The sequence below is a fragment of the Gavia stellata genome, chromosome 6 (genome assembly GCF_030936135.1).
Source record: "Gavia stellata isolate bGavSte3 chromosome 6, bGavSte3.hap2, whole genome shotgun sequence".
Classification (NCBI taxonomy): Eukaryota; Metazoa; Chordata; class Aves; order Gaviiformes; family Gaviidae; genus Gavia; species Gavia stellata.
In genome coordinates this window covers 25,403,605-25,980,320 of record NC_082599.1, presented here as the reverse complement: position 1 = coordinate 25,980,320, position 576,716 = coordinate 25,403,605, and the positions used below count along the sequence as shown (strand labels likewise).

Here is a 576,716-nt window from a genome sequence, read left to right as displayed (position 1 = left end):
CAGTATATGAGACAGAATATGGTCAGTGGTTTCTAATCACTGCAAGCAAACTTCGCAGTTTTCTTTCAAAAGTTAACCTTCCAGAAAGTGAAAGTCAGATCTTAAAATTCTCAACCCACAGAAAATTCTCAGATCCAAAGGAAAGTCCTTCAGTTGGGTAAAATGAGTCAAAACACTTGGGTTTTTGCAGGTCCTATTAAAAGGATTACCAGTCCTGTGTTCCACATGGCCATGGCATGTGTTTTGAAGATTAGTAGAGAAACAATTATCTTATAAATATCTACTTGTCTATTTGTCTTTAGAAAGAGCTCATCAGGTTTCAGCAAGCATTGCTGGATGAACTTGTAAAGTCTTGTCCTGAATTCACTGCATTTTTTCTGAGCAGAATTGGGGCTTTGATGAACTGGGGATGCAGAGAGCCCCTGCTTAGCAGGGCTATTGGCTTTAAATCTGCATGAGCTGTAACCTGTAGACCATTCATTTGTGGTGGTGGTCATTCATAATAACTGAGGAGGGGGCAAACTTCTCAAGTTAGTTTCACCTATGGATCAAGGGGAGAGTAAGAAAGCCGACTCTGAAAGAAGAAGAAGAAATGGAAATAAAAAAGAATAGTTTCAAGCTCCTGATTAACAGGTGAGCCCTTCTTTTGCTTTTGGTCTTTGGAAGGAAGATCAGTCTTGGAATAACAGGCTTGTGCAAATTTTTACTTGGAAAGTTGCAGCAGTCCTTCTGAAAATCAAACCCCATATCAAGATTATGATTTTAAATTTAGTAAAACCTAGCATTTGTTTGCAGCAAACACAATTTTCACAGTTTAAATGGAAAAATGCTTATCTATCTGATGGGCATTTTTTAGAACCATTGCCTCCCACATACACGTATAGGGGTTCTGGTCAGCAAACTTTACCAGATTCTATCTTTGGCAGGTATACTTTCAAGACATATTTCAGTCCTTGTGTGTCCCCTTACAGACCTGGAATCTGGATTTTTATTTTTTTTTCGAACTTGTGCCCTTATACAAATACTTGGGCTTGATAAGGGTTCTAATTTCTGAATTTCCACGTATAATTGCTGTCTTGTGCTTGCAAAATTGAACAGGCAAACACTTGAGAACTAGAGCTGGATGATGAATTGAAAGTGTTTCAACCTTTAACCCCACATGTCTTTAAGTCCTGTCTACTTGCATAAAAGTGACAAACCCACATTTTTATGGTTTGTTTTCTGTGCAGCAGATCTAAACCAGCTTTTTAGAGGTAAATGAAAGTAGATCTTATTCTGCTTCAATCAGTATCAAAGTAATGAGAGAATTTTAAATTACAGAAGCATTATGTGTTATTGAAGAAAGTTTAAGAAAGAGAAAATGCCTAGCTTCTTTTTGCAAACCCAAGCTGAGAAGAGAAGGCTGACAACTTTGGAAAAATAATATTCTCCTTTCCTATAGTTACGTGGCCCTGCATGAATTGGTTAGGAGGTCGTTCAGTGTAGGAATTACCACTCACTACATTCTGCTCTCAGCTGCCCAGCTTCAGCTGAGAGATTAATCACATACACAAATGAATCCAGCCATCTCTGGCAAAAATGTAGGGTTTTTAAATCTGAGTTTCACATCAAGTCTTTGATATAAGACCATTTCTGGATGCCTTTTTTAACCTGCCACCTTGGCCCTTTATTGTGCTAGCTAGATTGACATTGGAACTGTCTAAGTAAAGATAGAGAAGCAAGGATGTCCTGATGCATATTAGAGAGATAACTTCTAGAAGGAGTGTATACATCTTACAATAACCCACAACTCAGACTGCCATCTGTGATCTGTTCCTTTTTACATTTGTGAGACCCTGTCTTTTCTGCTTCTTGTACTGTTAGCAATTCCGCTCATCTTTGATAAAAATAGCTAACTAAATTTGGAAAAAATCTTAATGCACGAGAAATACTGCATATACTGAACTAAAGCCACCTTCAAAGAAGGTTGAGATACCTCTTTGAAATTAATGTGGCAAGCAATGTTTTGTAACTATATATTACAAAGAGGTTAAACTGCACCAGGGAGAAAGCGGCAAAAGAAGGAAAACTGTAACAGGAAGAAATAATTATTCCTATGAAAATAAAGAAGACTACATGTGTATAAATTACTTTTAGTGCCAGAGCTAAACAGGCCCCTTAGGAAGATAATAAAGGCCTCTTGAACCTCAAAGGCTTCTTGCTGCTTTCATATGCAGCTTCTTCTATAATACCTGTTTTGTTCAAATTAAAACTCACGGTCCTGTTGCCAATATAGAAATCTTTTCAAGCACATTGAAGGCATAGCTCTTGGGAGGAGAAGTGGGGTAAAACATTCTGAAGAAATATATTTTCCAAAGTGAATTTGTTATTTCTTTAACCTCATCCCACAAACACAAACCATAACAAGAATTTTGATAAACATGTTTCTCTTCAGAAGAATGTAAGATCTGAATAAAATGTTTCTTGCTTTATTGCTCAGAATGAATGAACTTGTAGTGTAACTGCAAATGATAGAGAATATTCGTGCTAAAATACATTAGCTTATTTAACAGTTATGACAAAACTACAATATAAAGCATGTCTACACTGGAAGATGTGTTTGAATAATAATGGAATTTGTAAATTAATCATAGCCAGACTGAACAAATGAGTCCAACAATAAATTGTGCATCAGTATAGTAGAGTAGTGTAAATGGAGACCAACTATTTAAATAATTGAGTGCCAGCTGATGCCTTTGTTACAGGAGTTAGGAATAGATCTCAGATTTCATTAAATTTTTACCATAGTACTAGTAAGTTTAAAATCTGTATCAGACTATATAATAATAATGGGAAGGTGTCTTCTACTGTTTGAAGAGCCCTTATGAAAATGAAGGATGGGATAGTTTCCCTAGGAGACAGTCATGATCCCATGAAGAGAGAAATGAAAATCTGAACAAGGTGTCTGAAAACTTTTCAGCACTGCAGGATTATGTCTGGAGGAAGAAAACAAGGTACCAAACCAATGACAAACCTAGTGGTTACATGAGTACTGGAAGTCCTGTGGGATCATACCTTTTGTCCAGATTGAGGTGCTTTCTGGTACCAAATTTTTGGTAGAGGTGTATTATAAGTATTTTTGGATTCAGATGTTTTACTATAAATGAGAAGTAAGGAAAAAACAACAGTAGAACTGAAAATTGTTCTAAATTATGGAGATTGTGATTTAGGGAGAATGAGTAAGTATGGCGTTTGTAAGATGATTGTCAGAAGTGGAATGTCAGCAAAAGTGAGGATTTATCTGGAAGTGGTAGGGAGGGCAAAGAACTGAAGAGATGATCCTACATTCCAGAAGTGTGCATAATTCCACCATGGTGCAATTTGACAGTACAAATATGCAGTGGTGAAATACTTTGGGTAAAGATAAAAGGAACAGAAACCAAAAGGAGAAATAGTAATGACCATCTGTTACACATCAGAAGATCTGGAAAAGAGTGGGGAAAAAGAATTCCTGGAGCTGTTCTTTATGCTGTGGGATGCTGCACTTCTGAGGAATGTTTACAACTCATACGTTTGCTGGTTAGCAAACCCAACAAGCCCGCATCACTGAAGAGGTCTGTAAAGTATGCAGAAAGCAAATTTTGGAAGCAGTGCTTAATTGTGCCTATAAAGTAAAGGTCTACTGTGAGGGGTTGATGAAGAATCATTCTCTTTAGCAAAACCTCACATGTTTTAGATATAGTCACTATTCTGAATTCCACCCATTTGGATTCCTACTCATTTTTGATGACATGGCAGTCAATTTAGGAAGGAAGTGTGGTATGAAGAGATAAACATGTATCAAGTCTTTGTTCTTGCCAAGGCAGGGCTTAACTGAACTGTTCCTTGAAAGGCCCAAATCACCTGAGCTTCTGAGACTTTACAAATTGATAAAGTTCAATACAAGTTTGGGCTTTGTTGTATCACTGTGGACGTTTGACTGCCCTGAAATGGTACACACAACTCAGGGCACTGCACAGCTGGAAAATGGAACTGTAAATAGAATGAAAGCATCATGATTTTCCAAATATACCCTTGAAAGCGCTATTTTGCTTGAGTTCCAGAAACTGCTGAAATAGAGGTTTGAATCCTGGTTTTGCAAAATAGAGATTACTGTTGGTTGCTTTATATTAATTTCAGAGTTATCAGAAATCTGAATGCAAGAGGTAAAGTTTTCTCTGTCTACTGCATGACTTCTCAAGTTGATTTGTATGATGACAAGCTGGCATCAGGTGAGAAGTGTTCGTTGACAGAAAGAGAAACACACTGTTATTTCTAAGGCAAGTTAAGGTCAGAGCACAAATGTATTCTTTTTTTGTTTTGTTTGTTTTTACAAAACCCCAAGCCAGTGTGGTCAAGTTCTTCAGCCACACCAGGGTCTCCATTTCCTGCCCAGAGAAAATTTAGCCCCACAAGGTATACGCTTCATTCCTGACCTGGATTAGAACCTTCTCTCTATGGAGTTTGGTCAAAAATACAGAAAACTGTGTGCTTTGGTAAGGGCAGTAATAGCACATTCAAGATATACTTAGAATTTGGTTCTCGTTAATTTTTAAGTCCTGACTTAACAGAAATGAGTAATGAAGTTAGTTACAAAAGAATCCCAGAGAAGGCATCCTGTTCAATCCTTCTTCAGTGCTAACCATACTGAAATTCTGGTTCAAGAGTCTGCTGTAATGCAAACAATGATTTACAATAAGAAACAGCTTTGTAAGGGCCTAGCATTGTGCTTCTTATGATTGGCTGCTGTGACTAGGTGTTGTGGTCAAAAAATTCATAATCTTTATGGAACTAACCTGGAACAGTAATGAAAAAATGATGGTATATAAGAGAAATATGAAAGGACATTTTTTCCTCTCATAGTTTGAGAAAACTGTGAGCACTGCAAATGTTTCCAGGGTTTTCTGAAATACAAAATTACGTAAGTAAAACAAAGGTATTTTTCTAAGCTAAATTAATACAGTGTTGAAACTAACATATTCCGAGTTAATTCATATTTCTCTCAAAATCAAAGTACACTCTTTTAAAAGACATTGTGTTCAAGAAGGAATGAATTCTTAAACATACTTGAGGTATCTTCAAGGTTATTTATGTGGGAAGAAAGCTCTCAGTGGCAGAGTTAGGTTGTAACAACAGCTAAAAATACTTTTCAGGAAAACAAGAAAACTTTGCATGTCCAATATTGCACACAACACTCATAAACTTTACGATAAGAAGCACAGCACAAAGGGGGTTTGTTCCTATTACGGATTTGTTTAAAATTCTCCCGTAAATTACACTAAGCAGCAATATTGGCTTGGATCACAAATCCCTCTCAGCCACTGCCTTATCACAGGTTCCTCAAAAGCACTAACCTACACGACCTTTGTGTGAGTCTCAGATGACTCCAATTATTCTGCTGTGAGCTCTGATTCTTTTATACAGCCTGCCCTTAACTTTAAAAAAATTGGAGAGGGAGGAGGTCTGAGGGGAATGAAAGCCATATCACATGGCCTGACCACACTTTGTGCCTTATGAGACAGACCATCGAAATCTTGGAGAGGTAGAGGGAGGGAATTTATCTCCCAAATCAGTAGATATCAAGAGGAACTGAGTTTTACCACACTGGGGTCAGCTGTGCAAAAGCACCGTATTTTGACACAGTACACTTAAAAAGTGATGGGCGAGCCGAGATAAATGAGAAACAGAAAGTAGGTTACGAAAGGGAACGAAAATGTGGGCCAGGTTATGCAAGCACAGAGGGGTCAAGGCTTGAAGAACCTTGAAAGTTATCGGTAAAATCCTGGACTCAAATCTCAATTTCAGAGGAAACTGATACTGTGGCGTGAACAAGGGGGCAGCATGGTAACAGCAGGGGCAGCAGCAGTGGGATGAAGGTGAGCTAGGATGCTTTGATAAAAAATGTGTAGCTGATGCAAGCCCTCAAATCAATGCTACTTCTATGTAGAAATTGGAGGCCAAGTCTAGGTCTCACTGAACCTTCTAGTAAAATTTCCATCCAGTTAGGAGCCACTTTGGCTTCTAAATTTAAAGTTAGATACCAGGTTGCTGTAAATCCTGTACTTCTGTGTGTAACACTTAAAGATTTAGCTTCAGGATTCTTTTATAAGGGTGTCTGTGTTTTCTGCCCCTCAAAATGCTGTAAATATACATCTGCATCTACATCTATACATCTACATCTACATCTATACATCTTCTCTACATCATGTGTTAATCTGTGGCCAAAGATACCACAGGGCAATGGACAATTGTGAACTAAGGTTTTAGTTGGAGTTGGGAGGAGAATCAGTTTGCTTCTTCTGTAAAAATTTCCACTATTTCGAAGAGTCTTCCCGTCTAAAAGCAGAGTGGAAAATCAAAATGCATTTTTGCAAACAGAAACAATAACTCAATGGGTAATCAGAGTGCACTAGCTGAAATGTTGCAATATGCTCACCATGCTTTCTTTCAATTCTGACCTTATAGATTTTATGGTTGTTTTTTAAAAATAATTTAACTATAAATAAATGTTGTGGTTTAACCCCAGCTGGCAACTAAGCACCACACAGCTGCTCACTCAGTCCCCCCAGGTGGGATGGGGGAGAGAATCAGAAGAGTAAAAGTGAGAAAACTCATGCGTTGAGATAGAGACAGTTTAATAGGTAAAGCAAAAGCTGTGCAGGCAAGCGAAGCAAAACAAGGAATTCATTCACTGCTTCCCATCAGCAGGCAGGTGTTCAGCCATCCCCATGAAAGCAGGGCTCCATCGTGCATAACAGTTACTTGGGAAGACAAATGCCATCACTCTGAACATCCCTCACTTCCTCCTTCTTCCCCCAGCTTTATATGCTGAGCATGACATCATATGGTATAGAATATCCCTTTGGTCAGTTGGGGTCAGCTGTCCCAGCTGTGTCCCCTCTCAACTTCTTGTGCACCCCCAGCCTACTCGCTGGTGGGGTGGGGTGAGAAGCAGAAAAGGCCTTGACCCTGTGTAAGCACTGCTCAGCAGTAACTGAAACATCTCTGTATTATGAACAGTGTTTTCAGCACAAATCCAAAACATAATCTCACACTAGCTACTATGAAGAAATTAACTCTACCCCAGCCAAAACCAGCACAGTGAACTCCAATTTTGAAATGAAAAAATATATTGAAAAAATGCCAAAAGATGTTTTGACAGTTTCAAAATGTTCTTCTAAGATTTTCTTTAAAAAGGAAAATCACTGAAACTTATTATTTTATAGATAGATCAGCATTTCCTCTTGAAAGATTTTATGCTAAAAATATTTTCAGTTGCTCTTGACTTTTAGCCAAAACTCAGACATTAAAACAAATGACAGAATTTGATATTGCCTTTGACCTACCGTGGAAAACACCTTTCTCCACTGATAAGCTGTTATCCTCTTACAGGAGATCTACATATTTGTGTGTGAGTGGAAGGTAAATTGCACAGCCACAGGTGCCGCATGTTGACAATTACCTTTTTCTTACACCAGTATATGTTAGTCTTGCTTTTGATGGAAGGTATGATTAGTCATTTCTATGGCTAAGCTACATAGAAGCTGTAGCTCTCAGACATAATGCCAGTACCTGTCACTGTCCGGCCTCTATATGGCAAGTGGGCTCTGACCACCTTAAACTTGCTTCCCAAAATGTTTAGATTAGGAAGTGCTTCATTCTAGCTTGCACAGCCAGGTTTCTTTCCTGTGAAAACCTCAATGAGGAGGGAAATGCCTTTGGCTCTGAGTGGTGGGAAGCACTCTTATCTAAGCAAATATGTGTAGACATCGCATATTTGAATCTGCTTTCTGTTATTCCTTTTTGCTTTATTTATCAACCCCTGCTTCAAACAAAGGATTCTGATTTCACTAATGTTTAATTTAAATATGGCAACTTCAAAGTTAGGTTCAGCGGTATCTAATCTGTACTTTTACCCCATTTTAAATCATGAACTGAGCTTGCTTGAGACTGGGAATGTTTATACTGACTTGTCATATTTTGTAAATAAAACAAATGAGACCAGATTGTGGTTCAGAGTTCACAGATGCTTTGGGGAAGGTGAAGAAGATAAAAAGAAGAGTTTTGCCTGAGTAGCAATGACAGTCATTGTCAGTAATCTCCCCAAAGGAGGAAGAGAGGAAGGGTAACGAGGAGAGTGCACTGGGTGTGCGCTCCACAAATCCTCCCTGGATATTCCACTGCAGGTTGGCCTGTCCTCACGCTGTCTGTGGTGGCTGTATGTAAATAGCTGCAATGTGATGGAAATAAATGCTGTGAAGTCAAGATTGCCATTATCACAATCATCATTAGACATTAAGAAAGAAATAATTATTTTTGAGTAATTTATTATTACATCCCTTTTTTTCCTCTGTTAATTTAAGACAGTAATACAGATGGGAAAGTACCATAGCTGATTTGGTTAATGGGGTGACCATCCTTGCACTTTTTGCTAAAGATTTTAAAAATGCTTTTTCAAACACATGAGGCAGTGTGCAGGGAACAATAGATGATTCAGCTATAAAAGCAGAAAAAATAAATTAATTGTTTAAAGCCATAGTCACAGTGGGAGGCTAGGTGGATTCTTGCTCCAGAGTATTTTTAAATGGGACATCACAGAAGATCTGTTATAAACTGAAGTGTTAGTTAAAGAGTAAAACAGGTCCTTGAAGAAAATGGATAACGATAGTTAGAAATAGTTTGTTTGGTTATTTTTAACTAGAAATAGTAACAGATCAGCCAGAGCATGTGGTGCTCACTTAAGAGTTATATAGGAAATTAGCTATGAAATCAGTGAATTATTAATTGTGGCATACAGTCTTCTAAAATTTCCCTCTTGCTTATGAAAAGAAAATGACACAATTTGAAAAAAAAAGGCTTAAAGGGGGACTTGAGGACATATAAATCTTAGTAAATCTGACATCTGCATTTAGCAAATTGGTAGTAGTTATAGTAAAGAATAGAACCAATGAACATACTTCCATATGATTTACTGAGTAGGACACAAGCATTGTGTTTACATAGGGAATTGTTCTTAAACACGTGGATTCCTTTGAAGGAATCAGTCAGCATTGGATGGGAAAATCCTGTTTATATGTTCTACTGGGTTTTCCATAAGGATTTTGAAGAGGTTTTCATCAAATGCTTTTAACGAACTTCAGTGCTGTGGCACAAAATGAAGAGCCCTAACATGTTTAAATAGCAAGTTTGGAGGTAGGAAAGAACCAAAAGGGGAAGTGGTTGGCTCTCCTGATTGATGCACTGGTGGCAACCCACAGAGATCGTTGCTGAGCTTTGTGCTTTCAAAGACATATAGGTCTGGTTAAGGGAGTCAACAAAATGAGGTGACACAGCTTTTTGAAACAGAACTAGCAATTCAGGGTAGTTTTGGAGGGATCTTAAGATGCTGACTGAATGATAAAATGGCAGATATAATTCAGTGTTGGAAGATGTAAACTAGTGCACCTGGGGTGGACTCTGGAACTGAGAGCTGGAATTATTAAGAGAGAGATAGAGAACAAAATAGAAATGATCAATATAGCACTGCATAAGTCTGTGAGGTGGACATATCTTAAAGACTGCATGTTGTCCTGTCCTCTACCTCTCAAAAAGGGTAAAGCAGAACTAGAAAAGGGTGACAGCGCGCTCGAAGTTATGAAATAGCTTCCAGATGAGGACTGACTGCATAAACTTGGTATCCTGAGTAGGAAAAGAGATGCCTGAGGGAGGAGGGAATAGAAATCTACAAATTGTGAGTAGCACAAGGCAAGTAGCACACACAAATAGGGGCATGGAGTAGCAGGTTTGACAAACAAAAGCAGGGCTTTTTTTGCAGAAAGGGGAGTTAAATTGTTGATGCCATCAGCACAGGATTCTGAGGAAACCAGAAGTTTACATGGCTTCAAAAGGGATTAGATAAATCCACAGAAGAAGAATTCATTACAGGCTGTAAAACACAAAGATGCCATTTCTGGCTCAGAAAATCTTGGAGCTCATAGAGTGCTAGAAGCCAGGGGAGCATTACTGCATGTTTGACTTCATTTGCATGCTTCCCCAGCCTCTCTTGGCCACTGCTAGAGGCAGGATGCTGAACCAAATGCTCCTTTGGTCTGACTTATGACCATCCTTATGTCTCTTTGCCTGCTTTCCCTCTGCCATAGCTTGGAAACTCATGTGTGCTTCTGCTGAGGTGTCTGGAGCAGTTGCTAGTGTTGGGGACAGAAGGAGGATGTCCATTCCCAGCAGCAGTCTTTCCCTTGTTTTCCCCACTCTACTAGCAGCCATAAGGGCTGACTTCTCATCAGGCTGCCTGTGGTGGGTGTAGCCCAGCTCTGAATCCTGAAATTTGGGGTGGTAAATTTCCATTTTGCCTGTATTATGAGAAGCTCTGGATGAACTTGTCCTGTGTTTGGGGCCTTTCAGAGCCAGTAGACCTGACCAGTAGAGTCGTTCTCACCTGCTGAGAGATTTTAGCACTCAGCATGAAACCCGTTGGAAAGGCATTTAGGAGTTTCCAGCCAAACTTATAAGTCACTCCAGGATCTACTGGAACTTGGCCTGGTTTTACTCAACCAAGCAAAGTCAAGCCAAGCCAAACAAATAAATAGTCATTTTCAAAATATGTCCTGCGTGTTCAGGTGCAGAACTGAACTCCAAACAAAGGGGAAGTAGCTCCTGGTTTTTACTGAAATTGTGTTAAATGTTTTGGGTGAATAGTACAAACCAGAATTTTTTTAGGGGACTGAAACTGTGAATATGAATCATCTGCAGATAAATTCAGCTGAATAAAGAGTAAAGCAGATATTATATTTTAAAAAAGCATTTAATTCCTGAATTTTCTGAAGAAAAACAAGGGTTTCATATTAGAAATGCTAGAAGGTTTACTTATGACATTTGCAAAATAAACTTCTTTTTAGTGTTTAATAATGGCCCACTGTAAAAAAGAAAAGGTTTTAAAATGAAAGCAAAAACCAGTATAGATTAGCTTGATCCTAAAAAATAAAAATCCCCTATTTTTCCAAAACCATAAAATGTCTCTTTTGATTAAAACTCAACTGATTACATTTTCTTTTCTTTTTTCTTTAGTGTCTAAACCAAAAAAATGTCTTTTTTGTCTAGCTCTGTTTTGGGTTATATTATGGAAGTTTTACAGTGGCTCACACAAAATTGAATGCATTCAGAACAAATTATAGCTGCATTTTCCAGCAAGAGTAAATACCATTTTTTACCTTTGTTTGCAAATAATAGTATCTGCCCCATGAGTATCAATGAGGAGAGATAGAAAGGAGAAGTTCAAAAATTTAAATTTGCACAGTTATTGAAGCTTCTTGTTTTGAGTGCTTAATGCTGATTAACGCAGATGCCACGTTTTCCTTTTCTTCTTTATGATCATTTTGACTTCCTCAGCTTAAGGAAAACATTCAGAAGAAATCAGTTTCTGTTTTTTCCCCCCTCCCTCTTTTTTCTTCTTTTTTGACTGGCTATGGCTTTCCTAATTCTTCTCTTTCTTTGAGTCCTTCAGTGCTGATAAATGTTTTTAAACTAAAATTTGTTTGATGACTTTTTAAATGGAAAATTTGCTTTGTTGATTCCTTTTAAAAAAAAGCAGTTTATTTTAACAGAAGAATAACTGACTTTTTGTATAACCATTCACTTCAGTGGGTGCTTGCCAAAAGGACTGCACAAATGAAGCGCTGTCTCTAATCTTACTTGGCCATGCAGAGGAGGGAGCTTCCCACATGCTTATTTGCAAGTTGACTTGAGGGAGAGCTGTGAGGGAAGGCAGCTCCCTCATGAGAGAGTGAATCCCCATGAGCCAGCGCTGTCATCCCTTTCCTTCTAGCTAGACACCTGGGAGGTATGTGTGGTGGCGTAAGCCCAAGGAATGCGTCAGTCCCCGCAGCCATTATTAGCAAGGACTTTCTCTCCCCCGTGCAGTGCATGGCCCTTCTGGCTGAGCCAAACCCCCTTTTCCACCTTCCTCTGGAGCAGCAGATGTCAGTCACTGCTGTAAGATAGATTCTGCACTGGTTTACTGCAGGTATGTTGCTATTGCTAATTAGAGATGGTTTTCACTCACAGAAAAACCCTTGGCTAGTACATAATATAGGCCAAACCCCATCCTTTCACCCCAAGACCAAATGGGATTGCACACATTGCACACACTCTCTTCCCACTCAAAACAGAGTGGCTTCACTCCTGCCATGCAGTCTTCAGCCCACTATCCCTTGAGTCATGCCCAGGCCAGGAGCATGTGTTGCACCGTTTCCACAGGCAGGGCAGTGCTTCAGCCCGTAGCCTGTTCATTTACATGCATAGATGTGGTGGTTGTGATTAGAGCTACAGAAAGGGCTGGTCCCTTGGCCTCTGCTGTGCTATGCATTGGAATGCATCAACATGTATTTTCCTTGTAGTAAAAGCTGGAGGTATTTGCCCAGATCACCAATACCTAAAACCATTGCTATTACTAATTGCTGTTTTATTGTGCCAACAGAGTGAAAGCTACCTTCCAAAGGAAAGCAGACACAGTCTATGTCTGTCCTAAGCAATTTATCGTTAAAAGGCCCCAATCCTGTGCTGCTTTATGTGATGTGTGTAGTCTATATTTGCATTAGTTCTTCACCCAGATTAAGCTCTAGAGTTTACCAACCTTTGTCAGGGTGCTGAGGGTCCCTGTAAAGGCAGCACAGCTTCTAGAGAGAGATTTGGAGAGCTTGGTTTCATGTAGGGCTCCTGACTCACCATTATAGTTTACATCAGAAAGTTTACTTTTAATTTTAGACTCATTCATAACTGTTCCAAAATACATATTGCCATATTCATAATCTACTTTGACACTTCTTGCTCTTTATAGTCTTTTCATTTTTAATTACTTCACTGTTGCTCATTGTGATTTCCCTTTCAGGCCTTACTAAAGTTCAGAATTTTCACCTTTCTTTTTCTCCCCTTTTCAGTGCTGAGGATTCTTGTCAACCAAGCACCCACACCTATTTTACTTTGTGATGCTTCCCTGATATCCTTTTTTAAAAGGTATGGCCAATTGCAGGAGGGGAAAAATCTTGCAGGTTTTGCTCTCTTGAGTTGTTTTACCCAGTTATCTAGCTGGTATCAGGGGAACTGACTGAATGAGGAAGAGCCATCCACATGAAATGTCTGCGTGATCAAGACTTTAGTTACTATGACTAAGAGACATTAAAATTTGCAATATGAAAGACATTTTCCTTTCAGAACGCATTTCCAAACCCAAAGTGGCAGATAGTAATTTTCTGTTGCTGGGCTATATTAATTTCTGGTGTAATCTCATAAAATGTTGTAGAATTATACCAAGAAGGAATGTAAAGCCCCAACTTGAAATTTCAGCTCTGCTTCACAGAGCTCTAAATTGCAGTGGTCTGGCATAAGCATCTATGGAAACACTAATTGCTTAAAACTAAATGTATATTGTTGTGTTCAAGGAGGTCACACAGCTCTACTTTCTTTTTTGTGATTATTTACCTTAAACATCCAAGCAGAAAAAGCAGACCATGCCATATACATGGAAATATTTAAATGACCACAGCAATGAATGATTTAGCGCAGATTACCTGAAAGATACTTTCACATCTTGCATTTTAAACACTGCCATGTTGTCTGAAAGTTCTGGGATATGTCTGTGAATAACTGCAGAGCAGCCCATATCAGAAGCATAGGAAAGCAATGGCAATCTGGAATAACAAATTCTAATTTTCAGTTTGTGAAGGATGATTTCTGTGCATTATGGGTTATTATGTTATTATGCATAGTACAGTTAAGCTTAGAGGCTTCAGTGAATTTGGCATCTCATTAAACAAGGCATAGTAGAAGCACATAGTGAAAGACAATTTTTTCTGAAAACATTACTTACAATCTGCAAGACAAGAGTGGAAGAGAAGCACAGAAAAATGAAGCCCTTGGAGATCATGGTGTAGATCAGTGGCTGAGTCCAGAATGTAAACTGAGTTTCCAAACTGTTAATTGATTTCTTCTTATTTGGATCTCACTGCCATAGTAATGAGGTTAAATCTAAGCATTGGGAACCAAAAGCTTAATTTTTCTGTAATAGTAACAATCAATAACATGTGGTGGCCATAATTGCAAATAAATTAGTTTAACTTTGGAACTTTCTGTATAAAATTGATGGATTTTGCCACTTTTAATCCCACCATAAGCATTCCTTGTTCGTTACGCACAATGTTGCTGCCAGCTACATGGAGAGCACAGGGAAACTTATAGAGGGAAAGCTGAAGGAATTTCCACAACTGTTCCACTATGGGACTGGCATTGTCATTTTCTTCTGGGTTCAGTGGCATACTGAGGGATTCAGCCACAACATAAAATAACTGAAAACATTCCAAGGACATCTGAAAAAAAGTGGTCATGGTCTCATCTCACTAAAATATCATTCCCTTGCAAGGAGTAGTGCAGTAAAAACAGTGTCACATTACTTTAACAGAAGCTTTTAACATTTTTACTGACAGAATCTAAAGCCTGTGGTTATGGAGTGTGAAATACTCATTAAAATTCCTTGAGGAAAATCAGTTGAATAAATATCCAGTAATTGTCACAGCGCCCTCATTGCTGTAGTTTTACAATACAATAATTCTCCCCATTGATCAGCTTTATTCTCATACCATATAAAGAGCTCAGATTCTTGTTCAGGAATTTACTACTCATCAGGGTATCTGATATTTGTAAGCCTAAAGCTGTAGAAATATATTGCAATAGCTGTGGGCTGGGTCATACCAGTGCATTCATGAAGCTTCTCTGTGCTCCCCCTCTGGAGCTGTGGCAGTTGCCTCTCCCTGCACACCTCTCCCACTTTCCCCGTTGCCTGGTGTGTACGGAGAACGTGGAAAAGGCAAGTGGGATTCCCAAATGAGCTGGTGAATCAGAAGTGGGAAACACCACCAATCCAACCCATCGTGCTCAAGTCTCCTTTGGGTTTCTCCCTTTGCTCAACTCCTTAGAGAAGATTTCTGTAAACCGCAGTGTGCTATAAGGCCATGCAGCCTGGGAGAGAAGGGATGGGACACTAAACTGATACGCAAGGTGTATGCCCTCCTTATAAATTATCCTGGAATAGCTGAAGGTTTTAGGGAGAACTTCAGTATTTTGAGTAAGTCCTAGAGTTTCTTCAAAAGTGGGAGCAAATGGCCAAACTCTCTTCCAACTATTACCCTTAATAAGCAGTAGTACTATCTTTACCTTGGTCCTGTCACTATTTTAAAGCGCCTGGCAGTTCAAAAGGACTGGAGATGCGGAGGATTGAAAGTATCTTAAAAGAGCTGCTGGCTTTCCTAGTGGCAAATGATTCTTATTTTAGTTAAACTGGAAAATACTTAAATCTTTCATATCTCCAAGCTGTTATTAAAATGTCACACAGAATCACGGAATCATTAAGGTTGGAAAAGACCTGTAAGATCATCAAGTCCAACCATCAACCAACACCACCATGCCCACTAAACCATGTCCCACAGTGCCACATCTACATGTTCCTTGAACACCTCCAGTGATGGTGACTCCACCACCTCCCTGGGCAGCCTGTTCCAATGCTTCACCACTCTCTCAGTAAAGACATTTTTCCTAATATCCAGTCTGAATCTCCCCTAGTGCAACTTGAGGCCATTTCCTCTTGTCCTGTCACTCATCACTTGGGAGCAGAGGCCAACACCCACCTCTCTGCAACCTCCTTTCAGGTAGTTGTAGAGAGCGATCAGGTCTCCCCTCAGCCTCCTCCTCTCCATACTGAACAATCCCAGTTCCCTCAGCCGCTCCTCATAAGACTTGTGTTCCAGACCCCTCACCAGCTTCGTCGCCCTTCTCTGGACACGCTCCAGCACCTCAATGTCCTTCTTGTAGTGAGGGGCCCAAAACCGAACACAGGATTCCAGGTGTGGTCTCACCAGTGCCGAGTACAGTGGGACAATCACCTCCCTACTCCTGCTGGCCACACTGTTTCTGATACAGGCCAGGATGCCGTTGGCCTTCTTGGCCACCTGGGCACACTGCTGGCTCATCTTCAGCCGGCTGTCAACCAACACCCCCAGGTCCTTTTCTGCCAGGCAGCTTTCCAGCCACTTGTCCCCAAGCCTGTAGCGTTGCTTTGGGTTGTTGTGACCCAAGTGCAGGACCTGGCACTTGGCCTTGTTGAACCTCATGCAATTGGCCTCAGCCCATTGATCCAGCCTGTCCAGATCCCTCTGCAGAGCCTTCCGACCCTCGAGCAGATCAACACTCCACCCAACTTGGTGTCATCTGCAAACTTGCTGAGGGTGCACTCAATCCCCTCATCCAGATCGTTGATAAATATGTTAAACAATATTGCATGTTGCAGAATTAAGAGTTTGTAGCTATATGACTCCAATAACACATGAGGCTCTCAAGGCAAAATTCACAAAGGCCTAATTTTAAAACATTTTTGCTGCCAAAGTTATTAAATCTTTGAACAAGGAAACATTATAAAAAAATCAGATAGTCTATGAAAAGTGAGAGTGTTAAAATTTGAGGTCAAAACCCATTGCTAGAGTGTGAAATAGAGAGATTCTTAAGGTGCAAACTTGCTTTGAACTTTAAGTGTTGAGTAGCAAGACTATGCCTTTAGTCTGGGCTGGACTGCTGCAGAAAGTTCCGTAGAGGAGATACTGTGATGTGCTGAAGAAACCGGTCCAAGTCATCTACTGTATGGTTATTGTGAAATCATACACAAAATGATCTAGTTAAACCCATGTTAGAATAAAAATGTTCAATACCAAGCTGGAATATTTTTCTTAACATTTTAACCAGAAGGTGGCATTATATCATGTCGTTTGCAGGCCAACCATATTTTTTATTTTTTTCTTTATAAGACGACTGGGGCTTTACAAACAACACTAACACAGGTTTTTCTTTTTTGCTGTTTTTGGGGGGATTTATTTGTTTTTATAGATGTGATGAATCATCATTCATACATGTTTCATCCACACTGAAAAAGTGTTCTCTGTGTACTCTAACTTTGCTGGCAGACTGATACTCATATTATTGTTTTAGTATGCAGATATATTTCTGGTCAAAACAATTTGAAGAACTTTATCTAGAATACTACCTGTATATACTCTGTGAAATGTTATTTCAGTTCACAGCTATGTTTGAAATAATTGATAATGATGCCAAAAGAAATTAAACTGCATTGATTCACAACCAGGGCAATTGCATATCACTAAATGTAAAAATCTCTTATTTATGGTGATTGAATAAAGCTGTTCTCTTAGAACAAAAACAGGGCCTGCGTAGAAGCCAGAAACCGAAGCAGGCTGTTGAAATGGCCTGTGAATGAGTGGAAGAGATTTACATTTTACAAACTACTGAAATGTATATACTATTTTTCTTCTTAAGCAAGGTTAGAGAAAGTTGCAAGATACCTAACCAGCCCATCAGAGTCCTCAGAGGTTTGAGCAGGTATCTGAAGTCAGGAAGGAATCTTAGCTGTTTGAAAAAAATGTGTTTGTGTGTGTATGATTTTTGAAAGGCACAGAATTACCAGTCAGATGTCATGCTCCTATAGTACATGGCCTCACGCAGATTATGGGAAAAGATTTCTAAAGGGGATGACAGTCTCAAAAATTGGATCAGTCTTTTCAGCCACCCGTTATGTGGACTCTGCAATGGCTTCTCATCTGGGTCTGTGCTAATTTTAGTCATGTCCTATGCAGTATGGGCAGCTGTCCGCTGGAAACCACACGGACACCAGCAACTAACCATAAGAGGGTGACAGCTGCTTATCATCTGAACTAATCCAGCATCCTAAATACTGAAGATCTATTTTACCTGTCCTTAATCAGTTTCTTAAGCAATTTTGTGCAGGAGCTACAAATAGTGAGCTAACGAACACATTCTGCTGAGCTACAAGCCTACCCCATACTGGAAGGAAGTATGCATCCCAAAGCACTGATTATCAATAACAGCTTTTCTGGTGCTTTGCTAGAATATTTTCACATCAAAGTGGAAACAGAGCTGTATGTGAAAGTAAAATATCTTTAGTCTTTCTATGGTGATCCCACAACCAACATCTCTACTTTTCACATTGGGAAAGGCATATGTTTCTGTGGTATAATTCCTTATGTATATATGGGGTCAGGGTCAGTTCACAATGGCGTTCATGCAAACCTTCTAAATCCAGGCAAAAGTAAGGAAGTGTAGGCGTCAAAATCAGAAATTCTATTGCGCTAGGCATGCACAGAGGCTACGGTCAGTATGGCTGCCCAGTTTTAGACTTTCAGAAACAGCAGCTTGACTCACTGCAAGGGACTCATATAAATGCTTTTAGAAACAGGCATAATAATCATCTCTTTAAACACTGGTTAGCAAATCATGTTGACTGGTTGACATAGAAACATCCCCGCATCAGCAAGTAACAAAGATCGTATCATACAGTCGACAGGTTTGATGTGTTCCTGTGCTGTACATGGTTGCAAACCATATGCATCCTCTACAATGTGCAATCCGATCCAAGATATTACACCAAAACAGTTAAGAAGCCTGCTGATACTATATTGCATCAGCTTGAAAGTGCTGGTATGGGCTGAATTTCCTATTTTGAGGACCAAATACTGGCACTGCCATACCTTAGAATCTGTGGACCATGTGCATTCATTTTATCACAGCACGGAACCAAACCTTGCATCTGTATTCTGGAGGGTACTGCAAGCATGCAGCTGAGACCTTTCAATTTCTAATTATATATGATGGAAAAGGTCATGAGACAGATGAGAAACCATATTCAATCAATACCAGACTGATTTTTTTCCCCCACTGATTTTGGAAAGTGTTTCCATGGTTAGTAACACTCTGGGATACACAGAGAAAGAACAGTTAACTGATGTGCCTGTAAACATATTTATTTGGCATTTTGCTTCACTGAGCATAGAAGTCATCTGGCCAATCTTAATTTTTTTCTAAGGGACCATCACAAAAAGACCCTATAACACAAAGGAAAAACAATCTGCAAATGCTCCCTTGAAATGTGGCCTTTCCTGCCTAGTTGCAGAATGAAATCGATACACAGCTGCAGATTTGTTGACCTGCACATGAGATTGAAACTATAATATGAAAAAAAATGAAATTCTTCCCTGATGATAGATTTTCTCTATTTAGATACCACTAGTGGGAACAATATAATGACTGGAAGGATCTGCAGACCCCTGTATAATGTTAGAGAATGTCATGTTGAGAAAGGGCATATGTTCTCTACATCACTGCTCCTTAATCTTCTCAGATTTTCACAAAGAAATCATATTAATCAAATCTGCTTTCAGCTATATGAAAAGTGCAGTTTGAATGGTTCACAGCTTAGGAAGAAATTGAATGTAGAAGAAAACCTTGGATAGAAATAAGCCCAGAACTTAAAATAACTTGCTGTTGTCAGTATCTCACTGTATGATTCTGAATAGCTGTGGTAATTATGCATTCAGAAAGCTCTGAAACTGCCCCATACTGTGGCTATGGAGTGGTCCGTGCAGGCAATACAGAAGCAGAGGAATTGCCAGATGAAATCAGACTGGTGAGCCATCTGCTACTGGCTTAAAAAGAAAAAAGCAAACCCAATAAAAAATCCTACCCACAAGTACATCAGCAAAGGGCAAAATTCTGCCTGGCACTGAACAGATACACTGCTCTCCCACCTCACCTGAAAATCTGCTTGGGAGTTTGAGGAAGACTGGGCTGTATATGTATGAGGTGCAGGTTATGTTCCAGTCTTCCTCCCTTTCCATTGCCCCGTTGGGGACAAAGTGAGAGGGCAGAGAGCGAGGACATCCCTTCAGTTCCATGCCACAGAGGGATGGGTATGGGGGTATGGAGGAGAAAGTGAATGGCACTCTGTAATGACTGGAAGAAGCCAGTGTACTCCTCCGCATACAGGGGCTGTGTTGGAGGCACCATGTTTTCTCAAAGCAGGGTAATCTTTCAGTGCTCTCTCTGATATGGAGCTGCCTCCTTGTTTTTGGTTGTTTTGGAGGCAGCCTTAAATCTATAGAAATATATTGTTTTATTAAATATACCAAATAAAAGCCACAACACTTGTATGTGGTTTCCTCATTGCTATTAGTGTTTGGTGTTTACTTGGCATGACTATTGTGTTTGGCACCATTCAGAATACAGAGAAAGACCTGTTCCCTGTGCCTGAATGCTGATGTTCTGATGACCCAGCCTTGCTCCCATTGAAATCACAGGGATCCTTGCTGCTGACTTTGGATATGAAGAATAGGGTGGACCTGAAGGTGCTCCAGGAACAGCACTCCTTTCCTTTCTGTTAAATTTGAGTATCAGACTTGTAGGTGGATGATCACCGTATCGCAAAGTAAACTTTGAGATATGAATGATGGAATGTTGGTTCTGGCAATAGGATCTAAAGGGCATTTGTGTGTCATTTAAAACAAAGGTAACAGCATTTCTTTTGAAGGTATATTTAATTCTAGAAAAAAAACATGAATAAAAAAGAGGCACCAATCTAATGAGAATTATATTTTAAATTGGTGCCAGAAAAACAGGATATTCCTGAGGTCTTTCTGAACATGTCTACTTCTGTCTGGACTCTGAAGAAAATCTACTAATAGCAAAGGCATGACATTAGATTATAACCACAAAATTGCAGTCCTAAGACTGTAATGAAAATGGGTTAAGTCTATACCATTTCCTATTCCTATTATAATCCCTGCCATAAGAATGGCCTTTCCTGGAATTATTGAAGAGGAAATTCTCCCTTGCTTGTAAATGGCATTTCATTTTTCCTCTTAATATACTTGTAAAGATAGCTGAAACTGTTTAGCTTACCATTTTTCAGAATGCTATCCAAATCTGAGGGTGGTTGCTATAAAAGGAATCTACCACGGGCTAACGGTTATTATACTTTGGTATTTGAAATCAGGAGTGTTTAATTTTGTACAGACACATGACAAAGTCAAACTTCTAAGTAGAAATGACAAATGAGATTTGTAGTCTGTGGAGCTTGCAGATGCTCAGGATCCAGGTGTAAGACCTCTGCCTGCTCTGGTTGCTGTTGGTATTGACTATTATGCATATCCCGAGGCATTCCTAGCTCTTGATGGGATGATGGCGTTCAGATTTGCAGGTCTTTTGCTACGTGGGATATGATGCATCTCAGTAAAGTGGGGGAATACATTTGTGCTCAAAAAGCTAATTCTACAGGAACGTGATCTTTTTTTTTCTTTCACTAAGTCCCAATTCTCATGCTGGCGAGAGTGGAGATACTTATTGTAGTTAAGGCAAAAGGTGTCCAAAACATAGTCTGTGGATGGGTGTTAAGTGGCATGAGCGGTGAGCAGGAGAGGCTGCGGGCCTCAGAAGTGTAGTGATGGGGACCAGCGTGCCAGTGCTATTAATTGGGTCCATAGTGATTCCCTGCTCATATGGAGGTGCCTTCACAATGACATCAGTCAGGAGTGAGTCACGACAAGGTGAAATGCTCCACGCATGGCAGGGAGAAGACTCATATTTTGTGTGTCCAGCATAGCTGATAGGGGTATTTGCCATTAATATGGCTCTTTTGAGACAGGCGGTCTTTGCTGTGTATGCTGCATTTGTGTGCCTGCAGAAGCAGCAAGTTAGGTCCTGTCGCCTGCCTTTGCAGGGAGCCTGGGCACCACTCGCTTGCAGCTTTGAAACAATCACTCAGACATAAATGACTCGCTATGAGGTGTTGGAAGTCATGCTGGTTGATGTAGCATTCAGTGGTCTAACAGCCTCAAGCTCAGTGCAAAAAAATAGACAAATTTTTCACTGGAGTGGTAAAAAAAAAAAGAGAGGAGTATGCTGCTTAGATTGCCTTTTTGATGCTGTTGGAAATCAGCCTATCTAGAAACTGCAGTAGACAATCTGAGGTGAGCTATGATGTTTTAAAAGCACTGGTTGAAGGAGACGATGGAGTTTGCTCACATAGAGTCAGTCTTGCTGGCATGTTAAAATCAATGGCTGACGGTATGGAAAAAAACACCTGATTTGGGAGAAAAAATATTATTTTAGAATTATTTCTATTATTTTTATATTATTCTTTCTATTTTTGCTCGATCTTTGATCATTGACTTTGAATGGTCAGCTAATACGCAAAGGTCTCCGGTGTCCTGCAGCAGACTAGCAGTAGAGGTAACTTAGCAGGAAACTATGATTAACTTGGAGCTTGTGATTCAGTTTTACTTGACTCTTCACTTTGCTCTTTGCCCACACAAGTGATTGGGAGTTGAAGCTGACTCTTTTTAGAGTTGTACTGAGCACAACACATACTCTGCTGGCGGCAGTGGAGAGGGGCTGAACTCATCCAGGTGCCATATCTTTCCAAGCACTCTGTGAGCGTGGTGGTGAAGAGTGAAGGGTTTGGGATGTTCTTATTCCAGGTATACCATAGTGTAGTGTAGTGTGTATATATAGATTCACCAGTGAAATTGACAGTTCCCCCAGGAAAAGTATAATCATAAGAGATTGTTATCCCTTCTTATGGTGGGAGTGCTCTGGAAGTCTCCATCTGAGTTGTGATTTTTGGAAGGTCTGCTCCTTATGGTAAGATGGACTAAAAAGTTGATATTCATGAAGTGTAGATGCTGCTCCCCCTGATGTTTTCAGACAGAAGGTTGTAAAATTTAAGCTGGTGTATAGTCTTTTACAATTCAGAATGCAAATAGGAAATTGTTGTTATGGATAGCCAAATACAGTCTATTTAACAAGGGAATCAGATACAGATCCATTCATGACTGCTAACTTTCCTCTGTCTCAGGAAGACCTTCCTCCCAAGCAACTATTTGCAGGAAGTACATGGTAGGTAGAGGTCACTTTCTACCTGTTGTCTTTCTTCTGCTTTTTCTCTAAGGAACTGATATTAATCACTGTCAGATGACGGATACTGTGCTGACAGAGTCTTTGCTCTGACTCAGTGGTGTTCTGAAGTTATACTCTTATGTATCTCAGTTTTCATACCAACTGCTTGACTTTGCAGGCTCTTGGGAAATGTTTGCTGCAGACGTGGTTTTCTAGCAACTGAAACCTGGGAATCACTTACATAAACTTTATAATCTCCCATTTTATAAATCTCTGCCTATACCCTCATCCTAGTCTTCTTTTCTGCCTACTTTTTTATTTCCTCCATTGCATCCTCTAAAATGCCAGGTGTCTTGCTCCTTCTCCAGGTACATTCCTGAATGTTGATCATGTTTTCTTGCCTCTCCTTTTCCTTCTCAATAAATAATTCACTTGTATTGCTTGATCCAGCGGGCCACCTACCTTGGCGAATGCTACATTAGGTTGTTGTCCCTGGTATTCTTGGACTTCACCAGAGCTAGGATTAGTTCTGGTTCTTTTGTGTACCCACTAAACCACAGTACAGTTAGAACATGTTTTTTCTGTATTCAGTAGCTTATAAAAAGGGCAGCACATTACCCTAATCTAAATGCTAAAACATACTATATTTTGAATAGCTGGTTACACTTCCTCTTTGTCACAGGTGGCCAGGTTTGCAAAAGGGGAGGAAAAAGAATTGTAAGCCTACTAAAATTACTGAACTTTGAAAAGAACAGGTAGTATAATCTCTGTCTGTCTGTCACAGAATTGTTGAGTGTCTAGAAACATTACAGCATTTCTTATATAATTAATGAAATTTGAAAATAGAAAGAAACCATGCAGTCTAGACAAGGTGTTTGTGACAACAGTCAGAGTATCAAGATGGAACTAGGGCTGACTGGAAAATACCAACATTTGGATAAAAGGGGAAAACCAAAAGTTTTGACCTTAAACACAAATATTGTCTGAAAATCAAAACTCAAATATGCAATTAGGGACTTCATACAGTTTCTGGTTGGGTTTCTTGTTGGTCTGTCATTCTCTGTTGCTCAGTTTATTTATTCCATGATATGCCATCTCTTGCTGATCCATCGAGTAGGACATGTAGTCCATAATGAAAACCAGGTTCATGATGGCTATTGGGGGACAATGATGAAAAGCTTAACGTTTTTGTTGTGAACTAGATATTGAGAAGTAATTTCTTTGAAAAAACATAGGAGAAGAAATTTTTATGGCTATAAATAAGCCCTAATTGAGACCAGTCTTCTACAATCCTAACAGACATTGTGATTTTTGTTTTCTTCAGACATGCCATAGCATGATAAAGTAAACTACTGGAGGAATTATACATAAGGGGCAAGAAAAATGTTTCAGTTATGATGCCATCTGTCCAATGCTAGCTGACTGCTGAGGCAGTGGAAATGGAAATGAATATAATACAGTTTCTGTAATCTTCTTAAATCTCAAATTAAATTAGCATCAGGATTGGCACTTTAAGACTGAGTTGATGGCTGTGATTACTGTTCCTTCTTGCCTTCTCTAGTTTCATTTATTGTTAGTTGCTGTTATATGTTCATTAAAAAGTAATTTAATAAATCATGGGATTTCCTGCCTGTAAAACAATTATCAGAATGAAGAGTGACAGCAATGGTTGGGGAATATGCTGATATGTGGTAACCCTTTGTGAAGGCAAAGCAGGACACAAAAACCTTACTATTTAATTAAAAACTATTTAGTATAATAGTGCTTTCCTCTACTCTCCATAAGTAAGTGAAGCAGGATTGGAGGCATCTTCTGGGTTCTAACTCTGTCTCTGCCATGGGTGAGTGCGCAAAGGTCACTTGTGTCAATATTTTTGGGAACCACCACTGATTAGTCTGTTGGTTATTCAGATAGAAGGACGACGGGGCAATATCATGACACTGGGGGCAGGAATTCACAATTCTGTTACACAGGTGAGTACTGAGGACTGTAGTGAAATGATATTAAGGAATCACTGACTGATTAATTTAAAAATTTCAGAGGCCTCTGGGTATCCAAATGCAGACTCTGAACTTCATTATGGCATGGACATATGTGAAGCCATTCAGGACCAGGTGCTTTTTAGTGGCCTTTCTGTACTGTTTGAATACCTCTATTCAACTTGCTTAAAAGGTCTCCAATCACACAGTGAGAGTGAGGAATGGTGGAGGAAGCAATGAAAGTTTGGTGAGGGGGAATGGGGGAGCCTGCGAGAAAAAGAGAGAGATTGTTCAGAGAGGCAGAGATCATATGAGCAATAGCTGGCACTGTGTTTACAGTGTCATGTTAGTTTAGGATTCAAGGTCACACTCAATGGTTTCCTCATTGCTTGCGCATTAACGTTCACCCTGGCCTTACTGGCTGTCAGGCAGAGCTTGGATCTGACTATGAACACAGCTGCATACACACTCTGCAAAAGTCTAACGCTTTTGAGGTCTAGGGAAGAGTCAAAGTTTATGTGGAGAGAGCTGAAAGAGGCAGGCTGGTGAGGGATGAAGTGAGATAAATGATGCAGTGCTGGACAAGGAAGGGTTAAGCTCGGGGGGACACAAGAGAAAGCAGGATGGTAGCCAGGCCAGCCTGGCAGACAGGAGGCAGTTTTGTTCTGCAAATGGAGACTGTGTCAAAAGGTTTTCCCTTAACTGCACTGAGACGCAGATTACCAGAAGCCACCCTCCTCATATGGTAAGCTGGTGTGAGGGGTGGAGACAGTTACTGACAGCTGTCATCTTCTCTGACAGCTCCTCTGGTCAGCACACAGCCCGGGGCACTACCTGCCCAAGGATACTTGTGTGACCCATCAGCAGTGGAGAGAAATTCTCAGCACAAAGATGCAACAACAGCAACAATTATCTTTCCTGGAGACAAAAATAAATAATTGCAGTTCATACAATATCTCTTTAAAACAGACAAATATTTCTTAGTAATAGCTGTGGTACAAGGAATTAACATAACTCTGAGCACTCTCTGAGGACAATGCAGCCTTCAGAGCCAGAGAACACACCTACACTGAATATGATGTGTGCTTGTATGACTCAAAGATAATATTTACAGCTGTGGTGGTTCGGTTCCTCAGAGCATGCCATGAGCCTTCCTTTCACACTATATTATCCTAGGCTGCATTGTTCTGCAAGGGAGACACGGAGTCTGGCTCCCTTTGGAGGATGCCGGGAAGCCAGAAAATGCGCATGCAGTACTGACTCCTACAGGATCACTCACATTCATCTCAGAGGTGGCAGGCTCATTGCAGCTAATAATTCCTCTTTCAAAACCTGGCTCCCTACCATCTTCATAAACCCTGAAGCAAATATAATAGTATCCCTCAGGCCCTCAAGAATGCTCATACAGCAGGAATTTGGCATCTTCCAAATGTGATTCATAGGCTTATTCATTGCATTTTACCCCTTAAAAAATCAAGAAGAGAGTCCAGGTACACTGCGTATATGAGTTCATTCCCATTTGATGAGGAAAAATATTTGCCTGACCTGGAGGACCTGACATTTCTGATAAACTCAGAATTGAAGGAGGTGCTGAAGAAGCAGTTGAGAGTGCACATGGGGAAGAAGAATTAGGAATAGTCAAAGTTTTTATGGAGAGAGGTGGACCAACTGGAGGATAGACTGAGATAAATGATGGAATAATAATTAGAAATAAGATACAGAAGGATTAAGCAAGTGAACAAGGAACAGCAATCAGGTAGCCTCTGCAGTCAGGGGCAGGCACCATGGCTGCCTATTGAAGTTACATGGCAGAAGGAGAGAAAAGATCCCTGTGGCAGTTAGCACTGAGTGGCCACACTTATGATATCTAAGCTTCATGTTTTAGCTGACTTCTTAAATTTACACTGGCTGAACAAACATCCAAGTCAGAGTATCCAGGCAATTGCCTATCAGGTGCAGAGGGCAAACTCTCAAAAACAGTATAGACTGTTCTCATGTTGCAATATTTTCCAAATCTAGTACTTATTTTGTTTATTGTTATTTTATGAAATGCATTACAGAGGTTTCTACAAGCCTGAATCGTGACTCAGGATATCTAGATACAGTAAAAATAGATGTTTTTTATCTTCAGGATAGTCAAAATATATGTCAGGAGACTGCAGAAGGAAACAAACACAAGAGACAGTGAAATACATGATTAATAAGGTGAACACGTACAACCTTTAGGTTGTAGGTTTAGTCACTTACAGATATAGGACATGTCATCTAAGAGACCATTTTAGTCTTTCACTGTTCTGCGCCTGTTTCAATGGAAGGTATTAACTGGTTAGAAGATTCATCTTCCTCAAAGAAGAATTTCCTTCCTGGAAATTGAAATTACTTCAACACTAAGACAAGCCATTACTTAGCATTCAGTAGTTTTAACCTTATTCAAATACTGCCTTTCTGCCTTACCCACCTGAAGGGAACTGCACAATACACAGGAGGAGTGGTTTAAAAAGGCTTCAGATAAGATATGAGGAACATGAAATAAGTGTAATGGTAAAAATCCTTAGCAGAGTGGAGTGCTGGACAACGGTGCTCAGTGGAAAAAAAAGAAATAGTCATAAAAGGAAAGGTAATCTTGGAAGGGAGACCTTAAAGATGATACTAAAGAAGACAGGATGCTTTGGAGGTCATTTGGGGTAAACAGAAATTACATGATCCTTATAGCAGAGAGAATTTTATATCCAGCAAATACAATTCTGTCTTTTTAAGGACCTGCATAATAATTTGCTGGTGAGAGAGAAACATTTCTTCTCACTATGTGGTCATTCAAACCATGCTAACATACTGGCACCCTGTGCATGTTATGGGATTGCTTCTTGGTGAATACTGAATAATTACTCTTACCACTGGAGAGATTAATAGCATGAAAATTAAGCTTCTCTAAATGCAATCTTGATTATTAGGGCTCTGAGTGTGTTGCTGGGAATGCATCGCTCAAGTGTTCAAAAAAGTGCACAGTATGTACTGTGTTATCAGTATTTTAAAAGTTAAGAGTTTGACGGGAATTTCAGCATTAAATGTAATCCCATATGAAACACTCTCCAGGAGCTAATCTATTGCCATTTCCTGTTTATGTAACTAGATGAACCATAATGAATTAATAAAATACATGGCAACTCTTGATGCACTTAGCAAAGCGTATACCACTGACACATCCTTGAAATGCCTACTGACTTATACAACACATTTCTTTTGCCCACTGCTTAGGCTTTTTGAAAGTAGTGTCTTATTTTGGTACTTAGCTCAGGCACAGAGCCACATGGGGGAGGATGTACCTCTCCCATGCCCAGATTAGGTCCTGGGACAGTGCTATTGCTTCTGCACCCAGCATAGACTGGATTTTTCATTGCAGTAGATCTGGGATGCCTTTGTGCAGAATCAAGGATCTGGAAACACTGAGCAGAGACATAGCCTTTTGGTACTTCCCCTCTCAGTGTGAGACCTTCTGAACATCGTACTGGCCATTACTGACCTGCTTCCACACCTCCTCACACCGTGAGCAGGATTTGTGGCTTCCTATGCTGCACTGCTGAGTGAGCACACAGTGCCAGCACAGATCAAGCAGTGTGCCCCAGCCCCTCTTGGAGCAGGGACCACATTGCCTATTCAGCAGTATTCTCAGACTTCCAGTCCTTGGGAGATTTCCATGCTTTACCTTCTCAGTGCATTCTTTTCCTATTGTTGGCGTGATGCTTTCTGACAACTATTTCTCCTTCCAAACCTACAGATACCTTAAGCACCTGTTCCCAGCAAGACACGATGCAGGGACATTTTTGATGTGGGTTGTATGAGCTCTCAACTTGCTCAGGACAAGCTTATGAGCTCTGTGTCAGCACTGGCCAAGTTACACTTATGCTGGATCTCTGGTTAACTAGCACTTATGTTTCCTAGATTTTTCCATTACCTATGGTATCCTGGACCTCTTTCAGTTCAGATAATGGAGTGTTAATAAAGGTCCTTTTGCTGTAATTTGCATTAAAAATGAGACAAACTTTTTAAAAGGAAAATATGTCTTTTTTGCTCTTGCATTCATAAAACAGAGAAAGGGGTTAAGACCCACATTTAAATAATAATAATGAAAAATAGAAAAAGAATAACCATGAAAAAATCGACTCTGAAGTCACTTGGGAGAACAGGGCAGAAATATCCTGCTGTAACTGTTCCATGGCACCATACAACTGGAAAAAAGTTTTCTTTTAGTTAACATTTATTGTTAATACTCAGTTGCCCAATGTTTAACGAATTCTTTCAACAAAGTTTTGCAATGACAGTTCATTTTTTTGACTTTAAATGGCAAACCTCTAAAGAAGTACATGAAGAACAAGGAACTGAACTTATAGGACAAAGTGTGTCTCTGGGTGGAGTCCCGCTATCACTGTTCTGTGAACTTACTCTGATAGTGAATTTGTCTTAGATAAAGACCAGCAAACCCCCATGATTCTCTTACAAGTGGCCTCATCAGATTTTTTTTAATGTAAAAACCAGTTATTAAAAGATTTTAAATCCTAGTTAATGATTAAAAACCTGCACTAAAATGGCTTTACTTTCATGTGACAATTACAAAACAACTGCCTAGCTTTTTAATTGCAGAAAAAGGAAAGGGAAATTTTCGGCATTGAAAGTTTTGAACAACACCAAGCCAACATGGTTTTACTTTTGAGAGATGGGAGGCTGCTACACAAAACAAATTGCAGGAAATAAAGGGACTTTGCAAGAGCAGTTGACATATCTATGTGAGGGACCGGCTTGTCAGAAAAGTTGTTTGCATTTTTCCAAAGTGAAAGTCTTCTGTCAGTTAAATGACAAGGATTAGAGCTTTACTTTTGGTTTCATTCTGGGAAAAAAGTAAGGATTTTAAGCTCAGAAACATGCCAGGTTTTCTTTAAAGTAGCCGTCGGTATAAAATGAGAAGTTACAAAAGGAAATCCCTATTTGGTAACACAACCTTATTTTCAATTTAACTCTAAATTTTCAAAACAGCAAATGTTTATACACAAATTGGGCTGCGTACATGTTTAGAAGTCTTTGGAAAGACAGCAAGAAGATATTGCTGAGCAAGTATGAAAGCAAGGTACTCACAAAGCTCGTACTCTCATGAACGTACACATTTTCTTTTACTTTTCAAAAACATCTTGGTTTAGTAAGAAATTCACCAACTGATTGTCCTCTGAGAGTTCATGGGATTGTTGCAAAATGCAACTTGCTTTCTTTGATTTTTAAAAGGCAGAGATTGGAAGGCTGTAACTCATCACACAAAATGTGGAAAAAAATCAGATATAAACCAGGTAATTTTCCTTGAAAGCAGTGTCTGGCAGTGAGATCATAAAAGACTGGGGTTTTTTTACCCTAACAAGGATTAGTAGTACTTTGTTCTGTTTGTTCTGTTCCTTATCTGTCATGATTCTTGCTTCTTCCTGACTATTTTTTTGAAATCCTGTGATGTGTTGAATGTCACCCCAGTTCTTAATACTGTATTTATTAACCTTCAGCCTCAATATTTTTTAAATAACATATTATTACAACTGAGTTATTTCTGCATTCGGTGGCTTTTTCTGTTTCAAGAATTTTGTTTTGCTCCTTACAGCAGCTGTTTCCCAATTCTCTGAACATCCCTGCATTTGATGGCACTCCATTTAGATAACTGCATAATCATTCCACATCTCACTCTGATGGCAAGTCTTTGGAAATTCTGAGTTAGGACTGCCTGTGGGATTAACACGTGAAAGAGCTGCTAGGCTCTTTGTGAGTGCCTGGAAACAGGAAAACATCTACCATCCATCTCCTGAATGTTGTCCAGCACCTTGTATTTTTGGGGGTATAAGACAATATCTTAAATCCTGAGTAACATTCTACATTAATTTGCACCAATGCAGCTCTACCAGAGGTGATTAATTTCCATCACTATCACTGATAATAACCCCATTAGATATGATGGTCCAGGTTCTTATTTAAGTCAAGGGCTATAACATGGCAGAATGGGGTGAAGTGGCCAGGACATAATTAAGAGTAATTCCCCAGCTGCCAAAGAACTGTCTGGAGCCTGGTGCTGGGAGACAGTGTAACAGTCCCTTACAGTATTTTCCACGCTGTTTCTTGTGCTCCAAAAATCAGTGCTTTTTTCTCTTCAAAGAAATAGAAAAAAGAATTTGAAGTTTGCTCAACACTGTATTAATTTTGGGTGTGTATATTTAATGCGAATTATCTCTAGTAATTGCTGACAAATCTGAAATGCCTACATTAGTGTATTGACCATCAATAAATGAGAAGTGACAGTAAATATATGGTTGGCTGCTCCACATATTTCTGAACAAGATCGCTATAGTTAAGACTGCAAAAATGCAGGACAAAAGGGCAAGCACTTTTGGTGGGAAAACATCTCTAGAATTGTATTTATTCTTTAAATTGTCTTTTGATTAACTTTGTAGATCACTACATTCCTAGCATAGGTTAGTCATTATTTAATTAGAAGATAGAGACAAAGAAGAATCATGTTTATAACTCTTAATCTACTTAAGTTATTATCTAACCAGCAGTCCTGAGAGAATATTCAACATATTGAACTGCTTCATGCATGCTTCATTAGCTCTTTATATCTTAACTGTACATAATCATTCCCAGCTCTGTCACGGTTATCATGGTGGAATTTCCACTGAAGTTAATGAACTCTGAGTGTAAATTGACTGCAAAACAGTGACTGGGACAAATTCTCTCTTTATCTGAAACCTTTGAAATGCCACTGGCTTGAGTGGAATTGCTGGAGACATGACTGAATTTGGTTTAATTTTCTGGTATTTATTCAAGTTAGTGCCTTGAAGACCTGGAGTTCTCTCATTTAATTTTAATATTTTGAGCTGAACTTCACAAATACTGATAAAAATAATGCCTTTAGGGTTTGGTTGAAAAGCCTTTTTGTGACACCCTTAAAGATTTCTGTTAGCATCAGCAAGCCCTTGACTGAGCTTTTAGTGGTCATAGAGGAAAGGTAATTGAAAACATCAGTCACCTAATAGGGTGCTTGAAAAATGGTAATTTTTTCATGCATTTTTAAAAATACAGCTAAAAGTTTATTGCATTCAGATTTGTGCAAAATACAGTCATTTAAAATATGTATAAAAAGAAGTAATATCATTTTGTTTCATTCCAGGTTCAGGCCACATTTTCTGACCTTTTCTCTCTAGAATAAAAGGAAAATAAGAGAAGGGGAAGAAGGAAAGACCTAGAGCAGTCAAGACTTCTTCTATTCACCCTGAAAAAGGGGAAATATTTGAAATGAAATTGTTTCACCAGACTCTTCCTTCCTTACTTCCCTCCTTCCTTTCTTTTTCTTTCTTCTCTCCCTCTTTCCATCCTTTCTTTCCTTCCTAAAGAAACAGGTTTAAGGAAAATAAAGGTTTAAATGAAATTGTTTAGCTGTTCTACTGCTATTGGCACAGAATTTGCAATTAGAGCACTTTCCAGGGCAATGTGGCATCCTATACAGTCAACAGAGAAGAGCAATTACAATGTCTAGAACAACCACCTAGCATGGGATTTGTTTCATCTAATTTTAGCTATATGAAGTTTAGACTTCTAGTCAAGGTAATCATTTAGGCACCTTTTATAAGCAATGTCGGGGTTTAAGTGCTTTCAGAGGAAAATTCTTCCCATTTATGTTGAGAGAGTCTAGCTGACCAGCTTAGACCAAATACTTGTCTTTTGAAGATGGTTAATGATAGCCAAGTGAATGGCAGCCAAGCTGAATATGGCCATGTGCATTTCCATCTGAGGTATAAGAAGACCCTTTAATTTCCCTCTAAAGCAGGTTCAGCAGGTATGAAAGAGGGCCTGTGGATCACATCATGGTATGCAGAGTTTTTCAGATGATTCTGGTGAGGAACCAATCCTCTTTTTTTTAACTAGAACTGTAAAAATATTAAAGACCAATGTTATTAAAGAGAAAGTGTATTTTGCAGCTTTTTTGTGTACATCCTCTTCACACTGTTACTTGGTTTTCATGCATAGAAGAGTCTGTGCTTTTTGACTTCCACAGATCTTCACTGTGGAGTTAATTTGAACTCCACTTCAATTTTACATCTTATCTACACACAACGTTTGGCTCACCTAACTTTGGTGATGCTGTAATTTTGGGATTATTGACCCAGCCAGGGATAGTGATAAGAGGATGCCACATTCATTCAGTTCATTGTCTTCCAAGCAGGATGCTGGCTGAGTCTCTTGTATACTAATAATTCTGCCACCCTTTTCCACAAATCTCCCTCTTTATGCTCAGAAGACCTGACAAGTCCCATCACAATTCATCATTTGGGAAGAACTGTAGAGGCTTTCTGGAGCGTAAAGTCCCTTGCCGTGGCCCCAGAATTCCCAGCTGTACATGAGCGTGAACACGGTACCAGGGAGGACCAACTGCTTGAAGAAAACGTTGCATAATGTGGGTAGTCAGAGCAAAATGGAAGACTTTCTTTCAGCATCAACACAACTTTTGACAGGTTCCTATTGCCATAAAAGGTCCGCAGCTTGTTCTAATTATGCTACTTATTTTTAGTTGCGCAGAATCATTGTAGTTAGAGGCTGATAGTTCTGCATCCATTTTCAGGAGCAATGTTAAAATGTTATTCCTGCTTTCTGAAAGTAATGAGCTATACTGCAACCTTAGCAAAATTTGCAGAGTAAATAGACTCTAAATCATTAATATTACTTCCTAAAACTCCACTGAGGTTTCCCACCCACAGACTGACTTAGCTCAAACCCAGCTGGACCTGTGGTATGTGATGAGATCACAGCATTAATTTCTGGGACTGTAGGTGCAAGTTAAGAGCCTATCAGTATTACTGTTGTGAATATCTTTCTGTGGATTTGTAATCTAGTTTTTATATATGCATCAATCTGAAAATTGGCATAGGTGCAACATTTGGTTTTAAAGGGGAGAAAGGACTTTAGGTAATCAGTTATTTTTCAAGTTTGGGGAATTTTTGCTGACATTCATGCTATAGTAATAGAAAAGGCAGTCATTAAAACTGAAATATTGCAGTCTCTTTCTGTGGAAGATGTGGTGTGCTGGCAATTAAGAAAATCTAAAGAACAGACTCCTTAAATAAAATGCAAAGACACACACCTGGTTTTCATATTTTCATCGTGTTTGCATGTTATGTCACACAAGGTATTTATAACAACACTTGCTGTACTATATCCAAGCTATATATTCCCATGACACATTTTCGTTATGCTTAAGGTTAAAGTACTAGTGGCTCCACTATGCTCTGCTCTACCAAATGACGTGATGAAGCCTATAATACTGTAATTCTGAGGTTCCCTTCCCTATACTGCTCTGAATCAACACTCACAAGAGCAAATCATGCCTCTAGACGAGTCGTCTTTTAGCAGGTGCCAGTATTTGAAATTACAAGCAAGCCACATGGAGTTAAAGTATTTCATTTAATTGAATTCATATAACTAAGCTATCATTGTTGCAAGGTACCCACAGGCATAGGATTTCAAAAGTGAACTGTGCACCCAAGCACAGTGAAGAAGGGGAACACAGGATAACACCTGGAGTTCCTGATCCAAGACTGGCACTGCTGGCATAGCTCACAGCAGAAAGGATCCTTAAACTTACTGTTAAATCCATGGTGTCTGGTGAGTGTCAGAGAACCTCTTTTCCCTTTACATTTGGCTCAGCCCTCAGCCAGTTCTGACCACTGAGGGCAGCTTCTTTTCACCTACTGGGAGAGTCTTCTTTCTTGATTTAAGGTCACACAGAAATGTGATGTGCTGGACCTAAAATTTCCAGCTTAACTCTTTGTTTGCACTGCCCAGCAGGGTTCAAGTTATAAAAGCCAGTATGTATGCTCTAATTAGCTGACACTATTAGCTCAGGTCAGGCCTGGTTATACTCTTGGAGGAATAGACACAGCTTTTGTCAACATTAAAGGTAACTGCCTCCCTGACCCAGATCTCTCTCTGTGTCCCTTTCCCTCCCCTCCTCTTGGCACCTGAGGATAGCAAGCATCTCACCTGCTCAGGGCAGCCAGGGTACCAGTGCTGTTGCAGCTTCAGCCCGAGTGAAGTTAAATACTTGTCTACACGTGGAAATTAGATGGGATTAACTGAATGGTGTGAAGTGAGTGTGCAATAGATGCTTCAGAATAAATCCGTGTGTGCATGAGCCTTGTGGGCTGCCCTAATCTCTTCCAGCTGGCTGCCACATCCGAAGGGACATCCCTAGGCAGCTGAAGTAACAAGCTGTCTTGCCATGTCCCCTCTGTGCCACCTCTCTGGAGCAGAATCATAGGGCTCCCCACTGATCAGCTTTCTCCAAGCTGTAATTTTCCTGCTCATTCCCCCCGTTTGTTTTCTTTCTCCTAGCCAATTTCTTATCTATAAGCATACTTTGCCTTTTACTGCATGATCTCTTAGTTTCCTCTACAGCCTCTTGGGAGGGACTTTGTCAAAGGCTGTTCAAAAATTAAAATAGTTACATCATCCTGCTCTCTTATTTGCTCTTATTTTTACATACTCAAACTATTCTCCTGGACTGGGATAGGGGGCTGGGATAATGAAATGGAAATAGCAGTACCACTGAGCCCCTATAGAGCAATACCTTTAATAGTGCTTATTTAATGTCAGGTTTTGTATTTACTTAATTAGTGATAGAAGAATCTTTTATATCTTTCCCAGCTTTGTGTCCTGGTGGCAAACTTGGCTTGACATTTTCCTTGAATGGGTCAAAAAAGAGTTGAACAGGGTGACTGTTAGAATGAGAACAGGATAGCTTTTTAAAAGTAAACATCAATAGCATTCTATTTTTTCCCAGCAAAATTTAATGACACCTTTACAGCCAATTACACATTTTTCCCTTCCATTCCGTTTTCTGTTTTCTGTCTTTCTTTTTTTCCTCTTTCTGTCTTTTTTATGTTTAAGCCTGCAAATGGGGAAAAGATAATGGTTTACAATTGATGCTCATGGACCAGACAGCTAATCTGAACTTAACTAAAAAGTCAATATTTAGCTGTACCTTATCAGTGGAGAAATGTCAAGCACAGAGGTAGACATGAACAAATTTCTAACTGATTTCTCTTTCTTATGCCTCAGCATTCAAAGCTTCATGGAAGAGTTTCAACATCAGATAAGACAAAACTGCCTTTGAAAAAAACCCACATAACAAATGACAAACTTGCGGCTGCAGAAACTAGAGTTTATGAAATGAAAACACACGTCAAATATTCATTCTAATCTCTCCTTGCACATTCCATTGGTCACCTTCCAGTCTGTGTGATGCTAGCAGTTGATAGTTAAACACTGCAGGCAGTCTTTAAGAGATAGCAGCAGGAAATGTTTTCTCACTGAGTGAAGTTGTAATTTGTTGCCACCCAAAACAAAATTGACATAAATCTTTTTGAATTCTAAAATTGCTAAGGATTTTAATATACATGTGAGGTACTGACTGGGAATTGTGCAGTTGTGCAAGAACAACTCTCACAGCAAACAATTTTTGTAATTAAAAATTTGTTTGTTAACTTATTTATCAGCTCACAATGAACATCACTTTAATGAAGTATGCAGTTCATTTAGCTGTCTTGATTTTTGTAAAGGAACAGCTAATGGAGTTACACCAGTAAAGAATTTAACCCTTGGCTAGAAATTGGAACTGCTTAGTTTATTCCCATTGCCACTCACTTATGGGGGATCTCTTGATTTTAAGACATGATGACCTACATCTCTCCAGCACTGTCATGGGGCTTCCCGGACTAGAGGGTAAAACAGTGTTTGTAAGAACCTTCATAGCACATGGAATCCACTAGCTTTGTGTTTGGGTAATTTCAACATCTGTCTATACTGATCTTTGGGGATGGGAGGGAGGGAGGGGATGGATGAAAGGTGGGCTGTGGTGTGCAAAGCCTGTTCTGGTGCTTTACGCTCTTTTTCGGTAAAATCTCCTTAGGAAAACAAGGAATTGGGGGAGTGAAAAAGTCATATCGACCTACAAAATGTTACATAAAAATTTTGATAAGAATAAAGCCAACAGGGAGTAAGAATAACTGCATGACTAGCACTTACTAAAGCTTAAACATAACAGGAAAAAGATTGCCAGGGACTCCTCAAGATTGAAACAATAATGGGAAAAATCAGAAATTAATAGCTGTATTTGGATCCTCAGAAGTGGTCTTCATTCAAACACTAAACATACACATTCTGTTTAGGATTGTACCACTGTTCTGAAGATTTTTGAAAGAGTAATGAGATCACCAGACTTTCCATGGTCCCCAGGTATTTATAACTTGTTTTAAATTTTGGAGGAATCCCTGCCAAAATTAAGACCTTAGCTTTTACATTGCAAATACTTTAATTTTCTTTGTCCCTTCTCTCTTCTTTTATTCAATAAACAGGAAATACTCAGGATGAGATTAATACGGGGAAAAAAGACAACAAATAATCTGGGTAAAGTTTTCAGCAATGTTTTTGGAAATACTTCACTAATGAGTCCATTTCTTTTGTGAAGTTTTGAGATTAGCAGTGTGTGTGTGCGGACTTTATCAAAGAAACATCTTGGAAATGCAGACACTTTATATATTGCTACTTCTTTACTGTACCTTCAAAGGTATTTAACCTTTGGTGCCTACACACAGCAGAGACAGAAAATGAATTCACTTGTTGGACATATATGGATCACATTATAATTAAATAATATTAATGTAAATTAACATTGACATTTTCCTCAGAATGAAATATAAGATAAATATGTTATAATTTAATAAGAATATTGCATTATTTTCTCAGCCTGATAACTCATGTAACAAAGCTTTATGTGCACTGAATTAACACACTTTGCTGCTTGGCATCACTGCAATTTTAGGTTCGGTTCATAAGGAGCCTGCAGAAAAATCGATACACAGTTTAAAATTCAGCGTAACTGTACTGTTATTCTATTTTTGTCTGCATGTGCTTTCAAGATAAACAAAAAGACTTTGTTTCTGGAGGGTATCTTCTCTTCTACTTAGGAAAAAGTACCTGTAAATGATACCAATGTTTATCATCACACCTCTGTTCCACTGGACATTTCGGAAAGTTCGGAGTCCTGCGGCTGGGGTATGGATAGCAACGTGTCACTGTCATAGATGAGTGCAGGGTGTTTGGAAAGGGTAGGCAGGGAAGAGGAGGGAAATTTTTACTCCATATAAAGGAGCTTTTTTTCCTGCACAGAGCTCCAGTGTGAGAGCAGAAAAGTGTCTGCGCACATTCTTTGGGTCAAGATCAGAGGGGAGGATAAGACTGCTGATGCTGTGGAGGGGTCTGTTATGGGCTGCCTGACCCTGCCCAGTATCTTCACGCTATTCACTTTGCTAACAACCTACACCGTCCTGTACGCTTGGAAGTCAAATGACCGTGAGGAGGTAAACTAAATTCAGGAACTACCACTTTTTTCTAGCTGCCTGTAGAAATGGTGAAATTCTTACATCGAGTGAGGGAAATGTGTGGCTGAGCTTTTTCTGCTGACCCTGGATGTCTCCTAGTGACTTATTTCAGAGAAGGCTGCCATTGCATTCATCACGGTATGACAAGCTATATCAAAGGGAGAGAAAGGTTGCTCAATCAAAAGAGTGAAGAGCCTACAGCCCTCCATCTGGACTGGCTTTAGCTGCATTAGGGGAAACACAGCCAGAGTGGAAGAGATTATCAGATATGTCTGCCTGACATACCTGTAGAGATTTCTTTTCTACACAGATTTCAATTAAGGGGGTTCAGAATTACAAATTATATATGGGACAACTTGTTATCACTTTTCCTAAGCTAAAAAGTTGGTCATTTGATGTGAGACAAAGATATAGGAAATATGCTTTTGATAACTAGTTGCAATCCTGGTATAGAAACATGCTTAACAGGGAGATTTAACATATTGTTTTGTTCCTTTACCAGCTTCTTTTATCACGTCTTTAAATCTGATCAAGATTTTTTAGCAGATGAAGGAATTGAAAAATGTTATTTGTGGACTGCTTCCTCTTGAGAAATGCACAAATTAAGGCCAAATAAATTCATATTTTGAAAAACTGTATAATTCAAATGCAGAATTTCCCCCATTTAGACCTTCAGTAAGTATCTTTGTCCACCTGGATTTATTTTTTAGAAAGGCTTTCCTTTTTGATTTTCAGACACCAGGAAATGGAGGATCCTTCATTTTTCTTGGCAGCTTTTTCCCAGGAGTAATCACCCATAGCTCTTAAGATATGTTTCCTCTTCCTAGTTCTGTTCCAACCATTGGTCTTTGATCCATTTTTCTTTGGTAGGCTAAGGAGCACATTATTAACATCTGGTAAATACTTAAAGAATAATGTCAGGTAGCTCCTGCATCTTCCTTTTGACAAGCCGAAGAGATGGACTTTAAAATATTCTCAATAAGGTTCTCGTTTAAAGCCTCAAGTTATTTTTGTGGCTTCTCTTTGTAACATCTCCAAGTTTCAACACCCTTTTTCTAATGCAGATACCAGAAATGAACTTGATATTCCAGAACTGATCTTGCCAGAGCTGCCCATAATGACAGAATGATTTCCTCACTCCCAGTTCTTCTTTTTTCTTTATCCAGGGCTCAAAGAGCCCTTTGGATGCGGCATTGTACAGAGCCTTCATGTTCAGCCTGTAATCAATCATAGCTTACAAATATTTAGCTGCTGCCTCCCAAAGGTCTCATACCCTCTAAATACAACCTCTGTTCTTTGTTCCCAGCTCTATGACTCCATGACTGCTCAGAAAAAATCTTGGAGACACAAAATACTTGGAAGCTGAAGAAGTGGTCTGGGGAAGTGCCACCATTGCATGCTTGTGTCAGGGCACTGTGTGGACCAGTGGCTCCCACAAATGGGGAGCCCAGTGGGGCCCATGGCTGGGCAGGGCAGGGCTGTGGGGAGCTGGAGACCAGCTCTGCTGCGGGATCACTGGAGCAGGGACTGACGGCCCTGGGGGGTGGGTGAACTGGGGTCCTGGGCAGGGTGGCAGAGCCCCTGGGGGCTGGGAAGGGAAAGTCAGGCCTGTTCGTGCCCTGAGGACACAGGCAGTTCATCCGCCTCTTACATGTCTCTCCAGGTATCACAGTTGACTGCATCTGGAGGTGGGACACGGTGGAGGTTAGGCTTCAGATCTGGCCAGGCTCAGCCACTCTTGTCTTGTTGACTCGAACTGGGCTGACACTGATGCTCCTTCTGGACCCCTCCAATGAGTGCACTGGCAGCTTTAGTGCTTGTGCTTACAACTTTTCTCTCCTCCCTGGCCATACTGAAATACATAATGTTAGCTTTAACACCATTGTCTGAGATTACCTAGTCCAACCTGCTGTGCAGAGTCCAGATATTTATGGTTTATCCCTGAATAACCTGTGGTTTTTTGATTTTCCCTTAAGGAACCTCCAGAAAGCAGATACCATCACCTTCCTGGTTTTTTCCCTTGCAGTGATTGCCTGCTTTTGTCATTTAGAAAGTTTTTTATCTCATCTGACTTTTATCTTCTTTTCAGCAAAATAAATTGATTTGTTCTGGTCCTGCCCCTTCTGCACTCAGAGAGCAGTTGTCTTTTTGGAAGACTGTTCTTATGCCTCTCTTAGTCCTCTATTTCTTAGACTAAAAAGGCAAAATTCTTTTAATCATCAGACAAAAGTAATTCTTTCGAAATTCCTTATTTTTATTCTTCTCTTGGCTGTCTCTTATTTGTATAAATTTTTCTTATAGTGCCCCAACAGGATTCTATATTGCTGTTGTGATTTTACCAGCTCCAGCTGAAATAATTACCACCTAGATCTTGCATATGACACTTTTATTAATACTTAAACAGCATTTAAGTATCAACTACCTTAAATATGGGTTTTTTTGAGCTAATATATGAATATAATAACTATACAGACATACATTGGAGTAAAATGCATTTTATGCTATTTACTCACTTGGAAACCTCAGTGAAGGACAATTTCTGTTACATTAATTGGGGAAAACAGTGCAGCAAATTAAGGAATGGGAGCCTAGATCTTAAACACTTTTGGCTTTCATTATTTTTGTCTTAGTGTAGCTTTTTCTGTACAAATGCATGTGTAGGCTCCATTGTCTGCTTTGCATCATTCAGCTGTCTGTCTTGGTATGCTCTTGGTCAGGTCACATATATATCATTTCTGAGTGAGGAAATTCTTTATTTTGGATCAAGTAAAATAACCTTGACATCACTAAAAAGAATAATTGTCTGGAATGCCTTCTTTTAAGTCTACTATTATGTGTTGCAAATAAATTCTTGTGTGAGTGGTACAATAAGCAGGGATATTTCTGAGTGACAAAACAAGCAATGCAAGCTCTAAGTAGTGTCAAATTTTGTGTCAACTCATCATGCTTATCATTAGTCACATAGGCAATAACAAGCAATCAATCATTGACATGGAATAACTGAAAATGGTATTCTAAAACATTTCTTGAAAATAGATCATATTTCATGATGCTGGCTCCCAGCTTTTCTTTGTGCATGTTTTGGATTATTTGTTGTGTAAGTGCCAGCTATAAAATACAGTAAAAGGCATGATAGATTTGACTTTGACAGATGATGTCTTTTCCTCTGTTCAGACATCATCAGTCAGGGCTAACATGGGGTTTCAGCATTACCACACTGCACTCAGTGAATTAAAGCACACATTTTGTGGAAAATGCGTGTTTTTTCCTGCAAATGACTATTAATGCTCCAACTAAAAAAAAAAAAGAAAAAGATATTTTTATCTCTTATGGATATTTATACCCAGTAAATGACCTTTCCTATCCTCTTTGGGATTTTTCTGAGAAAACATTTTTCTCCAGTGAGAAGACATTTTGACTCTAATACTCATTCTTTTAAAAAGCACTGATGTGGTGCCAAATATGAGATGAAGTCTAAAGAAGAAATGAATGTATTTGTCTTGTTGCAAAACCCCTCTGGGTTCTTCTGTGAGGCAGTAAAGCTAAGCGAATGAAGTGAACATGTATTTAAACAGCACTTTGGTTTTTAAGTGATGAATATTTTCTTGGAAGCCAAGGGTTACCTATAAAGAGAATGGAAGAAAAACGTTTAAGGAATGCAATTTGAGGTTCCTAAAAAACGCTGCTAGTTTGGGATGAAACAAAGTTATTTGAAGCAGAGTTAGAAACAATTTCAATAATAAGTTAACATCATCTGTTAAGGTACTTGCAATTGTATTTGTTGAACAGTTGCAGTTAGCAAACATATTCCTGTCTGAGACAATCTAAGTAACCCACCTGTGGAGGAAAATGAAAAGGTAATTTTTCCAAACAAATCTATTATGAAGAATTATTTGCTGACAGACATTACTCTGAAGAGAAAAAAAAAATCATACGCAACTGCTGAATTTGATAAGCCCTCCATATGAGAAACCCTTTCGCCAAACACACCAGATCATAAATCCTGTATGAAACCCTCCAAATTTAGGACAAATTCCATTCTGGCTGTGAATTTTGTAATCTTGGTCTGTCTCCAGCTATTTATAAATGTTATGTTTTTCTGCTACATGAATATAGCTGTATCGTTACACTTATGTAGGTTTCATAGACAGATCCATTGTCTTTCACTAGACCAACTGATACAGCTATTCAGATTTGAAAAAGGAGAAATATTCAAATGAATCAGATTATAATTACACATAATAAGAGGAATGCAAAAGAAAAATGATGAAAGTAAACTCTTCACAAGAGGTTTAAGAAATGGATTTATTTATGTCTGTTCTGTAGGTTACCTGAGACCAAAATCAGCAGCTCTTTCTGCTGCACAGAGATTAATTTCCTTTCATTTGAAGGTTCAGTCCACAGTAAACATGTTATAATAACTCATAAATGTCACATACCTCCCAACACTGGGTACCCTGGCAAATACTACAGCCTTGATCTTCTGGGAACTCTGAGAAAATTATGATAATGATTCAGCTTCCAGAAGGAAGAAGAATGGAGGGAGAAGTAATTCGAGGACATACATCATCTAACACAAGGGAGATGGTGCAACTGTGTGTTCTTGCTTGTGTCTTTCCGGTGTGTTACCCTGGCAATTGGCAGCAGAGAGTCATCCCTTTCCTGGGACAAGGGTTTGTTTCCCTTTGCTGTCAGAGGTGCAGCAGGAAAATGCAATGTGAGGAACCATTTTGAGCTCGAATGGTGAGGGGAATGATTGCATAAGGTCAAGGTGACACAGTTACTTCTGAATCTGGACAGCAAATGGATATAAATAAAAGGAACAACTGTCGCGAATCACATTGAAGAATCAATGTGGTACGAGAGAGAGGTGAAGAGACTGTATGTAAGGTACAGCTGTTCAAGGAGGGTTGGTGTACTCTTAAAAGCTCAGTCTAGACATTGAAGGAGCAGTAATGTCAAAGGAAAAAAGAACCCCACCCCAAAATTGGAACAGAATTTTATGACATTTTGCAGCATTGTATTGGGAATAGGGGCTTGCTGTAAGATGTGCATATTCCTGCACAAAATTAAAACCAAATTAAAAGAACGCAAACGTGTGCTATGTCTGTGCTAGACTGATTTTGAAAAGTAGCATGGGGGAATAAGGGAAAAATAATAAATTATTACAAATTTTCTATGATGAAAATTGGATAAATGCAAGATTCCAGAATAGGCTTTAAATGTTCTAAGTGGAATATGTCAGAGTAGCAGAAGATATATTTATCCCTAAACAGGGAAGAAAGGAGGTAGTTTCAGAAGATGGAATGGCAGCCCATAGAAAGAGGCCTAAGTGGTAAGAGAGAATGGTATGTTCTAGAAAACAAGAAAGATGCAAACAAGTTTGACAGGAGAAAACAAGTAACAGGAAATAATTTTTTTATCAAAGGCAGGAAGCCTGTGAACTTTTATCAAAGCAGCCAAATCATTCTTGCTGCCTTCCTTATCAGCAAAAACAATGTGGGAACAACCATCTTCTTAGGCATTTAAGACATGTTGATTCTGTAAAGCAGGATGAGTGAAAAAGGAGCTGCTATCGCTGCCATAACACTGAAATTATAAATTAATTTAAATTAAATTAAAAATTTAATTGGGACTGGAAAATCATGCAATAATCTCATTTGGAAGGGACTTCTGGTCCAACCCTTCCATTCAGAGGACAATTCTGAAATTAGAGTGGGTTGCTCAGGGCCACGTCTGGTTGCACGTTGAGTGTCTCCAAGAAGGGAGATCCCACAGCATCTCCAGACAACTTGCTGATCACAGTGATTTTTTTTTTCCCCTCATTGTACCCCCTGCTCCCGACACCTGGTGCAGCATTGTTGCCAGCATATGGTGACACCCATTATGAACCAGAGAAGCATAACAGCACGTGAGATATTCTGGATGGCAAAACCCATGGTCCCCTCGTGGTCAGGGATGCCTCCTGTGACTGCTCACTCAACTCTCGCTCAGATTTTGACTAACACACAGCTCATGCTAAGGCCTGATGTATGCTAGGAGAAATGCCATTAGGTCAAAGTGAGAGCAACAGTAGTCAGGAGACAATGGAGAGGAAGAGATAAAGATCATTAAGCAACCACTACTGCCTGCAGCTTGCTGTCCCCTGCAGCCGAAATTCTTGCATATTGATCATTTTGCAGCCTCTTTAGAATCCACTAACTTACGGAAATGGTAAAAACCAAACTCCCAAACTAAGATGCATAAATACATCAGGTTATCCAAAAAGTTTTTGAAGTGTATCCAACAGGAGCCAGACTGCTAAGGCCTTCATGTTTCCCGGTGTGATACAGAGGATGCCCAAACCATGATGGAAGATGAAGAGGGAGCATCCTCAGCATTGACTAGACTATCATGACACCACCTCCATCATTCTTCTTCCTCCAAGAACTGAGTGAGGTACTCATGTACTCTTTAAAGGCAGTGTCTAGATTGTGATTATTGTGTTGCACACTAATTATTAAGAATTTGACCCGACCTGCAGAGGGTTCAGGTGACTGAAAAGTCTAAGCAACTGAAATTTTAGGTAATAGGAAAGCTATGAAATTCTGTGTAATGATAAGCTACACTGATTGCTAAAATCTTAATATAATAATAATAAAGCTCTAAGTATAATACAACCCTGTGACCAGTTCTCATTCTACCAAGGATCCTTAAAAGAACCTGCTTGTCCCTGTGGTGTTGGGTGACACCCCATAGTAAATGACTATTTTCATTGCTGAAAATTTTGTCCTTTGCACCTTATCGTTTCACTGGGAAAAGCATGACCCTGTCTTCTCTATGTACTCTATACCCTCCTGCTACGTAGCTGAAAACAGTAATAAAATCTCCTTTAGACAGCTCTTTTTAACAAAGAACAAAACCTTGTGCTCTCAGGGTTTCTTATGGCATCTTGAACTCTAGGCCTCTGGCCACCTGGGTGGCCATCCACTAGACTCGCTCCAGTTTGTCAATGTCTTTCTTGTACTGGCGAGCTCAAAACTGGACACAGTATTCCGGATGTGGTCTCATCAGTGCTGAACACTGGGCAATAATCACTTCCCTTGACCTGCTGGCTCAAATTCTTCCAATACAGCCCAGTATGTGGTTTAGTCTTCTTTGCTGCAAGGGTGCTTTGTGGCTCATGTTCAACCTGGTGTCTACCAGAACGTCCATGTCCTTTTCTGCAAAGCTGCTTTCCAGCCCCCAGTCTGTACTGGCACATGGGGTTGTCCTTCCCCAGGTGCATGCAGGAGTTTGCATTTCTGTTGGTTTCACCAGCCATAAAATGGTTGGTGAAATCATAAAATTTATTGCAGGAGGCTCATATAATTGCCAAATAAATTGGAGGACATAGTTATAAATCACTAAAAAGATGCAAAAATACAGATTTTCAGCGTAAGTGTGCAAGGTCAGTTGTGTTTTCTATGTGCAATTATGTGTTACAGCCCTTGAGTAGAATAAAAGAAAACTGGTGAATGTATTTTATGTGGACTTTCACAGTCTTTTGATAAGATCACTCATAAATTGCTAGGAAAGTAAAATTAATCATAAAATGAGAAGCATATTTCTGTTATATCTTAGAAACTGGCTAAAATGAGAAAGATGGGAAGCATGGTCTATTTTCAACAATATGAACAGTTAATAACCTGTGCATTTTGCCTGTAATGAGATTGTCTTGGTTAAAACTGTTTTTCAATAATTTGGAAAATAGAATGGAAACCTGAGACACTTTTCATATGGCACAAAATTGCTTGATTTGGCAGGATTATGGAAGACTTTGAGACACTCACAATGTAACTAAATTGGCAGTACTATGGCAGACAGTCCCATATGGCCAACAGCAAGATCACACAGACTGAAAAGAATATTTTTTATTTCTTGTACATATGGCTGGGCTTTAAATTCATGTAGCCTCATATCACAAAAGAATTATTGGAGTCTGCGCTAAGAGATCATTAAAAGTTTCTATATTTTGAAAAAGGCCTTCATGTGGCAAGTTGTATTAATTTCTGATTAGAAAAGAAATTAAAAGAGACACAGGTAGACAGAAGATGAAAGGATTTTATATGTAGAGAAAAAGAGTTATTAGAAATATAGGAGGTCCCACAGAAACAAATAACAGCAGTCCTGTAGAAATAACTAATGAAAAAAAAGAAAATTATTTAGTAAGAAACAATTAGTCTGACTGTAGCGGTAGTTATATATAATGATACTCTAAAACAAATGACAAACATAATTTATATTGAGTGCTAAAAGTGCAAGAAGAGAGATACTGAGTAAAATAGAAATGTAGGGAACTTAAAAACTTTAAAGGAAATATTTTGCAAATGACCTATGGAAGTAGGTGCTGCTGGCTATAGCTGATGCTAAAAAAAAGAATAGAAAAATACTAAAAAGGAAAACATTTAGAGGAATAAACAGAAAAATCACAACTGTAGAGGACTGAAGCTATGAATCTTACAAATGTCACATTTAAATGTGTTTATCAGCCATTGAACTCAGTTGAGCCTGGGAGGTTGTATGTCTTGTGTCCAAAGATTTTGACATGCTGTTTTCTATGGACTTTAAATGAGAGAGAAGCTGCTTTGAAAATCTCCCATTTTTGAATCTTTATTTCAAGCTTTTGGTATTGGCAGCATCAGAAGTGGAACTTTGGGTTAGGTAGGTCCTAGGTCTGAACCAGTAGCGTTTATGTTCCTCTTACGCAATTGCCAAGAGAAGGGGTTGAAAACTTCATGTAGGGACTGACATAGTGCTCTTGATACAGCGTCTGAATGGAAGTGTGTTAATTTAAGGCTAGGAATATTTCAGCAAGGAGGAATAAAGCCTGTTGATGGTGAGTTTATACAATATAAAAATGTCTTCAGCATCTGCAACACATGAATTTATGAAATCCTAAGCTGGGATTCTCTGATTCATCTTGTCTTAATGTAAAGGACAAAACAAGAACTGGGTGATAGTCCTGCAACGGGAGGACAGACAAGCTGACCAAATAGATCTTTTTCATTTTAGTTTTGCTGATAATGGAAGAGGGTTCATGGAGAAAGCTGAAATATCATCTGTAACTCACCTTCTGTGTCTTGGTATAGCTGCAGACTTTTTCAGCCAAGAGACCTCTGCAGTGCAGAGGCACTACAGGCTGAGCTAAGCACATGCTGTCAGCTTTCAGTGTAGACTCAGTTTGGACTTCCACATTTTTTAATGCATTTTTATGGCTCCAATCCCTACAGATTTTTTTCAAATAACCAATAAAAAAAGGAAACATCAAATAAAAAGAAGAAACCTTTCACACATAAAAGCATTTGGAAGTTAATTCACTTTCAGAGCAGGTTAAAAAACAGTTTATCAGAGGCAATCCATCATCTACACAATTTGCATGTTTTAAAAGGAACCTACTATCTTTCATAAGACTCATTATGATCTAATATGCAACCCTGAAGTTAACAACAACAGTAGTTTGGTCAATTAACAGGAACTGCTAGGCAGTGTTTGGAAAATGTGGTATCTCCTATCCAGTAAGAGTTGTTGTGAATGAGGATTACAATACAGTACAGAGGAGTGGAGAGTTCACTTGATGTATAGCAATTCTGGTGGGTCTGATTTGTGGGACACCTATAACCACACAATTTTTTTTCAAGAAACGTGCATTTTTTGAAGCACAGACACATATACAAATAGATATTAGAAAAAAAATTAACTTATAAAATGTTTCAAAACCTTGCAATTCGTTTAAAAATTATCACACTATTGTGACATGATTTAATAAAACAGGATTCCAGGTGAACAACTTGTAGTGAAAATTAATTTTCAACATTCCATTTCTTCCAGATTACCACTATCTCAATATTGTGAGTTATGTCTGAAAATAAGCCTTGGGCTAAAGCCACACCAATTTCCAAATTTTTATTTAATTTTCAAGACAAAATTTTCCATTTTAATCCACATTGGAGGATGGTTTTTTTTTCTTCATGCCAAAGAAAAAGTGTCTCTATTTCTTCGTCATCACAGGTTCACCCAGAGCTAGAGGTAAACCAGTTTTCAGCACCAGAGAAAGCATACAAATTTTACTGTTCTATACAGTACATTTGCTGGTATTGCAAAGATCAAGCGTATGCTTCCAAGAGTATAGCATTCATCACATGTACTTTGTACAACTTCTTAACCTATGCAAATAATTCAGTGATAATTAGACAGCTGGACTCTTTTGGTTTGCCTAGATTATATCTCACATACATTGTGACTCTCACCAAACTGTCAGTCAACTAGCAACGGATGTCATCTGTATATAGGATATAGCCATCTCTTTTGAAAAACAAGAGGCACCCCTGAAACAGTGACACATCTTATATAGAGAGTCACATTCCTGGCTTCTGTGCTAGGCATCCTCAGTCTCTGCACCTTCGCACTTTGATGTCATATAGTATCATTTCTGATTGTAAACAACATGGAGGAAATGTGATAACTTTGCCACACCGCAATGGCAGAAAAGGGTCAATATAGCTTTTTAAGTGAAAAACATTTATATGGTGGCATTCTGCAGTGGTCTTAAGTGCACCTTGTGTCTTACAACATCTGTGAAGTTGATAAAATAGTTGGTTTTGGTAATCCATACAAGACTCTTGTAATTTATTTCCAACTGAGTAACACAGAACAAAGAAATGCTGCTGTGAGAGTGCATGTTATGCTAGTAATAGATATTCAGATGTTATAATCTACTCAGATTGATGCAGAAATAATTAAAAAAAAAAAAAAAAAAGAAATTTCTGTTCATTCATGGTACTTCATTGTGGCCAGATGGGTTCAGAAATTATTCCCAGCAAAAAAAAATTAATTTTGTTTCATTCAGTCTGTATTGTAACATGATTTGTGGACACACCTTTGTGCCAAGAGGGCCAGGTTAATTGTTCATCAACATCCGTCCACCTTGCAGCAAGAAGACAGACTCTGATTCATCTGGATTTCATATCAATCCTAGATACATTCCAGAACACCAGAGAAAAAGGACTATATATGAAGCTTAGTATTGGATCCTTGTTGTTTATTAACTCTTCTATTATTCATAGGTAAAAGATGCCCTGATTAATATTTTCATGCTTATTTGTCTTTTAATCTGGTGGAGCTTCACTGAAAAGTTGCTCTGAAAAGTATTGCAGCATCGGTGCTGTAATGCAACACTACTGTGAAGTTGGGGCAAGAAAGGGTAATAATCTTCTTAAGATAGAGATATGGAGTGACTAGCCCAGAATGGAATGGAAGAGAAGTGATGGCATGTTTTGGATGTAAGGTCTCCTGCTGGATTCCCTGCAGACACACCTTTTCATGAAGGCAAGGGCCCTACAAAACAGGGAACCTTTCATCTTTATCTCTTCCTTCTGAGCCTATCAAGACCTCCCCATGTGAAATTTGTACATCTGGGCGTCTGGAGGTTTTTAGAGGGAAACATGTCTGGCAAACTCTCAGGAGGAAGTTATTTACTAGGAATTGGTGAATTGGCATCAGTCCCCTGGCATTGGGAAGTGTTGTGGGAAACTGGGTTCTAGCTGAATTGTGCTTCTGGAAGAGAAGAGGAATCTGAAAAGCAGCATGTATCGCAGAAGAAGGAAGAAATAAGTATACGTATTTTCCAGCTTTCTCACACAGGTTGTTGGGGTCCGCAGCACCGGGAGATCACCTTGCTGCAAAAACAAAAAGGTAGCAAATATCGTGCTCCCCAAGGGGAGAGTGCTGTAGGAATTAATCAGATCCGAGCTGCAGGGTCTAAGGGACGTTTTTGCCATGTTTGTGGAGCAGTAGGAGCAGGAAGGTAAGTTGCCTCCCAGCTAAGGTGGGAAGCAGGGAAGCAAGCCAAGGGGAGCTTTGTTCCTCTCCTGGTTTAATAAATAATGAAGCTCTGGGTTGAGGGCAGGGTGTCTCAGGTACAACGTGCTAAATGTGAAAAATTAAGGCTCCTGGACTAAGTGCTTCCCTGCTGAGCTATAGCTAAGGTGAATTTTCACAGGAACTGTTCAGGTATTTTGAGGGCCTTAGTGACAGCCCCAACCACTGGGTGCCACAACAGAGCAGCTGTGCTTGCTGCCAAAGAGACTGTCTTATGGTTCTTGTTGGAGGCCTTGCATGGAAATCACCTTTGGTTCTTCACTTGGTCACAAGCAATGTAACAAGTTTCATATGTGCAGTTGCAGGGCTACAGCTCTCTTCAGACGTGCAAGAAGAGCTCTCATTCCTGGCACAACATAACAGATCAGAAACCTCAGGTCTGCTTTCTGTTTTCTGATGATGGTTTTGATTCACAGCTAACTTGTAATTACACAGGAAATCCAAATGTAAAGGTATGTAGCAGGGAGAGGTGCTTTTTCTTGTTCAAAAGCATCTCACCATTCTGTGGGTGGTCGCATATTTCAGCAAACGCCCACAAATGGCAGAAGGTTGTATCAGCCGGCTCCGCGCAGCCCAGCACCGCTGTGCAGCGCCGTGGCACACTTCACCTAAACACTCCAGGGCACCCCGTCTTTGCTAGAAGGTAAAACTGGCACTGGAAACAACATTTCAAAAAGGATCATGTTTGGAAAAAAAATATTAAAGAGAACAAATAGCATGTAAATCACGATTATACTGCTCTTACCAGGCGGGGTTTTTAATCCTCACTTCGTCAATGAAGTACAAAAGTAGAGAGTCATGAAAGCCTCTGACAGAAGACGATGGTTTAGAGTTTTTGTAATTGTATCTAAGTGTCTGGGAAGGAATAGTCAGAAGTTCTCCATAAGCCACCTTGACAATGTAAGTCTGCCTGTCAAGATTCACTGAGTCCGTACTACCCATTTTCTGGGCTGCACAGTTTATTCCTATTTCTTTAGAGATATCTCTTTTTCTTTAGAAAATTCACATTGAAAATGAAATGTTCTTTATCTAAAACTTTGATTATCCAATGGCTCATATATTGTCTCCTGAGACATTTAGATAAGCAAATTGCAGCAATGCATGGAGAAAATGAACTGTGGCTGCAAATAACTACATAAAAATTGTACCTTCTTTCTCTATAACCTAATCCTGTCATGCATCTGAGTCCAATCTGCTTGCTTTACTGACAAAAATATGGGTTCGGTCTGGAAAGCAAAGCAAAAGCTCCGGAGTTGTAGCGCGCTGGCTGAATTCTGACTCCAGTGTTGCCAGTCAGACTGTCAATTAAGTTGTGATTACAGGATGTTTATCATCTAACAGAAAGCTGCCTGTGTTAGGGTTTTGTTTTCCTCTTGTCCCTGTCACCAGCATGTCTCTGCTTTCACTGCTTATGATCAGGAATCGATTAAGGCTTAAAACGGTGCCCAGATTTACCAAAATGACGGGGTGCTCCAAAAAGCTCCTTTGCTGCCTCTCCCCAACCAGCCTGCCCAATGGCTCCCTCCCCCCTCCCTCTCCCCACAGGATGCCATCTCATCTTCCCCTGCTCCCGAGCCCTTGATGTCTCAGCCAAGGGAGGCAGCTGAGCCCCCCGGGAGGCCAGCTGGCACCCCTCCCCGCACCTCTGCCACCCCCTGCGCTCAGCCCTGGCTCCCGCCTGCGCCCCGGCTGCTGCTGACCACAGATCTGGGGCCCCGGGAGTGTGGCTTAATCCCCTCCTGCTGATGCTGGGGATGCAGGAGGCAGAACCACAGCTTGCTTTGCTGGTGCAAGGGGGGTTTGCAGCAGGAGAATCTATAACAATAATATTTGGGCTCGTAAACCAAAGTCATTATATTTAGAAGGTGCAGAAGGGATATATCGTGTCCCCACAAAATGTTAGGACTACAAAATATTTTATATCTGCACTTCACAGAAAGGCAAAACTCAGCAATGATTAAAAATCGAGTCTGAGTTACTATTCTGCTGTAGCTTCATAATAGCAGCAGTATAAACTACAGGTGAGAACACATTGAAAGTCTTTATTTTCCAACACTTACAATCATTAAAAAATAAAGTGCTCAAGGGCATGAAAATTGTCAGACCAAAAAGATCTTTTTTTTCCATTTGAAAGTCCAACAACATTGTAGCTGCCCATTTATAACACGGATGTGCTGGGAGCCTCCTGCTCCCAGGTCAAAATTATTTCAGCCCTGCTAGCTTTTATGCATAGTCTTTTCTCCTTATTCTTTCTGTACGTAGGGCAAAGAGACACTCTCTGAAGATGCGGACGGGAGACTGCACAGACACTGCCTGAAGTCGTCTGTGGGTTCCCGCTGCCATCAAGTCCCCTGGTGTCCACAGCTTGGGGCACCATGGGGTTGGAACAACAGAGCCCCAAAACGATGACCCTACAGTCCAGTTCCGTGGCTGATTTTAAATAAACTGGTGACTATTTCTTGAGACTAAGGAGTATCACAGTCACACAGCAGCTATAGAAATTCATTGCATTCTTTCTCAGTGTCAGCCCACCAACAGTAATGCACATATGTGTGCCTGTATGCAGGATGTATTTGTCTGTTTGCATACACACACAGACAACACATATGTCCCCAAACACAGACACGCACACACATCCTCCGACAACCTCAGTGACCATTCCTCTTTTGATCTCATTGAAAGCTCGTTCAAGCTGGTTTATGATTTTATTGATATTAATGCCTAAAACTCCAATAAGCTTGAAAAATCAGAACTTCTGTGTTGTCTGTCATCATTAATAATGACTCAGAAAAATTGTTGTCTGTCATCTTTAAGTACAACTGGAGTATGAATTATGGAAACCTCCAGGGAGTAAATAGCAAGTAGTTTGTGAACAAAAGGAGGCAAAACTATGATAGAGAAATGTCAAGATTTTAAATCAAGTTGATTATTTAATGACCTGTTAGTCAGAAGCTGTGTGATTGATCTTCTTCAGCTTTACAAATGTATTCTTTCTTGCATTAGGTTTTTTAAATACTAGACAATCATTCTATCTGAAATAGCTTAGCGATTGTAGATCCAGTTTTGAAAAAGAGATATAAGCTAGGAAATCTCCTGCATCTTCTCTGTGGCTGTTTATAAGATCCTGTGTCTTTTGGGGCAGATCAGAATACTACACTGACATTAACCAGAGTGTAAATTACGGTTTTAGTGTCTCCTTCACTAAGGAGTGGCTGAACATTTTCTACAGTAGGGGAAGGAACAACTCTGTGTCTGTAGTTCTGCCATGTAACCCCATGTTTAGCAGCTCTGTTTTCTCTCGCACATTGATCTGCACATTTTTGATACTTTTACTGTATATACAATGTCAGTTCTGCCAGGTAGCTCTAGTGCCGACCTCCTACTGTATTTCACACAGTGAGCTGAATGGGGATGTTACTCTTGGCATAAGGGCGTGGCACACATTTTGGGATAAAGAAGCTCAAAGACTGGTCAGGCAGCCAAAATAGAGGCTGAAACAAACAAATATAGCAGACCACAGTTGGTTTGCTGGCATAGTATTTATTTTGTTAATCAATGCTGATAGTAAAATCCTTTCCAAGACGTTATTCAACTTTGATATTATTTCTTTTTGAAGCTGTGGTTCAATGAAGCCCATTTTGTTATTAGCATTAAGGTTCCCCACATATAAGGGCTCAGGCTCCAGGCTCCACGTCAGGCACAAGCAGTTTAATAAGATTCAGATGGTATACAAGCTATCAGAGAGGTATAAAATTCTTCAGACTTGCAATAACAGCTCCTGTTCCTGGCAGACCATAATATCAGCAAACTCCAGTTCCGCTTTCTGTTTACTGTAGATGGTTCTGATTCACAGCAAAATCGAAATTACACAGGAAATCAAAATATTCAAACTTAAAGGTATGTGACAGAGAGGCTTTTTTACCCTTCCAAGACTATTTTATAATTCTGGGGAATGAGGGCATTTTGCAGTGTTTAGCACGCTAAAAATCTCACAGGGAGAAAAAAATGTGGGAAGGAAAGGAAAAGGCAACATAAAAGGATACTAATCCTTACTCAAAAAATTGCAGTGTGCGTAGTCTAAAGACATATGATTGTAGAGACTTACATTTCCTATTGTTTTAAATATTGCTTCTGGTGTTTAACATGAAAAAGCATGATGCAGGAAGAGAAGAGCAGTATTGGATAGAAACATCTGCAAATGTATCTAGCTCATCAATAACTCCTTATTTAAGCTCTGATTGGAATTTTTGCATGGAAATGAGGTTAAATCCCTAAGCAGTTGCTAATCTCCCACTTAGAGTTGTAAATTTCCATGCTGAACAATATTCATGTGGATGAAGTGAGTCAGTCTTTCACGTGTCTGCATGTATGTATGTATGTATATATGTATGTGATACACCTGTGCCTGTTTTAATTGCAGAATGCAGAGTTTAAAAAAGAAAATGGATTAATAGAAATATTCATATCCTTCTCTATTTTGCTGTTCATAGAAGATCTGATACTTTTGGCTAGAAGATCTGCCATGCTGACAATGAATTTACAGCCTGGAAATGAGCCAACTTCACCATCCACTTATCTTCTATTCAGTTTGTTAGTGTTATTGGCAAATTGCACCAACATACCACCATCCCTTTCATTCTGAGGGAAATGGAAAAACTTAAAAGATGTTCAATATTATTTGTGTGAAATGCAGATACCAGTGAGGGTGATAAAAGCTTCAGCAACAAAGAAAAAAGAATGACAGCTGGGAGAAATTATGTGTTCTTTCATGATCTTTCCACTGTATTTTTGGACCAGTGTGATTACAAGGGAACTATATTCTGATGCATATATATATATATATATATATATATATGCATGTGCTGGGACATCCAGACAGGCCACCCTTTAACAAAGCACACTGTCCCTGGACGTGGTAAAAGACCTGTGTTCTCATTTCAGAGCTGTTCTCAAACTCACTAATTAATTCTACAACTCATATTTGTAATTACCATTATAATCTTTTTCTTAATAATGAGTTTAAATTCCACAGAAACCTGGCTTCTTTTCCTCTCTCTGTCTCCACACAGAAAAGCTGTTGAATAAGCACAATCTATTTCTTATCTTTCAGGAACTCAGGCTGGTTCACAGTGTAAGCAGCTAAGCTGAAAGATTTAATTCATCTTGTTCATTAAAATTCAAATAATTATAAAGTCAGAGATGTTAACTTTTCAGTTATTACAATACATCTGGCAAACAGAGACTATTGCACCAACTGGGAGACTTAAAACCTCATCTTTGGTGGCCAGGTAATTTTATTTAAGAGTTTAGCAGGAATTTAAATCAATACTTCTGAGAAATCTGCTTTATAAAATTATTATTATGAGTAATTGATTTAAATGTGCTTTTCACAATCTCATGATATTTCACATGACATACATGTAGGGATTATTTCAAGTGCCTGTGGGTGTGTTTGTTGCTGTCTTTAAGTACTAGATAGAGTTCAGTGTAGAGGGGAATAACCCATGATCCCTTTAAGTCCTGATTCTGCAATTTTAATGGGCAATTGCACTTAATTATACAAGGTGGGTGGGACTGCTTGAAACATTTGTGCTCAGAAGACAGGGTAAAGCTGGATTTATAACCTTTGCTGAAGCATTTTTAATTCCTTTTTCTAACTTTTCGCTCTCTGAAATCCCCCCTTGAAACATTTTTCTTTACTGGCTGCATTTGCCTTCTCAGCTCAAAACTTAGGATGCTTCCGAGAATAACCACCAAAAAAGTCAAATACATAGTTAGCTACAAAGCTTTGGCATTGCCACACTTAAAGATGAAATCCTTCCACCAAGGCATTTACTCTATGGCGTATTTTCACCTGCTGGTGCTACTGGTCTGAAATGTTCTGAATGGATACAGATTTACCAGTTGTAAAATGAATGTCTGTCCTTTGGGAAATTCCCTTGAACTTCAGCAGCACTGGTGTTCATGTACTGCTTAATTACACTTTTTCCTTAGTTGTATGCCAGAAAATGGACTCAGCTCCTACAAGACTTGAAGAATGGTGGGAATGTGTGAGATGGAGGGAAAGTATTCATAGCACAGCCAGCCTGGCCCCATTTATTAGCCAGATTGCAACTTTCAACCTACTTTGAAAGAAAGAAACTAAAAATTTGACTGACCACCACGTCACTGTTATGCCATACAGATGTGTCCCGTTGCAGCCCAGCATGTTTGTGTATGCAGTCGTGTGGATGATGGGGATAAAAGGAGGCTGTTTGGACAAAGGAGTGGAGGTTATCTGGAAATCTGATGCTTTTTTGTGTGATCAGAGATACTAGTGATGCTTCTAGGGCGAAGGGGTATTCTCTGAATCCGGCCTCAAGAGACGTGAAAAACTGCTGTCTTATTTGACAGCCAAAGGTACCTATTCTCAATGCAAGGGGTAACTCCTAGCAATGTGTGCAAGGACAGTAAGAGAAGAATTTGGGGGCAATAAAATAGGAAATTCCTAGTGCCATCTTCACACCCCTTCTAAATGAATAGCTCTCTCCAGCCTTTTATATTAAGCGATTAGAAAGAGTTAAATGAGCGTGATTGCCATGGAAATTTCTTAGGCATTAATGTTTTCTACTTCTTCTGTATTGAATGCCCTTGTGATAGAACAGAAAGAACAAACATCAAAAGTACCTTTTAACTTCACAATTCTTTCTAAATTTCTTTAAACTTATAGGCTATACTGCTGGCTTTCAAACTTCAAAGCATGCAGGAAGATCAGGGTCACACAGAAAATTATTTCTTACAGTTTAATAAAATATGCATGTGAATTGTATGACCTGCCAGAGAAATTATTTATGTGTTAACGTAATGTTGTAACATTAATTACACACTTTAATTTCTTCCTTAGTAGCTTCTTTACCAGTAAGAACAGTACCAGTTCTAAATTGCGTTTGAAACATATGTTGTGTCACCAAAGCTTAAATTATTTCCAGGCTGAATTGCTTTTTCACTTCCACAAGATAACAATCTTTCTTTTTTTTTTTAGTATTTGGGAAAAAGGAAGCAACTGAGATCTTTTACATTTATCATAGAGGATTCATGATGGATCATTTTCAGCCTTGCTCTTCCACAGTATTGTAGTCTGTATATACTGTGTTTATTGATAATTGCAGAAATGCCTTTTGCATGTTTTTTGTGAATGAATCACACAGCTTTTATTTATGGCCACTATCGTAAAGTACTTAATCCCATAGGATTGGTCCCTTTGGATTTCTCTTCTTAGGGTAATTCCTACCTCTTTTTCTATGGTATACATGTGATTGATTAAAATCATGTACATGCTAGCACAAGGACATATAATGAATCTTATCTTCTGACTTACTATTCATATAAAGTTCTTAATAGATACAGAAAAGTTCTATGTATGTATGTCACTTATTTCAACAATGTCCTGTAGCGGCTCTCTAGTTCAAATCTAAATTGTCTGGAGGCAGTGAGAATAAAAGAAAACAGGTTCTCCTCTCAACTACCGTGCAAACTTTCTGTATGGTCTTTGCAAATCACGTATTTGTGTTTTAGTCTTCTCAAATGTAAATCTGAGGCCTAACTTCATTAAACTGGTTTGAAGTCTTTCAAGGAAAAGTGCTATAGATGTGCAAAATATTTTTATAAAAAATATTTGCTTTTATCTATGTTCATTGTTTTACCTTGTAATATTTCCTTGGTTACTTTTTTGTTCTTGTACTATGGCCCAAGGTAAATTAAGAAGAATAATAAATAAGAGAGCCCATTTGGCATTGCTGATATCATTCATTATGTTATATATGTCTGTCTTTTCTTAACTAAGTACTTCTTGTGTCTTTAATCTTCTGAACTGTCTACCTGCCTGGTATTTCAAAGATTTTTTTTAGCGACAATGATGTTGGAGTTATAATTTTGTATAAAATTATTGGGTTTTTTTGCGTCAGTGTCAAGTGGTTCACTGCTGTACTTCTTATACTGTCACAGAATAACTTAAACCTGTAGATGACCAAAGGCTAATATGTTTTCTCCAGCTAGCATGCCACCTTTCTTGTATTTTATCCTGGCATCAATGGCTATCTCATGGAAGAGGTTTTCCAATTATTCCACATTCAGCCAGTCTTCAACCAGTCTTGATGGCACTCGATGACATCATGATGCCATATGAGGCTTTTTTGCCCTGCACGTGCAGAACTTGGAGCCCAAATTGATTTCACAGGCCTCCTAAGAACCATATGGCACTTACACATAACTAGTTTTTGGGCTGCACTGGATTTCACTCAGTATCCTCTACATTCAAAATTATTTAGTATCTATTGCTAGACTTTTGAGTCATATAGATCTTTGCAGTTGTTAGGCTTGAGACATGGATAGGGACCTGATGGCCATCACCAAGTGTAAGTCACCACCTACATAAGAAAGGTAGCTTTGTTCCATACAACATCCTTTTTAGAAAATGAATTGAGAAAACACAATGTGTTTATTCAAATAGTGCAAAATACCAATGCCAGAAGTTCAGCTGGTACAAAGTGCATCTGGATTGTTATAAAAGTAGTGGAGGAGTCATAAGCAGAGATGAACAAAACATTTCATGGAAAATACCATTTAACTTGAGCTTTTCCCTGAAGCACAAATAAGCCAAATACGAAACTTTTTTGAGGTTAGGAGTAGTGTTTAATTTTACATTTTCTCACATGTTGGCACTTCTTGGAATCTGTGGGAGCAAAAGTGGAATTACCAAAATACCACAGGTATTTTTTGGGTACTGCTGGTCTAAAGGATGTCAGGAAATACTGGATACCATAGAAAGACATTTTTTCTTCACATTTCCTACCATTAGCATTCTGGGATTCTTTCCAGAAGCTTTGGGTTGATGTCCAGGTTTTGCAGTTCTCCTTCAAAATGTACTGAATGGCTAAACTTTTTTGCAATTCACTTGCAGCAGCTAAAATGTTTCCATTCATTATCAATGATACTATGACATCTTTGTTCCTTCACTTATTCATGTCCTGCTCACAGATGTAGATTCAGATTCTTTATATGACAGCCTATTGAGTACATAGTAGAACATTTTCTTCCGTCTAAAAGATTTTTGATCATTTGGGTTCAGGATTATCCCAGTGGAGCCCTGAGCTCTAAACCTAAATAACCTAATGAAGAACCCAGAGAGACAGGAGGTGAATGTCAGGGATTGAGAGAAGACAAGGGGATCCTGGCTATCTGTTTATTTTAACTTATCTTTTTTTTTAATTTAAAAATTGCTCATCCTGGAAAGACCTAACTCTCTCTAGGAGTCTGCAACACACAGTCAGACAGCTCCCCTCCTCTCCCTCCTCTGTGTTTCCTGGCTCCGCCATGGTCCCTTCCCCATAGTCCCATTGCTACCCTGGAACTGCCTGTTGACCCTGTATCTTCACAGCTCTCCCGCCAAGTGGTTGCCTGCCTCTCCCTTGTGCCACTCTGCTCACAAAGGTTCATTTGTTAGCTCGGCTCACACTGACATCATGTCTGCGGTACAGGTTTCCCAAAAAGGAATGAATTCTGGTCTTCTCACAGGTCAGTGTGCTCCCTTTGCCCTCCTGTCCTGGTGTGGCTTTGCTAGAAGTAGTTAAACTGGAAGAGGACTGCTAAGCGTGGTCTGGTGCTGGGATGGACATGGTGGAAGACAAGCGGAACAGCAACTCATGAGAAGTATGCTGCATCCACAGAGCCCGTGCGCATCACCTAAACTCAGGCTTACATGTCATCCCTTTTTGAGTTCCTCCACAGATTGTGTTCCCTGGTTCATGTCCCAGACAATCCCCTTCAGCAAGCATTTGTCTGGGTATATTATGGATGACTGGCACACCAGGGCAGCCTCAAGCTCTCTCCTAGTTAACTCACAATTCCTCTCATCAGACCCTCTGCTCTTCAGGCTGTCTCAAGACTTCAAGGTTTTGTGTTGTTTGTTTGTTTTTTTGTTTGTTTGGGGTTTGTTGTTTGTTTGTTTGTTTAAGATAGCGCTGATGCCCCCACATGCTGTAAGCTTGCTCTAAATTTTCAAGTGTTGTATGGTTATCCATCCATGATCCAACCAATAGCATGTTAAACCCATCCACATGGCCAGATACATGTTAACAACAAATTTGTACCTAGATGGCCTGAGCAGTGGTACATTTCCTGTGTATCTACTCTGTTTTCCACTGGGAATCAAAACGAAATCAGTACTGCTATTCAGCTCCATCAGCTTTCCTCATTAAATCAGTCCATTCATTGAGAGGACTGTCCGGCTATATTTGCATACAATGCGTTTCTTTCCTTTTCCTCATTATACATATGTAATTATTTTTACATTGCATTCCCAGCGGTGAGTGACAGCATACAGATACCAGAGATGCTTCTGCCTCTGGCAAATGCTCTGAGAAGTGTATGATATTAGTAAGGACCCTGTTTCCTTGGTTACATTTAGCAAATTTGCATGCCAACATGGTGCTATTCATCATCAGAGACATCGTAGACCTGCCCATGGAGAGAGGGTTTTGGAAGTGAATAACCTTTGCATTCTTAGCTTCTGCTTTGAATATACAGATGAGGAAAAAATACTTGTCAACATATGCATAGTGGGAGATAGGCAGGCTGAGAAGCTGAGTCCTGGAAATTGAGTCCTTTATAAGACTTACAAGTGTCTGTGGTTGCAGGAGCAGTTCATATGTTTGGCTCTAATGCCACTTATGAATGACCATGAGATAATTAGATGCCCTTGCTCAGGACTTGTGTCCTGGCCGCTCTCTCTGGTTTATGCACAGTGATGGGGAGGAGCAGGACTCTACTGTTGTGTGCTCACCCAGCATTCCCTGGAACATGAGGTATAAGGGAGATTTTTTTCCTAGGTGTGTAAAAGCAATGGATCAAGAGCCAGTTAACCTGGCCTCAGAGGCCAAACTAGTGAAGACCAGTAGAGACTATCCTGGAAACTGAAGCTCCCTCTCTCAGATAGCCTATGGTAAAAGCATCACCTGCCTTCCTGAAGGCATGTGTGCCTTGGCTGGAAGGGATCAGCCTTGTCCTAGCAGGCACAGCTTCCCCCATATCCCCCAGACATGGTGGGTAGATGGCATCTCATTCCTACAGTAATCACTGGAAATGGGATTCTACCCTGCATGAGCTATCCGTCTTGCTGTATACAAATTCAGCTACAGGACCAGTCTTAACTCACAGTTTCAGTGAACAACCCAAAGCCAAGGTAAAGCATTCATTTAATTTGTCTTTTCAGAATTTCTTTGTTAAAAAAAAGTTTATCATATCCATTTGGTGGCCAACAGCCAATGAGCCTGCCACTCACTGAATAAAAGCTTTGTTACCTTTCGAACAGGACAAGGACAAAGAGGGTACTGCAGCACCTCAGAAATGGATGAGGATGCAGGGGTTCTGGGTTGCTCTGCCCATGATCAGCTGCACACATGTGAGTAACTCTACTTTGTGCTCAGTTTCTCCTTTCCATAAATGTCTCTGCTCTGTAAAGTGCTTTGAAATCTATAGAGAAAAAGTGCTGACTGGTAAGCAATATGTATGTAGCTGCATTTCCAAACCAGGAAGAATGTAAGTGCAGTTTCCAGTAACACATTAGAAATGGATTGAACAGTAAGCCATTGATCCAGACACGTAAGCAATTGAAGACAACATAAGCTGTGAATTTATTAAATTGATCTACCAGCTATTTTCCAAGTTGCTCCAGGACATGAGTTCACTGAGTTCCCACCAGTGTGGTAATGCAGACAGGACTGTGTGCAGGGCCCCTCTCCAACTCCAGATCTCATGGTGGTGCACTGAACTCCCCAGTGTTTGCTATTGTGTCTCCTCAGACAGCAGCTGCAAGTGTGTTGAGCTAAATGTCTCTGTGAAGTGCTTTAATGGGAGTGTTACACTTTGAAATCCATTGCCCTAACTGTGCCTTTGTGGTGCTAAGAGGAAGATGGGATGAGCTGAGGGTCTATATATTCCTTCCTGATCCCCCAAAGCAACATCCTTGAGTCAGAGCTATCTGTAAAGGAGAAAAGAGGTAACTCCCGGACACTCCAATGCAAATGCTTAAATTACCAAAGGAAGGGTAAAAGCCAGCCAACTCCCCTCAACTTCAAACTGGCTAATGGGAAGTATGAATTTTTACCTATCATCTCCTTTGCAAAGGGCTTTCCTGCCCCTTGGTCTCCACCTAACCCAGCCTGATTAAATCTTGGCACTTACTGAAATGGGGAGAGGGGTTTTGAGATAAGCTCTTTCAGAACAGTAGTTAATGGTTTAAGACTGGGACGAGTGAATACATTTTTCTGTTTTACAAAGGAGATTCTTATCAGCATAGAAATTAATTACCTTTCTTAAAGTTTTGATTTTTTTTTGCATATTGCAAATTAAGAAGTGGGGAGGTTTATTGTCAATGTGTGAAGTGTCAGTGTTGTCTGGCTAGGGTTTCCTTTTTTTGATGTGCCCTTCAAACTGTCACTAAGGACATAAAAAACTAAGCTCATGTGTCCAATTTAAATTGCAAAGAAACTAATTTTAAGGTATAGAAACATTTTCAGTCCTGGCATTTGGCTGATCTATGGAGTTGCAGTGGCAGGTGGCTTGAATGAGCGCTGCTTCAAGTAGCACTAGCTGTGGGCATCAGGGCATCCAGCTGTGAAAACAGATCTGCATGGCACAGTAATGATAACTGGTACTCAGGGAAGTCTCTTTATCTTGAAGAATCCCAAAGCGATTTATGGCTGGTGAGGAACACAGCCAGGTGTACTGGAACCAAGATACTGATACCATTTCTGTCTCTGCTGGGGGCTCATCCGTCAGACCCAGATTATTCCTCTTGGCTCTGCCTCTCATTGGGTGCTGGACATCTTGCTTCCCAAGCAGTACTTTCTTCCCTGTTACACGTCTTTTATTTCCTAGATTAGTCAGACCAGGAGCCAAGATCCTAAATCCCAGCTCTGTACAAATTTGCAGGGGTCAGAGCCAGCCTCAGAGCTAAGCCTTAACTGCTTGCAATAATCACCGGTCTGAAATCATGAGGAAGGCCTTCAGACTCTGGCGAGACAGACTTCAAAATCAGTTTTAAAAAACGTTGTCTTTTTATTTGCTGCTTATATTTTGTTCCTGGTTTCAAGACCTTTGTGAACTTGGGAGCTTTTTTCATTATAAATGAAAGTGGAAATTGTCATGTAATCTCCAGATGCCAGAAGAGAATGTCGTGTCAGCTGCAGGGAGATTCTTGTTAAAATCATGAGAGTGGGCAGCTGGATACATGGGCCTATGAAATTATTTTAATAATAACAGAGTTTAAAGGCTCCTGCCAGAGACCCCCTATGTTAGGCCCTGTAGTCCCTAAAGAATTTACAGGCATATATATTCTGCTTTAGAGTATCTCTGTTCTTTCCATGTTTGATGGTTGGACTTGATGATCTTACAGGTCTTTTCCCACCTTAGTGATTGATTCTGTAATTCTGTGTGATAAACAAAAATTAACGTTTGTGCATAGATGTAAATTCCACTCAAAGGAAACAAAATAAGCTTGGCCTTGTTTCTCGGGGGTGAGCAATACTAGTGGGTCTTGCTCTTTTAAAAGATCATACCAGAGTTGAATGGCACCCAGCTGTCATACCCGGAGGTGGGGGTCGGTGCTGCAGGCTGTGAATTCAAGCCCTGTGCTTCCTGGGCCAAAGCAAGAAAAGGGAAAGGAGAACTTCAGGGATTCTGGCAAATGTCCTGAAATGAAACATTTTTTTGTTTTGGGGGTTGTTGTTCAAAATTCTACATCAATGCATACATTAATGTTCTCAACATCTGGACTAAAGAGCTGTTTAAAGTCCTTGGCTTAACCCAAATATACAGAATTAAATACAGAAAGCATAGTTCCACATCTTTTAATTTTTTTGTTTCTGGTGAAACATGAATCTTTAGTTCCTGGCTGATAGCCCTGGTGTGAAGCCGTCTGCTCAGCTGAGTACAGGCTTCTTGAGGCTGCACATGCGCTCGTACATTATACATTATATTAGTGCTCTGCACTCTCTTGCCTCCATATGCGACCTCCTTGGTGTCACGTGTTAATGATGGAATTGTTCCCCTCAGAGTTGCATGGAAGAGAAAGAGGGAAGGAGAGAAAAGGAAGGTATGTGTAAAGATGGGAAAGGGGGGTAAAGACGTGTGTGGGGTGGTAACACAATAACCCATGTACTTCTGAGAAACTGGACTATATTTGGTAATGAATGTTCTTGACAGCCAATGGGAGGTATTGACACTAAAAGGAGAAAAATAATTTTATTAAAATTACATGTTTGAATGAGGAGCTCTGGAGTCAGAAATATCAGGGAGTCTGAGTACATGAACAAGGCCAGAACACACAATTCAGTTCAAGGAAATTCAGTTTAATTTATAAAGCAACCTGGGTCTAATACTTTTGCCAACATGAGCAATCTTAAGACCTAGATTGGGTTAAAGATAATGATAGTGGAAATCAGTTTTTCACCCTGATCTTTTCAACTTCAAGGCAGTAGAAACTTAACAGGGAAAATCTTATGGAACATCTTAGTGGTATTTCTTTCCCGCTTGCCTATGACTGCTTGGGTGCGTGGGAGCACAGCTTTGGGGTGCTACAGGGGGATAGAGTGCACACTGGATATGCCTTTAGAGTTTCAGTCCCCCTTTAATAAATACATTCTCATGTACCACTTAATATCCTTTTTAAAATCACAACAGACAGCGTAGGTACACTGGGATGAATTTAGTTTGCATAAATAAAGTGTGCCCAGGTAAGCTTTTTCCCTTTCTCCCATAGAGGCAGCAGAGAGCTATTTTTCTTTTCATCCTTGCAAGTCATTCAACTCTGGAATATACAGGGAGTAAAACAAAATTAATGACTGAAAGTCCTCTGTGCGCATATATCTCTATTTCCTCAGTTATGCTGACTTCCCTGAGTCACAGAACATCGAAAACAGAGAGTGTATAATGGGGAAGTAATAGTCTGTGCTCTCCTTTCATTTTATATCAAGCATCTGCTTTTGGCTACAATCACAGAGGGTAATGAGCTACTGGACCTTTGATATGACCTGGTATGGCCATTTCTGGGTTATATTAAGATACATATAAAATGCCTAAAGAAAAGACCCTGTACCAAAATAAGAAATCGTGATGTATACAGCTTGTCCAGTACACACATAAAACAGACTGAGTCGCCTGTGCCAGCAGTTGTTAAGTAGAAAGTGTGTGCACGTGTGCGTGCATGTGTGTGTATCTGTGAATGTGTATCTGTTTTCAAGGGAGTGGCAAGTAACTAATTAAAGCAAAATTTATTTCAGAGCCTGTTAGAACCCAGTACTTCATATAGGCCTAAACCTTAAATTCATCAAATTAATGAAAAATTACTACTTTGAGATATCAAGAAGCCAGGTGCTATTATAAATCTCCAATGGCTTCATTTTTGCTTCAGTTTACTGAGGATGGACTATGGCCCAGCACATTGAAATGTGGCTTATTGGTGGAATCCTGGCAAACATATAGGTGCTCTGGGATGAGGGCAGGGCTTTCTGCCGTTAACAACCATCTTGATTTAAACTTTGGATTAAGTAGAAAAAGATGGAGAAAAGTGCCTTTTTGTGTGCAGGGAAGAAAAAAAAAGTAGACTCTGTTAATTGCATGCAATCCAGCTGGAGTGATATATATCCACTACAAGTTTCTTTTTCTGGGTAGGAGTCTGAGCACTTAAACCAGGAACATACATACATTTTTCTTGTTAAATTCTCAAAATTCAACACCTCTGTTTTACTCCCAGAAACACAAGTATTTATGTTTCCCATTAAAAATTAAGCTGTTTGGGCTCCCATACATTTGAGACAATGCTTTTTCTTTGGTTTCCATTAACCAAGTTGATGCAACAGACTCCTGTTCTCTGCCCCTGTGTTTTACCAGCTTTCAGGCAGGCAGTGTCTCAGCTTCCAAAGGCAAAAGCAAACCCTGTTTCTAATCTCTGAGATAACCTATTTGTTTGCTTGGTTTGTGATTAGGCTGAGGTGCTGACCTAAGAGCCTGACGTACTTTGTTGGATGGGATTTTGTAAGGTGCTTGTGTTTCTACAAGCTTTCAATAAAATCTATGGGAAACAGGAGGCAGGTTTGGGCATGATGTTGACGAGAAGAAATGTCCTGAATTAACATGGCAGGTGTAAAATTCAAGACTATTTGGAGGGAATATGAAGTTAATGCAATTAAAACATAAAAAATATTTAGGATTTTTTTTCTTTTTCTGATAGAATCACTGCATTTTCTTTGGGATATTTTCATCATGTACGATCAACAGAATTTGAGGGAGAGCTGAGAAGTATTTATATTATCATGCCAAATAACCTGAAAATTTCCAAATTCAATAGCAGGGAAAGTATTGTAATGGAAACTAGTAACAATGAAAGATCTGTCTAACAATATTGTAGAACAACCAAATGGTTGGTTCTAAAAACAGAAAGGAAAATATTGTGGTTTTGCTTCAAGATAAATATCTCTGCTTTATGCATGCTATAAAAATGTATCCCCTTCTGGACAAATTAACCAATTCTAAAAAACTGGCTTTTTTTGCACTCCCTAAATCTTTCTTTTTTTAATGACCTCTGTGCCACAATTTTTGCCTCCAAGCAGTAATTAGCCACTCTGCAAGTCACCACAAGTAAGACAGAAATGAATTACATTTAAAAAATTCTGTAGCATTAATATAGTTTAAACGAAAGTAATCAAACTTGTACTGCTACCCTCTTGTGTTTTTCAAGTACAAATGTTATGAAATTTTCAACAGCTTTCAGTGTCCTGCATAACAATTGTGGTTGAAAAAACTGCAAAGCCTGAACTACCAAAGGAAGTCTGAATTGAGCAGAACTGTCCTTGAACACACCTTAAAATAGTTTACATTTATTATCCAGGCAAAGCGATACTTGCTTTATGTAACTTTTTTCCAGCATCTTGCATAAAATGATGGGAAAATATGCAAATAAGATTAAGCATCTTGCATTGCATTTGATCATATCTTGCAACATCTTAGGGGTGGAGAAAATAGGAGGAATGCCATCATCCAATTTTCCCTCAGGTTTTTAGTTAACCAGCAGAATGTCTACATGCAGAGCTTGATTCTTTCACTTAGGCTGGTACCAGTTGGGAGTAAATCTATTCAAGTCAACAAAACCTCCCTCAGGCATATAATGCTTAGAGAATTGAAGGCTACACATCCTATCAGTTTACGGCTACAAATCTTTCAGTAAGTTTGTCATAAATCTCCTTGCTTCTGAGATGTGACCTGCTTTGTTTAAGCAGTACATTGCAATATCTTTACTACGTTTGCCTTACATCAGCTTATATAGCAGCAGTTTTTATCAGGAGCTTTTCTCTGACATCACCTTTGCCAAATGACTTGGATTTGCATGGCCAATATTGTCAAATTAGAATAAAGTGCACAACTTTACCATTTTTCATCAGTTTTCTGATCAATTTACACCAAAGTGTGACATATCTCATTATTTAAATCTCTGCTAAGTTTGCTGGAGTAAGATTCATTCGGTATGAATGCTGATAGACAACTGTTCCCTTTTTACAACAAGGAGAAATAGATTTTTAAGTAGGAATTGTGGAGCAGTGTGATTAAAATGTTTCATATACTTCTAAGTACATATTTTGGAGGCTGAGAATAAAGACAATCTTTGAATTTGTTATGCCCAAATCCATTAAACCAGTCGAAAATAGATTACCAGGAATAAACCTTTTAATCTACTGGAAATTAAGTATGTAATCAATACTGGGAAGAGGACACAAAACCTGAGATACACCAATGACAAATTGACTTTGAAGATCAGAGAAATAAATTAAAAATTATTTTTATGGGCATCACAACTTAACATTACAGTCAACTGTATTATGTTCATCTAGGCTGAAAATATTTCTGATCAAAATCTTGAGGAAATTCCCACCTGCTGCCTACCTTCGTATTTGGATTAACTCTATGCACCACAACAAAATTAGCTAGATTTACATCAAAATAACTACAATTAGACTTTTGACTGCTTAATTAATTTAAGTTGAAATGGGGCACTGAGAAGCATTTGACTCTGACATTCAGACAAAGTGATCCAACATCAGCATTGCGTTCTGCATGCGTCTGTACTACCTTGTATGGTACCTAGGTGTCCCCAGTGTAGGCATACATTTATTTCTTCCATATTAGACCATTTTCTCTATATGCATATCAGAAACCTTGGAGAAGGAAAAAGAAAGATTATGAGTTATTACAAAAGGTTTTCTGGCCAGGAGAAGGGCCATATTGCATTCAGTTACTGCGAAATGACTGAAGAGCAAATGTGACACTCCAGATTTCTGTAAGACAGTCTGGAAGCTTTAGGCATTTTCCAAGACTACTGCACCAAAATACTGATGCTATCCTACTTCTTTTGCCATACTGTTCTTATTTTTGGTTGTTCTTTGATGACAAAAAAAGTACAGGTCTCATGCATTATATCTGAGGGTGTAAAGGAACAAGGGTATTATATTGGCTATTCCATGTCACAGAAACTGTACAATGTTTAAAAAGAAACAGGTGGGAGGCAAAGAGGACTAACATGTAAAGTGGAATGTTCTCTTCTTTCTTCTTCATCCCCCTTCACGCAGCTTTCTCTGCTCTCCCCTTTACTAATTTTTTTCCCACTTCTTTGTTTATTTCTTCCTGGATTTCCCTTCCCACCAGTTGTCCTCTCTTTTCTGTATTTCTATCCCACCATTGCAAGCCTGACATTGGACTTGCAGAGGAGTGCAGCCATGGGTCTGCCTCAGTGCACCAGCCTCCTTGCTCTAGCAGGGCTGGCAGTGGTGGCAAGTCCAGTACCAGGAGCAGCAGGAGAAGCAACCAAACAGAATACATCCATTTAATGAGCTGAGCTAGCAATTCCTCTAGGAAACAGTCAGAACCCACGGATGGGGATGCAGAGATCTCAAGCTGCCGTTGAACACCTCTGTACCCTTTTCACCTGATATGAAGGCTGGAGCAGGAGTAGGAGCAGAAGCAAGGTCAGGAGCTTACCTGATGAATCTGTCAGGGTGGTGAAGCAGTCTGCATTTCACCCAGAGTGACTCTACTTAGTTTGAACCTTCTCAGGGTGGATTTTGGGGGTCATTTCTGCTTTTTTGTTGTCTCAGTTAGCATGACAACCCCAGTGTTTGACATCTGCATAAAGCATCTCTGAAAAAACTTTATTTCTAACAAAGCACCACTTCCATGCACAGCAAAGGGTTAAGACAATAGCACGTTTCTCTTCCCCTGGCTTGCTCCCACTTCTGGTTATGGGAAGCAGCCTTACCTTTTTTGCTGGGTGCCTCTGTGCACGTGCTGAAAACCCGTGTTCCCAGTTCCTGCATATCTCTAAGCATTTCAGTTTTCCCTTTATTCTTGGGCTCTGCCTGGGAAAGGTAAATCTTACTTGTTGGATTTCCATCAGGCAGATGTAGTCCCCAGTTACTGACTGCTCATGTTGTTACCTCCAAAGTTTCCTTTATAACCTTATCTTCGGCATTGTCTCATTTCCTGCTTGTTTCCCACCAGGATTTGCCTTTGATTTAGCAGCTGAACTTAGGGGTAGATCATGTCTAGAAAATATATACGGGTGCCTTATTTCCCACCGAAGCCTCGGGAGGGCTGTTCATGCACCTCCCTGTACTGCTCAGAGGGGTTTTTGGAACTAACTGCCGCTCCTCCTTGGCTAGCTTGGCTGCCCTCCTGCCTGTGGCTGTCTTCCAGCCCTGAAAGTCAAGGACAACCCGGAGGAAAACAAACAAAGGGAATGTTTTGTTGGCTTGTAGTTTAAAATAATTGCTTTGCTTAGACCTTGTAACAACCTCCATCATTAACTTTTGGGAGGGCCTTGTTTCCTTAAATCCAAACACGTGCTCACACGCTCTCTGGGAAATTTGTGACTTAACCCAGTGAGATGGCATGACCTTCTGCTGGGATGAATAATTTTTGAACAGAAATTCCAGTGGCACTTAGTGAGCTGTGCTGAGAAGGTGGCATACATAACATTACTCATGATGATAACAGCATCCGAAACCTTATTATTACATTTTTGTGTTCATAAATATTTCAGTAATAATTTGTGGTATTTTGCACTCAATTCTTCATATACACAGAATCAAAGATTTCTAGCAACAAACCAGTGAAGCAAAGGACAGTGAAGCTGCCATTCCCCATCTGGTATATATCTTCCTTGATTTTGTATTCCCTGTGTATCCTAAGAAATGGGCTGTTTAGGTTTATATGTTAATGGCACTGTGGGGTGGGGCTGAAGTGGGCTCCCCTGGAGAGAAAGATGTTCCACATAGCCATCAGAAACCGCTTAAAAATGCTTTTCACAGCCACTTCTTTTGTCTATTCTACAGCATAATTATGACCTGCTTACCTTAGAGCAGGATTGATGAGGTAGCAGCCAAAAACATTTCAGAAAGGAGCTTTTCACTTTCTGCTGGGGAGAGGAGAAAGCAAGAGCAAGACATCAAGAGCAAGAGCATGCAAATATACAAGAACAGTAGGTGAGAAAATGTTATCCTGCCTGAGGTCATCTAGTCACCTTTGTGTGCTAGCTTTACTTTTCATTTGTCAACCAAGAAGTTTAAGCTTTTCTGCTTTCTCCTACCAAGAAAGTTGCTTGCCTAAAACCAACCAACCAACCAACCAAAGAAAGAAAAACCAAGTTTTCTTGTCAGCTGTAGTCATCGTCCTTTTTGTGTTCATCTTCACAGCAAATACTCATGAGTGTTGGTGGGCATTTAACCTGGCAGTAAATTTGCATGGCCCCAAGTTGAGCACTATTGCATGAAGCAGTATGTCAAACACAATGCAGCTTCAGAGATCTCACACTTTAATAGATAAGGAAAAAACAAATTGATGAGATACAAGTGAGCCAGGATACGAGTGCAGCAAGGAGTTGTGGTAGCGTGTGACCACTTTGTTGCTGCTGTTCTTCTCAGTACCTATCCATAACTAGGTTTTACTTTATTACTTACAGTATTGAAGTGATGACTTTTTGGAGAAGTTTGGTTAAGTATGACAACTTGGCATCACAGTTTTTTACTGGAAGCTCTCTCTTACAGGGCTGCTATGCAAATCAGGAATAACTTTGCTCTATACCTGAAAACTGATAGATGTGAATATCCACACCAGTGATTTAACTGTAGGAAAAAAACAGTCAACAGAGCTCAGCTACCCGTTTGTTGACACATCCAGTAGGTTGCTTGTGAACAATCTGCAGACCACTTGCACGAATTGTTTGTGGAACAGTTTTGGGCAGAGAGGACACCTAATAAGACTTCAGGGAATAGTCAAAAAAACCCCCCAAACCCTAAGAGCACTGAATGCACAATTTGCTAGGAAATGTTTATATTTTATCTTTAAATTTTGCACTTAAAAAAATTCCACAGTTGCAGTTTGGTAAGAGCTATGATAATGCATACTTCTTGGGTGACTGCTGAAGCACACATTTTGCTCTGTTAGGGGTTTTAATCTTGCTAGATTTCAATGGGGTAACCATTAAAGATCCTGCCTGCTTATTAGTAGTAAAGGGATGGATTAAGTAAAAGTGTAATGCTGACGATATTTCATTTTTACAGCAGAGAAATGAAACACAGGAAAGAAGGGGTGCAGGGGCTAGAATCATGCCTATGAGTCCCATAAACTCTGTGGTGGTTCTCAGAATAGGTCTTGAATGACACTATAAAACTCTGTAAGAGGCGCACTATTTCTTAGAGTTTTCCATATCTACAACCATGATAGCTGCTTTAATCTCTGATTAAGAAACGGGGTCTACAGAGTATCCTACTCTAACAGTTGCAAAGTAGGCATATCATACGATGACAGAAAAGCATCAGCAGCATTTGGGTCAACTTCACACTATGACTTATTAAGCCTTTTATAAAATAAAGCTCAAAGACCTTATTAATATCAACAAGGTGTGTTATAGTCACTCTTAATGGCAGGGATTAACCTTGTCATGGTTTGCTGCTTTCGTTACAGTGCTAACAGCGAGCTAGGCTTATCATTCTGTTCACTATGCTGTATCTTTCCTGAGTGCAACGAATAGCTGATTTGGTCTTATTCACAGCAGTGAAATGATATTTCAGGATTTCAACTTTCAGGATATTATGAATTTCTTCTGCAAAGCATGGATCTAAGCCTTGAGATACTGTGGCTAATCAATTCTATTAATTTCTTGTTGAAGCAGTGAAATAAAATTTCTGACCTCTTACGTATTTCTCCAGTTGTGAACCAGCCAGGAGAACTGTGGGGACAAAACAGACCTTCTGGTTAAAAAAAGAAAACAAAACTGTAATATTGAGCTGTAAATTTAGGGGTAAATTCTAATCTCAGTTGAGGAAGGTGCTGGAGATTTATTTCAGTATCCCTGAAATCCCTATTAGTGCTATTCAGTATCCCTATTAGTGGCCTGTGCTGTATTAAAAATGTGAGGGTTTGAACAAGACTGAAGAAGAGTGTTTTGGAAAAGGGCTACTACTCCAGAGAAAACACAGTAACCCCAATCGTTATCTACAGCTTTCAACCATTGAAGGAACACTCCTGTTTATCCCAGACATTAATCAGCCTGTCAGTAAGGATATGGCCACCTAAAGCACACTATAACATTTTAAAGTGCAGACAGTAAACTCAAACTGCAGTTTCCCAGGAAAGTGAGCATGTTCCCTTAAATCTAAGAGATTGAAATATTTATGTATACTTTATCATTTTAGGCTTTTCACCTGTGAATCTTTCTTCATGCCAGGGGAACCTTTTAAATCTGATGTCTGCTTCTATTAGACTAAATGGCAAATGGACAGGTGAAAATACTCAAGACCTCAGAGACTCAAATAATACATTTCTTTTTAAAGTAGACTGAATAACTAGAGAGAAAAACCTGCCACAGCAATGGATCTTAATGACTGTAATGCACATTATGTTGGAAACTAGGACAATTAACGGTTTAACATAATGACAGAACATGCCGAATGGTCTTAAGGATGGCTCAATAGATTCACTTCAAAGTCAGGCAGAATCCACATCTGGGAAGAGGTAATGCCTTTGTCTGCAGCTTCCCTGAAGTGAGTGTTTAAACAGTTTTTTTCTTCCCTAACAGCTGGGGAAAAAACTCAAGAGACTTGCTGTGTTTGAACCGAATCTCAAGGTGATCTGTTTCCATGCAGCTGGTAAAGGCTGCTGTAAATACAGGGAGAAGATCCATGTGTCTTTTTCTAAAGGGGCAGGAGAGGTAAAAAGGTATTCCCGCTGCAGGAGCGCCTCACTGGAGTCTGCCAGGATGCCCTGAGATGCATGAGACCTCCAAATGTACACACAAAGCGACCCTCCATCTCGTGGGCGCACCCGCTCAATCACTCTTCTACCAGACCTGGGGTTGGCATGGATGCTTCTGCGTTTTGATTAACTTGACATCATTTATTTTACCCTCATATTTTATATCAATCTACTTCTGCCAGTCATTTATGAATTATTTGGGAACAATATTTCAAAAGGGAGGCACAAGTATCAAAGGCAGAGAGTTATGATCCTATACGTCACATAAAGTCCTATCACCATGTACGTACGTGTGTGAGGTGTGTGTAGGTACAGACGATCAGCTGAGCATTCCCCCAGTTAATACTCTGAATAATGCACAGGTGCACACACATGTCGGAACTCCACACACGAATGAGGTGGGTGTGCAACTGGACCTTCACAGGGGTTCCAGCTAGGTGTCTTCTGCTAGTTATGATCTGAAAGCACTCCCATGCCTGGAAGAATGAATGGCTCCATCCTGGCAGCGGAGGTGAGGGAACCACAGCCCAGTCACTGGAGTCTGTAACGGTTATACTGGTTTGTCAGGAGACTCAGCGCCAGTGGGTGACCATTTCTGAGCATGTCCTAAGAAACATTTAGAGCTTCCAGTGAATTGATCTGATCCAAAGTTACCCACTACCTTTCAGTGTTTTGATTTGGTAATCCTGATAGCTGTTTATCTTTACAGGCTACAGTTTTGTGGGATTTTTCTTGTTTTGCTTTGCTTTTTTTGCCTGCTACATTCTAATTTAAACCACTTCAGTGGAGTAAAGGGGTGACACTTGGATCTGATTGCTCCAGCTGAGATGGAAAAACATCCAGGGAATATGGGGTGTCTCTTGCAGTTCTTTTGCTTTTGGCTCCAGCTATACCTTGCTAATACCCAAACTGTTTTCATCTATGCTGGGACTAGTGCCAACAGTTAGAGTTGGCCCAAATGCAAGGAAACTGCAGATGAACTGTCCCCTCAGCTCTCTCATGCACAAGCTAAAGGTGTCAGCAGACCTGGTCCTATTTTCTCATTTGTGGACATCCTTTTATGCAAATTCATCCTGTCTGGACACCAGGGAGAGGAAGAAAGCCTAACGTGCCTTTGAAATATAACACACTGTGCTTAAAGAGGGATCTGGAGGAATGACTTATATCTCTTGCAGAAACAAAGATATTTAAAATCAAGGTTAATATGGAGACAGTGCAAACTGGCATGATTTCCCTTTTGCTTATGTTTTGGGTCAGCTGTAATTTTGGGGCCATGGTGCTGAGGCAGAGTGGGACACTGGGGCGGGTAGCTGACAGTAAGACACAAGCATGGCAAGCCCCGTGTCTCCTCTGGAGAAAGGGCTGGGGTTACAGGATCATTTACTTAAGAAGGCAATTCAAGTCCCAGGTCTGAATACTCCCTGAAGATTCAGATTTTGAGTTCGAACCCCTTCCCTCTCTGAAGACAAAGTAGGAACTAAACTAAAAGTGAGTAATCAGAGATGTCCCCAGTGGAGCTGAGTTACTTTAGTGTAGTCCAGAAGACCGTGAAAAAATAAAAGAGTATATGAGCTGTGTGATGAGTATGTCAAGAGAAATTTTAGGAGAACTTTCCATTGTGTTGGGATGTAACCGATCCAAGTAAAGGAGAGTAATGGAGCAGAGGCACTAGGAAACCTTGAGTGGTTGCAAAATCTTTCTGCACTGGTTTTGCATTGGCTTTCCCAGGGGATTGATTCTGTGGGCTACTTTCCTGCAGCATTTCTCTTGAATAGATTTCCACATATTTTCCTCTGAAGAATCCAAGGAAAGACCTACTGAAGGTACCAGGAGAGCTGTAGCCTCAATGGCATTGTGGGAAGTGATGACCCTTGTGTCGCTAGTAGGGAAAGCAGAGGCACTGCTGCGCTGCCTTCTCCTCAGCGCTGCTACCAAGCAGCCCTGAGAGCAGAGCCCAGGGTCTTCCTGAAGAAAACCAGAGCACCAAACTGTATAATCAGCTGGGACTAATGAGGGTAAAAGAAAGCCTCTTTGCTTTCCTTCATAAATACATGTATGTTTAGAAAGTATCCCTCACTGCATGTCAGCACTAGGGCTCGCCTCCCTGGAGGGCTGGAGGGAGAGGCACAGACAAGACCCTGTCTCAGTGAGTAGATTAGTTGGGTTAGCCAGTTGGAGGGTGAGTGATGGTGCAAGCTTGTGTAGAGGGCCCAAAAGCTGGCTCCTCAGCATCTGCCTGCTGGGAGACCTAGGAGGCAGCTGGGCTGAGTCATCCCCATTTCCACTTGAAGCACCCACTATCAGGCAGATCTGCATCTTTTAGGTTTTTGAAGCCAAAAGCCTGGCATCACAGCAAAATTAAGAGACCTGAAGTCCCTGTTCATGTTTAGCTTAGTCTACAGATGAGTCTGTCTCCAATTTCAGTTACTTTATTGGCATGATGAACTTGCTCAGCCCTGCTGACGGTGATACCATGCAGCCAGGCATTGCTTCTGTGACCAGTCTCACACTGTGGTAATACTGTTTGACATCATGTGCATTCCCATTTTGTCTGTGTTCCTGCCTCTTTTTAATGAGGTTAGATGTTAATTCATAGAGTGAAACTATTTCAACATAGTAATTACTAAGTTTTTCCTGTTTAGGAGGAAACATTTACCTTTATTGAAGTTCTGAGGAAGTCCCTTCTATGTCATATTTTTACCAAGGAAGCAGTAGGTCCTGCTTGATTTCTTTTTCTTCTGAGTCATTAACATTATGAATTTCCATCTATGCATATATAGTAAGTCTTATGTCCAATCCCACTTCTTACTTCTAGTTGTGGAAAATTACTCTAAAGAAAATAAGTGTGCGTCCCTCCAACATTACAATGACTGCATCCTTAGCACTCCTCTGTGCAGCTGAGGGATGCCTCAATACTCCTTCACAGAAAGAGAAACTGAGGCATAGAGAGGGCACGTGGCTTGCAAAGTCAGACAGAGCCAGGCATGAATCTCAGATCTACGGAGTCCCAGTTAAGTGCCTTGGCTGCAAAATAGTCCTTCTTTTATGGACATTACAGCTGTGATTTGCAAAGAGGCTTACAGATCTACTTATGCCAGCCCATAAAATTTGAGCACCTAACTCCTTTAGCACCTTTGAAAACCCATTTGAAAATATTTTCTCATCCTTTTTTGTAGAAAATACTGTCTTCTCTATTCCCCATCTAGGATTATATCTGTTCATAAAGGTAGATCTAAAGTTTAAAAATATCTGTGTTTTTTCCTGATTTGGAAAAAAGCATGTAAGACCCAACATTTGACTATTTAGTAGACTGTGCTCAACTGCCTTTCGTTGGCATCACATTGTGTAATCACTTCTGTCCTGTACCCTGTCTCAGAATGAATATGATCTTGTATAAACAACAGTGTTGCCTCCCCAAATGTTGTGTTCAAAAATCTGTTGTGTGAGTATTTAAAGAAAGGAGTTGGAATTGCTGGATAAATATTTCTATTATTTACCCAGCCAGTGTTCCAGCAGAGAGATGCTGAAAATAACTGCCGTGCTATGTAGCTAAAGAAAAACGGAGGGAGCAAATCATCCGGCAAGTCTAGATTTTGCAAAAATCAGATAAGCATCGACTGTTTTGTATTTTCACTTTTCGATTGAGAGCAAATTATTTTCTGGGTTGCAGTAGATGGAAGAGAAGTTACTGGGGAAGCACAGAGGACAGCTGTAAGATGCATGCATTTTAGGGCAAACTGCCAGGCCCCAAAACCTTCTCTCCCTCTATACACAATCCGAGCTAGTTTAGTAGAACTTAGGCAAATGTCACAGCCTTTCCTGTTTACTTTGCACTGCTAATATATTTGTGCATTGCAAAACCTTGCAACTTCTTGAAAATATCCTTCGGGGAGGGGAGCAGGAAATCCATATTCCTCTGTTTGGCAGAATCTCTTTGATGACTCCTCTCCTCTCCTGTCATGCTTCTGTCTGCATGAGGATAAATGCACTGCAACTGGAAAAGTGAGATAAATAGCGTAAGGAGAAATCATTATAAACCTCAGTGCTTGAGAGGTGCCTTCTCGGAAACATGCCAGTCATAAAACCTGACCAGGCCTGAAAAATAAAAATCCCTCAAATAATAATACAGGATCCCCATGGACCATTTTCTTATGCCTCTCCCACAAGCATGGAACATTAAAAGATTGAAAACTCCTTTTCTTCATTCCATGCAGCCTGAAAAACCATACGACATACTCCACATGCATTTATAATAATAAACTGTGGAATAAAAGAATTTTCCTTTTTGAGACTGCGCACAAAATGAACCTTGTCCCTGCAAAATTAAACACAAATAAAAGGAATAGGGGACAACCATGCTATAAGCCTAAGTATTCTTCCCACCCTTCTTCTGAATGATAAGCAGGAAGAGTGCTGAAAATAGATGCTTTCTCCTGTCTTCTGGGGGTGGTGAGGGTGTATATATATATATTTATGTGTAATTGAAGTGCATGTCATATAATTTATATGGGGAGTAAGCCTCTTACAGGCAGGCCCAAAGACTTCCCTTCTTTTCTGAGAAAATTTCAAGTGCACGATGAATGTGAAAACAATGTAAGAAACCTTTGGCCACCCAAGACGTCACGGGCATTGTTCTGCTGTGCTTCTGGACTTGTTGGAGCTGACATGCAGCGTAATGAGTAACAGGACTCCTCCCCACGGTGCTCTTGTAGGCAAGTTACACGACTTGTTTGTGAATCATTCTTCCTCCCTCTTATTAACAGCGACTAGTATAATGATTTTCTGACCGTAGTTATCTCCTCAAGGAAACCTTGCTGATACAGTGTTATACTCATTACACTTTGCAGGCTGACTTCATCAAACTTCACCTTCTGCTTTGATGGGTGATTCTCATGCATGAGAGGGATGTGCTTTTTTTCCCGGAGATTATTCACTGGGTTATTATGGAAACCACATTTTATAAATGGGGATCGCCCTGGTAGAAAAAGCCGATTAGCACAACAAGAGTTCTGCAGCATTCCCTTGCCAGCTGTGTTTAAAATAATGCCAAAATGATAAACTAGACGGATCTATCATGAAAGGTCTGCACTGGCACTCAGCCTCTGACTTACATTCTGTTGCCTGACTGAGATTCCCGGTCTGCAGGACATGAGGTATGCAAGGCAGAAAGCAAGGCTGGCTCCAACCTGCACCCTCCTGAACGGCTCACAAGAAAGAAGAGGCTGGTGATACCTCTCCTCTGCACTGTCTCCCTCCTGCCTCCCCTGGCAATGTGCCCCGGGATGTGGAGAGCTCTCTGCCAGGTCCCCAGTCTTTCACATGGTAGTAATTTTTGCCTGGCTGCTTGAGCATTTTTTAACCACTGATGAAGTAAAAGCCTTAAAATTCATATAATAGATTGACATATTTCTTCTAAGAGAAGAAATGTAAAACATTGAGGGTTTTGTATTACAATGTTTGTATCTATCTATCTTATAGGTAGGGTTTAATTACTCTCTAATTGTGTTTTCTCAAGTTTGCCCCAATTCCTTCCTTCAGATGAACGCTATTCAGATCACACATTTATGGATTTGCTACTCATGACATGACCAGTCTGGTATTTTTATTATCCTTCAACTTTGTCTCTCCTCCTGAATCAAGGTTGCTGTCATTAATAGTATTTTTACCGCCACAGTTAACTTCGGTTCAGAATTAAGACTGCATTTTTCTCCACTTGATGCAAACACCGAAGAAAACAAGGCCTCTGTACTGGGGAGATTATCTGGTAAAACGAGCTTTCAGGGTCCTCATACCTTCTTGTGAAAATGGTTTCAGCTGAGCATTAGTTTATTATTCTCTGCCCACATTTGAATCTCTGAAGCTGTGTTGCTTTAATGTCTTCATCTTCCTGCTTCACTGCTGACTGTGAATTTATTGATACGACACATCTTGTGCCATCACTCAAAGAAGTACCTAGCTGTAATGTCACTAGCAATCATTATTCAGCCTTCAGACGCTTCACCTGCACTGAGCAATGCTCCTACCCTGGCCAATTCGATTTCATATTTTAGGTAAGGCTCTGTGAGATACAATACATCACAGTCAAATACTCAGTATCTCTGCTACTTTTTGCCTATATTCTTTTTGCTCTTTCCTTAAAACCATAAAGTCATATTGCAGTGGGCATCACTTTATATATGCAAGCACAGAAGCGTCTCACTTCATCGCATGCTTTTGATCTTCTCTCTTAGCTCACAGGCCACAGTAGGTGGCTAACAATTTATTTCCATTGTGCTGGAAACTCTGCTTTCTCTCCCCTCTGTTACCCATCTCTGATGATCATATGTTATTGGACTTCCTCAAGTTTCCTTTGAGACACCCAGAGACTTTTTCAAATCAATGATTCACAAGTAAAGTAAGTTTGCTTTTTAACTTTTTGCCAGGTAGAACGTACTGTTGTTTGTGTAAGGGCTGCCAGAAGTTCCTCTTAAACTGTTAGTGAAGATGGTCGTATATCGATTTGTTCATTGATTCCTGCTCTGTCATCAGATTTGTTTTGGGCAGAACAGAGAAATTATTATTCTGTCTCATTCAACAAGGAATATAGAATTACCTTTTGGCACAGATGCAATTAGTTGGCATTTGATATGTTTCCCCTTAAATGATGCAATAAAGAATATAAGAGTAGTTCATGTTTATCCCTGATTATGAATAAAATCTGAACATGAAATACTTCAAAAGGTCACTCCAACAGATTTTTTTTGTCTTGCTCTAGAAAAATCTAGTTATCCACTTACTTATCTACTGTGTTCATCCTGGCTATGCAAATACTGTAGACTGAAGTTAAAAGAATACCTGTTTCTAAATTAACTATGAAAAACCTTATACAGCTCTGGGATACAGAAACTGCCCCCAAACTTATATTTTTCCTTTGTCCTAGGGAACTTTAGTGGCCAAGTTCAGTTTTTTAACATTTATTTTTAAATTTAAAGATTTAGCAAACTAAAAAAACATTCCCTGCATGGATCTAATTTTGAAATAGTCATGGGCAATCACTGAGCTAAAAATCTATTTCAAACCAGCTTAAGTGAAAAAATTCTACCAAGGCAGAGTTAGGAGTCAACATTAATTACCTATTATCATGCAGCCCAATGTCCCGCAGTGCAGACAGAGTCCTTTTGGAAGTTTGCATGGCCATTTTGGAAACCTCAGACCTAAAAGGCCAGAGTAAAATTGTCATCAAAACAGGGAAGAGATGCATATAGTAGTAGAAGGGTTGAGAGGACAAATGTGAAGACTACAGAAGAAAGCAGAGGAAGCTGTGGAGTTAGAGGGTCCAGCCAGGGGAAGAAAACAGAGAAAACAGGCTTTTTGCTTGAGCTGGGAAGAGAATTCTGATTTTGAAGGAACTTCAGTGACTTGCATAATGACTAAATGGTGCATCATTGCATAATGACTAAATGATGATGGAGAGCTGACCCAGTGCAGCTAATAGCTGACCATGGTCGTACATGTAGGATCCTGTTTGTCTCCAATAACTAGCTTAAGTGAGATGAGATCCACCTTTGCTGTCTCTGAACCATGTTCCCCATCTTCTTTGGTTCTGTAGAGGCTTTATTTCCTTGGGTACAGCAGTGAACAAACATACAGCTCAGGTTCTAGGGCAGTACAGTCCCACCTCCTGTGGGGTTGAAATCGAAGTAATACACTCTAATGGACCATAACTTTCTCGAAAAGGAGGCTGTTTGGGTATGTCTTCACCTGTAAAGCAACTTATTGACAAACCAGACAATCTGTCCATGAATAATGAAAAGTTAAAATATACAGTTATGGCATGCCTGCAGCATACAGTGCCTTACGACAGGATTCAGCTTGCTGACTATGACATCAATGTTTAATGTTTGTAGATGGGATTCGATATGTGCACTGCATATCTAAACTTTCATGAGAGCTGATGGAGATCAAGTCAAGACAGTCAGTGCAGCCTAAAAAGTGATTCAGCTCATCCTAAAACAGGCAGCACCTAAAGTGTGTGGAATTCACTTATATAGACAAGTGTTTAGTGTCGTAAAAGGTGTTGCAAAATAAAGATGGCTGGGCCTCAGCCTCTGATGCAGCAGCATAATGTGGTGTGTAATGTCTGCTCCCCTCATACAGGTGTCCTGGACAACCCCAGGCATCCCAGCTGGTACCATGTACCTGTGCTTTGTACAGATTCCTGCTGCAGTGCCTCATCAGCTGAGCTGCTCTTGAGATGCCGTTGACTGTCCTGAACAAATCTCTACCGAGGGCAGTGAGGGCTTGGACTCTAGCTGACATGCAGACAGTTACCTGCAGGCAGCTGCTTTTTTTTGTCCTAAGCTGTGACCTAAGTCCCACCCTTGGTGTCCGCATGGCGCTCTGTAAAACATAGCAGCATCTTCTCCTTCAGCATCCATCCCATCTCACCCTGGGGTAGGGAGAATGATTGCGTGGGCAGCCCCATGACAGTGAATGTGAATTTCCCTGGTTTTTATTTTTGCTGCAAAGAACAAACCTTTATGGACTCTCTGGAGGTAATTTTGTCTCTTTCATGCAAGCAAAGCCCGTGTTCCTAATTCCATGATTACCCCTGTAAACTGATTTCTTTTGTCACGGAATGGGGCGCTCATTTTGACCAGGGGAGTGTAAGGTACCATCAATGAGTCATTAGCTGTAGGTTCACAATGCAAATCTCAATGACTTTTTACTTATAATTAGACACATTCTGTGGCTTGAAGATGAATGCTCAGATCTGATAGTGTGCTGAGGTGATTTATCAACATTTATGCACCCATAGGGTTGCACCAAGAACATGACTTCACCAAAACTAACCTTCCTTATGGGAGAAATGAGAAACAGTGGTTGGTGTAAATAAGAAAGACACTAGCAGTCTGTGGATTTAAGCTCATCTTAGAAAGGATGAACAACTTATATCTGACACATCCAGCTGTGCAAACAGCAGCATGGAGTGAGCTGTGTTAACTTTACTAATACATGGGGATCAGAACAGATCCTGTGCTACATATAAATGATTCCTCTGCTTATAAAGTACTTGAGTACTACAGAGGAAAGAAAGGAGATACAGGGGGAACACAAGTTATTTCTCCAGCTCTCATGAAATAGGATTGAAAACTGTACCTTTCAGAACTTAATTCTTATATTTGCCAATGGGTTTTGCCTTTCTGGGGCAGAATTTACACAATATGAAAATTTCCATGATACATCAGCTACTAGGAGAGAAAATTATGACCATGCCAGAACTATTTCATCACTCCTGTAGCACAGAGCTCCTAGTAGTCTGGTGCTGTTGAGTGATGGATGTCTGCATCTGGATCCTCAGTAAAAGCAAAAGGACCAGAAGCTGTTATCTCTTCTTTTGAAACTGAGAGTATGCCAAAAATCGCAATCAGACATTGAAGGAGAGGATGTCCCATGGTCACCAATGCTTTGGGGAGAACTGGAATCTTATTTTCCTGGAGTTTTGTCCACCCAGTGAACTGTAATTCAGGCCTGTGTATTTGTTTTGTTTGCCACCTGCTATAGGGAGTTTACTATGTCACAGACCAGGAAAAATAAAATTAAAAAAAAGAATAAAATCTGTATCAGTAGCTATATACAATGCCAGAAGTTATCAAAGTTACAAAAATACCAGTGTCTCTGAAGGAAACTTTCTAACCAAGGTTTCAAATGATGGACGTGGAACATGCTGCTTCCACTATAATTTCCCCTTTTCTACAGAGCTAAACCACTGTCGACATCTCATTAATTCACCCAACTGTGACTACACTGTATCAACATGTATAGCTAACCTTCGTGTTCAAACAGTTCACTTTGTGAAAACATTTTCTTGTGCTCAGTGTCAGGCTCTTTCTTGCTGCTTTTTTTCCATTACATCACTTTTTTGCCCCTTCAGCCAGAGATGTGGGAGACCATTTCCCTTTGGAGCATATGCCAGTGCTGAGCTGTTGAAACAGCAGGGGAGGTTGTAAATCTGGACAGGGAGCTTCTCTTCATCCTTAGTAGCTGAATGCTTTGTGGCTATCACAAGCAATGCTTCCTCTAACCTCTGTGACCTTGCCTGGTCTCAGACAGAAGTCTTTCAGTTCGGATGGAAACCAGCATCATGCTAACACACTTCCAAATCTGCCGTTACTGAGTCACTTTTTTATAAAAATGTCAAATAATAATATTAATTTGTGACTTTTCAAGTGCGTCCTCATGACTTTTTTGGACTACTTCACCTCTACAAAGATAGAAATAAAAGAAGAGTAAACCCAAAAGCTTATCTGAATACAATATCCAAGTTGCAAGGATTTATTCCAAAATTTCTAACACTAAAGCAGTTTGAGCCCTTATTAAAAAATACCCTTTTGCATTCCTTACCGTTGCCAAATATACAATTCCACTGTCCCCCAAAAACATGGCTGCTGAAAGCAAAAAAGGTGAAAGAGTCACCTTTTCAAGTTTTAGATGTAAATTCTGTTTTTTCACAGCAAGAGTGAGCAGCAAATGGATAATTTGTATTTTTAGTACAGGATGCAACTTTCAGAGTTAATTCTGGAAGAACCTGAAGTACTGGACCCCAAAGTTTTAACAGTTCAAAAGTTTTGATAAGTTTCTTCTGTACCCTTTATAGTAAATGTTTGATAATGGACAACAGACCTCATTAAACTGTTCAGATTTCTCTGCAATAGGTGAAAACTAAGTGATTTCCCTCTTTTCTGTTGTTTTTATAATAGTTACAGGATATAATGTGAAATATGTGGTTTAGGAGAGGCAAATTATTTTTGACAAAGTCTTTTTTTCCTTTGGAAAAAAAATCTAAATTAAAAAGTCTCTTCTTTCTCAGTGAAGTTTTCATTTTTCATCAAAACAAAAGAACATCATTGACTTCAACTTCCCATTTGCAACACCCCTGAATCTTGGTACAATGTAGCTGTCTTATCCTTAAACCTTCACAATCCCTTGTTTGAGATTTTTTGCATTTTGATGAGAAGGGCAACACCATCCACCATATCAAGGTCAGAGTAATCATGGTGGGATAATTTCAAAGATGCATTCTTGGACTTTCAGGGAAGAAAACGGAATTTATTGAGTTCGGGTTTATTTCTGCTGCAGTCTGAAAAGGAAGAACTATTATACTCCATATAGCATACATAGAGATACTCCATGTAAAGTATTTCTATTCTATATTTTGTAGTAGTCTTTGGTTACAAAAATAAAAGCCCTTCCATGAAAAGGGATTAACTTCTTCACTGTGCTGAAGTCCCAGCAGCATCAGTCAGGGTACATGGTAGCATCTGCTTCTGGTTTTGCAACTATTGCAATCCTGTCTGCCAGTGGCTCTGCTTTAGGAGGCGGTATGGAGCATTCAAACTCCCATGGCCTGGCAACTTGAGAAATCTTTTGGAGTAAAGAAATGTCGGCTAAGTGAGGCTGAGAGCCGTTTAGCAGTTTAGTAGAGTTTTTTTCCTCTTCAGGACTAATGAAGAAGTGTACTGAAACTCTGTTTCATTAGGTGTGAATGGAGTAGACAGAGGTATTAAATCTTTTGTATTTCCTCTAGGAAATAAAATTCTAAATTAACAGGACTGGATCAATGTCTCGAGGCTCCTTGATTCTCACACAGTCAATGGAAAGAGGGAACTGCCTAATCTAATCTAGCAAGGTCTTCACCTGCCTGTCCTCAGAGAAAGTTATCATTCCTGTCTCCTCTATGGGGAGTGCAAGTAATTAAACTATGCAGAATGACTCATCAGATACCTAAATTTCATTAAGTTAGAGATCTGAATGAGTAAACTGGAAACCTTCACCCAAGAGTTGTAGATCTATAAGTCCTGTAAGTGTTCTAGAAACATTTCTCTTCTCTGTAGGCCACTGGCACTTAACACATCAAATCCAAATTGAGTGAGTGGAGAGCTGTAGGTAAGGACATGATGATGAAGATGAGACGCTCAGGAATTACATGTCTGTGTCTTGCAGCACAGTTGCTTCATACTTGCTTTTTGGTTCATCAAATATCTTCTAGTTTATACACATCTCCTGTGCCACGGGACTGGCTATTGCAGCTACTGTTAGCAAACCCAGATCTGAGCATAGTTTTGATTCAAGGGAGCCGAAAGTATTCTTATTCTCTATCTTCTTTTCATCCTCTCAGAATTACTTTTTTCCAGCTGAGATTGTTTTACCATCAGTGTTACTGCAGTGATTTTAAAGTTTTTGTTATAATACTTAGATAACTTTGCAATGAAGTTTTCACTCTTTCTTCTGTTTTTTTTTTTTTTTTTTTCCTTTTTTTTTCCCCAGTTCTCAAAGTAGAGTGCTTTTATTTTGGTTTTGTTGTGTTTTTTTCTTTGGTTTTTTGTTTTTTTTTCCAAAAAGACTTTGTCGGAAGTTTGCAATAAGTATCATTGTGGGGTCACTTGTATTATAGTATTCGGTGTGTCTGATCAGATGGGTAAGGATGTCAGTTGTAATATTTTGGTACCAGGATGATCTCTGTGGTATCTCAAAGCTTGTGCAGATGATTGTCTTGGTTGATTTATGTCTTCCAACATATTGCCAAGTACATCAAACTTGTTTAATAATATTACAAGATTATTTCATGAAATGTACTGAATTCTCATGGACAAATATCACACCAGACATATCTCTATGCTGGAAGGATAATTGCTGTTTCTGCAAGAAAATGGCAAAGGTCAGTATAAATAAGTATCGGATTTTACTACATAATAACTTCCAATCAACATATGCCCTGTATCTTTCCATGTATGTATGTCATTGGATATGCAGTTATCTAATAGATATCTTGATGTTTGAGCTAAATGACTAATGATGATGTTATGTACGACAGAAAACATGCCAAGTTTTTGTTTGCTGTTCTTGGATGAAAGTGCCATGAAAAGCTTTTACAAGGCAGTGTTGTATGGTGTTCATTTCCCTCAGTACGATGAGCTCATCATGCAGTGGGACAGACTATACCCTTCCTTCCAGTTGCAGATTGAAATAATCTTTGTTGGCATTTGCTGCTTCTTCAGTAGCATGCTGTATGTGTATGCAGAAAACTGAATAAGCTTGCATATAAAACATTACCAGATACAGAATTTCATGTTAGAAGTGGTTGCACATGAAGCATGGTCAAAGGACAAGTATTCCATTTATTTCTCAGGATTGCAGCAGTCCTGTGTCTAACTTGAGTTATTGAGAACTATTAATGAATCTAGTCCTAATATTCTGACAGCTGCGATACTGTTCCTTTTCAGTTCTTTGTCTCAAAATGCTCAACAGCAAAGCTTGTTACCTGGCAGATTGCTTGAATTTCACAGCCATTCTCAGATCAGCTTTGTTCCTATAGAGTCCTATGTTTTGAAAGCAGCCAAACATACAGACTTGAGAGTCCAACCTCAGCTGCTTTCAGTTTAGCTGCCTAAACCATCACGCTTAAACTTTTGGATTATTCCTGTACATGTGGCTATAGGTCTCCCACCAATGGCAAGTGTCTGGAAGTCTCCTTGGCAGGGAATAAGAGAATTAAATATTTAAATGTTTCTCAAATGTAGGTGTTCAAAGGAAAAGTGCCTGTTAAACCATGCCCAGGAATGATGTTGCCTTCCACAGAACAGGGAGTGATGGCTTTTTTGCCTTTATGGTTCTCATGAATAATAATTTAGCTCTGGATGTGTTCAGTCTGAAGGAAGTTAATGTGCAAATAGAATACTTGTATGACATTCAAAATCTGCTGGAAACCTTGTTAGAAATAAAAAATTGGAGCCTCTTTCTAAGCACAGTAGGGCTGTAAGATTCCTGGTTGCTAAATCATGGAAAAGAAGAAGAAATGAGAAACTCTTTGGAGGATAAACCTGTTTAAGAAGGATTAAAATATATAAACTGATTCATTCAGTTTGGCATATCTACCAGCTCTGCATGTGCTCATTCAATGTCTGTTAACTATTTCTAGCTGTAAGAGATGCACGTGCTCTGCACAGGCAGTGATAATGGTAGCTCTGCATTTTGTATGCCATATTCTCTGCTCCCAGGGACTACATCTTTATTGAACCTGTGACTCTACAGGCAGTACCTATAGTACTGGCAGCACCTGGCTGATCCTGGGAATAATCTGAGTCTTAGGGTAATCCCCAAAACTTTACTCCAGTCTGCTCTCATTGCGCTTTTATTTAGCCTACAAGTCGATGCTCTTAAATCCTCTTTTATCAGTGAGAGGTGATGCCAGCTTCTAATTGGGGCCCTTGGCTGATGCTGTGAAATAGTGTTGTTTGATCGTGGTTAAGGAGCTGACCCCATGAGTCCAGTCCGTCCATACTGTAGGTTAATGTGCGCTTGGTGAATATTCAGCTGGTTTGTCCCAAATCAAAACCCAGAGACATTCCTGAAGATTAACAGCTGAGACTGTGAATTTGCCATTGCTGCTATGCAGCTACCCTTGAAATGCATTGAATGTGCCTCAAATCCTTTTCACATCATACACTAAAAATCAACTATGAAGGTTAAAGGTAGAAGGGCACCTGAAACTCTGGAGTACATATCCAAGATCATGGACGAAGCAAACATCACTGTCAACAGGTACACGATTATGGTCTAGGACTTCAGGCCTTGCCCTCCAAGGTTGGCTAGTAGGCTTGACCTACATGGATGTAGGCACCAGAGGAGTCTGCAGTTTATCAATGGCTGTAGATCATCGGCAGAATGGCTGATAGTGGAATTGTTTAGTGTCTGAAGAAACACAGATAACTCCCAACTGACCTTGTGTGCCAGAGTGTCATGGAGACCAGGCTGACATCATAATTCCATGAGCAAAAAGCAAAGGCACTTGAATTTTTATTTTTTTTTCCAGAAACTGGGAAAATCCAAACAAGTTAGGATACACAGGGAGATTTCTTGTCCCTCATGAAAACAGATTTAAGAAGCTGTTGAGATGAGTTCTACCTGGGTTTTATAGATCACATATTTGGGGAAAGGAGCTGGACCCAGGCAGGAGTTTAGGTATTGCCTCCTTTCATATGCACACTGGCCAACAGTGGGGTCTGACTATCGAGATATCCATGGAGGACACATTACATCCATGCCCTACTCATGGCACTCATCACTGCCTACACATCCCTCTGCCCCTGCTCCGCCCACTTGGTCTGGAAGCAATTTGTGCAGTCAGGCCAAGAGGAGTCACTTCAGCCTGATCCTGCTCTCTAATTTTATACTGGTGCTCCACCACCAGCTCCGAGTTGCGGTTTCCTTGTGCCATGTGTCTTCTATGACTGTGACAAAAGTGAATGCAAAGTTTATTTAAACTCTGCTAGTCTCCACTGGTAATGTTTGACACCCATTTTTCTAGATGGCTATGTAAGATATGAGGCAAAGATGAACAAAGCTCTTTAATCTAAATGGAGTCCTCCTGATTCGTATCAAGGAAGTTGAGAGCAGAATCAAATCCTAGATCATTATTTTTTGAACCAGTACAGAAACAGAAACCCTAGACTGTGAGGCCCTGATTCAGGAATGCATTAAGGACCTGCTTAACTTTGAGCACTGACTTCAATGTACTTAAAGTTAATCAAGTGCTTAAGCTTTTTCCTCTATAGGGATTCTTTTCTGCATAAGGGCCTAAGAGAAAATAGATAACTATAAAGAGCAACTGTAATGAGCCTGCATATGGGCCAAAGAGAAGGGGATTATTAATGCTTTCAGGTTCAGTGAGGACTAGGGTTTAAATATCAACCTCCTACAGCGAGACATAAAAGACTCTCATAAATGTGTTAAATCGCATCAGGTCCGTTTAATATCATTATGTTTAATAAAAGTATCTTTGCACTATAATAATCAGTGAGGACAGTAGGTGGACCAGTCAGGCTGTTCTGGAAGCAGAATATATTCCTTCTGCTAGGGTTATCCTCCTTTCTTCTGCACTCTGTAGTGTAGGTCTCCAATAAACAATGAGCTTCTAAGTGCTTTAATCTCTGGGAAAATCTTGACATTGCCTTGAGGGTGGTAAAAACACAGCTCCATGACACAACTGAGCTAGGAAATTAAGAATGAGGTTCTCTGAACCAGAATGGTAGAAATGAGTGTGGGAAAAGTTCTTGTGCAACCTCTGTTTTGTTGGCAATGCTTCCAATAATTGGTAAGAAAGACCACAAAACTGCAAATCAGAATAAAACTTGGTATAAAACTGAAACTAGGGCTTTTATCAGAAAGGACTTTCAACAGCCCTTATTGTTGCTCCTTCTCTCTTTCTAACCCTCTTGCTGTGGACATCTCTTTATGGTTGTTTCTGACCCCAGAGGGCAAGTTCAAGTTGTTGACTTAATTGGAGCATTTAATTTCAAACATAGTTTATGATATGTAACTAAGTGCTGCAAAGATCATTTGTCAAAACAAGAACATTGGGGAACCTTGACCCCAAACCTCAATAGCTTTTATTGTAATCATTTTATGATGCCTAAACATCTTAGCAGCGAGTCTTTAATACAGTGTGGCTGGATTTTGTGTGAAGTTTGGAGGTAGTCAATGGCAGCTTTTATGTTTGAAAGCTTATATGTGAAATTTTTATTTTAAATAGGTCAAAACCAAAAGCACTCTGTGCAGGAAATATAAAGGCAGAATTTGAAATAGCCAGTTTGGATTTTACAAAATCAAAATCTAATTGATGAACAATTGCAAAACCAATTTGTATTTCCCTGTCTTGCAGAAAGTTTAACATAAACAGAAGCTGGCTATTCACTATCAAGACCTCCCAAACTTTCATGCTTCAAATTAATTTGCTTTTTTTTGGAAAAAAGAAAATGAGCTTTATGCAACTTTGCTAAATAGAATGAGAAAGCACAAACCTTTTTGAGACATCTTCAATTTTGTATTGTCTTTATAACAGTATTTTTTATTATCTTTTATATTAGGTAATAAGGGTCTATGTGAATAAAATGTAATCAATTAGATTAATACCTAATATGATACATTGTCAAGCAAAAAATATATCTTTCTTTACCTCTGCTGTAGCCATGGTCTTTGATTCCAGAAATTTTCATGCCCTGATCATTGTACCCAATCTATAATTAAGCCATGGAACTCGTTATTGCAGGGTACCAGAGCATTGATGTGTTCAGGAAAGCAAGGAGTCAAATTAATAGAAGGAAAAAATCCATCACCAGAAACATGTGGATATGAAGTCTGGTTGAGAAATTCCCTGACCTGCACATTGCCAGAAGCCGGAAGGACACACTTAGAGAAGGATCCCTGTATGCTTGGCCCATTTTTCTACTTCTTCCGTAGTATCTGTACCTTTGACTACAGTCAAAGAGAGGTGCAGAGAGATGGTAGATATGCCCAGAGAGGTGGTAGATACCTCATCCCTGGAAACATTCAAGGTCAGGTTGGATGGGGCTCTGAGCAACCTCATCTAGTTGAAGATGTCCCTGCTCATTGCAGGGGGGGTTGGACTAGGTGACCTTTAAAGGTCCCTTCCAACTCAAACTATTATATGATTATACATAGGCCATGGATCTGCCAGTAAGGCACAGTATGCATTCAGAGTCCTTTGCCACTGCATTCACCTTTCTTCATATTTTACTTGCAAGTGATGTAATTTAAGTATATATAGGCGTCGTAGAGCTTGTTGCAGAGAAAAGATGTGTAGAATACTCTTCTATCCCATCAATGCTCTTCTAGGGTTTAGGTACCTGAGCACTTTCAAACCTCTGGTCTTCTATCCCAAAAAGATGCAGAAGTGAATCCTGGCCTGGAATGAAAGACAACAATGAGCTATTAGCCTTCAGGATGCAAGTCGCTCCTTCTTCATGCAGGGCTCTCGGAGCTGTGCCCTGAGCTGGCCATCATTTTGTCAGGGAAGCTGCTAATCCCTGGTACAACCCTGTCTGCCAGAGCAGCCACAAGCTCTGGAGCTAATGTTATAACCTGGACAGTGATCACATCTCCCCAGGCCAGAAACTCCAATGACTCCAAATAAACAAATTAACCAGGCTTAGTCCTTACCTAAAGGTTCACCTGTCACACGTAGGTTAGTTTGGACTCCATAGCTTGTTCCACTTGGGGACAGAGTACGAGAAGAGTCTGTATGATGAAGCAGGTCTGTTTTCTCCTTTTTAATGCAGAAAAAGTGTTGGTTGATTCCAAGCATAAATCCACCCTATGGAGGAACACCTTGTGCATTGTGCAAGGACTCTGCGAAAGGCAATGAATTTTGTTTTGGAGTGGGAAACGTGTCATCCATCAGGCCAAGTTCAGTCAAAGCTTTTGCCTTAGCATCCCTAGGTTCATGCTGACTTGAATAGTTAATAACTGTTTTTGCAAACAGTAGTAGGGAACAATAAGCAAGTCCACTGAGAAGCCTTTGTTCCTTCCTAGGGCAGTCTCTAGGCAGGTGATATAAAAGATGATTACATTTCATAGGATTTCCATAAAAGTTTTATCAAAGATCAAACAAAGATACAAAGCAGTTGTCTAATGCCACTTCACTGTTTGTTTAACAGTGATGGTTTGTAACAAAGGTAGAAGAGCCTAATTCTATCAGGTAAATAAAAAATTAGACTTAGTAGAAAACTGGAAGCTGCTGAACACTTGAATCCCTCATATAGACCTGAGAACACACCTTTATCAATGAATGATATTGGAGAAGAAATAAGGATTAAGTGCAAACCACAATGCAGACTGCTCTTTTATGCACAGCACAAACTGTTTGCATGTTTTGCATCCTCATCCCTTTAAAGACCTGATAGAATCCAGTCAACACAAATATGATGAGCACATCAATTAAGTAGATACATGGTGCCTTGTGACATACGTACTGTGTAGGGGTTTCCAGATTCCATGAAAGGGAAATGCACAAAGGGAATAGAAGAAGAGGTGAGTTCAGATAGGAACGACACCTTTGCAGAAAGATTGTCTAGGTCAGGAACTGCATTTTTGTAATTTATTTTATTATTCTTTTATTAAGGTACTCTTTTTTTTTTTTTTTTTTTTTTTTTTTGCAACTAACAAAGTACCTTTCTTAGACTGCATTATGAGCACAGTGTTAAACACGGTAGGGTGCCAATCTACAGTCAGGGCCAAGAGCCCTTACTAAAACTAGGTCAGCCTCAAGGGTTATATCAAGTAACACCCCCTGGCTAAGTTGCCTTTCAAGACTTTGCAGTAAAATATTTTCTATTTTTCACCATTTTTCTGTTTTGTGAATATGACAGCGGTGGGGAACAGATACCCCTCTCTTGCACCAGCACCACTCTTCCAGACTGTACTGCATGTGTTCTGGGGAGAGTGGCTTCAGAAACAGAGGAAAACTCAAAGGACAATAGCTGTCTGCCAGGAAAAAATGCAATGCATCTTATTTTCATTTTTTATTTTTTAGAGTCTGTGCCCCAAATATTCTCTCTTCCTTGAAGTATGAAAAAGCATACAATCTAAACAGCACTGGCTGTGTGCAATTTTTTATAAAACTTTTTACAAACAAAATAATCCCCATTCATATTTAATGACCCCTTTCCCAATGCTGTTAGCCAATGAAAATAAATTGGGGAGTTGCTCATCCTAAAGGAATCCAAACCATTTAAAAAGTAATAAATTAGGCATATTCCCCCAGGATCAGGGCATATTATCAGTCAATAAGAAGGATTAATTTAGATTTCAATATGTTATGCTCTCCATAATCTTTGCTTCTGGTGCACATTAGAGAGTATTTTGCCCCACAAGATTAGTCCAGAATAAGCAGACTTTATCGGTGTTCATCTAGCCTCTGAGAATGAATTAATTTTCTCAGTACTTTAATAATGAAATTATATTTTTATCTGTTTATGTATCTAAAAGGTGATCCTCCCATTTTGAGTAGATTATTATGTTTCCAGTTTTAAGAAAAATTGAATATAGAATAGGATGAATCACTTTGAGATATTCCTCCTTTCTGGTGCTTCTCAGCATGCATATCTGGGTAGAGAACAAGTATTTCCTTCACTTGGTCGTCAACAGGATTTCAGATCAGGTTTTCCTAAGTCCCTAGGATCTTTCCCAAAAAATGTCATTCCTCAGGTTTGACTTTTTCGGTTTTACTAAACCAGAGATTCTCATTTGAACAAATAACAATCGATTCATTTCTATCACTTTCCTCTCATTCTACTCTGTTAAGGTGACAGTATATTTTGTTTCCATTTTATGGTTCCAGAAGGAAAAATAAACCTGTCCAGGATCTCATGGGAAGTCAAAGTCGGAAAAAGTGCTAGAGCCCAAGCAGAGAGAAAGAATATCTGTAGCCTTTTTTCTCAGTAAATATGGTGTTGCCATTGCTTGTAACAGGTACGGCTTTGCACTAGGGTACCAGTACAGGCCTCTTAGGGTTGGTCTGGGCTTGTCTTGGCCCACCTGGAGATTTGCTTCATCTTGTAACAACAGTTACCTATTGCCCAGGGGACGGTTACCTGCTTGGCTTTAGCTTTTGCTTAGCTTGGAACAACTCTGAGGTGTAACACCTGTTATTAGATACAGCTTTCTCACTAATAGATAATGAAAACAAGTCATAGACCCTAGACCCTAGGCTAAAATGCAGCAAAGAGAGGGGAAGGCCAAAAGAGAGGGCAGAGGCCTTAGAAGCATAGGCAAAGGAAGATATGGGAGACCCGAGGGCTATAAATTGGTGTCAGTTACTGGTCAGCAAACAAATGCAACCCTGGGCACTGTGTAAAGCAGTCTTAGGGGTAGTGATGAGAACAAAGAAGTATCTAACGTATGTAAAATGCACTATATAGAGTACATGGAGATACAACATGGTGCTGCAGACTGATGACAAAGAGGAAGGTGCACAGCATGTCAGGAAACACAAAAATGCCCCCAAGCAATCCCAGAGGCAGAGGAAGAAACCTTTAACACCAACATTATTCTCCTCCCAGCAAAGGGCTTGGGATAGTGATGGCTCAGAGTAACCATCCTTGTGCCCTGCTCCAATGGACACCATCAGCCTTAGGACACTGAGGGGCAGTGGGAGGGTAAGCATAAAACCAGAGAAGGGGGTAAGCACAAGAAAGTTTGTGTATATATCATTTTAACTGTGATATGCAATTTCAGCTGTGTAGTATCACTGTAACTGGGCTAACAATAACTCTTCAATCAGACTGTTAAGACTATAATTAGATCAACAGTAAATTACTGGCTTTGCATATATGGTGTGTTCCTTTTGCCCATAATAGCCTGTTTTTCTAAGCCCAGAGTGTTGGGATAGCACTATATGGTTTGTATTTTGTATTTAGAAATTAAGATTAGTACTAACTAAAAATCCCAGCAAACACAGGTACACATTCTGGCTTACTGCTGGATATCCATGAGTTTCCCATTGTGAAGCGAAACCTCTCTTCCCTTTTTGAATCCACAAGCTACACTCATGCTTCAATAACAGGACCTTAATGCCACAAATAGCTTTGTGTGGACAGTGGTCCGCATACACGACAAAATACAATAACGGCCATTCCTAGGAACAGCAAGGTTATAATATTGGCCATACTAGAATATACAATCTAGGCTCAGACTCAGCAAAGTGGTTACATGTACAGTGGTGTGAGACTTCACATATAGGGCAATTTTAAACTCACACTTCTTTGTAAACAGATTCAGACAGTGTAGGAAATTCTGGACCTGCTGTGCTGATCTGCAACTGTCTTCTCTTGCTTTTTAGAAATCTATTTCCCTGTCTGCTTTCAGAATGTTATCTTAACTAGGATTAATAAAGATACACTGTGGAGCTTCTTATCTCTTACAGGAATTAGTTTATAATAACAATAAAAAGCTTTAATCTTGGAAGAGCAATGGAGGGGGAGGGAAGCTGGAAAGAAATGTACGTGTAGGAGAATAGGCAGGTAAGAGGTGAGACAAGGGCAGTGGAGGTCACAGATGGGCCCGCACCAAAACCTGAGATCCAAATACCCCTGAACTTTGTGAACATCTGAAGCCAGATCAAAAAGTTTTGATCTGGACCCCTACATTTCCCTCCAAATTAGGGATGGATAAGCTGGTTCTGATAAAAGAAGATCCATCCTGAGACTTTTTGAAATTCAGAAGAGCTCAGTTTACCTTTTAAATTAAGTTCTGAGCAGCTTTCCTACTTCTTGTGATCAGCCAGGAAAAGATGTGGAAATATCAAAACACAGCATGAAAGACATGCCTGCCCAGCCTGAACGAGGGCGTACTGAAAATCTCCTCAGGGATATTGATCCTCTGAGATTTCCAGAGCAAAGAAGCCTGGATGTGCTTCAGAAAAATAGTTGAAGTTTTAGACAATTGACTGAATGAAACCACAACATCAAACAAACTGAGGTTCACCATGGCTTGCTGCTTAACTGGAATATAATTACATTTATTTTAGATAGATGGGATCCTCCTGTTTGTAAGCAAAGACCATCAGAGTTCACTAGCTCCCATGCTAAAGACATTGGTGGCTAGATCTGTACTAGGAAATGAAGTGCATCTTGGCTCTCCTCTGGCCAGCTCATGCCCATAGGACTGAAGTCTCTTGTCCTCCAGACACAGGTGGCTGCATCCAAACTGCATATGAGGAACAGTTCTTGGACCATGTTCATTCATGAGCCATGTGCAGGACTTGCTGGGGAATGGGCTAGCAGGCATGACCAAAACTGTGCCAGATATTGTGCTCATCTTTAACGGTATGGACTGTCGTGGGATTGCAATGGACCCGTGCCCTGGTACTTTTTATTTCAGGAATAAATACTGAGCCTGGTTATCTGTTGCTGTGACCGTAGTCTCCCTTCCCGGTAAAGTGTAAGGAGACCATCATAGTGGCCAGCTTTGAGTATCATCAGTCTTTCCCACAACTCCTCTTTCTAGGTTTCAACATATCTGAAAGACGCTTTTTGTGAGTGAAGTTGTTTGTCTCTAGTCAGAGATTGGACTTGTTTAACCCACTTGATTTTGGGCCTGTACATCGTCAAATATTCAGTGACGGATTCACTTTTTGTTGAGGTGTATGTATCTACTGTCAAAGCTCTGTTGCAGTTCTGAGAAACTAAGATTGGAAATTACAGATGGTTCATCTGACAGTGGTATATCTCTGAAGTGATAAGGACCAGTGAAAGCATGTAAAGACAATTAGCATCATTGCCTTATGATGTCATTGCCTAGTTCAATGTTGTCCTTCAAAGCCTGGGAAGCCAGCCACCGCTGGTGAACTGTTATACCCAGCTCTTGAGTCGGGTGTATATCATGGACACAGCTTGACTCTGTGTTGGAAAGAGATCTGGATGGACAGACCTACAACTTGTCTCCCACTGCATGCCCATTTTCCCACTGGAAAGAAGCCTAAACCTATAGACCAAAGGTACCTTGCAGACATGTCCAATCTAGATGACCGAGGAACTAGGGCTGTAAAATATGCCATGAAGTCCAGCTACAGTGTTGCATTTATTTATTTCTGCAATAGAAGCATTTCAGGTTATAGGCTTGAGACAGCCTCATGACCCTGGTGGGCTATCACTACTTTTTGATAAAAGTTTGGGATTGCTTTTGATAAAGGTTTGGGATTGCCTTAACATCATTAATTTTGAAGCTCAGTGAAAGATCGGTTTTTCTATATATGTGTTCTTCAAGCAGGACAATACAAAGGCATATTATAATACTGAAAAGTGGATAAGCCCTCAGTATTAGCTCTTGTTTTGACATCTCTTCAAAAGAACCTTATTAGATAGACCATTTAGTTTGTCTGGATTTTAAATTGAGCTATTAGATATTGTTCAAGGAAACTTGTTAGGTGAAGTTACATACTTAAAATGAAATCTTTGCCTATATTATTAGTATTATATCAAGCAATTATCTAGCAGATTTTAAATAACTTGATCCATCTTCAAAAGACTACAAAAGAAGTTGGAAAATCAAGCGTACATTTGTGTCAGTTTTCTCTCCACCACTTTATGAAGCTCATACTATTCTAGTGTCTGATTAACTCCCAAATTGTTACCCAGTAACACCCACATACACATGGTACTCTCAGTTTGCTGAAGAAATAATGGGCTTTGTTTGTGTTCTGTCTTACTGGGGAGTTTGAATGGAAATGGAGGCAAAGGAAGAGTGGTTGTTGGGTGGTCAAGCAGAGAACAAATTGCAGAAGAGATAGATTAAAGAGATGAGTTTTGTTCATAATTCTGAATGCAATGAGACCTGCAGCAATTAATTTCTGCTTCAAGGGGGCTGTGCCTGACTCTGCTGTAAGATCTGTGTCTTGCACTCATGCTTCCCATGCCATCCCCCACACATCAATCACTTAATTGCTTCAGTAAGACCCCATCTGTGAGTCTCAGAGCCACCAAGGCCATGAACGGGATCTGGATACTATCTACTTTAATTGAACCCCATGGTAAGTGGGAACCAAAATGGACTGCCAAGGCACAATAAATATGGTGTTTCTCTGATAACTGTCTGCCATGTTCTGTGAGAGCTGAATTTTTGGAGCTAGGGATGAAGCTTTGTTATTGGGTATAATGAACTGAAATGGTTAAGCTTCAAGGTGATTAATGCAAGGACATCCTTTGCTGGAGCTGAGGATGTTTGGATAGAGCACGGCTTCCCAGCTAGGGAATGATTTCCTTTCGTACAATATGAACTGTGCTTATGTGCATGTATTTTTAATGTGGATAGATGTTTGTGTGAGCATCTGTGTCTGTGTGGAGGAGCTGGAGCACAAGAAAAAAAATCCAAGCATGCAAATGAAAAAAACCTGTTCTTCTATGAAGAAAATAGGTCTGTTCTCTTTTGGTTGCATTGCTTACATAGTTGTTAGTTTAATCTTTATAACAAAGTTTTTTTGGATTTTTTTTTTTAATGTGTGGCAAACTAAGTAACTGGAACATAGGTAGAAATAATGTATTTGGGTTACAGGAAAAAAAACTGGCATGACTTTAAAGGCACACATTTCATAACACCACATGTGCAAAACATTATAATAATTGCACTGCGCACATCTGTAACAGAGTGAACAATGAATATTAAAAACACATTCCTAAAGCTGGTCCAGAGCTTGGCAGCGGTAATTTATATGGGAGACCTGTACTAGAGTCCAAAAGCTGGGTCTTCTGCATCCAGAGCTGGCGGGCTTTGGTGGTGGCTTAAAGTGATGGGCTCAGGTACAGGTGAGAGCAGTGGGGAGGAACGTGGCAAGGCTGCTCCATTTGCTGCTGCTTCATTCCCCCGCTTGCTACCCCACAGAAGGTATTTCACTGAGGAAATCTGGCTGGAGCCCTCAGTGACTGCTGTTCAAAACTTCTGTAGTGCCAGAATGAGGAGGAATAGGGATGGATGTGGAAGCAAAACAGCGACCAGCAAATGGTCTGAAGGCCATGCTGGGAACACCTGGCCTCTCTTCCCAGCAAGGATACAGAGACACTCAGATTTCCCGAGACATGCACTCCTGGGCAAGATGGGCAAGATAAGTACCCACATCGAAGTTGTGTGGTTCCTGCTAATTGGTGATACATGCCATTTAACTAGTGGTCTCTGCAGCATATTAAAGGCATTTTATGGGGAAGAACAGTGGGATATCATTCAATCAAGACATTCCTTGCAGACAGTGGAGAATGCAGTAGCCACCTCTCAAGGAATGGTTCATCTTTCCAGTTAAGAGCCAACTCCAGAATGGTTTGTAGATTCTGATATTGCTTCATGAAGCAAAATACAGGATATCAAGTTTTTCATTTTATAGCAGCAGGAGACATGACGCTGAAAAACCCTAGAACTCAGATGCCTTCCACAAGCACAGGAGAGTAAACTTCCTGCCAGACCCTAAAAATGGGACAGATGTGAAAATGTCCCAGCTCTGAATCCAGTGGCTTTGCCATGAGATTGCAGCTGTGAAAGCAACGCCCAAGATTTTATGATGTCCTGTAGAAGGAGGTACATGGAACACTTTGTCTACAGGCCCAAACGATAATCACTGAAGAGGTAAATGCTCTTCTTTTCTCTATTTATGTTGAGTTCATTTGTACATCCAAATTATTTTAGTTATTAGGACCATTTTCTCCCTTTTCTTTTCCTTCTTTTTGCATGTTAGCACTTTTCTCTTTGGATGCCTACAAAAATTAACAATTGTGATGTTGTTGCTGTGTTATGTTTACAACACTCAGCACCACTGTTTCACTGTTGCCTTTTACTTCTGCATTAATCAGTCTGTATCATAGGTGGGGAGCATAAGGTTTTTAGAGGAAAGACCATCCTTACATTCTGTGCTTATATAATGTCAACCTGACCTATGATTAATGTTCAAAAGTGCTATGGTAATACTTGTATTATTACCACTACTAATCCACCCATGGTTAAATCTTTAACAAGTACTATTTAAGATAATGTCAAATATTGAAAGACTATTTTGAACTTCAACAAAAATAACATCTTCATTGTCATGAGACAGATTTAAAAATCATACTATTAAAAATAATAAATAATGAGACTTTTCCCAAGGCAATGCAAAATCGATGCTTTCTTTTTAGCCAGAAAGTGGGGATTTGCCAGCAATTCTGTAACATTAAGAGCAGGAGCTTAGCAGGAAAAACAAATATTAAGAGATTAGCAATAAAGTCATAAGAAATGAAAACATTGGATATTCATAAGCTCATAGTCACAAAAAATGATCAGAGTCAGAGATGCAATGAATTTCAATAGTAAACATGTCGGTCATCTAAAAAAAAAATCTTAATCCCATTTTCTTTTCTTTCCTTCTTTAACACACTTCTCTAGTTAAATGAACTTAGCTAAACTGTGGATTGCTTAACCAAAACATGTAATACCTTCAAAGATAATTAACAGCATTCAGAAAAACCCTTTGATGTGAAATTAGAGAAAATTAATGTATTAAAAAATATGTATTTGGATTTTGATTAAGCAACCCAGTAAAGAGCCATTCTGAGATGGAGAGGTAGAATTTGTATTCCTTAAACAGGAGAATCATAGTTTGTCTAAACCTGAGCAATGGGTCACTGTGTGTTACAGTTAAATTCAAGGAGTTTATATAGAAAAAGTATTTAAATGCCATGCTAGTCATCTTCCTTATTAATATGTCATATATGGCCTCTATCAAAAACTCACAGTGACCTAGATATTATGAAATCTAATGAGAAGTATTGAAAATTAATAGTTCTGATGTTACATGATTCGAAAAATACTGTAGCTGTCTTGAATCATTGCAAAGAGCAATAAAGCCAGTGGGGCTGGAGGAATGTGCTAATTAAGGAATGCTCTTGGAATGTAAACTCAGGTACGGTTCCGACAGGCATGTGGGGAGAAGAAATCTGATCCTAGCTAGCAAGGAAGAGGGAATCATACTTCATGTAAATCTTAAACCTGCATTCCCAAGAGCCAGAGATAAGGATAAAGCAAAAGGAAGGCAAGAGAAGTGGGAAAGCATCCATCTTGGACAGAGAATCCAACATGAAATATCTCACTGATGTTGGCAGCCCTGGAGTGGTGGTGGGGTTTTGGATGTCTGCCTTTCCTTCCTTCCCTCGGCTCTTCTATTAATGTTATAAATTGGCTCTGTAAGATGGCGTTAAAGAGACAAAGAGCTACTAAACTTCTGCTTTGGTTATTGAGGCTGACTACAGCCTCAGAGAGTACAATCTGAAATAAAGCACCCTCACGGAGAAGCTAGCCAGGATCTATTGCCACCTATCATAGCTAAGTAGTATCTCAGAGAAGTCATGAATGGGAATTTGAAGAAGAGACTAATTCCGGAGGTATTTTAAGCTGTTGGAAGAGTGTTGCTTTTCAACGACCCACCAAGCTCAAGAATGATCCAACCCAGTGAGCAGGAAGTAAAGCAAAGATGTCAGAAGGCCTGCATGGATGAGCAAGGAGCTCCCGACAAAACTCAAACATAAAAAGAAAGCGTACAAGTGATGGAATCAGAGTCAGATTTCCAAGGAGGAATATAGAGACAGTGTCCAAGTATGTTGGTATGGGGCTAGGAAAGCCAAAGCCCTCCTGGAGTTGAGTCTGGCAATGGACATGAAGCAAAAATGGACAAGCAGCAAAAGAAAGGCAAGGGAAAATGTTGGCCCATAGATGAATTGGGTATGGGACCTGCTGGACATGGAAGGTACCTCTTTTCTGGAAAGGCCACTCTCCAGGAATCCCAGATCCCTGAGCATAGTGGGAAAGTCTGGACCAAGGAAGAATTACCCTTGGTGGAGAAGGATCAGTTTAGGGAATATTTAAGCAAATGGGACATGAACAACTCTATGGGGCCTGATGGGATACACCCACAAGTGCTGATGGAGCTGGCCAATGTCATTGCGGGGCCATTCTTGATAATTGAGAGTTCATGGAGATTGGGGGAGACACCTGAGGACTGGAAGAAAGAAAATGTTACTACTGTCTCCAAGAAGGGCAAGAAGGAAGAAACAGAGAACTACAGGCCAGTCAGCCTCATCTCGATCCCTGGGAAGTTGAAGAAGCAAATAATTCTGGAAACCATTTCCAAACTAATTTAAGACAAGAAGGTGTCTGAGAATAGTCAGAATGATTTACTAACAGAAAGTCATGCTTGGCCAACCTGATAACCTTCTATGTTGAGATGACTAGCTTGGTGGATGGGGGGGTAACAGTGGAAGTTTATCTTGACTTAAGCAACTTAAGCTTTCAACACTATCTCCCATAGCATCCTAATAGACTAATTGATAAACGGGTAAATGGAAAGTGAGGTGGATTGAAAACTGTCTGAACTGCTGGTCTCAAACACTCGCATGAAGGCCATATGGAGGCCAGTCACTAGTGGCCGTATGGAGGCCAGTCACTATACCCAAGAGGTTGATACTGGGGCCAATACTGTTTAATCTCTTCATTAATGGCCTGGATTACGTGACAGAAGGCACCCTCAGGAGATTTACAGTTCACAGAAAACTGGGAGGAGTAGATGATACATCGAATGGTTATGCTGCCATCCAGAGGGGCCTCAACAAGCTGGAGAAATGGGCTGACCTTCTGAAGTTCAACAAGGGGAACTGTGAAGCGCTACACCTGGGAGGAATAATCCCATGTTCCAGCAAACACTGGGGGCCAACTGGCTGCAAAGCAGCTTTGCAGAAAAGGACCTGAGGGTCCTGGTAGACAACAAGTTGAACATTAAACAACAGTATGCTCTTACAGCAAGGAAGGCCAACAGTGGCCTGGGCTGCATGAGGAACAGCGTTCCAGCAGGTCGCGGGAGGTCATTCTTCCCCTCTACTCAGCACTGGTGAGATACATACAGAGTGCTGGGTCCAAGTCTGGGCTCCCCAGTACAAGAGACACATGGACGTACTGGAGCAAGTCCAGCGGAAAGCCACAAAGATGATTAAGGGATTGCAGCGTCTGTCATATGAGGAGAGGCTGAGAAGGCTGGGACTGTTCAGCTTGGAGAAGAGAAGGCATGAGGCAATCTTAACACTGTGTATAAATGCCTGATAGGTGGCATAAAGAAGATGGTGCCAGACACTTCTCAGTGGTGCCCAGTGAAAGGACAAGAGGCAACGGGCACAAACTGAAACACAGGCAATTCCATTTGAGCATATGTAAAAACTTTTTTACTGTGAGGGTAGTCAAACACTGACACAGGTTGCCCGGAGAGATTGTGGAGTCTCCAGCCTTGAACATTTCCAAAGCTCAACTGGACACAATCCTGGCAACTTGCTGTAGCTGACCCTGCTCTGAGCAGAGGGGTTCAACCAGATGATCTCCAGAGATCCCTTCCAGACACAGTGATTTAGTGATTCTGTGACTGCATTTACTTGACATATTTTCTTTTGAGATTTTGAGATCGGTTAACTGTTTCCCTAATGTAATATTAATTTATTTGACTTTAAACTTGCCTGGTGCCCAGTGAAAATTCAGGTTAATGTAACAGAAAACACATCCGCATAAATGCAGGTGTCCATGACTCTAGCCAAGTTTGGATATTGGGGTGTGTCCCATTAAGGTGTCAATTAAAGGTCAGTATATATTTTGGTACTATCAGATGCAAAGTGAAATGGAACAGGCTCTCCCAAGTTGACATTTCCAGGGCCTCTCCAGCAGACAACGGTGAAGCAAACTTCAGTTATAGACAATGCTTATGTCCTCATAACATGCAAAATGTTTGTCTTCTGTACATTTTATGGAGAAGTAGGCTGGGTGGACAACATACAAGGTAGAAAAAGCCCCCTTCTATTTGCCACAACTCGTTCTCATGGATCAGAAGCATCACAGTCCTATTGTTCTGAAAGTCTCGGTGTTGCAGGTGGGAGGAACATGGAGCTATAAAGCTTCTACCAGAAGCTTCTGCTGCTGCTGCAAGAAGACAGGCTCAGGTAGGTAGTACAGTTTGACATGGGGATACTGGAAATTTGCCACAGGCCAGGTTTGCCGGAGCCAGGAAAAAAACAGAGAAGATCTGGGCAGAGAGTTTAAAGAGCAATGGCTAATGGTCTTCTCAACCTAGTTATCCCTCCTATCCTGTGCACATTTTTGCAAGGACTTCCAGTACAGTCTTATTGTAAACCTGAAGCTGTAAAAGCTGTGGGAAACATACCATCTTGCACTAATAAACAGCTATGTCGATGCAGACATAATGCATTAAAATAATTAATGCATTTAAATGAAATGTCACAATTCAAAAAAAGCTGTATAAAGTCTCTTTAGTGGTATCAGATAGTTTTCTTTTCAGGAAAGAAAGCAAACACATTTATGTAGCCTTGGGGAACTGTTTGCCAAATGGTGATATCACAAGGTTCATATAGCAGGTATCTAGAATTCACCTACCAGTAAATGACATCTTGCTGAGAATTCTGTCTTCATTTGCATACGTAAAGTCAAGAAAAATTAAGTGGTACAATTTTTAAAACATGTTCAGTTTGAAAACAGCCTTAGATGTTGTAGCTATGTAGTTATGTGCAAAAAGAACTTGACAATAAAATTCAAAAAAATGTAGCTATCCTTTTTAACACAGCTCATTTCTCTGGAAGGTCAGATAATGAAATCTAGCTCTCTTCAATTGCTGGATAACCTTGAAATCACATTTACGGTATGAAGGATGCATGCTAACATTAGTTAATCTCTCTGCTTACAATTCTACACAAGTTATTTTAGTCTTAAGGTATGAGCCTTTTCCTTCTCCAAAAGATAGATCTAGAGATATTAAATTCTATAGGGAATAGGTGAATAACACAATATATGAATAATTTACTTATCTACATTAAAATGTTCCAGTACATGAAATCATGTGAAAATATGTATTATATATATCTTCACCTCTGCACTTTGAGATACAGGGCTAGATTAAGATCTTACTAGGGTTTTATTTTGGGTATGAAACTCCATTCATTTCAGGGGAGTTACTCCAGGCTTACCTCCAGAATGAAAGTAGATGCAAGTTCAAACCATAACGAAGATATGCATTTATTGATAATATTTGTGATTTTAATGGTTGAACTGCTTGGAACTGGTTTTACTGTGAACTTCTCTTAGAGGAATAACAAGAACTAGTTGTAAGATTTCTATCTGTAAACACATGTCCTACCATCAATAAACGTAATTTGTCTGAAAGGTGTACAGAAAACCCTTGTCATTATACTGGCACGTAGAAAGTGTTCCGACTTCAGTGAACAGAACAGAAAAAAACCCAGAATTGCTCAGAAAGAAGTCACTTATGGCTCAATTCATGGACTTCACTATAGTATCAAGATTCTTGCCCCAGAATGTCTGAAAGCAAAATAAGTGGATTTACCAAAATTATGATATTCTTGGGAAAGGTGTAGGGTTAAAATCAGCATGTTTAGACATGTGACAATAACCCTGCTTATATGCAAATCCAAACGTAAAGACTAGTTTGGGCTACCAAAAATTCTAGATGACAAATAGAATTCATCATTCTAATCCTGTGTGACAAGAACTGGTGAAATGAATAAACAGGCTGCTACAATACAGGGCACAGTTTGACATGGTTATTAAACATGCAGGCCTGGTGCATGTGCTATAAAATAGTGCTAGGAATTGAAAAGATGTGCAAAATAACTAGCAAGGAACTTTAATTTCACAAAGAATGTGGGGTTTTGAGATATAAAATTTCCACTTGTAAACTCATAGGTTTTATCATTTTGCAGGGATAATAATTTATTCTGTCTGTGTTGTTTTCTGAATAAGGCTACAGCTTTCCTCTCAACAAAATTACTTTTTATACAATGAAAATTTTGCATCTTTTATGGCTTCACATTGCATTATTCACCTGTTAGTGAACCTTATCATATCAGAGAAATGATGGAGGGCACAGACTGGTACTAAAAAAACCCCCCTTGAATTGAAAGAGCTGCATCCTAGGAATCATTTTTCTCCTTCTTTAATATTTATATTGCAGTATTGCTCAAAGACTTTGTTGTTGTATGTGAGATGCAAACACAGTGATACAAATGGACTCTCCTCAATGTGCTTGCAATCAAAGAAAAAAAAATTAAATAAGCAGGGAGACTTAAAAAAAGAATATTTAAAAAAGGATAATAGCTTGCAGAGCTTGTAAGAAGGCTGCTCTTCACTCTCAGTTCTGACTTCATATTTTAAGGGGTCTCTGCAGCAGATGGAGGAGACGTCTTCAGCATCCTAAGCAAGGGTAACACCATAAGAGAGCAGAGAATTAAGACTGATCTGGAAAGAATCGAGGCCCCATAGCATGTAATCTGGATTCTTCATCGTGATTATTATTCCAAGTTAATTGTCAATTTAATAGGCAATAAATCTAGTTGATCAACACATGGAATGCTTCCCACATGGAAAAAGATTTTTTCAGATTAGACAACAAGCTGATAGGATCATGCCACACCATAAGCCCAGAAACCTCCTCCCCTCCCCCCCCCTCCAAGTGATTACCAAATAATTTACAGCTAGTTTTGCACAGCTGTCTGAGAGAAAAATGGCTGGGGAGAGGGGGAGGAAGCAAACCAAATATCTGCTGACATATAAATGGGAGAACTAAAGAGCAAAAGAAATTAGGTTAACCTTCAAATGACTGTGTGAGGTAAAATCAAATCTGTACAGCTGCATCCATTTTTGTAAGTAGTGAAACTGGGAGAGGATGTTTTCAGGATAAACTATTAGATTTTGCAAAGGGAGGACTAGATGGAATGCGAAAGAGCCTTTTTTCAGTCATGGTCTCGGTCTGGGGTCTGCAGAGAACTTTGAAATTGTTTGCAAAAGGTGACTGTGGAAACCAAGCTCATAAATATTCTCTAGCAATCCACATGTGTTCGTTTTCACCAGGGTTTCCACTTCTGTGAGTGAATTAGTAAGGGGTCCACAAATCAAAAAGGTTGAAAACCACTGGGCTGTAGGCTAACCTATGTCCTCGGATATGCACCCAATTCTCATCCCAGGCCCTGGGAATGGCTCTCGTGGCTGAAGAATTGGCCCTATTCATCCAACAGTCATTAAGAAAGAAAAGTCGTCCCTGGCTGAATACTGAGCAGGCATAGGTATATGTCAGATAATGGACAGCCCCGACGTACAGAGGCTGTAATTCACCCGTGGGGTCCTGGCGAGTGCATGTGCTTTAACTGCATGGCAGTTTGAATTCAGCCTTGTGTTTGCACCACAGCCATCTGGTGCTATTTAAAACATATACTTTTCAACTTTGACCTTTTAATCTTTCTGGTTTGAAAACATACACCAGTTCAAAGGTTACCTCTCTTAACCTTGAGCAATTCCCTTTCAGAAACACCACTGAAGGGTTATTATTATCACCACTTTTACTGGTGTTAATGAAGGGGTAATTCTCTATTGTGGTTTGTACACACATTTTGAAATAAACCAAAACACAATTGTTATACGTTTAAAACCACATTTCCTATAAATGCTGTGATTTTTAGGTGCCTCCATTCTGGGAAGTTCGAAATGAATGGCTTACTCAGGGGCCTAATTATCAGATGGGCTGAGCACTTACAACCTCTCCACTGCTCCCAAAATACCAGAATCGGAGGTGCCCAGAAGTGGAACTAATGATTTAAAACTTTGGCCATGTAGATGCACACAAATCACTCTGTGAGACTATGTTCAGTTCTGTTTGTGGTAACAGAAGAACATAAAGTCACCCCAAACATGCTTTCCACCCCCGGGACTCAGATGCAAAACATTTCAGTCCTTTTTCCTCCCACAGCCAGCAGTGAGAGTTTACTTACCTTTCCCATAAGGAAAGGTCCTATAAGGAACCCAAGCACCTTTATCTGGCCAGTATCGAGAGAGCCCGTAGGTAAGCCTGGTGCAGTGATACCCATTTTTTTCAGTGCCCATGAACTGACATCCAGTTTCATCTCTTCTTTTTAGCTGATTATTTGTATTGAATGTCACCCAGATAGTTTAATGCCCCATGAAGCTTTGCATCAGGCAGACTGAGGCACTCACACTAGGGACCCCTCTCTCTGGACCTGTTCTGTAGGGAATTTGAACTTTTATTTTAAAAGAATGAAAATTTATAATATTACTCGAAAGGAAACTGTTTCCTGAACCAATCTAAGAGAAGAGCAAGTTCAGTGGAGAGGTAACTGACACTGTAGGTACCATTTGAAAGAACTCAGACCTAGCCCTCCTATGTTATCCTCAGATTTAGGTTTGGATTTCCACAACTGCAATACCTGTTACTGATTATTTTAACAGGGCTCCAGATCCCCTGGGACTGAGGGTGAAGTATGAGAAGCATACCTCTCATTTGTCCCCAGTTTTGAGCCTAGGGCTTGAGTTTTTCTACCAAGTTAGATTAATGCTTGTTTCTACCCAACTTGATTCACAAACACATAGTCATTTCAACATCAACTTAAAAATTATATTGAATAACCGGGGCGGGAGGGGGCGGGGGAAGGGGGCGGGGGGGGGGCTGTAGTTTTACCAGTGCACAGCAAATTTAAAATATCACACAGAGAATATGAGAGGAACCGATTCTCTCCCTTACATTTAAAAAAAATATTGGAACTCCTAAAAAGGATTTACACATATTGCTTCAGGCTGCTAGCCACTCGCCTACAGGTGGGTGGTGTTTGTTTAATAGCTGAAATACTTTTTTACTTGACTTTCTGTTTTTCTTGTTTCCCAGGTGATTGGTTCTGGTGTTTTTAGAACTGTCTACTGCATCCTGAACATTTTCCATGCATCAGTGACTGGGAACATTTTAAGCAGGCGTCAAAGATAAAGTCTGTGGGGAAGTCTGCACGTAAATAATACTTCTTCATTGTTCTTGCTCAGCAGTGATCATGCCTTTTGCGAGCTGCTTCACCCATTGCAGCAGACGAGTAAACTAAAAATAATCAATCAGATCATTTTTTTCCTAAGCAATCCATATTCTCATTTTCAGAGCCAATGTGCCACTGGATGACAGAAAGAGAAAGTGCTCAACTCCATTAGCACCAGCCATCCAGTAGAGCCCGACTTGGCAGGCGTGTGATAACAGCCATGTAAGGAAGTATAGGAGAGGCCACACAGGAAGATTATATAAATGAGAACCACAGTTGTAGACGAATAGTGAAATACAATGAAATGGGCTAGAGGATACTGGCTGTCCCTTGGCATAAGGAAACAATCTAATTTCTGTAAGCCTTTATTCAGGAAAAATGCCTTGACATCAGCATATATAGACCACAATCTGCAAGCGTGGCGTAAAGAATAACTCCAATTCTTGAAGCAGTCTCCTAAGCAGAGACACTTATGAAACAAGGGTCACCTTTGAAAGTGCAGTGACTGATAGCTCCCATTGGAGTCAAACCTTAAGCACCTTATCTTATCATATTTATCTGTAAAGTAGGAGGGGAAGGTGAACAGTAGGGTGTTGTACACAGTGTTTGAGCTTACAGATTTGGTCAGGCTCATAGAAATTGTGAAGGATGTCTTCACAGGCCAGAAGGGAAACAAGCAGAGTGTGATAATCTGTCTCTGAAGGGACACTGGAAGCTGCATTTGCCAGGACTTTGTGAGCGACCTAGACCTATATCCATCCTGTCAAACTGGAGCTGGAGGCATGACAACTGTGGGAACTACCCAGGCTACTCATGCATGCTCTGCTGTTCGGTATCTGCCAGCAGCTTCAGGCATGGCCCCAGGCTACAAAGAGCTGTGCAAGACAAGGAACAAAATGGTAATTTTTGTCAGCGACTTTCTCCCGCTGCATTTGGTCCGGGTAAGGTAGGAAAGGAAAGGGGAAAGTAAAGTGAAGTAATAGGGAAAGACAGCTAGAAGGAAGACAGTCATCTAGAAATGGTGATCTAAAAGTGATCATCTAGGAGAGGGAATTTACTGATGAAGAAAAGGTAAAGAAAGAGGCTAAAATTCCAGATGGAACATTATGTTTAGTGAAAAACCCTCTAAGAAGTAGTTCCCTTGGGAAACAGTTAATTGCCGCATTCAGAAGACTTTGGCTATCTCTAGGAGTTCTCATAGCTGCTACCTCTTGGACCATAAATGGGTAAATTCCACTTACTGGCCATGTAGGAAAGCTGAGGTGTCAAAAACAAGAAATTCACATAGCAACCAGGTTTTGAACAGGAAAAGAGTGTAAGGCCCCACAAAAAGCTCATTGTGGAATTTTTTATGGAGAAGGAAAGAGAGTGCAGCTTTCAGGCCTTCAAGCAAAGGCCAGGGAATTTCAGCAATGTTACACCTGGATCCTGGAGGGAGACCTAAGCTGAAGCCAACAGAAGTGGAGAAAATGTTCTTTACCCCGGTAAATGTGTATACAATTCTAACTTAGGGTTCGTATTTTTTGAAAATAGCTTCTTCTCAGATGAAAGGAAGGTTCTGTGTTCAGTGTCCTGTAAGTCCTCCATCCACTTTTTTCTGAAAGAGTCTCTGCTGCCTGTATTTGTACACTTTGGAAACAAGATACTTCTGCTTGTCCTCACATTTGAAGTCTGAGCTGGAAATCCTGTTTACCAAGTTACCACTTGCCTGGGTAAAGAGTTTCTTTGCTAGCTCTTTACTCCTGGGACACACTGAGCTCTGAGGAAAAAGAATAATTTGCAACACATAATTTATTTGGCAAAGTTAGCCTTTTGCTCTTTTTTCCATGAGCGCAGCAGCAGCATGGTTTCTTGAATGTACTCATTATTCAAATATATTCTCTGAATAAACAGCTGAACACTCTGTACTGTCAGATTTTGCCATGACATGTTGACTGGTGATGCATCTCTCAGAAGGCTTGGCTGATCACTCTGAGTTTGAGAACATTTATGCGAAGAAAATATCCCGCTGTGGTTTGTAATTTGCCTCCAAGTCCCTCTCCCCCCATTCTGAAAAGCTGATCTGTATGATCATAAAGGCTAAACTTAGACGCAGGTGGTGGGAGGGGGCATCAAAGAAGAGTCTACTATTCTGCAGTTCTGTAGGATCTGATAGGACAAGCAGTCTCATATCAAGGATATTTTTCTCTGTTTCATTATTGAGAAAGAATATCTGGTGAGAGCTGAAGTGGAGGGAGGAAAAGCCACTGAGTTTTGTCTACCCGAGAGCCTGACTGACTTGCTGGGGTGTGGGGGGTGTTGTCTACCTAGACAAGACTTCCTTGTCTGTCTGCATCTCCAGTCAAGCCGCTGTGGCACCAGTCCAGGGTGGGGAGAATCTGCTGAGGATCTCTTTGAGCAGTGCAGGCAGAGCTGGGAGGGCTGGGGCATGTGGGAGGAGTTGGCAGGGTGTGAGGGAATGAGGTATCCCCATCTGCATAAGGCACAGGAAGCAGCTGGTGTGAGAGAGGAACCAAGTTGCCGTAGAAAAGGGTGGAAAAATGCACGTATTTCCTTATCTAGCACCTACACCATGCAAGCACGGGAGACTGTGCATGAGACTGTTGTGGTGGAAGCACGTGGGCAGCCTCAGTGTCTATCATATCTGTGCTCAGTCGGTTTGACTTAAACCTCGGATAAAGCAAAAACGTCAAATACTTGTGAGACAGTCCACAGCTGGAAGATGTCACCTGTCTGAGCATACAAAGCAAAATCATCAGTAAGGTAGATGCTTGAACACAAGCTGATTTAAGCTGGCAGTTCTTTAACTTCACTGTTCTGAAGGCAAATACACATTCTGCATCACAAATTGAATTTGAAAAAAATTTCAGATAGCTTATTTGTGCACAGAAATGATAGTATTTTTTCCTTTTATGAGCTTTATAATAATGCATCACTTCCCTTGCTAGCTAATGTAGTTATAATCAAAAGCAGGTCTTAACTCTGGTGAAAGTGAAAGACACTACCAAAACTCAAACTGAACTTGGCACATCAATTGTTATCACCTCAAATCATCGAATGATGGTTATCAGTGTTCACACTGGGTCTGGATCTGAAAAGCACCAAGTAGTTGCAACTTAGAGGGGCTTCCCACAGGGTAGTTGCAATTTTTCTCATCTCTCACAACTGGGTCCCATCACAGCAGGAAGCACTGGAAGGAAGGGAAGGGTTGGTTATACCAGTGCCTGTTTCCATTCTTCAAGTGAAACTCCTGTGTAATATAAACAGCTCTCTATATCAACCGCAAGGATTGCAGAGGGTGCAGATTTAAAAAAAAAAAAAACCACCTCCTCCCGCGACATCTTGATTGCAGATGTTATTAAATGATTCTCTGGTGCTGGAAATACTCATCCTGGCTACATGTCGGTCATAGAATACATTCTGTTCTCATGGTTTTCCGACTCAAAGAATGGAAGAAATGCCTCAGAATGTAACAAGGGAGAAAAATGCTTCTGTATGTGGTGATAGTTCTCCCTATCTTTTAGTCTGGGAGTCAGGTTCCTGCCTGAGGGGGCCTGTATGAGGGACGGTGAAAGTAATTATCCTGTCAGCTTAAATATGATTTTCTTCTATGTGTCTGTTTCTCGTGATGTCAGTTGATTAACCTGTCAGTCATCTTCACATGGCATATGGCCACATGATGTCATGTGCTGAGGCACATGGTTTATTGTGCTAGTCTAACATAAAATCAAAAAAGGCTCCAATTTAAGCCTTATTTATTAATCTAAGTTTTGTGTTTTTCTTTGCTTCAATCTTACATGTTCCTTCTTTTCTTGACTCCTTCCCATCTTACCCAACTTCTTTTTTCTCTTCCACGACTTGTTTTTTCTTTTAATTTGCTATCTTGGTTCATCTCACTTTTTCTTTTGCTCTCCCACACTGCGGTTCTGCCCCACCCTTCTTGCATCCCTCCAACCCATCTCCTCATTGTTTCCACATCAGGGCAGACCACAGAGACCATTTTGCCTTTGCCCCTTTACCACATGCTGCTGAAAACCACACCTCTTCACCTTAACTGCCCTGGTTATCTCAGAAAAACTGCGGGCCATCTAGAGAGTGCTATGGGTTACATGCAAACCCTCCCTGTACTGGGGAGGTTTACTCTTTTCTCAGTGGTACCAGGATTTCAACTTAAAAGGGTTTCACTTGAATATCCCCAAATGGCAGTGAAGTCTGCTTTATTTGTTACCTCATTCTTCTCCCTGATTTGGTATTAGAGCATTGAGTCTCAAACAGGCATGATGAGCATTTTATTTGGGGAAGAACATCTTAGCTAGAGCCCAGCTGGATGGGAGGAGGATTAAAGATGAAGGCTTAGCATGAGAAAGGTTGAAAATCACTAGGACAGCCATCATATTCCTCTAACTGAAGCCAAAATATGTAGCATACATATTTTGTTAGCCTGGGATGCAGGGAGTGTAAAAAAACGAAAATAAATTATTTCACCCACGTCTGCTTTGAGGCCCATGCCAAGCACAGGGTGGCCATGTGAGACACTTGGACATAAGGTGTTCCTATGTCAGATAATTCAAAAATGAAGTGCAGTACACATTTACATTAGCAAGCTAGGGATGGGATTGTGGGAATGCACTTCTCACACAGACTAAATCTGTTCTTCAAATTTCACATGGACAATGTGCTTTCCCATCCAGGTGGAGCACAGTTCTGTATGAATTCTGCTCTCAGTGACCAGGAGCGGAGACATAAAAAAGAACTATTCAATGTCTCTGGTTACAGAGATAAGTGAAAGAGTCATTGGCAATAACTCTGTAGTAATAGCAGCAGTAAGTACTGGGCATGATTTGAATCTCTTGACAGTGATACTGGGATGCCAAAATATTTATCAAGCCATTAGGAGAGGCTGTGCCTAGCTGATAAGATGACTACAACTGATGAAGTCCACCTAAAGACTCTCATAATGCTGGGGCAGATTTGCAGCCAACAACAGTGGATAGGAGGGAGCGCTGCCCTTAAGAGGGGCATGTACGGTTTGTCAGCAAAATTATACAATCTTCTGCCTGGGGCAAGCTTGTGGAATCTTTAATAAACAGAGTAAAGAAACATCCTGATATATACATTCCTCATGGCTGGGGAGCCAGGAACAGCCTGCTCTACCAAGAAATGGTTTCACTGAGATGGTGGCAGAGGGGAGGGAGCTGGGAGACGTCAGGAGAAAATCAATTCCAAAAGTGATTAATCCAGGGCCTCATTTTAAACCGTCCCTATATAAAACTGCCAAACTTGTGATGGTTCTGTCTTTGGAAGATGAAATTGCCCAACTTATATCACTTAATATCTCTTAGTGTCATCAAATCAAAAGCATGTTCTGTCATTTTGACTGGAACTAGATTGGGAACAGATTTTTTGCTACAATCATCTGTAAGCAGCATGAGTGAGGAAGGATTTCTCTCTGCTTTTCTGACATTTAATCAGCACATGTGCTGTATCATGGATCAGATCAGGTGCTAGCACTTGAATTTAAGTTGAGAAGTGTTTTCCTTTGAGAGGCTTTTGTTAGTCAAGGCTTTAATAACTGTAGAAAGATTTTATTACCTACTTTGCCTCGATTGCTTATCATCTGCCCAGGTAAAGCACTGAAGTTAATGCTAGCATTTGTTTTTCCTTCTTGCTGTGCTGTGGAACCTACTCTCTGCTGATGATCTCTGGAACGTGGAAACTGGTGTGATTATCAGGTTGTGCAAGTTCAAAATACATTTTCTGTATTTCAGTGTCTCGCTGCGTGTAGAGGTATAGACAGAGAGCTCAACATAAACAGACAAGTTTTTCCTTAAAGACATTTTAAAGATTGTAACCATAAAGAATTTACAAATGAAAAGGATTTGTGCCTTTTACTTCCAGTAAACAGAAAACAGTAGAAAGAGAGGTGGAATGGAGAACCAACTTGTTTTGCTGTTCACAATGAATTAAGTGTATAAATCCTTAACAATGAATAAACACAAATGACAGAGAAAAGTAAAGACATCTTAATTTTTTTCTGGCTTTTAAAACAAAGAATATCAATAGCAAAATCATGTTTTCAAATGTGTTTTGAATTTGACAGTGTCTCTTTGACATTTATAAAGTACAGTGATGAGGCTGTAATTAAAGTTTGTTTCCTATTTTTCAATACTACATTCTCGGTCCTCCAAATTTCCTTTGAGCTAGAGAGTGACTGAACAAAGAAGGAAGGCTTGCCAGCGAGTGGCCCATTCCCATGCACATCATGCTGTGCACCAGCAATGTGCTCGCCTTTGAACCCAATGCTGAGCTAGCCCATGTGCATGCACTGAGGAGCATCCCTTCTCAATGTACTTGGGGATTTGTTTCAATTACCACAAAAGGGCTAAGTGAGGAATAGAATGTTTTTCTAAATTTATTTGCCTTTCCTTCTGCCTAAATATGACATATCAGACATTTCACGGCAAAGAGAGATGTTTTCTTGGGAGCTCACATATCTGGTGTGACTGCAGATAAAATACTGAACAGCATGTATAACCCTGGAACATTAGCACTGAATCCACAGGTAATGAATTTTGCTGTAGGCTGTTTTTCAATTGTTGTTTTCACTCTTTGCTCTCAGAGTGTGCTTTTCAGTAGTAAGCATCCTATTCAGGATTACAGCACCGACGCTCCAGCCTGGGAGGGTTGGAGTGGGCTTAGCTGTGTCAGTAACACAAGCCCTCAAGCCAACAAACTCTCTGTCACAAGCACACAAAAAGGCACAGCACCGAAGCTGCCTAGGCTCCTTCACTGTTTCCATAAGAAAAATCCTCATTTGGCTGGGACCATAGGTAGAAATACATGTTTACCTTAAAATGCAAATTACTATCATAAAGCTGAACACTGCGTTAAATAGCCATTGGTCAAAGTACATAGGCAGGCTGCAGGTCAGGGACAGGAATTTGGGTGTCCCCCTTACTGTCTGCTTGGCTCCAGATTGATGTTCACTCTTGCATCCTTTGAGTGTCCACCAGATTGTCCTTTCGCTGGAGATGCAACATGTTGGTTTGAATCCTTTCTGATGAAAGAGTGAAGTGGACCTGCGTCTTCTCCATCTCTGAGAGGCGGTGGTGGCAGTAGAGCTGTGGGCAGGAGCTGCTTGCTGCTCGGGCAGTTTCGAATGAGGCCTGCTTTCCCTGTGCTCTCTGGACTCCGATTATGCAGACATATGCTACCTGCGCCCCAAGCACACCTGCGGGCTTGATGTTTCCCAATTCCCGATGGCAGACTTACCTGTCACACAGCTGTGAAATTGTGTGGTGGTGGCAGGTGAAGGCGGTTCATGGCATCTCCACACACAGCTTGAACAACTGGAATTGTCCCAGTCTTTTCGTGAATTAATTCTTCCTAGGTGAATTGCTAAATTCACACAGAAAATCATCATCAGGTGTTGGGATTGAACACGAGCCTCCAGAGGCCCAGTCCAGGAGCCTCTGGATACCCTTTTCTGAAGGCATCAGAGGTTGGATGCCTAAAATGGATGCATTCAATATTATTTAGATCTTCAGACATTAAAAGATAAAGTAACTGTTTCAAACAGAAGGCTAATCTGTGACTGGATGCTGAATGACTGCTGCAGGAAAAGGCAGACAAGATTGCTAAGGGCAGTTGCTTGAGAAAAAATAGCAGAAGATTCCCCAAGGGACTAGTAGGAGTTCCTGGAGAGAGTGGGGTTATGGCAAGAGAACAGCCAAGCATGGCATAGCCTGAATAATGGCGGATAGAAGCCACTTGTGGACAGAAGTATGAGATCTGTGCATCACATGAATGTCACTTCGGTCCTGTCTCAGGAGGAAAGTGGAGCACGGGTCCTGTATCCGTTCTCTGTTGTACGCAGTTGGTTTACCCTCAGCAAATATTGTTCTAACAGAGCCAGCTGTCAGATTTGCATCGGTTGAACAGATACAAAACACTGATCTCAGTGGGAGGCAGTTACCTACTCTGCATAAGCACTTTTGCAAATCCCAAAAGGCATTTCTCCATCTTCAGGCACTTCAATACCTTTGAAAATCTTGCCCTTTGTGCCTAGCTTTACCTCTCTACAAAACAGAGAGAAATCTGCCTCCCTAGGAAGTGAAGCAGAGTTAAATTTATTCATATTTGCTTTAAGCTTTGGAACCATAGGGAAGATGTATGGCACAAAGGTGTACTTCTTGTTCGGCATATTGTACAATGAAATACCTGCGTGTTCAGTTTTTGTCTGTGCTGTCATTGGCCTCATTTTGAAAGATACATCCATGAATCAGAGGAAGGCAAGGTGCCACGTTAATGAATGATAGCTATAGAAGATCACAGTATATAAGCTACACTGTTTTGTGATGGCCCGGCAGTTCTTTTATGAAGGACACAAGCAATAGGATCTGCTTCAGGTGTCCTCCTGTGCTTCAATGTCTTGCAGAAGAGAGGTAGAAAACTACTACAGGTGCTCATTATGGTCATTGTGCAAGATGTTTGGTGAGATAAAGACAGCAAAGATGGCTATATGTCCAGATCTTCAATTTTGGTGTCTGAAAGAGTTCACAGTTTTCCAAAAAGACTCCCACGCTCCGTGTGCTGCAGTCCTTCTGCAGTGAACAATACGTCAGCTTCACTGGGGCTTCCTGGTTGCAGAGGTCTTCTGGCCCTCACATCAGTGTTTGCTCCTCTACATCTTGTCTTGACTGTGTATTTCATGGTGTTTCAGAATCTGTCCCTGCAATCTTTTGATAACCTGAACAAAAGCAGAGGTTGCATTTGTGCCCTGTAAAGTCCTTTTGCCCTAGTTTCTCCATGGACTCCCTGGGGTGGAAGTTGCCATCTGACTTGCTTGCCCCACCCTCAGATACATAAGTTCACCCAGGCTGCCCAGTTACTGCTCATCTCACCTTGGGGGTTTTAGCCCCTTTTCTTTTGCTGGGGCAGCAGCTATCCTGCTAGTGGAGCTACCCTGGCTTCCCTGGGATGCTCCACCCTCAGCCTGACTGTGGCTTCAGTCCCTGGCCCATCCCAGCTTCCCAGGCAATGGCCTGTCCTCTATATCTGGCAATAGCCTCCCTTTCCTAGTGGAAATTCTGAGGATAAAGTCTCCTGCTTTCTGCTTCCTCTTGTTTGCTTGTCTGCACAGACAATACCATGCTGTATGAGTGTGATGGGTTTTCTTAATCATCATCTACTTTGGCCATTTAGGGTTTGAGGTTATTTTGGTTTATTTAGCTGGGGAGGTTCTTGATCTTTCCCAGTGGCAAATGCTGTAGAACGCCATACCACTACTTTACCCTTTTCTTAAGCAGCAGGGCAACGTGTCTTAGCTTTCAATAGCTGAGAATTTCGATAGCTGAGAGGCAATTGGGAGACAATTAAATGACATGATTTGAAGCCAGGGTTCTTTGTTTTAGTGCCTGGCCAGCCCAGGCATTCTGGTGCTCTGCTTGTAACTTTTCCATTTAGTGCTACGAAGACAGAAATATGATCAAAGAAAATAAAAAAGGAGGGTCTGCAGAAAAGTTGTTTAAGCATTACTGAAACATTCTACGTTAGCAGCGCCAAAGGCTGCAAACTCTCTTAGTGTGTTAAAGCCTTTTAATAATTTGAGATCACATTATAATCCCCTTGTCCAGAATCCTTATAATTTATATATGGTTTAATGCTTGGAATAAAGTTAGAGTCTCAGTCTCTCTCTCTTTTTTTTTTTTTCCTCTTATGCCACAGTCAAGAATAATAATTTTAAATGCTTAAATGTGTTAAAAGCATTAATTGCACTAGTTTAAGTATTTTAGTTTGAGTTAAAGTGACTCAAAACTTTAATATGACAGATAAGATATGGAGCAATAATTCTAGCTGTGACTCAGAACAGGAAAAAAATCCTGACTTTGAGCTGAGTAATAATGCTTCTCTCCCTGACCGACAAGGTTGCTTTCGTGCCGTACTGAGCCTTAACACCAGGAGCATCCAAAGAGCTGCTGGCTCGAGCACAGGGGAGGCAGCTGGCAGCCGGCGGGTGCTGGAGCTCAGCCCGGGCTCAGGCCTGCATCCTGGCCACGCAGGTGGGAGAGAAGAGGACGTCCCACATCACCACCAGCACCCTGGAGCACATAGGAGCTGCCTGCCCCAGTGCTCTTAATCTGTTTCAAAGCAGTCACGGGAATTAGCTTAGACCACTTCTGGCATTAAAATAAAGCATTATATCTTAGTATACATAGAAGGGTAAAGCTGGAGCATTTTATGCATTTGGTAGAGTGATTAAACAAGCAAAGCAACAGACGTGAGACAGCAGAAACCTCTGGGGAGAAAAGGGGCAGCTGGAACAAATGTGTAAGGAACAAGCATGGGGTGACAGTGGGTCAGATCTCCCTCCCCAGGAAGAGGGTAGGTTTCCACAGCTCCTCTGGTTTAGCTCCCAGTCCTGGCAGAGAACAGTAGGGTTTGGCTTAGCATGTACTCCCACAGCGATTTGGGGTATAAAATGTGCATGCTAGCAGGAAAACATCGAATGACCCTGGGGTTGGGAATTTAATCACATAGCTATGCTGCTGAACCTCTGTGCTAGTTCACTTCAGGCCTGTTAATCACCTTTGGGGCTACAGTGAAGCTATTCAGGGATGGATTTCTAAAAGCATGAAGGGTAAGCTGCCACGTTAGTTCCTCTTGAAGTTACCTAGGGAGTGATTTGGGTGCCTGAACATATATGTCCAGCACAATTTAGATGCCCTACAGTTTCCTACCTCATTGCAGAAGGCCACGAGTTTCCCATATACCTGTCAGCCCATCAGAAATCATCTCAAATGGCACTAGTCAGCTATGTTTAGGCACCTGAATTTCTCCTCTAATGCCACATTGTGCTTGCAGCTATACCAGCTTGTAACAGAAAGAGTGAAAATCTGCTCAGTTCTCCAAGCTTGTTTCAGTAGGTCACTTCCACCTATTTTACAAAACCACAGTGAGCTGGTGGTCTTGCAGTTTGCACAGATTTTCCTAATTTTTTAATGTTTTCATTGGGAAGAAGTCAGACTTCAAATTTTGTGCCTAAAGTTAATCTAGCGTTATTGGGTTTCAGAGTTAACTTCCATTTGAAAGAACCTAACTTCTTCACCTCATAGGCCACCATCCCCACTGTGCCAAATATTTTGAAGGGGTGTTGGTCTTGGCAGTGTGTTTGGAAAGTTACAGGAATCCAGTTAAGCAGCATCATGGAGGAAATTTTTTAGAGTTGTCTGACTTTCACAAAAGATGTGCTACCAGAAGCTCTCTTTTCACCCTGAACTCCTCTGGTGATATGGAGGGATGGACTTAGAATCATAGAATAGTCTGGGTTGGAGGGGACCTTTAAAGGTCGTCTCGTCCAATCCCCCTGCAATAGACAGGAACATCTTTAACTAGATGCGGTTGCTCAGACCCCCATCCAACCTGACCTTGAATGTTTCCAGGGATTGGGCATCTACCCCTTCTCTGGGCAATCTGTTCGATTGTTTCACCACTCTCATGGTAAAAAATTTCTTCCTCGTATCTAGTCTGAATCTACCTTCTTTTAGTTTAAAATCATTACCCCTTGTCCTGTTGCAACAGGCCCTACTAAAAAGTCTGTCTCCATCTTTCTTATAAGCCCCCTTTAAGTATTGAAAGGCTGCATTAAGTTCTCCCTGGAGCCTTCTCTTCTCCAGACTGAACAACCCCAACTCTCTCAGCCTGTCCTCATAGCAGAGGTGTTCCTGATCAACCTGATTTCAAAATCTGAAGGTCTTACAGCTCTGATCAAAAACCTACCACTGTAAGTACTATGACTTTCTTGAAAAGCAACCTCACTGTGCAACACCCCCCATTACGCTAGTAGTATCCACTCCTGAAGCTTTTCCTTGTTGCTTGTGTCTGCTGCATACTCGACAATCTGAACGCCTTCCCATGGCTTCCCAGCATGAGCAACCCTAACTCTGTCTGGCTGCAGCTCCATCAATCCAGTCTCTCTGCTGTACCCCTGCTTCTCAGTCCTCTCTTGCTCTAAGTCCAAGAAAACTCCCCTTTTTGCTACTTTTCTGCCTGAGCCTGTTAAAGCCAGCTTGGGCAAACATTTCTGCCACTTGCCTAGTTTCAGCCCTCCCCAATGCAAACCATCGTCTTCAGGGTATTTTATAGCCCCCCAACCTCCACTTCAAGGAGAGCACCTGCCTTTCCAGGAAACTTCTACCAAACTAGAAGCAACTTCTATTGCTTCTTCAGTCTTCCCATCCCCTTTCTGTATTCATTACATCAGGTGCCACCTACAGCACCCATTCAGCCGTCTCAGATTAGAAAAAACAGCAACAGAGCACCCTTATTTGATTTAAACTTTAAATGATTTGCACAATATATGGGTTTTGGACAAGAGGATTTTAATGTGACAATGAGCTGTAAGGCCCAGCCACGGGTCACCTTCTGTATCCCTTGGGAAAAAGCTGCTTAGGGTGACTGGCAAGCCTGTGACACTCACATATACAAACAATGTAAGGAATTCATTGCCAGATGATATCACTGGAGGCAAAAGCTCATAAAATGTGCTAGGGCCTATGCTGTGAGGATCTCAGGTTCTGGGTGTCCAACTTGATTTTCCTCAGAAGGCTTTGATTTTCCAAAAAGTAGTGGACATCTAATTTCTGAAAGTCAGAATCATTAGCCACTTAGGGAAATCAAGACCTAAAAACTGGAGCTACACTAATGTATATTCATTATGTATATCCACCCAGAATATATATTCTTTCTGAATGAAGGCATATAAACCCTCAAGTTTCAGTCCATTAAGTCAGAAATTACCAGAAGTCATGAATAAAATCCGTCAATGAACAGGTTTAAATTTCAGTGACTGCTTAAGGAAAAATTGTATTTTTGCCTTGCTTTAGTTGCCACAGACTGCGGTTTCAGAGGAAAGAATGACTGGCTAAGCAGTCAGCCATTAGCACATGATATATTGTGCTATTTTCTGTGCCGTGGATTCTCTTCCATATTGCTCCATCTTACCTAGATCTCACAACAAACTCCAATCAGTCTGTCTGCAGCCTGGCTGTTATTCCTGCTAAGATCAATGCCTCCTGGTTGCTTGTAGATATTTAATTGTCCCCAGACACATAATGTACAGACTGGAGCCTTACTGTACATATAACACTGAGGATAAAGGGTCTGTGACCAAAACTTTCTCTGAGCAAAAGTCACTTAACACATTTTTGCATTACAAAATATCCCACAGTGAGATCTCACTGGAACCAGATGTTCATAGCAGAAAGCATATGGCAAGAGGATGTAGATCCATTTTTCTTAAATCTTCTTGAAAAGTCATTGTATCATAGTCCAAATTCTGCTCAAATTCATGCTTATAATCCCAAAAGCCTTTTCCCAGTAAAAAAAAAGCACACGTCTCTGTTTTCATTGCTTGTGAATCATTTCCACATCCATTGATTTCCAATGGTTTGCAAAGAAAGCAGCCGAGAAGAGAATTTGACCCACAGCGTACAAGGTGTGCATGAAGCTTGAATGAATGGAACATGTGTGAAGAATTACTGAATGAGTGTTTGTCCTGGAGAAACAGAGACAATGGCCAAATAAGTCAGTCTTTGTGTGTTCCATAAAAATTTAATCTCAACCTGAAGAGATAGAAGTTTCTGAACAATAGATATGCTGTTTATCATATCATGTCATCTCATATTATACACCATCTGTTGGTGCACGGCAGCTGCCTAATCTGTTTATGTAGTTGGGCTTAATCAGGTGAGTTTGTTCTATTGCATGGATTATGGTGTCTGACAATAGACCTCTTTTTAAATTGAAAGTCTCTGCCAATACAAACAAGAGCAGGGCCTTAAAAACCACTGTAATCCAGTGCCCTGGGCTAATGAAGATTGAACCAGTACTTCAGTCATTCATTTAACCTCCTCAAGCCCACAGATACTGCATTTGCCAAAGGGGTTAATCGCTATGACCTCCTGGTACAAACTGCGCCCAGCAAAAGCCTAGTTGCATGGTCAGATATGTGTCCTTCATGCCAGCAAAGCAGAGATCCAGTGCCGAGAGGAGCATTTTGAAGCGTGTGGCAGGCAGGCATCCAGTGCCCTGGACAGGGAGCGGTGCCTGCTTCCTCTCCCGCTTTCTCTCTTGATCAGCTGATGAGTACAAGAAGTGGGAGTCTGAGGGGTCGCTTTCTTGGTGGCCCAGTCTCTAGTGGCCATTGCAGTTCTGGCACTGGGTCTAGCGGTCCTCTGAAGCATGGCAGAGGGGGTACAAGAGTTTGCAAGTGTCTGAGGAAGTATATGAAGAATGACACTTCAGGTCTTTCTATATGAGATGGTCGTAATTTGGCATCCTTAGGCACAATCCAAGCTACTCAGGCGCTAGCCAAGCTACTCTGTGTAGAAAAGTGACTATTTCTTGACTGTATTGGGCCTTGCCAATAATAGGAACATTGCCAGTCCTAGTCAGTAATATCTTGCCCATTCACTTTGCTCTTCACTTGGGATCGTTCAGGCAATTGCATTTTCTAAAAGTAATTGGGGGTTCGAAACTCTTTCAACAGCATTTGCAATATGTAGGAAATAGTATACTGGACAGGACTGTCATGGTTTGGCATTTAATAAAGTCCAAATATATGAATCATGCTACAAAACAAATATATGGCAGCCTGTATTCAGGAAAATAAAATACTGATTTGGTTTGTAGGCTCTAAATAAATAAATTGTATTTTTAGTTCCTATTATTTATTTAAAAAGATATGTGTTGTCTTACTGAATTTCCATGTTCATAAAGAACTAGTATGTGCCATATGTAGCCACAATAACAGGAAACTTCTTTGAAATACATGAAGAGCTGGTCCAGTATGACAGAAGGAAATCTGTAAAATCATGAGGACAATTAGGAATGTTCTTTACGATTTTTGAACGGATAAATATTTGCCTGATAGTTATTACATGGAATTGATTTTTGACAAATTAGTAAAGCATCATTTTCAAATACTCAAAGCAGTCACATTTTGTTTGCAAGCCAGAACCATTTTTTATTCCATGTGTTTATAAAGCCATAAACACTTGAAAGAGATTATATAATATTGATATATAATTGGACTGTCTCTGTGATGATCTGAAAGCACTTCTCTTCCATTGATGACTGAATTCTTACCATACTCTTTTTTTGAGATTTTTTTTGATGTTTTGGAGATCAGTGACTGGAAAACACAGGTTGTACCTACACTGGGAATGCTTTACTGGTATAGGAGTTCCTGTAGATTTTGGGAATGAAGTACACTTAGTCTGTTGGGTTGCTTTGTACTGGTGTAATAAAATCATTTTTACCCTTCAAATGCAACAAGCTGTACTAGTAAAAGCACAATTTTCCTACTGTGACTGTAAACCTAAATTCTTCTGGAGAGGTCTTCTTTATCTAAATGAAAATCCTGTCTGAGCAGCTTTTTAGGATTTTCTACCTTTGTCTGGACTTTATGGGTGAATGCCTCGCAGCCCTCGGGCGCAGCCGAGTGTGGCAGCGGCTCTGGCCACGCTGCTGCAGAGTCAGACATTCAGAAGATGCCAGCGCGAGCAGCAGGTCCCAGGTCAGACTGTGCTGGATGTGCTGCGTGACCGGTGCTGCTGCCGTGGATCCGTGCACAAGCGCCGGCATTTCGGGGTTGTCTAAGCTATCAGTGCAAATCAGCAGCAAAGCAGCAGAAGTTTACCCCATTAAAAGCCAGGCCGTGCAATGAAAAGCAATTCCCATTGAGTTCCCTCAGCAATAATAATGTAGCCTTGTTTCACTAGGGCAGCTTTGTCACTGTGTAGCATTTCTGGGATGGCAGTGTGTTTCTATGTGCCATGTGCTACACACGTTGGGTTTGAAGCTTTCAGGGCAGGGAAGACTCATGGTCCCTCTCTCTATATATGTATGAAATGTAGGCCACTTCACATAGTTCCTGATACTTCCTATAGTGTCAGATAGATATCATTCAGGAACAAGTCAGCGATTTCCATACGGTTTGCTTACTAGTATCTGTCTTGAAAGGTACCTGGTAACTCTGGAAATTCCAAGCAAACACAGAAAAATCCTCAGAATTTCTAGACAGAAAGAGAGGATATTTCAGAAAATCCAGACATATGGTAGCATTAGTCTTCAGTAATATGAAAATATAATAAAATAATAATTCTGAAGCAACTTTTCTAGGCGACACCCTATTTTCCCTTTTTTCCCATTGTATTGGTACGGGTGGAAATGCATCTATTGTTTTTTTAACCTTAGTTTCTGCAGCAATTCCTTTAGTAATCAGACATATTAATTAGAGTCAGAAAACTCTTTAATCCTACAAATCTATAATTCCATGAGGTTGAAGGGGGTCAAACAGAAAGTGAATCCTTAAATGGAAAGCAATTACTTCTAATACGAAAAACTGAGCATCTTCTTTACCTAGTGCGAGTGAAAGACGAGAAATAAATCACATAAAAACCAGTATAAAACATCTACAGACTTCAAGATGGGGTGTCAAACGTTATGCAGCCTGTTTAACTGAGCTCATACAGGATTAAATCACTGTAACCATGTGGTTATGGCCCAGAAGCAATATTGCTGAGGTGTTTTCTGGGGCAGTTGTAGCCTCATTGCATGGATGGGCGAAGGGCTCAGGAAAATGCTTTAAAATGTGAAAACATAAAGTTACTTGCCCATATTTTGGGGAGCAAGTTTGAAAACAGGACCTTTAATCTCTTTGTACTTCATTTTGCTCAGCTACACAGAGGTCTGTTGGGAAGCTTAATTAATGCCTTTTTGGTCCTTCATGAATGATACTACAGAAATGCAGGATTTTATCACCTCTAATTCTCTCTGTCCCTGAAGAATTATTAGCACACAAGTTCAAGTGATAATGGCTGAACACATTTTTTGCCAGATACATGCTGCGCCTTTAGGGTCATCTCTGTATAAAATATGGTGTGCAGCATGTAAACCTCCATAGGGAATATTCTCGAAGGGGATATTCTCCATGTCCCCATCTAACAAGGGGGAAGAATAATAGATTTCTTCCTCCCTTCTCCCCTCCATCAGGAGCTGCCCAGAAAGCAGTTGTGCTGGAACCTCTGAGGGAGGAGAGTGTATTTTGTTCCCTCTGTACCCTTTGTCTCCCCTGTATCTGCACCCACAGACCATATCCTTACTCCTCTCATCTCTGAGGTCAGTAAAAAAAATCAGCTCCATGTGAGTCAAATGTACCATTTTTATTTTGGTAGCAACCCTAGACAGGAGTGGGGAAGTGGGCCTGAAAAGCTTGGAGAACTAATTATCTAAGGCTTGACTTTCTCTGAAACAAAAACGTGGGAGTTTCTGTGCTTATTTTGTTTTGGTAACAAGATAAACTCTTGCTGCATCTAACTTTTCTGCTTGGCATAGTCTTCTCCAAATTACCTATCAGTAAACAGTCCTTCCCTGAGGCCCAGGTGGAAAGCTCTGGAGTTAAGAAGCAGAGAAAAAAACTGGATGCTGAGTGACAGGACACACTTAACCACTTAACAAGACAGAGTTACGGAGACACAAGTCCTTCCAGCAAATCGCACTGGCTGCAGTGGCCGTAAGACCCTTTCCTAAACAATTTCTGATGGCAAAGGAGAGGATATTAGTGTCTTGTCTCCACCATGGTTTTATAGTAGACAACTAACATTAGCTTTATCTTCCAGAGGTGAAACACCCTCCATTTTTGTCAGTGAAGACATGGCATGAACAAGACCAGGGCCTTTTCCCGTATTTGCCTCTTCTTTCTGCCAGGTTTTGCTCCTCCAGGAGATCCTGAAAAGCACCAGTTTCCATAGGGGAAGCTGACAAAGCAAGGTACTGAAAGAGAGGGATGCAGCTGAGAGAAATGCTACACGTAGATAAATACCACCAGGATAATTTATTTCTTTTTGTTTTGGCTTAAAGGAGTTACTGCTTTGCAATCCAGCCCAGAGGGATTGAACTCCCCTTGGTATCCTGCAAAAAGCCTTCTAATGTCATTGGATATTTATTACCCTGCAATTTAGCTGGTGGTACCCCCTCTTTGTCTTCATATTTTTGAATTGGTTTACATTCTGGAGATGTTAAAATAAACACGGCTTTGTGATTTTTGGACCAGGAAAGCAGAGGCCAAGGGCCATTGTGGAAAATGGTATGCGATTAGAAACCGTATTTTTGCCATATGATCCCTAGCTACACAGGAGTCACAAAAGGTGAGAAAAAAAGTATTTTAGTCATAACCCAGCATTCCTTCTGTACTAACCTCACTCATTGACCTCAGAGACTTGGGCATTCAGAGCTCAACTCTCAGAATCACATGACGGTTGCTGATGTATACATATACATCCATGTTTAAAGGGACTAAAGAGGCAAATAGGTGCCCAGGTACCTCAGCTACCTTGGGCCCCAGGTACCTCTAAATATTCCATTAGGCACTTTAAATACACTCAAAATAGAGCTGACATGTGACCACATGCCTCTGTTTTATTTTTATGTATACACACCCGAGTTAGTTACCTGGTCTTCTCTCTTAATTAGTACAGGAAAATAGGCACTTTTAGAAACAATTAATTTCAGTTGCAAGTAGTTGTCTAATAAGGAGCAGACATTATAAAAGTGTGTATTTCTCACCACCGATTGCACTGGGAACTCAGGGCCCTGAGTTCAGGTACAGCTGTCTACACTGCAGACAAGTCAAGCTCGATGAGATGAATCTTACCCTTCAAGACTTATCATTCCCTTCTGTGGTTTCCTGTGTGTAAAGTTTACTTGTCACTTGAAGTTTAATTTTGGGGAGCGGGAGGTATGTGGCATGTAGATATTCTGGTAGAAGATGATGATTTGACAGAGGCGCTGGACTCCACTGTGGTATTACCACTAACGATGGTTGATTGCACAGTTCACCAAAGAAAGATGGCACCACTGTCTTTATTCTGCACCAAGGGAGGCCTCCTGCCCCACCCGTACAGGAACAAATGTGCCCAGCCATTGTAACCAAAGGGTAAATGGAAAGACTGGCTCTTTATTTTGCTCCATGTGTCCCCGATTTTGAAGACTGATGCTCTAGACTTCCATATGTTTTCTTGCACTCCTCTGACTGACCATTAGCTTCTCCTTTGTGAGCTGGAGACCATAACTAGCACCTGATTTCACTTGAAACCATGGCAGCAAGCACCCTACCTCCGTCTGTGTTTGGAGTTTAATAGAGAGTGGGTTTGGACTGGGGACTTTTCTCACCAGGGAGATCCAACCACTCTCTTTCTCAGAAACCTATACTTAAAAATTGTTTATTCTCCCCCAGTTGAATCCAAATATTTCTGCACTTCAAAGCACCTTTTTATTCACCTGAGCATTTCATATGTCAATGTGCTGTCATTACCCCATTTAATTGAACAATTCATTATGATGATATGCCAGTCCATATATACCATACAGGCAAATTTGTTAGCACTTCTTTGGCTCACAGTAGTTTTAACAGCCCTCTAATATATCGGGTTATTTGAAGAACAAATATTCCCCATGTGTGTGAAAGAGAAAAAGGAGAGAGAGTATGCAGAAACTCCTACAGGCATACGAGTCAAAACACAGTTACACATTTTGTCCCCACAGGATAACGGTGAGACATCCACAGTACATGGCATACTTTTCTCACAGATGCAAGATTAAAGTCTTGAGAACTGTAAAATGCACTAAATGTTTGCTCCGTATTCCCTTATCATGCTCACATGAAGATCCCAATGTGATAGGTACAGATCATCCTTCCTCCAGCAGCCTACAGGACCACAACCTAGTGTGGGAGTGCTCTAATCTGTTTTGTAAATGAAGTCTAAATGAGATGTTTTTTGGAAATAATCCAATGGCTATTAGAACAAATGAAGGGGGGGAAAAAAGCCATCCCCATCCCCAAAACTTTCTGCAGGACATTTGGGACTAGGTCTCAAAATAGTAATATTTTTTGCAGTAGAAGAAGTTCAGATGGATGTCCTGGTCAAATTCCAGTTCGAGTAATTGCATTTCGTTCATTTGCAGTGACCCCCTATTTCTGTGGTATAATGCATCCCATAGCAGGATGGGTCTGGAAGATGGCTGGATGCATTTTTCCCTGTTCATACGTATTTTAAATCAAATCTGATTTCATGTTGCCTGCACCACTGACTTCCAGTGTACTTTTTTGTCTGCACAAATGTTTGGGGAATATAATTTCTGCATATAATTTGAGTAATCTAAGGAAGCCTATTTTTATGACTCCTATTATCATGATAGCTGGATGCTGAATGTTGATTTGCTTAGATTTTGATCTCAGGTGAGGCTTTGCACACTCTTGCCTTGTATTTGAAAACATAATAAAGTAAAAAATCCCTCAGAGCAGTGGTTTCCCAGACACTGTTGCTAGGTGATCCTCCAAAGCTGAATGAATTCTTAAACTCGTCGGGCTCCAGGCACCCAGCTAACAACCAGTAACCAGACGTTCAAATGAAAAGGGAGCATCACTGCTTTTCTGGTCGCTTCCTAGTTTTGCATCCTTACGCAGACTGAGATGGGCAACAGCTGTCCCAGTCTAATCTTTTTCTCCCTTGGAAACTGGGCAAGGCATTTACAAATACTATCAAGGTTAGATGAATAAGCTGGATAGAAAATCAACATACTTAAATCATGTCAATCTACACCTCCTCACTAATTCTTCTGATAGCTATGTATGTAACAATGTTTATGTTAAAAAGCAAATGCGTGCATTTATATGCATGAATGTTCACTCAAATGTACTCATGAACTCTAGAAAAGCTGAAAGCCTATGTTGGTAGAAATGCAACAGAATAATTTGTTTTTTAAAACAGTGTATAAAAGTACAGACACTCCGAAAACTCAGTCAATTTAACCAGAATTTATCTCAGAATTGGTTAATTATGTCCTTTAATACATAATATTATCCTAGGACATCTTTCCGATAAAACTTAAAGTTTCCTTTTTTTTTGACTTCACTAAATATGTCTGTATTTCACAAGGCTCAAGTCAGCACAGACTGCCTCTGCAGCACATGGTCAGATAACGTGTATATTAGCCCTTGCAGACAGAATTCTGAATATGCACGCAAGAATACTTTGTATGAATGTAATATAGTGGAATAAAAAGCAGCTACAGCCAGTAAATCTAGATTTTTGTGGCTTTGTCTTGACTTCCTCGCTCCTAGGAGGCTACCAAGATATTGTACACCCATTGCTTCATTAAAACTGCCTAAATTCCTCTGGAAAAGGAGGAAAGTTCTAGCTTTGAGTAATGTTATCAAGCTTCCTTATCTCTTGATAAGCTGAAAATCCTCCTCCTGTCTCCCTTGAGACTCTCTACATTAATCAGAGTATTTTCTCGCATACAAAATAAAGCTCCCTGTCTTTCTCTAAGCCAAGGTCCACACCTCTGCTCTAATGAGTATGTCAAGTGAGGGCAGACAGAGAGGGCAGCCTTCTGAAGGTCCCTCCTTTTCTCCTGCCCCACGCGAGAGGCACACCAAGACCTCCCAGCTTTGTGAGGAAAACTCCAAACTTCATTTCTGACGTTAGACCAGCAAATTCCCAGCAATGTTGCAGAGAGACAGTTACCTCACCACGAAGTAATCTGTGATTGTGTAATTAAAGGCTATCATAATGTACACACACCAAAGAGACCAGATTAAGCTTGCACTGGCAGCTTTAGTATTCACACTGAATTGTTGACATTTCAGTCTTAATAACAGTCCTTAAACTTTGATTCCATGTATGATTTCATAAGCTCTGTAAAAACTAAATTTGGGAAAAATAAGACTGAACTATCCTGTTATCTGAGATCTTCACTACACCTATATGAATTATTAGGAGTGCTACTAATGGTGAGAAAAGATTAAAAAGAAACTTGTCAAAATATTTGATGGAGATGTTTCTTTTTTGTTGCTTTTACATAGGACCTATGCATGTCTCTGCCCGAAGCTCATTCTCCAGCTAGGTTGGGAAACTGTTGGGCAACTGCTTTCATTAGCCCATTGCCAATCCTTCTCCTGGGAGCCCATTAAGTGAGCTAATGGGACGTTGTGGCCCTGAATGGGGAGGCATTCTCCTGTAGGCCCAGTTTACAGTCCTCCTGGTAAAGTATGGCAGAATGAGACTATCCTAAATAAAAGCTTGACAGAATTGTTTCTCATATGGGCAAGAATAATTTTGCCCCACCCTCATTCTTGAAAATGGGTCAGGAAGAATAACAAAGATTTTTGGAAACTCTTGAGGCTGAGGCTAATACATGGCAAAGCAAATTTCAGCCCAACCAGCTCAAGTCTGGCATTTGAAAACAATGTCCCTATAACAGTACGTGTCCTGTGAATGTATTGAATGAAAATGTTCATCATTATCAGACACCAATCAAGGGCAATGTCGACAAAAATAAACATGGATAATTTCCCTGGTGACCAGGGAACAAACATCACTGGTGTGAAAGCTTTTTGCTGGTGAGGCAGATCTTCTCAGGCAGTCCCTCTGGAGACAGATGGACCATGCAGGCATCTTTGCCACCACCTCTTTGCACATTACAACCACTATGAGGATCTCAGGCCAACAAAACCAAACCAATAAACATGCCTGAGCTGTCAAATGAGACCCTCAGTACTCCTGCATGCTTTAACAAGAAAAACTACCGGGGTAGCTAGGGCTGCAAGAGTGGTCCCTTTCAACAGAAAAAAGATTACAGCCTTAGGGCTTCTCTAGAAATGCCTTCAGCGAGGAGAGAGAAAAAGGGTGCGGAGTGGGCTTTAGGTATGTTTCATGTAGCACACAGGTTTTGGTCCTCAGCATTAGGGCACTTAGGACTCTCAGTGACAGATTTGGAAAGCAGAAGCTGCAGTCAATTAGTCCTCAGTGGGTCATTTATCTGCACTGTGGATTACCCATGGCCTGAAAGCAGAAACACTGAGGTGGTTCTACTGGCTCAGCAGTGCTGGTCGGGGGCACAGCTAAGCTTATTTTGGGGCTAGGTTGAGTGACAATCCCACTCAGTAGACCTCACCCAAATCAAAATGGTGCTGTGCTGAGCCAGCCCTGTGTTTCCATTAACAGGAAATTTGGAAGCGGTGGTGCTGAGACACCTCTCTAGGGCTCTGTGAGGGCTTGTTTGCTCAGTGCCATGGACTGGCATGGAGCCATTGGAAGTCTGTTGCTGTTACCTGTTGCAAGTCCTCTTTCCCCAAAGGTGCAGAGACAGGAGCACACCTTAGCAATACTTGGGTCAGTTTGGGTCTGGCTGGGCTTGTGACCCAGCACTCAGGTGCTTTGCTCTTGTCCTAACAAACCTGGGATGCCCTGTTATTTCAGAGTTTCTGCAAAGTCTGATTGTAAGCTCTGCAGCAGTTCCTGGACTGCAGCTTATGAAGGCCAGGAAGGACCGTGAGTAATCAGAAGTCTTCCTAAGCAGTATGGCGTTCATTTTGTAAGTAATTTGAGAAACATTCTCTGTTCAGCCAGGCACCCAGGGCAAGATCCAACTCCCCTAATTTTAGTTATCTGCAATTTAGGTGTCTAGTCTAAGCAAATTACCTAGTCTCTCTGGATGGAGCCTATATGGAGATACACATCTTTAGAGTGCTATTCATCCCACCTTCTGTAAACACCTATATTGAAATTTGGTGAAATGTGCTGTGAAAGAGTCTATCTTTCTCCATTGCTTATCAAGGAATTCTGATGAAAATTTAGTCACCTACCCAGTAGACAGCTGAAGTTAATGAATCCCGTTCAAGTGTTTTAGGGCACGTTATTCTTATTTCTTGTACCGAGATCTCCTGGGTGGTTATATGCTTGCCATCAGATTTCTTCATATTGCTTATCCAGTACTAAATAATGTTTTTTTCTCCTTTTCTTTGGGTGTAAGCCTTCTCGGTGTTTCAGTGCCCAGCGAAGACATGTGGGGTGTTGTACATAATGGGTTTCAGTTTGGATGGACATGGTCAGATGATCTTGCTTTCATGCTGCAGTCAGAGTTCTGCATAGCCAGCATTAGTACATCTGCTGGGCACAGCCCAAAAGGAGAAAATGGAAACATATGCACTTATTTAAACAATTCCTTTAAAATAGGTTATTAACTTGAGGATGGCACTGAAAACTGACTGGTGTGAAATCCTTGTCTCTGGAAAGGAATGCTCTGCAATAGCAGAAAAGATTTCGGTTTTTTTATTAAAGAGCACTTAACAGAGATGCAATTTGGGAAAGGAAATTTGAAATATCTCAGCTATGGAAATTGTATCAACAACACTGAGAGACATTTTGTAAGCTTTGACACAGGATTTTTGCCCTCAATGCAAAAAGACCAAAGCATTCATGATGTTTTCTTGGATAATTTTCTTGCAATAAGGAAATTTTCAAGTGTACATGGATACATTTTCCTAATCAAGGAGCCAAAATGGGCCAATACCACCTTACCGCATATTATAGGCTATCCTACGAGTCACAAAAATTATATAAACATTATTAAAAAAAAACACTATGGAAAGACAACAGAATAAGAAATTAACATATTTTTAAAACAGTTTGTGAAAGAGGAAAATTAAATTAAGAATTTATTCACTACAAAAATATATATGCCTCTCTTTTTTGAGCTGTTTTCTACTGTTATTCCACTTTCTTTTATTTAATTTCCAACTTTCAGATCTCAGTTTTTTGAAGTTTATTATTCATTTCTGAACAAATAGTGACAGCTGGCCTGATTTATTGTCTGAGTTCTGCTGTTAGATCATGACTTTATAGAGATGGACGTTATTTTTTTTCTAAATAGAGAGGCTGAAAGCCAAACATTATTCAGAAGTAAATTGCATATACGCGTGAAGGCCAGGAGACACACATTGGGGATTTAAGTCCAATGTGTCAAAATAGGGACCTTTTGAGAAGGGGCCTGAATTTGGATTTTGGACAGTGGATGGAGGAAATTGGTTTAGGTTTATGTCTCTTCTTCAGGATGACTATAAATAAAATTGCAGTTAATTAACCTATTCAGAATACCGGTCGATGCTTACAAGTGACAATGAACAGAATTAATATTCAGAAAGAAAACAGTGATGAGTGCCAGATTCTTCTAATTATTATAATTGCAGTAAGGCTGAAAATGTAAACTCAAACTAAACACCATCCTCTCACAGTGTTTGCAGTACAGGTCACACTGAGCAGAACCAAGACCTCAAAGGGGAGGAAAATATTTTCCAGCCTCCCACAGGACTATCTTGGTATTTTGACAAAATGTTGAACACAAACACTGTTACCTCCAACTTAATATGTTATCTGGAATAGATCTTTTAATGGCTGGGTTTGTGTACTTTCTATCTGGTAGTCAAGTTAGCCAGCCATAAATAACACTGAAAAGAGACCAGAACAGTAGCTTAGATTACCGACAGGAAGGTTCACTGACAGCCCTGACTTTAACATAATTCTCTTGAAATCAGTTACTTATCACGGATACTATTCAAGTAATTAAGTGTTATGGGATAAGTTCTCAGATGACATAATATAACCCTATCTTAAATTAATGAAGACAGACCAGTGTAAGCCATCTGAAGTCTTAATCTCATACTCGTTTCCTTTCTTAACTCAATATGCTTTTGAATTAAAGAAAAAATGCTAATTTGCTTTATAGATTAGACAGCAGGGAAGTGACTTTTTGTCCCAGTGACTCCATGGTGAAGCACAGGTACCAGTAAGACTTCAGGGGCTCCTGGCTGTCCTGCCTGTCATCCCACTATCATTCTGGAAGGGCTAGTCTCCTATGTGGCCCTGTGTTACACGTACCAGCCCATGCAGCTGTTAGGTAACCTTAGGTGTCCTAATTTTAAGCACCAGATGATTTTTTAAATAAGTAATGCTTTTAAGATCATACTGGGAAAATAATGATAAGCAGCAAAGTCCCATTATCTGATCCACACAGATGTATCAAAATCTTTGACCTTGCTATGCATCTTTATATGATGCTTCATTTTTATGTTTATTTGTGTCTGATATTTAACCCCAGTAGGTTCAGAACAAGGAGCTGCCTTCTATTCTTGGTACTGGCTTTAGTCACAGGAGCTGGAAACTTAAAAATTTAATCAGTAGAAGTAAAGAAAAGACAAAGACACAATGGAGAGACAGATTTTTTATATGAGTCTACAACTATATATATATGAAATATACTTATAAAATCACCAAGAATTAAATTATTGCTTTGCTATCTAACAAAAAAAAAGCCCGCTTCCCGCCATGCAAAGAGTGAGAGCAACTGAAGTGAAACTTATTGGGAGCCTAAGGCCAGGACTGTTGTTATAAAAAATCCCATCCAAACCCCCACTCAACACAGGAAGCCTGCCATCGAGGCTGATTTTGTTTGAATCTGTTTTAGAAAGACATCCCACCTTTTTTGAAAGCCTTCAAATGAAGGAGAATCCACAGCAAGCTGTTTCAATAGTTATTGCACACACTGTTAAAAAACTGGTGCTTTATTTCCAGTCTTATTCCTTCCTTTTTTCTTTAGAGGAAGAGATTAGAAAAGAGAACAATTCATCTGTGGATCTCACCAGGCTTGTTCTACATTGTTTACCTATATTCCCTCCTGTAACTGCTCCTGTTTGCTCACCAGCTCAGAAATGAACTGCAGCCTTAGATGAGTCCCCCACACAGAGACAATACTCTTATCTTTCCACTTTAAGCTGTATTAAATGAATGATAATGTCTTTCCACAGGATGAACACGTAAGCAGAACCACCTCACTGGGTAGAAAGAGATTTCAAACAGAGCTGGCAGCATATCCTGTACTATTCAGGTTCCTCCAACATGCCCATCGCCATGCATATGGGCACTTTTCAGACCAAAACCAGCACGAACACATAAAAGTTCCCTTTCCGTGTCCTCAGCTGTGGGGTGTGCGTACAGTAAATGCTGAGGGGTTAGGAGCTGCCTCCTGGGACATGGGGACAAAGAAGAAAACATGGCGTGGAGATTTGAAAGAGACAGAATTTGCCAAGAAGCTAAGTCACTTCAAGAGTAAATTCCTGTGTCTTGGTGTGGCTGCTGAGGACAACCTGTTTCCTACATGCACAAGGTTGTTCCCGAGGAACAGCAGGGCTATAGGTAGGCAGTGCAGGTACTACTGCATCATGCTGGCCAAGCAGCGGAGGTTTAAGCGGAAGGTGCTTCCTTTGGATCCTTTACTGCCAGGCATGATTGCCAGACCAGTTGATGCCACAAAGTCCTCCAAGTGCAGAAGTTGCACAGAGCTCCAAGGAGACAATGAGGTCTGGTTTTGTTTCGGAACTGGTGGTCACCTCCCAGTCTCCCAGGCTCAAAAGATGGAAAACAGACTTGTGGCTGACCTTGTAAGGAAATTACTCTTCCTTAGCTTCCTAGGACCTCAAAAAGGCTCCTAGGCTGTGGGTAGACAAGCCTTGCCAAGGGAAGGAACAGGAAAGAACTCCCACTTTTAAACTAAAGGGAAAAATGAGATCTTAACTGACCTGATTTGCTTGGACTTTGGCATGAACATCATTCTCTAAACCAGAGATCTCTCATGCTCTTGTATCTAGCTACCTAAATGCCTATGTTCAATTTTCACCCTTCCAACAACTTCGTTAATTGAAAGTTACAATGAAACTGTCTCACTCAGTGCACAGTGAGAGCAATACAGTTGTAGTGGTCGTAAAGCTTTTCCATAGCAGAAAGGTAGCATTTTATACACACTTTGGATGTAAATAACTACAAAGCATGTGGAACAAGACTGAATCAAGTTTACACTGATGCCTCAGCCTATAAGGAGGCAGTTAACAACATGTTTCTTCTGTAATTAAGTCAAATTGAGAGGTTCCCATGGGTTTTTTTAATCGTTCCAGCAGTCTGGTTTACAGCATGGATCCACAGCAACTGCAGTAGCACAAATGAGGGAGCAGCAGCACAAAGGTGAGAGGGAGAGGCAAGAGGGTGGGAAGGCAAGGAATTGTTATGCTGGCTTTGTCACTTGTATCCTGAAACTTTTAGAAACTTTAGGACTTCTGGAAAAATATGTAGAATCTCCGTCCCCGGGATCTGTAAAATCCAGACTGCATGTCTGTTCAATAGGCTGTGTTCCAGTTCAGCCATAAATTATTGAATGGGAATTACTGGAAGAGATTGTGAATCTGTGTCAGGAGATCAGACTGCCTTTGTGCTTCCTGTCCCTCAAATCTATGAACTCTCATTAGGGCTTCTCAAGTCTGAATTCAGCCAGCCAGTATGTTTCAGTAAGAACAGGAGGAAGGACAATGCTTTTGATACTTATACAAATTGCATTGTTTATCTAACTGACAGTATGATACCTCTGTATTCAATGGGGGTCAGGAGCCTACTGCAGAATAACTATGCAACATCAGTTGTTTGACCAAAGGCCTGTTCAGTCAAGTGTTTCACCACTCATGTGTCATTGGGGCTGCCAGTAATAACAATTAGCTTGATTTAATTGTGTGTTTTAACAGCTGCTTAATATTACCCAGATCTTTCCTTCACTCATAATGTAAGATACCTTTCTGCTGAATGTGGTTTTAATTAAGGCTCTGTTCACAACTTTCCACAAGCTGTTGAAAAATTCATGTCCTGTATGAAAAGTGATGATGCAGTAAATGCTACTGGGGCAGAGACTAACTTTTTATTAGATAAGCATTGAGCCCTTATGAATTTGTGACTCTAGATCAGTTGATGTGGATGCCAAAGGAAAGATGGAATAGATTTAGCAACTGCAGTAACATAAAAGGTGTAAAATATGCAGGTGCTGATACCAGCAAGGTTGTACGTTGGGAGGGAGTATATCCTTAAAGTGGTGGCAAGCTGTAATCAATTGCAGAGCACTGTACCAGTTGACTAGATTTCCATGTGGTTGAGAAGTACCAAGTAGATGAAGAGTGCTGTGACTGAGCACTACTGCAACATTGCTTCCACTTAAATCCTGTAGCATTTGTTGCACAAGAAAAAATAAACAAAGTCACATTTTTCAGGAATGCCACAGGAAACAAATGAAGCCTGGAATATCCACTTCAGCATAAGAAAATCTCCCACGTATCTGTGTGTGCACCAAATGGATAATTCTTTACAAGATAGTAGTTACTAAGTTATTACCCCTCATCTTCACAAGGGGAATTTGAATTCCAAACTCTCTTAACAAGCCAATACTGTTACACTGCCAATCCTCCCCAGATGCCCCAAATAATTCCTTGGTAACTGCAAAAAAAGTTGAAGTTGTTATATATGTGGAATTACATTCTGAGCATGAATCACTTTCATCTGGAGCAGATGTCATGTGTCCTTAGCTTGGCTTCTACTCAGACATGGAAGGCATGACATTTCTATATCATTATAAATGGCCTGGGATTTGGGACTGTGCGAACTTCTGGGTTACAAACATTCAGAAGTACAATCATCACCCTCTCCTCCTTTTTATTGTCCAGAAGCAAACATTTTATAAAATTCTCTCCTCATATTCTGCCAATAAACATTTTAGTGATCCTAGCAACAATTTTTAGATGTGCTGTAAATATACTTGGCAAGCTAATGGATGCCTTAAGCCACTTTAAACAGCTACTTTCCACGTAGTTTATGTATTTCACACATGTGGAGAACAGCAAAGCAGGGTGGAGCAGCATATGCAGGTCCCAGACTATCCATGCCTTTGGTATCTAGGAAGGTGGGAACTCCATGCCTGAGGACTCTTGTCAGGGCTCTGGCACGGGCTTTTTTTTTTTTTTTTTTTTTTTTTTGTAGACAGTTTCCCAATTTAATGGCTCTTAAGGAAATAAATGCTCTTTGAGAATTTACCCCATTGTGAACTTGGTTGAAATATGTAACATCTTGAAAAGTTGTTTTGACAAGGCACGGGTCTGTGGAAACCCAAGCAGTCACACAAATAGCAGCAATCGCATGGCTGTGTTTCTACAGGAACATGGGCTATATATCAACAACTGCCATGGAGTAACTGATTCAGAAAAATGTCAGAGCACAGAAGCTACGGGTGACAGTACCTTCTGCTCATCCCCCTTGTGATAAAGTCCTGCCCGTGAGAGGACTTTGTCCTCATCTCCTGAACAGGGCTCTAGCATCTCCCAGTTCCTCAGGTTTAAAACCTGAATGACTTACAAATAGCTTTTATTAACATAGCATTAACTATTGCTTAAAGAAGCAGATTGGCCTGTGAGCGGTGGATCTTGCAGCAACCCTGCCTTCCCAAGGGCTGGTGTCCCACATCAGGATTCTCTGGTGTTTCATAAAGGGGAAGACACTCACTGATGCTTTTCACTCAATATGAGCAATAATACTACATTTCTCATCCAGTGTCTAACTATTTTGATACAGCTCATAGGAACTTCATAGATCTAAGTCAAATCCCAGAAGTTAAAAAGATAAAATGTATACATGTATATACACTTATACAAACAACAAAGCCATATGAGACTCATTTTCACAGGAAGCCAGGCTAAAAATTAACCTGCATTATGCCCTTTCATGCTGGCCATGCAAATATGTCAATTCAACCAAATGAACCCTAACGGTTTGCTCACACAGCGGAATGGTTTGCTTCCTGTAAGAAGTGAAGGCTCTACACATACCCCAGTTTCTGAAGCAGTTTCCCCAAATAGTCCCAGAGCAATCTTTCCTCATAATGGTCTTTCTTGATTTAAAGACAATAAAAGAGCACAGATTCACAGTAGAAGAGATTGTTCCTGCTCTGAATCTTCAGCAAATTCAATGGGATTTTTACAGGACATTTTTACACAGCTGAAGGTGAACCAGTTACTGTGTTAATGATCCTTGCTGAGTTTAATGATGAAAAGAACTGACTGGCAAGCTGATGCAAAAGACTGGGACATCTGAAAGTCTTCCTCAGCTACTTCCAAAGCAGCAGCTTGAGTCCCTTCTTTGGGAATTTAACTGCGCTGGGGAGTTGTCTTTACTGTGTTTTAAGATCTTTTTGACTATAGCTGTGAATGTTGGATCAATGGGGTACCACTGCTCCTACTTATTCAGAAATAAGCCCAAAATGCAAAATGTGGGTCCAGATCTGGATCTAGAATTCAAAAGTTGGAGAGCTTCAGGATATTTGGATCTGGGTTTTTGATCTCAATGCTACGAAAAGAGGCACAACTCGAAGCAGCCATGCTCTTCTTCGGCCCTGATTTTATGGAGGTGGAAGGATTTACAATTTTATGATGAAACATCTAAAGCTTTCATCAGACAAGGCTTCCTGTGGCTGGCCTGTGCTGCCATCATCACAGGCAGCCTGGCACATTTGCCTGTCCTTCTATGCTCCAGCTCCCGCATGCCCAGGACAGAGCAGATAGGACAACAGGATAAAGGAGCCAGCATGCAGATGTGCCTTTTTTGGAAAAAACCCTACAGGAGTTTGCACAACATAACAAGTCCAAGCAGGTAACAGGAGAACTAGTATTTTTCCCAAACACCATGATAGTCATAATTACAGTCAAATAAATCAATATGATGAAAGAAAAATCACATATTTCCAGATCCCCATGGTAAACCTATTTACTGTATATTAGAGCCAGGGTTAAGCATGTGGAAAACTCCTATAATTTGGGCCAGAGCTGCAAGAAAAGCTGTAAGAAAAGACTCTGAGCTGTGACTTTGTTTTCATCACAGCATTTTGTTATGTCTCTTATTATTGCTTTATCAAAAGAAAGTTGGGGTAGCAACAGAATCACAGAATCACAGGATGACAGGGGTTGGAAGGGACCTCTGGAGATCATCTAGTCCAACCTCCCCGCCAGAGCAGGTTCACCCAGAGCAGATTGCACAGGAATGCGTCCAAGCCAGTTTTGAATATCTCCAGAGAAGGAGACTGTTCTCTTTTACAACAGCCCTATTATTCATTTGGGAAAAAATAAAAGAAAAAATTACACTAAATGAGTTGAAAAATTACCTTTAATTACCATTCACTGACTAAGCTATGTCAAATAGAAAGATTCCTATATTAAAATGAATGCTTTGGAAAAATACATCAGGCACATTGCTGTGATTTGTCCTGCCAGCAGATTCCAACATTAATCCTTCCCCAGCGTTGCAACAGAGAACTGAGGTCTCACCGGAATTTCAATAGCAGTCCTTGCACAGAGCTAAATGATGAATCTTTTGTGAAAAAGCCTCAGTACCTCATCTGTTGTATTTTGTTTCATAACAATAATTTGTAGCTTATCGATCCTTTGAGACTTGCCTTTTCATACCAGAAGGCTTGATACTATATTTTTTCATTAATAAGCATTATTAGTGATAGTTGCTGATTCATAAATAAATAAAGTAGTCACAGATCTCATTTTTTATTGTTTACCCAGTTTTACAGCCAAGACTCTGCTTTTCCAATAGGTTTCAGTACTACAGCTTTAATAGTAATGGGATCTTTCACACTAATGGCTAGCATGCAAACATCACATACCTCCTTTACAGCTTCTAGCTGTAGGGAGATACCCTCTAGAAAGATAAAGGAGATGGGTTTTCTCCAATCATACGGATATATGCTTAGAGATGACTGTTGGTGATCTTACACACACAACTTGCAAGTGCCTTCCTATGCCTCGTAGAAGTTGCCAAATCGCTGTACGACAGGCTGCTGCTCTGGCCCTGCATGTTGCCTGTGCTTTGTGCCGAGCTCTTCCAACTGGGGCAGAAGTTTTGCTTTACACAACATGACCTACAATCTGCTTCCCATTGTTGTGGCAACATCTCCAGCTGGGAGAAATCCATCCCAACCCAAGCCACAAGCCTCCCAGCTCTGCAGTACCTGCAGGCCATTGTAACTAAACTAATTTGCCCACCAATGATTTTGGTTTGTTTTGCTTTAATAGAATATTCCAGAGATAAATTGGTTTAAGACTAATTTTCTGCTCAATCTAAATTGTCATCATGGGCTAGCAGACTGTGAACACCAGAAAGAAGATCTTGCCCAGGCAGACTTCCTGCTAGGATATCATCAGGGAGCTGAGCAAGATCTGCAAGAGCAAGCAAACGACCAGAGAGATCCCACCTAGCCCCCCTTTTCCCACTGTCTGTTCCCCGGGGCCAGCAGGGCTCCCCCATCCTGGCAGCCCTGCACCACTGCCTGCAGCCTGCCAGCCCTGGGGCACCCTCGGGGACTGCATGGGCTCTCGGTGGTTTTGGGGATGGTCTGCTGTCCTGTCAGAAAGAGATGGTGCTGGCAGCCCCTGAGGAGTGTTTCAGCTGGGTGCCAGGCCTGAACGCTTACAGGGGATCATTAAATCGGGACTTTTAGCATCTGCAGCCGAGGGCTGTGGGTCGGTGAGTTAGCAACCGAGGCTTTCCATGCTGCTGTTTCTGTCAAAGGCAGTCCTCAGTGCCTTCCATTTTTAAAGACAAATACGCTTTTCTTCTAAGCAAAAATCATCTGAAATTGTTTAAAATCTGAGTCTTATTTTGCCTGTCTTTCACTAAGAAAATATACGTAGCACATTATTTGTACAGAGCAAAAGTGAACACATTTTCACAGCCATAGGTTCAAGGGCACAGCACACACACAAATGTATTTAATTCTGCTCACTTACATTATTAAGCACTCATGCCAGATCAGCAGCATTAACATTTTTGGACTCAGACTACGGAACGCTTAGTGATATGGTCAATGTTTTCAGGCTTCAGTGTCTAACTATCATGTTCTAAAGCCATCCCTGTGGAAAAGTCTGTTCAGAAGGAATGGGAGACAATCAAAACTCTGCAACATAACTGAGCTCCATAAACGACACCTTAAACCTCCACAGATGTATCGGGTATTTTTCAGGCAGCCTTTGCTTCTATAGCTCATGCATATTCTGTTTTGCTTTATCAAGTGGTTTTATAAATTTGGGACTTTTTTTTAATTGCAAAGGGGCACTTCATTAGAGTGAATTTAGGGACTGGGAGTAAGAATGGTATTTACTGATGAGGGGGCCAGTCTAACTCCTGTTGCAGATATTTTATGAACTTCTGGAAAGAACTGAGCCATTCACTTTGCTGTCTAGATATGGATTGACAGCCTCCTTTCAGAGCCACTCCATTCAGAATACTACCCAAATATTTGGCGTATGCAGTATCTGGATTTTCAGCAGGGCCTGTTACAAGGGATGGATTTTTGGCAACAAAGTCTGGAAACTTTCTTTCAAAAACACTTTTTACCCTAGAGCCCTAGCTTGAGCATCATATTATATCCAGATATCTACAGTTTGCATTAACAGTTTACTAATCTAATTAATCTTAATTAATTAATCTTACTAATTATATTCCCTAGTCTGTACTAGGACCCTAATCCTGTTCCATGTACTGAAATAAGTAGATTTTTGTCATACTCGTATTGAATGTAAGAAATCTGCTTATAAGAACAGTAGTGAATGATCAGGCCTAGTATCTAATAACAGACAGTAATTGCATAATAGCTGACATGAGTAAAACAGGATAGTATAAACTCACTTTTCCTAGAGACAGCAATGACTCTGTTAGAGTGTTCTTTTCTGCCTTTTTGCTGGTATTCACACTGGCTACTGAATTTGGGCATTTTTCTTTGAATAAATAATTCATGAATACAATTTGTGATTGTTTAACTACCCTGGGAGAATAATAGTCAAGATAATTGAATAACATTCAGTTAATAATGTATTGGTTGATTTTTATTCCTGCTCCCAATTCCATCAACTGTGAATCCAGCTTTTTCTTTTATTTGCTTGATCTCTCTTAGAATTAATGCAGAAAAAAGTAGAAAGAAGCAAATTGCCTCAAAAAAGTAAGGAAAAAAATAACATCACCATTTTTTCTACATATGCCCTATAAATTTCTTACTGTAGTAGGAAGCATTTAAAATCAAACAAGCCATACTGTAATTAGAATACAGTTTGTGAGAAGGAGCATACTCAGCCTTATGTTTCCAGAACTATACTTAAGTCATGCAATAATAGCCAAACCAATGTATTATTTTATCAAATAAGAGTCACTAAAGTAAATTGAAAAGCTTGCTCTGAAATATATAATGTGGTTTTATATATACGTATTTTTACATATTTTACAGGTGGTAGGAGATTAGAGTGGATTTAAGTTGTTCCACTAAAACAATTCCACTATAAAGTTTGAGCGCAGGCATGTGCAAGAGGCATGAAACTATGCTGTGTTTTATTGCACTAGTTACAGCGAACATTATATTTACAGCTTTCTTTTGAGTGTACATTAAAATGATACTGAACAGAAGCAGGTAAAACAGAAACCTTAGCCTTTGTCTCTCCTGGTTTCCAGGACAGTTTGAAAAAAAAAAAAAGAAAGAAAGAATTATGAGTCAATTGTTACAAAAGCCTTGAAGCGGATATAGAATCCAAGTTAATGATATCCTGTAATCTGATCCTGAGCAGACACAGACAGCTGTTCTCGGGGCCCTAATGAACCATGCGCATTTACAGATCACTGATTAACAGAACTTGATACTGGTGGGCACAGACAAGTCCTAACACTATTTGAAATAGCTCTGGTGGTATTAAATAACAGGGATCCATTATCATGTGATTACCTGTCTCTAAAATTCCTATTTATCTTCATTATGCTGCTGCCTTTCTCAGAGATGAAAGTGGGAAAGGCTTGTCATCTTTGATACTACACCTGTTGCTTTAACTCTTCGTGCTTCTTTGATAGATGAACAGATTCCTCGGGGTGAGATTGCAGAGAGAAGCTCGGCAGTGGAGAGCTGCTCTGGGCACAGCCATGGCTCTGCTGCCTCCTGTGATGCTCCGTGGGACAACAGTTACTCCCACCAAAACACACAGAAGGATTTATTCTTGATTTATGACAATAGTCACTGTTTATTGGGGGTGTGGGTATGGAAATATGGTCCCATGCAAATAACAGCACAGGCAAAGATGTTCAGTTTCAAGCAACTGCATATACTAAGACGACCAGCAGAAGCAGCGATGCCAATTATGCTATGGGGCAATCCAATATGCTTCATTTATGTATGTAGCTTCTGAACAGCCTTCATATTTCAGGTGCTTGGCCCAGGCTGTGCAATTTGAACATCTAATTTCCATTAAAAAATGAGGTAGCTGCTAGATACATGCATCCATTTGTAGTCCAGTTTGCCTAGCTCTCTCCTTGAAGGCAGTAATAAGGTAAATGTAACAGCACTGATCCTTTGCATAACAGTAAGAGACTAAAGCATGCATCTGTCTGCATGATGTTGAGCTGATAGGCATTATTTATGGCTGGTCTTCAGTTGATGAGGACTCAACATGTAAAACACTGCTAAACCCAAAGTGATATTGCTATACAACTGGGACTCCAGTCACTCCAGATATTTAGGGATGAAGGAGATATTCAGGGATGAAGGATGGAAACCTCAGCACTGAAAACATTTTGAAAGAGTGACAAAGCTAATCTCTACAAAAAATTACTCATTACAACTTTTCTTTTAAAAACTCAAGTGTGACTTTAAATTAGTGAGTTTTCCAGGTACTTTCCTTCACCTGGGTTTGCTCAAAATTAATTCTTCTGCAACATTTTTTGCCTGTAAGTCATCAGCTTAATCCTGTGTACATGTACAACTTTCATGACCCGGAGAAGATAAAAGTCGTGTGTCTAAGCAACACTGAACACTGAAAATGAGCTCAACTGCAGCTGGTCCTGCTGGCCCCTGGAATCACCATTTCCCTCAAGTTTGCCATTTCCCAAACTGGCTGAGCAAAATGAGCAATACCTGTACTGAGCAGCAGCCCTGTTTTGGGTTGTCTTACTGCATCTTTCACAATGTACCAAGTTGCATACACCATCCAGCCACTTCTAGGAAATGAATGAAATCTTGTCCAATGAGTCCATCCTGCTGGGTAGAGGATGCAGACGGCTTTATATGCCTAATAATTTATGGTCTGAAATGAAAGTTTTTGTTTCCTTGATTTTTACATCAGTGTTGATTTCATAAACAATTTCAGAATATTATCTTTGTTATGTCTAACATAATCCTACCATGAAAAGTTAAAGGAATCTCATAGAAGTGAATACGTATAGCTTGGGGTTCCTCCTGCTTGCAACTACCAGCTTGTATTTAATGTTCTCTCTAGGATATTCCTGCTTTCTTTCCTCTTTAAAGGCACTAACAAAGCAGCATTTCAATAAAATTTTCCTTCAGTCCTTAAAGAAAATCAGGTTTCCTGTGATGACACAAAGTTTGGGGATGCTAACATTTGTCTGGAGTCCTTTTCCAGTTAGAGAACACAGCCTAGGTGAAATGTTCAGCTGCCTGTTTATGATGGGATTCATCACCCTTCATTTTAGACCTCTGAAGTTAGACTTTTATTCTCTACCAGTCATTAGGGTCCCTTAATAGTCAATGGGAAGAGATAGGCACTTCCAGAGGGTGATTTATTCCATCCTAAAACAGGTGTTTAAGATAGGGAAGATGAATTGCCCTGTGGAGGTCCTATCTCTCCTCGATGACTAGAGCAGTCTGAAGTCATTTGTTCCTAGGATCTGTACAACAGGACCACGAAGTATGCTCTGTCATTAATTCCAGAATAAAGGAGTCATTGAAAATGATGTGGCTGGGGTGAACAGAAAGTATAGCCAGCTTTTCAAATCATACACAAGGAAAATTTAAGCTGTAGTCAATGAGGTACTTCAGAAAACGGCAACTGGAATGTAATTCCGAGGGCAGACAATGGTGGGGAGAGCTCAGCGCTGAGCCGACAGAAGTTGAGCCTTTGGCTGTTAGAAGAGTGATATCTTCTTTCTGATCGCTTTAATTTTACACCTTATATCCTAAAGAGAGGCAGTTAATTTTTGTACTTCCCTTAGCCACAGCTCATTTAGGAAAACCTCCATGGAACTGCAGAACTAGGAAATGCAGAGAATACTCTGACAAATTGAAACCCTCGGCTGTCCTCTTGGCATGGCATAATCACCACTTTTTAACCACCATTTCGGGAGAACCATCCAGAGCAATGTGGAGTAAGGGGTGACCACAAAGGCAGATGCCCCCTTCTGTGCTCTCTTTACATAACCCCTCAGTTCCTCATATGCTCAGAGACTCTGAAAAAGAAAGAAACTGAAAATAGAGGCCAGGAAGAGGACTTTTGATCAATGCTGAGGCACAGTGGGACTGAGCATCACAGACAAAAGACCTTTTCCCAGGCACAGGGAGTGCAAACCCTACTAGCTAAGCCAGTGGAAAAAGGACCTCCTTCAGCAGAGACCTCCCATCTGTGGGTGGCCACCAAGGCTGTGGATACCCAAGGGATGCTGGGAGTCAGTTCCCAGGGATGGATGAAACACCCTGTAAGTAGGGTAGGGTGAAAGGGCAAACTTAATATTTGGAAGATGAACAAGTATTATTTGATTCCACTTAGCTAAGGCACTCTTCCTTGTTTTTATTAAATCAACCAGCTTTGATTGAATCATACTATTTTAAGATAGTAGAGATCATCCAGAGTGGATGGTGCCATTTCAGGTAGATATCTTTTGTGCTACACAGGAATTACATTATTCATTCACTTTGGGGTGTATCTTTCAACATGGTTGTAATCCGATTATCAGATCTAATCATTGCCAGTGAAGTTGCTTGAGATGAAAGAGATAATTTTCTAGAGGCCATAAAAACATTTAATTTCTGATTCCTGAGGCAGAAGACACTTTTAAAAATCTTTGGTGTTGGCTTTAGAAAGTAAAAGGTATTGATGTATACCAACCATATGATTTCAAACACAGGAATAACAAATGAGCTGTGAAGTATCTCTAAAGACAAAAGGTAAATGATACATTCAGTATATTCAATCAATAACACAATCTCTCTCACCAGGTCTAAGTCAGTCTGCAGACTCCAAGAGCAATATCCAACTCTCACTATAGCAGTCACACAGAAACAGAAAGGAGGTGTCATGCAATAGACCTCCGCTTTATTCTGTTACTGAAGGCACTGTAAAGTCCAGGTTGTGTAATACCCCACCTGGAGAAGAATATATTATTTCTCTAAAATCTTCTGCAGTTGCAGCATGTGCATAAGAGGGCTGGTCCTGTCCTGTTCCACCTTCAGTCTGGTTGTGTCTGCAAAACCAAGCCAGAGCTACAGAGAACACTGAGCTGAGTTTGACCTTTTTCAGGGTAACTTGCTGAACCATGCAGGTGACCTACTTGGGTTCCTGGATGTACTTGGCAACTGCACGTGATGGGGGGAATTCATCTGACCTAAAAGTTGACTTTTACAGTGTGGATGCATTTGCTCGACCTAGTCCCAATTTACAATCAATGCAGAGAAACAGCCATTTTATAGGAGCTATTTTTAAAGCCTTGGCGTGAAATGAAGCATGCACTGGTTCCATCGCATATTAATCGCATTGGTGACCACCTCAATGTAAACATCTATATTTAATCAGAGGCCTTTCCTTCCCCACTTGTAGTATCACAAAAACTGTGGGACAAGGATGCAACTTTTGCCCTGTAGATATGGCTTAGAGCCTTCTCTGGCATCAGTGCAAAGGAGCTAGAAAGCTACCTTAGTAGGATGACTGGTGATAACAGTTTTCTGGAAAACTCCCAGACCTCAAGTTAAAAACAGGGCAGCTTCTGGCTTGGTTACATTCTGTTCTAGTGAGTTTTATTGCAACACAGACCTTAAAGTATGAATGTAAGCTAACATAAACTGTCTTGAGATTGCTTTGTCTTTCGATGGGAGCCAAAGAGGCCACCTACTCCCTAGAGACTGCTGAATTGTTTTAAACTGTTTTAAAGCAGGTCTGCAAGCAGTACCTTTACCACCACTGACCTCTGATGCACTGTAGGAATATTCCAAATCAATAATCAGTTTCTTTCTTTGCAGTCCTCAAGTACCAGGCAGCCAGACTGTGGCATCCTCTATGTTTTCTTCTGTTGCGGGAAGCCTTGGAAGAGTGTCCCTAACTGAGGTCTAAGAAAGAAGCTGTGGTACTTTCCCTAGAACAGAATCTCCCATGCCAATGAAAAATCCTCTGTTCTATCAATCCTGTAGAGAAATTAAAGTAATGGATGGAACTTTGAATTACCAGGATCCTGCTTTTAATATTTAGATGCTATTATTGAAACTCATTGTATTGCTACCCAAGAAAGCTTTGTGATGACTGCTCCAATTCAATGGTTTTGACTGTGAAGATATGCAAAAACAAGGAGCAGAAATTAATCAAGATGCTGAAAACTCTCATAAAGAGTGTCTTTTTTAAACCACTACCCCTGGGTTTTAGCCTATGACCATTTGTCAATAAGAAAATACCACTTGATCTCAACAGGAACAGGAATAGCCCATAAAGCAATCTTTAGATCTGAATGAAAACACAAACCACTGCATATTTTCAACTTTAGACCTATTGCAAAGCTATTGCAGAGTATCCGATAATGGCATTTATGTTTATATAGTCCATTGTTTTTCCTGTGCTGCAAACTTTCCACTCTTGACAGCCCTGTTTCCTGTTTCCCATTATGGAAGTCTCCAAAGGGGGTTTCCTTCTGTTTTTCTTATGGTCAAAAGGAATTTCATAAGTACAAGTCAAGTTTCTTTTCAGTGCTACACGTGCAGAATGGAATCTGAAAGCTCCCAGTGTAATCATCTCCAGCATGTACATAGTGTTACACATAATCCACATCTGGGTCACAAAATCTCTGAAATGCTTCCAGGAATATTTAGACAGCCATATAATGCAACACGTTGCTGTATAATGGAGAAATAGAGCTAACCTCAATGTCAAGGTTATAGCTTTTGAGAAACACAGCAGCTCCCCTTCAGAACTTTGCAGCTCACCTTCTGGGTCCTGACTGCCATCAGTTTGAGTAGCATTAATATTTTCCTTTCCACTCAAGCCCATAGACACATCTGAAAACAGTTTACATCCCAACATGCCTTATGCTGCTGATATTTAAGTCTAAACTGTGTATAAAAGTTGGTGCATGTGTAACCCATATATTTTAATACAAGAGACTGTCTTGGCACCTTTTTCTGCTACAATCAGCTCAGAACCCCAGGAGATAAAATATGGTTGAAACCGAACTAGCAGGCAGTCTGCATTACAGTATTCATTTCAGAGTTAAAACACATTTCTAGATTAGATCTGGACTTGGCACTATGCTGCAGCACTGCCTTGTGTGTAATATAGTATCTATAAACTACTTCTTAACTGCTGCTTATGGCACAGAACCCACGGTGATATAAATGCTATATTAAGTCCTTCAAAACTTTCTTTTCAGCATAGTTCACTTAAATAGTGGATTAAGGATGGTACATCAAGGAACACAACAGCCGGCATTACCTGTAGTGATCAATCATACTAGCTATTATTGTAATTCCTTAACAAAATTTTGGGGAGAGTGAGAGTAAAAAGGTGGTTCATTTTTGGTGTATCTTCTCTTCATGCAGCTGTGACTGGTCCACAAATGATTGATGCGAAATAATTCCTTTATTTTGCTGTTTTCAATCCCAAAAAGAGATCTAACCAGAAAAGGTTATCTGGATCTATGTTAATCTGCTCTGTCTTGCCACTGCCTTTGAACCTTCTGCTGCAAATTTGCCTTCTGAATTGCTTTTACTACCAACAAAACTCTGATTTTGTGTCCACTGGTGAGTAAATGTTCCTGCATGTCCCTGTACAGACTCTCTTCTGGAGAGAAGATGAGAATTTTTCAGCAAGAGAGGTTTTGGGTTCAATCCCTGGTCAAGGTGGTAGGTGTTGTGTCTAAAGAGCAAATAGAATAGTGCTTATCCACTGTCCATCTGTGTGCACCTCGGTTGTTGTCAGGTTTGCACAATAGCCTGCAAAGAGCGAAGAAAGATACGGCCCTTGGAGGGGCCCCTCTCTCCGTAAGCGCTATAAAAGAGCCTAAATAAGTATCCTAGATGAGACACCTACCCTGTAGATCGCTGAAGTTGGGTGAGTTGACTCCCTCCACCATAGTTTCTTATTCTCATTTTTCTCTTCCTTTCCCTTGCCCTTTGTATGCCAAATGGTGCAAATATGTCTTGGGGGAACAGGAATAAAAACCTTTGGCGGTTGCTTGCTCTCTCTACTGTGAGAAGATACACCGTGATATCAGAGGTAGTGCTCTGCTTCATAGTGGCTTGGACTGGGTAGGGGCGATGTCACTGTTTACTTATTTATTTTGCTTCTTGCTAAGCTTTGTGTATTGTTAGTGCCCCTGACACTGACTACTCATCCAGCAGGCATAGTTTCAGAATATTTTCTTTTCTGAATCTATTCTTTTTTTTTCCCTTCCTTTGTGTAAAGGATATGTACTGGCTTTGTGGAATCCCTGTAGCAAGTTGTGAATGATGTATGAACTGAAAAATCTTTGCCTGGTACACAGTAGGAATACAGAAAGTGCTGTGCAGTCACTGCTGTGCTATGCTTTTTTCTATACATACAGACACACAGTAGTCATCTTATATTAATTTTGACAAGGCCTTTATGTCCCGACACCTTGGGATGGGATGGCTTGTGTACCATTGGCCTGCACTGGAATATGTATCAGAGAGATTTTTGTGCATAATTGTTCCTTGTGCTGTGCTCGGAAGAAACTGCTGTCTTCTGCTTTTGCTAATATGCCAGCCTGAGGTTCCTCCTCAGTTCATATTTCAGGCAGCAACTATATCTGGGAAACGTTGCTAAGATGTCTGTATTTTGCAAATGTGTGCTCAGACAGGGACTTGAATCTGAGACACTGAGCTACGAACGTGAGGCCATACTCACTTTTTTAATTGGCATGAACCCTGGCTATTACCTGTTTACAGCCTATTGTGGACTCATTACTTTTGTTTCCTTTGGGCACCCAGTCCAGCTTAGCTAGTGGAAAGAATACAGAATACCCAGTAGAAATGCAAGTGCAAATCAGAGAGGAGATTTTTTTCCCTTCTATTTTAATGGCTACAAGATTCATACTCCTCCTCAGACACCTATTGCTAACTTAGATTTCTGATTTCCCATGCTGCCATACCTGAAAGAGACTGCTTTGCACTAAGATATCTCTGCAAACGTGTGCCAGCAAAGGAAATCTTACTTGATTTCCCCCGATTATACAAGGGTGTCTTCCTAATGTGGGATGGCTGACTGTTTTTCCCTCTGGTCACACAGCACATTATTAATTGCTTGAACCTGTTGTTTGATTCCACCTGACTGAAGAGGTTTCATTTTTATGAGCATTGGCCAGTGAGACTGCAATTACTTTTAGCCTTCACCTAAGTGTATGTTTCTCATTAATAATAGATACTGAAGCAAAGGCTCATTTTATTAAAAGTGGAGAGCTTAGGGAGGAAGCAGAGGTGACTGACTAAAGCACCAGGATCCTGGGTTACATTGAATAAATCACATCCCTGCTCTGGGCCTCAGTTTCCTAACTTGAAAATAGGGACAAACCAGATAACTCTTCAGTTCTGGAGAGTCACAGATGAAGCGCACTGAACAAAAATTATGGACTTGTATAAGGTATGAGTAAAAAGAGAACCAAAAAGTTGAGACCACAGAGGGAGAGGAGCAGCAGCTGGGGCAGGAAAGACACCCTGGTCACCTCAAAACAGGGTGTCAGAAATCCTTATGCACAGCGAGGCAGGCAACGAAGGTTTGCAAAGGGAGGCGGTGTGCAGCCACTCTGGCCACAGAAGTCCCGGAGAAGATGGGTAAATCTCCACAGACAGATAATTTCTCTCTCGGGAAAAGACAACAGGAAGAAAAAAGCCAGAATTAGCTAGAGCTGAGCCTGCTGCTTTGCCCTAGGCATCCCCGAGCCATGGGGGAGAGAGCAGAAGGGTCTTGAGTGAGGGGCAAGGCTGCTGCAGCCAAGACTGTCGGCATTCCATGGGGACATGTCAGAAGGCTGTTCTTACTACAATAATTAGTATAAAAACGGTTATCAGCAGCTATTGTTTCACCATTTTTTTTTTCTCTAGTTCCCCCAAGTAAAACAGACATTTACAGTATGCCCAGAATAGTAGACTGTTTATGAGGGGTTTTTCGTGATTGCGAATAAAGAGTATCCTTGGCAACATTTCTTTCCTATTGTTAGCAATCAGTTGCTGAACCCTACCCCAGAGTGTGCCATGTCTGATATTCCCCCGCATTCATGTATGGACAAACGAAGCTGATTCCTGAACCTGTGAACATGCTGAAACTGTTGCCGCATTCATTTCAACCTTGGCAGAAGGAAATTGGACCAAGGCGATACTCCTGGCCATGCTTTCAGCATAGTTCCTTTCTTTTCGCTACAGAACCCTGACGTGGTCCTGCCCTAACCTTTCTTCAAGTCAGTTCTCCTGCTGGGGGAGTTAAACAGCAAAAAAAGGTTTCTGCACTCGCTTGAATTCAGCAGAGAGCAGCTAATGAGACTTCCTGATCCTCTGTGCCATGGGGGTGAGCAGACATGGCAGCAGCAGCTCTGCCTGAGCCGTGGGGCCCCGAAGCTGCCCTGCACCCAGCGCCCCATCCCAGGCTGCATGGTGGGACAGGCGGCCAGGTGCTCTCCCATATCCAACACAGCCAGCACTCTCCTACCTGCACCCTGCAGAGGGGTCGGCACCCCCCTCCCCAGGGATGGGCATCTGGCTGCCTCCCCAGGCAGGCACACATCTGCCTCGGCTTCCAGGTCTTGAACCCTTGGGCACCTCAAACCACCCAGAGAATATCTGCTGCACGGCTCAGCAAGCATGCCTTATGCGTATTTTTTGTAATGATATTATGGCACACTGTACATCTTTCAGACTTTTTATTTTTGCACTGTCTTATGCTCATAAACCAGTATATGATACTCCCTACCAACTAGATCATTAATGCTTGGCTGAAGAGTTGCCTGTAAATTGGTTTTGGATGCTTGCAGGAAACTGATGTAAAAATGTTTCTAGACAATTGGAATGTTCTGGAAACTTATGTTTTTTGTATCAAAATATGTTAAAATCTACTATGATAGTATAGTCTGCATTTCGTTAATGCCCCTGAGGTTTTCTCACCATTCTACTTTTTAAGAGTTTAAAACTAACACATCCAACTCTTTAACACCCAATTTTTATTCATAGATTGAAAGAAGAAAGCACACTTTCCTGTTTTTTCAGTACGCGATCAGTTTCTCAGCTTGAATGAATCACTTGAGTAAGTCCAAATGCAGAAAAACCCTTGTCTGCACCTGTGGAGATGCTACAGCTGGCAAAAGCAAACATTTTTCCAGGTGTTCAGTCACCGGCTTCCTGCTCCTGAATGGTGGGACTCTCTTAAAATTTCAAGAATAAATATCCTTAGCTCAAGTATTATTTTTAATTTAGCATGAAATGACCTTATGTTATTTCAGTAATCTTAGGCCTTCATATAGGTTAACCTAATTTCAAACTTAATTTTAAATTATTTAGATATTTTAATGAGACAGTTTTAGCAATGCTTAAACGCAGATCCTTTCATTAGTATTCCTGGGTACTAATTTTTGTACCCTTTGCCTGTAGAAAAGGTCAATTGGAAGTTTCCAATTGCTACATCATATTGAGAGAGTAACAGTTATGCTAGTTGTTGTTTTTAACGTAAGAAGAGCAAAAGCTGTTATTACCAAATAAATATGATGTGATCAGAAGCTGGAAAGGTTGTGCCCAGTAGGCAATTTTTTTAAAGATTTGGCTCATTTTATTCAAAAAGTTTGAGACCCCTGCTCCAAAGCAAGGGCCCAGCGAGACCACTGCTCCTTGCTGGGCTGGTGCTCTTCTTTCCTGGTGGTACGTTCTTTTCATCACCAAACAGCTGGAGAACACTGATTCAGGGAGGGAAATGAAAACTACCTACGCTGAAATGACTTTCTAAAGCTGACATAGGGATATACACCAGGCAATTTCATGCCTGCTTTGGAAACTGCTTGGCGTACTATTAATGAGGCTGTCATGAGCAATCCTAAACAACCCCCCTTATTGTCTGAGCCCATCTGCTAACACGTGTTTTAGGGCTGGGTCTCCCATCTCCCAAAGGAACGTGTGGACGTGGCATTGTGGGACATGCTTTAGTGGGCATGGTGGTGTTAGTTGATGGTTGGACTTGATGATCTTACAGGTCTTTTCCAACCTTAGTGATTCTGTGATTCTGTTATTTGCAGGAAAACCAAACGTTGCTCTTTCTGTGGAGAGGAAGCAATCAGATTGAATCTGTGGTATGCCACGTTAGCACAAACAGCTTTGGCAAGGGAGCGAGCAGAAAAGGGGGGCTCTGAGGCCACGTGTAGGGCTACTGTGCAGCGTTTCGGATCCGGCGGCAGCAGGGCCTTTCAGCATGCACCGAGCTGATTAGCAGGGTCCTGAGGGTGAGTGCCACCCAGTCGGACCCTCCGCTCCCCAAAGTGCAGCTGCCGCTGCAGAGCAGCATGCCTTGCATGCCCTGCGACGGCTCGCATCCCGCGCTCGCGTGTCCAGCACTTCCGTGCACTAGGCCGCAGTGATTACTTACAGAGATTTACTTTAGCACATGGCATATAGAACATTAAAAGGGTTTTGAAAATCTCTCAGTTTTTCAACTTCTGAAGGATTATTAACTTCAAAGTCTGAAGAAATGTCGGCCTTCTATGTTTGGAAATGCCAGCAGCCTTTGCATATCCCCACCGCAGTACCAAGCAACCCCCAGCAGAGAGGAACGATTACTGCCTCCATGGCGTAAAGATGGCTTTTGATCTCCTAACATATTGGAAATTACTTAAAGGTAAGCCATCTGCTAGCTGAGGAACAAAAATAGATTACATCACACCCTGCTAGAAAGATTGTGTTAAATCCTGTGTATCAAGGCTTTTAATAATTCTAAATTAAGTCAGCTAATAGGATTAGGTACACATTTTCCTCAGGCTTCGTTCACCAACTATTCACAAAAAACTTTTTTTTGGTGGGGATCTGTAAAATTCAGGCGTGTTCCACTGTGAATAAAAGGAGTTCTTTCAAGAAAGAAATGTTTCTTCAGATCACAATTGCTCTCCAGAAACACTTATAGAAGGAGAGCAGGTCAGTGTGTGGGGAGTGGGAGGAACTCAAGCCCTTCATGGGTTAAAAGCCCTTCATTTTGTTAAAATAGTAGTATTAGCTGCAAATATTGGATCACTCTGCTACGGTGTTGCAACTACTTATATATGACACAAACCGCCCGTAAAAGATCATTCAAGAAACTGTTAAAAGGCTTTAATTTTTCCTTTTTTTCTGAAGTAGTTGGCCACCTAAGAATGGTGGTTCAGACCAGTTCTGTTTACACTTAGAAGAAACTTTGGCTAGCGTTCATGTGATTAGGAGAGCATAAATCTCACTATTTTGGCTTTGACACTATCCAGGAAAAGATACTCATACGACAATCTTCCCATACCGCTTTCACTGGCATATCCTTCTGGTTCCTGGCAATCTGTGAATCATGGACTACAACAGCTGGACCTTATATCCAAGTCTTTGGGTTTAATAGTACTTAGTGGACATTTTCTTCCATTAATTTGTGTAATTATTTTACAAGCTTATTTATAGTTTTGGCTTCTGTAACATACTTCGGCAATGAGTTTCACAATTTAGGTCTATGTTGGGCGGTAACTACTTCCTGTTCTTAAAAACTTTTGAGTTCGTAATTTTATAAGGGGGGCCGTTTATTGTCTACTTTTATTGCCAGAATTAAAGAATTTGGAATCATGTTTGTATGCAAGATAATTTGATCATATCCTATTTGGAACTTGTTTTTTACACTTGTTGCCGTTAATTCTTGTGAATTTATCAGTGACTAAGTTTTACTATCACTTTATCAAAAACACATGAAAGAAAAAGTATTTGCAATTTTTTTTCTTTCAGGTGGTCTAGGATTTATTACTGAAGATTCTTAATACGACAGAAGAAGACGTGCTCATTACCATTAAGAAATCCTCTTTAGCCAACAAATATTCATGGCCTTACCATGGATTAGTAGTTAACATACTCAACTGTGGTAAATGGTATCATCCTCTATGAGTAATTTATTTATTTCAAAGCAAAGTATCCCCCCATAAAATAAGGTTATAAGAATCTGGAAACATATCAGTTAGAACCAGACCCAGAATGTATCGTTTCTGAGCAATGCAAGAAATGCAAATAAAAAGCAATTGTGGCCCCATGCCACAAAAAATTCTGGGCAGAAACTTGGTGAGTTCCATTTTCTCAGATACAGTTACAGTCACTGAGATTACTCCTGTGCTCAAGGTTAAGTATGTATTATTTTTCTATAAGTGAACTCCAGAAGTCATTACTTGTGTTAGATCAGAGTTTGGAAAAATGAAGCCCCAACTGGCTGGGTATGGTTTTATACCTATGTTTAGCACAAAAGAATTCTTTTCCATTTCTGGTGTCAAATACACCATCATGTAGATACTAGGGCAAAAGCAAAGGACAAGGTTGCCAAATATGGAATTGGAATAAAACAATTATAAGAATCCCTCTGTAACTTCTGTGTCCTGTTAGTTAAGTGTTTCTGGAAGGTCAGTGGAACTGGGGAGGTTGACTGGCCAGAGAAAATGAAGTGCTTTATACTTCATTAAAATTGAAAGTGAAGCATCACAGAGCAATACAGACATTTGAAGATGAGAGAGCCATTAGCATATCTCATATTGACTGGAAAAATATAGTTATCTTTGCAACAAGCAAAACACACCACTCTGGATTTTTTTGATATTGGAGTTGCATGCAGCAGACATGGCACAAGCATGCATCACATAGCTGAATATTCCATTTATATGCAAACTAAGTAATCTAGAGGGAGATGAGGAACAAGCCTTACTGCAACTCAATCTGTTAATCTCGGCCTTCAGACATCCCTTTGTGTCACTGAAGAGACGTTTCTTTTCCATGTCCTTTCAGTCCTTGCCTTTTCCAATGTGAAACTGCCAACAGTATCCCTGTAAAAGCTGAAAAGGAGAGGAGAACCGACTTTGGAGCTCAGATACAAATGGTGGTCCTCACAACTTCCACCCACCAGCTGCCTACCCCGTGGAGAGGTTTAGAGTCCTCAAGAACCCTAGTTTACAACCCTGCAGTTTAGAACACATATAACCACTAAATAATTTAAAAATATAAACATCACCTTACTACTTCAGATCAAATGTCAATGTAGCTCTGTTTTCTGCCTCCAGCAATGAATATAAGCATGTGCCCATGGAGAAATAAGAGCAAGGCAAGTCTGTATGATACTTTGCACTAAGCCTCACATCCAGGTTTCAACTCTTTTCAGCTCCATTTGGCTGCACTGCATGCCCAGTAGTTCTGGCACTGGAAGAATCTGTGAAGAAACAATCTCTATCTAGCTCTTCATGCCACTGATGATTTAATAGATCTAAACCTCTTTTCCAGACCTCATTGCCTAGAGTCTGGTTTAGATATACTGCATCCATTTTGAGACAAGGAGATCACAACCTTACAGAGTCTTAGGACATGAGTAGATCTTGGCTTTATACAGTAGCATAGTGAAGCTCTCTGTTCTACTCCTTTAAAAAAACTTCTTAATGTTTGACTTGCTTTTTTGACCACTAGTCAATATTTATATGACGTTTGCATAGAGTTATCCACCTTTGCACCTAAATTTCACTCCTGAGTGGTGAGATCACCTGAAATCCCACCATTTTCTGGATGAAGTTGGGATTTTCCCATGCATATCACTTTACATTTATTAACAGTGAATTTCCTTCACCATTTTATTGCCCAGTCACTTAGTGACATAACGTCCTCTGCATTTGGCCCTTGTCCTTTGATGTTCTGGGTAATTCAGTATGATTAGCAAACTTGACCCCAGTGCTCATCCCTTTTGCAGGACATTTTAAATATATTGAACAGTCCCTGCAGAATTCTTCTGGTGATTTCACCTCAGTGTGAAATTAAACATTTACTCCTAGCCTCTGTTTTCTGTCTTTCATTCAGATATTCATCTAAACAAAAATTCCCCTTTAGGCCACAGATGTTTAGCTTTCTTAAAATCCTTACTGAGGGATTTTGTAAAAAGCTTTTTGGAAATCCAAGTAGACTGTGCCTACCAGATCACCCTTATCTACATGGTTTTTTATTTTTCAGAGAACTCTACATTTATAAAGCAATACTTCCATGAACAAAGACATGGAGTAGTTCCAGATGTGCCTTATTTCTATTCTTATTAAACATGCTACTGATGTGCCCTGTATAGATGTCGGTCTTACAGGCCTACAGTACCTCAGATCTCCCCTGGAATAATTTCTATAAACTGACATCCCATTTGGCACTCTTCAGTCCTGCTGCTAAGGCAATTTCAGGCAAGAAATTACACACCCTCACTAATAACTCAGTTTTTGCATCCTTGCATTTTCCTAGAACAACTGGCTGAATAACATCTGCTCTTGACAATTTTTTTTACTATTCAATTGTCCATTTGTTCCTTATCCTTCTCTGCAGTCATTTCAATTTCAAAGAGATACTCATTACCCAGCAAAAAAAAAGAATACTCCTGAGTGGGAATGTCCTTAGTTTCTTCCACAGTGAACACTGATGCAAATAATTCATTTGACTTCTCTGAAGTGATCTTTTCCATCTGTATCATGATCATCAAGTAGTCCCGCAGACTCCCTAGAAGTCCTGCTGTTTAAAAAAGTATTTTTAATAGGTTTGCTGGCCTTTACTGCATTTTTATATTCAAACTTCCAGAATTTATTATTGTATTTTCCTTGTTTGGATATGACTTCAAGTTCTTGAAGGATGCCTTCACACCGTACAAAGCAGTGGTTTTCCAGCTATGTTAATTGATACACTCAACTGGAATTATGCATAACCAGAGAATCCTTACAAAAACTGGTTTTGCACAGAAAATAGCTGAAAGAAGCAGCGTTGGCTTTTTCCTCCCTTTCTGATTTTCGCAGTGGTCAAAATCAGCATGTGGGATGTGGGAGGCCTGGTCTCCATTCCTTCCTATTCCTAAGATAATTCAGGCCTATATCCATGCCCTAATCAACAGGCAGATAGATATTGTGGGCAATACCCTTTCTTCTTTTCATGTTGAAGATGTTCCTTTATTCACAGCACCTCTGAAGCATTGCCTAAGTAGCAATTTGTTTTGGAAAGGAAGTCTCATGTTAGGTCTCATCACTTGTGACTTTTACTGTTTCATATTATATGACCACTGGATATCACACATAAATAACTTTTAGTACAGAGGCAGGACTCAGCTGTCCCCCTTACACGGTGAATGCCTGTTAAGCTGCAGAGCCATACTGGCTGTCCTGATAGCTCAAAGAATCAACGTAAAATAGAACTTCAGAAAAAAAGAATGTGTTTTTACTTTTTCCTCAGTTCGAAAGACCTTGTAAATCAGTTTTTAGGGAATACTTTGGGAGGAATGGATTCAAACTCACCATGAACAACGTGAGAACTCAGCCATGGTCTCCCAGCTTGAAACTGAACTGTGTAGAGTCAGCAGACAGAAAAAGCCACTAAAGCCACCTTTTACCCAGACACCCATCTTCTGAGAGAAAGAGGCTAAGACTGAGTCCTCTGACAGAAAGAGTTTAAATGCTGGTCTTCAGAAGAGTGTTCAGAGTCCAAGACTCTGCATCAGAGTCTGGCCAGCTTTGGTGCACTGCCTGATGGCTTTTATCAATGTCCTCTGAGGTACCAAGGGGGGAACTGGACCTCTCGTTCAAAAGTGAAAATTCTGTTATGTGGGTGTCTTTGAATTTGGGCCAAAGGGCTGAATCAACAAAGAGATTTATATGACTAACTGCTATTTAGGCACCTAAATCCAATGTTTACATATTACTGAGACTCTCAAAACTCCCACTGAATTGCTGCCTACAATTTTAACTCACCCTTAATTTCAGGATTTATATCACCTAACTTTAAACATTTGCAATGTAGATGTTTACATATGAATTAGTCATCCTCAGTTCCTTTTGTGCTCGGCAGAGAGAAAGGGGAGTTTCTAAGGAATGATTCATCTGACCCACTTTAGAGGTCTACAGTACATCCCATGGACTATACAGAGAGCCCGTGGTGACAAGCTCAGATGTACCTGCCAGCGCAGTAGGTGATTGCATTTAGACAGATTAATTGAAACCCCAGTGTCAGAGGAGCTACGGATCATTTGTACACTCTGTACAGCCATAAACCACCTGTGCATAGCAAATGCGAGCTATTTTAAACCTCAAAGAAAAATCACATTGCACATTGATAGAAGCTAACAGTGAGCCCATGAACAGTTATGATGGCTGACGCGCATGGAATTAGCAGGTCATCCTGTGTGATGTGTACGCAAAATGGCCAAGGTCCTCCTGTGCTGGAGCTTCACAGAGCCCTCATCACCTCCATGCCTCACCGAGCTGTTGGCACTAGGCAATGACCACATCTCCCCCAAAGGCGCCAGCACACTAGACAGTCTCCATTTACACAGTGCTTTTCTTAGAGAGTCTGAACATAAATGGATGCCTGAAGTTTCTGGATGACTAAAACTTAAGCACCGAAATTTTCAGGTCCCGCTAGCACTAGATATAGTCAATTTCAGTATAGAAATTTTCTGTGGCTTTGATCTCTTAATGTAAGAATTTAGTGTTGAGTCAATCCTAATTTGACCTAATAGCTCATAGCTTATCTATTATTTCTTTCTCATGGGAAAAAAATATGGTAAATATCCTTTTAGCAATAAGTCCTAGAATACTCTGACTTCAGTCTGAACTGCAGCAAGGCAAAATAGACTGTGTGTCCTAAAAAAAAAGTTAGAAGGTGGGCTTGGGGCCTTTGCAGCACTAACATGTGCAGAGGAGAATTTGCTGAAGGAATAACTTGAGTGGTCAAAGTGATCTGCAGTGCAAAAAGGAGCTGCGCAATAAAGCCTGTACCTAAGCGGCTGGTTAGATAGGACACAGTATTTTATTTACATGTTATCATTAAAGACTGACAGAAATATTAACAACCCTTAATTATAAAGTTAAGAAGTAATATTTCTATGACCACTGGAAAACACTGGAAATTTATATTAACTTTAACTAAAACAAGCTCAAAGCCATTTGTTGAGCCATTTTTTACACTTGACTGAATGGCCTGGATTTACAATGAAGATATCAGCACACCCAGAAATGACAGAAGGAAATCTCTGAAAACTTGCCATCGTAACTGGAGGAAACCTGAACGCTGATATTCATCTTGGTCTTAAACTAAAATGAAAATGTCTCTATTCTCCCACATCTAGAAGCTAGCTGTGAGAAATACAGATTGCTAATGCCTTTTAATAATAAATTGACTTTCCTTTCTGAGGTACTTTTTGAAGAGGCCCTCTCAAATGATTCTTGTCTTTGTTATACTTGACAAGTTTGAACATGGCAATGGCAGGCAGCTAGTGCCATATTCACTGCAGAAGGGAAAGATTCCCAATAGTGGTTTATAAGAGAAAAGGTCATTATGCTTTATTTGTTATTTGTCCTAATTTTTCACTGAGGGAGGAATTAATGTATTTTTTAACATAAATGTTATTAATTGTATGTATCTACAGCTCTCTCTAGTGACAAAAAGCTCATAAAAACCGTAGCTCAGAACATTTAGTAGCTGTCTTATTCTTTAAGTAATGCAAATTACTTTATTTTCTCTTTTTAATTGACTTATTTCACAAATCTACATAGCTATGGCCAAAATATGCTGTATCGACTCATTACACACTCAGTACTCCCAGAGATGTCAACAGAGATTGTGACAAAATAATCACTGCAAGATTTGGTCTCTAATCTGTAAATATTGCTGGGTTTATGACTCATTGTCATGTTTCATTTTTAATTCTGTCACAAACACTTATCCACAAGGTCTTGTCCTGCATAGTGCTGAGCCTTGCCTACAGCCTGTGCTCAGCATCTCATGACAGGGTCTATATCCCATCTTACAAGGCTCTGGTGCCTGGAAGTGGCACCGACCTTTGCAAGAATAGAAGACTTCTATGAAGTGGATTCTCTCCTGGCCTGGAAACTACTGTTTACAGTGGTAATAGCTAATGCTTTTGTTATTGATAGTATTTATCTGCAGCAGAGTCATAGATTTAGCTTCATTTCTTCATGCCCTGACAGAGTTGCAGGACAACCAAGGGATCAGGCCCAGCCAGCACGGGTTCATGAAAGGCCGGTCCTGCTTGACGAACCTGATCTCCTTCTATGACCAGGTGACCCACCTAAATGGATGATGGAAAAGCTGTCGATGTCTACCTGGACTTTAGTAAAGCCTTCGACACTGTCTGCCATAGTATTCTCCTGGAGAAACTGGTGGCTCGTGGCTTGAACGGGTGTACTCTTCGCTGCGTAAAAAACTGGCTGGACAGCCGAGCCCAGAGAGTCGTGGTGAATGGAGTGAAATCCAGTTGGCCGCTGGTGACAAGCAGTGTTCCCCAGGGCTCAGTTTTGGGGCCAGTCTTGTTTAATATCTTTGTTGGTGCTCTGGATGAGGGGATTGAGTACACCCTCAGCAAGTTTGCAGATGACACCAAGTTGGGAGGGAGTGTTGATCTGCTCGAGGGTAGGAAGGCTCTGCAGAGGGATCTGGACAGGCTGGATCGATGGGCCCAGGCCAACTGTATGAGGTGTAATAAGGCCAAGTGCCGGGTCCTGCACTTGGGTCACAACAACCCAAAGCAACGCTACAGGCTGGGGGAAGAGTGGCTGGAAAGCTGCTCTGCAGAAAAAGTCCTGGGGGTGTTGATTGACAGCTGGCTGAATATGAGCCAGCAGTGTGCCCAGGTGGCCAAGAAGGCCAACGGCATCCTGGCCTGTATCAGAAATAGTGTGGCCAGCAGGAGTAGGGAGGTGATCGTGCCCCTGTACTCGGTGCTGGTGAGACCTCACCTCGAATCCCTTGTTCAGTTTTGGGCCCCTCACTACAAGAAGGACATTGAGGTGCTGGAGCGTGTCCAGAGAAGGGCGACGAAGCTGGTGAGGGGTCTGGAGCATAAGTCTTATGAGGAGCAGCTGAGGGAACTGGGGTTGTTCAGTCTGGAGAGGAGGAGGCTGAGGGGAGACCTTATCACTCTCTACAATTACCTGAAAGGGTGTTGCAGAGAGGTGGGTGTTGGTCTCTTCTCCCAAGTGACAAGTGACAGGATAAGAGGAAATGGCCTCAAGTTGCACCAGGGTAGGTTCAGGCTGGATATTAGGAAAAATTTCTTTACTGAGAGAGTGGTGAGACACTGGAATAAGCTGCCCAGGGAAGTGGTGGAGTCACCATCACTGGAGGTGTTCAAGGAACGTGTAGACGTGGCACTGCGGGACATGGTTTAGTGGGCATGGTGGTGTTGGGTTGATGGTTGGACTTGAATGATCTTACATGTCTTTTCCAACCTTAATGATTCTGTGATTCTGTGATTCTGTAAAGCTAATCAATGCAGCCTCTCAAGCACTTATCCAAAACTTAAAGTAGTTGGCAGTGCTGTTTTTAAAATCTCTCTATGCAGTTCAGTGTATGTATATGTTCCTTTCATATCAGTTCATGCCAGCACATCTGAGTATCCCTTCAGAAGAGTTGGCCAAACAGCCAGACTTAGTGCAGTGGGTGGATCACTGCATCCCTAAGTTGTGTACATTGCACAGATTTTACATGGATGTGTCAGTGCTACCCCTATTTAGATTCATGTGCTTTAGGGTGCTTTTCTTTTTTGCCCCAAGACAAAACAGTGTGCAAACTGCTGAAGCTCCCATGCCTTTTGACCTTGCTAAGCTTTGTTAGAGCATCTTATCTTTGCACAATATCCACAAGCATGCATAGGACACTAGAATCAGTGTACCAGAAACTCAGTGTAGTCTTGAGTCACAGCACCATAGGCTAAGAAGATGTGACATATGTTTCCATATCAAAACAAGAAAAACCTTTCTTTCCCCTCTTCACTGATGCATAGCATCCCAAAAGGCAAGAATGGCCTTCAGCTAATACAGATTAATTTTCTTTCAGCTTCAATCACCATTTAATTACTGTTGACTTCTTTAACCTTTTTCTCTTCCTTTATGGATTGGATTGCTTTATATTCTATTGCCATTTACTTTCTCTGTGACATAATCAAACTTAAAATGGTATGATAAAATTTCACATTTTTCTTCTTCCTTCCTACTCTTTATGTTCAATTTACTTCAAAAAACAAATAATTTCTTGAGGAGAAAAATACTTTTAATGAATTGACTTTTAACTTTATCTTTCTCTGGTATCTAGATGTCATTTGCTTTAAGCAAGTAACTGCTTAGATGGCTGGGTGACATGCTGGATAAAAGAACCCGCTTTTCACCTCTTAACTTTTCAGGAGAAAAACACACACATGGCAATATATTTTGGATGCAATTAGTTTTGTTGACTCAGCTTCTTATTCAGCAACTATGTCACATTTCACTAACTCTGAGACCAGATAAAAATAGTACAGTTAGCACTTTTTATCAGAAGGAAGCCATTACTCAGTAGATGCAGAAAAGGAATGATTTCTCTACTACTGGCTGTAAAACAAGCAGAACATTAGGCAGAGATCCTTCCAGCCAGATCAGAGCATTCATTCTCTGTCACCTCTTCCTTCTGCTGGATCAGATCTATGTAGGCATGTATCACTGAGCATGAACTGGTATAATTCAGGACAGAATATGGCCCCCTACATCTTTTAAATCAATCCCTTTGAACCCCCTTTGACTAGACATGCAATGAACACAGTCTGTTTTCTAGCACCCCGAATTTTTTAAGACTCAGAACTGCACATGTAACCACATATTGGTGGAGATACAAATACCTAATATCACCTCTACAGTGCAGTGGTAGCACCAAGGAGTTAGGCAGTAAGTTGTGCAGCAGAATGATTTTTTATTTGTTTAATTTTAGGGCCCAAAGGAAGGAGTACGTCTTTAATTACACAGTGTAACTGCTTGTGAATCTGTTACCATAGATTTTCTTTCGAGATCCTGTGTTTTCAAAACATTTGTCCTTGAACTTCTAATTAACCTGGAGCAATTGAGTTCCAAGAACTACAGAGCAGAAGATTTTAGAGAAGTGAGGATACTTTGAGGTATGTGGCATTATTGGCAGTAACTTTTATCCTTAGGCATCCTTTAGACATCACAATTAACAGAGAGCTTTATAAAAATAGCTTTATCTCACAGGATCTTAGCACTGATGTCCATTCAAGCTATTTCTTTGGTTTTGCTACATCCCTTGTGTGGGATGCCTTAAGTACTGGTGTCTCCTTCTTATACATCCAACAAGTAAGAATGAGGTCAACCCTTGAGGGAAAAACAGGGTATAGAAAAGTACCAATTCTTATTTATGTTATACTACATACTACTTATCTCCTTTTTTAGATAATAATTAAGCAATTAATTAACACTTTTTTATATTAATTGTATATTATTGCACAGCAGTAGGTAGTTATTAATTCACTGATGAAATGCAGTTTATTTTTCATTCAGTTACAGTAAAGTAAAGAAAATGAGGAAAAAAACTTTTAAAAGAATTGTACTGCAGGAAGAGCATGGAGAATACAAATAAACCATATCAAATACAGATGAGGAAACACATAGTATAATCCTTTTGGGTCACCTAGTCTCTTCTTTCAGCCAGCACAGGCTTGTTTTGTGTTGGTGTGTGTTCCTGCACTCTGTATACTGCTACACTGTATGCTTAGATATCCACATTTATATTTATAGCAGATGACGTAGCTTTCACATCCTTTAGAGTGAGGATGAGATTACTCTGAAGCACTGTGACCTACTTTGTTTAATAATTGGTAATTGTGATCTGGCTGGTTTCAATGATCTGGAGAACACCATGCATGATCTGTGACATCTTATATTAAGACCACCATTTTCAAATATACACATCTATGGACATTAAGACAAAATGTACATACCCAAGTTTAAGAACTTCAATAAAAAAAGCTGCCTGTAATACATCTACAAATCATAGAAATGCCTTTAAAAAAAAGCCATGAATTTTAGCTAAAACAGTTGGAATTGGCTTATAAAATTTAGACCTTTCTGCATTGAGTCATTTATTTATATAACTCGGTCATATTATCCACAACTGTAAAAAGCATAGTAAATCACATCTTCTGCCATTCCATTTCATTCCTTCCTCTCATACATATTTTAGCACAAACTGGAAGCGATAGCTATTGTTTACATATTTTAGAAATAATTTCCAAGAGCGGTTTCTTAGTTTAACGTCGGAAAATGTTGAATAAATTGCTATCAGTCTTGAAGGATTTTATCCTCAAAGTGTCTGGCTTTAATGTCAGTAAATATACAGTACTCTCATATACCACAACACCTGCTTGGAACCAGTAAGCAATTACTCTAAATTCTGGAATTTTCAGAAGTTTTTTAGTACTTTTATATAAATTAACAGGATATCTTGAGATTTCAGCCAAAATGCTTTTACTACGGTTTAAAACAATTTTATTAAAAAAAAATATGTGAAATCTTCTGAATTGGAGATTTTAAAAGCAACTACAATTAATCAAAACTCAAAATTTTGCGAAAAAATCAGGAATGAGCTAAAGGAAATGACTGGATCTTCCCGTGTTTATATAGCTCATAAAATGAGCAGAAGTTCAAAAAACATTACTAATTTCAAAGATTAGTACAAAGTTTAATGCTGCCAATTAAGTCTCTGCATGATGCATTCAGTCCTCTGGTATAGACCAGGCAGTTATTGAAGTGTAATTGGACAGTAAATGTAATTTATATCACAGCTATTAATATTTACAATGTAAAGGACCTGAAAGGATTTTATCTGAGGCATGCAATATTTATTTCTGATTTTTACCAGTCATTTTATCCAAGCGGGGTCTGAAAATCCTATGTGAATTTGAAATCTGACCTTTTCTAGTAAGAGAAGATATAAGTATACTCTGATAGCTGAAGGTTTTGGAGGGTAAAATTGTCAATGGGACAAATTCTGAGGCATCAGAGGGCATATTTTACCATTCTCTTTATAGAAGAAATCATATCCAGAAAAGACCCCAGTATGTAAAGGGCTGCCACTAGAAAATGACAGTGACTATCCCTTGGAAAGAGTGAATTTACTGTGTATTTGTGACATTCCCGAGGCCAGGGCTGTGCTTGTTCACCATTGCCGTGAGTACATAAGGCTCTATAATTCCCACTTCTTACGCTTTGCACCAGGGTAGGTCAGAAGAAAGAGACAGCTTCCTCCATGCAACCTTGAGCCATGTCTTTCTCTATAGTTGGTAAAAAGTGATAGCAGCCACCTGAAGAACACAGCCTGGTGCAACCTGGTGTGGTCCAAACACAGTCCCTGCTCCCAGGAAGTGACCAACACCGCTCTGTTTTACACAGGCTCAGGAAGAACTGTGGGATGGAGAAAATCTGGAGCTGCCCTACAATTCTAAAACAGGGTAAACTCATGACAACTTCACAGTGGACATCTTGTAATTGCAAACAGTGTGTACGCCATGTTCATCTGAACTTTCAGAAGAGCAGTTGACAGCCATAATGAACCCCGACTTTTGCCACTGTCTGCTTCATTGGCCATGTATATTTCTGTATATTACCACTACTGTTTTGTATATAGGTCCATTAAAAAAATGTTGGTGTGCTCAGTTCAGTTCAGATTGCTCAGGGAAACCTAAAACCTAGGATATGAAGCAATAGAAGACGAAAAAGGGAAGGTTAGCTTATAACTTCATCAAGTCAGCCTCTGAAGTTGTTGCCTATTGTTAATTTTTACTTTGAACTTGGAATTTACTTTACTGTTTTCTCCTCTCCACAATTTAAAATACAATTATTTAGTGATTAAACTGTTTCATTTTCCTCATCACCAATACAGTGATTTAAATTGAAAAAGAACTGGTATTAATCATATTAGTTAGACAGTAATTCTCAGCTGAAGGAATTGTGGAAAAAATTCCTTTTAACATTTTGTTATAAAGATGGCAGAGATCGTTAAGGATCGTTAAGGATTTGTATTCTTTGTGAATACCATGTATTTCTCAATTATTTTTGACTTTTATTAAAGGTAGAGGAAAATATTCTTGTCCTACAGAAGCCACTGCATACTAAGTATTAACAAATGAAAATCAATAAACATTTGGCCAAAATACAAACCCAGTAATTTGCAGCTAGTATTGATTCTTATGACGCAAGTCATTACCTGTCCAGAAGTACTGTTCTTCTGCCTCCATGCCTCCAAGCTATTTCTTTATCCTGTTAGACTGTTTATACTCTTAGATAATATTTTTGATTCTGAGTAAATTCTTTACAGCCCACTGTCTTAATGCAGAACATTCACTGAAAAAGTCAGATGTTCTTATTATGCTCTCTAGCTCTTTTGCACCATCTGTATCAGATGCCATCTTATTTTGCAGATTTCTTCAGCCCATTCTAATGCTGCCACTCTTTCAAACCACTCCTCAAGCTTATCACAAAGCAATCAAATATGCAATCAAAATATCTTTGTTTTCTGTGTTGTGCTTTATAATACAGACATCCGTGAAGTTCTCTGATATTCATCTGTTTTAGTGAAAAGAGAATGAAAACTACGATATCATACTTCCATGAACCCATCCTCTTGTCTCCCTTTCTGGGGCACTGATGGACAAATGTCTTTGCAAACCTATGTCCCATGGATTTAGCTGGAAATCTCCTTCATATTGCATTTATAAAATATGATACACTCCAGTTCGGGATACTGTATTTATTTTAGCGATTGACTAGGTTACCCAATATATAGAAGAAACAGTATATAAAGTGTTTTCAGTGAGAGGGGGAGCTTCAGGTAACTCCACCTGACAAACCTCTTTTGATGCTACATACTAATTGAGTTGAAAACCAGCCCATTATTCATGAATAAAGAAGTAGCAGATCTGTACTCAAAGAAAGGGATTGAGGGGGTGGGAGAACAGGGTGAACAAGAGGGAGAAAATACAAAAAGACACCTGTTCTCATTAATTCAATGACTAGTGTCAGCACAGTCCTATTACAAGGAAGAATAAAAACCATAATGAACACTCCTCAAACTACATTCACCAGGGGAAAAAGGGAGGAAATAATGCCATTCTGGTTGATGTAGCACAAGGTTTGGGAAGTTGGTGCACTCACAAATGAGAACTGATATACTGCACCGAGCATGAAAGCAAAGACATGTAATCAGAAATGCTCGCATCGCCAAGTTCATGCTTTGCGTGGAATCTATTTTCAGTAGCTGCTAAAGATCAAATGCTTTTAAATGCAGGGTGATACACTGAGCTTCTCTTGTAACAGAAAATTAAACAGTTATTTCCTTTGTCTGTTCACCATGCACAAAATGCAGAGATCTTCATTGGTTGTGCAGGAAACGTCCATATCTCCACATTGTAAATCAGTACTAGCTAATGGGCAGCGTACTGGGTGGAAATCCATAGACATTTTATTAATGAATTACTCCTATGAGAGCTTACAAACTGTCATGTTTTTTTCTTCCAGCTTTGAGGCATATGACTCACAAAAGGAGGATATAAACATTTTTGAGGCATGACATGAAGCTAGAGAAGAAAGCAAAATGCTAGAATAATAAGTGTCTTAAGCATATACAGAATAGGTATTACATGTACCCTTTTGTAAGTGCAGAAAAGATAGCTTATCCACAGGCTATAATTGTCAATAAAAACCCCATCAAGTCTGTGTAAATGAAGACAGAAACTATTGTCATAGAATCATAGAATGGTTTAGGTTGGAAGGGACCTTAAAGATTATCTAGTTCCAACCCCCCTGCCATGGGCAGGGACACCTTCCACAGATCAGGTTTCTCAAAGCCCCATCCAGCCTGGCCTTGAACACTTCCAAGGTTGGGGCATCCACAGCTTCTCTGGGCAACCTGTTCCAGTGCCTCACCACCCTCAAAGTGAAGAATTTCTTCCTCATGCCTAGTCTACCCTCTTTCAGCTTAAAGCCATTACCCCTTGTCCTGTCACTGCATGCCCTTGTAAAAAGTCCCTCTCCAGCTTTCTTGTAGGCTCCCTTCAGGTACTGGAAGGCTGCTATAAAGTCTCCCCAGAACCTTCTCTTCTTCAGGCTGAACAACCCCAACTCTCTCAGCCTGTCCTCACAGGAGAGGTGCTCCAGCCCTCTGATTATCTTCGTGGCCCTCCTCTGCACTCGCACCAACGGGTCCATGTCCTTCTTATGTTGGGGGCCCCAGAGCTGAACACAGTACTCCAGGCGGGGTCTCACGAGAGCAGAGTAGAGGGGGAGAATCACCTCCCTCGACCTGCTGGTCACATTTCTTTTGATGCAGCCCGAGATATGGATGGCTTTCTGGGCTCATCAACCAACACTCCCAAGTTCTTCTCCTCAGGGCTGCTCTCAATCCATTCTCCACCCAGCCTGTATTTGTGCTTGGGATTGCCCTGACCCATGTGCAGGACCTTGCACTTGGCCTTGTTGAACTTCATGAGGTTCGCACAGGCCTACCTCTCAAGCCTGTCAAGGTCCCTCTGGATGGCATCCCTTCCCTCCAGCATGTTGACCGCACCACACAGCTTGGTGTCGTTGGCAAACTCACTGAGGGTGCATTCGATCCCACTGTCCATGTTGCCGACAAGGATGTTAAACAGCGCCGATCCCAATACCAATGTCCCTGAGGAACACCACTCATCACTAGTCTCCACTTAGACACTGAGCCATTGACCACAACCCTTTGAGTGTGACCATCCAGCCTATTCCTTATCCACCGAATGGTCCATCCGTCAAATCCATGTCTCTCCAATTTAGAGACAAGGATGTTGTGCGAGACAGGGTCAAATGCTTTGCACCAATTGTCCTGTAAATCCAAATTTAACTTTGGAGACTGCTGGAGTTTCTGCTTGAGCTGAGTAGGAAGGAACAAATTATAAAATCCAAGGAGCTCAGTACTCAAGGATCCACATGAGATTTCAGAAGGATCAGCCAAAAATGTTACATTGAACCTTTCATGGTCTCCTGACACCTTCCCATCCTCTGCCAGAATGGAACCCCTGCATGTCACCCAAAAATACAGTCACTGTGTAAGGTTTTTAATATTACAAAGATATATTTCTTCACTCAAATAGAAAGATGGTAGTTTATTTTGTTTGCAAGTTATTGTAGGCTAGATGGGAAAAGGATAATATTTTTAGCTGGACTTCAAAAGCACACCTGCAAAATATGGCATGAACTGATTTTTGACAGATTAGTATGGATGAATGCTTATATGTAATCTGTCATTTATTTGTACAAATCCATATTTAGCATGTAAATAGATACTTGTCACTGGACTCCATTTCTATAGTTGGTCAAACCAAAACCCTGATGTGCATTGTGCCAACTGGTGGTGCCCAAAAATCTGCATTCAATTTCTGTAGTTCAAACCTATTTCTAAATAAAAGTGGCAGTTTTCCAAGAAGGTCACTCCCAGTAAAGATTGTGGTTTTGTTGGGATCAAATGGAATACTTAAATTCAGCATTTCTTTCTTTTTCTCTCTCTGTCAGCATACGTATTCTCCTCCCGGACTGATTTCTCATTAACTGATTTCTCATTATTAAAAAGGTTTAATCTTTTTCTAAGAAGATTTAATCACTATTTCTAACTGAACATTAGCAGGACTAAGCACTGTTTAACAGGATGTGCCAAGTTCAACCAACAGGGAGAAGCTCTGTACACGGATCTGGTATGGAATATGTGTTTCTTTAAACTTCAATTAGAGGAAAGGCAGGAGAAATCTATGTTTTCTCCTCTCAAACATATATCTGTGTTAACTGTTCTTCTGGTGTTGACATTGTACTTTCTTTGTAAGCATTGCCTATTGCTTTTAAACATCATTTAAATGTGTGGCATATACCAGATGTTATGTTGAGTTATCGGGATGCAGGCGAGTTTCAGGGACATTGAATAACACACAGGGTCTGTGAGATTTGATCCCTTGAATTTCCCAGCTGGCCACTGTGGGATGCAGTTTACCTCACCAGACCTTGGAGGTCTAACAGCCATATAAATCTAAGGTAGGCATCGTCCCTATCTATCTCTAAAGTCAGTGAAGAGGGCATGAAAAAGAGCAATCATTACTTCTTCTGATAAACATTCAAATAGTTGGGATGAATGATCTTCTGCGGGTACACATTACACTCGGTTGATTATAGTGATTTTTTTTAATGAGGATAACTCTTAGACATCTGAAGTCAGATTATATAAAGTTTATCATCAGACAAAAACATTTAAATTTACAAAATGGAGTCGGATAGTTCAGGGCTAGGTCTCTGTGTCTGAAGAGTCGTAGTCACATCACACAAGAAGTGGATGTGATTTTGAACTGCAATTTTCAAATTACTACGTTTGGCCCAGGGAAGCCCTATTCTTTGCCTGACTTCTTCCTCAATTGTGTTCTCTGACAAGTTAAATAATATTAATATGTAAATAAAGCTACTGAAGTGCAAAAATGACCCCACATGTGCTGATCCCACATCCTGACACAACCACTAGCCTTGGTACCTCTGCAGCTGAGGGGTAAGCAGTCAGAGGCAGAGTGGGAGCAAGGCAGGAAAGTGAAAGAGATCTTTAGGGTCCCCCCCTTGCCTCACTTGGGGGCAAAACATGTGAATGAGCTATAGGCACACCAGTGCTGATGAATTTCGTATCCTGCTTGTTTACCTCTGGGAAACAGCCAGGGCCAGCAACAAGAGCTTGGGGAATTCTCACTGCAGGGAAATAAGACGGCAAGGGAGTAAGAACAAATAAAAAAGGATGTTGGTTCTGCGTTAGAGAAAGACACTAAATGATTAGGGTATAACAAAATGATTAAAGCACCTTTTCTCCCTGGCTGTTGAGGGCTGCGATCTGTCATTACCAGCGGGGACTCAGCCCTCCCAACAGAGGTGGGACTGGTTGAGTGTGCAGGAAGGTGGAAGCTTCAGTTTTCTCAAGCTGCTTTTACTGCAGCTTTTCCAATTCCCAGGGAATGCCAGGCACCCCGTGTAACCCAGTGAAGCGAAGAGGCCTTTTTAATTTTTGACTATTATCTTAAAGGGCTTAATTCTGCAGTAGTATGTAAAACAGAACTCCAGCTATCTGGAAGTACAGCTGTCTTTATCTGCCTTCAGTAGCACTTATAAGCAACTTACTGCCTCATTACCAAACTTGAAGCCAGAAATTTATTTGCACAGGGACAGAATGATCATACCCAATGTCAGGTGAAGGACATTTGCTTTCACTATTTTTCCCTTGTCTCTTGTATTATTCACATATTTCCTCTTCTTTAATGTCTCTCCACTTGATTATTAATGTATGAAGAATGCTGGCTGCACAGTTCAGAACATGACAACACCTGAGAAACCCCAAAGAAGCCAAGCATTGCTATGTGATATTTATAGGATTTCAGGCTTCTCTGCATTTCCCTCAATTTCTGGGATTTTTTAATTAAGGAGAGAGAGACTACCAACTCTGATTCAGATGGTGAAGGAAGCTCCAGAGCTCTGCATTTGACCTATTTATGCCAGAATGCCTCTTTAATCACTAAAACATTCATGTTGTAGGGGGTCAGAGGCTTCATGTATTAATGCACAAAGTCATGGGATTGAGTTGAATAATTTATTAATTGCTTTTGTGCATCACACCTAGGGCTTTTTTTGGGATGGGGTAAAATATTTAATGAATTAAAACACTGTACTTGAGTCATTTAAACTTGGTACAAGCCTTATGAGCAGCGTCTGAGGGAACTGGGGTTGTTTAGCCAGGAGAAGAGAAGGCTGAGGGGAGACCTTATCACTCTCTACAACTACCTGAAAGCAGGTTGTAGCGAGGTGGGTGTTGGTCTCTTCTCACAAGTAGCAAGTGATAGGACGAGAGGAAACGGCCTCAAGTTTTGCCAAGGGAGGTTTGGATCAGATATTAGGAAAAACTTTGTCACTTGGAAGAAGCATTGAAACAGGCTGCCCAGGGAAGTGGTTGAGTCACCACCCCAGAGACGTGGCACTTAGGGCCATGGTTTAGTGGTGGACTTGGCAGTGTTAGGTTTATGGTTGGACTTGATGATCTTAAGGTCTTTTCCAACCTAAATGATTCTATGATTCTATGGTTTAAGACTGAAAGGGCAAAAAGACAAATGATACCTTCTGTGATTTCAATGCTTAAGAATTTGAACTGGTGCTTAGCACCTATAGCACAGAATCCCTGTTTTAGCTGTTGTCCAACATTAGGATCATACCTCATGACTGGAGTGGGATTAGCACCAGGAAATAGTCTACAGAGGACTAATACTCAGGAGAATGTGATTTCTTCACCACTCAGGCTTGAGTAAGTCAAACTCTGGACCTCCATTTTTTGTTTTTGTTTGAGGGATTTTTTGTGCAAAAGTGAAGGAGAGGGGAAGGGAATTATCCATCTCACCACTGGAAAGTGTTTTGAAATCTTTGAATGAATAATGCTACATGGGCAGCATTTAACCTCAGTTTGGACAGCCAGACAAAACACTACGCATCTCGGAAGACCTTTCAGAGTCTTCCAGCTGAACAAATGCTCACAGCTCTCCATCCACGGCTGGGAGCAATGACCTTTAGAGGGCTGAGCACTTTGCTTGGAAGAGCTTTTCCACAGGCATTGCCCCACTGTCTGGACCCAACGGGCCACCTAAGGCCATTATGGGAATGACTCATTCCTTACTAGCTGCTGGAGAAGACCAGAGCAACTGAGAGAGTGAAATTACTGCTCAGGTTCTGGCTATTTTCCTGCCTTTAGTGACTGCAAAAGATGTTTTCTTATAGAATACCTATAATCCTGAAATAATTTCCATTTTGTGTTTACTAAGAAAACAGGAGTTTGACTTTTTACTAGCTCATAGCCCTCTAAATGTACTTTTTTGGAAAATGTGCTTACTATCTTTTTATTTTAGATGCCACCATAAAAAATAGACAGAAGAATGTAAAATGTATATACAGAGCTGTGATTGCTGTCCAGTTTGTTTAAATTAGAGAAACTCTATATTTTATAGTTGTACAAATAACTTAGAATTGTTTGGATTATGAAACTAAAGATAACATGGAAGCTGTAAAAAGACACGACAAAAGAAAGTGACTAAAAAATACTTCTCAGTAGTCTTCCATTTGCCTTAAAAACAGAACTTGCTACCAGTCGTGTGAAATAGTGTCAGGTTTTATGCCTAGAGAGCCTCTGGAATCTTTCTGTTTGCTCATGTTCTTAATTTCTCTTGTCATGTTTTAAGATTACTTTTTGTAGAAGAGTTTATTTATTAAATACATTTTAACAGCTTTTACTCCTATGCAGAAATTAAGTGCCAGTAAGTCACAATGTTTACTTATTTTTCTATTTGCCTGAATTTTCTATAAAGTAATTACAAACTAATTGCACAATACTTACAGAAACTTGCCATTGAGCTGTGTGATTGTTTGCTTCAGCCCTGTGGTCTTGTTGCTTTCCTAATTTGGATGACTCTACTTCAAAAAAATGTAAAAGGTCCTCAAGGATGAGCTCCAGCACGAAGACTGGAGGTGGCTTCTGAGTGGTGTCAAAAGTGACAGCGAACTCCAAAATGAACTTGGAAAGTTGCCACTTCACCAGATAAAGAACCAGTCCAGCAACTGGTATGTGTCATGAAATATTTAATGGAATGGGGTGTAGGAGGCCCTTGATACAGGCTTTTGGAAGTTATGTTTCCCTCTTACCTCAGTGTAATTATTTTCCTCCTGTTACTACACATGCCACCAGGGCCACACTCCCCACCATCCCATATTGCAGTTGATCAACTGGACACCAATCAAACAGAAGGGGAAGAAGTGCCTAAACACTGCAATACAAAAGGGGCGCTGAAATGCAGTCAGTAACTCTAAAAGACAATTCCAGAGAGGCACCTAGCCTTCCCAGTACAGGCAGTGCTAAGCTCAGTAATTCCAGACTTTTCAGTTTATTTTTCTGTTACAAGGACCTGATTTCCTTGTTCGTTTTAGTAGTCCTCCTCTGACCATACATATTTGAATTTGTCTTAGGATGACTGCAATTGTTGGCAATTTTCTATATAAGGTCCCAACAGTGGCTTGTACATGGCATTAGTATTTACCCACTTCTATTGGAAATATGGGAACTGATATGTCCCTATGAGTGCATTTTCTTTTTTCTCAATGTCTTGTACCATTGCATGATCAACTAACCTCTCTCTTCCACTGCCAGCCTATAGCAGGAGTCTGTGTTATGTCAGATGCAACTTTGCCTTTGTACGATTAAATTTATTCAGGACTGTCTGCATGACAGCATTAATTTCCTGCTTCTCAGACCTGAGCTCTTCTCATTCTGTGTCATTCATCATCCCATTCTATTTTGTGTGCCAAAATGATTAATGAAAATATGAAGCAAGATCAGTCCTGAGACTAAGCTTTGAGAGGCACATATGGCAACTATTCATTGGTACTTTTCCTTGCAGCAGGATCCTTTGCCATCACCCTTCGAGCCAGCTCACTATCTATTTCAGACTTCATCTGCTATCTCCATGTTCTTCATCTTAACTAATTGTTTTCTATGTGAGATAATGTCAACGGCATTTTGAAAAGCAGATAAATGAGCTCCACTACAATTCTTTTGTTAAAAATCTTTTTTTGTTTAAAGCAAACCTATTACCTTGTGAAGGAAGGTTATTTCAGCATGACCTGTCTTTAGTAAACCTGTTTTGCACTTTATGCTGCCTTTAGTGGGAGCAGCAAATGCAAAGTGAAAAATAGAACCTTTGCTCCTTTAGAAAATATTAGATCTTTATTATTTCTATCATTATTATTACCATCTACTGCATTTATTATATTCTTTACTCTCAGATTTCATAACTGAAGAATTTCAATTCAGTGATCCAGCCAATTGCACTCCCTCACACTTTGTGCTGTTCTTGACCTGTTATCCCAGGAAAATGGGTTAAGAAAAAGTTCAATGAGACAGGATGCAATATTAGATGGTTTAGTACTCACGGAGCTTCCAAATCTTGATTTGTAGTGTCAGAAACAGTTAAAGATCAATGATAATTGTATTTCCACTCGGTTTGTATTTGCTTTGCCACTATGAATTACATGAGGAAGGAAAGGCTATAATAGGCAAGCAACATTATTTTACCCGTCAGAGTATTTTTACCATGCCTTATGGACCTCCACCCTCCTCAGGCTCACACACATCCAGACTCTTCTTCCTAGGTGAAGACAACACAAGAAACTTCCGCAGGACCTGCCGGCAGTGCTGGCCCATGCTCAGCAGAGCTCGCTTTGTCCATGCAGCGTCCTTCCAGCCCTGGGTCGCTGCCACATTGCTGGGGTGAACAGGAGGCACAGGCTGCCATCACCCAGCCTTGCAGCACCACCAGGTTCCTAACTTGTGTTTCCCATGGGGAAATAATGACATTCGCAAATAGGAAAAGAAGGGAGCAAAGAGCTAATCCGTGATGTGTGAGCTGAAATGAACTAACGTTTCAGACTGACCCTTACAGGAAGATTTCTCTCTCTCTCTGCCACTAACTGGAAGATTAATGCGGTGAGCATGTATGACAGCTAACTGCCTGTGTATGCCAGTGCAAGAATTAATAAATGTTTTGCAGTTGTTCAGTCACAATGAGAAAATTACAATCAATTGGCATTTTTGAAACAGAAATTAATTGTACACTTCAGTGAGATGACACTGATAAGATAAGTGACTGCTTCAGGCACTCAACGACTCATCTCTATTTATAGCTGAGGACAGACAAAAAGGAAGTGGGAGGGAGAGAAAATAAATCCCCAAAGAATCACTATTAATTGCTTCTCAGTGTACTGACTCACCATATTCTTTACCAGAAGACAGCTTTCAACAGTTTTATCGTTTAGGATTCATCTCATCTAACAGTGGAAATCTACACCGCACCTCTGAGCTAGCCACCCTGCCTTGCCTCGGTGGCCAGCGGAGAGAAGCTGCTGGGACCTGATGAGCTGGCCCGTTTCTGACGACTCCTTTAGGGTGAGGCAGATTGCACCCTAGACTAGCAAGGGAGCCCCACGTAATTAGCTCAGATTTAGCTCTGGCCTATTTTAGATGTTTACATCTAAGCAAGTGAGTCACACCCAGTACTGTTCGTTGCTTTAATTTCCCATTAAAAAGTGACTATCATCTCACATGATCAAAGCCAATTTTTCTGTCAGTCCTTCCAATGTGAGAGGTGTGCCATAATGACTGACAAGATACAAGAAGTTACGAGTGCAAGAGAGCTAAAAGTGGCTTTGTATAGACAGGTGTTGCAGTGAACATAAGACAGCTCAGGTTGACAAATTCAGTTCAGCTCACTCAAGAATCTGTAAACATTGATATTGGCCCCAACTTCATCTGACTCTTACTGGCAGTGAAGTCTTGGAAAGGCATCAATGTGTTACTGGAAATCTCTTGGGAAGCGTTTCAGTACTTCTGATTCAATCCCTAACCGGGAAGTATAGAAGGAACAGGAAAAAAAAAGATGTTTTTAAACCCATTAAAGCATGTGCAACACCAGCTCTGACGCTGCTGAACAGAAGTGAACCAAGTGTGTTTCTGGAGGGAGCAAGCAGGCATGGCTTACCTGGGCACACAGACACCTGTGAGAGAAGAAAGAGGGACAGCGTGGATGCTGTGAAAGAGGTTGTGCTGCTGTCCCACTCGTAAATGCAGTAGTTTTTTTACACTGTGACAGAGGATGTGTGAACTGATACACGAGCACCGGAATTTTCCCCCCTTGCTTTTCTTTCCCTTTGGCCTGTTGGGGCTCAAACTCAGAAATGCTCATAATATTACATGATCCACCTCACACTCGCTGACAGCTCAAGCCAGCGCAGACAGTACTGAAGTGCAGGAGGCCAGGACTGCCCTGCAACCAGTACCACAGCTGTGACCAGAGACGCTTCACGGAAAGCTGCAGCCACTGCAGCAGCAGGGGAGAGAGGGAGGAGGACACCAACAAGCTGCTTATGAAGGAAGTCTTGTGGGTCACTTTGCTCAGAGCAGCACCACTTTGGGGCTCACAGAATAACTGCCAGGTGTAAGGAGTGTGCTGCTGAACACAAGTCAATGCAGCTACAAGGAAAAAGCCTCTTTCTGACAATCAGCACAGAGGTCACCCCTAGTGATGGAAAACATTTTATAATAATAGCAATGAAACGCTAAATTTGCAGGGAATGAATCACAAAGTCTCCAGCAGCAGGGATGACACATGCACTTAGCATGCTTTGGGGGATGGAGAGGATGGAAAAGTGGCTAGAGTATTTCTTGAATTCACTTCTCACCCTGTGGGTCTACGATTTTAACAAAACCAGTCTTCATTTTTTTTCTACATTCACATAAATATTATCTGCAGAAGAATGTAAACAACTGTAAAAAAGTGGAATCTGGAAACAGGTCAGCTCTTGAGGAGTGCCTGCTTTCTGAAGACATGCATGTGCACCCAGTCCTGCAGCTCACAGCCTATAACTGTAAGATCACACCAGACATAAAGAGTGTCTATGTCAGAGCAAAGAGCAAGCCAGTTATGTCTTCTAATGCTAGAAATATAATACAATGCTTCCCATGCCTTAAACTGCAATTTCTATCTGCATCTATATAATGCCTTCCATAAAATTAATTGTGGTTTTCCATTACTGTTGGGAATTGTGAGTGTTGATGGTGTCCCATTCCTCTTGCCTTGTTGGGAGTTCTCTATCCATAGCTTTTTCACTCACGCTCAGGTTTATACTAGGAAATGTTCCCCAGAAAGAGCTCATTGCTGAACCTGTATGTGTTTTGCCTAATAAAATGCTGAGGTGTGAAATGTTCATCACAGGGCAAAACTATGAGGAAATAGGATGGAATATATTCTTCCAGACCTCTTGGACAACAGTAGGTAATGGACCTCCTAACATCTTCCGAAACCTGTAACCTTAGGTAAGGCAGTGATTGCACAGGGAGGTAAACGAACGGAGCTTGCACCCAGTTTTCACAGGGCTCTATAACTGTTTGTATTGTTAAGCGATTCTGTAGTGCTCTAAAGTTGTCATTCTGAAAAAATCAATCCTATGAGGAAGGGCACTGTAGAAGGGGACTGACTGGAAATCAGACCAGAATACAAAAGAAAAAAAGGAGAAGAATGGGGTTAGTCTTCCTTCAGGACCCTTGACAACAAATGTGAGTTGGTGGCCACAAACCTGTGTCCAGCTCCTCATACTGTGTAGGCAGCTGACAATGCGACATGATCTTTCTCAGCAGTTGCTTTAGCAATGGCTTTGTGTACATCTTTATTCCTTCATGAGGCACCTTGAACCCTCCTATTCTCTCCCAGGTGGAGGAAATCCAGACATCTGCATGGCTCCAGGCACAAGCTCCAGCACAGCATTGCTACTACTTTGGTGTTGCCCTGTGTCCCCTTGCAGGGTGGCCTCCACCTCCCTTATGTGCAAGGAGGGTGATGGAGAGTGGAAGAGGCACCGTGCAGTGCCGCTGCTCCTGGGGGTGGTGGGGAGTATCCAGAGGGACCCTGAGCTTAAAGGGCTGCTACCAGCGAGCAGCTTCCTCAGCTGCAGGAAAGCCCTTCCCCTGGTCATCAGCAAATAGCACTGCACACTCTGGGAAAGAAGGAACGCGAGAGATGTGGCTTGGCACACTTAAATGTGCCTGGAGGACAGGCACTGCCGGGCAATGGCTGAGGGCAGAATTGTGATTTGTCTGGACTAACAATAAAACTGCCATACAAAGACACTGTCCTGGACTGACCAGCTGCTTATGAGAATGATTTAATGCAAACAACGCTATTCCTTGGAAGTGAGCAAATGCTGTTTCTCCTCTCTGCTGCACCTGGAGCTCTGTTCCCTACACAGTGAAGAAGAAGCAAAGTTGGCTGTTTTTCAGAAGATTTACAATGACCTGATGCAAGATGCATTTATGCAAGATGCACTGCTAAGAGGAATCAGTCTTCCTCCAGAGAGCTCGTGAAGCTACATCTCTTTGCAATAGCTGAGGGTCCAGCTCACATTGCCAAACACTTCTATGGACAGTACAGAATAGTTACTTCTTACAGGAAACATCATGAAAACTTGCAAAAACATTTTCATCAACAGGTGGAAAAAGCATTATTGACAAAATATGCTACATAATTTACAAGGTCAGACAGAATTTTTGGTACCGTTTTAACCTGTACTAAGCTACTATAAGAGTGTGGGATGTGTTACCCGGTGCTGGCCTGTAGAAATCTGATGTTATTATAACCAACAGAAAAGATCTGGGAGAGAAGAAAGTGAAATCTTTTCATATTAACCACAGTTAAGACTCAGAAAATCCCCATTGACTATTATATGTGGTGATGGTACTAGTCAACATTAGGATCTATTTTTTGCTTTTTGAAGGCAGTTGTTTTTATTAAGATAGGCACATGTGGTAATAAACAACTGCTTAAAAGCATTTACTGTAAAATCAGCCCTCATAAACTAGCAGGAATATACCTTGAAGTTTGTAGAGTCTATAAATAGGTAGTAGCCCACTGCATTTTTTTTTATTTTTCTTCATAACGTATCAGTCTAGTGTGCAAGAATGCAATACAGTGTATGGTTTTGATTATAAAGTAGTCATTTCCCTCATTACCATATATAAACAGTTGAATACCCTATAGGTATTTAAATTTGTTTTATCGTGAATATACTTTTCTTAGTATTCCATACCTCACACACAGTTTAATTCTAGAAAAAATATTTACTGTAAAAGGTATTTGCTGAAAGGTTTTTGTTTCATAGCCTGCTAGGTAGCAGGTAACCAGCCATCAATATCAGCTGGAACAAAGGCAGAAGACCTGTAGCTCAGCATCCACCACATCTGATGACAGCCTGCCCGAGAGAAAGGGCACGTCCTCATGGCTCAGAGTTTCCACTCCATGTCAAGCTCCTCATAAGAAAATCCTTCGAATCCATCTGCTAAAGCCTTTGGTCTAAGAAGCATGCTTATAAAAGCCTCTGTCTTTGAGGTCTGCTTTCTGGGACTAAATCATATTATTTCACTTCTGAAGGAAAGCTGACATTAGCGGGACTCGGTGGGTGCATTAAAGGACAGAGTTTGACTCACTGGTTTAATAAAAAAATAAAAGACATAGGACTCGAAGGTTCAATTCCATATTACCGCTTGACAAACTCAAAGGAATGAAATCATTGCCTTATGAAGAAAAATAAAAATTAGAATATTTTTTCTGCAAGACCTATAAATGCCTTATATTGAGGAGTTACTTTGTAATAGTCTGGTAGTCAATCAACCCCTCATTACCTGGTAGCTTGGACAGGTCAGAAGAGATGCGCCCTCACTCTCTCAAACTTTTTGTTAGAGACGGCAGAAGATCTTACTTGCAGCAGCTTAGAACTTCTACTTTTTAACCATCTTTAAGCATTGAAGAAAATCATGCTGGGTGTCTGGCTCTGGCTGACTTTCTAGGAGAAAGTTTCAGCAAAAGTAATTCTCCTGGCTCCAAGGATGAGGTTAGGGGGGAGAAAAAAAATATTGTTTTGCCCATGTGGGCCCAGGAGGGACTAGTTCAGATGGGGACTGGGAGGCTCAGCAATGCAAACTGCTCCGACTGCCAACTCTGCAACTTTAAAGCCCCCAGCGTGTGAGAGCATACTGGATAAAGAAGTCCTTCCCATGACTCCAGCTGCTGGCTGTATCACTTCTGACTAATGAGAGGCAGAAGCAGAAGAGGAAGAAGACAAGTGGCAGGAGACAGCAGCAGAGGTGCCATAGATAAATGGGGGGTAAGGATAAAGGGGAGCGCTAGTCTGTAAGACACTTTCCCCAGAACAGGACCCGAGACCTGAGCCTCAACAGTCTGCTATCAGCAAATACCTGCGAAACCACTGATAAAAACACCACGGCAGTCCTTTCAGGAGATGGCTCAAACAGCGCGCTATTGCCATCGGTTGCTTCAAGTCACCCACTAGCAGAGACCTGGAGTTTTTATCCCTCCTGAGGTGGTCCGGACAATGACTTGGACATTTTCAGCTTTGCATTTTTTAAAAAGGGAAGAAATTAAATTAGACTGCTATTAAAAGAGCACCAGGATTGCAAAGTCAAGCACTGAAAAGAAAGGAAATGCTAGACTTGGGTTGTGTGATGCACATGCCTTTGGTCTCCTTGTACCCATGTAAGAGGATAGGGTTTCAAAAGAAGTGACTACATGTTCATTTTTCTGTGAGGACCCCAACTCATTCAGAGCAGAGGATGGGCATTGCTCATAGCATGAAAGCTGGTGAGTGGGTGAGGGGTTGTGAAGGATTGCTTCATCCAGACATGGAAAATGTGCCTTGGGTCACACAAGAGGCTGCAGCATCCTTTCAGTCTATGGTTCTCATTTTCCATGTCAGGCTTGCCTTGAATGACAAACGCTTTCCATTGCAAAGTCACAAAGAGCTGCTTTTTTAATATTTAAAATGCTATCATAATGTTAATGATCATATAAAATGGTCCCCAAGCTTTTGTAGGGAGAGGTGATGTTTTCCTGAGCTCAAAGGAGAGAGGCGGCAAAAAAACATCCTAAATTTTCAGGAATGCAAATACACAGGGCCTGGAACAGGAGCAGCAGAAAGTAAGTAGAGTCGTAGACCTAATGGGAAGCAAACAAACAGAACAGTCATACTGTTCAAGACTGTCATGAGGAATATTTTCAAAGAGGCCGGATTAAAGTCAAACCGAGCCGACTCTGGCATTGTTTTGTAGTGCCAAATGTTTGACCTTACAGGCACGTAATTTAGAGACTGGTACGTTAAAGTTAGGAATGTGGAAATACCAGAGTAGGATACAGAACCCTTTACCATCTATTCAACCACTTTTTTGAATTCAGGTCAGGTTATAATGACTGAAAGCCAGTGAAACATTTATGATCTCCATCCAGTTTTTTGGCAGATGTACAGAAATCAGCTTCAGCTGAAATCAAGTTTTCTACCTAAGAGGTGAAGAGCAGTTGGGAACTGCAGACTGCTTTCACCTCCCATTTGAAAGACATCTCTTTCTGATGAAAATGAAAAAGCTTTGGTAAGGGAAGAAAAAAAAGCAGAGCTATTTCCTCTACTGTTTGGTAAAATAAACCACGTTTTCCAATGGTTTTCTTCCAGATTGTTCTGAAGCTAATTTAATATTTTGTTATTGCAGAGGGAGTTCAAGAATCAGGACAAAATGCCAGTGAAGAGGCAAATTAGAGGAATGTAAATATCTTCCTTGTAAGTATCCCCAAAGTCTAGACCTGCACAAAAGCTGGAACTTACCAAGTCAGACAACCATATTGCTAAATTCAGAGAATCCAGACATTTTGCAGCTTCCTTATTGCACAGTTTACACAGGAGAGAGCTTAAACTGTTTCCCAAATGCATGAATGTAACACCCAAAGTAATGAGGAGTCGTCTTCTAGAACCTGTTCCCAGCTTTCATACCTGGATCTGGGAAAAAAGAGCATAGAAAAGAGAGCGAATGCAGGCAAACCAAACTTAAAAAAAAAAAACCTTACAAACCACATGCTATATTTTCTTACTTTCCATACCTTGCTCCTCTGATACAAATACTGTCAATATCCAGTCAGTATGTGTGGGCTTCCATTCAAATAAAAGAACATTTCAAGGAAAGCAGCTCTGGGTATTGCAGATACTGTCCTTGCTAGTATTATTTCTACAATTGTAATAGCTATCACTTTAGCATTAGAGTTTTCTAGGCTTAGAGTAGTTTTACCAGCTCTCTAGGGCTTGACAAAGAAAAAGAGACATAAAATCAGAAAGCTATCAATCTCTTTTTTTCTAACACTTTCACTAGAAAACACTAGTAAGGTGTGTTATTCCATTTCTAATTGGGATTTTTCTGAAGAAAAAAACCCAAACCAAAAACAGCAAAAAACCCCACCACTAAACCACTTAATATGCTTTTCCAGAAAACATATTAATTTGTATGGCTTGGATTCTATCTGCAGCTGATATTCTCTTTAATCAAAAGTACTGAACAGAATCAAAGAAAAAAATGCTGATTTATATTTTATTGCTCATGTTTTATCTTTCTCCCTTGCATAAAAGACATATTTTCTGCACTTTTAACAAATCTTAATTTGAATATGTTAACACAAACATTGGTATGCCTATTCTACATACAAATATTTTGTATAAGTACATAACAAAGCATGCATGTATATGCATATATAAATATGCAGATATACAAATTTCAATTATTTTTTAAAATACATCAAAGAAAATCACTATTGTTATCCACCAGCTGTGTCCAGAACTGTTTCTTTAACATGCTGCATTTAATGAGACATTATGTTAGCATTTCTCGCTGCCTGTGTTTTTCTGAAAAAAAAAAAAAATCTATGTTAAAATCAGTAAGGGAATTATGTAAATAAAGTACCAACCCTGATGAAACAGCAATTATATATCTCAGCAGCTGCGTACGTCCGTTTATGATAGATGATTAACTAGCAAATTGTTTGCATATTTGTTTTATGGAGCATTTGGCAATTTAACTATTAGCTGTGAAGGTTTAGCCAAAAGTCATTAAAATGCTTAGACTAGTATAGATCACAGCTGGTGCTGTTTTAGCGAACTTATAAAACACCAATATGTAAGAACTACCTTAAAGGAAAAGACTACGTCCACAGCAGGGTGTGCACGTAATGTGACCAGTGACCATGCTGGACACCTAATGCACCCACTCAGTGGTTAGCAGGGACTCAGAAGACCCAGGTTCTGGGTTCTTCTCTTGTTTGAGGGTGATTTGAACACCTATGCCACCAAAGTTGCCTTATCCTTTTGTCCTTTTTGATAATCTATGAGGAGGGATACCTTTGCATCAGGCCAGAATACAGGCACAAATTTGAGAAAGCCTCTAGAGCTTCACAGGTAGATCTTGGCTGTTGGAGACTCGGAGTCCAGCTCCACTTTGATGGATATCTAACATAAATAGCACAATTACAAGCGGCACACTGGGACTGGGATCATTAGGAGTTAGAGTTCTCTCTCTTCTACCTAGTGAACGGGTGATTTTTAGAAGGAAAGAAGGGCCCCACCAAAAAGGGTGGGGAATCTCTTGCAATATGGGTTTGAATCTGCTCAGAAAGGAACCTGAGCCTTGCAGTCTGGGTAAGCGCACTGATGCCTGCGCTATGGGAAAAAAGAGCAGACAGACAACCTCTTCCAGGTGTAGCTGGGGTGGTTAAAGACATCGTCATCTTACCACTGGCGTCACCCAAAGATTACTTCTACTATCACTGAGCCAGTAGAATATAATTGTGAGTTGTCCTTTTTTGTGTTCAGTGCCAGATGAAGAGATTCAAGCTGTAAAAGCAGACTTAGCACTAAAATAGATGAGGGCTTTTGTGTATTTCCATCCACGGCATGCGGTAGCAAGCAGCATCCATCAGCTCCAGCTACCTGGAAAGCACATGGGTTGCTCTGAAGGCAGGTACGTCCAGGTTCTGGAAAATGCCTATCAACTGAAGTGAGCATGGGTACTCATTTTGGGCTTTAAGACTCCTCTGAAAGCTTTTTATTTTTTATTCAGGGGGACAATAAATATTTCAGTTCTGCTATCACTGTACTTCATTATTTGCATGAGAACAGGTACTGTGTAAAAAAGGACAGTTTGCACCTTTATATTGTGACCGGGAGCACACAGCTGTATAACTCAAGGAAGAAGCTGCACTACATAAGACAATTTGCATCAGTGAGTCCCGGCTTGTGCTTTAAGTTAAGCATGTCTCCCCGTGCTTTGTTGTAAGAGAGGAGTTGATACTTCTCCATCGACCCTGCAGGCCTCTGTCTTCTCTCATCCCTGACTCCTTCTCATGGGCCCACTTTCACAGAGTCACTTTCACAAGCACTAGACTGCAAATACAGCCCTTTCTTCCAGACACGCTCAGCTCCGTAACATGCATGAGCAGATACAAGGACTGGAGGTTTCCTCCCATCCCTCCCCTGCGTGGTTTCCCTGTTTCTGGGCATAGTCAAACCCAGAGCAAACATTGATCTGCTGGTGCTGACACCCAGAGATCATACAGCTCTAGCTGTTAATTACAGACACAAGGCTTATGTGCAGTTTAGTGGAGAAAGAAAAGCATCAGCGTAAGCTCACATGTAGCTGCAGCTGCACTGTTGTGCATATATATGTGTATACGTTACAGCTGCACCCTGCCTGCTTCTCCCCACCGTCCGTGCGTGTCTCTCCTCTGCCCTCCGCCCTGCTCTCACAGTCCCTCTCTCACCTCTTCTCACTTGAAAGGAGCCATCTGAGCTCAAACTCTGCAAGTATTAAACTTATAAACATTATTTTGGAGGTTTGAGGCAAACCAGAAATGAGCTCATGCTCCCCAAACCATACTGATTCACCAAGCTAACAGTAGTATGAGCCCGTATCAGCTTAATTTTGCTGTGAGAGTAAGCAGAGACGTTTAAACAGTAAATTGCACCTGGCCAAAAGTCCACAGGTTTTGTTTCCTTGAAATCCCAAATACAAACCACATTTTTCCTGTGTTCTTGTTAACTTGCTTCATCAGCAGCCTCGCTAGCATCAGAGTTAACCTGGAAGATTCATGAGGAATTAGAGAAATATATTGTTTACTCTATTTGTGAAAAAAAAATTCCAGGAATAGTATTTCCTTCTGTTCCCTCCTCTCAAATTTCCTCTCAGCCTGTTGCTATGCTGGCGTTGTGTGTACTCACTTGGTTCACACCATAAGCTGCCTATGGCAAGGAGGTATTATTTGTACTCCTCTATAATGTAGTTTTGTCACTATGGACATAGCAACCCACGCAAATGATCTTTGTTATAGAAGGCTAACAGGGTAAATGAGTAATTCATCAAGACAGTCATTGGCTCCCCAGTGAGGTGGGGGCTATGCTTTGGAGACCGGCTATAATTTATCCCAGCGAACCTGATGATACTTGGCTATTGTTGAGGAAAAATGGAGAAAACTCGAGCACAACACGCAGCCTGTGATGGGGTTTTAAATTTTTTCTATAGGTGAAAAGAATTATTTCCCCCTTTAAGCTGCTATGTGGCTTTCTGTGAGAGTCATCAGGTGAGATGTCTGCCTTTCAACGGAGCTGGGGGATTGGAAAGCACTGTGGGATACCCTGCCATGACAGATTCATCTAAAATATCAGATGAACCAAGTTCAGCCTTTCCCTTTTTCTCATTTTTCCTGATTCAGTGCACAAGACGATGGTGATTCCAGCAGGAAAAATACAGGAGGAAAATCTGCTTGAAGAGTTGCCTTCCTAAATTAAGCATGATAAAGAGATGACCTGAATTTGCTTGCTTGTCTTTAAGTAAAGAACTCAGGAAATTTTCGAAAGCAGCTTTTGACTGTAAACAGTAACTTTGGCTATTTAATGCATCTTAAAAGACTTATCCTGCCCCCCTTCACCTCCGGATGATGGGGAGGCTTCCCAGAGAATATGTGCTGGTACGTTGCCTTCCTCAGGCTCTGAGCTTGTGGCAGCTTAAATAACAGTTTCTAGCCCCTCTGGGTGGAAAAAACTCCAAAATAGAAAAGCATAAAAGTGTTTCTGGTACATGGAGATGGTGGGAGGAGCTGCTGGTGTTGGCTATCTTGGGGGTCCTTCGCTGGCTCCCCAGCAGGCACTGCTGGCCCCACTGCTCTCTCCATCTCCAATCCATGCATACGATGCTGTTTTGTCAGATGCTACTATCACCGGAACCAAAGGTATCGTGAACTGATTGTCTAAATTCAGAAGAGACCCTTGAAATATTTTTGTTTCAAAATTGTGTATTTTGATGTTTTTATTTGCCTTCTGAGTTTGAATTTCGAGAGTCATGCTGGTGATTGCAATCATGAAGCCTACATTTGTTTTCTAAAATGGGACCTCAGGCTACCATTAATAACTTCTTTCCAGAGATGAGGCTTTAAGAAAAATATAAAACATTTTAAGACTCATAATAAAATCTCGAGAATTGCCCACATTTTATGTCATTGCCTCCCTTGCTGTCCTCATCTCCTCCTGCCTTGAAAAACCAATTCATCCATGTCAGATAAGAGAGCCAGAACACATATACCCATCCAAAATCAGAGTACAGAAACACATTTTGCAGCTCAGGCCAATCTCATCTCACCATCTTTAATAACATCTCCATTTCAGAACATGTGGAGAGTAGAAAATTAAGAGGAAACAGCAATATTTTCTTCTGATTAAAAAAGGCAACCAAGGCTCCAAATGTACTGTTATTTTGAAAGAGCTTCCTTTAATGCACTCTAAAGCTTTACAATTGCACTCTAAAGCTCCATGGTAGAGTGAACTGTACTCCTACTGAGTGAGGTGTAAGATACTGAATAAATAATTTTGATTTGACTTGGAAATATGGTTGAGATCTTTAGGTGCTACCATAACAGAAATAACAAATCATCTTGGTTATGACAAGTTTAGTTTGGTTTTTTTTTAATGAAAGGTTATTTTTTCAATGAGAAATTAGCTTTAACTTGAAATTACAAAAGAATTTATTTGAAAGCAAGCATCTGAATTTTCTTTGAAAGATCAAGATTCTGAAAACCAAACCTAATCATTTAATTGACTACATTTTTTATGTGAACAAGTCTTTTAAGTGTTTCTGTTTGTGTGTGTATATATGCATGAGTTGATCCTGTTTGCCAGTTTATTCTGAAAATAAAAAAAATAAAGTATCCCTTTATTTATTGCTATGGTGGGAATGCTGCAGAGCTGCTAGCGAAAATGAGAGTCCCACTGTAGTAGTCACTGTCAGAGAAAAGTCTGTTCCTGCTCCAGGACGCACACAGACCTAGATTTCTGTTAGAGAAGAGAGAAATGAGTCAGGGTGATAAGGTCACATTAAAAAAACAGAGTTTAGCAGAAAAACAGGAGTCTCAGCCTGCCACAAGAGATTTTTTCAGCATGATGTAATTTCTATTAAATGGCTTGAAATTACATTATTATCCAGTACTGCACATACCCCAAAATATTGACATGTATGGTGTTACGTAATTTTCCCAATGAGAAGAAATATTCAAAAATAATTATGATACCTCAAAATGCTGTGACTTTTAATAGTGGATACAAGTGCTATGGTTTCCAAGATTTCAAACATTTGAAAGAACATTGGCAGACCTTTTTTGAAATAGCTGTCCTTGAGTATAGAAGACAGTCCCCTCTTTTTTACAATTAACTGAATGTTGTACGTACCACATCATAAAACTCTGAAAGGGATTGACTTATTGTTTGACAAAGCTAAAGCAAGAATGGTAATCAATCCCTTGGCAATGGAAATTTTAAATTTAAAATAAGCTTTAACAAAGCCTTTGAACCTTCAAACACTTTATCCTTAAGAAATTAATGGGTCCCTGAAGAAGTCTTATTTCCTTTTCTGTTTCAGTTATATGTACTTCAATTACATTAATCAACAATGCAACAAAATAACTGATAAAGACCAACCTCCTGAAAAAAAATTCCTCCCAATGGCTCTTTGCCACTTCTCCCCTTTTTTCCCCTTTTTGGATTTAAAACTGCTCAGGGTTCTACAGAAAAATTGTACTTTTTGGTTTTTAAGCTCTGTTTATTCTGGTTTCAGTTTGCTGTCATAGTAACACCTCCCTCCACCCCTGACCTATTCCCCTCTCCAGCAATTTGTGTTGACTGCAGCAACACCTGCGGATCAAAGTAGCCCTACGTGAGACGTTTCCTTTTGCTGAACCTGGAACAGCACCGAAGAGTCCTTCAAAAGTTTCTCTCTTTTAAAGGCAATTGGAACTTCATGGAACATTTTCTTTTTCCTCTTAGGAACAATTACCATTGTGGTCCCCAAGCTGCCATGCCAACCTCTGCCTTTGGGCACAAATGAATATATTTTTCAAGTTTCACTACATCAAAACCTCCTAGAAGTGACCTTCCTTGTTACAGGTATAGATTGTGGCTGCCTTTATTGTGTCTACTCTTAAATCCCATCATAGTTATAGTTTCAGTCTAGCTCAGCTGCTCCCAAACATGAAAAGCGAGTCTGTGTGAACTGTTGACACTGTTTTCCCCTCTCGGTTCCTTTGCCCTCCTTAAAAACCAAGAGCCTAAAAATAAATGTCTCCTAGCTTCAGCCTTCTGGTATCTCCTTGCAGGGCTTTGTAAAGGGCTCATATCCACCACTGAGCATCATTTTGTCATTCCTGTGGTATTTAGCCGATCTTTCTGCTAGCATTACCTGGAAGAAACACTGCATGGAAGCTGCATGTCCGTTAGTATTTGTATTGTAAACAGCCTGCTTAGGGGCTTTATATAACTCAGAGATAAGAATTTGCTTGTGGCTGAAAGTCATTAACTCTCAGCCAAAAAGCAGAGTTTTGTTTAATTTGACATAAATAAAACTGATCTGCTGTGGCAGTTCTATTTATACTGAGGGATGGGTTCTTGTATTTAGATCAGTTTATCCAGATACCGCGTGAGGATTGCAGCACTGGCAGAAAGTCCGTGGTGTTGGGTCAAAATTCTTGCAGCCTCTAACGCACAAGGGTGAGGAGGTAACTCTAATGCACAGTGAGACAGACAGACAACATATACCTCCCCGTGGTCCTCCATAGGGTGCAAGAGGACCCAACAGTGATGTGATGTGCTCAAGGCAGTAAAAGGAAATTTGGCCTTTTCCTTGCCCACCGTATAGAAACACCTCTTAGTTATTTGTAATTGTAGATAACTAGCTGAGGAGGAGGACTGATCACTTGACAGTAAGGCACAGAACTTCAAAAAACAGCTTCAGTCCTGACTTTCATGGGTACCATTGCCTTGAAGTCAGGGGAGGGGAGAGGGAAGAGAAAGGGAGATATTCGTCCTGTACAGTTGTGTACAGTACAGTTTTGACCATTTTGAAATGGCCCAATTTATCTGAATTTGATGTTTTCATATTCAGATTTCTTATGTTGCTACATTTCTGCTTTCCTCTGAAATAATCTTGCATAATTTGCTTTGTAAATACATTCAAATGCTGAGGTGTCTTTCCTGAACTTGCCTTACATAATGCACCATGCACATGCATTTATCTTTTAAACCATGATGAAGAGAACTGTTAATAAAGACCATTAAGTTAGTTCATTAAAATAATCAAAAAGTAACATTAACAGACTGGTTGTGAAACAAAATATCTAGGGTTGTTTTCCAAGGAAATTGCAGAAACAGTTTTGTGGTTGAAAATAATTATGGATATGGGTGTGTTTTATACAACATGGATATTTAATTGCTGCATTAAAGGCACTGATTCTTTTTTTAAGTGCTATTATTTATAATAAACTTCTGCATGTCCAAAACTGGCTGCAGCCATCTTAAAAACTGTAGACAGTAGATGTAAGACAAAGCCCTGAAATTCATACCACTTCCAAAGTGTAGCCATCCTGAGACGACTGCTGATGGCTGTTCTCCCAAGTTCTTTTAAACTTCTGTAGCGTTATAAAAATTAAAGCAAAATTCTTGGCCTCATTTTTCTGCCCTAGTATAAAATTGCTGCGAATTAGTGAGGAGCTCTGCTTGATTTATAAGGGGAAATCAGTGGTTATCTGCTAAGAGTAACCCATTTCTGGTTTCTGTACCCATTTCTGGCTGTAGAAAATAAGCTGTGAAGTAAACATATAAGGGAGAACTGCACAAGAAACATAAACCCTAATGGCTGGAAGGTCAAGTGCTGGGAAGACCTAGACTTGCCTGGTGATATTAAGTTACCGCCTGATGTTTTCCAGAAATGTACAGAAAGAGGCAGACAAAGCAGAAAAAAGCAGGAGTCATAGCATTTGTGGCAAAGAAACATTCTGAAACATCAACATCGTCACAGACTGTACAAGAAACAAGATCAGTTTATCTCTCTGGGCATAACAGCGAGCAGAAACCTTCTGAAGGAGACGGCATCGAGGCTAGAAAGGTATTCACCGGTAACTAATTTCCCCAGTGTATGACATACAGAGATGCACAGCAACTGCATGAGACAGAGTTCTCAATCCATTGCAGTCAGGCTGCACAGGGGAAGCTTTGGAGTAGCAGATCTGCCAAAACATTCAATAGAAATTAGATGTCTTTGACAGCAAGGTCATGAGTGAGAAAATGGGGCCCAAAAACCCTTTGGGGAGAGCCACCAGAAGGGAGAGCAGCGCAGGCTGTTCCTGTGCCTTGCAACAGACAGAAGATAACACAGGGTACAGGACAGATCTTTGTGCCTGTGGCCCTGTCTGGGTTTAAAAGAGAAGTAGTATTAACCTGTCCAGGGGGTGAATTATAGGCAATTCAAAAGCCCGTAGAGCATTCACTCATCCTGGGCATTATAGGATGATTTGCTAGACCTTGCCACAGACTTGAGATTAGATTCTGACCACTGCAGCTTCCTGGGACTTTGATGCAATAATTTACATGACAGATTTACAGGGCAGCCACAAGAGCAATTTAACATCTTTTCTTTTCCCTCTGCTGCCTGACTGGCATTGCATGCAGCTCCCCCACTTTTCCAGTTCAACTGAGGCTCAATCCATTACTGATTTATGTGTATATAAATCAAGAATGAGATCAGAGGCAGACCCTTTGTATAAAAGAAAAATCTGTTTTTATAGCTTGAGCAATAACAGTAATTATTAATAGGTTTAACCCAAAACCTGATGTACAGAGTACAAGAACATCGTGAAACACAGATTTTGGATCTAAATCTTGTGGGCTACATTATCAAACCTAGTGGAGAAATAATAGTCTTAAAAGAAAGGACAATGGTGGTTTAAGCTACTTTGACAGTTCCTCTATCCCAGTACAAAGCACTGGAATTGGTCAAAGAATGTGATTTGACTTTCTGCTTTCTCCTCTGTAAAATATTTTCTTTCAAAAAGGAACAAACTCTTTTCTCCCTCCTGCCTGCAAATCACCTGATTTTTCTGAAACTTGACAGTTATGCTAGTATGCATTTCCACCTTCTCCCATTTTTTTCCCTAGACTGCTACCTAATTGAGGTTTTTTTAAAGTATTAAACCTATGCATCAACCAGCTCTGAATGACATGGTATTAGAAATAAGAAAATATGGAGGCAAAAAGCATGGGGGGGAAAAATCAGAATTGCCTGGAGAAGCCAGGCCATATGATGTTAGGCCACGTAACTTACAGTCCAGAGTTTGCTACCCCTGCGTAGCTTACCCTACCCTTCCTTTGGTGTGTCTCACTTCACCAGCTGGCCTTCGCGGCTCTCACTCGGCCCGTGCCCTGCCGAGGGTGCAAGGTGTTCAGCTTGCAACTGGGGGGCATCACATGTTACCTCCTATGGAGACAAACACTGCAGCAATACAGCTCCTTCCAGGATTTCACCCAAGAAGCGTGTTGAACATGTCTGCTGCCATAACCCAGCGCAATCTCAGTTGGTTCTCCTGCATTTGGGGTACAGTTCGATCATCCCGACAGGTATTGTTTGCCTGCAGGAGTTAGGGTCTGAAAGTGAACCTGCTTTCCTGGGAATTAGAGCAGTTGAAGCCTAGTCAGAAATTCATTGTTGCCTTGAAACCTTGTCCCACAGCAGAAAAGACGTTGCAAATGTGAAGGACTACATGGATGCTAGTTAACTAGGCATGACAAGGGCCACCCTAGAGCCCTGCCATGCCATTCTCTGTACTGGGTAACTATTAGCACCTCTGTTGCCAAATATCCCTCTCCAGACAATGCCTGGCCACAGTTTAGGGCTGTAGGAGGGGCCGAGGACTCTTCCTACCAGGTGTGATGAAAGAGGCCCTCCTGTTTGAGAGAAACAGAGTTTGGGCGTGAGGACACAAGCAGCACTAAGCCACCAGGTCTCGGACCCAGCTGCTTGGCCCTCTTCCATTTCATTCACTAGTACAGAAATAGTCAAAATATTAGTAACAGAGGACTAGTGTATGGAGGAAAAAGAACCATTTTTTTATCAGTGGGATTACTGTAGGAGAGTTCTAGGTCATATAATGCTGTCATTGATAGTGCATCATTTATCTCTTCTTTGCATTTTCTTTTTTATTTAAACATAGAGGCAAGTTCAAAATTAAGTAATGAGATACTGCTCATCAGATCATATGCTGCAGCTAGCCACATTCGCGGTCATGCTGCAGCCCAGTAACAAAGTGCTTCAGCTCAAACCGCTGAGGCGTTGAGGGCACCCACGTGGTCATCTGCCACCCTTCAGGTCACCAGCGCTTTCTCATGGGATCTCACGGGATCTTGACAGCTTTCGCCTCTCTCTTCTGTTCCAAATTTCACCCTAGGGAGAGTATGCAGGTCAGCGGTTTGCAATACATCTGGTACAGCAAAATGACCAAAAAAAAGGGGCTTGCGGCTCTCAGTGGCTCTTGACTGGTACCGGGACAGATGTGAACAGGGACACAGGGAGCACGGCACTTGCCCCGAACTGGAGTGACTTCACCCCAGGTTAGGACTCTGATGCTGCTGAATGCCACCAACTGTAATCCAAACGAAATATAGCCACTATTTAGACACCAAATAACCATGAAGGTGACTAAAGAAACTCCATGACTTTACTTATGATAGGCACGCAGATTTTGGGGAGAGAAGAGCACAGCTTACATCCTCTGCTTTCTGAGCAGAAAATCCACGCTATTGCAAAAAAAATTTCTACCACTAGTTTAAAAAAGTTACAGCACTGTTCTGGAAGGGCACATGTTATATAATTTTGCACAGCAGATGTACAGCTAAGTCAGATTTAAATAGTAACCATTTCAAATAGTTTCTTCACAGACCATTTGCAGAGTGCTATTTTCACAGCAATAATGTCTGCATTCATAATTACAGTAGCAAGTTCAAGGCGTCTGGAAAACGAGGGTGAAAAGATAGAACAAAAGATTGCACATGGGGAAATGAGATTGAGAGAGTTACTCAAGCACTGAAGTGGTAATATATTCTTATATTAATCTGAATAATTTCCTAGTTCCTATGTTAATATGTAGAATAGGGAATTCTGTGTCCCCAATGTAGTGATTTGGTCAGAAAAATCAGCCACGCTGTTTTATACAAAACACTGAGATGGACAGATCCAATTTCCATTAGTGTTCACATTTTTCCCCCAAAGCATCTACTTACCATTAATGTTACTGCTCTACATTGTCCTATTATTGTCCTGGATATGAATAAATCATTAGCCTTATTTTATTAATGAGTCCTAGCTAACAATATTCCCAAACTGGCTGTGCTCTCATATCTTGCAGTATTATAGATAGGTGCATGCTGTACTTTTATTCCTGTACCAGGAAAGTCTGGAAGCTGCAGTGAGGTGATTATGTGGCATTCGTTGACAAACGAGACCTGTTCCAGGCAAAGCTGGAAGGAAAAAGTCAAGTTCAGTTTCTAATTTATTTTTTCTTAAGCACTGGAAACTTTTTGCTGATTTCACAGGTTAGACATTGCATTTACAGTAGATAGCACCTTTTATCTTAACTACTATAATGAAAAGCCTTAAGCATCCTTGAGCACTAATAGGTATTCCCGGACCCTGTTACAGATGACTGGTGTTGGGAGCTGCTGTAACTTGGCACATGGGGATCAGCAGCAGTAGGAAGAGCTCTGCACCAGTGCTGAGAGCGCCTGTGGTTTCACATGGGGGAAGGCAGCATGGCAGGATCTTCCCATGCTCTTGCTACCTCTTCTCCCATGCCAGGCATTTAAACTCTTTTGGGATGCACAGGGGCAGGCAAATGTGCATAACCTCCTCCTGGCTGAAGAGCTGGGCAAAGGAACTTGCTCTGGCCCAGAAATTGCACAAATACACATTTATATAGGGCACAGTGCTGGACTTACCTGACTTACCTGGACCTGGAGCCAATGCTTTTTTTGGGCCACAGGCAGAGTAACTTGCATTTGCCCGTACTTGCCCATGGGGACAGATCAAGGGTGCCTAATAAAAGGGTCAACTTTATTCTTTTTCAGATCAGTCATAGTAATAAGATGTAAGCAAAGGAATGGCAGGCATCAGTGCTATAACGGCACCTGGATTTGTCCTTTCAAATTATATTATTTCCTTCTCACGTTAACCACCATCCATGGCTGACCACCCTATGGGCCAGTCTTACCAAACAGGACGTTGAGGCGCACAGCTCCTCGGCTAGCCCAGTCCCCACTCAGTCCCAGCATCTGTGCACACAACTAGGGTACAAAAAACTGAGTCTGCTGGCAACGCACAAAAGGAGTTAAACTGCCTCCCTCAGCTGCTCTAGGGCTAACATGAGCAAAGAGCAGGAAAACATTTCTGTCGCGAAGTCACCAATATGGCAACGAGTACACCCAAGGAGCAAATGTGCTGAGCAAAACTGCAGGTTTTGTACAGTCCTATTGCAGGGCAGATCTGTGCTTTATGGTATTTTTCTTCATCTTTGTCACTGGTTTGTTTAAGGGATCTCTTATGTTGCAGGCTGTGAGGGGAGACTGAAGGGAAGTGTATGAGAAAACAATTAGGAGAAGCAGCTAACGTAAAGGGAGTGAGGGAAGGAGCGACATGGAAGAGGAAAGAGTAAAAGATGAGAACTGTGGTGGGCAGAAGATTGAAACTGATGCAGAGAATACATTACTGGGAGGGCTGCTGCACAGACCACAAAACCCAACAAGTAGGCAATATAAAACCAGAATTTGAGTTCGACTTTAGATGAAATGGAAAGCCAGGAGTCATGTATTAACAGCTGTGCTGCTGCGCTTGCCTCTGGAGCTTCTCTGCTTGAACTCAGTAACAGGCGTATCCTAAGATATTTAATTCTGGCCTTTGGCCTCCAAATTGATTTACCACAATATCTGCCCCACCTGACTGGGGATAGAGAGATTATCTTATAAACAGGACACATCATCACAGTTGCATAGATGAATTTCTCTCCAGCTATTACTCCCAGCTTTTTGCATATTTTCATGTCACTTGTTGACCTGAGAACAAAGAGCTTTCAGTATATATTTTCTGCCTTTTCACTATGTTTTGGAAAATTGTCATTGCTGCTATTTACTCGAGCTGTGGTGATACACACTCACAGGGGATCTTTCCTGTCTATCTCACATTATGTACCTTATTCCTATAACAAACAAATGGTCCCTCTTGCATTACTCACTCTACGAATCCAGACACTCTCGAGAATGGTGCTATATAAATACCTAGCTAGATAAATCAGCAAGATATTTCTTTTCTCCCTGTTCTGATAGGAAGGAATCTGGGGAGTGTGCATTCCTCAGTAGTCTCTCTTTGTTTTTATAATAAAGTATCTTTTCTACCACTCCAGCAAGAGAAGACGAGAGGTATCTGGTGCCAATGAACTCTTGTACTTGCTCAGAATACTAGAGCGCTATTGTTTTTAATATTTAAAGCTGCAATGTTGTCATGTAACTGGGGAAGGAGCTTTTTGTGTTTAAATATTTCATGGCTTGTTGGAGTCCAAGTACACAAAGAATTTCTTTAGTATGTTAGAGGCCCACCCTGACTGAGAAGTTTTTTGTTAACCCTTGAATGTATTAAAATTGCTCTGTACTGCAGGAATTTATTAAGCATGATTTGATTCATTCAGAGACTTCATGAAGGACTGGAAAGTAATATTTTTTGCCTTTCACTTTTGTATAGACCTATGTTAATCTTTTTAATATGTCTTTCTATGTTGGAGAAAATCTTTTATTTGATATTGGAACTCTAGTTTAGTGGCTTTTAAAAACATATATTTCCTTATAAGCCATTCTCTTATTGCAGACTTCCAGAACTACTCAGTATCAGAAATAAAAGCTTCATTGTGGGTATTGGGTACTTATTGCTATTTCAGAGTTGCACATATTGCTCTGAAAGGTGCTAGCAGTCTTGGAGAAGAGCTACAGCCCACTTAGCTCCCGTGAGGTATATTCAGCGTGACTCTAGCTCCCAACACAGAAATGCAGTTGATTGTTTCAGTTCCATTCCATTTGTTTGGTGCTTGAGTACACATTTTTTTTACTTTCTAGAACAGGACCGTGCATGTGATTCCCTAGGTGAAATTAACTCAGTGTCTTGTCTTCAGGACAACCAATATTCAAAAGTTTCTTCTGATTTCAGCTGATTTCAGCTGATAACAGCTGAAGTTTGATACCTCCTGGAAGTTTGTTTGCACGCTGATGGTTGTGATGGTGAGATCAGAACAAGACAGAGGTTGGAAAAATTTATTTCTTGTATTGGTGATCAATGAATTATTTTCATTCCAAATACAATAAATACTGTCCTCATCTGGGAGATGGCTTTTGCCAGCTGCTTTGCACAGAGTAACACCTTGGGAACATTTGGGAATGGTGACAGTGCAGCAGGGCACGCATAAACATTTCAGTGTAACAAACACAAAACCTTTGAAAGCTGGGGAAAAAATCAAACTGTCCTCATGAGCTCCTCTAAGTTACAGAAATATTTGCTTAGAATCCTAACATTAATGAAGTATGTTAGGGGAAACCTTAATTAATATGTTCAGAGATGAAGAAAAAAATGTATGGAGGATAATCATCCTGCTGACAAGCACATTTGTTTACTCTTTACATTAAAAGTTAATGATGTGTGCTGGCAAGCAGAATGAAGTACAGATGATGGCTTGAAAGCACCCGTGCCAGATGTTCGCTCAACATTTGGAGCAGTTTTATTTCCACGCTCCGTTATGCACATATCACTCCCAAACATTGTCTGCAAGGTTGGCCTTGGGCTACTGTTGCTGGACGCATGCTTCCCTGGCGCTCAGCCCCTGCCTCGCTGCTGCTGCCGGCAGAGAGCAGCCTGCCACTGGCCACGCACCCGCCACTGGCTGCCCCCTTCAAACTGGAGCTTTGGGCATCTCAGCCCACGGTTTTAGGCAGACCTTGAAATTTGCAGGTGAAAAATAGATTCTGTACCCACTCACCCAACCCAACTCATGAAGAGCATCATGGAGGGGATGTGGATGCTACAAGACATTTGCATGTAGTGTTAGCACCTCCCTGGCACTAGGACTTGCAGCCCTGAACTGAGTGCATTCACTGTCTCTACAACATGGGGACACTGATGGGCATATCACAGTGCGATTTATCAAAGGCAATATACCAAGGAGAAACCCACAGTCCAAAGGGAAACCAGAGAGGCAAAATCTGTGTACTTTCAGCTTTACTCCCTCCAGTTTCTAGCCATATAATTTATTCTTTCCCTAAACATGGTGCGGATACCTGCTTTCAGTTCACAGCCATAGGTTTAGCACCCTGACCTAGAATGTGAGGAATCACATTCAATTTTCCCTTCTGCCTCAAGGGATGTGAATCAAGATCTGCACAAGTAAGTGACTTGGCCGTCATGTTAGTATGGGATAAACGTGTTGAAAATTGCTCTTGCTGCTCCACTGTGCATGGAGAAATTAGAAATTATTTTCACCTAGAGAGGAAGTTACTCGCACAATGACTTTATATTCCAGTGCTTACAGTGGAGAGGAAAATCTGGAGTCAGCCATGTTCCAACAAATATTTGCAATGGAGTTAAAATTCATTTAAATATGCATTGGAAGATGGAGGACTGAAATGCCAGTCTTTTTTATCCCAGATGAATGCCCCAGTTGATAGACTTCAATGTCAAGCTTTGCTCTCTTTAAGTATCACTGTGTTAATACAGCAACAATCCACATGGATTTACAAATGGCAGCTGCATCTGCGCAGCCCACGTGGTGAACACAGGGCCGCATGGACAAACTGGCTTCACCTTGCTGGAAAAGCAGCATCTAGCTCTGCAAACAGATAGCCCTGTAGCCCCCGCAGGGTGGCTGTGCCGGGTACAGAAAGGTCAGCAGTATATTGGGTATATGACTGTCTGCCGCGGCACAGGTCCCCTGCGGGGTATGGCAGGACCGGGCGAGCTCACTTGCTGCCCCCGGCAGAGCTTGGTGGGGGGTAAACCACCCCAGTGCCAGGTACCACCAGGATTGTACCGTGGGATTTTATTGATAAAAGTGAAGCTTTCAGATAAAAAGGTGAGAGGCAGTGGAAAGCGCATGAATGAGGGGGAGCTGCTTCTGCAGAATCTGGGAGGAGCAAACATGAGCGGTTGTGGACCTGGGGCAGCGCTAAGCAAATAAATACCCCAGAAAGACAGGTTTAAGACCCATTCTTCTCTCCTGCCTCTCTGGGAGCTGCATGTGAGCCCAACAGCACCGCTGGCACAGGGTTGTGCGCTGAGCGAGCACCCGCAGCGGCATCGCTGCTGAGCGGAGCAGCAGCTCCTCACTTTCACCGGGTTACAAAGTTCCCAATGCAAAAGGCTGTGCCTCGAATTTCAGATGATCCCAGAAAAGTATGAACCAAACACACACATCTGAGAGTAATATTTGGCCTGTTGTGCTTTGATCCTTCAGTGAATATTGAATTTTAACTATTAAAAATACATGAAAAGTATTCAGCTGCAATCAAACATCACCTTCACCATGAAAAATAAACCTTCCCCAGTTTTGTTGCTTTCTTGAAGTCATAAATATATCAGACTATGTGTTGAATTCCTCCCTGTGAAAGAGCTGAAATTTTGCTTTCTGATAATAATCCTCCTCAGTGTAGAGACTACAGAAATCAGTATACTTTGGCCAAAGTTATCTGGAAGTCCAAGTCCAAAGGCATTAGTCATAATATAGAAATGGCAAGCATTATTAGTCTTTAGTTTAATTTTTCAAGTAAAATGACAGTCTACAAAACAAGGGAGTAATGGCCTGTGGTTTAAAACTGGCATGGAATGGCAAGTTACATACAAGAAAAAACTTAATAAAACCACAAAGACTGAGTAAAAAGTGACAGTGCACACAGCAGATTTCCATTCCTGATCGGCATATTTTGATGATGGTACATGTCTACATCTGCCGACATTATTTTTGATGAGTCCAGTTGCCACATGGAGTTTTTCCTGTGGAAACTCTAAAGCTGGTCACTGATTCACTTTGCAGGATGCAGTGTGTCCTGGGAAATTTCAGGTTCATACATCTCCTCCTCTCATTTAACTTGTTTTGAAGGACCCAACTGTGTTCTTGCCCATCCAAAAAAAAAAGTAGTAGGACCACCATGACTGCTTCATGGGAGAAGTTAAGATGAAGTTTGCAAAGCTCTGGCAGAAAGGATGGGTAGAAGATGTAGGGCACAAATTCATAATTATTTAACTTCTATTATTCATAGATAATTCACTGGAGGAATAACCTTTCCTGATTTGAAAGTATGGATTCATTTTAGCAGTCTCTGAGGAGCAGAAACGGACTAAATTAGAAACAAGAAAAAATAGCCTGTGACATTTTTCCAGGGGAGATTTTGTCAAAATCCGAACAATTTCACAGGCAAATGAAAGTCCATTTCTGATATCTTGATGACATAAATGCAAACAAAATTAAACCAATTTGTTCATATTTTTAAATATCTCATTCCAAGATGGAACAAATGTTGAAACTGGAATTGCACTGTGGGCAGAAGTTTCATTTTCTGAACAGCTGTGTTAGAAACCATAAACTAAAGTGAAATTTAATAGTCTGCTTTTATTGAGACAGCCCCTGAGTAACACAATCCAAATAGACTCAGTGGTAGAGCTGGTCTGGAATTTTCTGATGAAACTTTTTTGATCTGAAGATAATAGCTCCAACTAAGCTGAAGAGTTCTGTGGAAAGTGGTCAGCTGAGAAGAATTTGCAGTAAAATAAAGTCCAGGGTGCATCAGAAATTTGCCTGGCTTCTTGTCAAATTGTCTCATGGTTTGCTTGAAGGACAAACTTCAATATGTGGCTTGGCTTCTTCACCATGCAAAAACCCTCATCCCAGGTACTCCTGGGCTTTCAGGGCTTTACTCCTACCACAGTCCCACCATAAGGCTGCTCATGAGGCACGAGAAGTCCCCCAAAACTGCAGCTCCTCATTAAGCCCATCATGGCTCTCCTTTGCATCAATGAGGAGATCCAGGGCAAGTAGGAAAAGTGTGGACACTTCTCTGAGCCCTCATCTCAGTGGGTTGACTGTCAGTTTGTCCTGAGCTGGGGGTCTTTGACTGCTGAAATACCTGCTTCATTGCTCGGTCTCTGGCTTACCACAGCTCCCGAAGGGCTCCGTTAGAGATCTGAGCAGTTGCTTCTCTGTTTTATTTTAGAAAAACAGAGAACTACTCACTTTTCCTCAAAACAACACATTTTTCAGCATGATCTTTACATCAAGATTTTCTGCTTTTCCTGCTATATTGGAGCAAAGCCTCATTTGAAATGCAGGATTTACAATGAAATTTAAATCCTGAGTTTAAAACAGCTTTACCTCATGGTCTCAGGGAAGAAATCAAACCCTATGGGAGGAAGCCTCACCCAGAGAAGTTGCTACCTATCCCACACTCTTCTAACCCACGAGTTTCCATCTTCCAAGAGCCAGAAACCGAGATATTCTTCTTTGAACTAAGAGCTATAAATATCAGCTATTGCTAGCAGCCTAACAGAGAAGAATGACATTAGATCGCTCTTTCCCTACATATCTATTCATGTCTATGCTAATTATCTTTTCGATTTATTAAAGCTTCATGTTGTTATAAGCACAGAGTCAAAGTTCATTATAAAGACCACCAAACACTGTACAAGTTACATCACCAAATTGGCTCATCTCTATTGCAGGAAGTCACCTTTTAGTTTTTTCTTGCCTATAATAGCAGAGATTGCTGGAGAGTGATAACAGCAAGCTCAGGAACTGTAGGACTGGATGCAGCTGTGTTTGTGATGGGGAACCTCCATGACCTGCAACTCTTCACCTTAACCAGATTAATCTTGCCATTAGTTTGAACCTGCATTAAATTTCCTCTCCCCTTTCTCAGAATTATTGAGTAAACTAAAGTGACGGTCTACTTAGGCAAAAACATTCATCAAAGCTGAAATAACCAAGCAGCATTTGTGAGATCAACCATAATAATACAGCACATGCTTTTGTTCTCCACTAACAACAAAATTTACATCTTGTCCTTCACCCCCCACAGACCTCTATGACTTCATTTTGTAATCGACCATTGTTGCTGTTTGTTACCCATGGAAATAAAGTATTTGCTATAGAGAACTTTACTTTGGCTTGACCTAGGCTTGGGCAAAATAAAATTTACTGTTAAATACATGCAGATTTGAAAACATATACCAGCAAAGAAATTCTGTGACAGACCTTCAAGCAAATGTTAGTGAATCATATTAGATGTACTTACAATTAAATCTGAAATTAGCATGTGAGTGGTAATTTATCTTGGGGGACAAAGACTGAAGCAGGCCTCTTACCACACCTGCCAGGAATATCTAGCCTAAAAATCACAGTTTTACATCTGGAGGGAATAAAAAGGGGTGGGAAGCAGGCGGCAGGCCTAGACAACCCACACAGACAGACCTTGGGTTCAGAGAGACCCAACCATACCGGTGGAAAATCCTGGAGCTAGGACTCCGTGGAGGTCCAAGCCTGCTGCTGGAGATGTTTGGAGCAGAGGAGTGTAGGGAGGAGCTGAGGTCTTTCAGCAGATGTACTGGCATGCTCACCATAGCACTCCAAAATCGTAACAAGGGAAAATTATCTATCTCTGGCTCTCTGTCAGGGTTTTCAGCAGCTGAGAGTTTCTGTTTGTGAAATATTTCCTTAGTGCACAAATTGCCCTCTTGTGCTGCTCTTCTAAGCTTTCACATGCTTCACCCAGTACAGTCTGACAGACTCCACAAAAGTCCAGTAAAATCAGATGCGTGATACTAGACAATGATTTGCCAAACCTCATTTATACAAAAACTATCTCAATATGGTTACTGCTGTGGTGATCCAAAGCAGAAAGTAATCTTCTATTCATGAATACACGTATTCATCCGCTATACTTGTCTTTGATGGCTAGGTACCAATAATTTAGCAAGTGACATGTTCTGACATTCACTCCAGAAGTTCAGCCTGTCTCAATAGTATAGTAGCACCAGTAATATAAAGTACACTGACTTTCTCTCTAGAGCAACATTATTTATGCATGACATAGAATAATGCCTAACAGGAGCAATGAAAGGAAGAAAAGTGCAACGAGCTAGTGTGTATATGATATGACCTTGTTAACATTTCACCACAGCATAATCTTTTTGTACTTTCAAGCATGATAAGTTAATGCATGCCGCTGTGAGACGCATTGGAACTGACGGATAGACATGCATTTTAAAAACCTAGTTCAGCAACTGTCACTTTACCATTAAGCAAAATGTATAATGGATTGGAGAATGAAGAGGAGAAACCTTATAGAAACAATAAAAATCTTTCTTTGTATTCCTCGGAACATGTGCAAATACCCTGCAGTTTCCATCTGCAGAATTTGGTGAGAATAATCTAAATGAGAAACGTGTATTGTGACAAACAACTGAGAGTTTAATCTAGGAATCATGAATATTGGCATGAAAGACTGCCAATTACTTGTGAATCTGAGGACTTTCTACCCAAGCAGAAAACATCCAGACAGGACTGCAAAAGCTGGTCTTGGAAAAGGTTATATAGCTCAAGCTTTGTCTATAATTAATGCAGGAACTCTCTTAGGAATAAACCTCAAAAGAATGAATGGCATATGAATATGACATGTATTTTTAAATGCTATCACTATATAAGCTTGCTTAGATTTAGGATTTTGAAACTGGCAAAACATTTTCTTCACCGCTTACATGACAGAGCAACTTGACTAAGTGGGAAATTGTGAGCTGTCAAGTGGATGTTTCATGACACAACACAAATGACTGCTATCGGTTGCTTGATCCATAATATACCACTGTCAGATCAGGACAAAAACATGAGAAAGACAGATAAATGTTTCACATCGAATACTACACTGACAGAGAGCAACCCCGTTGCCTACATTTGGGGTAATTCTGATGGCTGAGAATCCTTGGTGAAACTGCTTGACTTTTATGTAGCAGAAGCAAGATTCTTTTTGTGGGGAGAAAAATACTGTCCTACGGAGCGAGCAGTGCAGTCCTGACTGTGTTCTTCCCCTGCAACAACACCTTTCACTTTCTCTCTCAACCAAATTGTACTAATTCCACAATATACTGGAATTACAGTTGCCATAACTTTGTAAAGTTTAGCTACAGAATAAATGCACTTGAAATACCTAATAATTTCACTGGAAATACTATTCATTGTTAAAAGTGGTTTAAATCACTGAAATGAAACAGTAAATGCAGCATTAAAGCAAACAATTTCCTGTAATTTTTCTTTATTTTTTTCTCCAGGTTCTAGTTTTTCCATCACAAGCCTTCCAAAAGGACTGAAGGAAGAACTAAGGAGGATGTTTTTCTGAAAGTTTTCAAATCTTTTCCATGACCATAAATCATGGAAGAAAATGTGTTAAGAAGTCTGATGGGACAGACTGTTTTCACAGCAAGCATCATATCACTTTCAAGACAGTCTTGGATGGAAAGAAGGTAAGAGGGAAAGGAAAAAGGGAGGAAGAAGGCATAGCACTGGCTCCAGATCATCTGGTGAACTGCACTTGTAAGGGTTGTCCTTCTATCAGGAGATCAGAAATGAGGCACATGTAAATTTCAGATCTGGATCTGGATCTTCCCCGTCTCTTTGGTATTCAGGTCAAGGTTTTCTTGTAGTTGCTTTGCAGGGAAAGGGATCTGCTGTAAAATGTAGATCACAAATGGAAAATTCCCAAACTCCATGCTGATGTCCTTCTGGGTTTGGCTTCCAGCTGCAAACCTGAATCCACATCTGACCTTTTTTGGGGTTTTATCTCTTCATTGTCTAGTATCACGCATCTGATTTTACTGGACTTTTGTGGAGTCTGTCAGACTGTACTGGGTGAAGCATGTGAAAGCTTAGAAGAGCAGCACAAGAGGGCAATTTGTGCACTAAGGAAATATTTCACAAACAGAAACTCTCAGCTGCTGAAAACCCTGACAGAGAGCCAGAGATAAAATGATAAAAAGAATTTTTTTATTCTTTTAAGAATGTGGGATGGTCTTTTCTTTCTTTTTTTTTTTTTTTTCTGTGTTTGGAGGGTGTGCCACCCCCCATTACAACCACAGCTGCAATCAGAGTACTTCATCTGATGGTTTCTCTTACAGAGAGATGCATCTTTCATGCTACTATGGTGGACATACTTAGAAATAACAAGGGAAAGGCTTGCTTCTTTTTCAAATATTCCTCAAGTAATCCCCAACCTTAGTATAACCTAAAGATTTTTCTAGCTCATTAATTATATTAATCCCAAGATAATTACTGAAGTAATCAAACCCTTTAATAAAGAATTTTCACAGAATTGATGGCTTCCAAAAATGGCAGAGACACATTAAAGAGGTTAGAAAAAAGAAACAAGTATTTGGGTTCCATAAATCTTTTGAATTTTTTTTATTATTATTATTATTATTATCATCATCATCATCATCATCATCATCATCATCATCTCAGTGAAATCAGTATACTAAAGGAGAAATAAATGTCAATAATTGTTTCCCACTGAGTGGTTTGTTTTAAGACTGTATATCACCAGTGATGGATAAAGCTCTAAAGGTTTGGACATGAGGTTGTTCATATAAGCAACTTGCAGTTTGTATCCCTATCTGTTTTTTCCTGAGATTGAAACCAGACTAAACGAGGAAACTTTCCTCCCTGGGGAGACTGAGGGGTATCTGTGCTTTTAGAATAGAGGGGCTTGGTTAAAAAATGAGACTGATATCTGAATGATCTCTGGGACTTTTATTTCTGCAATATTAAAAGCAGGATTCATTTTCCATATTTTTATTTGGAGCGGTTCTGTGCCAAACCTGCCTTAATCATTTAAGCTGAGCTAAGTTTTGATGGCATATGAGAGCCATCATGAGACATAAGTTCCTTCCACTTTATTCATCCCCTCCCAATTCTCTCCAAGTTCTCCTTCGCATCTAGTTCACTTCAAAACAATCCCTGTCTTCAGCAGCATCTTCTTAACTCCAGCATTCCTCCTCTTGCCATCCTGGGAGTCTATTGCCATTTCATTTCTGCCTCTCCTCATTGGCTTCCCTGCAGTATTAAGCTGAGCTGTCCCCAAAACTCAAGAGAGCTGCCCTTAATTTTAGAAAGAGGATGAAGTAAATGGTGAATTTCAGATCCAGATCAAAATCTGAATTTTCCTGTGTCTTTGGCCTTTTGTGATACAGCTTTCCAGATTTGGCACTCCCATACTTATTTCATACGTACATTCCCCAGTGTGTGGGAGTGCTGTTGTTTGGGTCAGAGAACTGGAATTCTGGAGTCAGGAACTCACATTCTTCTAAATCACTCCCTTCACAGCCTTTATGACTAGCTCTTAACTTGTTTACTTAAATGACACTGACATAGGTGGTTTCTTTTTTTTATGCCAACTTGACACATAGTTGACATCACTTTTGGAAGCTGTTTATCTAATTTTGAAACCAATAGCACTTTGAAGCTATGAAAAATTGACACAGAATTTCTTAAGTTGGCCTCTGTGAAACTGAAGCATACTAACTCAACAGCAACTTTCGGAAATTAGATGTTAATATATCCAATTTATCCGTCATCTACCTAAACAAAAGGCATATTTACTAACCTCACAGGATGGGGTTTGGTTGCTTTTTCTTGCAGACCCAGCTGCCTTCCCAACCTTCTTATCTTCCTGACGTCCAGATGCTCTATTCTTCCGATCACCAGGATGGTTGTCAAAGGTCACAGCCTGCGGATCACTGAACTCCATTAGCTTTGCAAATTACTGTGGTCCTAAACCTTCTCATCTTCGAGAGCAGCAAAATGCTACAAACTTGGTTAACAAGTTTTTTTTACCAGTTTATTTATTATCTTCAAAAGTGCTGTTGTGCATCACATAGCAGTTATCACTCCTTTTAGTGCACTTACCATGTCCTCCAAGTTTTGCAAAGCACTGCATGCTATTTTACAGTAGCTCAGGAGCTAGCCTGCATTAGACACAGCATGTTCTCCACTTTCACTTGTTTTACTTAAGCAAAGAGCTTCGTCACAATGATTTTCCTTGCTTATAGGATGAACTATTGATTCAAACCGTCACTGTAGAGAAATATTAACATTCTCTCAGACAGTGCTGGAATTTGGCTTTCAAAATGTGCTGGAAAGGCAGAAATAAAATTTATATTCAAGGCAATTTCTGTGCTGCACGTTGAGCCAAGCATCTGAGTTTTCCTTTCAGAAGCGCCCAGAGATGTTATTGCCAAGTCTCACCATTAAACTAGGAGACATGAATTTTGGTCTTTAATTTTGTTTCTCTCATGGGTTTGCATTTTTTCCAAATCTAATTTACATTTTATTCTACATCTGCCTTCTTAAGAGATCAAAGTGTTCATATGCTGTACAAATGTAGGTTTCCACACCCATTCCTATTTTTTCGGTTTTAGAAGGCACATTATAACATGTGAAATCAGTTTTTCGCAGAGCCAGTAGTAACAGAGGCACATATTTCTGCAGATTAATAATTCTCTTTACTGTAGATCTCATGAATTCTTCTCCTCCCTTTTCCTTCTTCCCTCATGATTTCAAAGTCCACCCAGTGATTTCAGTGATCAAGTCACATTTATACAATTATCTGCTTCAAAGACATTTTAAGGAGAAAATTAAAAAACAAAATAAAAGATGAATTGGCAACATGAACAATTTCCTCTTCACTTTAATCATTACCATAACCATTAAAAAAAAAAGAAAAAGAAATCCCTCTGATTTGAAGTGGAAAACATCTTTCCTAACTTGGTGGTATGCACCACCACTATTATCACCACCACAAAAAACAAGAGTAGGAACCAGAAGTGGTGCATGAATCTAGATCAGTCAGCTCCACAAAAGAGGGTTCTTTTGAGAACACAGTTGGTTTAGGTTTCCTGTCCCTAACTATAGCGTTCTGGAAGCTATGTCTTTGCTCTGAATTAGTCATGTAGGCTTTCTCTGCAGGCAATGGAGAGAGGCAGATATCTCCCATTCTGAACAGATGAGTATAGATCACCCTCCGGAACTGGCTGTCTCTCTCTGTAGATTTCAGAGGGACCTACATGACTGGCTTAGAATAGATGTCAGCTTTTTGATGGGTAAATATAGGTGAGATGAATCCCAGTCTCCGTGTTTTCGTAATGACGGAGCTATATTATTACCGTGTATGTAATGTACATCTATTTGTGCATGTGTATCGCTATACACATACATATATAAATATAAAAAAATGCATATAAATAAATAATATGTGTATATTTTTATATATAATAAACAAATTCCACATGCTAGATATATCAAAGTTGGGTCAATGAAATATAAACAACCAGTTTGGAATGTTTTCCTGCAACCAAACTTTAAATTGATCTAAATTGCTGTGTCTCAAATCAAAAACAAACATGCATTTGTTTGCTCCTTGCAGTTCAACTCAATCTGGCCCAGTCAAAATGATTTACTACCAAAGGTCACCATGCCCATGTAACAATACAAACATGCTCAGATGGCAATTTAACTATAGCACAACAAGGCTAAAGCGGTGCTGTGGCCAGGGAGAAGCAGCAAGCCAATCCAGGAAGCAGGAATCACAAATGCTCGAGCCAGTGATGGTATCTGAGACTTACATACAATTACTGGAGCAGTTCACTGCCTTTATCAGCACTTTGCTTTATAAACCAAAAAAGCTTGAGTCAAAACAATGAAGAACTTCTCTCCCTAGTTCTTTAAAGGAACGTAAGCAGAAACAAAGAAACCCATAAACTATATCAAGAATGTACAAATATTTCTAAACCTCCTCTGAATTCCTTTAAAGCTACTGATTCAAAAAAACGATGGTGAAATTGTTCAATTAAATGTATTAGTAATTTATTGCACTATGAAACAATACCAGTGTTATGATGCATTATTAAGCACATAGAGCAGCTATGGAGTTGGCAGCCCTGATCTGATATATGCATATGATACCATATGATATGACGATGGGCCCATCCAGGTGAGATATGGAGTATACAAAAAATTCAAGGCTTGTACAGCTAAAGCTTGGAGCTTAAGCAGAGCTGATGGGACAGTGTGTCATGCATTTGTTTTCCTGGAACCTCAACACAGATGGTAGCTCTAATTACAGGCTACTGGCCTCAGCAATTCCTCCTTCACACTGTTTTTATTTTGGTTTGTTTTCAAATGACGTATTTCTTCTTTGGTACCATAAGGACAATAAAATAACAATCTGAGGCTGCTGTTATTACAATTTCTAAACAGCAAGCAAAATAATATATATGGGTGAAAAGGCTATTTCATTTTATTTTTTGAACACTTGGAAGCTTGTAAAATGTTGTATATCCTACAAGTCTTTGTGGAGATTGTTGTTAAGTAATGCAGATAATGACCTTTCTTGGCCTCCGTTAGTGGAACAGCCTTTTTATTGCAGTAAGCAGTGTAATTGCACGGAGGTTGAAGCTCCTCTTACAAATGAAACTTATTGATATGTAGAGATGTATCTGTATAACATAACCATATCCTTGTTTTCTTTTCATTTTTATGGAATTCTAGAAGTGCTTGGTACTAGTAAATGAGTGTGCAATTACCCCTACGTTTTTCTGGTCCTTTTCTGGTCAGTACAGTTGTGATGATTTGGAACTCCTTCATTTTAGCAGATTTGCCTTTGAGTTTATTACACTTTGCCTATTTTAAGTTAAAAATATGGTAGAAAAACTGGCTGCATTTTTTGCTCATTTGTACTTCAACACTGTATAGGACATGGATGACCAGGGAGGAATGTTGTAAAAAAAAAATCACCACGGTCATAATAACAATCTAGAAAAATAAACAGCAACCATCCTTTTACAGAGCTGGTCATCCACTTTAGCTAATAAAACACTGACAGAAAATACTGTGTTCCAGGGATGGCATCTTTTCTGCATCATTATTGCTATATACTACTTAGAATTTCTTTAAAAGGTAGGGTGCTGGAATGGGAGAGAAATCCTGGCAGAAGCACAAGGATTTCTTAGATGGAGTCCACCCACTGAGATGTTTGTGGAAGCAGCTGTAGGTAGAAGAATGATACAAGTGGGATCTGAAAATGATCCTCAAAACAAGTGAAGCAACGCAAGCACTCAACTCATTTCCACCTTTACACTGTACCAAAAAGAAAAGAAGTAATGCTGCACTGTTACCAGCTAGAAAATGTGTTGTGGAATCCTCAGTACTCCTCATTGATCTATTTTGGAAGACATTTTTGGTGTTAGGAACACTGATAAAATGATTAGAAAAGGTGCTTTTTTTTTTCTCATCAAGGTCATTTACCTGCTATTTTAGACAACAATATCATCACACTTTATGAATACAGGTATCAAAAATTAGCTTCGAACTGTGGTTATAGACCCCAGTAACTTCCTGGAAGTCCAGCTGAGACTCTCACTCCTTTCATTGCTACTTCTTTTTGTGTCCAACATGAATGTATTCACATCTGTTTTATATCCTTGTGCCGCATTGCCCTTCAGAAGAAAGATCCTTTTCCTCCTGGAGACATGCTTAGAGAAATAAATGGTATCTTCTCTAAGACTTTCCTTCGCTACATAAAACTAGCAAAGTCCTTTTAACTTCTGTCATGTGATGGGTTCTCCGTTCTCTGGTTATTGTCCTAGTCTTTGCTTTCACCTATTTGCATCTGAGTTCACCTTTCAGTGGTGGAGGTAATCAAGACTGCTCTAGCAGTGCCCTGGATAATCATGTCAATAGCTCTTTAACCACAAAACATACCATAAATCCATGGTAACACTTTAAAAAATTTGGCCCACAAGAAGCACGTGGACATGCAATATTCCTATTTGGTTGAAATCCAGACTCATGGGTCACTAAAGATTTAAACCTATTCAGTAGAAAAGTAACTTGCTCATTTTTCAGCCAAGGGACATGACTGACCTTCTCAGCATGCAGCTAAGCATATCAGTTTCTTAATGATATTAAAGAGAGGAAAATTTGATAGGGGTGGGGCTTGTGGGAGTGATCGTTCCAGGATACGAAATTGCGTATTAGCTTTAATATAATAGCTGATAAATCCATAATAAAAGCACAATTTATTATTTGTATTTTTTTGATCCTGACCTGAAGTCTAATCTCTCCTTCAGACAAAGAAAGAAGTCTGCATCCCTACCCATCCTGTCCTTCTCAGACACGGGAGGAGCCCGGGATCCCTGCCAGTCCTGTCCTCCTCTCCCTCTCTGTTTTTATAAAACACTTTACGTACATAAATTTTTGCTTAACCTTTTGTATTGTGTTATGTGGGTTTTTTACGTAAAAAATACCTACCCTGGAGTTGGAAGAGAAATCTGTGAGATGGCTTAATATTTATCCCCATTCCAATGTGACTGTCTGTTCTGGAGGGTGCCAGGTGCTTCAAACACTGCCAAACATATGGCAGGGCTGCGGTGCAGCCGCCTTCAACAGGGAGCTGAGCGAATAGCCCCACATGCATTTCATTTAAAAATATGGACAACTATTCAATCAAAATGAATTTTGTCATCTTGGTCAGGACTGCATTCAATCTGTGTCGAGAGACATGAAAGGACACTCTGCTGCCCATATTTTATAACAATGACTCATTCAGCTGCTGTAATCCCAGTCAGATACAGTACAATGCTATTCCTTGCCTGTTTCTTTTCTTTCAGCTGTAACTCTTCCTCTGCTATGCACAAAACTCAGTGGTTGTCAAGAAGGTCTTGTTAGCACCTGCTTTAGGGGCTAGCTACTTATAGCCAAGGCTTTGCACTTTCATACCATTTTTCCTCTCTAACTCGGACCCTTTTTCTCCAAGTATGAAAATGTATTTATCTTTCCCTTGCAGCTACAGGACAGGAGAGCAGCTACAGTTACAGATCTGTATGATACAACCTTTTTGCATGATTTATTTGAAGAACAATGTATAAGCAAGTAGAAAACATCATTATTCCAAAGCAATTTGTATACAAAAGCATAACAACCTTACTAACCCCATCAGAGGCAGCAGATAACTCAGCTATATTATTTTTTTGTTTAAAAGGGATTTACCTTCTATCACGGTTTCCTAGACTGGTTCCAACACTCATTAAAAGAATTGGATCAAAAAAAGCCTTAGTGAAATCCTAGACTGAGTCAACAGTGAACCTCCTCCAAAAAAAAAATCAGAAATAATAATAATTGGGAGAAATAAGCATATAAATTAATCTGTGGGGCTCGTTAGAAAGATATGCTCTGTCTCAGGAACTATGCTAACTTAGATATTAAAGGCACAAAGCAATTTTAGAGGTAATGATCAAATTGAATGAAAATATTTTTTTATCCAAAAAATCATAATTAAATAATGAAACATCCAGTGCCAGGTTGCATTCATATCGGGATATGCAATTTCCCCTAATTCAACAGAAGAAAAAAAAAAGAGGAAATAACAATTATGTGTATCCCACAAAGAAATTAATAAACTATATTTAAAACAAAAATCTCTTACCCCCCTCTATTACTTCCTCTCCTCACACCCGTGCTGGGCAGGTGAGCTCCAGATGTTAGACACTGGGCTCGAAGTGGGATCACCCAGCCAAGCACTGGGGAGCCACCTCTCCCCACCCAGCAAAGGTGGCTTTGCTGGTGACATCTCCCCTAAGCCCAGCCCTCAGTGGGTCTGACCATGCTGTGACAGCCACCCTCACCACAGGCAGCCTAAACATATGGGGCAAAGTGATGGGAAGACTCGGGCTGGGGGTCATGGAGGTGTCCAGAAGCCGGGTTTCTTTAAATGGCTCTGCATTTGGTTCTTGTTGGGGCAGAGGGAGCCGAAGGAGGAGCTATGGGTAGATTATTTCGGCTAAATAATCATCAGACTGAAGTGGCTAGACCAAGGGTATTTGGAGACAGTAACTGTAAACTTGGTGTATGCACTGACTAAAATAGCTTCTCAACAGCTGTAAGTTATTATGTAAACACTGGGATCTTACATCCTTTATTAACAGTCACTGAGGAAACTGCTCAAATTTAGTTTTGTCTTATGCACGGCGTTAGGAAAAAATATTGAAAGAATATTCCTCTGTAGATTGTTACAGCATTTCTAAAGACACAGCATGTTAACAAAAATCCAAGCGAATTAAATTGGGCTAGAGCTTATTAAAAGTCCAATTTTTTTCTAAATCTATAAACTGTATTTAGGCACATCCAAAAGGAAGAAATATTTGTATCTATCTATGTATGCATAGCTCTTACTTGCAATCAGAGCAAAACATTGAATTAAAATTATTATGCTTATGGACAATGAATGTGACTATTTCTCAAGTTGTATATATATGCAGGGAAGATATTCTCCTGATTAGGGACCGAAGGTCACTCGTGCCAAGCTTGTTCTGATTCAAAGATGGGGAGAGATGTGCTTCTGAGCATCGCATCGACTGTGTTCATTGTGTGTGCAAATGATAACAGCTGGACATTGTTTAACATGCATCCTTACGGGCACAGGCTATCTCTTAACAGCTAAGCTGCTTCTGAGGTCCTCCAATGTGAATATGTCTACATTTATAGAAGCAGATCACTAAATAAAACAGGTGACAGTCTATTTCCATGCAATTTAACCAGCCAGGTATATGCTCCCACTTGGAAACATAACAAGTTTTGAAAAAAAAATGAAGAAGTAAGGAAAATTCTGCTAAAGGCATGAAAGTTATACAGCATCTGTCCTGTATAATGAGTGAAAGAGAGAAAGAATTCCTTCTGCTTAAGATTATAACAAATAAAATGCAAAACAGACTCATAGGCTATGAAGCATATTTTCAAACTGATGAGCAGAGATGAGCTGAACTCCCGACCGGCCAGGAGAGGCAAAGATCCTCATCAGCTGTAAAACAGAGCCTTACAGCTTTTTGAATGGGACTCCATGGTAGGTTAAGGAGGAGATCCTGGTATCAGAACTTTGAACTTGTGATAAGTCCTTTTGTCCTTTGTCTCCAAAAGAAGGAGGCATTTGTTCATCATGTTCATTTGCATCACAGCTATATAATCGAATGCCTCAGATTTTTCTTGGCCTTTATAGAGAATTTTCATTTCCTTTCTTCCCACAAATCACTTCTGTGATTTTTTTGGCTCCCATCTGAAGCACCAGAGATAGGTCTCAACTAGAGACAGGACAGGCTACATTGGTGCTTCTATTGAAATATAAATCTCTTGGGTGCCTTTGAGGTATACCCGGAAGGTTATACATACCACCTGCCAGATCTGGGGTTTCAAAGAAATTTTCCCCAAAATCAGATTAGTGGGGCTGATCAAGTGTTATCTATCTTTCTATGTAGGACAGAGCGTGTTATAATTGTTATCATTAACTAATGGCATAACTGCTAATGAAAACTGAAATCAGCAGTGAAGCCCTTGATCCCCCCAGCTGTCTCTGTGATGTATACCAGTGTGCTTGGGCCTTTTGCTATAGATCTGCAAGTTGTCATAGGGAGCTGGCAAGATTTTTGTGGCTCCTTTGTGGCCGAGCATCTATCAAATGGTCAAATGTAGTAACAGGGGGCTGAGCTCAGTGATCTAAATGGTCCTTTTCAGTCCATGTTCATATAACAATTTTACTTTTCACATAGGCTGGGCAGCTGTGCAAAAGAGAGAGAAAGGTGAGCGATGCCCCACAGCAAGGGCATCATGAAGTGGCAGGTTTTCAGCACGCTCAGTTTCCAGATGAGTGGCCTGTTGGTCTTTCACTAAGAGCTGAGGTCATGAGCGTGTGTGCAACACTACCAGGACAGATCTGCTGAATTACCAATAACAGTCTTTTCTAAAAAAACACAGCTGCAAAATTCAGTGTCTGTTCTTGCTCCAATGCTTTAAAATTCCTATGCATTTTCTTCACAAAAGCTTCTATTTCAATATGTCTTAAATATCTTATTAAAAGAAGTATTCTGCTATTATCATTTAATCCAGTGTGGTATGAACATGACATTTGACAGCCTATGGCTGAAAATTCCAGCTGCCTTTCTCAATTACGAGCATGAAGTTTTACGGCTGTATGTGGCAAGCCAGTAGGGTCAGCAAAACAGGAGCCGGAATTTTCTATGCAGATCAGTAAAGCTGCTGCTGAATTGTTATTCTTCCCCTTGGTGGGAGTCTCAAGAGACCAAATGAGCTGAATTCTCTTCACTAGTGGACCTGTCTCTCAGGGGAAAGGTCAAAAATAAGACATGGCAGGGAGTACAGGAAAAGGGTTGAGCATGCTTTGAAGTCTTCAGCCTGGTGTGGCAGCCTAAAACACAGGCATGAGGGTCTGGTTGAAGGGCCATCCTGATTCCCACTCCAGAGAAACCCTCATGTGAATCTTCTTCCCCATGGGAAGACATTTTCTCAAGTGGTCAGGCTGAAGCAGGGTGAAGGTTGTGCTCGGCAGCAGGTGATGGTTTCTTTGGAAATCAGTGACGAGAAGAAAGGTAGACAAGTATCAGAGAAACCACTGGCCACTGCCCAGACATCGCTGCCCTCCGTACAAACACGGACATGCAGTGGTATGTCTTCTGCCATCAAGGTCATGACACAGCAGGGTGCTCACAGATTATCCGTGGTAAGTCAGGAAAAAAACCAAGAGTGAGAAAGCCACAGAAGAAGTAGCTCACCTGGGGGGTGGAGAAGCAGGTTCACAACACTTAACATTCACTTAACATTTGCTAGCGATAGCTCTGGGCTTCAAAGACCCTGGGAGATGGTGCAGGACCTCATTATGCTGTGTGAACCCCGAACAAAGAAACCATCGCTATCCCAAAGTTTTACTGAGCAGTAATTTAATCTGAGTAATTTCATCCAAGCAATTTAATCTCAATAAATCAGACTAGTAAGACGTGAATAATAGAGAAGGTACAGAGCTCATTTCATTTATTTATTCTGAAAAGGTGGAAGAGCATCTGTTTAGGAAACAGACTTTGGGCATCTGACAATCAGGTGTGGCTGAGAGGTATGTCACAAAACTAGGAGCCAAATCAATTTCTGCTGATTTTGTTCTTTATACCGATTTCATTTCATTGTATCCTTTGTCCATGGACTATATTAAACTGTCCAAATAGTTAAAATTCTTTAGAATTTTGAGTTAGAAAAATCACAGCTTGTGATGAAGACTGAAAAATATCAGATCAGGAAATACAACTCTCCCTCTCAACACTGAGTAACTTTTTTTCTGAAAAACAGCCAGCAAAGCCATCCGAAACGGCTTTACAATTATATTGAGAAGTACAATTGCAACATATTAAAAAGGTTGTCACACATGAAAACTCATTCTTCTCTGAAAAGACCAACTTGAATAGTTTGGCTAAAACACACCAAAAAGGCACAGAAATCCTGCTCTTTTTCCTCAGGTAGTGCTTTCACAGAAAACAAATGGGTCGTTTCCTTCAGAAGACCAGGTGAAACATGAAAGCTTGGCAAGAAGTAGATGGGGACAGTAAAGAAGCAACAGGAAAGGTAGGAAAGAGTGGATTTCAGCCATGAAGAGTACACTGTTAATGACCTGGCTTCCCAGAAACGGGGACGATGTGGTCCTTCAAACACCATCCCGTGCCATCAGGCGTGGAGCTCAGGCTGCAGTGCAGGCTGCAGGGAGACACGAGTTCACCGTTTTGAACAGCAAAACAAACCCAACCCAAGTTTGCTGTTTTCCTTCTCTTTCAACTTGCACTCCACATTTGTAAACAGTTCTGCATGGGTGAATTACTCGTACTTTCTGAGCAAATCTACCCAGCTGCTTTATTTCCGAGCCGGACGGTCCCTGTGCCACCATCGTCCTCCCTGCTAACAAAAGGGGAGAGGGAGAGGGGAGGAAAGATGATTTGCATTACCATAGCTCCTCGAGGCCTCCATGGGGCTGGCATCCCACTGTACTCAGCTCAGGGCGGGGGACAGGGCTTGCCGGGCAGCTCTCCCGCCACCCAGGGTGCACAAAAGGTGCCAGTGGAAATGGGCAGAGATCGGAAGTGCCAGTGGTGAGGAATGGAAAAGGGACTGAATAGACTGGTCTGATAACTGGAGATTAATATCGCCACATGACCATAGTTTAGAAACCATCTGCATCATTTTCATTTAAATGACAGAACAGCCAAAGCTGAGCCCTCCCATTGGAGCACCTTTTGTCACCTGGCAGGTCAATGGCACAGCTGGGGATAAAACGCAGGGGTGTGATTTGCACCCCTCCTTCAGTCTTCTTCTGCTGCATGAGAGGGCTGGAGAAATGTAAAAGGGCTTGAAAAACCTTGACTGTAGAAAGGCAGGGCTCTCTGGGCCAGCGGCGCAGGGACAGCCATGCACCGGCCCCAGAGGCTCTCCTGAGACTCTCCAGCACTGGAACTGTGCAGGGACCTCCTGGTGTTTGAGCACGAGAGTGCACAGAGATGCTGAGCGGCCCGCGGGGCAATCCAGCAAGGACAAGATAAATCACACTGACCTGAAGCTGCATGGGAGCCCCTACAAACCTGGAAGGGGGAAGAGTATTTAAGCCACTTCACCCTACCTGACTTCTGGGCGGAGCCTCTGCCTAAGTTAGCGTGATTCAAGTATTTCCTAGGTGTGAGTCTGTGGGTGTCGGTACTGAGCATTTGACTTCTGGTACCATTTTCTGCTCAAACGGCTGTTCCCAGCTCTGCTGGGGAAGAGGAATGTGCTAGCCAGAAACCAGAATGTGCTACCCCGGGCTGCTGAGGCTGCCCAGGGCTGGGCAGCGCCCAAGGGCTAACATTCACGTTGTCCTGGAGGCTCCCTGAAGCCTTTTCATCTCACATGGAAAAATCCTTACTCACAGCACCTGCAACTGGGGATTTGTTTACAGAACAGCTTTCATTAAACTTTTATAAACATTCAGTGTTGGCAGGAACCACTTTTCTTACTACCAAGACTGCCTTTTCTAACATAAAACATGTCAATGGCAGCCAGTTAATTACAGCAGGCATTCTAAGGCTGGGGATGAAGTGAGGAATGCAGAAATGGCCATGGGAATTTAGGGGAGCTATATTAATTGAATTATCCTAATTGCAAGCAGAGGTGTGATCTCTGGAGTCTTGCTACCACAGAACCACGGAGGGGACAGGGAGAGGTCCAGAGAGTGATCTGGTCCAGCTCCCAGCTCCAAAGCAAGGCTGTGATGCTAACCCCTTCCTGGCAGATGTTTGTCTCAGTGGTCCTTAGCAGGCTCGGTTACAGAGAGCCTGTAGCCTGCCTCTGCAACCTTGCTCCTCCTCTTACCTGTCTGATGGTGAGAAACAGTCACTTCAGTGCCTGGCAGCTCGAGAGTGTCCAAATCTGGCTTTGAGCTTAGGCCCACCTTTGAAAAACATACTCCAGAGTTTTACCTTTTCCTTTTGAAAAACTGAAAACAAATAAACAGTCTCCGCCCCAATAAGGTGCATTTAAGGGAAGATGAGCTTCACGTCCTTTTAATTGTTCCCCTGATTTTTTTCCTTCTGTCACTCTTTCCTGCCTCCTGTAATAAAGCAGGAGGTGTGATATAAACAGCAAACCAAAAGCAAACACCAAGCACAGCCCCTGACTGGATGCTCTCTCTAACCACTGGTCTTAAACCTCTACTTTCCCGGGAAGAGCAATTTTACTAAGTGCCTTGTAAAAGAAAGGAATACGAACCCCTCAGCAGTAAAGTTGTAGACTTATCAGGGAGACAACAGTGGAATGTAATTTCTATCAGTGAGGCTGATTCAACCTTTTCTATTCATGAAGAATTTGATGGATTATGTGAGATCAAGTCACGCAAACGTACACACCTTTACATTAATGCAGTAAAATGTTCTTCGGCAGCTTATCCTAAGTACCTCTGCAGGGCTATTAGGGTGCTAGCAGTGTTGTCCAAGTCTACAGAACTCATGACGACAATAAAATGGAGATATCTGAAACCATTGAAGAAGCGTTGCTTCAGCTGAGTGGAGCACATCACTGTCCAGGGACATGGCTGCTTTATACTTACCCGAATACTTCTACTGAGTGCAAACTAGATAGCGCTATGCTGAAAAATACTGGCTTTGCTGTTTAAGGAAAATGTATCTTCCTTCCAGGGAGGGATGCATTGCAACATTCACCAATTTAAGGCAGAGGCAGAGGTATAAGGAGAGTGTAGATCTGACCGAGAGGGAGCATGTTACACTCCAAACAAAACAAAAACAAACAAGAGGGGTTTCTGCCTTCTGCAGCCAAAAAGACGGAGCCTGCAGAAATTGTAACAAGGCACTACTGTGACTCATTGCATCAATAACCATTTCCCCTGGTCTCTGAGATGCCTGCTGGATTTATCTGCCCTCTCTTGTCTTATGTTTAGTCTGTGAGAAATCTGGGAGTGAAACCATCTTCTCTGTTTGGACAGGAGGCATCCAGCTCGAGAGTGCTAATTGCTACCCTAATATAAAATAATAGACAATAACAATCACCATATAATGACTGAATATTGGGAATGATGGCAGGGCATGACGTTCCCTCTGGTAGCAACTGATGTTGTAGGAAAATTGGGTAATCATCATCTACTGCTGAACAGAGCAGAAAAGGCTATGTCCCTTATTTATATCGGCTGGGGTGCTCTCCAGTTTATCTCTGAAGGCAGGCTCGCAGGCTCTTGAAATGTAATTTGGGAGATAACTGGATCTGTTCTTCCCAGCGGATGTAAAGCAATGAAGACTCTGATGAGAGACAAAGGGAGAAGGATTTGGTTACTGAAGAACATAAGTTCCAAATTAAACACAAGAAAAAATAAAGCTCAAAGAAGGGCTTTATGAAGGAAGGAGGTAGAAAAGCAGAGATAAAGGAAAATAAAGAGATACTGTAGATGAAGCATAGCTGTCTGTTGGAGTGCATGTCATTGGGCACGGAAATGAGAGGAAATGTCATCATTCCATTTTCAGTGCACTGAATCTTTAAATGTAGATGAATCTCTTTCCCTGCCATGAGGGCAGCTCCGAGGCAGCTGCTGTCTTGTGTTTCAGCACAGATGCAGAATAGTACCAGAGCAAGATGGTTTCCTCCTCTTTGCTGACCAGCAACTTCTTTTAAAATTATTTGATTTTATTTATCTTTTTTAACGTTCCCCTTCTATAAGAAATGAAAGCAATCCAGTCTGGAATGTATAAGCAATATATTCTGTCAAATAGGAAAATTCAGTCTTGTGGGAATTGCTGATAATATGACAGTGCTGGCACCTACTGCCAACCAGTTAGAACCATCCCCAGTGCCAGATGGTACTGGGGTTGTTTCATCCACCAGGCAGACAGGACCACAGGGTACCTGTACACCCATGCTGCATTATAATAAACACACCCAACTTTCTCATGCCCCTATTTGGATTATCGCCATCACTACCCAACCTCAAAATCATCAAAATCAAAACACGACATCAGTAGTCTGTTCAGCACATCATGGCCTGAAGTGCAGTCAGGATGACTCAGAGTGCAGCTTTTCTTGTCCAGCTCTGTTTTGAGAGAGCCATAAGTCAGTGGGGTCACAGTCTCAGCTTTTGCCTTGGGCTCCCCATAGTATTTCTGCCTACATACCACATGCTATAATGCACTGTACACATACATGCCCCATCTCCCTCTGAAAGTCTCTGCTCTTTGCATAATTACATGCAAATGGGGTCACTGTACCACAGACCTTTAAGTAGCATTAAACCTCTCAAATATCACTTGCAGTAGAAGATCCTAAGGGTTAGTCTCATTCCACTGTGAGTTTATCCAGAAGCTAAAACTCATGCACATATTTTTTTCTAAATATGCAATAACAGCCGAAGTGCACACTTTCATCCATTAGCCTTATATTGATGGAGATGGCACAAAACTCACAGGGCTGAACTCTAACCTGAATTCAACTTGTGCACCTCAGTGCAGTTGAATGCATAAAGCTGGGCACAATTTTGACTCATGCATGAGAAACAGAATGGCTGTGTAAAATGCACTTGTGAGTATGCAGGAATTACACATATGAAAAAATACAGTGCTTCGAGTCTACCCATCAAGAAAATGACAGCCTACAGAAACTGTAACTTGCGGCCCCCTTTTTCCCCATCAGCGACATGAATTGTTTTGAAAAAATGCATTAAGTCTGACCACTCACTACATTGGCTCCCTACAGAGCTTCTCTTCAGATTCATGCTCCCATTAAATGGCCTAAAAAATTTGTGGAGACAAGAATGTACTTGACTGCTGAATTACTTTGGCATGAAGGATCCCTCTGTAACAAGAAAGAATGTCTTTTGTGCAAGACAGAGCTTTCCGGGAAGCAAAGCCAATGCTGCGGACATCATCTGAACTGCCCTGCGCATTTGACAAGGTTGTTAATCCACTTCCATTAGTTAAAAAAAAAAAGGGGGGGGGCGGGGAAGGAAAAAAAGGGAAAATAAAGAAAAAGTAAAGCGTAGCATCTCCAACCTTCCAGAAATGTCTATGTACATGAAGAGAGAGCAGAACTGGGAATGACATGTGAGTCATGTTATTTTCTGTCCCCTCAGAAAGCATTCAAATGAAAGCATTCAGCTACAGGGGTGGGTAGCATATAAGAGCTTGAATAGAATAAAAAATAATATCTATTAGCAAATGACATACAAAGTAGAAGGAAATGTATGGCGTTTCAACCTCCAGGTCACTGGGTCAAATCCAGCTCACATGAGCAGTGATGGCGGTCATTGTTGTTTGAGGGCTTGGTGATCAATAAGAAGTTGGCTTCTGAGCCATGAGCTACAACATCAGAACTGTTGTTCCTTCCCAAGAAATGAAGCTATGACATTGGTTCTGTAATCCTTTGCTCATTTAAATTCCAATAGCATTAATAGTTGGTAATTCCTGGTAAATGCATGTACACCTTGAATTCTGTGCTACCTTGCATCTTATGCAACATTATTGCTAAACAAGGGTGCAGTAAAAATACATTTTGTTTTACACTATGTACAACTTCTTTTCATTGGTGCAAATAGCCATGCGGGATATAAACCAGTGGAAAATCACACCATGCCTGTAATAAAAATTCCCAGTCAATTGAAAGAATTATGGTACATTTACCTTTAATTAAAAGAACTCTGGAGTGTACTTAGAGTGGCACTAAAAATATCCAAAACATTTAGAGAAGGAGAATCAAATGTAAAAACTCATGTGACTAACAGCACACATGCACATGATTATAGCTTCAGAGGGGTAGACAGTCACTCCTTCAGACTTTCTCATTTTAAACATGACATAACATAAGGTGATTTTCTAAGTACGTCCAAAATGTGATTGGTTTCCCACCATGTTTTTAAAAATCAATAATATATTTTCCATTACCAAAGAGTTTGCAGAAACTTACTGAGAACATTGAATAAAGATGGGTATTTCCATTTTTTATGAGATTTTTACAGTGCTGAATTTAAGCCAGAAGTATGCAGGCTGTTGGTGGCAAGTAAAATATTCACAACGATAAAGAGGAAGAAAGGTAACCAAGCTTTTCAAAAAGCAAGTAAACTTGGGTTTGCCTCTGCAAAACCCATCTGTGTCACACATACAATGATGAAGAGTAGGGTGAGCTTTTATTATTTTTCAGAAAGTGAAAGAAATCCCATTCAATGACATCCCTTGTCAAAAAAAGTATACATTTAGCAACTGAGTTGGAGCCCAGAAAGCAAGAAAGCAATATACTTCAAGAAGAAAGGCTCTGTACCTCACACTCTAAAAAAAAGTGCTTGTACTGGCAACCTACTCATGTCAGCAGGACAGCTCTGGCCTGTGTGAATGAGTCAGAGGATCCGCATAATCAGGCCCTAAGTGGTCATGTCATTGAGTTTAAGGAGTTAAATAAAGTGAGTGTGAATTTCACATTGGAAAACACAGCCACCCGTCACTTCTTCACCCGCAGGAGATCTGAGCGCTGCCAGCAGGACGTGGTCTGCCATCTTCTTCCTTATTACCACAGTTGTTATTTTTCACCATGTACATTAAATACCTTCTGTGCGGTAATACTATGCCACTCAACACTTCTTCAGCATCTTTCCTCCAAGGTTCGCATTGCCCCATTTTACAGATCACAGACCCAAAGCAAGGTCATGGCAGGAATCGGCAGCTCTGGCTGGCGCAGCAGCAGGATTGCCTGCCTGCCCTCCTTATGCATTACCCAGAAAATTCTTCTCCAAAATAACTAGAAGGGTACAGCCACATAATGGTCCCTTCCGAGATGAACGATCTTAAAAAACTTACTCACTTTTGCTTGGTATTCTCTCCTCCCCAAGCAATGTTATAGCGTGGAATATTTTAACAAGAATTCTAAATATGATATGAGGAAGAAAACCATATTTTTTTCACCAGTGAGAAACCAAGAGGACAAAGGATATATTGCTGTTTCTGAAATCAAACTGTCCTCAGGTACCTGCAATCAGGAATATTATTGTAATACCAGGATGAATCAATCACTCCATCTTCTCTCTGACAATGATCTTTTCTATATGTGTCTTATGCTGCAAAACTTTAGCAGCACTTATTTGATACATACTTAGCCTTACAACAGTTTCCTTGGCACAGATTTTCATCCTTCTGCCCCCATATTTGGAAATGTGTTTAGCAATTTATTCTTGAATCCATCTGTATCACTGCTTAATTATGGATTTTAATCGGGACACAGTAAACTTTAAATTTTCCTAGCGCAACTACATGTTATTTATGGGAAGATAGGTATGAGGGGGAAAATGGAGGTTAGCTAGATACATTTTGCTTGAAGAAGGCTTAATTTTGCAAATGACGAAATTCATGCAGTCTAAGATAAAGGCTTGAAAGCTGGGATATACAGGCTTGAAGACCAAACCCAGCCCCTCTTACAGAACCCGCCAGGCAGTTTGGAGACTTACAGGCTCCTAACCTACGTTGCAGCGATGGTGATCAGAAACGGCAAAGAGAAGTCAGAAGTCCAGCCCCACAAGGAGGTTTGAAGATATCTTCTGCAGTAGACAAAGCATCAAAGTGCCTTGCAAGAAACTCTGCATCCTTTCAGCCACCCCGGAGGTGATATTATTAAGCTTCAGTGGGATAAATCCAATGAGAAACTGCTCAGCAATATAACAGCTCCACAATCCTGCCCTATATTTTTGTTTCTGGAAGCCATCTTTTTAATCTGTTTGTAGATGAGGGAATTAAACGCTAAATTTGACCTCATCCCCCCACTCACATTGCAAGGCTTATCTAATGCACATTTATGTGAAGTCTGATTCCCTTGCTAAGTGTTTCTACTCTGCCACCCAATTTGGCATACAGCGAACAGTGCACAAAATAAATTTAATTGATTTGTACAGGTATTAAAACAGATTATTATCTACTCAGATTTGGAAAGCAGACACTGTGTGTTAGCCAAACGGATGATGCAAACTATAATTATTTACAAAGGGTTTCAGAGAGATGGGTATTAGCAGGAACTAGATCATGTTAGACTGCAAAAGAATTTCACATTTATCCATCAAATGACAAAGATGGTCTAAACTTAGTCATGAGATGAATTGTATATCCAGGAATGATTGATTTAAAACATCAGCATGGATATTAAGAACCAAATTTTCATACAAAGACACTTGATTTAGCTATTCCTGCAAATCATATGCATGCTGAAATGCGCCCATTTCCAGCGCAGACCACAACTTTCCATCCAGGCGCCGACCACAAATGAATGCCGCACCCATAACACACAACTGAGCATACCCGTGCAGCGCCAGCTAGATATTTCTGCTTAAAATCCATGTCCGCCCACCATCTAGAGGAAAATATTAACATACTGACATATGGCTGATAAATATGCAATGCAAATATCACCAAATTGCCACCTCCAGCATGCAATTAATAAAGGAGATCTCTAGGAGGGCACATTAACAGTCATCCTTTCTCTTGGAAAGGCTGTTGTCTTGAATATTTGAGACTACTGTTACCTCTCCAGCCCGCCCCTCTCTCCTGCCTCTGCCCACGCTCTGGTCTGACATGGGGACATCAGGACGGCCATCAGCTCACGCCACCACTCTGAGCTGACCGCAGCAACAGGCAATGCTGGATGCCCCGGGAAGAGCACAAAACCAGGACAGGCATACAGCGATGTCCCAGTGCAGCATCGACAAGGACCGTACTTTTATATTAAATGAAATAGTGGAATGAAAACGAAAAACCTTGCCTGAAGAAAAAGGAAGCAAGCTGTGAAGATGTCGGGTAAAAGACTCCCTTTTGTGCACGAAGAGGGGAGGTTGTTTTTCAAGGGCATGGGATGCTTTTACAGCTATCAGGGCTATAGAAACCGCAAAAGAAATTGTATAGCAGGTTCTTTAATCAAATGTCTCTGACACCTGCATTAAAACATTATTTAATGAAGTTAGCTCTGAGGTTGGAAGTTTCTTTCTCTTTGTTCCTCAGCCCAGGAGACCACTCTTTTTTTATGCCTCCCTGATGTACGAAATCACTGTAGTGTCCCTTACACTGCTTCACAAATAACAAAGGCTGGAAAAATACTTTTCTCGGGTAATAAACTTGTAGCTGGCCTGAATTTTCTTCCCTTCTACACTGAACACACAGTCGAACAGACTGCTCTCCTTACTCAGCAATGACAAGTGCACAGCTCTGACCAAAGACCTGTTGCTTCAGCTGATTTTGAAAGGTGTCTTTTAAGAATGAGGTAAACTCCAAGGAAACTCTCTCCTGTGAGTTTGATGCTGTTGCATAATTACAGACATTGTAGCTTCCAGGCTTTGATTCAGAAAAATACTTCAGTGTCTGATTTCAAGGGGACTTTTCATACACTTAATGTTAGTTTCTTACGTACTTTGTTGCACAAACATCTGAGCACAATTTGTTAGCAGTAATTATTGTTCATGCAGAACACATTCAGGAAAGGTTGGGCTTGGTGTTCAAATGCTGAATATTCTAAAATGTTGATTATTCTGTGGTACAATAAAAACAGAAAACAAAACAGCAAACACTTCCTAGCAAGGCTCTGAAAAATATTAATCAGTTCTAGAAAGGTACCAGATTTTATTTCATTGTTACAGAATTGATTTTATATCTACATAGACTATTTCATCACTGAAAACCTCAGAGGGCTTTATAGACCAGGACTGAATTTTATCCCCTAGTTATAGGAAACATACAGATGCTGTTTTCAAAACCCCGGTCCAATTTCTAGTAAATGTCTCGTTGGAACTAAGGTCAGTCACTGCTTTTGCAATGTATCATCTGAAGTACCATGTGCAGGTCCAGTGCAGTCCTCTCCCATCCTCTGGCCTAATCCTCCTACCTGTGTACTACTTTCTACATGTTTCCTCCTTAGCTAGTGGAATAAAGGAAACCTGATCAAATTTCAAAGGGTGAAATACTGAATTTATGAATGACAGGAATAAAATGAAGATTGATTGTGGTGGACCCAGATTTCATCCAGAGATGTGAGTGGTATTAGTTTTAGAAATCAGTGAAATAATAATAATAAAAAAATCTTGTCAAATAAAATCTTACAGTGAAATTAAACATTTCCACTGAAATTGGAAAATAACATATTATTATGTAGTACGACAATTCTGAAAACAATGTCATATAACCTTTAGTTGCTTCATTTTTTAAAGTATTTATTTACAATACTCACCACTGACCTGTTCTTATCTTACCACCATTTGTAGGCAAGTTATTTCCACAACAGCCCTTCTTCTGTGGGTAGAGAGGCTTGTACTTTTATTATGCCTAAAGCGTGAGTATAGCTTTGTCAGGACAAAGTAATTACATCAAACGCAGTCCTGATCTAGCCTAATCATGACAAAGCTGCACAACTGAAACGCATGCTGCTTTCCTCCTGGGAAACCTAAAACCCACAGAGGTGTTGCTGCAGGTAAATCTGTCTCAGAGGCTTTTCAGTTTCATTGTTCCCTATCTATTTGCCGTTACCGAAAGAGGATGTCATGGGAGAGAATTTAAAGTATTTTTTGGAGACCAGGCAACACAGAACTGGCCTGATTTTGTTTTTCTGAAGTTACTTGGCACTGCGGATCTCTAAATAAATATAAAGTCATTCACAATCAAACAGGCAAGCAAGAAATGACAAGTGTTTTGACAGTGCTCGAAATACTTTGAGGTATTTTTAGCATATTTCTGAGTCGTATTAGCTTAACCTGTAATAGAATATAAATGAGCCCATATGGCAGAGATGTAATTATGTTCCATGTGAGAAATCCCTGTGGTAGATTTGGGGAAAAAAACTCACCACATGTGCCTTCTGGAGGGCACGATTTACACATGATTACCTACTCATTTGCATTGAGAAGAATATGAAGTAACACAATGCTAACAACATGGTAATGAAAAGGGCAAGCAAAGACTCCAGATCCCTGGGGGTGCTGATCCCTCTGACTGACATCCAGTTAGGAGCAGGGAATTCGTCCCTTTAGGGAGTACGTTTTATGAAGCGATCTTTGATTATGTGGGCACAGTAATCACGAGTCTTAATTATTATTACTGTGAGAGAATGGGCTACAAATCTCCAGGGAACATCTCTGTCACAGATACTTTGCTGGCGAATGCTGAAAATGAGTGTTTTCCCAAGGATCATTTTCATTCCAACCTGGTATTTAGCTGAAGTTTCTTTGACTACTAGTCATGAAACATTAAATATAGATTAGAGGCAGAGAGATGTTGAAAGTTAAAATTCACCGGAGGTGCACACCCGTGCACTTGAGAGACAGCCCCAAATGTTGTCCAGATGTTGTAGCAACAAGGCTGAGGGTTCCCAAGCTGCAGCACAGCCACAACAGAGGAGAAAGTGGATGTTTAGCATTCCACTGGCCTTCTGTTTAGTTTACTTGTAGTGTATTAATTTAGCAGAAAGTCCTAACAGCCTGTTAGCGGTAGATGTTACCAAGTGTACACTACCCTGAAAGAATGAAGAAATTCTTTTATAGCAATAAAGGGAGTAATTCAAAGCATGTAATTGATTTTCCACATTTTCAAACTGTGATAAGACTAAGCTTTAGCAGCAGAAACATGTGTTTGCAGTTTTGTCAATGTTCTTCAATGAATAAAAAAAATAGGAACCTATAACTTATTGGTTAGATCGTTAACATGCACTGGGCATTTCAGTGGCTATTGAAGCACTTGCCAAAAGCATGTCGTCTTCTAAACAGACTCAGAGGTGGTAGGGATTGGTTTTTGCCACAGGACATGTTTTTGTCATTATCTAAAATCATTCTTTTCCAGGAGGAAAAAACCAGAAGAACATCAAGGCTTTCTTAACGAGCTATTGTCACGTTTATGTGCTGTCCTCCTTTACGTCTTCCACCCTTTTCACGCCAGTGGGGCAGAGCGGGTGCAGGGCAGGGCTCGTGCCTTTGCTCACGCTTGCAGCATTTCCATCTACCTGCTGAGCAGCGCAGCTTCTGACATTCATGCTGCTGCCCCCAGTGTTCATACCAGTTGTTAGGGGGCTCTCTGGGACTCCCCATGAACCTCCCTCCTGATGTCCACCAGAGGAACTTGGAGCAGAACCATCCGAGCAATTTCCAAATGCCAGGCAATGCACTCACTGCAGGGTGCCTGGAGAAGGCTCAGGTGAACTCCTCCAGCTGTCATTGATAGATAGAGTTTAAGTCCAAAAGTAACATTTAGAATTATTTAACCCAGTCTTTAGCCTCAAACAAGCCACAGAATTGTATCAGTAATAGCTGCACCAAATGTAATAATTTGATGGTGTGTAAGAGCTTATCTTTTGGGAAGATAGCTCGTCTGGACTTAAAGGCCCCAAGTAACAGAGCTTCCACCGAAACCTTTGGAAGTGTCTCTCATTCAGCAGTTTTATTGTTAAAAATGTGTGCTTGTTTCCATACTAACCATGTCAAAATTCACCAGTGGATTTCTGAAAGTTTTTTGGGCTCTCCTGACACCAGAAAGAAGACAGAACAGAGGACAAGGGCCAAACTAAAGAGCTAAGCACCAGGTATTTGTCATGATGCTTTGAAAAGAGGTCATCTACTAACGTTTTGCAAACAGGTCACCTACCCGCCCTCTGAAACTTTGCAATTTCAGTCTTCTTCCCATCTTGCATTATGAGAAACCTAAGAAGCTTAGTAGTTCCTTTGTGAAAAAACAAAGGGCACATCCTCAGAATAACCTATTTATCAGGATATACAAGGGAGATATGGAAAATTTGAGTCCTGTTCCCACTCTCTGGCCTTAGAGCAAACATGTGGACCCAGAATTTAAGTCCCACTGGGCACACTAAGCCCTGAACTGCAGACTCAGACTCCCGCTGCATTTCAGTGAATACTTGTGGAAAGCGATACAGGCCGAGACGGTGACACTCATTGGGACCCACTGGAGAACGGCAAAGTTTCCAGTGGCTGAGGTAGCTATGGCGGAGAAAAAAGCAGCATTTCATGTCCCCACATGTCATTTGCCCTGATTCTTGTGTTAGAAGACTTGCCAAAATGAGAAGGAAACAGCTTGGAGGGATGCCTGCCCACAGCCGGGAGGGAAGAGGCTGTTTGCAGCACGGGGGTAAGGAAACCATCTTCTGGCATGGCAAGGAGTTGGCAAGGCTGACTGAGAATCAAACAGGGCAACAGTAGGGCAGGGGGGAAAAAAACCCTCAAAGACTAGAAGCGAGCTGGTTCATGTTTACTCCCTCGGGACAGCACAGAGCATCCCCCACAGTGGATGACTTCATAGGCTTGAAACCAGGTAAGCGAGCTTCAGAGAATAGGAAATGGGGCTACAAGACCCTTTAAACTGAAGTCTAAAGTTTTGAGTTTAGCAGACAATGGGAGTAACTATCTAAGTTTGTCACCATTTCATTACCATTGGGTGCCAGGTAGCAGCGGATGATGATCTTGTACGGGTTCCTCATGGACAAACATGCAGCAGAGATCAGCATCCAAACCCAGGCAGGTGCTTGTGGTTATGGCCTGGAGAGGGAGGAAAGGGGACAATAGAGGCAAGGAGTCCTTCTGGGCCTCCACGGGCAGGGACAGTTCTTCCGGAACCAGGGGCAGACTCTGCTGATGCATACCATGGTGGGTGATGCATTCGGGGTGCCGTGCTGTTCCAGCACAAAGAAGGTTTTTAAAACACATGAAGTATGTTCAATGGCTGAGCTACATGCTTGCTGCTTCCTCCCCCGTAGGAACCAGTGTATTTGTAGACTCACAAGGCTTTCTTCTACAAAACAATAAAACTAAAAAGGCAAAATATGGGTGAATTCATTCTGCTATTTAATCTGGCAACCTGGAAGAAACAGAAAAACAAACAAAATCCCCAATGGTTGCTCCACCATCCCATCCCTCCTCCATACATGCCTTCTCTTTTTCAAAAGCTATGCACAGGGAAAACAAAGAAAGAATGCGGTTACCTTTCCCCGGGTCTTAACGGAGCCGTTTGCAGTGACCACCGTAGGCGCTGCTGTTTATGTGGATAAATTACCAGTGGTTGAACGCAACAGCTCGCTCCAGTTCTTTGTAAATAGTTGTGCAAAGTGCAAAGAAATACCATGGATCATGCAAAGCTCCCGACACAGGGACGATGGGAATTCAGGGTACTCAGCTACAAATATAACCAAACCCTTGATAATCTCAGCTTCTGCTGGTTTCTACTCTCAATTTGCACTTAAGAACTCCAAACAAAGCTCTCATCCAACAACACTAATCAACAGACAGCAGATTTATTTCAACTGCTTCCTAGCCTTTTTTTGTTTTGCTATAGTTTGGAATATAACTTAAAAAAAGGAGAAAGAAAAAAGGGAAAAGATACAGGAACCGTGTGTGCTTCACTGCAAACACTGCTGATGTAATTCTCTTTGAAGTGAGCAGCAAAACTCCTTTGGAGGTTAATGAGAACAGGATCAGGCCCTCCACGCTGAACTTGTGCTGAGAGCAGATAAGATCTTGAATCATTCAGAGCCAAGCATGTTATTTGTGCAACACGGGCAGGCTGAGTCAATCTCCGAATATTTTTAATGGGTGTCAACGTGAAGTGTTAATTCCACAAGTTATGTTGTTTTGCAGTTTGCCTGTGCCTGCTTTCCAGGCTGCCTTCACGGATGGTACACATCCTCTCACTGGCTGGGAAGAAAAGCTATTTCCAGAACTGCTGCTTCTTTTACAAAGAATTGGAAAAACAAATGATAGTAGAAATACCTGCTAGACATTCAGATTATCAGCACGCATAGAAGTAAAAGTAGCCCCATTTCAAACAGAGATTACGACTTTTTTTTTTTAAAAAAAGGACCCTAAAATCAAAACAAGTATTCTGTAACTGATCATTTTTGAGAAACTGATCTTGATGTCTTTTCTTTTCACAAAACAGAGGAGTGAGGTATTGAAGTCACAGATGCTTAGATAATGTCTGCCCCTGGATAGTAGCTATATACTCTTAATAAACAGGATCAGAAAAACACTGAAAATATTTTGAAGCCTGATGAAATGAACTAAGCACTATGAACAGCTTTTGCATGAGAAATCTTTATTTTTGACTTTCCCTTCTTCTGTCCCCAGGATCACCATGCACTTCCTAATGCATCTTGAAGCCAAGATGAAATTACAGCTCTCCTGAGGCCAACGGGAGGCTCGTTATTGCCGTCAGCAGAACCAGGGTTTTACTTTTACTGTAAAGATATCTTAAGAAACACTGGGCCCAACTGCCCACTTCTATGGAAAAAGTCAGCTGGAAGCATAGCAAAGCCTACCACACAATTTCCTTTTCGTTCTCCCCTGAGGGGAGATTTTTAATCTTGGAGTGGAAAACAGGATCCAGGGAAACCTGGAGAAAACCCTGTGGTTGCCATCCAGACAGAGCTGGCTCTGGTTCAGCTCCTCAGCTTGCCCTGCTCCCCAGCCCACCACCACCCCCAGCCCCAGCTTTGCAGCCCACTCTGCTTGTCCCTCTTGTGTGAGGCAACGAATTGGGGTTTGTCTTCTTGCGATTCAGAAACACCCAGACAAAAGCTGTTTCCCTGCCTCCGTCTTCCATGACTCTGGGACACATGCTGGAGGGCGTCCCCACGGTTTCTGCACGCTCTGGGAAGCCATCCCCTTCCCACATCTGAGTTATGTGCCCTTCAGCTACCCTTGGCAGGAGAGGCACCAGTCCTGCATGGCCATAGTTCCCAGTTCACCGTCTCAAACCTGGCCCATGCAGAAAACCATCTCCTACTGCCTACCCCCTAGCAGTCCCTCCTCCTCCTCCTGCCTCTCTGACCTCTCCTCACCCACACACGACAGCCCACTGCCTTCCCAGGACCCCATTTCCATCTCTCTCCCACCATGTCCTCAGCACCAGGGGCCAGCAGCCCCAGCACAACGCCAAGGGTGCCAGGTCTAGCAGCGTTCATCACAGCGGTCTCCATTTGTTGTCACATGCAGGCTTAGGGCTGGTACGCTCCACCACTCAGGAACTGCACGTCTTTGCCTTTGTGTCAAGAAGCGGTGACTACACTCAGACACCACGTTACAGCCACCCCAACTGCAGCTCCTACCTGGAATTGGTCAGATCCCATTTTCTTACCTTTGCAGCTGAGCGCCATTTGCTTCCATTAATTTCAGTAACAGTGAAGTGCCCAGTCCTACAAAATACTAACATGTTGCAAAATTTTCTTTCGCTTCCCTCAGAATTAGAATTTTTTTTTAATTCAGAAGTAAATAAATAAACTAATTGCAGTCTTCTAACAGAGGGCTTCATGCTAACAAGTGACTAACTTCCCTCCCTGTTCACAGAAGATGAAAGTGAAGCTTTCACCATTGTAGACAAAGAAGTACTGAAAAGTTAACAAGAGTCATAGCAAAATCTGACTTTGTGATGAGCTGTTTTTCCTGAAATTCTTTTCATTTACATAAATATTTTGAGAAGCCCACCTTGAGGTTTTGTGTTGGCTTTTTTATTATTTCCTCTTCAGATGCATTTGCACACAAGTAGGCTATAAATGAAACACTCATTTTCCTGAAGGCAATCATGAAGGTGTGATTGCACCCTTTTCTTCTGCACCCTTTTCTTCTGAATTTTACATAGAGCCAATTTATCATAATGCACAGTAATATTTGAATTTGAACAAGTGGGAAATCCTTATTTGCTCACACTACACTCTCAGTATTAACTCAAGATCAGCTCCTTGGGGATAGTATTTGTGCTTGTATTTAACAGTAAAATGTCACGAATAAAGAAGCTGTCAAACAACTTGAGAGTAAGTCACTTCTCTATTTGGACAGCAATGATTTTGTGATGAACACAATGAACACTGCACAGTGAGTCCTCAAGAATAAACTGGGATCTGAATGAGTTATATTCTGGCAGTGGTTAGAGCAAGACAACTTCCAGTGAGGTTATCCGAGAGGGCATGGGCAAATGAGCAGCAGAATATGAGCCACAGGTCAGCCGGGGATGTTGTAATGGCACATACTGCCCGTAACTTCCTCTGTCAAATGCAGGGATTAAGAGCAGCCAGGATAGCCTCCGCCCTAGGTAGGTGGGGGAAAAACAAAAGAGCCAGCACATCGCTCAGGCAGCCAGGAAAAATGAGCCAATTCAGCACAGCCCCGGCAGCGCTGCTGCTGCCAGCTGGACATCTGTGGAGCTTGCAGACGTATGCAAACGTTACCTCTGAGGGCGGGTGATAGTCCAGCACCCAAGATGCATCAGCAGGTGTTGAACTGGTGGTGGGCAAGGTGCCAGGGGGGACTGACATGCTCTCGTCTTGGTAAACAGATTGCACACTCCTGTAGCTATCAGTTCTGTCCTTAACTTCTGTAGTATGGTAGTGGAGGTCAAACAAGTTACCAGTAACAAAGCAATGGTAATTAACATGAACAAGACAACGCAACAAGTCGTACAGCATCAGTGAGTCATACTGTTAGTCTCATTTAAACACAGCAATGAGACTAACCCTGAGTCACAGAATGTAAAACAGTTATAAAAGATCTGAATTATACAAACAAGTATGCAAGAAAACAGCATCAAGACATCCCACCTGAGGGATACGGGCCGCTTTCATTTTTCTTGTGATCTTTGTCATCAAACTACCCCATGATAAATGACTTTTAAATTTGTGCTGTAGCAAGTAATTAATATTAGCCAAGTTATACTAGAACTAGACAAAAATACTGTTCTCCCTCACCCAAAGGGATCCTGGTGATATAATGTGGACAAGTTCCACCTACTGTGCTGCACTACTGACATATGGTAGCCTTATATGTTAGCCTCGGATAACACCTTATTAAACACTGCAAACCATAATAATGCAACTATCCCAAAGACAGCTAATTGCAAATAAAAGTCTATCACTTCAGTATTTCTGAAGTTATTTCTAAGGCAGTCCATCAAAAACACTTTTCCTGGTGGCTGACACAAGCCTCCCAACACAGCGTGTTTCCATCAGAGTTCCACGGTTAGTATGAAGTTTCCACCCTAGTGCAGTTCGTCACGTCCAATACTTTCACGCACTGCAACAAAGCCTTGGGATACTCGGGTCTGCGGGTCTTGGGATACTCTGGTCTCAACCCAGCAGCATTTCACACGAGGTCAGTGGCTGAATGTGGGTCTTCATTAAGTGTTGTTTGAGTAGAAGACTAGAGTTTATTTATTCAACCTCAAAATAAGCAACTTAATGCTGTTGATTTGAATGCAAACAAGGGCAAGACCTCATGCCTGGAAGACTCTCTGATGTGGTTACACTGGAAGTTTAGACTGAACACAAGTTGAGATCCGAAACACAGTTGTCACGGCCTACAAAATCAGCATGTTTTCTTAAAGCAGTGAAATTTTTTAAAAGCATTGTCTACAACTAAACTATCAAGGTGGTATTGCTTTTATCTGGAAAACGTTGCACTTACAATTAGATATTGCTTATTAAGGACTATTTTGCTAATTCACTGTAATCTCTCCCATATGACAGAAACAGTATTTGCTTCTCCACTTAGTGACCTCAGATGACTAACTAAAGGTGCAGAGTGAATTTCAGTTGGCAAGTCAATGCAATTACGCATTTTTTTCTTAAAGGGCATAGTATTACCTAGTCTGCTTTAATACTGTCACCGGGCTACTCTCAAATTAATATGGGGCTCATAATGCTTGCAATGTGTCCAGGACCTAATCCTGGCGTGCTTAGTTCGTCCTTAAGCAGCTATTTCACATCTTAAAATGCTTGGAGACTTCTAAAAACCTAAACTGTGAAAAGCAAAGCCTCAGCATTAAGTCACCAAGCCTTGCCTCCTACACACGCTAACCCATTTTTAAAATTACGGTACTGCTATTTCAAAACTGATCAGGAGTTTCAGAACAAAGCATTTCTCTGGTGACATGTCTGTGCTGTAAACACACAGGCAGCAAGGGGTTCAGTCCAAGGCAAGCAAAACAAAGTTCCCTTTCTCCGTATGAGCGTGAATCATTGCCTAAGCCTTCCAGCTCAACTGATGAACAACAGAGGCAAGAGATTTACAAATATGAGAAAGTCCCACAGCTATGGATGGGAAAGCAACCCTCACTTCTAATGGGACCAAGCAGCTAAAGGACTTGCGTTTTTAAACCAACATTTGAATTCAGAATCCATATGATCCATTCACTCTAAGTTTGTATAACATGCAGAGCAATGATGCTCTGGGTTTGACAAATGTGAAGAAAACCTAATAGAAATCTAAGAGAATTAAAAAGGGGAGGCTGATACTCAGAACTGATTTTGCACAATATTGCTGTCATTGGAAACATCTATCAAATATAATGCAATTCCAGTGTTTGAGCACTAGAGGGTCAATTCTTGATGAAAACAGAGCCTTACCTCAGTTTCCTTATTTTTGTAGGTAAGCATTTAACCTCTTACTTACCGTCCCTTCAGCTATCATGAGTTTTTCTAGCTGAAGCTCTTTCTGAGGCCATCCAGCACTGGGATGGAGGAGTTATGTCACACAAACGCAAACTTTTTGCAAGAGTTCCCTCAATAATTTTGAACTACGCAGGTCACACCAAACCCGTGGTTGCTCTCGCTGGTCAGCTGCAGGGTGCACACCTTTTCAAAGGATCACCATGTTGGTCTGGAAGTTGTCTCTTATGACTGGGAGTGGCAAAAGACTGATGAGGTACTAGCCCATAGCCCATTTTGAAAAATACTCATCCGTATCATGTACAGCAGCCTCTTCTCATGCCTAATTATCATCCCTTTGAATAATACAAAAAATGTAAATGCTGTCCATTTAAATGAAAGGGATCCTCAGCACCACCTGTAATTGTACTCCTGCCCAACAACAAGCACTGGGATGGCAGCAGAAGGGTGGGCATCAACCAGAGGGCAGAATTCAGGCCCACGACATTGCAGCCTTGCCACTCAATTTAAAAAACCCAACACTTCTGAAAGTATATGCATATACCAGAAATTTGGGGCATTACTATATGAACAAATCAGAAATCCTTCTCCTTCCCAATAGGATTTGTTATGGAAACAGCATATAATTTCATTCCAATACCACAAATTTGCCACTACATTAAAGAGCATTACTGTTGCTGAAGGATGAACGGTAAATCAGCATCCCTAGCTCTCCAGGCTACAGCCCTCTTCAGGGGAATGGTAATTCTGAGTGCCCCTTCATTTCAGGCTATAAATATATGCCATGAGAGAAAGCAAAGCTGTTGACTAAGGAATGCCTTAACAAGTACTTCTAGCCCAATAAACTTTGTTATACCACCGTTTTGTTCTTCTATTATCCTTCTTGTCAGGGACAAGAGAACTGCACAACACTGCTTCTTTGTACACAGTGATACTTTCTCTGGTAAACATGGTACATCAATTATACAGACTATGTTGTAAAAAAACCTATCTAAATTCCCTGGAGCAACAGACAGACTTGTTTTTAACAGTGAGGTAAAACATTAGTGATGACTGCAATATACCCATGCAAGAGACACCTTTGTATCATATTAATAAAGAGTCTCAAATACCATTATGTGTTGAGAAATAAAAGTATAAAAAGGTAGGTGAGTCATACAGATAGCACCACAGCATTCAGTAATGACCGTGACCTTTGCAAATTACTGCGCTGTGAAAGTTCACAAAAATTAGCAAACAAAAAACCAAGGGGTTGCTCTTTTAAATTATTTTTAAATGGTCATATTGTGCTCTCTAGTATATTTATTAAAAGAACATTGAACATGGAGCTTCAGCTCTGCAATTGATGAAAAAAATCCCAAAGAACTGAAGGGGATCCATATCTGTCGCAAATCATGAACTGCAAATATTAACATTTTACTTCATGTAGAAATGACAAGTCCATTACTCATCCTTGAAAAGTACTTTTTAAAAAATTGGTCCTCCCATCCCTACCATAAATACAAAGTCTCTATTACAAATAAATGTGTTCTCCCATGCATAAATAAATCACATACATTCAGCTGCAAGAAAACAGTTCAGTCCAAACGGCTCAAATCTAATTATACACTGACCCAAAAGAATTCCACTGCAACTGAAATTGAATGGCTTGTACTTCAGGTCATTAGCTGAGTGCTGACCAGTACAATTTTAAATGCTAAAATATCAAAAAGAAGGGGGGGGTTGGGGGGGGGGGGGGGGGGGAGGTGAGGAGGGAAGACTTCAGAAAAATGCGCAACATTTCTGAGAAAACAGGAACTACATTTATGTAAAACAAATTTTTAAATAATGAAAAAAAAACCTGCCCTCTTGTCTCACCTCACTGAAGAAATTTTGTTGAGCTTCCCTTAGTTCTCTATGGCTGTTTACGCATCACAATTTGAAGAAAGGAAACAAGCCAAAAATCATTTACATCGTCCTCCAGATCTACAGAATTAAATGCTGTACTAGCTTATAACATTGGAAATCAGAAATCAAGTCTCATAATTAGCCAGTCTTTCCTAACAAACCCATGCTTACAGAATGGCACTTCGAACAATGAATTAGGAAAAAAAAAAGGAAAAAAAAAGTGTTGTGTTGAAAGGTTTAAGAATGCGTGTACTTTCACTAAAGCTGAAATGCTTCCATGAAGGTATCATTTAATTCGGGATTTACCAAACATTCCAAATTCAGGAAAACAGATCTATTTTACTCATTAAAATAATCTGACAATATTGCAACATAGTCTGAGTGTCATTTTGAGCAGTGAGAAAATTTTTTTTTATTTTAATAGGAAAGGAAGAAGAAAGGCTAAGTTGAGAGAACCCTTTTCTTCAAAAAAAAAAAAAAAAAAAAAAAAAAGCCAAACCAAAACTGGTGAGTTTCTTTCTTCTCCTGCCATATAGCAGATCTCTTCTTGGATTTCACACTACCGACCATACCCCGTCAGAGATCTTGAACAGTTTACATTACTTCTTTTGAAGGATTAATCTAGACTTGCCCAGAGATAAAAACCAAAATGCACAATGAATTCCTACACTGAATTCCAGCTTGTTACTGTGAACTCAAAATAAGAAAAAAGGAATCCCACACATCTTGTAGTATATACACTGCTTTCACACAGTATTTTAGTCAGTCAGATGAATACGTAAAGGGACAAGATAGTTTTGTACAAAACCTCAATTTATTTCAGAGAAATTAAAAATATGGTATTTAATATATATAAATTTCTATTCCTCTATAAATATAGATGATCTTGTGATAATGAACAGAAATAAATGCATACCAAATTCAAATATTTTTGCATTTCAGGGTATGGTAGCCATAGATAATGTTTATGAACCTAAATACAGGCATTTGTAATATAAAAAAAGTTTAAAACAATACAATCAGGAGAGAAGCATTCTGCTCTTTTTCATACAGAGTACTAAATATTTAAATGCATCTGCCGAAAGTTACAATTTCATTTTTAATCTTTTTTTTTTTTTGTATTAAGAAGCATAATCCCACACACCCAGGAGCATACAAGGTAGTAGATATACTGCACACATGGTATCTTATCTTTGCAGTATGCAATGTTATTACTGCACCGAAAAAAAGAGGGGAAAAAAGACAGCAGAGGCTCTTTAAAGTCTCACATCCCACCAGAGTGCTTAAACATTCTAGTTTTCTGTTTTCCCTTCCTTTGTTTTTACTACTGGCAAAAATCATGACACCCTCATAATGGGTAATGAATTAAGTGTCGATGAATTAGAATTCAGGGGAATGGCAATGGCTCCAACGTTTCCCCAATGAAGAGCCAGCTGATGGCTATAACTAAGGAAAAAAAAGAAGTCTGAATGCTGCGTTTTATTTGGGTGAAGCTCTTTTTACTGAGCCCGTATTTCCCGACCCTGCTAACCCCAGCCAAGAGCAGCCCGGCAGGGAGGGGACCGGGGCGGGAGGCGGTGGGAGCACCCGCAGGGTGCCCGCGGAGAGCCCCGGCCCCGGCCCCGGCCCCGGCCCCGACCTCAGCGCCGAGAAGCGGGCTTAAAAAAACCAAAACACACAGCAAGAGGGAAATTCGGTGTATCTATGTCCCCATCCACCTCCGAAGCCATCGGACGTGCTACAGGTGCAGACGGTGTTAAACCTCAACTCCTACAACAAAACAGGCCAACTCCCCTTGAACTACGCGGTGCACTCAAGTTGAGCTGTATCGAATTGGCAGAGGGCAGCCGGCAGCCAACCCCCTGCCCCGGGCACTGCGGAGGGGCTCTCCCTCCAGAGACAGGCCGGGCAGGGCTGGATGGCGCTTCCACACCCCAAAAGGGGCCTGGCGGGTCCCGCCTGGGTCACCGGGGCTCGGCTCCGCTGGGGCCGGCCGAGGCGAGGTGAAGCGAAGCGCCGTCCCTGCGCCGTGGCGGGGCGGCTGTCTGTCCTCCCCGGCAGCGGGCCCGGCGGGGGTCCGTCCCGCCCCCCCGGGGCCGGTGCCGAGGCGGGAAGCGGCGCTCCTCCCCAACCCCACCTCCACCGCCACATACCTCTGGCAGGCCGGGACCGGGGACCGGGGCCCAGCCCGCGTCAGGAGGCGCCCCCGGCAGCGGCAGCAGCCTCACTCCGGGCCCTGCTGCTCGTGCAACTGAAACTCCAAGCAAAGCCACTACAAAACCTGTGTGGGGGAGAAGAAAGGGGGTTGTTTTGGTTGCGCTTACCGGCAGTTCTTCCCATCCTGCCCTACGAAATAAAAATCCAACGCCTTCTTTTTTAAATTAAAAAAAAAGAGGGGGGTGAGGAAGCAAAATCCGCAAACGGGTTAAAAGTGTCCTAAATAATTAAAAAAGTGAGATTTTTGTAATTTAAATACAAATATACTTACAAAATCTTACAGAGGCTATTTACATCCCTCTCCCCCAACCTGACAGTGCGTTCAGTTCCTACAGGAGACAGCCCGAGAGGAGCGGGGAGGGCAGAGCCGGGCGGTCCCAGGCGCAGGGGTCCCCACCTGGCTCGTCCTCCGCTCCCTGCCGCCTGCGGAAGTGACTCGCGGTCCCCAAAGTTTGCCCAGGCTGGATAAGGAGCTGCTTCCCAAGGCAGAGCGCGGGCGGGCGGGTGTCTCAGACGGTGGTCTCGCCCTGCTTGCTGTTGGTGAGCCTGGTGTAAAACTTCCTCCAGGAGTTTAGGGTTTTCCCAGACCAGATCCAGAAGCCCGAGGTGATGCCCACAATTAAGGTCATGAGATACTTGATCATGAAGACGGTGAAGTCGGGGCTCATGGGTGGGTGGTGGCTGCTGTGGTTGTTGGGGCAGGGGATGGCGTAGCTCTTACAGCTCTGCGTGACCCAGCTCCTTTCCCACTGTTCCCTAAAAGCTTGCTCGTAAAAATAGCAGGCAATGACGATGGTGGCTGGCACCGTGTAGAGGACGCTGAAGATGCCTATCCTCACCATAAGCTTCTCCAGTTTTTCCGTCTTGGTGCCATCATGCTTCATGATGGTCCGGATCCTGAAGAGGGACACGAAGCCGGCCAGCAAGAAGGAGGTGCCGATAAACAGGTAGACGAACAAGGGGGCCAGCACGAAGCCCCGCAGGGCATCCACGTTGTTGATGCCCACAAAGCAGACGCCGCTGAGGACGTCCCCGTCCACCTGCCCCAGGGCCAGGATGGTGATGGTCTTGATGGCTGGCACGGCCCAGGCAGCCAGGTGGAAGTACTGGGAGTTGGCCTCGATGGCCTCATGGCCCCACTTCATGCCAGCAGCCAGGAACCAGGTGAGGGAGAGGATGACCCACCAGATGGAGCTGGCCATGCCGAAGAAGTAGAGCATCATGAAGAGGATGGTGCAGCCCTCCCGCTTCGTGCCCTGCGCCACGGTGCGGGAGCCGTCCTCTGCGAAGCGCTCGTTGCAGACCACCCTCTCCTCTAGGAGGAAGCCGGCAATGTAGGCCACGGCCACTGCCGTGTAGCAGCCCGAGAGGAAGATGATGGGCCGCTCGGGGTAGCTGAACCGCTTCATGTCCACCAGGTAGGTGAGGACAGTGAAGAGGGTGGAGGCGCAGCAGAGCACCGACCAGATGCCGATCCAGGTGCGGGAGAAGCGCAGCTCCTCAGGCCCGAAGTACATGAGCCCGTAGAGGCGGCCAGGTTCACAGGGCGCCCCGCAGTCCTTCTCCCCCAGGAAGCGGTAGTTCAGGTAGGAGGGCACCTTCAGCGCCCGTGGGCAGGAGAAGCGCCCCCGGGGCTCACCGGGCCCCGAGCCCCCGGGGCCGCCGCCGGTGCCCCCACGGTGGGGGTTGCTGGTCCAGCTCTCGGGGCGCAGGGCGGGTGTGGGGGTGCCACGCTCGGAGGCGTTTTGCCCCACGCAGAGCTCGCCGGCCCCGTGCACCGGGAACTTCTCGCAGCGCAGCGTGTCGGGCCACTGGAAGCCGAACTTGTTCATGAGGGCCTCGCAGCCCTGGCGGGCCCGCTCGCAGAGGGAGCGGCAGGGCGGCAGGGCCTGCTCCAGCACGGTGCACACCGGGGCGTACATGGAGCAGAGGAAGAACTTGAGCTCGGCCGAGCACTGCACCTTCACCAGCGGGTAGAACTGGTGCACCTCGAGCCCCGCGTCCTCCTGGTTGGTGTGGCCCAGCAGGTTGGGCATGATGGTCTGGTTGTAGGCGATGTCGGTGCAGAGCGGGATGGAGATGGGCTGGCAGTAGCCGTGGTCCGGGATGGAGATACCCCGCTCGCCGTTGTACTGCGGCGCCGGCGGCTGTCCCCCGGCCGGCAGCGCCGCCGCCCACAGCAGCAGCAGCAGCAGCGGCGGCGGCGGCGGCGGCAGCCGCGGGCACGGGCCGCCGCCGCCCGCCCGCCGCCCGCCGCCAACTTCCCCGCCGCCGCTCGCCGCCGGCCCGTGCCGCTCGGCCATGCTCAGTCGGTGCCGCCTGCCCAGCCGGGCTCCCGCCGCCGCCCCGCCGCCGCCGCTGCTCCTCCCGGCCCGAACTTGCGACTCATGAAGGGAGCGGCCGGCAGGGACGGGGCAGCCCCGGCCGCCACTCGCGCGGCCGCGGCGCGCAGCTGTGCCCGCACCGGCGGCAGCGCCCGCCGCACCTCCGACTACCGCCGCCGCCTCCGCCGCCGCCGCCGCCGCCTGACCATTTGTGCCGGCCCCTCGAGCCCGCGCCCCTCGCCTCGCCGCGCCGCGCCGCGCTCCCTCCGACCGGTTTCCAGGCGCCCCGCAGTCTGCCTTTCACCGGGAGGGAGGAGCCTTGAAACCGACGCGGAACTTTCCTGCGTAAGGGACCGTCTCCCAACGCCTCACCCGGGGGCGGGCGCAGGCGGGCGCGGGGCTGCCCCGCGCCGCGCACAAAGGCGGCGGCGGCGGCGGCGGGGACGGCGCGGAGGGAGGGGGGCCCCGCCGCGGGAGCGGGGGCGGCCCCGTGCGGTGGCAGGGGCGGGGGGGGGTGATGATCGGGGGGGGGGCGGGGGCCGTGCCTTTTCGGTCGGCAGCGCGGAGGGGCAGGGGGAGGCCGGGCCCGCCGGGCCGGCTCGGCTGGACGGCGGTGGCGGCTGCACGGCGGACCGCCGGGGGTCACGGCTGTCCCGGGGGGTGTTTTTGGATTCCCCGGTGATGACGAGGGTTAAGGCCGTTGAACTGCGCACCCCGACGCGGTCCAGGGCCCATCAAACTCGGCGTCGCCCCCGGCGGAAGGGCAGCGGTGCTAATTTCGGCTCCATTGACAGCCCGGCAGGGGCCGGGGGGCCGAGGGGGGTGTCGATATTAGCCAAATGGGAGAGGGCGGGGGGAGGACAGCATTGTCCGGGGTGTGCTGCGGGGAGCAGTGAACAACCGTGGAGCATCTTTGCAGGACTGCAATCCAGAAGATGGGTTTATTGTCATAACTTTGGGCGCGGGCAGGAGCGGCGGCGGTTTGAAGGCAGAGGCCGCGATGCTCACGTCTCGCACACGCAACTGGTGATGTGCGAGTGGCCAACACTCGCCTCCCTCCAGAGACGCTTTAAGTATCTTGCTACCGAGTTCTTGCCAGTATTTTATGTGCGTCTTCCTCCTATCATGTTTACAGCAGCAGCCTGAGATACGAAAACAATTGCAACAGGGCTTTCCCGTTCCCCTTCCTCCCTCTGCCCAGTGGGCAGCTATTCCAGCTTAATTCAAGATGAACGCTGCGTGACTTGCAAGTACCTCCCCGTCAGGTTTTTCAAATACTCGCTATATTCTGGGGAGGTGGTCAATGGGCATGCAGTGCCCACCAACAGTGGCCATTTCTTTCTGCGCGTCTAAAGCCCTGTCGCTCTCGCAGAATGGAGGTCCTGTTGGCCCTTCCGAAATGCGTAGTCCGGAAAAATGATGGAAGCTGAATGGGGGATTTACTGTACTCGCTGGAATTCAGTAAGAATAATAAACCGTGCTCCTGGAGAGGAGGAGGAGGAGAAGAATCCTACCACATTCTCCAAACATTCATAACCGAGCCTCTGCGTCGTGGACGTGCATGTCCTCATATTTGTCCGACGGTTAATGCTGCCATTCAGAGCTGAACCAGGCATGAAACTTCTCCGGCCAGCTGTCTTCCTTCTCTGCAGCATGCTCCCACCCTTTCCACTTTATACGCTAATGAGCTGCAAAAATCCATTAGGAATAAGACAAGCCCAGCATTTATTTCTAGCTGGCACGGGTGGCAAGGGTTAATAAAACACATCCGTATTTCTTGGATAGCTGCAGATAAAATTTGGACCGTGCTATTTAGGCCACTTTCTTTCTCCCAGCAGTGCTGTCCCACATTCAAACTAATTAATAGCAAGATCTATGCTGTGTAACGACTGCAGGAGTGGGATCGTGTTTAGAAATTGCACAACCTTAAGTATGTCACAGAATCATGTCCTCGTTTACTGAGGTTCATTGAGTTCTGTCAAGAACTCTCAGAGGACCGTAGTTCAAAAATTATATGCACAAATGATACCTTTTTCCATCTTCTGCTGAAAAAAGTTTGATTCCTCACATATTGTATTTACAGTTTTAAGCTACTGATTTTTCTCTGCAGATCTACATCAGTAATTAAAATTACTAACTCCTTTCTAGCACAAAACCTAATTTATATTCAGCCCTAAATGACAGTACTGTTTTCCTATTCATCCTAAAACAACTGAACACTGGATCTTTAGATAGGAACAAGTATTATACATGGTCCTTCTCATAGAAAATGAGTGTGAATTTCTAACTAGTCTCAGGAAGCCTCTGTGGCTTTCTGCCTGTGGTCTTCAGACCTGGGGATGCATCATATAATCCAGGAAAAGTAATTAAGATGCCTAAGTCCATCATCATTGGGCTGAAATTCTATCTACAGGGGTCTGCATTTGAAATATTTAGGCAATACTTCTCAAACTGGAAAATGGTGAAAAGTCGCTTTTGAAATAGCTTTTTTCAGACCAACTGGTATAGAAGGAAAAGTAGACAAATTTCTGGGTTAACAAGCTATTTTTTTGGTTCCGAAGCAGTAACTACCAAAGCTAAATGCAACTTGAGAACAGTTGCGTGGAGCTTAGGTAGGGATGTATCAGTGACACCAGCTCAGGAGGAAAATGTGGAAATGGGAATGGATGGAGTGTTGTGGGGTGAAGAGCGAGGGCTGAAAGCTGGTAAGTTCAGGAAAGTTCCTAGGACTTGCCGGTTTTAACTGTTTAATGATTTTTCACATAACAGAAAATCCTGTGTGGAAGGAATCTTCCCAGAAGTACTCGTCCTACATTTCAAGCACCCCAAACCACAAAACTCATCATTAGAAGCGTAATTCTCTGTGATCCAAAACACCGGATCAGTTTAAACCGCGCCTGAGCAAGATGTGTTGATGCCCATCCGCTACTACAGCAATGAACACCCCCTGCTATCAAACCATCGGCATCCTCCAATTTTACATTTGCAGTTTCAGGACTGTTAACATACTTCATCCTGCGCACGGCTGCCTTCCTGGTAGTTTTGCTGCTGAAAATGATCACTCAGCACCAGCATGAACTCCCAGAGATGGTCTGTATAGACCAAAATACTGTGCTGTCAGTGAGGGGGAGTTTCTCATGAAACAGGACATTCTCCCTCTGATCTTTGAGCCCTGATCCTTAAGGGAAACTACACAACTTGTCCCACAGAAGTGAGCATGGGAACTAGGTTTTCAAACTCTGCCCAACACCCAAAACCAGGGACTCAGTAGACATGCTGGTCTGATAGTAGATTATAATTTCCCTCGGCTTCCATCCCCCTGCTTACCTCTCCAAGGTAATTGTCTCTCCTTTTTGCTTAGCTAATAAATGCCACTCTTTCTCCCATCCTTAACACCCTCTGCATCATTAACATCATTAATGTCCTCTCTATTCTACAGCTACCATCTTCTTCCCTTCGGAGCTGGCTTAATTAATAAATGTATTAGTAAATGTTAAGCAATTGTTCTTAACTGAGAGCTGCAGCTGTTGTTTCTAACCTGAAGAAAAGTTCGTATGGCCAAAAGTTTGTCTAATTTTTCCACTGATATGTCTTGGTCTAATAAAAGATTCTACTTCTTCATACAACCCTAGTATTGCACATCACATCCACAGGAGACTACCCCTGTGTGTCTGCCTTGTTCTTTTAGTGATTCCTTAGATATCCACCATGGGTGACAGTGGGAGAGCAGAGACTGGACTGGATGTCACCTTTGCTTGGGTCAGTACAATGGTAATCATGTTCTTACACAGACTTTCTTACGAAATAGTGTCTTTCTTAAAGCACAGACACTCTTCTTTCCCCTTCCCATGGAAATACAATCTTCCATTGTAAGAGAAACCAGAATTTGGGCATTAAAATCCTACCTTAAAAGAAATGTCAACTTTTACTTCAAAACAATGCGCTGTTGTTAGAGTAGCCACTGGGGAAATTACGACTCTGGCAGGTGGGAAGAGTACCGAGTTTTGTCCTCATATTGTTTATATCCCGGTAACATCCTCACTGTGTTGCTGTCCTCGGGGTGCTGTTTTGTACTGTTTTTACAGGGGTGGGGGCAACATAAATCTTTGGCCAAAAAAAATGAAACTGTCTAAATTTTAAATTTTGGAAAGCAAAAAGTAGTTGCAGTATTTTCTTGTTTTCCTCTAAGTAGCTGGCAGAAATAGGATAGAGTGAATGCTTCCTTTCCACAGTATTTAAGGAAAACTTGTTTCTCTAGAGGAAATTACTCAGTTTTATCTCACATGCCTATGTTACATACAGAGAATGCAATATAAGCAAAAACTGTATTTGTAGTAAGGCTGGTGACCACCCAAATGAATAAAATCTAAACACAGATGATAACATAAATGTATGTTTGTCTACCAAATGAGAGTAAAAGTTATTCTCAGATAATTAGCTTTTTAGCTGATTCAAGGTTTCATTATTTAAATGTCAAATAAGGGGTTAAAAGTATGACCATCACAATACAGTGAGGCAAGTTAAAAGCTGAATGATTTTTGGCTTATGTTGAGCAAGAATCTTGGCTGGTAAGAACAGTTGATGTTTTTTTGGGGGGTGGGGGCATTACTTCCATATGGAAAGAAAGGATTTTTGATAGCTCGGTAGAGAGAAGGATTCAAGTATGTAAACTGTGATGGGCAGCAATGTGTATATTACATTCCTGAAACCTCTTAGAGTGACCTAGGTTATTCCAGATGAGACAGTACATGTCCACGGTTCAGGTGGGTCTCATTTCGGCATTTCTCTCTCCAGTGCTGCCAGTGTATATCACATCAAGGATGCTTGCTGGAGAATCCGTAGGAAGAGTGTAAATGCAGTGAAATGAAGGAGAGGTGATTACAGTGTCGCACATCTCAAATTGTAAGATGAAATAGTGTACCCCCTTACATTGCCATATTAAAGCTACCATATGTTTCTGGTAATAAATTCCTTAATTCAGGCAATACAAACTCCTTAAACTAAGTTGTTTGACCCTAGAAGTTGACACACAGATCAACAGACCAAAATTCTGGAAAGAAATTATCTGGACAAGACTCCCAAGCAGCTTTTATAGTTGTGTGGTAAGAAATTTTTCACTTTGCAACATGCCAATGACATAGCCATCTGCCCTAGGGCCATGGGCCATAGCATCTCATGGATTAAGTCTTGCCAGAAGAACAAAATCCTTAAAATTTAAAAGCCTACCTTGGACATTGACTATTTCTTGGAACATCTAGAAGACCCTTGGAAGTATGCCTGTGCTGACAAAAATAACAAGCACATGCAGCGATTGGCAAAGAAAATCAGTAGGAGCTGAACATGAACCCTAGTCGATGGTGCAGTCAGCAGCCAGAATACTTACTACAGCGTAGTTTCAAGGCTGTACAGCCAAGTGCTCAGAAAGTCATCTTGGCGTGGAGACAGTTGTTATTAACAGGCATTTGACAAGATACGAAGTAATTCTCTTGCCATCGGGTGGCCCAGGTCATCTTACCCTCAAATTCATCCCAGATGCCTTTATATGTGCCTTATATTAATTTGCTGTATTAGTCTGTGATTGTCAATTTAGGTAAAAATTGTACTTTTATTTCTACTTGGAGGCTCTGGGAGTAAGAGAAATAGAATAGAAATGCAGCTCCAGCCACTGAAGTCAGTGGTAATTTACTTCTGCTTGTGACACGTATTGTAACCCAAACTCCTACTGTATAGCATGGGCTAGGAATAAAGAGCAGTCTTTGACTAGCACTTGTGTAAGTCAGCCCCCCATTACAGCGGTGTTACATGTTTTAAAGAGGCACGAGGAGAAACGGTATGCGCAGTCAAAGCGGACTACAAAGAGTCTCTTCCTCCCAATACCCACTGCATTTTTCCCTTAATGCTGTTTATTCAAGATAGATTGAGTATGTGGAGATTTGATTTGGTTTTCTTTTCTCTTCAGAAGAAATGTAGATGATCCCTTGTAAATGAAAGCCGTATGTTGCCTGCCTTCCCTGACGTGTTCTGCGCTGGGGTGAGAGGCGCAGGGGCTGCAGCCTGGCTGCTGCTGCCAGAAGTTTTCTGGAGAACAAGAAAAAGTCACAACTCTTAAAAGGGCAATTGCAGATCACAGCTCATTTTGTTCAGAGAGAATGCGAACATTTTTAGTCTCTTTTTATTTCCCTTTCTTGAGTGAGTTCTTCTGCAGTTACATACAGTGCCTGAAAACACAGACTCTCTCTTGTTCTTCAAACACAGAGGCTGATTTAAGGGCCTAAGCCGGCAATCCTTACTCCCAGGAGTAGACCTGCTGATTTCACGGATGCAAGGGAAGCGAGTAGAGCTTCACAAGGCTGTGAAGCAGGGAGAAATTATGTGATGAGCTTTTACTTCTGGTCTCACACTGCTTTTGCCGTACTTTAAGTACATTCCTTTTAGTTAAATTACTCCCCATTTCCACTGATGTAAATGAGATTCAGGTGATATTTTCTGCATTAGTATTTAAAGATACACAAATTGAAAAGGTATGTCTGTGAGGTGGGGGGATAGAGGGGAGGAAGGTTGTTTTTCTGTGTCCTTTCAGTGTGCATGTATTTTCCATGAATGTTACTGAGAGAGTGAGCAGGATGAGATCAGAGCAGGGAGTGATTCGCAGCCTGCATCTGCCTTTCTCTATGGAATGTGGCTTGGTACGTATTAAAGGACAATCTCAACTTTCCCTTTAGAAAAAATCTTTTGGGCTTTTGCTTTACTTTGGAAAGATAACTTTAAATATTTAACCAGTGTAAACAGAGGCAAACTGCCCAGCAAGACTGAAAGGAATGTGCCGCTAGGGTCTGCTTGTAAGCGCTTCTCCACTAAATACATTCTTCTTCGTATAGGAGGGGTCAGCTGTATTTTGAAGTAAATTCTTTTCAGAAACTTTGGGCTGGTTGTCTGAAAGGAATTGTCTTAAGGATAGACAGGATTAGTGTTCTAGATCTTCCCCCAGTTCTGCAGCTGACTTTTCTAGTTAGCATTTCCCCTACTCGCCGAGACCGGCTGCACAGCAACTGCTTGACACTGCGGCACCTCTAGCAGTGTATCAGATAACTCATGTGGGCCCCAGATAAACCATCCTTAGCCTGATCCCACAGTCTTCGAGGAGGAGAAAAAGAAGCACTTCAGAAAAGTGTCAAAATTCATGGTAGTGAATGTTACCTTAAGGATGATGAAGTTTCATTCTCTGTTGTCACAGGTGGTTATTCTGTATAGCTCACATACACAATCACAACATATAGCCCAACTACAAAGTGTTCAATCCTCTCCTCCCCTAGTATCCCTGTCAGAACATTAAGCTATTGGATGTCAGTGTGCGTCTGGACTCTTTGCTTCTGGATTTCGTGGCGTCTCTGTTTTCCATAGTGACTAACAAGATTGTGTAATTTTTACTGGATTTGGACTTATCTGTGGAAAGCCACACATTTACCATCTGCAGGGATGGTTATTGTAATTCTGTGTACTTTCATATGGTATTGCTGTCATAAAGAAAACTATCGTGGAGTTCCCAGCACTGAAGACCAGCGGGACAAGCCACGTCATCTCAGTGTCCCAGGTCTTCTGTTCTCTTTAGCCGGCCACATGCTGAATACAGAGTCTATCAAGGTTTTCCTCCTTATCTCAACATCTCACACTGGGCTGATCCAAATCATGTCAGGGATTGCTGGTCTCAGCAGCCACAGCCCCATGACAGCAGCATACCACTGCAGTAACACCTTCAGCCTCAAGTCTTCTGGGCAGCAATCAGCCCATATGCAGGCGACACAGCTAGTGCAACAGCTGGCTGTCTAAATCTGTAACACACAGAAGATTCTGGCATGCTTATGTACTTCTGTAGTTTCACAGGAAAACACCTCTTTTTCCCACTTCGAATCTCAGTAGTAGTCACACCATTGGAAGCAAGGTCCAGTCACACCCTTGGAGAGAAAGGGAAATTCCATCCTTACGTACTCTACCAGGAAAGTGAGGGAGATGAGGAAGTCTTGTTTACTCTTCAGTTTTGGAAGCTATTTAATTAATGATAAAAGATATACATAAAAATATGAACACTGAATAGAAAGCAATAGAAAGGGATGGAAAGGGAAAAGAAGGGTTGTCTACCTTCTGGCTCTTATGTGTTGTGATCAATTAATGTTGAAATCATTGTTAAAATTTAGGAAACACTTTGCTAATGTGATTCTTTTGGACATTGTCTGTTGCTCTGCCATTTATTATAGCTAGACAGACAGAAAAAGTTAGTATTTCTGTAAAGCCATTAAGCTTTTATATTTCTATTTATATACTTTTTTACAATTGTATAGTTTCTTCTTTGAATACCTCATGACTTTTTAAAAATGCAGACTCTGATTTAAATATTTGCTTAAAAGTCGGCAATACAGTGCACTGTGCCTACACATACATCCTTCCAAGTACGTATGTGATGACAATTAAGAGTTGGAGGTCTGGGTCCTCCTTTTGGCAGAGAAGGGCTAGCAGCAGCTCATCCTAAACTTTGTCTACACCACTGCCACTGCAAGCAAAAGGGTTTACTCAACTGCTTTGGGAGGTGCTTTTCCCTCCTTCTTACAAGTGATGTATATGTGGCTTCCAGGTTGCATGATACAAAGATTTCATAGTTGGAGTTGATCTGCCGTAGAAGTTAGGCTGCCATGAAACCACAGCCTTGAACCCACATCTCTGGGATATGCCAGTCAGCGTTGTTTGAGCCATTAAAGAACTATTTAACACATTATGTTAAATAGCAGCAGACTTAAAGATGCTTCAAATCATAGCAAGCCTAATTCTGAGCCAATGTAGCACTCAAGTGCCAAGGACAGGATATATCTTAAACCTTATTGGTTTTGCCACGTCTACTATGCCACTTCTCTTTTTTTTTTTTTCCCCATTTGAAATGCACAGCACTAGGGATATGGGGCTTAAAGGCTTGTCTGATTTTGGGAAAAAAGTGCCAATATTAAACTAACCCCCTGTGTAGACACTCTTATTTCAGTTTAAAAGCGCCTTTCATGGAATTAGCAAGTTGATTCCTTGCTGACATAAGCTTAATCAATACGAGGCACTCAGCCTGATATAAATTTATCTCTGTGATGGGGTTGCACCAATTTCTCTACATGTCTTTGAAAAACCATTTCGTTAAATCAGTTGTTTCTTCAAATTGGCAAGTCCGCACTCATTGAAGATTTGCAGTACATCATTGTGGCCAGCTGAAAAACGAATCACTTCAGTAAAATGTAAAGAACTCTTTGCCTTTGTATGGTGCCACCCATTAGAGCTCTGAAAGCTGCAAATATCAATAAACTTAGAGCAGCTTTGCATCTATGTTCTTAATCCCCATTTTCTAAATGCAGGGACTTAAACATGGAGAAATGAAGTGTGTTTCCAAGGTCAAAAAAAGAGTATGTGGTAAAGCTGGAAAGAAAATTTAGAGATGTGGTTTCAGAAACAGACCAATGACTTCAAATACCCCTGGTCCCAGCATCTTTCAGGGACTTATACGTAAAAAGTGCTGGTGCCTGTGCTTTCTGGTAATCAGCCCTTTAAAATCAGATTGCCAGAGTTGGACAGATGTATCCCAGACTAACAAGTCTGTACTTTCTCATTTGAGTTTTGTAAATACAAGACTGACTTTTTCTTGAATGAAGATCTGCCCTTGTAATAATACCACTACCTTAGTAAATATTTATTTCTAGTGGTATCCTCCTTTAGCTATAAATATAGACATTCTAATCTCAAATTCTGAGGCAAAAAGGATATTCTACCACTTGTTATGGCTACATCAAGTATATTTTTTCTAGGGATAAACTTTTCAAATATTACTCTGTGAGCAGAGCTTTTTAGTCTAGGAAGAGGACCACAATGACAGTATTGATGCAGTACTATCATCCATTTCTGGAAAAATGGTTGTTTCCAAACAACCACTTTGTCAGCTCTGTGTTAAAGCAAGTTTATTAGCCTGTGAAGCCCTGTAAGTCATGGGTCTGGTCACAAACAAAATCATACATTAGCTCTGTTGGAAAAAAGATGACAATGTCAGGTCTGATGGGCTTGCATTGATCTCAGATCAGGCTGATGTTCAGATGGAGTGAGTGATGCTATGGTACGACTGATTGAAAGGTAACTGTATGTAAAATAGACCACAGCTGGTGTTTTCACGGTGGATTGCTTGCTTACTCTGTTGTTGAGTGACGCCACTAAAAGTTACTGAAACTTGAAACACACTGAAAACGTTTTTACAGCCTGGAAAACCCCTTCCATCCTTTGCCATACATCTCATCTTTATACCTTGAATTCTATTATCTGGAATTTGGTTACACCAATGATTTTCCAAAAGCGTGGATACTTACAAAATGTTAAGCTACAAAGAACTTTGCTGTGCAGAACAAATGCTGTCTACAATTAAGGCAATTAAAAAGGGAAGCTTGAGGCAGAAGCACTTTAATAATATTTGCAGACCTATCAAAAGTTTTTCTGTGCCCCTATTCCCAAAGTACCTGGGCACCTCAGCACCTCAAAATCTCTAATGTGTTTGTTCTGAAAGATAAAAGTACTGCTCTGTCTTCGTTTTGGAGAGGTAAAGACAGAAAGAGATTAAAATGACCTGTTCAAAGTCAGGTAGGAAGTCTGTGATAGAAAAAGGAATTTAACCTAAAGCTGGCACACACATTTCTTTTCCTGAGGCCTATTTTTCTTCCCTGGAAAGCTTTGGAGGGCTGTGAATCACGATTGTTTTAAGCCCCCTGAGGGAGATCGTCCCACACCTCCTCCCATTTCTCCCACTCCTGCTGCGTGCAGCAACACCCGTGGGGCAGCAGTGGGGAGAAGCTGAGTGGTGTGCTGCCCCAGCTGAAAGTTTACCAGCGAAATGCACTATGCTTCCAGTTGCATGAGTTCCATTCTCCAGCTCTTGGCATGGCTATAGGGGTGCTAGTGCATGAGTTCCATTCTCCAGCTCTTGGCATGGCTATAGGGGTGCTAGTGCCAGCAGAGGGAAAAGGGAAGGCATCAGCTGAAAGATGGGAGAGGAGCGGATGGCTACTGGTGGCAACAGCCCCAGCTTTCATGGGCATCAAGCAATCATGAAGCTGCAGCTTGAACTGCACCTTTACAAAGCAAATTTAATTGTTAGTTATCTGACCTGAAAAAAAAATATCTAGATACAGCTGTACCAACCGCTGAGGTGAAAAATGTGGGGAGAAATCCCTCTTCTTTTATTCCTTCCAGTACTGCAAAGGGATGCGCCAGGCTGAGGGACCTGGAAGTAGAAAAGGCCTTGAGTCACCTTGATGATGACTCAGTCCCCTGAAGAGAGGAGCAACAGGACTTGAGGCCACCATTTATCACCTCCCCTCTGCTGTGTATGGCAGGACTCTTTACAATGGATTTCTATGAAGCCACAGTATTAGTCTGTGGCCAGGCTATCACCTTAAACTGTATTCTCTCTTAGTAGCATATAAGCTTCTTAATATCTATTCTCTTAAAAGCAATCAATATGACAGATGAATGTTCTGACTAAGAATGTTTATATTTATTTACTTACTTGCTTCCCCACCAGTTTCTTCTCCCTACCTCCCTTTTATGCTGTAACTAATAAACTTCTTTCTCAACATGCCATTGTCAATAGCAATTTAAATAAACATCAGACTGTGTAAGCAGCACACACATTATCAGTTAATAGGAAGGGAGGCCCCAAGGACAGTGGCGCATAGCAGTCTTGCCATCTCTACCAATGTGGGTTGCAGACCTCCAGTTTTGAAGGGGCTGTACTCCTCTGTTGCTGTGAGGGAATAGCTGCCCATCACTGAGAAACTCTGGACTGGGCTTATGGACTTAATTTACAAGCCAGATCATCAGCTGTGATACATCTGCTGTGACTGGATCTCCCAGTGCCACTACTCACACTATAGAGCAGGTTTTTTCACGGGAGAAGCAGCAGCCCTTGGTAAAGATTAAATGCTGCAAGAGGAGACACAAACTCTATTCTTTTTATGTTGTGGATGGGAGGTAAAGAGTCCTAACTGCTTCTCAACAAGCCTAATCGATGAAGTTGAGAACATGCCACTGACAGATGGGTATTTGTCATACTGTGCAGCAAATCCTCCAGGAAAAAATAAAAAATAGGTTCAATAAAAGAAATTTGACCAGAGGCAGATGGTCAGTGATGATGATCACCACCAACATGACGACTCAACTGCAGGCTGAGATTGTCATCCTCAGGATTCAAATCTGAACTATATTTTTAAATATTTGGAGTAATTATTGGGCAAGAAACTTAGATATGGAATTGCTCAATTAAAAACAAGGTTGAAAAAACCCAACATTTTAACTTTGCTGATTAGTGTTGGGTGATTATTTGTCTCAAGCCAGTCAGAGAAGATTTGGCTGGGATTTGAAGTGGAAGTTTCATGGATACACAGCCTTTAGTGTTTAGTAAACACTAAACTTTAGTTTAGTATTTACCCAAATATTTCACCTCCTCTTCCTTTGGCCTATATGTAGGAAGCGGTACTTTGTCTGCCTCTGACAGCACATGAAAATGAGTTTTCCTTCAGCATGTACTTTGCCTTTAAAAGAATCATCTCCCACTTTTTTCTAATTTTCTTGAGCTCAGCAGTCCAAGAGAATTGGATGATCGTTTAGAAACAAGATGACAAACCACAGGGAGGGTTATTTACTACAGAGCTTTTGATAACAGCCTGAGGTAATGGACATGACACCTAAAATCAGCAAAAGTAATATTTTGTAGAAGTATCTACCAGCCTAATCAACAAATTCTCTCTGCATGCACATAGCCATTGTTTCACTACTCTTGTTTTTTCTTTAAAAATCCTCTCTCTCATTTTTCTTAAAGCAGTAAAGAACCAAGGAACTCATAATCTCATACTTATGCTAACAGCTTTTGACCCAAGGAACATAATCTGCCTTTATATTTTATCACGATAAATTCCAGACATAATTAGTTTTCCCAGACCCTTGACCTGTATTTCTCACAAGTGGATAATCACCCAATAAAAATAAATAAAAATGTCACCCTTCCAAATTCATATCTGACGTTGTTCATATCTGACATTGTTCAGAGACCCCTTTCGCGTTTGCAGGAGACAGCCATGTCTCTCTCACTGCTGCTCCCTGACCAGTTCTGTGCAGTCTGTGTAGCATCTGTCTCTGAGCTCATCATGCATAGCTTTCTCATGTTGCTGTAGACTAATGACAAAGAAATTGGGTGTGTATTTTAGGAGAGTCCCATTTTGTAATCAGACATCTACCCCATTTATAACAAGACAGTCTTTATGATATAGACTGGCATTAAACTTACAGTTTATTTCCATGGCATGCTAGAGGAAAAGATAGATCTGAAGTTGAACGTCAGAGCCTTTAAAGAGTGAAGAAACGTCTCCTGCAGGTGCTTGGCTTATAATTGCCCAGGATAGAGCTGCTTTATTGAGGTTTGTAGTCATTATAAAGTTCCCAAGAAAAACAGTTATAATTTATTTTTTTGTCCTGGCATCTATCTACTGTCAGTGGATGCCCACAGCCATAGCCAGGAGTATGCCCCCACTTCTGGCCTCTGATCTGAACTGCTTTTGCTCCTGTCCTGGGGAGCTGCTGGGCAGGCAAAGCAGTAGGGAGCAGGCAGCACCCCAGGTGATAAAATGTCCCGTTTCCATTCTGCTCTATGGAAAATTTTAAAAGCTTTGAAGTCTGAAGGCATATGCACTCCAGCAGAGAAAACTTCACATCTCATCCTCTCCCTAGCCAAGAGTAGATATTTTCGATTATCTCACAAGCTGCCTGACAACACAACACATATAAAAATTTGAGCTATCACCATATCAGATCACGAACCAGCTTTCCTGAATGTTGTTATTAAGGCAATTCTTAAGTGAGATAAAAATTGGTAGTTCAATAACTCTCTTTAGAAAGATGCTTTGTATACCTGAAATAAGGCTCAATGCAATTAATTTAACTAAACAATTCAGAAGAAATTATCATATCAATGTGAAAAGTATAATGGAGGAATTACCACATGAATGCTCTAATTGCCTAGATTCTAAAACACATAAGGGTATCAGGGAGCTGGCAGACACCTGAATCCATCATTTTCACTATGGTATGTTTTTGCAATAGAAAGTAGAATTAAGCAAACACATTCTTTTCTATTTAATTAAAGGAATGCAGTTTTACAGATAATAGTCTTGATAGTGAAACCGAAAGCACAGCTCTGTTCACATGCTCATATTCAAGAAACTGCAACCATTTCCTCCAGGGAATATACTGTGGTACTTGATCCCCTTGGTAGTGAGCAGGTAGAATATGCTCTCTTGCAGGGCCACTCTTCAAATTCATCCAGCAATGGAGGCAGAATATGTCCTTTCATTTACACTTCGCCTGACAGTTCTGCTGCGCTCCTGCACGGGGAGTGGGTGGTGTTTGAACTGACCTGGGCAGAAGATGCTCAGTTCTGACCAGGCACAGCAGTACCATGAGACTGAGCCTGTCAGAGCTTCTCCCCCATTTGGTTCAGAAAGCCTGGCTGTTTTGCCGGCTTTAGACAGTGTGGCGGTTACGAAGAGTGAGTAAAAGAAGTCAAGAAGAATTAGTAAAAATATGGTATCTGAAGAGCTCTTACAGTGAGCATCTGCCTGGAGTTGGATGCCCAGGACTGCAGATAGAGGTGCTTTGTTTTTTGTGTGTGTGACCACAGCATGACTATGGAGTTGCACCCTGTAGGACGCACAAGTTTTTACAGTTTCATACCCCTGTTTCCTTTGCACTTTCTACAAGCTAAGAATGAGCAGTTATCACAGATCAGCAGCTGCACAGTAACCTGTTATGCTGTGGTAGCTGATCTGGGCACGCAGGTTCTCCATCCAAATTCAATTAAGGTCAGAACCACTGGGGAGAAGAGAGAGCAGATAGTGCTGTGAGCATTTTGCTTGCTGTGTATGTCCAACGCTGTGCTGGCTCGCTTTTTGGAACACCGGCGGAAGGAGAGAAGCAGCGGCTATGGCAGCAGCGACAGCAGGAGAGGCAACGGATGCGGCAAGCTCCCAGCCAAACAGTTCCTGCTAAACCATGGAGATCCACAGAGCAGACTTGATGGCCTGTGTTGGCCTTCAGGCTTCATACAACTGTCTGCTGCAATCAAGAATTTTAAATCTGGCTGCATAACAATGCATGTTAATGCACATGGGATGGTTTTCAGAAGCTGTATCCTTATGTCCCATGAAGATGGAAACTTGGTTTGGGGACTATTCTGAAGAAATCAGGCCTCAAAAAATAGCATAAATATGGATGTATTAGCCATGCATACAGGTGTGATAAGCTGGGCCTTGGTCCAATAATCCTGATCATAGGTTTTTTTAATAAAGTACAAAATATATTGACATCACTGACTTGAAAGGTCCTGGTAGCTATGCTGTTTGATATATTGGTTCTACTTACATTTGAAGATGAAGAAAAGCAAGAAGAGCAGTGAAGTAGTCAGAAGTGGGACAGCTGCAGGAACAGACAGTGTAATGGCTGAGCTCTTGAAGGCTGCCAGTGCAAGTGCCAGCAAAGCAGCCAAAAACCAGATACATGGATGTACAGGAACACGAGGTAGCAGGTAAGCAGCTAAAGGCAATACCTGTACCAGCTTTAAAAAAAGGAAGATCCTGCCGATCCAGATAATTACAGAAGTTTAACCTTAGTCACTGCTGGAAAAAGTCATCCTGAACATAATTACCAATAGATTAAGGCCCATTTCAGAGGAAGCAGAGGGCCAGAAACGGTGTGACTTCACAGCAGACACAAGCTGTATTGATCAAATTATCACTCTTGACAGCTGATGGGAGTAATAAAGGTGGATTAAAGCTTCTTGAGGAAAACAACTGACTAGGTTTGAGTGGATACAGTGTAGAGGGTGTGGATATCATGTGGAGTTTCAGATAACTGTAATTATAAAAGGTGCATATTGAGACTCCTGTAGTGCGGTAAGAAATAGTAGAAAAATCAAGCAATTGGGTAAGTCGAAGTTTGATTTAGGAGTAGGGAATCACGCTCACTTTTCATCATGAAGCTGAATGTTGCTGTTAGATATCTTGGAGGGCATAATTTCATTGAAAGATCTACAGCAAAGTTTTTCAGTAATTGTAAATGATATGGCACCACTGGCAAATATGTCTGATTTAATGGAAGCATTATTTGCCCCTGGTTTTGTAGACTTGAACTTAAAACTAGTTCCAAGAAGATGAAATGGCTGCATCTTGGAGAAGGCTGAGTACATACTGTGCTGACATGCAACATAAGGGAAGTTACAGAGAAGTCTAGTTATACACGTACTTACATCCACATCAGCATCAGTCAGCTCAGCATCAGTGGTTCAGTAAAGATGAATTAAAAGAGTCGTGTACCTTAGTCACAAATGTTGCACAGTAGCTGATGAGATTATGGATCAGTAAGGATAATACATCTAATATCCATATGGGGTTTTTTTTCAAATTTGTTATTACTTCATAGACCAAAAACAGCTCCAGTAAATGAGATAAAATTGCAAAAGACTGGAGATGGTTGAGAGGAAGCTCTTCAAAAGATTGCAGGTAGAAATGGAAAGCATTTCAAAAGATCAGAGACTGAGTCAGGAAATCAAGGCAAGGAATCGACTTTAATTAAAAAGATTATAATGATGATGATACACTAGACCACACCAATACATGACACACACAAAAAAAAACGAATAAAAGAAATGCAGTCATGGCATAAAAGCTGATATCAAGTTCAGGACTGGCCATTGCATTAAATTAAGCTCTGTTTAATAGTGGAATAATCTCTGACTAGGAATGACCAGCAATGGCATACTGTTCTCCAGACCTGGAAGGACACTCTAGAACAGCCAGAGAAGAAAAGGATCATTTACCTATTTTGGATGATAATTTAAATGCCTAAGTTTTCTACAGCCCTAAAATTTAGTTGGCTGGCTATACAAATAGTCAGAAACAACCATCACCATTAAAACCTTGCAGAAACCCCATGAATTCAGAAGTTTTGCCAAACAAAGAAGTCAGTGTAGATTCATTGTCCTGTGTATTTAGCACACAGGCACATACAACACACAAATTTGCACAGTAAGAAGAGAGAACATACAGATCAAATACACAGAAACTGCAGAAATATGATGTGCTTGCCAAGACTCAGACACAAGTCTTGACAGGAGTCTGCTTGTAAACCAATTCATATTTGAATAATTGAAATGACATCTAATGGAAATTAAATATATACAATAAAATACGTGTGTGTATTCACCTTTATAACAAAAGTATTAATACAAAGGTACAATATTGAGATTGTCAGGGAAAACATCTTGTCCTAGAAAATGTAAGAGCTTTGTGTTCAAAGGATTTAGAAAATAAACTCGTTTTCTGTGGAGCCCTGCCCCTTGGGATTTGGCATAAGAAAGAAAAAAGAATTTCTAAGAAATACCAGGTTTTCTTTGCTGGCATATTTTTAACTTTGTTCTGAATGGAAACAACTTGAGCTCAAAAGGTAAATTTCATTGACTGTAGATTTTACTAAGTGTGAGTTTAGTGGAGAAAGCAAAAGAAAGCGAAGGATGTACTAAATATGATTGCATTTTACAACCCTTTTCTTCTTCTTTTGATAAGCACTTAACAGAAGTCTATTCAGTGAAAGCTGCCAATTCTTATTTTTACCATATGTACCGATCGAGAATGTCAGAGGAAATGTGTATGGCAAATTAGGGTGAACTCTGTGGCCTGAATGTTAAATGAGAGGGCAAATTATGCAGGATTTGTCTACTATTTCACTGCTCTCATTTGTGATTTCTTTGGGCAGGGCACCTTTGTAAGACTGTCCTGAAGATATTATCATAATGGAATGTTTTGCATAATGGAAAACACAGTCACCTCAGATCTTCTTTTGCATGACAAACCCTTGATTAGAAAAATAATAGGATGGAAATGGAATTTGTATTTATACAGGCAGGCATCAGAGCCAAGAAGAATGGAAGCTGACCTCAATACACTGGAGAACTGACATAGGCAGATGCAAACCCTCGCTCTTTACAGTAAATTTAGCCTAGAAACAGACTGGGAAACAAGCACAGTCATATAAAAATCTTCCTATGGTGAAAAGTTCCTTATTAATGAGAAAAGTATCTGTGATATACAAAAGATATCACTCATTTGCAAATGATTCATAGCTCTTGTTACACTGTAAAAACCACATTACACCACTGAAAACAAGATTGTTTTGATATTGAACAAAATGGTAAATGTTTTAAATTTTCTATTATACATCTGATTCAACTTAGGCAACTTACAGTCTTTAGGTCCATTGATGTACAGTTAGAAAACAGAGAATAAATATGCTGGCCTAAATCAGCATAGCCAACCATTTACATAATTAGGAGCTGATTGTAATTTTCAGAATTGAGTACAGCCGTGCTCCCATACTTGTCTGAATTAATGCTTACATCTGCATATGCATTTATAGGATTGTTGCTAATGTGCATGTGTCGTCAGACATGTAAACTCACTGGATTTATTTAATTATTCAGTATTAATAACAAAGTTTATTTTGCAAACAGAAACAAAGAAATAAACTCTCTAAAGCATACAATAATTTGGAAGACTCTGTACCTTCAGGGAAACTGTAAAATCAAAAGGTAGATTTTACTAACCATTGCTTTCTTACTAATCTAAGAATGTAATGTGCTTTCACGTGACTGGACTTAACTTACATTCAACTTGGAAGACAACAAAATTTCATTACTTGAACGATCTTGAGAGCACAAAACAGTGTTGTTCTCTGCCAAGATCATAGTGCGCACAGGTCTGGCATTGATTTTGGTTGATAAGGATTCCAACACAGCTGGTTTACAGGAGAAGACCCTAATACAACTGCTTAAAATGTCTAGCTTAAAATACACTATCTGTGATGGGAAGATAATGTTGTGAGAGTGGGAGTTATACATGCTGGGAGAGTATAAGTGCTAATTACAGACGTGCTCATGTTTATTTCTGCGGTTGTCCTGCACTAAAGTGCATTGGCCAGTCTTGACACTTCATATAGCCTGGCAAAAGAACGGTATATTGCTCTGAGCTACCTCATCTCAGTCTGATAAGGATAAGATCTGAGCCTCTCTTTGGTTTTCTGATAGCCATTTCTTCTCTGTCTCCCCCACCGTGATTTGTTGAGATGATCTTAGTCTGATCCAAAGGCTCTGAACACCCAGAACTGCCATTAAAAGCAGGAAGGATGGGTGTATCCAGCATCTTTCAGGATCAAGCTTATCATTTTTAGCTGTAAATATCTGTATGAGTAGAGTTACATGTGTCGGCTTTGAGATAATGTCATGATTTCATTGTGGTCAAAGATCTTGAAAAAGCAAAGCATGGCTGATCTCTGCACGGTGTCTGTTCATGTTATTATCTTAAGAGTAAACTCACAGCTCATTGCAGTTTGGCCCTTATCAGTTTTTTCCTTCTAGCAGTGGATAAAATCATTTCAGCTTGCTCAGGAACAGACCCATCTTAAGTAAGATACAGCTTTACAGAGAGCTGACAGGTAATACTAACCTTTATTTTTCAGCAAAAGTGCGTTTTAATATAAAAAATGACACGAAAGTGGTGACAACATTTAATATACATATATGAGCAATGGCTAATGAAATCCAGGTATTCAGCTTTTCAATGCCTGAAGAAGCAGATTTAATACCTGGGATTAGTGCTGCAAATTGCTTCACCTGGCTTCAAGTGAGCTGTAAATAGAGTGGTTGATTAGAAGACTAAAAAGATAACCCAATTTAATGATCATACATAACGTGCCTACCAGGATCCCCTACCTGAACAGCAGTATAGCTACTTTCTTTGAGGAATACTTTGCAATGTATTAGAGAATGAATTTCCCCTCCTCTTTGATAGCAAGAACATGCCAGCGAGACAACCCCCTACTAGCAGTCTGAACCCAGAAGCACATCCATCCATGTTCCCAAATGCTGCTTAATTCACCTTCTCTCAAGTGCTAGCAGTAAGTCCTGCACTGAGATTGCGTACTTTATATATATATTTGTTCCCTGACTCTACTTTCCATTAATTGATTACTGTCTCAAAGCTGCATTTAATCCATGACAATAGTTTCATGTGTAAAAAAAAAATCTGTAAAAAAAGGTTCTGAAATAAGAATCTGAGTTGTACTAGAGTCTGTTCAGTCCATGCTCAGAGGCGGCTATGAGCATGGACCCCCGGATTACTCCACTAAACCAAAACAAAGCCAAACTCTGTAATGGCACCACTTGCAAATGCAGCAGTTGCTTTTTCTACTCTCCCTGCTTCCAGTAAGCTGATCCTGGGATGCCTTTTCACCAGCTCCAATTTTGGTGTCTCCTCTATCTGACCCAGTGAGAAACACACAAACAAACAAATCCCGTAAGGAAGGGCAGGAACTTGTGCAAGCTGTTACGTGGTTATTGTTACTAAGGAAACCACTTCCTTAGTATTCATGTGTTCAGCAGATCTGTCTGGCTGCGTCTCCAAGTCCCAGGCAATGACATGAAATAAATGGCAACCGGGAAAATAAACCCAAACCAGTACAAAATACATTACAAGTGTCCGTGACACTTAAAATGAAAATCTCATTTCGGTAAATCAACCCTAAGCAGAAATATCTTCCCATAATACGCCTTTATAACAAGAGTGTGTGTGTGTTTGGGAGTGGAGTCACTCTTTTCATCTGCTATACTCTACTCCGCTTTTCCTCAACATTAATATAATGTCTGTAAAAGCAATCAGTACTGATAGGCTAGAGTTAAAATCCTAAACCCGAACACCTACAGTTTTTGGCTGTTGATCCTAGCTCAAATTTCACAAGCAGTTTCTTCATCCAAGCAAAGGATGGGTAGAGCTAGTACTTTGCTTTGAAAACCAGATTGTGGTGTTGGGACTCATCTCTAACAATAGACGCTGCTTGCTCCTGCTTTATGGGGCAGGTTTTTTGTTTGTCTTTTTTTAAGATGCAGCTTGTGTCTGAGTTCAGTCACAAAAGTGTGTGACTTATAAAACAATTGTTAGAAGCATCTCAAGCAGCATTCATGCCTCTTAATGTTCCCCATACCCTTACTTGCATAGTTTAAACAAGCGGCTGCTTTCCCAGATTCAATCACAGAAAACAGGGCTGGAAGGGCTCTCAAGAAATCAGCTGTGCTAAGCAGGTTGTAATATATCTAGTTTATACACAGATGCTCACCAGTTCCTTACTCTCCCCAGCAATGGGGATTCAACATACCTCGTCCTCAACAGAAATTCCACAGCTGATAAATTGATTTTGCCTCTTCTCCATCTTGCTGAAAATCTCAGCTGAGTGATAAAGCCGGAAGAGGGTTACATGCACCTTCCCTGAGCACTTCCAGCCCCGGGCTGTCAGTTCCAGTGCTAGCTTTAATGCAAAACCAGCTCAGTGTTAACTGCTCTCCCCACTGCACCCCAGGCATAGGGTAGGTTTGTTCATTCACCAGAGGTCCAGGGCTGGCACTTAAGAAACTTATCGTTCCTGATGATCTCAATAACCACAAGCCCAGCCAGAACCAGCCATCTCAGCAGGTTTGCTCTCATTTTAGAGCAGAATGAATTGCAGTGGGGAGATACAGTGTGCAGCATAACTGAGTATTTCAAAGTTCACTTGCTGCTTTTCTAACCTGACTTTTCAGAAAACAACATACATGCAAGGGTGAGGCAGAGTTACAGGCAATACCACAGAAAGCATAGCGGTGCATGTGTTTCAAAAGAAATGAAGGGGGAAAAAAGCAGCAGAGAATAAAGAGAAAATACCTTCTTCTAGTATAACCCTGTGATAACAAAGCCCAGATGATCAACAACTATTTGGGTATTGCTGAAGCAGTAGGCTCACAAACAGAGTAATGCAAAACTCAACCTATAAATTGAGACAAAAGCTGACACAGCAGCTGGATAAAGAGGAAGATCCTTTTGACTCTACAGAAGTCATTATTATGACAGAGATACGTGTGAGTATTCAAAAACATAGGGTTTGCTTCCATTTTCCCAATTTTATTTATATAGCTTGGGACTAGCTATAGCAAACATATTCTTGCTTTACAACGGATAGAGCAAAACAGAGAACCAGGCCTGTGGGATTTAGAAATATTCCTGCCATGAAGACCTGCAACACAGGACAACAGGCATATCAAGATACAGAATCAGAGTTCAAATATGCCCTGTCAGAGGGTGACAGCTCATTTTTCTCTCAGCATGTTTGTGTCTTTGCATGATCTCCAGCCTGATCCCCAGTCCACAGTGTGGTATGCGTTTGTCCGATCTACAGTGTGACCATAGAAAACAGATAATTAAAGACCACGAAGAAGAGACTTTGTCAATTAGAAATATCCAGCATGAACTAACAGAAAGAATCTGCTCGTTAAGTATATCCACTGATGGCACTAAATACAGAGGCACATGTATGCTACAGCCTGAAAAAGCAGGGAACTAGAGTTCATACACAGATAGAAGCTGTTGGAGGAAGGCAACTGAAGAACACACAGAAACTCTCACTGATGTCCCGAATTAAAGATGAGCTAATAAATATGAAGAACAGTTCCAGATTTCTTTCAGAAGGACAGCACTACATGGCACAGGAAGCAGCTTCTACCCTTCAGACATCTGGATGTAAAGGACAAGGAGGAGATAGTGTTCATGCCAAGCAGTGTCTTCAGCAGGCCTAGGCATGGATTTGGCACTGACGGTCAGGCATGCTATAGTCAATTTGCTATAGCTCCTTCTGGCCATTTTGCCCAGCTTGCTGTCTCATGGGGCAGTAAAACGGCATTCACCATCCCCTGAAAGGCTCCCACCTGCAGCTCAGGATGTACTTTAGCTGGACACTGTTGAGAGCTAGACTACTTAGAGAAGATACTGCTATGGGCTTTCTTTATTCACATATCCTTCCTCAGGTATTGGCTGCCAGGTATGGAGTTGGAGGACTGGAGGACTTGGTACTGGGCTGGAGGACTTCTGTGCTGAGAATTAAGGCCATTTTGATGAGGCAGGATACAGCTATGGCGCACACTAAGCCCCAGAAGATGTTGAGTGCTCCCAAGACTCACAGCATAGGCATGGGCTTGGTCTCCCAAGAGCCCCGTGCAGTGGCAGCTGAGTTCTCAGGAGCATTCAAAGGAGCAGAGCTGCTCTGCTGCAGGTCTCCACGTGGCAAAGTTACCCCACACAAGGAAGCTGCCACTTTGCTTTCAGGGGAACCTACAGTCACAGAGGAAGAGCTAACAACAGGCGATGACAGAAGAATGGCCCACGTGTGGTGGTTTGGACAAAGAGGCAGCCTCGGGAGTGAGGCAGAAAACTTGCTCATTTGTCAGATGAGGAGTGCCGGCAGCATAGCTGGAAACACCTCCTGTGGTTCCCTGAAGCTGTAGCTGTTGGAAGAGGGCAGGGGCCAAATCACCCGCCTCTCTTGTGCTTTGAGATGTGCGGTCTATAGCATGTTGGAAAAGGAGATAGACCTCCCTCCAGCTGAGTTCACACTTTCAGCAGGAGCTTTAGTAAGAAGCCAGGTTGGCAGGAGAGAAGAGGAATGGGAGCCACAGGGCAACCCAGAATTACATGTAAAAATTCTCCAGAATGACATCTCAGTGGGGGTAGAGAGTGCTTGGGTACAAGCGAACAGTACAGTGTTATTGCTTCATGGCTCAAAATGTCCCCCCGGTCTGTACCCACAAGCCCTACATTTTGAAAATGAAGTTCTGCCTCTGGCCTGTCTCTACTTTCAGTGTGCTGCAGTGCACACCAGCTTAGAAGTCCAATAATGGATATTGATAGTTGTGGGCTGCTGTTCGATCACAAGATGGCTTGCTTGTGACAGGCCATGGGGGAAGTCAATGCTAATGGTAGCATTTTCAGCCAGGAGCTGCCCAAAAATCAAGTCTGCCAAAAAGACATTTACACTTTCCAAGGCAAAACAAAGCAAAGTGGCTGCGGCTTTTAGCAACACTGCTGAGAGATCAATTCTTACGTTTTCCACAGATTATAAAGTGAATGAAACTTCTGCCAGGGTAGAACATATATAGGCAACAGGTATTTGATGAGGATTTTGTAAGGGGAGGGCTAAGCCATATTTCTTTAGTGCCTCAGGTGTTTATCACAGAAACCAGTTTGCTGGAAAAGTCGATGCAACCACAAAGTTAGCACATCCGCCTGTCCCTGCAGAGGAGGCTGCGGCTCAGCGAGTGAGCAGTTATCTTAGATGCTCCCAAAGCAGAATGCAAGGATGGTGAAATAACAGCAGAGCTCAAGCTAGAGCTGAGCACAGAGTGTGTAAGGAATCGCTTAGTCACAGAAAAATGCAAACATTTGTAATGTCAAGTCAGATTTAGCCAACAGTTTCACCTGAAATAAAATGTGGAAGGGATTATTTTGGTGGTTTTGCAATAGTTTTTGCTTTGACTTTTCAGTCAAGACTTACAAGCTGGCTTGAAAACAATTTCTGAAACAACAGAAAATGGGAAAAGAGCATCCTTATGCCATACCAACTAAATTTTGTGAGACTGGAGGCAAATATCCACTCCTTTTTCTAATTGATTTAAAGCTGGGTCTTAAAATCATGGGCCTCCTACCTCTTTCACGGTGATATTGATTCTGGTGGGACACCTTCAGTTTTTCACTTTTGAAGATGCTTGGAAGCAGAGACTGGAAAACTCAGATGGGTGTCCTAGACATCAGACCATACCATAATCCTTGTCTGTTTTCTTACCCAGTGAATGTTCATGAGTTATATGAGGTTGGACACATTAGCATTCAAGAGAGAGGGTCCTCTGTATCCTCTATAGCTGCTACAGTGAATTTTCTTCACCCCAAGTACCAATGCCTTCAAGTGGTCAGGAGCTCCACATCTCTCAGAGAAGAGGGAGCAGGGCTGGGCTGGTGGCAGAGCAGGGACACAAGGCAGTGCTCACCACCACAGCTTCTGCTGTTTTACCTGTCCGACACCATGGCAGACAAATTGCCCAGCAGCTTGAATTCAGCAGAGCTACTTTCTCAGGCAGCGTCCATCGCAGGTGTTTCATTTGATCTGCCTGTGAGGCATGGTTTGGGCAGTCAGCCTTACAGCCTGGCATTTAGAACATTTTTCAGAGAGGAAAATCTGGGGATTGCTGAGCAGTTGGAGTCTCCCACCCAAAGAGTGAAAGTTTGCACCGCTGGGTGCAAAAGGGGATCTCCCCTCCACAGTTTTGTGAATATTGCTCTAGTCACTCTGCATGTGTTTATTTTCACATTGCTTTCATGTTCTTTAGAAATGACCCAAATCAGTGTGAAATACTTTATTCAACCTGAAAAAAACCTTTCCCATTTGCCATACAGTCTGAAAAAATCTGGTTTCATGTCAATCCAAAAATATTTTTTCTTTTTTTTTTTTTTTAACATTGCCAGCACAGCTTTCCTCCAAATAGGGCCAGTCATTCATGCAGCTCTAGTTAAAATAAATAAGTATTGCTAGTCCTTTGCCTGGTTGCTCAACTTTCTAGTTCCAAAAGCTGTTGCCCAGAGTAAATGGCCGTACTTACTCTGTCCAGCAGTAGTTCACTTTCTCTATACTCTTTAGAAAGTTATCAGAGAAACCCTCTTCGCAGTAAACACGTCACTGTCTTAGGGCCAAATTCTGATCCCACTGAATTAAGCTCCCATTTCAGTAGTATCAGAATTGGCCAAAACCAATGAATTTCATCTGTCTCAGACTCACATGGTGTCTGGTTTGGAGATGGAAGGAGACAGTATGTTAGGCCAAGCATCACCTTTACACCTAAAGGGAGAATTCAGCAAACAGAGCAGATCGGTGTGCCAGTAGATGGGTGAGGCCACAGCAGGAGGCACCCTGCAGACCTGCCTCGTTTTTTCCTTACACCAGATGAAATCAGTCTTCTCCTTTTGTCACCGAGCAGAATAGTGTTTATCTCACTGATGCTTTAAACTTTCCCTGAAAGTTTGGAAGTGATGAGACGCGGTGTTTGCAAGATCCCACGTCCCAGGTGACTGGAGCTGAGCTCAGGCATGGGTGTCTTTGTAGCAGGATTCTCAAGGATGAACATTACACTGAGGCTGCCACTGAAAAGGTTTCTTAGTGAGAGCAGAAAGTAACTCTGGAGCATCTAAAAAACCCCTTCTTTTTCAATACAAAAATACAGGAAAATATGTGTGCATAATCGTCTCATTCCCTAGAGTGTTACGCACATAATCAAAGGAGAATCACTATGGACTTTGTGGCATGGAGGAATACAGTGCTCTTCCTTTATGAATGAAGCACATACGACTGAACAAGCACCATTACCACGGGTAAAAGAAGTAAACTGCTTTTAAAGAGAAAATATGTAGATGGCATCTTCTCTGTAGCAAAATGAGGGTACCCAGATCTTCCTATTTTCACAGTCATTGTTCAACATTATACTTAAGAGCAGTATTAGACTAATTTCACTTCAGCTGATTTAAAATGCATCCTGGTGCATCTGAGCTATTGTCTAATCCTTTTGTTTGAGATGTTCTACACTAGTCAGCCACTTTTGATTCATGTGCTAACAATCCCCCTTAAGGCAGGTAATTCACAGACATTCATGATGTGCAAAGTGGCACTCCAGTTCCCACAGACAGAAGTCAGTAAACTTTAAATCCCAGAGCCCCTAAACTTACTTGCATAAATTGCCCTCACAAGAGGGGAGGTGGGATCTGTTTATATGCATCTCCTGTATCAACTTAGAATTCAAATTATTTTTTAGAACAGTGGGAATTAGAGACAAATCACAGCAGAAAGCAAAGGTTGCAGGCAATTTTGAGTCCAAACAACATAAAATGTGAATTACCTCATTTTAGCCTCTATCCAATCAGCCACATCCTACTTCAATGTCTTTTCAATTATAGCTTTCTTAGAGAAACAATTATCAGAAGTAGATATATTTTTATTAAATAATGTCCTGCTGCAGATGGCATTTTTTCCTTGCGTACTGAGGCTACAATAGATGGCATTTACTGCTGTAACGAGAATAGGTTTTAAGCCTAATAACAGTTGATTTTTCCAAGATTGCAAATGGGACCTCTATGCTACTGGAAATTAAGATTTCAATCTTTCCACTAAGATGCAGTTTCTGTCCTTAGAAGATCTTGAGATAGTGTGCTGTTTCAAATGATGTAATACTGGGCATAGGAAAGAGGTTGGCTTCCTTTTTTTGAACTGCGTTGCTTAGACTACCACATTTCTTTTTCTCAGAAATGCATATATCTGTATTCATAGTAGGAAAAAACCCAACTGGTCATCACATAAAGGTAAAAAAGAGGACTGTGAAGCAATGGTACCAGTAACATCTACAAATACGTTAGAACAGGACAAAATCTAAATTTATCCACTGGTAAACCATGTAGCTGTTGCAACCTCTAATATAATTAACAAATTATAAGGCTATCAAGTGTGACTTCCTGCTTGCATAAGCCATCAACATTCACAAAGTGGAATCTAGCCTCAAGCTCGATTTGTGTTTAAACTGAAGTGTCTATCTTAGCAAGTCATCCCAGATAAAGTCTTCAAACTAGTGAAATCAATGCAAAAAATAGTCATTTACTTCAGGATTGCCAGGATTCCAACTGATCTCAAATTGGGTTAAAACCAGACCTCTCCCGCATAAGTGGTAAGATGGTCTATTAAGTCATTATTTTCTTTAGAAAGAATATATCTTAGTTGTAGTCTGAATTTACCTATTGTCTGCTGCAACCAGTGAAGCTTGGTATCCCCTTTCAATAGGTTTCATTGCTAATGATGATTGGTTATTCTTTTTTTCATGGGGAAATGCTTTCTAGAAATGTTTCATTCCAAACTAAAAGCAAAACAATTAACACGGTCGTGGAGTTGAAATACTGTGTCAAAGATGTGAAATATTGAAATATCTGGGGGCAGCAGTTTGGCCAATTTCATGACATAAGCTCATGGTGTCTTGAAACCAAAGTAATCATACCAGTTTCTGGCATCTGCACTGCCCCATAGCTGCACACACTGGAGGATCCCAATGTTGGCTTGCAGCTCTATGGCCAAGAGGTAAGAATCCCTGAGGTTTCCAGCCCCACAGTCACTCAAATAGAAACCTGTCACTGAGCTGAGAAACGTGAGCTCCTGGCAACCCACAGGTGAAGGAAGTTAATTGAAAGATAAGTCTTTCTCTCCTGATAAATCAGTGGTTTTCAAAGCTGCTGAATAACCTTGCTTTGTTGGCAAAAACTTTCAACAGCTCTAATTAAACAGTCCCAAATTAAGTTAAGAAAAGCAATTTCACTGAAAGAAGGTGCAGGGAGGTCTGGGAGATTTGGGGAAGAGCTGAGGGACACCTCAAAAGAAAAAAGCGTGTGTGCTACAACTGCAGTTTTTCTGTTGGGACAATGTAGTACTGGGAGGCATACCAGAAAAATAACCAGTGTGGATTTCTTCATTTTTTTCTCCACATTGCCTCCTGCAGCTAGGAGCATTGCAGGCTGATCCTTCATCTGTTAATCACTTGTTCAGGTGACTACTATCAGAGAACAAAGGAGATCTTATGTGGGGAAAATAAACCAGGTAGAGACTGAGGATCACATAAGAAGAGAGATTAAACAGCACCTTTTCTTTCTCTCTTTGTAGTAAATGTCCAAGTTAAAAAAAAAAAATAAAATCCACCTAAGGCCATTTCTCTAACTCTGGCTCCAGAGGTATCTTTAAAAGAACTTGGTTGCAATTTTTTTCTTCTCCGTATGGAAGAAATTAATAAAAGATCAGGGGCTGGGGCAAGTGTGAGTTTGCTACTGTGCTTTACAGATGGCACGGAGTCCGATTCCATCTTCAGGTATTCACAGACCAGCACAAACCCGTTACTACCCCAGCTGCTGGATGGATGTATCTGAGGGCAGATTACGGATCTGAGGCAATACAGTAAACAGGACTGAAGGTGTTGCACATGAACTGCTGGGTCTTAGCAAAGTGCCTTCAAACGTGTTGAGTTGGTGGAAACCCTGGCAGGTGACAGTACTTGGATGGATGTAGAAAAGAGGGGTTGGGGGTCCTGTGTAGCCACCAGCAGGAACAGTGGGATGCCGGCTCACGGCTGCAGGTGTTGATGGCCAGGCTGTACTCCCAGTCTGGGATGCCTCAGAGAGGCACTCTGGGGAAGAGGATGCTGTGAGGGGAGTGAAGGGCCTGGCTTGTCCCAGCAACCGACACCCAGCATCCACTCTGCCCACCAATGCTGTGCCACCCGATGCCACTCCGGAGCCATGGCTGAGGGAAAGAGAACCCCCATTCACAGCAGCATTTTGTAAAACGTTCAAAAAAAAAATCAGTGAAAGGCGTGAACCTTCCAAACTCTCCGAATTTCACAGCAACGTAGCTCCTCCGCCGTCCCAAGCCCAGCAGCAGACCGCACCTTGACTAACCCGAGATTTAAAGCTCCTTGTCCCGCTCCGCACCGGATACTCCAGTGCTATTTTTCCCTCACGTTGGCGCCAGAGTTCCCCCTTTCACAGCGAGGACAGACCCCCCGGCCCCAGCCCCGGCCCCGGCCCCGGCCCCGGCCCTTTCCCGCCGCCGGCGGCCGCCCCCGCGGGCAGCGAGCGCGGCGCGGGCGGCCCCGGCCCATAGCGCCCCCTGGCGAGCGGCGGCAGCGCCGCCCTGTTCGCAGGCGTCGCGGGGAGCCGCCCCGCCGCTAACTCCAGCTACCGGGGAGCAGGCACATCAGGAGGGCCTTCATGTTGCTGGTAATGCTGTCCCCAGGCACATCAGAGCCTCCGTTTTCTGTGGGACAGCCCTCGCACAGCGCTTGAGTTTAAGGTCCCTTCTTTCCCGTCGGCCGTCCCTCACGTGCTGTGCGAACCATCCTGTCTGTAGCCCCTCCGCAGCGACGCGGCGCCTGTGCCCCTGGGCCTGCGCCAGCAGAGCTGCTGAGAAACGTGTGTTTGTGCAAAACGAGGCATCTGAAGTGGCGTTCAGCAAGGCCAGCAAACGTAAATGTGCTCCTTGTTCATTCCTGGCACATTCTCCTACCAGACAGATTCCTGCAGTCAAAATATTTTGGAGCGAGGCGAGCTCAGCAGCCCCAGTCACAGGTGTGGGAATTCACCAGGCTCTGTGTTTTGAAGGGCACTGTGGGTTTCTCGCCATAAAGTTGCCGTATAGCTGGCACAGTCCTGTCAGGCGGAGGGGATGAGAGAATACCAAGTGAGCCACTGATGTTTTTATTTATGCACGGTGACTGAGGGAGCACTAATAAGGAGCAGCCGAGAGCCCTGATGGCAGGGGGCACAGCTGCTTTAGCTCCAGTTTGTCATCAGGCCTCCAGTAAGAGCCCATGTCATTTCCAGGCCCCGGCTCCTTTCTTTGCCTGGTTAAGGTGGCGTCTCCTCCAGCCCACCTGGCACTGCTGCTGAATGGGGGTTTGTCACAAGCTTCCTCTCCCAAAAACTGGGTATTGTTTACTTCGGCAGCACTGGCAGAGGAAACCCTGCTGGCTAATGCTGCAGAAACACTGGGGTGTTCAAAGCGCCGTGTTACTACAAGCGGTGAGTGTCTAGCACACTTCCTCATATTTAGGGACTTGTAAGGGCTCTTCCGAAACCCTCTGAGACTCTCCCCTTTCCTTTGATTAATCGGCTGTCCTAAATCTAAATTACAATTGCTTGGGGAAAGGGTTTGGGAGGATATCCAAATGTGCCTTTCTCATGTGGGGGTTATAAAAGAAGGCCCCAGCTAGTGGTAGGGTGAACAGTCAGGAGATTTTTAAAACAAGGGAACTTGCCCATGACTGTTTCCTAACCACTGTCAGGTTCATAGCCTTGCCCCCAAACTGCACATGCATCTCTCTCTTGTGCCCTCTCTCCTGCTTCCTCCACCTCCGGTCCTGCTGCACCGACAGATGTTGTGTTTGAGCAGAGCTCAGAAGAGCGGCTGGAGCTATGGAGCAGCGAAAACTTGCTCTGCCAAACAGAGCTCACTCACTGCTGTCTCTGGACTGGCAGAAGAGCGGGGTACTTCTGACCGCTAATGGAGCTGCTCCCAAAATTACAGGTTCCTGCTATTCCAGATTAGTCACTCCACATGCACGAGTGCAAGCTAAAGAGCCAGCAGTGAAAACACGGACATTGCCCAGATGCAAACAGGCGTTTCTGGAAAGGACCTAGTGGATATGGGAGACCAGAAGTGCAGCTCTTCCGTGATTCATGTCCCCACCAAAAAGGCAGTTGTATTCCAAAATACCCTGCACTGGGCTGCTTTCTGAGTGCTCAGCAGATAGACGAGCACTTGCAGCAGCCAGCAATGTACATAAAAAGGAATGTTAGGGCTACAGTGGTTTGCATTTATTACATGTAATGGGCCAGAACAGCGTGCTGGGAGAGAAGTATCTATAAAATGTTAACCACCTATGTGAAAGGGGCTATTTCTATAGAGCACTACCTCCCAAGCAGAAAATCACTTCTGCTTTGCCGTCTGTATTGTGTGTTACGAAAAAAAATTGGGATATAGAAGAACACCTAAGATGGTCTCTGAAGAGTTTGACAGTTATATCTATGTCTCCTGATGCAGCCCAGTGGCAGTTCATATTTACAGTATTTCCCTGCGAAGCCGACATGACAGTACACGCAGTTTCTCCTGCTCCACACTGACATGATGCCAGGCATTTGGTCAACAAACAACTCTTCGCAGCCCTATTAAACCACAACACTTTGTCATGTCAAGTTACGCTTCTTTGTTGTTGTGATAAACTAATCTAAGAAAGTAACTTGAATGCTCAGTCTTCACCAAACGCCAAGTGAAATACTCTCTTGGGTGCTTATGCCCATGCGAAGGTTTGAAAATAGAGAACTGAATCTGTGCCTTGGTTCTTGGGGTGGGTTGGTTTCTTTTTACTTCTACAAAATATGGATATTTACATCTATATGGTATATCCCAGGGCTGTGTGTACAGCTCATTTCATTACTGCATGAATATCTCTAAGCTCCTCAGGTGGAAGCTGGGGGCAAACTATTATAATTAGCTGGATTGTAAGATGAACACTTACCCTTTTGAAACCTATGCCATAGTCCTAATTCCAGTTGAAAGGTGAGGTTGAAATGTTTCTATGATACGATAAATCTCTTTAGGCATCAAGACTTTACTAGGGTATATAGCACTGCAGTATCTTGTATAGCACTTAAAGCTGTTATGTCTTTTATGTTAATCACCGTATTGGTCCTTGGAAAATTAATTTAAAAATGTTTGATTTTAGTTTAGCAGTTCTTTCAAGGTAGTACAGCCCCAACAATCACTACCAGGCCTTTTGGGAAACAGGAGAAAAGAAAAAAAAAAAGAACGCTTTTGGAATCACTTTCTTTTGCCCAACTCTGTATCAGCCGGCATAGGCAATAACGAAGGGGCTGCAGGACTGCTCTCAGCTATTATTGTGCCTGGCTCGCTCTCAGCATGACTCACTGCAGACAATATATAACACCACTCACAAGGGGAGCGAACAGTAAATACTTGGCCCTGGATTTTTTTTTTAATCTCTTCAGGTTTTTTTCTCTGATTTGTATCCCTTTATCCTCACCCATGTGCTATATAAGCTTCTCAAATCTAATGTCCATAACACCACCCCCCACTGGTAGCAGCAAGCCCTTCCGCTGCTGTAGGGTTTACTTTGCAGAGGTTTACAAGGAGAGGCATTATTTAGAAACTGTATGCATTAACCTAGTGGCACAAGGTTGCTCCAACACCTTCCCTCTGTTTTTTCTTTTCTCGGGGGAGGGGTGGCTGCTATTCTAGTTAAGTGCATCTCTTGCTTTGCTGTAGCAGCCAGGCTAGTTTAGGAAGAAAACCTTGGGGCTAAACAGGCTAGGAGTGCAGCCAAGGGGGTCAGGAGACGGCTTTAAGGATTATACTACATAATTAAAAGCTCACTCTGAATATGCTTCCTGGTACCCGGTGCTCAAACATACAAACCTTTTTAGGTAATAATTCTTGGTCCTCATTTGTATCTGAGAGATTTACAGGTTGAAGCTGCCACACAGGTAGTGAGTCAGGAATACCAAACAAATCAGATACTCAGCTGAAAGCACAAATTATTCATCTGGACTATGAAAAGGCAACACCTTCCTAAATTTGCCCTAGCCAGTGAGAACGGGGGGTAAAACAGAAATAAATGAACATGCATGTGTTTCCTTGGTTTGTTTTTGTGCAATGCCCTCTGGGTGCAGCTGATGTAATTTTGTGGCAGCTTTCTAGATTTAAAAGTGGGGATTCATCTCCTGAAGAGTTTTACCATCATAATTGGGCCAGAACATGATTCTACTAGATAAAACCTGGGACACTGAAGATCCACAGTCAAGCCTATATTGTGCTAGCTCAAAGGAAGACCATTTTATCTTCAATTACTCCTAATCAGCTGCAGCCAAGACGAGAATTTAGGTCCTCTATTATCCACATTCTAGGCTAGTGGCTTCCCCATCAGCCTAGAAAGTACAAGCACTTGCTCTCCAGCCATCCCTCATCCCAGACCAAAATGATGTTAAACCCATTCCTATAGACTCCTGCACTTGCTAAAACAGCATATTCTGACACTTCAGTCAAATATTCTAACCAAGTCTGTGCAAGCTGCATCGATCTAACTTTCATTGTCTAAAAATAGGTCCCAGTAAAATGTTGGTACCAAAAAAGCTAGAAGCAATGGAAAGGAGGAGAAAATACTGAAGGCACATATTGATTATATTCAGTGTGAGTGAGCACTTGCCTATCTAATGCTATAATGCACAAATAAATAAACAGGTTAAGAATCCAAGCAGCACATGAGATAAATAACCAAGTATGAACAGGTGTAAATCACACTCCCATATCAAAGTTGTGAAAAATGCATATTGTATGTTTTGCCTGATTTTCTACCAGAATTATCAGGTTTTTATTTCAAGAGAAGTTGCAATAAGCCAGAGTTTATTCTCCATACAATGATACTGATTTAAATCAGTCCTGGGGATTTTTTTGCTAGAAAACTGTCCCTTCTACTACTTCAATTAAATCCCAGTGTACTGTAAATAGGTCTCTTGTCACACATATAACAAAATGGAGACACCAAATCATTAACTTACTAACTAGTATAGACAGAAATGCAAAGAACCTTGCCCTGTGTAACTAGCACTGCCTTGTAGTTTTGATTAAGCTCATGTGTTTGACTGAATCAGTGCCTAATCTTTTCAACTAATCGCTGTCTAGTGCCTGCCTGCTTCTAAGTACTTTTCATTCATTAAAAATCTGCTATTTACAACCATTTCCTTGTTCGTTTTCTGGAGAGCAAAAAGTAAAAGAAAGGCTTTATTCCCTGGGTTAGGTCTAGATCACATATACGAAGGAGAAGAGAGATTCTGCTACACTTTATTCAATATGATGTTACAAGAAAACAACAGTTACAGCTGACAAACCATTACATCTTTCATAATACAGACAAATTACAAGGTGTAACAAATAATGCAACATTTATTTTACTGTACTGCTTACTATGCTGTTCTTCTGAAGTATATATATATTTAATTACATTAACATTGTTTTCATGTACCAGCCCTCCCCTTTTTATTTTTTAAAAAAAGAACACCTCTTAGTGCACCATACAAAAATCCACGTGGAAGCTGGCAAGCAGGGATTTTGTATGCAGCACCATTGAAATGCATTTTGGGGGGACAGGAATTATTAGTGCATCCTTTACTTGTAGATTTTTTGCTTATGTGAAAAATGCAAGGCAGTAACATACAGTCACTCCACCTAAATGCTGGTAGGGGAGAGTATTGCAATGTAATTCTGTTTATATGGGGTGTCTGCATTTTGCTCCCCAGTCTGTACAGCCTAAACATTTTATATAACAAAGATTACAAACCCAGTAATATTCACAGATGAATATTTTGTGTATAAGCATACTAGAGCATTGACTACACATTCGGTTGCGTGCACTGACACAGAGCACACAGAGGTGTACGTCACCCACAGTCCCACAGGGAATTTATTATCCTACCTTCTTTCCCCCGGAGTCTGAAGTGCAGAACCCCCGCGCGCCAAAGAGAAAGTGAAAACCCCTGTGCCTCTGTCTACTGCAGATGGAATTTTCAGTGTTGCATGTACTGACGACTTATCCTAAACCATGGTTCTGATTAAAAACAATAGTGAGAATTAAAAGGACCCAACCGATCTGGGACACCATACGCTAATGTAATGTCAGTGCTATTGGAGTGTCCTGACTGGTGTGGTGCCTGCTGGGTGTGGATTAGAGCTGATCTGAACCCAGCAGGAGAGAGGACTAAGCCACCTCCAGCTGGTTGACTTGTAAAGTCAGGTTCTGTGAACTTGGACTTGTAAGGAATCTCTGTATCGTGCAGACCATCTCTATCACCATCTTCCCTTCCCCGTTCACTTAACATTAGATCTCATACAGAGTTAGAACATGCCCTCCCACTTTTATCTGCCTACTACACCTGCTGCCCTGTGGCTGCTTTCCCCTCTCACAGCAAAGCCATTTCCTCTCAGTATCACCAGGAAGGATCTACTGGGGCTCAGCCAAGCGGTAGGAAAATGAAAGTTACGCTGCTGGCAGCTGCCGACTCCTAGCGAGTCCCACAGTTTCTCAAGGAGTGTGCCCCAGAGACTACTGGTCACTTAAATCCATTTTTTACTATTGACAGCATGAAACACCACGTTCCCGGCACCCGCAGCACTTCTGGGAGGCCAGGCTACTTTTTCTTGTCCCTTTGAAGATTCTGCAGGGAACCCATTTGGGAAGGATGAGAGAAAAAGAACGTAACACTATTGATCTTCACTGAAGCTGTCTCAAGAGCACTGATTGGGGTTTAAACAGTTCATTCCAAACACTGAGAAGAGCTGTGGGGAAAACCCCACTTCTGCAAGATGCTGGAGAGGTGGGCTAGCTGTCAGGGGGTCTTAACTGATGGGTGTCAGTCAGGCTAATCATGCAGGTAATGGCCCTGCTGGAAGGAGGAAGAGGGAAATAAGGCTGTACTGTCAGTTCCCTGGACAAAGGTGCTTCTACTTTCTCAAAAACACTTAACGTTTCCCAGCAGATTTGGTGTTCCAGAAGAATAATTTGCAGTGCTCACACGATGGCACAAGCTTGCTGAGCCTGGGTCCCCTCAGTGGAGGGAGAACACCCCCAGGGCCCAGAGCGTCCGCGGGAGAGCAATAAACCCAAGTCACCACAGGCAGTCGGTGTCCCCAGGAAGTAGGTGCATAAGTGAGAGATCCTGGTCACTCCTTAATTGATGGGAAGCTGAGATAACCTCACTACTGCTGAAAATCAAGTTACTATTTAGGAACCTAGATATTTATGCACTTCCCTTCAGGCAATTGAGTTTGAAGATTTTTGGACCAACCTTATTTCAGTGGTTGCTTAAAAGTGGGAATGGGGCAGAGAAGATAATCTCACGCGCACGTGTGTCTACACACACACACACCCTCCTTAAGCAAACACTGTTCATGAGTCACTATGGATAGTAATGTGCTAGGCTTGTGGGAACAGTTGGGGAATTACTCTCTATATTAAACCTTCAGATGTTTAGTTGAGCAGCATAATTGCTTGCCTCCCAATTTAAGCTGCCAAGTAGATGCGTCTATGAAACTACCCTTATATTCCTAATTGAAATCTTTGTTACATTTTCAAAAATTCTTCAGATTTCTGCAGCAAGGTTTTTTTTCTAAAAATAGCTAATTTTAGTCATCAAACTGCACACAATTTAAGTAGCAAAGATAATGTATAAAAGACTTTTCTCTTACAAAAAAAAGAAACATGAAACCCAAACAAACCACGTCTAAGGCAGTTTCAGTGTGTGATAAATTCAAAAGTTCAGTGGTCACTTTTTCCCCCTCATAAACACAGGGGGAACACTGTAGTAAATTCTAAATAGGATTGTGACTGAAAGTGGCTTTCAGATGGCTTTTACCAGATCCTGAAACAGAGATGTCATTGGGGAAAATAGTCTTTTAATGGCTGTGCAAATATTGAGAATATTTCCATGGTTCAGCTCTTTGAAAGTGTAGACTTGTATCCTAGTTCATTAAGAGGCCTTTCGTAGCTACTTGCGCATTCAAGGATTTGCCTTATTGGGTGTTTTTTTCTTATTAAACACTGCTGGAGTTTAATAAGATGGCAGTAGCACAAATCCTTTTCCCCTCCTTTTAAACACTGAAAGCTAACCAAAGTGTTACCACACTTCTTAAAAATGTAATTCAATGCATCCAGCAAGCAAAGGATGTCAAATTTATGTGTAGAATAATATTGCCTAGCAAGCGTTTCTGTCCGAGCAGGTCTATAACTCAACAGTGGTTTTTCACCATACCCTGCCCTCTCTGAATGCAAAGCATTGTATATGGTCAGGGCAGTTTTATCACACCCCTGAAGACAATGTTCTCCCCAACCAAAATGTAGCAGGGGTTTCCTTTTCTAAAATCACACAACTTTGTTTCTTGCAAAGATTGCATTTGAATGATTCATTCTGAAAAGCTATCTAATGACACAGTATCTGGTAGTGCCTTCCAATCAGCTCAGAAGACCTATGGAAAATAAATTGAAAGGTGCTTTGGTGTGGAACAGCAAACAGTTTGGGATAAGGAAAATTCTCCACTTTGCTTTGTATGTGGCAAAGTAACATAGCTAGATTTAATTGCTCGTTCAACGAAAGTTTTTCTGTACCTTAGTATCTGCCTTGAATTAAACGGAACCGTTTCATCATTTCTGTTTTCAAGAAAACATTCCAAAAGGTAAATAGTGTGAGGAAAAACATAGAGATGTTAGCCAAGACCCATAAAAGAAAGAAATATTGTTGAAGGGAATAAAAACATAAAGAATTCATTGTATATCTGTCAGCTGCGTATATCTCATCATTTTTGCTTTGTCTTTCTCACAGGCCTGTTTTGAAAACTGGCATGCTACATAGCCTAAGCAGAGTAACCAAATTCAGAGTACTGAAGTAAACATGCAATTATTGCCATGTTTTTAAAATGGATATGAACGGTCTGAGGAGATAATGAAAAAAGAAATAACCCAACAACACTTCAGGAATAGTGGCAAGGTGCTGTAATTGTCAGCCGATCAGACAAGTTGGGCTTGCCCTGGCAGAAATAGTCTTCCCATTGGTTGCAAAATATGCACAATGCTCAAAGAAAACACACAGTCCTTTATGCCACCGTTGGCTTTTTTTGTACAGTTGTTACTGAAGAAGTGTGAACACCAAATGTATTGTCTTAATGTATTTAAGACATTGCTGGTGAAAGCATAAAAATCCTTACAAAGATGCAGCACTGCAGTGGAAAATCAAACAAAATCAAACACAAAAGACTGAAACAGTACATGCCATGTATCAGTAAGCAAAAGCTTAATCTTCACATAGTTCTCTGAAATCACAAGGTATCCAAATGCGTGCAAGGTTTTAAATAAATTGCAGGGAAAAAACAGGGTCTTGCCAGCTTCAATTTTCTTTTGAATGAAATCCACCACAGAGAAAGAAAGGAAACAGGCCGTGGTTCCTTCCTGGTGTCGGCCTCCTCATTAGGTTTTTGTTTCCCTCCTCCAAACTGGTAAATTTAATCCTGCAAGGAAACAATATAAATTATAATAAGCCTCACGAATTAAATTTTTTAATGATTTTTCACTTGGTAAAACATAGGTTAGTCCAAAGCTGGTTATGAAGACACCAGCTCAGAGCAAAGGCTAGTTTTCCAAAGCACTTTTAGAGCTGGTATCTCAAGATAATGAACTTAAAACACCAATGTTTTCACGGTGGTGAGATATAGTAATTATTATTATATTAATTATTTATATATTATAATTATTATATTAATCCATATTCATGTATCTCTGTCCCAAGTGCTAATCTTCAGAGGTGCTATCGGCACTCAGATTCTCCATGTAAAATTATAGGCAGCCATAAACAGACAATTGGCTCTTCTAAAGGTCGTCCCACCCCATGAATGCAAAGGAAGGTTGCTAAATGCTGGCACAGCTTCAGGCTTTACAAGCTCTTTTTGCCCCCTTTCTCATGGAGACCCTAGTGATCACCTTCAGGGCAATGCTTGTGACTAGGTTATAAAAAGGTCTCCTCAGGTTTGCTTTTCAAGAGTTATATGAGGTACCTTGGGGCACATCATGAACATTTCTGCAAACACAACCAGGTTATGGAACTCCTTCGTGTGCTGCATTTAAACATATTCACCTTTATTTCGGTGTTTTTCTATTAGTAGGCAGATAACTAAAACCTCTCCTTTCATATACCAAAAATAAATACTGTATCAATAGCTTCACTTATGTTGTCTTTCACTCTGCTGCTGATTCCTGTTTGTATAGGCTCAAAGCAGTCATTGGACTTGCAAGAAGGTACCATGATGTTTTTGGATTTACACAAAACAGGAGGCAGGTTGAGAACGTGGGAAGCATTACTTTAAAACAAAGCATCCAACAACTGTAAGAGCCAGGGGAAGGCGAAATGAAGGCTAGATGGACTGGAGCCATGGGAAGGATTTTATAATTAACATATTTAACTCTTAATAAATGTCCAAGTAGAATTCTATGCCAAGTAATAAAGTGAGACTTTCTAAGAAAGTCTGTAGTTTTCTAAAGTTCAAAATATATTTGTTTTACAAGGTTTTTCAAGACCAAGGATTGTAACTACAGACCTGCTACATTTTTTAAATGTAGTTACAGGAAGACAGTCAGATATGGAAGAATTTTAGTGCTCAAGAAAAAGAACGCTGAAATATTCATTGAGCATGGAACTGGTTTGTATTAGCATGTCCTAAAACTATTTAAATCAAATTGGATGCAGGTGCCAGTGAATCTAGCCTAGCCCTCATTTCAAAAGCAGGAGAGAAACAAGGCATCAGTTTTGAACTGCAGTTGCAAGCATAAAATTTTAATTGTGGCTTTCATCAAAACAGCCTAATCTCTACACAACATCTAACTTTCATAATTTCCAGGGTTCCTGTCGTGGTTCTTGAGAGCTCTTCTTCTGCCCTTTAAGCGCCAGAATACCTGAATTGGATTAACAAAAGCCTGTTCTTAATGATCCATGGCAGCATCTTGGGCTCTCTTGGAGCTTGGTCTACCAACTCTTGAGTCCTGCTTGAGTTGTTTCCTAAACACCTCTGGAGTTCGTGTGGAATGTCTATTCCACATGAAAGTCACACTTTCCCCAGGGTTTAGGAGCTTGGCTGAAGCGCCAATAAATCTTTTTTCAAGGAATACGTCAGAGTTGATCCGTTTAGTTTACCCTTCGTAAGCTTAAAAAGAAAAGCAGTGTTTGGAACATGCAGAGATTCACAACTGCTCGGTGGTGAAACACAGTTGACAATATTCCCCGAATTCCACATTTCCCTTCCTTCAAAAGCACTTTTTAGGGATGACCTTTTTGGAGCCCCTCCTTACAAAGACGCGACTAAACTCCCAAAGCTCCTTCCAACATTGAGTTTGTATTTGCTCCCTCTGCCACCCACACTACAGCTGTGGAAGGCAGGCTTGCAGTTTGGAAGCCACATCTGCCCAGATCCAGAACAGCTGGCCTGATTTCAGGCTAAGCCCCAGTTGCTGGAGTTCCAGAGACTAGCATATGCAGCAGGGACATCTAGGACAGGTAACAAAGTGATCTGGATAAAAAAGCTTCTGGATGGAGGCTTTTCCAGGAGTTACCAAATTGCTCAGATTTGAGAAGAACTGCAACTACATTAATTACACAGAACTTTTCCTTTCTGTCAGTGGACCTCAGGACAATTTCTAAAGGAGGTGAGCATCACACTTCTCCCAGGGTTGTGCTACAATTTCCCAGTGACAATACTACATTTTCTGGCTTCAAGTTTGGCTCTGTAGGCAAAGCTGATGACACGTTCTCCAGGACAGGGCCTGAGCCTGGGAAATGGGGAATACCTTCATCAGAAGCTTAGCACATCCAGAATCAAGCCCTAGAACATTAAAAGCTTCCTTAGAAATGAACAGAGAGCTGCTACCATTTAACACAAGGGAAAAATAACTTTGCATGCTGGTAACCACTGCCAGCACCAATGCAGACCAAGGGCAGAACACAGAGGACTAAGAAAGCGTAGCAGAGGTTACATAAACGTGCATGGGAGATTGCAAAGCTTTTTGCAGAACCCCATTTGTTTTCCTGCTCTAGCTCAGTATAAAGCAGCTGACAGTTTTATGATCACAACTTCACCAGCTCCAGCTTTGCTGGGTCCTGCTATGCCAGTGCTGCAGCTGGGGTAACTGGTTTCCTGTGCAGCTGAAAGCCCGTGGAACAGTATGGTGGGCAACGCCACGTCCCACCTTCTGCCTATGCTCAAGATTTAGACTAGATCAAACAGTAAACTCCCTGGAAAAGAAGGTGATTTGATGCCACATTTCCCCAGTGGTTCTGGCTGTGGAAAGCTAGAAGACATAATGCAACTGGAACCAGGGAATGGCTGGTGGTCACGGCCTCTCTGAAACCATGTTGAAAGGCACTGCCTGCCCGGTTTGGGAAGCTGGCATGCACGACGGCCCCCCCACTGCTCAGACAGCACCCTAATGGCCAGGTTGTTCTGAGGCTGAACCCTCAGTTTTGGCTGCTGAGATAATTCAACTGTGTATAAAATCCTTACGTGATCTCTGACACAGCGAACAAGCCTGGTAGTTAGGAATATATACACTGGGAAAATACAATGCTTGCATTTGAGTCCCTAATTCACTGAATGTTTATTGTTTATTCAAAGTGGAGTCAACAGATGAAATCTCTTCCTTCAGCCTTGGAGCGCCCTCATAGTTACAGCCTTCTAATAGGCAATGGGCCACAGAGGTCTACCTGTCCTGCGGCAGAGGAAGAAACTGAACATGGATATGCCACTTTGCAGAGGAGCGCCGTAATCGCTGTGCTGTGGGACAGGAGAGCTCCTTCTCTTCACTTTGGTTTTGTTTAAGATGATACTCATTGCGTCACATCAAATGGACACCTCCCCTAAACTGGAGGAAGAGGAGGGTGTCTCTCTGTCCATAGCAGAAAATCCACAATAAAACTAACATGAAGTGTTAGATTGGTGTGAATCAATCTTTTTATTAAAAAAAGCATTGTTTCTTGACTGAAACATCAGTTGTTCATACATCTAAGACCTGAGGCAGGGCCCTCCACACACGGCTGCCGTTCAGTTCCCAGATGGCTTAGTATTCCAAGTTCGCATTTTTTAAGATATATTTTAGAAATATCCTTGCTTAGAATTAAATAATTTTCCTGATCATACAAATCAAAGTTTTTACTGGTGACTTGGCAGATTGTGTTTATGGCCTCTGGTCACAGCTTTGCTTATAAAAGCGTAAATTGTTAAATGGAATATTTACAATTTGTGGTTTCCCAAGAGCAAAATAGCATTCTTTCAGATCTCCTTAAAAACAAAACAAAACAAAACAAAAAACCTGAAATGTAACAGACTGCCTTAAAAATAAACTTGTATTTTTTCACCACAGGTCCCAGGTACTTTTGCTTTTCATGACATCTCTACTAAACCTAATAGAAGATTACAAGCAAGTTAATGATGTGTTTGAAATATCAAGTGACCTAAATCAAGTAACTCAATTGTATGTTTGTTATCTAGAGCAACTATCTGCTGCATACATCCTGTTTGTCCCAGACCCTGAATTGGATAAAATAAGGTGTTAACCCACCTTAAAAATGGCAGAGGCCAACTTCAGAATGCAGTAGCTGTTGATGTAACAGTGGTTCTAGGAAGGGATACTAAAGTTTGTAATTTAAACATTAATCACGCTCTCAAGACAGGAAGCAGAGAAAGGTGACTAAACCCCTAATATTTTTCTTTATTTTAATTAGTAAAAGAATGTCCTTTCCTTTAAAAATGCAAATCACCAATTCAATACCTGCTCCTTTTGCCAGCATCAGCATCCTTCTCTAGATGCTTTTAATTTTTGTATGAATTATCACATAGGGCGGAGCTGTGCTCCCGCAGAGTCCTTAGCATGTAAAGCACACTCAGAGTGCAGGTCTATTTATGTTGCAGCTGATTTAGCATTATTATAAGAGTATTCATTCTACAATGCCAGATTTAAAATAAAAATGTGAGCTGACAACTGGAGCTACTGTATCCTCTATGAGCTGAAACATGGGGGTATTTAAGATCATCAACAATATATTCTGTCTGCTTCTCCCTCCACCACGCACACACACCCCACAGATACTGTTCATCTTCTCTAAAAAAAGTATACGATGAACAGGTGATTTTTCCCCACACCTTTTATTCCTATTTGTTAGAGAAGTCATTTTAAAAAGCCAACCAAACATTATCAATAATGTTTTGCTTTCAGATAATATCTACATGCAACTCGTTGCTATAAATATTAATTAATTGGATCACCAATACCCATAATGCAACTTTATTTTGACCTACATGCCCTATGAACTAGATATTTTTTGGATTCAATGTTCTTAAAACCAACTGTCAGCATCATGTGATAGAAGAGATGAAAAATGAAAATTAGTGTTCCCACTGTGCAGGTGAGTGACCTGTGGGAGACAGCTCTGCCTGCTAGGATTTTTACACGTACCATCAGACACAGACCAATTGATTAGATCATCTTATACCCGCCACCAACTAGGCTCAAGAGACTAATTAGAGAGAGTACTGCCTGCGCAGGCACCCCATTGACACCTAATTTGCTCAGCCAAAGCCTTTGGGGAGAATGTATTATCTCTGCAGCTGCACTTCATGCATTTCTGATTTGAGGCATAAGCAAGGAGTACTTCTTCACTCTTTTGAGCAAACTCAGTATATAAGCCCTTAAGTGCTAAATACAAAGAGACAAATTAAATCTGGCCAGCCTCCCATAAATCTTTTTCCCCTTCAAATATATATACACATATATACATGCATACACATCCTATTTTGTATCTGTGTCTATAATGTATGTGCACAAACGCAAACATACAAACAACATGTACGTATGAGTCTGAATGTGTGTGGAAAGCATGGGTACATAAAAAGACATTTCTATAAATACATGCTTTCAAATATAGAATTGTCACACTGTATATATAGAGTGCTCTCTTTCGCAGGGCAGTTTTACTTCTGTGAGATTTAAAAGAAATGCAATTGTTCTAATATATGAAAAATGAATGATCTGCAGTATTGTTAGCTCGGGCTCTGGATTACCCCATGGACAAGGCTCAGTAGAATGCTGCCTATAAAGTTGCTCTGCGGATCTTCAGAGGTGTTAGTTCAAAGATTATTTCAGTGTACAGCCTTTGTTGAAAGCTTTTCTTCGATGGACTATACCTTGTTTGTGGTTTCCCAAGGAATACTGTTCACTAAGGCTAAATATAAGATTACTAAAATTGCTTTCTGCTGGGCTTTAGTTTTATCTAGTTATCCATGCCCCAAAATACACAGGAGAGGCAAGACTTAAGGCTCTCATTAAAAATTTATTTAAAAAAAAAAAAATTGACACTAGAAAAACTCTGATTTTTTTTACAAACTGAGAAGGGTTTGAAGAAAATATTTTCTGCTATAGGCTGGTATGTGATTCCTAAACTCAAATACCTTGTAACACACAGGAAAATGGTGGATTTGCATCACTTCTAAAATAGCACTGAAAAAAAAAAATCTTCTTCCCCGTGATGTGTCTATAAAGCAAATTTCAGGATTTGAATGAAGCTGTATTATTACAATTTAATTTCAGCTTGTGCCAAAGCCCATGTTGACATGGTCAGTTTATCGTGTCAACCACCGTAACTAAAGAATTGAAAAAGCATTAGCTAAATACATTCAAGTTACCTGTGTGGCCAAAACATCAGATGTAACCTCCTTTGCCAAGTACACTATGAATGTGACTTCCAATCTTTTTCTTAGGGTGGGACATAACTTAATACAGAGAGAACATCCTCACCTTCCTCCCCTTACACAGGCCACATCTTTTCCAATTCACTTTACATTTCTTTAGCGGTATTTAATCTCCTTTAATGTTTAAATGACACGTCTGGATTATCTTCGCAACTGTTGGCTGTTAAGTCTTTCACAGATGCAGTACTGTATGGGATACTTATACATTAGAATAATAAGTACTATCAGTCATTAGAAGTAAACCACATTTGACAAGTAAGTAACCAAGCATCTACTGATGAATTTTTCCTTCTCTGTTCTGCTGTGTCTTAGTTACTGCATTGGTATCCTTATCCACACTGATCTCTCAGACTCTATCTTCAGGGATGAATACTACTGTATATTCTTCTCCACCGTTCTAATGTATGAATCATAATACAGATTATATATAGACATGTTCCTGTTTTCAGAATTTCTTTTCCTGCCAAGAATTTTTCACAGATGGACTTTGCCTCTGAACAGAGCACCACAACTCCAAATAAAGGGATTTGTGTATGGGACGTGACTACTGCAGTTTCAGGGTGGGTGCGAGGGGATGACCCTGACAGAAGTGAGTGCTAGACAAGGACTCTAAACTAGTAAGAAAATAAAAAGTTAGAATAGTAACACAATTATAAACTAAATGATTTTATGAGTATATGTACATTAAATAAGTGACATAACCCTTTAAAGGTGAGAGGTCTGTGGCACAGTGGATACGGGGCTGGAAAGGAGAAACCAAGATTTTGGCTTTGCTAGTGAACGTGACCATAGGCAAGTCACTTTATCCCCATTGCCTCTGTTTGGTAGCAGGGGCTCTGATTTATATCCCAGCCTCTGGGTTTAGAGTGCCTCTCAAAATGAGTGCCCAATTTTAGCTGGAGCCACCAATAGCTCAAATTACATAAATACAGTTAAATTTAACAAAAATACAGTACTAGAACAGCTGCAAACTTTGGAAGTTGTTGAAATCCTTACTTGGACTGCAAGTTTTCCAGATTCTACCTTTATGTACAGTAAGAGTCCAAAATGAAAGTCCTACATCACCTAGGACTTTGTAAATGTGCATCCAACAGTCCAGCGTGGGAGTCTGATTCTGAAGAGCCAAGACTTACCCTTAAATTATACACCAGTTGCTAAGTAGCATATATGCATATCAATAATTGCAAACCAACCGTGCATACTTTGCCTCATACTTTGCACACAGGTCTCTTAAAAAAATAGTAATTAATTCCTTCATAGTGTGTCTTATTAGGAGAAAAAGGAATACTCATCCTCACTGTAATATATTTTATTCACAATATTCACTTCCAATGATATTTGATAACATGATTGGTTTCACAGTTGATTTGTAGGTATACCTTTAACTTTTGAGTGGCTGTGGTAACTTCCAAATTAGTTTTCTCCGACTCTTTCAGCAAAAATTTTTTCCTACCCTAGCTGCCCACAGCTGAAGTTTTTTCTTTGAGTTGAGAACAAAGTCCACAAAGCCTTTCACAATTACCATTTGAATAAGGCTTCACACGAAAAATGGCCAGGACTGAATCTACTACATGTCTTCTAGTTTTTGAGAATAAAGCACAGCCCTCTGTGAATGAGCTCTGGGAAAACTAATACTTCAGACGAAGATACTACAAAAATAGCAATGTTATTGAGCTCAATATAGTTTGCAAGCAAAGCCATAGAAACTTTATTATAAACAAAAAAGCAAGCTGAGGATTTGGGTACACATCAAGACCAGAAAAATATTAGTGCTACTTGTTTGCAAGAACATACTTCTCAAACCTGACAAACTGCCAATTCCTTACAACTTCATATGCCCTCTTGTTTGTTTTTCCTTTTCCAAAGGCTTCAGGATTCAGTATATTATTTATATTTTAACGGCTTAAAGATTGTCTCCTCTGAAATTGAATCCCTATAAAGGCATACATTTTCACTCATGATTATATCAGTAGAAAAACTGAAGAATGTAACTCAAAGATTTTCTAGATTCCAATATCCAAGAAACCCAAACAAGCCCTCCCCCTTCTTCTTTTTTCTTTTTTTTTTTTCTGATTAATGTGATGTGTCTAAATTGCTATGTTTCTCACCCTGATAACTTGCAAAAAAGCCTGCCAAAGAGGAACTGACTGAACGTGAACTGAAGAAATGCTGTCTCCCTGGATCTATAATGAGAGAACCTAAACCTACAGTTTTTGCCAGTGTTTGACACAATGGGATCCTTATCTCAGCTGTAGCCCCAGCTCTCTACTCTGAAACAGATAAGCAAATATTATCCCTGAACAAAATCTGTAGATAGCTTAATTAAAACATCTGAAAGAAAAAAAAAAAAGAGCCTATCAGTTATGGCTGCATATAACAGAACTCAGAAAAGGAAATACCTGTTGGAAGATGATATACAGCCATTAATGCTCTGGTTAACAGGTTTGTTACTGGTTTGAACCCCTCTCTGGAGAAAAGAAGCACCAGGAAGAGCTGGTGAGAGATTTCCTCATTGCACTGTCTTGCTAAACTAAACAGCCAAGGGACTGGAGATTCAACTACAAGCAAATGGGTGCAAGTGAGCTGACCTGTGGTATCCTTCCACCATGTTCCACCATATCTCATCTTTGTGGCAGACCCAGCTTAAGGAATTCCTACTGCTCGGAAACCTCACTCCTTACTCCTGCTCTGCAACTTGTGCCCTGTCACTTGTCTTGATAAAACTGTCTGTGGGACTCCCTGATCACTAAAAGTCTCAGAAGTGGGATTATTTTTAGTGTGGATCTTCTCAGTGATCCAGTTGCTATCAAACTTATAAACAGTTGCACCAGCACTACTAACGGGACTGGAAACTAGTGAGGGAGCAAGAAGGAACTGCCTGGAGAGAGCTAGGCAGAAATTTATCATGCTGGTTTTGCCTGCAAAGACAAAATCATGGAATAACATCCTTATTTTTTCATCAACAGCAGCTCCCCAGTGCATTACTCATAACAAAGCTTCAGTTTCTGAAGTCTGAAGCCACCTCCCAACTCACAAATGGCTAATTATTTTCAGGTATCCAGAAACACAGTGAAATCTGCCTTAGCTGGCTACTTCGGGGAGTAGACAGAAGTTGTCGCATAATGACCTACTAATTAAAAAGGAAGAAAACCATACTCAAAAGATATGGGAATACCCGTAAGATTGCCTAATAAGGATAATCTCCTGTACATGTTTCAAGGGAGCAGCAAACAAGAGATGGCTGAGAGCCCATGCCTCTGACTGAAAGTTCCTTGAATTTTTTTGGTTGATTTTAATTTTTTAGCAATAAAAATATGTTGGCCTGCCAACATATCAAGGAGATGTTTAACAGTTTGTGAAGCTTCAAGTCATATTTAACCAGAGTTCAGAGACTTCAGAAGGTATAGAAAAGCATCTGATACTTTATAGGTCAGTATGTAGCTTTGAATGAAGAACACAACCCTAGAGTTCGTGGATCAACTATGCCCTAATCCAAATACCACAAATGAAACTTACTGACTGCCAGTCTCAGGACTGATGGTCACTGTTATTTAACAGTGCTATTTATCTACTCAAACCTAAGCGCATTTCTTCTATTTGAAGCACAACAACTGACCGACTCAAAAGCCAAATGAGGTGATGTGCCTGACCATCTTCCTCCTCTCCACCCTGTCTAACATAACAACAAGTAAATAACTTCAGAGAACTTACTTGGAAATTCATTCCTGGTTTTCCCTGTCATGGCTTTTATCCCCAAAGCAAAGTCTGCTGGAGAAAATGATGTATGATAGACTAAATGCCTGCCAGATGACTCATTAGCATTCACCTCCTCCCAAAAAATAAGCACTACCTCATGCAAAGATTAAAGTATCCACAGATATTTAAAAATAGGGCATTTTGTATACATGTGATTGTTAATATTAGCAAAGTTACTTCTTGACAGGTAAGTGTTCTTGGAACAAATTTAATGCTTCTAGTGTAATCAGTGCAACGGAGCTATGGGATAGTCTTCAGATGGGTGTGGACCACTTTGCTCTCTGGCTTACAGGAACAAAGATTCCTTGGAATTTAAAGATACCTCTGCAAGGGATCACAACACTATAAACTACCTTAGTCGCAACAGATAAATACTAAACATTAAGAAAACAAAGTGTGAATATTTATCATTACTAAAATCATTGTAGTAGCCTGAAAGTACCTACAGGCAGCTTGGAATTAAGTTATGTTTGTCAGTTCTTCTTTGGAGAAGAGAGAATGAATATTCAGATGGAGAAGGAAGAAGAAAGAGGGATGGGTAAATGAAGAAAAAAAATTCCATTTCTCACCTGTATTTTTATTTTTGTTAGTGTTTTTCCTAGAGAGTACTTTTCAAACCAGCAAGGAATTCTTAATTAATCTGGAATTATGGAGTTATGAATGCTTTTGTTTTAGCTTGACAGAACAGATATCATTGCAGTTGCGTTCTGGATAGCAAAGATCTTTCTAGCTAAGCACCATCTGGTTATACATTCTATTTGCTGCTGTGGCTTTTCAGAGACTGACCATCATGCCAAAGTAGTCACGTCAATTAAAATACATTTTTTAGGACAGCACTGCAACCCTTACGCACACATAAAATTAGACAGAAAGTAGACCTCACATGCTGAATCAGAAGGATCTTTCCCACAATTATTGTATATTAAATTAATGGCAAGTTTAAGTAACAGACATATTTAAATCTTGGAATATATTTCCAAATACCATTATGTCCAAAGCTCTTAGGCTATGAGTCCACCCACACCATGAATGCCATACAATGGTACTGACAGAGAGATCAGGAAGTCTTTGGAGTTGACCTTTTCAAGCCTGAATTGTTTCCCAACCCAAAGTTCTGAAGACTAGAATGGGGCAGGGGAGAAAAAATCCCAGTTTAGGAAATGCAATGGTGTCTATAGGGAATACTGCTTGCCTCCGTGCTCATTCCCTATAGACTCTGCTGGTACCTATACAGCTCCCACGTGGGATTCTTGCTGAAAATCTATGACATTAGAAATAGTTACTGGCAGCTTCAGGCCAGCTGCGTTTTTCCCTGACAGTTCCATTTTTGACTACAAAACCATATGGAGCACTGAAACAGGAATATTTCCACAGTGTGGTCTCTATGGCATTAAATGGAAAAAATGTTCCAGAATTGGCACCTCTACAGAGCATCACTACAGTAATGAGGATATCCTATCTAGTATATAAAGAGATCACAAAGCAGCTCAGTTATTTTATTTCTCAGAGTTCCCACTCTGGCTGTAGTAAGAACCTTTTCCACATGTATGACAAAGATGTTCAAATATAACGCATGGTTTGGGAAATCCAGCATGAGGTACTTCTCACAGACACAACTTTTAAAAACAGTGCAGCACCCACACCTTTTGAAAATCAGGCCTCCTTCAGATATTACAGAGGCTTCCCTCCCACTCCTAATTGCTTTTTGAAAGACTTACTTACATGTTTTTAAAAAGCAGTCTCACATACTTGAGAGGCTTCATACATGTGGCAGAAATAGCAAATGTCAAATCAGGAGCAACATACTGTGCATTTTGTGGTATGCAAAGACAGGGATCATGGTAAGATGGAGTACTAAAGGTTTTTCTTTCACTGCCATAAGCATCAGTTTTCTTGTAACTGCAAGAAATACTTAATCTTTTTTTTGAAGCTCCATTATAAAGGTAAGGTTTTGCATAGCTCATTTAAATAGTTTAAATGACAGAAGGTTAAGAACAGGAAAGCCTTTCACCAAAGGTGGTTAGTCCTTTTCAAAGATTTCATATTATTTGAAGCTTACTTTCACTGCATTCTTTTACCTTGGCTGCTTCCCAAGCGGGTATAAGTTAATTAAATAGGATTTTGACCCTTTAACCTTCCCTATAAACTGCATCTTTACCCAACTCTATTTAAATAAATCAGATAAAAAACCCAATCATGTAGCAGAATATGTATTTTTACAGCTGTGGAAAAAACAAACATGTCTATTAAGCTTATTTGTAAGTACTTAGTAGTCAAAGCAACAGCCAAGACTCATGGATGATTTTAATTAAAATAAATCTGGGTGGGCACATAAATTCATTTATGATGGCTTTTCTCAAACTGAAACTTCTCTAGCATTACTGAACAGCACTGCACTACAGTGAGTCCTCATCTATTTGTGGCGACTGAAGTTCAATCCATCTGATTAGCTTGTATTCATTTTGTAAGTCATGTAAAGTGTAGCTAGTCTCTATGAAAAATATCAAAGGTTATGAGGCTGAAAACTCTTACAGGAAAGGAGAGAAAGAAAGGGCAGAACAGTTGGGCAGATAATAACAATACAGAATGATACCCAGCATTTCTGTAACAGACATGCTCTGGGTCTAATTATCAAAAGAAAGTGAAATAGATGCACCAGGAGAAAATCGCGTTGGTCTCTACAAACAGATAGTGTGACTTTCTGTATACAATGATCCCTTTTCACCTTAAATACAAGCTTTTGAATATAATCACTGCCTATTATCTCAGATTATGAGACCTTTCCAAAAAATGATAGCCTTCTTTTAATTTAATCCAGAAACAAAATATAATTTAGGTATGAAGGATGATAACAGTTATGTATGAAGAAATGAGTAACTAGTTCACTTATAAAGAATGAACAAAGGATTTAGCTGCCTCTTTGTGCCTAAATGATGTGTTCAGGTCTCCACACAGGCAGTGACAAAGACACTGCCACTGGAGCCTGAGCACTGATCACATCTCTCACCCCCAGCAGGGATTCCATAAATTGAGTTCATCACAGAATTAAATCCTTCCAAAATGTAGGCAGTTGGTTTGATATAGTAATAGTGATACTATCTAACTGCCTTACTGGTGCATTATGTTCCGATTTTGCAGCCATTTGGTGATGAATACACACATATTCAAGAGCATTAGATTTTGATCATTGATTGGGACCTATTTGCCCATTACCTGACACTTCTTTCAACCCGTCATTGCTGAACTGACAGCAGGAAGATGACAACAACAGTCACATCATGCATAAGATGCCCCCCCACCCCAGTGTGAGCAGAGAGGTACGGGCACAGGGGGGAGGCAGACCTGCGCACCGACACCCATCTTCTGAGGTGCAACTGATCTCCTCATTACAAGTGCTTGGGGCTTTTTAATGGCATCATGCATCATGTTTTGTCCACCTTTGTCAAACTACATTAGACCGGGGTTGTTACCGTGCACAGGCTGTGATAACAAAGATTAATAGGAATAAACTCTTCCATTTTTCACATTGCATGGAAGTGGATCATATACTCTCACCAGCAAGGTTTCTCTGCCTGCCCTTCACTATCCCCAAAACAAAGGTTTCTAAAGTAAGGTCTAGCACAGTAGAGCATGCCCAAAGTAAAAAAAAAAAAAAGTGATCAAAAAAGGCACTGGAAATTCTGGAAATTATAATAAATAGTTTAAAGGCATGTCAACAGCCTGTAACTCTCCCTCCTCAGAACATTTTTATCCCTACAAGTAATAACTGACAATAACGGTACTGTAAACTCAGAGAGATACATACTTTGTGCTTTGAAAGGGCTTTGCATAGAGTTATTTTAATTATTTTCCTTATATAGTAAGTGGAGGATGAAAAAGAGATTTCTGAAATAAGAAATGTTATTGTTAACTCACTAATCACAGCTGAGGGACTTAGGGGCAGTCTGGTTTCTGAAATATCTTTGAGCTTATTTTACAGAATTGACTAAGTTGGTGGTATCCCTGTCACATGGATTTCAATGCAAGGCACGAAAACTTCCTTTATGCAGAAGTACAATAGACAACACTGGACGCTGAAATCATATCCTGGAAAATTTTAGAACACTAATATTTGAAACAGGGGATTTTTATTAATTTAAAGAAGTTAATTTTTCATTTGTAAATGCCTATTTATGAGGTGATTGAGTTTAGAGTTGATGTATAACATAAACGTTATGTTATTTATTTTTCAAACATAAAATACATATCCCCACTGTTTTGAGAAACTACTGACCCTTAAGAGTCAAAGCAAAGGTTTGATTTCTGTCCTTTGATTCTGGGGGCCCCACAGATGAGTGCATTATGAGCTTCCCTATTTTGCTTCTTGACATTCAACACGCTTATGTCTTGGGACCAACGGAGTAGCTGGGAGCAAACTGGGTATCAACACATAGGTAGAGCCACTGAGGGGACCTCAGGAAAAAGCTGAGACGATGGCCAAGGAGCCCAGTGTCACAGAGCAGACCAGGAGGGCAGTCTGCAGCCGAAGCCAGGCAACCACACAGCTACAAACTATGAGGTTTCACAGCAGAAGCTGCTATAATATGGAAATAGATTCTTACCCTCCAGGCCCATATGTCATCACACCAAGCTAAGCTGAAGCTGCCAGCTAAAATGGGCAATTTCACATGAACTTGGCAGGCTGACTGCCAACACAGAGCTTGTTTTCCACTGGTGCCACCCACTCCGCTAATCCAATTCTGGCTCCTGATTTGCTTTTAAATAATAATGAACGCAGCAGATGGGAGGGGAAAATGTTCCCCGCAGTTAAGCCAGCATGCGAGTGAGGCTCTTTGCTTTTCACATATCTTGTGCAAACTAGCTCTAAATGCAATGTCAAGTGATTAATACTGGTTAAACAAGAAAGCCAGGATTTGCCATGTTCTCAGTCATTCAATCTTTGACCAGGACAGGCAGGCAAACAAAACAGACAGAAGGATAACACGCTGAAAGAGAACGAACAACTTTCATAACATTTGACTTAGATAATGAGAGGGATGGACTCCTCTTCCCATCCTTGCAAATCCCATTTTTGGGGGGGAGGAACATAAGGGGCGTTATGCATCAGAGCAATATTAAAAATACCTTTTGAGTCAAACACCCAGTAATCAGGACAGGCAGTATTGAGCGTAATCCTATGGCTGACTCCTTTTTGACAAGGAGAGGGGAAACAGGCTGAAGCACCAGATTACAGAATAGGGACGTGACTGTCAAGAAAAGGGGCAGAAGGAGACATGGAGAGGCAGAGGGCAGGCGGCAAACAGCGTACAGCCAGGAGGCTACATGTCTTTTCAGCGGCAGCAGTAGGACCTATTATTCCTGGGTCACACAACATTATCTCCTGTCCAACAAACAGCAGGTAAGCTTGTTTGCACAGTGCACTGTGTTTTCTCTTGTGTCAGCCTGACACAGAGGATAATCACCTCCTACTGCTACCTACTGGCCTCACACTGCGGGTTGAAAGGTATGAATCCCACTGACAACACATCTTGATGAAGGTGAAGGAAGGCATCAGTATGATTCCATACACTGAAACTTTTTTCTTTCACTTTCTCAGTTTCTGAAAATTTGGGAAATTACAACTCTTGAAAGGAGTTGAAAATGCTTGTGCAATATTGCATCCAATCCCTTCTACAGCTGTAGTAGTCTTTAACATGTGATTAGTTTCTTGCCCACATGACACCCTTGCCACATTCACTGCTCAAACTATAGGCTGCTTTTGTAAAGACAAAGAGTTTTATTGAAAATAAGACCCTTGACTCCTTTACTGTGGAAGTTGGAAGGTCTCAAGTAAGTTGAGCAGGAGATGAGAAAAAGTAAGAAAGTTTAAGTAGCTGAATACCTAGAAGGTTGCATTTGAGTCCTGCTTCTGCCACAGCTCCGACATGATACTAGAAAAGTTTTATCAGAGTTCCTACATAATGCTAGAGAAGTTATATTAACCTATTTTATTTAATTTTTTTTCTAACAGGAATTCACTTGGCAACTCTCATTTTCTGTATAATCCAAGATGGTTCCTGGTTTGGGCTGCTGATACACTGAGCATTCACCGCTCCAACTGAGGTCAATGCAAAATGAAATCCAATCTGAACATATTAAGCACTAAAAGATGCTAGGAGCTCTGAGTAATCCGGCAAGAAAAATTGATTTATTTTTAACAATTGCCATTTTAATACCTGTGCCTCAGAGCTCCTAGTGTGTAAAAGGGACACCTCTGTACCATCTCAGCTCATGGAGCTACTGTGAAGGTGGCTTCCCAATGCTGGCAAGGAACTAAGATACAATGCATCACGAAAAGCCTCCATGGAAATTAATGATTCCGTATCTGGTGCAAGCTATGGATGCTGCAGCCATAACGCATAGGATCAAACACTGAATGATGAAGATGAAAAGAAACATTAACTATCCGTCTGTGTTCACAATTCATTATCCTGTAAAAAAGCAATTTGAGGTCCCAAAGAAATAATAGTAGATGATCCTGTAAATGAAGACTGTAGATGAATGCATAAACCACAAGTGGAGGAAATTAAATTTGAAACTTTAATTTTTGAATTTCCTAACTACTGTTTGAATTTGCCACTTTATTAAAGTTCTTGAAGCAGACTTTAGGAGAAGACAGAGTTGCTAAGAACTAATGGTACATCTTTGCAGTTAGTCACAAATAGGCTGAAAAGATTTGTAATATGAAACACAAGCCTGGCTCAAATTTACTATCAGCTTCTACGTCTTTCAGCTGAAATATTTTGTCTGGTTTGATATTGCAAGACCACACTAACATAATTTGAGATAGCAACCTTTGATACTACAGGATAACAGATATTCTGTTGTGCAAATTTTATGATCTCTATTTTTCCATCTGATGCAGACACTTCAGCATATGCTTTCTAAAAACTGAAAGAATTTCATACAGGCATCTGTACTGGCCTGTTCTTTGTACTAATTAAATTAGTTTCCTGTTGAGTAAGTAAAATACTGGCAGCCAGGAACAGTTGGAGAGACAGCTCAGAGGCTTAAGCACTGAACCATGAACGTTTCTGTTTACTACCATATTAAACAAGTAGACACTCTTACTGACATTATGGGGAATGAAAGAGCATTCTGTTATTTGTTTCATTACTGTTCGTGAACTACTGATCTTCTTAAAGACAGATTTTTAAAGATACAAAAGGTATTTCATTTGATACAGTTAAATAAATAAACATATTATTTGGTTTAAAAATATGAGCGTCGAAGTTAAAGCTGAACTTGAACTTAAAATCTAAGGGGTCAAAACTCAAAAGGGAGAAGTAAGCCAAACAGCTGCCCAATAACCCAGCCTCATCTCAGGGTCTGTACCTCCACTTTAATGATCACAAAATTGAAAACTTTATACAACGCACAGATCTTCAGCCCAAGCACCTCACAAGTGGTGTTGACACCTTGAAGGATTAGGGCAAGAGACATCATGCCTCTGATCTTCTATTCTAGTGGCTTTCGGCAACTGTGAGAGAGTTTGCCATACGTATAAATAAAGCATAACAACAAAGAAGCACACGCAGTATATGAATGGTAGGTCTAAATAGCCATCCTTACTTCAGTTTCATTTTTCCTTGTAATGTAAGAGCTCTTAAAGTATTATAAATTGTTGACATTAAAATATACATGCTTACCACACTACGTATACACTGAGACTTCATGTGCATATATTTAGCTCAAAGCTAATCTCTGAAAAAAGCCCTTTCTGAAAATAGAGATTTATAAAAAGAAACACTGATAAACTTTCAGCTATAGGGACTCTAGTGGTCACTGCAAAAACAGCATTGCAACACAAAACCTGTGTGATTTTGCGGATCACCCCATAAATCTTCCTTTGTCCCATGAGTTTAAGTTTTCAGCCAAGAAAAACAACATTCTTCATAAAATTAATGAAAACAAGCTGCTCTTTGCCTACAGAAAAAGATTTTTCTTAATTACATTTTTTGCTTTGAATCATATATCCTGTAGTTTGATTAAATCCTCTTAGAAGTCAACTAAAAATTAGAGCTTTGCAGCGTGAACCTCAAAGGTGGTGTTTACTTGGAGAATATAAACCCACTGTGCCTTTGGAAGCTGATATTTAAAGCAAGAATAAGAGCAATATGCAAGACAGTTTTTATTATTTTCATTATCTCACTGCATAAATTTATTTGCAGGGCTTAGAGTTTTCAGAGAAATATGATCTGGCCAACGTATTTATTAGAAATAAATGGGCTGTATAAATGAATGTAGATAAAGCAAGAATACTGGAATTCTGGTTAATCCCTTGAGGCAGTAAATCAGGATTTCTAAAGCACTTAATGCAAAATATCTGCATCAAGGGGTTAAATATATAAAATATGAAAAGTCAAAGACAAGAACGAGATTAAAAGGTTACACAGAGACGGTGCTGAAAAAACTGGAGCCTGCTGCTAAATAGATATCCAACAGACATTTATTTAGGTTCACTGGCTGCAGCAGCCGCTGGCATACTCTAAATGAACTCACATAACAAACAAAAATAAAATTCTAGTGACAGTCTTTTTGATCATTTTTTAGTACCAAAGCAGAAAATTTCCTTGCGAGAACCAAGCTATGTGGACATGATTAAGCTAATGCAACTAGTTGCCCTAACCGAAAAATAGAAATGCCAGTTGTCTATACGCTCGCTGCGTCCTTATGGCCTCAGTAGTTCCGACGAACCCAGGATCCTTCCTGGCAGACTGAGTGTACCCCAGTGGAGACAGCGAAAAGACATCACTCATTAATTTAAGCACTAATTGAACCAGTTCCTATTCACCTGAAAATCTCCCTCCACTCCAGAGTGAAACCGGTCCAAAGAGCTAAGGCTTTGCCAGGCCTAAATCCTAATTCAGACTGAAGAACAATTTTCCTTCACGCTGGCTCCCAATGCTTTCATACACAACAAGTCCTCCAAAATCTTGTTTGTATGTACTACTGAAGAAGAAGATCTACTTAAAAAAAAAGCCAAAAACCCCAACCACCCTAACCAACAAAAAATGACAATACTGCTCATACAAGCAGCACGCTCCCTCAGATTCTCTGTGCAGCAGATGTATTCCTAACACAACTGCAGCCATCACCCACGACCAGTAAGTGTGGGCTCCAAAGCTCAGAGGTGCACTTTGTTGTAAGTTATGAAGCAACAAGACACACCTTGATATATATATATATATTTCTGCTTTTACGCACACACATGGATAAAACTGAACATTTTTTACTACCATGTGAAGACTGTAGCTCTGACCCTTTAAGGGACTCCATGCAAAGAGACCAGTACCCACACAGAGCTTATTTGAAGTCAGTGTGGTTTTCCCAGTGGGAGACAGGAAGAGACGGGAATTACTGAGTTAAATTTGTGTATTAGTATTTTCAACATAAATGAAATACTTGCAGCTAAAGCAATAAATACTGAAATCCTACTACACATTGATAGCTTTAGATCTTTGGGAAGGCAAGTGACCTCGATCCTGCCTCTGTCATTCGAAGCTTAAAAGTTTTAAATTTTAAAGGAAATTTAGTCCAGATTGAGAGAATAATTCCTATTCTCCACACTGGCACCTCCAGAATCTTCATTTGCTTCAGCAGGTCTTAATCACATCCCTAAAGCTAACTATTTGTTCAGCCACATTCCTAAACTGAAGTTTGTATGAACAGGAGATGAAAAGAGACTTTTCTTTGTATGACAAATTACAGTGCTCATCACTTTTGTTCAGCAAGGTCATATCAAATACCATTTCACAAATCAAGGAATACCCTCAAATTCCTATGAAGAGATGCAGAGGATTAGCTCTTGTACACATCTCTTTCTGGTTGGGACAAGGCTGACAGAATCTACTAAAACCCTGAACATGGGTAATATGTACTTGTTAGACCTTTTTAACTAAAACTGATAGCGTAAAAGTTAGTTCCAAACACCAAAGTTTTCCTCCTTTTCCCACCTCTTTGTTTTTTACTGTTAAACATACACATGTATATTACATTCAACACGAAGTCATTGAAATGAACATTAAAATGAACTTCTACTTTATCTCTTGAAAGCTTTGGTACCCTAAAAATGCATTTTAACAGGCTCTTACCTCTTGTTTTAATGTTGTTATCTGCCTGTGGAGTTCCTGTGTCACCTAGATGTTGTCAAACCTTAGCCCAGCTGAGCAAGCTTTAGGGCATTTTCTCAGTTGCTATTTGGCCTCTTGATTATCACTCATGCACAGAAAGAAACTACCAAAAAATGCCCAGGGAATGGCTAATAGTCTCAAAGCTACTATTTTAAGGGAAGATATTGATAGAATTAGCTAACACATCAAAAACATGTGAACTGTGAACTGTGCTCATTATGCACACATTTTAATTGCGAGAACTGGCTATCATGATTACCATACAGTTGTCAAAATTAATTGTAAAATGGTATTCTTTTGACAACCCGGTTTTACAGGGACTCTTAAAAATACTAAATGAAGACAACAGACAAGTACTTACTTGGGAGAAGCAAATATTGAACAAAAATGACACTTTAATCACTATTTTTATTCATTTCACAAAGCTGATACCTTTACTCCCATGGGTCTGAATGAGTGTGTGAACGTACAGGGAACATGCTATCACAGCATTGCTAATTCGTCTGGATTTGACCTCTGAGGAACAGTTTGTGTCATCGTGGAGCAAAAGTGCTGGTAAAACATTTGTCTAGATAAAAGACCTCAAGCAGCTAACCTGCTCAGCAGAGGCAATGCAACCGGGCACCAGGATAATGACCTCTACCCAAATGGGGAAGGTACATCAATGTAGTACTATGACAGCAAGACAAAAGATGACGGTAGCTCAGCAGGAAAACATTATCAATGATATAACTCTTGGTACTGTATGTGAATGAAATGCCTTAAAAAGTATAATGCCAACCTGTTTTTACCTAATAATGATTTAAAGTTTTGGTATTTAAAAAAAAATTAAAAATCACACTCAACTTTGTTCTTCAGTTGTATTTTAAATTCTTCCTTCCATTCAATTTTATTTTTTCCTAAATAAAAATCCTGATAGAAGTAAATCTACTATGTGGGTAAAAGTTACAATTCAAATGAAATCAGCCTTTACCATTTGATACATGAATTACTGGATGGCTACATTTTTCCAACTTCATGTAGTTATGACACTACTCTTAAACATAAACCAGAAGAACCTGATGAGCCTTGTTTAGCGAGTCAAACCTGTCCTAACAGAGAGATTTACTAATTTCTTATGCAGATTATTTAGGCTTAGGATGCCTTTCATTGTTTATACTGAACTTTTCTTCTTTCTTTTTTTAAAAGGAGACACCGTGTCACATATCCATTATTTTTACCAGGCAGAATGCCTTGACTAGCTACCACTCTTTTAGCACCACACAAAAAGTTCTGGGTTTAAACTATTTATTTTTAAAGAAGTAGCATGATCAGACCTGCATGTTTATCTAAAGATCTTTGCTTTATGAGGGAGATATTAGTCTGTGAGGTTTCCTCTACACATGGTAGGCAGCTGTCAGCAGCAGTGAGCAGGACAAGGGGTCACCGCAGCTGCTCTGCTAAATCACAGGGTTCCATCAACATCGCAGAAATCCTGCAGAGTGGGAGCTGGGAGACCATGGATTAGAGTACATTGGAGTGTGTATATAAGGTCACATCATGTCTATCAAAGTGATATCAAACTGGTATGCCGTACAATACATTTTACTGTGTTCTGTGTTCAAAGAAAATAAAAGGAGAATGGACATGTGTGTAGCAGACCACAGTTTAATACAGAATTTCACATTGTCCTTTCAAACAGATGGATTTACTAAGTTCACAAAGACATGCTGAATATGTATACACAGTGGAGATGTGTTGACTGAGAGAGAACTACATTTCATGAATTCTTCAGGTCAGACATGAATGAGATCAAAATAATTCTTATTAGTTAAATAGTAGAAGATACTATTAAGAGAAACCAGATGTTCACATTTCCTGAATCCTACACACTAATATACATAAATGTCTGTCCTTGTATACATATGTCAATAGTTTCCCATAAAATGCTTATCAGTATCTCCTCATGAAACTTCACTTTTATGAAATCAGTAGCTTTATCATCTTAAGACAGCACTAAAATTTGGATAGATAGGTAGCACACACATAGTTCTGATTTGTGGGTAGACACAAATCAATTCCAAACCTGCCTGTTTCAGATGACAGTTACGGGATATCGAATGCCGTATTTGTCATGTTGTAGACAATCCACAGAATCTGGATATTTGTAATTTTCATTGTTAGGGTGCTTTAACCAGATGAACAAAACTATGCTCCATGACAGAAAAAAAAAAAAAAAAAAGATACAGAGCTGACATCTTGCATGAGGAAAGACAGAAATGGGTAGGGCAACACAGAATTTATTTTGGCTGAAATATGGAACAAATGAGATGACTAGACAGTAAATGATGTCTCGTACTTCTGGCAATCTTGTGCAAGCTGAAAGCTGGTAGAGGTATTCAGACAACAAGGTTTTATCAAACCACATCTGTCTTCAAAGTTAAAAAGTTGATGACACTATAACAATTTTATGTTGTTTCAAAATAGTTTCCACAATTTTACAATTACTGGTAATCACTTTCAGCAATAGAAAATATGAAATGTAGGTGCAAAGAATAAAACACTGAGAAAGCATCCTGATTACAAACTGTACAGTTGTGAAGTATGAGCTGCTGAAACAATCCAAATGGTATGATTTACACTAAAGCCTCCCAAATATCTGAACCAACAGGACTCTGCGACCTTCAGACTTCCTCTGAAAAGTTCTGAAGTTTTACTGTTTAATCCGGTTCTGTGGAGCATCCACCACGGTTATGGGGACCACTTTAAGAATTGCTGATCCTGGCAAAGATTGCAAAGTTGTCCAAAAAAAAGTTACCACCTTAAGCAGAAGTAAATTACAAACCTCCCTTTCTCCTTACCATAAATACCAACACCCACTTGCACAGTAAGGCCTTTAATCTCTTCGTCACAAAACCCTTCATGCCTGGCATTCACTTATACATGCATTTGCAGTTATTTTTCACAGCAGATTACCATCCTACCCTCGCCCAGTCATTACCCAACTTTCCTGGACACACAGATTCACTTGCAGGCATCCTCCTTCACTTCGCCTTTTCCCACACTGAAGCCCTATCGTCTTAACCACTGGCCCAAATACACCTGAGGTGCTGAGAGGTTTCTGAGCCACCAGAGCTCAGTGTGAAGGGGTTTTGTGTCTTTGGGTTTCTCCGGTTTTCTTTTATTTTAAGCCGAAAGCTTTGATGCTAGACCGTTTCTTCCTGCTTTCCTGGGAAAGGCTTCCCCTTACACTGGACAAGCAAGAGTTGGCAAGATTGAACGGAAGAATAAATGCAGACAAATACTCCCAGCAGTGCCAAGGTCTCTCCTCAGTTTCACCACCGCTCACCCAGAATAGGTTTTCATTTTTTTTATTTTTTATAAATTTCAATCTGTCCAAAGGACTGATCTTCCTTGGGAAAGAAAAGTTCCAGAGAAAGTGGAAGGGGCAAAGAATCGTAAGACAAACATATCCAAAAAAGAGTTTTTCACCAGAATTATGAGAAATCCTGTCATCCACTTCACTTTGAAATCCTCTCTCCCACATCCTCTACTGGAAAATCATAGCATGGTACATGTTTTTCTCCCATCAGTTCCTTCTTCTCGCATTATTCTCAAGCTAGAGATCAGTTTTCTACAGCTTGCATGGCACCGTAGGAGCTGAGAAGTGACGCGCAGACAGCCCCGAGTCTGTGTACCTGAATTCCTGGCTTCCATAATTCGTGCTGCAACTTTACTGGACACACAACAGATGACTATTTCCCTTTTTTTCTGTGGGGCGTAGCAATTTTTCCACTGGCTAGGTCAGCCAACTAGATAATCAATACATGCAGACCAGCAGGCCCCAAGAGTCATCCCATAAGCACGATAATTACATCCGAAACTCTGTCATTAACAACATGCACCACTACAAGCTCCACTTAACAAGCGACCAAAGCGATGATTCAGAGCACAGCCCTGTGCAATGTTCCCATTTTAGGCCACAGAGCTGGAAGATTGAGAACTCTTCAATAATTCTATGTTAAAAACGTCCTGGTTAGAATTATTATGGCATGCTGGTAACATAATTTCATATATAATTATTAACTCATATTAGAGGAGTAGGGCAAACAGTAGCTAGCTTGAAGTAGTTAGCTCGCAATTAGCTCATAATGATTTCATTACTTGGCACATTGTTTTCTTGCACAAAGCTCTCATGATTTCTTTTCTAAAATTACAGAGAGAATTGCTGATTAGGAATCTCCACGTGAGCCTGGAATTTATGCACTTGTTTAATTTCAAAATAAATAAAACTAAATTGTATACTTATGCACATATAGGCCAGGCCCACTGAGATCTTCAGGAAAAACATATTCAGGCTTTCAAAACAGAGATAGAGCCATTAACAAAATAATCTCTAGCTGCAAAACAGTCTTTCATTCCCTTTACAATACATGCAATAATTTAGGCACATAGCAGAATATTTTCACAGCAATCTTAATCTTTGTAATAGATTTGAAAAGTTCTTTATGCTCCTTACATTTTTTTACAAAATGAATAGATGTGGATTTGGCAAAAATTCTACATGTATTGGTTACATGAGGAGAAAAGATAACCCTTTTATATTCTTTCTAAAGATGCTGATAATATTTGCACGTATGTAGAAGTTTTTGGGGAAAATCCTTAAACATTACTAAACAGTAACAAAGAACCACAGTCTTCATGTTTCCCTTCTTTTTTTTGTTTCCCTTTGTATTGTCATCTTCTGCTTCCCACTGGTTTCCCTAGCTGCTCTTCTACTTTGGTACGAAATACTGCAACATGGTTGGGAGAGTCAGGAAGGAAAAGAAAGTCTTGCAGTGACAGAGCTGCTCTGCAGGCTGACAGTGCGAGACATGGCTTCTAAATAATTCAGTCTGGGACCAGAAATGGCAATTCTATGTATGCAGAAATACCTCAGATTTGAGCTCAAACGCTTCACGTTCTCAAGAACTAGCAAATGGTAAGTGGATTCTCCACATTTTGAAATGGGCTCATCATTTGCTTTCAACTGTATGCGTAGGAAATACTAGTATGTATAGAACTCAAGTCACCATCCTTAAAAAAAACCCACCCTCAACAGTTGCTACTTTAGATTATTTGGGAGTTACTTCATTTTCTTATACACTTGAGTTGATGTTGCCTGGTCAGGATAGCAGCAGGATGAGAGCTAGAGGTGTTATCAACAGGAGTAGGGATGGCACTGTAATTCAGAAATGGCAAGGCAACAAAAAAAGGTAGGTTATGCAAAGAGAGCACTGAAATACCATGTGATCAAATATTTCATATTTACACATCACATACACATATGATTAGCTTTTTTTCTTAAGTATTCAAACACAAGCACATTTCCATTTTCACCCATACACTTTAGGCAGACAAAATCATATAAATGCAATAGATTATCTGAAGGCTGAATACATCTGAAAGCTCTGTCCACCCCTCTCAGTGCGTGCATGCACCGATACACCCAAGTTTTACACAAAGGTACTTACTCTCAGCCCCTGGAGAGGAAAGGATTTCTTAGCACAGTTCACTGTCCCTTTTGCACTGTTACAGAACAAATGCTGGTGACAGCAATAGGAATAATACTTCCAAAACGAAGGAACTGTTTAATTTAAGTCCACAGAATGCAAGTTCACATTTATAAATAAGTGCTATTCAGTGTGCAAGTTCTTTTCAGCTAGATAAAGCTTTTTGGTTATTTTTTTTATTATTCTTTTTTTAAAACAAACTAAATGTCTTAGGTCTGGAAGCAATCAAACTGGATGTGAATGTGAAGTGCAACTCCAAAAATGCTTGCAACATAACTCTGGCCTATTGCAGTGTTGTTATTACAGTTCCAGTTTCTGCTGGAGCCACAGCCACGAAGCTGCACGGGAATCATTGATGAGCAATCACAAAAATACCCTTTTTCCCATTGTCCCTCAAGCAGCATGTATCAAGCAACTGCTGCTCAGCTGTCTGTCTTTTAAATAAAAATATTTTCTTCATTGTGCATGTATCAGTGGCAGGTTGGAGTGTGTTTCACCTCTGTTTTGTTTTTCACACCCCCAGCCGTGGATCACCAGTCAGGACCATGGTGAGAAAGGTTTTGGCGTGTTTTACAAACTCTACTCGTTTTCTTTCGATACAGGAGAAAGTGTGCCCAGAGGAACTTCTTTTCTCTTGTTTAACACAGACAAAAAGCATCAGAAAACAGTAATTATATAGATCCTACAGAAAAGCAGTGAAAGCATGTCACTATTTCACATGAAATGTCAGTTGTTTTCAGGGACATGCCTTATACCTATGATAGGTATGAACACTCAGTACCATTGGTTTTGTTCTATTTTACCCTACTATCCTAAGTATTTTTAGGGGAAAAAAATTATCCACGAATGGTTTTATTCTCAAAAACATGTGTTTCTTCCTTACAGAATTGGAAGCAGTGGGGAAAAGCTTAGCCCAGAGTGTTAAGTGTGTCAGAGGAAGACAAATAGAAACAGGTTGGTTTGGAAGAGGATGTGGGAGTGGTCATGCGATCTGCTAGAAAACTCCAGATTCAATCTTTGATAGTTTCTACACCAAAGACTTCTTGGGAGGCAGACTGGGAACACAGTGTACATATTTGTGTCATCTTCTGCTCTCCTCTCTACTGCTTGCCAATGGCAACTGTCAGGGACAAAATATTCATCTCAATGGACTTTCAGTCTGCCTCAGTATGGATGTTCTCATGTTTATAGGAGCCTTGAGAACTCTAGTTTGGGAGGCAGTTAACCCTGAGACCATGCAAGTACTTGGGTAATCCACCTGCCTGGTGAGCTCACTCCATTACTTTTTGAGAAATGTAGTTCTTAAGCCTAGAACGTTATTTTAAAGTTGTAGTGTCACTATCTACAGGTATTTGTACATTAAATTTCATGTTTAACTGTATATATTTTGATGTTAATCCTTAACTCCAATGCTTTTTGAGCTGCAGCTCATTAACTCCTTCATAATAATGACTAGGAAATACCTAATCCTGGGATTTGATTCAATATCAATACATGTCCTATAAATTGCATTTTTCTGCATTAAACCACAATACTTTATGAAAAGAATGTGTATTTACCATAGTAGATAAAAATGCTCATCTTACAGCACTATACAAAAAATGAAAAGTGTTCTGATCATCTGTGACAGCGTCTAAGTTAGTCGGCAAAGAAAATCTGTCAATAGTAATTAAGCATTGCCCACTAGTGTGTAACTAATCTCCTTAGATGTCCAACTATTACCCTTCATTATCACAGTCCTTTCAGTATTTATCTAACTGGCTGATGCTTTCCAGGGTAGGTAGGAGACCCAAACCGCACCCACAGCATCTCCCCGGCCGGGGATGCTGGTGGAGTACCATCACGCAGAGGTGCCTGCACGATTAGCCACACTCTCAGGAACGTGCAACGTTGATAGCTGGGGACAGAATCAAGCCTTAGAAGTAGCGTACAAAGTTTCAGTCAATTCTTTTACTTATATGGCAAAGCTGGCAAAGAAGCTTTTTATACATATTTTCTCCCATTATACCTCCTCTCCTCCCACCCCAAAAAATACTCTCACTTATGAGGACAGTAGGATGAGAATGGTTGAGGCAAATGTTCCTATATATGGAAAAGCCTCTGAGTTAAAGATAGCTCTGGATGACAGATCATGTTAAGTTCTCATCATGCCCAAGCTCCTCACAGTTACAGTAGTAGAGATTAAATGATGAAGGAAAAACCCACTATTTAATTCCAGGGGCTTCCTGACAGGAAAAAATACTTGAGAAACTGAGAGAGAGTCCTAAATTCGCGTCTATTTCCTCTCGTGATACCATCCGTAATGTTAGTCTACATTTTTCAGTGAACCTGACACCTGAGCAAGCATTTTATGTTTTCAGTTAACAGCAATGTAAAGGTGCCAGATAATATTTGTCAAAAAATAGTGCTGTTTTTCATTTGAGAGAGCTATCTCCATAGCCAAATAACTGCAAGATCAGTGTTGCACTGTAGCCATAATTCAAACCACAAGCCTATAATATGTTGTTTCTACTGCCAACATAGAATGTTTGCTGAATATTAAATAAAGTGTTCACAGACTTTAACACTATAGACAAGCATTTTCCTTAAACAGATAAGGACACCGGTAAGCAATGTGACTGCCATTTTTATTGGCAGTCCTGAGGTGTGCATTTAAATACTTAATCTTTACAATCTGGTTCTACACAGACAGGTTTTATCCATCTACTTCGTCATTTTTAAATGCGATGCATTTGTTATAATATATATTTCTACCATGTGCCTTTTTCTGTATTAAGGTTAAAGATTTATCCTCTCCTAAAAATCACAATTTATTAAACCTTTCATTTCATCTTGAGTTCCTGTGCCACTTAAAGACCTAATGAAGAATACTTCTCCCAAAAAATATTTTTTAACAGAATAACATCTAATAACTAAATTGCAAGCCAAATGAAAGAGGATTGAGCATGTATAACCAGAAAAGATACAAGTCCGTTCTCACTCCCTGTGCCAGGCTTACGCATAGAAACCAGCACAGCTGAGGACCACACTGTTCTGGAGACGAGAGTCTTCTCTTTCTGCTTTCCACCCTGTAGGAAATGAAGAATGGCTGGTTGGTCCACATAGCTGCAAAACCATTATTTCTCCTCACTTGCTGCCTATCGCCCAATCTGCCTCCAAGGCTCTGCAAAAGAGGATCCCATGGAGCACAGCTCCTTGGTATATGGGCAGACGAGATTTGGCCTGAACTTCTACATTGTGGATTTGACTCCTCCTCTGAGTTCAACAGAAGGACAACTTGTTACCATCTCCTTCTTAGCTGGTTCGTAAAGGCTTTCTCTGTAAAGACGCCTGCCTCTGTGCTCTACTCGTGACACCAGGTTCAACAAAGCTGGCCCCAGATGTAACATGCACTTTCCTCCTAGCAGAAGAGAGTGGATCTGCCTGTTGTTACCCCTGTGGGTTTCCCTCTGAAAGGGTAACAGAAGGAGAGCTTTAGGCTCCGTCAGGGGCTTCACAGCAGTTCAAGCCCCCAGGAGCAATGCCGAGAGAGGGCTAAATCAGCATACGCAGCCCCTGCAGCCCTCTCCCTTGCAGCTAGCTCCGATGGTGGTCTTTCCATAGGGGCCTGCAGTGGGGCTGTAAAAACACAGCATGGCAAATTCAGAATGAATCTTTTAAGCTATGTGTACACGGGCATGCATTCAAGATGTATACTTCACAGCTGGAGTTAAAAACTGGCAAAGCCAGAATGCAAAATGGATTGAGGATAGTTTCATACAAGACAGTTTTTATCTTGTACAAAGAAACAGTATTTGAAGGGTGGAATGGCACTCGGGGACTCATTTTGAAATTCCTGCAGCTTCTATCCAGGGTCTTGGTTTCAGTTGTTCTCTCGATCTCTCCATGGGTAATTTCAAGTATCCATAAACACACGTGGTAGGAACGGAGGGCAGGACTGAGAAAAAAAATGGGACCAACTTCCACTCTCATCCCAGGCAAATGGGGAAGGAACTAAGCAATCCAAATATCAAAGCAGTTTACTGTGTAGCTTAATGGCAGAATGGCAGAGGCTGTTTCCTAAACATTCTGTAAGCAGATAATAATTATTATTATTTAATAGGAAGCTGAATACATTGTACCTAGTTTGGTTACAAGCTGTGCAGATTGCTACAAGCTGTACAGATTTCTTAGCCTTTTTAGAGTGGATAAAATAAAAACTTACTATGTGCTAGAAGCTTCTTTCTTTGCTGACAGGAACCAACTACACTTTTGCCCCCTCTTAAACAAACCAGTGTACTTTTCACTCCATAAATCTCATATTGCTTCCTTCCTTTTCATTTATTTTGAACCAGAAGGAGGAGTTTTTAACAGAAGTGCTCTATGGCAGCAGGAGGAAAACAGCAACTCAGGGTGGAAGCTGCATAAGGAAAGTAAATCAAAAGTAATAAAATCATGGAGATCCAGCAAACTTTGTAGGGGGAAATGAAGTCGAAGTTGACTGAATCCAGAGCTGGAGAAACATTACACATGAGAAAACACCATTAAAAATAGGCTGCACTCTTAACAGATGATATGGGAAATGAAGTAATAATTTATAACAAAGATAGGAAAAAACCTGCCAGGTTTGCAAATTTCAAATGAGATGCAAGTTTGAATAACAAGTCATAATGAAATGCAAGCACACAATCTTAAGGGTAGAACACCACGGAACAATTTAATTAAAAGGAAAACAATATGCTGTGCAACACAGGATCAGAAATAACATACTGCCTGATGTTTCTGTTCGGCGAACTAGATGGTTATTTATCCGATAGGGTAAGCAATACATTCTAGTGCTTGAAAAATTTTGCATAAAGGTTTGAACTTGACCTGAAAAATATCAATAATGATGCAAATGTTTCCAAGCAAGTATTTTTTAAAAATTCTTTTTGCTGACTTTAAGTGACATGAGTATAAAACAAATGGAAATATCTGTGGTCATAAGAACTTCTGCCATGCATGTGTACTTTTTAAAAGCAGCTTTACTTTCAAAAGCAGAATATGGCAAGCATTTACTGTAATAAAAAACAGCCATTTTTTCCAGATTTCTAAGAATGGTCTTAAAAATATTCACACAGTTTTGTAGGCCTTCAAAAGAAAAAAATTCACACCCTGGAAATCTCCTATAACAGTGATATTAAGCAGTGCAATAAAAGGGTAGCTTAGTTTATGTTAAAGGGTATTAACTACAGTAGAGGTTATTGCAGAAGAAAAAGGACTGCAGATTTGCAAATGAGTTTCACACATGATTTATAAATGCAAATATGAATAGTAGGTGATAATGAAATACAAGCAAGGAAGTACACATGATAGATCAGATACCCTGGGGAGGCGGGGGAAGCGTGCTGCACTGAACGTACTTTTTCAAATGTCAGAATTGGACCCAAATAGCATGAGAAAGCAGCATCTTGATAGAGTGGAATTATAGGAAAATAGCATCTGGGTAACACCAAATGACATCTGGAAGGTACAGGCAGAGCCACTGTTAGCAGTTGTGGGAGAAAATACAGTACTAAGGTGTATTAAAAATAAAGACATTAATCTTAAGTCTGAAAGAGAGAATATTGGTTATATTGGCCACTAAACTTAGCCAAGATTACCAAACCTCACAAAGTCCACAAAAGAAGACAATGCGTGTGGATGAATATGGATATTCTTGGTTTGCCATGACTAGGAACATACAGCTACACACAAGAGATGCACAGGGAATGCAGAATCAGAGGACAGTAATTCCTCCTGGGGAGCTAGGGCAAAGCAAACACCAAGAGGAGCTTTTTCACTCAAAAGTATCTTTTGACACATAGCCCAGGTGCCTGCAGATTTCCTTCCATTCAGCAATGACAGACTGAAGGAGCAAATCCAGGCCTTCCTATATTCCCACTGGCTCCATAGTTAACAGTTTAGCTGCTGCTTAGACTGAAGGATTGTGCACAAAGAAACCTTGCGAGGGTTTTTTAAGAATTCTGTGGAATCCTTTTTAGGGATGAACTTGGGTCAGGGGAAAAATACACTCACTATATACAAGTTTGCCTGATGATAGACAGTAATTGACATATCTTGATAAGGTTGTTGTCTTACAGAGATTAAAAAAAAAAAAAAGAGGGTAAAGTCATAAGACAGCTCCATTGAAAAAAAAAAGGAAAAATTTGAACAAGAGGAAATGGCTTCAAGTTGCACCAGGGGAGGTTCAGGCTGGATATTAGGAAAAATTTCTTTACCGAGAGAGTGGTGAGACACTGGAATAAGCTGCCCAGGGAGGTGGTGGAGTCACCATCACTGGAGGTGTTCAAGGAACGTGTGGACGAGGCATTGTGGGACATGGTTTAATGGGCATGGTGGTGTTGGTTGATGGTTGGACTTGATGATCTTACAGGTCTTTTCCAACCTTAATGATTCTGTGATTCTGTGGTATGGGTCTGCTTATTCCATCTTGGCTTGGCATCACTGCAGTAGCTGTCTGCTGTTTTCCTACTGTTTTTTAAAACTGCGATGATTTTTGTGGTGGTATGCAGAAGCAGAGTTTGATGGCCTTCCAAATTTGTATTTACAGTTTGAGGATTAGTGACACAGGGCTTCATTAAAAAGCAAATTATTTAAACACTAGAACACTAATAAAACAATATGAGATAAATAGGTTAAGTATATTATACTATCTGCAACTTATAACTTGATGCCTCTTGCAAAGCCTATGAGTAGATAAAATGAAAACTCAAGAGTTGCTGCGCAACTTTGACAGCTGACTTTTTAGGGCAGGTTTCCATCAATTAAAATCAGAGATCTGCTTGAAACTGAGCCATGTAAGGGCTGGGCATTTGGGCTACTGTCCTTTCATGTATTCCATGATCTCTACCCGAAGGAGCTAAACCAGCTCAGAGAATCTAGTATAATGTTTTAGGTGACACATGGAAAGATATATTATAAACAATTAAGCATGAAAGGTAAGAACAAGGAAAAAGCAATCCTTAGAATGGATATATGAAATACTTTAAGTATTTACCTATAATATATAACAGAGTGCCAGTAGTGCATGAGTACCTTGACTACCCAAGATATCCCCGGGATGTTACGAGGGAGGCATTCAGAAAAGGGTGTGCATCTTTCAAACAAGATGGCTGCACCATGGCCGTAACATTCAAAGGGTTAATTACACAGCTGAGTGTCTGCTCCTTTTACTGATAAGCAGAGAATGTTGTAATTTTTGGGATTTATGAATTGCTGGGGTCAGTCAGCATCTTGTGCACAACAGCTTCTGTCTAGCTCTATCCCTTACCTGCTGGGCAGAGACAATCCCTCTCTCGCCTGGAACCCGGAGCCCTTAAGCCGCTTGCTCTGTAACCTTGGCAGCTGGGACTAACACAATTCTTCATTTTTTTTGCAACTGGGCCTCTCTAAATAAAAGCTATGGAGCCTTGTTAGCCAACAACTGAGCATGAAATCACGACATTGCAATCCCCTACTCTAAGAATGAATCAATTTTTTTCATTACAGATTTGTATGCTAGGGTCAACAAGAAGAAAAAAGCACATGGAGCAAAATGGACGTAACAGTGGAGATTACAAAATCTCTTCCAAGCTGTAAGCTTATTTTCATTATAATGATGTGCAGTTTGTAAAAAATATGCTCTTGATACAGTTTTTAAATAAAAATAAAGTAAACCTAGTGGCTAATATTGTCCTTCGAATGCTAGTTTACATTAGACCAGACACAACAAAGTGATCTGTACAGCCTGCACTGATGTATGTTGCTAGTACAATCCGTTTGACATTCAAAAGGTTTACTATTCCTTTTAAAAAAAATGGCATAATTTTACATTAAGCAAAGAGTAAATATAAGTGACAGGTTTAAACTGCTAAATTTTCTGGATGATATTTTTATTGCATTAATTAGTAGGAAGAAGGATTAGATAAAGGCATGGGGCTAAGCTGGTATATTTTAGATTGAGAATCAGGGCCAATCTGCTCCACAACACAGTTGTTACTCTGACTCATTTCCGACAAGTTTTTAGCTTAGTAGTATACACTAGACTACCCATTTTCCTGAACCATGCTGAAAAGCCTGAGGATAGATCCAAACATACCTGAAGTTATTGGTAATGCAAAGGTGGTCACTACAGACTGCTTCCAGTTTTACTAGGCAGCTTTACCCTGTGCACTTTTTTGATGGCAGGGTAACAATCCCTAACATGAAGCCTGATGATAAATCAGGATAATTTGATAATAGAAATGAAGCCCATACCTACATTTTAAAAACCTTATTTTTGCATAATCAAACATTTGTCTGAAGTAATATTTTTCTCTTCTATTTGAAAAGAACCATCACTATGTACCATCAAAGACTCAAATACTCCCAGGAATTATTCTTGCAATAAGCCAAACAGTGTCAGATGTGAACCTATTTCAGAGCAGCTACGTTACAATGTGAGTTGAACTTCATATGCCTGTACACTATTGGTGGAGAATCACTGTCACCTAATAATAGTAATACAAAATAATGGCCTTGATCTGGAGGACGGCCATCACAGAGGGATTTAGAGCAGTGTTGAATATAATCCCACCGACCATTTTACCCTATTCAAGTTGTTCGCTAAAAGCCCTAAAGTCAAATTCTCTCCTGGTATAAACACCCTTGAAAACGGTGACTTTAGTATAGGTCTATATTGTTAAACTATTTCTTCTACTGGAAAAGCATCCACTCACTTGTCCAAAGAAAGTCACCCATCTCACTGCTCAGTGGGAATTTGCCTCTTCATTTTTAACTTCAATTCTCAGTCTGTCTTCCTCTCCTAAATCCCAAACAAACCCTCTGTCCTCTGCCTCTGTCCTACGGAGTTCAAAAAGCCAAAATACTTTACCAAGACTGAAAAAAAATATATGTCGCTTTATAATCTACAGAGAACTGAACTGCTTATATATTTAAAATGGCTTTTGCAAACCCAACTGTTCTCCATGTCTATGGTAAATAGGAGAAGTAACTATGGACTTGAACCACAGCAGGAGCAGCCAAGCTTGGAAAGACTTTCTTGATGTCTAACAGTAAGGACAGCAAAGCTCTGGAGCAAGTTGCCTGGGGGAGGTGGTGGAATTGCTGTTATTGGATGTTTTTAAAAACAGGTTAGTCAAACATCTGTCAGAATGACACAGATACAGTTGATCCTGCCTTGGGGAAGGCAGGATAGACTAGATGACCTCTCGAGGCTCTTCCTGCCCTATTTTCTATGATTCAGTGATTCAGCACATAGCTTTGAAACACCCTGGGGCTTGATTCTTTTTTCACCTCATGTTATTTTTAAACTGGTGCAACTTCACTGGCTTCAGGAGAGCTTTTTCTCCCTGTCCTGCACTAAGTTTGAGAAGAATCAGAACTCACATTTCTTACACAAATGGAGACTGGGTCTACCCTCCCACTGTACTGCACAGCTGATTTACTGAGATAACTTTTTTTACGTCTTTAAAGCAGGCAATACCAGTGATTTAATTAAAGCCTTGTATTATTTTAGTAAAAATCTGAGTCCCATTATATACAGCAAAGGCAAAAAAAATTTACAGAGACAGCTTGAGACCAAGAAAAAGTCTACCTCACCTACCAGAGGAAGCCACAGTAGATAGCAAAGAAGAGCAAAGGAAACAGGGTAACCAATACTACAGTACTCAGAAACAAGGACACAGTAGACCTCAGAAACAAGGATACAATACACTACAGTTGGCTGCAACATCTTGTAGACAGAATATTCCAAAAATGTTAGAGACTGGGGGTAGGTTTAGCATGAGAGCTAATACGCATGGGAGCTAATCACATTCCCATCTATCAATCTTCAAGGTCAAAGAAACAGATAAAATATGTCAGAAGCCCCTGAAGCTACACAGGATCTAGAATACTACTTATTTGATAATATCAAAGCTATCCACATACCACATGCACTCAGCAGATTACACAGACCTGCAAATAGCCAGAAAATCTATAGTCTGTGCCACAGTGAGTGAAATACTGTTATATTGCACCAGCTCCAAACAACAGAGGAACCACAAAAAATACAGTCCCTACTACCTAATTTGTTCTTTGGCTATCATCATCATCATCCATAGATGTTACATATCCAGGGACATCACCACTTCTCTTGTGGCATTTCTATATACATAAAGTGTCTCAAAAGTCTTTTCTGCTCATTTGATTTTGGTTTTAATGGATAATAAATTTCCTCTTATTCTTCAAGTGTGAATGACATTCGACACCAAGTAGTAAACTATGCTTTTCATATATTTCATCTAATCCAAAATAATAATAAAAAAATAGAGAAATGGTTCTTGCAAATTCTGTCTTCAAAAAAAGATTGACTATATATACCTGTACATGCAGGTGGATTTTCACATCCAGAAAATTCATAGGAATGAAGATTTTAAAAACCATCAGTGCTAGACTTCACCTGAAATGTTGCTGCTCAGGACTCTAGCACTTTCTGAGACTTCTAGTAGATCCTTTCTTCTGATTAGTTTCAAAGTGGTCACTCCCTTTCTATTCTCCCACATCCCAGGAACGGCTTATGCAGAGCTTCATGAAAAAGATGGTGAAGACACAAATGGGAAAAATCTTATAAGCTGATAACTCCAGTGGTAATTGAACCTGGCATATTTCCTCTATTCTGGTCTAACTGGGATTTGAATATTTGTTTCCCTCAAGTAAAGGTTGTGAAATCCCCTGAAACACAAAACTATGATGAAAAGGTCCCTAGTGTGCAAAAGGATTGCATTTACTTGTGCAGTGCTTTGAGATTTGATTCTTCACTTAGAGTACTCGATTTCCTTGGGATGATGAAAGATTGTACAAAACCCAAAGGAATGTGGAAAGGTTTAACTCCCACTTCTGGATTCCTTTCATTAAGAAAACTGCATCTGCAGATTTGGTGGGGGATGGGGGGGTGTCAGTTCTTGACTTGAGGACCAGTGAAAAGTTAGTGAAAGGTTTCAAGATGTGTTCAAGAGCATAGTTTATCTATACTCAGAGAAACAATCTTTTGAACCCCTTTAATGCCAAATCACTCAGACAAACCTGTACAGTAGGTTTCAGGTGACAGTAAACTATGCAGCCTTGTCTTTTAAGAAATCCTCTGGCAAGCACCCTCCACAGTATGTCAGATACATGTCTTCTCTCCTTCTGAATTTGAGAAGCTGTTTTGCCCTGTTCCTTTGGTAAGGCCTACTCTGCAGCCGAGTTTATCACAAGGTCATTTTCCTTTCTATGCCTTTTTCTCTCATTACATTTGCTTATCTCTAATAGATTCTGCCCCTTTGTGAGAGAGCTGCATGGTATCATATTAGTTCCCACATGCTGGCTCATTTTGAACTACACAGCTTTTCCATGAATTGAATGCATCTTCACTTGAATGGGATCTTTCTTTTACTTGTTTTTTTTGTTTTGTTTTGTTTTGTTTTGTTTTGTTTTGTTTTGTTTTGTTTTTTTCCCAGCAATGCTCTGTGCATAACTGGCAAGGCTACTCCTCAGTCTGAGTACCAAGCATTCTGGGTATTTTCTGGGGGAAAAACCTCAAACTTACCTGAAGCATCTTGAATTTGAAAGCTTTTTAGGACTGTCTTACTGGTCAGCTGCCCATCAAATATACTCAGAGGTAAAGACTGGAATATCTGCAATAATAAAGACTAGAGGCAATGGAGTGGATATCTTTCTCATTGTGACCCTTTGTAATGAGTTAATCAGAGGTATGCTTGTGTATTCTGTTTTTACTCAAGCTTTGTACACATCTTCCTTTGTAACTGGCTTATGGTTCTTGAACCTTTCTAAAATGTCCTCACTCACTCTTTCCTGGTTCAGAGGATTAAGTCCAAGTTAAAACAGTGAATACAGCCTGTCTAACAGAGCAGTTAAAACAGTCTGGGCTACATCGTCTTCTACAGATACAAGGACATTTCTGACAGTGTTCTCAAGAAATGGACTGAATTCTTCCCCTCGGCCACCTCTCCTGCTCATCACAGCAGTTCTTTGCATCAGTGTAGAGGCCTGGACCTTGACTCCTTTTACTGAAGGAGATGAGAAAGTCTTTACATTGGGGACCTAGAAGCAGTATTTTTTAGCAAAAAAAAGTGCTTCATTTGGTTATATTTTTGTCACACTGCTCAAATAATTAGAGTTAAGAAAGTTCAATAAATGCTAGTTACTTACTTCTGTCTCAGTTTTTAGTTCTTCATAATAATGTGAATTCTATTAATAATATGCATTCATGGGGTCACCTGCAATTGTGCATTCATTAACATTTCTCCTAAAGCAATATTCTTTTTATCTACATGCTATTTTCCTATCTGTCTGCATAAGGCACCTAGAATTTCTTATAAGATATAGCAATTCAAGAATTACTCAAGACTCCCATCTACAAATTAATATGATCGGAGCATTTAAGTATCATTGAACAGGCAAGAATGAATCCCGAATGGAAAGGTCAGCCAGTTACCTGAATAAAAGCAGATTTTATGCAGAGGGGGGTATCAGTCTGCAAAGCTGAACACATGGCCTGAGATCTTTGCATGAAAGAATATTATTTAATAAACAATTGCATGGTACTTAACATAACTGAACTTAGCTGTGTTCTGAGCTAGGGGAGCCACGTCTTAAGATAAATGTAAAATAATGAGATTGCTCCTCCGTAATACAGAGAACACATTCCTAAAGTAAGCCCAACAGTTCTAGAGGCAAAAATGTGGCAAAATTTTAAATACTGCAATGTCAAAACCTTGTCCTTCACTTCAGACAAGTAACCAGCCACATTCTGCAGATCATGAAGAACTTCCTAAGAAGAACAAATAACAAAGTTGACAGCAAATACAAGGACTGGTCATTGTGACATAGTAACTATAAAGAAAAGAAAATATGAGATTGAATTGGATCAAGTAGTAGTTGATAGCATAAAGATGACAACTTATTACCATGTAAATGCTGTGGCTGGAGGCAAGTTAATAATAGTCATGTATGTGTAAGTCATTAGGATTTCTTTGTGGTAGCCCTGTAAATTATACTTGGCCTGCTTTTAGGGAAATCACCTTTCTTCACTCCTGTAAATTTTATGCCAAATAAAAAAGCAAAGAAGCAAGCAGAATTATTCTTGCTCATGTAGCAGCTTTAAGAAACATGAAGGAGTCTCATAATTTGAAAAAAAAATAATAACATTATGTCAAAATGAATTAATGCAGTCAAAAGTCATGATAGTCCAGTCTGTCCTCTTGCACCTCAGAAAGCACACTTTACCTAATGGCTACTGGGGGAGGGCTGGGAAGCTCCTTAATAAACACATTTACACACATTTTGGTGTATACCTGGTATTAGCCACGTGCTTAAGAATCTCACTAAATTAAGACATCTGTAGGGATGATAGGCAAAGCTGTCAGAGTCCAGTATAGCCCATATTCAAAAATGCTAATGGGTATTAACCCACATGAATTAATAAATAATTAACATGCAACAATCTCCTCACATTTAAAGAAGACATTTTCAAATCTTTCAATCCACTCAGATTAGATTACCATCTCTTGAGCAAGCAGTTTTTTCAGCAACCCCAGCCAGAAACCGTTTCCTATTTCCAGGACATCAGGTTTTTGCTATCTGATTCAAGATTATTATCACCATTTAAAAATAAACTACCCAGCAAAATTATTTTAATGTAACCAAGTATTAGAAGATAATTTTTCAGTTAAGAGTTCAGGAAAATCTGATTGACAGAAGTATGTGTGACAAGGCTACAAATCAAGCTTTAAAGCTCCTATGACCGAGTGAAAATCATGTTGACCCACTACAATCTAATTCTGTTGTTTCAAATCTGATCAAAAAAATCTGATGGGTTAACCTTGAACCAGTAGGCTTTATGGTGATTCCCCAGTAACCAGCACGGAGCCACTGTACTCTCCATAAATGAGATCAGGTGTCCATTCTTGATCCAGACCAAATTTGTGCTGCTGGGAAAGCAGGAGTGCAGAGGCCCCATCTCAGTGACTGTGGAACTACAGCCTAACTGTAGTAGATGCTGGAAAATCTCTATGTGTGTTGAACATACACACCTCTAACAGAGTGAAATTCATGCAAAAATACATTAAAGCCCTTAAAATAATTAAGAAATCTATTTCCTAGAATAACAGACTTCCAGTGCTTTGAAAGACAAAATGTAGCAGAAAGGAACTCAGATAAAATAACAGTTCTGCCATATCTATTTTCTTTACGCCAAATAAAAATAAATGTCACAAAATAGGAAAGATCTGTTTAGGAAAAAAAAACTGAAAAGGAATGTCTGGTCTCAGAGATGACCTAATCTAATATATTTTGAAGGGATTTCTAATGACTTTGCTACTCTGTCAGCAGGAAAGTAGAATACAACTTTCACCATTCGAATAGGACCATATGCCTGCACTCAAGGCAAGACTAACACATAGTGTTCCCCCTTTTCCGGACCGAGGTACATTCCCATACCTCAAGAAACAGAATAGAGCAAATCTTGACTTCAGTGTAAAACCTAAACAAATGGCTGCACTTACTTACAGAACCTTTACAGAGGTCAGCTGGGACACAAATGCTATCGCTTCATGACAAAGAGCATAGGTAACACATTTCTGTAGATCTGACAACAACTTCCCAGCAGATGATCCTTTGGCTGGTGACTCCAGATAGCTCTGGATTCACCTGACCTGCACCAAGCATGCTACTGACTGTCACTCAAAAGGAGGAAGAGCTACCAGTTAAGTCCAACTCCATGGTTCAAGAGACTCCCTGCTCAGATTATTTTCTCCTTTAGCACAGGATTTGACTCATAGTCTTAAATTTTTTATTACCCAGTGAAATTCACTGTAAGAGAAACAACTCATGAAATCAAAAATAACCCATAGCAAACACTTTTTCCTCCCTTAAATCAAAACCACCATGCCAGCCTGGCATCCCCTTTATGACAACCGAGCCCAAGACAGAAGAATGTCATAGTTGCTTATGATAAATCATAGAAAGTGAAAATAATATTTCATAAATGAAAAGCAGAAGTCTGACAGGAAACCAAGATTCTGCCAGGACATCATTCCAAAGCACGCCAGAACGAGCAACCAGAATACAAATACAATTGCGCAACTCTTTTGATGACCTTTTGGTGGCCCATCTAAGTCACCTGCAGAACTGTATGAAAGGAGAGTTGTAAACTTTTTTTTTAAATGAACACTGCTCCATTTCCTACCTGCTGTGTCATTTCTCAATGAATGTACGTGGATTTGGAAAAGGAGCTTATACTTAGAAGTTGAAGCCCAATGCTACAGCTTACAGCTTTCCAAGTGGAAAGGCAAGTCCATGGCAACACACGTGACATCAGTCTGCATGCATGCGTACCTGGTCACAAGCTCTTCTCATTTTCCTTCAGTTGCACCCCATTGCTCTTGCTCAAAATTTCACACGATTTCCAAGGATTTGTTTTCTCCATCGTATCACTGGTGCTGCAGTTTGCACTTCATACACACAGTTAGGTAGCTCTAGCAACTTTACAAAGTTGCATCTTCTAACATTATGAATCGGCCCTGCTTCTTTCAACAATTTTTGCCCAGTGAGTAATTAGCCACCGTACAAGCATGGTGAGTCATCCTATGCCCTACTATTACTGTCATAAAAAGAAATGACCATTCCTTTATTAATATTCAACAGTTGATAAGGATAGCTTTTGATATATGCTTAAAATTGACTTTGTATATTACTCTAAAAGACTGGAATTTAGATTTGTTTTTAAAAGTATTTTTGCATTCCGGTTATAAAAAAAATCTTTTATTTTAAATTTTATTGTCAACAGCTCAGTCCCTGTTTACAAAAATGCCCTGCTTAAAGCACATTAAAATAGTGAATCAGAAAATGGATGCTCTAATTTTCTTTCTAAATAAATTTTAAAAAATAAAAGAAAATGTAATAAAAAGATAAAGCCTTCATAGAGAATTGCAGCAATTATATCTCCACAGCTACAATATAACCCAAAACTTCGCAAAAGCTTTGATTATTGAACCATGGCTGAAGTGAATAATTTGGCTTTCACTAAGAAAACAAGCACATTCATTCTCACCACAATGGAGAGAGGCAGCTTTAATTAAACCTTATCAAAAGATGAATAAAGAATAAACTCAATACCCATTCCACAGGACTCTATTTTCATCTGTTTAGTTTAAGCTTGCCATGTTCATGCAATAATTAACCACTGTCCAAGGAATGCTGGAGTTGTGTTAATGTTGGCAAAGATTTAATTAGTTCAATTATCTGGAGAGTATTGAAGGCTTAGCACAGTACCTATTTCTTCAGGCTTTATACATACCTCAGATCAAAATATATTAAACCAAAATATAAGTGAACAAAGAAAACTTACTATTTCACTTCAGCAACTGAATGAGTGTGTGTTTAATAATTTTATTACCCTCATTTTAAAACAAGGTTTCAGAAATAGAATATGTAAGCTGTCACTTACCCATTCTTCCAGATCAACTCTTTTTTTCCTAAGTCAGCTTATAAACATATGTTAAACAAAATTAAGTTTACTTTAGAAAAGAAACCCCAATGCTTCGTTACACAGGAAAAAGTATAGTTCTTTTTACCATTTTTCCCCCCATTGCCAACATATTTTACGTCTTTCATGGAAAGTGAGGCATTTAAAAAGCATTGAAAGCAGTGACACAGACAACTGTTTCAATCTGTCAGACAGCATGGACAGACAGTAGGGATCATTTCGGAAAATAGGGCGGCCCCCCAGCGGCCTGACCTTCCTGGTGGGAAAGCGAACACAGCGCGGTGCTTGACAAGCTCGCCAACAAAGGAGTAGATTTAGTTCCCCCAAATTCTGACACGCTTCTCACAGGAAAAACGCAAACCGGGACGAGGAATCGTCGACTACTGCTAACAAAGGGTAATTTCTAATTGGAGATCGCACTGTTACTGCGAAACAAAAAGGAAGAGATGAAAAGTGAAAACATTACTTCACTACACGCAGACTGTAGCATTGGAGTGAGCCCGGTTCCTATTTTTCAGAACTGTTCAACTCCATACTAGATGCTATTCAAGATACTGGATCTATTCGAGCCCTCTGGATCTACGTACAGCTCCTGCTGCCTTCAGTGGGAACAGAGCCCAGGAATGGGAGCATTCGGAGATCTCCCTCTTTGTGTTACTAAAATATTATCATCAGCTATTCTTTAGAAGGGATGTTCGAATAAACCACATTCATTTTCCTGTAAGGTAAATGACATGTTTATTACCACCGCGGTCCGTCCTTTGTTTTCCCAACACCATGTTTTGGAGTATGAGTTTTTTATAACCAGTGAAGGCTGCACAAAGATGGCCAGCATGTGAGAAAGTCACATGAGTTTGTTTCCTTGAGGAGCTAAGAACCGTGGGAGGATGTTATAATTTTCTTATGAAGCAATAAAAACTTATGAGTTAATATAGAAGTAACTGTTTTGAAATTGCATACTACATTATACCCAGGTTGGATTCAAGCTAGTTGTCTCTGTAGGTAGTCAAAAACTACTGTACGGATAGCACTACTGTGCTTCCCAGCAGTAAATACACTCGTAAAACACCATACCTTATTTTCTACTACTCACATCAGCTGGAAAAATGTGAACACTTTAAGGCAGAAATTAAACTAATCAAAGAAGGTGTGAACTGCACATTGAGTGCCAGCTGATGCCTCAATTCAGCTCCCATTTTCGCCAAAATTTGATCTCCCCTTCCAGTTTTCTCTAGGGTGGAAGAGAAAGGGAGATGCTGAAATTCATTCAGGCTTTTCTTGAGTCCAGATGGCAGATAATGCTCAGCAAGCAACCGGATACAGCACATTTTCTATCAACCATCCCCCTTTCTGGCACTTGATTTTTAAGTTGCATCAACACTCTGAAGACGAGAGGTGCCCTGGTGCCCTATAGCCCATCCGTTGCAGACTTGCTTCTGCCTGGTGTTTCTGTGAGGTTTTATGACATCCATGTGGGAGCAAACAAGGCTAATAGATGATAAAGTATTTAATGATTCACATTCACCATAGCCGAACAAAAGCTAGGCTGAAACACCAGTGTCTGCCTCTGAATGAGCATAAGGAAGCATCTGAGGTTAAAAAAAACCCCAAACAAGTCACAGCATGTACATGTGAAAGCCAAATTTCATCATATGCATAGTCATTTACTAATATTAACAGGATTGTAATTTTTTCCCTAATTATAACTATTAAACAACTGCAGAGTGAACACAAATATATCCATACAGATATATCCAACCTCATATTCTTCTCTATCTTAGAAATTGCTACATGTTCTTTCCCAGAATTTGACCAAGCCTTCAAGATAGTACTCACCTTGGTTATAGAAAATTTAAGCTGTATTCAATCAAGGGCTTTGCTCTTTCTTACACTCACAAAGCATGACAGGGAAACATACATTGCTTTACAATGACTATTGGCTACAAAGCTGACGAGAAAATGAGCTAACTAAATATGTACGGATATATTTATAGAACAAATATTATAATATTATATAAACTATTTCCACAAGTAACGTGATCTTTACTGTGATCCACAGAAATAATTAAATATTATCTGAAATCATTAAGACTAAGGCAATCAGACAAAAATTACAGCAACAAAAAGCAAAAGCCATCTGTTTCAGGTGCTATGCTGTTAGATGGCCTATTTGGTCCCTAAATATTAATTATATCCCTGAGATGATGCAGTTTCTCCCATGTGAAAACCTTGAAAGGTGGTAGTATACACTGTAAGTGGATAGTCATTCCAAGGAGGAGCAATTTGCTTGCCAACACTTTTAAATAGGTTTTGTTTTTGAAACACAAATCACTTATTTTATCTGGAAAAGTTCTAGGAATGGACTGGGTCTGCTATGGATTATCTACAAAAGAGGTTTAGTTTGGGGCTTTCTGGCTCATCTCTCAGGTAAGAAAAAAAATTTACAAATGCAGAAGAGATCTTAGTAGAGACACAATCCTTTATCCTAACTAAATTTTAAAACACTGTTTTTAGTTGTCAGGAAACTGTCTATTTGCTTAACAAAGAACTGTTTTGGAGGAGGCAGCAAGAATTTGGCTGCCTATAAGCCTGAAGGGTATCTGATTTTTCTACTCTCTCAACTTTGAGAACATAATTCTCCTGTTTTTCTCCTAGTCTGAAAACATTTTGTGATATATGAGTTCGGCCTAGAAGTATCAGGGAACTTTGTCTACACCAAAAAAAGGAACTTTAGGGTATTTTGTGCAGATAATGAAAAGAACTTGTTCAGTTTTGCAGCATAAGTAATTTTTACCACACAAATTCCCTGCCTTTGTGTTAGCAAAGAGGAATACTTTGAGTCTTTCGGTTTAGAAGATCTTCAAACAGACAATAGTGTGTAAACAATCCCAAAGTACATAACTTTACCAGAACAACCTCCAGTCTGTGAGCAAGGGCTTCAGACAGGCCCCTTCATCAGATTTCCTTCTGCTCTTCACCCTGAACAAAGCCTTGGCTGACAATACCGAAATCTCCTCCTTTCTTCGGATTAAACCCCCTTTGCAAGAGAAGTATGCAAATGCTATACGTATTTCCCTTGCTGAGGCTACTCTAACCCAGCTATCTTTTCACTGTCTATTTTACTCCGGCGGACCATCCTACCGGCTGACAGGGAGACCAGCCTTCCAATTCAATATCTTTCACAACACTGACAGTTGGATGCTGGGGCCTGCCATGAACTCTAAAAGGAGCTCATTTAGTCATAATTAACTATTCCCTGCATATTTCCTAAGGTATGGTAATTGTGCTAAAAGCCAACAAGTGAAGCATTCATTCTGGTTTTCTTTTAAACTTTTATTTTTCCACAGTCTCTTTCTCCCCTCCTCCTTTAAGGAAAAAAAAAAAAAGAAATCTTTTCTTTCTTTCTTCTCCTCCTCCCTGGAAACATTTAGAGTAAAGAAAAGGAATGACGGTGGGGATAGGGAGCTGCAGAAAATTGTGATGTAGGCAGTTCAAAAGGCAAAGTCTGCCATACGATACAGGACCCCATGGCAGCACTGAGCTATTCAGCTGGGTAAAACATAAAGAAAAATGAAATGAGTAGAATAAAGCTATGTCATTAATACAGAATGATGGACATCCTATTTGGGTAACAAGAAGTCATGAATATACATTTCTAATTCCTTAGATATGGTGATAAGTGATGTCTGTTTCCATTAGCACCCGAGTAGATGTATTTGACCAACCTAAAATCCTCAAAAGTTATGCAGATGTAATGCACTTTACACACTATTTGTCCTCCCTCCCCACAACACATGCACAGACTGAGTCCCACCGCGTGCAGTGGGGGTTTTCATGCGAATAAGGTATGATGAATCCAGCCCTATATACAGACCACGTTTATCGCTGTTGAAATGGAAAGCCTTGGGAAGCTGACATGGTTTATTTACCTTAAAAGGCAAAATGTGACCTCATGTCTGCTCTTATCTGTTTTCTGGTTTAGGTTAAATGAAGGAAGGGCTGACAGCACTCTCCATTTACTTACTGACTTTGTGTCTGCTGGAATTCTGTTGCCTTTCAGAAAGTTTGGGACTTACAGGATACCTATCCATCATAAATGTGCGTAGTCCGTATACAAAAGCAAGTGACAACAAAGCTAAATCTCTTCACATTCCAATCTCCTTTCTGCTTGGATGTGCACCAAGAGCAAAGAAATCACCAGCTTTTGCAAAGAATGCATGATGGGGCTGGGGGATGTATGTGTGTGTGTGGGGGGGTTAACATTGCAAATTCAGCAACCATGCCAAAAGGGTCGAACACAGGACTGAGGTTCCTTATTATTATACAACATTTTTCCAGTGCCACAAAATATGGTAGACCTTCCAAGAACAAGGTCAGTAAAATTCGTGACCTACAGAATTTACATTCTAGGTTTCAGGTGTAATATAAGAAATAAAGTTAATAAACAAAGAAAGAGATCAGGGAGAGAGATGGCAAAACTTCAGACAACGAGGTCATGGGACAACTCATTTTACTTATGTACACTTATTAATGATTCTGGTTTCACTTTTTAGTAGCATCCACCTACCTTTAGCACATACCCTTATACTACATTTGCTTTAAACTTGTAGAATAGTTTAGAATAAAAAGACTTTGCGATTAATTTTTCTTCAAACACTAGAGTACAACCACCTTTTAAAGAATGAATCTTAATGTTAAAGAGTAAGCTGGGTAAAATGCTTCTAAAATCTTTTTCCCCTCCCTTTATTTTAGACTATACCAAATTTGTGGATCAACATGGTTTGCAATGGCAGGCAAAAACACACTAAGAGCCAAGTTGACAAGCTGTTGCTGGAAATCTTAATGGAATGTAATTGCATATAGTATTCAAATCAAGATGATCATCATGGTCTGGGATTTTTGTTTTCTTAAGGGAGGAGGTTTACAGCAGGTATTGTTTGTTTAACTTCTGTGCATTATCATGATCACAACACGCAGTGGATAACAACAGAAATTCAGAACATCCAGTAAAAGCTTCGCTCAATAGACAGGACCTGAAAATTTTGAAGCTTTCGCAATGTTAGCAAGAAACTATGCTTGTTTTCATGCAAATAAAATACATGAGAAACACCAAATAGGTAAGAATCTCTGCAGACTTCACCTGGTGGAGCTCCTGCTTTTTTGTCCGCAGTGTTCTAGCTGCTCTTGAGCAGCATCACTTCCTACAGTCCTGCAGCTGGAGATGTGTTTTCAACCTCTCATGCTTCTTTAAGGACCCATGCATTCAGACTGAGTTGCATTTACTCTCTGCCTTCCACAGTAACTCACAGAAAGAGGATTAGATTTCTAAATCACTCTGCTCCACTGAGGCACATTTCAAACATCTTTCTAATTCCCCAGGTGTGCTGCAGTTTCTCTACCCTGCATTTAGGAGTCTGGCAGAAGGAGAGATGACTACGTCCTGCCATCTGGTGACATAAGCAATACTGTGAGTTATTAGTAACGCTCCTACTTTCGATATCACACAAGCTGGTACAGTAGTTTCCCAGAAAACTGTGAGGTTTGGAGCTGATTTGGGGGAGTGAGGAGTACAGCCTACACAAGAGAGCAAGTCCAGGACTTGAAAATTCAGAAAGTCTCAGCTTTTCAGTTCTCTGAGGAAATATGGCAAGGGTTAATGATCCAGAAGCAATGCTCCATCTGCTAAGAAAAGCAAAATCAAGACTTATGCATAAAGTTCCTGGTCAAGGGTTTTGACAGGGTCAGGTCAAGAAATCTTCAATGTGCCTCAATCTATCTAAACATACCTCCTTAAAGAATTAGTAATATATGTAAATAGCTTGTGAGATATTTAATGTAGGGGTAAGACTTAGTTAAAAAAAAAAAAAAGAAAGAAAAAAAAGTGGTGAGGCAAAGTCTTAGGAGAAGGATTTTGAGAGAGAGATATCAGTTTACCGCAGCTCATGGTTAACAACACAGATGGCAAAGAAAATTAAAAAGTGAATGATATCAAAGTTAAGGACTACAGACACACACTAAAAAAATGGCATGGCCCAATCCTAGGTTCAACTTATGGATTGTTTTATACTGCCCTATTTAATTCGAAATATAATACATAAACCAAAAGTTGAAATGTTACTAATTGAACCACATTTCATCAACAGCTGTTCACGTTACATAGAGTTGTTTAGATGACCTCAGGCCTCACTGGATTTTTCCAACACTCTCTACACATCCACCTCCTAAAAAAAGACATAAGCAATTCATATAGCAAGTGTTTTTACACACAAGTAATGATAAAAGGAGTCACTGCCATGGAATATGGACCATGTGTTAGAGCTTCTTCCCGGCTGAAAAGTGATTCACAAAAATGGGTAACTTCACAGAACACAACTAGCAAGTTCCAGTGATTTCTCGGAAATTTGGGGGAGAAAAGATAAGATGTAAAAATCAGATGATTAATATGCGATTCTCCCACTCACTGCTCCTGCCTGATCTTCCCTAGAGAGTCAAGGAACAAAACAGGATTCATTTAGGATAGAAAAGTCAGGATTTGAGTGAATGACAAACAACTACAGGAAAAATAAGTTTGAGGGACAGTAAGGCATTCACTAATTCCTTCCTGGCTACTATTTTTCATTTGGATTATGAAGTTCCTAGAAGCTAAGAACACAGAGTCAGTTTTGAAAAACTAGAAGTTGTCTGGTTAAAAAAGAAATGAGAAGTAATGGTTAAATTCTTTCTTCTGTTTCAGGCTACACTTCTTTTACTTGCCAGAAAATGTAGATATGCGGGAAGTGTTAGTTGTTTGACTACTCTTCTAATTCTGAGTGATAACTTCTTTGGTCATGAACCTAGGACACACACAGGTCACTAACCTGGTCACACACAGTCCTACGAAACGCTTATCTGCACTTGCCTGTCTTCATAGCCAAAACATCCTTCTGCTTGTGTCCAAGCAGCAGCTGCCAGATGCAGATAGACGTGATAGCCACCGTAGGTCCCTCAAATATATCTCAGGGTTAAAGTCTAGCAGGTCTGTCCAGTGCTTACTGATCCTTGTCTTTATTCCATTGAGCTAACGGACTTGGAGATTTCCCAGAGAGCTTGCTCTCTTTTCCCAATAGAAGTCTAATTTTCAAACTCCATTCAAATCATTAAAACGTATGTCACTTCCTCAAACAAAGCACCAGAGCAGACATTGAGTAGTGAATACCTGCCGAACTTTTGAAAGTAATTTCCAATTTTTTACTTAAATTGTAGTTGGACACCTGGAGAGCACAAGGTGGGAAAAATTCTCCCATGAGATCTCCATAGAGGATATTTTTATTCCGATATTCTGCTCTCTTTATTGAGCTTTCCAAGGGACTGAGCCTGTGCATTCATTAGCACAGACTATGGCAGCCAATATTCACAGTGACTATCTGAAAGAACTTTGCACTAAAAAGTTATTTGAAAGGTAAAGAATGCCTCTGTTTACAGTGCTTTAGTAACTCTTCTTTTTGGCAAACTAGCAGACTGTTAATACTGAGCTTTTTATATGAAATACAAAACAGAAAACACTCATCTGTAAGTCTCTGTACAAATATTTTGATTAAGAAAGCCCTTTTAAAAAATCTGATTCTGATTCACATTAGGTGGAGAAAGGGAAATTCAACAGCCTGTGGTTACTCAATAAAGCAAACCCTGGCTACTCCATTACCAACTTTAAAACTTTGATGGATGGGAGAAAATGAAAGCTGAAAAAAAAATCATCAAGGATCTGAACACTAAGCAAACATTCCTCAGCATTCAACTGAGAGACTGCTTAAGCATGAGCTGCAAACTTCTGAGAGAAGTATACATTTAATATATAAAAGACAAAATTCCTTAACAAGAAGAGATATAGTTTGCAAAATAGTTCTTCAGGAACAGCTTGCAGCCTTTAAATCTCATTTACTCAGCCTGAGATGGTATTGTTGTGTCTACGTTAGTTTTGATAAGGGAGCCAGTCCTACTCCCATTGAAGCCTATGGCATTCTCCCATTGTCTTCAGGAGGAGCAGAGCTAGACTCGAAGCCTCACAAAGATACCACGATAAAAGACTCCAGAAGGTACCATGATCCCATCTTATTTTCTTAACATTTCCTAAAAAAACTACAGGGGAAAAAAATCTATGCAGTTAATTTCTACTGATATGCAATAGGCCTTTTATATGAAAATACAGACCAGTGAAGCAAATGAATGGTTAGCAACATTAATAGCCAGGGGCTAGCTAAACTGCCTGGGATGAAGAGTTTGCCTGCAATTTTACCACTACAGAATGTCTCAGAGAAGACTAAGCATTTTGTAATGCTGATATTTTATATAAACATTCTTTAAGTCCATGACAGCCAGCAGACCCTGTAGTCTTCATTTCAGATTACATTTTATGCACTAAACCTAAACGCTTTATTTATTTTTAAATCCATACTTTCTAAGGGTATGTAGCTTTTCCTCGAAATAAAATTATATCATGCAACTGGAACTGCATTCTGATTTTATGCAGTCTGACAAAGCATTAAAAATGAGCTCTGTTGTAATTCAACTTGCAACAGAAACATGTCTTTTTACAACAGCAGCTTGCAAAAAACCCCCAACCCCATTGCATCCAGAAAACAAAACACTGCCCCGTGTTAATAATGAATGCAGCTCATATCTACCACGTTCTGTTAAATTGCTAAAATTGCCCAGATAAACCATTTGAGAGTACGTCAGGTTTAATTAATACAACATGACCTGATCATTTCCACAGTTGGGAAGAAAGAAGTTGGCATTCTTTAAATCCAGAGCTCAACCTGGAGATTATGCTAAATTGCTTCATTCATAGTCCACACTCCTCCGCACATGTCAGGAGGACAGCGTTTGTCCCCTCTAGTGATAAACAAATTATACATGAAATCAATTCCACTTCACAATAATTTTCCCTATTGGGTATTATCTTTCCTCCTCTGCTCCCTCCAGTTAAGCTTGCATCCTGTAACTTGCTAATGAGCTGGGGGCTTTCTGTTCCAGGTGGCACCCCCTGCCTCGAAGTCATGACATTTCCCATTTCGAATGCTGCTGGCATTTTTCGGCAGCTCCTGCTAACTAGCCTTTTTGACCTGCTCGAAGAGGAACTCATCTGATCGAATCCTCTAACCTGCCAATCATGCCAGCAAATGATCTTCACAGTCACTCCCAAGGCAGGAGGGGGAAAAAAAAGGGAGAGCAAGAGAGGGGGAGCGAGAGAGAAAGCTAGCAAGAGAGTGATGGAGTAGGCAAGCAGGCAGCCTCTGCAGCTACCTAATGAGAGTACTTTCAGTCTCCGAGGCAGCTGAAACATTGAAAAACTGGTGGGAAAATTAGGACAGAACTGAATGCCTGGTGCTGTAATTACTGATTTCTTTCCACCTTGAGATCATTTTGAGAGCAATACCTCCGAGATGTGCCATTTTCTGAAGAACACAAGTTAATTTTACCACATAAATAGAAAACAGATCTATTTTTCCCTGCCACCATCAATATGCAAACCTCATAATTCTGCTCTGCCAAATGGTGTTCTTTACAGAATTAACAAGGAGCTGTAAGCTCGTTAAATGAGTGTCTTCACCTAGGGATGATTATGAATTTTTTTTTTTTTGTAGATGCAAGCCATAAATAGCATTTTTAACCTAATTTAAATGCTGGCAACATTTACACCTCTGTATTTACAAGTGTCGGCACACCGATACATAAAACAACAAATACAGTGTCTACATAGTCTAGATGTGACTTTGTGGGCTGAAACTAAGCAGAGTCATGATAATGACTCAGGTGTTTTGATTTTGTTCATGTTATGATGTGACAGATTACTCACTGCTGAATCTTTCAAGCACACAAGGACAGATTTCATTGTATAGGTTTTCTTTGCCTTCAGCTAAGTAGTTTTGTTCTTAATCAAATGTAGCAGGTGGACTGTAAACTAAGTAGATTTTAATACACATGCAATGCACATACTGAACAAAAGAGGTATTAAAAGCAATTGTACAATAAAAATTTCAGGGAGAAAATTTAAATAAAAAGGCTTATACCATGATATTACATGCTGTGACTGTACTGTTACAGTACACATGCCAGAAAATATAATGCACAATCATTCCTTATATTAATGTCAAAAGACGGTTACAGAAATGGCTGTACAGAATTAATAGCTACGTGCTAATGGCAGAGAATGATCACCCATAGATACTAATTCAAAATACATATATGCTCCAAAACAACATTAATAATTTATAACAAGACCACAAAATTATGGCATACCCAATTCTGTTTCCGCTTCTTAAAATATCTGAAGATATTGTTTCAATGTTATTCTTCTATATTATATATTTTTATTGAAGAATTTAGTATTTTTTCCTGAATTATTTGGGTTCTCCTCCTCAGACTTTTCATAGCAATTTAACAATAGGAGCATGTGGGAAACCCATCAGCACTCACACCAGCTTATGGGGCAGAATAAATTAATGTATTTTTATTAACTGAGTTGTAAACTATTGCTGCATTTTTAGGCAAGAATCTCCCCACAACTAGGAGTATTCAGTGCCCATTTACTTTAATGGCTGTTGACTTCAGAGCCAATTTTGCAGTTGTTGGTTTAGCTTCTTTGCTTCATAGAGAATCAGGCAATGTAAACTACAAGCTCAAAACAGCAACACAAAGCTCGCTCTCCACGGAAACAATTCTGGTATATGGCATTACTAAAATTAATTTCGTGTTTACGATTTGGCTGCAAGTAAAATGTTCTGTCAATTTTGAATGCTGCAAGTGATGCCTGAGAGGTGATGCTTCTCATTAGCTTTGCTGTCTCTCTGGGTTACGGGCCATGTGTCAGCACTGGAAGCCTCTGCTTTGTCTGGAAACCTCAGTTTCTCCCCTTCAGTGGTTCCACTTTTCGTCTTAGACAAAGCCTAACTGAAGAGTCACGTGAGGAAATAATCCTAAAGGAGAGGTGACTGTCCATGGGAGAATAGGGAGAGTTTAGACCCGCTTTTGCCTTTCTCCCAGTCATTGTCATTTATACATTGTCCTCTCTGCATTCAAATGTCATCCCAGACTATCAGCCCACTGCAACTCAAACGGCCTTTCATGCCTAGACACTACTTAAAGCATCAACGGACCACAAAGACCGTCTAGTGGGAATCGCTTGCTATCCTAATAATAATACAATACAGTGCAACTTATGGCACAGAGGATTCCACCTTTCATCGCCTAAACTTAAGAATTTAAGAAACTGGAAAGACAGAAAAACAGTGCTGCAACTGAGCACATCCATTCATGCAAATATCACTAATATCTTTCCTACAGCATAAGCGACTGTTAAATTAAAAACCTCTACACTAAAAATTATTTGAAAATGAATCTTCACAGTGCTGAAGGCAAGTTATCATGCATTAGAAATGAACTGAAAATAGGCTCCAGACTATGCAATGGTACAAGAAAATATGATATTGTCCCTTGACAAAAGTTCATCCGTAATAGTAGTAATGCTTCCTTTTTCTTCTGCCAGCTCTGCAGCTGATTTGGCCACGAAACATTGCAACTTTAAAAAAAACCATGCCAGTAAGTGTGTAGCCACTAATTTCACACAAAATAGCATGGAGTATATAATTGCAAGGAAGACTTCAATCTCTCCTAGCCATGGAGGTTTGAAATACTTGTCCTACCAAACACAGTAGGTAATATAATAAATGTGACGTCCTCCTCTCTCTGTCCTGCTTCCTTTCTTTTTGTCTTCTTCCTTAATCCCTAAAGAAACTCCCAAACTACCTCTCCTCCCAGAATCCTGTCCATGATTTTAGAAATCCTGTTCATGCTTACTGATTTCCATCTACGTATTTCCAGGCCTAGATGCTGTCCTGGTCTCTCAGTCTACAGATCGGACAGGCTCTCGGCAGCAGAGTTCAGCTGGCTTCGCGAGACCATGGGGGGGCCTTCACTGATTCACTTCCCATACCTCTGTGCCTTAGGTTACCAACTCTGAACAAGGCTTTTTATCATGAAAGGCAGGAGGCTGCATATTCTGCTACTTATACTGAGTGCAATTAAGTGAGAGTGCATTTCACATGACAGCAGACAAGGCGAGCTATTACAGTACTGACACAGGAACACCATTGAACATATTTTCAAGTCCCACCAACTCCCTGATCAGGTGGCGGGGTCCCTTTACTGTGGCATACTGGGGGACCTGATGGATTTCTGTAGGGATAGTTGCTCCATCCTCAGTCACTGTCGCTTAAGGGAGATGGGGGGTTTTATGAGGACAGCCTTGCACTGGCCAGCTATTTGTTCAGTCCATTTCACCCTCTGCGCAGAGTCTACTGAATACAGTGGGCTTTCCTTTATGGCTGAATAGAGGGCAAAATTCAGTCTCTAACTCTCATTTTAAACTAATAGGAAAAAGATCATAAATTCTTAGATATTAAGAGGAGAATGTAGTCCAACGACTGGAGTTTTTCTGTTGTGTGTTAAATTTAGGGCATATTCTATCAGTGTGGTGATCTTGTTCTTTGGTATTAAGTAAAGCACAGATGGAACAGTCTCATAAAACCATTATGTTGTTAACATACGAAAATAACGGCACTAAAAGTAATAGACAGCCAAAAAATATCTTGGATCCTGCAGTTATCTTTCACAGCTTAATACTAATTTAACATTTTACAAAATTGATGTTACAATTTCAACTCTGTTTAGTACTGTCATTACTGGATTCAAACCCAAATTACTTTCAGCTGCCCACTACAACTGCATCTTATTAGCCTTTTCACAAAAGCCAATTTATGCAAATCCAGTATTAGTTAAATAATTAAACTGACCCTCAACACTCATGTATAGACATTGTCTGGCACTAAAAGATGCAAGAGAAATTTAAACCTCCCATCTTCAGCACTAAGGCCTCCATCTTTTCAACTGCAGCAGCACAATGACTGTTTGTACACATCTCTTTGAATCCATCTATTAAAAAAAAAGTGCATTTAAAAATTGAAACTGTTAACTGCTGTGCTTTTGTAACTCTGCTTGTCTCTCCCAAGCCAGGTTTGCACTGAATTTCAAGATCTCGCACCTATAAAGCACTACTGGCTACTTTCAGCTTTTGATTAAATCAACAATGACAGAATCTGGCTGACATACAGTCACTCAGTTCAGAATTTCTCTTTTATGCAGACCTTTTTCCACTGTAATTACTACAGTTTTATTCCCTGAAGCTGGAGAGATGAAGACTTAGAAGCACAGTATACAGTTTTCCACGGTGATTCAGCAACACTGGGATACCCAGGACAGAGTAAATGCAGGGGAGTAGTGAATGAGAATGACTTTTCAATGCTGACTGCTGGACACATACTCTGCAGGACTATAGCTTCCCTGCGGCTCAACTAGGGCAAAGCAGGCAAAAATTATGTTCCCACACAGCAGTGCTGAAGAGGCAGTCTTACACAATTTGTAAATGTAAAACTGATCATGACAAACAAAAATGACACTATTTGGATGGGGATACAACAGTCACCTCTCTAGCTAGCAAAGAGAAAAAGGCATTTTACGTAATGATTATGTGCTGCTGAACATCCCTGGTCACAAGCAACCAAATCAGTAAAGCTAGCACTTTTTGCTGTTATAGTGGTTACTGTCACCTATTCGGCTTTATTCTGTTTCACACAGCTGAGCTGACCCAAATGACGCCATCGTCCCTTCGATTGGCTGGGCTGGTGTCAGTTGCTGGCTTAAATTGTCGCAGAAGAAAGAATTCAGCATCCTGCGATTGAAATTCAGGATTGCTCAGATGCATATGCGTGTGGTGAAGCAATACAAATAAAGACCACTTTTTGTTTTGCTCCAGTGAATTGTCAAAGAGATTTAGAAAGCCAGGGGATCTCATTATGGTAATACAGGTTAAATACTTTAAAAGCATATGGTGTTACCATCCTGAATGAAGCTGTCCCTGCTGGCTCTGGGAAGCAGACAACAGGCCAGAAACCCATCTCGTGTCTCTGGTCCACCAATGGGAACTGGGAATTATAAATCACCACGAGAAAACATTGCGTGCTATCTGGTATCAGGTAATGCCTTGTCTTTTCAATTACAATTTGACTCATCCTTCTTCAGAAAGAAACAAGCTCTAGCCATGTATTCCACTGGCCAAAGGAAAAAGCACCTCTATAGTTTCTTATGGTCCAATTCATGTCTCAATAAAACATCTGTAGAGACAGGTGAATACAATGTACAATATATCTCAACAGTAGATGTAGAAGTGGGGAATACTTCCACAGAGATGCTTACTGTCCCTGAGGAAACAAAATATCAGTGAAAACAATCAGGCACAAAATAAAAATGTTTTGCTTTGTCACAAAGCTTTAAAGATGCTTGGTTATGGCCAAAAGATTTCCTTCCTTTCTCCCCCAAAGGCTCCATCTAATTCACTGCTTTACACAGATTCTTCTGTGTAAAATGGAACTCATTACCACATATTTGCTAACCTTCTCCAGTAGGGAGCAGTCTCAAAATTGACCTTGGTAACTTCAGATGTCGGCTCTTTTCCCACGGGCACTGAAATAACATGTTGTCTCTCTCTTGGAGCCCATGACAATGACACAGTGTAGTCCACAAAGACCCTATTAGTAGTCTGGGTCTGACAGGGGTTATCTAGGTTTTCAGAAACATGTCCTAGGTTACTGCTATTTCAGGGAGTTTTTTGGATCTGGAGGCAGCTATGCTGCAGACAGGTAGCTGAAGCACTACAATATTTCAAAAACAGTAGAAATTCTCAGGGATGGACCAGTTTCTTCAGCTGCTCCTTGCAGCTATTTCTAAGGGCAGCAGACAAGCTCTAACAAATTATGATGGAGCCATTTACAAAGTTACTGCCTTTAGCTCCTCTCCTTCACCAATCTGCCAGAAATTGCTGCTTCCAAAGTTGGCAGATGATGATGTTTGCCCATGTCTCAGCCACTCCTGGGCAAAGCCCAGTCTCTTTGCTTTCCAAAATCTAAAGAAAGGTGGATTTAATTCAGGGGGTGTACTATTAGGGCAGTAACATCTGGCAAGCATGTGGAGAGAACAGCAGGAGGCAATAATTTCTTAAATTATCATAGCAAGATTTGGCACAGCTTCTTTGTTAGCACTCTCAATTTTATTCCCTATTCTACCCTGAAAAAAGCAAATTATGAACACTTGGCAGGAAGGACTAGACACAAGACATAAGACTGGAATTTCCTTCAACACCATCAAGGTTCTGAAGGTAGTTGAAGATGGTTCCTTGTTTGGGTTTTTTGTGCGTGTCTTCTAATAAATTCCTTTACAATGTATAAATGTATAAAAATACGTAAAATATATAAAAAATAGAACCATTCCCCTCCATACATGTGTCAGGGGATTTAGAGAGCAACTATCTACAAATTTTTCTCTTTCACAGCTTCCTGATGGATACTGGAATACTTCAAAATTCCAGCCCTTCCTAACTTCCCTACCACCTCTATATATCCATAAAGTCAATTGAAGAAGATGGCTAAAACAGGTATGTACCTGCCTTGTCCGGGAGACAAGCTATAAGTATTTGTTTGCCTCTGGTTTTTTTCATAATCTGATCTATTTCCTTGCAATATTGGCAACTTTTAATTTTCCTTTATCCCCACTAGCCGTGATGTTATCTGACTGTTCTCTTCGACAATTTAACAGCTCATTTTGTTTTCCTCCATCCCTCTAATTCTACTCGTCTCGCTTACCTGTTAACTTCATGGCCCTGGAGAGCTACTGTCATCTTTCTTTTTGCTTTTCATGCATCTTTTTGCTTCACTGAGCCTTGTGAATGGAGACTTTAACTGAATATTTCATCACAAATACCCCTTCCTTAATGCTACTATCCTGCTTACTGCAACTCTAGTCTTCTGCTAGAGTAACTGACTCAGCTCCTAACTCATTCATTTTACTGATTGAACATCCTACTTGCCAGTCACTGCTCAACTGCTTAAAATCACAGCCACCTGCTATTCAGATTAAGCCTTCACCAGACCCCCTTTTCACATTATCAAAATAGCAGTCTTTTTTCCCAACTCCTTTCACTCTCCACACTGACTTTTATTTCCTCTTGCTTGGTGGTCGCATCCCTTTAAAACTTTCCACCCATCCCAACAATTCCTCACTGAGGTCCACGTTCCATGTCCACATTTCTTCTGCCTCCCCTGCTATTCTAATTTAATCTCATCAATCCCCAGCTCTCTGCATTGTATAAGTAAGAGGACTTCTGTTTGGTACTAATACTCTTCCAGTATGATCTGCTGCTCCCCATCTTATACCACAAGTCAAATACTACAACCAGGAACTGATCTTTTATTGCACTGTAAGCACCTAACACAACAAAGTCCCAAGCCACAATGGAAAACTATAATCAATGAAGTATACATGTCACAACTTAACATTTGTTAAGTGCCTCCAGATCTTAAACAATGAAAGGTGCTATTCTGTGTTAAAGCTGTAGTTGAGCAGCCACAACAGTACAGCGATGTACGTCAAAGGTACACATGGCTCTCTCTTTCTGCTTACATATAAAATTTTAAAAAGTCATCTATATCTGCTTAAATAGATATTCAGTAAGGATGATCAAATGGTTCTCTTTTGTGCTATTTTACATGTTTGTTTGCAAATACAAACTTTCTATTGCATGTTGTATAAATGAAAAATTACATTTGTTTGGAAGCAACAGAAAGGAGATTCTGTACATGAGAAATGAGATTCTGTACATAAGCTTCCATACAAAAGGACTTTAGCACAGATGGGCACATTCTAAATTTACTTTAGATGGATGATATGTCACGTTAGAACAGACAAGGTTGAGGAGATGTCTGCAGGGACACAGCCCCAGGAAAAAGTAGGGATTAGCTTGTCAATAAAGATGTAAACAGACTGCTCTGAGGCAGCCTCATTTCTGACATTAGAAAATCTTAAATGGTTTGCTGGCAAAGAGCATGTGAAAAAATTGGGGCAGGCTGTCAAGACCAAACTCTATTAATTTCAGTTTTTCAGTAGTTGCTGCCTGTCAGGCAAACAGCCTCCATAACACTACAGGGTTAAAAAAAATTGCATATAAACATACAACAGTAAAGCTGAATATAATTAATTAGAGAAAGTTATATCTGATACTGTAAAAAGCAGACTTAGGTAAAGATACACTTAATGAGAATATCAAGTACATTTATATGAGACTATACCTTTGAATAGGTACATGAGCAGCATGTGCATTTATCTCAGCTCGTAGAACTTCCATAACAAGCTGTTACAATGGACTCAAGTTGCAAAAGCAGCCATGACTTTAAAAAAAAAAAAAGGGCAGGTCTAGGTTTTTGAATGAAACAAATCCGCACTTTGGGTACTTTGTGAAACACTGCGAGTACGAAACTATCTAGAGAAGCATAATAAGCAAAGCAGCTATATAAGGGTATACTGCTAATCTGGAAGAGTCTGTCAAGTGGTAAATCCCACTGAACAAACACTGGCATGATGCACATGGGCAGAAGAGAGTTAATGCCGTGATATAACAACCACCATTCCCTTACTTTAAAAGTTAGTAAGTAGCCTCTCTACTCACATGCCCTTCCCAGATTCTGTTCTACTCTTAGAATATCTGAAGTCATATCACACTATTTCACTGCTGAATAACCAGGATTAAAAAGATGGGGTTTTGAATGAAAGCCATCCAAGACCAAAACCAGTTCTAGCAGATCCAGTGAAAAAGATCAAATTTATTACCAGGACAGCACCTCTGCCTCCATCATGAACCTCCTTCTGCTATCAAGGCTACCAAACCTACTAAATGAATAATTTTTTGTGCTTGCTCCAAAGTTTAACAACAGAACTGGCAAGAGATATTTTATTTCTCCATATCTTACCAGGGAAAAAAAAATATCAGTCCAAATTAAAGCAACCTAGTGTTTAATCTGCTCTCACCAACTTCTGCAGTATTTTCAACCTGTCAGTGACATTGATCCTGCTCACAAGGGCAGGAACTTACACTCCTCATATTGACCATCTATACTGCAAAAACAGCTTATCTGCCCGAACGTGAGCAATTTAAGAAACGTGCGGTTGAATTTTATATTTTGTTTCTCTAAAGAGAACTAAAGTAAAGAGTATTTTCAAAGATAGCTTCCAATAATCATGTCTTACCTGCATTATCAGTTGTGAACGTAGGTACTCTTCAATGTTTGCTGTTTGATACACCTTTGCCATAACTATTGTTTTTTCCAAAGACTCTCATGCTTTCTCCAGTTTCTGGCTGTAATCTTACATTCGGTACAGTAAAAATAGAAGACACTGCAAAAAAGAATGTCAGTTCAGAAACTCTGATTTTTTTCCATAAAAGTAGTAATTTAAAAATAATTAGTTAATATATATGTCAAACACAATACTGAGTAAATATATACAGCTTTTACATATACCATCTATTTTTACAAGTAAGCCCTGTAAAAATTCTGACTGGAAAGAACCTGCATGCATGATGATGGAAGATGTATGATGCAAACATTCTAAGTCGCATTCATTTAAAAAAACTGTTTCCGGGGGTGTGTGTGTTCGTTTGCTTGTCCTTACATTGCTATATAATTAATATTTTCCATTTGAAAATTTCCTCTCTGATAGCATTTAGAAATAAATAAGAATGTGAAAAAATGCAGCAAGGTTTTTCCATAAGTTGATATCATTGTCAAAATCCTGATGCCAGTAGAACTGAGATATCTTGTTTTACTTTATTTTATTAGCTATTAAAGACAACTAGGCTTGTTAAAAATATCCCAACAACTCAAAAAGCTTTTACATAAAGCAACCCCCTTCTGCATGAGCTAGAAAAAACTTGAAGATTTCCAAATAACACCAGGCAACTAATTATTAGTAGACATGATGATATTAATCACAGGGATCAAACTCAAAATGGTTAAGGACTCACACATTGGTGATACGAAAACTCATTTTTACTTAAGATGCCTCAAACTGGTGGGGAAAAATCACCGACTTTTAATAGCTTCCGAGAACAAATGTCCATATAAAAATATCCTTGGAAAGCTGCCACTGTGTGATTGCATGAGAAAATGTTAATAGACTGTCTGTTTAAAGAACTGATCAGGGCCAGAACAGTTTTCCTTGTTTTCTCACTAACAACTAGCATAGCTGTAAGTTTTCGGAGCTACTCTTTCATTTTTATGCATTTAAAAGACCTAGTTATTGTTTTATATACAAGATCTTCCCACTCTGTCTTTGACATCTCAACTTGCATTTGATATTCTGCTATCCTTGGTAACATACATTATGAATGGCATATATTCTATGCAATTAATTCAATATGAGTTCTCAAATATGAAAACAGAAAAGGGGGAGGACTGACTAATCTATAGATTACTGCTCAGGTCTGAGAGGAATGAAGGCTGTGTTTCTTCACCAATGGTATTTTATTTCAAGACAATATTTTTTACCAGAATTGCACAACTCTTACCTTTTTAATGTAATATTTTTAAAAACTGGAAGTGGCTACATGGTAGACAGAGCTCACCTGGAAATTGAATTTCTAACTCAATTCTAAATCTAACCTTGACTTGAAACGAAACTGAATCAAAAATCAAAATTTTGCTTCTCATATAAACTCATTTTGCACATATTTTTAAAATAAAACACAAGATCAGAATGTTCTCCTGTAAAATATTACATAGAATATAAATTCATAGTACTAAAGTCAAAACAAGAAGAGAAAGTGAAACACTTCTTTTTGACTTTTTCTATGTAGGCAAAGTCACCATACTTTTGTGAAATACTGTGATTCCAAAGAAACAGTATTTTCTTATAGAAAATCATTTGACTGATTTTTTTCCTCTCTCCCTTTCTTCCTCCTCACCTGGGAGTCTTTTCTTGTTTTTTAGTGCTATATCCCCAAATTTGCAATTCAGCACTAGGAGTAAATTGGACAAAACATATCCCATGATGAATACATCAGAGATTTGTAAAATCGCAGTGGTGTCTTGATTAGGAGGCAGTAGATTTTGTGTGTACACACACTTCTGTTGTGCACAAAGTCTCAATGTATTTATACCTACATTTAATTAACTGTCAATAGCAAGTCCTTCCCAATGTAAAATATTAACCCAGAGAACTAGAATCAAAAAAGCTGGTGATTTAACTACACAGTAAAAATTTTCCCAACTCTCCAAAGTATATGACTTCTTTGTTTTGTAAATATGTTTACAAGTATATCCAAGTCATACTAAATAGAAATGATTGTAGTATTTGATACTGGGGTTGTCCTTTCTTGCATCTGGATTTATGCTTCATAATGATTATCTACTAGACACAGAAATAGTCTTTCTGTAACTCAAAATTTTACTGGAGGCATTTAGAAGAACCTTGCTTTAAAATATAATGATTTTTCATCTTTATTCTCCCCCCTTCAAAAGGTTTCACTGCTCCTGATGTTTAACGTTATGCAAAGACGTGTTTCTGCCAATGAATATCGCCTTATGGTTATGCTTCTGCAAATAACCTGCTGTGAGCTGATAAAAGGATTAATGCAGCCAAAATTCTTAATCTGTGAAATTACAAATTAAATTCTCATATTAAAAATACCACCCTGAGGTATTTTTTGTGGTTTTAATTCCCCTCTGGTGTTCTGCATACATTGTGCTTGTTAATGACTAGGACAAGACTGTCTCTGTTGGCAGCCTGCTGCAGAGTGATAATGTGTAGGCATTTACTTCACTGATAGAACTGGATTTAACCACTGACTGATAAACTAAGTGGCAAGTGGGTAATAAGTCCATATTAACAGAAAAGCACTACTGCAGAATTCAGAATTCAAAATCCTGGCTAGACTAAATCACACAGTCAGAAGGATTGAGATGTCACCACTACAGAGTGATTTTTGTTTTCCATTTAGTGGAAAAAGGATAAATGAACTGGCATTCTTGATGCTTCATTAGTCCTGAAGAAATGAATCTCTTTGCATCAGTTTCAGCAAAGACAGACTTTCAACAGCAGCCTTAATTTACACTATAAGCTGAAAATTCAAAGGATGCAAAGTACCGCAGTCAGCAAGCTGAGTGGTGGGTTAGCATGGCAGAGGAGGAAACTGGGAATCTTTTTGCACAGCAAGGACACTGTCTACGACAGAGCCAGTGATGGACAAAAATTAGTGGTGCTAGTTTGATTTTAATGTTAATATTCTACAAATGGGAGACTGCTCTTCAGAGCAGAGTCAGGAGTAGGGTACTTGGACAGTCAGGCCACAGAACCAGCTCAAAATGTTACTACAGCAGCTGTCGAGGATGGAAAAGATAAACTTTTGGGAGACAAAAGTTTTCATACTGACACATGTAAACAGAATCTATTGTGGATTAATATTCAGCAAGGGAGCTCAGTTTTTTACAAGCAGACTTTAAAATCAGCCATAGTTACACACACAGGTGCCATTGTTGCATCTCCGAACTTTTTGCCTTGGAGTACTGGATTTAGATCTTTTGCTAATGGATGTATGCTTGAAAGCAGAAAGTAACATACATTGTTCTAATGCAAGCATGCTTCTTTTCACCACATTGAGTTAAAGCGAAATGCTGATTGTTATTCCCCTGTGAAAGCTATTTTTAATAACAGAACCTTCTCTGAATCAAAACCATCACGCATGATAATATTTTTCCCCAGAATAAATAGTAGTGTGCTTTTAAGACTGGAAAAAGATACGGACATGTATGATATGAATGATTTACAATTATTAAAGAGATAACTGATAGCATACATGATGATAGGAATATTTTTGCCAAGTCAACTGGAATGCATTTTGTTTAATAAAAGAAATAAAAAGATGTATGTAAATACTGAAAGCATTCTTAGTTAATAATATCATCTGCCTCCTCTTCTTACGTAGTTTAACTCAGCAAATTAACTGATTGTCTTTGTGTTTCTCAGACTTCCGAATGCCAGGTCCTTTCTTAAAGGTTACTGTTATAACAGATATAGATTCTTTGAATCAAACACGGCTGGATTTTTATCCTGTACACTGCAGCTAGTTAAGTACTGTATGTTATAACATGAAAAACGCTAAATATGCAAATTGTATGTTTCTTTTTGCTTTATGACAATTCAGATAATTCTGTTGGCTACACACATAATCAAATACAAAGATAGCTGGCTGCAGACTGCAGAGAAGAGATAGCAAAAAAAAAAAGAATGTATTTTTTCCTGTGTCAAGCTAACTATGTAAATTCAAGCTACACAATTACACTCACATATTTTGTGCACGGCTGTGTATGTGTATGAAGCCGTCTGCATGTGAGGGTTAGCATACACACATGCATCTGTATGAACCAGCATCTTTGTTTTTAATCGATTCGGAGGTGGTTATACTCACTGTCAGTTAACTCCCATAGCCGTGGGGGCAGATCACTGAAATACTCATGGCTCAGGGCTGCCTGTGCTGACAGTCTGTTCTTTGGGAAACACTGGAGTAGTTTGGAGGCTAGATCTTCTGCATGAGTCACATAGCTCAGCCTGAAACACAAACAAGAAGGTTCTTCTGAAAAACAATCTCATTATTCTGTTTACTAATTCCATCTGCAGTCAGCGCAGTTGAAACACCAAGTCTTGCTAGCCAGGATAAAAACAAAGTCTGTTTGGGAGCACTACTGGGAAAGCGATTCCTCAGGTTAGGGAGTCAATTAATTATTTCTGGATTGAAAGCTCAAAATGAATACAAATTTTACAAATACAGAGCATATAATATACCATATCACATATGCCCTGCCTAGTACACTAAAGGATCATGAGCAACAGCATCTTGAAAGCAACTGTTTTGATTCTTCCCTTTACATTTTATTGAGCATACTGACAGACTGAAAATTTACAGTGCTGGAAACAAATGGTTATTACTATCTAAACCCATGAAATCCAAGCTTAAAATAAAAGTATTCATACAACTTCGTGAAGTATCAAATTTTAAAATCCAACGATGCTTCACACACAGCATACGCATCATGTTTCGTAAAGACATTTGTCTTTTGGGAAGCACTGACTTCTTATTTTTTCATCTATTCACACAGCAGGGCGCTGACTCTTCATTAGGTGTTAATGCAATACAAACATTAAATTGTGAGTGAGTGAATGATCTTTTCTAAGCTACCTAGGGAAGTCTGAGAAAACTCATTGTTTCACTGGGAGCTATATGCTTGGGAATATTGTAAGAAAATATAAACTAAAAATAATAGATTTGGAGGGGAGAGAGTAAAATGGTAATCAGCAAGATGTGGCTTGGGTCTAGTAACCTGCAGCTGCCTCTTAGGTTTCCAAACCCACCAAACTTATCGTAATATGCAGTTGGAAAAGAGGTTCTGAATCTTGTCGACATTGGGTTGCTATTATTAGTAGGTAACTTTGTAAATTCAACTATGTCTTTGCTCAGTAAAGATGTCTTGTCAGGTAAAAATGCCAAAGCGTATAAAAGGTCTCTTATTTTTCAATGCACTGGTTTCCCAAAACAGATAGAGTAGACTGCAGTCCAGAATACCGCAGTATTTGAAAAAGATGGTGTTATCCTCTAAAATCAATAATCCTACACCATATTTCATGCAAATGTTCATTTTTGTTCAGCTCAAGCTGACTTGCTGGAAAGCCATTCAAGGAAGATGCATTAAACAGCTACTCTTTTGTTTTCACATACTTAATATTGGGCTCACATGGCATAATTTATAAGGGTCAATGTAGGCACAGGTGAAAGCTATCTCTCCAACAAAGAACAGATACCACTGAAAACACTAAATGAAAAAAAAAAGTTATTACAGTGAAAACTAAGTAAGTCACAAATATCACAGATACAACTTTTTGTCCCATACTATAGTCAATGTGAAAAAAAAAAATTTAAAAGTCAAAAGCATCTCTGCTAAATTATGTGCTGGCATATGTATGATATGCTGATATTTGTAATAATTCAAAAAATATGACGCTGGCTGTTTTTTTAATTTCTAGCAACTGTACGCTAGATAGGAATTTTTGAATACTGTGCCTATCTGATCTCTTCTTGATAACAGGCAGGATTTTTGTCCAGAAATTACCCAGGGATGAACTGCCCAGAAGTGCTGACTGCTTCAGGACATTATTTCTCATCAACCATAATCTCACAGAATTCCCAGGATTTGGAATTGTTATTCTAGGTTAAACAGATGCTAAATTTCAGTATTTCTGATGGGCATAAGTTTTCTCATGACAAAATAAAGGCATCTTGAATGAAACAGTCATTGCCTAAAAATCAGATTCTATAACAGCATTAATCCCAGATTCCTTAAACTACCAGATTGTAGAAATTGTTTCATTCAACTTTTTGAAAATTACAGGGAAGTTCATTACAGAACACAGCAAAATACCAGGAGAAAAGGCTATTCTTAACAAAGAAAGGAAAAGGAGGAGTCACCATCACTGGAGGTGTTCAGGGAACGTGTGGACAAGGCATTGTGGGACATGGTTTAATGAGCATGGTGGTGTTGGTTGATGGTTGGACTTGATGATCTTACAGGTCTTTTCCAACCGTAGAGATTCTGTGATTCAGTGATATTCAGGGTGAATTGGTATTAATTCTTCTACACATCCAAAATTCCCATGGACCAGTGATTGTAGTGAGTCTGTGAAGCTGGTCTTGTGTCCTAATCCCACCTGCACCAATTATTTGTTCAGAGGTCCTGGCAAATCATTTCACTATTTTTTTTCCCCCACAGAGGTAGCTGCATCCTTTTTAGGAGCCATAGTAAACCTGCTCTATCTTGAATGAAAGCTACTGTTAAGTCAGAAAAATGAGGTCAGTTAAATAAGTAGTGAAATATTACCCTCCAATATAAGAATTGTACCATTCCTTAGCTGATCCATAGGTATAGTGAAGATGCTAATTAAGTAAGGCAAAGCAAAAGAAGAGAACATTCAAACATTAATGAATTCTGAATTGCAGGTGAAATTATGGATGATGACACCCTAGTTCCTCAGTGCTCTTGAACTGAGTAGTGCCAACATTTTGACTGTTTTAATGGTCACCAACGTACCTGGCATACTGCTAAGATTTTTTTTTAGCAAGAAAATCAGATTAACTAATATAAACTGAAAATATTTTGAGTAGGAACAGTTTAGGAAGCCAAAGTCACCTTCCCAGTTTAGAAACAAAACAAGATACCCATTTACTGAGATCAATCAAGAAGCCAAATGTAAGTACCGAATAATTAGCAGATTATACATTAATACAACATAAACCCAACAAAAATATCTAGGCCTGCAACATAATCACATCAACTAATGAAATCATTGTGAATAAATGACTCAAAATTAGAACCAGTTTTATAATTAATAAATAGAAAAAAGACTAAATTCATTGCACAGTCTGCAAAAATAGTTCAATCTGCTATAATTATTACATTTACCTGCCCTGATAATACTCTGAATAGTGCTGGGAGGGTGTGTGTGTGTGTGTGTGTGTGTTAGTTATTTCTACAGTGCTTTGAAGAGTCCAGTTGCTACATACTTAGTATTATGTTCCTAAGCATTTATAGATTTTAAACTCAGAAGGGACCATAATGGTCAAGTCTCACCTCCTGTGTAATACAGGCCAAAGATCATCCAAGTAACTCATGGATCAAATCAAGACTTTTAGCTAGGCTCAGCTATATCTTTAAAGTTCATCAAAGTTCTAGCTTTGTTTACAGAGCTTTGCACAGCAATGAAAAAACTCTTCTCCAAAACCTATGTCTTCTGTGAAGGTCACTTCTGGAAATCAGTGGACACTGCAAAAGGCATATGCATGTGGGTCTCAAAACTGATGCCTTAGTGGAATGCATGACTAATTTTGCTGCTTTGCTTAAGGACAAGCTATTCTTCCACTTATGAAAAATGCACTATATGATCATGTATTTAAATTACATCTACTACATCAGAATTGTTTGGAAAAACCCATTTAGTGCATAATCTCAGTGGTCTGGAACGTCAGAATGTTTGGTTTTGTTTCCTTCCTTTTATTTTTTTTTTGCCAATAATCTCCTCCTTAAAACATTAACAATTTGTCTGATGTAAGTTTGAAATGTGATTCCTCAATAGGGACAAAGGCTGAATTTTCTGATGGGGTCAGTAGTTAAGCATCTAATACAGAAAAGTTAACAAAAAGAACTGAAGAAAAAAAAAATTTTGATTTTTAAATACACCTCCTTCAGTATGTGACAGGATGGAATTTCATACAATATGGCTTTGTGTCTAAAACATAATAGCATGTTTTGTCTCACAGCAGTTGGGCCATGCAGGAACTTGGCATGCATGATATGGCAAGTCTCAATATTCATGCTTCACTTACTGTCACACTAATCACTGAGGAATAGTTACTAGCCATGACAGCATACATACTTTCAGAAAATGTGGCGTACAGCAGAATACAGAGAAACCTTTGGCAATGAGTATTAAATAATATGTAGATATAGTTTTGAGAAACATTGGGAATATTTTTACAGACCTACTCTGATGACATTTGTGAAACACATTGATTTTCAACTTAATCCCAAACGCTATATACCGCCTTAGCTCAAGAAAAACAAACACCATATGAACCTGTCTCACTTTAAACACATATGAATCTGAGCAGACTTGAGCAGTTGTAAATCTCATTGGATTACAAGAATTTGATTTAATTTCACAAAACAGGCTTAAATGTCTTTCTACTGCAGAGGAAGGTCAGTATTTGGTCAAGCAGAACATGACTAAGATCACTGAAGTTTCGTTTAAACTCTTGAGAAAAAAAATGTTTTGGGCATGTGCAGTGAACTTCTGAACTTGGGGTGATTTGCTTTTAAATGCAATGAAGGCGGCAGCTCAAATTCACATTAATAATTAAGACAAATGGACATTAAAACAAATGGAGATAATATGCTGTCTATATGCTCCTAACAGCATGAGGTAAGTACTTCCCAAAGCAAAAATCGTTTACTGTGCATATTTTCCATGTGAAGATACGACTCTCGCAGTGTATCATTAATTCATTTCTCAACTGGCATTTATAGCATGGCCTAGAGGAGTGAGGCACCTAATTCCCCTTGGAAATCTCAGCTCTGCTTCTTTATTCTAAGTAATCCCTTGCAACCTGAAGTGCTGAAAGACAAAACCACCGTTAACCTGAACAATCACACCATTTAGCAGACTTTAATGGCAAGAAGAGGATAAACAAAAAATTTCATGTCTTGGTGCAAATCAGACAGGCGATACGGTAGCCCTCACAGCTTGTTTCGCAGAGGATGCTGTGCTCCCCTCAACAACAGGGCTCTTGTACAGTCCCTGTGGTGTCCCACCTCCCATCGCACTGCCACGAGGGCCACATTCCCCATTTTCACCCAAGTCTGCTTGAGGACGGCAGTCTTTCCTCCTTGGCCCAGGCTTTAGGCCTCTCCTGGGTTCTGACACAAAACTGTGCCAACATCGTGTATTGTAGTTAAAGTTTTCTTTGCAAATTCATTATCTTCCGACCAGCTGATACAGACATGCCCTCACGTGCCTTGATAGTTTGCACCTCTGAATACACACACAACCCTACTAGCAGCAGCTATGCAGCACACAAATTGGAGCAGGGCCTACGTTAAGTAACATTTCCTTTTTACTAAATATCAACAGCCTTTTCTGTTGTCACAGCCATGCCGAGAACACCTACTGTCTTCAAAGACCTGACGTGCCAGCTCCAGTGTGCAGGAGCTGCTTCCCTAACACGCCTGGCGTGCCTCCACGGAGCTGTTGCAGAGATTATTTAGCCATCATGAAACCACCGCAACAAGTGAACACAAGTTTTGATGCGATGCTTTTAGCTTTTGATACAGATGAAGGCATAAAGCGGCACCTTAAGATGAAAATCTAATGGAGTAAAGACATTATCATTTTTCTCAGTGTTTTACACAGAGGGTACTGAGGACTAAAACTGATGAACAAAGAGAGACAAAAGCTTTTGAAGGCTCACTGAAGCAGGGTTTTACTTGTTGCTGATCAATCACAAAATACAGAATTTGCTCTACAGCACAGTGTAGTGGTACTTCAGCCAAACTATACAGTAAAGACTATTTAACCTACAGTCAAACACAGGCACAGGGACCATATTTCAGCGTTGGGATTGTCCCCCACACCTATATGGGGCTGCCAACAGCAGACCTAACATTGTGGTGGGTTGTGCACATTCTTTAGGAGAGGCATGTCTCCAAACACCCAATGCCCCTCTTGTTCGTCCCAAATTGAGGTTCTGGCAGCAGTTTAGATTCAGAAACACTGAGCGCTTTACACATGCAGGGCAGGAAAGTACGGTCTCCAGGCTCCCTAGGCCATCGGTTCAACTGTGCTCTTCTAGCTCGGTACCTCACTAGAAGCAAGATGGCCACATTAGTGCAACAGCATGCTCACGCTTCTTCAATGAGCTAGGTTGGGGCAAATCCTGCTCTAACGTGGCTATATTGCTCCCAGCGTCTGTCCTTGCTCTGTGCTGCTGCACAACACTGTGCTCCACAGTCTTCAGACCTTCACGATTTCCATAAAGGTGTATGGAGCGATCTCTTTGGAAATTTAGAAATTAGTTTGATCCCTTTTAATTATATTACCATATCACAGCATCAGCAGTCTTATCTGTTGAAGTACTGAAGAGGTGGTCAAAATGTTTATTATTAAAATAAAAGCCATGACAATCAATGATAAGTATTCAGTGATATTGCACAGAACTAAAAGTATCGGTGTTTGATTCTTTGGTATTGCTGTTAATGTAGATGTAAAAGAGGTCAGAGCCCCATTTGGAAAGCTGTGGAGGTAAGATCATTTAGTGCATTCCAGAAAGGTAATAATAATCCTGACCTGTCTGAACTAATTCTCACTTGACAGTTGCACAGATGCCATTAACTGGAAAGCAGCCAAGTTGAATAGCATTTCATGGAAAAAATTGAATGTAACAAATGAAGGTTCTAACAATATAGGCAACTAGGGTTTTTTTCTATTTTAATTAATATAGATTTACCTCTAGGTACATCATTTTTATACACTTGGTAAATTTTTAAAAGAATCTACTGACCCAGTAGGTGAACCGTAATTATAGTTGCAGCTCCTGAACTTCTCAGAATGGAGAATTAAGACGCTTACTTAAACTGCTCATGAGTCACGTGAGGCTTCAGAGACTCCGTTGGGTCACACCTAAGCTAGACAATGAAGTGATCCAACCTCTCACGGCAATTCACATTTGATAATGGCCATCAAGCTCAGTCATTACTAGATCATAAAATCATTTGTAAGTGTCATCACTGAACGTAACTCAAGACAAAAGCTTAGATATGAATCTATTTCTCCCTGACTCTTTCTGCACTAGATTTCCTGTGTTTCAGATGTTACTGTATTTCTACAACACAACACTGCTTGCAATATCCAGCTTGAAAGGTTTGCTTCATATAGGAAGGAGAATATTAACACCCTTACAGAACACAACACCTGTAAAAATTTAATTTGGTTGATTTGAGCTTTAAATGCTAAGCTTAAAGAGAATCAGTCAATTTACAACAGACTTAACAGTATCCTGGGTTTTGTCCTTCTATAGCCTGACATGGACCCGGGCTAGCTCTTGCTCTGATGCCTCAGAATAAATATGCTGGGCTATGAAACCTTCCAAAGAATCCCAGTGCCAGTTGTTGAGAGCTTAGGGCATGAAGATAGCCAATACTGTTCATTGACAATATTGCAGATATTCCCCCTACTTATTCTATACCATTTTGATACAGAATAAGGTTTACTTTTGATGCTAGGCATCTTTTTGCCAGGATAATATATGCTGGAGCATCAAATGAGGCAAGAACTATGGAGTCTGCATGGCAGACATTAAAGAGAAGAAAAATGAGCTTATTTAAATAGCAAATATACAATATATGTCCAGTGAAAACATACTCTAAGCTATTGAGAATGGGGCTTTCTGTGATACGATCACATAACTTCCTTAATTCCTGGGAATTCTGAGGTTGTAATATTCCAGGCAACATGACTACTGGGTACAGTGTTCTGCTACTGTTTAAAACCACAACTAATTATTTAAACTAAAAGAAGAATACCTGAAGTATTTCACATTATTTGACTCAGTTTTCAGCAGTTTCTCTCAGATACAGATATTTCCCAGAAAAAGTATTTCCTAAGACATTTTAATCAGAACATGCCTTACCATTTCGCCCTAGAAAGAATTTAGCAATTACTTCTTGATTTTATATAGCACTGCAAATCACCTATTTTAATTCTTTCAGCATCCCAGTTAGCCCAGTATTAAAGATATTAATTACGGAAGACATGGTGTATTACTTGCACCACAACAGACTACTACTGAATATGCTAGATTTATAGTTTACTGGAAGGTCTTTGCTTGCGGTAAGTGTAATTAATGAAGAACAACAACACAGTGGCTACATCTAATCAGAAGCTTTTGATTTTTTTGAAATTCTTTAAAGGGCATGAATCTTCAGATCAAGGAGAGGGTTTTTTAAAGGTGTTCTTCATGCATCTCAGCAAGTTGAACAGAATATCCTTGGAAAATAAATAAAGCTAAAAATAATTACTAACACCCCAATCATTTTATGAGCTATTATTTCACCAGAAAATGGAGAAAATATATCTTTAATCCTGAACAAAAACTCTTTAAGGTTTATGTTCTCTATAAACCTTTCACTGAGAACTGAAAATATAAGTTAGTAGTGCAATAAATGCCCTAACAAATATATCAGATTTTTCACTTAATGCTTTTTACAGGCTTAAACCAAACTGAGTGAAAGAAAATCACCTTTTACAGTCTGACTCTTAAAGGAAGAATGCCTTTCTGTTATGCTTTTTAAAAGAAGGCATGGTGAATTTATATCAACTTCACTGAATTTTGGGGCATGATAAAAGGAAGAAAATACGGCAGCAGAGTTAACATTCCATAGCATTCTTTCTTCACGTATTTATTTCCTCACTGGCTGGACATAAGCCAAAGAAAAGGGGGGAATAACCACCCCCCACCACCACCCCCCCCCCCAAACATACAAATAGCTGAAATAAACCTTTGGCATACAATGCAGTCAAAGCTTTCTGCTTTTCCTCCACCCACCCTCGACAACCTGGATTGTTTCTCTCCAAAGAAATCCAAGCAAAAAATACTCCAAAGAAAAAACAACCAAACCCTGAATTTCAAATTTGTCAGTGGGTGCAGCCACTAGAGCAGTAAACAAAGTTTCCCCTATTTTCCCTTATTAAATGACTACAGAAAGAAAAAACAGCTGTCTTTTCGGACCTATTGCCTTTTGCAAACGAAAAAAAAAAAAAAGACAGAACTAAGGTCTAGTAAATAAACATTAGCACTGCCTTATAAATCTCTGCCCTCTTGTCCAATATTTTATCATCTCAGGTTTGAGAAGTCTTAATTTCATTCTAATGTAAATAAGAACTGGTCTGTTTGCACAGTACTTCAACAAGAATTTGCTGCAAGGTTGCAGCATGCAGGCAGTGCCCCGAGAAGGGTGACCTTGCTTTAGTCAGTGAAGCCAAAGATCATTTATCACAGTTAACCTACAAATCTGTCTTGCCCCAGCCTCAGATCCATCAACCACTTGGAAGCAGCTACTTGTCCTGTCCTCCCACAGCTCCCTAAAACATTGGATGGGTCTGATCTTTTCTATTATGGTATACCTTTCAGCTAATAAAATGTATTTTTATGGATATGGAACAAACAGGAGTACTTTGTATTTATTTATACAGCTCATTAAAGGTGGATAGAGATTTGGAGGCAGAGAGAATGCCCCAAGCCTAGAAAGCTCAGGAAGACAGACCCCAGGCATGTGCATGTATTTATGTATATGAGTCGCCTGGCTGAACCCAATGAGGCAAAGCAATTATGTACAAGTAGGCGTCCTGGTCTTTTTGCAACTACACTCTTAAGCTAAGACATGGCAGGGGAATGATGCAGAACTAGTAAACATTGAGAGGAGGAGACCAAGATGGTTATAATGAGAGCATATGGGCAATATATTCAAAGCTATGCAGTCAAAAATACTTTATTATGTATGATTATACCTATATATTGAGACAGACTTATATCACACAGAACTAGTTGTAGCTCCCTGACCCTGAGGTACTTGGTTCAGGTGACATTAGAAGAGATCACAGGATGGGAAAACACATTCACACCAGTATTGTGTTGCAGAAGGTGCCACTCCTCCTCCAGATTCACTCTCCTGATTTAGCACACCACTCTTTCTCTTTACATTAATGGAGACAGATACTTTCTAAAGGGAACATTAGGTCATCTTTGAGCAGGGAGAAGCTGGCAGACTGAAAATCCAGTGCCTGATACCAACAGCAGTCATACTTGTTAAGAGATAAATATGCTTGTGCCAATCTGTTAAAAGAAGTCTGAATTTGACTTTGAACTCGAACAGGGAAAAAACTGAGTGTAATTATTCAAGGGTTTCTTAGGCACAGAGACCATTGTAGAAGGAGAAAACAGTGATCTCTCTCTAGTATGCCATTTGGAGAAAACGTAACATGATTTTGCATTGATTTTTTAGAAAAAGTGAAACATTACATATCCACATGTACCTGTATTGAAGGGTCTTTTTAAGAAGTTGCTCAGATTTAACACAACAATTTATGCCTTTTTAACTATAAACAGGTTGGAGATGAATGACCAAACCACAAATTCCATATATTTTAGCTATCAGTTACTGAAATATGTGGATTTTAAGTGCTTGTACACACATATGTTTGAAGATGCAGTGCTATCTGACACTCAGAAATTGGCTTGCAGTAGGGAAGGCCTCAATCCTGAACTATTTTTGCAAATCCTAACCTGTCAAAGTAGCATGAAAGAGACAGCTAAGCAGGGAGTTACTGCTAATTAGACATAAATCAGCATAGGTGATTTAAGAACGAAAATCAGAATTGTTAACTATAATAATAACCATTAAAGGTCAGATTTCCCAAAGAGCCAACTGTCACTAAAAATTGACTTCCAGTAGAGCTCAGGTCACTTCAAATGACCCAAAATAATCCGGTGGATTTTAAAAAGATTTTGCACACGTGGAATTGTGGAATCCATGGAGCTCTGCGACACATCTGGTCATGTGTGTTGCAACTGAACTGGGTCAAGCAGGTAAATAAACATCTGGGACCCATTTTAGGGTCCTAAATGGACATTAACCTTCTGTGAAAGCAGGCATTTGAGGCAGACAAGGACTAGCCCTAGCAGCTTCCAAACTGTGAAGAAGAAGCCTGGAGAAAAGGACCACAAACAACTGGTCAATGCACTATCTGGGCACAAGCCCATCTGATTCCCAGAAAGGAAGACAGCAGTTGTGAATCTGCCTGAATTATCTAGGGGACAGGAGAAGGCCCAAATATGAGTAAGGGATCACTGACATAAGAATAGGGAATAGGAGCAAATACACAGCTTTGTGAAGGAAGAGGAAGAGGCATAATTATGGAGGATTTTGAACAGGGTAAGAAAGAGCTCAAAAATGATGCAGTGAAACAGCCAATGTTGGAAGAGAGCTAAACAATCCACAAAAAAATGAACTGAATTTACTGGTTGCGTTTTATGTGATCTGAAGAAGGGTCTTGGTCAGGAGAGGACATGAAAAGTATATTACAATAAACAAGACCTGAGTGACAGAGTTGGCTGGGGAAGGAAAAAAAGTATCTTGGAAAAGCTGTAAAGAAAAAAAAAAAATTGTAAAATGTATATAGCAGTCTGGATGCACGGAATAGGAAAAGAAAGATAAAAAACAGCCCTCAGGCTTCAGACCTAGGTGACAAAGGATGCTAGCATTACAGTGAGAGGAAAAACTTCACTGGGAATATGCTTAAGTGTGCAAGGGGCAGGGAATATTAAGAACCTCTTTGCTGAGGCCTATATTGCCAAATTAAGCCATGCTAGGGAGGGAGCCTGACCACTCAACTACTGAGTGTCCACATTGACCCTGGATTATTTTGATCCGTGCCAACTAGCATTCGCCAAAACCACTCCTAGACACAGTTCAGGGAACAACCCATGGCAGGGACCATTCCCAAAGGGCAGCAGCCCCTACAAGCAGGGCGTGCGATATATTACCTTCAATCTTATGCTAGAAAATACAATTCTCATGGTCTGCAGCATTGGTCTTATGTTATTTTGGAAACTCTGGATTAAAAAACTAATACTGAGCACCCCAGAAATAGTAATTGCACCTGCAGCTGCATGGGGACCACACAAAGCCCACAGGAAATGCATGCCCAAGTGTTAGTACAGCTGGGGCTAAGGTCTGCCACATGGCCTCAGGGCCAGAAGGCAGTCCCTGGCTCTGCTTTAGTTAGCACATAGACATAGGCTGTACCTGACAGAAAAATGATATTCACCAAACACTATCTGTCAACATCTCAGGAAAGATTCATGCCCTCATGGTTGCAGAATAAAGCTTGACTCAAGGGCACTTTAAGGATCAAATATGAAAGAAAGAAAAGGAATATAACACTATTCTACCAAAGTCATAATGCTGAAGGAAGGCCAATAATAATCTGGAGCATGATTTTTTTATGTCAGGGTGGTGAAATTAGTTTGAGGCACACTAACAGTACACGGTAGTAAACAGAGCTTGAAGATTACTATAGAATCTAACCAAAGAATGCAATGCAAAAATGATGGTCCATTCTTAACTTGCAATGGTGTCAGAGAGAAAAGCATATATTTCATCTGTTTTTACTAGATTTCCTTGGATTTTGTAAATTTGGGTCCAAACAATAGCAATATTTTAAAACTATTCTGGATTCCTAAACAGCAGGAACAAAAAAAAAGCAAACAATACATTTATGAGAATGTGACAGAAATAAAAATTTTATTTTTTCCATTTAAATTTTTTGCAGTAAGATTCTGAGTTTATATAGCTAACACAAAAAATTAGAGCTTTTATTCATTTGTATTTCCAGCCTCTTATTGCAGCAGTGATCATAAAACAAACACAGCTGGCATCTTTATTATTTTATTCACAGAAGGATATAGCTGGACAAACATCACAAAGATGGTGGCTGCTTTCATTGAATTTATGATCAAATATGCTTCAGCATAAGATCAACTCTGTAAGATCAATTATTATGAGATGTAAATAATTTAACAGAAAGTTGTTTATTTGTAAATCAGATCTTATGGATATAAATTCAGCTGAGGTAGCAGACAGTGGATATACGCTGTATTATACATTACATTATTTAAAAGAATGCAGGTTTTTTTGTGAATCGCATTTAGTGATAAATACTGTCATTTACATTTTGGTATCCAGCGAGCTGCTAATTCAGACAAAGAACATTTCAAAATTTTATTTTAAACTTCAATTAAATTTTTCTTAACCAGAGAACTTAACTGTTTTAGTGATGTCTTTCAAAATTACAGAACATATTTCCTATAAAGGCTTAATTAAAAACAATACACAAACCACCATCTCCATCATTTTATGGGGTTTTTCCACAGATTCTCACCAGAGTCTGTTGTTCAGCATAATAGCAGGAGAGTTATAATAATTTTAACGTAGAATGTGTGCCTTAGGATATGGGATTGACTCAATGCCTGAAAGAAAAAGGTCAGTTCCCTTTGGAACCACTTGTCTCTTTGCCCTCCAGCAATGACAGGTGCACCAGCCCTATGCCAAGGCTCGTTATTCACAGTGTGTTGCTGAAGATACATAATCTAACCTCTCCATTTTAATGCATCAGCAAGGATTACTGTCTCCTATCTTCCCATTTTGACACTCAGGTCAAGCTGGCACTGAACACACATACGTGATGATCTGCCTGCAGCCAGCATCATTCACAAATTCTCAAACAATAGCTTCAAACTTTTTTTGAAAGACATCACTAAATTTAATTACGAAAACTGTTTGGCTAGCAAATAACTTCCAGTTTTGAAACTAACCACTGCTTTTCACTAGTCTCTCACAACGCCATGTATTTCTGCATCACTAATTCAAAAAAACTGCATGAAAAAGCAAAAATTCTTGTTTCTCTGTCCTATATGGCAGGAAAGAAGTCAGAAATCTGAAGGCAGATACATGAAGCACCACAGCCAGAAACACAGGAAAGGAGGCAATTAAGATTTTCTTGACAAAATTGCAATGAATTTTGGGAGACAGTCACAGGAGATTCTCACATATGGCAATATCTGAATACCTATGATTACCGTCTTACTGGAGAAAAGGTGGTGGTCAAAATTGTGCTGAAAACCCCACATCACATCATCATAAAATTCAGTAAAATAAGTATTTGTCTAATGTAAAGATACTTTGTGATGTTTGTACCACTGCAGAAACCTTAACTACTGTCTGCAAGTCTTTGGCTGGCAACAGAGCCAAATGGCATGGGTTTTGAGATTGGCTTAAACTATCTGCAGAGGTGACAAAACTCAGTAGCGTTATTCATTATTACACTTACTGCCTGTCTGCACCATCTCCCAAAATTGTGTACATTTCTGAGACCCTAAGATGAGAATCAAAGTAGCTGTTGAGTTAAAGAAAAATTTTCGGTAATACATGACAAAAAGCAGTGGAAAATATCAAGCACTTAAGCCAACAGCAGTTGCTTAGCATTAAGCACTTTTGACTACCACCCCAATTCTTAAGGTGCCTGTCGTTTTGGCTCTCATGTTGCAAAAACCCTTGCCTTTGATGGCTACATACAAATAATGAGAGACGCAGCAGTAAGGTCTACTTCATTTATATTACTGCTTTCACAGTGTCTCTTCAATTCCTCAGACAAATACTTTTAAAACACATCTCGGAGACTCAATTTTGTCAGCAATGTCATTATCTGGAGAAGACAGATTTCAGCAGAGAGGCCAACAGTACAAAACTCCAGCAAGAGGGCAGAATTAGGAATGTGAGGATATAATGATGCCTGGTGCCTCTGATCAGAAAGTATTAGACTTCAAACCAAGAAATGAACACAGACACTATGGCAACATATGAGTAACAGACTACCAAAACCATAATTCTGAGAAATTAATAAAATGTTGGCATGTAGAAATGCATAAGGAGCAAGAACAACGGGAAACATCTGAAAAGAATTGCTCGGTAAGTACTCAAAAAACGTTAATGAAGAACATACTTTGAAAAAAAAAATACCTGGAAACACCAAATAAACATGTCTATCTGATATACGTCTCAATATCTTAAGGAATTCTTAAGGAATTAGTGAGGATAGCAAGCAAATGAAAGGCACCTTTTAAAAGTCCTTCCAGGAAATCTGCACAAGAAGAGTTAATTCTCTTTCCTCATTGCTCTTTAGAGGCTTACTATTGTAGATAAGTTACTGTAACATTAGCTAATTTTGCTCTGCATTCTAAAGTATTGTGTTAGACTTAAAAAATCCCTATATATACACATACCTCCTTTCTGGTTTTCAAATAAGGAAGAAAATCTTGGCAAATATTTGCTGGACATTGACACACAACATAGAAGCAAAATATGGAGAATAGAAACAAAACATAGACCTTATGGAAACAAAATCAGTTTTAGGAAAAAACTAAGACAAAATAGCAATCAAAAGAAGAGATGACTAATGAACAAGACATCAGATAAATTCATTATTTTTAAATCTGGACTTAATCATTGGTGGAATAAAGCAACAGGCGATAACGTTTGATGCAACTTCTCTGAAAAACCTTGCTCTGTGGACGAACTCCAAAGAGCTGGGATGCAATACCCTATCTCATAGACTGAAAAGTAGCTGACAGACCATAAGCAAAGGGTAATGATGAGTGGCAACGTACTGAGTTGGAAGGGAAGTGTCCAGCTGTGTGCCAGAGGGATTAGCGTTAGTCACAGTTTTATTTAACGTCTTTATTAATGAACTGGACTAAGGGATACACTGCATACTGAATCAATTCTTAGACGAAACTAAATGTTGAAAACACCATAGAAGACAAAAAAATTAGTACAAAGAAGCTAACAGAAGTGAGATATGTGGGCAGAAAATCTACAAACAGGATAGAGCCTAGGGAACTACTTCCAGGGAAAAATAACCCAAAATATGGATAGGTGCAGACATAATAATGCCAACAAAGGCTAGTCCAATGCCAGAAACTGAATTAGATGTTGCAGAAGACAACAAAGAACATCAACGTATACTGGGGCTGTATTTTCACAGCTGTCATGAATGGGAAAGGTATAGGAGGGTAACAATGTAATTTTACTAGTGAAACAACATAGGGTTATTAGTCCTCTGAAAAAGAGGAGGAAGGCTTTTGTGGTCCAGTTTAGAAGGTTTATTAATATTTTCAACTGGGCCAAGAGGATGAAACACAATACATAAAGCTTAGCAACACAAAAGAGGGGGGATTTAGAATAAAGCAAAAATAAATTGACTGTCAGGAGAAACATTCTAACAATGAAGTCTGTTAGGAATAATCTCCCTCCATATTTATAAAAGTTATAACATTTGAGCAATTTACAATTGCTCCAATTTGAAGGAAACAGTGAAATATAAATTGTAAAGAATTTTTCGTCTTGCCAAAAGGACAAACAGAGAAATTCTGGAGATCTTTCTCAGTCATTGGCTTCAATCAGCATCATATAAATCATCACCATAAAGCTGACAAAGCCCGCAGTGCATTTCGGCTTAGCCCTAACCGCTCCTGAGCTGGGCTGAGAACGTTGCCTTTCGCACTTTCGCAGCTGAGCCCCTTCACGGTGCCAGAAACGTATAAAACGGTACTAAGCGGGTGCCACGTACAGTAGTAGACACAAGAAAGGCACTTAAGTGTAAACAAGCAGCTTCCACCACCCAGACATTAATTTAATAAACCCCATTAAGTAGTGAAATAAACAAAAAGCAGCGTTAGGAAAACATTTGGAACAAAAATTCTCGGCCCCTGCCGGTGCCCGCCCAAGCGCAGCGGGCCCGCTCTGGCGGCTCGAGCGCTCCCCCTAGCGCAGGCGGCCCTGCCGTGCCGCTCCCGCTCCCGCTCCCGCTCCCGCTGCCGGTGCCGCCGGTGCCGCCCACCCGCGCCTCCCCCCGCGGGGAAGGCACCTTCACAGCCCACGGCTGCTGCACGCGAGGGGAAAGTCTGCTTCTACCGGATACGGGAGAAGTTGGCTTTTTATAAAGGTAGTGTAATAAATTTACTGTCTGGTAAATGACTTCTTCTTTCTATCGCACGTTAACATAGGTTTTCTCTTGATAAGATTCCCAAGGTCCCTCAGGCAAAAGATAATGACTGATAAAGGGGTATTTATTGGAAATAGGAAATAAAATGGGAAATGAAAAACGTTTTTCACAGTACAGCAGTATCACTGCAAATCATCAGGAGACAGAGGCAGGTTTATATGCCTCTACATCACAAACACTTCTACAAAATCCGCTTGTTTCGTCTCCAGTTTCCATCCTGCTCCCCCCAGTATGATTCCTGATCGCTCCTCAAATGCAAGTGAGGGGACAGCCCCAGTGCAACCTCAAAGTATTCGAACTGCACAGTTGTACACATATAATCCACCTTTTGCACAGGTATCGTTTTAAATCCTTAGTGCTTAGTTTTATCCATCAGAAAGGTTTTAGCAATGACAACACTAAAGCTTTTTGTTCCTACTGTGCTTGAGAGCTTGAATATTCTTTCAGTGGCACTACAGACTACATCACAATGAGCAATGCTGATGAAGGGACTGGAGGCGAAGGGGATAAAAGTGACAACTAGAAGAGAGTTTTGTCTTTAGTCAAAGCTTCACTAAGGCAAAGATTTTCTTAAAAACAAAAAACAACCAAACAAAAAAAAACCAAACCAAAAACCCCTCCCAAGTCTCAGCTCTAAACAATTCCATAGTCTCTGTAATGCTTGAAATGAAATACAGACTCAAAATACATGGACTCATCTCTATTCACTCGCTTCGCTTTCTTCAGGAAGTTTTCACTGAGTAACAGTCCCAAAATAGGCCAGTCCACCCTGGAATGCAACTGTTAAACAACATGGCCTCAGGAAGGGAGGTCTCAAAGTACAGAGGCCATCTTGTTAAAGGAAGAAATCCCCAGCAATGGGACTAGCTGTGAGAATAAAGTGTTATTTATATAATACATACTGCCACGTTGGGGAATTATGAAGTAGTAGTCCTATTTATGCAGAGCAGAATTTGTTTTCAACTGCACCTTTTCTTTCCAACCTAATTTCTCACAACGCAACCCATTATGACAGAAGGATCTGAAAAAGCTTTTTATATCCTACCAAATATACACAAGGATGATTAGTTCTCTTTTGCTATTCTTCTGTAAGAGTTTATTATTCTGAAGAAGCTTTTGCAAATTGAAAGAGGTTGCATTGCATTCTGAAGGCAGAGTTGTTCTTGGTTCTTATCCTCTAGAGATAATTGAACAGAAAAGTTCAGGAAAAAAGGTGGAAATAATTCATTATGAACTCTGTAGGAAGATCGGATTACCACATCTTAATTCTTTTTAGACCAGTATTTTATAATCACATTCCACAATATGTTAGGTCATGCAATGTAGGTGAAGCTTCATTCTAGATAGAAGCAACTGTCAATGCAAGTTTTGTTTCCTAACATTATAAGCATTTCTACAAAATTTATAAATCACATCTTATCTAGTAAACATTCTCTTTATAATCTTTAGGTAGTTTGACAACCAGTGAAGAAATTCAGTATTAAAGTCTCCAAAGAACTTAATTCACTGTGATAGTTACATTATTTCCCTCAAACACTTCCCAAAAGTAGCCTCTAATACTGACCAATTCTATTTTAAGAATTTTAGGGATCTGACTTCTTATATAATGAGCCTGCTGGGTTTCACTTTGTCATTGCTGTTACATTCTACGCTTTTAGCTAAATCCATGCTTTTAGCTAATTTCCAGTTAGACTGGGAATTAAAGAGCCACTGGCTTGTGTCCATCATTGTTCCATTGCCTGGTTCTGCATTTAAAATTCACATCTCATGGAAGCTGGTGTAGTCAGTCAGGTGCAGTTATTTTGCCCCTAACCTACCATCTGTTGCTTTTGGGGGGGTTGGGGTTGGAATTTTTTGCCCTTGTTCTTTCTTCCTTACAGACATGAAGCTGGCTCTGTAGACATTGGAGGAGTGTTAGATGTTGGAAGAGTGTTAGTCTTCTTTCTAGTAACCTCTCCTTACATAAATCGAATAATAATGTATGTTTTGAGGTAAGCCTCTCTGAAGACTTCTAAACGCATATTCTCACTCATCCATGCCAGGACCTCAAAACATATATACAAACAAGATAAAGGGCCAGACTGTGCATGAAAGATGGAACAGTAGATGGTGAAAGCTTCATTGTGTTTAGAAAATTAAAGGTGTTCTCTTCCAATTTGGGAGCAAAAAGTGCAATGTCGTGCTCTGGTTTACAGTTTCTATGGCAGTCTCTGTGTGACAAATTCCTTAATTTCTTTGTATCGCAATCCCTCCTCTATAAAGTGTAGTAACAGGACTTAACCTCAAAGAAGTTTAAGCACACACATAAATCCTTCCCAGACCATAAACGTTGTTCTTTAAGGTGTATCTTTCAAAGGTACTAAGATGTCAAGAGGCAGTAACTCTGTAAAAAAACCAATACATATTTAAAAACAAAAGGCTGTATGTTTTTCTCCACATCTTAGGTCTCACATTTATCCCAAATACCCTTAAAACAATTCTATTTCAAATGGGACATTTTTGTGTCACCAACAGTCTTCAACAAATTAAATCAGAGAGTTAAAAAGGAATTTTTTTTTAAGATTAGAGATTGCTGCTTTTTGAAACATACTAATAAAGAAATTTCTAGAATTAATCAGTCTGCCCATGTGTTAAGTTTTATAGCTGAATTATAAACCCTTGAGAATATGATGTCTATAACAGAAATGTTTATACGTCCTTAACTACAGCTGTGCAAGCAACAGCATTCTAATACAGCACAGAGATAAAGATTTACACTAGAAAAAGAGAAAATCCTTTACATTTTGAATGTAAATGATACATAATTTTGAGCCACTGAGTACTTCCTATTATAGTAGGATCGCACATACGAAGCGCTCAACTCTATGTATTGTCATTGCTTTCGGTCTTTCAATCCCTTCATTTATACTGAAAAATTGCCAATCCTTTATGCACGGAGCATTGAAAATGTATAAATATTTTTGAAGAGGTTTCTTAGAAATTAAAAAACTCTGGTCTTATTTGAGTCAGCCTGTGATGTGATCATAACTTGTGTCAATTATGCAGTCTCAGAGATTGAGGGTTTGTTCTAAGCAAACTGGATTTTCTTATTTTTTTTGTATTTTACGAAAACAGACATTTCATGCAATGTTCTTGAAGGAAAGATAAGATATGAACTTTTTAAATTAAAATCTATTATTGTACTTATTCATACATAGGAGATACTGCTGGGTCTAACTGCTGTTAAAATATAGAAAAACACTCAGTCCATGCCTGCAGAATGGATGGAATGGCGTACCAGTATCTATTCACATTACTTACGCATATATATGCCCCCAAGCAAACACATTCACATCAATATTAGTTTCCTTGTCCCCCTTTCCCAATCCAGATCTAATTGCCTATGTTGTAATATAATTGCTTCTTCCAGGCTTTTGGATTTCATTAACGACTTTCAAAGAAAAAATGAAGCCGCAAGTTTGTTCATTGTTAAAGGACAGAATATAGACAATTCTAGTGACTTATTTTTTAAAATGAAAGCTATGACTTTCAGGGAATTACATTATTCCAAGCAGTAAGACTGAGGTAGAGTCAAACACTGCAAGATGCCTGTAAGGATCACAAGAACTGGCAAAACTGTTTGAGATATTCACAAAAGCCAACTACAAGTGAAGCCAATCTTCCTGTTGCTCCCTCCAGAGTAAACAGGAGATGGACTCTTCCACGAAAGCCACCAAATTAGGCTCCCAGTCTAAACTGGACAAGCCAGGAACTTTTCTATAGACTGTTGAAAGTCAATTAAACTCAGGTAGGTGACACTTAACCTTTGTGAAGGCCTGCACTGGCTTCAGTGCCAGTTTTATGTGTCTCATTGCAGGAATCAGAAAGTTACTCCTAACCATGCAGGATCCAGAAGTAATGCAGAGTGAGCTACAGGGTCATGAAAGACACCTGGCACTGCAGAAATACAGGTTCTGACTCAAAAGATGAACATTGATGGTATCACATCCAACAACTAACACTGAATTTTAACTACGATCCTATTACATTAAGAGGTTTCTCCTCCCTCCGTTAAACACAATTTGAAAAGTTGTTTTGTTTTCTTTTAAATGAAAAACGCCTTTGTGCTTCAGTTCAAAACACCAGACCAAATTGGTTTGGGAAGGAGCAGATGGACAAGAAATAATAGAATGGCGAAATGAGTATAAATCTCATCACATCTTGGGCAAGTGACCATGCTATGAATTTTAGAGCTGTAGACACACTCCATTGCTAATAAATTAGGATACTGAAAAAGGATTTGGACTTCTACTCTATCGGTAACTTTTTTTCCTTATAACAAGGAAGTTCCTTCACCAAAACATTTCGTATCTTCAACTTCAGTGGTGAACTTGGAGGAAGAGATGCTTCGGTCTCCTGCTGATTTATCTCTTGAACTCCCTGGTAACTACCAACAAGACAGCCAGTTGGTACCAACAATAAAATCTGGAATGAGTATCAGAAAGAAAAAAGCAATGCTGGTGCAGCAAAGGCTTAGCCTTTTTGCAAAAAATTTTTGCCAAAAGAGAGTGGAGAAAAATTCTGACAATTTTTCTGGCAAGACAAGTTGTTGACATAGCTGTTATCCTGGTCATCCAACTCACACTGTGTATGCTTTCTTCAAAATACAAAAGATGTTAATCACTCAATACAGTGCTGCCCAAATATCCTCTCTACAAAGATTCTTCATGTACTGAATCTTCTAGGAAACTTTACACAGATGATTGGTTAGGCATTCCTGGCTTACTAGGCAACCTTTCTGGATTTTGGGCACAATACCTTTAAATCAGTGTCCATCTGATGTAAATGTGACAAAATTCAGGAAACATTAAAAGGAAAAAAAACAAAGGCAGTGAATTCACATTGACTTTTTTCAGTCATGATAATTAAAATATACAACAGTATGGTCATCAGCTCACAGCAATGACCAGATGGACCTGGCAACAGGGGATGATTATGTGGAAACAACACTCAAAAGTTGATTAGAAACATGTTATTTGAAAGTCTCTTAATTGTTATAGTGGAACAGAGAAAACAAGATTCAAAACTTATGACCCAAAGCAGTAACACAGCATCTATCAATGAGCTCAATACACTTGCCCACTGATATCCCCAAGAAGAAAATACTAAGCTATACAGTTTCTTCTTATTTAGAGGTAACTGGCAATTCAAAAACATTCAAAACTGGCAGAAGCAGGAAAGAATAATACTTCAGTAACTCCACATTCATACTGTAATTAAAAAGGATAAAGCCATTTTAAGTTAACTATGATAACTTCAGCTTGGCGTGAATCATATCCTTGAAGAGTCAAAAGAGTAATTAAAAACAAAAAAAAAGACTTACTTATTCCATGCTTGTCTAAGATTTTTAGGGCTGTACTGTGTAAACCGTTCTGTAAGAAAAAGAAGAGGCACATTCAATTATTTACGCTAAAACCAGGATATTTTTTTTCAAATATATTTATCTACTGTCAATTTTCATCATTACATCATTTCTATGTAACTACTGCAGCTCAAGACCCAAGACAGGGAAAGAAAACCAGCATAACAGCAATTGCCATACAAAGAGGGAGACACCCCCCCCCCCAAACAAAACCAAAAATACCCCCCAAACCCCCCAACTTCTTAAAACAAACAAACCAAACCAAACCAAACCAAACCAAGCCATCATGACATAAAGCTTATTTACTGCAGCATCACCACAAATGGAAATTTTTACAATTATTTCTGAAGTAGTATTTGACTGCTATGGAAAAAAAAGAAGCTTGAAATCTAAAATTTTTTTTTCTTCATCACAAATACAATTCTTTGCAATCACACTGTCATGCTTTTATGCTTCTCAGGAGGCATAAGAGTAAGTGTGTCCCTATGTGACACACAGGGACACACAAAATGCAATGGTCACATAAGAGTTCATTTTCTAAAGAACGCCTATAAATAACGAGCAGAAGTAACAAGTACAATGACAGCTTATTTACTCAAACATTAAGTTCTTAAGTTCAGATATAAGTACATTCTCTCCTTATATCCAAGAAGATGCTTGCTCTGCAACAGGACTCTAGTTGGCAGAGGAAGATGCTATGAAATCTGCTGCAGAAGTGAAGACCCAGTAGTCTGTTAGTCTTTTGAACAGGAGCTAAGTGCCTCTCAGGAATTAAAAAATGCAATCCAGCTGGAGAATATAACAACATTTTCCATGAAGCCTCAACGCACTGAAATCCTACCATGTAGACTGGTACTCGCCCTGACCAACTACCCTCATGTGATGGCATTAGTTGCTGTGAAGAAGTCCTAAACTTACTAAAATCTCAAAAATTAATTTTGCTTCCTCTTGACCCATGAACATGACATTTAATAGGCACACTGTACAGTTACAACAGTGTTTTTGATATGTATGTATACACATATGCATGCATCTTACTGTGCAAAACAACTGTCAATGTTGGGAGGGGTTGTGTTCAAATTCCTGTATTTGTTTACTTCACTTCTGTCAGTTCTAAAGTTGTCATATGTACTTCATACGCAGTCAGTTCTAAAGATGCAACAACTATGCAAAAACTATGGCACATACAAAATCCTAGCATCAATGTGGATGATTTTGTTTCTTATACCTATTTTTTTTCTTTAACTAAAATTTTTACGCAGAAAATTCAACTCCAATTGACATTGCTATCAGAAATTTTTGGTAAGTGGTAGACCTGCAAACTGCATCTGAGGGCCACTTCACATTTACAAATGTTGTTGCTTTAACTATACTGATGCAGCTAAAGCAATGAAATCACTCTTTCTTAGGTATAGTGTACTGGAAACTGGAAACTTCATGACTATAACTAGTTTTAGCACCAATATAAATTATAACTATCACTTATGTAATATTGTGTCTAAATTTACTCAAAGAACTTTCTTAGCAAAACCCCCAAATGCTAACTGCATAATCATACCGTTAGAGGATTTTAGATGTAGATGAACATATGAAACAAAAGTTTGTAAGGTTTTTTGGTGGGTTTTGGTTTTTTTTTTTTTTTTTTTTTTGGTATTATCAACAAAAAGTTTCTGCACTTGGAAAATATTTGACTATTGTAGATGATCATTAAAGTAGCACCTATTTGACTTCCTTGTGTTATTTTCACTATAAGATGAATGAAGATATTTAGCTAAGAAAAGAGACGACTCTCAGCCACTCTCAGATGTGCCACCATTACACAGTTCTCAACAAACTAAAATTATTAGGTTGAATTTTTATGAACTATGTTATACAGTGTTATAAACCTTAATTTGTTTAAATTATAGGTCATGTGGTACATTTTACTAACAGAAAATATATTGCTCTGTAAATATATCTCCCCAAATAAAACACTTTTATTGCCAATTTTGTGCACTTTTCTTAACATATTTGAACTCATTTCTGATATGTCTTATTGTTGAAAAAGCTACCATATTACTTAGTGTGAACTTGAGAAGCATTTACATTGAATACCACACTACTGACATTATCCTAGATTTTCTAAATTAGAAGCTCTACAGTAATTTCTGATTACTGATAAAGTCAGTTATCCCAGGCACTTAGCAGCTTGGATACTATAAAAAGAAAAAGCAATTTAAACCATTGTGGTAGGGTTTTTTCTCTATTTTCTGTTAAGTCTTGATACCGCAATGAGTGCAGAATGTAAGGGTTAAAGAGCAGAAAAAAAGAAGTTGCTGGGTACGTTCTTACCAAGGGCAGCAAGAAGAGATTTCCTTACAGTTTTCTGTGTGCACATACTACAACACAGTAACATATCACACCAGAGGCATCCAGATTAAAACTATAGAAGTGCCAGCTTCTTTTTATCTCTATTATACATTGCATGCAATGCATTTACTACAGATGTGCCAATGCCCTGAGGCAGGTCTTTAAATCAAATGGGTAAAGTAGTCAGGATCATTCTTAGACGCAGCCGTGGTTCAGTAGCAGTGACATGGCACTGGAGTCAGTGACTGTGATTATGTTTTAATATCCAATAACACAAATAAAAACTCCGTACTGAAGTACGTGTTCTGTAGTAAGTAGTTCAAGCAGTGTGTTGGCATTGAGAATACATCCCAAACTTGTAAGGGAGAGGAACATTACAATTCAAATTGTACCTGTTGTTCACTAATTCAGCTTCTGCTCTGCAAAGGAAAAGCCTGAGCCCCAGTAAGGTCAATAGCCAAGTTGCACTGGCCTCAGCAGAACCTGAGTTCACCCTTGAATTTCAGTTTACAAATGTGAATTAAAAACACACATGTAAGCAGATACTTACCCATAAAGACGTTCTATACTTTATAAGTCAATAATCCAACCATAACACTGTCCATTCATTTATGACAAAGGAGTGAAAAATAAGATGCAGCTAGACAGTGCTGCATAACAACAAGCCTGAGATACACATGGGAGTTCAGCTAATAAAGTGCAGATTTGCACATTAATCTATTTTGGTACAGAAAAGTGCTAGGTGGAAAGAGAACTGAACTGACCTGAAGCATTGCTGAAAAGCAACGGGGAAAGACAGATTTTGATTTTATCTGTCATTCGGCAGTATGGTTTTGGTCAGATACTGAGCTGGCTCAAACTAGCACAGCAACACTGACTTCAACAGAGCTACAGCCACTTAAAACAGTTGAGAAGTATCCTATAGAACATATTTTCTTGACTGGACTGTCAGGGGTTCACTTTAATCAATTTAAGCTATTTTCACTGTGGGAGGAAAACATAGAGTCAATCACTTGGCCAAATTGCCTTAAGGCCTTAATGTCCAAAGATCTGTTTCAGTTCTGCAAGAAACTGGAAAACTATTGCTACGCCAGATGAGTTTTTACTGAAAAAGTGATACACTGGAACCAGTTATGTAAATGCAGTCATAAGGGACATGCATAAGCAAAATGAACAAATTTCTCAAAGGGATCTTCCTTCTTTACTCAGTCTGCTGCTCTACTCTAAACCTCTTTTTAAATAAGTACCTTATATACCATATTTATCAGACAGGGAGAGGAAGAACTAGGGGGAAAGCATGGATAGGGCGAAACCCTGCCTATAGAGAGGCAAATGTTAGTCCTGAGTCCTTAATTTCAAACTCTATTTATATGCTGTGTGACTGCAGACCATGCTTCTCCTAACCATTGGTTTTATAGTTCAAATTGTGAGCATATATACTAGAGTTCAAATCTTTTCAGATTATTATTATTATTAAATGTGCTTATTTTGAATAAAAACACTGGAAGACAGACACAGTAAGCTCATCTGAAATTTAAAGTAAAAGTGTGATTTTAATTTCCTTTATGCAAACACTTAAATATTTGCAAATCTTTTGGGAACAAATTTGGGAAACAAAATTTGATCCTCTGCGTTTTTATCCCAAATATACAGTCACCATCATCCTCACTAGCAACCATGTCTCACTGTTAAAGAGCTGGCTTTTCACATGGGTGCGCTATTTCACTAGTCAAAAGTGATTTTTGCTTATGTGAAACAAAAGAAGGAAGAGATTTTTGGTTTTAAGTCCCACAGCACCTAAAAGTGCTTACCATTTGCTTCTTAGAAGGCCAAGTTAGCCACATCTTGATTAAGTGTTGTGTTCATAATCAAATGCTGTGTAAAGAGATCCCTACATAGGACTGCAGAAGTAAGAGCAAACATACAGTACTCATATTCCTTACTGGAAAGCAAGATCTTCTGTAGCATACCATTTACTCTTAAGATTTTAAAAGAGTAGGCTAATATATTACATCCACACCTTCAGAAGCCCAGCCTCAGAGCCAAGATTCACTGTTCTGCTGGGCACTAAACACAACCCACTCAGATGCTGGGTGGTGCAGTTTCACATTCTTCCGGCAGTAAATGGACTGGAGTTGCTCTTTGCTTCAGACCTTGCAGCACAGCTTACTCAATGCCTCATGTGCCAAGGAAGTTTTTACAACTGTGCCCCACAAACAGTAGCATCCACGAAGCTATTAGAGTAACAACTGCAAAATGGAAGCAGAAGCGAGCAACCAGAGGGAAGAGAGGGAGTAAATTTCTTGAGCTGGTTGATTTGACAAACCTGATGCATCAAAAAAATTATGTTCTTAAAACAACTGCTCCCAAATTGTCCTCAGCTTGAAGACTTAGGGGGAAAAAAAAAGCCTGTGCCAGAAAGCTCACCGATTACACCCAGCTGTATTAAGTGATCTTAGAAATGACAATATTTCTATTTCTTATATAGAAATTAACAGTATTTCTATTTCTTTGTATTTCTTATTTCTTCTAGACAACTGCTCTACAGCAACATTGTTATATATGCATACTCACTTGTGTGCCCACATATATACCTACATGCTCTCCACTGCAAACATCGTTATCTGCCTGATAAACATGCCCCATCTGACAGCCCTGCATCAAGGGCAGGTTCAAACAGAAGCGAATTTCAGCAGAACTCACTAGTGAGCTTATTAGCAGACCACTGAAGGAACTACTGGTCTGCTGTGAGAATTGAAAAAATAAGCACTTGCATTTTAAGTAACATAAAACAAGATGAGGGTTTTTTCTCTTTTATCAGTCAGAAAAACACATGAACTATTATACCTTTGCCACAGTTGCCTTGAAAAGACCTAGAATAAGCAAGAAAAGCTACATAAAGAGTTAGAAGCAGACTACATTTTGATTTTTTAGCTCCTTTTTAGCACCATTGATAATCAGCTTCTAGTCTAAACCAAAGAACTTAAAATGCAGTTTGACTTCAAGGAATTTTTTTATGTTGTTAATCAAAACATGCTGGCTAATATGCATTCCTTGATTAATGTTCTTCTCTATTTAAAACCAAATGTGATTAGCTTAAATGCAAATATTTGAACATCACCATAATTAATACTTTGAAAATGCTAATGAATGATTTCTTTAAATGGGTTTTCTTTACATTTAAATTAAAAGTCTAAAGTGACTAACACTGTATTGTGATATGTAAGAGTCATGCTATTTTTATTAAAGATTCAATCCTAAAAATATTTAAATTATGCTAGCTAAAGATATAAAGACAAGCATCCATGCTGACAAGCAAAATTTTCAAGCATTATTTGCAGCCCTAATGTGTAATTAGTTTTTACTGAAGTCCAATCACAACTGGAGTTTTATCATAATCATTAGGTAGACTTTGCTTTTGTAAGCCAAACGTCTTGAGAAAAATTACTTCAATTCCCTGCCCTCCATCCCCTCTCCTCCCTCCCAAAAGCACCTGCTTTAGCAGAGCACAGGCTGTGTAAAGAGGAAGGATAGATGCTGTTTTCTACATTCTCTACTGAGCATGAATAGAAAATGTAATTCTAATAGTCAGCATTGTCTAAAGCACTGGGCTTTTATAGTAAATGTCTCCACCTTTTAGCAGTGCCCACAGTAGCTCCCTTGCATATACAATAGTTACTTTAACTTTTCAGTTTTAGGCAATTTTGTTTAAAGAATGGTGAAAACACTGACAACTCTGGTCCCTTGAGTTGTGGATAGCAGAGACTTGAGGAAACACCAAATATTATGTTTTTGCCAAAACTAAAGAAGAGGGGGTGAAATTTGAAATTAATTCTCTTTTACAGATCCCTCTGTCTCCTTTCTTCAGGTACTCAAATTCCTGAAGACTGTATCTATACCAGTAAGTTAAATGTGCTTGGGACTGTTGTCTCACTGAGACACCATCACTGTCCTGTGTCCGTACTACTGCAGCACCCTTCCACCTCCACCCTCCAATATAGATGCAAGGCATACTTCTTACTGGGAGCAGTCCCCAGCCCACACTAACTCCCAAACCATGCCCAGGAATTAATTATTTGGAAGTGCTAGTTGCCATGAGCTAAAGACATGCCAGAGGCTGCTCTAACAGTTTAACAGCAGAGACTCCCACATCGCCTGGGAACATTCGCTGGCATCACTGTGGATGTAAACAAATGAGATATTGATTCAGTGTGTAACAAATTGTTGACAGGCTTTGGTGAAACTCTGTAAGAAAAACTGTTATGAAAGTTTGAAAAGCCATGTGTCCTCACATACAGTATTTCCACAGCTTTGTGCCAAAGGAGTTTATTCTCTCAGTCCAGCCTTACTCTAAATGAAGACTTAATCCTTTGCAGAAACTTGGCTATCGATCAGCTGTTAAGATGCAGGTAGGCAGATCGTATTTCTAAACCAAATCTGTATTTATTGATCACCTGGGAAGCAAAGCAGAATTCCTGAGTCAGAACACCATCTCTGCAGTGGTTTTGTCAGTCACAGACTCGGGAATTTTTAATAAATCCATGAAGTATCTGTCAATCTCTGGCAGACTCCGTCTTATGCAGCATTTCCTATGAACGCTGCTTTCTCTCTCTGGTTTCTTTCTGTCTTCTGCTTTCTCCTTAAGGAGAATATCCTTCTCTTAACTCTTTTCATCCTGACTTTAGGGATTCTTTTTTAAAAACCAGTGCTCAGTAGATGCTTCCATTGTCTCAAAAAGGCACCTTTTCATGTATATTACTTTAGAGTATATCTGATCATCTTGTGAACATAGCAAGGTTCAGGCTCCCACATCATCAGCTGAAGATTACATATTTAACTTTCTTTCACATAGAAACAGTATTGTAAGGAAACTGAGGCACAATGAACATCACAAAGCATTCTCACGTTTTCACCACCTTCCTAACAAGTTACTACTTCTCTTCGACCGTTACCATCTCTTCATGACCACCATCACTTCATTTATCTTCTGTTGTGACCAAATCTTACCTTCTCCCACTCTGCTCGCTGACAGTACCTTCTGATAAATCTCTATTTAACTTCCCAGGATGGAGGTTACACAGCGATAGTCCCAAACACTAATTAAGAATTTAGAAAGAATGAAAACTTGACTGAAGTGTAGATGTTGATACAACAGGCTTATCTTGCTCAATTATTTGGACAGGACTCTGTATCCAGACAAAATGGCTGGAAGAGAAAGGAAGATAAGACTCCAGACTAAGAAAAATGGGAGATTTAATGACGATGGAGAGAATAATACACAAAAATCAGGAAGACTCAGACATGAGTCTGGCAAGGAAGCAGCTTGTTTTGGAATACTGCTCCACCTCCACTAATGCAGATGAGACAGTAGATGCCTACTTTCATTTTGTTCCTGGAGACATTAGTCCAGTAATACTATCTGTTGGATCTGTTTTAGTGCAGCAAATCTACATATTTCTTAAAGTATTGTAACAAAAGAATAAATAGTGAAAACATGTTCTCCAAGTCATGTGTCAGAGGTTCATGTTCATCATTTACAGTGTCTCTGTTCAATGACCTGTAACATGAAGCTTCCAGGGTGGATGAAACCTCAAGATTTTATTGAAACAACAACTAACAACTTGTCATAATTTCCTCAAACTGCCTTCTTATTTGAGGGCAGATAATTTACTTTCGCAGTGATTCTGAATGGCTGGGTTTCTTTGGTGATACATGGGTACAGGAAGACCCACTCAAGATTATGACAATCATAACAGCTTCAAAATGCCTTACAAAGGTAACCTGAAGTTACTGAAGTACTTCTGAAGTATTTCAGGATTTTCAAATTGATTATTTAGATCATCTTTAAGCAATTTACTAAGCAGGACACATGTGTCTGTGTACACACATGTATATACATCTGCAAACACAAACTGAGAGGACCCAATGCTGAGGCACAGAGAAAGCTCAAAGACCAGGTCAACTTCTAGCTTTAAATATCTCCCATATTATTTAGAGTATTTGTAAGATGGAAAGTAATCAAAGATCTCAAAGCAGGCAGATAAAATACAAGTTGGTTTCTGACTTTTTAAATGGCAAAACAAATTATGACCATTTTATTTTCACAATTACAGGCTATTAAAATCACTGAGGTTAGGGGTTTAGATGATGTAAAGCCACCCACAGCTAGCCTTAGGAACACATTTCTTATTCAGCCTCAGAAATGCTCCCGCATATTAAGATGTCAGAGATCATCGTTGTTTATGCACTGGCTGCTTTCCATAATAATCAGACCCTTGGTCACTCTAGAAGAGACTAATGCCATGTTTTTCAGACATGTTTTTTCTGGTAAACTGTGATTAGCACTCTGCAGCCCAGGACTGTGCCCTAGCAAATCACAGCATGAAAATTAGTTATTTAAGTCTGTATGCAAACAAGAAATACAGTGAAATTTTGTTTCTACTCTCAACAGTCTTCCCAACTCCACCGGCATTTAATGCTGTGCCCAGCATTTTTTTAACTACAGTAACTATTTGTTACTGATACTTTCTGTTCAAATCCCATTGTTTTATGCTTACACAACTCAGTTTACTGCATCAAAGCCTTGCCTGAGTGGATGTTGATATCCTCATCACCAGTGCTCTCTGCACTTCTCAATTTATCACACATACTGTTTGCAGCTATCAGTCTTAAAACTCACAAAGACACGCAAAGCACTAGAGTTACTTAACCCCCTATCATCTATACTTAAATGAAGTAACTTCAAAAATCTTAAAGAACAATGGAATTGTTTCAGATTTGGCAAGACATTTCAGGTTCCCTCCTGCATTCTTCTGCTAAGGAAAGGAAAAGATTAAGTCATCTTAAATGTATTATTAAAGCATTAACCTCCACTTTTGCTCCAAAGAAGTCAGTCAGGAAAGAAGGGTCTTTCAGTCCCATGCACTTAGGAAATTTTCTCTAGGTTGTAACAACAATTTCAGACCATCAGGGAGGGGAGCATGGCTGGCTGAGCATCTGTGGAAGGGGACAATGCAGCCTTGCCATAGCCAGAAAACTTTTGTGCAAAGAATGGCATGAAGGAAAGCATTTTTTTAAGAAGCAACAGAGAACCTGATATCCATGACCAAACAGATCCAACGACCCTAACAGCATGAGCAAATAGTGTGATTCCAGCCCAGCCCATAGGTCAGAGCACTTTGTGCAGAGCATGCTTTAGATGCTGGTACCCCAGTATGATCCCAGAGGTGATGTGTTTTGCTGCTCTAACCATTCCACACTTTACCAGCATAAAGTCCAATTACTCACTTTTGGGGTATGTAAGCCAAGTTTTGGTTGTCCAGTTAGATTATGCTTTCTATTGCTGTAATTTCTAAAAGCAGCAAATAAGGAACCGTAAGACAAAAAAATCCTTTTACCAAGACCATGAAGGATATGGGGTGGTACAAAAGGAGTGCAGAACATAGTATGTGTACAGAAGATGGCTTTTTCCTTTGGAGTCTCAGACCTCCACAGCGTATGGGAATTAAGGAGCTCAGCACTTTGCATTAACAGGCCCTAGAAAGATTAAATAATTGCCAGCAAGAATACTAATTACTCTGACTTGCAAATCTACACACTTCACAGATGTGGAAAGGATCTGAGAGAACAAAGACCACACCATGCAGAAATGGTGAAAATATTGATTGACCATTTTCTATCTTGGGGGCATCTTTCCTCCTGTCCCCATTCTGCTTTTGTATAAATATTATGCATTCATAGCTGAAAAAATCCATATTCTGGGACAGAGGAAATAAAAGCAAGTCTAACACAATGCCTGTATAAAAATTAAATTTAATGAACTGCGTACTGTGGATTTATTTCCTGATGTTCTTCTGTGGTAATAAACCCCCATGCCTTAACACACTTGGAAGCCAAAAGAAAAATGAAACCAGGAAATTTCTTGGCTGCCATCTACTGTTCAAAACACTTCTGTATCAGACCAAAGAATAAAAACAAGAACAAACCCAAAGAGCATTCACTGACATCTCCAGATTTTCTCCTCCTCTTTACTTTTCTTGAATAAAAACAATGTCTTCGGACTGTTAAAAACCACTATATTTCTGTAAGGTTTCTGTGTATATGCTCACCTCTTAATCAGGCCCAAGAATGAGAAACACAAAAGTTTGTAAACTTAATGACAAACTGATTTAGGGAAGAACACAGTAGTATTCTTAGTATTTCAGTGAAAAACTGTACTTGTTAAAAAAGTTCTACTAATTCACTAGAGAGCACTAGAGAGTGATTTCACTATGCAGCAATAAGACAGCACTAGGACAGAGACTGAAAAGCAATGTGCAAGAAAGCTGTCTGCCTTCCCTTTTCTCAAGGCTTTGTGTTACTATCCGAGTAAGGCCTACAATATATTTGTTTCTCTCTCTCTCTTATTTTGAGAACTGCCTACATCTCTTTGTCCTTTTTAACTCCTCTGCCCCATCTCCTGCCTCTTTACTGCCGCAAAGAAGCCACTATGATCCTGCAGATCTGACAAATAAGACAGGCTGGAATGAAAAGGGAATCATCTTCTTTATGTCTGACCCATAAGATGACTTGGAAATTAGGTTTAAATCACACAGGATGCCAGGTTGTCACAGTTTATGACAAAAGCTGAAGTGACTATCATCTGCAGTAAAGGAGAACCAGGAGTTTACTGAGAGACCTTAGGCCTGCAAGGACAAAACCATCTGAAATCAGATTCCTGGGTCAATTCTGTCACTCACTTCCAGACTTTAGTCACATGGTTATAAACTGAAGACTCATCCTAGTAAATATAGTGGGAGCCAATTAAGTGCTTCATCTGAAAGCATCTAGTAACCTTCTCTTTACCATCTAGTCCAAACCCACTCACAGCAGGACCAATGTGTTCAGGCTGCTCAGGCCCTGTCTGGTCAGGTTTCGAACAGGATAGAGATCTCAAACCTCTCTGGACACCCAGTTCCAGTATTTCACCACCCCCAAGAGCCAACATGTCTCCTACTCATTCACCTGCTTGACATGTTTAAAAAACAGTATTTCTAAGATCCCCCCTCAAAAGTTCACAAGACTATATATATAACATATATACGCATACATACATATATAGCATGATGAAGCTGACCATGTACTTCTACTCTCTAGGGAACAAACTGCTCCCTCTTACACAAAGGTATCATATGGTGAAACAGCTTTTCAAGAATGGTGGTAGAATATGACAACTTCAAGTACAATGCACATTAAAAAAATTGTAGAAAGGTACTAACAGATGACTTAGTAGTAACTTTAGCTTTCACAAAATCTTTTCTCTACTCTTTAGTTTCCTTTAGTATTCCTCAAAGTTCAGGGTGGTCTGTGGAAAAGGAATACTGATCAGGAATGAGTCTACCAGCAACCTGAAAGGTAAGATACTCAGTGGCTGAGGAATGCAAGCAGGTCAGGGTAATAATGGTAATAAACAGGAGAAAATGCAAAAGAAAGCAAAGAAACTAAACAAAATAAAAACCCCCACCCTGAGCACAACAAACAGCAAGCAGCTAGAAAAAGTGCATTATGGTTCATGCACTGCGTGCCAGGTCATTTTGAAGCTTGTGGGCAGGGATGTAATTATCTGTGTCCTGTGTTTCCAGGAAGTGGATTTGGATGAACGTGGTACTTTGACCTACCTGGCTTGAAATGGGGTAAAGAGTGGACTCCAGGCCACGTATCTTCGTTTGGTGTTCCAAGTACCTGTGCACAAAAAGAGGAAAAAAACATGCATTGCTTTAATGGAAAAGACGTAACAAGTCATAGCATTCCATAAAGCCACTTCTCCAAAGAGCTCAATGTACCTTACAATGTAAATTCTAAATAGGCTTAATTCTGGGGGGAAGGGAGGGAGGAAGAGGGTACAAAAAGTTAGATGATTACCACAGTTTCAAGGTACCTGTGTAGTCAGTAAAGCACGTAACAGTGCTGCGTTCCTGTCAGGTTGCCTATTTAACCAATACATGTTACTTTTCATTGACAAGCGTCAAGCTACCTGCATATCTCGGAGTGCTGGTCTTACAGAGGCTAGATATTTTAGCTCAGAAATAATTTCAATCCTTGTAAATGTAAATAAGCTGAACAGATGCACAGGTGGTGCAGCAGATGACCAAGAGCATGGCATGAACAAGAATGCAGAGTGAATAGTTGTCATTTTAGGTGGATGTAGTATACATAAAAATAGTAAATTTTTAGGAAATACAGACTTTATTGACTCATGCATTATGCTTTGTTTCTAGTCGCTTCAACTGTCCTCCTTCTTGTAGTGTAAGTCAAACCAACTTTCAGCAGCAAAGTATTTAACACTTCTCAGGTGCACCTTATAGCCTCTGCTCACATGAAAAGTTCACCCCCCGTGTCTTTGGCACAAATAATAAGTAAGTTGAGAGAACTGCTATAATTAGTACTCCCAAACCTGGTTTTGCTTCATGAGACATAACTGTCGATGCTTGCTTTAAGTGGAGCCAAGAAGAACACCTAAAGTAGCAGCTCTACAAATGCATTTCTGAATGAGTTGTGGAATTTGATATTTCACTAGTGGGATCTTCCTTGTTACAAATTTACACTCAATTTCTAACATGAATGAAAATGCTAGGGACTGTTTTCAATGATTGTTGTAAGCTCAGGCTCTGGAATAAAAGGCTGATATTCTAAACGGAAAGCATTTCACACCAGTCTGGTGCTTGTTTTGCATTGTCATAAATGTACAAAACCCCCTGCCAGCCCTGCCCCTACCTGCACTGCAGAACTTCTAAATAAATCTTTTGGACCTGCATATCTTGAGTCACTATGATATTCTGTGGTCAATTACACCAGCACAAAACAAGCACAAAGTTAGTGTGAAAATCTTTGGTCCGATTATGTAAAGGTTTGTGACACTTCAGGGCAGACTACAAGACATCTAATCCCAATCATTTGGAGCTGAAGAGATTTTTTTTTATTGTGTCTGCTGCAATATACATATGCATTAAAGGAAGGACCACTCTAGAATATTTGTTGCACTATTAAGCTATGTAAACATTTTCCATGTTGATAAATTCAAGCTTAAAAAAATTCCTAGAAGCAAGACTGGGAAGCTAAAACACAAAACATTTCTCTTCGACTATGCCAGAAATTTTTTTCAGAAAATTTAGAAACTGCTTAAAAACTTGAGGCAAAAGTAAGTGACCTCTTAAACAGATACAATTCTTACCTACAAGGTGTGCTTTATGATTCTAGGGCCTCAAGTTTGTTAAGCAACTTACAATACTAACATGTTTCTAATCTAAGAATATTAATGCAAAGATCATCTTTCTCCACTATCAAATACAATAAGCAAATAGTCCAATTTAGATGTAGCATGACCAGTAGAAGGTGAAAGCAGAGCACCAAGGTGTCAGAGAAACAACGATGACAGTATCAGTTCAGTTAGACAGTATATGTTCATGTGGTTATTTGGATACGCAAGTTCACTGATTTTATTTGTAAATATTATTTGTAGGACATTGCTTTCAGTCCTTGTGAAATACGTCTTAATCAGCATTCGAATAAGATAAACCTGGCCCTGCAACCCTGAGTCATCACAACACCCGTATTAATCTCATTATTGCTATTAGGGAGAGCACAATTCTCTGATTAAACATAGAAGAAGAAGTTAGGAGGCACTGTTGACATTATGTCATGATTAAATCAATTTGTAAAATAACTTTCAGCTGGCTTCTGTGTTAATCAAACTCCTGGTGCCAAGCACCTTCCAGACCGGGAGAGGGAGCCCGTGGATTAAAAACACGGATTCTTGTATCCTCAGTTTAAATTAAGAAATATGGTCCTCAGCTTTGCAACCCCTCTGAGCAAATCCAGGGAATAGTCTCTCATGAAACATTATGAATATAAGAAAATTAGCCACATCCTTCTAAATGTATATTCTTAATCGTCTCTTATTTTAGATGAGGCAATGCTAAGGCACTGTACAGACTAATATTAAAACCAGCTAACAAAACCTGAAACTTCCAGTGAAAGGTAGAATATTTATCAGACCCATTTAATGTACAATTCAGAGCTAAGAAATGGATTATGCTGATTTTCAAAGTAGCATCAGGTCCAGCAACAGAGGGCTTCATGGGAGATCACTTTTATATTGAATGTTATGTAACTCACGATTTTTTGTTTCACTGGTTTTCCAATCCACTTCTTTAACGATATTCCAGCACATCTGCTGTTACAGTGTTTAAGAGCCAGCTATGAACAAGTTCTGTGTACTGGAGTACTCAAACCACGGGCAGTATTTATACCTTCTGTCAAGGGTAGCAGTTAGGCTAAAAACAGCTAGGGTTTTCTATCATCTAAATGACATTTAAAAGGTAGGGGCACTTGGTAGTTCAGGGAAGGATCCAGACACTGTGTTTTAATGCATTGTACAAACACTATAAAGATCATCCTTCTTCCATACAATTTTTGACATGCACAATACAGAAATTCACAATATGTGACTATCAATCAACAAACAAGGAAAACGCAGTAGTGAAACAACTGTGGGTTTGGAGAAGATGAAACAGTCACTGCCCACAGGTATGTCACCATAAAGTGATTTGTAAGCATCACCTGGCAAGTGATACTTCTAAGCAGCAATCAATCCCATTTTGATGAGGTGGGATTAGGCAACGCAAAGCAATGAGTTTTGATACCTGCTATAAACAAAGTAAAGTGGAGTTCCCATATAACAACACGGTGGAGAAAGATCTGCCTTGTTTTGCAGCTTACAAAGGCGAATCAAGGGACAGACATGGAAAAGGAAAGCAGGGGAGGAAGGGAGAACTCAACAGTCTTCTGGTTTCACTTCGAAACACTGTCCCTTAGCATTCAAGAGTGATTATCCAGACCAAACCACGGGCAACATCTTGACACCACAGAAAGGCAGCTAACTGACAGGCTGTAGCAAACCACTGGTTACCCAGCCAGTGCTGGAGAGCAAGCCTGACCTTACAGCGATGGCCAGTGAAAGTGGAAGATACAGGAGACACAGCAGCCTGAGACAACAACCATAACACCGGGACCTGTTATTTTATGCGTGACCTCCCGGCCCCGACTATCCTTTCATGATCCACCACTTCTGATACCAAGTGTACCACCAGGAGTTCTGTCTCTTCTACATTTTAACACTTTTTCTTTCCATTTCATGTTCCAAAACCACAAAAATAACCACTGCTGTCACAGCAATCGAGCTGCAACTTAATATCGGAAATAAGCTTTTATTTACCATTGAGAATTAAAAAAAAAAAAAAACCCATAAGATTAACTGTTTGCTTTCTCTACTGATGATCTGCTTCTGAGGTAAACATTCAACTGTTTTTTTAACTTAATTACTAACACAAGAATAATGTACAATTCTCAAATTTTAAATGGATTTAGTGTTTTCCAGGGACCAGGATGGTTATGGCTTTTCTACAGAAAACTCCAAAACCTACTGGGGTTTTGCTGTTCCACGCTACATACAATTGTAACATAAAACACTCTGGGCTCTTTTATTCCCTAACAAATAAGATAAAATGACCTTCTCATTTGAAACTTGCTGTTCAAAACCAGGATCAGATTCTAATCTAATTTGTATGGCGAGAAATCTATTTGTAAGAAAATAACAGGTTTACAATACATCAGGGTACTGAGGGCCAAATATCCTTACTGCCAGTTGACATGGTTACGGTTTGGCAGAAAGTTGTGAAAACAGAGCCTGCTATTCAAATCTCCATATACAAGCATAACATAGAGAGATTGCACAGGATACGCAACACAAATGCATTAAGGTCTATTGCACTGCCTTAATTTTTTAATATAAGAGAAAAAGTTGTTTGCTTTTTGCATCTGATTTTACAAAGACTCATCATTCCCCTAATTAATGTGCTCCCTGGTGTCCACGGGAGTCATTAGTTTATGATGAGTATTATGCCACTCTATCAACACAATTAATCATGTTGTCCTGTATTCTGCTTTGAATGCAAAAACATTCCCTATTACTGCCACGTAATACGGTCATTCTGGGTAACAATTTATCCAGAGAAGTCATCTGAATCTCTTGTGAGATGAGCAGCAGTGCAAATCTTTCCCACCACCCCTTTCCCAAGTGCTGGCATAATTAATAAAGAACAAGCATTTCCATTTGCACTACAACTTTTGAATACACAAAGCTGTATATCATTGAAATAATGCTTTAACCCTAGTTAGATCTGACGATCCTCAAGAAAGGCAGTGGTTTGGACTTCAACAGGACAAAGAACATGCAGCCAGTGGTATTATTCCGGATTCTGTAGCAACAGAGCAGAATGAAAAACAAGATCAGCATGCAAATGAGCTGCCTTTCCTTAGACAACATTTATGGAAATCAGGCTAAGCAATTTGCTGAATTTTCCAGTTTTTTCACATTAGGTCAACTTGACGAATAAAGAAAGTTTAGTCAAAAAAAGGTCAGAAGAGTGAATCTTCTATATTTTCCTTTAATAAAAAGAGGTTTTTGTTGGAAGATGCCCTAGAATTTTAACTAGGAAAAGTTACAAGCTGTATGTAAAAATGTTTTCTTATTTTTTTTTTTCCTTTTAAGGATCATCAAGCTTTCTGTTCTGGTCTTCCTATTTGCTGAGTAAAACATACTGCATTTAGTGAGTCCTTGGCTGTGATGTGCCATGGGAGACTATAACTGTCTGAGGATCAGAACTTAATAAAAAGAGGAAGAGAGTAAGTACTGCAGAGCCATTTCCAAATCAGTAATCTCCCTCTTTGAGTGAGATTTGGAAATTTCAGATGTTCTGGTTTTCAAAAAAAATTTGCTATATTCTCCCAAAACATACATTTCTAATGAAGCTTTCAACTTAGTCAAAAATCTAGGAGTCCTCTTCATTTTTGTTAGAGGAAATACGTTCCTGCTTTAGATTTGGCTCTGGAGAAGCAGCGTGAGTTCCAGGGTTTTGCTACAGCAGCTTCATCCCTCCCAGAGCCACCTCTGAACGTGGAATGTCCCATCTGGTCTGAAAGAGGAAAAGCTTATTTGATCTCTCTCTCTTGCAGTCTGTCTTGGTGCTAAGCCATCTGCCCAGATGATCCAGCTATTGGTGCATTCCCCTCCCAAGGATTCACTGTTAGGTAGATCTTAACCACATCTTCCACAATTAAGGAAAGTGCTGTATTACCACCTGATAATGCCCGTGAGTGCAAAGCATGTGTAGTAGTGAAGACCAAAGGAGTTACTTCATCCTTCAGCTTACCATTTGGTCTTAGTGTAACAGGTTAAAAAAAAATTCAGCAACTATTTGTGTATTATGCATGCGGACTCAGGGTCTGCTTGACTGACAACTGCAGTGAGGCTTCCTTCGATTCTCTGCTGGGCATGATGAACGACAGCTGAGTGTCAAGTTCAACATCCAGAAGATAGAGACAGAAATGAAATTGCCTCAATACCAGTCCTTTCTTCACATCAGAAGCTTAGCAGTTCAGTTTCCATAAGCGACAATAAATCTATCAGTTTGTGTAATGCACTTATGCATACGTTAGACTGAGGCCGAACACATTTTAACTTTGGGAAGGTTGTGGATGTTCCAGAGTTCCCAGCTGCAATGAAAAAGTCACCTCATTTTTCGCTACAGAAACAATGTCTATCAGCTAAGATGGCAACAATATATTTACTTGGATTCATGAAAAATAAAGACCATATGCCTATTCATTGTCCTTGAGATTTAAAATATCGAAGCCTTACTTCATTAAATGAATGGCAAAACTTACATACAGTTCCTAAAGCAGGAATCCACATAAATTCAAACTTAAAAAAATCAAAATGAGACTGTGTGAACCAGGCAGTCTCTTCCCATGTGGTAAACACTAAAGGCCTTGTTCAGAGCCTGAAAACTATATTTTAGTAAAAATTATTTTTCTTACATACAGAAGGAGTTTCCTCTTTCTGTATTTTTTTCAGTCAACTGTCATCAAAACATCCCTTCATTATTCCCATACAGGTAAGAAAGAAAATAACAGCGAAACAGAGATGCAACATACTAAGCATACAGAAAATAAGGTAATGTAACTTGTATGATTCCTCTTCAAAACAAAATTGTTAAACAAGAGCCCATAATTCTTCACTGACAAAATCAGACTTTCAAATTCTTATTCTTAATTTTATGTATAAAACAGGTTGTATTTTTTGCTTCCTTATGTCCCTGTAAATGCTATCAAAGTCAAAAAAGACTTGCAGTGATGATACGTGGTAAAAGGAAAAAGAAATTCAACAACCACCATTTTATATGCACAATGGTAACATGCAGCAGAATATGTTTATTGTGATCTGCATTCATTCAGGACATGAAATCAGAATTATGGATTTAAGAGAAAACAAGGCTGGTTAGAAAACAAGCTGATTGGAGTATTTCTTTTGCAAGTTATTTTGTGAATGATCTAATCATTGCCTTAACAAAAAAAAAAAAGCAAAGTATTAACTTCTTTCAAGAGCTCTAAGAAGTACCTGCTACACAGACAATGAGCACAAGACTCAACAGCAACAAAAAAGAGAGAAGGCACCTCCTCACGAACCCTAAAAGCTTGTTTCTGCTGTACGTAACGTGATGCTGTTTTGTGAAAAAAAAAAAGAAGTTACTGAGGCTTACTCTCTAAGGTGAAAAAAGAACCAGTAAGAACAGAGTGAGGTTCACCTACAGCAAAAGGCTGACTGTTTCAGCCATCAAGTGTAATATCGTCATTCCATCGTACATGGGTAATAAAACCACTTGCTTTGAGCATAAGGAGTGGTTTATGATGAAGCTGGCTTCAAAACCATTTAGGTAATGTGCCAGTGTGCATAAGGGAAGCAAAACATGAAATTGCAATCAACATTCCCACAAAATTTTAACAACACACATTAATTAAAAAACATCAAGTTCAACTAATATTTGTGCTTTAGCTCTGTCAAGGGTGAAAAATGAGGTACTTGAAACAGTAAAGGACCCAACTGTTCTTACCATCCTTTCCCTATAGAGGCAAAATACAAAGTAGTCTCACCAGGAAACCTTTTTAATATGTGATTTTCCAGCCTTACTTTGTGCATATAAGTGATATTTGCGTAGCTGCCTGTATCAAAAAGTTAAATTTATCCCAACACTGTTTCCACGATGTTTGTGGCACAAGTAAACGAACTCATCGTTCTCTTCATACCCGTGGTAACCACAGCTACCTTTTTGAGGAACCCTGGCAGAGACACCACTGCAACTGTGCTAACATGAGAAAGACGACGGGGACTGGAGACTTCATAAACACGCTTGCCTGCCTTTGCAAAGCCAGACTCTACCTACTCTCTCTGCACAAGCTGGTCACGACAGCTGGGAGGAGGAGGAGAAGGAGGAACAGAGCAGGCATCACCAGCACTGCAGACCATCAGGACAGGATTAATTTAAATCCCCAGCCTTACAACAAAGCACTACCAAGGTTTGATATGCCAGTTTCCTTAACTGCTCAGTCAGAGGAGAGTTATGTTTATTCAGAAAAGGACGTACTAAATACATCCTACACTTCGAATCACAGAAACAGCTCTATCAATGAGATGACTCTTAGAAACTAATTCTGTCCATAATCCAATCTAAATTGGAGAGGGAGCAAACCCAAAGTAATTTAATCTAAATTTCACAATGAGAAAAAAGCAAGTGTGAAACAACTTGTGCTGGGCTGTAGCATCCTCTTCCTACATGTAATCAGCACATCTTATCACACCACCCTATTTTAGTACTTACAACTTTCATAAAGGTTCACATTGTGGAAGAAACTGATTTTTCATTTAGTGACTCTTACTAAAACATTTCTGTGAATGAGATGAATGCTAAAAACACTAAGAAAACAGGATTTGGGAAACTTATTTTGAAAACAGATGGGCCTATGCTGTAGAGAGAGGATCTGAAATTAGGAGCAAAAGGCAAAAAGGCAAACTCCTGACAGAGACTGCACTTTCCCTCAAACCAGTGCAACCATGCAGCAATTTAGCCAAATTACAAGTTAATTTAAAAAAGTGCAGTACATGCTAAAAGAAGACACTGTTTAGCTCCAAAGTGAAAAGAGGAGTCCTCCGTGAGGGATGCTCCATGCTGAAGCAGCAGAACTGAGAACCTGTCCCTCCAGCTTTCCCAGCCACCTGTGCTGACGAGTCCCCTTCCATTAGCAAACAATCCCATCATCAGAATAAAAAAATCTGGACATTAAAGTAGACTTAGTGTCTCTCATAACTGCTTGGGAGCTGCAGAAACTATAAAACACCTCAACAGGATGAAACTGATCCTTAGTAAGAAGAGAAGAGACTTTGAAAGCTTTTGTAGACTTTGAAGCTGTGGAACAGGAGAAGACTGGGAAGAAAACTCATGCAGAATACTACAGACCTCAACAGATTTCTCTCTCCTTCTTCCAAGGAGGCAAGTTTGCTCTTCTGGCACTACCAGAGCTTGTGCGCTCTCAAATAAGGTTACAGAGAGGGAATGATTTCACCAAGGAAGATCTTGGTGTTAATACATGCAAAGAAGCACCTGCTGCTGATTTCTATGCTGGAAGGTCTCTTCCTTACCATTTGGGAACAAACAGAACAGCTTCCTTCCCTGTGAAGCAGAAGGAAGACAACAATTTTCTGTCAGAAGGACCCCCTGGCTCACAAGTCATGCTTGTTTACATATCCTTTAAAATCTGCTCTGCTTTAATGTGTACAGAAAGCTATATACTCTGCATTTAAGATTTCCTTGTTTGTGTTGTAAAGCCTTTGGAATAACCCACCCAAACAGGCAGTCCTCTCCTAAATATGCTCTTTAAAGATTTATTTCAAGTTTTTTTACTGACTTTTTTCTTTAAACCAAAAAAGGGAGGGGAAAAAAAGCCAAAAGCCTGTGGGAGGCTTTTATGAAATGTACTTCCACAAGCCCTGCTGTGCTGGCTCAGCAGCTGGCTCATTTCAATTCCAGGTATGCATTACACAGGGGTTTTTTTTGAAATGTTGGCTTATCGGAAAAGCAACGCTGCCTTTTGGATCATAAAGCTGGCTTTATGGTCTTTTTGAAGACCATAAAACTGGCTCAGTTATGACACACGAATTCCTACCAAGTGTCACAGTGTCCAATCTCATTGGCATGGGCAAAACTACATGATTGCAACAGAATACTTAAGGGCTTAAAGCTGCCATTCAGCTGGAGAGCTTATTTAAATAATTAACAGACCAAATTTATGCATTTTCCTATGAATCATCATAAAAATAGCAAGGAAAACACTTTTATTTAAAATAAAATTATGTTTCTTCACTATGCCATCATTTAACTACAACTATTGGAACAAACCAGCACATTTGGAATCACATCCATTCCCGATAAGGATCATCACCGCACCAGGATGGTTTTCATAGAAACCAGTCCACGTTTTCCCAGAGCAAAACCCCACTCCGAAGCAGTGAAGCACACTGTACTTCTCGGATACTGGAAACCCTTTGTCTCTGGCCTGGTGCCCAGTCACAACACATCGGAGGAACAAGTGTGCTTCGTTATGATGTCACACCAGGACTCGCCATTCCTTACACACAAGGAACAGCATATGCACGGCACAATAGAAGCTCATTACATGTGCTGCTTACATGACAGAAATACATCTGCAGTGGAGAGGAAAGCTATTGTACTAAGGCAGATAGAATATTATATCTGGGATAACTAAGCTGCTGAGCTCACTGTCTGGAGAAAAAAAAAGTAATATAATGAAAATTCTTTTTCTCACCTAAAAATCCTGGGGAGGTAACATATACTGAGACCTATATATTAAGCCTGGTGCTCAGCATCACAGAACAGCATGATACTAGAATCCGATCAGATCATCCAGAAGTTTGCCAACTCCTTATTTTGCCAACTAAGGCCTTGATCTTGTAATAATCTCAATTTTGAATAGATTCGTGCAGCCACATGGAGCCCAGTGAAGCAGTGGGTATTTTGTCAAGTTTTTTTTCGCGACCATTTGTTCAATCTGCAGTAAATGTAGGCAGCCAGTCATGCTACCATTTGAAGAATGTGCGGGTCCAGGTGTTACAGTATTTCTGAAACAGTGAGCACATTAATAATGAGCTCCAATTGTGTTGGGTATATGTGGTGGATATAAGAGCACTCTTCCTGGATACCTAAATATCCTGCTGATTCCTATACTGAACCTTATCAGAATTCCCAAATCAAATCACTTTTAAAAATGCCTAACCTTATCACTAAAAATCCATTTCAAGTGATTCAGTCTCAAGCGTGCCTCCTACAACAAACCACAGCATGATGCTTGGCGTATTCATTCCAAACAGCAGCATTTTGCTGTTAAAAAATCAAGAGTTATATACTCTCACTATCCTTCTGAATCACAGGAACAGAACAAGCAAGCAGAATGAAAAATAGAAGTCTCTAAGTAGTATAGAAATATTTTTTTCCCTAAAAATGGGGGAATTGTCAGCCTACTTCTGATGGAGACACTAGCTGTAAAAGCAGCCAAGACATTTTAAGTGGGGTCGGGGCAGAATTCCAGGAAGGTACTTATTTTCATCCAGAAGACAGTAAGATCAACAGGGAGGCTGTGGCTGAACAGAACCCATATCCTTCACTGCAGCTTAGTGAGCTAGCACACCTCACTCCAGAGCACTTTGGAAGTTTCTGGTGAATTCTTTACTAGAGCACCTACCCCTTTTCCTGACACCTTCTTTACCCATTTCCTTGCAAGTCCAGTAAGGGTTCATTTTCCTGACACCACGAGGTACATGTCAAAATGTAGAGATCAGAAGTGGGTTTTGAAAGAGTGCCAAATTTTGAGACGCTCAAATTTTCTGAAAATTGGAAACAGTGCAATTTAACCATTTATTGCTCATTTTGCAGCTGTGGCTTTAACAATCAGCTGGCAGCTGGCCTAAGACTTCTCATTGTGCTTATTTAAATGAAGGTGAAAGCAGGTGTCGCTCAACTGGAAAAGGCAGCTGCACTCCCAGCTTCAGTGAACCCATTTGTTTGCTTTGACATTAGTGCACTCAGTAACTTTGTCTCTGACTTCTGAGCTTTCAAAAACACCAGGCAGGAAGGATTAAGGTGTAGTCATCTCCTGTCTCCATTTAAACTTGCTCTAAGCCATGTGCAGGGCAGCTGCAGTGCCAGTCCTTGCTCTTTGCAGCCTCACTTTTGGGCAAAAGGGAACTGCTTCCCTGGAGCTGCTGGAACCGTTCCTCTCTGCTCACTGGAGAAGGGAGCTGTGAGGACTGGGCAGGATTTGGAGAACATACTGGCTACAGCTCCAAAAGGAATCAAGCGAGCTTGCACTGGAAACAGTCAATGATGAAGTGTGAATGAATAAAGGCAAATCCTCAAAAGATTGGAGCTGCTTAACACCTGCATATCATGGTCCACTCTTTTTCAGAAAAACAAAGCAAAACAAAAAACCAAACCAGAGAGGGAAATTAATAAATAAATAGGATCTGCAAATATAGAAAAGAAAATTTGCACACACATGACTAAGAGCTTCAGTACCACTAGCAGTCAATAATCACAGAATCATTAAGGTTGGAAAAGACCTGTAGGATCATCAAGTCCAACCATCAACCCAATACCACCATGCCCACTAAACCATGTCCTGCAATGCCATGTCCACACGTTCCTTGAACACCTCCAGGGATGGTGACTCCACCACCTCCCTGGGCAGCCTGTTCCAATGCTTCACTGCTCTCTCAGTAAAGAAATTTTTCCTAATATCCAATCTAAACCTCCCCTGGTGCAACTTGAGGCCATTTCCTCTTATCCTGTCACTTGTCACTTGGGAGAAGAGACCAACACCCACCTCTCTACAAACCCCTTTCAGGTAGTTGTAGAGAGCGATGAGGTCTCCCCTCAGCCTCCTCTTCTCCAGACTGAACAACCCCAGTTCCCTCAGCCGCTCCTCATAAGACTTCTTGTGCTCCAGACGCCTCACCAGCTTTGTTGCCCTTCTCTGGACACACTCCAGCACCTCAATGGCCTTCTTGTAGTGAGGGGCCCAAAACTGAACACGGGATTCGAGGTGCGGCCCCACCAGTGTCACGTACAGGGGCACGATCACCTCCCTACTCCTGCTGGCCACACTGTTTCTGATACAGGCCAGGATGCCGTTGGCCTTCTTGGCCACCTGGGCACACTGCTGGCTCATCTTCAGCCGGCTGTCAACCAACACCCCCAGGTCCTTTTCTGCAGGGGAGCTTTCCAGCCACTCGTCCCCAGGCCTGTAGCGTTGCATGGGGTTGTTGTGACCCAAGTGCAGGACCCGGCACTTGGCCTTGTTGAAGGTCATCCAATTCGCCTGGGCCCATCCATCCAGCCTGTCCAGATCCCTCTGCAGAGCCTTCCGACCCTTGAGCAGATCAACACTCCCACCCAACTTGGTGTTGTCTGCAAACTTGCTGAGGGAGTAATGATGGAGAGGAAAGGCTGGAATTACAGTTTCTTATCCCCTACCCCAATACATTAAGGTCCACAGAAATACGTGGCCTGAAATACTGATGACACAAAGGCTGAAAAATTATGGGGGATCAGGTACAAAACCAGTAAAATGACTACATTAATTCTTTAACATGAGTATCACTGCTATTACAAGGCAAATCATAGTATTTTGGAGGTAAATTTTAAAGTTCTCACTGAATTAGTAGAAAGGGAGATGCTACACCAATGGAACAAGGGTAACTGCGCAAGTTATCAGAGAGAAAAATCAACTTCTCAACAGTGTAGGCTCAGCTGATCTCTTGGACTATGTGAAGAATGCAGATGAGCAGCACAATGTTATCATTAAGCTAGTTAAAAGGCTGCAAAAGCAACAAAACCATGAAAGCACTAGCAAGAATAAGGTAAAGCAAAAGCTGTAGGAAGCTGCACTGAAAGTACGTTTTACTGAAAGTAAATGAAGCCCAAAGAAAAGGTGACTCTAGCAAGAAACAGCTGTTTCACTATTCTGTTTTCAGCTACATTCACTGGTCTGATAAAATATTTTTTTTACAGAATAGTGTACTGCAGGGATTTCATGAAAAGCTCCATAAAACAAATGAAAGAGGATTTGCCCTGGCTACAGTTATTACCCTGCTTTGAACTGCTGAGCAGTTGATAAAGCGATATGATGCAGTGAGGTCAGCAGGACCTTGTCTCTACCCCTCCCTTTCCAAGAAAGGAGAAATACTAGCACACTCTAATGAGCAGGTCCAGCAGCATAGCAATGTTATTAACCAAGTATCTCAGTCATCAAACCAAAGCAGACTATACCAAAATGCCCAGGATCTCCAACATCCAAATTATTAAGGCCTCTTTTTAAGTAATTAGGGCAACATGTTGTATGGATGCATACCATGATGAGACAGGAAGGATAACTAACGGATTGACAAAATCCCTGGCTGCATTCCCTCTGATTTTACTGAAGGGCCAGTTCAGCGATACAAAATTTATGCAACTTTTCTTTTCTCTTATGAGAAAAGCGCAATTACCGGCTATTGTAAAACAATTACATTCAGGATACACAGGGGAAAAAAATAAAAATAAAGTATGTTCTAAGATGAAAATGAGTTACAATGCAAATCATTCCCTTTTGAATAAGGGAAGAAACTGCAGAATATTTTTAAATAACTTTAAAAAGAATTGAGCAAAAGTTATTCTTAAAACATAAATCCCTCTTTATGACACAGCAACGTTTAATCAAATAGAAAGTTTACAAGGTCAACTGATTTCTCATCCATCAAAAGATACAGAAATCCAACTGTAAACTTTCAGTGCAATAAGTAGATGCCTAAAAATTTTCTTTGATTTCTCCTCTGGCTGTAATCATCATCAGGGCAATCATATTTATGTGAAAACATACCTATTGCACCATACTACATTCTCTGTTAATTATTTACCTTATGCTGTTCCGCTCCATCACTGACAGGTTTGAGAGTTTACACCACGGCTATTTGGATCATGTTGTGCCCCGAAAAAGCACCATGAAGAATTCTCATTATGTTCTCACAAAACATATTATTAGCTCTCTCTGATGTACTCGGAAACAGACCTCAATTGCCAGAAGTACCGCTACACAGTGATATACACATGCACTCTAAAGACAAATAGTGAACACAGGACATTTTTCTTCTTGTAACTGACAGCTAGAGAATCCAGTTTTGCTATGGCCTCCAAGTTATTTTAAATGGAGCACTCAAAAGACTGGGGAAGGAAGAACCAAAGCAACAAGAATGAAACATAATATTGTATACTTCAGAACTTGCTCTATTTATAATTTCACACTCAAACAGCTGAGAATACCTGCTGCATTAAGATCTTAGTCAGGTAATTCTCGTACTCTCAATTCCTGTATGAGAGCTCTTTTTTTGGACATCTTGTTATGAAGTAGAATATATTCCATTTCCGTAGCCTTTTTTCTTTCCTTTTCCTACTTATTAATACTGATTTTGTCCAGTACGTTTCAAGGCAGTTTCAAACTAATGTAGCTTTTTTCCTGTTGGCTACTTTTCTCTTTAAATAAAAAGACAGTAATAATAAAAAACCCAATTAGAATAAAAAAAAAAAAATCAGGGGAGATGCTTTCCTTCTGATTTTCTTTTCTCTGTGCAAGTCACATAAGTAATGGCAACACACAAATAGTGGACACACAGAAATTGTGTGACAGCATTTTTATATGCATATTTAAAACTCAGACAAGATTACACAAAATTTTCAACATATGTCAAATTAAATGCCTACATTATTTAACCACAGCCATTTAATGAACTAGAAAAGCAGCTGTCCTAATCAAGGTGGATTAATGTTAGCCCTTGAAAATTTGAAACCTCTTGAAATCACTAAGCTTATCTGAAAATTTACATTTAGCTTATAGAAAGATACTGAGGATCAGCAGCTTGTGTAAATGGAAGTGATAGTTGAAGACACTCACTCTTACGGCAAGCGCTCAGCATCTTGCTAAATTAATACCTAGTCCAGGGCACTAATTCAGGAAACACTAAAACAGCTATTAAAGTCTGCCTTGATTCAAATTAGGCCTATTGCAAATGGTACCTCAGGCATATGCATGGGCTAAAGGGGATGTTTCTCTTGATAGACAAAGCTATATACTTTTACCAGTTCTTAGGAGAGCAGAAGAAATAAACTATTATTCTTGAAGTCTTTTAAGAAACATGTACAGACAGGTAAGGCATAGCAATCTTAGATTCTCATAACCTGTCTCTAAAATCATAATCTAAAACTGCCTCACATTGAATTTTAGATATTTTCAACTTCAAGGATGTTTGAACTTCAGCTACAGATTATAAACAACAATTTTGGCAATCAAGATGCTCTTCAGAAAACCTACTTTTAGCATGTGATGTGCAATTCAGACACAAGTAAAAGAGGAAAGGGAAAAGAGAAGATTCAAGTGTATTAAACACTGTTCCTTTATTTATGAAACAGAAAAAGAAAGCAATATGACTATTTGATATCTGATCATTTATTATCTTCCCTAGTAAATAAAGCCAGCATATCAGAGCAGGTTTATGAATGGGCCTGCACTTTTATATGGCACAATATTACTTTGCAGCCTAAGTTTTTGGATAACGAACCAACACTTTTGTTCAGAATGGCTTCAGCTCCATTTGTAATATATACAAATTACTTGCAACGGCATTTCTGTTCAGTGTCACCTGCATGCAAAAATGTTTGCAATTACAGCTCCATAACACATGTGGACACAACCAGTACAGAGATTTCACAGGGGGAAAAAAATCTATTTCTATGGTATATGGGGCCAACAAGGAAGGTGCCTGCAAAGACGTACACCAGTGTAAGTTAACAGAGCTGCACTGATTTACACCAGCTCAATCTCAGCACATTTTTTTCAATGTATTGCCTGCAACCACCTTCTTGAAGGCCAAAGGCAAGCTTGGAACAGAAAAAAGGCTTCTTTATAATTATTCCATTTCTCATTCAGCAACTGAAATATTGCAGATACTAAAGAAACATTCCGATTCCAAAGAAAACCACAAAGCCATTGTTTTCCACTGAACCATGCCTTAATTTGTTTTCTTTTTCTGATAGCCAATTACTCTTCACGTTTTGCACTACCAAGCTGAAAATGAGCCAAGCTCTTGCAATCCCAGCCACACTCAGGGTTTTGCTCAGAATTAGCCGGCTGGACGGGAACTTATTCTTGCAAGCGGAAGATGACACCTATGTGCATCAGGTTGTGTGACTGGCTGGCCTGACATCCAGTCAGCCCTTGAGAGTCAAGGTTGGGGTTACACATTGATTTATTTTTTCCTCTCCTCCTCTTCCCTCCTGCTACCAGCTGGTAGTTCCCCTGGCAAGTGTCCATCATACACTGCTGGGCATTTTTATGACTTTAAACATGGATGAATAGGAAGTTCCATATCCCCTTTTCTAAAAGAAATGTTAAGAGGTCTGGAGCACAAGTCTTATGAGGAGTGGCTGAGGGAACTGGGGTTGTTCAGTCTGGAGAAGAGGAGGCTGAGGGGAGACCTCATCGCTCTCTACAATTACCTGAAAGGGGGTTGCAGAGAGGTGGGTGTTGGTCTCTTCTCCCAAGTGACAAGTGATAGGACAAGAGGAAATGGCCTCAAGTTGCACCAGGGGAGGTTCAGGCTGGATATTAGGAAAAATGTCTTTACTGAGAGAGTGGTGAGACACTGGAATAAGCTGCCCAGGGAAGTGGTGGAGTCACCATCCCTGGAGGTGTTCAAGGAACGTGTGGACGAGGCATTGTGGGACATGGTTTAATGGGTGTGGTGGTGTTAGTTGATGGTTGGACTTGATCTTACAGGTCTTTTCCAACCTTAATGATTCTGTGATTCTGAGATAGAACTTCAGTATTTTTTAAAGCCTCCTTTCCTGACACACATGGATAATATTCCTCAAGAAAATGTCCTACATTTTTACAAGATTGCTATTTTAAAATCCCAGGCCTAGTTTGTTCGCCCAATACCATATGGGGTTTATGATATAAGGCAAAGAACAACACAGACTATGGCTACTCAGACATGGTGAGGACAGGAGTTCTTTATAAAAGGTAAATGCAAATTAGCATCAAATACCTTGTGCTCTGTTGTAAGTGAAAGAGACTACACATGCAGTGATACAGAAGACAATATAGTGCAGTCAGAATGCCAAAACTGAGCTGAAACTGCTTAAAAAGAACTGTTAAAAATCCAAAATCTTTTACAAAACATGAATACACAGAAGATTTACTTTGTTTTTTAAAGATCGTTTTAAAGGTATTTTACCTCATACTTGCCTACTTTAGAATTATTTTCATATGAAGTTTTGCATAAAGCTGTATCAGTGCAAAACCTGCAGGCAACTGCAGTAAAATACTGAGTAAGTGTAACAGCTTCAGGTTGTGTGCTAACAATTAGGTTCTGCTTGACTAACCTGATCTCCTTCTACAACAAAGTGACCCACTTAGTGGACAAGGGAAAGGCTGTGGATATAGTCTACCTAGACTTTAGAAAAGCCTTTGACATTGTTTCCCACAGCATTCTCCTGGAGAAGCTGGCTCCTCATGGCTTAGATGGGTGCACTCTTCGCTGGGTAAAGAACTGGCTGGATGGCCGAGCCTAAAGAGTTGTGGTGAATGGAGCCAAATCCAGTTGGCAGCTGGTCACAAGTGGAGTCGCCCAGGGCTCAGTTTTGGGGCCAGTCTTGTTTAGTATCTTTATCGATGATCTGGATGAGGGGATCCAGTGCTCCCTCAGCAAGTTTGCAGACAACACCAAGTTGGGTGGGAGTGTTGATCTGCTTGAGGGTCGGAAGGCTCTGCAGAGGGATCTGGACAGGCTGGATGGATGGGCCCAGGCGAATTGGATGACCTTCAACAAGGCCAAGTGCCGGGTCCTGCACTTGGGTCACAACAACCCCATGCAATACTACAGGCCTGGGGACGAGTGGCTGGAAAGCTGCCCGGCAGAAAAGGACCTGGGGGTGTTGACTGACAGCCGGCTGAATATGAGCCAGCAGTGTGCCCAGGTGGCCAAGAAGGCCAACGGCATCCTGGCCTGTATCAGAAACAGTGTGGCCAGCAGGAGTAGGGAGGTGATCGTGCCCCTGTACTCGGTGCTGGTGAGGCCGCACCTTGAATCCTGTGTTCGGTTTTGGGCCCCTCACTACAAGAAGGACATTGAGGTGCTGGAGTGTGTCCAGAGAAGGGCGACGAAGCTGGTGAGGGGTCTGGAGCACAAGTCTTATGAGGAGCGGCTGAGAGAACTGGGGTTGTTCAGTCTGGAGAAGAGGAGGCTGAGGGGAGACCTCATCGCTCTCTACAACTACCTGAAAGGGGTTTGTAGAGAGGTGGGTGTTGGTCTCTTCTCCCAAGTGACAAGTGATAGGACAAGAGGAAATGGCCTCAAGTTGCACCAGGAGAGGTTTAGATTGGATATTAGGAAAAATTTCTTCACTGAAAGGGTTGTCAGACACTGGAACGGGCTGCCCAGGGAGGTGGTGGAGTCACCATCCCTGGAGGTATTTAAAAGACATGTGGAGGAGGTGCTTAGGGACATGGTTTAGTGGTGGACTTAGCAGTGTGAGGTTTACAGTTGGACTTGATGATCTTAAAGGTCTTTTCCAACCGAAGCAATTCTATGATTCTAACTTCAAAGAGAAGACCCACAAGTAGAGAAGCCTGATATTTTTTTCAGTGGTGCTCAAGAGAAGTGAAATATTTTGTGTATTGTTTTAATAAAGCAAAGCAGAGATAAACTCATTAGCAGGATATAAGATAATATAAATTATAATATATATAATAATATACTATGTAATTGCACTTCTCTCATTCTACTTACATGCTGTCTTATAGAAGACAGAACTCAGCTGTCAGGTTTCTACTTAATTAGTTTTGAAAAAACCCTCATTTTCCTCATGAAGTCATTGGTGGGGGGAAAATGGAGAGAGATTGGAGGAAAACATAAGCTGTTTGTAGAAAACTTTCCCCCTCAAAGCAAGAACTATCTATTTTACAAAGATGAAGACTTTTTCTCCAACCAGATTCATTATCTGAAACATATAAGACACCATAAATATCATGCCTACGCAAAATAAAATTTCAGCTCAGGTCCAGCCTCACAAATGCATCTATTCCATCAGAGATGAACAAGCTGTATTTCAGAGCCAAAGTATTTACCCAAGTGACAGAAAAACATGTATTGAATAATGAAACAGGAATAAAAGGCCAATCAATTTGACTAAACACCTCATTACACAAGTGAACTTCAAAACCCTATAGTTAAAAGTACCCCTCCCTTGGGTTTAGCATTGCTAGCTTCCCAAAAGATGTGATTAACACAATGTACCAGAAAGCACGGTTCCTTCGAGTCTGTCATAAGCTTAAATGAAAGTGAGGCCTGTTAAAATGTATTATTTCAGGTTTTAGAGGACATCAGTGACATGAATGAAGCAAACCTTCAGATACAAAACCACGGGAAGAAAGCTCCACAGCTTCACAAACACCTGCTAACATTAGAGTCGCAGAGGAAACACTACTTGCCTGTGTTATGTGATACAAGACACTTCAGGCATGTAGTCATATATGTATGTATACATAAAAGAAGAAAATATTCCTAGCCTTTTAATGTTCAACAAAGAAAGTAACGTTTCTATTCACATTTAAGAGGAAAACGCCACTTTTCATAGCTATCTGAAATCACAAACTCTTGTGAGTCTTTGCTGTACAGCCCCATGCAGAAAGCTAGTGTTTCTGGTGTTGCCCTTTGGCATACTTGGCTGCTGGGCTCAACAAATGGATATCATTCCCTTTTAATTACTTTTTAGTACTGTGCATTATGGCACCCAACAGAGCAATAGCACCCAACATCAGAGAGGAGTCCTCAGCTTTTTGTGGTGTGCATGTCAGGCAAGACAGAAGCTTCTGGCTGCAAACTCCCACTCCTGCTGTGCCACATTACCTGCAGGATGAGGCTCCTGTGGTGCGCATGCATCCCACAAACATCTTTGCAGAGTGAATGCCCATTTACAGATAAAACAGCATTTAAATGCCATTGTCCTGCCTCTGCAGAGATCTAGAAAGTATCAGGAGAACTCCTTGTACATTATTCTTGCAGTGAAATGTAATTTTCAGTGTACTTGGCAGCAAGACTAAAGTTCAGCCAGTGCACAGATTATTCCCTTATCGGGAAGGCTTCAGAGCCTGGAAGGAAAATTCACTTTGATCTATAGCAGCTCTCAGAAACCTCACATAAAGTGGAAAAGACAGAAATACCTTGGCACTTAAAAAATTCTCTCCAGAAGAAAAATTAAGCTAGCACAAGAAACTCAACTCTGATGTGGTTTGAATCTGTTAAGAACAGCAAGTATAAAAGTACATCCTTATACTAAAATCAGAGCTGTAAGCAAGTTGGTACCTCCGTTGTGGCTCAGGGTAAGACATGCACAGGAATCCTGCAGGCTTTTCAGTGCAATCAGCTTTAACACTCAACTAATTCATGATCATCACCAGATCCAAGGAGCTGTCAATTCTCCCCAGTACAGGGCTAGTTTTAAGGCATTTGGTGCAGCTTTTACTTCTAGACATAATTAAAGTTTATTTACAATGGCAGGTTCTCCTTGATACAGAAAACCTCAAAGTTTGCATCTAGAGAAATGTATGCTAACAAATGATCAACAGGAATAAACTGCTGAAAAAGATCTTAGCTACTCCGTATCAGAAGTCAAACAATATTTCCCAACTTTGGGTAGTTTTATTTTGATTCAACAGACTGCCTCACGTATTTTTCCTGTTCCCATGGTTTTACTGTTCAACGTGTACTTGATCAAAGCTTCATCCTGTCTTGCACAGGTATTACAAGACTAAATAGAAATGCTGAGATTACTGTATCAGATTATTGGTCCATCAGACCTAGCACCTTGCAACAAAACCTCAAGCTGCTTGTCTCAGACAATGGCAAAAACCCCAGTTTGCTGGATCTTCTCAGTTGTGCTGGAAATGATGATGACACATCACTAGTTTGATACTTTGAGGCAAAAGACTTGTTAGCTCTTACAGGCGGTAATTCCACTTTTCTCTCTTATTTTCTATGATGCAGTTCTATTCAGAAAGTAACCTCAGTTCCAGTATGTAGAAAAAAAGTAGGAGTAAAGATGTAATAGTATACTGATGAAACCAAATCACCCCTGCATTAAGACATTTTATTCACTGTTAAACCTCTTTGAAAAAGCAACCTACTTATATGAGTGATTTCCATTTTATTTGGTAAGTTTTTTTAAAAGAGATTATTCACACTTTGAAGTATAGGTGAGAAAAATAATTCATATTATCAGATACAAAGTGTGACAATAACAACTTGCAGCTTGCTCATTCATCAACATCTCTAAGTGTTGGTCCAATTCTGAGAACAGATTCTGCTTTATAAACCCTTGCTATTTTATTGAGGTCTATTGCAGTAATGGAACCTGAGAACACTTTTTATAAACAGCTGCTGTAACAGAAATAGAGAATCAGTGTATATTACCATTTAAAAACCCACAAATGTTTAAAACCATAAAAGTCAGGAAACACAAGCTTAAAGAGAAAGGTTCTTAAACAAAATTGAATGATCAATCTCGGTTCTTAATATATTGTATAGCATCACTTACTTAAGCCATTATTAAACATAAATCATTATGAGGAGGAAACATATGTGGTGTGCTGGGTTGCATCTGCTCTTGCTATGTAGATATGTGAAGAATGCCAATGGTAGATATATGCAAAAGCATTTAGAGAAACTCTCTTTGACTTCCACTTGATAATCGCTGAAACAGCATACATACAACATAATTTGATTTCATTTACATAATAATGGGAAATTATACAATAGGAAATCAAACAGCCATTTAAGAATTTTAAACTGTTATTCACATTAAATTCTGTTCACTTTTCCTGATTATTATTTCTTAGCATTTTGTGACTTTCCTACTACAATGTAACTTATTTCCTAAAAGCCTGAAGCTGCAACCTGGACTCTTAAGTGCCATGGATGTGTAGCTATGACTAATAATAACGGCAACAGATACAACACAGATTAATATAGCTATTGTTGCAAGTTGTATATTTTAGATGGGGACTACAGAACAAAAGGATTAGTGTGAAGGTGGACTGTACCTTACACCATTTTCAGAAGACTACCCTCTGTTACAAGAAAATTATCACTGTTGGATGTTGAAAATGCGAACTATGGGAAGACTCTGTGGAACAGTCTTTTATTGGTTGATCTGTTTCCTTCACAGCTGTGTAAGTGCTCACTGTGTGGGAGTTAATTGTATTAGTTATCTGGTGTAACAACCTGATTAATTTTGTACTTCAGCGCTATTAACTACCACACTATACATGATTCACTGGAGAATGAACGAATTTAATCCTTCTGTTCAAATACAAAACCAAACAAGAATAATCCTTTGTTTTTTAACTTTTAAATAGATAACTTAAATTCTTAATGATGCTTAGAGTACATTAGGAAGGCACCCACTGAAGCTATTTCGCTAAGGGTAACTAGACACTTCCATTAGAAAACCTAATTAATTGGGATTTAAAAATTAACTCTGATTTACAACAGACCATAAAACTATCCAGTCCAAAATCTTATATTTTTATTTGAAGGTTTGTAAAAGATCAAATTAAAGGAACGCTATCAAAAAATTATCCCTTGTTATTTCAACACCATTCTCAATATCTGTAGCTGCAGTTTCAAAACAGAATTTAAAGAAAATTGGCAGGCCTCAAAACTCATCCTGGGGTGTATTTATCTTGGCATTTTAACACACAAATAATTGCGAGGATAGGGAAGAGAAAAGAAAATGGGAATATACAAAAGGTTTACAAAAGGCATACAGAAATGGGTTTATATGATATGCCTATCGCTATCACTTTTTGCACTGTATCATACGATCTCATACGATATAGTGCAAAAAGGCCCCATTAAAGGAAGCACTGATTTCTGCTGTTAGAAGTCTACTGAATTTCCATAGTAAAAACACTCACTAAAATTTTACCACAATCAATGAGATGAAGTCCCAAAACGGAATTTATTGTTTTTCTAAATTTCGTGTTCTATAAATAAGGAGGAAATTTCATCCCAATAAATGAGAAGCATAATAATTTAAGAAAGCAAAACCCTGAAACTGGCCCAGAAGTTGCTAGCTTAAAATACACAAGCTGGCGAACAAATGAAGCAATTAGACACTTCACAGGAACTGCTCAGAACTGCTGCTCCCTGTGTACGTTGCGGCACAGCTATTTTTCCATAGCACAGAATTGTCAGGGTAGTAGCCAAGCAGGCAGAATAACAAAATATTTCACAGAAAATGAGATATTTTTATATCACAATCAAATAAGGTCTTGTTTTAGAGAGATTTTTTTTTTTTTTCTGAGTCATTCCTAAAAGCAGTCGCTAAATTCCCTGGTGTCCCAACAAGAGAGATATAGTACAAGCAAGTCTGAGTAAAATGAAGAATGTAGATTTTATAGACACATTATGAAAGACTTTCTTTCCCTCTCCATGGGCCAAAAAAGAATCCCAAATAAATTCTCTGCATTTGCACTTTCCCCAATGGCCACCCCACAGTACCAGAAGCCACTTTGGCTAGTATCTGGGTGAGCAGTGGCTTCCCTAAATAAACCCAGTCCACAACAGCACAGCTCCCAGCAGGCATCGGAGTAAATGAAACCCTTTATCAGGGACTGAAGAAAAGTTGTTCCTGAGCCTTTTGAAAGAGAACTGCCAAACCCAGAGCACAATGGGAGAAAGAGCAAGGTAAAAAACAAACAAAAAAATACCCCCTCCCCCCCCCCAAACAAACAAAGAAACAAAAAAACCCAAACAAAACCCACAACCCTGGAAAGAAAAATGCGTAAATGATGGTTTATGCTCGATATAAATTACCTCTTCTTTCACTCCCAATGTGGATGTGTCATCAGTGCCTATGAGGTACCCATATACCTTATGAAGGGTCCAACCAGGCTGCAGAAGGAGTAGTCAAGGACTTCTGTTGAACTTTAGAATAAGCATGATTTCTGATTTCCCATTGTTTCTCACCTCATTTCCTATCTTACTTTTCCTTTATAGGTCTATCTCACAAAAAATACTTACCATTGCCACTACAATATTAGCATAATATTAATAAAGCAGCAACCAGAGCCATCATTTTTCATCACTTACAAAGTGAGGATGACAAACTGGCTGGATTTCCATTGCCTTACATTTGGAAAGCTTTTTTCCACAATTATATAAAAACCCTTGTATAGATTATTTAAAAAATATTAATTGAAAAAATTAGGATCTGAACTTATTACACAGTCTTCAAGAATATATCAAGTAAACTGTATCTAGGTCGTGGACTAGGCTTCTGATCCTTGGATCTATCAGTAATTTAATTCCTGACACAAAGAAATATGTGAACATTTATCAATCAATCCTTTGTTGTCTTAGGCACATTACTTCAGCAATAAAGAACTCACCAGAAATATCCTTTCAAGTTGATCTTGAATGTCTTTCATTCCTGGAAAAGCAGCGACCCCTTGAATCATTTCTACAAAGATACAACCCACTCCCCTACAGAGGAAAAAAAAAAAGAGAAAGTATGCAATGTTAGAAAGATTTCGTATAGATTAAATGGCCAGCAACATAGCTTTTGTATCCATCAGAAGTTTTTAAATAATATTTATTTATTTATTTTTAAAAATGAATGCCAGGCGGAAGGACAAGTATGTGCATTTACTAAAACCAATGTATACATATGAATACTTCTCAGGTGTTTGAAGGCAAGTGCAGAGGTAGCAGGAATATTGGTGGTAGCTTTTGAGACCAATAAAAGCACAGCAGCTGCTCTCTATTTGTATGAGTGCTTCCTGAGCAGCATACTCATGCTCCCAAAGAAATTCTGTGGATGTGAGAATGGCAGTGAAAGAGCACCCGTGGGAGAAGCTGAATGGGGACAGGACTATGGCATGGAGGCACACTGGAAGGGCTTGGCATGGGAGGAGAATCTGGAAAAAAATGAGTAAAAAGGAAAAGGGCACATGGCTGCTCGCAGTCACTGAACTAAGCTACTGCCCAAATGCAGATGACTTCTGGGATGGGCTTGCTTGGGCTTTCTTCTCCCCTCTTCCAGCATCAAAGAAGGAAGCTGAAAGCCCATAGCTCTGGGGGGCTGCTGACCCCGTTCCCCAAAAGATCTGGCTGAGAGCTGCTGCAATGGGCTGAGCAACCATGGGGTCCCTCCTCTCCATGCCATGACAGCCACCTCATTACAGCTCCTGTCCCTGGTCTCTCACAAAAGGTACTTCACATGAGTCCCCCTCATCCCACTCAGTTAAACCACTGGCAGAAGTACTGGTAAATCAGAGGGAAAAAATAGCTGAGACATACTAACTACAGCACAAAGACTGGATTCTCATTCTCAATGTTGAGGAAAGTTTCTGTGACTCTTTAACTCAAATTTCAGATAACCTGTGGACTTCCTGTGTCTGAAAAGCAAAATAAATTACAAACTTGCATTTGCATCTTTTCAGGATGAAGAAAGCTCAGGAGTTGCTTGTTCCCTCAGCAAAAATAATTTTAAGAGAAAACATCCCCCCATGGCTACCAGTAGGATGCAGAATTTGATTATATATTTTAACTTGTTCAATTACATTTTTCTACATACATTTTTCTGCAATTTCCGCATGCAAACACCTACGTATGCTGTATAACCATGTCTGTGTAAGTAATCACACAAAAAAACCCTTCACCTAAACCAAATGCCAATTCAATAACCCAAAATATATATCAAAATGAATGAAGAATTTGCAAAACTAACTATGGTACCACCTTTCCCTGAAATTGTGACTTGTGTTTCCGTGTCAGAAAATCCTAGCAATAACCTCTAATTTAACTTTGTTTTTAGAAGTAAATTATTTGGAACGTAGTAATTGCATACCTTTTCATTGCTTATGCATCGTGATGATGCATTCAGAAAGTAGCTTTTAATTTTTGGGATATGTGTGCATATATTGGTGAGGAAGTGCTTCTAGAATAAAACAACTTAATGAAAATAGATGGCATATTTTCATTAAGGCCGAGGCTGAGTATTTATAGATACCACTTAACTAAGATTATCGGCAGACAACCCGTGCTTTACTCATCCCTGAAGGCTTTGACCGCTACTGAATAATGAAATAATTTTACGTTCCAGGACAATGAGAGTTGACAGTCAAATTTCTTGAAGAACATTAAACATAGATCACTATTTTCTAATTCTACGTCCCAAAGCATAGCTATATTAAGCAAAGTTTCTCCTTAGGCATTGAAAAGTGGAAGAAAACTTTCGAAAGCACAGTTCTGGTCAAATTTTAGAATAATTCAGGTGTTTATAAAAGAGAGGTTAAAATCTATGTTCCATCTGCTTCTGCTGGTTACCAAATGCACTGAATTGATTGAACTGCCATTCATCATTTAGTCTGGTTAGTGCTTCATTAGGCACAGATAGGCACAATATATCTTAGTCAAATACTTATAAACTGTATCGGGATCTCAGGCAAGGAAAAAATCAAGATTTCAGTCAGAAGCCATTTATTCAAGACGAGAAATAAAACAAATTGAATTTAGACTAAAGAAAAGAGGATTAGAGTTCTATTCTTGCAACCAGAAAACAGGCATTTCATTAAACCAGTGTATCATTTGAGGGCATGTACTGCTATCGGCAGAGAAACTTCAGCTAGCTGTTTGAACAGAAATTCTGTAAAGGCAACAGAAAGATTTTGCCAAATTTTATATTGTTTCACATAATCTATTTACAAAATTTTCCACTTTTAGCAGGTCTCACACAAGTATAAGCCAAAAAATCAAGTAAGAACTGCAAACAACACTACTGAAGAATAATTTCCTGCTTGGAAAGAAGAATCCTATTATGTGTCTAGGACTCTTCTGTAACCTAGTACTCCATTTAGTCACAAGCTGAAATGAAAGTGAAAGAGTACTGGAGTTAAATAAACAACTAATACAAAAATCAAAAGGTTATTAAAATCATTGAGGAGAAAAACACAAACAACCTTCAAGGTTTGAGCTGGAAGACTGCTGTTCCCTTCGGCCCACTTGAAAATTAAGCTTGTGCTTGGTTTCAAAGGTTATGGTGTTCAGCACATTGAAGAGTAAGTCCATAGAAAAAGAAGATTAAATGAATACTAAAAAAAAAAAGAAAATACTAATAAAAAATAAGAGTATGACATTGAACTGATAGGAAAAACCCAGAAAGCTGTAATAGCACATAAAGGCTTCAAGATGGCTGGATGGTATTTTAGATGTCTTAGTGGTATCAGTGAATTTTAGGCTCACAGCAAGTAGAAACTGAGTATATAATAGGATCCCTGAATCACAAACCATAAGTGCACACACATTGAACGTGAAAAGAAATAAAGCCTCTACAAGGCCTTGAAATTCAGTCTTGTTTTTGTAGACTTCACAAACTATTAAATAGGTTAGAGAGATTTTTGAGCAAAGCAAAAGTTATTTTTGTGCCAGAAGAACTGGTTTGTAAGGAAAAATTAAGAGAATGATGTTATTCTGGGCTACAAGAAAACAGAAGGGACAGGGAGAACGTAATGCCTCTGTATTTAAAATTATGCAAAACGAAGGACAGGGAAGAACTGATTAGGATTTTAATAGTTCCCAGAACTGTAGGTAGATCCAAGATAGCGTACCTAGAAATAGCAGAATGCCTTTAGGAAATAAAAATTTTAGGGTGAGCATTAGAGAAATACACTTAACAATTGTGCTATACCCCACCGTTACAGTTGTGTGAAAACCAGACAAGCTGAAACAGTTCAGAATATTCTTCAGGGAACAGACTTGCAGGGTGGATAAGATGACCTCACAGATCACTTCCATCTCTAGTTTCTATGACACAAAGATTACTTCTTGAAATATGAAATACAACAAATTAACTTCGCTTTAACGTGCATGCATCTCCAGGGGTATGTTACTTATGTATAATTTGTGCACACTCAGCATACAATGCCATTTTCAGGCAGCACTTGAGAAATAATTTGTGACAAAATAACATTAGCCTAACATATTTCAGTGTATTCGATTCAGATTTTCCTACTCTCTTTATGGACTTCTGATTTTGAATAAATAAGCCGAACACTGTGACTTTGTTCAGAGATCTTTCCAACGGAACAGCATTGGATAACCTTGCAAAGTAAAAGTGACAGCCATTTAATGTTGAAATGGGTGGCTTACCCTCTGATGACAAAAAGCATGACTAAACTTATTGATGTATTGATGAGACCATATGTGGCCATACCATCTAATATTGCTCTTCTATTGTCCTGCTTAATTTCCTGGGACTGTGGCTGTCACCACACAGCCTTATACAGAGTAAGAGTTAATAGCACAGCTAAATGAGTTACTCTTGCATTTGAATTGACATAGTAAATGAGCCTGTAAAAATGAAGTTGGATGCCTCAGGAAACTGCCTTTTTTTTTTTTTTTCTGCACAGCTTTTATAATTCAAAATGGTATTCCCTTAAAATTAACTGGCTTACTGGTGGTTTGGTTTTGTGTTTTTGGTTTAGGAATTCACATTCCTGTCTCTGTGTAACCAAGATCCTTACTGCGACAAGAAGAATCTCCAGCCTATCTGTACTTGAATACTGTAAACAACAAAAAAAAAAAAAAAAAGCTTTCATGAGGCATAATCTGTAAAAGATTATTAGGGTGGTTTCCTTCGGTTAATATTCCAGTCTTTCTTGATGGATCCATAAAAGAGACTACAGCCACACTCTGAAATGAGGAGGCGTTGTTTCCAAACCAAGTTTTAGTTTATACTTAAATCAAGATTATAGAAAGCCTATATGCCTACTATACATGTTTTAAACTGTTGAACTTTCTGCCCTGAACAGATCTGCTTTCTAGCAGGCTCAGTGCAGGTGGTAACATTCAGTATGTTTTTTACAGTGAAGACTTTTGCTGGGTCTTCACATAAGGTTTCTATCTGGTCATGAAGCCTGTTGTCAGCGTGCAGGATTTAGCTTCAGCGGGGGAAGGCATTTTACGAAAACCAAGTAATTGCTTCCAGCAGTCCTCCTGGTGAAATTTCTGAAATTCAGAGGAACAGCAAAGTTTTCATTCGAGTTTCCAAAACTACATGCAGTTTGTAATGTTAAATATATCAGAATTTAAAATAAAGCAAAACACACACCCCTCAAAACTCAATTACTTGGTTTTTAATGGATTTGTCACCAAAAGGTAATACTGGTACGTCTTCCATAAAGTCCACTAGTAATATGCAACTTGTTAGAAGGGCACAGAGATTTTTATCTTGTCTGATTTATTCAGAAAAAAAGTCATGTTCCTATATGATCCTGCTTATGAACAGAACTATAAAACCAAATTTTGGGGGAAAGAAACAAAAAGCAAGGGACTTTCGTCTCCTTAATTGACAAAAATCTGATTTAATTCTACAGTGCCACATTGCCAGAATGCCTGCAGATGCTGGACTTGATTGGAATTTGTCTTTCATGACCACTCCACTTTGATATATGAAAAGTAACATGTGATGGTAGATACAGTCTGATCAAAGAATAGGGGCAATAAGGCAAACAGATTACAGTTCTCACATGAGAAGTAATGAGTGAAGCAAAACTTCCCTTCCCTTCCATGATGACAAAGAACAACATTAAAATTTCTGCAGAAAGCAGATGCGATGAATGAAAAATGATTTACCTGAAAGCATGATAGTTCGAAGTATTTCTTTACAGTCAGTCTTGAGGCAATTGTAATTACAAGTGAATACAGTGCTCATGTTCTTGCCTGTGTCACTGAACTACCTAGCAATAAAAGCTCCAGAAATTTGTTTTGCAATCCAACCCTCTGTAGCAATGCTCAGTTTCTCATTAAGAAACATTATATTCATGAAGGGTTAAAATGTACCTGATCCCTTTTTGCAAGAATCTTTCTATTAAACTCACTTGTTCTGTAAAAGCAGAATACAAAAAAAGCTCAAGAAAATAACTTTCAAACTTGAACAACATTTTGCCATGAGATATTTTCCTGTTGAACATGTTCTTCCTGGTTTTCTTTTCTGGATCCAGATACCTTTACAAGGTACTTCCCTGATACACATGAAACATATTTCTAGACCAAGATGGTTTCCTCACACATAGTGTTTCCATGAATTTGACCCTATGAGAATTTTCCAATCAAAAGCTAATTCAGCTGATAAAACTTTTGAAGAACTCACTGACAATGAGAGAAGTTTAATTAACAATACCTTGATAATTATCTCAATGTCCTCACCTTAATATCCTAATCCTACAGATTAGCATTTCTTTGGAGTAGAAGTCATAATCACAAAGAACATCAAGGGCAAAAGAACTAATTTACCCTACGCTGCTTTCTCTCTTGGGTTCCAAGCAGTATTTCTTCAGGGCATACTGGGACTCCTGCTCTTGGATTTCTCTCACTGCAAACTGTTTACAGCAGATACAGGATAAAGATGCCTTTGTAATGTCCCCTGTGTAAAAACATAATTTGGTGCACCTGTGTCTAAGACAAGATCCATTTTTATTTAATAAATATCTTAATTACTGTCATAGGTCTCCATTGGTCAAATATTCATGAAAGCGTGCATGGAATTACAGTGAGCACTCAAATCTGCACTCGGAGCAGCCTATATGTGGAAAGTGGTGTGTTCCTGAAAAATACCGTTTATTTTTCTAATAACAGGATAGAAAAACTCCATATGAAGAGCTTTCCCTAAATTAAGATCAGATTTGAAATCATGTATATCAATCCAGATGTTACAAAGTTAAATAAAAGTGATTTAATAAGCAATTTCATAACATTTGACTGGCCTAGTTTTAAGTGATTTTTTCCGCAGCACTAAACATAGCTGATGTTAGTTTCTAAAAGTGAATTTAAAATATATCATGGCCCATAACTCCTTAGGTTACCCCAGCTGTGACTAAGAGTGTATTTTTTAAAAACAAAACAACAGGATATGCAAAAAATCACCAGCTGTTAGCAAACACAGTTTAAAGCCAGCTGCAGTTCAAAATAAAATATCCCCAGTGACTTCTTGATGTAACCAACCCAGATGTAGCAGTAGATGCATTCCCAGAATCAAAAAGGATTTAATAACCTGTTTTAATTGCTTAATTTACTAATACTATAGTCTTCCTGTAAGGAATAAATAGAATAGGTTCATTTGGGCATTTTTTTCCTATGTTTCTGTATTACTTATATATGGGTTTTATTAATACATAAACCCTTTATGTATTGAAGCTTATTTTCCCTGCATTGACTTTCAAAGGACTCTAAAATTCAAGGATTAGGACAAGTTACACTAGAGGCAATGCAAAGCCATTTTCCTAGCTACTAGTAAGTCCTCATCAAGCGGGAAAAAATAGGTATATCAAAGGTTATCACAACTCTTTGATAAAGTTGTGGGTAGTATAATACATTCACACAACGCTGCTGTATCAAATGCTGTCAGCAGTAAATCACCAAGCCCACGGCATTGCTTCCCATCACCAGCCTGACACCACTAAGGCATGTACGTCTTCATTAATATTATTTTATTGCCAGTGGCTATTTAAAAAAGAATGCAGAAGAATGTAACATTGCATGTGGATCATTAGCTTTTAGTTACTATCCTAATGCCCTATGCCAGCAAATGAAGTGTAAAAATAGCCCGCAGCCTCTGCCACCTGCTTCCTAGCCACTGTCCAGTGGTTAATATTTGGACTCTTTTTTCATTTTTCTTTACTGAGAGAGCAGTGAAACATTGGAATAGGCTGCCCAGGGATGTGGTAGAGTCACCCTCCCTGGAGATATTCAAGGAGCGTGTGGATGTGGCATTGTGGCATGTAGCTTGATGGACATGGTGCTGTGTGGTGTTGGGTGGGTTGTGGCTTGTTGTTGTTGTGTGGTGGGTTGTTTTTTTTTTTTTTTTCCCCAGGTTGGACTTGATGATCTTACAGGCCTTTTCCAACCGTAGTGATTCTGTGATTCTGTGATTCATGCAGCTGGTCTTCTACTCAGTAGGAGCCCCACTTTCCGTTCCTTGGGAATCACCATGAAATGTGCTTTATCATGGCTATAGTGTCTGTACAGGCCCTGTGCCTGTTTTATTTTTTTCCTAAATGGAAAAAACAGATGTGCTTCTGCCTCAACTTTATTAATATTTTTAGTGAAGTGGCTGCCTAGTTTTGTCATCACGTAGATCCTCAGTAAGGACACAGGAGAGCACACACTATCTGCCATAAGGACATAATGCCAGTAATTGCATAAAAATGCTAATGCTACAAACACACTTTTGCTAACAAATTACCAAATTATCTTGGAATCTGATGGTAGGTGGGTTTTTCTGCATCTCCCTTCCTCCCACTCCAGGAAGTCACTAAGTGGTTTTAATGTAATTATGGCCCAGCTATGTATAACCATTGTATAAATAAAGCCCCAAGCTAGCCTGTGCTCCAGCAGAGCTCACTGTTAGATGTGCCAAATAAGCGTAAGTGACCTTAACATGCAACTACACCTCTCACAACCAAACTGGAAGCGCTGTCTCAGATAACCCAGCAAAGCACAGAAGTAAAAACCTAAAGCTCTCCTGTCACATACAATATACACTTGCTCTAATCTGATTTCTGATGTGACAGTAGCTGAGCCTCTACATAAATTCCTGCCATGTGAAAGAAACTCTATTACTAGGGCTTTTTTTCTAAGCTTTTCATAGTTCTCCCAGTTTGTACAGGGCAGCAAAAATTTTGTAAGGGCTACAAATCTAGCACAAATCTAGCAGTATGACATCATTTTTCATTTGAAACAGAACTCACCACCTCTATCCCTGAGCACCTGGATCTTTTTCAGACCTATATGAAATGCTCTGCGCAAGAGGACATCGTTTATTGATATCATTGAAGATGTAATTATTGCGTTCTTCCCCAATACACTCCATCATTTTTGTCAGGACACAAAATAATGACCTAGATTGCTGAAGTAGCATTTTGAGTCCTTCCTTGATCTTCCCAGCTGTCCATGTAATTTGAATATAAACACACGATTATGAAGGGAATACTCAGTCTGCATGTATAATAACTTTAAAAAGCTTCTATTAGCTGTATGGCTTAATTTGATCTCTATCACAGTAACACCACACAGTTTGACTGGACTTTTTAATAGCTCTTTTACTAAAATCATTATTGGGAGGAATGTTAAAAGATCTATTTTTGACAAGCTATTGAACTTCTGAGTGAATAATTTTTCTTTGTGGAAAAAGTTTCAGTGAGAATCAAAAATGTTTTAAAACCCTTTGTTCAGTTTAAAAAAAAACAACCACAACCAAAAAAAACCCTTAATTTCAAAGTGCAATATTTTTTTTAATTGGTAAATGTTAAAAAAAAATTCCAATGTCTCTTTTGACGAAAAAAAAACATTTTAGAGGACTTTTTGAGAAGTTTTCTCTATTAAAGCATTTAAAAATTTTCTTTAGCCATTTCCATATATTCTCTCATTCTCTTTGTACTTGACAACTTGAGACATGTATGTACACATGCACACAAAGATGTGGGACTCTCAAGAACTGAATGCATGTAGACTGAACTATAAGAAGATGAGCAGAAAGAACTATTTACATCTCCCAGCTATTTCCATCCTCTGATGCAGTTGTCCTGCCTCACCCAAGCAAGCCAAGTTTCTTGCTGAGAGTGTCAGAGGTGTATCTTGGAAAAGAGGTGATTGCAGAACATCAGGAGCAGATGGCATGTGGAGATTGCATACAGTTTGTGAAGACACCAGGTTGAACCTGATCTTTGGGAAAACAGGACAGTTTTAGAATAGATGAGAACCTGAGATATAGGGGGAAATTATTTTAGATCTGTGAGGTAGAGAATGGTTTGAAGAAAACCAGAGAGCTGATACAGAAGATGCTGCCGTTGCCTCTCTGGTGCAGCTGCAATATCACCATGTTCACATTTGGAAAAGTTTGTTCACCCTCCCTTTCCTGCCTCTTGGTTCACCTACCCTTACAGGTCAAGGAACTACAGCAGCCAGGGGTCCAGTTATACTAAATACTCTCTTCAGTATTAGATATTCTAGTATTTATACTCTGTAACCCCTTCAAATGAAACAATTCTGCAGCTTCTAACTCCTGCCCCCAGGAGTCAAGACTTAACAGTGCTACGGGGAAAAACTAGATGAGATTTTCAGGAAAATGTAGCTTTTCATCCCACATTCTCTGATCTCAGCTACAGGACTAAACACAGCCTAGTCATGCTTAGTTCCCTTCCTCAGTAAAAAAATATTCCTGCTAGGTCATCAGTTTCAGTATGACACTGCAAGATTACCTTGACAAATATTATTCACCCACCATATGAAAACATAAGGTCCTTTTAACCTTATATTACAGTTATGTCTAGATTTTAACATAATCATAATTCTAGATTTAGGTTGCCTGTATTAAAGAAAGATACTTCAGCAAACTACAAAGAAAAATTATATTTTTCTGAAACTTGCTCAGTATATCTTTTTTCTCAAATGAAACGAGTTGTATAGATTTAAAAAGTCAAATCACATTCAAAAAAATTAACATCTTCCAGAGCATGAGACTGTCTTTGTAAAGAAAATTTTTTTTTCCACATTTCTGTTTCTTGAATGAACATGCATTGCTTCTACTAACACAGTTAAAGCTCTTACTAATCACAGAATTCATCCAGATTACAGAGATCCTGTGACCTCAAAACCTACAGGATAAATGAAGAACCTCCACCTTGGTTTCTAACAGGCAAAAAACCCAAATACCTTCTTTGTTCAACACAGGACTAAATGATGTTATCAAAAAGGAGCAAGGTGCTATATATTGTACACATCAAACTGCCCTTTCAAACCTGCAGGTCTAAATAAAATCTGTAGGTTTGAAAGAAAACTATTCAGTGATGTGTCACACACTTATTTACTGCTAACAAGTACAGTAGATTAGGAACTGAGGCTGTATCCTCATATCCAGAGAATCCTGGTTTTGTCCTTGCAACAGCCGGGCATGGTGAAAGTCTTATCTTCTGCAAAACAAGTATCATATCATATTCAAGTACCACATTAAGACTACAAAAGTCAAGCAACAACTCAGTCTCTTGCAAAGCACCAATGGCTCTTCCAGTACTGTGTCAACAGCAGGTACCAGCTGCCAACCGGTGGGGTGGCAGGAGGGGATTCCTTTAGGGAGATACTGAGTGAACCAGACAGATTACTACACACAAGTTTTTTAACCTGTATCACTAATCTTGCTACATATTTGTTTTACACATCTAAAAAAAAAATCAGAGCTAAAGCACCTACATAGAGTCTTGCATAAGGATTCTATACTTACCACATGTCAAGGCAGGTGGAATATTCTGTTGATCCCAGAAGGACATCTGGAGGCCTGTACCATAGGGTTACCACTTCATTGGAATAGGTATGGCTGGGAACTGATTTAGCTCTTGCAAGACCTGTGGGGTAAATACAAATAAATTAATGCAAACAAAACAAAGAAATAGTTTGCTGTATAGTTATGATCCTAAAAGGATATATAAGCACACATCACACAACATGACAGCATGTTGCAGGCGTTTTTTTCTTCTAGTATTGGAGTAAGTTACTTAAAGAAAGAACGTGGTAGCATCTATCATTTAGTACCTGGCTAAACAAAGCTGTGAATATTATGAAGGAATAATAAAATACGCTTTTCATAATGACAACCACAGGCCCAGGAGAGAGGCAAAGATAAACTGTGGTATACCTAAATGAAAGACAAATAAAGATTTTAATTTCCATTAACTGCTCATCCTTAGGCATCAGTAGTCTTTAATTTCAATGTTATTTAGGAAAAGGAAATGAAAAGAAAACTCCCAGACAAACAGTGCCACAGATGAGATTTGGTTTTTTAGGGAAGCCTAAGGAAACCTTACACAATTTAGACTGCAAACCCCAGCCTACTTATTCAAGTTTATATTTGAAAGCAATAGACACACTTACACATTACCATTCAAATAAATATTAATATTGCAGTAATACATGTGTATGTGCAAAATTCTTCTCTCTCAACAAATGTATATTGGCAGTGCACCAACCTCAGAAGCAGAAATCATTTCAATTAAATCTGTGGCCTACTAAAGAAAGACTATTTACAGAAATTGTCTTTTAAGCTTGTCAGTCATTTAAAATAATTCACATTACTACACAACCATAATCTATCTCATGTAAAGTTGGAAAGATTTTAGGAGAGACCCTCATACGCTAAATACAGCAGTTAGAGAGCATACTTTTCTAACAGTTCTCCTACAGATGCCTCTCTCCTCCAGGAAATGGAAAAGTATTTTCAGGGCTATGGTGACTGTTCCCATCACGGGCCTGCAAACACCTTTTCCAAATAATCTGCTCCTAGTTACTGCCTTGAGACCATCCACTCCCTCACTGGGAACACTGGATACGCACAAGTAATGGAAATTAGGAGAATGAGCTACTGGGGTTTTTTTGTGTTTTCTTAAACAAAGAACTACCAATTTCCCTTTCACAAAACAAATTAAATTACTGAAACAGAAGGTCATGTCTTACACAAACCAAAAAGCAAAGTCGTACACTCAGAAAGAAACATGCAACATGAGAATTCACGTAAGAGTGAAGACAAGAGTCCTTTGCACCTTTATTCTTAATACACTGGAGAAGCCATTTAAGAACAGTTAATCTCAGTGAATATATCTCCATAGTAATGATGGCAAATCTTGCCAGTAGATTGCATTATCAGCTGATTATAGCAATTAGACCAGTGTAGGGGAATAATTTGACTGTATGCCAAAATTTCTTCTAAAAAAAATTACATTTCAAATACGAATAACCATATTTTTAACATTTTCAGACCTCTGTCTCTTTTACATTTGTGCACCTGGCCACTAGCTTGATGAGTAATTTAGCTCATACAGACAACTCAGGGTTGGCCAGGTACGGCCCCAAAGAGGCCGGAGGAGAGGTCACATCACACGCTCTGCAGTGCCTCCGCCTCCAGATTAATGTTTTTGCTTCCAGGAGATCATAAACCACCAAATGCTTTAACTGGTGAATAATTCTTATTCCTAGCCCAGGGAAGCATTAACAAGTCTGAGTATCTGAGCACCTATATCCCACATGACTAAACTGAAGGAGGAGTCCCTGAATTTGTGTACATGGACCTACTATTATTAAGCTAAATAAAAATCATGAAAGGATTTGAGAAGCCTGGATGGTGAATGGCTCCATCCTTCTTTGCCTGCCTGAACACCCCTTTAGTCTTGCCTGAGGAAGACTGAATCTGGTTCCAAACATTTTCGTCCCTAATCTTCTACCTAGCTTTGATAGGAGAAAAGGCATAGGCAGACAGGGAAAAGGCATTTTTAAGAAGCCAGCAACATCATGTGATTTGGGGAAAACTGTCAAAAAACTTCAGAGTTTGTGGGGTGAAAAATGAACTCAGGTCTCTATGACACCAAGTCTTTGATCCACACTCTCAAGAAATCTCCCATGTAGGAAGAAATGAGTACCCAACTTGCCATACCAGAAATCATACTGCAAATAATACAATATCCATGCTTGCCTGGCAGTTTCTGCCGCTTTACTGGCCAGGATGGAGCTTTGCAAGTGCTATAGTCAGCCCAAGCACACCTTTCCTCCTCTGGTGCGACCATTCAGCATGGAACCAGTCCTCCCATCCTGCTAGGACTGCCGCCCATCTTGTTTCCTGCTTCTAGATCTCCCCCACCTCTAACCCATTCCAGGTTAACTAAAATCCATCCGATTTTCAAAGGATGGCCCTTTTGGGCTAATCCCAGCCTGCTGGACAACTAAATGTTTTTCTTTGATCTGCTTTTCAGTCCTAAAACACCATGGAAGCCTCATTTGAGGTTAGCTGCTACATCTGGTTTCTCAGTTACAAGAGCATAGTTACTGGAATGGAGAAAGTTACAAACAAAACCTTAATTTGTAAAAGCAGGTTGAGGCCATACATTGGCATCAACCAGCATCACCAGGTTTAACAGGTTTGTGGGTACAGGCCATATGTTTTAAGTTGTGGCCAACTGGTTTCCTAGTTGGGCACATACACTACTTCGGAAACTAAATGGCCCAATGGAAAGGAGGAGTGAACAATTGAGGGAAATACTCACAAAGGCTAAAATTTGGCAGAGGAAAATTTGGCACAGTCCCGCTGTTCAGTCAATTGCTCCCCCTGTGCAGAACTGAAAGGACCTGAATCAGGCTAACGCCTTGGAGCAGCTGCTTTCTCTCAGGGAGGGAGCAAAGTTTGCTTTTTCTGAATAACGTTCTGCATAAAGAAGGCATTTGCAATTATGAACACTTTCACCTGAAGACTCAAAATCAATGCAAACGTCTCTCATCACACTTAAGGCATGAAAAAATATCCTCATCTTTCAGATATATTTACAGTTTAAAAAGAATGCTATCAATATATATGTGAAACACTAACAAGTTACTGCATTTCTTGTCTTGATGTTCCAGATGCAGTTACAGGGGGCTTTTTCAGATATCCGTCTGCAAGAAAATTTGCTACATATTTTATACCCTTTTGCACATCCAAATATGCTTACTCATGCAAAATTTATTTAACCACATCCTTCAACTGAAAGAAAACTGAAGGGTAGGATTAATTAGCACAGCATGTTCGATCACTTTCTTTAAGGGTTCCCTGTCTGTTTCCATGGTTACACTACAGGAAGAGCGACAATCTCCTTCTAAAAAGACAGAGCTTATGAGGGATCATCAAAACTTCAACCCTTAATGGCCCATGTGCATAAAAGCCAAAAGGTAAATAGAGAGATCACCAGGTGAGTACCCAGTATTTACATATTGCTGCTTGAGCACTTTTTTGCCTGGGAAGGTGGAGGGAGGACCTCCTGAGAAGCAGTGAACTCCCCTCCGGTTCCTGTGTCTTCCCTAAGATAAAAGGTCAACACGTGTCCTGCTGTTGCAGCCTTATTTTGAGGGAAGGAAGCCAAGCATAAGGCCCAGTTATTAAAAGTCAGGTCACATCAGACCCACTGGGGAACTTGTGTGTAATTATGAGAAGAACAGACACTGTTTAATGCTCTCCAGGCACTTACTTCTATGGTCATTATTTATCCTAACTGAAAGAATAAACTGTTCTGATGCATTACATACTGCAAGGCTTGCACAACAGCATCTACCTGCACTGTGACACAAACCACAACTTTCTTTTAACTCATTCATTAAACAACAGCTCAGGATACTCTGCAATGCCCTGTATTTAAAATACAGAGTGAATGATTTATGCCTATGTATGTGTATGTCTTTAACACACAAAACCTCCTGCTGCCTCCTATTTCCTTCCTTGGTAAATACAATTTTCTCTGCTTCGGCTGGCTTTATCTTTTATCTCAGACTCAAAGGTTGTATCTGATTTTACCTAGCATCACTTATTGACAAAACACATTGCACTGATTTATCACTGTAATTTTTAAATTGTATTTGGCTTTTACAAGAGGCCGCAGCTATATCCAGACTCAAGACCTATTCAATACACATACCTTTGGCTACACGAGCACAAATATTAATATTTAATCTCTTTAGCTGCAGGATAGCTTTCTAGTCAAGTTCATACGACAATCAGGAAGCCTTTGTTCACAGCGAATATGATTTTGCAAATGAGGAAACCAGTCACGTCTGCAAAAACAAGGGCTTGCCAACCATGTTCATGGTTTCCTTTTCCATTATACCTTAAATGTGTTGAGCTGTTTACTATTCTGATTTAGATATATCAAAAAGGGCTCTAGCAAGGCATACTGCAAAAAAAGAAGGGGTTTTTGTTGCTGTTTTTCCTTAATTCAGATTCTTTTTGTGCTCCTTTTTTAGCCTCCTCTTTCGTTTATTTTAACAATTACCTAGAGTTTGAGGTAAACAGCTTATAAAACCATAACTATGATTCAGTAACAATATTAAAATATTGTTAATGTATTCCATTGTAGATCATGAACTGTCAATTTCACTTAACCTATTTACTCAGCTACTTGTTTTCCAACAGAAGCATATTTATTCAGTGAATACCTGAATGACAACAAAACAGAAATAAAATGGGTGGAAATACTGACACTGCTTCAATGAAGCGCTCAGCTCTTTAACCCAGAAGTCAGTTCTCGGCAATCAAAAGCGTCCTGCAGCCTTTAGGTCCCTCTGCTGTTTACCTGAACGCATCTGTCTCTAAGATGCAGCTTTACCAGAGCATCTGAGTTAAATTCCTTTCAAATAAGATAAAGTACTTACAATATCCTATGTCCGAGTCCTGCCGCTAGATTATGGCAGTGCTGTTCATTTATAAAAGTTACCCACTATCAGGGAGAGCCTAATTAGGTTCCCAAATTAGTATTCCCAAAATGCACTTCAGCAATGACTGGTCGTCCAAACTGGAGTGCAGGAGTCAGTCTTCAAGAGACTGAGCGCAATAAGTAAGGCAAAAGGCATGTGTGCCTCTCAGCCTGTCTGGTTTTTCCAGATGTATCAGTTGTTCTAATAAGAGATTATTTTTCCCTGCAAATCTTATCTCATGTATGTCTTCAGACAATGACTTACAGTAACACAGATAATTATTCTGGTCTGTGAATGGGACTGAACTGTCAATTTGACAAACACAAGTTACAGAAAGGGAAGATGCAGAAATACTTTTTCTGCTACCAGAAAGAACAACTCTAGCCCTCATGAAAAGTGTTTTTCTTTTTTCAAGAACTTCAGCATCATCTCTTTCATCATCACCTCTTTCCTCTGCCTCCTGAGCCGCCCAAAGGATCATAGGCAGTGGAAAATTGGGATACGAGAAAGAGCTCAGCTATTGGTTGTATATTAAAAGATCCCCCTGATTAATGTGACTGAAAGCCATCCTAGCTATAAAGCTGTTTATTTCCCTGCTTTAAAATTCTTACAAAAAATTTCTGACACTTTTTGAAAAAGCCCGCTGATGCTGAACATGTGCCATGACTGCCAAATTCATTCATTGTCTATTAGCAGAGAGGAACACACTAAAAATGCGTTTCCAATCAAAAAGTGGTATGGAAGTGCAAAAGAAATATACATTCCATTTTCAACACCAGGAAAATATATCTATTCCCATGGCCTTCTGGGTCAGCATGAATATGTTCAAACTGCCTCTGCTAGTCTGGAAGCAGAAAAATAACAGTGTGGGCAGGAAAAAAAAAAAAAGACACAATCTGCAGCAACACTGTAAACATTCACACAGACATGAAAGCTAACAGAACGCAAGGACAGCGAGCAATTTCACATCAAAAATAACTTCTGCATTACTGAAAAGACCTGGATTCATTATGGATATGGTATACGTGCCCACAATACCTTAACAGTTGACTGATTTAAATCTTGCTTTCCAGATTTTGGATTTTTACTTAATGATCTCCAGTTTGCTGTCTCACAAAAAAATCTGTATGAAGACTCCTAACAACATCCCAGCATAAACACACCACTTTGCTACTAAGGCTCTAAGTGAAAATGTAAGAATTACTCATTCCACAGTGAAGTTATTAGGTTTGAAGCAAAGAGTTAACAATGGCGGAACAGATGGTTTTAAACTGAGATCTGAAGAGCGCAGGGAGGAAGTTCTAGAAAGGACAAACAAGACAGAAAATAACTCACTGAAAATGAGAAGTAATGCATCTCAGGATATTTTAATACTCCCTGAGAAAAGAGAGGAAACTGGGAAGAAGCTATGAATGAAAGAGCCCAATACTGGACCATGATTTGAGTTTAGAAGAGAATAATAATAATAATAATAGTAATAATAATAATAATAATAATAATAATAATAATAATATGTGGACTTTTAAGACATATGAGCAATGAACTTGTTGAATACAAGAAAGGTAACAGACCACTTTCCTACAGTTTTGAGGTATAAATGTTTCACTGTCATTAGGATTTTCCCTTAACACATCAAAGGAATTCATAAAAGGTAAAACTAAGTAATCCAGGGGAAAAGCGTTGTATGGAGACAAACTGAGAGCTATGGATGTCCAATTTGGTGAAGTATAATAGTCCATCAAGCACTGACCACAGAAGTTACCAACTTACTGCAGGCTACTGTATATGAAGTTAACAATTTAGTGTGATCCCTATCTGTACAACTAAAAGCAGGACTGCAAGAACCATTTTTGGATGACTCCATCTGGGGTTCAAGCAAAAATGAACCGACCCTTATCAACCGGTACCTTAACAGCTTATCATTTGATGAAAGTGCAGTAGGTACTTGGCATATTGCATGAGACAGGCTAAATACAACATACCAGTAAAGAAATAAATATGCTTGCTCTGTGCTGTGCAAGACTTACTTTTTTTAGAAAATTGTGTAGACAAACTGCCTCCCCCTTCGTTCGGGTGCCAACAGGACTGAACACGTACCAGATTCAAGCCCATCATATACAGGGCAGCAGTACCATTGAAATCCTTCTGATTTAATGTTGTATTAAATTTGACAGCTGAAGAACTGTCAAATAAGCACAGTTTTGTGCTATTGTAGTGGTTCAGAGTCCTCCAAACAGAAACACAAAAGCTAACTTTCACCGAGAGTTTTATATTCAAACATCTAATTCCAGTTGTTTACATTTAGGTAATTTTGGTTTTTAACTGACCATACAACACTGGCAGTGACAAGGTGATGCCACAGCAAACACATACCACATACCTCCATCAATTAATGGGGTCCACAACTCAGTGCAGTTAATCTGTGAGGTGCTGGAACACTGATGAAGGGCAGCGATAGCCACATGACCACTGGGATGTCACCCTATGGAGTGACTTACTCCAGTGGGATACTACAATTTTGCTGATCCGTCTTTTCCCACCTAGAGGTAAAATATCTGGAGAACTTTGATGAAGAGAATACCTCAAGTCATGGTCAGCTACTAAAAGCCTAATCAAATACCTGCAAATTTATTTACAAACAGATCAGATCCCAGGAACTGGTCTAGCATAGTTAATTTAACAAGAACAGGGCTACATGGAGAAGCAAGTATTTGAACAACATTAACATCTACATACAGTACTTTTGAAAAGCAGGTCTAACAACTATTTTATTTATAAATCAAACACCACTGGCATTTGACATTACCCTGCAGGAATGGAATTTGTGAATTTGAAAAATTGTCACCACATGGGTATTGAAACCATCAATTCTTACAGTACAAGGTCTGGCTTATGTATAAACGGCACAATTCTGCAACTACCAGCCACCGACTTCTGGCCCCTGTGCTGCACAGCCAATGCAATTAAGTTTGATGTGCCTGCTTTTCCAGCTAAGGTGTCACCCGGGCATACATTTCCACACCGCAGGACGCAGCTGCATTTGTTCCATTATCCAGCCTCATCTTTTGAACCATGGCTGCCCTGCCTGGCACAAACAGTTCTCTAGTAATCAAGGAGTTTAATCCAGGCTGCTTCCAGTACCTGAGCCAGACTATTTATAGATAAGAAATACTCAGCTGATTTTTGTCATTGCTATAATGTGTTATACTCTGCAGCTTATGTATTTCCTTAGCAGGTAAAACACTGCCAAAGAATTCCAGTACATTTTGCATGTGCTATCACATTAGTACATACATTCACATACTAGATAACACCCACAGCACCTAAAAACACATCTGTCTGCTCTAGCTTAAGTCAAAGAAAAATGATCTGAAAACATCAGTATAGTACAGTACAGGCATTGGTGCAAAACTAACAAAACTAAAAAAAAAAAATCTCAGTTATTTCAAAGCTTTTTGAAATACAAAGAACAAAATAACTATTGGAGACTTACAGATTTCACTAAATTTTAAAATTATTTTCACTTTGCTTTCAAGTGTGAAACCATTAAGAAAACCTGTGTAAGTACTGTTGCTTCTGTAAAGCAATATTATAAAGGAACATCTTACAACAGGAATCTCTGGAGTCTCAGATTCACCTGTTCAATTGAATTGCTCCTCAAAACTCATTAAATGTGTATGTCATCTTAAATTAGCTGAATCACAAATCTTAGAAGAAAAGTTTTATGAGAAGACATTCCAATATGCTTAGATCTAAATTATTATTTGACTTTGCTTCGGTAATCAGGCATCTGTATTCCTGCAGAGTCAACTGATCAGTTCTGAATATAATTTTGTCACAGAAAAAGAAGAAATTAAAACAGACAATTTCATTTTTAAAAAAGTTACATTAGAAGAGCATTAAGGCTGTGCCTTAACAGTATGATTCTAGAAATATGTAGTTAAAAAGCAAATGTTCCTCATGCGGCATCTTTCTCTACAGTGATACTGAAACACTGAAATGCCACTGCCAGGACAGCAAATTTAGAGCTGTACAACCAAATCTAGTCTATTATGTACAGATGTAAGCCTACTAAGTCAGTAGAATTGCAGAACCCTGTATTGTAACTGAATAAAACAAGTGAAAATTTGTTAATATTGAAACCAAGCCATTCTTTTATCTATTCTTTCATTTAACTTAAGGACTATGGATGTACTTCTCCATGCAATGCTTGATAAAAACTACTTCTAGATTGCAAGCAAAGGATCCCTGATAGTATTTTGACCACAGACAAAATACTACTGTCATATTATTAGTACCTTTGAAACATTTCATGTTTTATTTAAATCATTTACTATTTCAAGTTTGCATGTATGAGCAAATAGTAAGTACCGGTCAGCACATCTCATTTAGCATCGCATCCTGCAACCTGTGTAGCAAAGCTGGTGGTAATCCTGAGAACTGTAAGATAGAATGAGCAAAGAATTGCCAAGTTTCAAGAAGCTAACATGTTTATAAAGTACATTTCAATGAGCCACTGCCTTTTTTTCTTATTCCTAAGGTCTACAGGCAGTTCGAAGCTGAATCAAATTTCCAGCCTGCTTGAAGAGTCCATAACTTAACATCAGTGATGACAGTATCGACATAAAAAGTTTTTCGCTTCTAGCGCCTAGTACTTGCTATCTGCTGTTACAATCAAAGGAACCCACTGCAGTTTATACCTAACTTAAAGACCATTGTAATGAAAAATCCTTAAAAGCAAATATAGCCACAAAAACAAATATAACTGAAAAATTTCTGTCTGAATGACTTAAAAATTGCTGCAATAAGAAGGATGAGTATGTTCATGACTGTGGGTAGGAATAAAAGAGATGACATCTGAAAGCCTCCTTCTCCCTTATTTCCAATTACCACAGAAAAAAAATTGCTATAATATCTGACATATTATAAGCTCTAAAAGCCAAAGGTGGAAAAAGCTGAACTGACCTTGGAGGAGAGCTTGGGCACCTTTACAGAGGGTGAAGGTCTAACCAGACATTCTCCCTACCATTCAACATGAAAGTCATGCAGCAGCATTTCCTCCCCATGCAAAGTGGTTGTTAATGTTCCCACATCGCCCAGGTAAAAATCTGCTGATTCCTGATCTCCCACTTTTAATATTGGTACCTTTGCATCTTTCAACATTTTGCTTGACCTCTTGGTCTTACAGTTTAATTATTTGTAACATATATAAGGGTGGCTATGTGGAGTTAACATTTGCACAGCTCTTTGGAAATGTAAATCACTGGAGAAGTGTTAGGTATTACTAAGACAAGCACTGCCTGACCTCTTCTGGCTATCGTGAAGGCCAGTTGCTGCAGGGGAAATTCTCATCTTAATGCAGGTAGACCTGCAAGCGTGATTTTCATTTACATCAGTACAAATTGTGCATCTATAAATATATTAATATATCTACCACTGTGTCCTTCAGAAGGAATGAAAATCCCCGCATGAATTATTAAAAGTTACCTAGATAAAAAGTGACTGTATTGCAGTAAAGTAAGGTTTAAACTGTCTGGGGCAAAAACCCCACTGTTATAAATTACAGAGCCATAATTTCTTTAAAATGCAATTTCAGTTATGGAATTATTTCATATGGTGTTAAATGGCACGTTTCTCTTAATGAGCTGCCAGTCTCTGTTCACGTTAATCTTTTTCTTTGCATATCAATATTTTTGTTGTGACCCATGATTAATTCTTTCTTCTTTAATCCACACCTTTTCCAGTTATCCCTTGGTTTCCACATAGCTGATTGTTTCATGTGTAAAATAAATCTGCATGACTAATAACACATTAATGAAATTAAAATTATTTTAAAATGTGGCATAATTTTTTCACTATATAATACAGTATGTTCTTTTAAATAAGGAAACATTAAACAAAACCATAATCAGACCAAGAAAGCAAAGACGGAGAGTATTATGCGATCAACCAGGATGCCTATATTCGAAAGCTTTACCATGACCATAGCAGTTGTTTTCCCCTGTAACTGACATATCAGAAACAAGCACAATAAGGTTTTAAAGAAAGTTCAATGTTTTAAATACAGGGGCTCGTAGCCACGGTGGGCAAAAGACTATGGACTAAGGCTATAACAGAAGTAAGATGTGTAGGAAGAGAAAATGTTCTCATATAAAACTAATAGAACATCGTCATATGACTGAATCAGGTTTTTTCCCAATTAAAAAAAACACTTGTCATTTACTGCCCAGATTTTAAAAACCTCTACAGATTCATTTGGATGGATGGATCTCTCTTGTACAGACAGTGGATCACAGTTCTCCATGTTTTTTGTGCAATTATCACATAACAGCCTGGTTGACACTTAGACGGGGAATACAAGACAACAAAAAAATCATGATTCTGATAATAACACAAGATCACAGTCAGCACTGAGCTAGCTGCAGTACAGATGACATCTAAATCCCATGTTCTTCTTAAGTACAAAACACTGAAACAGATTTTTCATCACAGTTGTTTTAATGGTGTCATAACCAATTTCGTTTATTGCCCTTAACGGATAATTAAGATGCTTTCCTCCTATTTAAATGCTCAATATAACTCTAACTTGTAACAATGGGAAACTTGGATCGAACCCCAAGTAATCTGAGACACGTTTAACAGGGGACCCATTTAGTGAGTAATGCCAATCTCCAGCTCCTTGATGGTTTAAAAAAAAAAAAAAAAATTTAGAAAGTTTTCCTTTTCAGCTAATAATCCCACACAGCGCTTCTCAGGGGGAAGAACTTAAGTTGCAGGATCTACTTTAGTAATACCTGAAAAGAATGGTATATTTAAAGAATTTTAATTTCAACTGTTAAAAAGCGATCAGTGAAGACCGACATGGACAAAAATTCATTCTGTGGCTCTAAGTTGTATTTACTATTAGTAGAGAGAAGTTAAAGTATTAGTTGAAAATAAAACCTCACAGTTTTTGCAAATTGCTGTCTCCAGATAGTAAACCTGTGTCAAATCTATTCCTCCTCCACAGACTATGAAACTCTATTTCTGCCCATAAGGTATTCTTCCTGCATCAACTCTCACAATGGCGATTTTTTATTCAGATTTACCTGATACCTCAATAAAACCATCGGATCTATGAAGTAATCAGATGGAGGTCCACAATGGGAATGACAAACCAAATAGGAGAAGCAAGAAGCACCTGCAGTGGCACTAGACCACACATTCTCCTACATCTTCACTTCTAAAACAAGGCACAGAGGAATTCTTCAGCCCAAATGCCAGAAACCAGATCTACCCCTTTGCACTGCTGTTGCTTGAGATCTCCTGCTACCTACGCATCTCCTCTCCCTCTCCAGCACAGACCTGAGCGAGACGATAGAAGGTCACAAGAACAGCACGTGAAGCTCTTGCTCCTGGGAGGGGAGGGGAAGGAGGCAGCTTTGGCTACTCCCTAGTGGCAGCCAGTTATACTATTAGAAACTAAGAAGGAAGATCTGGGGCTGGGGGGAAAGCCTGTCATCCTGGGAAAGCAAATAACTAACACAGCAGCCTGCCATGGGTCTCTGGGTCCACAGTACCCGCAGCCTTCGCAGACTACAACTTCAATCCTTCCTTCAAGAGAAAAGATTTGAAGGTCCCCTAGCTACCTATCAGCTCTGCTCCTGAGCTCTGGCTGCCCTTTCCCTGGATCTAGAAAGCAACAGGAACGGCAAGGGCTTTTTTCACTGACTCGGTAGTTTGTGTTCGAGGTTACGCCAGGACAAATGCACACAGTCTGCTCTGCTGCTCCAGGCCTCCCGCCCAGCTGCCACCGTGGACAGCATTATCAACTACTGCTCACAAAGGAGAATACTGTATTTACAGTTAATTACAAAAATAACTGTGTTTTATAAAGACCTGCAAGCTAACTCAGGTTTGAGCAGTTTGGGTTTCACTTGCCAGGTTCCCACTTCTTTTTTTTTCAACTTACTCACAACATTGTCACTGAAGTCATCTTCATTTCTTGATATTTAATACAAATAAAGCCTGCAAAGAAACCCATTACTGAGCTTCCTGGGGGTTATGAGAACAAATTCTTCAGATTTCAAAGGTTATTATCAGAGGGGAACAGGCTGCATCTGGGGAAGCAGCAACCTCTCACAGGAATATGAGAAAGAAATGCCTTCCTCACGCTCTGTTCAATTCAGACAGGGTGTTAGAGGGGTCTGTGAACCTACATTTGGGGTAAGCTGGTTCCCTTTATCAGCAGCAGCCTCTGATAACAGAAATCCAGACAGCTTCCACCATTTCTACAGCCCCGACAAGGCCTGCTGTTGAGGCAGCAGGAGCCCGCTGTGGGTCAGCTGCCTCAGAAGTGACCCAGGCAGCTCCTACAGCTCATCCCAAATGCCAGGCAGCTGCAGCACCACAGCCCGCTGATCCTCAAGCTCACTTAAAGCCAGGAAGACCAGAGGGAGCCAGCCTACATAACCAGAGATGCTCTTGTAGGAGTTTTGCAAACAATTTCATCAAGCATCACCAACAATATAAAGTACCAGCTCTTCAGGCACCGTGACAACTCCTTATACCAGCATCTTCAAGAACTGACCATCTGTGGAGCATTTACACAGAAAAACGTAGCAGTTATCCATGCAAGCAAGCTTTTATGCTATCCAACCTTTCATATGAATCTTATATGGTACACTATAAAGAAATTCCTTATGGGATTCTCACTGTGAAAAAAGAACTAATTTTTTTTCAAGTTGTCAACATATCTTTAATCATTTTAACAGTAAACTATGGAGCAATAGTCTTGTCCCTTGTGACATATCCCCGACATGCTCCCCACAGAAAAATCTATATGGAAATTCATGGAAACATCCTCTTTAACACTCAGCTGAAGTTTTAAACTGCAGCTCCATTGAGTATAATTCTCTTTATTACAAACCTCAAGCCTCTTTGCTCCTGCTATCTATTATTAATCATCCTATGCATCTAGAAGGATGCATGGTTCAATCACTTACTTGATTCTTTTACTACATCACAGGGCTTTATATTAACAAAACTGTGAAAGCTTAAGGCAGGAGTTCCACCATAATGCAGACCTCCTGCAGCTCCTTACTCATCCAAGGAGATCCCCAGAGACAACAAAAAGCTGACAGGAAAAGCTTGAGGATCAGTGTTATTTGGAAAAGTAAAGCAAAGACATTTCCATAAATACTCATGAGAAAACATTCTCATGCTGTTTTTCTCTCCAAAGCCTGCTCCCACAGACGAGAAAGAGCAACTCTCTGACTGCAGGATCAAGCACTAAAGCACTAAGTTCCTGATGTTCTTTCTCACTCACCTTGCAACATTAGAATTTGTTGTGGTGTTACTGCAGTTTGAAGATTATTTTTTTTTAAAGGACCAAAACTAACAAAAATCAGGACAGACAAAGGAGGGAACGGGAAATGTGTATTCAAGTAATAATAAACAAACAAATAACTAAATAATATCAATAAGCAAGTTTCCCTATCCTTGCAAATTATAGTCAAGCTAACAATACCTTCTAGACATGCTGTTTCATACTTTGAAATCATATTTTGCACTTCTGCCTCTCAGGTACGTGCATAGTCATAGTCACACACTGTGTCTTGGAGCCACGGCACAGTGAGAAGGTCAGTGTACACACTAAAAAGACTAGCATCCCAATTAAAAGATGTGACTACACTGGAGGTCCTTACACTTACAGTAACTGCACAATCCAAAATAGAGACCAAACAGGTCTTCAAACTTATCATTCACCCACTTCGTGCAGTTCACTTCTATTGCAGGCCTAGCAGAAAAGACAAATGGGAAAGGTGGCTGCAGGGAAGTTTCACAAACAAGCAATCTCCTGAAATACAATCCCCCACAACAGCTTGATCAGCTCACAGATAAAGCAGGACAAGGGCCCTACTAGTAATTTGGCGAGTTTCTCTCTCAGCCTCAGAAGCGCTACCGCTGCCTCACATGCTAGTGAAGTTTAAATGTTTTATTCTCCACACCTGTGCCCTGAGGATTTTCTAAATGCATTGAAAGGTTATGTCAATGTGCTTACCCCTAAAACCTATGTAAATGTTTTATCTGAAAATTTCTAATAACAAGTATTAACTATGTATTTTTCAACTCAGAAAACACAAAATTATTCTAACTAAAGGATATGTAAGAGGAACCATACTATGATCAGATTAAAGGTCCATATTGTCCCTGGAAGAGTCAGAATATTAGACTGTTAGTGGATGTTTTGGGACAGAGAATATGAAACACGGCACAAAGGGTAAATCCTTCCTGGAAAGTCCCATGTGTAAGGTGGGACCCACCTCCTACCTGATTGTTATCAGCTATTTAGGGACTTTGTGCTGGAGTTTAAGTATGATAATCTGGATACAAACAAAACTGATTAGCCAATCTTGATTTATATCAGCATACACAATAGCTAAATGCCAATACACAATCACTAAAAACCAAACCAAAACAAGTAAAAGCATGGTATATACTGAGTCACAGAACAACCCAAGAAGGAGAATTCACCTACTCCAACCTGCCAGATTGGTGAAGTGAAGCAAATGGAGATTTCACCACCTCTCTGGGCTGCTCCAATGCTGAAGTAGTCTCATAGTGAACATCTCCATCCTTATACCCAGTTCTGTTTCAACTTATGACTATTATCCCTGAACCTCATCTCTGAGAACAAAGGCCTGCGAGATTTTATTCATGAAGATGAAGACAAGGAAGTCATGGAGCACCTCAGCCTTCTCAGAGTCTGCTGTGACTAAATCACCTGCCCCACTTAGCACTGGGCCTGCAATTTCCACAACCACTTATTGCTTCTCTCCCTCATGCTCTTCCAGCATCTTACCTTTGTCTACTCAACACCCTGTTGTTGCCCACCTCCTCCTTCACCTCAACACATTTTCCTCCCAGATGTCTTAATCTCCTCACAGAGCTTCTGTCACTACCATCTAAACCCTTCCAACACCCCAGACCCTTCTGCCTGTGGCCTCTCAGAAGCACCCTCCTGCAGAGTCAAAGATAATATGCCTGACAGAGCTTGTCTGTTCCTCCGGTGTTTTAATCTATATTTGCTCCTATAGTCTTTGGTATGCATTTCTTAGAAGTTCAGAGTGACATTTTGAAAATAAGGGATCACTGGAATGACATATGGCACTGGTTATAATATGTTCAATATGAATACAAATCACCTATATGCTTAGATAACTATTTTGCTTAGATTACTAATCACCTGATTGCAACTAACTCTTGAAAAAAAGATATTCTTAGTGTTTGATCTTTGAGTTCATGCTCCTATCCATTGCCGTACAGCCATGTGTCACTGTTTATAGTTAAGATAAATGCATTTATGCTAGAAACATACCTTGCTTTTGGAACTTTTCCTAAACAAAGGCTCAAAGATTTTCTTTTTTTAAGTCAGTACACATCCAAAGGCCAAATAAATGCATCCGTATACAGTGCAAAGGAAAGTTAGAGTGAAGAAATCATTAACCGAAGGCTAAGGAACAGCTATGGAGCCCAGTCTGTGTGGTAACTAGCATTAAGCACAAGGCTCTATTAATTTAAGTTTGTAATTGCTTATGGTGTTACTCATTAAAGGTTTATAATACTTTATTTCTACTCAAGACAGACATATGTGCGGGGGGAAAGAAACAAACCCACAGACAGCCAAATTCACACCACAGGATCAAAAATAATTCTTGCACTTCATTTCATAAGGATAATTCCTAATGTACTTTATTTTCCTCTGGAATTTTAATTAGATTGAAAAAAAAATAAAGGAATGGCGTTCAAGGACTATTTTTCATAGCAAAAATTATTCAAGGTGTAGTCTCCCCTATTACATCTTCTCAAGAAAGCCATTTTTATAGTTCATCCATTTTTAATTTGATAAAGCCTCTTATGTTCTGTTCTCCCTTTTCATTTGACTGTTGTGCCTTCTCATAAATGTTCATTTCCTAGCAGCTATAGCACAATGAACAGAAAAGCAAACCACCCTTCATCTGAACAAAAGACGCTCCCACACAGTGGAGTATCTATGTCTGGGAGCCCTGCTGTAGAAAAACACATGCCCACGGTTATTCAAAGATTCCACTTCAGCCGCAGTGCAATGCGCTGGCAGGCATGAATAGCCTTTCTTTTACCTTGTTTATTCAAGAACTATGATCCACTACAGCCTGCTTTTAAGTATTTGATATCCTACACTGAGGAGATTAAATAAGCCTGACGCCAAATGAAAAACTTCAGCCATGCTGTTGATTTTTTGTAAACTTATGAAACCAAAATCTGAAGGTCTTGTCCTTAGAGACTAAAAGGCCTTTGCTCTAGGATTTTATATTTATTGTGCTAGCAAAGTCAATCCTATCTCTGACAGAAACTGATTTCTTGATAGGGTCTCTCCTGCCTTGAGTACGTTTGAAAGCAAAACACCCATCTCTCTAATTTCCATACTGCTCCTCATATAATTAATCAAACATGCAATCTAAATCGACTTCCTTTTCAAGCACATTATTGCGAATTAGTCATTCGTGGGAGAAAAACAAAAAGAAACAGGACTGTATTTTACATCTTGTTTAAGAAAAGTCTCTCATACTGGGAAGGTGGAACATAGGCTATAATAATACAATGTTTAAATAAGTAAATATGCACAGGGGTGCACACAGAGAGCACGCGGGTGTGCTCTCATTTCTCATGCCTCCAGTGAAAGAGATCGTGACCCTTCAGACTTTAACCTCATCACTTCTAATTTTTCATCTTGGTTCTCAGAAGAGAAATTTAACCCATCTGTTTTTCAATTTTACGAGGTCATGAGCCATGAAAGAAAATCTAGCTTTAAAAAAAAATGGAAATATATCATCTTCTCTCAGTGTATAAGAGTAGATTATGCAGATGTTTCTGTTAGGTCAGGACAAACTTACAAGAGAAAAAAAATCCTCTCCACAATATTACACATTCATATGTCTACTACTGGGTATTTCTTTTTGGTTGTACTTATACATCTCTAGTCTTTCTCTCAAAATAATACACAGTGGTCAACCTTAAATTCCTACCAACACAAAGCTGGGAAAATCCTGCCTTTGATGTCATCACTGGCATATTTAGCCTAGTGTCACAATGAGGCAATAATTTCATCAGAAGGGATGGTAACATTTCCTACTAAAGCAGGGCAAAAACAAATGTCCCACTGTTTCCTCTGCTCTATGGCAATATTAGGCAATACAACCAGAGAGAGGTCAATCTACATCTGAGCTGGACATTTCATTGATCGGTTCACACCTCCAGCAAGGCATTTAACAGTGCTGGTGAAAGGTGGGGTTTTTTGTTTTCTTAAAAACACGGCTGAAAAGTTTGCAGCTTCCCTCTCCCCGGCCACAAAAGCCACAGAGCTTCAGCAACATCCCCCCCCCCGCCAACTCCCACACCATATGAAACATTTGTAAGATCATCTATAGTCTTCAGTATCCACCAACGCTAGAGCACCATCTTCACAATCTCTTGAAGGGCTTACAAGATGCAGATACTTGGAAGTCAGATAAGTTCATAGTGTTTTATACATATGAATGACACAACAAAACTAGTCATTCTCAAACAGTACAACACCTTCAACAGAAGACTAACTCATATTTCACTATAAAAACACTTAATGATTCACCTGTTTCATGTATTTAAGAGATGAAATCTCATAGTAAAATGCAACATGCAGGAATGCTTTTTTTAAGCGTGTCTTTAAAACACTTATGGCATCTTCCAAGTTTTGAAAAACAGCAACAGAAAATGGTATGTAAAACCAGATAACAATTGTTTTCTACACTGTTTCTCCAATTGCCTTACAATCCAAAGGCCAATCGAGTTCTTGTGGGCTGTGTCCACCTGAAGTCCTGTTCCCTTCTCCAGCATAGCAAATACACACTGAGCTGTTAATTGCAGTAATGCTAATTAAAAGACAAAAAACCATGACTTCATTAACAGTGAAATTGCTGGTTAGCATATAAGGCTCCCTCATTACTGCTGCTGCATGAAATGTAAAGCCCAATGTGGATAGCAGTCATAAAAATAAATGACACAATAGGTCACATTTTCAGCTTACTTCAGAAGTTCTGCTGGAATCAGTAGCTGAGAAGTTGACCTACAGGAAAGAAAGAAATTCCTACAACATTTTGTAAAAACCACTAAAGAAAAATATTGCCATTTTCCACATCTGCATTCACAATGGTTTTCAGAGGAAAGAGTACTTGCCCCGGTGTAGCCACTAGAAAGTATTTTAAAAAAAAAAAATTAAAAAAAGGCAAAAAGGCTAACATTTCAGTGGACAATTTCCCCTGACTTTATACTCCACATAAGGCTTCCCCATAAGGGACTAAGGGATAGTGAAAGCAGTCCAGGTGATCCTAGTTTCCTTTATTCTTTAGAAGGAATATTTATTCTTGTGTCCTTCAGTCTCTTTAAATGACCGTTTTATGAAAGTTAATTCAGATCTCCATAGCCCTAGAGGTGCGCTTCCGTAAAGTAATTGTGCTCTTCATATAGTCTGTACTTCCTCAGGTCTTTCTCTATTTTTGTTTTCCTTTTCTTTTTAAAGGTTTTGAATTCTAATTCAGAGGTCTCATGGTAAATAAAATTGAAATACTTTCAGCATTATCTTCCTTGTGAGAACTGTAGTATGTATTTGTTTTCCACTTGCTCCCTTTTAATCAAGCATTTTGTTGACCATAATCAATTTCTTCGCTCAGGAGAAAAATGTGCAATTATCTACAATGAAGAAGGTGTGTCTAAGGAATAGGGTGGGGGGGAAGAGAAATCAATGGAACCATCTGTCTGACATTCCTACAACATTATAAGAGACTTGTAATTAACTGCTTGCCTACCAAAGTCTGCCAGCTTTAACTCCCCCGTGTCACTGATCAGAAGATTCTGTGGTTTCAGGTCCCTGTGCAAAATGTAACGCTGGTGGATGTAAGACAGTCCTCGCAGCAACTGAAATAAAAATAACTGAAAAAGAGGGGGACAAAAAATGACCTCTGTTAATATTTTGCATATAACCACAGGTGATTTCTTCACAATATGCAGGGTGCTTGCATATTGTGGTAACATTGTGTCAGAATTCCTCCCAAATTGGCGTAATTCCCACCCAAATTTAACACAACGAAGTTTCCATCTAAAAAATACGTACTTTGCAAGGACTAACCCCAGCCTCCAAGCCCTACTACAGCATAGATTCAATTTGCCTGCTTGAAAAAGAACAAGAGCAATACAACCATGTGCAGAAGGCTCAATTTCTACCAAATTATAATTATACTGTGTTTACCCGTATGGCCTTAGAGATTAGGTGGTAGCCTGAAGACAGATGTGTATCTTCACTAATTATAGGAAACAACAGTACAGGGTGGATAGGGATGGGGAGATAAGGCTGGGGGATGGGACACTGGAGCTAAAACAAAGAAGAAACTAATAGTATAACACTAATGCTTGTGTACCCAAGGAAATCTGCAAGTATGATAGGTTTTCTCCTTCAAAGTTTTTTTTTTAATGGGAGACGCTTACTGATTTTTCATTAGGAAATAATAATTCTTACTGAACCTAAAGATGACTTTTGAAACCTACTTATAATAGTCTTTAAAGTAAATTTAGATAGGAACCTAACTCATCCCCCCCTATTTTTTTTACCCCCTCACTGGACTCTACAAATGCTTTTCCTAGAGCTAAGCATTGATACCGTGTATTTTTGTAATTTCTGAACAAAGAGCTGGATGGTGGAGATCTTTTGTCCTCCCCTTTTCATCTCCTCTCCGATCATTCTCCTGCATTCTTATTGGCACCTGCTGTGAAAGGCTGTAAGTGTTATCCTCATGGATTTTGTCAATACAAAGGGTGAACGATCGTTTCCCAGGAGTTTTCTTTGCAGTTTTGAAAAATCTCACCTAATATACAGACCCTTCCTACTGCCTGAAATATTTTAAGAAATACTACAGTTTCCAAATGGGAACACAACAAGCCTTTGCAAAGCCAAACATGGAGGATTCAAGAGTGGATACGCACCTCATGCCTCACAGCTCAGCGGCCAGTGAAACATGCTCTCTTGGCAGATGTGGAAACCACACCAAAGATTTGGGAAAAGTCAACCCAGGCACATGAGAATTTCTAATTAACTTGCAACACAAGCATCCTATTTAGTGACTGCTGAAGTGAGGAGGCATTATAAAAAGGGTTACAAAATGTGATTATAGAAGAGAATAAAGGCTGACATGACAGAAACAGAAATGTCATGTTACTGAAGTTGAAATGAATTTAATTGCATTTCATTTTTTCCCTGAGTGCAGACACAATACACTGTATGTTTAGCTATTTAGCCAGGGCACAAAGAGCCATATCAATCACCTTCTTGCCAGGGTTGGGTCTAACAATGTGCTGAGGAAACCTAAGAGCAAAATACAGAAACAAAAGAAAGAATAGCAGGAAAGTCATAAGTAACACACACATTCCTTTTTGAGTTGTGGTTAAAATGGAACTCCTGGTACACAAAAACTATTTTAATAAGGGCAGGAAGCAGAAACAGCTTTAATTACAGCTTTAAAATATAAATTAAATTCTACTAAATTACTTCAAAATAATATTTTTTAAAATAAAAAGATAGGGAAAATATCCAGTTTTCTAGGCTAAATCAATGGCATTTAAGTTCAAACATTATTTTTAAATATGCGAAGAAATTTCAATTATCATGTTATCTTACAGCACTGTAATCTTAATAAATATATTTTGAGTTACAAATGTGGGCTTTCATTTGGCTTTAATGCAAAGAATCAAGTGATCTGACACGACGTGTTAAGAAAAAAACCCAACAATTTCACAGCTAAACAGAATAATCATCTACTCTTGAGGACAGCTTTGGAATGTAGATTCACTCCAAATTTGTAGACATGCTGTACTTATCAAGTACTTCCACAAAAGTCAATTAATTCAGTCACATACAATGTAGCAATTGCTTCCTCCTTGGAGGAAGATCATGAACAAGAGGGGGAAAAAAATCTCCCTGAATTCGTTCCAGGGTAAACTCAGCCATTGTTTTGTTGGTTTCTCTTTTCCTCTTTACCTTTGTTTTTATTTGGTAATATTAAATGTGAAGAGATTTAAGTGAAAAACAAGCCTAACGCCCGGCAGCAGAGCATTCTGCAAACCACAGGCCCTTTGGGATTGCTTGGGAAGAGAGAACAGTAAAAGAAGGTCTCCATTCCCAACAGTTCCCCACTCCACAAAATGAAAAGATGACTTGGAAAGAACCGTTTTTGGTGCCTCAGGAAACACTTCTGCCTTCTCACAGTCAAGTTCCCTCCCCTGTCTTTTAGGAAAGCCCTCTCCGAGAAACCCATTCCCTTTCAAGACTATCTGCATTACCTTCACAAGGACGGAAATGAATGGTAGATGAGGTACCATCACCTCTTACCCATATACCCGATCTGAAATCAGCATCTATCGTGGTCTTATTCAGATCTTACTTGCTCCTTCCTCCATTTTGCTCAATTCTGATCAGTATGAAACCTCAGCTTGAGGCTTCTGTGGAGAGTTTTGAACAAGCAACTGAGCTGCCTTTTCTCCAAGGCCACGGGATGGCAGCCCTGTGGACCACAGGACAACTCTAAAAGGAGTCAATGGCAAATTCCATATGCATTTCAACAGGTTGTTTGTGAGGGTAGAAACGATTCAGATTCATGGTTCTTGAGCTTTAATGTTAGTAATTTTAGTATCTGCATGGTCATACACAAGGCTGTATAAGCATCAAATAACCTGTAATAAACAAACTAGGACATCACTCCTGTACAGTTTGTAGCTTATTAGTAAGAACAGAGGTTTTGGTGATAAAATGAAAGACTCGCAGAATGGCAAGGGTCATTATGATGGGAGTTGGAAAAGACAGAAAACAGGAATGGGGTTTATCTCTAGAAATCAGGTTTTCAGCAAGGCTTAACATTAGGAGGCTCAACACCTTACATTCAGACCAAAACAAATTTAATACTTGTGCTGCAGGCCTTGCTTATTTATTGTAGCCATGAAAAAACCACCTTTTCCCCCCTTAACCATTATGCAGCTCTCACTTTAATGAGCAACATATTTTAATGAAGAAATTTCATTGTCAGTGAGAAAAATGCATGCAGGTCAAAGTTAATTTCGGGTTTATGGACTGTAATATTAAAAGAACATTAGCAGTTCTTAAAACTTACAAGAGGAAACCCTCAACTCCACAAAAAGGTGTGGTGGGTTGACCTTGGCTGGATGCCAGGTGCCCACCAAGCTGCTCTATCACTCCCATCCTCAGCAGGACAGGGGAGAAAATAAGATGGAAAAAACTCGTGGGCCAAGATAAAGGCAGTTGAATAAAGCAAAAGGAAAGGCCACGCACAGAAGCAAAAGAAAACAAAAGATTTATTCTCTACTTCCCATCAGCAGGCGATGTTCAGCCACTTCCTGGGAAGCAGGGCTTCAGTACGCGTAGCGGTTGCACCAGAAGACAAATGTCGTAATAACAAACACCCGCCCTGCCACACACACCCCCCTTTGCTTTTATTGCTGAGCAGACATCACATGGTATGGAATGTCCCTTTGGTCAGTTTGGGTCAGCTGTCCTGGCTATGTCCCCCCACAAGATCTTGTCCACCCCCAGCCTACTGGTGAGGAGGGAATGTTGGAGACACAGCCTTGATGCTGTGTGAGCACTGCTCAGCAGTAGCCAAAACACTGGTGTGTTATCAACACCTTTCCAGCTACCAATGCAAAGCACAGCACTGCGAGGGCTGCTATGGGGAAAATGAACTCCATCTCAGCCAGACCCCATACAAAAGGTTAGCACCCACATAGTCTTTCAAGTATAAGGCGTGGATGGCCACTTGAGCTACATCCAACATTTGACCAAATGCCTGTTTAAACCAATTACATTTTCTGAGAGACTTGCCAGTTGCCTGGATGAGCAGCCCTGCTTTCATGGTGTTTTTCATGAGCCTGGGTGAGTGTACAACCTAGACCATTACACGCACACATCTAACAGCTGCAAGATGGCTCGTGCAGCAGAATGCTGTACTATCTTGTTGGCCTCTGAATGTCACATAGGATCTTGAGCTCTTCCCATGCAAATAAGCTTACAAGCTAAACACTGACACAGGCCATCCAAAACATGTCTAACAGGTAGGACTGATGGGAGTTAACACTTTCTGACTTAGGTTCAGAAAGCTCTGAGTCTAATGATAAAGGGGAATGCTCATGTACAGGTGATCTGTGTAGAAGTGCTCAGATGACTCCACATCGTTGCTCTCCATGCCCAGAGGTAGTAGAGGGTTTCTGGCAAAAGTTACTGGGGTAAGTGAGAAGCAGAAAGAAATTCACAACATGCCCAGAGATATTCTCCAGAAAATGTACCACTTCCACACAGTGTCTGCTGAGGCATCAAGGACCCCAATGACAAGAAGGATGCTGCCTAAGAGGACAAACTAATGAGGCATGTGGGGGGGCTTTTTAAATTCAGGAACTGATAGCACAGAGGGATTTCTGAATGATTTCCTGCATTTGAGCTCCCTTACCACATGTATTGTGGGAATAAAGGATCTGGCCCTAGATACAGAAGTAGAAAGCTACATGGAACCTTTTAGTCTATAGAAGATGCACAAAACTCTTGGCTCTGCTCTCTCTGCAGCAAGACACTGCAAATGGAGCTGAGCTAACCTGGACCATGAGTTCACGTCAGTTCAGAAGAAAGCTGAAAGCAAGACTGGATTAATGTGCTGGTCCTTTAGCAAGCTTATATGGCTGTATTAGCATAGTTACTTTCGAAAAGTAATACACAATACTGCACAAGCTTTATTATCACTCATCACTGATAACACAAATGCTTCTGCTTGCTGTATGTATCAAAGCACACCAGCTGGGTATCACGTAATCATCTGAATTCCCTTGTGTGTATTCAGCATCAATCGATATCATATTCAGTCTTAATAGGCCATAAAATCCAAAAATACCAGTAAAAGAAACCCAACCCAGGACACCTCACCTTATGCTTGCCAACAGTGTACTTGTCCCTATCATCCAGAGGACATTACAGGCTTCTGTGAATTACTGGCTATTTACAAAGGTAAAAGGAGGTAATAAATCCCCACAGTACTATCTCACAGCCTTGGAAATAAATACAACCGAACACAGTGCTCAGTTACGTTTGGGTTTACCAGATTGTTTGGGAGTTTCAGATCTACTTGTTTTAAATCATTAACATAAGAAAAAAACTACCTGGTAATATGTATTATCACAGAAGCAATGAGAAATGTCTCTGTGTGACTTCTGCTAGCATGTCAAAAGCTCATCAAGCACAATCTTTTTTATCACTGTTGGTTTCCTGTTCTTTTCCCTCCTCCCAACCAGGATAATACTCCTGAGATAAAATCCAACTTTTCACTTCTAGCAATGTCCTGGGGAAATACTGAACTTTTAAGTCAAAGCTTTGTAGACTCTCTTCCTTAAATTGTCAGAAGAAGAAATTCCAGGAACCAAGTGATAACTTCAGATGAATTTGCATCCCTAGGAATAAAGGATCCTGTCTGAACAAAAATTTTTTAACCATTTGAATCAGTGTGATTTTCATAATAAGCTTTATCTCAGTAAAAGATTCTCCTATCTTTCCCCCCCAGAACCAAGTTCTCTCCAAAAGAATTTTAAAATAATTCTCTCCAAAAAGCATTTATAAAGGCTTCTAACTTGCTCCTGCATTCCTTACACGGGAGTCTTACCAAAGACAATGTCACAGAGAAATGCATAAAATACAGCCACTGGGAATGCACATCGTATCATTACTTTAAAAAAAAAGGTATTAAAATACAGATTTTTCCACTTATTGGCAGCAGAACTGCAAAGGAAAGATTGGAAAGTGTTAAATTGCTAACTCCTATTCTCTTTGATGTTCTTTTAATCATTTTTTATCCCCTCTGGATACTACTACAGTCATTTGCAATGAGGAAGGTGTGCTTAATTAACTGAATATAAAGACACCCCCTTATGATCAGTTACAGTCATCTACTAATATCCAATAAGTGGAAGACTTTTTCAGATTTTTTTTCTCCTGAATGGCAAAAGTAAAAATAAATTCAATTCAATTAAATCTCCTTTTCTACCTTTCATCAATTCAGTCCCGTGCTGAACTAGGTCAGGGTGGCAATTGGTGCCTCATCAATATTAAAGACACTGGAAAAATTGTTTTGTTCATCCCTACAATATTTTTTTTTTTCTGTATGTGAACCATGTGGATCATACAGACAATAAATTACACATGCACACACTCCTTTCAGTTTGGGGTTTGCACGTATTTCTTGCTGCAGTAGATATAAAAATGACATTCTTCTAGCACAAATTTTAACACACTGATAAAGATTCTGCGTTTACTGTTCACAGTTGTGCATATTATCAAATCATTACTTTAAGTGACAAGAGTGACATAAAGTAGAGTGAAATGCTGATGCCATATTTAATGTCTGATAACTAAAAAGTCTAATTTAAATAATCAATTCTCAATGCCATGTGTAAAAGACGACATTAATTTAGCATAACATTATTCTGTCTGCTGTACACCTGCTTGTTCACTGAATGAGGAATGAAAAATAGGAACTTCTCAACCACATTAAACAGCATCACTTCCTACTTAGCATATCTGTTGAAATATTTAATTCAACTTTGCATCAGCAGTATCACTAATTTCAGTGAGTAGGAAACAGATTTCAAAAACATGACATTAGTTAGATTTGCTTCCAGTTAACAACTGATAAATTTAAAAGGACCACCATAGTATGTATTCACCTTAGAGTAAAAGAGTGTTTTCTCCAAACTGCAGTGAGTCAATATGATAGGTGAAACAAGACATGAAAATTCATCACAGCCAGATGTATTATCATGGTTTAATCGCCCCATTCCTGTGTATGTAGGTCTATGGAAGTCAACCGTTTGGTCAGACACCTCTAGTTACACACAGGTGCTCACATGCTTTCCCTACATCATGTAATCACACATTTGTCACATATGGATGCAGGACTGGCCATGTGATTCAACGCACATCTCCCACAAAAAAAGGGACCACAAACCTCTTATCCACACCACACATGTTTATACAATCACATGATGGAAAGAAAACAGAAGCATACCAGGGAGGCCTACACCTATAACACAACTGTAACCTAAAAACCAAAGCATTTTTAGCATACTTTTCAGATACTATGCTTTACTAACAAGGATATGTTTTTATATCTTACTAATAACGAATGGAGCTAACACTTAGCAAGAGCCAGTACGCAATGCTCTGCCACTGCCAAAGTTCAAGCAGCTGCACTTCACGTGCAGTAAGCCTCACATGGCTAGGATACAGGAGTTGCCTAATCCTTCCATGTTCTGAATGCTTCCCTACCCTTTGCACTTCATATTGTTCTAAAGCTGTAATCAGTTCAATGATAAGTATTTATATTTGCAAAAGACATCACATGACAACTACCCTATGGCTTTGACTCATATTATTTATTTTCACATTAGTCATTAAATGCCAAAATTATTCATCTGACAAAAACAGATTCAACTTTAAAATCTGCAACCATTAGTTAAGGACAATGTTCATAGTACTGCAGTATGGAGAGGAATAAATGAATACTGCAAATGATTAAGTGCCAGAGATTTCTAATCACATCAGATAACATTCACTCTATTTCAACATTTTCAATTCAACGTGCACTTCATCTTGTTTAGGAGGCCAGTATTAAAACCTTGGTTTAATAAAGCCAATATTTTAATCACATCTGATTTGGGATTTTTGTTAATATTTTTTTTAACTTGGAGTGCTATAAAGTTGACTGATTCCTTCTTGAGCATTTAGAACAGAAAAATGTTGCAACATCCCATTATGTTTCAATAATTCCCTATTAATTACATTTCTTTTAAACTATTTTGTAGACGTTTTAAGAATGAAATTAATTACAGTTTTTTGCTGAAACTTAAGCATATTTTTTACAGAGATTATTGAGCTGTCCTAGGAAACTTAATACCCAAATTCCACTCCACACTTTGCCACATACCTTACATGTGACCTTGATAGTCAACTATTTTCTCTGACGAAGTATTACAGTGATAAAAGACATTTTTAAAGGTTGTGGTGAGGGTAGGGCTTAGTTGGTCGAGGTTTTGCTTCAAAAATATCCATCAATTATGCATAGAAGACTGCTGTGCCCTGTTTCCTAGGAGCAAGGAAGGCTCAGAATTGAGATGGGTAAGAGCTGAACTCTTGAAGGCTCCTGGGAGAGGGCTGAATATTCCTGGTTCCCTGGATGCAAAGTTCAACAAGAGGGTCTGCCCATCTCTTCTTATCACTTTTTGGCCCTGGGAAAAGAAAAGGTGCCCAGGGAGAAGAACAAATCAGAGCAGCAATATTAGATGGAATAAGAATAAACTGGAAGTTCCTTCTCCTGCTGGTCACAGTAGATGATAAGAGCCTTCCAAGTTGCCTGAAGTAAAAGATTTCAGAGACAGTTTTCGTCTGGTTGACAACCCTGTTGTCATTCACGCTGGTGCTGCACAGATTGAGGAATAGTGGGTCAGAGGCAAGTATCTTTTAATTTTGTCAAAGATGTTTTTTCTTGAAGTCAAACGCTCACACAAACCGATATTACCTCTAACACTGCAAGTAGAGGAAAAAAGGCAGAGAAAAAACTGAGGATGCTTTTCCCAGAAGATTACAGCTATTTCAATGCAGCATCACTAATTAAAAAGCATATCAGCTTTCATTAATAGATTTATTTTTAAGGCAGGAATGCAAACAAGCAATGCAGGCATGACAGATGCAAGCCTGTGCTCCACTTGTTCCACCAGTAATAGGAGTTACAGAAAACGGACGCAACTGTAAAATAAATGCATCAAAACATAAAGATTAATTTCCTTGCATTACTGGGAATGTAATAATATGGAGTAAGAGATGCAGTTAAAATAAAGGTGATATTTCAAAGGTTAAAAGAAGTTAAGAACAGTTACATTTTCACAGGACATGCTGAAATGTAGAAAAAAAGATACTTAAAAATTAAATGATGAATTTACAAAACTAGAACTATTTATGGACAACTGCAAACAAAGGCTCAGGAGAACCAAGAAGGTAGGTCAAAAGCCTGGTGGATATGGCCCCATACCAGAAAGAAAGGAATACATATCAGGATGAAGATCTTCATAAAAAAAATCACTGGCAGCGTCAGTTAGCTGCTGTGACCATTAGAGTTCCTGCTGTAGGAAGCAATCCAGATGTTTCAACTGAGAGTCCAAGAAGTATGAACTATCTCTAAAGGCAGCAACAGCTGTAGGAAAGAAAGCCAGGAGTACAGATTTCAGTAGTCCAGGCCAGGAGGAACAGCATAGGGAGGGTCAGGAGCAAGTCTTGTACCTCAGTTTGCCACAGTCACGTTTTGGAGTTTGGCAAGTGCCGCACGGTATACATCTATAAATCAACTCTTAGCTCCAACCATGTACAAGGCTGCAGCAGTAGCTTCCAACAGAAACATAATTATATGTGGGGCCATGTACTTAAGATTTATTCCTTGCCTTCAGTTTTGGAAAAACTGAGAAAGACGTCTTCAAAACTAGAGAAGAGAAGATGAGGCTGTGCCTACTAAACAGGGACTTACTAATCAATTACCTTTTCTCTCCTCATCACTAACTATAATACCATACACAGTATATTAATATATAGTTACAAATAAATGGTAGATATGCAGGCTTGTTAGTTACCAGAGATGTATACAATTGTGTATTTGGACCTAATAGATTTTGGAGAATCTATGGATTGAACCAACTGCTTTCTGCCAATTTCCTTTCTAGCTGATAAAGATGTTGCAGGTACCTAACCACATTTATGTCACCAGGATACTTTAACATTCTCAGGGACAGGTATTTTGAAAACAACTTTAGATAATAACGTCTCAGCCTCACACACAAATTCTTTGAAGGGTTTAAAGCCTAATGTTGTTTGCAAGACTTGGGCCTCCACACATGAATTACAAAACTCTGAAATCATTATGTTTGAATACATATATTCCACTAAAAATGCTAAACCTAATCCTTTAGGAAGCAATATTTTTTGTTTACTTAAACATACTGTCCCAAGACTCTTACAACTGCCAATTGAGACATTCTTCTTTATACTTCCACATACTTATAATATTCTGCTTAATTTAAGTGACAGCAAATAGCCTGTTTGAAACCACAAAGGCAGGCAATGTCAAACACAACACCCAAGGGGACAGTAATATGTGTGTCCATCAAAGTAATTTGGATTTTATTCTATTTACAATTCTTCATCTAAAAGTAAGCCTGAGGGAACAAGCATTGTCTTTAGCTTGTAAATATGGAGAAAATTCAGAAATATAATTAGGCTGAAGATGTCCTATAGAAACCAAAACATAAATAAATAATGGCTTTGCTTCTGCGTTCCTATGAAGTAGTGTTTTACAGGAACTGCTGTATAATATTCTTTGGAAAAAGAAAGACGTGTGATTATCTGGGTTTGTATTTATAATATCTGGCAACAAGCCAGAAAGGAATATCCATCAGTAGGCAATACTTTCCCCAAGAACAAAATTAAAAGGCAGGGGGCCTTTTGTCATACTGGGAGAGCATCAATGGCTTAATTCCACAGGTGAGCCCCAGACAGCCCAGACTAATTTATTGCTGCTGGAATATAATTGCTCAACTGGAAGTTTTTAAAATGGATTTAGGGATCACATAACCAGTGATTCTGAACAAACACTGTCCAAAAGTCTGACTAAAAGTGAAATTCCTGAAGGATCTCTAGAAAGAAGGGGCTGGCAGGGAGAGAAGGCTAATTAACACAGCTCAGCTCAACCCTTAAAAATCAGCTGTAGCTCCAGATAGACAACTCTGTCCAGAAGCTAAAACCAAAATAGGTGGCAAAGTCTCAGAACCACAATAACCTAAGTCGACAAACTGAGTACAGTGCAACAAAGCATTAAGATATTATGCGTTAACCATCTTATCTCCTCTGTAAGAAGAGAGGAGTGCAAGCTTTCAGTTTTGCATCCTGGTGAAGGTTGTTAGCATATATAACTGGGTTCACTTCTCTCTGCAATTCCTGTCCTCCCAGCTGAAGAAATCACCCTGTTGGGCTAAGCAGGTATTTTTCACTCATAGCTTGAGAGCAGGTATTTCACTGAAAACCCCAGGCAGGCTGATTCAGTTTTAAAATGTTAGGAGCTCAAATCATCATGCTAGGTTTTAACAATTACTGCTATGAATCAAAGCTAGCCTTTGCTGCTGGCCTGGGAAGAGAGTCTACTAAATACATATAATCAATTTTCATTAATATTATTTAACAGAAAAAAAAGAATGTGAATTGTCCAATGGGATTGCTTATAGTAGAAGGGTAGTTTCATTTGCTCCAACTTCCCAATGTTTTTTCCTCTTTTTTTCCAGTTTCCTTTTTATTAATAATCCATCAGGACTTTAAAAAGCTTGAGCTGACAGTACATCAGGACTCTACACTTGGCTACTCGAAGAAATATTTCTAATGTGCCCATAAGCTTTGGAACTGTTGCTCAACAGTGTTGTTAGATGGTAAAGATAGCCACAGGAATACATGCAGCAAAATTCAAAAGGGAAATGCTGATGCTGCTACAGTTCCCTCCACAGCTCCTGTTTGAAAAGACAGGTATCTCAGGACTTAAGAGGAGTGACACATTAGCAAGCCCAATTATCCGCATATGCCTATCCTCCTCAAAGACAAGCTCACTGGGCCCTGATACAATCAAGAAAAAGTACAGTTATCTGAATTATGATGTCTTCTCAGCGGGGAACAATTACAGCTACAATGACTAATGCATATTAGATCTTGAGCTATACAGCACTGAAGCCTTGGAGCAGTCTTACAAATCTGAAGCAGCACGAAGAACTTGCAAAGCCAGTCTTAGCTTATCCCAAACCTCAGAGAGCCAAATGTAAAAGTATCCACACAGGGAAATGAAACACGACTCCATTGTTTTAACAAGCACATTCAGCACATGAAACTCTGCTTAGGAAACTGAGCAGTGAAGAAAGCTCAAAAGTTTTAGTGGTCAAAAAGCAGGTCCAACCTCACTCACCTTCAGCTGTTTCGAAGTGCTGCACTCACAGAGGCACTGTGAAGCTGGCACAGGGAGGAGACCCATGGGCTTTCCCTGTCCACACTAGCAAAATGTCTGAGTGACAGCTGTACATTACAAGGATGCTATCTTGCAGCATACACATCATGTATTTTCAAAAATAATTTTTTTTTGTTTTAGTTTGGCCAAATATATGCTGTAAGGAAGAATTTTTCTGATTTTTTTTTTTAGATGGTAGCCATTCTCATCTAACTTCATATGTTGTAGATGCCACTTTTCAATGAAAGAACACAGAAAATTAATCAATCTACATTATAAAACTAGTTGATGTACAAAAATTATCAGCTATTGCAAAAAAAGAAAAAATTCTTTCCTCTTTTTTAAATATTTTTTTCTCTTAAACCAAACAGGCCTTCTGAGTTTTCCAGGAAAGAAATATTTATTTTTTTCCATGAATGACTCAGTTTCAAGAAACTAAAAACTAAAGCTCTCAGTATGACAAGTGAAGATTTAAACACCTCCAAAGTAGAATAACAACGGGACCGATGCCAAAGTGCAAGACAAGTGTAACAAATATCATCTGAGGGATCTATACATACACGACACTTTCCGCATGTCTGATTGGCTTCCATTTGATGCTAAAATTATTTGGCTGACTTCCCAGAAAGTAACTGGATCAAGTCTCTACCAATCTATCTTTCCATTAAATCCTGCTAATAAACTCCCACCTTCCTGGGTGATGATTCTCAGTACCTACCTTAGAAGGAAAAAATTTTTTACAAGTGAGATCAGTTATGAAAATGCTTCATCAAAATAAGTGAGCAAAAAGATTAGGGAAGATTTTGTATGCTCATATAAAAAGCAGTACATTCAGCTGATTCATTACAGTTCCCTCAAACTTGGTGAACCTACAATGACTTACCTCACTGAAGATCTAGCACTGAGAGCCTAAAGCAAGTTTACTCAGGGGTTTTAGGGCAGTATTGTCTTGTCTTAAGAGCAAATGTTTAAATGAAGGGGAGGGGTTACCAACACTGTAACAGTATTTACTCACATATTCTGTCTCTGAATCAATTTTACAGACTTCACAAGTTCTTTTGTGGGAATGTTCAAATACTTGCATTTTTTATTATTTTTAAAGAAAAAAAATATTTTAAAATATAGTTCATATGCCAATCATTTTCCCTTTAGCTAATAATCAGTTTCTGTGAAACAACTGACATGACATTTTACACAAAGTTACTGTTACTGTGTTTGCCTTGAATGTGTGCTCTTTTTGACTCTTACCTTCACATTTTCCGGATGAAGCCCTCCAGGGTGTTTGTCCATGTACTGACATAAATCAGTGTGCTAAAAGAAAGTCAGATGGAAAAAAGTGTATTAATATCTGTATGACTGCAGCAACAAATATCCTTCTACTTAGGAGTGGACAGAACAAATGGAAAATAATGGAAATTTTTCAGTCACACATGTGCACACACACACTTGTACCTTTACACACCATTTTATTTAACAACCTTGGTAACTTGACTGATAGGAATATTCACCAAATGTAAATTAATTTTTTTTTCCTAATAACTTGTCATTTTATACCTTGTAAAGACAGTATCACCATCAACACCATAAAGGTAATATTTGGAGGGAAGAGGAAGAACCTAAAGGGAGAACCTCAAATGCTACTCTCATTATTCACATTAAAACACTGCCTTTTAAATATAATTTTATGGTGATTCTATATTAAAATGGCTTAATGGTTTAGAAAATAAATCTGAAAGGCATTGCATATCAGATTACTGAATTATACTTTCCAGCTCAAAAAGAAGCACATATTATGTGCATCTACAGCTATTAATTACAGCTACTTTAGAAAACAGCTTCACTGAAGACTCAAAACTATGAAGTTTTCACTTCATAGTTGCCTATATTCCCTGCAAATATACTATAAAATCTCTTCAGAAAATTAGCAAGCTTGCAATGTATAGATTAATGTTATTTTTAATTAACAGGTATTTATTGCTTTTACTATGGAAACACTGTTTTCTCTGAATTTTTCTCTTGCATTTCTTCACTGTCCTACCAGTCAGCAGCATGCTTTCAGTGAAGTGGCATGTTGCTTCTCTGATTTGCCTACACAACTCAGCTTCTGGAATTACGTTCAGAATAAACAAAGCAAAAATGTGCACTAGATTAACCACCAGAAATTCAGAGACTGACTCTGCCTTCTACACCTGGTTTCTGAACACATCTGGCAAAAATCATCCAGCATTCCTTGAAAAGCTACTTGGCAATACCTGCCTCACATACAGCCCAACTAAATATAGGCAGTTTTCAAGGTGGGAGTTTTGGACAAGAGCTGCCTTCGACATAGCAGAATGGTTTCTCTGTGCAGCATTTTCAACTCCAGGAGCCATTCTCCAATGCTCTTTTGCAGAGCTATATGGATACATAGGAAAGTTCACATCTCCTAAGACACAAAATTCACGCTAGCCACAACTGTTATGTATCATCGTCTCTTCTGAAGTCATAAACTGTGAAAACACACTATGCATGTAGAAGTAACATCGAAACGACATAAGATGCACCGGTTTATTAGGTTGTGCACTAGCGCACCTTTTTTCAGGAATTCTTACCTGCTTCAAGAGAGCGAGTGCCCTGACTGCAGGAAATCGTTTGAGTCCCAAAATGAACAGTGTGAGTATCACAAGGGCAGAGGGCACGCTCAAACAGGCAAAGCACACTAAGTACAACACAACAGAGCTTCTTCCAAAAGACAAGCTAAAGCAATCAATACTTCAATTAATAGTTAACACATCAGTGAATGCATTTACAAAGAAAATGAAAAAATACACCTCTACCAGTGAATAGTTACTGTCAGTGAAGTGCACTTTGCATAAAGCCTGTGTTTAGCTTAAAGACTTATTTCTAGTTTCTGTAAAATCTTTAGCCACTTCAGGTACGTATTCCTCTCCCATTCTCCCAGTTAGTTTTCTGGGACTGTATCAATAAGCCATGCCAAAAATAGACCAGTCATCCTTCAGTATGCATCACCGCATTACCCAGTTTTGTCTTGTTTTACTGTATCAACACCAAGGAAACATACTTGAACAAAGTCATCTGCTAGCCTTGTCATTTGTTTGGAAAACCTGACAGTTTCTGAGTACTAATGTCAGTGCAAGAGTCTGCCTCTGGCAAAATATCAGCTGAAATACCATTACTACAGGTGATGTCTGGTGCCAAATAAGAAGTTTGGGGGATTCTCACCATTTTAATGGGTTACCTGTTATTGAAGAGAAATGCCAGCCTGGTGTAATAACATGTTCTCTTTAACTTAAATACAAATCTTTGAATAGTGATAGAGAGCACCTGCAGTGCTTGGGAGAAGTTTAATAAAAAGCCTGAAATTTCACTTTAGAAAGCTTGTCAGGGTGAACAGGACAGTGCTGTCCTGTCCCTACCATGGTGCCTCAGACATATCTGTCATGGCCCCTGAGCATGGCACGCTCCCTCGTGTGGGCTGGCTGAAGGAGGAGGATTATTACAGAATCACAGAATGACAGGGGTTGGAAGGGACCTCTGGAGATCATCTAGTTCAACCCCCCCGCCAGAGCAGGTTCACCCAGAGCAGGTTGCACAGGAATGCGTCCAGGCGAGTTTTGAATATCTCCAGAGAAGGAGACTCCACAACCTCTCTGGGCAGCCTGTTCCAGTGCTCTGCCACCCTCAAAGGAAAGAAGTTCCTCCTCATGTTTAGATGGAACTTCCTATGACCAAGTTTGTGCCTGTTACCTCTTGTCCTGTCACTGGGCACCACTGAAAAAAGACTGGCCCCATCCTCCTGGCACCCACCCCTTAAGTATTTAGAAGCATTCATAAGATCCTCCCTCAGTCTTCTCTTCTCCAGACTAAAAAGACCCAAGTCCCTCAGCCTTTCCTCATAAGAAAGATGTTCCAGTCCCCTAATCATCTTTCTAGCCCTTTGCTGTACCCTCTCCAGCAGCTCCCTCTCCTTCTTGAACTGGGGAGCCCAGAACTGGACACAGTACTCCAGATGCGGCCTCACCAGGGCAGAGTAGAGGGGGAGGATAACCTCCCTCAACCTGCTAGCCACACTCTTCTTGATGCACCCCAGGATGCCATTGGCCTTCTTGGCCCCACAGGCACATTGCTGGCTCATGGTCATCCTGTTGTCCACCAGGAGCTGCTCTCCAGCAGGTCAGCCCCTAACCTGTACTGATGCATGAGGTTATTCCACCCCAAGTGCAGTACCCTACACTCGCCTTTTTTGAATTTCATAAGGTTCCTCTCTGCCCAACTCTCCAGCCTGTCCAGGTCACGCTGAATGGCAGCACAGCCTTCCGGTGTGTCCACCACTCCTCCCAGTTTTGTGTCATGAGCAAACCTGCTGAGGGCACACTCTTATCCCTTCATCCAGGTCATTGATGAATATATTGAACAGGACTGGACCCAGTACCGACCCCTGCAGACCACCAGTTGTTACAGACCTCCAACTAGGCTCTGTGCCATTAATCACAACCCTCTGAGCTTTATCTATCCAGCCAGTTTTCAATCCACCCCACTGTCTGTTCATCTAACCCACCCTTCCTAAGCTTGCCTATGAGGATGATGTGGGAGACTGTGTCGAAAGCCTTGCTGAAGTCAAGGTAGACAGCATCCGCTGCCTTCCCCCTCATCTATCCATCCAGTCATGTCATCGTAGAAGGCTATCGGATTGGTCAGACATGACTTCCCCTTGGTGAATCCATGTCGACTACTTCTGATAACCTTCTTTTCCTCCAGATGCTTTGAGATGATGCCCAGAATGAGCTGTTCCATCATCTTTCCAGGGATGGAGGTGAGGCTGACTGGCCTGTAGTTTCCTGGGTCTTCCTTCTTGCCCTTTTTGAAGACTGGAGTGACGTTGGCTTTCCTCCAGTCCTCAGGCACTTTGCCTGTTCTCCAGGACCTTTCAAAGATGATGGAGAGTGGCCCAGCAATGACTTCTGCCAGCTCCCTCAGCACTTGCAGGTGCATCCCATGGATTTGTGGATGTCCAGTTTACTTAACTGGTCTCTACCTTGGTCCTCCGGTCCTCCTCAACCAAGGGAAAGTCTTCCTTGTTCCAGACTTTCTCTGTTACCTCCATAGACTGGGACTCCTGAGGGCTGGCCAGAGCAGTAAAGACTGAAGCAAAGAAGGCATTCCTTAACTCCACCTTCTCTGCATCTTCTGTCACCATGGCACCTGTGTCTCATTCAACAGCAGGCCCACATTTTCTCTAGTTTTCCTTTTGCCTCCGACATACTTGAAGAAACCCTTCCTATTGACCTTGACATCCCTTGCCAGGTTTAATTCCAAGGAGGCCTTGGCTTTCCTCATTTCATCCCTGCACACTCTGACAGCATTCTTGTCATCTTCCCAAGTGGTCAGTCCCTTCTTCCACATACTGTAAACTTCCTTCTTCCACTTGAGCTTTTTCAGAAGCTCCTTGCTCAATCATGCAGGTCTCCTGCTTCCCTTGCCTGATTTCTTGCTCTTAGGGATGCACCAATCCTGAGCTTGGAGGAAGTGGGACTTGAATATCACCCAGCTCTCTTGGGCCTCCCTACCTTCTAGAGCCCTAACCCGTGGGATTTCTCCAAGCAGTTCCTTGAGGAGATCAAAGTTAGCCCTCCTGAAGTCCAAGGTTGCAATCCTACTTGTTGTTTTATGCATACTGCACGTGATCCTAAACTCTATCTTCTCATGATCGCTACAGCCAAGGCTGCCCCCAATAATGTCCTCCACCAGTCCCTCTTTGTTCATCAGTACTAGGTCCAGTAGTACACCTCTCCTTGTTGGCTCCTCCACCACCTGAGTCAAAAAGTTATCATCACTACACTGGAGGAACCTCCTGGACTGTACATGCCTGGCTGCGTAGCCTTCCCAGCAGATACGAGGGTGATTGAAGTCCCCCCATGAGAACCAAGGCCTGTGATTGTGAAGCGACTCTCAGCTGTCTGTAGAAGGCCTCATCAGCTTCCCCATCCTGATCAGGTGGCCTGTAATAAACACCCACAATAGCATCTCCCGTATTAGCCTGCCCCTTAATCCTTACCCACAAGCTCTCAACTTGTTCTTCATCCGCCCCCAGGGAGAGCTCAGTACATTCCAGTTGATCTCTCACATAAAGAGCAACTCCACCACCTCGCCTTGCTGGCCTATCTTTCCTAAAAAGAGCGTATCTTTCCTAAAAAGAGTGCAGCCATCCATGACAGCATTCCAGTCATGTGAGCTATCCTATCATGTCTCAGATTACTTCCCCACAGTTCAGTCTTCCAGCCTTTGTGGGTGACAGATAACCTGGTAGGTGGGAAACTTACTGCCTCCTTCACCTTCTACTGATTTCTACAATTTGCAACTAGTCAGCCAACAGAAACCAGAACAGAGGAAGACAAACCCAATGCTGCTTCTGAAGGTCCCCTCCCTGAAGCGCCAACACCCCAGCTGCCCACTAGCTGCACCTTTCTATTCACCAAAAGCTTTCTAAGAACATCCTCTTCAGAGTCACATCACTAGGAACAGCAGTAAGTTGCTTTTTATTTTCAATATACTTGTAATGAATTGTGAGGATAACCTCTTTACCTTCCGCTTATATTTCAGTTATTATTTGGATGCATTTCCTCTATACATGAACATCAACAATGATCCTGTTTGTGTTATGCATCATTCACCTCTTCTTCCTACCCCAAGGACCAGGACGACTGGTAGCCTAGTACAACCTTCTGCATCAGTAGTTCTCTCCTTCAAAAACTGATTGCATACATCTACCTAAAATTCAACGTAAGCAGCGATTTCTACAGAATCCTGGATGCCTTACAGAGTCAATTGTGCAGCAGACTTTTGGCATCTATTTTTTTCCCTACACACATGCTACAGACACAGAGAAACCTCTACCAAATCTTCATTCAGACAGTAACCAGAAATGGATAGTCTTTTCTGTTCAAATCTTTCAAGAGTTTGCCCTCATAAAACTAAGATAGAGTCCTTCTCATAAAAGCAACTAAACACTATGGTACCAATTGGGAAAGCAACTTATAAATTTACAGTACATTGTTCCTCACTTTAATAAAAAAAAAAAAAAAAAAGAAGTAGTAAAGCAAAGGCAGCATCAGCTGCTCTTCTTTTCCCAAGCTAGGGACTCAATGCATATTGAATATTAGTATAGCCAGGAAAGCTGACATTACTGCAGGGACAGCTATTTCTAAACCTGTTTTCCCTTCTGGCGGGCAAGAGTCTGCTCCAGTGCTTGTGTGCTCAACTGACATTGAAGAAGACAACATGAATGCAAGTTTCAGGAAAGCATTAAAAAAGAAAACAGAGATCGAACTGGATGAAAGCAGTTTTCTAAGGCTATTCCATGAAATTGGTACCATATAGATGAACAGAGTCTTTTTTTTCACACTATATTTCAAGATAGACGGCAACATGCTTTCCCAAGTGGAGCAGTGGCTGCAGATACGCATGCCATACTCTGACACTACGGTCTTTGCTGTGGTTACCACCTTGATCTAATAAAATATATACCTTAAAGGAAACTCAAGGTACAGTTATGTATTGGCAATAACATAAAACTATGCTGAAACAAGGTAGGAAGACAAGAAACAAACCAATCAACACACCTCTTACAGTCCTTTCTCCACTGTCTCAGAGGGTGAGGACACCTCACAGGGAAGCAAGATACACTAGGAATGCAGTACAGAGACTTCCAAGTAATTGCAAATATCCATCACAAACATATTCATCCCAGGTGGACCTGGCTAGACAAATTCTTCTTCGACCTAGCTTTTAACAACTCTATCAGCCATACTGTTAATCCCCAACACACATAAATCACCACAAGTAATTCTACATGCTGATGGAACATATGATATTTTAGCTTAAGTTCAAAATCCCATTAATTCATGCTCTTGACGCTCCACCAGTTTACCAACACCTTTATGTACAAATAATTAGCACTCATCTGTTTGTAACAGCTAAACAAAAACAATAAATAGAGGTAAATCAAGTTTCCATAGTCAAGAACTCAAAAGCTAGGAAAGTCCAGAATTAATGAGGTTAATCCAATCTTTTATTTGTTTGCCCAATAAATGTACATTTTGATAACTTTTTAAATGTGTAATATGATCACATACTTTTTTCCCCATACAAGATTAGACATACACACTGAACAGAATAGGAGGTACTTGATTACAGAGCAGTTGTGCTGGTTTTGTGGGGGTGTTTCCTTTTTTTCCATTCTCATGCAGCCTGCAGTCTTTAGCTTATTTACTACTTTGAAGGGAGAAATATTAATTTCACAGGCTTTCCTGCCCTGCTTATTGCTATGCTATTCACACGCTTCACAAACAAAATAATTTCATAGCAATCCAGGGGAGATGTGGCATTATTCCCTTTTAGCAGGTGGGGAATTGAAGCAAAGAGAAAAAAACCTGAAGTATCACTGATTTGGGCAACTCCCTTTAAAGCACTTTCATTTTGACTTTTCAGAGTATTTGGCACTATTTCGCCTTCTGTGTTTTGACTGACTTCAGTTACAGCTGTGGCTGTATAATGCTTTTGCAAGGGAGACTGAGAATCTCATGCTGAACAGCAGAAGTCAGTCATATCTGAACTGCGATGACAGCAATTTGCAATGGTGATGAAGATTCCCAGTATAGCAGGGATGGAACCCAATTCTGTACAGCAGTATTACCTGCCTTATCTTGAAACAGTATTTTCCATGAGGCAGGAACCCGAAAAGACACCCTAGTTCCAACATCCACAAAAAATGAGAGTTCAAGAACCACCATATGCCTTCACCACACAGTCCTCTGCAGAGCTGCACAACATCATCTTTCACAAGGATGGCAAAAGGAGGTTGCATAGGCCATCTTTATCTTGGCATCTTCTAATTTTAAGAACTTGACTTTGCCACCTCACTAACACAAAAATGTTTTGTGCAAAATCTGTTATGCTTTAAGTGAACAATCTTATCTCTCCTCCCGCTACTGCCTGCCCCAGAAACAATTTCACTTGCTCCAGGGATGCAGTCTACAATATTTGAAGTGAAAGACTAAAGCCAAGTCTTTGAAAGGAGATGGGGAATCTTCAAAGATATAGTTCTTAAGTACAAATGACAATTTTTCTGAAGCCTATCACTTGATCAAATTTGGGGCAATTTTCAAAAGAATAGCTCAGTGCCACACACAGCACAAAGGCTACCCATTCTCCAAATTCCAAGTCCATGCTGTAAGACTCGAATATTTACAATAAGGGTCCTCCAGCTACAGGTTTAAGTTATCTTGGCCATTTTGGCTGAAATTAAAAATAAACATAAGCAACGTGAGAGAAACTTTGGCATCTTATTTCTTCAAATAATTGTATTTTACTAAATCGTGCCAGAAGGTCACTGCTCCAGGGCTGTGACTTGACTTCAGGTTTCTGGCACACACAGCTACAGATCCTTGAGAAGGCTCTGTCAAGCCTTTATGCTACCTTCTGTCAGCAAGTTAAAACACAAACTCTTTCCTCAGCGCACATCTCAAGGAACTAGACCTCTATACTAGGAATCCCCGACACCTCTATACTAGGAATCCCCGACCCTTCCTGGGGTGGATGGCACAAGTTCTGGTTACGCCAGAGACCACGCAATGCCTCCTAGGACAGGGAAGAGAAAATTCATGCTCAGCTATGCTAGTTCAACCATTCTCCTGTTTCCAAACTGTATGTAAAAGCACATCAGCTAATGCTCATTTTTGACCCAAACTTCAATGAACTTCAAATATTTTCCACCCTATGATAGAGACAAGTATCACAATTCCTACAGGTACATGAAAATGAGGGAGAGATTAAGTTACTTATCCAACATAACTGCTCAGAGTCTAAATAAAAATCAACAAAATTGTACAAGGATTAAGTACAATCAAACTTGGGTCAAGGAACAAGAAAAAACAAACATAGTACAAAAAAAAAAAAAACCAAAAAAAGAAAATGCATGCTCACTCAGACTCTCTTTGTAATGTTTTTTTCACTCACTTCTCCCCCACACCATTGAGTACCATGACAATACCACAAAAAGTTTCATTTACCTTATGAAATACTGTCTCCAGGCTCACACAAAGAAATGAAATGGGGTTTTGCTTTAAACTTGTGGCAGTGTATAAGTGCACGAAGGTCATTTCTATTCAGCAAGGCTCTGGTTTATGTTAGTAGACACATGCGTGTTTATGTTTGTGAGCATACTGTGTACAAGCATCTGCTGAGGGGAAAAGAATCCAGGCTGATATTTATACAGCTGAAGCAAGGTTTATATACATTGCATCCTACCTCTGGAAGAGAGAGAGTATGCAAACAGAAAAAACATGAGACAAATGTTGAGGGTTCAGACTCTTCCCTTCTCCCTTTGAAGAAGGAATTCTAATCATGAATAGATGAGTAAACCAGAAGCTATGAATATCCTCAGAAAGGCTCCGTGCTTCACTTCAACATCAACTACTTTGCTCAACTATCTTGCTCAGAAATCGGAGACTCTGCTACCAAACACAAACGTGTTCAGACAAAGGGCAGGATGTCTCCTTTCAAATGCACGGCCGGTGATATGAAATGAGCTCTACTTCGCCAGCCCTTTTCCATAATAATAACGCGACTGTCATTCTCTTCTAATTAAATTAGTCACTTCTACTTCCCATGCAATAGATTCTCTTTCCCTCCTCTTCCTCGGTCATGATAAATCTCCACGTGACTTAGCTGTCCCATAATTCTACCTAATTGGTTTCAGCTGTCATTTTTGAAGCTGAAACGCACGGAGAGCCTGGGGCTTGTGAATGGAACAGGAAGCATTTCCAGCCGCATTCCCATCATGTAAAACCAGCAATGTGAAAGAACCCTTCCATTAAAACAAAACCAGGAGTATTTGGCTGCCGGCAATGCCATCATGCAGCAGACAGATTGTGCTGCTCCACTGAGGCTGTGAGGCTGTTGTGAACCATTCTTCTCTGTTCAAAGGAGAGCACACATTATTTATGCCCTAGCAGTTTTACTGACTAAAATACTTTCCCTTTTGTCAGCAACAAATTCTTAAACAGATAATATAATTTACCAATAAAAGCACAGGCAGTAGGAATATTTGAAGTGACAGGAGAACAAAGAAAAGTTAATGCTATTTAAATGGCATGTATCCTCCAACCTAAGCACTCTGCAGATTACTGCACCATGCTTTAAACTAATTTCATGTTGCTGGTATTTTCAAAAGTGTCATAGACTCTCATTTTCAAGTATTTCTATGGCTTTCTATAATTCAATCTTCTCCCCCTACGAGATGATGCAGTGTTAGCCATGCTAACAAAAAATACCCTACAAGCTATCTCTGGGTGATACATAAGCAACTTCCAGAAAAACAGCAGAAGGCAACAGCAGCAGCTGGGCTGAGCAGCAGGGGAAAGATATATATAAGGGATTCAAGAAAGAAAAAAAAAACACCCCACAAGACACCTTTAATGAAAACAATTTTGCTAACAGATGTTTCTAGTGCCTTGGATTTCTCTCACACTGTCAAGGAAGATAAATATACTTCAAAACACATGAACAATACTACATAGAAAAGGAGGGCAGTGGGGGAGTACGTAATACATACACAAACCTACCTGAAAGTCCCAGAGAGAAAAGGGAATGCACAGTTGTCTGATTTTTGGTTGCTATTAAAAATATATATATATATTAATTGATACCAAGTCTCTGTTCGTTGCACAGATAACAATCTGGTTTGCGACTCTCATGAGTGAGACACACACTGCTGCAGAAAGAACTGCTGAATGAACTAAGAGATCTTTAACAAAATCCAGTTTTCTAAAGATGCCAGTTTATCCTCGTCCTTATTTTCTGGCCACCTTAATAATTGTATCAGCCTTATTTTCTTAGTAAATCAGGTTAAAGAGAGAGTGAACACTTAATTTAGTGAGATTATTTTAACAAAAGAACCGCATCTCAAAAATCAGTAGGAATTCCTGTTTAGTATGATCAAAGCCTAGTAACAGATCATCAGCTTTTGTAAACTGTGATGGACTGACAGTCCCCAAAGTCAACAGGGTTGGGACAATTTTTACAAGCTGAGCAAGCTGTAATACACCTGCTCACACAGATGTGCATGTGCACTTTTTCTTTAATTTGTCAAGTCATCAGGTTTCCACAGCACTGACCATTATATCCTCTATATCCACATGTCAAAAAAAAACCAAACCCCAAAACAATTTGAAGATACAAAAAGTTTCTCATTACAGCATGGCAGATACCCCTAAACTCATGGTGTGAGTACTCACTCCAGGACCACACAAGCAAAACACATACACGGCAGGGAGGCTGACAATCCACATACAGTCACGCTACGTCGAGTATCCACACTAATTCTGGCACAGCACTGTCTGTGGATTGTATAGACATATCTACAACAAGCTGAACTGGCACAAGAGCCTTTGCTATGGTGTTGTGCTGGGCTACAAAAAAAGCAGCACAAACACTTTCTCTAAAAGCTTCAGCATCCTATGGTAGACCTCTCTTCCTACTGGCTGAGTGACTGTTTGCTGCCATGGCTCCTAATCCTAACTCTCCATGCATGATCATAAGATTAATAAAAATTTTATAGGGAAAATTGCAGTTCAGACTGCAAGGCACACAAAAGAAAAATGATGTTTCCATGGATTATATCGTCTTTACTCAAAGTAGTAAAATAGAAGAAAATGAATAGGCCTTTTTAACTTTCAAGTGTTGGCTCTGTTTATTACTCAAGCTTGATTCTTGATTTCTCTTCACCATTTCTTAATTATTATTTTATATCATAAAACTAAAAATATATTATAAAGATATCTGCAATTACTGATCTCTTAATTCTGACTCCAAGATTTTTATTATTATTATTTTGCCAGAATTGCTCACCCCAAATTTCTGTTTTTAAAGATTTTGTAGATGTATTTTTTAACAATTAGTATGAAGCTGCATACTGCTAGTTCACGAAGGAAAAATCTATTTTTAAGATTTAGAATTACAGCAATCATCACTCTCCAAACAGCCAGTTTTTGGGTTGGTGTTTTGTTTGTTTCTTTGTTTGCTTTTTCAATCTGCACTGAATAAATCAGAGCTTCTCATTTTAAGAGGAATTAAACAGCAGTTACAACCCACGTTATTAAAGAGCCTGAGAAAAAAATTTAATTAGATTGGACAGTCTCTAGTGCAAGTTGAGATACTGTCAGGTTTCACCTCAGAGGGACTTGGACAATGCCAGTTTATTACTGAAATTAAAAGATAAGGAATGTGTGGGATGCCACCAGAATATTACTGATGGTAGAGCTGTCCAGAAATCTTTAACACAGAAATAATCAATTACTAAGAAAAAATAAAATACTAAAACTAGAAGGATTTTTTTCTAAAATTTTATTTAAAGTAGTGAAATAAACTGACATATTTTTTCTTCAGTTCCTGATACAGGAAAGTAACAATGTATTAGCTTCACTGAAAGACTGCAAGTATTCATATTGAACTGATAAAAATTAAGAGGCGGAAAGATACACAGAAGATTCCCTCTCTGCATGACCTAACGAGATCTTTGTACTCTTCTTCAGTTGCCTGCCCCTTCTTCCAAAGGTGATAAACTCTCCTTTTTTCCCTGAGTCCCAGCAAAAGCTCCTTGTTCAGCCAGGCTGGTCGTCTTCCCCGCCGGCTCTTCTTACGGCACATGGGGACTGCCTGCTCCTGCGCCTTTAAGATTTCCTTCTTGAAGAATGTCCAGCCTTCCTGGACCTCTTTGCACTTCAGGACTGTCTCCCAGGGGACCCTCTCAACCAGTGTCCTGAACAGGTTGAAGTCTGCCCTCCGGAACTCCATGATTTTGCTGACCCCCCTCCTTACTTTGCAAAGAATTGAGAATTCTATCATTTCATGGTCGCTAAGCCCAAGACAGCCTCCGACCATCACTTCTCCCACCAGACCCTCTCTGTTTGTAAAGAGCAGGTCAAGCAGGGCACCTCCCCTGGTAGGCTCCCTTACCAGCTGCATCAGGAAGTTATCTTCCACACACTCCAGGAACCTCCGGGACTGTTTCCTCTCCGCTGTGTTATATTTCCAGCAGACGTCCGGTAAGTTGAAGTCCCCCACAAGAACAAGGGCTTGCGACTGTGAGACTTCTGCCAGTCGCTTGTAGAATGCTTCATCGGCTTCTTCGTCCTGGTTGGGTGGTCTATAACGGACACCCAGCAAGATATCTGCCTTGGTTTGCCTTCCCCCTTATCCTTACCCGTAAGCACTCGACCGTGTCATCACAATCGTTGAGCTCTATACAATCAAAACTCTCCCTAACATACAGAGCCACCCCACCACCTCTCCTTCCTTGCCTCTCCCTTCTGAAGAGCTTATAGCCATCTATTGCAGCACTCCAGTCATGCGAGTTACCCCACCATGTTTCTGTGACGGCGACTACATCATAGCTGTTTAATTTCAACATGTGTTCCCTAACAAAATAAATAAAACCAGAAAACCAATAAGTGTTCGATCCAAATTATCAAAAGTTATAAGAAATTCAAAATTTTCAATGTAAAAATTTTTTATCCTTTTAGGTAATGAGTGTTGACGATTTCCTTGCATAATACTTTTCTAAAACATCCCACAACAAACTCAAAATCTCAAGTTTTGAAACTTCCGCTCTGTAACTCTTAATTCTGATAAACAGTACATATCTCAATTTCCAATCAGCATTAAAATGAGAAACTCACACCCATTTTTTTCTTACAGGAAATGGGAGGAAAATGTAACTGATGAACTTTATTAAGCCAACTCATTGTAAAACAACCTATTTTAGCTGCTGTAATGAAGCAACAAGCATTAAACTTTCTTCTTTAATGGAAAGTAATTTTTAAGAAGGAAAAACATACACGAAGACTGAAAAAGGCAAGGTAATTGAAAATGCTTGGGTTTAAGTTACACTATTAGATTAGTCTGGAGCTTTTTCACTGTTGAGGCAGAAATAATATTACTCATTACTCATACTTCCAATTACAAATCTATCTGTTCTTGTTTCAAATCTGGTTCATAAATACTGAAAGCGTAGTGTAAAGTATTGCTACACAAGCTCACTTTTATATGCCAGGAATAGGACAACTTGCTGGTTCATTTATTGATAAAAAATATACTGACATAATTATGCATAATACTAAAAACCTCATTATCATTCTACCAAGACTGTAGCAATACGTATTGGTTAGGATTGCCCTTCAGCAATTAAGTGTTTCTAAATACAGTCATCTTACTTTTAAATAAACAAGTGAAAAAACAAATGGTAGCAGCTAATGATCATTTTAGAATGAACAGATGTGAACCCATCTTCAAAGATCTCTCAATATGTCTGAGATCTCACCTTTTCACCTGAGATCTCATCTTTTCCTTGGGCAAAGTTGGCTATATCAGTGACACTTGCACTACAGCTGGCATACCCTCAAGGTTGCATAAACTAACACCTAAACAGAGCCTGGAGAGGAGGGGAACAAAACTTACGTGAACAGTCATACTCCTCCATTGAACTGTAAAGCTGAACTGACCTTTTTCTTTTGGAAGTCATTGCAGTCTCAGATACCATATGCAAAATGCATCAAATTTTCACATTTTGTTTTCAGGTCTTGTTTAGCACATCCCTGTTAACTATAAGGAAACCATTTTCTCTACCATTCATACATGAAAGACTATCAGCTCTTCAGGTTTTGTAGAGGTGATTCCAAGCAGCTTATCCTCAAAACTCCTCAGGTAATGCGCAACAGCTCTCCGTCATCCAGTGATAAAATTGAGCTCTCAGCTCCCTTTTTAATACACTTGAATGACCAACAATAATCATAGCTGATGTAAGAGTTACCAAAGCATACAAAGAAATTATGCCCTACTAACAAGGTACTGCATATACTAAATTATTTTCAATAAGGTTCTTTCATTCAAAACGAGCAGGCCCCCCTTCTCTTCTTCCACAGAAATGTTTATATGGAGAATGAACTTCTCCTGATATTCAACTGTCAGAATTTTTAAAGATTGACTTTTCTTGCTTCTGGGAATCACTAAGGTTAAAGTTAAAAAGCTCTGTCATGTTTTCATCTGACAGACTTCCATATTAAAAAAAAAAATAAAATTCTTATTTCAGGTACCCAGAGAATTTAATCACTGCCATATTTCCTTTCAGAGGCTATTCTGCTTACAGCTGTTAACTTATTGCTGCAATACATTTTGCAATGAAAGGTGCTGCATGAAATTAAATTTCATTCTACTCTTTCAGGGTCAACGCTGAAACTGAACACCTCTAATAACCTCAGATGTTTCATCAGTATTAATTTCCTGATGAAATCGTCACCAACCTAGTACCCAAAGTTTCCATTTTCTGAGAACTCTTGGATCACTAACTGTTCATCCGTAATTTAATCAAGACACCTCACTCAAGTGGTTTTTACTATGTTTGAAATGGCCAATAGTGATTAATGGCAATAGTGTATCAGTTCCATGATATCACAGTATGAAGGAAATAAAATTCAGCCTCTTTTACGTTTTTTAGGCCTCAGTCATTCAAAAATGTATGCCACGATATAATTTTAATCGCATGAATATTTCTACTGATTTCAGTACAAATCACTCACATTATTGAGCTAAACCATGTACAGGTGTTAAAAAAAACACAAAACAGACATGACAGATATAGAGCTTAGTAACACCAATTACACAGCTAAACTGCATAGTCAACCAGCCATAATTTGTAGATTTAAATGGGCAACTGTAATTTTTGCCTGTGCACATTCATATTACGCACTGAACGAGAGCTCTTTGACAAAAGGAACAAAAAAGGTCATTGCTATCATGCAATTAAAACCTGTATCATGCACACACACAAGAATTTAATTCAGGTTACATGGGCATTCTCAAGCAGTAAACATTGTCAGATAGCATTAGCTATTTGATCAGCCTATAACTTTACATTACCTAACAAAAAAAGCAGACTTTTGTTAAGCAATTCTGTCACCTCAAGGCACAGGAGCAGGTTACAACACATTACAATACAGTCCTTAGGCTGGTTGGAGAGAACAAAGCATCCTTCCCCTTCATCCTAAACACCACCTTGAGAGACTCTGCCCATCAGCCAAAATACTAAAATACTACTTGGATCAGTTGCTAGAAAGCATTACTAAATGAGACCCTGAAAGAGTTTCAATAGCTACCAAACACCATGGGAATAAAAAGGTGCAACCACCAGCTGGGTTGATCCCAACAGGACCCTGTTGAAAAACAAACAGCTAAGTGAATCCAGAAGAACTAGCCACTGCATGGAGCTTAGTCTGTATCCGTGGTTATCACAGACAGTAACATGATATAACACGTGCTGGGAGCCAGAGTCTGTAAACACTACGACTGGATGCAAAATGCAGAAATTTGACATTAGTATAATAGGCAAAAACATCTATTTTAGGGAGAAACATAGGCTATATATCTCATTTCTCAGCCCGTTCTGATGAATACAGCTAAATACAGCCGCTGATAAAAGGAACTGCAAAATGTATACATGTAAAGTTATGCAAATAAGTCTACAGTGACCATTACATAAAATTAAATACCAAGGCTTTTGCTATGCTAATTCAGTGTATAAGTCAGGAGCAGAAGAATCAACGATTTTAAGAAAAGGAATTAAATTTTCATTCCTGTACCTGAGGTAAAAAATAGGTACTGCATGCAGCCACTCTGCAAGCTCCTATAGCTGAATACCCATGTTATTACACTGTAGCATTTCTATGTAAATACACAAGGTGAATGGCTTCTCCAGACAAGATGCTGTGTGAACTATCATGTAAAAATTAAAGCATGGTGCCAAGAAACAAAAGAAACAAAACAATTCCATCTGTCTTAAGCAGAGATGTACTAAAAGGAAAACTAGTAATCACTGTGCTTTATAAATGCAGTGTCTTACTGACTACAACATAATAACAGATATTATACTGAAAATCTAACCTTTTCTAAACTCATTTGTTTCTTTTGAATTACATGTTCTTGGACCCATCTGTGAAAACTGGGAGGTTAATTATGATTGTACATTGCATAATTCCACAGCTAAATGCTGAAGTAGTTCTACATAAATACCGTATGTTTGTCTTACAAAAACTAAAAAGATTAATTAGGAGGCCAAGCCCAAGACCTTGGAAAGTAATACTCTGAACACAATTAGATCATTACACTGTGTGTTATGTGAATTGAAGTTTTAATTAGTAGGTAAAACACTAGTCATGGCAAAAAAATAATAATCCAAAATTCTAAATTGCATGTGCCAGACTTCTTTTTTACTGACATTGCTTATAAAAAGACACTATGCACAAGCAAGTCACAACAAAAACCATTTAAACTTCTTACATGCTTTTGATGAAGGAACTACCTATTAAGCATTTCTGTCCTGTTCTTCTTACCTACATTATCCCCACCTATTTTAAAGTTACCCGATCACATCAGTAAAGAAAAAGCTGTAATAAACAAACTATAACTAAGAAGCAGAGTAAGAAACCAGTTTGAAAAGTCAACTGAACGGTATAAGATCCTTCAAGACCCCTAGCAGCCACTTCTCCATCTCTGAATCTGGTCTGGCCCAGCCTTCCACTTTTAGCCCACTCCACTCTCCTGAAGAAAGTAAAGGGTTATTTTGGCCTGATCCATAGATCACAGATGGTAAAGAGAGCTTTTGCATCAAATTCAATACACTCTGGACCATATCCAGAACATTAGTTACTTTACTCACCACGTATTCAAACACAAGTGTCAAGGTCTCCTTGGTATGAATGATGTCATGAAGCAGCACAATGTTAGCATGTTTCAGTCCTTTCAAAAGAGAAGCTGAAAAGTAAAACACACACGTTATCTTAAAAAGTATACAAATATTTACATTGATTGGCTTTTTATTTTTAGTGACTTGGATGATTTTTTTGATCTGAGTTTCATAACCTGACAACCAACAGTTGTACTTTAGTATCTTCTATGTCCACAAGTTCCACTCATTGAGTGTGTTTGAAGATGACGCCTTCCCATTCAGTGCTATTTTCTCCACCTTGTTGGTCAAACTCAACCTCGCTTTGAGGCAAAAATGAGCTGTGGTTAGACATGCTTTCCTCATGCAGCCTGCTCTAAATGAATCAATCACTCACATCTGATCAACCAGTCACCAAGTTCATTTCTACACTCAAAGATAATTTTTGGTCTCAGAGAAAAGTCAAGCATGTCTTTTCAAAACATCATCTTTCCTATCCAACACAACAGAGCTGCTTTCTAAGCAAAGTGCAACATCTATCCTAATAATAGTGTTTTAAGCCGTAATTCTCTTTTCTCTCAAATATAACACAGGTTTGATGGAATCATTTGTATTAGTTCATGAGAATAGATACATGGTATTTTCTCATAATGTTTTTTTTTAATGAAACTACCTCATGTTTTCAGACTATTGACAAATAAAGACTTATCTAGTGAACTTCAAGGTGATCTCCTCACTAAATTTCTTTTACACCATAATACATATTTAATGTTCATACCATATTACATATTTAATGTTCCACAAGAAATGGCATATTTTAGCAATATATGCTGACAAGCCATGTGTTGTTACCAATGTCATTCTTTCATAGGTGCCTTATCATCTCATGTATACAACTGATCAGGACTATCAGTCACCAAAGCAAAGTAAATAATAGATACAAAGACATGCCAATGAGTGGCATATTTCTGTACTGAATAACGTGGAACTTTCTTCTGTCATCCTTCTTCTGTCAAAGAAAATAATGAAACTCAAATATGTATCTCACTCCATTACTGTGCAAAATGGAAGCTAGGGAGCTTCCACTGCATTATTACCCCTTGCTGTCCTGCTGAGGGTGCTCCATCGGGCTGAGGTAACTCCAGGGGTGATCTGGCTTTGAATGTCATACTGGTCTTTAAGAGATCGATCTGACAAGCTGATCACTCTAGGAAGCAACACAATAGCAACATGGCATCTGGCTGAATCAGTGTTCCTCTACAAGCATCCTCAGCAGCAAAACTTTGGAGTTCACACTAGGCAGAAGGTAGATAGCAAAGGGGAAAATACCATACAGCAGCTTCAAAGCCAGTATATCACAGATATCCTGATGACAGGATTGCAAACCTGCAAGCAAGCTCCATGACCAGGAATGAGGCATCCCTTCAATCTGGCTGAAGAGGTGAGAAGAAATGTTTCAAAAGAGCTTGCTTTGGCCTGCACTCCACAACTCATGCTACTCAGAGAGTCAGCACAGAGGAATCTTCCCTGTGCTCTGAATATATTGCCACTGAGCTGTAAATCAGCTATTGTAATTACAATTATTCTTTTTAAACATTTGATCAGTGCATGTCTAGTAATTTTTAACATTCCACAAACTAAGTAGAAGCTTTTTTCTCAAAGGAAGAGCCATGCACAATTTTCATAGGATCCTCATCTTAGAATTTGGAGACTTTCTTGGAATAAAAGCTCAGAGAGATTTGGATATGTTTGGGTTTTTTTGAAGGACAACAATGAAAAATTGCTACTGAAAAAGGTATGGATACAAACAACAGATAATCAGAACAACTGTTCCAAAAGGTACCTTCTACCAGAAACAAGAACTTTTAACCTAGGGGAACCCCGAGAAGGGTTCACCTGTAGTAACTGAGCTTTTACCAGCTCTTCCCTCAAACCTTGGCAAATGACCATACATACAGAGAGACTGGAAACATAAAAACTGCCTCCTAGCAGAGCCTGTGTTGAACTCTAATAGTATTTATGACCTCTGTCAGCTTTTGCTGTTCAGATCATCACCTGAGGCCCTTAATTCCTCTAGTTGGCCATTACTTTGTTGCTAAAATCTATACGTGGGTCATTAAAGCTTAAACAGTACATTGAAAGGAGCATACCCTGAGGTCTTTGCAAATACTGTCTTTCCTGTTCAGTCCCCCCCCCCCCCCCTTATTTATCTTCTCTAATATCCAATTCTCCCCTTTTACAGCCTCAATATTCAATATCTGCCATATATTACAAGAACTACAAAACATCACCTGCAGGGTGAGATTTGTGTCTTCTTCATTAGTCCAAGTGAAATACAGTAAATAATACAGCACAGAGAGCAAAATCATCTTAATTGCACTAATATTACACTGCTGAAATAAGAAGCAATTCCACTATCAATTTATATTGTGAGAAACCAAGCATAACTGGTGAAAGTAAGAGAATTACCCCATGTGCTCTTCTATCAGGACTCTTACCAGTAAGATTGCCTGTCTTTGTGAAAACACTGCTTTGTTGCTTAAAAAAGGGGAAAAAAGGAAATTAAGAAAAAAAATTGTATGAAATAGGAAAGCTGTTTCTTCCTCCACAGAGTACTTTAAAAACAAAATGAAATATGAACTGATGGTGCTTGGTGTGTTTTTTTCCAGAAACATCCCCTTTCAGAACAACCAACCAATACACCTCCTCTTTAGGGCAATTTTTTGCTTGAAGGGGATAGAACTTTGGATGAACTCCACTAATTTAAAGACAAAACCCAGAAATTCACATCCAAGAGAACGAAAAAGAGTCCAGGGAATCTATCAACATCAGTCTGAGACAAGTCTGACTTCACCTTTGAAGCTTCCAATGCAGCTGCTACTGGAGCTCAGCGAGAAGTCAGGTGCTGCTGTGCCTGGTGTCATTTCTAGAACAAAATAATTCTCGCAGAGAATGCCATGTCCGTCCAGTGATTATCACCCACAGATTTCACAGAGTTGTTTTCTTTTAAGAGAAAAAGACTAAAATATTGTTGAAAAAGCATTGCAACAACTCACAAAAGTGGACCAACGTACTAGTACTCACTGTATCCTTAGCATGTGTTTTTAAAAACAAAATTATATAATGCTGCTTCAAAACTGCTGGCACTCTTTTTTTACCCTCAGTATTAAATGTAAGATAAACAGATGGTAACACTTTAAATCATTTCCCCAAAGAATTTTGAGGAGGCATAGCAGCAAAGAATGCTAAAATGCTTTTTTAAAGCACTTCGGACAAAATATTATACGCGTTTGAACGGGCAGGTGCCTGTTCTGTCACCTGCGTTTACACATTCTCTTACAGCAAATTCTAGCAGTAAAAAACAGGGCAGAGGAATTGGTGACATACTTCAATAATTAACGACATCCCAGACGATAATTTCTGTGACATGTACATAAGTTCATGACCTGAGCCACTAAAAGTACCAACACTCGGCACTTTGCCATCAAGGGCCATATCCGCATGCCTAAAGGAAACGCATTGTATTTTCTTGAATAACCATCACAGACTTTTCCTCCAACAAGGGGATGCTCTCTTCTATTATGAGCTCCTGGCAAGCTACCTTATTGCTTATGTTGGTCAAGGAGCTTTTTGCTGTTCCCAGATGAGCTGGTTTCTAAATTATGCTCACTCCACAGGCAAGCCAAGCCAGATGGACTGCAGCCAACTCTCACCCAAAACCTGAGTAGCATCAGCAAATCAATGCTTTGCTCCCTGCAGGGTTTACAGCATCAGCTCAAGCCTGACACTCCATTAACAAAGCCTTGTGACTTTTAGATCAGCCTTGACTTACCTCTAGAAGACTTGGAGTGCTTTGAAAAAGGCTATTCTGGCATGCCCATAAAGTAATATTTCACAGCTGTATGTCAAAATCAACAGAAGTAACTATTACTGTCAACTCCCAGGCCACATGCTGGAAGAACAACTTTTCACTAGCAGCACTAGCAAAGATGGTACTTTCGGACATGGCAAATACATTAAGCTTGATTCCTCGGATCATCCTACCACAATTACTTCATTCTTGCAATTCCTGGCTGTCATCTTGTTCTCACTTTGTAAAAAAATCACAAATCTCCACCGTGGCCCTAGATAGAAGAATTGCCCGCAATTTCCAAATTGTCTGATATTTCAGTGACCTGGAAGCTTTTCTCAGCAGTAGCAGAAGAACTCAATGTCTTACTGATCATATTCACCGTAATGTACAACTGCTGCTGATGCTCTCTCGGGTTTCCTACTATATGCAAAGGCTGTGGTATAACCGTCATTTTTCTAAAAAGTATAGCTATGAAAATGCCTGCTTTGCTCAGTATATAGTAGTTGAGGTGTCCTCTGGGGCTACCATGCACCAGTGCTCACCATCTCAGCCAACTCCCATGCTACTCCTCACATGCAGCGCTCACCCTTTCTCACTGTCACTCTAGGACGACATCTCTCACTGGGAGAGTTTTAGTCTTGAAGACAGCACATCATGGCAGTTTGCACCTATCTAATATTGTTAATACAACTGCGCATCTTTGCTGCCCTGTTTAATTTCTGAGACACCAAAGCATGCACGCTCTAGTCACTAACACAAATTTGTGAAAGCAATTTGTTGTGTTTCAGAGCCAAACAACTTATCTAAAATTCTGCAGTTTGTCACACTCTGCAGACACTACAGTGCTCTCTAACAGAGAGCCAACTTCCTCTCATAAACAGTTGGGTTCAGGCTCTGAGCTCTCCTGGAAAGGCACCTTCAGTGAGAAAACAGTCATGGGTTTTTTCCCCTCATCATGTCTTCTGATCAAGTACACTCAAAAGTGTTTTATCACCTGCACAAACTACAGAAGTTCTGCTTCCCTTCCCAGCAACTTCTGTTTCCATCTATACATCTTTTATAGCAATTTTTAAAATTTAACCTCGGAGCACAATGTCCCTTATACTTCTCATCCACCTCCCACACAGCAGGACTTTCTGTGTGCAAAACATGAATTACAATTCTAGCACAGAGACAGGAATTCAGCACTCTTTTGGTTTTGCAGTAATAAATGCATGGAAATTTCCTCCTCAGAAATGCAATCCCCAAATCTACACTTTGCTATTTTCCAGTTCACCCATCTGAAATAATTTACTATGAGCAAATAGCTTTGCCTTCCTACAACCCTAATATGACAAAATTCAGTTCAGTGAAAACTATACATCCTAGGTAAGACCACATTGACCACAGACTTCCCGTCTTCTCACCACAGGATCTATTCTGCCGAGTGATCATTATTTGTAATCCTAAGTAATTTATTTTAGAGCTGCACACCTATAAATGCACAGAATCGGTCAGCTTCCACTCTGATCTTAGTGGACACAATGCAATAAAGATATATAGGTCACTGTTCAGCTTTGAAAGATTTCTAAGAGGAAGTTTCTTAAATTTCAAAAGAATCCGTAAGCTACAGGAAGAACAGAAAAAGCATCAAATCATTCCAGTGGGCTGTTACGTAGGCTTAGCTAAATTACCCTCTTTACAGCCAATTCTAATCTCATGACAGTCTTTTCTAGACTTAACAAATGGCCCTTATTCTAGTTTTCATTAGGTCAAAAAAAAAAAAATGACAGTTTGGCATTAAGGAAGAGCACAGTGTCTCACATCCTTGCAAGAAAGGATTTGCTAGCCCTTCAATTGTAGGCTGCTTTGCTGGAGGGACTACACAGATCACATTAGATGCATCTACCTCCTCAGGATAGAATTCAGGCTGACACATGAGAGTGGGTTGAACTTTTAACTAAGTACTTTTTTTTATTTCTGAAATTTCTACTTGCTGCTCCTACTTGAAAGTGCAGTATGTTATTAAAGAAGAAATACAGAAAAAGAGTGTGTGTAACAACACAGGCATCTTCTCACTACAGCTGTAGTCCCCTAAGCAAAAGGCAAGTCACAAACCTGCTGAAACCTCTTTGCGTATTGAACTGGAACAAAGCATTGGTAGGACTCATCAAATAAGCTCCGAAAAGCACTACAATATATTATTCTAACTGCTGCCATACAAAATGAATGTCTCTTTCATTATGTTCTAGATACAAATTTATGCATTGTGTATTGTTCCCAATGCTCTTCAGACACAAGTACAGATGGAGGTTAAAAATAATGAGACATCATCCTATTAAAAACCAGACTCTCATGGAAAAAAACTGTAATATACTACTTATATCTTGTAGCAGCCACTCATATCTTGCCTTCACTGCCCACTTCAGTACTCAAGAGGAGGAAACTGTGTAAACCAAAAATATGTCAGCGTGTACAGAAATCAACTCTACAATACAGGTAGCATGTGAAAGCACGAGTCTTTCTATTACTTTTTTATGCACGCATAGTATGACTGGGACTAGTAGCACAATCTACTAATAAAACTGTCACTGGTTGTTATTAGCCTTGCTATCTTGCTGAATTTAAGACACAGTTTTCATATAAATATCTATCTACCTTAGGATATTTTCAGTCTAAACAGTTCCTCCCATCTCCCAAAAAGCAGGCTTTAGTAACAACTTCTGTAACCCACTGAGTAACTTTCCCCTTGAAAAAAAAGCAAACCACGTCTAAACCCCATGTGTTGGAGTAGAGACTCAAAACCTGAAAATACAGAGGCCTTTAAAAAAGGAATACGTATTTTGCCATCTCCATGATAATTCTCTATATTTGGTCAAGTTATAAGCTTTTGAAATCCCCTCTTTGGGTCAGACTGAGCACCAGCAGTGTGAAAGGAAGGAGGAATACAGAAAAGGGGAGATGGCATGAGTGGCTGTGATTCACAGTGGAAGCTGGGACGGCTAGGTAAGGAGAAAGAAAAGCCAGAGGACAACCGAACAGCCTTCACAAATGGAAAAAACACAGGAACTGCAAAATAAGAGCACGTAGACAAGACAGAAAATGGACAGGATGCACAGCATGGGGTGGGCAAGCACTCATGCTTAGGGGGAAGTAGACAAGAGCCTACGGACATTCTCTCTGCATACATTCTCCACTGACACCCATATCAGAACCCAAGATTCCCACAGACTACCAACCCACTGCTTTTGCAAAAGTCAATGAAAATGCCTGGCAGTTTTCCTCATTCTCTTCCAATTTCAATCTATGGACAGAAGCAACCTATGACAGCTACCAGCTAGCATTTCAGTTCAAGCAGGATGTGTCCATATGAGAGCTTGCAAACATGATGAAACATTGGCATGCAGATGCAACACCAGAAAATGGAATATGGATTTCCACTTGCTTTTTCAAACACTCAGAAAATTACATCAACAAAAATCCAAATTAAAATAAAGAATGCCATGCCAAGCGCTAAAAGCAAAGATGGACTACAATTACAGGGGCTTCTGCAACACTAACTCAGCTTCTCCAAGATATATGTTCCTGAAGTCACTACTGTGAGATAAGCCAGGGTATGAGCTTTCAGCACACAGCTGCTTCTTATCTGTCTTGCATTTACCTGGCACTTGGACAACCTGCAAGTTCACAGCCTAACTTACCCTGCAGTGACCAACTTCTGTGCTTGTACCCATTAACTGTTCCCAGCTCTTTCATTTATTTTTTTTTCACAGATCGAAGAAGTGGTTGCTTAAATTTTATTTTTCACAGGCCCAGGTATGAACTTCATCCAGCTTTCAAGTCCAGCTTCAGTGGAAGGACCTTGCCCATCCATCAGAGAAGCTGAAAAGTCCACCAGAATCAAGTTAGAAGAAAATCAACCTGATATTTACCCTTACCTCTACTATTGGCTGAGCATCACACTAAGTCACTCAAGCGGGTATCATCATCATGTTCCTCATTTCCTGGACATTTCAACTTCTGATCTTCATTCACGCTTATCAGAACCACAGGGTGCACACAATTATTACAGAACCCCAAGTGACACTGTACAATGATATTACCCAGTGCTATGCAAGTACTTTCAAAGTCATCTCAAAATCATCATTTAAAAGGACTGTCAGCAAGTGGGGTGCTGAGAAAATGAACAAATATTTAAGTAGTCAGAGTACAGTGACAAGTGTTCTAGAAAATCTCAAAACCATCTGTGTTTTAATAATGCACAGTAGGTGCATATAGCTAGAGCCACCCATCAAGAACACAGAATTAAATTAATCGTTCATCATCCCACACAGGCAGAGATCACACAGTGGGAGTGAACATGGTGCTGTTATGTCATTAAGGAATGAACAGTACAAGTAGAGGGACCAAATTAAGTTTTCACAGGTAAACTTAATTCTCATAACTTCTTAATGATTGACTTTGCAACCATAATAAAGATCCTCTGCTGTAAACGGTATACCTGCAATATTAGTATTACACTGTCTAAACAAGGGACTAAATAACTGAGTACCAGTACTGAAACTCGTGCCCTGAAGTCAGCACAAGTTTTGTTACTCACTTTTCCCAATGCATCAATACAACAGGAAATCACTTAGCTGTATGTACTTGCAATGAATAATTTTTTTTGTACGTAGAAGACAGAAAGGCATCCTAGGAAAGAATTTAGTTGCATTAACATGAAACCCAGTTGCCTACCAGCATACTTTAACTGCTACTTACAAATGAGGAATTCCACAGAAAAGCTGTTTTTTAAAAAATTACTTTTGCTATATTTCTCAGCAGGCCATTTCCTCCAGCAAAAACGCTGCACGAAAAGCAGACAGATTTGTCAGCATACATTTTAGGCAGCAGAAAAAAAAAAAAAGGCTTGTGGCATATGTCTTGGCATTTTTCAAAGAGGGAATGAGACAGGAGCCTTTAAAGGATCATGTCAATTTTCTTCTTCTGGGTGGGTGAGGCTCAACACGCCTCTTCACCCACAGCTGGAAAATAACGCTGGAACAAACATGGCATTGCTTTCTCTCTTGTGGAATGATTTAGAGGTTAAAGAAAGGCAGCCTCAGTAGAAAACTAGCAAATATCTGTTTTTACAAATATTTTAGTAAACAAGATCAATCATAGTGAAAATAAGGCATATTGTTCTATAACTGAAAAGAGAACGATGTGGAGTGGGTATGGGAAAAGAACAAGGATTTCATAATAAAGTGAAGGAAATCCAGTCATAGCGTAACTTACACTAAAAAGCAACTCAAAATAATGAACTACTAGACTTTTAAGCATAATTAGAATGTGAATAATAACTAGAACATTTTAAAAAACATTTTTAAGGACAGGAAATAACTTTAATTCTGGCTAGATATCTTTGATGCCTATTATAAGATTTGCAGTAGATTTTTCTTTCCCATGCAAAAATATGGTAAGCACGCAAACTACAAAATGGCAAGATTCCCTCAAGTAGCTTGTAAACTACTTTCCAATACAAAAAAAAAAAGGCAATAAAGGGATGAAGGAAGCTGGCAGACACTACAGCAGCAAAACCCAGTGATAATTCAAGTGAAGGTTAAATTTTTTTCCAGACTAAATCAGGTGAAAGAGATTGCATCAGAAACTGCTAGCGATGCTGTACCACTAACAGCAAAGCACTTTGGTGTGAACACTGCTGGTCACCCATTTTGCACTATCTGAAAATATGGTTTAAGCATGCTTTTCACATCTAAAGGCCCTATCAGCTCACAAGGAACAGATATACTCTCCTTCTGCCTTTGCTCTGTGGTCTCTGGGTGTTGCCTCGGTTCTCACCCTGTCATTTAATTGTCATTTACTCTTGCAGCACTCATCAACAATGTTAATTGAACTTAACGGTGCAAGCAATTGAGAGGAAACACAAAATCATACAAAAGACCCACAGGATTTTTGCTTTATTCGCCATGGAATACGACTGAATCTAAATCAGGATGACTGCAAACTTTACAAATTTACCTTTAAATGACAGTGATGATCTGTATTACCATGTCACTGTCTAGAGCAGCATGTGCTTATATAAACCTTGTGGACATTGTTCAACTTTGAAATTTGCATTTCAAAGGACAAAAATCTTCCTTTAAGCAAAAGATGGTACGCCCTGTATGTTTCTTTAAAAAGCAGCTGGCCCTCAGAGAAAGCAGGAGAGGTGCTAGAACAGAAAAGATGGGCTGAAGGAATGTCTCAGCTTCACAGAGCCGACAGCCACAGCTGATAGTGACAGGGTGATGTGAAGGTTAAGTGATGCTTAGAAGAGACCTAGTTGAGGTATGCTAGTAATTTCTATCCTCCTACTTTTGCTAAAAACTTCCCCATAATTTTCAAGTACAGATTCACAATTACCTGTGTAGATGCATGACACCAACCAAACTATGGATCTAAATCCATATTGGAAGGCATTCTGAGCAACAACATAATTAAAACACACCCAAGAAATGTGAGAAAATACATTAAAGGGATCTGCCAGCATAACCCATTAACACCACAGGTGGTAAGATTTTTTTTTTTTTAAAAAGGCCAACTCAACAGCCAACAGCTTGTCTGTCTACTACATACAGATATAAAACATCACTTCCCAGCCCCCTTGAAAATATACTCAGTTCTTCCATCCTGTTGTGTCATGCATTGATTATAATTACGGCAATTTACTGTTTGCTTTTCCAGATAAAATTATTGTTATAGAATCATAGTAATTAACAATGACAGTAGCAAAATTGATAGCACTGCCTCTTGAAGTACCAGTTCCTGTAAGATGACACTATTGCCTTGCCAAACTTTAAACAAATGTCCTCATCTTTTACAGTTTATATCTAACAGTGTTTGTTCCAGTCAAAACAGGTCAGCCTTTTCCAAGAGAGGACTAGAGAACAAATATGCTCTTTATTGTTGGTGACCTTTTCTTCAAACAGTTCTCAGATCTCATGCATTGAAATGCGGCCTTCAAAAGTTACACTTCAGGTCAAGGACATGCTTTTTCTCATTTCTGAGAAAATCTGTCCAATTTATCAAAGTTTACATCTAGTCAGTGGAAAATTGTACTTTAAAGCTGCACTTTAGCAGCTAAAATCTCCCAGAGAATCCGTCCTCCCTGAGCACCCTTAAACACTCAGATTTTGGCAGAAGCAGAAGTTTGAGCCAAGAAGTCTGGAATCCAACACCAGTTATATATGGGACAGTGTCAGTGGCAAAACTCTTCTGACAGTTTCCCCAAAATCACAATCCCAAACCTGTTCTTGGCTGAACACATCTCCAAGTCCCTTGCTCCATTTCTGCTCCCCTCTCTCTTCAACCCTGCCAATGACAAAAAGGGTGGGAAATGCTAGCCCTGTCCAAGTAGGCTCCCCATCTCCATCCCATAGGCTTCTGGCTGAAGCCAGTCAAAGTCACCAACCCTTCCCATCTTCCTGTTACTGCTTTCTATACCTTGTGCTGCTTTGAACGGCCTTTGTAATTCACATTCTTCCAGACCCACTGTTGTGGTGGTAACCCTCTTCCCAAGATACTCACACCAACATCTATTCTTAACCACCAGCTTTTGACATCACTTCTCTCCTAGTTCTCCTCTCTACCACTGCCCAGGCATGGACACTGCTAAGTGGTTCAGTGGGGCAGTTATCTTCTTCCAAGCTGCCAGAACACAGCAGAAAGGGGAGGAATGAGGCTAGAGGGAAAACAGGAGGAAAAAGGGAACAAAAACATATGGATAATGCATGCAGAGTTTTTAACTCTGTCAATATCAGAAAAAAACCTCCACAACTAAACACAAAGGGGCGGGGAGGGGGCTGACACTTTTGCAGTGAAATTTGCCATGTGAAAAACCAGCAAAACCCCAGAGCTTAGACCTAGGTTCATTATCCCAGAGAGTACATGAGCCCCGAGATAAAGACAATTCTTTAGTAGGTCTCTTTAAACATGTCTTGTTTATTATTATGGCTGAACACAAAAGTGACTTGCTAACCAAACACATGAGGCATGAAGGGTTTTGTCCCTGAGAAGCAATGGAACAGAAAACAAGTAGGGCACCTAAGCGAGCAGCAGGATCTAGAAGGAGAACTACAATATGCCTAGACCGCTAAATTTCTCTGTAACTTCCATTATCAATTAGAAAGATTAAAGCAAGCAAAATACTAATAGGTTGTGTGGCTGAATCAATAAGTGTAGCAGTAACTTTAACTGATGAGCTCCTTTGTATTTACAAAAATCAAGCGAGGAGGAAATCAAACTTTAGCTGTTAATTTGATTCAATCAAGCACAGATTGGACTAGACCACTCAGCATATTGGTATATTGCCCATATGGGTCCTGAACATCACAGAGCTACTGGATAGAATTTCTTTATAAATGTACCAGTATTGCATGGTCAAAGACGAGACTCTGTCACCTCACCAACTGAATTCAAAAAAATCTGCCCAACACAGACACAAGACTCCTCAGTGCTGTGCAACTGCACAGAAGTTGAAGCTTCCAGTGTAAGCAACAATGGTATGCCCATAAGACCAAGGTTTGGGAATATAACAAAACCATCACTACTTTAAAGCAGTTTCTGAACCTCCAAAAGTCTTTGGAACATACGTTGCTCTACATAAGCCTTTTCCAAGCGACTCTTGAAGCAAGTTCATCTGCAACTATTTTGAGATATTGCAAAAGGTCAAACGCATTTTTAGTCTCTCCAACTAAAGTGAGAACATCTGAATATGCAGGAAAACACAGCTCAACCACTATGAAGTCCTTTGGAGCTCTTTACTAGTGATTTGCTGCTCATCATCACCTCATCCCAAGTAAATCAAAGAATGACTTCAACAAAGCCACCAAATCTTGTGGGCTGAGTTTTTCTGCCAAGGGAACACAGTCTGACCTGAAAAAGGTCACAGAAATTAGGACAGAAGCAAGTACCCATAGATGCTAATGCTTTCTTTCCTCCACCAGCATGGCTAGTTAGTGTGTCTGCTACATCAGGCACTTTGCAACAGCAAACTGCACCTCTGAAGGAACTTACTAAATGAGGAATTCTAAATCCCTGTTCCAACACATGCCAGAAAGCTTTGGCTAAAAATCAAGAACTGATTACATCCGAAAGTCTAAGAGCACATTCCAGCTCAGATATGCATATTAAAATAGTGGCAGCCAAAGTGCTAACGCTCACAAGGCTAAACATCCTGCCTGAATTCCCACCTCAGGTCAATATTCCAAATAGCACCAGCCCTATATGAAAGCAGAACAGAAATGTTCCCAAATAGAAAAAGGAAAGATCAGTCCATGAAACAGGCACAGGAACACTACTTATTTATTTCTATTTAGGGCTCAGCATCCCAGTGATGACAGACCACAGACTTCAACAGGCCCATCAAAATACCTCTCCCCCAGCTGGTTAGTATGCCTGCATATGACAACCTGATAACATTCAAAACAAACAGACCAGATCTCCACAGACAAACAAGCCTCGTCTGAGGCAATAAAACACATTCCTCTCCCAAAGTTCTCTGCGACCACAATAAGCTACAAGTAAAATATTAAGATCTACCATTTATTTGGGAAGAAACTATGGTTGGGTATCCATATCTTGAAGGTATCTTTAACTTTAACTACACAATGAGTGCTACGCATCATAGGAACTGTGGTGGTGTCACTGCCATGAAGGAGTGTATAATTATCTGGAGGTGTTTTTCCAACAATTTGTTGGGCTTTAACAAATGCTGTTAATAAAACCTAGTCCTTTTGTACAGTTTGGCTTTCATTTCACTTGAGGAACTTCTATAAACTTGTTTACACAATTCTCAGAGACGTAGATTTATAATCCTGTCAATGATTTTACAAGGTTAATGGCCTCTGTAATTACAACAAATTAATGAGATACTGAACTACTTTAAATTTATGCACTTCAGTCAACCATAAAAACAGCAAACTCTGCAAAGAATTTGGATGTATGAAACAAAGTAAAACCCACCTTTTTGCTGATAGCTCCAAAGCAATGTACAGAAAAGGACATACTCCTCTTAATGGTGTGCTTAGACTCTTAAGTATTTCGAAACCTAAAATCCTAACAGAGGTTAATGCAATCTCTATTCTAATTTCCAGACCTAGAGGCATCTGAGAAATACTTTTACTCCAGAGGTATAATTTAAAGTAAACAAACACACACCAGAATAAAAGCTCATACTGTGATACTGAAGGCTTAAAAACATAGATTCTCTTTTCAGAAGCTTATCTGTTATCCAAGATGTTTTTCATTTAAACCTCATTTTCTTTTATTTTTTATTTAAACCTCAAGCTTTTAATTAGTATATTTTTAAATAAAGGAATTTAATTAGAACTAAATAGCACTGATAACAAAAGCTCCAAGTCCCTTACTAAAAAAAAAAAAAACAAAACCCCATCTAAAAGGAAGTCAATTAAGACTTGAAAGTGTCACAAAATTTGCTTACAAATTTCATATTATGCCTCGATGATTTTTATATTCAATTAGTTGACATATATTAGCAAGTAAAAGGCTGGATCACATCATATGACTTTTTAAGGTCAAATAATCTGAAGTTGCAATAATTATAACCCAAATTTCTTCGTGGAACTAAAACTTCCATCATCTAAACTCCACTAAAGAACTTGATTTAACAGCAACAACATAACAAAAGTTCACTCTAGAAAAAAGGAAAGGAATAAAATCCCCTGATACCTCAGGTTTAATTTAAGGACCAGAGGTTTCCTATTGCCTCAGAGAGGTTAGAAGTTGCTTCACACTCTCGAACCCTGATCAGGCATTATTCACATGCAAAGAAACAAATTCTTTGAATGTGACACTCTACCTTCTTGTCCACAGCCATAAAAATGGATGAAAACCATGAATGCATGGGCCGATGGCAAGATGGGAAGGTTATTAATGCAATTCATAAGCCCCTTGGACTACTGGCAGAAATCCGACAGAAGGGTGTTAACATCTTGAACCCATTATCCACGGATATATACTCTTATAGGTTATTTAGGTTGACCTCCTCAATAGAAGGAGCAATTTTCAACCTCATAAATTTTTACTCAGCATATTTTTAGAAAGACATCCGTCCTCCTGCAACAAATCTGACATAAGAGTGCCTCCAATCCTCATCCACATTTGGTAGAGTGGGAAGTCCATCTAATCCTTAAACTGATAACTTAAGCAAAGCCTGTTTAATCAGGCTTTGAATGGAGACTATGCATTGCTCCAAAATCTTTTCTTTTGCCTTTATAAAGATTTGTGCAAGCAAGGCTGAGAGACAGCAGCATACAGACACACATCAATACCTATCACTTGAATTTTGTTTGTGAGCCGCAGCTACAATCCTTAGCTTCTCCAGTGGCATGCAAAATAAAGCATTTTTGATTATGCAAATAGTCCTCTGCTTTGTGAATAGGGCCTCAAGTGATTCAAATGTTAATTCTGTTAGAAATCTTGATGCAAAGCCAGTATTTCAACCATATCAGCTTTGTAACCAAGACTTTCTGAGAAACACACAATTGCAAATTGAAATATCTTTCAGGACTGTAAATACATTGAGATAAAGTAACCTGGAAAAGTGTGAAAGTTCTTTACAGCTTTTTGTCAATGGGCCTACGACCTGCTGAGCTTTGCTTTGAGTTAGATGTCCCTTCAGGAACTGGCAGTTTCCTAGCGGCAATGTAGGCACTACTAAGCTGAGAAAACCAGAAATGAAACATCAAAAGCAAATCTTTATCTTGTCCAGAGTTTAATGTGCCAAATGTTTGGGGTTTGTGTCTTCTCGTTTTCTCAACAAAAACCTCACACAATCCAGGGAATGTTTGTGTGAAAATGTTCTTGCCAGTATTAAACATATTTTTCGAGCCCTTACAGCACAGAAAAAAGCAAGGATGTACCCTGGATTTCAAAGAAGTAAGGGGAAAGGAAGTGAGACTGCATGTGTGTTATCCTGCCATTTGAGGGTGAAACGTGTAAAAAGTTGAGCACATTATACTTTTTCCAGTTATAAAATTTTGGAAATATTTGGACCACACAAAAGTAGGTCAAGTTTGACTGCTTCCAAACTAGAACTTCAAAATATATTGAATTAACAGCTTTTCTTTATACTTTGCAAGTACAGTTTTGATTTTTTTTTTTCCAGTCAGTTGTATTTAACCTATCACAGTAACTTGAGTTACTTTGTCCTCTCAAGTTTTAGGAGATATGAGGGAAGGGAGGATGTTTTCAGATGGAAGTCAGCCACACTGGCACTGCTATCACCCTGTCTGTGAAGCTAGCATGATGGTATACCAAGATTCCTACCACCTTCTTGACTTTCTTGATTGCTTCTGCTCAGGGAAAGACTGGTGATAGTTAGAACTAAATAAAACCTGAGGATATTTGTTATATAATTACCCGAGGTGCACAACTAAGATGGGCTTCACATAGCCAACTCTCAGCTTAAGTTATCCATAGACATAAAAAGGGTGTTAGGAATCTTCCACAGGAGACCCAGAGCAAAACATTAAATGCTTAAAATTAGCTCTCATTGACAGTGCAAGCTTTGAGCACCTTCTTAAGGCAAAATCCACAGCATCTTTCCGCATGAATCCACCGCATGAACTCCTTCCTAACATCCCAAAGTAACAGTCAAAGAAAACTGGTCAATACCACTTCAGCATTGATTAAGGGAACTCTGAATCGAGCTTCACAAAACAAGGAGGACAAACAAGTTAGATCAGATCAGAACAAATACAAATCACCAAGTTTAGCACAGCTAATATATCCTTATTTACAAGGCTTCTTCCATTCATTTTGTTCTTAGTTCACTTTTCACTTTGCTCCAGCTAAATCTGCTGCCAGCTGAGAAGCTGTGGAAATTTGTAACAACTGGCCCAGACCCTAAAAATTCTGAAATACACAGTTGCAGATTCTACAGCTGTATATTGCATAGTGATGACTTTTAGACTCCACTGTCATGGCTTGTATTTTAATAAATGGGTCAGAGGTGGAAGGTCACGATATCCTATTACCAGTCTCTGAACCATCCAGTTCCCCTTCATCTCAGCAGAAAAATGCAATACATTATCAGCTTCTTTTTTTATATTGCTTACTCAGGAGGAACATTCCAAAGTAAAATAATGTGGATATTCATTTTCATCGCTTTGAAGAAGACAGTAAAGGTCAATTTCTAATTTTGAAATGCTACTCTCTTCGTATTGATTCTAAAGCCTGAAAGCAGTAACTCCACCCATGCTGCAAGAAAAGATCCCATTATGAAGCATGTATTTCAGCTCCATATAATTCCTGAATGATAAATCTCCCACCTCTCTCAGCAAAAACTGAAAAATTGAACTAAAATGTTTGCAACACAATCTTCAGCCTATGGAAAAATACAAGCGAGGAAAAGGAGCAGTGCTGTCTCCCGAAGGAATGGCCTGACCCAGACAGCTGTGCCTACGGCATCCAGCAGCAACTAGACGAAAAAGAAAACAAAAACATGGGAGGAAAAGAAATAATGTCTTTTTTCCCCTCACATATATAATTTCAATACAAGACGTATTTGCTAACCCTTTTTCCACTGTTTTGATTATAACTGATGTTTTTCTTCCTGTGAGGAAGGTATTAGTGCATGCTTCTGATTGGCTACAGTGGCCGCTGTCATATTTCATGCCAGTACAAAGATGTAGGCTAGTGAAAATATTTCCCAAGTATTTTGAAGTTTAGAAACAATTCATGTTTAAAATCTTAAGCAAAGTATGGTGATCTAAACATAGCATTTCACCATACTGGGCTTTTTTTACTTCCCTGAATAGACAACATGTTTAAGGAAGAATTGAATCATTACCACAAAAGATGGGAATAAAAGGCAGCAGAGCGAAATACTGCAGTGGCCCCATGCTCTTTCAGGCTGCCTGTCGTCTCAACTAACAAGCCTCTTCTGAAGGCATGGCCCCATCATTTGCAAATAAGAATCTTTCTCCCTTTCATAAGAGTGATTTATATAGATATTAAGACAGAATAGTATCTTGTGTCTGGAAAGGGACTAATGGTACTTAATTTTAGGACCTGTTTATAAAGAAGTTACAAATGTGCAATAAACTAGTTGGGGCTTTTTCCAAAGGGAAAAAAAAAAAAGTAGTTATTGTGCTGTGGATGGAGACAAAAGCATTGAAAACAAAGGCACCGTTGAGGATCCAGCAGTAGCATGTGCACGTCTTCATTGTTATACTTTTGCCTGAAGAACCAGGAATGTTTCATACCGTATTTCTAAATAAATTACACACATCAGGAGAATTAGGATAATTCATTCGTGAACTTTCTGTGTTAAAAACACTCAAAACTGTTCTGATGATGTGTTTATAAATGTTGACTGTAGTCAGTAGCAAGAAGATAGACACATGTCTCAGACACAAGTTCTGACGAAAATGGACTTGTTTCATGGCATGTATTTTATCTTTATCTAAATGCGGGTACACATCCAACTCACATTAGACATTCTCTGGGCTGATCAAAGCCAGTATGGGACTCTCCACAAAGGATTTGGTTGTTTGGGGGACGAGGTTAATCAGCTTTCTATGTCAAGTCTTTAAGACATACAAGAGAGACATGCACACACACAATATATATGCACCCACACACTCCTTTCCATGCCTGTAGTGATGTGTTTCCTTCAAGGGGGAAAGAGTTAACACTAGGAAACCAGACAACCTTCTCACACCCTTATTTTGCATTTACCCAGGGTTGAAACCAGTTCTGCTGAGATACAACAGTCACCTAGTAGTTTAACATGCACAAAAGACTAAGGAGAAAACTCAAGCTAACTGAACCAGTTCAAACACTGAGTTGCCACCTTGCTCTGTTACTTTCAAAATCAAGGACACAGCAGTGGAAAAACACACACAAAGCAGTCTAAGGTCTTGACAAAGACAAATGTCTTTTTGCAGATTTAAAGTCTCCACTTCAATCACAAGGCTAAATGGTACTGTTGCTAAGATTATTCCTTTCACAAAAGTGAGATATAACAAAGAAAAAGCAATTTGAAGAATTGGCTGGGTTCAGGAGAAATTTATTTGCCTCAACACCAGATGATATCAAACTTTTATTTCACCAGGTGGCCGTGGAAGCTATTGGCACTTGGAAGGGTGCCTTAGGGTCTCTAAGTAATTCAAGCTGAGATGCCATCACCTGCTAGCATCTCCATTCATATTAACAACCAGCTAGTATCTGTATCACCAATTCAATCCACTCCAACTGGGATATGGTCACAGGGTAAAAACTAATGCTACTTGGAGCAGGATTAACTTAGCTCTACATTTTATGGTGGTAGAATGTGCTATAAGAGGAGGTTAAATTTGCATACAGCATAAAAAGACTCACCCTCACCAACTTCCATTCAAACAAGAAAGCCATGAGGGCTGCATAAGGGTTCTGTATGACTTACAGTTACGTATTACAGTTATATATGAAGAAAGGATTGCCACCCTCCTTTTACCCTCCATATTCTGTAATTGCCATCTTTTTCTCTACCCTTCCCGTCATACTGCGAGGGACAGCAAGAGCAGCAGACCAGACAAATTTGTAAGGCAACAGTTCTGACTCCTGCATTAAACAGGAAAGAGAAGAAATGTTTTTTGAGCCAAAGAAAACTGCTCAGAGCAGAGGGTCCCAGCAGGGCCAAAAGCCAACTCAGAGAGCCCTGAAACTCAGGTCAGAAGAAACTATAGGCAAATGCCTTACTGAGAGGTGTTCAATGGTGCCCCTGAACTAATGGACTTCTAACCTTCTAGCACTGGAACTAGCACGAGATCCATTACCCAACACCTTCCATGTGAATACTGAAGATGCACAGACAACTTCTTCAGCGGAAGTAGGGCAGAGACTGAAAGGTCTACCACTAAGCTAACTGATAACAAGGATGAAAAAAGGATTCCTGATGGTGAAATGATGATATTTAAAAAAAAAAATTCAAAAAAATCCTGAGAGTGTCACCCCATTCTTTTCTTGCTTGAACTGCGCCCAAGAACAAAAGCTAGAAGAAGGTCACAGCTTGCACATCAAAAGTACTGAACAAAGATTCAATTGATACAGTCGTATTCCATCTCAGCAGGCTACAGATAAAATATTGGAGGGCGAATGGGAGGAGGACAGAGGGGACGGAATATTCTGTGGAACAGATTTAGCTCTATGAAGCTGGATTATTTGGAATTTTCATTTGTACTTTTCAGAAAAGCAGGACACTTTTCCCATATGATGGGAGTTCATTATAGAGTTTAAAATTTATATCACGATTCTCAAAGGGAAACACCATCATTTATGTTGCATTTATGTAATCCCAGCTCTCCTGAAGGTTTTATAATTGTGAGAACCACTAATTTGTTAGAGGGTAAGAAAAAAAAAAAAAGGAAAAAAAAAAAAGAGGAATGGCTACGCTCAACCTATGAATAGCAAGGAACAAAGAAATAAGCGGGACAGACTTTATCAATCTCTACCATTTCTGAGCACCATACATGAACAGAAGCCTTCATCTGGTCCACCAAAAAGGAGCGAGGAAGGAGAACAGCGCAATTTGGACACACTGAAAAGCAAGATACGATAATACCACAGTAACCATTTGCACTGTATCTGACATTGGAAAACTATCAGCTCTCCCATGCCCATCTGAGATGACCAGAAATTCAGTTCACCTGTTTCAGCCAGTCAGTGCAACGGGTTTCAGAGAAAGGCAAATGAATACTGTCAGTAAAAAATAAAAAAAAAAAAAAAAAAATCAGCAGCCAGTCAGGGCTGGGGAGAACAGCAGGATGGAAAGCAGAATAAAGACGAAAGCTCCTGCTGCTTCGAAGCTCCACATTGCCGAGGATGTAACATGCTTCTCTCAGACATACGCAAATGCACACCAATACACATGCAGGAGAAAGCACAAATGAAATATGGTTGAAAATCTGAGCTACCAATAAAGTGTTCAGTCATAAGCACTACAGAAATTAAAGGTAATTTTTCTATTATTAGTGTTCAGTAAGAATGAATATACACTTCTCTACAACATGACAGCCTATTTAATAAGTAACATCCAAAAGTCTTGGAAATTTTAAAAGCTGGCTTCATTTCATAAGAAAGGTGCCAGGAACATCCTTTTCCAAATGTACTGTGTTTTTTGAAGCCCAGACTGTCTTAATTGGGAAATCCTGTACTCCCCTTTTATCTTGAGGAAGCATACAGTTTGGGTAAGGTTGCAGAATGCCCATAACAGAAAGACACCAGACAGAGAAATTAAAATTGCTGGAGTTTCTTTACTTTTGAATACTTCTTGACCTTAAATATCCAGCGACAAAGTGTCCCAGAGTTTCTTGGCTTCTGTGTTTTATTTTTAACAACACTGAAAAACAAAGCTGTTATGACTACAAGCTGCATTGGCTTTGCGGGGACTTTACAGTGAATTGAGCTGTAGCTACTGAGCCTGCAGTAGGCACCAGCTCTGCCAAGTCTGTAGGCAATGAAAAAGTTCCCCAAGCTACAGCTAAGCTACTGTCCTTTTCTTTTTCTACTTAAATGCTCCAAAGCAATGTAGTTTTTTGGGGAGACTGAACTTATCCTCAGACTCTAAAAACATAAAGACACAAATCCCCTGTAGTGACTCATGTGACATGCATGCTCAGAATAGTTAAACCTCCATAATCTTAAACATAATCTCATGAAGTTCTCTGAGGCTTGTTGAGCCAGACATATATGAAGCTTTTAGGCATTTCAGTTATGGAAATTTAAATTTCTTGACTGGACTTTGTGAAGGAAATGTGAAAATCCTCCAAACTCCTATCACTCAAAAGAAAGCAGATGTCAAGCTTCCTTAAGTAAAAAAAAAAAAAAAAAAAAAAAAAAAAAAAAAAAATATTAAAAAAACCCGGCATAAAATGAAGAATACGTTTATTTTTTGTAAGAGGATGATTTAACTTCCAAAAAAAGAATAATTTACTTTTTACTGGCAGACAAAGACAGGATTGCCATTACAGTTTTCTTGTTTACCTTCTACAGTAGATCAACCAACAATGACTTAAAAAAAAATAGGCAGATATTGTTTCACTGTGCCCTTCACCAACCTTCCAGACCTACTCTAATACAAAGAATAAGAAGCTTATCACCATGAGTCATCTAACTAGTGCCATGAGGTCATTTGTTGACTTAAAGTTGTAAAGATCAGTATGCTACATATCAGTCAAAAATCACTGAGCTGGGAAGTGCATGCAATAACTCAGGAAATAATTCAATATGAGGTCACAAGAATTATATCTACTGAGTAAAAATACAATTTTCTGTAGCCCTTCCTTAGATGGTCTGGGTACAGACTATGCTATTTCTTTCGGATAATGCAGCAGCACAGCTGCTTTACATCACTTGCAGTATTGTTACTACAAAGCAGTATTTTCCATTGTGCAGCCATTAGGAACACCGAACAATAAATTACACACTCACTTAGGTAAGAGCTCTCTCTTGGCAAACCACTGATTTTCTCTGTACTTTTTTCTCAGCAGTTACTCCGCTTCAATTTTCCACAAATAAAAGTTTTGTGAAGATTTATCCCCTCTAGCCTGACAACTTCAGAAGGGGAGGCCTCAGAAAACCTCCCAACCTCAGAAAGTCTGTCCAGTCTGGGGCATAAAGGCGGACTTGCATTTCCTTCTCAAAGACCCTTTAAGGTTTTCATTTTTTGTTTCTCTTCTTCCCTCCTACCACACAGTGATATGGATGGAAGAGGCCTGAAACTTTGAAGACTTTTGAAGATGTTTTGTGGCCAAAAATTAAGCATCTCTCCTCCCTGCTCTATACTGGCACTCAAATTCATTAAGTTTTCTCCCACAAGTCACAAAACAAACTTACTCAGTATGCATGCTGAACTGATCTTTGAAAATATAAGTTAAAGAAATTAATTAAGGAAATCCTGTGTTTTTGTAATTTTATAATGCAAGACAGCTAGCTGTTTCCAAAGCATTTATGTGCTATTTTTCCACACTGCTATCCATACACAGCGTTAAGGTAACAGCCTTCGACACTGGAGTAGATGGAAAATTATTATCTGGGCAACTGTCAAACCGAAGATGTAGAGAGAGTCTCTGATCTCAAGACTTTTAAATGTGACACACAAATAGGTACAAATACATATAAATTACAAGATATAAATACAAAAATTAATAAAAAGAAAGAAATAAACTAAAATGCCTAATCATGGCATTTAAATGGCAAAGTACAAAAATACCTACAAAACATGCCTGGTTTGGATGATGCTTTGAAACACCATCTAGGCTTACAGGAAATTAAACATTACCATATACTAAAACACTACAATAGAGTTTTATTACTAATAGCAAATCAAACTAAGCAGAGCAAAAGGAGCTGCAATATTTCCAAGGGTGGAGAATGAAAACCAAATACAAAACAGTTTTCACAATTAGGATGGGGCGAAATAATTTTACTGCCCAAGAAAGGAACACAGTAAGCAAGTTAATCTCACAAGCAAGGTAGTAATAAAACCAAGGGATGTTTGTATACATACATACACAAAAAGCAAAATCTTTCTCGTGCTGGATATAAGGAGTATCATTACTCAGAAATCAAACAAGGTAACTACAGAACCGTAAATCAAGCTGTTTCCAGAATTAGAAACTACCGCACAGTTCAGTATTTAGCCTAGATGAACATATATTACAGGAAATTAGGGGAATGAAATATCTGAGATAAAAGTTAAGATCAGTGAACTTTTCTGCTGGCTGCAGTCGATTTAATAACACTTCAAGTCTGATGCTGAAACATCTCTGAACAGCTGATAATGAGAGTTACAGTAAAAGAATAAACTACTACACTAATACAGAAAACAAAGCATTGGCTAATATGTATTCTACCTAAGATTTTTTCTCCTTTTTTTTTTTTCTTTTTCTCAGGCTCTTCAAAGGTAAATTAGATTATCCCAGACTAAGTGAGTTAAATTCAGAGTGAAACATCCCGTAAACTGCATGCCACTAAATGAAAGCATCAATAAGTTGGTACAACTGGCTCAGACCAAGTTGAAAGAACATTTAGCACAGGCTGCTTCTAAATTCTCTTCTAGAAATTCAATAGAGAGCTGAGCAGCACTGATAAATAAGCCACATTTACCTACTTTCATTCAAACCTATGTAACTTTGATAAATGGTAGAAGACACAAACCCACATCTGCTGTAAAACCAGAATTACATTATAAGCTTTAATCAAAGTTTCAGCTAAACCTCTCCCAAGTCATTAACTATCATTTTTCCTACACAGCTTGCCTGGGGGATTATTTTTTTTTTTTACTATTCCTTCCATTTTTTGTTTCAACCAAGTTTCTGCTTGTTTCCACAGTCACATATTCCATATTTATATCCTCCATTTTCCTACTTCTCTTAGAGTCTCTTCTTTGTAGCTTTGTTTTCCTTTGAGCTTCATTCTGCTGCTGTCACAACAGTAACAATATGCTCCCCTGTACACAGACAGCTACAAAATTCCCTCAGCATGACCACTGCTTAAGATTTCAGCCTGTAACTTCCCCCTAATTAACATCACACAGCATCCCCATTAGGAGCACAAGACAGGAATGCTATTTTCTCTCACTGCTTTACCCAAGGAGCCATGAGAAATGTTTAACAATTTACTTACAGTGGTTTTAATTTACAAATAACTAGACTTCTGCCTGAATTTGCCTTACATTGATGGAAAATTAGAAAATAAGGAGTAAGTAAAGGTCAAAACCTGCCTGGTTTCTCTATTATGAAAGACTTTGGAAAGAGGCGCCCTCCAACAGACCTCTGGCTCGTGATACCATACATGCATTTTTTGATTAGGGCAACACTACTACTCAGATAACTGAAATTAGAAGTCGATCTCATCTTCAGTGGTATTTGTGCTTGTTCTAATTGTCCCAGTCTAAATTATAGGGCTGGAGCCCTCAGTCAGCCAACGGAGATCAAGAACAATCTCCTTAACACAGTGTCCCATTCTTACTGTTTTTCTGTCGCAAACTTATCAGATAAAGAAATGCTTGTATAAGCTCCTGTCCTGAAGTTTTTTTGTTTTGTTTTTTTTTTCCACCCATGTAGCCAAGATCAGCCATGGCTGCATTACAGAACCCAGCACGTCCAAGACGGATTAGATGCTGCTAAGAGGAAAGCAACAGCTTCCTCGGGTCCTGCTAGTGAAGTCCACAGCTGTAGCGTTACTGTCAAATAATAGGCGTCTGGCACAACATCACTGAGATTACCTTCTGAAAGTTTTATTTGTAATACAGCCTCTAATATTTGTTTCTGACAAAATCAAAACAAACAGCAGAAGAGCCAAAGCCAAACTAGATACAGATTTTTTTCCCCTTCCCATCTTACACATCGTGTAAACTTCTACATGATGTAAAACACACAGGACTGTATTTCTACTGATAGCTTCCACAGATCTGAATGAAGTTCCACTACCCAGGGGACAGGATTACATTTACTAAAAAAACCCCACAAACAACCAACCTGAGTTTGACCCAGCCTAACCAAGAGTCTACAAAAGTCGAGAAAAAACCCTCTCACTAGCCTAATACTCTTTGGATCTAGTCCCAGCCTAGATGAGTACTTAGAAATACAATGGATGCATACAGTGCCATCAAAATCATTGAGAAACCACATACTTAAGAAAATATATATTAATTAATAACTTTTAAGAGCTTTTCTAGACAAGGCTTTTTTCTATTAAAGTACCAGAATTTTAAGTGGCTTCAACCACAGTGCTGTAGTCACAGTTAAAAGGAAAACTTCTCCAATGACACTGTGAAAAGTATTTTCATGCAAGTGTGTCTTTATAACTTAAGAAAAACATCAAGTGGAAAAAATCTCTATTCTTCTCCTAATGAATACTTATTTATACTGAGCTCACACAACAAACTACTTATGAAGAAAAACACATTATACTGTATTTGACAGTTGTAACGCTATAAACTTTCACCCAGACCAAGCTCACATTAAGAAAACCTTTTAAGTGTCACTAAGAAGGCGCAAGAAAGTTGTATCTACTATTCTTTTTATTAAGTCAGTACCATATAAACTAAAAACCTGGAGAACAATAAACATATTTGAAACACGGGCTATTACACCTTGACCTCCGCATTACAAATACTGAAAACTGTGCTCGTAACCCTCTGCACACCTTGTTATCGTGGCACAGCTGTTGGGACAGAGAGCTTACAGATAAAACAGGTATCATTATGAATAAATGTGTCAGATCATTCAATAATTATTACTCAAACAAAGCAGTACAGAAGAACTGCTGAAATTCCTTCATAAACTGGCCACCCATGGTTTTCCCTCCTTTGTGAAAGAGCCCCCTTAAAAATGCACAACCTTGGGATGGAAATCCACAGTACTTTAAAGGTTTCTAACTTCAGGGTGTCAGTCACTTGAAACATAGATTCTTTTTTTTGCCCAGTTCACCCCAAAACAGGCTCATTGTACAGACAGACATACAGCGTACAGACGGCTGCAGGAACATAGGCAGGAGCGAGGGATGAGGGAGCTGCAGCTGCTAGGACTGCGGCTGCGATGGCCACAAAGCTGCACGCTTCCCACACAGGGCCATGCTGTAGATCCTGTGAGGGCTGATGTTCTGGTACCTCCCTGGCTCATCCCACCTGGGGAATTATGCAGAGATAGTCAGCACAATTTTAAAAAAAAAAAAAAAAACAACCCAAAAAAAAGCTGCAACAGTCTCGTCTCTTTAGTTCACTACCAACTTCAGCTGAGTCTGAATCAGTGGTGTGATGGTAATTTGTTTATTATTTCTCTACCAAGGCTTTTTAGTACCTTCTGCCAGAGGAGGCCCACACAGAGAAGGCACATCCAGCAACTTCTGCAAAGGAGCTCAACACAGGCAGGCTCAGATAAAGCAGCCATCACTAGGGACCATGACAGGCTGACAAGGAAGGATAAAGGAGCAGAGCAGAAAGCATGACAGGCATCTCCCAGCGCACTGGGTAAGATTCAATCCCAAGCCACGCAAATTAGAGTCCACGGGGAAGCAAAAACAAACAAAAGCTAGTCCCAAACTACACACAGCATCTAAGACACCTATATTTTTGCTCCCTGATCTTCTGATTGCCTTCGTCAAGAAATGCTTTTCTTCGCTTCATGCTGCAGGTATATGAAAAATTACATCTACCTTTACCTTAGGTGCTGCCTGCAGGCAAGAAGCACGACTTACACAGTTCCCTCATCTTCCAGAGTGACTTCTCACACCCACCTTAAAACATGCTCTGAAGTACTCATTGGTATGATACATCTAACAGGAGCCAAAGCAGAGGCAGAGCTACATTCTTTATCAAGAAATCCCACACCAGAGGCTTTGTTTTTGAAGCACCGAAGTTTCTTCCTACTGAGAACGTAACCATATAATTTGAATTGTCAAGCTATTCACTATAGGATGGCACAAAAATAAGAAGTGTAATGTAATTACAAAAAACCCCCGTGTATAATCATTAAATGTGAGTGCATACCTTCCCTGATAGCGGTAAATGGGGTTCCTTCCTCTTCTTGTAATCTAATCACCTTCAGTGCCACCAACTTTCCATTTACCCTGAAAGGGAAAGAGGGAAGGGGAAGGAGAAACAAAAACCAAAATTAAAGCAGAAACAGTATTTCTCATAACAGAACTTGTTTCCCATCATGTACTTATTCAATTTCTTCCTGTCGATGCCAGTGATTCATTTATAGCACTGTAAGAAACACTTCATAGCTTCCATAATGTCAACTTTATATTTTCACACTCAGATGCAATCCAAGAAATGATCTCAGTTTTCTGTGAGTCAGTCTGTTTCCTTTCTATCACAGCACTAAACTGAAGCTTTGTTAAGAAGTATCACATTGTAAAATATGGTTTTGAAGTATCTCTCTTTATTTGATCAAATTGTTCAAAGAAAAAGGCATATGATTTTCATCAATCACCCCACTTGCAGTATATCCATATTTATACTGATTGCCTCCTCCTATGGCATCACACCCATAATTATCGCCCTCAGAAAGGTATGGAAGTTTGACATGGGAAATATTTTTTAGGCCATTCTGGTCATTTCTTGTTAGGGCGGGATTGTTCCTAAGGTACATTCTTGACTATATGGCTCAGGCTAGTTTTAGATTATCGTGACTCTCATTTATAAGATTAAAAATGTTTTGTGCTCCAAGGGACAAAACTTCACAACAGGTCACTCTAGTTTCAAATCTATTTGGCTGGTTTCACTTCTAGCATTCAAAATTCCACCACACATGAATCACATTCAAAGCCTTGCAAAAAAAAATCCAGTTTATCCAAATCAAATCTCACAGAAACTGAATGAAGTATAAAAACTGATATCAATTACCCTTCTCAAGAACAAAACCATATTCTGAAACTTCAATAGACTCCCCAGGCATGACAAGCAATGGTGACGAAAGATTACTGAAAAGGCAAAATACAGTTTCCCAAGAAAGCACTGGAGCTTTCACACTCCTCTAGTCATGGAGGCAATACCCTGTTGTACTGGCCTCTAGAGGATGCACTCATTTTTCTAAGCAAGATGATACAGGCAACTACCAAGTCTGAATTCATCTTCTCCCTCAGGCTTTTAATTTTTGCAGTTAGATGACTTCAGTGACAGGATGGCTACCGTCTTGTTTCTTCTGATTATTCTTCTTTTACAATTGCCAGAATCTCATTAGCCAACACAGCATTACATAATGACTCTGAGCAACTTAAGAAATCCTGGTTATCAAAAGATGGTTTATTCATCACCTTCCAACTATTCATAATACTTCAGACTGGCACCAGTTCAAGTCTCAGGCTGCTAGTCACTGTTGAAAGATAATTATCGGCTTAACCCTACTGGATCATCTGGATTTCTCCTTATAATTGCCTTACATATATTTTCATTTAAACAGGACTTCTGGCATCAGAAAAAGATAAGCCTTGCCCCAAGTAACTTCATGTGTCATGCACAGGCGGGAGAATAAACCATAATAAAAGTGGAAGTAGAAAGACTGATGACAGACAAGCAATTCATATATATATGTATAGTTTTCAATTCCTCTGTCAATACACCACCCTACTTATCGCATACTTATAACTAAGTCAGACACCTGGATAACTTGATTATTTTACAATAGATGAAATAGCGGTGCAGGAGAAATTTAAATAAGAAAAGCAAGATCATTTTGCAGATCAAGAACAGGGCAGATGCTGTGTTCAGAGACGGTAATGCAGAATACAACGGCAAAAAGCAGATCAAGGAGGTACTAAGGAAACAGGGATGTGGAGTCTCTTGCCAGAGAGACAGGCAAATCGTACACAGCATTGTGCAGATTATGTTCTTTTTAGTCAGGAGTTCTACATTCTATTGATTCATTAAGAGTAATAAATAACACAAACAGCAATAGTATGGAACTCATTTTGAAGAATTCACAATTAAACACAGTAGGGGGGCTGTGCTATTTAGTTACCACTACCACTTTGTCATTGCTACCTGCCATAATCTTGACAGACATCATGGGAACTCTTAATACTATCACAATGATCGAACTAACCTCAAGTAGTGTTCCTCTGGGATTTCATTCTCTCCTTCAGTATTATTTATCTCCAATACATCAATCTGTAACTTCCAGAATAAAATAGCCTCCTTATTTTCATTTACTACCCAGTCATTAAAACCTTTTTTTTCAGCTCATTTTATATAAACAGGAGTGTATAAATCTGGAGATGTAAGAAATTATGAAGTACCATCAATTAAGACAGACAGGTGTGTATATTCACATTCTTTAACTATTCCCCACTGGTGCAATCTCAGGATGCAGTTAGATGATGCTGCAGAGATGAACTAAGGGCTACCTTAGGGTATAGCCTTGCTCCTGCTAAATCCCTGCTACACACTCCTGCCACTGTCTTGTATTTGCTGTCATTCCTGCTAGACTCTACCTACAGTGACACTGCTTAGGGACCTTAAATAGGAGAAGACCGGCCCTTCTAAAAGAACTAAATCATATTTTTAAAAATTATAAAGGCATTTTTCACATTTTAAAAGCAAAAACCATTAGAAAATATGAGAAGAAGAACTGGGACCACCTCTTGAGAAGAAACAAGCCATGGGATCAAGCCAGCTATGTCATGAAATTATGCCCTGAATCTTGTGATGACATGCCAAAATAATGTGGCAATTTCCTTAGAAACAACATTGAAAGAGAGAGACCTGGAGAAAACTACCTCTGCAACCTATCAGAACTTGTCTGTGCAGTCTTCAATAGTGATCAGATAAGGTTAGCAGAATTCCTCCCGGATATTACTTCACATTTGTCTTCCACAACTTTCAAAGCATGCTCAGTATTTTCATTACTTTCCAAATACAAGTAGAAAAACTGACAGGCAGACAGCCTTTTAGACAGGGAAAAGGTAAGGCTGCTGCCCCTTTTAACATCTAGGATTCATTTAACCACCTCTCTTGCTCACTGTCCAAAGTAAACAATTTCACAGCTTCTCAAAACAATACACTTAACTGGATCAAGGATTTCACTTATCATCTTATGTCCATTCTGTCAACTGCCTCATTAGTTTCTATTAAGGACAATATTGATTACAAAATTCCTATTTCTAACTTACAAGCTGTCCTCTTTCCTAAACTAACTCACTCTCTCTTTCTCATCCAAAAATCTTCAGCAAAAGGACAGAAGTCCTGAAGCCTCTCTAATTATCACACAAAGCTACTTTACTCTAGGCAAATCACCAGCAGCTGATGGACAGCTTTTCAATTTATGGAAGTTCAACATTTTAATGTTACATAATCTCTAATAAATTTCTGATTTTATATGCCATGTAGGTAAAAGAAAAATTAGTCCAAATTGTTTTATGTGGTATATAGTAAAAGCCAGTATATAATAAAAAATACAAATGAGCCAGATATTACAAAAAATGCTAATATAATGTGTCATCCTGCCTTTTCTAAAACAGCACATATCAGCATTACCAAAATAAATACATCTATAAAAATGACCATTTATGAGAAAGTAGAGAAGATTAGAAATTATTTAATGCATCATTAAGAACATATAATACTGATGAATATAAAGTAACTGATGACTTATTGGCTTCACTGGGGATAATGCTGACGATGCCACACTGAGAACAAAAGAGTACAATAACACTATTTTCTCAAGTTCTTCAGTTATATTTAGATGCAATAAATGTTCTAAATATAACAGATTTTAAAGAGTCGATTAACATAAAATCTGCCACTCTGATTTCAATCTGGAAGAGTTTTACCACTGGCTGGAGTTGAGGCTGAGTTTGTAACTTGAGCAAGTGCTAAGCTAGGGAACATTTCTGCAAAGAAAAATCAATAGATGGTATTGGGACAATGCTCTTATTTGTGATACACATTTCAATAAACTAATTTTTATCATGAAAAGTAACTCTCAATTGTTAAATATTCATTTACATGAAAAGCTCAAAGTTTGATGATCAAACCCTGAGAATATTTAATTAGATCTACTCTGTAGTGATACTAATGTCACAAACAGACGTCTAAAACCCCAAACAGACCATGCTGTCCTAATGAAACCAGGCTCTGCCAGAATTTTCCTTTGAAGAAACCTGACAGAGGCAAATTCACTGCAGGTTTAGTCACCTCTGATTATTCTACCAATGAGTAATTAATTCCACAGCGAGGGAAACACTTCTTTTAATCATTATCATAAAAGACAGTCCAGTGTAAACATGGTTTATATTATATTTCTCTTACTGAAAAGGACTTACATTTCTGGTTTACAAAAACCACTTACAGTCCCAGTAAAGCCCTATGCTGCAAACACTCAAGGGACTAACACAGCCCCTCAATTTCTCTTTTTGAGTCCCACCATCTTTTAACCACCATCCTAAACAAAAGTTACCTTGTTTTAGAAGAAGCCAGAGGATTAAAGATACTTCATAATGCTGATATTTATTAGGGCTGAAAAATAGAAGATCAAAGAGTTCTGAGAGATGAAGGATTTAAATTATTAATTAGCGTTATCACTGGAACTCAGGGATCCTGTTCTTCACAGGACTCAAGGTAGTCTCATATAAACAATGTGGCAGCCCTCACTTGAACAGGAGCAGGTGAGCAGCATTAGAGCATTTACCTCCAGGTCCCTCATCCCTACCTCCCAGCCTACATCATTCAGTTCAAACTAATCAGCTGCTCATCTAAGCACAGGGGCTGCACTTGACCCATGCCTGCTGGAAGAAAAACACCTGGGACCAGCAGCCGGGAGAGCAATGCACAGCACCGGTGGTCCTCCTCCATATACCTCACATCTCCTTGGGACCCACTGATGTTCATATAAAGAACTGATTTTCATATAAAGAGAATTTGAAGATAAACATAGCGGTATCACTTATAAGTAAAGTGGCCTCTTACAACTCTGCACACTGACAGTCACAGGGGATCTTCTGAGAGATGCCATTCCACAGCTAACTGGAACATACATTGGTGCATAATGGCATTTAGCTGGCAAATTACTTCAGTGTTTGCTCTGCCATTCCAATCATGCATATATGTGTCAGTGCCAATAAATTACTATCCAATAACTTTTAGCACTTGTATCCAGTAGAACTATGGTCTATCCTAGTTTTTCTACCACATTTTCCTGTGCAATCCTGGGTAAGTAATATAATACCTTTTCTTTCTTCTGTTTCGTCCCCTGCCACGAGAGGTAACAATGCTGTCACCTCTGTAAACTGCTTTGCTGGTTGAAGCACAGCATATATAGTGTAATGTTCTCTTTATATATACAACTATAGAGGAAAAATCTCCAAATATTTCTTTTAAACACTGAGAATTTCACTCAGTAAGTGATCAATACAGTCAATGATTCATCTTCTAGTTAGAATCTTAGTAACATATTTTAGTATTTACACTACTTTAATAATTTTTTCCACCATTCGGCATTTTAGTTCAACATCTAGTTATCATTAGTTTTGCATCTAGTTCAACTTGAAGGTATTGTTTTTATTAAAGATTTACAAAGCATCTATGTACACACTTTATAAACCCATGTCATGAATTTAAAATGTGTAGTAAAAAGCAGTCTACAAAAATCAGTTAACCACATCACTTAAAAAAAAAAAATGAGGGGAGGGAAACAAGAAAAAAAGATTGGGAAGCTCTAGTAGGTAACCATAAAGTGCCTTTTCATAATCCATGAATATATATTCCTTTTCCAGCCATCTAGTATCCTCAGATGAAAAGAGTTTCATTTGTAGATGAACAGTGATTTCACACAATTTGCAAGAAATAAAAGAAAAGGTTCAGAAAGTTTAGGTCACTAAGGCAACATGAACCAGAGCAATTTTGAAATATTCAGTCTAAATAAATTTGCCAAAACATGGAGAAAATATTATCTGTGAACTGGACTGTTGCATGTGAAACATATCAGGGATTATGTGACCACAACCCCTCTCATGGGCATGGAATAAAGCTAGGAGAATGACTAAAAAGTGACAGCATGACAGACAAAACCATGGCAAGTTCTTCAGGCCACCTGAAGCCTATGGCACTTGCAATAGTATGCACATAAAACAAAAGAAAACACAATGAAAGAGTCATGGAGGTTTCATGACAAGTAAAAGAAATTCTGCAACTTAAAAAAAAAAGTCAGAACGCAATTAGTCCTGTCAGTCATCCTCAGTGAAGGTTTCAGCATCATAAATACAAAAATCAAAATACTTAACTCATCCTTTTTCTTGTGAGCAGCCATCCAGAAACATATATGTGAAATATGATAGTCAGCTATATATATTCATAACGCATACTACAATACATCATGTCAACAACAAATACAGGTAGTTCCCACTGATCATTCAAATATTCCCTGCTGCCCCAAGAATAACACCGCATGGAAACTGCAACTGGTGCACAGCATGGTGCCTGCCCTCCTGAGCATGATTTCTCTCTAACATCCACTCTTTATACCATGAACTCCCTATTGATTTTCAGGTGAATAGTAAAAGGTATTACCTTTGATGGAGATGAACACAAAAAATTCAGATTTCAAACAGAAATGGGAGAGGTACCTTGACTGAAGGACTGCCCTACACCTTTGCAGCCTTCGAGCTCTCATTGACAGCATCAGCTTCTACTATGCTCTTCTCAGAACTCTACTAATTTCTCATATTAATAGTTAAAAGGGATAGGGACCCTAGAATGTATTAGAACAAGTATTTTATTAGGGATAAATTGAAACAATATAATTTTGTGGTAGGAAAATTAGGCAAAAATATGTTGATTGAGTTCTCTCTTACAAATTCTACACATTTTTGCAATACTTTGAGCACATGCAACTTAGTAAAGGTGGCAAAAAAAGTAAAGGTACACTAAAAATCACACAGACAAGCAAGCAGGAGATTGAGATCACAGTGGTGCAGAAGCCGTGGAGATACCATTGGCTTGCTTCTCAAAACACAGATGCATGCTGTGCAAGCAGCAGTTACAGATCACATTGCTTTAACTGAGGTAATCTTTTTTAATTCTTTGCCTTGAAGGGCAATTGAACACAGTGGGAGGAGAGGACAGAAACCATGCCAACTCGTAATATTGCCAAAAGCACAGGTTTTTCCCTTAAGTGCAATATGCAGAGTTCCCAGTGTGGGGATGCAAGGCCTCCACACTGCTTTGTAAGGGACTCTGGTTGGCAGCAGCTCCCCTGTGGTGTCACCAGCTTCGTTTCCAGACTCTCATAACTCACATTGACATTTATGTGCCACAGATCAAGCCAGAACCCATTGCTATACATTCAGGTAAATCTATAATCAAGATCAAGAGGGAAGGTGGTCAATGGCAGCAGGAAGATACACGTGTCAATGCAGACAGACACCAGTTCTTCAGCTCAACCGCCCAGTGATATGCCACAGGAATCCAAAAGGCACCTATTGCTTTGCACTTATTGTATGACAAATGTTCAAGGTGTTAGCCAAACACAGAATAAATGGAACTTGCATAATTTTTTACAGTGTTATCAGTAAATTACTAGGCCTACTTTTCAAAAATTTTACATTTAAAAAAAAGTAGAAATAACTTCAAAGCGATCTAAATCTCACGCAGTAAGCAGCCTCTTGGGGTTTTATATAACAAAGTAACATCTGAGAATCTAACGTGAACAAAAGCAGGGTTGGAACTAGATGATCTTTAAGATCCCTTCCAAGCCAAACCATTCTATGATTCTATGAATTAGGATGTCATCTATCTGGACTTCTGTAAGGCCTTTTACACAGTCCCCCACAACATCCTTCTCTTTAAATTGGAGAGATACGGATTTGATGGGTGGACTGTTCGATTGTGGTGGGTTGACCCTGGCTGGACACCAGGTGCCCGCCAAAGCCGCTCTGTCACTCCCCTCCTCAGCTGGACAGGGGAGAGAAAATATAACAAAAGGCTCATGGGTCGAGGTAAGGACAGGGAGATCCCTCAGCGATTACCATCACGGGCAAAAGAGACATGACTTGGGGAAATTAGTTTAATTTATTATCCATCAAAATCAGAGTAGGGTAATGAGAAATAAAACCAAATCTTAAAAACACCTTCCCCCCACCCCTCCCTTCTTCCCAGTCTCAACTTCACTCCTGAATTCTCTGCCTCCTCCCCACCAGTGGCACAGGGGGATGGGGAATGGGGGTTGCAGTCAGTTCATCACACGTTGTTTCTGCTGATCCTTCCTCCTCAGGGGGAGGACTCCTCACACCCTTCCCCTGCTCCAGCGTGGGGTCCCTCCCATGGGAGACAGTCTTCCACGAATTTCTCCAACGTGGGTCCTTCCCACGGGCTGCAGTTCTTCATGAACTGCTCCAGCATGGGTCCTTTCCATGGGGTGCAATCCTTCAGGAACAGACTGCTCCAGCGTGGGTCCCCCACGGGGTCACAGTCCTGCCAGCAAACCTGCTCCAGCGTGGGCTCCTCTCGCTCCTGCATGGAGTCCTCCACGGGCTGCAGGTGGATATCTGCTCCACCGTGGACCTCCACAGGCTGCAGGGGCACAGCCTGCCTCACCATGGTCTTCACCACGGGCTGAGGGGAATCTCTGCTCCAGTGCCTGGAGCACCTCCTCCCCCTCCTTCTTCACTGACCTTGGTGTCTGCAGAGTTGTTTCTCTCACATATTCTCACCCCTCTCTTCTCCGGCTGCTGTTGCACAGTTGGTTTTTTCCCCCTTCTTATATATCTTATCACAGAGGCACCACCACCGTCGCTGATGGGCTCGGCCTCGGCCAGCAGCGGGTCCATCTTGGAGCCAGCTGGCATTGGCTCTATTGGACATAGGGGAAGCTTCTAGCAGCTTCTCACAAAAGCCACCCCTGTAGCCCCTCCCCCCCGCAAACATTGCCACACAAACCCAATACATTGGTGGATAAGGAATTGGTCGGATGGTCATATCCAGAGAGCAGTCATCAATGGCTCAATGTCCGGATTGAAATCAGTGACAAGTGGTGTCCCTCAGGGGTCCGTATGGGGACCAGTACTGTTTAATATTTTCATCAATAACATCACAGACAGTGGGATCGAGCGCACCCTCAGCAAGTTTTCAGATGGCACCAAGTTGAGGGGTGCAGTTGACACACCTGAGGGATGGGATGCCATCCAGAGGGACCTGGACAAGCTCCAGAAGTGCGCCAATGTGAACCTCATGAGGTTCAATAAGGCCAAGTGCAAGGTCCTGCAGCTGGGTCAGGGCAACCGCCAGTATCGATACAGGCTGGGGGATGAAGGGATTGAGAGCAGCCCTGTGGAGGACTTAGGGGTATTGGTGGATGAAAAGCTGGACACGAGCCGGCAATGTGCGCTTGCAGCCCAGAATGCCAACCATATCCTGGGCTGCATCAAAAGAAGCGTGGCCAACAGGTTGAGGGAGGTGGTTCTGCCCCTCTACTCCACTTTCATGATACCCCACCTGGAGTACTGCGTCCAGCTCTGGAGTCCTCAGTACAGGAAAGACATGGATCTATTGGAGCAGGTGCAGAGGAGGGCCACAAAAAATGATCAGAGGGATGAAGCACCTCTCCTATGAAGAAAGGCTGAGAGAGTTGGGGTTGTTCAGTCTGGAGAAGAGAAGGCTCCGGGGAGACCTTACTGCAGCCTTTCAAAACTTAAGGGGGGCTTATAAGAAAGATGACAACAGCCTTTTAATGGGGCCTGTTGCCCAGGGGACAAGGGGTAATGATTTTAAACTAAAAGAGGGTAGATTTAGACTAGATATAAGGAAGAATTTTTTCACAATGAGGGTGGTGAAACACTGGAGGAGGTTGCCCAGAGAGGTGGTAGATGCCTCATCCCTGGAAACATTCAAGGTCAGGTTGGATGGGGCTCTGAGCAACCTGGTCTAGTTGAAGATGTCCCTGCTCATTGCAGGGACTAGATGACCTTTAAAGTTCCCTTCCAACCCAAACTATTCTATGATTCTATGAAAATTAAGAAGGTGAGGGAGTATTACTATAACTTTAGGAACATTCTCTGCAAACGAATTCTTATCCACATTCTAGTTACACACACCTTTTTCAAAATATATTTTAAAGACCTTGCAAAAGATGTTACAAAGCAGCAGAATAAAGTTATATATAATTGTTATAATTCATACTACTTATTCAGAGCTTGCTATTTATAATGGAGAATGCAGACAGCCCAGTAATTTCAATTTATTATGCAACTACCATTAAAATAATTGAAGTATTTCTTACAGATCTGCAGTCAGCTCTACTAAAACAAATGAGTATTTCTAACCAATGTATGTTTCGTAACATGTTCACAAATCACCACTGAACAAAATAGCTTCAGGGAAGTGCTTTGCTCTGTTTTTAACTTTCAGACTGTTCCACTGATTGACGGGACATCTAGCAGCCCTGTTGCCTTAGTTCAATCTTATTGAAAGCCAAGGCATATGGGATAACTATCACCAGATATGCGCTGTGATTTTTAAAGGGTTTTAGTAATAAGGCACAAGCTGAAATCTATACGGTTTTCTCATATTACGTAGACACCCATAAAAAGCTTACATATGTATAATGTCTGGAACTTATGGTGATGCGTAACTGAACTATTAACAGTACAAAGTAACTGCATTTTCTTGAAGAAAGTTGCCAGTGAAAGACGATACAAGTACCGGCATGGCAGATGTGTAAATACTTCTTTTACATTTAGAACATGTTTTTATTCATATCAGCTGTCATTATGTTCATCAATCTCAAAGCTACTGAGAGATGAAGACACCCTTCATTCTGATTTATTATAAATACTCAGTGAAAAAAATAATTTTCAGTACTTACCTAACTTAATGACCCTGGAAAACAACACGTATTTCCTTGTTTCAGTAATTATTCTGTCTCATGACTGTCATGATATTCTCTCTGCTGAGAATGGTAAGTTGCCTCATCTATCATTCACTAGACAAAGTTTTTAAATAAAGATATTGCACGTACCCAATCCCTCTCTCAGAACTGCTTTATTATTATTAAACATTTGATTATGAAAACTTGATTAAATATATGAACTTGCACAAGACGCTCTGCTTGACAAAAGATAAGTCTCAACTGAAGCACTAGCTCAAGAAATATATTTTAAGTGTGTTTTCTGAGTTATTTTATATAATATAGAAGCACTTAGGGCACTGGGGATAAAAAAGTTGCAACAAATAAGATTAAAGTGGCTAAAAAAAAATTGACATGTATACAGTAGATTATTTTGAGATGAAGTTGTTGCAATGATTGTAAGTAAACTCTTGTAAACAAACTAAACTTACAGTAGTCCAAAATTCCATTAATTCCCTTAATGTTATTTTTTCAAGCTTTCTAATAATGACAAGCAAAAGACTAACAACTTATTGCATACACTCAGAATTGCTCTCAGAACATCAGAAAAATCTACTTGACAGTATATTGTGCTTTTACCCCTAAAAATTAGTTTGGTATGGATATTGAGAAAGTAGTACAACATTAAAGTACAAACAAAACTTCAGATGAACAAGATGGGATCTCATCTTGTTCTAATGTGAAGGTAATATGTTACCTATGCAATATGGTTTCAGCCTCTTTCACTAGAGCACATGGCAGTCAGTAGCACTTTGTATTCATTCATAGGGATCTATGTACAAGAGCAGCAACATCAGTTAATACTTTCTGCTTACCTTCATTTACACACAAACTTAAATGAAAAAAACCACCACTTACTTGCTTTTCCCTTTGTATACTGTAGCATAGGACCCTTCCCCTAGTTTTTCCAGTTTTTCATATGAGTCTGCTTTTCCAAACTTGGGGCTTGTAGGCTACACAAAACAAAAAAAAGATGACCTTTCAGCATATATTGCACCTGCAACATTAACTGCTTTGATTCACCCTGTAGCAACCAAATCATTATCAAAACTCATAGACCTGCATGTTTTCAGCAGACAACAATAAAAAAAAATAATTAAAAGCAGAGCTAATGAAACAATATAATAGGCTACTCAAATAAAACATAATTCAACACCCCAGGTGGTGGTTGCTGATATCAACCATACACTTACATCACTGGAACTATCAAAAGGATTTTGTTCTTAATCAGAGATGTCTCTGTTTTATTTTTCACACATATCACTTCATAGAGGGAAAAAGATCATTAACAACTAAGACATCTTATCTTTGTTAAGAGATCTAAGCATCAGTCTTAATCTACCCTATAAAATCAGATTAAAAGAGCTGCTTAATTTTTTTGTTGTTGTTGTTGTTTTGTTTGGACTAAAGCCCACCCAGAAACATTGTTCTAAGTACCCAATGTCTCGGTACATCAACCATTGTTCAGATAGTGGTCAAAATACTACAGGAAAGCATCTTCAATGAGAGTATCTTGATTCTGAATTATGTTTACAGTGGATATAATCACACCATACTTCTAATGGCATGTATATGCAGCATTGTTGAATAAAGTCCTGTAGCCTCAATATCTACAGCCTAAGTGAGGGGTCTAAAACTGAACCAAGCTAATCAATGATTCTTGCTCAAAGCACCAGATAGCTCAGCTGGCCTTTGCGACAGACTGGTACTTGCCCCACTTTTACACAGTCCTAATAGAGAACACCACAATGCTGCAAAAACAGAAATTCACCTGACATGAAAACTTTCCAGTGAAGTTCTTGGAAAATGGTTGAGTTTTTTGAAGTGCATCCCATTTTCCCAAATGTCCCCATTTTCCAGTTGTCTGGAAGGAAAGGGTTTTTTGTTTTTCCTCCAAGACCAAAAGGGCATTGCAAAAAACTGACCTGCAGGTGCCTTCCGCATTATCTACATATATTTTAGACGGCAGTGCTCAGATGTCCTGTACCTAAACCAACCAAAAGAATATAGAGCAGAAACTTTGGAGGGTCAGTACTGATGCTCAAATCACATACAGGGACTGATTTGTTAGTACTCTGGTTATAACACTACAAAGAAAAGCAGCCAAGCAAATCCAGCATGTTTAGGGTTGAAACCAACTGGAAGACTCTAAGCCATGCACAGCTGCACACAGTGTATACTCATTTAGGATCTTATGCCTGATTTACAAAATATACTCAAGTTTCAGTTTTTTGAAAGGAGACAAACATTACAGTACAGGACACATTTGTGTGTCAATTTCTTTAAAACCATGGTCAAAAGTTTTATATCAACTGAGCCTAGAAATTACTTCTATTTAAACAGACAAGAGCATCCCAGGTAAAATTACTTGGTACCTCATAGCTCTCCACTACTCCCATTTTACCATTAGGCAGAAAATAAAAAAAGATTCTATTTACTCAACTATTCTACATTTGTCCTAAGCTGTGATTCTGGCATTTTGGCATATATGCCCTTTTTTGAGACCAACATCCCAGCTTTCTATTCAATGGTATCAGGATATACACATATATGTTTGCAAAATTGAGCCCTTTCATCTCCCTCCAATACACAGAACAACCTATTATTTTGCTATCCAATTCCTAAATATGAATAAACTGAGGAAAATATGTCACATGGGAACTCTCAGATCTTTTTCCTGTTACATTTTTTGGACCACTTCATTATAGATAAGGCAGTAATGTTCTCGGCTCCCAATCTGTGCCTATAAAGGCATTCTGCCTGGTTAGAAATAAATATTTTTTTAATCACAGTTTTATTACAGATGTCACTAATAGAGGTGACTATTTATTCAAGTAGCCTTCTCATTTAAGTATCCAATTATGGACTAATGCAACATTACAAAACTAGAGAAAAAAAATGTTTAGATGTTTAAGTGTCTCCCATATAATGAAGAGGGATAGCAAAGTATCTCCCAAATTGCAGGCTGCAGTGAACACACAGTGAGTAGCTTTGGAATGGAAATGCTGCCCCAGTTAACAGTGAATAGTTCACTGTTGGTTTCCTCATATAGACAGGAAGAAAAAGGACGTGGTTTATTCATGTGTTTCACATCCATTCTTATTTTCACACTGAGACTTACTTTTATTTTATACCGCTGGAAACCATAATATAAAGGTCACAACAACTTGTAATGCCTTAAGATCTTGATAGGAAACAGGATGCCTTTAATCCATTACCACACAGTAAATCATCAACAGTAATTATTCCTACAACCTCAAACTCATTTCTACACCCCAGCTGCCAGAAGCATGCATTTAAGGTCATGCCTTTTGACTCATTCTCCTCCTGGAAGCTGCTGCATCCTCACTGAGGATGGGCAAAATGCTAAAAGCTGGCATTGGCAGAGCCAGGAGGGGAGTTCACTCCTGATCATACGAAAGAGGTGCTGGTTTTGACTGTCTTGTCCTCAGGGGCAACCCCACGCAGTGCCCCAGGGCTCAGCTCTGCAGCAGCAAGAACGACCTGCCACCCTCCCCAAGCAGCCCAAATCACTTGTCCGGTGCCTGCTCATGCTAGGTAAGAGCAGACCAGAAACAACCAGAAACCAACCAGAAACCCAACCTGTCAGCCACCGCCTGTCCCATATGCAGTAAAAACACATGGCTGATATCCTCCTCCTTCCTGGTTACAGCATCTCCGCAGTGGAGCTCAGCTCTATTCCAGCTGGATTACTAGATGGGATTGCCCATGTTCTCACACTATTAGATCTCCCTTTGTAAAAACAGACATTATTTTTCCTTGCATTTGTAATCTTAAAAGGCTTACATTTTTTGAAGGTAACTGGTGTAGAAAAGCACTTCTGAGGAATTTACCAAAAAAATTTTAAATAAATTCTGAGGCAGCAGAAGACTTCGCAAACTAATTTGCATGACATTTCTTACTGAAACACCAAGACAGATCTCACTTAGCACATCCAATTACTTTAGAAAATGAAGGAACAAACTTACTATTTCCCCAACATTTTCTCAAATTTTTTTTAAAATAAAGCCTCAGATATTAATTCAAACTTAAAATTACAAATTGCTTACAAAGGTAAGAAGTTCAGACAATTCTTAGCTTTCCTTTTTTTTTCTGGATTATAAAGGAGGCAAAGACAGACTGAGATAATGCAAAAATAACTTTCCAAAACTTGAGTTTTAAGCTTAAAGGGATCTAAATAAAGGGCTGTGGAAAGGATCTAAATAATCTGAAGTTCCATGTGACTGCTGAAATTTTTTATTATTGCACTCCCCCTTTCATATAGTTATTTTTTCAGCTTCATGGCCATGGATTTTGTTATTCAGATTTCTCCACATTAGTTTATCTTTTTCAACCATTTCTGTTTAAAAAAATATGCCTTGTTACAGCAAGATTATGGTAACAATTTTTTTAACAAATGCTAATATTAAAATCAAATATAGAAAATCCACCTTTAAGTACAATTTCTTCTTTTAAAGTGTTTCATTCCTTCTGGTAAAATATATGGGAATACATATAAACAAAGATTTGTGTTTGTTGAGTCACAAGAGTCCCATATTCTGCCTAGGATGTGGTTGACTGAAATACACATATTGAGTGAGACATATCCAGAGCACATCAGATGTATGGTGGTTGCATCAGCCACTGACATATCTCACAAGCAGCAGACTCGCAAGAAGTTCCCCTACACTTTAGAAAGCTGGTGCAATCCTCCAATTTGACCCAGACAAGATTTCTCAACAGAAAAGAGTATTTAGCCTAATTTCAGCTAATTTTAGCTGAATGCACGTATTTTGATAAATGTTTGCTCAAAGCTGCTTTTTGAAGATCTAACATAACAATACTTCTACCACTATTAACTTTCCTTTCTTCTTACTCCTCCTTACTGCTTTTTAACCCTCTAAAACACCAACATAGAATTATAGAATTGTTTAGCTTGGAAAAGATATTTAAGATCATTGACTCCAACTGTAAACCTAACACTGCCAAGTCCACCACTAAACCATGTCCCTAAACGTCTCACCTTTTAAATACCTCCAGGGATGGTGACTCAACCATCTCCCTGGGCAGCCCGTTCCAATGCTTGATAACCCTTTCAGTGAAGAAATTTTTCCTAATATCCAACCTAAACCTCCCCTGGCACAACTTGAGGCCGTTTCCTCTTGTCCTGTCACTTGGGAGAAGAGGCCAACACCCACCTCTCTGCAACCTCCTTTCAGGTAATTGTAGAGAGCGATGAGGTCTCCCCTCAGCCTCCTCTTCTCCAGACTGAACAACCCCAGTTCCCTCAGCCGCTCCTCATAAGACTTGTGCTCCAGACCCCTCACCAGCTTCGTCGCCCTTCTCTGGACACGCTCCAGCACCTCAATGTCCTTCTTGCAGTGAGGGGCCCAAAACTGAACACAGTATTCGAGGTGCGGCCTCACCAGCACCAAGTACAGGGGCACGATCACCTCCCTACTCCTGCTGGCCACACTGTTTCTGATACAGGCCAGGATGCCGTTGGCCTTCTTGGCCACCTGGGCACACTGCTGGCTCATATTCAGCTGGCTGTTGACCAAAATATGTCACGACATAACATGACTGTGATAAAAGGACAATCTTTGCCATGCCTGAAAACTGGTTATTTACTGAATTCGTAATATTTTTTTAGTTAATTAAAGCCTTCAAAACTTTTCTATGAAAACTTTATCATGATTTGTTGGATATAAGCCAAAGGGAGATCTCCTCCCTATGGCAACATGGACTTGTATATATTGAACATCAGCGGGACTCCTTAGGTGTAAAGAAGCCTGTTGCTCAGTGTTAGAGCTTTGTATTTGCTATAAAAAAAGAACTTTCAAAGCAAAGAAAAAGATAAAACACAGGTGCACATGTGACCAAGATTGAATTATTTAATGGGCAAAAAGTTAAATAGGCGGTAAACAACCAGTCAGCGAGAAATCGGTACTACTGGAAAGTCACTGAAAAATGAATTTTCATGCTAGGGAGAAATCTTCTGGAGAATTCAAATGGGAAAGATAGATGAATTACTAAGACAGAAGGGAGTAAAGGTCCTCATGCCTTTGAAGAATTGAATATAGTCCCAAGTCACTGTGAAAGTCAGCACAGATTGTGGTGGATTGTGTTATCCCAAAGAGGACATTGGCAACTGGAGCACAGAACGGTGCACGTCCTTCCCTTCAGGAAACCCACCAGGAGTTTTACTTGTTTGCCTTTATGCTTCACTTTCCTTGAAAATAGTTTCCATTAAGGTAGTTTTCCTATTATTAGCCTATATTTTTCCCAGTGCAAGATTAATCTAAGAGCACCACTGAGCATGGGGAGTGAGCATCCTTAGCAGCACGGCCTACAGTAACCAAAATTAGATATTTTTTCCCCTCTGGTTAAGGAAATACAGATGATAGTAACAAGGATAGAAAAAGCATGCCAAAATGTTCAATACAGAAATAAAAGCAGCTAGCATTTCAAAGTGACATGAGAGTATTAAAAGTAACAGAGAGAAAAAGAAATGAGAGGAAACTGTCTTTTCTGGCCAGGTCATTTCAAATCACCATTTCATTGATATAGACTGTAAGAGGGATAACAGGTTTAATACAAGATCTTGCAGTCTGAGTCCTAGCACTACCTTGCCACCTCTCTTTCTCGGAAATTTTCAAAATCAATGTAGTAAAGAAAGTTTTAATGGAAAATTACACTGAAAATCACCTGACTATTCTTATAGAAGCTGTGTGGGTTATGTTCTCATGCATTTTTCATAACCGTAAAACAGCTTGTGAGTGTCACACTTAACCAGCACACTCCCGAGCCTAAGTTTTAAATAGACTTTTTTTTTTGTAAACTGCAGAATATTAAACTTCAATATAAAACTATCCTCAAGAGAAGAATACTATGCTCACAGTACCACTGTAAATTATTGAAAATCAAAACTAAAGATCTGTTTTGTTACATGCCTCCAAAGAAATAAATTCATTACTAGGAAAACTTGAAAGTAAAAGGTAGGCCAAGAGGCCTAAGTGAGATTAAATCACAAGAACCGAAGATTTTATTTTTTTTTAACCGATCTATATTTTGTGTTCCTTAACACAATGATAAAGCTCCTTTTACAAATCCATATGCAAGTTTCACAGTAACTAGTCCCCTTTCTTAAGGTTTTATCCTATGTACAATAACAGGTCAGTTTGATCACACTTTTTTCTTTCTTTTTCTAAACCTTGCAAGTTGGATTGTTTTCTAGGGTAATGTTCAAGGGATACAAAGTTGTTCAAGAATCCAAACCAAGCATTAGTCTGAGCTGTACCACTATCTGATCCCATCCTGTTGCTGACATCTTTCTAACCCTTTAACACGCAGCCATAAATTACGAGCAACCTGAGCAGGAGCGACCATGGAGCTCTCCGTGAAAGGCCTGGATGCAGTTTTTAAAGCTGTTTACTTGTTCTACAGGCTACTAAACCAAAGGAGTTGGACCAATTGCCACATTTTATCTGCCTTATCATCTAAAGAGTATCCCCCAGGTTAACAATTCTTAAAGCTTCCCTTGTGCCAGACAAGAAAAATCGGCTCTCTACACTGAACTTTGAAATTATCTTACCTCAATAAAAAGTATCAACCAGGAAGGATGCAGTTACCCTTGTCATTAATAGGCTCCTAAAACTGGAGAAGGTTTCATACATCTGAAGAGGAAGACAGGCAAGAACAGCACACAAAGTATTTAGGCTGACAGAAAGGATGCCTAACTTTTAGACAGAATTCTGACTTTAGCGTCTGCTTTGAAGTTAGATTCCTCGTACAGCTGATTTACAACGTGTTAATAAGATCAGTTCATGCTTTTTCCTTGCACTTTTTTGGAGGAAAGTTCCATATAACAGGAGTGAAAATTAATAGAAGTTACAAAAACAGAAGAGAGGCTGCTCTCCCCAAAAGAGTACAGAGTAAATGCGGTAAAGCATTGCTTATCCAATTATTTTTATCTGAATTAATTTTTTACATTTATGTGAGTTGGTAGAATATTAGTGTTTTGCTGCATTTAGTTTTTAACTGAAAGGTAGTACATATACTTTAGCATGACATTTTAATTCATTGCCATGGATCTTAAGCCATTCAAAGAGAGCAAACTGATGTGTATCACCACATAACTAAATATCGACCAGATGGCTAGCTTATAAAACTTGCAATACTCTATTTACATACTGTTCAAAAGTACTATTTTAGTGTATAAAATATGTATACTGAATACAATAAAACTTCACGTTGCACTGGAGAAAAACAAATAAGGCCATATGCCTAAAGAGCATGGACCTCAAATACAACTTTCAGAGAATTAGAGTCAAATCATCTTCCAAAGCCAGTGTTATTTTGGGAAGAGTGGCATGTGTTTGTTTTTGAGTTGTGCTTTTGTTATTTTGCCCAGTTCATTTTGTATTTTTATGCTTTATTCAGTTAGGGAGAAAAGAAAAGCAAGTTTGTCCCTTGGTAAGCAAAAGACTCTTAGATAGATAAAGACAGATAGAAGATAGATAGATAGATAGATAGATGGATATGTACACACCTATGTACATACACATTATGTGTATGTATATACGTTATGTACATATATATTGTGTTGCACTGGATCAGAGCAAAGGTCTGTCTAGCCAAATTCCCTTCTTCTAACAGTGGCGGACAGGTGATGCACAGGTAGATGAACAGCTACTTTACTACCTCCAAGGTGAATATTATCTATTATTCTGATATGATAAAAGGATAAGTCTGTTCTGCTGGAAATTTCATTCCATAACATCCAGTTTCAATCAGCTCAAACAGTTTGGAAATCACACGCATAGATGTTTTCTTATGTTTAAAAGAACAGGGGAAGAAAATGTACTGCAATGTGACTGTTTTACATAATGAGTGTGTAAATGTCAGGTGGAAAGACTCTAAGTGTAAAAATTAAGTTTGTCTTACAAGAACAAAAAAATAACGTGCTACCTTCTGTCTGTATGCTTCTGCACTAATTAACAACACAGGATTTCTACCGAGTTGCAAGAAGGTATGACATTAACTGCAGAAAATTACTTCATGTTCAGGAGCAAGTGATTTATTTTCCAAGGGACAATCTGTGGGCAGGGACATGGAAGTTCCAGCTTCCCCAAACCTCCGTGTGTGTCATCTTTCTCATCACAAGGTGCAGAGCGTTTTGAAGGTACGGAAAACACAAAATGGGTAACATGCCACCTGTGGAGTATTATTCACCAAACACCAAAGCTGATACCTGCCAGAGAGCTGATAAAGCTTCTGAAACTGATCAAAACAGAAGCTAATGCCCCAGGGCATTATAAAAAAGGTCTTTCAGGTCACGTCTTGAAAAATGTCATTTCTGAGACAAATAAAGGACTTTCATCTGAGCAGAAGCAGTGATACGGAGACTGCAAGCCTCAGCCGTGTACCTTTTGTAAGACATCACTTCCCCACCTGATGGCTACAGAGGACTTCAAACAATGAAAGGGAAGAGGCTAAATGGAAGCCTATCTCTAATTCGGTTCCTCTACTAATCAAGCGTAGAAAGTGCAAATTGAAGATAGCATACATCTATCAGAGTATCTTTAACTAAAGCTTACAGAAAGCAGAGCCAAAACTGAAACACAACTACACAACTGTAGCTAGTACGACCCAGAGGGCATAGCATGCTTAAGAACATTCACAGAAACTGAAATGTCCGTTCAGAGTGGTATAATCTATACAGCAGAAGAATTTCCAGAGAATCAAGTTATAACTCAATAAGAGAGAATATGTAGCAGTCCTCTGACATGGAAGAAAAAGAAGTAATGATCAGAAGAAGTAGTTGTAAGGGCATCTGGTATACAACATCAGGACTAGAAAAAATGAAACCCAAAACCCTTTGTCAATTCAAGTGTAATTCAAAACCAGAGAATGACAAATTCCTGCAACTAACCACACAGACATATGCTCAATGAAATGTGCATCAGAACATCTCCTGCCTGAGGCAACATGTTCAGGCTCTGGGGGAAGGGGAGCAGCTTGATCGTATCTCTGCCTTAGATGTTTGAACTTAGGTCTGGCAGGCAGGACCTGGTGTGACCTGCTATCAGCAGAGGGCTAATACCACCTTTTGCTGTGAAGTTCTGCTCTTCCCTGTTCATTGACACGAATGCTGATATTATTCCACAAGTTATTCCTTGCCAGGTGCTCTTTGGATCACCCCTTGTGAGGAAGAGTCAAAAATGACTAACAATGCCTCCAAGCAGAAGGAAGAACTGAGTTCACCGAACAGAGCTATAAAAATCAGGGAGAATTACAGGAAGTTGAGAAAATGAGAACTGCATTTTAGGAAATTCCTATGCACCTACTCTAACACATGAGACGTCCACAGCAAGTCTGTGTGAGTCAGCATACCAAAAGCATATGTTTAGCTAGGGCTCTAACCAGCAGCATACTAGTAGGGGAAGCATTAACATCATTTACATAAGAAAATACTGGGATCATAGGAGACTGCATGGACACAGTAGTGTACCACCCCTCTGGAAAAGAACAAGATGCCAATAACACACTTTCCAAAAAAGTCTGCTTCAAAATTCTGGAAGCAAAGCAAATAAAACCCTTCAGTTTTAATAGAAAAGAAGTACATAAAGCATTAACAGAAATTAGTAATAATTTCTAAAAGGAACAAGACAAGAACAGCAAAGATAGGGAATGAGTTCAGACCACAAAACAACTTAAGGACCTTAAAAGACTTTCAAAAAAAGTCATTTAAATTAATAGTTGTGGTGCCAAACAATAATCAGGCATCAAGCACAAGTAAACACAGTGGAAACTGTTCCATACATTCTTAACCACTGTAAAAGTTTTATGGTAAGAACTCCTTGTTATGGACTCATCTGGAACACGCCTGAGACATCTTTGGCAGCAGCTATATAATGCCAGGCAATGATGAAAAAGCAAATTTATTTCTGCCAAAATGTAACCTTTTTTAAAAAGGACAGTCCCCTGGAGGCATGGCATCTTATCTGTTAAATTCACATGGGTTAAACAAAGCTCATCTATAGAAAATGAATCTCTGTCATTTCTTCTAAGAAGTCTCACAGGATTCGGTCAAACTTCTGTAGGGAGGACAGAAGATGTCCAGAAGATAGAGCAAAACAAAAAAGAAAGAAAAGAAAAAAGAAGAGGCAATCAACCTTTTAAATTATTTCACGCCAACTAAGATTTGAAGTGTTACATGCATTCTGCTTAGATTTGTAGTCTTCAACTCAAAGGTCACATTATTATGGATTTTTCCTGCCAAAGCATAACAGAAATAGTTTTTCAATAATTTTGAACGTCTTTTGGGGGAACTCTGTTCTGGCATTATTCATGAAAGATATGACATTTTATTTATCTAGTTTCTTTCTTTCAAAATGCTTGAGAATAAAACAACAATGATGATGTGTTGCCAAACCCTTGTCAGTTGTTCCTCTCCTCTCTCTCACACACACAGTTTCTGACATGGAAAAAAATGTTATTTTTACTACTTGATTTTAAAAAGAGAATTTTAAAATGTAAACAAAATCTGTCAAATCTGATCTGTTTCTGTAAAACCTAAATCTAAAAATCAAAAAGGCAATTAATGTGGTTTCCTACACTTCATGGGAAAGAATTCCTCTTCACAAATAAGCAACCCTCTGCAAAATTTGCAACATAAACATTATAGCAGCTGTAATGCCATACCAGGATCAGGAGAGGAAAATGCTTTAGAAATCCCATAAGACACCCTAGCTACTATCTGAGAGGAATTTAAAAATATATTCTTTTTCAAGTTCTGTTTTCTTATTCTATTTTATACATAACACTACGGATATATATGGGAATCATCTTTAATAGCAGCCATGAGCTTTTTGTTTTGTTTCCAAGTAATCAATTCCTCCTTAAGCAAGAAAACATTTATCTGGTGTTATCAATTCCACCATCTGGTACACGCGCAGGTGTTAGGACTGTGCACTTACAGAGCTGGGGCTGGAGTGCCGCCTGACTTTAGGTGATTCCTTCCCTGCAGATGAAGTTTTGAAGTTAATGCAAGCGTTGTTCTCCGAATGAACCCTCTTCACTTGATTAGCTGGTTTCTCAAATGGATCAAAACTACTCTGTGTCCTCTGAACCCGGACTTTTTTATCCTCAGGAATTGTATCCAGAGGTTTGATCACTGAATCCATTCCCTGGCAATTCCGTGTAGACATCTTTGTGACACATATCTGAAAGGAAAAAACAGCATTCATTGACTCTAACAGGCTTAAAGTCCGTGACAATCCATACATCAGCTAGCATCAAAAAAGGCATTGGACTTCATGAGCATTCATTTTCTATTTCTATATGAAAATTACAAACAACACATGCATTTTACATGGGGGTGCATTTTACATAGGGGACACGTACCACAGTCATAACAATAAAAAGCCTATCTTTGTACAGTATACTAAAAGATCCTGAAAAATAAAGATAAAAGAGGAACATACATAAAATTCATACATTTGTGTTTTCTTGTACAATGTGTTCTTAGCAACAATGCCACTTCACTTCTTTCTCCAATCTAGCCCCCGGTATCTGCAAGCGGTATTGATTTCCATTTGTTTAAAATTGGATGAAGCTAAACTTAAATAAATGATGGTAGTTTGTGTGTGCACTTCGGTGCTGGCCTGCCAAAGATCCAATACCAGTATATTATTGTATTTTTAAATAATGCTTATACAGTGTTATTATTATTATCACCACATGTCTCAGAAAATAAAATCAGTAAATCAATTCCCAGGCACTGAAACGTGAGACTGCAGCTTAATGGCACACTAAAGCACAGAAGTTCAATTCTTTGTTACTGTGAAATATGACTCTGCGAAGCCCCGAAGACTGCAACTTGCTGCTTGAGCTACCAAAATATGCTATTGCTAGTTCAAAAGAACTAAATGAGCAGAACAGTGAGTTTAGACACTCCAGTCATGTACGTTTATGGTTTTCATTTTAATACATTCCAATGTACAAGACATTTTTTTAAATGACACAGTTGGTGGGGGATTTTATTTGAGGCCTCAGCTTCTGTTTTCACCCATAAGAGACTCTACTTTTACTTGGGAAGAAAAGAAATAATTTTAGTTTTCAGGTTACCAGGAAAAGTTATGAAGTGTGATGCAAGCAGACCCAAGACGTTCCCTAAATCATAAGGCAAACCAAAAGAACCTACAATGAGCTTTTTCCATGATATTTGCAAGTATTTAAGGATAGACAGTGTTAATTTGCAGGCAACCATACTGTTCACATACATACAATTAAAGAAGCATAATGTTCCATTCAAGCACCTACAATCTACGCATTTTTGAAAACTTGCTGTCATAAAACAGTTAACATGAAAAAAATAAAAAGAAATAGTTACTGCTACCATTTAATCAGGACTCTTCCCCCATAACCCAATGTGTCTCCAATACAAACTTCTCCAATAAATTATTCTTTGCCATTTCCCCAGAGGAATTCTGTGCCTTGAAACCCAACTTATTTCAATTGTTTATAGAAATACTAGGTGACTATACCTTGTGGTTTTTATGTTTTGTGGTTTTGATGATCCACTGTAACAGTAGATCAAAGATTTCTTTTGTACATTAAAAATTTAAAGTACATTTCCTGCACAGTGCCATCTGGCCAAACGATCATACACCAGGTCAACTCTAATGAAGGGCATTACTACCACTACAAACCAGCCTTTACAAGGGTTCACATTTCTTCTCATTAAAGTGGTTTCTCGGAGACTAAAACTTAACCAAGTTTTAACTGAGAAAAGGAACAGCCCCCCTTCATTCCGAATGATAATTCCCTCTCAGGCCAAAATTAAGGCAATTATGTAATTTTGGTCTATTACTTCAGAGAGAAAAGATAAAGAGCTGCTGGACAAAGAATTTTTAATTAGCCTTCTTGTAAAATTAATCAGCTTCTTTTCCCTAAAACAACTTATATGCACAGACATGCACCCACATACTTCCCATCGTCCTCTCCAGATCCACGTTCTTGCAATGCTTGCTACCAACAAAGATGTTCTAACATAAAGTAAACTGAAATTACTATTAAACCAGCAGTGCTTCCATTTTGCTTAATTGACATGGATGCAAATAAATCAGTAAGTATTTCTCAGCCTATGAAATCCTATGATCTAGAAACCAGGGGCAGAAGATAGGGAGGAAAGGTTCCAAAGCTGTACTTGCCTTCCTTTCAGATTACCAAAGGCCACCTGTAGCCAGTTAAAATGTTTGGAATCCACAGCTGTAAACATATTATAGATAATAATGCCATGAGTGCTGCTTCTAGTTTCTTTTTCCACTGGAAAATCTCCATGTCTAGCTCTAATGTGGGCCAAGTAAGCATTGCATTAAAAAAAAAAAAAAAGGCAAGACATCTGTTACTATTGATCGTCTCTACTGGAAGCAGTAATAGTTTGGAATTTAATATTGATGGGAGACACTTTAACCTTCAGGTCACTTGACTGAATCTGGAGTAGGATAAAAATCCCCGCAATCATCTTCCAAATAGTCAACTTCAAACTTGCAAATGACTAAAACCAAGACGTACACAAACCAGCCCCCCGCTCAGAAGTCAAACACCTCAGTGGAGGCACAGGCTGAATGCCAGCATCACTAGTGGAAAAGACTGAAAACTGCAGAGAAGTGCAAAAGCAGAGGCCGCTCCCCGCGCTCCTCTGACTGCTCTGCAACTGCAGCACTTCTCCTGCCAGCACTGGCAAGGGGGTTGCATTCGTCACTTCTCTCTCACCTTTATCAATAGTTCCCTAGCAGAAATAAAACATCCTCTCCAAGTGACCGCTGACCATAGCGCACTGTGAAGCCAACGGACCTGAGCTTATGCTGTTGTTGAAGGGTACACATTTCCAATCCATCTACCCTGCCTATAAAACTCTGAAGAGAAACAATATTTAAGCGGATGTTTTACCTTGTAAGTGATAGGCCATGTCCAACTTCACGCTGAAACTCTACTCTGTGAAATTTGAAAGGAGCAGGTCTAAAACGTCAGTACTGAGCACTGGCTATAACTTCAAAATTACACAGCTTAAGGTTGCAGTAAACTCATTGGTAATTTCAGGTTTCCCTCCATCAGCAAGAGCTAAGCTACCACAATAGCCTCGCTTTTGCCCCTGGGCAGAGGGCATGCTGACCTGCCATTCCTGTACTCCAGCTAATGGTGGAATTTATTCTATAATGAGTTATCGTGCAAAAAAGCAACAGCGTACTGAAAGAGACTGATGCATAACATATTTTGGAGATCTTCCTGTGCATACAAATGATCTTAGATTTCACCAGCATGACCAGTTTGCTTTTAGGAACAGTGCAGGTTTGAATTTTTCTATTGCGGTAATTCAGCCTTTTAAGTATCATTTTTCCTTTCTACTGCATAACAAAAATGATTCTTACAAATTTCAGCCTCTCAAATGATAATAGCAAATACTTACCATCAGAAGCTCTTACACCTGCAAACCACTGTCTACCACCTGGTGGTTCCTTGCTGGTAGTCAGGAGAAGCCTAACCCACCCTCTTATTTCCAGCTTTCTTTTTGCGTACCAGAGTAAGGACCATTTTCCAGTTAAAGCACAGTATTTGTCACAAAGGACAGAGGCTCAGTTTCAGCCTCTTTTAGATGCTCCTCTGTGATCCACTGGGCTAGTGAGAATTTCCCTCTGAGTCCAATCTGCCATCTGTAAGACAGGACCTTTCTTTTTACCCCATTTCATCTGTTTTATCTACACAAGCCACAGGTTCTTCAGAGTGGGGACTATTACTAACCCTACACACAGAATCACAGAATCATTAAGGTTGGAAAAGACCTGTAAGACCATCAAGTTCAACCATCAACCCAACACCACCATGCCCACTAAACCATGTCCCAAAGTGCCACATCCACACGTTTTTTGAACACCTCCAGGGATGGTGACTCCACCACCTCCCTGGGCAGCCTGTTCCAATGTTTGACCACTCTCCCCTCGTGCACTCCAATGAAGATGACAATTCAAGAAAGTAGCGGAAACTATCTCTTGCCGGTGCAGCCTCCAAACTGGACAATTTTGTGGAGTATCTGCTTTAGCTACAAGTTACCAGAATAAAAAGCAAAGTTAAACAAGTGTAAGAGCTCATGACATATAGGAAGTCAATCTGTATGATTCATCACCCCTGCTTGCCCTTGCTCTGTAAATCTATGTAATGCTGTACTTAAAACAGTGGAGCCCAGACACTCACTGAGATGCTGTAAATGCCACCAGAGTCTAAAACTGGTGCTACATGAAGATGTGATCAATGGCACCTTAACTATTACAAGTATTTACCTCAAATACATGTAGAGACAATACAGGTGATATCTTGGTTTGTCACACACAAGATAACAATTATGCTTTATAAAATGCAATCAAGAGAAAGAGGAGGCAAGAACTTTTCAGTATGAATGTGATACCCATTTAAAGAAACTTCTGTGTAGCAAACAGCATGAGCCATTAAGCAGTTTTAATTACTGTTTCTTAAACAAAAGTCATCATACAAGTAAGGTATGTCATTAAGGTATGTCAACACTTTAAGTGATTCTTTCCCCTTCAGGAGTTACTGCCATGATTTGGTACTTCTCCCACAAACTACATTCAAAGCATAACTTTCAGAAGTATAAACTATTTCAGAAACTAATTGGCTTTTAAAAGTGGTACAATGAATCACAGTTATCACTTTCAGATGAGGTATTTCTGCCAGCAGATCTCATAACTATGGGGAGCAGAGGAATGGGATCTTCATTTATGCTTTCTCTCTTCTTTACAGGAAACAGGGTTTAAAAACAGGCCAATCAACATATTAAATTTAACTACTATAGATTATTACAAGTGGAACAGGCAATACGCCAAAAACCGCTGTCATGTAAGGATTGTTCGAGAAGACATTACTGTCCTTCCAAACATTCTATCAGATAGTAAAGACTCAAGGAAGTCACTAGCTGATTCACCACCTCTTACTTTGGGAATGTTAGGTGGCCCCAGACATGAAATGTAAGAGGGGGTACAACTGCTTTCTGCCACCTCAGCTCCCACCTGGCAGGAATCCCAAGAGAGGTACCTTGGAGAAGCATGCTGAAAAACGGATGTTGGCAAAAACAGGGACAGAGGGGCAGGGATAAGGGGCAGATGATAAAAATATATATATATTATTTTTTTTTCTACAAGGAAAAAAGGTAAAACAAAACAATGGCAATGGTATGTATGGTATTCACACCAGAGAAATTTACATGTAGGACATTAGTCCCCCAAGTCTCTGCTTCAGTTCCAAGATGAAAGTCCTGGAAAACCTGAACTAGACTCCAACACCCAATCTCCCTTTGGAAGAGTCTTGCTCTTCTCCACAGACAACAGAGTGGTCCTACAGAAACTCATTTTTTGTGTTTGAAGTTACTGTTTGGAAAAGCACTTCCAAAGCAGCGCTCGGAAACTGTCCAGGGGCTTGGTGACTCTGTGGGAAAGGATTTACTCTGAAAATAGCAATGACTGTTCCTATGCAGTGAGGTAACAGTATTAGTAGTTGAGAGTCCCTGACCTCAGCCTGGGAGAAAAGATGCTTTTCCGTCCAGGTGTGGTCCAACAGAAGCACCTCTCCATGAACATCCTGCCCATTACATTTCTCACATATGAATCACTAATGTTAAGCACACAATTGTATTTCCCCAAGTTGTTTCACACTCTGCTGCCAAACAGTACACCAATACACCAAGTAGACACCAGCGCAACCACTGGTATCTCATACATTCTCCACACCCTGACAACTGAAATAAACCCACTTTTTAAATTTGTCCACAATTATTTACTCAGTCTCAACTAAAAAAGTAAGACAAAAAGAGAGATGATGAGACAGAAATCATTTTGCTGCTTAAAACCTACAGCACAAACAGCTACTTTGCAGTTGCCTGGAAAGCTCTTCTCTACTTTCAAAAGAAATAGCAAAGGGAAGATTTATCTAGAAAACAGAATATTCATGTCAATTCCAAATTACTTGAGCTATCACAAATTCTGGCAATGCAAAGCAAAATAAAAAGCAGCCCCACAAAAGTTAGTGCAGTTTGGTATCAAAAGTTATTTTAGTGTTTCTCTGTGGTTTTATTTATTTGAAGTAAAAAGAGCCATTACCACACACCCAGAACATTACAGAAAAGGCATTTCCAAATTCCTAATCCTAGAACCACAAAAAAGCATAAGATAGATTATACGTTGCAACTTTCTTAGTCGCTGATCAGAATCAGAAGACAATGCATGACAGACAACAAAACGGCTTGGACAGTCTTTTTTTCCTTCTCCTTCTACTCAATCTCACAACCAATTTGAGAAGATCCCGAAGCTGCTCTAGGATAAATAGGCTTAGTCATCATTACATCAGTAAGGCTACAGTTTCCTACAGCCCCCACCCTAACATCACAGTATTTATCATATCTCAAGACAAGCTGCAAACAGCCACACTTTTCCCATAAAAACTGCTGCTGAAGTTAAGAGACTGAAATCACAGTAAGTGTATTTTTGCTCCATGCATAAAGTGCATAATAAGACTCATTAAATAAATAAAAATCAGTATAACCATTCATGGAGTAATTTCTAATAAAGATGTCTCTTTGAATCACCTTATATATTTTCAAGCAATACCCCTTAATCTGCATTTGGGATTAATGTAAAAAAAAATAAATGGTTTATAAGATTTAGTTATTGTGATACAGTTTCGATGCAAGATTTTTTTCACTTCATCACTGTCAGCAAAATCAAGAGGTCCCAAGCAAACAGCATTCTTAGAATTAAAGGTTACTGGATTAATTCATTTACTGTTTAAAGTAATATAGCATTTAAAGAGTGAGAGTGATCAGTTAAAACATGTAAGTAATTTATAGTCCTTATGGTTCGTGAATTTTAAAACCAGTCATGAATGTCCCCTGAATTTATCACCTGTTAGGGTACTTAGTAAAAGACAGGCTGTCCCGTATCAGTGGAATTTATTCATGTGAATAAAGATATCCTCAACAACAATCAACTTCGGCACGGCACACCAGACATCCTGTTACACAGAAGAAAAAAGCTAAGAATGTTTGTATAGTGTAAAGATATACTACTCTGAAGCTCATCATATCTTTTAGGAAGATGCATTATATCTGGTTTTTAATTCCTACATTTAACATCCTACAAATGTTTACTTTGGTCATCCAGTACCTATGGACTTCTGTAAAGTATTAAAAAATTGCCATCCATCTACTATTCTCTACCGGTCATTGCCACTGTGTAATTCCTGGGAAAAAGTGGTTGGTTGGGTAAATAACAGAGCGAACATCCAAAATTCTTACTGAAAAATCAGAAGAAAACATCTGAATTCCTCCATCTGTACTGTTCCAAGAGAAGTAGTATGAAAAGACCCAATAGAGTGAAACCCAAGATCTAGCACCCACTGAGCAAAAATAAATAAATTACTGAGTGACTTGAGGCACGGAAGTCAGTTAACCTATCCACAATTCCATTCTTCTGTTCATAATAATGATCCTGCCCCATCACAAGCAGAAACTGGGAGCACTGATTAATTTTGTAAAGCACTTGGGCTTTTTAAAGTGAAATATTATGAAGATATAGATTATAATTTGTAGAGCCAAAGCCCTCTGGAAGGTAGCACAACAATCTCATTATTACACAGAATAAGACAGCACTTGCATTTAGCTGACAGATGTATAAAGAAAAAAAACATAAATAGCCAAGTGACTACTAACCTAACAGCTGAATTGCTGAAAGCATAAGGCTAGCATTAATTTTCACTGAAAAAATCCTTTCTGGATACAAGATTTCACTATCTTTTATAAGCATGTTATTTTTTATTGTGCCTTGGTACTATGACAATTGAGAACTACACAAGTCATCTGCGGATTCTGGCAGCGCTGGAATTTGACATTTGCTACTTGCAAAACACAATTTGGGAATGTTCTGGAGTATTATAAGCAGCTTTGTTCAAAATAAAAATGCAACTATTTGGAGAATCATTCTCTTTGGAGAACAAAGCAGTAGGATGTCTCTTTCTTGTTATAACCACAGGTCTTGTCTGCTTCTTCTCAGTCCAGCTGGTAGCACTCTCCATCTCTCCCAAGAAGAGAGGGTCAGCAAAGGATTGCTGCACCCACAAGCAGAAACATGAACAGGTCGAGAACAGAGTTCAGTTGGTGAGAAAGCTACAATATGGGAAAAGATGAAGGAAGAAGTAGTGATGAGATAAGGGAGTGAATAAAATTGTAAAAGGGGAAGTAGGGCATGTAATGCTGCACGACATCACCAGCAAGTTCATACTGGAAATAACCAGTGCAATCAGGCCCAAATTTGAAAGAAGACCTTCAACGCTCACCCTTCCCTGTAATCATCAGCACTAGCTCTTTGGTTTGAACATTTGATGGGTACAGCTAAAAAGAGCAGCGAGAGAACTTGAGTAAGATAGAAAAATAAAGGGGGGAAAAAACAAAGGACAAGAAATGGAGTTAACAGTCACAAAAGGAAGGAAGGAAGGAAGGAAGATGTGAGGAAAAAATTATTATAAAAAAAGCATTTCTTTTCCTGCCCTGATGGCCTGTTGTTTCTCTCTAGTAACCTCCGGGGGTAACAGGCTCAACTGTGTCCCAGAACTATAATTCATACTCTTGGGTATTATTTGTTCAGCTTTATTTGGATGCAGAGATTGCTAGCAATGCTAGCTATGTACTAGCAAATGCAACTGAAAACAGAGCTCGGAGACTGAAAATGGTATCTGGGGATATGGTACGCTCCTTGCTGTACCTAGCACAGACTTACTCATACATGCCCCACAGCTCATCTCAAAGGCACTCTCCCAAAATCACCATTTCTGAAGTTGAAGCTGATGTTAAACCAACTGTCTTTGTCGTGTAGAAGAAGGCAAATATAAAAAGGTCACTGAAGTGCCAGATGGAAGAATTTTTGAACTTGAAGCTGTGACATTAATTCTCTGTGTTTGTCTGAAACACTGAACCCAATGAGCAGATTAAATGTCTGTGCTGAATTGCCAAGTGAGAAACAAGTCACTCTCATAGAAAGGCCAACGGTTCAGACCTGGAGTAGGAATCCCAAGATCATATAAATCCGAAAAGAAGTTCAAACACCTGAATCAAGGAAAAATAAAATTTTATACTGGAAGTTATTATGGGCAGTGCTTACACAACTCTCTCCTCTCACCACCACTCCCCCTGCCAGATGTGCAATATAGCACGTATTTATTCTGCTAAATTAATACCTAAATATTAGCATAATTACTGAATCAAACACAATCCTCGAGTCAGGAATTACTGCACATGATTGTATGTCTCTTGGACATGGCAAAGTGGAGCTGAGGATTTCTAAAATTAAATTTTTTTTCTGTTCATAGCACAGCCTAACTTCAGAAAAGTGAGTTTTCAGTCCATTAAAGTTGATGTTCCTCTCCTCACAGGGAAAAAAGGTCTGATTTTGAAGAGAATTCAGATTAGTTTTTAGGTCTATAAAAGCCTATATACGTCCTCAAAGTAAAATCCTGTTCTGTGACAACAGTCATCAGGAGAAGCCATCTAAGGACAAGGTCTCAGACAAAGGTCATGCAGAAGTCCTGTCAGCCTGTAACATACATGAAAAGAGACAGAAACTCAACAGAGCTGATCTAAAGGGGCATTTTGCTCTATTTCTGTACTTATGCCCCAAAATACAGTAACTGTTTAGTAATAAAGCCTGGCAAATAAATTCTTCCTTTTACTTGCACGATGCTCAGTTTTGCCTCAACGTAAGTGGCATGTAATATGACATTCAAGCTTTTCCTGCCATTACAGCCAGGCTGCTGCTTCCATTAACCTGGTTCAGGACTTACAGCATCCAAAAGCAGTTGGTCATTCCTCCAGTAAACCAAGCAGGAGGACAGAGGAGCAGATCAGCAGAGATGTCAGCATGGGAAAGGCAGCTTCCAGTGCCAGACACGAGCCAGCAACTCCTTGGTAACCAGCAGAGCAGTGGAGAAAGTGTCTGAACATAAACACTCTCCCATGAAATTGTGACAGGTGGTTTCTGAACTCTTTTACTTAGTTACTCATTTGTATCTGTTGTCTATCCTCCTCTGTAACCATATGAACAGCATTTAAAAATAAAGATTAAAAAAATATTTTCAACCCCTTTCCCATATCAGCCTCCTGCTCCAACAGATGGCTACATGTGCCAGTGCAAGTTTATACAGTTTTCCTTCCATAAGTGCATTATTAGTAGTTTTGTACAAACATTATAATAAGTCTTTCCGAGTTTACAGGTTTATAATTTTATTCTATCCTCCAACACTCCCCCCAATCATGAAGTTATCAAAGGCATATCCATAAATGCGGTAAGTCTTCCCACTGCCACATTCAAGTGTGAGAAATCTTGAGAGACTTGACAGCAAAATGCCTCTTCTTGCTAAATTCTGAGGCTGTCGGTAAGGTTTTTAAGAAAATAAATGGTAAACAACTCCATGCCTTGAAAATAGTTTTATGTAGTTCCTTTAGGCTCCTTTGCCTATACCTAGCAAGTCTCTCGATTCTTTCACAGGTATCATCAAGTACTTCTGATGCAAAATGAAAACAAGAATTATTCTCCTACAAGCAGGAACTGCAACAAAAATACTACTATTGGTAGTGCGCCACTGGAGGCGTTCAAGGAACGCATGGACGAGGCATTGTGGGACATGGTTTAATGGGCATGGTGGTGTTGGTTGATGGTTGGACTTGATGATCTTACAGGTCTTTTCCAACCTTAGTGATTCTGTGTGATTCTGTGGTCAGATCTGGTCATGCAACTGACACTATAAGACTTTAACTCAACTACACAACTAAGAAGTCAACTAAATTCTTTTATCTGGTGAGCCTGTAGTCAGACGAAAGCAATGAGCCATGATGAGATAAAGACTTAATTTATAATTACAATGAACCAGAGAGTTTGTCTGACTTTTCAGTCTGAAGCAAAGACAGTTTAAGAACTCAAGACGGACCTTCACATATATGCTGAAGAGCACTTTTCTTATAAAAAGAAAAGAGGAAGGAGACAGGTTACACAATCATCTCTGCAAAATACATGCATTTGCAGGTGAAAAGGTTTTACAACCATCTTCTGTCAGGTATGACAACCTTCATTGCACTGGGAGTCTCACATTATCTTCAGCAGATGCTTAAAAAGTGCTTCCCACGAAATAATTCAAGACTAGAATGGTAAGTTAGTTTGGCTCTTCTTCCTTCATTCAGACCAATTCCTTCATTAAAAAAACCCACAAAAATTTATTTACTTCATTCCCTTCCCTCTTTTCTGCATTTTTTCTTCTTTGCTTTCCTTTCTTCTCTTCCAAAGGTCGTTTTTTTACTATCTTAAGCAAAAGCTAGAGGAAAAACTAGGTAATGAGAGTTCTTTATTTTATTCTGCTAATGCATTTCAAAGTTTCATTCCAGTACCAAGAAAGAAATCTCTCCTGCTCTTAGGTGCTTCATACCTGAGGTTAACAACCCTACAGCTTAAGAAATGCAGCTTCCAAGGCAGATCAATGTCACAAGGGAAGACAAGCTCTCCGAGTGACTCTAGATCTGCTCCCTCACATATTATCTTCCAAACCACTGAATTTGACAAGTTATCCTTTATCAAATCAGCACAGTGTAAAGGTATAGACAGAAAAAGAGCTTCAACGTTGTCATTATTCTCTTGTGCAAGTACTCTTCAGATATTTGAATAACCCATATTCCAACTCAGCCTCCCAGAAATCTTAGTAACAGCTATCCATGACCTTTCTGCCATTGTTTTCTTTCATGAAATTTTGAGACTTCAGACAAGGATGACAAGTCCAGCTTCACAAGCAATTAAGTGAAGATAGTCCTCATCTATGTTTGGATCTCATATACACCCGACTTCTTTTTTTTAACTTGTTCTGTTTTCTAACTTGTTCTTTTTTTCTCTTTTTTTCCTCAGATAAATGATATGGTTACAGAATTCTATAAAACTTGAATTGAAAGTCTTAAAGATATTTTCTAGCAGCTATTGCAGGTTTGTCAGACTTGCAGTAGCACAATTTTCAGAGCAAAAAGGTGTAAGGAAGCGTAATGAAACTTGCTTCTCAGTACGTAACGTGCTATGCTGGAAAAAAATGGTAGAACCTCTGCAAACATACCATGTCCCACAACTCAGAATCTTGTCAGGGGATATAGTGAAATTTATAGCATCTAAAGTTATTCAGAATATGAAGAACGCACCAGTATATCTCTTCTTACAAAGAAACATAAAAATTAAAAGGGAGAGGTTTCAAACTGATAGTGAGAAGGGCTCATCATAAGAAGGACAACTGTAATTTTATAAGAAGAATTCTCTGAGCAGCATAGAGATAATGCTCAATTTTCAAAAAAACTAGGTATTTCAACAGGGAAGTGAAAATCACTGCTGCTGCTTTGATGTGTTCAAGCAAAAACATGTGCTGCTGTAGGCTTATGACTGTGCTCAAATCACTTTTAAAGAAAAAGCTCTAACAGTACAAAACAGTCAAGCCTTCTGCAGTTGGTGGCAGTTTGCACCTCCAAAGCTGTGAGTTCATCTTGAATCACTTTCAACAAACAGCAAATCCCAAGAATCAAATTGGTCAAAAATCACATCTATTGTTAAAGATAGAACATCAGTCCTCCATCCATACAGTACATTAAGTTTCTCATGAAAATATTTCACAAAACTGAGACTGACTGCAGATACTTTGCATGGCTTTTCCTGCACGGCTGCCCACCAACAGTATAATCACATTTCATAATTATATAATTTTATGTATCTGGACTACTTTACCAAATACGGGGAATTCCTTGCCAACCTGAAAATTATGGATGGTGGTTCTACCGCTTTCCCAGGCAGCAGTGAAACCAACACCCCCATCATTAAACTGTAGAACTTTCCAAGACAACTCTTCTGCACAACATTAAAATAACATTTCTAAAGCCAATATTTAACAACGGAACCCATTTGTTCATTAAAACCCCCACTATTTACAGGGATGTCTGGGCAAGCATATTTTACACATATTCTCTACAGGTTTAAATACATTTTCTTTGCACTTGCACTAAGATTTCATAAACTGGGAGAGGACATATTAAAACATACTAAGCCTGCAGACTGCAAAGTATCAGAAATGAATTAAATGAAGCTGAGCTTTCACAATACATAAATAGGCAACATTCTTTTTTCTAGTGGTTTTATTTCCTCACTGCTCACTTGGCAACATTTGGTATTTTCCTCTTCAGGTAAGTTGTATAAAATTTAATATCAAATTATAAACATCCTACACAGCAAAATTAAAATACAACTAGCATGAATTCTATACAATTTCCAGGATAGAACAATACACACTGGGTCAAAAGCTTGCTGATATGATGTTTGCTACTAGCTTAGACTACTTCACATTTATATAACATCTAGCTGAAGTTTATCACAAATCTTTTTCAATCAGAAGCTGCAGTCAGCAGGATGAGATAGCAAGTTCTACTGTAGCATTAACTTACCCAAATTCTAATGATAAATTCCAAATTTTTTGCAAAACAAAACAAAAATCTGCACCTACACTTTTCACACCATTTCTGACTCGCACACCATCGTACAGTAAGACAATTAACAGATAAAGCTGTCTGCTTCCGCGTCCTCTGTGGGCCAGTCCAGAACTGATACAGGAACTTCAGAGAAAGCCCATCCACCCAGGAATACGATAAACAAAACAGCAAGATCACAATACTGCTTCAGTTCACCAGCAACAGAGGGAAAAGCCCCAAAGTGACTTTTACAGAGGTAAATATGTCCTGACATTAACGTTGTGATAGCAGGGTTAAAAAAAATAAAGTCCTTAAGACTCTGTTCCTTAACTAACCAAATTTCTATTCAGGTACCTTCCTGCCATGGTACCAAAAGAAAAACCTAGTCAAAGATGTTGGAAGCCAATATGGACCTACCTAAGGGAACTCAGACTCAGAAAACATAGTATTTAACCTGTTCTTCCCAAATTAAGAACACCAGCTACATTTTTCTTCAGTTCAGAAACAGGCTTTGGAGCACTGGTATCACACAGTTTCTCTGTTGTTTCAATTAATATTTGCTAGGCTACTCTCCTTCATTTCAACGTGGTTTGTAAGCTGTAATTATCATTGTATCAGTACCTGAAACATTTCGGAAAATTTTAGCACTAGCATTATCAAACTCAATTTACAAACCGTGTTTAGCACCGCCTGACAGCTGAATATTTTGCCAGGACTTGAAAGGGAAATAACCCCAACGAAGCTGCCTGGATCTGCCCGGCAGCTCCTGTGAGCTGTAAGGGGCACATCAGCTCTCACATTTATAGAGAAGTCACCAAATAGGACAGCCTGAAGCCTCACCTGACCCAGGCCAAGCATTCGGCACAAGCTCCCGTCCCAGCAAATTCCTACTGACCACGCAGGTCAGGCCAGGACAGCATACCAAAACCTGCATGAGGTAAAAGCTCGGTGGGAGCCGGCACCGTGCCAGGATTTCCCTTAAAGGACGGAATAATCTCTTCCCTCCGGCAGCTGGAGCCCAGCAGAGCTGCGCGACTCACTCTCGCAGTGCCCACGCCAGCTGCCCCTTGGCATCGACTGGGCACACTTGTGCTGAGGCCTAATGGCAGCCCCTTTTAATGGTACTGCCCATCTGCTTGTCTGGGGGTTCTCTGGGGGAAACAAGAACTGCCTGCCTCAGACAGGGTACCTGCTCAGAGCTCAACTTTTTAAACAGCCCACCCGAGCTTACAGGGGGAGGGGAAAAATGTTAAAAACTCTGCGTGTGTGTGCTTGGTTTTAGGGATTGTTTGTTTGCTTTTGTTTAAGATTTACAGAGCAAAATAGCTAAAAAGAGATAGTTAGGTGACCATTTTTGCTGTAGGGCTTCAAAGGCTGGCTAGCCTCTTTGCGCTGAGATGCGGTGATGATGATTTTTAGCCTGCTCAGCACCAGCTTTTTGAAGTTGTTTCTATCTGGAGTCAGAGACATGAAGGAGACTACGACAAACATTCACTCCTCAGGTAAGCTCTTATCTCGTGCTGTGACAGGCATCAGCTTCACTACAAAACTGATCCACACAGGGAAGGGTGTAATCATTACAGAGAACTCAGCACTAACCACCTATCAAACCATGTATTTCTTACATTTCCCATCTGCATTCTTAACTTTTGGCCTCATTTTCCACATCATATGTTATTTTCCCCCCCTAGTTAATTTGGGATCTGTGTTTAACTAAATATTACCATAGGGAATATTATTTATCAATAAAAAATGTCCAAAACATTATTGATTTCTTAAGCTCAGAAAACAAAAATGGGAGAACTCCAGAGACAGTAGTAACACAGAGAACAGAGCTGATGGTTTTACATTTGGGGAAAAAAAACACTTGGAGGAAGAAAGCTGGTGGAAGCAAGAACTTTCACATATACACATAGATGAAAAAATATCACTAAGAAATACCCTAATTTAAAATTTGCTTTAAAAAAATCCCATGTGCCTAAGAGTTTCTGGACTTTCATTCCTGTACAACATGAGAGCAAACACAAACGGCTGGATTACTTCTATGTATTAAACAATGGCAAACGCGTGGAAGGTTTGCAATTTATTAATAAGTATGACAGTATAAGCAAAGGAAAACTTCCATTAAAAAATGCTTGCAGCTGAAATAATTATTGTAACAGAAAAATTCAACGTTATTCTTGACCAAAAAAAAAAACCATATCTACTTTCTGAGACAAAACTATGCAAATTAAGTTTGTATACAGTGTGAAACAGTCCACATCACTTACATTGCAGTACATACAGTGTCACACACGTAGAAAAAAATTTTTTTTTAAATAAGGAACTCCAGTAAATTAATTAACAAAACCTTCAGAAAATAATTGAGGTAGGACTGAATCTTCCCCCTTCAATCATATTCAGTGACTAAGAAGAAAAAACCCTTAATTGGCAAGTACAGAAAAAGCAAACATGAATCGCTGTCAAACTAGTTATTCGACCCCACGTTGATATATAACTGATCTCTTCTTGGAGTATAATTCACATACTGCATAAAGTGTAAACATGCTCCTCTAGAAATAAACCCCTCTGCTTTTACCCTTAACTAGTAATAGCAGAAAACATATTTCATCACTCTACCATTACTACCACAGTTGGTTTCCTTTAAATGCTAGAACATATGGTGAAATATTTTTTTTGTTCAGTTCCACTGGATTTCTGTTGAGATTAATCTATGGCTTGATCTACAACTGAAACACACTAGCTGTCAGTTAAGTCATTAAAAAGAATTCAAATTATTCCATACAATGGCCGCATTTTAATCTTTCTCTCTTGTACTAATGATAACTGATGCTTTTTTCCTCCTCTCTTTCCCTGAACACGCTGCTGCTCTAAGCTTTCATACATTGAAATATTCCACCAAGATCCAAACTGCTGCCAACACACTCCTACATAAGAATTCAAGAATGACTACTTAAAATGACTACCTCACTTTTTCTTTTATTAAATAAAGACAGCATGCAAGAGAAATAAAATAATCACAGAGGTAATATTCACATTAATAATAATCACAAGGCAAAAAGACACTCTGATGTCCATGATATAGCATGTATTTATAAAGGGTTGTTTTAATTTTCTCTTCCACCACCAAGCAAATCTGTAACTGATAAAGACATTTATTCAGATCTAGCAAGATGCACAGACTTGTTAGCAGAGATGAAAAAGTGGCTGATCACGTCCTTCACTCATTCGTCCCAGAGGGCGTTCAGCCAAGCATATATTGGAAAAATTGCCCACACTATCCTCTTAATACAATAATAAATAAGGCTGCTGGAGAGAGAAATACAAAGCTGTATGGAGAAAAGCATCCCTTTTAAGCCTTCCCCTACCTTCTCCCTGATATTTACAAACCACAGGCAGTGCTGCCGGGGAGTCTCACCAGGGTGGCTGCCGAGAGGTCTCATGTGGCATTCCCAGCTTCCCACCGCCTCCCTCTGCCTGGATTTTAAGCATTCCCAAGAAAACCCACCCTGACATGCACAGAATGAATCCTGCTCAAGTTGGAAGCATGTGATAACTAGGTTTCAGGTTGAAATGGAAAACCCCAGCACCCAATTAATCCCAGAGATTTAAGCAAGCCCCATCTTACCGTTTTGCTGTTGCCCAGATCAGGTTAGATTCACCTGCAACTCTTTGGCATCTCTCTAGCAATGTTAGTGTTTTCAGTCAGGCTGGGCTCATTCAGCAACTGAATTCACAACATCTTTCTGCACTAGCAAGCTGAAATGGTACGGCTGTACTACAGCTAAGAAAGGGGGAAATCTAAAGCAGAAAACAAAGAAATCCCTCAAGACAGGGTAATCCCAGTGGAGTAAAATATAAAAGGTACAGATGAGCACTGAGGGTACAATATTTCTCTGTCTAAATTTCACCAGCAATACCATGCTCTTTCTAAAAAGGTTTTTTTTTTTTTTAAATATGTGATGGACTTGCCTGTGGAGTTCCCAGAAAGGCAGAGTATCCAGGCTCTGCAGCAGCATTGCAGCCAAAGTAACCATGTACATGCTATCTAGGCAATTTACAGCAGTCTTTCTGAAAAGATACTGAATTACAACATAGCACTGCCCCAACCCAACACAGAACTGCAGCCAAAGTAGCTGACAGTGATTTCATAGGAATTAAGGAAAAAACCTCAGCATTCAATCAAAAGGATGCAACTAATCATCCCCAACTCAATTACTTCCCAGAACTGAAGGAAACCAGCAAGTTCTTGAGTGACAAATGATATTAAAGCCATAATCTAAGGGCATCTGGAAATAAGCACTACGAATGCCACTGTCCACTTTTACATCAACAATACAAAAAAGCATTTAAAAATATATTGAGCCAAAATATGAACTCTGAAGTTAATTCTAGCATTGCAAGGATGAAACATAGTATTTAATTTATGAGCATACAAAATAAGCAAAGCTGTGAGTAAGTGACAGACACCTACTCTGTGCTGGGAAGCCACTGCTGAACCCAAGCGAGCTTGGGTGTGGTAGGAGGGAAGGGAGTGCAACAGGAGCAAACCCTCAAGGAGGGCTTCTCCAAAAGGGAGGCAGCAAATCTTCTCCATCTCCTACTCCTACAGCAGCCCCTGCTGGCCTGTGCTTCAGATGGCTCCTGGCTCCCCAGAAACCTCCCAGGGTTGGGGGAGCACTGGACAGACAGGGAAGTGGACTAGGACAGGGGACAGTAACGTATACATAAGTGAAATCTTCAGGAGAGAAGGAACGCAGCTCAACTGAGATGACATCCTGAACACACAGAAATATTTTTCTTTTTTACTTAACGAGGAGGTGCAATGGAACTAGCAGGCGAAACACAGCCCTGGCTCACGCCTCAGTCAGCTCCAGTGACCCACCTCACAAGACCATCAGAAACAGGCTCCTCCGTAGAGTCCCACTTTGAAGACAGCACAGCGTGCTTAAACTCCACACATTTGCTCGAGTTCCACCACAGTCACCAAGAATTAAACACATGCTTAAATACTTCTCAACTCAAGGCTCACAGCTGAATCTAGCATCAGTGTTTTCAGTGAGGATAAAACTTGAATGGCATAAGCAAATTCCCTAAGATGCTCCAAAATTAAGTAGTACTTGTTATTTTTCCCCCTCATCTATTTCCCAACCTCAGTCACAGGGGCATATTCCAGAAGACTACTCAGTTTCTTAGCTTGGTTTTTACACAGAAAGAAGCCTCCACTTCTCCCAAAAAGATGACTTCCACTTTCTAGGCCAAAATTTTCTTCTCAGGTGTCTCAAGCAGGTGTCTTATGTTTTCCAAAGAAAACATGAAAAAAAGCTTCCAGTTGAAATGATGAGAAAATACATCCAAAACATTTACATTTCTTGTCCTTACTCTGTCAACATCAAATTTGTCTGAGGATGAGGGAGAACAGGGCAGAAGGATCCTCAGGGGGAAAAAAAAAAAGAAAAAAAAGCTAGTGAGTAAGCACCTGCAGAGACCAATATGAGCCAAAAGACAGGCACCATGTGGTGGACAGCCATGGGGAAAGGGAACACAGAAGAGAGACAGGGAACTGCATTCCAGAAGCAAGCAAGGTGTTGAGCCAAGGCATGGAGAGTGAAAGCATGCCTAACAGCCTACAAAGTAACGGGATTTAACTCAAAGAAGCCAAACTCTCCCATATTTCAAAGTTAATTGTTTTTACTGCATTAAAAAAAATAATCTGCATTTATTGCATTAAAGCCCTTCTTGTTGCCTTTGACATCCCTCAACAGATTCAATTCCAGTTGGGCTTTTGCCTTCCTAACTGCATCTCTGCATGCTTGGAAGATGTCTCTGTATTCCTTCCCGGTTACTTGTCCCCACTTCCACATTCTGTATACTTCCTTCTTACATTTGAGTCTTGTTAGGAACTCCTTGTTCATCCATGTAGGCTTCCCAGCATTTTTGCTTGACTCCCTGCTATTCTTATCCCTCTCCTTCCCCTGTGCTAGCCCCATCCCTTCCCCTACTCCCAGTCCCATTTGCAGACTGTGGTTGAACACAATTTGGCTGGAACACAAATACGTGCTCTGCTGCTGCCCATGGTACCACAGACAGGATTGGGAAACCTGGCTCGCAGGCAAAGGAAGTCTAGGATTATAGCCGGAATTGATGGATGGCACAGAGCCCCCTGTACCATGGTAATGGTTTGTTTTCCAAGGGGGTGGGAAAGCAGCTGAACTAAAGAAGTTTCAATACAATTAAAAAAAAAAAAAAAGGCCAAATACCTATGGGTTTAGGTTTTAAAACTCTGCATGAAAACCAGCTGCAAGTATAAGCTTCACATTACAAGTACTCTAAGTCATGCCACCACTTTCATCCCAGGGCAGACTCCAAAATGCTCTGTGGCACTTTAGAACAATTTCTCACATATAAGGAGGCATCTTTGGAGCTTTTCACGATAACAGATACACAGTCACCTGCAAATTACTATACTTAAAACAGAGAGATTACACAATATCACAGCTCTGACGGTCAATTAACTAAACATGCAAACCATCATTTATTAATATGGCATAGTGAAAAGAATGCCAGTAGTTACTTTGAGTTCTGTGTGGTCATACTACATACTGTTCCATTACAACTTTTAAGTAATGTCCTATTTCCATTAGTCTACATTAAACCATCCAAGACAGAGGAGGGGAGAGCAAAAGCAAGGGAGAAAGGTGGCTGACTGTTCCCCCTCTCCAAGAAGTAATAAACACATGCAGTAATTTTTACAAGTATCATACATCCTTATGAGCCCATTTTCTCCTCATAGAAGAAACTGCATGACTGAGGAAAGCCACTGCTCCTCAACACATACCTTTCCATTTTGACAACTGCAGATTGAATATATAGGGAAAAAGTAAACACACTTTACAGTATTGAAAATTTGCTCACTTGTGGAATTCAGTTGGACTTCTGGCAAGCCACTTCATAAGCCATTGATAATATTTCATAAAAATTGATTTAATAAGATGCTTAACAAGCATCTTGGTTTCAGAAATAGAGGGCTGGATAGGACAACACCTGTCCAAGTCCAGTTCAGTTCCTTACTATCACAGGCAATCACAAATTATGACCCTTTCCCTCAACTGGTAAGTTTGGGTTTAGTTTGAAGTTAGAATACATAGAGTACACAAGACGTGACCTTAATAAAACAACCCAGCAGTGACAAAAATGTGTTGAATGCAAAGAAAATAATTTTTACCTTAAGATGGCGAGTGAAGCAGTGGAGAATACTGCACAGTGGAATGTGTGACAAGTTATTCCAAGTACAACATGCTGTTAAACTTGCGTCACAAAACCAATATTTGAACTATACCATCTGCATTATCTGGTATGGTGGGACTTCACTTAAAAAGTCACTGTCTGAAATGTAACACAGTGCCAATCATTTTTCCAACTTTTAAGACTAAAAAAGAGATTTTACAGTTTTAGGGATTGATTCCAAATATACTTTCCATTATAAAGAATGTTTAAAGTACAACTTCAAAGGGAACAACAACAACATGGAGAACACTGTGTAATGATTTTACATATCTGAAAAATACTTCAAATCAGTCCAGATAAATTTCAACTCAGTGAAAACAGTCTTTGCATATAAAAGGTTAATCCAATGACTTTGGACAATTATACTCTTTCTGTGCAATAGGAAAACCTAACTCTAACGTTCCTAGCAAAGCCACATCCTCCTGTGAACACTAATACAGTTACACTGAGATTGATTTCTTTATTATTCATACTTCTGTGTTCCTTGCTATGCCAGCAAAGATCTCATATAAGTAAAATAATCCAGACTAAAACACATTGGTGCAATATATCTATGATAAGAAGTTGAATTCGGTCTTTTAACTTGATTTAGGATTTCCTCTTAGGGAAGCCAAATGCTATTTTCCAAGACTCACTTTTGTCCTTTTGTCGTCTTTTTTCTTTTTTTTTTTAGCTCTTAGTTAAAGGTATTGTACAAGTACTATTCTAAAGAATTCTGTTAACCTCTAATTATTAGCCAAAAGAACTTAAAGAGAAGAAATGCAAAGGCCTGAGGCAGTCAGATCTGCAGCATGATCAGCAGTTGATATACACAGATACTAGATGCAGAACTCAGTCAAGGTATGGAAATTCATAATTATTCTACTTTTAAGAAGACAGCAAATCTGTAGGCTTTTCCACTGGGGGTGGGCATCTAGTTAGAGGTAAAATGGGACTCCAATATACCTTAACCTGCAATAATAAAGCATGCCTTGCTATAGTTTTCTCCCAGCCATGTCTCGCTCATACTTGCAAAAACGAACCCAACTGTTACACACAGACAGAATTCTATCTCAACTAGTACTGTGTTCATGCCTTTATAATATATTAGAATTACGCTGTAAAAAAATGCCTATCTGGAAAGAGTATGAAGCCCATACCAAGTGTCAGGTAAAATAATCTGCATCTTCTTTGCCTAAATTCCTCATCCCCAACTGAAAGACAGTAAGCAATAGCAGAGTCATTTATCTTCAGCATCATACGGTTACGTGTGCTGTCAACAGTAGCAACATTTCACTACAGAAATGGAGGTATCTTCGCAATACATGAAAAAAATTCTAGACAAAAAAGTGCACCATAGTTCCTAAGACTTATGATATACCTGCATATACACATAATCTCACGCTCAGGCGCTAAGTCTTAATGTTACTAATACATTGTGTACAAAGCACCACGACCTAGACTACTCAGAAAAACAAAGACACTTAAATCAACATCTCAGTCAATCGTTTTTCAAAAACACCACAAAGAACTCGAGCAGTATAAAATTCAAATGTATGCACTCTGTCTGGAAGATGATAACAATCAGTGAGATGGCTTAGTGGAGTAGCTTTAATTAAACTAACCCATCTACTATGACATACAATTCCCAAAACCACATAGCTGACAATTCTCATACCTGCAATTAAAAAAAAAAAAAAAATCTAGCTGATCAGGAAAGGGTAGTAATATTTCTATTACACAATTTTTAATGATGAATACACAGTTTACAAAGTTTTTCTTTAGGAAGAGTTATAAAAATTAACAATAGCTTTTTAATATCTACCAGTATAATCCCCAGGGAAGAATTCCCGAAAATGTTTCATTTTCAAGTTACATACATTGCTACAGCTGATCTCATACAGCGACGAAACTCAATGATATCCCGTTTCAAAGTCATCCATAGCATTATAGCTAGGAGAAGAAAGCTTTCTATGAATGAATTAAAACTTAACATAAAAAGATGCGTTCACCTTCATCTTTCTCAAGTTTCAATATGTCATGCACTGAAATTCTCATCTTATTTGAACGTACTGGATTTTAGCTTCCCTTCATTTTCACTTTGAGATATTCACATGAAAGGCTTTGTTGGTTGTTTTTTTTTTATTTCACCTGATGTCTTTCTACATGGCAATGGAAAAAAAAATCTCAGGTTTTCTAACTAAAAAAAGATTTTTTCACAAAATCTAGGCTATGTTGGTTAAAAAAAGCATAGAGCCAAATGAACTTACACATTCCTATGATGTAGCTAAGAAGCTAAAATAAGTTGCATGTTTACAGTATCCACTTTGAAAAATCTGCATCTATTCCACTCTTCTTCACTAAGCATTGTTCCTTTGAGCCATCATTTCAGTCCTTAAGGCTTTTGCTATCTGCCGAGTTTGCCACACAATGCAAATGATGAATTCATGTTATGAGAACAGTAAAGCAACCACCTTCAGATGGGAAAAACTGTTCACAACTCTTGCACTGGAATTGAACTACCAACATACAAGTGAAAGACTTCAGCCCACCAGCACTGTTCAGCTGCCTCTATCCCTCCTTACAGGCTTTATTAACAAGGAAAATAAAAATTTTCGGTGAAAAATCCACTGAGTATCACAGCGGAAGATCATGCAATCTATGAATTCAAGTTCCACAGGCCAAGACCCTGGTGTCCTCTGTGGAAAGGGTAGAAGCTATATGGAAATAAGCATCCTACCACTTTATACCTTTAAGCCAATCTAGACTATGAAGCGATGAAATTCTGAAGGCACCCCAAAAGTGAGATGATATGGCCAACTACCTTAGGCATCATATAGATTATTTTCAGAAAATTAATCAGAACTCTTGAGAGCTTCCTCTGTGGCCTCTACAGTATGCATAGAAAGTACTTTTACAGGATGTCAGACAGCTTGCAAAGGTGTTCTTGGATTGACTTGAAGCCCAAAATTTAATCTACTTTAAAATCTAATTTATCCTGTATTTTCTGAAAGAAAGACAATGATGAGTGTTGAGGTGAATATAACTCTTCCATTAAGTAAGGATGACACTTTTGGCATTGAAGAAGGTTGACAGAGTAATGTAATTTGTTTAGACTCATCATTACACACGCATAGCTGCAGTTAAGTTCTTCATATGCATCAGTTTGTACATATCAGCATAAAATGCCATTATCATTTTATCATCCAAATAGCCTATACTGCAAAAACCTTGGGCAACTTTTGGCAGTTCAACTAAAAAATAGCTTTTTAAAACGTGCCAATTTTTCATCCTTCTTCCATATCTTTGTCTTCTACCTGAAGGGTTAGTTGTCATTCCCCTCTAAGTCTCAAAAATGGATATTTTACCTTTTCTGTATGGCATACCCAACAGATATCATGAACGTATAAGCATCATGCAAATCACAATGATTGGAAAATCTCATCATAGCAAAACGCTAGGTCAGATGGTAGCATGGTGTGAGATTAAAGAAGTTGCTGACAAAAAATTAAATAGAAACACTCAAGTAATACCTGGCTTAGGAATATTGTTGGTTCTCTTGATGAAATACGAGAAGCAGCTGTGAGAATCATCTTCTCTCCTTCCAGCTATATTTGTCTAGAAGGCTGCACTACCTAATGGGTAGGAGTTTCACTGCAGTCACCTATACCTTTGTTCTTCACTAATTAAATTGGCACAGAATGATGTACATCAAAAAGGCATGTCAAAGCTCAACCTGATGCAATGCTGAGTCAAGTGCTCACAGGAAACAAGCACCAGAACTACAGGTATTGCACTAATATTTATCTATTCTTTGGTTAAATACCAAGTGTTAGTTTTGACCTATAAAGCCCTTTACCATTTGGGTCACTAGCCCCTTGCAGACTGCTTTTCTTGTTCCATTTTATCTCAGTAACTCAGACAAGAGGGTTGCATTCACCTGGGCATTCTCACCGAAGGGCACTTAAGTCCAGAAGTTGATAAAGCTTTAATGCATGTTGAGCAGCTTATCTATTTTCCCAGGACATCTTCAGCGAGAAATAGAAAGCACCTCAGGAGGAGTGAGCTGCTGAAGATAGAAAACTTCAGAAATGACAAGAGAAAAAGCCTCTTCCTTGTACTATAAAAATTACCTCTACAAAATACAGTTAGTGGTAGCACAGCTACTGCAGCTTATATGTTTGCAGAGCACCCATTCTCACAGAAAATGTCACCTAAACTTCTTTTCCTCCTCAGACCACCTCTTTCAGCATCTCTGGAGCTGGACCCCATTAGGATATATTCTTAAATAGACTCCCTGGAGATATTCTGCCCTGCCATCTTCTTGTGAAGTAGAAGAACATGGATTTTTATGTGATGGAGCACACAGTGGCTACACAGGGCTGGAACGGATTTATACATCAACAGATTTTTTCTATTCAGCTCAAGAGCAATTATGTGGGCCTATCAAGAAAATTCAAGAAGCCTCAAAAGGTTTTAATAATTAAAAAAGGAGCAAAATACTAATTTCAGAGAGGGGAAAGAATTTCCATTACCTTGTTTCAGATATTCAGTAATTACCTGAATTTTGGTAAGAAATTTTAAAGGAAACACGCTGTTTCAGTCTAACAAATTCAAATGCAAAGGAAACTTCTCTTGGTTAAATGACATGGAAAAAATACATTGATTAATCTATCTAGCTTATATCTATCTCTCTTGTATCAAGTTGAAAACCACCTACCACATGAAGAAAGAGAAGAAATTGAGGCCTATGACAAAACAGGTGAATGATTCCATAGAACTGAGAGGTTGAAGGTTGAGAATGGGTATCTTCTTCCACTTAAATCACCGCTACAGGATTTACAGCACAATGTTTCAAGCCAGGAAGCCTACAAAATACTGAATATTTACAGTTTTATATGAGAGCTCTGTGTAGTATTGGGGGTGGGGAGGGGGGGGGGGCTGTTTGCTTCCAAGTTCAGATTGGACATCAGGAAAAAGTTCTTCACTGAGAGGGTGATCAGTCACTGGGACAGGCTCCCCAGGGAAGTGGTCATGGCACCAAGCCGGTCAGAGTTCAAGGACGTCTGGACGATGCTCTTAGTCATATGGTTTAGGTTTAGGTAGCCCTGCAGGGAGCAAGGAGTTGGACTCAGTGATCCTTATGGGTCCCTTCCAGCTTGAGATATTCTATGATTCTCTAAGTACATCCCCATTTTACTGGATAAAACCCTCTGTTTACAAAATCTTTTACAGGATCAGGAACAAAACAAAAGTTTTACCATAAAAACCAATACTGCATATAATTAAGAACGGTAAGTGGAAAAAGAGGTCTAGAACAGCAGAAGCATCAAAACATATAAATTATGTTTCCCCTAGAGCATTTCAAGGACAAACTGCAACTCAAAAGTTTCACTGAGGAAAGGTTTGAGGGCCTCAGAAATGTAAATGCTGCAGAACAACTCTTCTGAGGTATGATTCCCAACAGAATTGGATGTCTTTGAGAGAATGTATATGTGTGAGGTACTCCAGCATAACATTATGGCTGCTGCCTGACACAATTTTGACAAAAATGACTGACAAAAATCCTGCAATGCTTTTAGAGGTTATAATATTGAGGGCACGTATATCTAATAGGATATCTATCTGTCCTCAGAAAAGATTGTGGAAATAATTTAGAATGTAAAAAGACTGAGTATTAAACAGATACAATTACTAAGGCCATAAAAATTCAGACAAGAAGAATTCCATCTAAAATTCCACTGAAGCCACAGTGATATAAAAAAAACAAGCATAAGATCACTTTAAAATGTCTTATGGCTGCTTTTGAATTTCATATGCCAACCACCGATTTGACACTTCCCATATAAACAGTTTCTATTTAAAATGTTACAATAAAAATATACACCTCATACTCTACACTTATATCCGAGGTGTTTATATTCCTGGGGAGTCTCATTAACCTCAGTGCAACCAGTACGTTGAGAGATAAACACACAAAAGGCTGATTGTTCTTTAACTTCCCATGACAGCATGAACTACCAATTACAATACATGCACAGATGGCTAATTTGTTTTGTCACAGTTTTCACAGCTCTGAGAAGCGGGACATCACCTTTCTCAATTTCTCTGAAGGCCAGTACCAGCAGCACAAGAATCACTTATGTGTCAAGCCCCCTCAGGTCCTGTTGCCCTACTTGGTCAAAAGAAAAAGGAGAAAAAGAATAAAGTTTTATAGGAGTTTACAAGACACACTCAACATCCCCAATGCAATTTTAAGTAGGTCTTCAGTGTACACACTGATTTGATCTCTTAGTTACTTTTGAAATGCTAAGAAGATTGTCACATAAATGCCAAATTCTAAACATTTCAGAACAAGAACAAAGGTTATGAGACTTGCAATTAAGTTGTCAGGACTGGCAACACTAAAACCCCACTATAAAAAGATGAATAAAATAAGTGCAAGAAACAGTCTTAGCAGCTAAAGCTAAATTTTAACAGGACATTTTGGTTCAAATTCCTTGTTTATAGTATCACTCCTTCCTCGAAAATACCTGATAAAACAAATCTCTCTCATACAGATTTATCTGTAGCTATATTGTTAACAGGAAGACTAGATCACAGACTTCGGTAATTAAGTTTAAACAGCGACAACAGTAAGAGCTTCCATCCCAAAATGGATCAGCTGTCTGTAGGGCAATCTATCGGGGAGTTTCACACCTATTTGTTGAAACCGAACGGGGAGACTGAGGACTCCCCAGAAAGATATGAATTCCCAAAAGCACTTTGTGCTCCAAATATTAGAGATTATCTTCCCCTAGGCTCCGAAACTCTTGCCCATTCTCCCTAAAACTGCTTCTGACACAGCCTTCGCTCCTAGCCCTCCATACCCGCTCTTATGCCCTTACCCTCCATACGTGCCCATACACACCAATGTCCTTTTCTAATGCCTTCCTAAACCCTCCAAATTTGTTGCTCTCACATTCTCCAGGTGCCTCAGATCATCACCTGAAACCTGAGGGGATATGTCACAGCAACAGTCTGACTTTGTCCCTTTGCAGATGGAAGTCCCTTCTCAGGCTTCAGCATATGCACAGGCAAGTCAGCACAGGTCCTACAAGGAGTTGCAGTATAATTCTACAATAGTAAATCCTTGAAACTTCTAGCTATGCTTTAACAAAGCTCTAATATGCATTCATTAAGCATTTTCTCAGGGTACCAAGTTTGGGAAAACATGGATAAAATTACAAAAGCAGAAAAAAATCCTTTTCGGAATGAAGACTGCCCCTTGCCGAACTTGAAATGAGGTAATTTACTGAGGTAACGAGGATGTGTAATTTCTAAAATTACTGATCATTCTTACACCTGCTGAACTTTACTGAAAACTGGCATCCGCAAAGCGACGGAGCAAACAGCCTGACTCCGCAGGTCGCGCGGGCTATCAAGCGAGGAGGAGACCAGCTCTTCCTGCCCCGCCACAGTGTCGCTGTGACTCTGGGCTGCACCTGTACTCCTTCACCAATGCCGAGAGAGACCAAGCAGAATAATTTGGATTTTTATCCAGAATAAAGGATGCCCTCCATCTCCTCCCTCGAAGTCCACATTCGTTTCTAAATTGCTGTATTTCTGCTTCAAACAAGCTCTGAAATGAAAACGACTCACACAATGATTTTTTGATAGGCCTACCTACTGACCGTGTATTTAAAAAAAACAGCTGGCAACTGGCAGTCAAGCAATTCAAATCTATCTTTGAAAAGCGTAGCTTAATAACATCGGCACGCTGAGGACTGTTTAATATGATGATTACCAGCAAAGGCTGCCAGTTGTATTTACAGAGATCGGAAATAAATTCTTGTCCCATACCTGAATAGTTAGACTATCATTATCTTATCCTTATTTTCCCCTGTTAGTAGCAGGTGTCTATCATAAAACAAATGAAACAGCCTTTGCAGCCACCTAATTCCAAGGATTATGCAAGGCCTGAGCGCTGCCATTTCCCAAGCCATTTCAATGCAAATGAAGAAGTTTCAGAGGCTCTTTCACAAGCCAGGGAGTACAAGAGGTTACTAGGTGAGAGCATGCACCAGTCTTTCTGCAACTCTGGGAAAGACAATACAGGTTTCAGAGTTGGTGCACTGTTTGATATGATCTCAAATTTCAAGGGGTTTGGGATTTGCTTGTGCTCAATTAATACTTCGGTCTCTATTCTTACTCTGCCAACTGTATTCCCCTAAAGCTCAACTTTTGAGAAGGTGGGGGGCAAAAATTATTTAATATTAAACTGTGTAATACACTTCCATCGCATCAACTGTAGCAAACAACATACATCAAGTGCATCCCTGGGGTCACTTTCCAGAAATATTCATTTACATTTTTTAATTGCTGCTTTTCATTTCAAACCCAGGTAATATAAACAACATTAAGCCTATCCTTATCAAACAGCTGTTCTTTAACCCAAATCTCGAGTCAAAGTATTAGAAATGAACACCAATTAAAGGCATGAACTCATTTCCATATGATGCACTGTAAAACCTGTGTATTAGTACTAGAACAAAAAACCTAGCAGCAGGTTTTTAAAAATACATGCAAGAAAAGAAAGCCACAAAATAAAAAACCCCACTTTATTATGTGAGCATAAGGTTAAAAACGCATAAACCTGGGTCCTCCTTCAGCAAAGGCTAATGCATGAATGAAAAAGATACACTTAACAGAACCATTAATACACATACACAGTGAAAAAGAAAAAAAAACTAACCCAACCCACACAAAAATTTAAATCTGAAGTGCACAAGCATTCCTTGAATCACATGTTACATACAACTGACATACTTCAATGCATATAAATCTAAACCAAGATGTTAACATAAGCTTGGCATCAGCCCAACTAACGTATTAATATGAAAATATTATGACTACACCCCTTGTTCTTAAAGTAAACAATTAAAACAGATTCCTCTTATTTCTTTTTTCATAGAAGATAAAGAAATGGAAGGCTGATACACAGTTACCTGTTAATTTGCACTGCAAAATGTGGGTTTATCATAATACAATACCTTAATAGCAGAACTAAGTTAGCTATTTCCTAGTAGAAGCAGAGATTTGCCTTAAACTGCCACACGAAGGCCCTGACACTTAAACATCAGAAATAAAGTGCTCTTTCACAAGAAGTTGCCAAACTTCAGTCTCAGCAGAGGTTCATTTCATTGTTTTTGACCAAAAGGCTAAAAAAGCCATACCTATCCAAAAACCACATTAGACAGAATAAAACTTCTTTGTGTTATGGGGGCAAAGGGAAGCCGTACTGAATAACTTTTGTCTGACTTCATCTTTGTATTTCCAAGGCCATCCTCCCTCTGTAGTACTGCAACATCTGAATATCTTCAAGATGTAATAAGAAATGTATCTATCTCCAATATCCACTGAGAAAGATAATAATTTCCTTCTCCCTCAAATGGAAAATTAAGGCTCAGATGTTTAATAACTTGCCAAAAGCATCACAGCACTTTCTCTGCCAGAAGAAAAGAAACAATACATGAATGCAGCTTGGTTCTGAGGTTAGAAGCACCACGAAAACTGATGTATTCATCTAGTCCTGGCCTTTTATACAAATTTTAATCTGCTATCAGGTTGGCAAACTCCAATGACAGCATTTCCTTTGATGTCACTTTAATGTCTTCCACTCAATAGAACAACCTTAGGTTTTTAAAGTTTGCTATTAAACTATTACCTTGGCTTAACATTAGCATCAACAATTAGTATTAAAGACATGAAATAAAATTAGATTTAAGGCATTATGCACAATACCATAAACATGCCATCTTTACTCCCTCCGTTCACCTCTTCCTTCCAAGAAACATCCTTTCTTTCACCCACTGTAATCTATTAAGATATGCCTCTATTATAACATTCCCTTTAAAAAAGAAATTGTTTCTTAAGTTTCTTAATAAGTGCTGAATTGCAACTGATTGCAAAGCAGCCATGACTACAGAACACTTGCAATACTCTAAAAGCCTTAGAATTCACTCATGCCAAAACTACAGCACACACTTCAGAGAAAACGTGCTGTAATTCACTCAGCTTAGTGTAAAAAGTAATCACATTATGGAAATGCTTGGTTATTGCTCCACAGCTAGCGCAGGGTCAGCATTGCTTCATCTCCATCATCTCCTGACTCCTTGTAGGCATTTTTAAAATACATTTTATAAAAAGTGGATTTCTTTTTCATTTGTATTTGTTTTCAACCAGAAAATATCATATTTATGATTTTGAAGAAAAATATAGAAGGCAGCTTCTTAAATTTAACTCAGTCCGTGAGCTTTATTGGACCACTACCCATGTGCATGCATAACTGTACATACCTACAAACACGTACATACTTACGTTTGCAAACCACCATGCACCCAGCCAACTCAGAGGTGCACACTACTCCGGTTCCACACAACCTTACACTCCATGTCACCTGGGCTCACTGACCAAACCAAGGATAGCTCAAAAATATTTGAGCACATTTTGTGCTCACAGTGTGTTACCTAAACACTTCTGAAGCCGTTTTAGGGTTGGCAGTAATAAATTATGGCCTACTATGCTTAAACATTACAAATCTACACCAAACAATCATTCAAACTTAAATCATTTAACCTTAATTCCTAGCCTCTACCATATTTCATGTTAAAGGTATTATGAAAAAAAGGCTTTTTTCTATCTGCTCTCAGAGGCCCCAAACAACACATTGACAACTATGGATATAAGTAATATGTTCACGGTTACTGATGACAGTCATAAACTGGCAGAAATACATTGCATTTAGCTCCCAAGAATTAGTGTTAGTGGATCAGCATTAATACAGGCAATAGATTTGCAACGTGTAATGAGGTTTCAGAAGACAAATAGGAAAGTCATTGCACATGACTCCAGGCTTTGATTCACCCCTCTCACAACTGTAAAAGCCATGACTTTACTTATCAGTACATTTTATATAACCTGCACAGTAGACTCGGTTCTTAGGGGTTTTTTTTGTTTGTTTTGGGGTTTTTTTAATTGCATTGATTCATGTAGTGTTTGTTGCTTTTACACAAACAGAAACATAGATCAGACACAGTTACATAAGAAGCAAAGGAGGTCATCATGGGAAAACATTTTGCAATAAGTACATGACTTTGTTGAGAAATGGCAGCATCCTGATTTTCAGCTTCCAACTAGCTTCCAGTCTCTGAATAAACTAGTTATTGAATTAAGAAAATATTTCTTGAAAATTTTATTTCTGCAGAAATATTACTGTCAAAAGCTGATTCAGCATTCTAGAGGTTAGCAGTTTGACTTGAAAGTTCAGCAGAAAGGTATTTCTTCCCCCTCAGTCAGTTAAACTTTGCAATTTTTTTCCAGGTAAAACTATTTTAAATCATACTGCTTTAAAAGTTGTCATAACATTATACAAAAGTAAAATTTGCAATTTTTTTTTTTTGCTCACTTGTCTTTAAAATGCTTTTCCACCACCCCATCTGTTTGCATAATGCTTAAGTTACCGTAGTTGTGTAAGAACATACACAAAAAACTTTTTGATGGCATGTTTCAATGACACTCCCACCTCCCTCCACCAAACATACAGAGGAAATCTGCTTCCACTCCAATGATTTCACTGCAGTCCCAAATAAGCTGCATTCTTCATGAGTCTATTTGTCATATCAGAGCTTACAGTTAAAACATTAGCTCCATTTTTCATAATCAGTTAATAATGGAGGTACAGAAATACTTCCTCTAACGATTTCAGCTAGACAAGTGTTTATATTCCTATCTGACTCTAAAGCCCCTCTGTCACTGCTTAGCGCTGCCAACTGCTTGCCGGCAGCACTCCAGCTGCTTCCCTGTTGCACAGCTGGCACAGTCGAAACCCTCTGCTTACATTTTACCCACTTAAATGGCTGGCATCCCAGAGGATTAAGCTGTTCCTGTGTGCAAAACAGATACCAATTTTACAAAGACCTGACACTCACTTACCTTCCAAATCACTGGTTCAAGTAGCTAATCTAGTTTCCTGCTCAGAAACACATTATTGAGACCCACCATTTGATACAGCATGCCATAGGAAAACCATAACAAACCGGGAACATTTATTTACTTAAATGGACTAACATGTCACAAGAGTGGTCTGCACCACTCTGTAACATGCGGAGTCAAACACATGGGGAGAGGGATGGCAGTAAAACTAGCAAAAAAAGCAGGATAGATTAAAAAGTGTTGAAGCAATTTTAGCAGATGTTTACTGAGGAAAAGCTCAAGGGACACAAGCAGAGAAGGTAAAAATGCCAGAAATAATTTAAAAAAAAAAAAAAAACCCAAACAAAAAAAAACAACAACCAAAAAAAGGAAGGCAACACTTTTGGCAAGGAGAACAGATAGATGGATGCAATCAGGTTCTAGAGACCTAAAAAAGCTAAGACTTTGGGGTTTAAAGTAAAGCACGGATAAAAAGTCTTTATCCTAAAACAAACCCAACACCAATTTCCTTGTTTCATTTGGAGAAAGATGCTGCAGTATTGTATCAGAGAAATCAAAGCTCAGCACCATGAGTATGAACCCTCTTTACCTGCAAGACTTAAGACTTCATAGTGGCCTAACTGACGTACAGGTGACATTAACAGCCATTAGACAAAAGGCATGCAGACTGGCAGAAAAAACTGTCAGCTGGCACAGAAAACTACCTTGTAAGGAATTTTCACCTTTAGGTTAGAAATTGTGGACACCTGGTTTTCCATGATTTTTCTGGGAAAGAGAAGGGAAAAAACAAGGGCTTTGCTGTGGATGCCATAAAGGTTTTAACCCGAGGAACTGCGTGAAAACAACCCAGAAAGTGACTGTGGCCACAAAATACAAGCAGCATAGAAACTTCTCATATAGAAGGCCTGGAGATTTTCCACATTCGTACATCAAAATTAACACATTAAACCATTCCCTGGTAGCGAAGAAAAAGCTGAGTATGACACACTGCAAACCCTTAAACAAAAGGCATTCTAAACACTTTAATAGTTTCTAACACATAACTAAGAATTGAAGAAGAAAAACATGCTTTTTACCAACATATATCCTTTAAAGAAGTTAGCCTTTTGTTAAATAAATTTTAGCAAATAAAATGCTGCCTGCAAGGTAAAATATTTGACTGATTAGGATTAATTCAATCTAAAAGTTTTTTATGCCATAGAAAAAAAATACTTTTCTTCAAAATGTCTCCAATTTTCTCCACAGACCTTTCTTGAAATAGTTTTTGTAGGATATGAAACAACTTTCATTTTTGCAGCAAGCACACTGCAGGCAGTACTTTAAGAAGACTGTCCAATAAAATTCTTAGTTAATGACCTAATTTCCAGTTGCATTTCTATAATACATCATTTATCCCAGTGCCAATCAGTATCACTGAATGCTCTATAATAATTTACTTAGTCTCTAAGTAGGCACAGGAAAACAAGTTATTAATCCAATGTATTATTAGCTGAATGTCCATATATAAGGCCCTACTACACATTTACAGCATGCTACGCACCACTATGGGTGTCAGTGTTTATATCTGTGTTGCACATTAATCACATCATTTCTTTGGTTGCAATACAATACCAGTTGGTAGATGTAAGGATGCAGCATGCATGCACACCACAAATAGGGCTACATAAAAATAAGGCTACATATTTAATAGCCTGCACATGCCAAGTATGATTTATGGTTAAATGTCTGCTTCTCAGAACAGTGAAAACACTGTTGTTGAAGTCCCACCACATTATTCTACGAGATAGTAAATCTGGAATACCACAGTGTATTTCCAGCCATTTGTAACAAACAAGACATTCTAGATTTCCTATTTTTCTTTTATTCCACACGTACACAACTGTTACTGGTACATATCAGAGGCACAAAAAGGTGGTTCTGAGCACAAAGCACCCAAGGGTGGACTGGGATGAGCAGGCGTGCACAGAGGCAGCCCACATCTCCTTGAGTGGTGCTGCTTCTCTGCACCACCACCATGAGGCTTGACCTGCATCATCAGGGCAGCTGATCATCAGATCGATCATCAGATCAGACCAGCCGTGGGCAAATGGCAACAGAGACACCTTCCCAGGCAAAGCAGAGATGTGAATGATTTGTGTAATGACAAATCCATGTGTCTTGCACACTCCTTACCTAAAATGCCAACAGTTGGCGTTTTTGTACAATATTCAAAGAGCCTTTTCTGGGATACCTGAAGGCACCGCTCGTATTAGTCAAAACACAGATTAAGATCTCCACAGTATTTGCTCAGGCATTCCAGGGTCCTGCCTAGAGTCTACTAAGAGCAAAAGGGTCAGTGAAGCAAGTGTTCAGCCAGATGAGTAATGTTCGGAGTCAAGAAAACAGCTGGGCAGACGCAGATGCTATCTAGGTTGCTCCTTCAGACAAACAAAACATTAAGAGCTCTGATTCATGCTTCGCAATAAGTTCTGTCAGAACACTAGCTACTGGTGCTCAAGATCCAGGTGATGCTAGAGAGAGATCAGACAGCGATGAAAAAATCCACCACGCACAATTATTTTCAAACGTATATACATCTTTGATACTGGGCATTTATGTAACAGCAACTCTACACCAAAAATAAAGCTACCACCATTTTTCCCAGAATCATAGCCAACCTCCCCTCCAAGGATGAGACCAGGGAGTGCTGTCAAACACCGAACCCCACAATTTTCGTTGGCAGTGTAATGCTGCATCAGCACTTGGCATCCTCATCTAAACAGGTCATGGCAACCACAGCACCTCTGACAAACTCTGGCTATAGAAAAAAGACTGAGGTGTGCTGCACAACAATTTTGAAGTTTCCAGGTAATGAAGTAGCTAGATGCATAAGCAGACCATCAGCTGTATTACAAACTTGAAAGTGCCTTCCCTGTATTTGAAACCACCCATAATAACCGTAAACTTGATTTTCTACAAGGAACAGAATATCAGGGGGAAAAAACCGCACGTGAAAGAAATTGAAAATATTTTAAATTCTAGAACAAACAGTGAAAGGACATTTTTTTCTCTTTCAAGTATTTTCAGACAGCCTGAAGTAAGAATTCAGGCTTGCAAAGCAGACAACTAAATGCTGAAATCTGCCTGAAGTAGACTTCGGGCGACGAAACAATCCTTTAGGGATGGAGACTGCGAAAGGTCCCTGATGAACAGAGAAAGGCAAATGTTGTACTCATCTTTAGAAAAAGACCAAAAGGACAGTCAGGGAACTACAGACTAGTCACCCTCACTTATGTCCTTGGGAAAAATCACAGAGCAAACCCGCTTGGAGCACATCTCCAGGCACATGAAAGTGGTGGTAACTGGGAACAGTCTGCATGGATTTAGCAGGGGTAAATCTTGCCTGACCAACCAAATTGCCTTCTCTGATACAACAACTGGATTGTCCATTTTCATGGACAACATGAAAATGATGAACATTACTGACTTTAACACGGCTTTTGACAGCCTCCCACACGATTCCTGTATGCAAGTTAAGATGTTACACTCTGGATAGGTGGACAACTAGTTGGGCTAAAAAAAAAGTTTAGCTAATTGTTCCAGAGGGTAGTGGTTAATGGGTTGCACTCTACCTGGAGGCTGGTAACATGAAGTACTGCAGGGGTCCATCCAGGGACATGTCCTGTTTAATACCCCTGTCAACAACCTGGAGGAGACGATGGAGTGCACTCTTACCAAGTTTGCAGTTGATGGGGTGTGGATGTTAGTATGTCAGGGCTGCCATCCAGAAAGACCTGGACAGGCTGGAGAAATGGCCTGATGGGCAAGTCATGCAGTTAAACAAGGACATACAAAAAGTCCAGCATCTGGGAATAAAGTCCCCACCCTGCAATACTACATGTCAGGGATGACTGCACGGGGGCAGCTCTGCAGACATAGCCCTGGGGAAGGCAGCAGAGAGCAGCTGCACAAGAGTCCCCATGACCCCAGCAGCAGTGGGGTCCAACAGCTGGAACAGGAGCACAGGTACTGCATCCAGGGAACCGATCACCCCCCTCTGCTCAGCGCTCATTAGACCACATCTGCATTACTGAGGCCAGTTTGAGGCCTTTCAGTACCAGGCAGGCACCGACAAACCCAGGAGTTCAACAGAGGGCACCAAATGACGGTTGAGGGCTAGAGAACCTGTCCTGTGAAGAGAGGCTGAGGGTCCAAGGTTTGCTCAGCCTGGGGAAGGGACATTTTCAGGCAAATCTAGTAGCAGCTCCCCAGTATCTATAAGGAGGTTATGAGAAGACAGACAAGATCTTTATGATAGCATATGGTGGGAGGAAAAGAAACAACAAGGATAAATTGAAAGAGGAGATTCAGACAGGACACAAGCAGAAACTGTTCACCCTGTTGACAGTCAAGGAGTGGAACAGGTTATCCAGAGAGGTTGTACAGTCTCCATCCCTGGAGGCTTTCAAGATACAACTGGATAAATCTCTGAGTAGCCTGGTCTAATTTCATAGCTGACCCTGCTTTGAGCAGCTTCCTCAGGTTCCTTCTGACCTGAATTACTCTACAGTTCCATAGGATTCTTTCTACTGCTGAAAAGACCATCTCTGCAGTAAAATGCTTCCTGGTAACTCCCTGATTGAGAAGCTGAAATGACACAGTATTAAGGGGACGATACTAACTGGACTACTCAGTCCAACTTGTCTACTCATACTTGGAAGATTCCTAAATGAGATTTGGAGTCTAGCAAGAAAAAAAAACAAACACATTACTTCTTAGTCACTTGAATGAATACATTTGTCTTGCTTAGAAAATCACAAAGCAACTCAGGTAATCCCTGTTTACTTAAAATGTGATGTACAACTTATTCTTGAATTTGTAAAATGTTTTAGTATCTACAAATGAAAGCATTTGTGAGTCTGGTATCTTTTCTATGTAATGAACAGAAACTGGCCAGTTCCTGAACAGCCTCACTGCAGAGGCCAGTCAGGGTAAACGAATGCAGGAGAAAGGGAAGGTCCCTTCCCACACATGGAAGTACTGATACAGAGATGCTCAACATTCAGCATTTCAGAAGAAGGAATGTAATATTTGCCTGTTCAAGCTGGGAAAATATCTTCTAAAAGAAGTGCCTTTAATTTTGGGAGGAAACTTCCCAGACTGTTCATCCCACCATGATGAAATGCATGTTACACTACTGGCAGACTCATGAGAAAGCTTTTATTTTATAGCCTACAAATTAGCCAGCTAATACTCTGCCTACAAGAGAAAGAAGCATATAACTTTTGGCCTGTGCTTTTAATGCTACACAATTTTCATTCCCAGAATAGGGTGATGTTTTAATAAAATTTTCCCCAAAGAAAAAATCAAGGTGCTGTTGTGTCAGTTTTTTATGCAGCAATTCGGCAGCTGAGCATTTGCATTAATTGAGTATGATACCAGTGATGATTCTCTTCTGCAATCGTTGGATATGCTCCGTTTCTCCTCCAGATGGTCTTCTCCCAGTTGGCAGAATTGGCTGGGAAGTTGATGTCCTTTTATAAATTGACAGCTATCCTAACAGTAACCATGATATCCTGACATTTTCAGAATATATAACAAAATACCGGGGTCCAGTTATCTTCATTGGGTGTTTTGGCATTTTGTCTTGTTTTGGGGTTTTTTTAAATTTTTTTTTTTTTTTTTTAGTTACATGACCAGAATTAGGTTAGAGAAATTACCACTGATTTGAGGAGAAAGAAAAAAAGAAAAACAGGGGAATCACATCCCAGGCCTCTATCTGGGCCCACCGTGTTCAGATGCCTCGCCTTTTGGGGAGTGAGGAATGAAATTTTACACTACCTAAACATGCTGAGCATTGCTCTACTCCAGATGGAGGGAATCAAATCCCAGCACTGCAGCAGCAGCAGACATCCATCCGCTGAAGTAAACCACCCATCGCAACATGGGACGTCAACAATCTGTTAAGAGTTAACATTAACCCCAAAATTACCATTGAGAAATCTGAACAAAACCAAAGATAAGATTCCAGAATTTTCAAAAGCTCATCTGCATTTAGCCACCTTTCCCTCCCTGTGAAATCCGAGTATCTTATCAGTTTGTTGCTGTTTTTTTCCCATCACCTATGTAACGTTAGAAACAACAATTAAGTTAAAAGCAATACCTGTTCTCACTGAGGGTTGTGTTTTCACTCTTGGTCAAAATCTAGAATTAGCTTTATAAACACTGTGTAATTGACCTGTGAGGTTCAATAGCTCAGAACATATTGAACAAAGAGCTTAGCAATATTGAAGAAGGGATTGAACATAATGATTAATAGCCTCTGTAACGAGACTAAAAATTGCAAGAACCTCAATCTTCATGCTCCAGGGCACAGACTTATAACCAGCTGAGATCAGGAATAAATTTCTGCCCACTACATTACTGTGAAGCTACGTGCACTGGGAAGAGTTCACAGCTTTGGAGAGTTGCAGGACCTTCAGTTTTTTCCGTTGGTTGGAAAGCATCTACATTGGTCCTTAAACATCTCAGAAAGCAGGACATTCCCAGGGAGGAACTGCCGAAATTGAAATAATTTCTGACAACTGTTCACCTCAGTCTGGTTTTAAACTTTTTTAAAATAGTGAATATTCTACAATATTGTTAGAAAACTGACTCTAGAACTTTACTGTTCTTCCTTGATGGTTGGAAAAAAAACCAAAACACAAATATACCACAGCCAACCTCAACCAACCTCACCCCACAAACACACACACAAAAGAAGAAAACAATTCCAGTCAAATCCTTTTTTAATGAAAACTGGCTGCAGATTTTTTCTAAATTGTTCTGTTCTTATGAAAAAGAGGCTGATTTTTCAGTAGGAAAAAAAAAAAAAAATCAAGAACATTAAAGCCTTTCTAGTTTTCATTCCAAAAATGTTTCTATTTAGATAGGACAAAATTGTGCTCCACTTGCTCTACTTTTTCTTTCCCCACCCATCCTTCCATGGGCTGGATTTCTTATATGAATTATGCTTTCTGCTACAACTGCATATGGCATTCCCACAAGATATTTTCCTATTGTAGGACATCATGTTGGAGTTAGAGACAGACTTGGCAGCCCAGGAAAGAGATGCACAGGGCACCTAAGATCTAATCCCCATGCAGTAATTGACTGTAATCTTGGGGTTAACACTGCACTGGTACTTCCAAACCCAGTAATTTGGGAAAACATTGTTTTTAATTCAGATTAGCTAGACAGGTAAGAATTCTCTCTAATTTTAGCATTTATATTGCCTTTGTAGTTCTTTCCATCTTTAACTTCAAACATTTAAATATTTATTACTATTTTGAACAGTTATCCTTCCATACTCATGCCAACGCAGTCAAATTTGCCATAGCTTGCCATAGGGTTTTGCAATCCCAGTAATATTTCTTTATTTACTACTGATCTCTGAAATCCTTCTTGCTTACCAAAATCTTTCATGCACTAAAGAATAACCAATTCTAGCCATTTCACTACCAGCATAAATAAATGGGGTTTGAATTTCTTGATTTTATGATTTCAATGAAGACCATAGTCTCAAAAAAGAAATGTTCTCCTATTGTGTAATAAATAAAAAGCCATACACGAAACACACTAAATATATGAAAATCTTTACATGAAAACTAAAAATAAATTAATCACAAGAGACAAGAGGGCAGAAAGAGCTTCCGTTGTCATTACCATCTGAAAAAACGAAGTGCCACCATATAACAAACTTAAGAAATTATTCTTATGGCAATAAGGAAGAAACAACAAAAGCAGAGCAAGAATGGGTTTTTTCCCTGTAGTCAGAGACCAGGGCAAGCTCTCCGTTACTCTCCGTTGGGAAAGCTGGACACAAACCTTCCTGATCCAAGCCAAGACTATATTAAAGTGAGAAAGATACTTTAATACTCCATTATAAAGGAGAAGCCACAAAGCCTGAAGCCTAGGATATAGCATTTAAAACTGTAAAGGGAGAATAAAGTAGAATTATTGAATTCCTATACATACTCAGAACAGGTGAGCCAAAACATGGAAAACATGACAGAAATCAAACTGGCATCTGTTACTGCATGGCAAAGCGCTGGAAGGAAAGGACATAAGAAGGAAAGTTACCAGAAGTTGAAGAACAAATATCTTACAATTTGGTTTTCAGTTACTTACAGTAATAAGGAGTCATGCAGTCTCCTAGGATGCCTAGTACACTCTCCTATATACAGGTGAGGATAATACGGTATTCTCACCTAAGCGTGGTGAAAAACAAAGTCTTAAGGGGGAAACTGGAACTATTGCAACAAAAAGCTGCAGCAAGAGCCTCACAAGGTTTAAGTACACTTAATTAGAAGACAAATTGATACACAGGGCTCTGCAACTTTATTGTGCAGCAGAAGCCACAAAACCAGCTGAATGCATCTTGTTCCTTCTCTACTGCTACGAAAACTTCAGTCAAAACTCACTGTATCTATTCCCTTGATGGTGCTGTGGGCATAGTTAAACCTTTGGGGAAAAAAAATAAATATTAAAATTAAAAAAAATAATCCTGATTCAGAAAAGTCTAGCTCAATTTGGATGCAAATGTGGAAGAAAGATACTTTATAAAGCAGCAGTGACAGAACCTAGACAGGAGAAACACTATAAAATTAAGAGAAAAATGTTTTTTCCTCCTCCTCGTTTGCTACTTTTTAAAATTTTAAGGAGACTAGGATAAAAGAAATACCCTTATTTCTTTTTTTTTTGCTGTAACTGAAAAGATGACTCAATGAGTTTTCATTATTTATTCATTTATCTTTATGAGGGAATTTCTCCCAAGAGATCAAGACAAACCTCTCAAAGCTGCTCTAGTATAATACAGGATGAATAAATTAACAAATTCACTTCAACCGTTTTCAAAGCAGATCCACATTCTGCCCACGTATATCCACATTCAATTCTCAGTAACATCAGCAGGCACTGCCCATATATGCCAATCACTCGCCTCTACAAACCTGAAAAGTGAATGAAGCCCATCTCACAAGGAACATGAACAAGCACATCAAGTGCAAGCACATACACCTTAAAGCACACAAGCTGCAGCCCCCAGACATGGGTACGAAAGTATTACTCTCCCTACAAGGGAGAAGGCAAAATATAAATCAGTATAATGTCGGAAATTCTGGAAGGTCAAAATCACTACTTGAAGCAAGGTGGCCGATAGGAGGAATATGGAGTTAACAGGATTATGTTTGTTTTAAATACAAAATTAGAACGAGGCTGTCTTTTCCAGTGGCCAGGAAAAAGGCATGAAAGCACAGTGGGTCCCAGTTCCTATTCTGGCCCAGGATAATTACTAAGAAGAAGCTGGAATGTTTTATCTGGAATTTCTTCTGAACAGCACAACTGCCCACAAGAATTTTGGTCCTACTATGGTCCTGATGCTCCAGTATCATAACTTGTTTAAAAACCCACACACATTAAAAACTAATTTCTCAAACAAAAAAAAGCTGTTCAGCATTAAAACTAGTGGCCAAAGTTTTGTTGATCAGATACAAATACATTAATTTCATATATGATGCAAAAGTCATATATACATAGACATGCTGCACAGCATCCATGTAATTCAACTACATTTAGTGCTGAATATTTGGCTGCCACTTCATATGTAAACAGAAAGAAGGTACCTCCAAGAAAACAGCCAAGATCACCCATATGTTTTCATGTCTTATATCAGACTTACAAATGTACAGAAGAAGAGGAAGCAATTTGTCATGCCATAAATCAGTGATTTCTTGAATAACTTCTCTGTATTTCTTGGACCACTCAAGACCAACGCTAGGACATTTTTTGGAAGCTAGTAACCACCTGAGGGGAATGAAAGCCTGTGAGAAAGCAGAGAAAGTGTTCTGTAGTTTATTAGCTGCCATGAAGTGCATCTTTGGTCCTTAACATTTTGTACTATTTCAGGCTATGATAGAAATGTATTATTACGCTCACACAGGATAAAGTTAAACTGCATATTTAATTCTCAATGACATTTACATACAGAAGACTTGTTGCTTCAAATATCTGTAGGCATGTTCTATAGCTTCACTTCAGCTCAGGATTGTATTTAAAATGCAAAAGCAGAGCAAGTCTGTGAAACTAGGGATGGGATTGGAATTAATTCAGAATTTTTCTTTTAAAAGTTTCCAATCTCATCTAACACAATTGCACAAAAATCACTACAGCTTTTACTTCTCCATTTTGGAGTGCACAAACTAGTAAAATACCGTTAAATTTACAGAAAAATAAAGAACAATACCCATTTTAGAGAAGCAGAGCTGGTTGTCCTGTGCATGCAGTCAATTCTCCCAGCTCTTACCACCATAACTGCTACCAACTTGCTGTTTTGCAGAGAAAGAGTTTTTATTTGCCCTCTTTCCTCCTCCTCAGAGATGCAGTTTTACTGTATGCCACTTAGGCTAACAGGCAGTAGAGACTTCACATTGGCAGGCCCTTGCCAACCACTCATTAGCATTTTCTTTGCTCATTTTCCAGTGGAAATGGATGTTACAATTACTAGCACCCAGTCACTTTGACTAACTACGGAATTATATTATCAACACCTGCTTTTCGGCAGAAAAATGTCCCTTGCACTGCAATAGCCCTTCCTTCAAAAGAAGCCATCTATCTTCGTAGAGTAGTTAATATGGTTTTGACTGTAGAGGCCCTCCAGTCACGACAGGCCAGCAGTAGAGATCAGACCAGGTCTAACAAGCAAGAGCTGCGGCAGTAGTGCTGCCTTAGTGCAAAGCAAAGCTCTCCGTCTGAGAAGTATCCAGTTGGTGCATGGGTTTGGCCATCACTTGCCAATGAAAATTCTACCCCACGGACAAGCTTTTTCCTAAATGAATTGCAAATTATATACCCGTGGAGTGCCAGCTGGTATTGTTTCTCTGTAGTTTTCCATTGGTTTCCCTCTCTCTCTCCCCTCAATTAATACAACAATATTCATGCCCTGTCGTGTCTTACTGCTTAATTATGTACTTTGTGGAACAAAGCTTTAAAAATGAGACTATCAAGCTGGAGGGGGGAAGGGGGAAGAGCAGGACAACCAGATGTGCAGAGAGAGGGGGAAACAAAGGGCATTTTGAAAGGGGAGTGAGAGAATTAGGATTTGTGTGGGGATGAAAGGATGGAGAGACAGAAACAGAACTAGAAGATGTGCCTAAGACGTGTTGGTTCAGTCACTTTAATTCTATAAAATTATATGTGGTATTAAATAATGCATCCTGCAGTTATCTAACATGATTTAATAAATACTATTTATTACGAGATCTCAACCTGCTCCCATTTTATGAACCAATAGATACATGCTTCCTGCTGGCATAGAAAGAATGCTGCACTGTTTTACAAAACTGAAAAAAAACCAAGGCAGCTGAAAATATACTGGCAAATCCTGCGTTAGAAGGTATATTTTACTTGTATTAATTAATTTAGACTAAAAGGTATTATGAAGAACTGCTGCACCAATATTTAATTCAGTCACAGTAAGCAAGACAGTTTTTCACACATCCATTTTATCTAAACTTTCTTTCTTTATCCAGTATACTGCTAAAATTTATTTTGCATACATAGTCAAGGGAAGATACTTAATGAATGAAACAGTAGCTGCTTTATCTTCACTTACAACTTGAGTCACATCTTCACACTGCAGGAACTCCCAGAGCACAGTTCTGGAATCAGTTTTGGGTGGGACACAACTATTGGAAACTAAGAGTTTTTCCAAAAGCATTTAGGCTCACTGTACTCCTAAAATATCCTCGCAAAAATAATTAACAGCAGTATCAAGTATATGATATTTTGCCATGTCAAAATATTTTGTACCAAAAGTACAAAAATTTGAAAGGAGAGAGATTTTTTCCACTAGAGTAGGAAAGGACCAGCAGAGCCCTTCACATCCCCACTAATCACAATTTTACAGCATCACCCTCATATCCAGAGCGACCATTAGGGGAAATTAAGCTTTTCTAGTTTTCCAATTTGTACAAGAACATTTAGAATCCAGCTGTTGCTTCCTACCAGTGCCAAGTGAGGCTGGGAGCAAGGGGAGGTTTGGTCATGACGAGTTAGTGTCTCTGTGTCATTTGCTGACTCTCAAATGGCAGCATAACAGTTAGGAATAAGACATCTTTATACTTCCCAATATATCAAGGAGAAAAAAAAAAAATTGAGGGTCATGGTTTCCTTTACAATTTTGAAAATCCTTTATCCAGTTGCAGTAACTTCAGGTTTTAAGGGTGAGCTGATAGATAAAGCTAGCCAGGGCTCTGTGTGTGTGTGTGTGTATATATATATTTATTATGTGAATATGATGCTGATGATCATGATGCAACTGGTTCTCAGAATTATTGTGTAGGCAGCAATTCTCCCTACTTCTGTACGGGAATGGAGAATGATGTATTCCACATCCACATGAATTATATTTGTAAAAATATTTTATAGGAAATAGCTTGCTCGGTATTGATCTACCTCTTCTGGTTTCACGCACCATATACAATGGTCTTCAAATATTATTTGTTGAACTTGATTCTCCTGTATTGAAGACAGACAGAGGCATATTTTCCTTCAGCCTCTTGCTGGTACTAAACACAGAAGGAACAGCTTTACAAATGAAAATTAGGACCTTAAGGCAATTCATAAAACAGAAGATAATGTTCTCTTTGGACAACAGAGTTAACAGAAGTATTGACTTTAAGCAGCAATTGCCTTAGAAGTAAAGCAATGAAGGCCTCCATATTTTGTAGCAGGACCCTTCAATATCAAAAACAAAACTCAAAGAGAACTCATTTGCTTGCCTACATTTAATTTAATGTCCTCCAACTTGAAGTCACTTAACTTCTCACACATGACAGTTTATTCAACTGTTCTAAAGAAGCCCAGTACAAGTTAAAGTTGATTCATCAAAAGAACTGTTTCAGTTTGTTTTAAATCAGATTAAGAGTTAAACAGCCTTTTAGATTTTCTTCTAACTTATTTACTTTATTTTTATTATTTGTGAAGTTTAATACTTTAAAACACCTAATGTAACAAAACATGAAGGGAGGTTGTGACCATGAAATTTAATGCAAAGGAGCCCTTTCAAAAAAGGGGATACTCAACATTAAAGTTCCCAGTAATAAAACTGAGTAAGCTTGGCTAAATCTTCAGTGCAAAATTCAGGATATGTTCATAACCCCAGAGAGCCTGACCACTAGGAAGTTTGCAGAATCCAAAGCCATATAATGTTGATGTCCTTCTCAAACAAGCTTTCCTGAAACATGACTACTAGTCAAAAGTCTCATCATCAAATGCCATATGACTAATCCTGGCAAAAACAGCTTAATCAAGTAGGTTGTCAAATGCTTTAAGCCATGCTGTGTCTCACGTTCTCCATGAATTAGTTGTCTTTTTTTTTTAAGAGACTTGCACAATCAAGAGTAGAATGTACAAAAAAAATACCCTACAGAAACAAAATGGCCCTTTTGCCTACAAATTACTGCCATGACAACATTTTAAATCCAAAGGGGATATAAGCAGGAAGAAAGAACTGCCCCAGAGACTACAACTATTTTACTAAGCAGAAACAAAAGCATTCATTTTCAACAAGAGATTTCTATAGCTAGTTCTTTTGTTTTTAAAGGCAGTTCCCACAGTATAACATACCCCACTGCATATCAGACTTTCAAACATCAAAAGGCCAAACTTAACTAATTAAATCAATGTACACTGGACAAACTAAGAATTTTCCAGCTTTCTCAATCACAATGTAAGTTTTAATTCACATTAAACTCACACCCAGTCAGCCAAATACATGCAGGATGCCTTTTTTCAAGGTTCTGTTATGTCAATAAGAAAAATAATTTTATAATAAAGAAAATGTCACTCGTCCAAAATCTATCTTACCACGCTACAGTAATGCATCGAATGACAAATCCCTGACTCCTGGTAATAGCTGGTATACATCAAATACCATCCCAGTTCATTTGAATAGCCTTTATTGAAAACAAATATAGACAACTTAATATCTGTTTTCCATACTAAACTTTTTAAATATATCAAGTCCACAATTTAATAAATTAGTACATTTTTAAAATTCATTCATCCTTGCCAAAAAAGTAACTGCCAGAAAAAAGACCTCCCTTGCATAGTTATTTCTGAAGGGATTTATATCCTAAAAAAACTGCTGCAGTAAACCAGAAAGTAAATCAAACTTTCTTGCCCAGAGAAAAAAATATCAGTTGCTGAAATTGGATGCAACAGCTCAAAACCTGACTTCTAGAGTTAGAAATCTTAAACTGGTTGGGCTAAATAATTTCCTCAAAGCCTGTGTGACACACGATCACCATGACATATACTGTTGTTGTTTAGCTTTTACACCTCAGTTCCAACCTAACCAACTTCAGCCTCACCTATCTGGTACAGAAAACGGAAGGGAAAAAAAAAAATACAGATGTATGCATACTGGAGGGGTTTCGGTTTTTTCTCCTTGGGGCATTATGTATGTGCTTGTAGTTAATACATTTCATGCTCTCAAAAGCCATTATCCAAATGTGGAACCAGATGTATTCAGGTAGTTTGACACCCAAGGATATCCAAGCCTAAACTCCTCCGCCTCGGAGACTTCCCGTAAGACTGACAAACCCACTTGCAAGAAGTTGCAAACATCGAGAGAAATTGTGTCAAAAACTTCCAGCGGTGGTTGTTAGTTGTGGTTCCTTCCCTCAGACGGCAGCAACCCAAGCTCTCAGCCCCCAGGTTTCACCAGCTTCATCCTTTGGAGTGAGTTTTGCCCTGGGGGGTTGGTGGTGGTGATCCACGTTGTCGTAGTATTTTCAAGTTTGATTTCAAAACAAGTATGAGAGGGCACAAAATTATACAAAGTTAAGCTTAGAAAAAAGGAGGATGAACTTACACAAACAGGAACATATTCAGTGCATAAACATTTATTGCCACAAATTGCCCTTCCGTCAAAAACTTTCCAGGCTTTTTCATTCCTTTGCCTTTTATTCTTTTCCTGCTGATGAGGCAGTTTCCACTCCTTATAAACATAAAGCAAATTAAAGTGCCCTCATTTTCATACTGACTTCCACTCCTTTTATTTGCATTCTCACATACCCTTTACCCCTGTTTAAAGAAAATAAAGTGTTTCATTATGCCAAACAAAATACAATGCTTTTTATGTATCAGGTACTTCTTATTAAAAATAAGAAACAGAATAATTTCTTCAAAACAGATTAGTACCTTTTCTCTTTAAAGGCTGTGTAGCCTGGTCCCCAAAAATTAATGCATTTGTTCGTATAGAACACAAGCTGCTACACATTTCTATAACTGCGACTTAAACCATGAGAACCTGATTTTTACACTAATATATGGTAACTTTAAAAAAAAGTTTTCCGCACCAGTGGTGGTATCTTATGTATTCACAGGTATTGTATGTCTACGCTATAATAAGCTTTATTACATGTGTGTATATGCATTTATTTATTTACTCATTCTCACCTAGATCTCCTATCTAAATAGTCAAAACGTATAACACACTGAAGAACGAAAACAAAGATATATCTATTATACATGCTAGGCACAGATTTGGCAGTAATAAGTCTGGGATAGGTAAAAATGAGAAAAAAATTTTGATTGTACCTTTTGATGAGAAATCAGATCCTCAAATTTAACAGCAGCATAAAAAAAATAGCCAACTGAACCACCATGTCCAAGAATAATCAATATCACTTCAATATCACGTAGTTACAGTACCTGAGACCAATCTTAAAGGATAAAGTTAAAAGATACACATGAAATATTTATCAACTGTAAATACATTTTTAACTTCCACACCATTAGAGGATAGACTTTGCAGTAAGAAATATTGTACATCGAACTATATTGCAGAATATTGTGCAGACACGCTGTAAGGTAACCAAATTATTTTTTAAAAAAATACAAAGAATTTAAGAGTCAGCTTAAAAACATTTAAGCCTTGAAACAGGTAGGCAACTTTAGTTTCTTTCTAATCCTCCTCCCCAATAATCTGATATAAACAGCTGGAATGAAGTTTTATCAATGCATTCAAACTAACACTATATTAATGTATTTTAGTAAGTATAAAAGTACCAAAAAGTTCAAATAAATACCGCCAAATCCAAACACCATTGTTTTGGGGAATTCTCTGAATGAATTACACCTGGCATGAAAAGAAAGTACAAGACTATACTTAAAACCAAAAAATCTCATATCTCTGAAGATTTAAAGAATGCAACTGGCTTCTTCAACCTCCTGCCCCTGCTGCAGGAGAGGGACTCACCTACTGCAGCCCCGGCAGGCTGCTCCACTCCAGCCGGCAGGCAAAAGGCACACGGCCATCCTAAGGACTAATTTTTATCCTACGTGCCAGTACAAACAAACAAACCAAATAAATCCAACTAAAATACATACCAGACAAGAACTGAGGGATACAAATTGCAGAAATGGAAGACATTCCTAACACCACTGCACCATCACCCCAGGTTTATAAAGCAGTAATCAGCAAAAAATAACAGCTTTTGTAATGGTAGTTTTGTGTTTCCCAGTGCCACTCCTTGCTTTCAGTATTACTAGAATGAGAGCAGGGACCTCAGCCAAATTTTTTTTTATCATCTGGATCTTAATGAAGTTTATGTCCCTACTTGCTGTTAAATTACACAGATTAGTAACACATGAGTAAAATAAATACAATCCTTCACATGATTAAATTTTAAATTACCACATCTGAGAAGGAAAGCACAAACAACACACATTTGGCATGTATGGAGCATTTGTTGCCCAGGTTTGAAGGCAGGACTTCTGTTTGAAATCCTTTGCCTCTTCAGCCAAGGAAGTAATTTATTTAGCTGGCTGCTATTACAGACTTCTCAATGGGAGAAAGTACCTTCTAACATTGTATGAATACTGTGACAGTGAAATACAAGAACAAAGAATTATCCAGACTTTTAATTAGTCAAATGCTTCTGAAGCTGCGGCAACAGCTAACACTGCATAGATGCACAAAAACTAAGGATGCAAAGGTACGCATGTGCATGGACTGTAACCCATCACACTTCCACACTGACATTTAGATTCTGCCAAACAGTTATGTTAGAGGGTCTTACCTCTTGCAGCTCTAACCACAAGTTTATCAAATACCTATGAATATGACTCATCTGTGGAGTTATTAGAAGAGGGATGCTTCACTTAATCTCATTTGGTGTATATCCCGTTCATCTCAACCCCACTTAGATCAGACACTAGTTTGCAGCTGTGTACATTTGTAATGGATTCCTCTCAGGTGCTTAATACACATCCCAATACTACTGCTAACACCATTTTAGTAGTTAATCAATCAAATCTAAATGTTCCTGAGTTCAAACCCAGCAGCTGCTATGGGTTGACACAGATCCAGCAATGAGTGGTTTGTTTAGGATTACATACTGGATTCACCTCCACTTCTGAAGATGGTCACAGTGCTATGCAGCCAGGGTCTCAGCACCATTTTTCTGCACCAATTAGCTTATCAACTGAAGACAGCTCAGGGGGCATGGGACTGGAAAGCTAGCATCAACATAAACTACTTTTCCTAGCAATGACTGGTAGAGATAATAAGTGGCCTTGCCAAAATACAGTCTGCATCTCAATGCTGCTTGAATGCATTACACCCTGAATCGGAACAAGAAGCAGATCATTTGATCAGCTTGATCTGGGGAGGGGGGACACAATACTGCACACAACCCCACAACCTACAACCCACACCACAGACCTGGACAGCCTTCAGAACAACTCACATGTATTGTCAATGTGACACATCAACTATTGTTTTAATAGGAAAGATATTCTACTTCCCTTAATAACGTGGTCTCAATGTTTTTCTTTAGACTTCAAAAGAAGGCACCGATTTGATACATCATTTGCCTGCAAGACTCACAACAACAGAATCACAAGAACACCTTTTTCAGAACAACTTCTTTTCATAAAGCAATACCAGCTCCATTTTGCTCAATCGTTGCAAGCAATTCAGAGCCAATTGCTTTGGACAGGAGAACAGCAACCTCTGGCATCACTCCCACCAGCTGCCTCCATTCATGTGTAAACCACAAAAGGTTGGAGGATATTTCTCCTCACAGACTTCTCCATGAGTGATATGACATGATTCAGAAAGGAAAAACCCAAAGAGACATGCTATTAAAAGTCTCTCTACACATTCTCAACTAGTACCTCAGCTTCCAAGTTCCTCCTCACATTCTCCATCATTCCCCACTGATTCTCTTACTCTGGCAACACTGCCAGGCTAGACACCTTTTTTTCTTTTTTTTTTTTTCCCCTCTCACTCTACTTTCTGCCTTCTGTGCTGGAAAGTCAGATTTTTCCTATTTGTTTTCCAACATGCTGAGCAGAGCTATAGGAGAATCTACTTAACGTCTCAAAGTATTGCTCACTGATGGGAGAAATAAGTGGTAGTCTTTTACTCATTCTCTTTCCCATGCGTTACTGCTTAGTAACGCAAAACAGAGTCTTTACGTAGAAAAATAAAGCATTCATACATCCTAGAGGGGTCTTGCTAATGCTACAAAACTGTAAGAAGTGACAGTAAATATCCCCAATCATACATTTTCTCTGGCAGACTTCTGCCAAGTAGAGTTTATTTGTACAGTCTGCAGAACTACTTCAGCAAATGTTTTATGTTCTGAGCATGCAGAGTTCACTTCAGATGGCTGACATTCACCAGAAGAAGAGTCAGGGGAAGAAAGAAAAAGAAACAAACATCTTGGGACTCCCACTTCCACTCAGCAAGGCTCTGCTGCCCTCAAAAATACATAACCACTATATTCTGTGGACTTCCCAGTGACAGAAAAGTGCTCCAATCTGCCTCCCCAGTTTAAAAAAAGATGGGGTTTTGTGCTTAAAGGGGAAGAAAGAGTGAGCACAAGCAGACTATCCATCCATTTCACTGGCATATCCTCCACAAAACCTTAACAAGCTTTGGTTTCATGTTGTATTTCTAAAGTATGACAGTTCACAAAATCACTTGTATCCTTTCATTATAGAACAACAACAAAACAAATAACCACCAGGGAGACATGAGTACATGAGAAGTGTTGGACAAGGAAATTCATGCTTTTTGATGAATGATGAGTGCTTGGAAAGAGTAACCAACCTTAAAACACAACCAGAAAAAACTTGGTAACACATTCACAGTGTTTATCTGTAAGACTACTACCTAAAACCTATGAGAAAAGAAACAATAAAATATTTCAAGAAGAATTTTAAGTATCACTTTAAAAATCTCCATTTTGTAATTATTTAGTTCATTTCCTTCCCATTTCTTGCTTTCTTCATACAAAAGCTACTGACGGGAGTAAAATAGAAAATTACATCCTTCTGCATGAAGCACTTTAAGCTAGAAGGAGTTCACAAATCCAAATTCACTGCCTTCCCTCACCAGATCTACCAGAGACAAGCTCTCAGGACCACAACTGGTAGGAAATGAGACTGGTTTAAGTGACATACTGTCACTCTCTTTTGCCTGAATCTTCCCCCCAAAAAACTAAGAAAAGCACTTTCTATTTATATTGACAAAAAGATCTGCTAAGAAAACACAGATAGCATTGATGATTAGTCAAATTGCTGATGTCATTTATAGCCTACATTCATATACTAACTTACCCACAATAAGTTAATCAACTCCTTCCTCACATCATGTTTTGAAAAGTGATCAACTTTTCTAGCTCTTTGTCTCTGAAGATCTTTTTATACAGTACTGGACACTGAAACTGCCTGTAAACCACTAACACATGTGCTCTTCTCAACTTCTGTTTTGATCTTGAAAGAGAAGTCAGCCTTTTCTGCTCTATTAGACAACTCCACATTGGTTCAGATTTCATTTCTAAGAGCCAAGATGTCTTTTTTTCCCATAAGTATCCTTATGCACCCCGACATCAACTCACACCTACTCACACCTGTACTATCTATACATTACTGAGTAAAGATGCCAGCAAACTTACAAAAACAGCCCTGCTACCATGGCTTAGGTGCAGCTTTAACACATGGATTTCTGATTATTCATGCATGTTTTAAAATTTGTTTAAATTCCCTTCTGGACAAAGGTCCTTCAAATACAGTCAACATTTCTTTCTCATTAATTAATGGGAGCTATTTTTTACTTCATTATTATTTGAATAGTAAATGTTGAAGTGCATGTGAAATGAGATGCTATATAAAGATGCAAAAATTCCTGCTCTTCTTCCTAGCGCACTGAACAGAAATTTGTCTCTTGTCAACTGCAGCTCCCAAACGACAAGACTCCCAAAGTTAAAACGATTCATCCTAGCAGCTAGAGTGTTGATGTTGTTATGCCACATTCAGAGCTTCATGTCAAAAACCCCATTCCTAGATCAAATGACATTTCTGAAGTAGTTAATGACTTTTCAAGATATTTGTTCTTACGTGCACTCACAGAAACATTCCTAACTTCCTTTCCTGTTCCCACTTTTTACCCTGAGGGCAATAAAATTCTTGTTCACTTCATCTGAAAGACTTATTTTCAAGAAGCAGATGATATTTCAGTAGACTAGATCAAATCTAGGTTCCATTTAAATTACTTCATCTCCTTGTATTTTAGTTCATTGTCTGGAGGCAGTCCGTCTTTCCAAATGACTCTTCAAGTTTCTGTTTGCCAATTTGACCATCACAAACCCCTCTAACCCAGGTTGTAAGGATCCTGATCCTTCAACAGGTATCTGAAGACATCTGTGGCCTTCCCTGTTCTCTTCCCAACACTTACACTGATAAAAGATAGGGTATATTCACTTCCAGTCTCCCTTCTTTCTTTCTTCTATGCCTCTGACAGATGTTTCTACACAATATACTTTCTTTTCCTCTTTATCACAGTATCCATATCAATGGCTGTGTGCAAGACTCCATGTTCTCTAATTATTCTCTCGAATGCAAGTCATTCAGCACATTAAAATCTACTGGGAAAACAGGCAGATATGAGAGTACAGACATGAGATACCATTATGCCAGAAGGCATGAATCGGTCAATTGTTTCTCTTTTGATCTGTAAACAACTACAGAGTTGCTGGACAATGTGGCTTTGCCAGACAAATGAGAGGGAAATAGGATGCTGTTCCCTCTTGTTTTCAGTGTCCTGAGACCTTTCCTCCAAAGCTCCAGACTGCCCTCTCCCAGCAAGGAAATCCCACAAAGATTTAGAGTAAGTTACCACATAGCACTCATGCCAACAAAGAAAGGTACACAAAGATGATGTGCAACAAACTTCCAAGTCACACCAAGAAACTCACTATAGAAGTGTGACTGGGATATAAAAATTCATACACACAACATCTGTCATAACATTAGTAAGGTTATACCCTTTTCCTTTTAAATCTAATATAAAATACATTAAGAAACAGCAATTATTAGCGGAAGTTTTCAGGTGCCACCAGACAGATAACACAATTTGATGCCATTATTGACGTGACATTAACAGCAGAAAACATTTCCTTCATAAAACCCAGCTGTTCTGAGAAACGTGGTGCCTTTAGAGCTGTCAGAACAGCAGCTCCAGCCTCCAAAGTCCTGCATAGCCAAGGTTAATGCCCTTCCAAAGCATTTAAGCGCTGCTGTTTGTAGAAACATAAGCTGGAAAACAAGGTAAGGCGTGCTGTCTCTGGCTGGCTGGAGTTAATTTTCTTCATAGCAGCCCATATGGCGCTGTTGTTTGCATTTGTGACCATGCTTGCATGTCCTCAAGACCTCTGCTTCTCACGCTGCCCCCATGATGAGTAGGCTGAAGGTGGGCAAGAGGTTGGGAGGGGACACATCCAGGACAGCTGACCTCAAGTTGAGATCAAAGGGATATTCTGGGGCACATAACATCATGCTCAGCAAATAAAAACTGTGGGTTTGATCTTTCCAAGGTAGCCATTGCTCGGAGACTGGGTGGGCATCGCTCTACCTGTGAGACGTGGGAGGAGGTCTTTGCATCACTTGGGTGGTTTTTTTCTTCCCTTCATTTATTAAACTGTCTTTATCTCAACGCATGAGTTTTTCTCAGTTTTGCTCTTCCAATTCTCTCCCCCATCACACTGCAAGGGGGACGGAGTGAGCAGTTGGTGGGTGCTTAGTTCCTGAGTGGGATAAAGCCACCACATAAGGTCTCCTCTAAAGAACTATAATGTAAATACATGTGCAATGTGAAATTATTATGGTGCTGAAAATATGTCTGTTACAGACAACAGTTCATATTCTCCACTAGTTTAAACACTCATAATTTGCTGAAATGAAATAGCAGAAGTACTATATTCTCAAAACCCAAATATGAAAATAAAGTGCTTAACACACAACTGTAAGGTACTGTGGGCATACTTCAGAATAAAAAGAGATTCTGTATTGTCTAGTACTTTCAGGATCCCCATCTTTTAGGGTTCAGATCCCCTGTTTAACAAGAAACACATCTCTGTGAATGAAAGCTGTTGTGCAGAGCACCTTTAGGAAGTGCTGCAAGTACTTAAAAATCAATTTTAGTAATTAAACAACCAGAGACAAGACAGATCAAGTCTAATACTTCTTCCCAATAATATTGTAACTATAGTTCTGCTCCAGTGTTATGTAAATATGGGTAACTACTGTAAATGATAATTTTTTTTGTGGAAAGAGGCTGCATGCACGCACATCCTATTCTTTTCTCTTTTTTTCCCTTTTTTGGGGAAGAAGGGAAAAAAAAAGAGCACTTATGAACTGAATCTTTGCCTGTATTTTGGACTTCTGTGTTTCTTTAAATTCAGAGCAGAACTACAACCCCTTCAGCCTCCCTTGTTTTCTAAGTATTTTCTACAGCATTTTTTCTAAATTATGCAATTGGGAGACTAGACAAAATGACCTACTGAGGTCCCTTCCAACCTAAATTATTCTATTATTTCCTTTCAGATGAAATTTTTTTATGCCACTTTCCTACACAGAGCTGTTTTATTGCATACTTATGAACTCATGCAAATGCTGAAATTAATGGCAGGGCTGCCAGACCCCTAACAATAGCAGTGCAAATAGCACCAGAGCTGCAAAAACTCTAACACTACAGAGTGAAAATAAAAACTAATATTCCCATTTTTAAAAAAATGCTAATTTGAGACAAGCAGTACTCTGAGGCATAAGAACCAACATAAAGAGGAAATGAAAGTGATTCCACAAAATCAAACATACATATTACAAAAACTAAATTGACATATACAATAGCCTGTGGTATATTACTATGACAGCTACAAGCAAGATAACTGAAGTCTTCTACACAAAAGATTTTGAAATACAAATGATAAGCACAACAGTAAGAAAGAGGTCAAGACTTATACATAATCTTTATTAAATATAAAGCATTATTATGTCTCATGTCAAGAAATAGAAAAATACAGAAAATTAGGCTGGACAAAAATTTTCCACTTTTTTGCAGAAGCATAATGGTTTCAGGAAAGTTGTCATTAAGAAAGGATTTTTCAGGACCAAAATCAGAACTAGATCTGCCTCCTCATCTCCATGAGACAGAATATTATCTGGTGATCACAAAACTCAGCTGGGCTGTAAGATATGCATGCTGAAACACTATCAGCTTTTCTACAGAAAGCTTAAGAAAAGCACAGACGAGGTTTCTGATCCTGTTACAGACAAAAAAGGTATCTGAAATGTCAGTACTTTGAAGGATAGATAAAATGTTTACTTCCCAACTCAAAGAGTAAGGCTTACTACACTTCTACAGCAAAGGAGCCTTTACTCACAACTCTTCCCTGGTGTGAAACAAAAAAGCGCATGAGCACATACACAAGAAAAATGCCCACAGAGATATCCAGACTTGAAGGAAACAGAACACAAACAAATTGAAGCAACAAGTCCCTGTGGTCCCATTTGAAAATACTGCACAGGAAACCCAAGTTGTAAGGTGAAACTATTCCGACTAGGAATGGAAATAGAAACTAAATGTTAGCAAGAGCTAGAGGAAAACAGTTTAGCTGTAAGTTACTTTGATTTAAGAATTATCAAGAAGGCAGAAAGAAGACTACTTCATAATAAAACACTTGTTTTTCATTAGCGTTTTTGCAAAGTTTGTAAAATCTCTAAAGAATGAAGTCACATTTTGAATCCTATGTAAGTAATAAGACATCTTCCCCTCCCTTGAGAACATGCAGATGCCTTCACTATACTCCAGTTTTGTTTCACTGTTCTCTTTATTCTCCTTTCTTGGCTCCAGACTATTCTACAATGAATTTGTCAGCAGCTCTAGAGATTAGGTAGACTTCTAAGAGACAACTCATTTCAGAAAAAAAAAAAATATTATTTTCTTCTTTCCATTTATGCCAGGCATCTGAGTAAGATAAATCATGAACTGCAAAAGATGAACCAATACAAAGCTATGACTACACCTGGAGTTTTGCCAGCAGAAGTAGTATTGTTTAACAAAGTTATCCCTAAGAAACGTTACCATGCCATTGCGATTTTTACATGTCCCTAGCTCTGAGCAATAAAACCCAAACATAAGAATGCCAATATTGGATGAAACCACTCAGGCTGGTACACCTTCTCTGACACTCAATAGATAAGCTCGGTGGTTTCTGATGAGAGAGTGCACATACCCTTCCAGTGAGAGTCACCTCCAGATGTTTTTCATTTGTCCCCTCCTCCAACATCTACTCTGTTGCCCAGACATGCTTTGCTTTCCCAAATCTTCGGAAAAAAATCACCCCACCCCAAGTCCTGCAAAGGCTTTAACATTCAGAACCACCCCTGGAGCAC

The 576,716-nt window shown here is 39.8% G+C and overlaps 2 protein-coding genes across 2 annotated transcripts; both read right to left on the bottom strand.

The window, feature by feature from the left end:
* Positions 1 to 242,381: 242,381 nt before the first annotated feature.
* Positions 242,382 to 244,701, bottom strand: FZD1 (frizzled class receptor 1). Its single transcript, XM_009819950.2, has one exon. It carries the CDS (start codon positions 244,699 to 244,701, stop codon positions 242,908 to 242,910), a length of 1,794 nt encoding a protein of 597 aa, XP_009818252.2. The 3' UTR covers positions 242,382 to 242,907.
* A 34,451-nt stretch (positions 244,702 to 279,152) lies between these two features.
* CDK14 (cyclin dependent kinase 14) lies at positions 279,153 to 533,558 on the bottom strand. The gene is made up of 14 exons (XM_059818538.1): positions 533,550 to 533,558; positions 519,094 to 519,339; positions 507,971 to 508,065; positions 496,261 to 496,340; positions 468,884 to 468,978; positions 451,366 to 451,428; positions 437,806 to 437,929; positions 417,966 to 418,086; positions 407,080 to 407,173; positions 382,248 to 382,311; positions 370,204 to 370,252; positions 348,031 to 348,170; positions 343,815 to 343,961; positions 279,153 to 283,380 (listed from the first exon to the last, which is right to left on the bottom strand). The coding sequence occupies exons 2-13, from the start codon at positions 519,322 to 519,324 to the stop codon at positions 343,846 to 343,848; spliced, it is 1,272 nt and encodes a 423-aa protein (XP_059674521.1). The 5' UTR covers positions 519,325 to 519,339; positions 533,550 to 533,558; the 3' UTR covers positions 279,153 to 283,380; positions 343,815 to 343,845.
* Between the last annotated feature and the right edge of the window lie 43,158 nt (positions 533,559 to 576,716).

Excerpts from the sequence above, each read along its gene's own strand:
- FZD1 (XM_009819950.2), bottom strand. The coding sequence starts at position 244,701 with ATGGCCGAGCGGCACGGGCCGGCGGCGAGCGGCGGCGGGGAAGTTGGC.
- CDK14 (XM_059818538.1), bottom strand. The coding sequence starts at position 519,324 with ATGTCTACACGGAATTGCCAGGGAATGGATTCAGTGATCAAACCTCTG. Across the intron at positions 382,312-407,079 it reads AACTTGAAAGGATATTTCTG|GTACTTGGAACACCAAACGA; the intron begins GTGAGTTCTTTA and ends TTTTGTGCACAG. Across the intron at positions 370,253-382,247 it reads TTTACCCCATTTCAAGCCAG|AACGGTTTACACAGTACAGC; the intron begins GTAGGTCAAAGT and ends TTTTTCTTACAG.